The sequence below is a fragment of the Paramormyrops kingsleyae genome, chromosome 12 (assembly GCF_048594095.1).
Source record: "Paramormyrops kingsleyae isolate MSU_618 chromosome 12, PKINGS_0.4, whole genome shotgun sequence".
Lineage (NCBI taxonomy): Eukaryota > Metazoa > Chordata > Actinopteri > Osteoglossiformes > Mormyridae > Paramormyrops > Paramormyrops kingsleyae.
In genome coordinates this window covers 23,321,172-23,823,874 of record NC_132808.1, presented here as the reverse complement: position 1 = coordinate 23,823,874, position 502,703 = coordinate 23,321,172, and the positions used below count along the sequence as shown (strand labels likewise).

Below are 502,703 nucleotides of genomic sequence, written 5' to 3'. Positions count from 1 at the left end.
CACCGCCGTGCCCTGCCCGTAGCGAAGTGAGCTTGAGATATTTCAAGCGGATCGGGTGCTAGTCGTCGGCATTCGAGACGTCCCACTTACCACTATAATGATGTAACCCCAAGAAAAGCGCAGATAAATTTTAAACTAAATTTCCCAACAGCTAAATGTGAATTAAAACTTGCAGAATGGTTTAAACCATCTGTGGGCTAAAACCATGCGCATCATTTCACGGCACTCAGTATTGCACAGAGTTGATGCAATTACATAAGTTAGATCTCTCCATCTGGCATTATGTTGCCTGATATTAACATATGACATGGTGGCACAGTGGATTATAGTGCTCTTGCCTCATACAGGTGAGGTAGAGGTAAAGAGCATGCACTGATTACAGTGTGTAAGGAGCATGCACTGATTACAGTGTGTAAGGAGCATGCACTGATACAGTGTGTAAGGAGCATGCACTGATTACAGTGTGTAAGGAGCATGCACTGATACAGTGTGTAAGGAGCATGCACTGATACAGTGTGTAAGGAGCATGCACTGATTACAGTGTGTAAGGAGCATGCACTGATACAGTGTGTAAGGAGCATGCACTGATTACAGTGTGTAAGGAGCATGCACTGATTACAGTGTGTAAGGAGCATGCACTGATTACAGTGTGTAAGGAGCATGCACTGATACAGTGTGTAAGGAGCATGCACTGATTACAGTGTGTAAGGAGCATGCACTGATACAGTGTGTAAGGAGCATGCACTGATTACAGTGTGTTGCCACTCACACCACACGACAAACCACCTCAGGGATGAGAACCGGAGTGCAGCCATATGGCAGGTGATACCTCAGCACCACACCAGTGCGAATGTGAGTTTTTTTCCGGTGGCTGGAGTGCCAGTCCTGCCACCAACCCCCAAGTTATTCCCTGTAAATTGGAGGACCTCCTTATAGGGCTGGATGTAGATTAACATCATACCCAGGATGAAGCAATTGCAGGTTAAGGGCCTTTGCTCAAGGGCCCAATGGAGTAGAATCACCCTGGGCATTCACGAGATTTGAACTAGCAACCTTCCAGTTACTGGCACAGATCCCTAGCCTCAGTTACCATTCCACCCGCCAGGGGAAGGGAGTTAGTCCTGCCTTCTTGCTGTGTGGATGTTCTGCCTGTGTTAGACTGATTTCCTCCTGCTACTCTGGATTCCTTCCACAGTCCAATGATATGTAGTGAGGTGGACTGGTGTCAAATTAGTTTGAGTGGATGTATACCCTCCTATGGGCTCTGCCTTGCTGTGTGCTGATTGGTCAGCCTCCTATAATCATCCATGTGTCGCTAATGTTACTGTGAAACAGCTGGATGAGTCTTTCATTCAGGTTTTAAAGTAGTTTGTAAAATCTGAAGTAGCCCATAGTGTCTCCCTGTAACGGATTAGGTGGTGGCCCTAACTCCGCCTTATGCACTATGCTATCCAGATTCTCTCTGACCCCAATCAGACGGTTAGAAGATGCACATAAATGGCTTTAAAGGAAAATTTAATATAGCAAGACGCGATACACTCACCCCTTCACATTCGCGAGTGTCAAGGGCGGAAGAACCCTGATCATGTGATTTTTGTTTATATATATATATATATGAAAGGCACTAAAAAGATACTGCAAAAATGTGAGACTCCACAGTCACAGGAACACCTACATAATTTTATCTTTTAATATTAAAATATACAGTATGCACTTACACTAACAAATGTTAACAATAATAATTATACAAGCTTTTTATTTGATTTTATGTGAGCCAAATTATTTGAAGTGTTGTTTATATATTTTTGGCTCACGCGACGTACGTGCATTTTTGCTGTCTATCAGCAAGGTCCGGGAATGTTAGCGTTTAATTGTTCGCGGTCACCTGGCGAATAATCGAATCCGCGAAACGGGATGGGTGACAGATGTGGCGGCTATACGGATGTCCACTAGATGGCGAGCTGGGTCCATCTGCGTAGAGCGCAGCTGGCTTCCTCTGCTTTTGGATAGAAAACGGCGCTGGAACTGGCGCCGCTGAGACATGCGGACATGAACAATTAAGTCGAGCCATAACAACGTCCATACCGATGCTTTTACATGATAATAGCTGATGGAGTGTTTAATTGGAGTGATGTTGGAAGCCAAATCAGTTTTACTGTAGAGAAAAACAAAGACGGTGGTCTTTTTTTCCCTCAAAATGCTGCCCCAGTTCCCTCTCCAGACTTCAGGGGCAAGGACTTTTAAAAGCTAATCACGTTTTATTCCCGGTCGTTTACCGTTTATGAGCCCGATCACGTTATCTTTCTTATAGATGTGGACACTTGCGTGAGACGGTCTGGCATATTGGAAGTGTCTAGATTTTCAGACAGCAGATGATGTGAATGATTCTGGGATGCGGAGGAAAGTGTGGGTGCTTTCCAGAAACATTGGTTGTTGTTGTTGTTGTTATTATTATTATTATTATTATTGCTGTTGTTGTTGCTGTATGAGTTATGCTACATCTTAACCAACGGACGTATCCCTTTAATTCGGTAGTCAAACATGGTTTTATCAGTCAGAGACAGTAAAAAGACGGGGGCACTGTTCGAATGTAATATTGTATTTCAGCCATCTTATTGATGCAGATTTTTCCTATTTTAAAAACATTCTTATCTTGTAAACCAAGTGTATCAAATTGATTTTCACAGAACGTGTCATCTAAGATTAGACTGTTAACTGAAAGCGTCGCCACAGTCACGTTATGAACGTCGTGTTTGTCTGCGCATCAGGCAACGTCTCAGTCGATCTGAAGGGAAAAATTGACAATGTTCTGACAGCCTGTAGATATTTCATAATCACGGGGTTATACTCGTCATTATTGGAAGACTCAAAAAAGATTGTCACACACCTGGAGATATGAAGCTTCATTTCTTTATATACATCTCAACCGTTAAAGAACTGAAAATACCCCTACCCAACTCCTGCAGTTGTAACATTTATATTACAACTCATTTTCCCCTTGCAAAGCAGACACGATCAAAACAGCTAATATAGATTTCTACGGACATTAAATATTTCTCATATCTCGTATAAAACAAAAAGTTCTGATCACTTATACATGACACACTCTAACTGAAATATCAAAGGATCTGGAATGGACTTGAGCTGATTATATTAGTCTATTTATGAGTCCATGAAAGATTTATTCCAGCGATACATTATTCTTATATATGGTCATGTGTGCGTACAGCTGAACGGTATTCCAGTGTAAATTACGGCAAGACGTAGCTTCCGCTTCTATAGGGTGAGAATGAAAGAAAGGATGCTAATTGTCACTGTCTGCAGAGAGTAAATTAATTATTGATCGCCTTTCTATTCTCCTCTTGTAGGCTACTTACATAACCTTCCAAATTGTTTTATCTCCTCTGAGTTCAAGCACACATTTCCTCTTTCACGGTACTTCGTGGTAAGGGCTGCTTTTGGAGAGATGCACCAAACTGCATCTAAGAGCGGATATTTTTTAAGCCATATTTTAATTTAATTTATTAGTATAAGCACACAGGGCAGCTAATACCAGACCTCTCCGGGAAGATCCTCCCGCAAATTGACAGCAGCTCCCTGACACCCGCGAATGGTGCGCAACGTCCCGCAAATCTGTCGTTCCGCTATTCCGCCTCGGTAAAATTAACCTGCAAAGAAGTTTTACACCGCCCCCCCGGGGAAAACCGGATGCCTTTGCTATACCGCGGTGTCATGTCTGGACGGTCTGTTTGACGGTCTTAAAAATGAGATATTCCCCAAGCCGAGCTTGCATTCCGCTAAGTGCAGTGGACGGACACACTGGACTGTACAGACGGTAACGAGACGCGAAAGCAATCGGCAAAGCAATTATCAGGCAGACCTATTAAGCGGCAGAAATACTGCATTAAAATGTGCTAATGCATCCGCGTTGAGTGTGAGGGATAATCTCAGCCAGGAAAAACAGCCCGTACTCTCTCCTTCTCATTGTCAAAACAGATAAAGGCGCAAGTAAATAAAATGGCCCATATGTTTGAGGATGGCGTCTTAAAAGATCACATAGTATACAGAAGACGCGACAGACTGAATCTATATCATTACGCTGTATACTGACCCCATTTTCAACAGTAAGCTGTACTTGAAGTATAAACAAAGAATAGCATGATAGAGGTTTCCGTTAAAGCTTTGCCAGATACCAACACTTTGAGTTTCAATTAAGAAGGGTGATGTACTTTTGTCTGAAGGGAAGTTAATTACGATGCTGTCCACCTACGCCAGACCCGAGTCGAGAATTAAACATTTTATTTAAATTACTTTATATATATATATATATATATATATATATATATATATATATATATATATATATATATATATATAAATATATAATATATATATATTCTCTCTCTCTCTCTCTCTCTCTCTCTCTCTCTCTCTCATACACACGCACACACACATCATTGTTAACTGACCGACGTCTGAAAAAAATAATTAGAAACCTTTGCCACAAGGGTAGCGGCGTCCCCCTACAGTCTACACTCTTGCTTTGACCATATTTAAATACAACAAAAGGTGTTTGGTTATACGGCACATGGAGTTTTAAGTTTAAATGCGCGACCACCGGAGGTCAGTACAGCAGACGCAAGGTTTCTGCAGAAACTTGGCAAACTGATTACATATTTATGCAACCCAAAAAAAATCAACGAGGACCCCAACCCTTCTTCAATAAATATTAACCCCCTTCCTTAGTAACTTTAGCAGTAACAGCTTAGTGGCAAGAGGTCTCTGGCTCTGGCTAAACCCCCTGATATAATCGGAATAAAATGCTTTACGGAGAACATTCACTAAGTTATAAATGCAGGGCACGCCGCTCAGTTCACTGTGCTATAGTTTCTGTTTAGATGTTGCACACATTAATCTCACAGTCGAAGACTGACAGTTACTATTTTATTTGGAAATTTCACATGCAATTTAGACAGAATGGCTTCTCCTCTGGGACAAAAGAGCCACGCCGAATAAATAATTGTTATAACCTTACGAGTAAATGTCTTGTGTGAATAAGACGTTTTCTCACAAAGTGAATCAATCAAGCAAACATAAGGCAAAGAGGCGGGGAGTAGAAACTCACCGACGGGGAGGTTTATTCAGATTGATCGGGGGGAAACTGGCCAAGAAAAACAAATAGCGTACCTAAGATTATTTTTTTAAAACAATACATTTAAAATTATTTAAAAGCAAGTCAAACTATTGCCTATGTGTAATTGATGTTATTCTACCGTAATTACCTGAATTTCTTCAAATCTCAGGTTTAATGCTGCTGTGAACAACATTGACAAAGAATGCGGCGCAAATAAACACATGCGAGAAAGACCTTTCCACTGGGGGGTTTCAAAGCGTTTTAGTCTTTCCAAGCAGGACCGTCAGGAGAAGGCGCTGTACTACCGCGGTAACACTGGGGGCGCTGTCATGGCGTAAACCTCTTAATCACGGCGCATGCGCACAAAGGGATACCCGAGGAAACCCACGTGACATAGGGAGAATGTGCAAACGTACTGACCTGACAGCACGGAGCCCAGCGCTGTTGCCCCAGCCACCCACTCTGGGTCTATGATGGCCATAATATATTGCCTAAATTAAAGGCCATTGCTATTTATTGCACTGTGAAACCACATTATTCCGGTGATAACCATGTCTAGGTGAGCCCAATTCAGTGTTGGCGTAATAGAAGTAACCTTTACATCTCTGGCATATGGTCACGTAATGGCTATATTATGCAATTCCATTCACCCTAATGAGGAGCAGACGTGACCCCAAGCAGACGGACACTGGTCTTTACAGAATATCCATCCTCAACTGTATCTCCAAGCCTGGCATTCAAGGGCATAAATTATGGGCAGGATTGGTGGGTTCTAAACCCCCCCAATAATCATGTCTCCCCCGTAAATGGGCAGAGACCTCAACCCCTCAATGTTCAAACCAAAGTTACGCTCTTACCGACATCCACTCCTTCTGTGCACTTTCCTCCTGTTCCACATGGAGAATGTGATTAGTTTCCGGATCAGTGAATGTAAAGATGTTCGATCCCTAACACCATTTCTCAGATCATCTCCCGCCTTATATTCTATGTGTTACTGAACCCTGAACAACCCTGATGTGGCCTGATTTAAACTTTGGCCTTTACCTCCCCACTAAAATTCCCATGTTTTGACCACTCTGGAATCCCGGCCACTGCATTATTCCATAATGTTCCTTTAAGACATCAGCATCATTGTGGCTTGACTTTAAGGCAGCCCAGAGGGCTTATGGGTAATGCACCTCGCTCAGGGGTTTCACCACGACGATTGTAATGGATGCCATGTGTCATCAGCACTTCGGGTTGGTGACGCCTTTCAGGCATGTGTCATGTGTCAGTTGGCAGTGGGCAGCCATTGGCCTGGGGGAGCAGAATGTCCACCTCCGTAGATGTGGCCCTCGATCCATCTTTTCTCAGCTGCCAACCCAAATCTGTCACCAGCAGACCATGGACCTCAAAGAGGCACAGTGATATCTGACTGTCCCGGAGCATACACCACTGTTGAGGTGGACATCATCGCCCTCACGATTGGCTCTCTCCATCTTTTCTGTCTCATGTCATTTTCTTTTGTTCTTCAGTCACTGTGCCCATTTCCAAAATAACCTCCAGTTACCTTTCATTTTTTAATCTCCTACTTCAGAGTCGACTTGCACATGACCCTCTAGGTCGCCGCCGAAGAGTTTTCCGTTGCCCCTCCCAGGCCTGACCGCAGCACGGCCGGCTGGCGTCATTCCGGAAGCTTTTTTCCGGATGCTGGAACGGCAGCCCAAGAATGTGCTCCCATTTCTGGACACTCGGACGCAAGAGCAAGGAAAACATTATTGCATCGTCACCAGCGAGATGGAGCAGAAATTTGTAGGCACTAATTTTACGGTATGATAAATTTAAAAGACCATTATGGAGCCAGTGAGCCTTATATCCAATTGAGATTCTAACTCTCCATTTAGTTTATCTTGTTCATGTGGCTATATGTTGAGGAGCTTCTACTTTCCCTCCCACATAGAAGAAAACGCAGTCAGGGAGCTGTTACACTCGTACGCTTACAGAGAATCTATTTTCATGATTGGTTAGTATGCTCAGTCTACACACACCAGCCCGATGGAGGATATCAGTCTGCAGACGTCTGCTCCATCCTGATTACCGCCCAGTGGCACTGCGACGCAGTGGAAACGCATGATCGGGGGGGTCCGTGTGTCCATAGCTGTCGCACTGCAATCATAGCATTTTCAGTCACCAGTGACAGCGCCACACAGGCATACGGGCTGCCTGATTGGTCGTCTCAGTCTTGTAGGGAGGGTCCTGTTATGAGCCTTTCCTTTCCATTGGTCAAATGAAACCCTGTTTTACACTGAGCCCAAATCACCAATTTCCATGTGCAGAACCGCACGTAGCTATTTTCTACAGAATAATTCATGAGGATGTATCTATAGCTGCATGAATATTTATGCATAATACTTCTACAGATTTCTTTCCTGTAGTATTCCTGGGAAAACCACTGGGAAAAATACAGTGAAGGAGGATGTCATCGTGTGAACGGTGTAAAACTTATATTCAGTCATGTTAGTCTTTCTCAAGAATTTTGTCTGGAGACCCCCCCCACCCCTCCAAAAGACACTTAGCCTCACTGATCTAACAGCAGATGCTCTATTGCAGAGTTACTCAACCATTATTCCCTGTGGTTCAAATTCCATCAGCGGGGGTCTCCCACTGGGCCATGCAGACATGCTTTACCAGGGGCAGGTGTTCGACCGGTAAATTCTGCCAACTGGGGGGGAGGGGGGGTGGGAAAATGGTTCCTTGGTTAAATTTACTGAACGGGGAGTCGGTTAAATTTGTAGATTATATTTGCCAAATTAACTGGGTGTGGGGGGCGGTTCCCCAAAACAAAATGATTGGTGACTGTCGGTGATTGAAACGGGGCACTTTCAGGACCGGGACAGTACACAGATATTTCGATGGGTGGGTGGCCAAATAATTGGGGGTCCCACCTTCAGTAAATGTTGAAAGGGACACTTAGGGCCTTTCAATCATAGAGGGAGGTGCTCAGCCCCCCCCCCCCCCCCCCACACACACACTCTGCATGTGCCTGGTCCTGCCCGATAACACTGACTTGTGCAGCTATGTGTGCATCCAAAGATAAAGAAGCAGGGAAAAATGCTTCAGATGGGCAGACAGGAAGCTGAGCCAGTCTCAGGCAGGAGGTCCCATTAACACCTGCTATTGTAAGACACGTTTTCCCTCTGTTGTTCAGTTAGCAGCGCTTAAATTCGCTCATGTGGAAAAAGCGCAAGAATAGCGCACGTGTGGAGAGACCGCGGCAGGGGTAGAGGTCTTGGCGGGGGGCGGGGGGACGAGGCGTGTGCTTCCTGGGTTGAAAACTGCCACTGCTAGAGCTATACGATCGACAGCCGCATTCCATAATCACCTAACGTGTGCTGCTTTCATGAATTATATTAATTATAATATTCATTTTTCACACAAGATGAGTTCATGCTTTTTTTTTTCCCCAGGATTTAAACACTCCGACAGTTTTAGCTGTGAAGACTCAGAATCCAGGAAAAGACAAGGATGTAATATTTCAAATCCTTGTATTTTCACTCACCTCATTATCTATATGTATTGGACCTGCTAACACCAAGAATACGTAATTAATGTTTGGGTAATATATTACCTAGTTCAGAGGCAACAGTAAAGTATAAATGATAAACTATTTAAATTATAAATGGAATTAAGGTTATATTAATTCCACTATGTACCTAGATTTATATGTTATTAATTATGCAGAGGAGAGGGTTGCTTTGACAGCATTTTTAATGTATATTTGGAAGGCTGAATGTTGAACTAAAAGTTCTCCTTCATGCCATGTGTATGTGTTAAGATAATCGTGATAAATGTCTCCTTTTCTAACCAATACTGGAAATGTTAACTGTTAGTAACAGCAGTGTTACTACCACCTAAGCTAACGGGGATACGCTGGATCTTGACAGTGTGCCACCTGTCTGATTAACTACCTAAGATTTAATGTTTCGCTCACTCGAATGCTCATTGGCTTGTTCCAGCATCAGAGGCTGAGGTCAGCTAAGTTTTGATTTGCTGCTATGTGCATTAGCCCCTCCCACTCAGTCTCTGCTAATGGCCTCGATCCACACGGGGCCCTAGGAAACGCTGACACGGGTATTTCGTAATGTGCCTCTTCCCTAACCATGACCGCGAGGACCAATTTTGGGTAGTGTAGGTCGAAAGCGAGGGCTGCACTTTGTCATTGACGAAACCTGCCTTTGTTTTTAGCTCACTCCGTGGCCCAGTGCCATGAAGGCTAGTATTTCTAATGTGCTGGAGCCTCATGTCATGACAGATCATGGCAGACATAGCCGGAGATGTTCACCGTGGACAGGGGGTCGTTTGGGAGGCACACTATCTATAAGGCCTAGATAATTGCCTCTCACAGGAACATAACCCCCATTACATGAAAGGGGGAAAAACTCAACCAAACAATATAGGAGTTCTGTTTGTTCATCCTTCAGAAAGCCATCCTGTATTTCATCTGGTAAATATGTGCATTTCCTTGCAGTCTTGCAATCAAATACGAAACGTCTTACTGAAAATGAGTAATTTAGCAGAATTAGAATTAGAATTTAACGGAAATTCTGCATAGTGACACAGTAAAACACATAGTTTAAAGCTAATATTTCTGTTCATATTTAACTCGCAACCTTGGATAGATGATTCTGGAATTATAAGCACGTTGACATAGAGTATCGTCAATATCAGAACTACATGGACCACTTGAGAGAATCTGATGAGTAGCAGTTATATTAGTTATATCAGGTGTCACAAACTGGAATAGCCAATCAGAAAGCAAAAAAAGGAGGTATGCAAATTACAGGAAGGGGTTCAGCCTGTCACAGCAGCTGTGTTGAAGAGTGAACATTCCCTCGGGGGCGTGGCCTTAACATAGAGCCACACCAATGATGCAGCCTGTTGCTAAGCACTAAGCTGCCAAATTGATCTCTCATTGTGTTCCGATGATATATTGCAGGTGATGCCATTACAGGCCTTTATTTCTGTGCTTTTGTTGTTTTTATCGTAGATCTGCTGTCACCTGATGCCTGAGCTCTGGACGTTTAAACGAGGAGACTGCACCGGTAGCGATTCAGAGGCACGACAATGATGTCCCACGGCCCCCCCCCCCTGCTGATGTTTGAATGGGGCCTTGCTGCATCGCCAACCCCCCCCCCCCCCACCCCCACCTAGCACACTCCATGCTTGTATAAAACCTGGGCTGCAGTTATGGGAGATGGTTCACTCTCCATTGCCCTCATGTAATCCCACTGGGTTCAGGCAACAATTTAGAGGAAGATGTTCTGAGTCCATCTGCACTTCATCAAAGTTCTGGCATCAGTAATTCTCTTACCATTCAGCTGTGACTGTACAAGAACAAAGGCAGTTAATGGCATATTCTACAGGGGAGGAAAGACAGCACAGTGTTATAAAGTGGAGTGGCCTCTAAACAGCAGGTTTAATCACCAGACCCATGTGTGTATGACATTCCCTATGAGGAGCAGAAGGTGTGACCTTTCATATTCTACATGGCTCTGGCACTGGGATCCACATGTTCAGGAACGCTGAGTGACCTCACAAGCTGATTTATGATTATCTCAGCCTGATTCAGACTAGTGCCAGGAGCATCAGAGTTAGCCTTCTGCGTTCAAGGAAGTACTCATTTCATCATCGGTAAAGAGGTATATCAGACCTTTTCTGGGAACCTGGCCCCGTTCGGAGATCATGACTGACTACCTTAAAATTACGTTCCTCCTGGAACCTGACCTTGTTCAGAGATCATCTCTGACTCCCTCAAGATTCAGTTACTCCTGGAAGCAGGCCTTGTTTGGAGATCCCCCATGCACCTCATGTCCACCAATGCAGTGCCGGTGCTGGTGCAAGACCTTTTCCCAATACGGCACTGGTTTCCGCTGCAAAAAACTGGCCGTGGGCCAGAAAAACGGCTCCAGCACAGCATCACAGAAAAGCTGGACTTAGAATTTGGCACAGCATCAGCGAAAGTGGGGTGGGCTATGGCATCCAAACTTTCCATATACCTGGAAAATTCAGTCTATAACCAATATAATTTAATCTAATGTCGGCAGTGCTGCCAGTGAAATAACTTGCCAGCTTATTAGCGGAATGAGGTTACATCAATTTTTTATCCTGAGGAAAATGAAAGTTAGATCTGCTGGCCAGATTTAATAATAAAGTATAAATATGTCGCAGGCCGAATAAATAAAATATTATGGTGTTTGAGTGGCGAAGAGATCATGAGACGGACTGCAAATATGAATTTTTAGCAGACTCTTATTGCATGATCCTTAAAAAGACACCAGTAAAACAACGTGAGAATAAAGAATAAACTCACTTACACACAAACAGGGAGCCTTTAAGGAGACAAAAGTGGATACAGGCAATAGAGACAGAGAGCAACAAGTCATACTCTGGAAACTTTTTTTTCAGATTGGCATAATAAATCCAAAAAATGAATTACAGATTAGCCCTTGCTTTACTTTCACTTCCGCCTACATAACATTTCTGTTTAGTTCTTTTTTGAAACTGGTGGAAACGCAGACTGGTTCTCGAAAGGCACCAAGTGAGAACCGGCACCAGCACCAGCACCAACTCCATGTTGTTGAAAATGAGACAATGGTGTAATTCCACCTCAAACCTAGCCCTGCTTGGAGGTCATCTTTAGTTCCTTCAGGATTCAGTTTCTCCTGGCACCTCGCTCTCCTCAGAGATCATTGCTGGCTCCCTCTGGATTCGGTTCCTCCTGGCACCTCACTCTGCTCGGAGATCATCGCCTACATCGTCGGGATTCGGTTCTTCATGGCACCTCGCTCTCCTCTGAAATCATCGCCGACTCCTTCAGTATTCGGTTCCTCCTGGCACCTCGCTTTCCTCAGAGATCATTGCTGACTCCCTCTGGATTCGGTTCCTCCTGGCACCTCGCTCTCCTCTGAGATCATCGCCGACTCCTTCAGGATTCGGTTCCTCCTGGCACCTCACTCTGCTCGGAGATCATCGCCTACATCGTCAGGATTCGGTTCTTCATGGCACCTCGCTCTCCTCAGAGATCATTGCTGACTCCCTCTGGATTCGGTTCCTCCTGGCACCTCGCTCTCCTCTGAGATCATCGCCGACTCCTTCAGGATTCGGTTCCTCCTGGCACCTCACTCTGCTCGGAGATCATCGCCTACATCGTCAGGATTCGGTTCTTCATGGCACCTCGCTCTCCTCTGAAATCATCGCCTACTCCTTCAGTATTCGGTTCCTCCTGGCACCTCACTCTGCTCGGAGATCATCGCCTACATCGTCAGGATTCGGTTCTTCATGGCACCTCGCTCTCCTCAGAGATCATTGCTGACTCCCTCTGGATTCGGTTCCTCCTGGCACCTCGCTCTCCTCTGAGATCATCGCCGACTCCTTCAGGATTCGGTTCCTCCTGGCACCTCACTCTGCTCGGAGATCATCGCCTACATCGTCAGGATTCGGTTCTTCATGGCACCTCGCTCTCCTCTGAAATCATCGCCTACTCCTTCAGTATTCGGTTCCTCCTGGCACCTCACTCTGCTCGGAGATCATCGCCTACATCGTCAGGATTCGGTTCTTCATGGCACCTCGCTCTCCTCAGAGATCATTGCTGGCTCCCTCTGGATTCGGTTCCTCCTGGCATCTCGCTCTCCTCGGAGATCATCACTGACTCCCTCAGGATTTGGCTCCTCCTGGCACCTCGCTCTCCTCTGAGATCATCGCCTACACCGTCAGGATTCGGTTCTTCATGGTACCTGGCCTTGTTCACAGATCATTTCTGGGTCCCTCAGGACCCAATTTCCTATGAAAATAAGCTGAAGGCAGCACCCTTGCTCTCCATTCTTTGCTGTGTACTGCTGACATCAAAGGAACTCTCTGTGCATAAAGTGTTGTTTTCTGGTGCTGCCATTTTTCTGCTTGTGCGGATGAAAGTGCTGGTTGACTAATAGTTAATTGGCTTAAAAACATCCTGATGACCTGCCTTTCTCCATAAAAAGTGTAATAAAGACTTATTAAGTCTGTATTTGTTCAGAAGGATTTTCCGAGCATGCTCATTATGATTGTAGTCGTGTGGGACCTTCATCGCTCTCTAACCATCTAAATATAACTTCCTGAGACTGGGATGGTGTCATTGTGCTGCTTTTTCTCTGTTGTAGTGGTACCACAGGACGTTTTCTGCTCTGCACTCTAAACAGGGAGAATGCTTTGGGGACTGAATCTCCCCATTGAAGACTAGGGAGTTTCTGAAATGTGACACATAATCAATCCACGATTCCGTTTCTGAAATCCCAGATAGATGGGGGTAGAGAAAATCAAGGGGCACCATCTTTTGTAGGGGGACGAAGTGTGAATGTAAGATAGGTAGGCAAGCAATCGTAACACATAACTCTGTCACACACACTCACACAAAGACACGTACACAAACCCACCTTTGTCCAATGACCCGGGAGGTGTGTCTTTTATTGCAGTGTCATCATTCATCGCAAACCCTCAAAAAACATGGTGATTCTCTATTGCTGATTTCTGACTGGAGACATCGCCCCCTTTGGGCCAGGGGACAAGGGCAAACAGACAAGAAATACAATAGAAATTGGAATTTTTCAGAATTTGGTGATTAGTGGTCATGGTTGACACACCACAGCACACAGTGCACAACAACGAAATGTGTCCTCTGCATTTAACCCATATGTGACATCGTGACATAGCAGGGGGCAGCTAATCCAGCGCCCGGGGAGCAGTGCTTGGGGGCGGTACCTTGCTCAGGGTACTTCAGTGGTGCCTTGCTGGTTGGAGATTCGAACCAGCAATCTTTCAATTACAAGTGCGCTTCCCTAAGCATTAAGACACACCCCCCCCAATAAGGGTGGACAACAGGATTCTAAGTAGGGGAAGAATGAAATGGCTTTAACTGAAAGCATGAGGAGGATTCTCAGTTCCCAACTTGGGCTCAGCACCTCATAATCAGGCCTGATTAAGACAGCTGTGGGTTTCTCTGATTCTGTGGAATCTGTGTAAATATGTAAAATGAAGGGCAAGGGCCTGAAGTTATGCGGCGAGAGCGAAAAGCTTGCAAGTCTGAAATCTCCCCCATGACAGACGCTGATGAATGGAAGGCCGTTAAAAATTTCGAAAATAAACCTGGATCGCTTTCAAGACGCCCGCGCAAGGCGCAGCGTGGTGCCTTATTATAACGAGTCGGAAAGTGCTGACGTACACTGTACGTGGATTGAAATGCGTGCTGCGTTAAAACAACGGGGACACAAATTTCACTGGCAGGAAGATAAAACGCAAGTGACAAATTGCAGGGTGACAAATGCTGTTGAGAAACGGAATGTAGCATCGTAAATTTCCAAAAAAAACTTTTAGAAGTATTAAAAGATGGATATCTATCGATCTTGTCATCAGTATCTAAAAATTCATTATTAAATGGCTTTCTATTCTCTTTTAATGAAATGAATGACTAATTTAGATGCTAGGACATTGTTAAAAAATACATTCATTAACTCTTTCGCATTACCCAAGCCAGTATAATGCTTTTTAGCTGAAATATGTGTCACATGGAAAACAGGACATGTTGATGGAAACCAGAGTGGCCTATAAGATCATCCAAGCCTGAAAAAATCAAACATCTCACTACGTCCTCATAGGAAAATACATGGGCCAGGGTTATAGGCCTGCCTGTTTTGAGAACTTCTGATCCATGTAATGGGCTTTATGGAGATACAATTTATTTTCACCGGAGAGTATTCCTACCCTCTAAATTAGACCCCTGATTCAGTCGCTGCTTTCAGTTAATGGGAATCCACACACTGTGCTGTTCTGAGAGCGCTGACAGCAGTGAGCTGATAGTTTGGCTTGTTGTTCCCACAAATCAAATGATACACCATGTAGAGATTAGTCAATGATTTGCTGAAATCCACACAAACTTAAATGAAATAAGACTTCGGGCGCTAAATCTTCCTGTCTGCGCAATGAGATCTCAATAGGTACCTTTTCCGAAATCGTTTTCATTATGCAGACCTAGAAACGCCGACACCTTTTTAAGTTTTCCAGTTATATGCCTGATGTTCAACTCCTGTGACTCCCCGAGGGATCAGACCTCTCTAGGCTAATGCTGCCGATAAGAGTTCTCCTCCACCATGTCGCTGGCCCGTTTGGCCAAATCAGTACCATTCCATGGTCTGTGTCCTTCGATAAGGCAGAGAGGGGAGGGACTGGGGCTTGCGAGGTACAGGAGACATGGGGGACGGCAACATATTAAAGCAATAACCAGCAGAGGTGGAAAGTTCAGGTCTAGAAAGTACAGGTCCAACCAACCAGTTCAGCACAGAGTCGTAATCATGAAGCACTCAACTGGTTGCTTGAAACAAAACCTTGGTCTGGATTTGTACTTTCTGGACCTGAACTTTCCACCTCTGACGACCAGCTGCACACAAACACACCGTTACCCTGGGATGTATATGGGGGTGGGGCCACAGGGGCACTGGTCCCATCTGAAAGGTGATTGGCCCCCAGAGTGCCCCTCCCCCATCACTCATCAATTCAAAACACATTATTCGCTAATGATGAGGTCGGCCCCTCTGTGTGAATATGGCCGCTCTTATGCCTTCCACCTTAATAATTCCTATTGTTGCCCTTACCATTAATTTATAATTTATTGTTCAGGCACTGCCCATGAGGTTTGAAATAAGCTAAAATCTGTACAAATGTCTCCTTCCTGGTGATTCTGCAGTATTAGGGATGCTGGAATATTGAGGAGTATTGAATCTGAGTTGTCTTGTGGAGTCAGTAGCACCTGGGTGTTTGTGTACGGCTGTGATTGTAGCCCCAGCCATGAAGAATGTGGGCCAAACCGCTAGGCAGGACTGGTGGGCATGAGTATATAAGGCAAGGCCCAAGGCCAGGACCCAAATGTCATCTGGAAGACGACCATCATCATCTCTCCTCTCCCCTCTATTTATGGCTGTAGCTGATGCAGCGCTTGTGGAGTCCTCTGTGATGGAGCCGCACGTCGCGACAGTGAAGCAGGAGCATGTGACAGCGGGGCTGGTGCCTGCCGACCCAGGAGGGAGGTGGTGTTTGTGAAAAGCGGGGAAACCGGCCTCGTACAAAGTGACCGTCTTCCTTTGAGACGTCACATGTTTTATGGCAGAATCTCAGGATGCAGGAGTGCCATTAAACAGCTCCGTTCACATGCCCATAAATTAACACCCTCTAGTGTTATTTTTGCATTGAAATATATAGCATTTGAATTTTGGTTTAGATAGATAAACTTGATTGACTGCTGAGGGAAAATTAAGAAAGACGTATTTCGCGGGTCCATATAGGAAACGTAATGCAAACTCGGACTTAAACTCTGGACCCCCAGACTAAACGCCTGATGCTGTACTGACAAAGCTGTCCGGGATCGTTGATTATCTATCGCTGATTCAATCTAAGCTGCATATTTGGGGGTAGTTAAATATCTACTCATTGTCTGCTTTATGTATATACTTGAATATATTTATCAGGGATAAATATTAATTACTGCATTACCTCTTGGATAAGAAGTCTAACTCCTCTCACGTGGGTCAGTCCTTGCATTGAGTCACAGTGTTATTGATTGTGTTTATCTATTTTTTGCACATTTTCCAGTATATGTCAGAGACACACAAATTGCTGTAGTAAGGTGCCTATATACAGACCTATATACAGAGTTTTGTTCCGATGATAATAAAGATATTGATTGGGTAAGGCGAAAATGCATTTTAATACAGTACCTAACCTAACGAACTTCATAGCCTAGCCTGGCTTACCTTAAATGCATGTTTATAACACTTACATTAGCCTGCAGTTGGGCAAAATCATTAACACGATGCGTGATTTATAAAAAAGTGTTGAATATCCCATGTAATTTATTGAAAATGTACATGAATAATGAATAATGAATATTGAATAATGTATAGGATATGTGATACATACTGTGGACCCTCAGACTTAACGTCTGATGCCGTTCCGACAAAGCTGTCCGGAATCTTACAGAGTGGGTTTCAGTTAGCACAAACCAATGATTAGCTCTGCAGATAAACAAACTAGCACAAATGTCTACGTTTGGCTTGTTGCGCGGAATAATATTCAGAAAATGATTTTCTTGTTACCTGACTGGAATAACAATGTACAGCCCTGAGGTTGTGTCTGGTACCACGCTTGCTGCTACTTGCCTTTGGCAGTAATAAAATTTCCCCAAACAAAACAAAACAAAAAAATAAATTAGCTCGCTATATTCCCCACTCACAAACAAAACAGCGTTTATTTATATGCAAGGTAAAAGCAGAGGATGCTAGCAGTAAGTCTGCATGAGGAAATTCTTCTTTTGTTTCTGGCTGCTGTATCCACCTCCTGCTTTTTATAGCCAACCACCTGTAACCTCTCTAAGTCTGCAGCCATGCGCTCCGCACCCCATCAAACCGAACGTGGACAGACGGCTCCCCGGTGCCCCCCTCATCCGACCCTGTCCATGTCGGTGAGGGCTTCAGCCCACGGGGACGGCAGAAGCACCGGCCTCGCTGACCTCTGAGCCCTCTCAGACCTGAGGAACTTCCAGCAGAGGAAGTTCTTGTCCAAAGTAACATGAATGAGAGGCACTGCAGACAGCACCTGGGACCGCCATCGACTGAAACACAAAAGTCCAGCTTCAACTTTATGCTTTAAGCCGGAACATGGCTAACTTCAGAATTAGATGCCCAAATTGCTAGTGCATAGTAATATCAAGAAACACATCGTGAAAAACATGAAACTGAGGAAAGTTCTGAGGCATCAATGTCAATGATGGGAACATGCTGATTTATAACCTGTTTGGCTTCAAGCTGCATTTCTTCTGACATCCAGTTCAGGGTTTAGGAGAAAGTATGACGATATGAATGATGGCGTAAAAGGCACTGGCAGATAGCCGGGGCAGGAGGATTATTCCACCGGTTTTTGAAAGCTAGTGACTTTCCATGTTCTTGTCGTGGCGAGAGAGCAGAAGCTGAAAACCAAAACGTGGCAAATTAACAAAAAGAATCAAATGAAAATACAACCTCTCTGTGAACATAAACCATAAGCACCGACAGAATAGAGCATCTCTACTGCCGTCTCCTGTTTGTACAGCCGTCAAACGAATCTGGGTTAAATTAAGGTAAGAGGAACTTTATTGATCCCAGGGGGAAATTCTTATGTGTACAGCAGCAAGGTATATAAGTGCAGTCAACAAGCATATAGTGTGAAAGGAGACAAAGTGGACGACAGATCATATAGTGCAGAGGAATGAGTATAGAGAAAGCAAATTTAAAAAGTACAGTCAACCCTTCAGTATCCCTGACATCCCTAACTTAGGGATATTGATTTCAGGGAGGCAGATGAGGGGCATCCGGGGGGGGCGGGGATGTGGGCCAATTCCTGGCTGATATTACAGTGATACCATTTATCATATATATTGCCGACTGGGCCAGGTGTGGGAGGGGTGGGGGCAGGGTCGCAGAGGTAAAAGTTCTTGCTGGCTAATTTTACCACTGTGAACAGAGGAATGACAGTTGCGGGACTTCGTGCATCATTTGCGGGTGTCAGGGAGCTGCTGTCAATTTGTGGGAAACTTCGTGAGAGGCAGGACGTCTGCCATCGTGAGTTTGATATCTCAGGGGCGGCATAAGAAATTAAATGGGAACTTGAAGGGAATTTTTAGGAGTTTTGCAAAAGCTGCAGATGACATGCAAAGGCCAGCAGACATACAAAAAGTTTAGTAACTCCTAAATGCATAAAATATACATACAGTGTGGGTTTGGCGTGTTTACGGCAGCCTCTCGCGTGATTTCTTTGTGAGCTCGTCAAGCGTGTTTACGGCAGCCTCTCGCGTGATTTCTTCGTGAGCTCGTCGAGCGTGTTTACGGCAGCCTCTCGCGTGATTTCTTCGTGAGCTCGTCGAGCGTGTTTACGGCAGCCTCTCGCGTGATTTCTTCGTGAGCTCGTCGAGCGTGTTTACGGCAGCCTCTCGCGTGATTTCTTCGTGAGCTCGTCGAGCGTGTTTACGGCAGCCTCTCGCGTGATTTCTTCGTGAGCTCGTCGAGCGTGTTTACGACGCCACTACCAATGACGTCCCTGCATCCAGCTCGCCGTTCTGCCTGTGTCATCTTCCATGTATGACCCGCTCCCTGCCTTCTGGTTGCCTGGCGATTGGAGGGAGCACTGGCCCCGGCTTGCCATCTCCCCCCTGCTCCCCGGTTGTGTCTCAAATTTTACTGTATTTGACTCTCCCTGCCGGCCCCTGGAGGATGGGCTCCCCCTTTGAGTCTGGTCCCTCCCAAGGTTTCTTCCTTCTAGGGAGTTTTTCCTTGCCACTGTCGCCTATGGCTTACTCACTGGGGGCTTTGGGTGGGGATGCTGTAAAGCGCTTTGGGACGATGTAATGTTGTGATAATGCGCTATACAAAAATAAATTTGTTGTTGTTGTTGTTGCGTACAAAATACAGAAGCAGAACATCCTAAAAAGGAATATCAAGGGAAGTAATATTAATTAAAACAAAATTAATGGAAGGTATATGTGTATAATTTTTTTTAAAGACGTGACATGCGGTTTCCTGACATGTTATAGCTGGGTGTGGGGCGTCATGTTGCGAGGAGATTATTAATCAGCTGACCTTGGTGGAAAAATTATGTAAAGATGAGCTCCGTTGCTGGACCGCTTCCTTAATTCAGCTTCAATGCTCATTGAATGCAAAAAACAAAAAAAAAACTACAAAAATGGCAGCCAACTGACAAATGACATGTTATCCAGCATGTGTCAGAGCGATAGTCCATGTCCTGGAGTGTGGGGTAGGGGGCGCTGTTGGGCTCATGCTTGTGCAGCAGCGTGAGGTCACGCAGGTCCTGGCAGGGATTATCCCAAAAGGTCCGGGAGATTGATAGGGCAAAAAGGATCATTTCAGCTTCTCTCCCATCATGCTGAGGCAAGCAGTGCTGTACATGGATAATTTAAATGGATTGGATAATCGCCACGTTCCCTTGGAAATCCAAAAGCAAAATGCAAATGAATATTAAGGCTTCTGTTTTGCCACTGCGTGTTGGTTTTACATCACAGCGGGAGGCGTGACTAGTCTCATAATCAACCTGCAGTCTGCATGGGGTGTATGTTCCGAAGGCCAACAGAAGCCCTACTGTGGAATGTATTTTGTGGAGAATCCCGTCGTTCATGTTTAGCTAACTTGCTAATTGCATGCATCTTTGCTGCAGATTAAAGTAACGGATTCTTTGCTTTTAAGACAAAAAAACAAAAGTTCAAAGTCATACTTCAGCGCTCCATATCTGCGACAGTGTGTTTTGGAAAATGGCTCTAAGAACATTTCTTATCATGAAATCTGTGACCATCCCCGTTTGTTCATATTTCTATTTTTGACCAAAAGAGGAAAAGATTCTTGTATGTGTGTTAGAATGTAGCAGACATTGCAGGACAAATGTTTGGAATGAGAGCCGCTAGACCGGAAAATCCGGCGGGACACGGAAGAGGAAGCGGGAGGCGTTTCATCTGCCGTGCTGCCTTGTCTGCCCTTGGTCGTCCTTGGTCCTCCTCTGACCCAGATGTACTGCTACAGGGTCCTGTATAGTCTGAGCAGAGAACCTTTTGCAGGCTCATTCTGTCTGCTTCTCAAAATCAATCACAGTGCTGCTTTCCTGTCTGCCACAGTCCATGTTTCCTGTCTGCCGGCGGCACAGGGAGTAGGACGGTTTGCTTCATTCTGTTTGTCTCCTGTCAGATGCTTGAATTTAGAAACCAAGCTGTACTGAGCTCCGCGAGTCCAGCGTAAGAAGAGGAATGCTGTAATAAAGTTTTTTTTTTTTTTTTTTTTTTTAAAACATTTATAATGACACTGTAAATTTACACACAAAAGTGTGTCAGTAGGGGGCAGTGTGTGGCTCAGTGGGTTAGGCTGTGGCATCTGTGAGCAAAATTTAACACCGTCTGTGAGCTCTGCATTTAACACCGTCTGTGAGCTCTGCATTTAACACCGTCTGTGAGCTCTGCATTTAACACCGTCATTCCATCCCAGCTCATCACTAAACTCCTGGATCTGGGGCTTAGCTCTTCACTGTGCAACTGGGTACTGGATTTCCTCACCGACAGACCACAGCAAAGTGCGTATTGGTGGAAAAACCTCCTCCATCATCACCATGAGCACTGGCAACCCGCAGGGCAGTGTGCTGAGCCTCCTGCTTTACTCTCTCTACACCCATGACTGTGTAGCTAAGTACAGCTCCAACACCATCCTTAAGTTTGCTGACGATACCACCGTAATAATTCTGATCAGCGAGGATGATGAGACAGCCTGCAGGGAGGAGGTCAGACTCCTGGCAGAATGGTGTCTGGACAACAACCCCACCTTCAACGTGAGCAAAACTAAGGAGATGATTGTGGATTTCCGCAAACAGGCAACAGAGCACAGCCCCATCTACATCGGAGGTGAGGCTGTGGAGCAGGTCAGCAGCTTTAGGGTCCTCGGAGTCACCCTCACTGATGACCTGAAATGGTCAAGTCACACTGCGGCAATAGTCAAGAGAGCACAACAACAACAACTCTACTTCCTCAGGAGACTGAGGAAAGCCCAGATGTCCCCCACAACCCTGTGCAGATTCTATAGGTGTACTGTGGAATCCATCATGACAGGATGCATCTCATCCTGGTACAGCAGCTGCTCAGTTCAGGACCACAGAGCTCTGCAGCGTGTGGTGCACTCAGCACAGAAGATCACGGGCACACAGCTCCCTGTGATCCGCGACATCCACACTACACGCTGTCTCAGGGAAGTGAACTGTATCAGGCGGGACCCCAGCCACCCTGCACTGTCACTTTCCACCCTCCTCCCATCTGGGAAGCGACTGAAGTCCATTCGGACACGCACCTCCAGGTTCAGGAACAGTTTCTACCAAACTGCAATCAGACTCATGAACAATCAGTAACCTTGTGTCTCCTCCACTGCTACACGCGCATATATTTCTGTCACTGTCTCTATTTATTCCTGGGATTCTGGTTCTTATTTATTTATTTACTCATTGTCTTGTTGTCTAGCCATCTTGTTGTCTATGTTCGCTGTCTGCAGGAGCACATGCAAGCAAGCATTTCATTGTACATGGTACTCGTACTTGTACACATGACAATAAAGAATTGAATTGAATTGTTGGTTCAAATCCCGTGGGTGATTTCAGCATTTGGCCCCTCAGCAAGGCCCCCACCTCCAACTGCTCCAGCCCCTGCTCTCTCAAAAACATCCATCACTTTGGATACAGGGACCTGCTAAATACGTGAATGTAAGATGCAGTGTAATAGCAACTCAGTTCATGTTTTTGTACTGCAACCTTAAAAAGAAATGGTTCTCCGAAGCACTGAACAAAGGTTCGAAAAAAGAAAAGCATGACAGACGCCGTCCAGGAACCAGCAGAGAAGAGGAAACTCAACTTAGCTAAAGTAAGCAGGAAGTTATATTAAAATGCAGCTTCATAAGCATAAGACCCAGACACCACTTTGTCAGAAAACAGGGTCAGACAGTTCCTGGAGCAATTGAGGGTCTTGCTTAAGGGGCCTACAATGAAATCACAGTACCAACCAAGGGATTTGAACCAGTGACCTTCTGGTTACAGGTACAGCATGCTATGCCTAGCCATAGACCAAACAGAATCAGTACCCACAATAGCGTAGATGTAAAGATTTTTTACAAGATTTTTTTGTTTTGCTACATGGCGTTCTGTCTCTCGTGTGAGCTCACCAGCTCTGAATGTCTTAAACAGCGACTCAGAAAGGTTAAGACATCACCGGAGAGCCTGTTTGCATCATTTCTGGGATAGTTTTCTTTTTTTAAATGAAATAGATACCAGGGAAGCAGGTAGGACAACACAGAAATGACTATTCAAAAGTCACTCCTGCAGATAGCGCTACTGAGTCCGGCTGGCACAACAAACACCTGAACGGAGCCGCTGCCATTGGTTATGGCAGCGTTCAAAAGGTCACTTCATCACAACCCAATGTGTGCTGACCTCTGTGAGATTTTGCCAGACGCACATTTACTTCCCTGGGCGTTTAAGTTGTCAGAGGCTCCCCGCTGTTTTCTTAGGGTGCATTTCCACTGCACCAGGTACCGAACCCTTGGTGCACTGCCTCTGTCCCTTTTCCATTGACTTCCAGTCGAGGCCCAGACCAAAAAGTTCCAGTACCTAAAGTACCAAACCTGCTGGGTACTTTTTTGGTACTTCAGTACTTTGGGGTTGGACCTACTTTCTTAGCCTGACTCTAAATACAATATGTCTTGACATAAATAACAAACTCACAAAACAATGATAAACAAAGTTTAAAAAGTATTAATAATGTATGTGTATGAGACCCAAGCATTAATTGTGATCTGGTAGGATGGCATGACAAGAAATAAAAAAGTATTTGCTGTAATATAAATGGGCTGCACAATATTGCAAATATACATATATATATATATTGAAATGTGATTTTTTTCGAAATACATACTGGGATATTTATAAAGCAAAAAAAGGAGTTCAAAATAAATTTCTCAAAAACCTGTTTATGAGTGATTTAAACTGCTAGGATGACAATGGTCATCTGATAATGCATGCAGCACTCATGCAAAAGCAGTGGAGGTCAACTTTAAGCTGATTTTTAAACATCCGCTAGATAATCTTGAAAAGGAGCCATCATTAAAATTGTAAAGCTTGCTACGAATCTTATGACAAAATAGAAATATTTTAGTGAAACTTAACCCCACGCACTATAATATCTGTACAGTATGAATGTATGAAAAAGTCTGATCTCGAACTAGCTGACTATCACGGTCCTTGCGATGCGCATAACATGCGGTGTTGGTATTAATACTGCATGTCGCCTCACACTGTGCTGTCATTCAGCACCGGTACCAGTTTCTATGCCACCAGAAAACCAACACCTTCAAATACAGTACTTTTGGTATTTTTTTCAAGTACCTGGTGCAGTGGAAAAGCGCCTTAAGTTGGTGCAGTTGTAATTTTGGGGGGAACCGTAAGCTGATGACCTTGGCGATGGTAGAAGTTTTATTTTAGTAAAACATAAGTAAGGAAACAAGGTTAGTTTTGACCCTCTTTAGCTTCCTAGCTTCTTTAGCCCAATGCATTAAAGAGCCAGTGCATTTTACTGCGAGAAATTTAACAAGATGAAGTTCTTGAGCTCCTTTTTTATTATTATGATTCTCTCATTTGTCTGTATTCTCATTTCAAACATTCGATGGGGCTTGATGTCACACGAGACTCCCCCATACCCCCAGTGCCACTGGGGCTGATCACCACTGCGCACTGCACCATTTCTAATTGATGCAGCTAATTTGCGGATCTAATCCAGCTGATTTGCGGATCTAATCCAGCTGATTTGCAGACGCTAAAAGGAAAGGTTAGCAGAAGAGGCCCATTGAATATTTCTGCATGTCATACAAATAAACTAAGCTATTCATTCCCCCAGGGGGAGGAAAACAAAAGAACAGGACTTAATTTGATATTAGACAAACGAGCATGTTTTCATTGAGCTTCACTTAGCTTCACTTAGCTGTCTTATTGCTGTAACACACAAGCTACACTGCTTCACTAAACAGTTTGATGTACTTACTAAAATTATGAGAACTGTATGCATGTTAGCATGGTGACAGGGAATCAAGGTCATTTTATACATATAAATGCATGTTTAATTGGGAAATCGACCTCAAAGTCTTACTTGGTTGGAGGCAAGATATTGTGTGTTTTATAGCTATTTGCCACAAGGACATTATGGAACCAATGGCTACATTTTGTAAAGAGTGCTGGAGTTTTTATTTTTTTTAAATTATGTATTTGATGGTTTTTGCCGCATGTTTTTAACTAGAATTTTATGCACATGAACTGTCCATTCTGAGGTGTCCTTCTCTACGATTGTCTATCGTTGATTAAAATCTGAGCTGGTGCCACATTTGATATTTGGGGCTAGTTAAATATCTACTCATTGTCTGCTTTGTGTATATACTTGAATAAATGTCCCATTCATTCATCCATTTTCCAAACCGCTTATCCTTTTTGGGTCGCGGGGGGTCCTACCCCGGAAGTTATGGGCATGAGGCATGGGGGGGGAAGAACCCCGGACAGGGGACCAGCCCATTGCAGGGCATTGAATACATGTATCAGGGATAAATATTAATTACTGCATTACCTCTTGGATACGTGGTTCAGTCCTTGCATTGAGTCACAGTGTTATTGATTGTGTTTATCTATTTTTTGCATATTTTCCAGTATATGTCAGAGACACACAAATTGCTGTAGTAAGGTGCCTATATACAGACCTACAGTATATACAGAGTTACGTTCCGATGATAATAAAGATATTGATTGGGTAAGGTGAAAATGCATTTTAATACAGTACCTAACCTAACAAACTTCATAGCCTAGCCTGGCTTACCTTAAATACATGTTTATAACACTTACATTAGCCTGCAGTTGGGCAAAATCATTAACACGATGCGTAATTTAAAAAAAGTGTGGAATATCCCATGTAATTTATTGAATAATGCACTGAAAGTGAAAAACAGAATGGAACTGGAATACCGATCGTATAGTTCGAAATATCGTAACTCGGACATCGTAACCAGGGGAGCGCCTGTACTGGATTCATCTTTGTATTTTTTTGTTTTATTTATTTTGCCGTAAGAGGGCAATGCTAAGATGACGTGACATGACAGCTTTAAAGGGAAAACATCAGGATCAGGAAGCGGGTCAGGTAAATAAGTGTTATCAGCTGCCTTTGAACTTGGCGGCGGGATAACTTTCCTTTAAGGAAGCAGGCAGAGTGATGTGATGGGGGCCTGGCAGGGGGGCTTGGAGGTGCAATGGAGGCTCGTCTTGTGATCTGACTGCAAAATGTTTCAGGAAGTGAGAAACGCAGCTGATTATGCTTCAGGGTAACTTCAGGAATGAACTGTGTCAGAAACAGAGCTTGCCTTTTTTGAGACTCGACTCCCTTTGATCTATGAGCTTCCTGTCCAAAATATCCTCCCGGACCCCCTGCCACTCTGGCCCACCTGAAGCACCTCCGCGCGCTTTTCCCAGCCCTGTGCCTCTTGCTCCAACATCTGTCATCGGATCACTTCCCCGCGCTGGCGGATCTGCCTCTTCTGCCGCCCCTCCCTTTCACGCCCGTGAGAGGCAGATCCCCGCTGCCCCCTGTGACGTGTTTGAGTGGTGGGGCATCGTGGAGCTGCGTCACATGTGCTGTGTATGGTAACAGAGTGACTTTCCCCCCCCCCGCACGCCGCTCTGCTTTAGAGTGCTGCTGTACAGATCCTGTTCTGCTCTAATCTGCGTGGCTGGCAGGACCAGTGAGTGTGGAGAGAGCAAAGCCTCCATAATTTACCCCCGGACCCTCTCTGAGTCTGCTTGCGACACGCCTCGAAATCGAGGCGACCTTCCTACTCCTTCTCTGCTGGTCCCCAGAGGGCTGCCTCCAGACTATCTTGCACTTCCTGTTTCCTCAGGTTCTCTTCCTCTTCTTTCCTCCTCCATTCCCACTTTTTTGCCCGAATGCCCCTCAAGACCCAGAGCGCCCCCTACTGGTAAGGCAGCACAGCTCGGTCTGCCCATCTTTTACTAACTTTTACTAACGTGCACTGTTGTTCTCCTTTTAATACTGCCTTTCTGCGTTGATCTGAGAGAACAGGTTAAACTGACCTGGTCTTTGTGGTGCACCTCCTTACCCTCTCTCCTCTGGTGTACACTTTCTCAGCCTCCTACTTGTCGTCCTGCTCCTGTCAAGACAATTTGCCAGGTAAAGCCACCAATGTGCATCAGAGGGGCATGGATACCCTGGCAGATTTAGGGGGTCCAGCACTTGACAGGGGGCCTTGAATGTGTAAAACTATCCATAAAAGTCATAAATGTAGCTGCACCCCTGAAACCACTCATGCCTGCAGCCGTTCTGTAGCTAAATGTCCTCTGTTACTCAGCTGTTACTCCGCTGTTACTGAGTTCCACTGCCCCTGAATATACTGTTAGCACTAACTCCCTTCTCTTTTTACATTCACTGAATGTTCTAATGTTGCGCTTCTGGTCCTTGAATAGTCTTATTAGCTTCTCGCTTTGTTTTGGGAGATGTTGTGCAGCTCCTGCTCCAATACTGCTTACACTCGTACCTGGGCATCCACTGGAAACTCGGCCTAGCTGCACTTATGCCTCGTCGACTCTTTGACAGTATAGAAGCTTACTTTTTGCATCACTTGTATGTTGCTTTGGACGAAAGTGTCGGCTATGGGAAGTCAAATTGTCATTTTTGTAGTATAAGGCTTACTCATCATAACTTAATTCTTACTAGTAAAAAGAACAATCTTACTGGTAAAAATGCAATTTTTACTAGTAACAATTGCATTTCTACTAGTAAGAATTCATATTATACAGCTCTGTAATTCAGTTTTTACTAGTCACATATTCCATGACTCCCATTGTATTTTCACACATCCTAAATTTAATTTTCACTAGTAAAAAGTCATATTGTAGAGCTCTATAATTCATTTCTTACCAGTAAGAACTCCTATTGTAGATATCTCTAATCACATTCTTACCAGTAAGAACTCCTATTGTAGATATCTCTAATCACATTCTTACCAGTAAGAACTCCTATTGTAGATATCTATAATCACATTCTTACCAGTAAGAACTCCTATTGTAGATATCTCTAATCACATTCTTACCAGTAAGAACTCCTATTGTAGATATCTCTAATCACATTCTGACCAGTAAGAACTCCTATTGTAGATATCTCTAATCACATTTTGACCAGGCCCACACATCCATAACTGAGTTTTTTCTAGTAAGAATTTAATTGCAGATCTCTACAATTACATTAGAGATATCTGAAATTACACAGATCCAAAATGTGAATTTCAGATTCCTGTAATGTAATTGTAGAGATCTATAATTAAATTCTTACTAGAAAAAACTCAGTTATGGATATGTGATACTAGTCAGAATGTCAGTATCACCTACCTTTTCTGGATGCAGGAACTCAGTGGTAACCAGGCCAGACAGCCTCTCCTGCACTTTCCTCTTTTGTTTAATCTGTTGGCTTTTCTATTTAAGTGTGTAGAGGTCCCAGTACAGATGTCTCTGCTTCTCTTTGCCCTGCTGCAGGGCCTGGAGCCAGAGGATCGGACATTTGCGCGGTCAAACCCAGACCAAGGTCACCGTGGCGGCCGTCCAGCTTAATGCTAGCCTTTAGCAAAATGCTAACCTTGGGATGAGGTATCATTTAGGGAAAACTGACATATTGAGAATGTGATTCTATAGTATATAATACTTTTAAGGTTCGGTAAACAGGGAATGTAAAGATGTAGCGGAATAGAATCAGATAAAACAGGAAGTATTTTGAGTATTTGACTCCCACATTCAAAATACGAGCAACTTAAAGGTGGCTATTCTGCCAGCCGAGAGCATATTTATGGACTGTGGGAGGTATCGCACTGATACTCTGGGTGAACATGCAAGATCCTCCCACATAGCTGGGGGTGGGTATCAAACCCAGAGCTGCGGAGGTGCGAGTCTGCACTGATGCCCACAGCCACTGCACCACGTAGAAGGCATCAGATTTTCAATATTCCCATGTAACTATTTGACAGTTTTATAATTCAAATTGGTATTAGTGAGCACCACGTAATCCGAAACGGTCCCATGTGTATAGTTAAGTTTGATTTTAATTTTGATTCCACTGATTTCACTGTGAAACTGCATAGCCGTTAGCCCTTTTGGAATCAGACAGGATCTACCACATGAATTATTCAGGATTTACAACGGAAAGCCTGGGTTGTGTACTTGGCAGAGCTGAGCCAAAGTGGGGGGTCGCTCCCTTTGTGGTAAATGTGGTTCTGAGTCACCGGGCTGGAAAGCCAACATAGGCTCAGAGAAATGGGAGATCAGACAGTCCCTGAGCTGCAGATCCTTCACCGGCCACTGGAGGCACTGTGGTAAACGATCAAGGCACACGATTTCCCTGAAACTCCGAATTTGGGCACAGAGGCTTTGGGCCACCGTGCTGATGAAAAAAAAGGAGAGCGAATCGTGATGGCTTACACATTCAAAAGCTCCGGAATTTTCAATTTCCGGGGAACAAAAAAAAAAAATTAATCGCAAAAACAAAAGCTTTCCTGTTTGTACGAAGCGCAGATTCAATTAGCCGTGGTCCGAGATGGTTTTCCAATCACAGCTGCGACATTAGGCGCACGTGTTGTAATCGTCCTTAAACAAAACGGGCAAATATTTCAAAGTGACAGCAGAGCTGTTTTTTCTCTGCACTGTCCTGTGTAGGGAACTGGCTTCTCATTGTGGAATGTGGAATCTCCTTCACGTCTAAGAGCTGTGCTCAGTCAGGTACAAACGTGAGAAGCCTCTATCGGCGTCGCCGTAATTCCGATGATCCACCACCTGTTTTCCCTCCGTAAATCCCAGCAATGCAACACCATGGCGTCTTCTTGACTTGTGATTTTCCTGGGATCGCATGCATGTCAGGGGGCTAAAGGAATGAGTTTCTTCAAACTGCGGGCTTCGGGTGTTCAGCTGTCCCGTTGCCAAATAAGGCACCGGAGACAGTGATCGATGATTCTTTACTATCATTTCACCATATAAAAATACACATGCAAAAACATTGGGGTACCATGCCCATGTAGCTACAGTGAAATGTCATTTCTCCATTGAAAAAAAATGATAAAACCAGAAGAAGCAGCTGCTTATCATTAATACCTCTGACGATCAAAAATACATTCAGCATTCATTCATTTTCCATACCGGCTCGCCCTGTTCCAGTTTGCGGTGGTCCTGAGCCAGTCCCGGAAGCTGGGAATAAACCAGTAGGCTGCCCCAACTCACCACAGCACATCCAACATACAAACCATAAAATATTTAGAATAAATAATTTATAAACCTGGTTATATTCATGCATACTGCAGACATACTAATATATACACAGGGCTGTTGCTCGCTCAGGACCTGGATTATGGAGGGAGCGCCAGAATGAAAGTTTCCCCCCGCTTGGCAGAATGTAGGGAGGGGGCCCAAGGTGACATTTTGTCAGGGGGCCCAGGAGTTGCTTGCTACGCTCCTGTGTTTACACGCATGCAAATTGCACAAGACGAGAACACTGAATACATTTAACGACGTAGTTGTTAATTGTGGAACATTTTCGTTCTGGAAATGTTTGTACTTGAGAAAATGTTTGTACGTAAGAAAAACCCCTATGCAGAAAAGTGGAAGCCCTCTTCCTGTCTCAGTTTAGCTTACCTCCTAACACATAACATGTCTCAGCAGCCGTCCTGTTCAACGGAGCCCATTAAGTCCTTAATGCAATTACATCTACTGTCGGCTAACACGGGCAGTAAATAATGCGACTGTCAGGTAGAGAATTTAGCGAGCTCTGCTGTGTCTGAAACGCTGGCTTTGTGGAATGATTGCGATCGGCCTGGCGAGTCTTGGCTAATGAAGTAAAAATGAGAGTAGGAGAAAAAAATGGAAATCGTGGTTGCTTAGCAACCGGGGTGGTACCTACACGTAACCACGCCAGTTTCTATGGACGCTTATCCATTCCATCACCTCTTGTGTCAGAGGGGAGGCAGTGCAACCAGTCCTATGTATCTGTCTTTTCCTGTTACTTGTCATTTTAATACTATATAAGTTACTCTGGCTCAATGTCATGCTGTTGCCTCACACCTCCAGTGTTGGGGGTTTGAATCCCATGTCGGTTCACCAGGTCACTGGTTCAGATCCTAGGATCCGCTGACTTTGCTTTGGAGCAAGGCCCAGTGACTGCCTGACCCTGTACCCTGGGATGGCATTCATTTGAACTTTGGGAATGAAATTGGAGTTTATGAAGGTTCACAGGTAGAACATGTGAACTCCCCACACACGGGGAGGGAACTCAAACACGCGGCTACTTGGGTATGAGCGGGCTGTGGCTCACTGTGCTGACCTGCTGTGCTGAATGCAATGATGATAATGTAATTTTCACCCATGGTTGCTGGGGGTCTGGAGCCTAGCACAGGGTGAGGGTACACACTAGGTATTCCGGATTAGGTTTAAAATATTACAATTTGTCTTTAATGGGTTGGGCCCAGGGGCGGCACGGTGACTCATACCCTTGGGACCAGGGTTCGAGTCTCTGCCGTGGCTCCACGTGTGTGGAGTCTGCATGTTCTCCCCGTGTCCTCGGGTAAAGGCTAAGGGTGACTGTGCTTTGACAGTATGCACTGCAGCCCTGTCCAATGGGCTACCAATGTATGTTAAATCAACCCCATCGATCTGTACTTTTAAAACATCACTGAAAACATACTTTTATTCATTAGCATTTGAAGTACCTCAAGGTTCAAATGTGATTGTTTTATTCATCCTTTTAAATGACTTATTAATTTATTCGTATGCTTCATTACGTTTATTGGTGTTCTGTACAGCGTAATGGTTGACACGTGGTGTCTTTAAATGTGCTTTATTAATAAAGTGATTGACTTATCGATTGATTGGATGGGATGCATTCATTATCATCGTGCTCAATCTTACATTTGCACTATTGATCTGCTTTATTGACTAAAACAAGAAAAAGTTAGACGGGTGCGGCCAGACGAATCGCTGTTCCTTCGCGGCCGCGGTGATCTGGGTTTCCATGTCGCAGTTCACAGGCCCAGGAGCTTTGGATGGCCTCTCTCAGCCTCAACCGCTGCTTCCAAGTCTAACTCAGTGCGTATCCTTGCTTTCCCCGCCCCCCCAGCTTGCACATCCCCTCCCCCGCCATGAGTGACCCCCTGACTTGCTAACAGAAACCTGCCAAAAGCTCTTACTCGCTTTCCCGCTCGCTCTCCCTCCCGCTCGCTCTCCCTCTCTCTCGCTCTCCCTCTCGCTCGCTCTCCCTCTCTCTCGCTCTCCCTCCCGCTCGCTCTCCCTCTCTCTCGTTCTCCCTCTCTCTCGCTCTCCCTCCCTCTCTCTCGCTCTCCCTCCCGCTCGCTCTCCCTCTCTCTCCCTCTCGCTCGCTCTCCCTCTCGCTCGCTCTCCCTCTCTCTCGCTCTCCCTCCCGCTCGCTCTCCCTCTCTCTCGTTCTCCCTCTCTCTCGCTCTCCCTCCCTCTCTCTTGCTCTCCCTCTCTCTCGTTCTCCCTCTCTCTCGCTCTCCCTCCCGCTCGCTCTCCCTCCCGCTGGCTCTCCCTCTCTCTCGCTCTCCACCCAGCCGCCTACATCCAGCACTCCCAGAAGTGGGATCCTCGGCGTGGGGGGATGCAGGGGCAAGAGGGGGTCAGCACCAGGGGCAGAGGGGTGTGTATTGACTGCAGGGCTACGGGGTTACACATTGGTAGGCGTTGACTTGTTTATGACATTTTTATTCCTCAGCATTGTACTTATCCTAAATGTGACCCATAAAAAAACAGCTGGAGAAACACATCCTTTCTGATGAAAATATCATTTAAGTAATTATACTAGTATTAATAAGATTCTAATTAGTAATGAAAAGGACAGACTGAAAATGACCCCTCTCCAGCAGCCTTGTATACAAACATATATACTGAGATTCGGGTGAACCAGCTGTATTTGTGTAAGTACCACACAAACAGCATTGGGGGGCGTGGCTTAATAATGAGGGCGGAGACTATGGAGAAGGCTTATGCCGCATTAAGGTAAAAGCTTGTTAATCCATCCTGGCTCACAGGTGGGAGCCGCGTCTGGGAAAATGCGGAGCAAATTAATTGAATAAGGGGATGTTTCAGAAATCCATTAAGCTACAGGGAATATCTGGGACGTTTAATTAGCAGATAATGAACGACAGGCAGCTCGCTTAAAGAAAGGCTGACGACTTGATTGCTTTAAAATCCCGGAGGAGGAACACGGACATCCTTGCTAGTTGAGATAATCAATTAGTAAAAATGCATTAAATTAATTTTTGTGTATTTACAGATTATTCAGCTGAAGAATTGGATTAGGACGGGAGTTTTGCTTTAAGAGTGTATTAGCCTGGTAGACCACATGGCCTGGAGATGTTGGATATCGGGTCTTGGCCAGCCACACCCAAAACTCAATTGGTCCTATGTGATTGAGTGACGCCTGAAAGAGCCAATCATGATGGAGACCGAAGTGTTTCTAATATATGAGGCCATTACAGCCAAGACAGTGTAACATGGGTAAAAAATTTTAAAATAATAAAAAATATATTTATTTAAATAAGAGTGTGTACCTCATAGACGAGTGAGTATATTATTATTAGTAATGTATATTCTAGACCACAAATGGAACCAGAAAGTACTTCACTTGAAACACTGATGTGGGGGGGTTTGTGGTTTGGTGGGTTACACAGCTGATTAGATGTTGGTTGCTTGAGGGTTGGTTGAGTGATATCATCTTTCATAAGACCCTTAAGCCAATTTAATTAGTATACAGTATAGACAGTGGAAATCCTCAAGTCCGTGCCCAGAAGGACGTGGGTTCAAAACTTGTGCCTGACCAAGTGATCATATGAATTTCTGCTACTGAATTTCTGGATTTTCCTCAACCGCAAGCTGTCATAGCTTGTGCGTCACGTTGGACAAAAGTGGCCTGCCAAATACATAAAATTAATACTGCCGTCAAAGTGGGCGTCACGGAAATTCCCCGCCATTTCATCCTGACAGAGTAAATACGCTGATGAGTGCTTCTGCATGCTCGTTGACCTTTTAAACCCACTGTGCCCAGATTAGCCTTCAGAATATGCCCATTAATTCTGCAGTTTTAAGTGGGTAGGGGTGGAGGTTATTTATTTTCTCTTTTATTGGACCGCTGGAATTCCTTGGATACCCAGTGATTCCTACTGACATCCTAGATGGGAAATTTTTATTTTCTCTTTTGTAAAAACTTTCGAATCAAAAGTAAAAAAAAACATTCTGACTCCACTCCCTCCCCCAGGAATGGACCTTTATGTAGATACCTCAGCAGAAAGCTCCCCCCCCTCACATTTTTCTTCAAGAAGAATTGACAATCACTACAGTACTCCTCGCCTATAGTGTATGAGTGTGTCCATGGTGATAGACTGGCATGCTTCCAGTGAGTGCTGGGCCTAAGCCCATTGCATCCTGGGATACACTCCAGCTCACTGCATCCCTGTACAGGATAAACAGTTATGGACAATAGATGAGTACTGAATTTTCATAATAATAACCCGACATTTCCTCAGTGCAACCTTTTCTATTTTTTGTATGACTTGTTAGAAGCCCAGACCAAAATTTACAGACATTTCATCATAAGTGATCCTTTTTTTTAAAATAGAAAAAGTATGAATTGCATTAACTAAACAGCAGCAGAGTGCAATTGTCCCCACCCACTACACTGGAGTATTATTGTCCCTGCCTACTACGCTGGAGTATAGTTGTCCCTGCCTACTACGCTGGAGTATGATTGTCCCCACTCATTACACTGGACTGTGATTGTCCCCGCCCACTACACTGGAGTGTGACTGTGCCCGCCCACTACACTGGAGTGTGACTGTGCCCGCCCACTACACTGGAGTGTGACTGTGCCCGCCCACTACACTGGAGTATGACTGTCCCCACTCATTACACTGGACTGTGATTGTCCCCGCCCACTACACTGGAGTGTGACTGTCCTTGCCCACTACACAGGAGTGTGATTGTCCCTGTCCACTATGCAGGAGTGTGATTGTCCCTGTCCACTATGCAGGAGTGTGATTGTCCCCGCCCACTATGCAGGAGTGTGATTGTCCATGCCCAGTGGACTGGAGTGTGATTGTCCCCGCCCACTACACTGGAGTGTGATAGTCCCCGCCCACTATGCAGGAGTGTGATTGTCCCCGCCCACTAGACTGGAGTGTGATTGTCCCCGCCCACTAGACTGGAGTGTGATTGTCCATGCCCAGTGGACTGGAGTGTCACTGTCCTCACCCACTGCTCTGGAGTGTGATTGTCCCCGCCCACTATGCAGGAGTGTGATTGTCCCCGCCCACTAGACTGGAGTGTGATTGTCCCCGCCCACTAGACTGGAGTGTGATTGTCCCCGCCCACTAGACTGGAGTGTGATTGTCCCCGCCCACTATGCAGGAGTGTGATTGTCCCCGCCCACTATGCAGGAGTGTGATTGTCCCCGCCCACTAGACTGGAGTGTGATTGTCCCCGCCCACTAGACTGGAGTGTGATTGTCCATGCCCAGTGGACTGGAGTGTCACTGTCCTCACCCACTGCTCTGGAGTGTGATTGTCCCCGCCCACTACACGGGTGAGCATGCTCAAAACCCCAAAGACTCCATCTGCCTGTCAAATGAGGAAATGGTGCTGCGGTGTCCATGCGGTGTGGCAGGTATCCATATCTATGGTATCCTGCTCTCCGTGCCGTCACACCCAGCGATCGATATTCGCATCATCTGTGTGCTTCATCCCGTTAACTGATGTCAGCCGCGGCCGGACTTAATGACCTCACAGCTCGATGTTGTCTTTACATTTACATTTAGATGGCTGAGATGACAAGAGGAAATATGTCCCTATTTTAAATATGGGATTTAAGGGCTTTATAGGATAATGAATAAGCAGTATGCCTATTTGATTGCACCAGAGCCAGTTGGGGGGCGGCTTTATACGCCAATCGTCACGACTACCACAATCCCGCAGCCTAACGACGTGAGGAGCTGTTCGGCCTGGATGGAGTCACATGACCATCGCCCGGCTTAGACTCCTCCCAATAAATTTATGAAATTACTAAGGAAACGACAAGGTCTCTCTGATTTATTCACACATTTATCGAAATCACACTTCACAATGGCGGCTCTGTGGCAGTCGCATGCTGCTTTGGGGCGCATGATCCCTGCGTCTTGAGACGTGGTCTGCAGGTGGTCTTTTCCGTGTGATGATTAACTCAGCTTCATTCTCAGGGTTACAGTGTAACAGTCTTGGTGGTGACAGGAAGTGACATAAGAGCCCTTCCTCTCTCCACATCCTTTCAGTTTTGTCAGAGTACGGGGTGCATGGACTTTTCTCTGTGGCTACAGTCATGATATAAGCCCGACATAAGACCCCCCCCCCCACTGCCTCTCATTTAAGCATTGAAAATACTTGAAAACCAATTTCTCCAGTAGGGGACCTCGGAGTCAGATTTCTTCCCTGTTAATTGGATGTGGTCGTGTTCTCTGCTCCTTTTTTCTGCACTGAGCCTGTACGTTCAGCTCCCCCGCCTCTCCCCCCCCACCAGCCTCAGTCTGTCATATCTCCATCCGCCGTGACTGTAATACCGCGAATCGGGCCAATTACGGAGGCAGACGTCAGCCTCTCTCCGGCTCTCGCCTCTCATCACCGACACCACGCCGCCCCGCTCAGTCAGGTGGTCGCATCAAAGGTCACTTTGTTACCCCGTGACAGGGCGCGTCAAAAACAAGCAGGCATCCTCGCCGAACATGAGCCTGAGCGGAGAATGTCTCTGTACAACATCAGTGAGCGGCTGGATGCAACATGGAAAGTTTCGCAGACAGCTTTTGTCATTTGCGTAGAGCATGTTATTTTATTTTGCTGGGTGTCAAGGCATGTGTTTGTTTGTGATGCAATAAAGCGCAGTGTCATTCTGACTCAGCCCGTCGTAGACTAACCCCACGCAGGTGTAGGAGAAGGACACACCTCACGCATGAGCATGTCCTGCAGACGCAGGACACCCCAGGAAGGAGGAAGCCAATGCTCTCTGCTTCAGGATGGACTTTGGCTTCTGTTGTGTGTCAACGTGGCCAATGTTGGCTGCCTCCGAAGTGGAACAGAGCCCCATAATCCTCGCCGAGGAGAAAATGGAAGGACGCAGCTGGCATGGGGTTAGTGGTGGAGACCCGACGCCACGGTGGCCAAGTGCCCATTGGCTGATGGGAGGTTTATTTGTATTTTTGATTGGCTGGTACAACCCACAAGAGCGTGAATAATTAAAGCGTGTGATTTATGAATACCGCCACCAAAATCCTTCCTCCCATTGGCTGCCCCATTCTGTTTCGCTCCGCCCCCTACCCTTCATTATTTATTCATACCCCAGCTGTACGGGAGGCTAGTGATATATGAGAAAAACATCATAGCCATGTTTTACACACCTAAAAGTGAATGTCTGCCATGCAATGTCGGCCATGATTTATTGCCATATGTGTCGCTCTGGGCCCTGCCTATCAGTATTGCCATTAACGTATAAATGGGCAGCAGTGTAATAGTACAAATTAATGAGTCAATTAAGGAAGCCGATTGGGTACTTTTTGCCACATGATGTCGACGACATCTGTGCTGCGTTTTTGATTGGCTCCCTGCTTGCGAAGGAATACTGCGCTCTGAGCGGGGATGTTGCCGCTGTACCTCTGAGAAAGGGACAGCATATCTGTTGCTTAAGATGTGACATCAGGAGGCAGGATGGAGTCAAAGCACTTTGAGACCCCGTGCTGGATGCGTGGCTAAAAGATGAGAAAATGTATGAACTGTCCGTATGCATAAACAGACTCATCCATGACTGCAGCTGCATCAGACTTTTAATTATGCAATTTATATAAGTGCTCTTAGTGATGCACCTCATTAAATTGCCTGCCTGACAATTATTTTTAGAGGTTTACTTGGAACAACAAGAGAAATCTTATCTTTTAAAAGGGCAGACATGCATCCAATCATCCATCTTTCTTCTGCTTGGTCTCGAGGCCTGGAGCCTGGCAGTCATCCTGGGCAGGATGTCAATCAATCGAAGGAGACATAAATGCAGACACTCACACACTCAGTCAAATGCGACAAGTTTCCAAAACTCACTGAATACTTTTTTCAGAAAGTTTTTGGCAGACTTTTGGAAATTTAACGACAATTTTTCATTGGGCTAAATCAGGATGGAGTGAGTTTTGGCCCCCAATCCTGTAACAGCCTGAATTTAGGTCATTGGCAGCCTCATTTCATAAACAACAAAAATGGGGTGAGTGAGTTTTGATAATTTGTTTTTCAGTTGCATGTATGTGGTCTGTAGGAGGAATTTGGAGTATTGGAGAAAAACCCTGTTTGCAATTAAAAGATCCCCCAGATGTGTACATTGTTAAATCACGATTGCCGCTACGTTAACGAGGAGCACCACAGAGAAGAAAAACATTCGGAGAATAACCCCTTCTTCCATGAATCATCACGCCGATTCATTTTGCAAGTGCCACTAATATCAGGCGTCAAAATGATCCACTATCGATTTTCATTTTACACTCTTTCTATTCAATTTCACGATATTCGCCGGAGAAAATGACTTTTAAAGATGAAAGTCAGGATCAAATCCTACCCTAACACCCAGCGAAATGAATAGATTTCAACTCGCGCCCCAGCCAGCACACTGCAATTAAATTTATCGCAAGACGACGTTGCTTCCCGCTTTTATCTAAAGACAACAGACCTCCAGTAACAAGTCATAAATGCAAAGAAATACATTATTTTTACCGTTATCCGTTGCAGCATTACGTTAACAAGCAGACTCACGTACCAGCAGTCTGTGTGCTAGTGGTAATGTATAAAATATGGAGGATAAGAGCTGCTAGCTGGAAGGCACAGTGACCTCCAACTCCAGGGCTTTGAATCCTGGCTGTGTGTGTGTGTGTGTGTGTGTGGGGGGGGGGGGGATCACTGTTACATCATACCCTGGAAAATGGATGGATGCTTTCTACCCTGCTAATCGATTTTGAATGCTCGCTTAATAAAACGATTTTTAAAAATGAAGTGTAATTAAAATGCTTGATTTGTTGCTATGGGACACAGAGCAAAAGTATTCAAAAACTTCTTTTTTCCCTCTCTGAAAAAGATCATTTTAATTGAATATTAAATATTAATCTAAATAAATATAAAACATTTGTATAAATAGAAAACAGTTTTCGTTCAGTTCAATTGAGCGGAGGATCTCTTGGCCACCCAAACAAAGTTAAATGGTTTGACCTGTGCTCTTGAGACTGTTGTATGTGTATCTATAATGCATCAACTGCAGCACTCTGCTCATTCTGGCTGGCCAATCCCACAACCATCAGCATAGAATACATCTGTGCTGTTTCATTTTTAAAGACCCCGATTTATTATATATGGTCCACTGAAAACCCTGCCTGACTCAAAACCAGAATGATTCAAAAAAGCCAACATAATGTCTTACACTCCCAAAGCGAGGCATGCAGATTTCCATCTTCCAGGCCTTGAAAAGTTCACACTTCCCTTGGCTATGGATTGTGAGTTGCTGCAAATGTGACCTGCGCAGGTCTTGACCTTGAATTGCACTCGGAGTTGTCAGGGCGACAGCAGAGTCATGTGACACAGAGATCGAACTCCTAACCAGAACAGAGGGCAGGGGGCCGGTGATGTGAGTAGAGTGGGGTATTTCAGTGGGGGGAGATCGCAGGCTTCACTGTATATCTGCAACTCTCTCAACGGCCTCATGTAACATTCATCGGGCAGCCTTTAAAAACACATGACGCACGCAGCCATTGCTAACTCACATCTCAGCTGCCATTCTCTTCTTATTTTTACTTTCACGACGGACTTGCTCCAACACCATCAATGGGGTCTTTTTTTTTGTGTCACAGGAAAAAAAAAAAAAAAAAACGCTTAAATGAGCGAGGTTGCCCAAGCGTCTTCGATTGCACATGAAGGATCAGAGAAGATGGCACCACAATAAGCGTGGATCGAAGGGTGAACGACCGTCACCCCAACAGCCTGCGGATCACGCCTCTCGCTCACTCTCACCCTTCCTTGCATATGTTCCTATACAGGCGTGCGCATTATTCAATGCAGCAGCCCCGCAAATCCTAAGTTTTGTGAAAATATAAGTTGCGTTTCTTTAAAGAGTTATCTAGACTGAATACATATTTTTTTTTTGCAAAACATGAGTTTCTCAAGCTTATTGACTCCATCCCCTGCAGGCCTGAATCGGGGTTTGAAATTAATTTACTTTTAAGAACCATTTTAGACACTGCATTAAGGAGACCATCACATAAACCAAGTTCCTCGAGTGAGGCCCCGGAAACCAACATTGTAAAACATTTATAATAACCTTGATCATTTTATTAAGCGAACAGCATTTGGAGTTAATATTGTGCTTCACCCATCTTCCAGTGCTTTCTCTGGGGGCCCGAGGCCTAACCCAAGGCAGGGGATGCGAGGGTAGGGTACACAATTTAGGGGACGCCCGTCTATCACAGACCCTGCACATCATGGGCAATTCAGAGATGTTCATTGGCCTAAGAACATATGTGTGACTGTAGAAGGACACCTATGCAACACAGGAGGAAAATATCATTTTGATGCGCAGAGCAGGGCTGGGATTGGAACCCAAAAATAACTTACTTCTTAACCGAAACTTGACAGTGAGTCATTAATTACATAAAGCATCTATTCATTTTAACTTCAAATGGTTTCTTGGAAGACGAGATTCTAATTGTATGACTGTTCTAATGCTCGTTATGTTTCAATAAGTCAAATGGGCAAAAAGACAGAGTAAACGAGCAAATATAGACGTCGGAAACCTTGAGGCGCAGGGTTTTAGTCCCCTGCACTCAGATTGCTGTTAGGGCCGGCATCTTAAGAGGTACGCAGATTAAAATGGAATTCTGGATAAATGTGCGATGACATCATGATTAATTGCGAGGTTTCCGCTCTGTTCTCCGGGCATACGGTCCACCAGAGTTCAAGCTCTGAGCCGATGCAGCCTCATCGAATCGCCGAATTTAAAAAGGCTTCCTAATTCAAATAAAACCAGAAGAGAACACGGTGCACTTCTCACCATCCTGTTCAAACAAAACTGTGCACAAAAAAAAAGAAAAAGAAACTTTGCCATCCAGACTCTCCAGTAGACTCAAGTGCTTTGCAATCCCTGTATTTTTATTGTGTGAAGAGCTAATGGTCCGTGTCTCACTATGGCCTGGGGGACGATCAGATGAGAAGCTGGAGAACCTGGTGTGACGTTTAGCAGCCCGTATGATGCCCATCAGGTGGCGGAGGCGTGGTGGCAGGGGGGGCATGCCTGAAGAGCCGCTGCACTCTCTCTCTCTCTCTCTCTTTCTGTTGCTGCTGACAGAGGGCTTAAGGCCTGAGACAGTCTGCTATTTACGCTGCTCTCCGGTGGAGGTAGGGGTGTTGGGGGAAGGGGGGGGGGTTGTTTTTCTCCCACATATGTAAATCCGTCGTGTTCCCGACCTGGGCATCTCTCTCAGGGCAGCGACAGTATTTACCTCTCAAACCACACACCTGTGGGACACCCCCTGCTGGCCGCAAACAGTCACTACACTAAGTGGGGCTCCGGTATCAACAAACCCACCCCTGTCCCAGAGGAAGAGACAGGCCCAAACCAGAGTGAGGACGAAGCTGTCCCTCATCCTGCATTTACCTCTGCCGAGTGGTGCATCAGCTAAACGTCCTACTGGAGGTATTTCCCGTTTCAAAATGATTATAGATTTACACCATTTGTTTTTTAATTGTGCAATACAAGCTCACCTTCAAATGGTTCATCAACTCAATTAGCATGGTAATCCTTTGTTGAAAAACTACAGATTTATTGCAAAATGAGGCTTCACGTTTGTAAACCAGTCCTGTGAGTTAAGGTGCAGCGCCCCCTTCTGGGACTACAGTCCTATACCTGGCCTCAATGTGCTTTACTCTATTTTTACTGTAGAACTGTGTAGAATTTCTCACATAAATCAGCCTTAAGGTCAAAAATTTAGATTGAAAAGTGATTAAACTCTTTGTGAAACCTCATTTCGTCTAGTGCGCCATACATGTCTCGCGTCAGGTGACGTGTGGATTACACCTTCTGGGTTCATCTGGATACAGTAACCGCTGGATCTCCTGCTCTTTAAGCTCCTGTATAGCAGTGAGCCTTCAATCCATTTGCTTGCCTCATTCCAAGATGCATAAGCAAGATATTCTACCCTGTCTCTATCTTCTTTTTATTATTATTAACTTTTATCAATATCGAGTCAGGAGACGGAAATGTCACCGTCATATCGTCACAGATAATATTTCAGTATTTCACTGGAAAATTCATTCCATTTCATTTTTTTGTTTTGTAAATTAAATTCTATAGATCTGTAGGCTGCTGTAGCAATGTAAGTCCTCGTGCAATAACGTGTCTTATCTTTCCACGTCTGCCTCTTTCTCCCATGCTCCTTACACGTACTGTAGCATTATCTCAATTCCGCTCATGCCGCCGTTTCACCCGACCTCTTGGTCGTGCACGAAGAGGTTTGGCTGCAGCCGTATCACTGGAGGTGATTAGTTCCTGCCCATGTGCGCGGAAGCCTTTGCGGGCTCTCGGCGGACGGCTTCTTATGATTTATCATGCGGACAAGGCCTCGGGTCTTTCTCGAGCTCACCTAGGCACTACTGCATATTTATAGTTAGAGTCAGTCTGAGCATTGAGCATCGTGAATAAGGATCTGACCAGACCTTTCGCCACAGGGGAACGCAGTGATATCAAGACTACGGCATAAGAAGTTCGTTGCTAGAGCAACAATATGATAAACATTTTTGTTTCATAGGACTTTTTAAGACCTGTGTCACCCCATTTTCATTCCGTTTCACCAGACTGTCTGTCGATCCAACTGCAAAATCTTCTGTTAATAAAACGGCAGAGCAATGAAGCATTTACAGCCAACTTGAAGCAATCGCTAGCTTTTAAAGATGACAATGGGGATGAATCATCGCAAACCATACGAAGGAAAGCTGTTTACGGCCCACCTGCCATGCAAGCATTTCAGCCTGCAAGATTCTGGCTGCCAGGAACTGAAGTCACATGGCCCTCCAGTCCAGTCATGTGACCAGCTGGATAACCCAATCAAATGCAGAAGGAGAGCCGCTGACCTGAGGTGCGAAAATGAGAAGAAGTGCATTTCAAAACCTGCTGTATTTTTATGACCCAGAGGTAACATTGAGTGTTCTCTCCAGGACCTGTTTGTGCATTTAACATGGAACCCTTCTCACCCTTTGAAGGGAAGATACAGCTCCTTCGGCGAGGAATGAGACGTTTCTCTTGAGAGGATGTACTTCACAGTGGCTTGAATATAAAGGACAAGAGGAAGCAGCAAGTGAGGCTGGGACATCTACATCAACATTTGAATGAATTATGTCACACCATAGTTTAGCTTTGCCTGGGAAAAGTAAAAGGAGTCAAACAGTCTGTCTGTCTGTCTAATTAATGTATCTGTTTACCTATCTAATCTAAGGAAGCTTCAGCGCTTCCACACCTCCTCCCCACCATGCATCACTGCTCAATTTCACTTTATGCTTAGAATATGCCCCCCCCCCTTCAGAAGATGGTGCCCTATGCAGCCACCTATATCGCCCTATACTGCCCCACCCCCCATCTATCTAATGATTTATTTATTTTTTTTAAACCAGTATGACAGTTTCAATACCAGCAGTCTCCTAACCAGCTTGATGACATTCACTTGACTAATACCAGGCTCCAGATTTATTAACTTGCAAAAATGCAAAACATCTAACAAATGCAATTGTTCTTTTTCTTATTTCACATGGTTCAAAATGACATTTTCAGAATTGGCAGCGGTTCTTCATGTAAATCGCATTCTGAACAGATGACAGAGATAATTATCAACACAGTATAACTGGGATAGTAGTTTACTAATAAATGATTTATTATGCTCAGTGTAGAATGAGAGAATACTTTTGTAGCAATTACAAAGAAAACCAAGCTCATTATTTTCAAAAATCAAATGCCATCCTGTGTTGAACCAGGCTCGAAGTTGCAAACAATACATAATCATGGTTATTTTCATTATGTGCAATTTACACACATCTTCTTCAAGAGAGACACTGCGGTAATCATACAGCATATTTTTTTTCACAGCATGATGAGGTGTTGGGGCCCTTACACCCCAGAGGATGGTGCTCGCTCATAACCTTCTGACCCCTTTCATCATTCGTACATTTACGCCTGTGTAATCACATCACAGTCATTGATTATCAGGTAGTTTTTCAGCGGACTGCTGAGGCAGACTTCAGCCGTGGTAGAGCCTTGAAAATGTCCAGCGGGAAAGTCAAACAGGATTCCTGTTCTGAGAGAGCAGCTTTCATTTTTCATTCATGTTCGCTAGTAGTTAGCTGTTCCGGGGGTGTTAAGCTTACGTGGATATTTCACCTTTGAAGGGTGACTCGGGCAACTGCTATTGTTCACGTCGATTTGTCACACCCTGTAAGATGAGAAGAGGGTGTAATTGAGGAGTGACCACGTCGTCTTGGCTCCCAAACCCGATGGCTTGGTTCATTTCTGGGTCGACTATGAGAAAGAGTTAAAATTTGATGCGTTTCTGATGTCCTTTATCACTTCCTCAACAGATTGCTATGGATCGGTTCTCTTCTGATTTAAGCAAGGCCTACAGGCAGGTTTTGGCTGGGTTTGAGAAACCTAAAAATTCTCTGCTGTATTTGGTTTGTAGCAATTGTGCGCAGACCGTTTGGTCTGCATGGGGCACCAGGCCCTTTTTTTTGTCATTCAAGTGGCTAATGGTCAGTGTACTTTGTCATGAATATATCACTGCATATTTCTATGATTGGGCACGATGTTACAGCACCCACGGGCAGTCCCGAGGTCGCTGTAGGAGGCTGGACTAACTCCTAAACTGACAAACTGTGTGACTCTTGGGGGGGGGGGGGGGGGGGGGTATCAATAAGACTGCAGCCCTTGCAGCTTGCTTGCAACCTAAGGGCAAAAAACAAGAGTGGGTGTTACAGGGGCTGGCTAATTGTTACCAATGTTTTATTTCCAGCTTTTCAGCCTTGTTCCTAAAAAGCCGCTGATTCAATCTGAATTTGTGGTATGGTTTTGTTCACATATCTATACAAACCTTCGCATAAAGTACAGTGATACAGCACCTATTACTTGTCTTTATATTTTTCAAAGCATTAGTAATACCGGTATAGTACCGGCATCCCTCACATGATGTCCCTACGATTTGGTCGTTAAGCGAATTGGTCGATAAACAAGGGCACGCCCCTTTCTGATATTTCAAGCATACTGTACTGGAAGACTGTGTTTGTGTCAACCATCTTTAGATATTATTTTAATGTCACCTTTGCACAATGATGCAAGATGAGATGCCGCGCCGCCGTTTCCGTGACCAAGGTTCTCGTATAGTGTACAATACCGACTGGTCAGAGAGATGGTCCTAAGTCTGGGCGGTTGTTAAACAGGTAGATTGTTAAGTGCGGAGTGTCTGTATAGTACACCAGTATTTTGATCACAGTGTGGTGTTTTGGTGTGTTTTTTATTTATTAACTAAAAATAAGCTATGTATATATGTTTTGAAACAGTGCTCTTGCACTTCCTGCGGTTCGTGTTTGAGTGAAGGATGGAATTCCGTTTGGTCTGCCTCAGCCTTCCAACTCACCGGCGCCCTCCGATGTAGCATCTGTGCCAGCTCAGCGGCTCGGCACCGTGTGGGATGTTCTCAAGGTCGCCTCGGTTCCGTCTCCTCCAGCATAGCTGCTGGCGGCATAATGCCGGCTGACGTTCGGAACAAATCGAGACACCACCCCCTCCGCCCCCCCCGAGCCTTCCTCTCACAACAGTTTCCATTGTCACCTCAGATGTAGCCTGACAGCTGGCCACAGAAGCACTCTTGCACCGTCACAATCGCCTGTGACAAAGTCATTTAACGGCGCCGCCTCTTTGACGTCGGGACTGGCTTTCGGCGCCGGTGCGCCGGACCTCGGCGCCATCTCTTGGCGCCTGTCCGCACAGTTCGCCACTACGGTACGTCGTCCGTGAAATCTGCGGCAAGAAGGGTGATAACAACCATGGTATCCTATAGGTCCGGAATCCACCGCGCCTGTGCTGTTTGCCGGCGGGAGTGAGTGCTAAACGCCGACTCGTCGGGGCGGCTCTGCGTGACCTGCTGTGTGGCTTGGAGGGGACTTTACCAGCAGGCAGAAGCGTCTGCCTTCAAGGCGAATGGGTACAAAAAACACAGGAATAAAGCCACAGGAAACCTGTTTTTATGCATTTAAAATGAACCGTGATGTACTTATTTAAACTAATCTTCATTCATTTACTTCACTTATTAACTGCTTGTGTTCCATGACATAGAAGTGCTGAATGTCTTATTTTCTGTGAAAGCAGATTGATTTACTCTAGATCAGGGGTGGGCAATCTGGTCTGCAAAGGGCCGGTGTACATGCAGGTTTTTGGGATAACCTGTAGGTCAGCTGTTCGAACCCAGGTGTGAGGACTCTTCAGCCAATCAGTCCTCTAATTAGTAATCTAATTATGGAGTTGCAGCGAAAACCAGCATACCTATTGGACCTTTCTGGATAAGATTGGCCACCTCTGCTCTAGGCCAATACAACAATTTTTTAGCTATCATTAAAACCACAATAACTACTATGTCAAGATTATGATTTATCCTCTGATTCCATATTGTATAAGTAATTTTTGTAGCAAGAACAGTAATAGTAATGGAGAACTATAATTCTGTGGTTTAAGGGCCTTCAAAGAATAACATCATTAAGTAAATATTGACATAATTCTGAATGATATAATTCTGAATGTGAATCCAGGGACGCCACGAGGTGTGAACTGTCTCAGCTTCCTCATCCCTCTGTGCCTCTGGGTTAGCCATGTGTGACGAGAAGCTGACAGAAGACCTTCCTGCAGGCCGTCCTGCTCGACAATCCCCCATCTGCTTACATACCGGGACGCTTTAACGTGAGGCTCCGTGCCGCTGCCCAACGTCAGGCTGTTTTATGTGACTGAGATCCTCAGTATCTTAGTCATAAATAAATTCCTTAAACTCCCTACAACCTGTTGTCCTTATACAGAGAGTAGGAAAAAAATAATTTTCTGCACTATTCTTGAGTCAATATGAAATATTAATTAACTGAATTTTGACAAGAACTGAGGTATGTTTAATTAATACCGTTCTGTCCCAAGGGCGTACATTTTGATATGGAGGTAGGGACAGGTCCATACCAATTTTGTGCAGGTACTGTGTGTGTTTGGAGTGGGTGCTGGAGTATGGAGCCAAACCCAAACTCTTATTCTCTTCCCATGATATCAACTTAAAGCACAGGCTACTGTGGTAACTTGACCCTCAATCATCCTCAAGCGGCTCATTTCCTGTCTTTTACGTGCTTTGCCGAATGAGGTTTTCCACCACATTATACTGCCTGACCATTAGATTGCCAATAAACAGTTTAGCTAAATCGTTATTACGACAACACAAAACATCACCGAGCATTAAAATATTAAGACGCTTAAAATGTTTATGCTTCTGGAGAAGTATTTTAATTCCAGTAATGCTTTACATGGACATTCTGTGTAGAATCTATCTGCAAAGTCTTTGTACGATGATAATGTAATTTTTGCTATGCGATCACTATGCATGCGACCACAAAGGGATTATTCGCTTCATCAAAGACCCCTAAAATGGTTACTTTTCCCCTGCAGAATAAACCCGTGTGGCTTTTCTGCTCTGTGACAGGAGCTGAGAATGTGAACGTGTGATTTATTGCGGAGGGGTGGAGTCGGCAGCGAGTCCATTTGCGACCCCAGGGACTGTCCGTTCGGCGACCTGGAATGTGGCATCAAAACAAAGGCTAGTGGGGGGAGGGGGGCAGTGGAGAGAAAATGATTGCCGGAGGTGGGAGGGCGGGGGGGGGGGGGGAGAGAGGGGACTGCGTAGGAGAGAGGAAAGACTGGAGAGAGACAGTGATCTGCATAATATACTGCCGACAAAACTCACCTCATAAGCCAAACGTTCGTCTGACTTATTTACTTCAAAACACTGTGTTCTTGCATGTGTTGTAATAGTTTTTCAGAGTATAATGATGGACTCAGAACAGACTAAACCAAACAAAATGTCATAAAAGTAATTTCAATACATCGTACAGCTAGGATATATCATATGTCAGATGTTGGGGAATATGACAAATATTAATGTCCTTGTATATCGTTTGAAATATGCGTGGCAGTATATAAATGCACTTGTTGTTCTGCATTAAAAACTGCAAATTGTTATTGGTTTCTTACATGAATGCGTAATAATACTAATGTTCCACAATTCTCACTTTCATGCTAAAATTTTCTAGATTAGCAACAGCTTCAACTTAAAAAAAAAAAACTGGCCAAAAAAATAGGCTTGACCTAAAACAATATTCAGTACAATATCATAACCAGCAGTGAGCTAATTACATGAATTCGACCTAATCTGCACCACATAAAGCAGTTCATAACACCTTCAGTAGGCCTGATTATATTGCTAATAAGCTAGCTAGTGCAGTAATGAACTCTGCACCTAATTGCTCCATTTCAGCTGTATTTAATTAGCGGGAACAACAAAAAATAAAGTGTGGCTATGATGAGAGATCCTGCGATCTGCTCGTGTGGGCCTGAGTTTGAAGGGACAATTCACGGTGCCAGCGTAGGTGTGAATCCTAGCATTGGTGTCTCAGCACCACAATACGAGCCAACGGCTGAACCAACGCCCTGAGGTCTTGCTAGCAGGTGCCCATTTTGGTTTGGTCAGCACTGTCTGGAACATGACTCAGCTCTGAGAGTCTTGTGGTCAGCCTAAAGTCCTGGAGCTCTCGCTGAACTGGCCAGGTTCACAAGAGTCCTCCTTGGAGCCCAATACGTCGGACTTTGCCCGATAGGTCACTCCAAGGTCACCAGAGTACTCAAGGTTACCTGAACATCCCAAGATAAATTCATTAGAAGGTCTGCAGATTTCCCTCTTTCTCACATGCATCGTTTATACATTCTTACGCATATTTTTGTACTTATAAATGAACATTGCAATGCACAAGCAAAATTAGGCTGAACATATGGAAATTGTGGCTTGATTCCAGCGATGCATCAGTGGCAGAAGATAATAAGCAAGTTTGTGCTAAAAAATGACACCCGACCCTGACTTTGGCCCTCGTTTGTTGAGTTTCTAATTTATTATTTGTAATTTATACTCATACGCGTTCTGCAGATATAAACTGATGCCAGACAGTGCCGCGTCTGATTGGCTCTCCCTTCCATCTCCCTCTGCAGTCATTCGTTGTGCGTTTATCTGCCGTGAGGACGGCAGACCGTGTCGCGATAGCGGAATCGGGCTTGAAACGGCGCTTTGCAAAGCGATTCCAGTGTGCCATGACCCTGGGCTAGATTACATCGTCCCGATGGAATGTAAAATTTCTTTCTCCACAGAAAGCTGTTCCTTTGACTGGCAAAACTGTTGTTTATCGATGTTTCATGCGCAAACCCCCGGAAATGCGAAGTTGATGGTCTAGCATGGTATGACGACTGGGAATCATGACATCATTTTTAATGTGGCTGATATTTACTTCAGTGTTGCCAAGGCATGGATTACATTGTAAATCAGACCCCCTGTCTTTCGTGGGTGCTATATGATTATTTGGTATATTCAACAGCTCCCCAGAAAATAATGCAATTTGCTCATCACCCAAAGACACGTCTGCCTGACACTAAAGCTCTTAAATCACAGGAACAAGACCCATAATCATCTTCTTATATAATTCCGTGTCATCCTGCATTCATGCTCTCTGGTCATAATTTCCTCCAGTAGCAATTTTATTCTGAAAGATTCCATCTATATGGGTTTGAATGGCCTTAGTCTGCAATGTAAAATTCTGACTAAATCATTTCTCAGCATCTCCTGGACGGGATTCAACACCAAATGTGTGGCTCTGCAGCACAGGACTAGACAAAATGGGCTTCAGGATGATGTAACACAAAAAGAAGCATTAAAGAGCAGCGTCAACAGGGATAGTTTGGTCAGTTCTGTAGAGCAATGGTGTTCAGTCACCGTCCTCTGTTTCCTGAGGAATTATAGAGGATTGAATTTTCTTTGCCTCCGGTGAATCTTACACTTTAAACTTTCTTGGTCAAACTTGAGTCAATCAGTTCTTTTTGACCCATGAGACAAGACAATGGCAGACATCTGTGGAGTAATTGCCCCTCTGTTGCACGCCCGTTGTTATTCATTAGACGTCGCCTTTCATATTGAGGTTGCCATGGTTGCAGTAAAAAGAATAGCATGTTGCTTCCTTGTTCCAGTCTGAAAATCTGAGCGTATCAATGTGAGGTTGAACCTGAAAGGAGTGCCAGTCTGTCTGAGCTGGCTGATGTAGCTTCTGCGGGCTAATCCAAGAAAGATGCGCAGTTTACTTCTTTTTTTGTCCTATACTGGAGAGAAATCTCATTCAGGGTGTTTCTGCAGATAGGTTCCAGAAAAGAACATGGAAAAGGAGGAAGGGGGATAGAAAAAGAAAGAAAGAATGCAATTTTGACTAGTCGAATGTTGCTTCATCTATTTTATGCATCTAAGACGCTGCCAAGGTGATGAATGTTTACTTTGATTCAGAAGTTTAAGATTCTCAAAATGATCAGCGTTCTCTAAGGAAATGCATAGACTCAGTGCGTACCATCGACTGGGTCAGTGTGCATGTGGGGGGTTGTTTTGTGCAGGTTAGGTACTCCACAGATGGCCGTGTCTCTGACACATGAACAGAAATGATGGGTTTGAAGAAGAGAGAAGGATCTGATTGACGGTCAAGCATTACTGCATTACTCCCAGCACTAGAGGGCGCTAGATAAGGGGGAGGAGCTAATGCTGAACACTCTCACGTCACCTGTTGGGCCTGAGTTAGTAATAGCAGTGAGGTGATTGGTGGGTGCTGAAGGGGGGGTCCAATCATTAGGCAAAGCTGGCAGTAATGGGGGAGGGTGGGCCCTCATCTTGGATTCCGTCGATGTCCACATACCCCGAGCTGTTGAGCAGCTGGGAGGCTGCGACAGGAAAGCAGATTAGGGCTTTACTTCCAAAGTCTCGGAGGCGATAGGAACACGCAGCACGGCCCTTAAACTTGCGACAAAAAAGAAATTAATAAAAAGTGTCAGTGTTTCACATTATCACTGAGTATTTGACAGCGTGGTACAGAGTCCAGTATAATACCTTATGCCCAGCAGTAACCATCAGTATTCATATCCATATCCGAACCTTGAGGAACAAATTTATACTAATAATAGGTTTAGAGTGAAGATATTAATGATGAAAAAGATTCAAAGGACAGCGGAAGGGTTGCGACTTGGGGAGCTAAATCTGAAACCGTTTTTTTCTTATCTGGAGCTACGGAATCGGAGGCCTGGCTTAGAGCTATGGACCATCTTTGGGATCAGACCTGGCGAGACACAATCCCCATGCGACCGCTAATGGGGTCAGACTGGACTGCCGACGCCGGCTCCTCAGACGACGTCAAACTCAGCGATGAGGGGAAGAACCTGGAGTATAAACACGGGTCCACGTCCGTCGGCGTTTCTTACGTCTGAAAGAATCTGAATTAGTGGTTTTGTGGCCAAGGGGAGTCCTTTGGGTTTTCCAGTGATTCTAGTCATCGAATGCAAATGTATTTCTGTCGAAACGACCATTCCTTATGAACAAAATCCCTACCATTAATGTTCTTCGCATATACACCATGTATGTGTACGCTGAAAAGCGCACGTGCCAAATAATCCGAAAGTCACACGCAAGAAGTAAAGAGCGCAAAGAATAAGAATTAAAAAAAAACAGGAATACAATTCCATTCGCAGTGTCTATGTTGTAACGGTAGGAAAGCTGAAGGTGATTCTGGGAGGGGCTGTTTTTCATGCATTGTGTTTGCTTATTGTTCATCAAGACATCAAAGACCAGCTTTAGGGGGGGGGGGGGCAGCATGTGGCTCAGGGGGCTATGGCTCTGTGCCTATCATCAGAAGGTCACCAGTTCAAGCCCAGATTCACCACATCTGCAGCTCCTTGAGCAAGGCCATTAACCCCCCTCCCCAGCTTAGGGGAGGCGTAAAGACAATTTGCCCACAGGGATCGATGAAGTATCAATAACAATTATTATTATTTATGAAAGGATTCAGGCTAAGCTCTCCCTGAATGGCCCAGACACACTTAAACCATCAGCTGTGGTTTAAACCGCAGCTTATTCCTAACACAAAGTGTGAATCAGTGTAGGTAAAGACATCACCACGATACTTTATCTCGAAAAAGAATGAGCCTTCAGGAAGATACGGGCAATGATTAACTTCATGCTGTTCAGTTTTTTTACGAAGCATGTACATCTACATTCAGAAATGGATAAACGCTTAATCTTTAATGAAAAGTTGCTTCTGGATGTCTAATTAAAAAATGAAAGGCGCACGATGTCTCCGCACGTCACTGCAAGTTAATCACTGGGAAACCTTGCGGACGGCCATTTTTGCATCACGGCTCGAGTAAATTCATTAACGTGAATAAAAAAATAATGAACGCCATGCAGCATCAGCAAAGGGGGGGGGGGGTTGGGGGTGCGGTGGGTCACTGACTGTGACCAGTGTTTCCATCTGCAACACATCAGATTCGCTCCATTTCCTGGCGAGGTCCGTCTGTGTCGCCCCCTCGAATTTGGTCCTCATCATTGGGTGCGGACTTGACAGCAGGCAGCTGGGATATGTGAGTTATAGGCCAGGCTTGGGTGGTTGGGGGGGGGTCTGGTAACAGGGCTCTCTGAACTGGCAAGTAGCAGGGGCCACTGTAAAGGGAGGGGGGAGTCTCGATGATTCCAAGGGCCCCTAAGTGACAGGGGCCCTAAAAAATTGGAACATAATTGTATTAATCTCTGATGGGGGGGCCAATATGATATGCTGTCATGGGGCCCAAAATCTTTAGTGCCCCCACTGCCTATGTCTAACATATAACAGGCCTAGTGCTTTAATTTGATGAAAAACCAGTGTTGAAAGAGGTATGGGAAAATTGTGCCAGTGGACTAGTTTAATCGGCCACTCTCAGGTTGGTCGGAAGCAAACAACAAGGACTGGAAGCAGCTCTGTCAGTGACTGGGCCACCCCCCCCCCCACCCAAAAAACAAAAAAAAACCCAAATATGCTAAAAAAATTGATCAATTAAGACACATTTTGCAAGTGCTGGAGACGTATTTTTGCTTTGTGTGGTGTGCTGCTACTCGATAACTCTCACTGTCACAATCCACCACCCCCGGTGAAATCAGTAAGATCACGGTCACACCCGCAGACGGGGGCCCCTCTGACAGAAAGGGCCACTCTGCAGCTCACACACCTGCGGCAGCCGGTGACGACTGACGACTTCAGATCCCGATACAGCTTGACTAGCCAGAAGTTAATAGCCCAGGCTGTGCATATCTCATCCAGCCGGGTTTGGCTGCATTGCAGCCTAAAGATGCGTTTTTGTGTGAGATGCTAATCATCACTAAGAGCTGTTAAGAGCCCGTTAATTATGCATTTAAAGAACTGCATATCTAGTACTTAAGAGACCTGGAAATTTTACAGGTTGGTGGCTTGGTTGCAGTTCCTTCTCAAATAATAATAAACATATTTATATAGGACATCTAGTACAGCTAAAGACTCAAAGTGCTTCACAGTGAAGTTCTAATTTAAAAAAATAAAAAATAAAATGAAAGATATTGCAAGGTATAAAATGTATTTAAAAATATTTAACGGGAAGTAAGACATTAAAGCATGTAGATTAAAAAGTAGGTAGCGAAATAAAGCAATGAAACTCAAGGTAACTAAGACGTGCTAAAAGAGAGACACAACTAATCTGCCAAGTCTGGGTTTGAACTGGCCACCGTCCGATCGCTGTTCTTAAATCTTTACCCTTAGGATGATCAGCACTTCACGTTTTAAAGGTTTATTGTCATAAACCTTCGTGTACTGGCACAAAGAACAATGAAATTCTTGTTTGAATGACTTTTTGCAGACTGTGACAGGCAACAGTCAATATGTAGCGCGGCAATTCAATAAACAGTCATCGTACAGTAAGAGTGCAACATTACGAAAACACAAACTGTACAGTGTATACTGTACAAACTACGAAACACTGACACACAGGATATACAAGGTTTTAGTGGATCACAGCAATAAGCCAGTAGTAAAGTGTCACAGTGTCACAGTGAAATATTGCAATAAGGCTCATATAGTCTTCAAAACATACTATCTATTGCAACATACTTTAGCACAGAGTGAAACACTGTTAGCAACAAAGTGTCTATGCTGAGAATCAATATTAAAAGGGAGTACAGTAACAGTACAATAATGGTATAATTATAATGGCAAAATGATAATTGGAGAAATAATTACAGTGCATGAAGATGTTAAAACTTTAGGCGCCCGTCATGTTGCATTTCAGCCTTTTAACCAGATTTGCTGAGGACGTTTGTTGAGGTTAACGTCCACTGAAACATAAGGAGGGTCACATGATCACTGGCCACGGTTTGAGCTGCCGCAGGCCTGGGTTTCTTCTGCCTTCTGGCAGGCGAATGAGAAAGCCTTAGGCCTCCGATGCGGCAAATCCGGCACGTTCACGTCCTTGTGCCAAAACTATATCCAGCGCCAACCTCACAAATTTCGCAGAAATATAGCTACACGAAAGACCAGCGCAGAACGCGGGTATGGTCAGTCTACTGACTGTAATGGCCTGTCAGTCAGCAGAGGCAGAAAATAATAGGCATATCTGTTCTGAAAAATGGCACCAGGCACTGTCTTGGCCCTCGTTTGCTGAATTTTTAAATTTATTATTTCTAATTTATACCCATACACATTCTTCTGGCAGATATAAGCTGACGAGGCAATGAGGGATCCCGTCCAGAGAGTGCCCCGTCTGATTGGCTCACTTTTCTGTCTCCCTCAGCAGTCATTTGTTCTGAATTTTTTTTGTGGGTGGGGTAGTCACCTTAGTCGAAATTGCAATTAATTGGCAAGATCAGCATTGCTCTACGTTCGATGCTGGCACTTTGTACCTTTGCGTAATAGCTCATGTGCGCAGCAGATACATGCGTTAACACTTAAGGTAAGCAGGATGCCTTTATTTTGCCCCCCTCCCCAAGCGCAAACATCAAATTCTGCCTATGCTGTCAAAGGGACAACTTCAGGAGCTTGATTACCAGTCCTGGTCTGGGACGAGGAGGAAATAATAATTAATTTTTGAGTTACACCCGTGACTCGTCTCGCCGTTACCCCAGAGTGATCCGATTTACAAGGACCAGCCAAACATGCCTGACAGGAAGCTCGGCCGGCTGTCCTGCCCCATCCACAGCCCCTGCTGCCCCGTCTCTTCCCATTACAGCTCTAATTGCATCTGTCAGTTCTAATATTGGAGAACAGCCTCCCCCCCCCCCCATTTTCCATTTGCCACTAATCTGCAGCCTGCCGGAAGGTGACGTGTCATTCCTGCTGTCTCGCAGTTCCCGGAACCGCAGGGCCGGCCTCACAGTTCCACCATCGCCTCCTGGAAAATGACGCTGGAATGTATTATTATTATTATTTTTGCCGTTATTGTGACTACAGCTCAGCGCGGACGTGTCGGCCAGCGCACCAGCGCCGTTTAGCGGTAATACGCACCCGCGGTTTGCCTGCTAGCTCCTTTCGGAGTTTCTTTAAGGGCTGACGGACGTCAGCTAACGTGGGGTTTGGGCCGATGTCGTGACCATCTGTGGCTGTTACCGTGACGTTGTCAGGGTCAGACATGTACCTAGGGGTCAGGGGGCCACAGCAACCACCAAATAAGGACATGGAGACTAAGAATAAATTTACGAGTCACTTTCCCCCCTCTTTTTTAGTGAATAAACGAAAGTTATTCTTTATGTAATTTACAGGTAGGTTTTCCATCCATCCTCTTATCGATTACAGGGTTGCAGTATCAGGCAGTACTGGGGTCATGGTACAGTACCTCGACGGGATGTCAATCCATCACCCAAACACATCACATTTTTATAATTTTTTTGTTTTTATAGATTACATGTTCATAATTTTATATCCTTTTGTGTCTGCAAAAATATTTCATTCATGGTATACTAATCTACTGTATAGTCATTTAAACCATAGTTGGTATATTAATCAACACTCGTCCTGGATGGACAGGGGATGATTCCTCCTAACTGGCTTAAGTCGTTGGCATGTAGCACAAAACTGCACTAATCCGCTGAACTTTATATAAACTCAGGAGATTCGGCTGTCAGGCATCGATCATGTGAATTACTTGAGCATTGGTGAGACGTCCGTGTCCTTGGACGGTATCTGGCTCTTTGGGGGAACCAGAACTGCTAGCGAGAGGTAGTGAAAATACATCTGAGACCAAAATATGCAAGCTATGACTGTTAAGCTGCGTATTTATAATTAAAGGAACGGCGCTCGACATTTTGCGACCAAGCTGTTAAATCGCTCATGAAGGTGTTTATTAAAAAAGAGTTGCTTCAAATCTTGGTTATTAATGTTTATCTTTTGATAATGATAATGCACGCAACTCTGCCAGGTGTGACACACTAATGTAACACTTTGTTAATATTTTATTAATGATCAATAGTATGTCTTTAGCTTATGCGGTACTTGGTGTGGGTCGGTACTCACGAGTAAGCAGTACCAGCATCTCTTTGTTTTTCTTTTCAGAGTGCTGGCACTTCTCAGTTTCTGCTGGTTCTGAATAACCAGGGGAGACCGGCACCTTGTCCTGAATAATCAGGGGAGACCGGCAGCTTGTACTGAATAACCAGGGGAGACCGGCACCTTGTCCTGAATAACCAGGGGGAGACCGGCACCTTGTCCTGAATAAGCAGGGGAGACCGGCACCTTGTCCTGAATAATCAGGGGAGACTGGCAGCTTGTACTGAATAACCAGGGGAGACCGGCAGCTTGTACTGAATAACCAGGGGAGACCGGCACCTTGTCCTGAATAACCAGGGGAGACCGGCACCTTGTCCTGAATAACCAGGGGAGACCGGCACCTTGTACTGAATAAGAAGGGGAGTACAATACTTGTTTTTCCTAACTTCAAGCACTGAGCATATGGTTTAGTGTTTTTTAATATGCAAGGATGTGTAATGATATTTGTGTAGTATAAAAGTAATGATATTTGTTTCTAAGTATCTTCTGTGTATACTCTGTTTAAATATCTTACATATTTACATCCTGCTTATTACTTTCTTGCACTGTGACAATGGAAATCAACATTTCATCGCAATGATCATGTAGCTGAAAGTTTCAATAAAGATACACTGGCTTTCACTTGACTTGATCTGAATAAGATAATATGAGGCATAACAGTCATTTATTATGTTTATATATAGGATGCTTGTGTGCAAAGTGATGCACAAATGAGTATCAGAATCAGGGTCAGCCTGGTTCTCTGGAACTGTTGGGGTTAATGGATTTGCTCAAGGGCCCAATGGCGAAATTGCTCTACTAGGAATGGGATTCGAACCAGTGACCTTCCAATCGCAGGCAGAGAACCACACACCACATATTGTAATTGCTGTTAAACCTCAAGCAGCTCTAAATAAGATTCTTAGAAAATAAGTAACCCCAAATAAAAATCTTAAAAATATATATATAGGAAAAGAACACTGTATTTTGATAAAATCTAGCCATTTTGTTGGTAATGTGATAACTGCTTTGTCACCTAACAGTTGCAATTTCATTTGCACTTTGAATTACACCTCTTCAAAGTGTGGCTTCCTTACAGTTTTGTCAAACTCTCTAAATTACCCAAAGCACATCCTTCCCCCCTTTAAAGTCGACGGGCTTCAGCTCTTTAAATTCCCATGCAGCATCTCCATTTACCAGTGTTATTAATGCAGCTTGCTTTTTTCAGCGGCCTTTGAAGAATCTATTGTATTTGCAAAAGTTCCCCCAGCCTGACACAGCAATCATAAATATTAATATTTGCACCGCGAGTCACTCCGCAGCTCATCATATTTCAACTTGAGTGAAAGTGCTGGCTTTTGAAGACGCCGACTGCGACGGGATAGCCGGAGATTGACTTCTGTATTTTAATCTGAGGGTTCTTCCTAAGTGCACAGGGGGTGTGGCCTGGAATTTGGCTCTGATGTCAGGAAGAGAAGACAGGGTGAGCGGGCGCTTAGAAACTGAAGAACAGGCGGCACGACAGGTAAGGAGACCCTAACGGCATCACAAATAGGCCCCCTGCTTCTTAATGGGGCGTATACCTGCCCCTTAAATTGCCCCCTCCTTCTCAAAGGCACTGAATTTTGTTAGAAATAATGTGTATTTTGCTACCTTTTTTTCAACATCGCTGGTCTCCAAGGTGACAGGCTGAGGCTCCTGAGCTGGGCCAATCACTGAAGGTCCCTGGGATGACTTCCTGGGTGGTGTCTATCTTGTGCCAGACAGAAGTTTACTGTACAGCAAACAAGTTTCCATTCCTCATCCCCCTTAGACCATAACCTTTAGAGCTAAGATCTCAGCCCCACAGTCTGCTTAATGCTCCAGGTGATACGAGTCTGATTGTCTTCTCCTTCTTCTCTCATTAGGTGACTTCTTTACCACATTGGCACCTCCATTTGGCATGCCCTTCCTCATTCCCAGTCGCCGGGGTTTCTTGTTGGTGGGAGTTTCTGGTCGTTTCCCTGGAGCTGCAGCTACTCAAGCTGAGAAATTGTGCTGTTCACTGAGAGTTGAAGGCCAGACAGATATGCTCAGACTGTTTTTCAAGAAAATCACAATATGTGAGATGTCAGGCTATGAAGAATGTAAAAAGATGCTATTAGAAAGACATTGGATCACAATTCAGAGGGGCTTTTTGAGACATTGCGCAATAACATTAATGTAGAGATTCAACAGTATCCCATCCCCCAAAACTGGATACACATGCAGGTGACTTGGTGAGGGTATTGTGTGCTTCAGCAGGTCAAGGGCAGTGTGCCGGTGATCGGAAGGTTGCTGGTTCAAATCCCCAGGTCGGTAGGTCCGTTGGGAATCTTAATCCTCACTTGCTCCAAGGACTGTTTGACCCTGCTTTGCTAAAAAGAAAAAAAACAGTATGTTGCAATGGATAAAAGCATCGACTAAATCAAAAAAAAAAGGGAAATGGATAAATTTGGCATGCGCACAGCTAGTTAACCGCGAGACCCAATTCGTCACGTCGGGCGAGAGAAGGGAGAGGGTTGACCGGAAAGCCAGACATAAAGGAGGAGCAGGGGTCTTTCATGAACTCCACCAAGTTGGGTGAGAATGGGGTTTGAAGTCCGTGCTTTTCATCGACATCAGAGACAGACAGCGGCCGACTCGGATCTCCCCCCGTCACATCTCAGCTGGCAGGACCTTCATCTCAGGGCTGTTAATGTGAAGCAAGCTTCCTGGCGAGGCAGAGGTTCCAGGAAAACTTTGGCATACTTTTTTTTTTTTTTTCGGGGGGGGGGGGTTATTTCTCTCATAAGCACCCGGTAAGATCTTTCCAGTCAGAATATAATGATTGTGCAAATAAACATTCCATTGTTCACTCAGAACACTGATAAGGAAATACCTTAAAAGAAAGCTTTAAATGTGTGCTGTCTGTCGAGGTGAATGCTAATGAACGACGCTATTGTGTGCATTCCCCAGCTGCAGCTCCAGCATGGGCTTTTATAACCAGGGGTGTGTATAGGGGAGGGGCCACAGCAGCCCTGGCCAAAGCCCTAGTTGAAAGCTGATTGGTCCCTGGATTGCCTCCTCCCCTGCCACTCACTGATTCAACGCATATCATTGGCTAATGATAAGGTTCAATTCAATTCAATTCAATTTAATTCAGTTCAGTTCAATTCAATTTATTCTTATATGGTGTTTTTCACAACAGAGTTGCCCCCAGACACTTTTCATGGGTGTGTTGTGACACAACATCATTAAGAGAGAACAATACAAAAACAGGGGAAAGGACAGACAAAGAAATAAAGCCAGATGACAATGGAGGAGAGGAACCAAAAACTCCCAAGTACAGAGGAAAAAAATGGTCACCTGGCTGCCTAGCCCCCGGGCATGCTAACATAAACATAAACATAACAAAAAGAACAGAGAGGGCTTGCTAAGGGTGGCCCCTCTGTATGAATTATAGGCCTTCTTATGCCCCCCACTGTTAAAAACCCGAGAATTGCCCCTATTTATAATGCATTGCTATGCTGTAAAGCCCAGGGGTCTCTGGTCTTGCTTTGACGCACTGCTTCCAGTGCATCCCGACAATGACTCTATAATGTGTATTTTTAATGTCAAACTATCACTGGTAATGACACAACACGGTAAAAGCATAAACCTTAGACAGTGCGCTTATGTCACGTCCATGTCACGAATGGAGATTACTCTTGATGTACGGTTTTCATGGAAACCATACCTCAGAATCCAGTAAAGGATGAACGTAGAGCAAATCCCATTTAGCACACCATTAAATCTCACAGCTATTCCCGTGCTCTGCCATTATGCTTATTCTCATAGCAGTGTGGGGATACTATGCCTCCTCTATGCTTCGGACTCACTTAATGCAGAGTGCAGGCTTAAATGTCTGCTGTGATGTGTGACATTTAACACACAATGACATTCACGTGCTGCTCAACACCTGCCTGGTTACAGCTTTATGAGAAGTCTTAAAGTACTCAGCAGCAAAAATGTATTTCCCTAAAAGTATCACAGATATGAGCAGCTTCATGAAAAAAATCATTCAGGATGGAATGATGTACTGTAAACATGCAGGAAACCATTTTCATCTGTCTCTCCCTTCGACAGTGAAAACATATTAATATCCTTAAAATTCGCTTAAAATATGAGTATTGGGGAACACTGGTGCCCTGTCCTCACCCCTTTCCAGAAACATCCATCCATCTCACAAGTACTTATAAAATTTGAAAGTGATGATCTTTCCCTCTGAAGAGAAGAGATGCCTCAGTTGCCCAACACTGTACCTGTGACGCTCTCAACAGCACTGGGGGTCTGCTGGTAAATATCTCCCCCCCCCCCCAGCCTGCAGGTGAGGCTGAGTAACTCTCCCATACAGCCTTACTGGGAAATACCGCAGCGTGATACGTGCTTCACTTGTACGTCATTTTGGACAAAAGCGTCGATATGTAAAATGTATTGGAAAATACAGGCAGACATGTCTGTGGGACCTTTCCGCTACGTGGAAACATTGATTGTGACAGATGGCTCAGTTCGGACAGCTGGGCCCTTTATTTGTTTAGCAGGTGCGTTTATCCAAAGCGGCACGCAATTAGGGAAGCGGGGTCAGGCTGTTATTGGGAAATTGGGGACGAAGGGCCCAGCTTAAGTGCCCGACAGTGAAATCACTCTGCCAGCCGTGGGATTCGAACCGACAACCTTCCCGTCACAGGGACAAACTGCTCACCCGCTGTGCGACTTTTGTTGAAGATGCACCAAGAAGAATGACCTGGACTTGTGTGCAGTGACGTGCACAGGCTTTTTGAGGGGCAGGCGCTGGAACGGGGGGGGGGGGTGTGGCCGAATGGAACGTTTTTGCCGGCTGGGGGGAGTGGCGGGGAGGACTTGGTGAATTGGTCCACCTCGGGAGATTTTGTGCGATTGCCGGTTATTGAGAAAAGGGCACCTGGAACATTAAAGGGGGGCACTTTCATTCATGTAGGTGAAAGGGGGCAGGTGCTCAGCCCCCCCCCCCCCACACACACTTTCCTGCTTGCGTCAGTAAAAGTCGGCTTCTCGTACTTGTGAGACATTTCGTAAATCACTCTGGCCCCTAGCTTCAGCTGACAAATTGGCCTCACGCAGTAAACAATGCAAATGGTCGCCGTCACACACCGGCGCGCTGACAGGAAGTCCTCTAGTCTCCAGGTACTTAGCGGCGCTGGTTCTGACACGGCCGAGCGGCCGCACGCCTCCCTCTCAGTCTGTTCGAGCGCCGCGCTCGGCTCGGTCCAAAAATTGGATTACCAGTCGGCAGCGGGTACTGAAAACCGAATCGCGATTCCAATTAAAAAGCGGGAACGAGGACATCTGGAGAGAAGCTTAGTGCGTCCGTCCTGGCAATGAGCCAGCCTGGGTGTGGGGGGTACGGAACACATGACCCTAATGGGTGTGATGATGCCTTAAGCGAAAACCGACAAAGGATGTCTGGGTAAACAGAGGGTCTCCGGGGCCACGCAGCAGCCGCTAGTGGCTCAGCCTTCAAACGTGGAGTTCAGTCACAGCTCGCTCAGAGGAAGTGGCCGGGAAGGAGAGAAAATAAAAAAATAAAAAAATAAACCCCTCTGTGAGGATTTTCCTGAATCCCCAGTGGATCCAATCACCCAACACTTTAACTGGCCCTTTGATGGTCACCATCTCATGGGCTGTCCTGTAAAAAAAAATCCAATGAAGATGGGTGGGGGGGAATCTTTGATGGAAAAGGCAAACAGAGATGAGGCTTAATCGCTGAGAATCTGCCAGCGGAGCGGGTTTCGGGTGCCCCCCCCCCTTGCTGCCTGGCAGCAGATCCTCTCGGACAGGGGCGATTTTAGGATTCTTTACGGTGGGGGGGAATATGAGGGGCCATTATTCATACAGAGGGGCCAGCCTTATCATTAGCCAATGGTATGTTTCATATCGGCGAGTGACAGGTGAAAGGACACTCCGGCGGCCAATCAGCTTTCAGCTGGGGCCAGTGACCCTGTGGCCCCTCCCCTGAGTAAAAGGTCTTTAGGACCCAATGGGGATACTGTCAGACTGAAAACCTGGAAGCTGTGACTGACTTCCAGGCAAGCAAAGCATTTGAAACTTGACGTGTTGGAATAATTAATGCAATTACTTTATTTCGTTAATAAATTTTTAAAAAATGTAAACAGTTATAACAATTATTGCTTTAAATAATTAATATAAACAAATATAAGTCGATTTATTGTGCCTCTTAGTGACTCATAGGATCATTGTTTTATAAGCAATTATTAATAATATAATTTTTCAAAGACCTTCATTTCCTTATACTTTAGTCACATAGTAGATTGAAAAGCAACTAATTAAATGAGAATGACAGAAGGCTGGAAATCTCCACATAGACAGCAAATGTGTAAATGGGTGTGTGCACACGCGTGGAATTCTTACAAGCTAACAAATTCTGGAATATGACTGTGCGGACCCCACACTTCCATATCGCTAAAGTTTGCGTCTGTTTTCATTTATTAACTGAGTCATGTTTTTGTGTCGAAACAAGGATCATGTGTCATATTAATGTTAACAATCATTGTTTAAATCTGCTCTTGCTGTAAGGCAATTCTGTTATAATTTTACTGTGTGATCATGCTGTAAAAAGGAAGGAGAAAAATCAACTGCCTGCGATACTTTAATTCTATACAGTCCATCAGCTTTATGCAACTCTGTTATGTTGTTGCATTGTTATTTTGTGTTTTTTTCACTAATCATTCGACAACGAAATGGTTCAGTTAAGAAAAGTCAGATTACTGAATATTTCTTTAAAAAGGTTTGAAGGGAACAAAAACATTTACATTGTGACGAGGCAGTTTGCCAGATTTTTTGATATTTCTGCTAGCTGACAAGGCGAAGTGTCTCACTAGGGAGGGCTGGTTGTGGCTCAGCAGCGTAGGACGCTACGTCAGTGATTATAAATTCACTGGTTCATGTCTGAGGGTCAGCAGAGTGATGTCAGCAGAGTGATGTCACTCCTGGGCCCTTCAGTAAGGCCCTTAACCCCCAACTGTGTCACCCTACATACTCTGAAAAAAATCTAAATATAAGCACCTGCTAGCAAAATGCTTTTGTTACATATTAGTGGCTGAGAATTGTCATGTGACATCATTTTCAAATTGTTTTCCACTTAAGAATACAAATACTGGAAATACATCTCGAATCTCATTTGGCCATCATTTTAAGGCAGTATTTACCAACCTAGTCCTTGGGGACCCACAGATGGTCCACATTTTTGCTCCCTCCCGGCTCCCTGCCAGCCAGTGCACATTTTTGCTCCCTCCCGGCTCCCTGCCAGTCAGTCCACATTTTTGCTCCCAGCCAGCTCCCCATACAGTAAAAACATGGACTGTCTGTGGGGTCCCCCAAGAACAGACGGAGAAACGCTACTTGAAGTACTCTGTAGTAACAGCCATCACAAATGACGCTGTTAAAACCCAACGATGCTGACGAACACGGTCAGATCAGTCACACAGTTGCCCATAATCATAAATGTGGCAACCAGGAGAATGTAATGGGTTAAATTGTCCAGCCAAGGCAAGCAGTCCTTCATCACTTTGTTTTTAAATAGCATGCGCTTGGCTTTAACATGCTGCACAATCGGCACTCGTGGGATGTAGGGGCCGGTCTGATTTAGCCTTGTACCCCTTTAAGCTTAGCCAAGTCACACGGTGTGTTTGGTGCTACATCTGCCTGTTCTCAGGGCCCCAAGGGTCAATGAAATCCTGCCTGTACAGCAGAGGAGTGGAATACATTATAGGCGCTAACTACCATGAGATTATTGTCACATTTTTTTTGGCCCCGTTCTTTGAAAAGTGGTGCTCAACCTCTCGCAGCCTGTTATGTCATCAAAGCCGTCCAGCAAATCAATTTTTCATGCCACAAAGTCAGGATTTAAAATAAAATAAAAAAAAAAACTTCTGCAAAAGTGCACCGAATGTGATCTCTCGTTCCAGAAAAGTGGACAGGCTGGTTCGCGTCGCCATTAAACGCACTGGCATCCGTCAACCCCAGAGGCACTAGGACCCTGCGTGCGAATGGCCACAAGCGGGTCAGTGTGAGTAAAGCAAACGGACTTAAGAAGTTCATCACCACTGGCCAAATGAAAAACAGCCACTCTTCTGTAACACCAATAAAGTAACACTGTCAGGTGTTAGGGTCTCCCCTTTGTGTGAAAATAACCACCAGCTTTTTATATGTGGCCGTTACATACAGTTTGGCCGCCACGGTGGTACAGTGGGTGGTTCTTCCACATCACATCTGCAAGGTGCGAGAGCTGAAGCCCACGGCCGTCTGCGAAGTTTGCATGTCCTCCCGATATCGTGCAGGCCTGCCACAGTCCAAAGACAGGCAGGTAGGTGAAACGCGTTATTGAATGGCGCAGAACGTGTGTTTTTGTCAACGAACCTTGTGTTCCACTATCCTTGTGCCCTGTGTGGTCTGCAATCTGACCCTCTACTGGAGAAGGGACTGTAAGATAAATGGACCCGCCTGTTTTTAGTGGTCACTTGTGCCTTTTTTCGGATGCGGCAAGACAGGCAGCATCCTGGACGGGCCGAAAGTGCATCACGAGGCCCTCGGGTCCTCTGGGAGTCACACAGCCAGGCCATTACAGCCGTGCGCCGTCCTTGGGCCGTAGGAGGAGAACCAGCACAAACACGGAGAAAACATGCAAACTAGACCCTGGTGCAGTGAGGTGACAGTACTACGAAAATGTATATACAGCACAGGTAATACCTAGCTAACAATGCATCAGTCCGCTTCACGGCCCTCTGCAACATCTCCCAGGCCATTTCAAATGATTAGCTTCAGCCACACCTCCCCCCTTCCCCGCAACAAAAATTGCTTGTCGTTCCTGCTTAGTGCAGCACCACGGGCGGCGAATGGGAAGGGAGATTCCACTCAGGTCGCTGCCCATTGGCTGTCCGCTGCAATGGAAGCGGAGACTGACTGACTAATTGTTTTCCCGTCATTGCCGTAGTGATAAGAGGGATGTTTCATTTAATGACGAGATTATTAAAAAAAGCACGGATCAGGGTTGGGGGGTGATTGGTTGAATCCTCCTATTTCACGTATTAGATATAAAACAAAAGGCTGGCTCATTTCACGGCATGTAAATGTTAATCACCATTGGGCATTTCGTCGTCTGTGGCTTCTGACGTTATTTGAAAATAGCCCTTCGCCAGTTACAGTACATAACCCACATGTCACACCTCCTTAAATGACAGGGGCCACCGTGTCCCTTAGCGATGTGCCAACAGAGCCAGGGACCAGATGCTTCCGATGGTTTGCGATATGTGAGCGCCACCTGTCCTTTCCGCGCCTGGGCTGGCACCCACAACATGTGACACAATCGAATGACGCCGGGCGCGGCAGGGACGGGGTGATGTTTCACAGGTCACTTCTGCGGAAACGGCAAGGTGAGGAGTGAGCTGTCGCATGAGCGCCTAACTTTCATCCTGTCTTGACAGCCTTCGGTTCCTGTTTTTGTTTTTTATTTCCAGGATGGGGATCATCAAGTGGATTATGGAGTCAGGTCTTCTTAACTGATATAGGATTTTAAGTGTTCATCAGTTTGGGCTCTACTTTGTTGTATTTTTCATTTCGTGATGTCGAATGGTATTTTTTTTTGGGTGACAAGTCTGTGCTGCAGGCTCTTCAGCTACAGAGCCATGCTGCTGTAATGCAGGCAGAATGCGATTTGGCATTGTCTCGCCAAAATATACCAGGCCTTTTCTGAAAAAGACGTTGTCTGGGTGGCAGGATTTGCTGCTCCAAAACCTGTATATATCGTCCAGCATTAATAGTGCCCTCCCAGCTGTGCAAGCTACCCAAGCCATGGGCACTAATGCACCCCCATACCATCACAGACACTGGGTTTTGAACTGTCCGCTGATAAACTGGTTGGTCCCTCTCCTCTTTAGCCTGGAGGGCACGGTGTCCATGATTTCCAAAAGGAATCAGAAATTTTGACTCATCAGACCACAGGACAGTTTTCCATTCTGCTTCAGTTCATCTAAAATGAGCTCTGGCCCAGAGAAGTCAGCGGCGTTTCTGGATCATGTTTAGATCTCGCATGGTGGAGTTTTATCCTGCATTTATGGATGCAGCAACGAACTGTGTTCACAGGCAGTGGTTTTTGAAAGTGTTCCTGAGCCCGTGCAGTGATTTCCACTATAGAATTTTGTCTGTTTTTAATGCAGTGCCGCCTCAGGACCTGAAGATCACGGCTATCCAGTATTGGTTTTCAGCCCTGTCCCTTGCGTACAGAGATTCCACTGGATTCTCAGAAACTTAATGATATTATGTACTGCAGATGATGAAATTCCCAAATTCTTTGCAGCATTACATTGTACATTATTCTTACAGTGCTGCACTATTTGTCCACAGTCTTTCACAGAGCTGTGAACCTCTCCCCATCTTCACTGCACAGAGCGGTGAACCTCTCCCCATCTTCACTGCACAGAGCGGTGAACCTCTCCCCATCTTCACTGCACAGAGCGGTGAACCTCTCCCCATCTTCACTGCACAGAGCTGTGAACCTCTCCCCATCTTCACTGCACAGAGTGGTGAACCTCTCCCCATCTTCACTGCACAGAGCGGTGAACCTCTCCCCATCTTCACTGCACAGACTCTGCCACTCTAGGAGGTTCTTTTTATACCCAATCATATTACTGACTTATTTGTGAGTATTCCACCTGGTGTTTTTGTTTTGGCATTGCACAATTTTTCCAGTCTTTTGTTGCCCCTGTCCCAACATTTTTGAAACGTGTTGCTGGCATCAATTTCAAATTGAGCGTTTATTTATTTATAAAACAATAAAATTTCTCAGTTTAAACATCTGATACGTTCTCTTTGCTCTTTTCGAGCTGGATATAGGTTGAATATAGGTTTTTTTTTATTTACATTTTACACAGTCCCAATGTTTCTTGGAAGCAGGGTTGTAAAATGTGGCTGGCTGGGATCGCAAATGTCACGCACTGCTAACCTTAACCCTTTGGAATTTTTCTATTATCGTAGGGTGACTCACTGAATCCCGACGGATGACAGTGTGTCCGGGAATGAATGGGGGCCGTTTAATCGAAACGTTATAAATTGAATTACTAAACGGATTTTATTTTAGGAAATCGCCCTTTTAGACAGTGTGCGATATACACAGCTGGCTGAAGCTTCCCAGCACTGCGGTGGTACAAATGTCCAGCAGATGGCGGTATTTAGTTAGTTTGATCTCTGTCTGCTGCTTTCGGCTGATTAAAAAAAATGTATACGTAAAATATATGTTTTTTTAAAACGACGTCTATAGAGTCATCTACAGTTTCACGCCATATGCCCAAATACTAGTAACCGTCTGGACGCATTTGTGTATGTAGATTTAAGTTGTATCATTGATACTCGATCTTCTTTGCTTGCTGCATCTACTAAACGATGCCATCTCCGCAAAATGAACTGGGCACGTCGCCCGCCTTCTGTAAAATACGACCCGCAGTTCTTAATCTTAAATTAATTTCTTGCTACTTAAAGGGCATGACTTGTTATTTATTAGAGCGTTTATTAACATGCGGGGATAAGGCACAGGGCAGCGTGAGCCGTGAAGGCGGCGGAGATTAGGCGCGCGGCTGCGCGTGTCCGCGGTAAGTCACGCCGTGGTGCGCTGGAGTGTGGCGCAGACAAGGGCATGGCGGAGATAAGGAGCGCTGGAGATAAAGCGGCACGGCTAATTAGCCGCTGCATACTGGACTGGATCCATATCCGTATCTCGCACGGCAGATTCCACTGGATGGGGGGGCCCTCCAGGTGAGCTGGAAGGTGTCACTGTTAGGATGCCATTGGAACCTTAAAGGGGCCCCGCCGTTTGAGACCGGCAAGGACAGAAAGACATGGAAGGAAAAAATTCTGAAACGGGCAAATAAGCAAATATTATGTTGAAATACCATGGGCGGAGTTTAGGGGGGGTGGGGAAGCAGAGGGGGCAGTGCCCATCCACTCCCTCCGGTCGCTTGAGTTGAAATTGGCAAGACCAGCATTGCTGTATGTTCTGCATTCACACTTTTCACCTTTGCATAAGCGGTTGGTTGGTACGCTATAGGTAGACAACATGATTATATGTTATATGTGCGGCAAGAAAGCAAGATGCCTTTTTTTTTGCACTCCCCAGGTGCAAACATCAAACTTGCCCGTTGTTAAAGAGGTTTCTATACTGGCCAGTATATGCCCTGAGAGGCTGGCAGGGCGTCATTGCTCATGCTCACGCATATAAACATATAATGTCAATGGTAGGGGAGTCCCCTGTGATTAATGAGTCTTTCTGCAGGTGGGACGGGTAGCCCCCCATGACAAATTTTGCTGGCCCGCGACCTCATTGCCCCACTAGGAAAAGGCCTGCTTTGCCGGATGCCCAATCCAGGCCCACCTGAGAGGTAATTCCATCCACCCCCCAAACACAGAAACAGGCACAATAAGTATTACCCTATGCTTTAACTAACATCCCCCACACACCCAACAAACACAGAAACAGACACAATAAGTATTACCCTACGCTTTAACTAACATCCCCCACACACCCAACAAACACAGAAACAGGCACAATAAGTATTACCCTACGCTTTAACTAACATCCTCCATACACCCAATAAACACAGAAACAGGCACAATAAGTATTACCCTACGCTTTAACTAACATCCTCCATACACCCAATAAACACAGAAACAGGCACAATAAGTATTACCCTACGCTTTAACTAACATCCTCCATACACCCAACAAACACAGAAACAGGCACAATAAGTATTACCCTACGCTTTAACTAACATCCTCCATACACCCAATAAACACAGAAACAGGCACAATAAGTATTACCCTACGCTTTAACTAACATCCTCCATACACCCAACAAACAAGGCAGCCCCTTGTTTCATTTTTTTCTTATTTTTGTTTTTCAGGTGATTCTACCGGCAACAGCATCTGACACAATAGCAAAAAAATTGCTATAAAAAACAGCGAAGTCTGTGTGGTTGTGTTAGGAGGCCATTCCCACGAGGTAGAGTGATCTCAAATGCCAACTGGAACACCATGCATGACACTTATGCTTCTGAGTCTAGTAGATTCTGAGAATGCATTTAGTCACGTTTTTGCAAGTACTGAGCAGTGAAGGTTTTAAATAGGACAAGATTCGGGGGGTGGAGTGGATAGGTAAGGGAGGGGTGAGTTCAGGGGACAAGCCCTTCAATTCGCCTGTAACCAGTTAGTGGTTGTTTACCGACGGTTCGTTCTGTCTTTGTGGGAGAGAGACTGGAAACAATGCTTGTTCATGTTTGTTAGCAGCCAAGATATTTGTCTGTTTTTTGGTTCTGAAACCCTTTGTACCCCGTCTGGGTACAGAGGAAATTCCCCTGCTCCATTCTCCAAATTCCTGTGTCCTGTGTATATGTTGAACACCCCAAAAAGTCAAGCTACAAACACATTCAAACGGCCTTGGATCACTCTTTGAAAGGGCTGTATCCATCTGACTGTAGCTGCATAGCTAGAAGAAATCAATGTAATCGATTATTATGGGATTGTATAGAAGATTGCATAAAACATCTAAAATTGTCTACTGGATTGGTTTTAGTGTGATTAAGCCAACACATTCTGCAATATCTCTTAACATTTTACCCGGGACAATCTACAAAAATAACAAAACCTTACAAAAGCAATAGAGAGTAAGTGAAAATATGGCTGATGACACATTAGTTTGCTTATTATAGGAATTAAGGGTTTGATCTCCCAGAAAAGTTTTGTCTCTAGGTCTGCAGTCTCTAGGTCAAATAAAAATTTACATAATTGGGCAAGTGCTTTTCCAAAGCTACAAAGTGCACATAAAGAATATGTCATGGGTTAAGTCAGTATTTGGCGTCCCCACGCCTTAAGAATGGCCTTTCAGACTAACTTGCTTCACCACTATTACATCAAATCAAATCAAGTCAAATCAAGTCAAGTCAAGTCAAATGAAGTCAAATCAAATCAAATCACTTTTATGGTCAAATCACTAGAACGAGGGAACTAATGAGTGAAAGTCTTGGGTTACGAGTTCCTATAAGCAGTGCGGTACATTAAAGAAACACAAAATGTACGTATATTAACTGTACCACAGTGAACTGTATGTAAACTGTACATAAAACAACTAAAACAACATGCAGCTCTACATATGCACAAATGCAACAGTGTAATACACATACAATACAGCTTACAGACAGTATGCATACAGTATACCATAGGCAGACAGACTGTAGGACTGTACAGTACAGTTTAATAAACCAAAGGCATTCACCAATCTTGGTATCTCCGTATCTTTATACGCGTCCAGGTTTGGGTGCGCCTTGTTATCCAAAGGGCAGGACTCTGAAGGTAAAAGGGCTTGTACTTCTCAGTAGGATCCAACTCACCGGTACAGCTTGCTGTTCATGAACAGGCTATATGCACAGAGCCTCCTGGGTAGGGCGTGACCGGAAGATCGACAGCTCTGCCAGTACCGGAACCAACGAGTGTGAGCTCGTGAATGAAGACGATCAATTCATTCGGGGAAATGAATCCTTCCTGTCCCGCTGCCGTGAAATACAGTAAAGGTTACAGGTCCTTATCTCTGCGTCTGGGATTTCAGCAGAGCAATGAAGCGCTGTGCTGGAACACACAGCTGAATGTTAACATTGGGTGTAGGTTCTGGCTCTTGCCTCTGTACGAGTCGCATTTACATTTTACAATTTTATCTTATTGGTTTCGTCTGGTATTCCCGTTCCCTCCCACAGTCCAAAAGACCAGTTTTTAGGCAAATTGGCGTCTCAGAATTGACCACAGTGTGTGATTCAGTGTAGGAGTGAGAGCTCTGTGACTTACTGGTACTTACTGGTGTCCCTGCGTTCTGCCTTGTACTTAATGGAACAGACTCTAGCCTCTCTGTGATCTGTGGCCTGTACTACGAAGCGGGGTTACTGGCTTATCGGGGTAACTTGTCGGATTTAAGGTAGTCTGGGCAAAATGTAAGCGAACGAATATGAAGTCCATTTAAACTGTGGTGCCTTAAATCCGACAAGTTACCCCGATAAGCCAGTAACCCCGCTTCGTAGTACAGGCCTCTGTACTGGTTAACTGCTTAGGAAAGACGAGTGTATGTATACATGGATGGATAATTTAGGAATGTGTCTTTGGCGATTGTAGATTTACTCCCCACTTCTGCCATATTTGCGATACCTGAAGCACCACCGCTCACCCTGGACGTCACTGTACTCAGCCCACACAGGAAACGTGGTTTGAAATCCTCCAGTTAGTCCTTCATAGCGTGACACAATGCAAGCCTTCGGAGGGAGATCTGAAATGCACAAACACAATCAGAGATTAGCCTCAGTAGATGACTTGAGACTGTGGGATTTGAGATAACTCCAGCCATAGAGAACAGTGTCAAAATAATTGGATTTTGACAAGCAAGTCATCGTAATTCCAATAATTTCATTACTTTTCCACTTTTGCATTTGATTTCCCAAGGGCACCATATGATACACAGAAACTTGATTATATTTTTTAGTTTATCATTTAGCTCTAAGTTTTTTGTTTCTCTTTTTTTGGTGGTGTTGTTGTTTTCGATAAAGGTAGATGGATCGATAATATTCATTTGCGGATTCTGATCTGTGTGACAAGTGAACCACTGTGAGCATGGGGAAAATCAAACAGTCGGGTTTAATGGGAAAATCGATCCTTCGCTGTGTTATTGTTCTCTTTCACATGGAACGTTATGTCATTGAGCGTCTCGCTGTTTCGCGTCCTTCTCCGTTATTTTTATTTGCTGCACCCTGAGTAATGAATGAGACTGCTCTCGTAAATCTGACATCATTAGTGAGGGGTTGCATTGCGGCATCACAGTTCCAGGATTGGGGATTCCTTTGCCATCACCGGTTCCGTGTGTGGGCAGAGTTGGCAGATTTCCCCGTCTTTACACAGGGCATCCCTGGGCACGCCGGCATCCCCCCTCAGTCAGAACACTCAGCAGTCTGAATTGCCGATAGTGTTTGAGTGTGATCCCTGTGATGGACTGGTATCCTGTCCAGGGTGTCTCATGCCTCAGGCCATGGGGATCCTGAAATAGGCTTCTGTCTCACTATTAGCCTGTACTGGATAAGTGATGATTGACAATGGATGCACCCACCTTTGAGCTTTAAATTCCCATTGATTTCATTTTCTGTACAGTACTATTACAGAGTAAACTCCCTATGCTGTCGATAGTCCAATCTTTCTTTACAGTTTGTTTTTTTCTATTTATCCATACTATATTTTATTAATCCAGAGTTTAAATTGCTCTGGAAACACCTGAATAGCTACTGTGGAAATTGTAGCCGAGATCACCTTAGACACAAACAGTGTTGCAATATTCTTTTTGTGTACTGTGTACTTTTAAGCTTGTTTGCGCCAAGTTGACTTGTTTGCACTATGCAGGTTGTCTTTATACTTTGTCTGGCGCTATATGTATGTTTGTCTGGCGCTACGTTTTTGCTGCTCTATGGACCAGAATCTCGCCCTAGGATCAATAAGGTCAATCTCAATTTAGAAAAGACCAGTCTAGGTGTGATCTGGGAGATGTACTTCTGTGATTATATGGCCTGCAACCCTTAATGAATCGACTATGGAGCATGCAAGGGCAAAATCTTCTACTGTGGGGGACCCCCCCCCCCCCCCCCCCTGCTCGAAACAGGCGACTGGCATCATAAGTAGATCTGCACTATAAGGAAACCCCCCACTCGAGCTTTATAGGAAGATGAGGGCAGGGGAGGGAAATATTGAGTCTGCAAAGCCCGAATGCGTAAAAGCCTGCGTACAAACAGACATGCATAGTTTATGATGTGGGGAAGACAAAATAGCCTGGTTATTGGGCAGAGCGGGGTGATGAATCCACTCGGATGATGTGGCTCCATGGGATGAAATCCTCAGTGGCGATGCTCTGAGACAGCACATACAGTAGGAGGAATCACTGCAAACTTCTCCTGAATGGATTTACAAAAAGTGAAAATAAAATAAAAGGGTTTGTTCTACTTCAATGCTCCCCAGGAAATGTGTCTTAGTATCTTAGGAGTGCGGCCGTGACCTTAAACGGACTCCTTGTTTCATTCCATTTCCACTAAATATTTAAAGGGGGCCGACAATGCCTTCAGCCACGTGGGCGGCCTTGCAGAAGATGAGAAGGGAATGAAGGGGGAGCCGTTTCCGACTTGACATGCGCGGTCAGCAATAACGCAGCTGAATTGTTCGCCAAACCAAAAAAAAACAAATAATCGCTGTTGCATATGAGCCTGCAGGGGCAAGAGATCAATAAACCAAACCCACGATGAAAGAAACTGTTTTGGACGACGACTAGTATAATATCTCTATAGATATGTGGACGTCAGAGTGAGTGAAGTCACCGCAAAAGGTCAGAGTGTAAAGAAACAACATTAGGATGCAAAGATCTAAGAGGAATTAATGACCAATTAGCAGGGGGTCGACCACAAATGTATAGGATCAAGCAGGTGATAAGAACATTTCCTGTGTATTTTTTATGCTAATTATCCCCTAGAAGGGTCTGTGATTCACTGGGTAATTAGCGAATCAATAGAGACTGCATTGCACAGTTAATCAATCATTCAAGGTGGACTTTCTGTCAATGCTGAGGCACCCCAGCACGCTGATCATCCTGGTTCCATCGACAGAGGAAGCGGCGTGCATGTCGGCAGTATTTTTAGAGCAGCCTTTATCACAGCCCCCAGAGGTTGGTGTGATTTGGTCTGCTGTGACAGGGCCTGGTGACTTCATCACCCAAGGGGTGAGCCATCTCCATGTTTGTGTCGCTTACTTTGTTCCTGTGAAGTCCCTAACAATGACAACCCTCTGGTCAATGTTGCTAATAGACCCTTGCTGTTTGTGATGTGGCATTGCTGCCAGCCTCCATCTGCCAGTCTGCACTTGATTGGCTCCATGATTGCAGAAAACAAGCCATCATGTGATGTAAGTGGCCAATGAAAGCGATCCCTCAACAATGTCCCATGACTGTCTTAATGCTGGTCTGTGTCATTGAAGTGACTGATTACATATGAGACACCGTATGGCGATGTCACGTCTATCACGGCTAATCCAATTAGCAGGCCAGTCGTAGGACAGGATTAGGCTGATCTGTCTTCCCCTGCCCTGGTTTTTTGGAGCGCCTGGCTGTGATTTAAAGTGTCGTCGAGGATGTTTGATGTTGAGTCACAGAGAACGCCAGGTGACAGCCACGGCGAGTGGCCCAATGGCACGTCGGTGCCTGAAATCATCCCCCGTGATGGATATTTCTGTCGCGTAACGGGTGGGCATTGCTGTCAAAACATATAATTCTGTTTAGCTGAATCAGCCTCCGCTTGGGAGCGACAGAAGTAGAGAGAGAAGAAGATCAATGTCGCTGAAATCAACTATTCAAACTTTATTCAATTATTAATAAACACTTTTAAACAGAACAACATGATTTAAAATGAATTACATTTTAGCACGCTGTCTATATTCAATAATTACTGCGTATTTCTGTCAAAATATGTAGCTTCTATTCCACTGATTTTTAAATACCTGTCAGGCAGGTACCAGCTTGGATAAATATACATATCTCTGTGTTCCGGAGCTCAGTAAATATGTGGGAAATTCCAAGGAAAACCACCCTCGACATTCTCATATTTTGACGTGGTTTTTCTTCAGATCAAGATAATCCTGTCAATTTTAGTTCTGTCAGTTCATTTTGCATTTATCGTCTTGCCTGACACTTTTATCCCAAACAACTTACAGTAGAGGGAAGGGCTGCAATTTGCAGTGCTCACTGAAGGTTTTGAGATGCAAGCTGAATTGAGTAAAAATTTTGCTAATTTATTGCTAGTTTATAGAAAAAATCATGACTTTATTCTTTTGAATAATTTCACATTAGAGAAAGAACCAGTAGTTTTAAGTAAAACATCCATATCAAGTAATGATGAATTGAAAAACAAATTATAGTTCTAAAAGAGCTGTTCTGACTAAAAAAGTTACCTGGATGCTTTTTAATTAGTAACACCTGTGCAATAACATAAAACGCCAAATATTTGTGTTTAGTATCCCTTTGAGAGCCAATGACTACAATTGCAATTAATAGCAAAATGGCAAGAAAAGGACTTAACGAGTCAGTCAAAAAATGCTGACACTTAATGAAAAGAGACTGTTTGTGCAGATATGTTACATTTTGCTTGCCAAGGGACTTTTGTTATGAAACCAATAAATCTGCCACATCTTTACAGAGATAAGCACACATCCCAAGACCTTCTGTGCAGACCGTATGTATGTTTGAGATTCGACCCCACAATCTTGACACTGTTAGCATAAAAGGCTACTTGTTGAGCTAATGGAGCTGTTGATTAGCCCCCTCTGGACCACACCTCTTACAAAAGCACAGAGGGCAAAAAAAACCTGCTCTAATGATTTTGTCACTGGGCTGTGACATTGCTATTAGCCGTTAGCTTTACCCTGTTCGGCTGAGACCCAGGAAAACCACCTGACAGTAACAGATTACCATTCAGAGGAATTTCTGATGGCTTTCCGTTCCCGCGCACGCTTCGGGGACACAAATGAAGTGAGAAAGCTCCATCACTCCTCAATAACGTGGCGTTCGGTGTTTTCTGGGGAAGAAAATTGCAAATTATTCATGAATGGCCGAGACACATTTTGTTTCAATTAAAAGCGGGGGGGGCTGACAATGATTTGCAGACTCTTGTCTCGCCTTGTGGAACTCGGAGAATTAACTTCAAGAATGAATTTCTCACCTCTGAGCGCTGAGCTCTTCGAAAGAAACCCAGCTAATTAAACTATATTAAAAATCTCTTTATTGCTGGTGAAAGAACATGTGTGATTTAGTTCCGCCTGTAAACGCAATCTTCATGTCCGGCTTTCTTGATTACAGCTATACTGCAAAGGACCTCTTGTTCCTCACTGGAGTTCACAGGCACATATTTCCAGTACAAACACAGATATACATAATTATAGCAGCTGTATTGTATATATCTTTTCAATTCATTTCCCTAAACTCAGGCTATACCACGCCTAAAGTTACCCAGTGGCAGCCTAATAGTTACTTATTGGTTAAGAAAGTGCACCTGTGATTGAAAGGTTGTTGGTTTGAATTCCTGACTAGCAAGGTTCCACTGAGGTACCCTGAGCATGGTTCCACTGAGGTACCCTGAGCATGGTACCACTGAGGTACCCTAAGCATGGTTCCACCCGCACAGGTGCTAAATAATAGCTACCCACCACTATAACACATATCAGTTAAATGCAGTGGACCCATTGGCCCTGTTCAGACCTGGGGGGTGTCAGCAATGATAATTAATCACTTTCACCTTAAGTAGCCATTTTTTAGACAAGATTAGGAAATAAGACATAATGACATAATTATTCTTTAGTTATTCCAAAAGGAAAAGGCAGTATTATGTACTAAATAGTCTGTCCCTTTTATTACTGAAGTACCTAATTGGAATTTTAGTACAATAAATGCCAGATATGTATGTTGTGGTACTTGCATGGAAAGAACAGAAATAAAGTAAATTAACAAGTCAACAAGTAGCTTAAGAGGGAAGAAGTTAATTGGCTTCTGTAGCTCAACAAATAAAGCATTTTGGTAACAATGCAAAGGTTGTGGGTTCAAATCCCTGGGAGCACGCATACATTTTACCCGTTCCCCCTAAGATAAGTTACTTTGGACAAAATTGTCAGATAAATGTGGAAAATGTAAACTTTTGACAAAGATATGTAGGTTTAAGTCTTCATCCTAGAACAAAGCAATGAGACCTAAACTAAGCAGCAAAATACCCGGCGGATGTTCTTCGTATGTGGATTAACAAGTTATCAGGATTTAATTGTTGATGATCTGACTAGATCCCAGATTCCTTGGTTCTACAAAACTCTTGCTGGAGAATCCCATCCAACCACAGTCTTACAAGAGCAGCAGATTGTGCAATGGTACAGAAGACTGTCTGAGATATATATATATATTTCTAATGCCAGAGATGACAACTGTCAACTTATCCGACAGTTTCTCATAAATCACAGGATGACAACGAGTGACCTTCAAATGGAATGGGAAACATTAAGTGCAGGTGTGAAGTGCACTGCTAGGACAGTTTCTATTAGGCTCCTAGAAGCAGGACTGAAGTCCCATAAAGCAAGGAAGAAGCCCTTCAATGAGAAACAGAGAAGAACCAGGCTGCAGTTTGCAAAAAAAATGATGCACACCCAAAAACTGAGAAATGCGTGAAGCAAAAAAATTGTGCTGCGGTCTCTTAATTTTTCCCATGGCTGTGTATGTGTGTGTGCAGGTATACTCCAGACCAGCAGAGGGCAGATGCCATTTCCCAAGTCTGAATGAAGCTTACGCAAAAGCAGGAAGAGATGTGGTTTATAAGTTGCAGATGCAAGTGTCTTCATGGGTGTTTAAAACAATAAAAACATAACTTTCGTAAAACTACTTAACTGATGTCGGATTTGCCTCACAAACATATATATATGCGTGTATGTATCTATGTGTGTGTGTGTGTATATATATATATATATATATATACAGAGAGAGAGAGAGCATTATTGCATGTTATTATATATTATATTATATATTATATATAATATAATATATATTATATATATAATATATATTATATTATATTAAATTATAAAGTCCATGTAGTTACTAGCATTCGGCAAATAAGAAAAGCATCCCAAATCGAGTGTATACTGGGTGATCATAAAGATCCTTAAGCGTATCAGGATGAATCGCTCCTTTACAGTTATTGCTTCGGTTAGGGAATAATATTCATCGGCAATTTACTAGCTCTGTGTGTTAGGAGCCAAACTCACTGAATTTGTCTTCCCCATAAAAGTGGTCAGATACTGCGTCCTCATCCAACAGTATAATTATATATTATTACAGTATATATAATGCCTAAAGTATATCATATATGTTTCATTTTAAATATACAAGATATATAACTAAAGATTGTATGTATATGGAATATATGGACAAAAGTATTGTGACGCACCTCTAAATCATTGAATTCAGGTGTTTCATTCAGACCCATTGCCACAGGTGTATAAAATCAAGCACCTAGCCATGAAGTCAGGTTTACAAAGAGTCGTGACAGAATGGGTCATTCAGAAGAGCTCAGTGAATTCACCGTTACCGGATGCCACCTTTGCAATAAATCAGTTTGTGAAATTTCTTTCCTGCTAGATACTCCACAGTCAACTGTAAGTGGTATTATTGCAAATGAAAATCGTTTAGGAACAACAGAAACTCAGCCATGTAGTGACAGACCATGTAAAGTAACAGAGCAGGGTTACTAAGTGCTGAGGCACATCGTGTGTAAAAGTCGCCAACGCTCTGTTGACTCAGTGACTGCAGAGTTCCAAACTTCCTCTGGCATTAATCCCAGCATAAAACCTGTGTGCTGGGAGCTTCATGGACTGGGCTTCCATGGCCAAACAGCTGCATGCAAGCCAGACATCACCAAGCGCAGTGCCAAGCATCGGATGGAGTGGTGTAAAGCACCACTGGACTCTGGAGCAGTGGAAATGTGATCTGTGGAGGGATGAATCACGCTTCTCTGTCTGGAATGTTACCTGCCTAACTGCACTGAGCCAACTGTAAAGTTTGGTGGAGGATGGATAATGGTATGCGGTTGTTTTTCAGGGGCTGGACTAGACCCTTTAGTTCCAGTGAAGGGAACTCTTATTGCTTCAGCATACCAAGACATTTTGGACAATTCTATGCTTCTAAATTTGTGGGAAGTTTGAGGAAGGCCCTTTTCCGTTCCAGCATGACTGTGCCCCAGTGCACAAAGCAAGGTCCCTAAATACATGTTTGGGTGAGTTTGATGTGTAAAGCATTCTGTCCCCCACAGAGCCCTGACCCCATCAAACACCATTGGGTTGAACTACAATTAACTTGCCACAATAGCCAGATAAACATATCCAGAATTAGATGATCAGGGAAGAGTCCTCTGATCCTGGATGTCTTAATCCACGCATGAAGAAAATACCCCAAATTTAACATTGTTTCATTTTGTTTTGGATCCACTAGTTTATAGTGGATTTTTCATGTCAGACCGTTTGACACGTCCAGAGTTTCCCCCTGCAGGTTCATTTAATCTGGCTTGTTTTTTTGTCATTTATCATTCCTGCAGAATGACCTTCTCTTTAAGCAGAGTTTACAGCGCTTGTGCACAGTACCACATTCCATAACAGTGCACTGCCCTTCAGGACGGAATGATCATGGGCAGTCATTCTGGTTTGCAAAAACGCTTGGCCAATCTATAGATGAAAGGAAACAAAAGCATCCCAAAAGGTTTGGGATGGGGGGTGGGGGCAGGGGGCAAGTCTAGGGATAAGACCCCCCTCTCACCTGCAATCATTTATTAATTTGTAGTGAAATAAAGCAGGGCTTTCTTTAGGTAGTGAAGAATAGCCAGAGCGATTAAGTTTGGCCCTTATGCCTCAGATCTTAATTTTCACGTTAGATGGGCCTATTTCAGAGCTAAATTGGTGGGGTTTTTTTACACTCATACTCATCCAATCAGTTATTCTCACCATACAGAAGGAACACGTTTTTGATAGATATTTATTTTTTTTATACACATGTGATTAGAGCAAAAAGAAAGAGAAGGAAGGTGATGTAACATTTATGACAGATTCTGAAGACGTTCAATGGGGCAGATGCTACAAAATTAAACTATTCAGCAATAGATATTTTTAAAAGGGGCCCTTGGGAGAACTGCAGGCTACATTCAGTATCTTCAATTAATACTTGTATTCTTCATCAAAATCCTCGATGCATGTGGTCTGAAGACGCTTATAATTGTGGTATAGAACGTGCATAACATTATTTCATGGTACACATGCCCTTCACGTCAGTGCTGATGCATGACCTTGGCAGAAATAAATAAAAGAAGTTATTTATTAAATCTGTTTGTTTATGCGTGTTATTCCTGCATACCTGATGACAGGCTGTGCAAAAAGGTCTAGCAGTGCGATGTCAAAATGCAAACGATGCTGTAAAAAAACAGAAAAGACTGACAGTTTATTGAGATGAATATTTGAATAAAAACAAAGAGTCTTTTACAGGCCTTACATTTTTGATCAGTTGACATCTGTTTAAGTTGAAAAAAAAAAACAATGAAAAACTGACCTAGGAAATTAAGAACAAACACACCCCCTCTGTTATATGTTGTGTCTCCCATATTTTGCCATTTTGAATATCCTGCCAAGATTTTCTGTACCTGCAAAGTCCCAGTTAAAGTAACAAACTTTTCTCATTCTGCTTGCCGACAAAGAGAATATTATTACGGGGGGGAAAAAAAAATCACACTTTCAATCAGCTCCATATTGTTCACTGTTAGAAAGGCAATAAAAGTTTCTAAATATACGGTATAATATGAGTCTCTACAGATTTTAATTAAGACGTGACTCCAATACTGAGCATAGCTTAGCAGATTCTTCCACTTCATTGTAGATATTTTTGATTACATTAATATTAGAAAAGTTTAGAATGTATTATTATTATTATTATTATTATTATTATTACTATTATTTCCTTGGTACTTTCAGCATCAGTTTCATTACGATTTGCTACATTATGACGCCCCAAAGTATAGCAAACCTTTTATTTACGCTGTAAATGAGCTGTGTGCCAATGAACCCGTAAACTGTGTTTCACTGGTGAATGTAGCTGTGATTTTACGCCAATCGGATAAGCGCTATTCACGCAATTCCCTCGTCGGTTTTTGGATAATTACAGAAGGGGGCTCAGACAGATTAAAGCCCATCAGTGACTCCATGATGCAAATAATGAGAGAGCAGAGGTGAGCACCAAACTGAAAGGAATTCCACTCTGTGCATGAATAAATTAATTAAAAGCCCCTCTATAGGTGGTCTGCAGAACTATTACGACCATCTACGTCGCCAAGTCAGTTAAATGGCTTGAGTCCCACTTTTAATACCATCATTACAGTATATAATAAATAAATGTATACCTTTACTGTATATACTTTGCCTTCACCTCTAAATAATTATATAAATGCATGTATATTCAGTATGCAATCCCAAAAGACTTTCATGTTGTTTGGTTACTTTACATACTTACTTATGTTGCTGAGCTTAGGGCTGGGTGGCGCTTAAGGGTGTTGTGATTCGGATTTGGTTTTTCTTATAGAAATGAGTGGAAGGTCGCCAGTTAGATAAGTACTCCAATGTGTGTGTGTGTCCTGTGCCCTGTGGTGCCTGGAATAGGCTCCAGCCCCCCCGACCAGTATAAGACAGTTGGATTGATGGATGTGTGTTCTATCATTATACACCCAACAGCTGTTTTATTATGTACATCTACTTACTAAAGCAAACAGCCTGCTGTTCCAAACAGTACATTTTGTGGCTGCAGCTGAATACATACAGCACACAGACGGGGTCAAGAGGTTCTGCTCCTGTGCTAATGTGCCCGGTCTAAGCAATTTTGAACGCGGTGTGATTGTTGGTGCCAGACGCTGTGGTTTCAGCCTCCTCCCCGGGATTTTCACACGCCATAATATCTCGAGCAACCTTATTTACAGCGAGAGCTGAATCTAAAAAAAGAATATTATGGGGAGTTACTGGTTTGAGACAAGATTATGTTTACCTGGGGTGTGGGGTTGGTGACAGGAAAAGTTGTTGATTGGAGGGATTTAGTGGAGGCGGGGCATGGCAGAAGCACCATAAAATACTAGCATAATTGATCCGATTTGTAATAATTGTTATGCGAGCTGCTCATTGGCTCCATGTGGATTGCTCGTATTTCTCGGTTCCTGCATCGGTGACCACTGGTCTAGTTTACAGAGAACGGCATAATGAAGAACAAACCATCGAGTCGTGGGTATTTCTGTGGTCAAAAAACACCTAAACGAGGTTAATGGGAGAGCTCAGGGGAGAATGGCGAGACTCATTAAAGCTAACAGGAAGGCCAAAAGTGCAAAAATAACGGCTTAACAACCGGGGTGTGCAGGAAGGCTTCTCTGAACACAGAACTCGTTCACCCTTAGTGGTTCTGGAGGCCAAAGTAGGTCCTACACAGTACTAATGGCTGGGTGTAAATATAGTCATATGACACACAATACATTTATAACGCAACATAATTAGCATGCAAATCAATAAATAAGAATTATACTGCATTTGCTTTAAATTAAAGGTCGCTTTAATTGGTGTTGAATGCTTTTTTGTCTGTTCTGTGAATTACTCCCATAAAATGTTTCAATAGATGGAATTACGGTAGCACTTACATTCAGATGTGGTCCTGGATAATTGTGTGTTCTTATAATGGGGGGGAAATTTTTCAGATGCCTCATCGGGTCTTGTGACAGAGTGGCCTCCGTCTGCCTGGCAGTTTGTCTCCGCGGGCTGTGCAGTGCAGTGCAGGGAGTGACCCCTAGTGGGCGCCGCGGTGCTGCAGGGCACAAGAAACCCCCAAGAGCCATCCGAGCTGCAGGTCACAAACAGCCCAAATGAGCAAATTAACGAGCGCGGCTTTTCCACGGGCAGCGTCCACGGGCGACATTGGGGTTCTGCTCCGCAGACAGGCCAGAGACACATAAAAGCCACCTGCTGCCATTATTTCCCCAAAGACATTGTGTCTTTCAAAACCTCATCTGACAAATTTGCTTGGAAGTGGAGTGATTTCTCTCCTCAGTCGATTTACTGTAATTAGTGCTGTTACAAGCCCAGTAGCGTCCTTATTACACCGGCATTTGCATTTACGTGATAAGCTAATGCTATTATCCTGCTGCAACTTGCAAATTTTGCCCATCATGAAATCGCATATTTTACTGGAGGATTTAAGCTTAAATGCATTAACTGAAGGTACAACCACAGTTGTGTTCTGGGGACCGACAGCCTACGTTACTGTCCTTTGTAGTCCAACAGTGCACCGGACTCATTGTGACGAGTCTCTTGTTTGGTGTTAGATGAGCAGGGGACTTGCACGAGTTTTGGGTGATGCACATTGCAGCCGCGCAGAGAGCGTCAGCACGCATTTCCCGAGATGGTGTTCAGGGTGGGCGGCGACCAGATGATATGGGGATTGCAGGAACTGGGTTTATAACATGGAATGGTGGAACTGAGAAAAAGGCTAAAGAGAAACAGGAAGGGAACTCTAAGCTCAGGGCTATTGGGACACAGAGGATGAATAGGTGGTTGGAAGACTTGGCAAGAGCCTGAGGCCCAATCCCAATATCCCACCTAATCCCTAAGCCCTGAACCCTCACAGACTTAACTGATGTCACCTGGTAAGTGACTGAGTGTGAGAGGCTCCAAGGGCCCAAAATGGTATAAATAGGAATAGGACAGCACATTACAATGTTACCTTGACAACACCAAAACATGTACTTTACTATTGCGAATTTCGGACTTTTTATTTTAAAATATGCATTTTATTCACGGCCAAGGCAGTTAAGGGACCGACAGCCTAATTTGGTCTTGTTTCAAGCTCTTGTCTTAGAGAGCAGACAAGAGGTAATTGTCAAATAATCAATTTTCTTTTTTTTCTCAAAGCAGCTTCATTAAGCAAAAGGTAAAAGAAATGGTTTGTTTACCATTTACGCTTCTGGGCTTTCCCTGGTAACCCCGTGTTTCATGTCACAACGCTATGAACTGTGGGTAATTCCCTCAGGCAATGTCTGCAGAAATGCGGACTTATGGAAATTGTGCATAAAGAGCTCAAAACGTCTGCGAGAGAGCCCTCATGCACTTCAGGTTTTTACAGCGGGACAGCCCTAACACATCAAGGACTTCATGGGAACATGCTTCAAAGTCCGTGAGTCTGTGAGTGTTGGAATTGAGACTGGGCCTGAGACTAAGGGTGAAAATGGGATTAGACTTAATGGTTCTCATCTCTCGTGGCAAAGTGATTACTGTAGAGTGGCTGAAGCGATGATTTCGGGATTCGCTAGACAAACACAGGCAGCTGCACGTGGTTTTAGCACAAAAAAACAAAAACACATGCAGCTTTATGACCCTGGGGGTCCTAGTGGAGTGGGGGTGCAACACTGACTGCTGTCCAGAGTAACGAACCATCTGAAATGACCTCGTCAGCCTGAATCGCACACCTATTTGTTTAAATAAAAATCTAAAGATCTGATTTCTTTGTACCCTGTGCTCGTATTTCTAACATCAAATAAACAATTATTGTGCAAACCCCAGTCAACCTTGGAAAATTGCTTGCCCTAAGAGCAGCGTTATGGGCCTGAAGTCTGCAGCGTAAATGGCAAACCCTGCTGGATGATGGCGGTCTGGACGCCAAAACGTGACAGCGTTACCCGTAGCTAGACTCGTTCAACCCTTTCAGCTTTGACAGACGCCTGAGTCCCCTTGTGTAATTATCCCGACGTGACGATTTTGTGAATCTCGCTTATCCGATCGGCGCGAATCACCGCAACATATACTGGTGATTATTGGAGTTGCCGATGATTTGGATCTTGTGGTGCTGTTGACGTACCGTGCGTCATCAGAACGCGCCATGCAGAAGGTGGACAGTCGGTTCCCCCGCATTCAAGAGCTGCCCTTGATTAATACGACATCGATGGGGAGTCCGACAGGAAGCGGTGCTGTTGCGATTGGGCCTCGTTCACCAAGCCAGGCCCGTATGCGTTTAACAGGCCGTGCTGAGACAGACGAGGATCTCCCACCATGTTTTGAAGGTTCTTACTCTTCTGTTGCTCTGCCAGCACAGAAATTAATTTCATTAACTGCATGATATGTCAGTTCTCCTCAGACCTGATCCGCATGCAGGTACTGTAACTGTAAAGTACTGCAAAAGTTGATTGTTATTCTTTGCTCTTGTGTTCACCTTGAAGTTTTGGTAAAAACGTATTAGATTAAAGAGGAGTGTTATCTGTAGGCTATAAGGACAATGACAGATGCCAATAGTATTAGTTTTATCTGTTATATGGGACTGAAATGATGTTTTACCAACATTGTTATCTGTGTAATAGCACATTATTATTAATGCTATTAGAAAAGCTTTATTTGTCTTTGATTTAGAGTGTTTTAACATTGCCTATCTGCATGAAGCTATTAACAGCTGTGCAGAAGATTATGGTCAAGCTTCCAATCCAATCTTTGGTCCCCAGATTGGACGGACAAACACAGAGGGCGCTGTGAGCACTTTGTACGCATCACACGTCCCGGCTTTCGGGAAGGAAGGACTACCTGAACATGCCAGGTGCGTTTCCTCGAGTTAATTAGCTCGCATTTATGCTGTGTGACCTTTCAGACCTGTTCTCAGCACTGGGCATGTTTTAATCACAGTAATCAATAAGCTATGAGCACGCTAATGGCTGCTACAGCTTTAACCCTTCGCAGTAAGGATGTCTGAGGACTGCTAATTCCATTTGCCTGGAAAGGGGCTTGGCACGGCAATTATTAATGCAATCCAGGGCAGTCCCTCCACAGCGCCCCCTGCTGGTCAGACTCCACCCAGCAGGTTCCCTGGGCTAAAAAAATGAGGGAGTTCCTCCCTGAACAAAGTGTCAGACTCTAAACTGTTACCCCCCCCCCCCCCCCCCCCGACCCCACCCTGTCGTGAAGATCATTGGCCTCCTCCCGGCCTTTCTATTGGCCGCCTGCTGACCTTTAAAGGTGACAATGCAGTTTTACATTTTGCCTTGATGAAACGGCAGCTCGGCATAAACCCCTCAAATTCAATCAAGATGCCTCAGGCTCTACCCTCAAGTTCCATGAGATATATTATATATTAAGCCTCTATGCCTAAAATATTGAAAATGTAATAAAAATGGACATTTGCTGCATATACAGATTTATATCTGTGTATATCACATTGCGGTGATTGTAAACTGGACACTGAGATCACATGATCTTTAGGTACTTTTAAAAATTTAACGAGAACTTTGAGGAGACTGCCGCAGGAGGCTGGGCAGGGCTCTGCAGGAGTCCAGCGGTCTCATGCGCCGCCTGCAGTCACTCCTGCGCGGTGCTCAGAGGGCGGGGTTAGCCGTGGCGGTGGATTCCCCCGGATGAAGACGAGCAGTGAGGTGGCGTTTGTCCAGGCCGCAGAAGATACAGCTGCTCTCCAGCCGGGCCAGAAATCACACAGAGACTCCTTAGTGTCGTCCCCATACCCTGTCAAGGTCTCCTGGAAGGGGGGGGGGGGGGGTGGAGGTCAGGGCCCGTCCTTTATGTCAGCCCGTCGGGTGCTTGGAGTGATTGCCCCTTCCCCGAAAGACCCACGACAGCAGAGCCCGGGCTCCTTGCGCATCACGGATTCGAGCGGGGCTGCCAAAAGCCGCCAGAGTCACCTGAGTGCCGAGAGGGCTGATGGGATCCAGATGGCGCTCCCATTCACCTTGCCCTCCAGTATGGAGTCATTTAGCAACTCTCCTGCGGGCTGGAAGCGTGCCAGCATCCCCCCCCCCCCCCCCCCTGCGCCAGGGAACGCCACCGTCATCTGCTAATTCATGACAGTGGATAGCACGCCCCCGGAAGCAGCACCGGTGTGACTGTCTAAGCCCTCAGGGCACTTTTGAACCTAAACCATGATTGCATTTCCCAAATCACAACAACTTCCTGTCTTCCTGATCTACCTGGTAATGTGACGCTGAATATCTGCGTCTCTGGAGCGCGGTGTCCCTTGCGCGCTTGCCGTCCACGCTTGTGGGGCTCCGTTGTGTCCTAAACCAGCAAGACATCATAGAGGCCTTGTGTCTGCTGTCCATTGGAACCGTCCGACAGGAAGCAGGCGTGAACGTACCTCTTAACTGTCAAACTATCTCGCTGACCAGATGTTCACAAAGAGACCATGATTCACGTTCTTCTGGACTGCACCACGAATTTTGTTCGTCCCCGGGGGTGGTGTTAGGGCTAGGATGCCATACCCATGCTCGCTTGATTTTATTTTTTTTGTGGGGGGGGGGGGGGTCCCTTTGTAAACTTTGCCTGGTTGTCAAAGCTCAAAAGTGGGATTCTTTTGATGGAGTGGGGCCAAGCGGCAGGTGCCCAGATGCCCTCTGCCCCCCCCCGACCCCCACAAGTGCCTAACTGTGAGGTTGTCGGTTCAAATCTCAGGCTTGGATTTAACTCTTGGGCCCTTGAGCTAAGCCCTTAACCCCCAGGTGCTCCAGGGACAGTTTGACCCTGCCTTCTTCATTTTGTGTGTCGCTCTCACCGAGGAAGACCTCCCATAAGGCCGCTGTGTGGAGGTTGCTGAAACTAGAACGTGCTCATGTTCGTGGTGTCTAGGGATGTCCCTTCCTTGTTTGCCCTGAAATAGCATTAATGACTTTTGAGTCCGGTGATAACCTATATGGGCAAAAGTGTGACGACACCCCTGTTAATTAGAGGAACAAAGTAATTAAGCCACACCCATTGCTGACACAGATTAAATGCGCAGAGGTGCAATCCGAAGCGACAGCGACTGGCAGCAGAATGGGTGGTTATAGAGGAGAGGTTAGCACCTGCCAGCCTGGCACCATCACCGGATGCCATCTCTCCAACTAGTCAGTCCGCCAGATTACTGCCCTGTTAGAGCTGCCCTGGTCGAGCGCGAGTGGAGCGGAAACATCTGGGAGCGAGTTCAGCTGCGAAGTCGTCAGCCACACTAACCCACCGAAACGCATCCGATCACATAACATTAATACCCAACCTGACTGGCAGCAGATCCCACCATCCATGTTCCAACATCTAATGGAAAACCGTCCCAGAAGAGCAGACGCTGTTGTAGCAACTGCTCAGGTCTACTCACTCACAAAAAAACACAAACAACACAGCGCAGAACAATATAGGTAGTGCAAAGCAATACAGACAGTGTAAGACATTACAAGACAATATAGATGGTGCATAACAATATAAGAGAGTCGGAGATGATACAGGTACAGTGCAAAGGACAATACAAAACAGCGCAAAACTGGATGATTTGCAGTCAGCGGCCGATAAATGCATTTCACTGCACGTTGTACTGAGCGTGTGTGACAAATAAAGCCTTGAGAATTTGAAAGTGCAGTAATAGATATAAGAAGTGCCTGTTTCGTGGATTTGACTGTTTTGGGGAAGGTAGATGTTGGAATCAATGTTGGAATCTGATTTGCACCTTTAATAATTGAGCTTCTCTGTAACACCCCGTTAAGTTTTTATTAAAGCGAAATAAGGTTCTGAATGGCCTGAGGAAAGAAGCGGTTCTTGGATCTGGTGGCCAGTGTTCTGATTCTGCAAACCTCCAAGTGGTGCTAGAGTTGGTGGCTGCGCCGCTGCACAAGCTGCTGTCTTCATTATTTTGGTCATATAGTCCCAGTCCAGTCCTCGGGGGTCACAGACAGTCTGCGGACCGATTGGGAAACACTGGTGTAGAGTATCGCCACACACTGCTTTTCTGGATGCATCATAAACATGCATAGTGGGAAAAAATTGCAGTGGAAGTGGTAAAGCAGTAAAGTCAGTGCCCTGTGGAAATATGCTAGCGATAGGCCTGATATGGCGGGTCTTTTATAGAGCGTGGGGAAGAAGCCGGCACATTCTATCGCCCTCAGACACCAGATAATATCTCACTGATCCGCGCTGTCTTGTATCTTAGCTTAAGCTCCGAGTGGCTGGCTGTAAATTACCCCCCGGCCATCAGGTGTCCGTTTCAGCTCTAAAAGACTCAAGTCGTCACATCTCCTTCGCCACATCTCCACCGGCATCCTTGTCTGCTTCTCCTAAAGAGAGTTTATCGCCTCCATTTTTGGTTCTGCTCATGGCCTTTCGATGCCTCGCTATCGGGGAAGATCTCCAGACAAGGTTTAAAAACAGTGTCAGTACTACTGAGGGGGGGGGTAGGGGAAGGGGGTGCAATAGCCTGTCACTTTTTTCGCATCTCACATTGGTTTCTGGTTCCATGTCCACGACTGTTGACAGTTTAAGAGATGCCCGCATAATCTATAAAAATAATAATAATAAAGTGTTTTATTTCTAAATATATTCATGAGATGATTCTGATGGAATAAAAATTAATGGAGCGTTTGATAAACGCTCCCCTCTGAAAACATGGAGGGAAATTAAAATCTGATATAGCATGAAATACAAACGAAATAAACATGTCGGGGCACTCTGCAATGCGCGGTGACTCACCGGTCCTGGAAACCCCCCCAAGCCCCTCCCCCCGCCCCCCACTCACGCCCCTTGCGTTGAAGTGGAGACCCTGCAGGGGGCAACCTGCCCTGTGGCTGCCTTTTTAGGGATGTGGCAGACCCTACTACCCCCCATCCTACCCCGCCGACATCAAAAGAGAGATCATGGAAGAAAGAAAGGTCGGAAGGGAGGGGAAAAGAGGGGGAAGTGGGAAAGAGAGGCGGACCACTGTATAAATAACCCAGCAGTGCATCTGCTATTCTGTTTGACCTGCTGTGCTCTGACAGACACATTCAGGGCATTCAGTCCAGAGTCTGCGTCCCACCTAGGTCTGTAATCTGCCCTCTGCAAAGTCCCAGTCATCTCCATATTGTATAATTACAGCCTCACTCTGACTCATTACATCTCGGGCTGAGCGCGTGCCCCGATCCCCGTCTCGGTCTGAGCGCGTGCCCCGATCCCCGTCTCGGTCTGAGCGCGTGCCCCGATCCCCGTCTCGGTCTGAGCGCGTGCCCCGATCCCCGTCTCGGTCTGACCGCGTGCCCCGATCCCCGTCTCGGTCTGAGCGCGTGCCCCGATCCCCGTCTCGGTCTGAGAGCGTGCCCCGGTCCCCGTCTCGGTCTGAGCGCGTGCCCCGGTCCCCGTCTCGGTCTGAGCGCGTGCCCCGATCCCCGTCTCGGTCTGAGCACGTGCCCCGATCCCCGTCTCGGTCTGAGCGCGTGCCCCGATCCCCGTCTCGGTCTGACTGTGTGCCCCGATCCTGAAGAGTTTCCAAATTGCCCATAGGTGTGAGTGTGCCCTGTGACGGGTTGGTGCCCCATTCTGGGTTGTTCCCTGCCTTGTGCCCATAGCCTCTGGGGTAGACTCCGGACCCCCTGCAAACCTGAATAGGGCAAGTGGTTACAGAAAATGGATGGATGGATGGATAATTTCATGGTATCTGAACAATTCTTTCAATCCAAACAAAACCTTTGGCTTAGCAATGACCCTAAGTCATTATAAGTGACTTGCCTTGTTTGTCTTCTTTATTTGCACTCTTTTTATCTTATTGTCGCCCCATGTACCAGTCCCATCCTCTGCAACTGCGGAGTAAGAATCTCTCTGTGATTGATGGGCCGTCTCTCAGGTTTCCCACGTTCACGCTCCAGCCCTATGTCTTACATGAGCTGTGAATCTGGCTACACCTTTAGACCTTCTAAACCTCAACCAAAACTTTAGTCAGTTGCCTTTAAAAGTAAAATATTTTAAGTAGCAATAAGAATGAAATACTTTTATATAGCAAATTATTTTCATCTTTCTCTTTATTTTTCCATATTTATGATTTCAGTGATACATTAGAATGTTTATATTTAAATATGAATTTGTACAAAGGTATATGTAACTAAAGGAAGCACTGATGTTTACATTGAGATCATGGTTAATGAATAAATATCGCTAAAAGCATTATGTTAAAGAAACTTTGTAGTGTTTTTTTTGCCTGATCACTACTGCAGGGTGAGAGTCAGATGGTCGCCCAGGCGTCCTCAGCACCTCCCTCGGTGGCTGATGTACTTCTGAAAGCACTAAAGCGTTAGTGCGTTAGCACGTTAGCGCGTTAGCACGTTAGCACTCCTCAGGCATGGCCGGCCGGCAGCTTAAAATCTTTACGTTTCGCAAGTTTAATTCCGAACAAAAAAAAGCTAATCAGACGTTAGCAAACTAAACGTAAAAGGCCGAAGAAATCAGCAGTGACTTTGATGCTGGCACCTGTCACCATCCCGCCGGGCCCTTCGCTTCTGAACCGGCGTCGTTTTAGGGGCCCTTTCTTCAATGCTTGTAAAGGTTTTCTGGAAAAGCACGGCGCCGTCCTCACCTCACCGGTAACGCCGCTCAGAACGGCGCGTGCAGCGCGCGGAGTCAGATACCAACGATGTAAGAATGCTGTCGGAAAACACGAGGACCAAGCGGAGCAGCGGAAAACGAAGGTGGTCATTTCTGGATTCAGCCTGCTTTGTTCACTGTTGTTTTCCAGCCCGTCCTGACCAAAGAGCATTGTGGGAAACAATCACATAACAGCTTATGGCGCAGGGCAACTCTGTGGGGGGGCACTGCTGCCTGACACCTCCCAGCTTGCAGGTTCGCTTCCCCGCTCTGCCTCAGTATGCAAGGATTCCTCCTGGTGCTCCTCTTCCCTCCCAAAAAACATGCGGTTAGGTGAATTGGCTTCTCTAACTGGCATCCTGTCCAGGGTGCCCCCCTGCCATGTGCCCCATGGTGCCTGGGACAAACTCCAGCCCCCCCCCCAGGACCATGTACTGAATAAGCGACAAAGATGTATGAATTATATATAAACAGTAAAGTCCATGCAAAGATTGTATGACTAAATGCGCATATATATGACCAAACTGAGACAAAGTGCACTGCATGATATGGTATTAAAGTATTAAAACATCAAGCTGCCGATTTAAAGTCCTGTAAGAGACACAGCCATGTGTGAAAGAAATGGGCTATACTTATTTGCCTTGTGTTGCCAATCATTTGCGCATATATTTGCTACGTAACGTGACCTTTATTATACCCTTATAATATATTGATACCCAAGCTGTTTTTCCTTTTGTTGTCCACATGCTGTCTGTTTTGTTTTTTGTATTCATGTAATTGTATTGTTTGATTTTTTTTATGCTATTGATGTTGCACCTTCAATTACAATAATAATAATAAAATAAAGTCCTAAAACCAAACATATGCAGTTTTTTAACTATGATAAATTCACAGATTTGTTGAGGGGGTGAACGATGGAGGTCGAGGTTTAGTTTGAAGGTTGAACCAATTTCGTTTCTGTTTTGAGAGCGGGAGATAGTTTAGTGGGTTATCTGCTCTGGCCACCGTCAGTGGAACCTTTTCTCTGTCGGACACAGAGCTGAGTGCGAACTGCGGGAGCGAATGGAGTTTGAAGAAGACGGGTATAAACAGCCAGGAGGAGAGAGGCTTTCGGAGGAATTGAACCGCCCAGGCGATGTGGTTAAAGGCTCATGGCTGCAGACCAGAAGGGGATTTGTGCTAAATCTGAAAAGGCTTCCGGGATGGAGATGAGGGTCTAGGCGATGTGTATCGGGCCCACGAAGTACAGAACAAAATGGAGGGATCAAATTGCACCAGCCTGGGGCCCAGCCGTCACCTCTGGCATCGGATCATGCAATCAGAGGAACTATGCCCTGTGAAAACATATATTTTTTACACCATGGACATTCAAACACATGATCATTATTCAGGGAGGAGATGATTGAATAGCCTGGACACTGGGCAGATATATATTTAGATATTCGAAGAAAATTTAAGTTGTGGGTGCATCGAGATTGCTGCTGCCTTTGAAGATCAGATGCTGGAAGTGATTGTGTCTCCTTATGCATCTTGGGAATTGCTAGCTGGTCCCCGTCTTAAAGAATGTCTCAATGAAATGGGAGACATCAAAGAAACCCCAAAACATATCTAGAGCAGTCACTGCTGTGGCGTGGTGCACAGAAATGTCCTCACACTCAGGGGGTTGGCCGATCCAAGGCAAAAGTGAACTAAGCGGCTGCTTAGGGTCCAGCGGCCACCAGGGGGCCCCGGTTTGATCGGCCTGTGGTGTTTGTGTGTATGTTAGGGCAAGGAACCCCAAATAAAATTTTGCTTAGGGCCCTGAAATGGGTTGGGCCAATACTGTTCGGGGGGGGGTCCTGAATGGAGTGGAAACCCTGAAAAATACCCCAGCAGGGTCAGTAGGCCACAAATCCCTAGCTGTGGCCCTGCTAATGCTAAAGGGGCTTCTCATTTGTCTACAACCTACTGCCCTGCCCATCCGTTTCCATTCATTTACAGATCAGGTACAAACCGCGAGAAGACTGACAAAGAGAGATCTGCAGTTGTACAGATGTGAGAACCGCTGCCAGATAATAATTGGAAATAATAGTTCTTTGGGAAATTTCCCATTGGCTGTAGCATGCCAACAGTCAGAATCCGTGTTTCCCACTTATATGCTAAGCGACAAATCGTGTGTGCTGGCTAGACAGAGCGGGTGGCAAGCTGGAACACACAGGAGAGGTTAACGTCATGATCGGCAGAAGCAGGGGAGAGGCGCGTATAAACGGTGTGAGGAGAATAATGAGAGCAAATAATGAGAACAAGGCACGGGATCGAGTTTGGGCAGAGTTTAAACCTCATTTGAATTTCAATTCAAAGAGAACAGGCGCCTGAGCCAAAAAGCGAACTAAACACGGCAAATGTGAAGCAGATGAGAAAAAGCAAAACTGGCCACGTTAAACTGACGTCATATTATGACGTCGTCTGCGAGAAACTGTGGGCATTAGCGTTAGCGGTGGTGTCTGCATTGGCGGCAGGGGGACGGGGATGGGGACAGTATGGGGACACGGGACCGGGAGACAGATGGCAGGTGACTAATTGGGGTTCAGGGAGCACTAGTGTACTCCTGGTGGCAAAGCATGGAGGTGTCTATCGACCTTGTTAGCATGCAGCCCTTCAATCAATTTGCTAATAGCAATGTGCTATTCACACCCTCTTTTATAGAGCATGCAAGAGTCATCGCAAATGAAGGTGATGGAGGGCTCTCGGCTGTGGGCTCTCGCCTGTGCTATGCTGTGGTTTGCAGTTGTAATTTTTCTGGTCTTGCTGCTGTACAACCTTCACTTGGGGATTGATCGTATCCGGGTCCCCATGTCATAAAGACTGACAAAGCCTCAGAAAGAGTGTGTGTGTGTGTGTTTGTGTGCCAGACGTCCTCCTCCTGCAGATGGGGAGCTTGGTGTGTGTGTGTGTGTGCGTTGTGTGGGGGGGGGGGTTCACCTGTGATTCAGCTCCAGTACCACTTGCTAGTTGCATCTGTGCAGGAGGGTGGGGCTATTTCATCACCATTTGATTAACAAATTAATATTCTGTAAAACTTTAGCATATATGTGTATTTCATACGGAAATAAATCTTTTGATCCTGGCCAGGATTACCCATATATGTTGACAAACATATAGTTCACAGACATAACAGATCTCCCTGATTACTATTCGTCATTTGTCCGAATACATTAAAATGGCCCCTCCCCCTACGCCCAGGCCTACCGCTGTCATATTCAGCCCATATATAGCTCGTCTCTGCAATAGGGTGGGGCTTCATAGCCAAGCTGGTGAAAATAACGATGCCTTTTCTGTGCCCTTGTAACATAATCCAGCTGGAAAATTCACAGGTGTTCCTGGCACCCGCCCTGCCTCTGCCAGCCTTACTATTGAAGCCGATGCCGCGATGATGCCGCACATCCATCCGTCACTGACGATGGGCCGGCGGATCTTCAGTTAGGCTGCTGAGGAGCGTAACGATGGCTTGATGGATGTAGGAGGCCACAATGAAAAATAGATTAATGTTGAGAGGAACCGTAAACAAGGGCTCTTTCCCTTGTAGGCCGTCCATATATCAGCTTATTTACATAATAGCCGCTTTCCATTTGCTCAAACTGATCACTCACCTATCCCTTCCGCCCAGTTTCTACGGCCCTGCCTTCTTTGTTAACTTACCCATATTTCTCTTGTTCAGGTGCAGACGTCAAGCAGGCCCTTTGGTGCCACATATAAGCTAAATATGACAAATGAACCAATCCAGAGCGACGCCATTTAATTCCTTGAACGTTTGCCTTTTTTTTTGCACACTTTGTATGTAATGTTGGAGGCCCAGATGCGCAAAACAAATGTCCTGTGCGATAAATGATGACGAAGACGTTGCTAATGAATATCACATCCCTCAGGTCGGTAGAGACATGCTGCACTGCAGGAAGCTAGCTGCTAAGTTAGCACAGCCTCAGAATATAAAGCTAAATCATTATTTTGGGTAATACCAAAACTGCTTCACCTTCACTTCCAAAAAAAAAAAACAGTTTTATGCTTTATTTAATAATGAATATGTCCTGTATGTAATATTAATTAGTCTGTAGAACAAAAGTTTTGCGGATTACGGTAAGGAATTAACCTGCTAGTTATGATGTAGGCCTGACAGGAACTGACTACTAGTCAAAGGTGCATTTATGGCATGGAAAATATCTACTATAATGACATAGTAACATTTCAAAGAAACATTCACTCTCAGAACGCAACATATTTAAAATTGTGCTCGGGAGTATATTAAATATTGATGTTTATATGATTTTCTGTATCACGGTAGGGGAGCGCTCTCCGTCACTTGTCGTGAAAATCATTGTGAGTACTCACAGGCTCTGGTGTCTTTTGCAGACGCTGATTGTCTTTAAAGGTACAGTGTCGCAGTTTACACGTTTTAATGGCACCTGCGTGGGATGTTATATGTGCTGCTCTCTGCTGGCTACGTACCTGCTTCCAAAGCACGAAACCTGTAATAACAAACTAAAACTTGACAGCTATAAAAGGATTATTCGCCTATAATATGAGAGGCACAGAAACAGGCGCTTAGTTATGACCTTACCAATTAATGTGTATGCTCTTTCCATATGTCAGACTTTTTAAACTATACTGTGCTAATCTCATTACTCACTCTCAGAAACTGCTTTCATTATTTTATCCTTTCAGTTCTCACCCACATTCCCACGGATAAGTGGCTTGGAAGCATAAATGGTTAGTTTAAACTAGCTTATTTTCCCCTGTTTCATCAGAGGTCTTAATCGCTTTCTGTAATCACTAGATCCAGTCCAAAGCTATTTAATCCTTATGTTCTCAGCGAGGCCGTGTTCATTATCAATCTGAACTTAAACCTCAACTACTTTCAACCCGCATAAGTTCTTCCCATTCAAACTTTGTGGTAATTCAGCAATTTATCCCCAAAGCATTCTAGTGAAGATTTTCACTAAGACAAAGCACCTGGTGCTCATGTCAAAGAAACATTCGTTCCCCCTTTGACATGCGGCCAGTTATATATGTGTTCTAGGTTCTCATTCTGTCGAGGCGTATTTGGCATGAAAAAGTACAGTGTAGTTCTAACTTTCAGGCAGGAGTCATTTTTTCACATTAAATTAAGAGACTTTCCTGACATCTGCAGATTTAAATGTGCCCAGTACATTCCAGTAGTTTTCCTACCTTCCACTCTCGCTGAAGCAGCCCAAAAATGAGGGATGCTTTTCGCTGTAGATATCTCACAACCTCCCACACCAGGCCCTAAAGAGCTTTCTATACTGTTCTCAAGACGACTGGGAGTATGTGTAAACTAAAGTTTAGATTCCACCTGTCAAGCCCACTCTAGGCAGGAATTTCACCGATAATGACCCACAGCTTACGGTTTTTGCGCTCACTGCTTTGAGATGACTAGGAGTAAAATCAATTCAATTTAGTTCAAAAAAACTTTATTTGTCCCCGAGGGACAAATAAAGTTTTTTGTTTCTTTTAAATGTGCACATAGGTTTGGGTTGTACTTGTCAAGCCCGTTGTAAGGAAATCTTTCGGCAATAATGACCCACAGTTCATGGTTCCTGATGCCTATTCCTTAAGCTGATTGGGAGCAAAGTACTGTGCAAAAGTCTTAGGCCATCGAAGAAAATCTATGAAGCTATTTATCAGGGTATTAAGTGTATATTTGTTCGGACGTTGCTAACATTTTAAACTTAGAAAATGTGGAAATTTCTTCTGTTCTCCAGTAGGTTACTGATGTCTAGTTGGATGGTTAGATGAACATCGCTTCAGTTCCCAAACCTCTCCTCAGGGGCACCTCAGCCGTTCCATATATTTGTTAAATTTCAGCAATGGCTCAGTTAATTAGTTACACCAACATGAAGACCATTTAAACATCATTTTCTTAGACTTTTGCCCAACACTGTATATATAAACAGAAGTTTGTATTCTACGTGTTGCACCAGATGTAAGCAAACCTTTCAGAGATAATGACCCACAGTCCATTGTTCCCTGAGCTGTATGATTCCAGAATACAGACTTGGGTCTTTCCATTTAGCTTTTAGTCAGACTCTGCTCAGCTCTCTCTCCTTCAGATCTGATGACTCACAAACGTCCCCTTTTTTCTCAGAGAGAGATTTATTCCGTCTCGCTTCATCGTGGTAAAGTTGATCTGTAACAACGGCAACTATCATGATGGATTAGTGGGGTCCCTTTTTCCCCTAGAGTCAACATTTTTTGAGAGTTTCTTTTGGTGCTGCCAGCTGTTTTCCATAAGTGATATGAATGATCAAGGTTTATCCGAAATAAGACAGACAGTTTCCAAACTGGATGCTTATATAAAGTTTTATTTAAATTTATTTTTGCTTTTAAAATCAGTGATGTATTTTCAGCAAATATCTGCTATAGACTGATGCAAGGTACAGACCCAGTACCTCCTGACTCATTTGACATGGAATAATGAGATTCTAGATTTTGATTGTGGAGATGAAAACGAAAGGAGGAGAAAATAAAACCGGCCTATATGCTGATGCCGTGATTGTTGGCAGTCATCCTGCTTAATGGCCTTTATTGCATCAGCTTGTGGGCTGCAAACAGTAGGAGGGGTTATTCATAGAAACAGCATCTTCTTATGTTACCAAAGAAGGGATGCAGTAAAGGGGGGGGGGGGGCGGCATGTGGCTTAGTGAGTTAGGCCACAATGTCTGTGATCAGAAGGTCGCTGTGTAGAGATCTGTAGCTATATCTCCGATGGGTCCTTGAGCAAGGTCTTTAACCCCCCAAAATGCCCCAAGGGTGTTGGATGGACCCCTAAACTCAGTCTCTCAGCTTTGCTCTCAACTGTATATATGTATATGTACATTGTTGGGGAAGTTACTCGCAAAAGTAATCTATTACAGACAGAGGTGGACAGTCCAGGTCCAGAAAGTACAAATCCAGACCAAGGTTTTGTTTCAACCAACCAGTTGAGCATAACGAGTCACAGTTACAGAGTACTCAGTTGGTTGGTTGAAACAAAACCTTGGTCTGGATTTGTACTTTCTGGACCTGGCCTTTCAACCTCTGTAATGGATTACTTTTGTGAGTTACTTCCCAATCACTGTGTATGTATAGGCAAAAGTCTTAGGCATTTAAAGGAAATGATGCTTAGATGATCTTAATGTTGCTGTAAAATTATAATCATCGGTCAAAGTGTGCCAGCATAACCAATTCAAAACCTCACCTGAAGTCACCCCAGTATTTTTTAATTGAGTTAATTAATTAAGATGGTGGTAAAATTTAATAAATACATGGAATGGCTGGGGTGCCCCTGAAGAGAGGTTTGGGAACTTTGCTGGTGTTCATCTAGATGTTCAACAAGATATTTATTGCTCTTTTTCTTGATTTGCACATGATCTAATGTTACTTTGTGTTTTCTTTCTGGGCAAATATACAGCAGCTACCCAGATGAATCGCCTTAAGCATTTTTGGCTGCTTGAGAGTTTTGCACAGTACTGTATGTCTGTATCTAAGGAGAGCACAACAGGATATGTGAAACCTAACACATTCCAATATACCTGGGGCCTGTTTGACGAAACTGGATTTTTTTCTGAGTTGGATAACTTGTTAGTTTTAAGGTAGTCTGGGCAAAATTTGAGTGAAGAAAGATAACATCTCGTCCAGACTACCTTAAATCCAACAAGTTATCCGGCTAAGCAAGAAATCCTGCACTTCTACTTGCTGCTATTGTGCTCCTCTGTTTTAAGCTCTTTTTTTAAAACTATGTTACTTTGTCTCATTCACTGATAGGCCTTAGATATAAATTTTAAGGTGATGAGTTATTCTAGCTCTTACTAAGTTATTGAGTTTTATTTATGACTGAATTACTGTCACTTTATTGTACGGTGCTGGACTTGAATCACTAATTCTCTTCATGTGTCAACATAAGAATAACAATAAAAATGAACCTGATACTGAACCAGCAGCTAATAAAAGTTCATTTCAATTTTTGAGCCCCGAGGAGCAGGTGATGTCAGACGGGGAACTGAAGCAGACTGACCTTTCAGACAATCGCAGTGCCATTATCCAGTCCGCATTTTCCACCGGACTCCGACAGGTTTGTTCGGCTGCAGTGAAACGTTCCTCACGCTCATTATCCGCATCAACATCCAAGTTCTGCTAATGTACAGCCAGCACCCTCCTCCCACGCTCCGCCCCGGCCGATGTGCGGCTCCAGAAAGTCCTGTTACATCGGGGAGGAGGCCCGAGCTTATGTTGGGCCCGACAGCTGCCTAGGATATAGCAGAACCTGGGCTGACGGTGACAGGTGTCACCAAACCCCCTGTGTAAATCTCAGATGTGCGATGGAGGCGATACGGCTGTCAGGGAATCGTCAAGTCGGAGGCTGGAAGCCTGGGTGGCGTGTCTGTCAGGCAGCAGAGGAGGAGGCCGGGCTGCTTCTTCTGGAGCCACACATGGCACGCCTTCAAAAGAGCTTAGCATTAGATTTTAATATAGAATTCACTGCAGGTTTTTAACCTAATTTACCAGCTAGCAGCACAGGTTCAAACAGCAGGTGGATTAATTAACGTTACTGTTTTCGGTCGGCAGGAATTGTCTGAAATTTTTATCACAGATGGCCATCGCATTGGTTAATTCAAATTTAAAATCGGACAGAAAAATTTTTAAGCGTTTCGGGTTTTTATCCACAAATTTTTGCTTTTTATCTTTAGCATTATGTGAAAATTGAAAACTTCAACAATTAATTTCTTCCCTGGGGGCTGTTATATGTGAGAAAGTTGTCTGTTATCAGAATGACTTTATATTTGTTTAAAGTGCTTTTTTAAATTTAATTTGCCAACTAAACAGATGGAAAAAGGCTAGAAGGTAAATGAAATGAAGAGACTCCATCCATCCGTCCATCCATGGATCATCTATCCTCCATCCATCCATCACCTGCCCTCCATCCATCTGTTATTCATCATCCATCCATCCGTCCATCCATGGATCATCTATCCTCCATCCATCCATCCATCCATCACCTGTCCTCCATCCATACGTTATTCATCCATCCACCCATCCATTATCTATTCTCCATCCATCTATCCATGGATCATCTATCCTCCATCCATCCATCACCTGTCCTCCATCCATCTGTTATTCATCATCCATCCATGGATCATCTATCCTCCATCCATTTATCCATCCACCCACCCATCCATCCCCTGTCCTCCATCCATCATCCATCCATCCATCTTACAAACACAGATTCTATCCCTGGCAGCACAGGTCACAGGGCTGAGGTATGCCCTGGTTGGGTTGTGAGACTGTTCATTACTTTTCGTGAAATACTCTGTCATCAGTTCTCAGAAAGTGATACTTTCCTTTCTTACACCCCCTACTATCTGAAGTGTCCATTACCCTGCCACCCCACCACCAACCCCCCCGATAGGCATCTTGGAGTGGGTAGGCCAGCAGGCCTTCAAGCAGAGGGACTGCAAGGCCTCTATTCATGCTGTAATGTCTTCCGGCTGGGCTAAAGGAGAGTTGCAGACTACGGGGGAGGGAGGGGGTCACCACTGTCCCAGCAAGGGAATACCTCAGCTTAGTCTGTAACGGAAAATAAAAAGAGGTAATTCAGGAGGAAATTGCTGCAAAGACTGTCCAAGGGATCGATAAGACAATGTCGTTCTGCTCTTATAGAAAGGTCAGATCTCAGTTTTGCCTCCTGAGTCGTCTGCATTTTTGGAATGACAGGTAGCTGTTTAAATGCATCAGAAGAGCTGGAGGTGGGAGCTGGGCCTCCTTTGGAGGAGGGGGATGAGCCTCCTTTGGAGGAGGGGATGAGCCTCCTTTGGAAGTGGGGGTGGGCCTCCTTTGGAGGTGGGGATGAGCCTCCTTTGGAAGTGGGGGTGGGCCTCCTTTGGAGGTGGGAGTGGGCCTCCTTTGGAGATGGGGATGAGCCTCCTTTGGAGGTGGGGGTGGGCCTCCTCCCCACAGAAGTTCGGAAATGGCCCTTTTCTGCTGACTCATCGTCCCCTTGGTGTTCTTCATGTATCTTGGCAGCGATTTTCATTTGGTGAGGCTATATGCAGCTTGCTCAAGTCATTCCTTCCGGACTGTGGTTTTCCAGAGTCTTCCGTCTTCCAGAACAAATTGCCGGCACCTTGACCATGTCCATAAATGTATTTCTTCCTCCAATTTTCTGTGCCAATGCATTTATCACATCTATATATGATCACTTCTTGATACAGATTTATAGGAGACTGCAATCAGTGTATTTTTATTGCATTGTGTATAGTATACACACACATACATACACACACCAATATTATTTGTCTTTTAGCATGTTCACAGCAGAAAATATTGCACCCTCGGGGAAGTTTAACTTGGGAGAAGTGCTGGATTATTAGTGTCTTTGCTCTCCTAATTAATTCTCCCAAAACTGGCTATTAGACAAATAAACAACATAAGACAATCAAAATCTTGCCACATGAGAGTTTTTCCTCATTAGAGGACAGGGGTGCCAGCAGTCGAGATCTTTAAATGAAGCTTTATTTGCCGTTGGCACAGGTACTGTGGGATGTGTTAGTTTTTGGGTCCCCTGTTTTACACACACATATATACAGCAAGGGGAGAAGCCTGAGGTGTGATCACATGGTCAGGCCATTTATTAAGCGTCCTGGGAGCATGTTTCGGGGGGTTAAGGGAAGGGGTTATATCAGAATTATAGAGGGGGGGGACTGAAAAACTCTCTGTCCATTACTTTATTAGTTATCCTATATATTTATGATCACAATCTGATGCAGTATGATAAATTGTCTGCAAATTGTGCTACTAATTTAAAACAATCCAAAATAATAATAAAAAAAATGTGATTGATTTTGAAACACAACACGTGAATGAAACTTAAATATGCATTGAAATGGCTGATCACTACAAGTTATATTCTTGCTTATTAATTTGTAATGTTCCCGCAAAAATGCATTAAAGTATCAAGTTATTCGTGGGTTGCTTCTTACACATGTCTCATCTATAGCAGAGTCTAGCTAAAGTGAAATTTTGGCAGCGATGTGGTAAGCGAAAAAAATCAAAATACAAAAATATGGAATACAAAAATTAAGATGTAATGTAGGGATATTTCATCCACTGAATGTCAAGTCGAAGTTACTAATGAAAATTAAAATTAAAGCTGTTGGAAAAAAACATGACTTTTGGCACAAAACTGACCTTTTATGAAACAGTTCACTTTGAATCTTTTACTAAATTTTGGGACAGAAAAGGTTAACATTGAAGGAGGTGGAAGTGCTTTCCAGCAAGGTGCGATTTGGACATAAGGAGGCTGCGCTGTGCTCCAGCAAGGTGCGATTTGGACATAAGGAGGCTGCGCTGTGCTCCAGCAAGGTGCGATTTGGACATAAGGAGGCTGCGCTGTGCTCCAGCAAGGTGCGATTTGGACATAAGGAGGCTGCGCTGTGCTCCAGCAAGGTGCGATTTGGACATAAGGAGGCGGAGCTGTGCTCCAGCAAGGTGCGATTTGGGCATAAGGAAGCGGAGCTGTGCTCCAGCAAGGTGAGATTTGGACATAAGGAAGCAGAGCTGTGCTCCAGCAAGGTGAGATTTGGACATAAGGAGGTGGAGCTGTGCTCCAGCAAGGTGCGATTTGGACATAAGGAGGCGGAGCTGTGCTCCAGCAAGGTGCGATTTGGACATAAGGAGGCTGCGCTGTGCTCCAGCAAGGTGCGATTTCGGCATATTATGCTACTTATTGGGCATATTTGTCTATAATTAAACCCCAGCTTTGCTTAAGGGCCGAGCATGGGATTTAAGCCCTAACCCATTCCCGAATATTACAAATCTTATACTTGAAATGAAGATTACGTACGAGCCTGCAGAGATCTGTTTTTCAGATGCCCGAGCTTCTAAAAACGACTCTTCATGAAAAAAATCTGAGGAGTGTGACTCAGACCCTAACGGCTCATCTTCAGTCTTCATGTGTCTCGTTTATTTAGGAAGAACAGGGAGGAAAACAGAGGCCTCCCTGCCGTTTTTCTCTGGGCGATCGTGTCGTGCGTCTGAATTGGCTATTGAGGTTCGTCTCTAAATTCAGTGAATTTATACCGCCAGTACTGATATATTTTGTGCCTTTTCCCATATGAGGCTGTGCGTGTGGCAGGATCCGGATTCCTCGTGTAAATTTGCCTTTGAAATCTGGGAAGGGATTTTCAGAGCACTGTGGAAACATGATCAAGGGCACTCAGTATGGCGTTTCTCCCCCATTTTATCATACAGGGAAAAAAAATAATTTTTGCAAATAAAACAGTGCTTTCCGATGCTTCAGAAATATGTTGAGGGCAACACGAAATAGAGTGCAGGTTATGTGAACTAAAGATGGTATATAAATTCTCTTCCTTATCACACAGTATTTGGACAGAACACTAAAAATACTGACAAGATTTTTTGGGGCCGTACAATGCCATTGTGAGCCGCCCAAACCCCCATCTGCATTCTTATGTATCATCCTTTGAATTTGCATACGCCATTTTCTAGTGACACAAAAAAATAATAAAAAAAATAAATAACAAATGGTACCAATCCAGGAGAGCTCACTTTGATTCATGTTCTGTCAAAAATGAGAGATCTGTGCTTTGGCAGAATCGCAGATGTCATTTTTCCTCTGGTATATGTAAGCAAATATGTTCAGAACAGATGACTGGAAAGTTAATCAGCTGCTTCTCCGAGGATTTCAGCTGGGGGAGTCTCACAAGGCCGTTTTAACACTCTGACCATTTTCGAAACCTATCCTTTGCATTTTGATAGAAATTATCTGAACTAACGGATCTGAGATTTCGTCAATACCTCAGAGCTAGGGGTGGGTGATCGTCCCAATAAGTCATAATGGGATCACAATCGTGATCTACAATCTGAATGGCGATCTTTTTTCCCAATTTTGAAATGTACTGTCTAGAATATCCAGACACGACCAAGCTTATCTGTTAGCTAATTAAGCTTAAATGTTAATTAAACTTTATTTTAAATGTTGCATTAAATCGGGTTGCATTGCTTTGTGAAATATCTGACTGCGCACGCCCGATTTGCACGAGTGCAGCATTACGCTTTATGGCATTTTTTACGGCGGTGCCCAATTTGTACCACTTCATTTCACATTCATCATTTCATTCACATGGTTAATATTTCTTTTCACTACATTAGGGGTGAATCTCAATACCAAGAATGCAAAGCAGTTGTTGTTGTAGCAAGACTAGTCTTGCTAACTTGCCTTCCAAGAATGAACTTGGGACGCAGTGAATCATGGGATTGGTCTCATTCGGCGAGGATGCAATCGATATATCTTTGATATTTGGGGCAGAGCAAGACCATCGTCCAGGGATTCTTACCGTCCTCCGTACTTGTGTTCTTAGTATTGGAACTGGTCTTCAGAAATGGAAGAAGATGTAAAACGGGTGCATGTGAACATGCATGCATGAACGTTGAAAGCCAAATATATAAGACACAAAACTAATTATAAACTAACTTAAAGCAAGAAAATGTTTATGTGCAGTTTCTGCTGTTGGCTTTGGCAGGGTCAATAAGATTATTAAATAGCCTTTAAATCAGCCATTTAGTGAATATTTTGCAAGTTGATGAAATGGACCCTAACTTTCTATAAATGATAAAGGTGCAGATTTCGCAGATGGTCTGACGTGCTTTGTTACTTGAATGGTTTAATACTTGAATAGTTTAACACGGTTGACTCACATTGTGCAGCGCAAGCGAGAATCAGAACCATGGCTGACTCAGACCCTATAGAGACCGGTGGTACAGATCGGGTAGGTCCACCTTGGATCATCTACCAACATAATGACTTCCTACTACATGGCTGTGCTGATTGGCCAAATCATGTCACGTGTCTCTATCGTCATGGCGAATGAAAAAGCGTGATACAGATCAGGTAGTGAGACACTTTACTACTGGAGAAGGAAGTTTTATGTGAAGTTTGGAAATATCAGTAGTAGGCCATAAAAAATGAGAATCTCTGCAATTCAAGATCAGTCACATTATTAAATCGTCAGATCACCAGGCCCTACATGTAACATTACAGCTGGTGAAGACTATTGAACTGTTAAGCAGCAATGTGCACAAATTTGTAGCGGTTTTTCATTGTGTATGCCTTTTGTTAAGGGACATGTCATAGACACAAAACATGGGAACATGCTTTATTTTTGCATGATGATTATTACTGTGACACAAAGTCTTAAACCGGCGCCGCTCTAATCACAGATAACAGAGAATAAGCCTGTTGAGCCAAATACTTCAATCAGCTTAATAACTGGAAGCCTTGATTCTGAAAATGAGAAAAAAACATATTAATGTGGTGATGCTACACAATTAAGACTGTGATTGGTTCAAGTAGTGAAACGTAAGCCCTTCCTTTGTTGACCCAGGGACATGTCGAACTCCGGATGTCCGAGCTGCATGAGTTTCTTTCAAAGTGCACTAAAGACAGATCGCCGGCTCTGTGGCCTCCCCTGTGGAGACGACACCAGGTCAAGTCTTGGAGAATTACTCTTGATGAGGTATCCTACAGGTAACTTTACTACCCTCTGGTAACTTCCAGGTAGTCATGTTTAAACATATGGATGCACACTGCTTGGGTTTTATTGCTGATTGATATCGGTGGGTTTACTTTTCTAAGTGTTCAGGCCAATTCTTCACAAGATGTGTGCTTTCGGCATGTGGGCCATTGTCGTCTGCATGGGCACAGTGTGCCAGAACACAATCTCCAAGACTGATAAATGGGTCCAGGTTTTGTTGGTCGGATGGAATGCAAAGATTCATCTTGAGACAAAACGCGATGCTATGTAGATATGTTAAGCTCTCCTTTTTCTTTGTAAGTGAAGGCAGCTTTGGAGCAGCGATACAACAGGTGGTCCCCACAGAACTTTCCCAGCAGCCTCAAGGCCCCAGGCTGGCCTTCTGCACCCTCGTTTTGAGATCTCAAATCCGGCGCCAAGACGCCATGTTTGGCCCCTGGGGAGGCAGCCTCCTAGGATGTCACACATGCTTACAAGCTGCAAGATGGTCCACAGCATGGCCAAGGGCTCCCAGGAAATGAGTTAGTTTGAAGCCCTGAGCGTGGCATTCTCCACGGCTACATTTTGAAAAAATGGTGAACAAATCTAGCCTCTTTTAAAACCAGAAAAAAATAAAACACAAGCAGATTAGACACAGAAACATGGATAAGGCACATTTGTAGAGCATATTACAACATATAGCTTTTATTCACATTGACCAGGAAGGAAGGGGCAGAATGCATAACGAATCGAAACAAATTACTGTGAGCAAATAGCTGATTGCGAGCCCTCCGATGCCGTTTCGTGCTTGCAGATGCCTCGGATAAGGTGCGTCTTTGAAGGGGGGTGGCACTGAATCATATTTTCTCTCTAATGGGGTGGTCCCTGAACTCTTTTGAGTGACCAGGACCACCCCAGATGCCCCACAATTCGAGCACTGACTGTGAGCTGGTGAAGTCATCTCTCCATGTGACTATTGGCATGTCAGTCTGGCCCGGGAGAAACGTGAGAGCTCATAGCATCGATTGTCGGTCGATTTTCTGCCCAAAATCGTTTCTTTTGCAGTAAAATTGTTCCCTCTTTCCTGAAAGCTGCATCTTGTCTGCACTTTTTACAGTGTAGAGAGGTACTCAGGTGAACCTGTCTGAAAGCTTATTGATTGTCTGACATCATCTGAGTTTATCATATAGTCTGGAGGTTTTCTCCTTTTCTGCTTAATTGTATGTTGTTAGCAGCTGGCAAATAATTTTACATAAAAGTTAAAAGTAAGGCACATACTGTATATATATATATATATATATATATATATATATATATATATATATATATATATGCGTGATAATTAGATGATTATCACTTTTGTTAATTAGGTTGAGTAACTGGTGAGAGAATAATGAGAATACAGCCTTCGACATTCACTGTCTATCTCTAATAACTCAAGCAGGTATAAAGATACATTTGTATATATAACTTATTTAATTAGATAAATTGATGTGAGGCCGTTTTCTCTACACCTGTTAGGAGTGTAGCGGAGCTTTTCTCTGGTCGTCATAGCGATCCCAATTGCTACCTGACACATCTGATTGTGATCAAAGGAGCCACATGTCGTGCCAACCCCCTCCGCTCTCCTCCCATTGGTCCAGGTGCCCTATAGCCTTTTGTTATTGGCCAGGTCTGATTGGGGCGCTCGTACCCCGGTCAGTGTGCTGCTATAACACCCCCCTCCAGGTCATTTTGGCCAAACAGAGGAGCACTTTCAACATCTGAGACATTTGACTCTGAAGGAGGCACCAACTGCCTGAATGGATCAGAACCACTTAGGCACAATTCACATTTATAGAAACATTCATTCTTTATAATCGTGCAGCACTGTTCATTTCTGAGCTGTTACTAGGGACTTCCATACAATACCACCCCTGAAATTCTTTGCTTTGTTACTCTATATTGACGTTTATTTGCTGTTACTGTCTATTAATGTTTAAATGTCTTTTTTTCAGAATTCTTACAGATTAATAAAGTAGCTGTCTGTCTGTCTTTCTGTCTATACATATATCTATTTCTCTGTCTACCCATCTGCCTGTCTGTCTACCTGTCTGCCTCTCTGTTTACCTGCATGTCTCTCTACCTGTCTGCCTCTCTGCTTACCTGCATATCTCTCTACCTGTCTGCCTCTCTGTTTACCTGCATGTCTCTCTACCTGTCTGCCTCTCTGTTTACCTGCATGTCTCTCTACCTGTCTGCCTCTCTGCTTACCTGCATATCTCTCTACCTGTCTGCCTCTCTGTTTACCTGCATGTCTCTCTACCTGTCTGCCTCTCTGTTTACCTGCATGTCTCTCTACCTGTCTGCCTCTCTGCTTACCTGCAAGTCTCTCTACCTGTCTGCCTCTCTGCTTACCTGCATGTCTCTCTACCTGTCTGCCTCTCTGTTTACCTGCATGTCTCTCTACCTGTCTGCCTCTCTGTTTACCTGCATGTCTGACTACCTGTTTGCCTCTCTGTTTATCTGCATGTCTCTCTACCTGTCTGCCTCTCTGTTTACCTGCATGTCTCTCTACCTGTCTGCCTTTCTGTTTACCTGCATGTCTCTCTATCTGTCTGCCTCTCTGTTTACCTGCATGTCTGTCTAACTGTCTGCCTCTCTGTTTACCTGCATGTCTGACTACCTGTTTGCCTCTCTGTTTACCTGCATGTCTCTCTACCTGTCTGCCTCTCTGTTTACCTGCATGTCTCTCTACCTGTCTGCCTTTCTGTTTACCTGCATGTCTCTCTATCTGTCTGCCTCTCTGTTTACCTGCATGTCTGTCTCCCTGTCTGTCTCTCTGTTTACCTGCATGTCTCTCTACCTGTCTGCCTCTCTGTTTACCTGCATGTCTCTCTATCTGTCTGCCTCTCTGTTTACCTGCATGTCTGTCTACCTGTTTGCCTCTCTGTTTACCTGCATGTCTGTCTACCTGTCTGCCTCTCTGTTTACCTGCATGTCTCTCTACCTGTCTGCCTCTCTGTTTACCTGCATGTCTGACTACCTGTTTGCCTCTCTGTTTACCTGCATGTCTCTCTACCTGTCTGCCTCTCTGTTTACCTGCATGTCTCTCTACCTGTCTGCCTTTCTGTTTACCTGCATGTCTCTCTATCTGTCTGCCTCTCTGTTTACCTGCATGTCTGTCTACCTGTCTGCCTCTCTGTTTACCTGCATGTCTCTCTACCTGTCTGCCTCTCTGTTTACCTGCATGTCTGTCTACCTGTTTGCCTCTCTGTTTACCTGCATGTCTGTCTACCTGTCTGTCTATCTGTCTACCTGTCTGCCTCTCTGTTTACCTGCAAGTCTCTCTACCTGTCTGCCTCTCTGTTTACCTGCATGTCTCTCTACCTGTCTGCCTCTCTGTTTACCTGCATGTCTGTCTATCTGTCTGTCTGTCTATCTGTCCATACGGCCCTTTTACAGAAACGCTATACTAAATTTCTTCATAACTATTAACAGTGGTACCACTGCTGAAGATTCCTGCTCGCACCCTAAAATAAAAAGTCTCCATCAGCTTGATCAGAGGCTTTCCAGTATTTTTGAGCACTTTGATGAAGCCAATGTATAATTGTGGAGTCGCGACTGCACGTTTCTGTCTTGCCTGCGTTAAGCACTGACCAGCCCTTTCTATCTCCCTTTGATCCCGTAAAAACCCATTAAAAATATCTAACTTAATAAAATGATGTGTGGGGCCATTTCTATAAGAGCGTTCCAGGCTGGATATCTGAGACTTTAAAAATTAGCAGAGGAACATAAGTCATTTCTCTCAAGGATCTATAACACCCATGTTTATCTGGAAATATTATATTATACCCTTTCTAGGGGATTTCTATTATAGTGGAGAAAAATGTTTTTGTTTTTTCCTATTGCAAGCACATTAAACCTGGGTGGTTACTAATTCATTTCAGCTGTACTGAAATAATGGGAATTCAATATTATTTAAAAATCAGGATATGAAGTGCAAAGCAGCAGATACCGACATGCCTTGTGTGTTTGATGTACTCTCTGACCCAGGTATGACCCCGGGAGCAGGGAGGTTGGCTGCCAGTCTTACAGTTAATAAGGCCTCCATATATTCAGGTTCATTTACAATTCATATAGGAAAAGCAGAGGGACCCTCTGATAAATAGGCTGTTTCTTTCTGACTGACATTTTTTGAGCACGGGAGTTTCATTTACACAAAAATGATCTGCGCACAGAAGGAAAAATGATTGGATCACAGAGATGACTAATCAGATTGAAGAGGAGGTAGGTCCAAGCAACCGGAGGAGGTGGGACCAACCAATCAGATGTCTTGGTCCTGCCTCCTCTAGTCGCTTGGATCCAATCATTTTTTGTTCTGCCCACAGAACATTTTTGTGTAAGTAAAACTTCCTTGAACCCGTTTTTTCTGGGGGGGGGGGGGGGGGGCAAAAACATCTACTAGCAGAATGAGCTGCTGAGGAGAGAAGAAATTTATAAAATAAAACTTCTATCTTTGGCATGTATAGATGGGCAGTTATAGCTCAGTCCTAATTAGCAAAACATGGACTTGATCTGTATAAGATTTTTTTCCCTCAAATTCTAAGGGCACTAATTAAATTGGCAGACGTGATATTCATGCTGCTACCTCTGTGACTGATACTTTTAAACATATTTTTTTAAATTAGTATATATATATATATATATATATATATATATATATATAGCCTATAGCTTGTGCTTGTAAAATCTGGCCTGCGTAGTAAATAACTCCAAAGCTGTCAGCTGTCTTGATACTGGCTAATAAAGGGTGATTCTAAAATAAACGGCTCTTTTCCCAACCCGTTCCACCTGACAGCACCTGACTCCTGACTCTGTTGGACAGCTGACTGATGTGTCTGCGTCCGATCCACTGTCACGGCAGCCGGCGCTTGTGGCGTCGCCGCCCACGGATGTCTGTGTACTGACAGCACCTCGCTAATCCTCGAGACGCCACCCTCCCGCATCCCAGAGACACTGTGCCAGAGGGGGTTGGGGGGGGGGGGGGGTACTGCAGCCACAGACCCGAAGCGGATCACTCACATTTAGCGGGAACAGGGATCACCTGTGGAATTGGATTCCGTACGTTCGAATTAGTTGAACCAGGAAAAGAATATGGAAGTATAATAATAAGATAATAAGGTGTTGCTTTAAATGTGAGTGAGGCACTGGCTCAGTGGGTAGAAACGATATCCTGACAGTTCCAGAGTTGTGGGTTTGTTTCTGGTCTGCCAATTAGCACCCTCTCCTGTGTTTGTGGGTGTTTATTCTCACAAAGACAAATGCATCAGTGTCTCTGAGCTCTCTGTATATTGTGTGTGAACAGGAAGGGCCTGGTGTCCTAACCAGGGTGCCCCCTGCTTCATGGTCTCTATATCCTGGTCTTGGAAAACATAAAATTCCATTTTTTTTTGTGCAGTGGAAGCTTGTAAGGACATTTTCTTGGTAACGCTTTATATTAAGTTCACCTTCAGAATGCATTGATACAAAGTGCTGCTTATGAATGTTCTGTGAATGCATTATGAAGGTGCACCGAATGTTCTGTGAATGCATTATGAAGGCATTTCATTACGACATTTTTATGTGCCTAAATAGAAATTAACCTGAAATTCTAGATATTGATTTTGTTATGGTGTATAGTAGAGGTGCTCAGATCATTTCTGTTGATTTGAGGGCTCCATTTTTCTTCTCTGTGACCATTTAGGTGGATAGTCAGTGCTGGTTCTACTGTGAACCACCTGCCTTTTAAGGGTTTGGAGGAAAATGAGCTTCCAGTGCATGGAAACTATCTAATTATGTCCTTGTGATCTCAGTTTCCAAACCTGGGCTGAAGACAAAGACCAAACATATATGTATGATGTTCTCCATGCAGCCTGCTTGGAAAGTGATACTGTGGACCATGGAGACATTGGTCCATGAAACCATGCTCTTCTAGCTGTCACTCCACTTTGCCTGAATTGCAGAGAATCTCGCCTCTTGTCCCTCCTCTCAAGGTGGAACGTCTCCACGTGAGTCAAGCTTTTCTTCATGATGTTGGGGCCCAGTCAACCATCCAAGTACCCCCCATGTCAAAAAGCTCATTTAACACGTGGGCCATTATTATTCACGTGATGGCAGAAGAAACAGAGATGAAAACGTGTCCCAAAATAGAGGCCTGCTTCCGGGGGAGTTAATCTCCTCTGTACTCCCTCCCAAATTAAAGAATAGAAGGAGAGATTAGCAGGATTAGCTCTGTGGACGTATCGTCTCGGGGTTGATTCCGACCGGCCTGTTTCTGAAAGATTACTGCGGGGTTCATGTCAGAGTGAGGTTTACCCCTTTGCCCCTGTTGGGGTGACTTTCAGGTTTTAAGCTACACGTGTGAAACACGGAGAAGGCAGAGATGTTTCCAGGCAGGGGAGTAGTCAAGGAGCAGGCTCACCTACTCATGTGTAGCAGTATAGATTAAGTATCCGATTCCGACTGGATTTTTTTGTGATGGAGGGAATGAGAGGGACCATAATTCACAGACAGTGGCCAAACTCATCATTAGGCAATAATATGTTTTGAATTGGTGAATGACAGGGGAGGGGGCATTCTGGGGGGGCCAATCAGCTTTCAGGTGAGGCCAGTGCCCTGTGGGCCCGCTCCTGAGTATGCCCCCGCTTCCGGAAAATAGAGATTGGGAGTAATGGTCCAGCTCTTTCACAGATTAATTTGGGTTGTACTTTGTATTGGTTTGCCTGCCCGAAATATCTCCAGGTAGCAGATAAAATGCTTGTTTCATTCTCCAGACCTCATGTTTTGTGCATTTATTTACTGTCTCGCAGAATCAGGCTCTGCCCACGGGTCACCCCCCCCCCCCCAGCTCAGCCATCTTTGACCTTGTGGCCACATCAGACACACACGCCTTCTTACAAATTAATAACCCGCTCTCTTCCTGACCATTGCTCTCTGTCAACGGTATATTTATTTCCCACCCCCCTAGGTTATCGCTGTGCTCTCAGCTATTAATATTTAATAGTTTGAAGGTGGATGAGATAAGATCTCGTATCAGGTTTCACATTATTGAATTATACCAAAACGCAGCTTTGTACTAAAATAAGTGGGAAAATGACCATGCTTGTCCTTCTCATCTTTTAATCAGCTGTGCTGTAATGTATTATTCTGTTTCCTTTTTTATGTTTTTCTGTACAAGTCTGATAAATCCAGAGCTAAATAATTAATAACCCCTCAAAATACACCCTGTATGAAATATATGTGGCTCATTCATAGTGGGTAAGAAGCCTAATTCCTGTAGTAAAACCCAAAGATGGTAGAACAGAAAGGGAATGGCGAGTGGAATTCTGCACATGCACTGAGTAGTGAGTTATGCGGGTTTATCTGCTCATATACTGTATGACAGGCCTCAAAGTCCTGTTTGATATTGTTAGTAGTATATCAGAGTAAGAATACAGTGCAGGGTTAATTAAGGGGCATTTTGTACAGATTCCCATGGGCCAACCTTGCTTATAACCAGAACTGATCCAAAATGTTCTATTCCATTTATTAAGGTCAACATTTTAAATTGAAGAACAAATTTCCAAAACTCCATCCATCCATCCATCCATCCATCCACGTATTCATTTACTGTAACTGCTGATTCTATGAAAGGTCGCGGGTCAGGGAACAACCCAGGATGGGACGCCAGCCTACTGCAGTTTCCAAAACTCAGTTTTTCTTTCGACACAGGACTTCTGCTAAATTTCCAAAACTTACTAAAGCCAGAGAAATTTGAAACGTGTACTGTGGAATAAGTCAGTTTTAGAAAATGTATTTAAATTTAGAAATCCTCAGTTTTTCTTATTAAAAGAAAGAAGAAAAGAATATAATGTTCCTGCTTGTTTTGAAAAAAAGAACAACAACAACCATATTATTATTATTAATAATAATAATAATAATAATATTAATAAATAGGAAAGTGCAGTGAGGCTTGCAGTTTGCTGCAGACCCCCCAGCTGGCTTTGCTCCCCGTCTCTATCTCTCTCTGCACATTTCATTTTCTATTTCCCTCCATCTTTTTTTGGATCAAGAGATTCCAAATGTCACTGATTTTTATCAGCTCCCGCCACCTCCCTCCCCCCCCCCCCCCCCCCCCCCCAAGCCAAACAAATGCAGCTTTAAGGTGGGGGAGAATTTATCACGGGGCCAGTCTGTGCCGTGGCTGTATGTGTGCGTGTGCAGGTGAAGGGTGGGTGCGCGGGGGGTTGGGGGGGGGGGGTCGGGGGGCTGAAGACACGTTATTTCATTTAATCGAATGAATCCTTTTCAACCAGAAGACTTTCAGCAGCCGGCAAAAAAATTGTAAAGATGTTAAAAATTTTACAACAGGATGTTCTCTTCTGGTCTGATTCTCTGAGTATCTGCAAACGTTCTTCAGGTGTCAGTGATCATTTAATTAGCGATGTGTGATACGAAGGCCTTTTATCCACACAGAAAGTGCAAAAGGCTTTCAGTACGCTTTTCAATAACACGTGTCTGAGACTTCTGCGTCCGTCCCAGCATTTCAGCACGAATGGCGGGATTGATCCCCAGCAGCGTGTTATGAAGAAATCTGACTGTAGACATTGTGTATGAAGAAAGACACTCCAATGTAATTCATTCTCATTTCGCCTTGTTGAATTGAATCTGACACGTGTAATGTGACCTTTATGTCTGATTCTGATTATATATATATATAAATATACATATACAGACATTGTTCCCTTTAAACAGAAGATGTAGAGTCCACAATAATCCTGTGCAATCCAGTTTATATGTTATATGCTACTTATGTGTGTTTTAGTCAAAAAAAAATCTGACTTTCCTTGAGTTATGATTTTCATTTGTCAAAATACTGACATTTAAGCTGGAATTCTGGCTTGCATTTTGGTTTTTGGCCAGCAGAAACACCCAGCGGTTAACTTGGTTGCCTAACACCCCCAGTGTGGGGGCTTAAGCCCCAGTGTTGTAGGAGGTCTTTCACTGGTCCCCCAGTTTCCTTGGACAGCCCTAAAACATGCTGTTGGGTGGAGTGACGTCCCTGAATTGCCTGTAGTGTGTGATGGTGTGTGCAGGGATTTCAATTACACAGTGTCCCCTTGCTGGCTCCCGGTGCATGCTGGGATCAGCCAGAGGCTGGCCGTGACTGTCCTGGATAAGTGGCAGGGAAGATGGATGGATTATATTGTTCCAGGGCGTCTTCACCTCTTCATACCTGTCTCCTTCCCTTACGCTGCGTTTTTGTCACCGTCCTGACAAAAGCCGCCCCGAGGGTGATGTGTATTGAGCTTTCCTCAATAAGAACCAGGGCATTTCAACCCTACTCCGCTCGCTGCCTGTTCCCGGTATTGCGAGGAGGAGAGACAAAATCTCTCATGCCGGACGCTGGGAGGATTAAGTCTCTGTCACTGCCCCCGTCTGTACTCCCAGCTCGGGTGGAAAGTGGGGATTTGTCAGAAAGCCCCCTGAGTCAGCATTTACATTTACGTTGGAGGGCATTCACCCACACAGCGTCTGCAAGAGGCACGGCTTTCTGGAAAGGGCGCAGATGTGACCCGTGACGGATGAGGGTGTAATTATTATGCAAACAGAACTTCCATTGTTTTAAAATATAAAATAGGAGCATGCACATATAAAGATCTTCTGTGGCTGGGAGACAGAGTCCGCGCCTGAATAAATCTGTGGGCCAGACCCAATATTTTCGCGGGCGGGGCAAGTGGTGACGGTAAAAGCTGATGGCCAGGGGGTGTGGCTAATGATAATCTGTGGCCACACCCCTGGGGGGATGGGGGACCGGCCTGATAGGCTAATCTTTTTCAGCATCCTTGCGTGATGATTTTGAGGGGGAAACAAGGGATCATTTGGGTACTGACAGCGTTTGAAGACACTGGCCAGACTGTTTGAGTTGCTGCTCTCACTGCAATATAGATGCAGAAAAAAACCTTTGAGATGCAGCTGAATATAACATTCCGGAATTTGTCAGGTGACTTTTGGAATAGTGGCCTGTTCACACATTTCTGTACACATCTTTTTTTTTTCCTGAAAACTGCCCAAAAATATTTTTTTGGAGAAAACAACTGCAGAATCTTTGTTTCATGTCACATTCCCTTGTTGTTCCCTTGAGATGGGGTTAGAAATCTGTAGTCTGTGATTGTCTGTGTGCTTCTCTATAAATAATAATAAATGTTCATCTCTAGAGAAAATCCAAGACTACGCCTTCATCCCTCCTGCATGTGTCACCCTTTTTGGAGAGCGGCCCACATCCTGGGCGGAGCAGACAGGGAGCAGCAACCCTGTGTGTCTGAGGGCGATGTTTGCTGTAAGATCTGCACAAATTCTGGGACCCATTTATGCATCATAGAGGTTTGGGACCTGCTTTGGAGGGACCCAGGATGAGATCTTCTAGCTGTAAGTGGTCGTCAGCTGGTGGGGCTGTTTTTTTTTTCCTGCAGCTCTAGGGCAAAGCCCTTTTAGACTAGAGATCTAAAGCAGTGTGGTGCAGTGATCCGGTCCTGACTGCTTCTGAGCATCTGTTAGCGGGAAGCCAGCCGATGCAGTGTCTAAGCACTAAAAGTTTCAGGAGGGACCGGGCTGTGGTATCTCTGAGCTAGCTACTTAATCTGAAGCAGTCTATGAAAATTATCCATTTTTATTAACATATCCATTTGTAAGCTGATTTACTTGTAAGCAATGACTAGAAATTAGCCTTTATCATACCAGCTAAAGTACAACGAAATGCTTGCATGCCTCTCTGCAGACTAATCAACGGATAACGATGAAGAACAATAACATACAATATGTAAAATATGCAAGCAATAAACAATACACATGCAATATGCAATAACATACAAGCAGAATAACAGGGTGCTGAGGTTTAAAGTGGAAGTGTTTAATAAATAGCAGTGATTAAGATTATGGTGTAAGTTAGAAGACTGAGCAACAAAATGTAAAATGTATAGTCGCGAGTTACCTGGAAGCAGAGCTGGCAACTTTGGTCAGCTGGCTGGCGTGATATTTTCAGTTTGAGACAAGTCTGCACACGCATGCACGCACATTCACATGTATGTCACAGTTTTATTAGCTTGTAAATAGTCTGTACGGTTTGCAAATGGCCCCAATGCATTTGATGTAGCTAACTTTATGTTTATAATGGAATAATATAGATTTCCTGTAAGATATTTTGCATGAGCGTGAGTCTGAAAGTGTGAGCGTCACGCCAGATGCATGACAGTTGGCAACCCTGGGAAAGAGTGGTAGCCTTTGGTCTCCTCGTAAGTGTAAAAGATATGCTTAGAGTGTATTAGTACTTTGACAGATCAAAACTAGCGTAATGAAGCCTCGATTCTGTGACTGACCCATAAAATCAACATGGCAGCCATCTGACCTTTATTTGGTGCCCGCTTCAATGAAGGCAGCTCCGTCGTAAATCTGCTCATTAAATTTCATTGGACATTAATAGGTGGGCAGCGCGTGATTCACTTCCATGTCACTTACATAATTACCAATGAGATTAATGCGCTCTGACATTTAGATTGTTAGACGCCATTATCGCGGTGACTCATTGTCACAGGTACGGTTTCAACTAGCTAAAATAAATAAACAACCACATTAATGAAACAACAAGCATTTTACCTGACCATTAATGTGGCCTACATTTAGCTGAGCGGTTAGGGTAACCAGAAAGGTTGTTCTGTGTCAAGAAATATTAGCATTTTAGCGGCTATGGAGAGTGCAGTCCTGTACTGTATGTCTGTGGAAGTTTCCGGTACTGGATAAGTGGGTGGGGTATGTAGATGGATGAAAGATTATAATTTCTCGTTTTGTGTTTCTTGTTGCAGAGACCTAGCGTGACATCTGTTGTGAGTCATTGTCACCAACTTTGGTTGGCGTGAGATTTTCAACTCGAGACAAGTCTGCACACACATGCACAAGCATTTACATGTATGTAACAGTTTTATTACCTTGTAAATCATCTATAAGGTTTGCAAACAACTCAATGCTTTTTGATGTAGCTAATTTTAAGTTTATAATGAAATAATATAGATTTGCCATAAGATTTCTTGCGTGAGTCTGAAAGCATGAGTGTCACACCAGATGCACGGGAGATGGCAACCCTAGTGAGATATGTTAATACGGTGAGTTTTGCTAGTCACGTAGCAAGCTGGCCGCTACCCCTGCAACGTCATGTAATCTCGGTGTAAATTGCAGCGGGGTGCCCCCCCCTGGGAGCGCCACACCGCTGGCCAGTCGCTTGCCGCCCATTAATATTCTGCTCCTCGCCCGCAGCTCCACAGACAGGCGCGCGAGACAGATCCCGTGACGCGCAGGCGCGAGAGCTTCATTCACCAAGCCAAAGCAGGAGCAGCACCTGTGTTTCTGAGAAGAGGCCCGAAACCAGCGTCATGTGCTTCGCCTGCGGAATCGCAGACCTATTTATTTATTTATCTAGCTATTTTTGGCGTTTCAATTACGGGAGCTGAAGGAGATACGCAGAACTCCGATAGGGGCTAGCTTTGATGCCTCATTAAAATGGCACCCAGTGCCATCTGTGAATTCCTCGCGGTACACGCAGGCGGAGGGGAAAGCGCAGCACGCAGAATCCCTCCGATCCGTGCTGGCAGGAAGATTAATCAACGGGGAATTCCCCCATATCTCAAAACAACATATATGCTATCCATAATAAGTATTTCTCGCCCTGAAAAGACACCCCAATTGCGCACAATACATCAAAGTCCCCGTCTCACTGACAGTGATTTTAAAGAGCGCATCCTCTCCGCGGTGTCACGCATTGTTTGACAGTTGACTGTCTTGCCGTCAGTCCAAATGTCTCATCAGTTCGGCTTCTGACGGAGCTAATATCCCGCGGAACGTCCTGCCCTGATCCGATTGTTCCTGCAAATTAAGCACGCAAAGGGGACCCAGCAATGCACACGCGACCCGCTTCCTCTGATCTCTCAGCCGTACGGGGATATCGGAACAGACAGCGTAAATGATCCTATCGGAAGGCATCGCGTCAAGTGGAGCGCGATCAGCTGCCGTAAATAAATAATGAACCGTCGTCTTAATGTTCTCTGAGGTGCCTCGAGTTCAGAACCCAAACTCAGACTGTAATGTAATTTCTTCTGCGGCAGTGTGAAGGATTGGCATTGTGGCTAAAGGTCTAGACCAGACGGATTGACTGTAATATCGCTGGACCATAGTGTTAAGGCTAATATATCCATATTGGAAAATGAAATGCACGCGCACATATAATATTGCTCCAGCTAGAAAACGATTCAGAATAGTAATACCTCCTTAATGTGGTTATAATTCACTTGGTAACAGTAAGAGGTTTTTTTAAAAAGCACATTTTGGAATCGAATGATGGCTATCATTTGAAAGTGCTCGGGGTCCTGTTTGGGTATCATCTCATGCAGTCTCCTTCACGGAGATCCCTAATGCAGTTTTAGTAAAGAAGGGATTTATGGGTAGTGACAAAAAAGCCCCAAGCAGCCTTACGTAAGTCGGGGCTAAGTGGCGGATAAAACTTAATCTGACCGCCGAGTGTCCTGGATTGTTAGCGGTTATCTCTGCCTCCGTGAACCGATGTAAGGCAGGTTATTTCCTTTAATGTACGGAGGGCTACACGCCACGTAAGATGTCTGATCTTACCCGGTGTGTCTCTGAACGGGGTGAAGCGATTCATTTAAGTGCTGCGCGGAGTTTCACGCAGGTGCATCCGGGGGGAATGGCGCTTTGAAAGAAAGGCAGGCTGAGACCGCCGCAGGAACTCAGCAGCCAGGCGAAAAAAGGAAGCGATTCAGCTCCCTCTCTATTTATGTTGCGTCTTGAAAATTACCAATTCAAAGGCAAATGTTTCCTCTGAAAAGTGGGCTGTGTGCTCGGGTTTTAAGATAGATGTAGAAAGTACAGACAATTTTTACAAAGTAAAATTAATAAATAAAAATATATTTATATGGTACTACACCTCAGTAGCACTGTTGCTTTACACCCAGGGGCCGGGTTCCATGCTTCTGTGACCCCACCCAAGAAGTCAGTTTGGGGCCCCTTGCCCAATAGTGCAGTGACTATTTTTGGCCAACAGGGGGCCCAAACTTGGGGTTGTAGGTAAGGTCTCTCCTTTGTGTTACCTTCTGTATAACTCTGTACTGATAGATAGATAGATAGATAGATAGATAGATACTTTATTGATCCCAAAGGAAATTTAGGCATCCAGTAGCTCAAATGCAAACAAAAACATACAATAACACACACAATAATGGAATGACACTTGCCGAGGGATCAGAGTGTGTCCCCTTGAGAAATTATATAGGTCAAAGCAGGTGGAAGCAGGATAAGCAGGTGGAATTTGGATGGTTGAACTCCTTGTGTTATTGCTTAGCAAAATTTTGGATGTACTGTTGGTCGACCATGAACCTTTTTAGGAGGGAATGCCCTGCAGTGTAGATAGATGTTCTAGAGCTGCTCTGTAGGTCCACAGTTGAAGCCGTTAATGCTTGCTGGGGCTAAGGCAGGTATAATGAAGCTGTACCCCTTCAGGTGGAAAATTGTTCCTACATGATGATAATTTTCTATGTAAACAGAAATCGCTTCTTAGCAAGTCATGTGGAGTGGGGTGAAATGTTAACGCTTTATCTATCGTTTGTCTCTAAGTGGCAAACCTCCTGCTTTTTTTTTCTGGTGTGGCGATGCGGTTTAATGTTGTTTCCCAGGGTACGACTTTGTGAGGGGGCTTATCGTAGTAGAAGGGCGATTTTAAGTTGGGGAGCTTCAAGACGTCAAGATTCAGAATTCTTTATTTGCTTTTTCCGCATCAGAACATAGGAATTCTAATTCGCACCATCCAGTCAGTAATATGTAACGTATAACAGCATTAGACAGCACCAAACAAAACAATGGCATTCACAAACCTGAACTTGCACATGTGATTAGGTACTGAAGAGGTACATATTTCTGGAATAAATATAAAATAAATACAGGAAATGGCTGAAAGAGAAGATATGGTTAAATAAATCATGATAATATACAGTACCTGAGTACAGTGGTACCTCAGCTCACGAACTTAATTCGTCCGAGAACTCAGTTCGCGACCCGAAAGGTTTGCGACCTACATCAATTTTTCCCATTTAAAATAATGTAAATACAAATAATTCATCCAAACCTCAGAAACAGTGATTTTTATTTTCTTTTATGTTTTCCTGTGACGAAGAATATACACTTAAATTAAAATAACCTTAAAGAGCAAAAAGGGGAAAGAGAGACCGTACGTTTACGGAAGGCAGACCAACTGAGCATACGCTTGGTGGGCTGGTCACTCGAAAGACGGCAAAACACGGAACTTCTTTGTTTGTACTGTAAACAAACAACAACAACAACAACAACAAATTTATTTTTGTATAGCGCATTATCACAACATTACATTGTCCCAAAGCGCTTTACAGCATCCCCACCCAAAGCCCCCAGTGAGTAAGCCATAGGCGACAGTGGCAAGGAAAAACTCCCTAGAAGGAAGAAACCTTGGGAGGGACCAGACTCAAAGGGGGAGCCCATCCTCCAGGGGCCGGCAGGGAGAGTCAAATACAGTTTAGTCTGAAACACAAACGGGGATCGCAGTTGCCACTATGTGTGAATGGAGAATATAACACTTAAATAGGAGGTACTTAATAATTTATGTTATTAATGAAGTACTGTAATTTTATATATAGGTATGTGACTATTAAAAACCATCACAAACATGTTTATCAATCACTGAATGGTACCGCTATAACAGAACGTTCTCTCTCTCTATTTATATTTTTTCTTTTTTCAGATATCCCACCTCTGAAGAGATATAGTAAAGACATACATCTACAACAAGTTTCTTTATAAATTCCATGCCGTTCTTGGGCATGATGTACAATTCTTCCTGTTTCAGGTGGTTCTTTGGGGCGCTTTCAATGGACCGTTTTGGGGGATGTTTGTTCGCAGCCTGAAACGCAGTTCGCAAACCAGTACAAAAAAATTTCTAACATCTGGTTCGTAACCCAATTTGTTGGTGAACAGGACTGTTCGTGGGTCGAGGTAACACTGCATCTGTTTCGGTGCGGCCCTGTTATCTGTGAGCTCCTGCACTTCAAACTTCTCTTTCTTCCCGTCTTCAGGATGGTGACCTTGGTTGTGGTACAGAGACTGGGTTGGATCCCCCCCCCCCCCCCCCACCCACCCCGCATTAGCTGAAAGGTTCCCTGTACGTGCTCACGTAGCGATGGCCATCTGGGACGACAGAAGATACAGAGTAATACACTTGGACACAAATTTAATAATGACCATCTGCTCTTTGCCGAGAGAGTTTGCAGGAAGAGGCTAAACTTCCTTCCCAAAAATGCGGCTCGCTCTACTCAACGTTGCGGGGCTTTGCGACGGCAGGTGGCTGGGAATGGCTTTGTAGGCAAAAAAGAAAGAGACCGATGAAGTTCGTGCAAGTGGCCTCATCCCATTAAACCATGTACTCTAACTTTTTCAGACAGACCAGCGCTTCTGGCGAGCCATTTACAGACGGCGTCATGACAGCAAAGGAGAGAGTCCAGGAGAGTCTGCAAATTAACTTGCAGAGATACATTTGCTGGTTTTAATGACTGCTGTCGGACGTACCTGTGGCAACACGCTCCCATCCCCTTTAATTTTTCTTGAGAACTTCATAAAAGGCACCCCGCTGTGAAAATTGTCTTGGCTGGCCTGATTAATCACATTAATCTGAGCCCATAAACATGGGTGAGGCATTACCTGATTTCACAGTGCTGACAAACACTTACAATGACAGATGAACACAATGCCCCTTCTATCTTTTTTCCTTTTTTTTTTATTTTTTTAGCTTTTCATTAACGTGCTTCAAAGTTTGCAACCGTGCTGTCAGCATTTTGTTGGATGGGATTAAAAGAAAGGCCTGTTCTTACCTTCGCCTGCCTGACAATGGGCTGTTTATAGACCTGCAAAAAAATAATTAAATAAGTAAGAATCTGGTAGCAGGATACCGGAAGCCTGGGCCGGCATTTGTGTTTGTAGAATCTGCATGTCCTCCTTGCCTTTCTGTGGGTTTCCTCTGAGTTTTTTGGATTCCTCCCAAAGTGCAGAAACATGCGGCTAGGTAAATTGGTGTCTCTAAATGGCCCATGGCGTGTGATTGTGTGTGTGACTGTGTGTCCTGTTATGGAGTCACATCTCATCCAGGGTGACTCCTGCATCGGTCCCTGTGTTTTCTGGGATAAGTGCCAGGCTCAATATCACCCTGTACCGCAGGGTTTCCCAGCCCGGTCCTCAGGGACCCACAGCCGGTCCACATTTTTGCTCCCTCCCAGCTCCCTACCGGGTCTCTGAAGACCAGGCTGGGAGACGTCGCTGTACCGAATAAGAGGATGCGGAATATGGATGGAATGTAGTAAATCACAGGAGGAATAGTGAAGCACAGTGTTCATGATAATCAAGGGGGTGCAGCAGAGGCCAGGGCTTCCGGTCATGACTGATGGATAAAAGCAGAGACAGATTTCAGGAGGATCCTGTTCAACCCAAGACTGATATCCCCAGTCCACTGTGCAGACAGTAAGGCATTTATTAGAATTATTGAATTATTTATAAAAACATTATTCTGTTGGTGTCAGATGTTGTTATGGATGTTTCAAGAACGTTATACACAAATCAGTATTTTAGTGAAAGTAAGGGGTGGGGGGGGGCAGTTTGTGGCTTTTGGGTAGGGGGGGCTGTGCCTGTGATCGGAAGTTTGCAGGTTCAAATCCCAGGGTGGGCAGAGTGATGTCACCATGGGGCCCCCGAGAAAGGCCCCTAACCCCCATTTTCCCCAGGGATGGGCTCCTTCCTCGATTGTGCTTCGCTTTGGATAAGTGTCTCCTAAATATATCTATTGTAAAATACAGCTCAGTCTTTTAATTGGCTTTTTAATTTAAACTGTATGATTTGTGACACACTATATACTAATGTAATGCCCAGCAACAGTATCCAGACCATTTATTTCATATCCTATTTAGTGAAATTACAGATAAATACAGAAAAAAACACATTTTTTCAGTACCTGAAACGTCAGCGTTATCTATTAACATTAATATTTATTGAAATTTGAGACGACGGTAAGTTTCCCAGTGTTGGTGAAAACAGCAGATATAACGATTCTCAAAGTCCTTTTGCCCCTCTGATCTTGTTCCTACACCCCGAACGGGCAGAATATTATTTAATCTCCCAGAAATTTACACTAAATAAATCCAAACCTGCTAAATATATCCTGTGTCATGCTAAGTGAACAAACTCATTGACAACATTAGAGCCTAAGAGAGCATTAATGTGCCTGTATTTTTCAATCCAGTGCAGTAAACACAGCATTACAGCCATGCGCTAACATTTGCTACACTACTAACTTTACAGCCAAGGAAAGTCATGAATAATGCATTATTCTATAATATTTATTTATATGCAGTGTGCAAACAGAAAATTCTTTGTTTGCCCTATGAATATGAGAAGACAATACGAGTTAGAATTATGAGTATATGTGTTAATCCTCTGAATATTTATGCACGTTGTGAATGCGTAGGACAGTCTTATTTATATATTAATGTGAATGTAGGGTCTGAATTCTGAATACACGTTGGTTTAATATGGATGATTTTTTCAGTCTTTGGTTGTGTTTCACTTTTAAGTGATTAAGTAAAATAATCAGCATCAAATCAGTTATTTAAATATCTGTAATTTAAATCTCTGTGTTTCCTACCATCCATCCACCCATCTATCGAGTTTTTGGTTGTTTATCTAGTACAGGGCGATGGTGAGGATGGAGGCTAACCAGGGCACGAGGCAGGGGACACCCTGGATGGGATGCTCGTATGTTCATTATCGGTAAATGAAATGCTTGTGTTTAGCATATGAGCCTCGACATGAGGACGACAAACTGGTTCCGTCGCTGTGGTACTTCCTGAAGGCCTTTCCTTCTTGCTCAGCAGGGCCTTGGGCAGGCTGGAACCCCAGGTACAGGTCTGCTGAGCTGTTAACTTCTCCGTGATTTCTGCCAGTTCTCAATCTGGACTCTGAAATTCATAATATCATAATATAATGTAATATTCTCTTTGACCGGTGATGCCCGATATTGTTTTTGTACCGAGAAAATATTGTATTCAGAAATATTAAATAAGTGTGCTTGATATTTAATTTTAATACATCATTTATTTCAGAAAAAATACTTTAGAATTTAAAAAATGGGATAGAGTGATTATCATAAACATGCACAAAGCCTTGTGAAAGCTGCTGTTTTGAATGTATTCATCCATATTTTTCTTTGATCAAGACATCTGAGGCATTAATAGACCAATTGTTTGACTTTCTATAATTTTTTTTTCCATAATTGAATGGATTTTTTTTATTATTTGACACACTTCAGCAACCCATCATTAGTTACAAGGTTTATTTACAGGCTTCTGTACACACCATGTTTTTTTCAGTCGGAGAGATTTCTCTCTGCATGGTATTTGCATCTGGATATTTTCTGATCAAATAGAAAATCATGAACAGAGGTTGTCAACCTATCTGTGCATGGACAGTCATGTGCGTCAACACTCGTCTGTGTCTGTGATAAAAATTTCATTTTCATCACAGTGTCCGTCAGCATTAGCGATATTGTTGACCCCTGGTCAGGAATATTTGTAATTTATGTCAATCTCCCAGAATGCTTTGCCCACATTGGTCCACACAGCCAGCCTCATTGGACATTCTGTCAACAACTCCGTCATGATGTCCTCACTGGTGCCGTGAGGTATAATTCAAAAAACGACAGCCGTAGGCCACGGGCCATTATCTGTGGAAGCAGACCACTGGGTCTGACTAATTTATAATCTGAAGGAAAACACGTGATAGTGTTAAACGGAACATTAAAACGCGAGCATTTCATTGGTCCATCCACGTGCCGCCAAGGTGGGTGTGACAATCCAAGCGGGCGGTTCTCCGGCCGACCAGAATCGCGTTCCTCTCCTCCAGCTCCTCCACAAAAGGAAGCACTCCATTTCGTGACAGAAATGGGAGATTGCTCGAGCAGGCAATGACAGTCTTTGTGATTCTCAAAGCATCCAGTGACACTGTCATAAAGGAGGACACTTGTCCCAGTAGAAAGGAAGCGATTCACCGTGGGACATCTGTGGGCGCTATGGTAACGAAGTGTACTTTATCTGCTTTCCCTTTGAATGGAACAAATGAATCCCACGTCATTAAAATTCAGTCTTTGTCGCTGTCAAGCACACTTTGTTTATTTTTAGCATAATTTGCATAGCATTAGCGCCCCTGCGTTTACGGTACGGAGTGGAGGTTCTTGTGTGTTGCGCTTGGGGTAGCGCCGCTGATCGTGGTGGTTCCGTGGTGGTTTTCGGGCTCCTGAGCATGCAGAGTTCACATGCTCTCCACGACTTCTGTGGGATTCCCCGACAAGGTGTCCCCCCTCATTTTAGCACAAACCCACTCAGATATACCGACGCTACGGTGTGTGAGCTCCGAGTACACAGCGCTAGACTGGCAGAGTGTCCCAGCTTTGTCCCGCCTGCTGGCTTTGCTTGTGCAAACTCAGCTGTTGTGTTGTTTGTTGATATTGGGAGGCATGGTGACTCACACCTTCTGCATTGGGGGCTTGAATCCCGCATCCACTCTGCACACGTGGAGTTTGTATATTCTTCCTGCATTGCATAAGTTCCCTCCCACGCTACAGTTAATTGGCTTCCCTATATCGCCTGTTGGCCTGTCTGTATGTATATGCCATGTGCTGGACTGGTATCCCAGTTATGGTGCACTCAGCCTCATGCCCTCTGTCACCCAGGAATGCTCCGGATCTTTGGGATCCTGTCCAGGATAAGGGATGGATGGATGCAGGGGCTTCAGAACCAGCACGTATGGGCGGATGTGTACCACCCAATATTTATTTTGGCTTCATACCCTCCCCCCCCCCCCCAAAAAAAAAATAGACCATTACATTGAAATTATTAAGTTGCCCATCCCCCCCCCACCAAATGTCAAACTCTCTCCTGTGCCCTTGGATGGGTGTAAAGTGCACATAAATTAAGAAAATAATTAAAGCTAACAGTACAAAACCAGCTATTGCAAATTGACTCTAAAGTCTTTTTGATTCTTTTACAAAGCTCAATTTCTTCGTAATGCCATTAGGACTGCGCTGCATGCTCCAAACTGTACTTTTGCAAATGAAAAATAAAAATTAAATTAAGCCTTTCTGGAAGCTATTTGTTTTCCCCTTTTAAAGTTGCCACCAGAGTAAAAGAGAACAGGCACAGACACTAATTACCATATAATAGGAATGCTTCATAATCGATAAGCCCCCGCAGGTGAACACTTCCCTTGGAATACATTAGTCTACAATGGTTTGGTTTCCGTGGCGATACAAAGTGATACAAAGTTACCACTCTAATGCAATTAGCCTGTCAGTGCATTTCAGTGTTCTTTCATTTGCTGTGTTACGTTAAATCGTAAATGAAAGGAATTGAAAGGGAAAGGCCGTACTGCGAAATCCTTGTAATACGAGTGACACTGGGTGTAACATTCTGTGTTCTTACATTCTCACATTTTTCTTTAGAAGTCGTACACATATGCTTTGGAGACCCGGTGTGACCCATCCGTAAGCGATGCTACAGGTGCCCCCCGGAGGATCAGATGTGCCAGATGCTAGAGTACTGAGAACGAGGGTTGGGGGGGGGGCGGGGGGGGGGGGGATGAAGGTGGAGGTGGGGGAGGTCATCTGCTTCCCGAGCCGAAGTTTCCGATCAGCAGGGGGAGCCTGCAGCCCATCGTTTGACGGTGGCCGGCACGTCGAACTCACACTGGGAAAGCGACCCCCTCCCCCCGCCCCCTCGATAGCCTCCCCCCAATCCCCAGGCTGCATGTGTTACCCAACCACCCACCCCTGCTCCCAGTCTCCCTCCCAGCCTGGTCTCTTTGCTTCTTCAAACATCTGGTGTGTCACTAGACACTAATCTGTCGCTACAGCCGGTCGTGCTGATTATTGCCCCTTTCAAAGACGTGCCAGAGTCCTCTTTTTAACCATTGCTATTCTTCCTGCTTAATGCGTTCATTTTCTATAATTATGTCATATTGCTTGAGATAATATCAGATGGTTATGAGGAATGGAAAAAAAAGCGTGTTTCAGAATGCAAATTGTTGCAGTATGTTATAATATTCAACAAAACAATTAGCAGTTGTTCCAGAACTCATTATGATTTATTATTTGATCTATGCCATCCATCTTTATATTGGTATGGGGTGGAAATTAAGTCTCAGTTTCTCAGAGATTTATTCCCAGTTTGATTCGGCTTGGATAATGAGAGGTTGAAATTAGCTAGCTCCTTGGACTGACATACTCTGCCACTGCATTAGTGACAGGACCCAAACATCGCAGATGAGGTGTACTCTTTAAATCACTAGTTTCCTTATGATTAGAATTCAAGGTTTTGTAGTAAGTAATTATACAATGATCCTATCAGTCAATATTCATCATTCAGCAGAGCTGACATCTTTGTTTTTTATATCAGGGAAGCGTAACATAATGATTGCTGACCTTTGAACTTTCCCGCTGTGCTTGCCAGAAGCAATTGCGTGTCATTTTTAATCAAACGATGTCACGCTGATATTAAAAATACACCTACTCTGCCATATTGACTCTGAATATTCCGACCCCTTGGAGAAGAGATTTAAGGAAATCCTTGTGCTGCAGCCTCTGAGATCCTGGTGGCTTTGTGCAAAGGCCTCTGGGACCCAGTACTCTTGGCAAAACACCTGAAGATGCTTCACGGGAACCCCATCCTTGTCTTTAGCATTTACTGGCCAATAGGAGCGCAGTTTTTCGCATGCTGGGACCTTTTTCTGTTCTTGTGATTCGCTATCGCTGTCTGCTACCCAGAGCTTCATCTCTGATGATTTTGTTAAGACTTTAAAAATCAAGTTAATAAGAGTGGATAGCAAAGTTATACAATCTGCTTCCATCCCGGGACGTTGTGGAGCGATTCAGGTGATCAACGATCATAGACCACAACAGTTACTAAGGGAGACCTGCTATTTTTACCCCATGCAAACATTATATTGCAAAATGAATCGCCTTACACATCTATCTCCGCCTGCTTCATCTGCAATAAATGTCGTCTTCTGTTTTTTATTTGTTTGCTTAACCAGCACTTTTCCCGTTTGTTCAGCTGGTTATTTATATACAGTGGCACAGATGCAGATCACAATAAGTTCCCCATTCAAGGACATTACCGGACAGCCTTTCCTACAGCACTTGACTCTGGCTGCTTTAGGACAGTGGTCCCTGTCTTTAGCCACAAGACCACCTGCTGCCCTTAGTTTGGTTCAGAGGAACCATGTTTTCTCCTGCTCTCTATGGTTTCCAAGATTATGATTAATCGCAGTTCTGGTTTTGATGATTTGATATCGATTCACAAAATTCCAATATCGATCAAGTTAATTTATCCCTTTTCCCCATGATTTTGAAAATGCTTTTGCAGAATTCTACGTGTGTCAGTCCTCTTTTCCTATAGGTGGCGCTATACTTTCTCTCTTGCCCAAAGGAGGTTTGCAATAGAATTGCGTAAAAGTACAAATCCAGACCAAGATTTTTTTCAGCCAACCAGTTGAGTACTCTACTGAGTACTCTTGAGTGACTGTGACTCTTTATGTTCAGGTGGTTGGTTGAACAAAATCTTGGTCTGAATTTTTACTTTCTAGACCTGAACTTTGCCCCTCTCTGCAGCGCCATCTTGGTGCATTGTCAGTCATGGTAGTGCAGTAGTTCAAGCATGTGAATACAAACAAGTCAAGTAAAGTAGGGTTTTATTCTCACACCAGTCATATTGAGTACACTTCTTACTCTAGTGCGAAATAACGTCATATAAAAGCAAAATAAATTAAACTAAATAAAAGCAAACCATGTAAAAAGAAAGCAAATAATTGATGTCAGTTATGAGAATATTGTTATTTGCTTTTTCAAACATTGAAGCAAATGAACACTGAAGCAAATGACAGTGACAAAGTCTAGGGGTATAGCTTTTTTTCATTGTTTTGACAACAAATCTGATTCGATCGCACATTAGTGAATATGTCTTAAACATAAATTTAATAGAATCAAAACTGAATCCAGTAGTGCACTTGTGAATGGAAATTGAATTGTGAGGTCATATGTTCCTCAAATGAAAAGATTCTAATTTATGTTCCGGCACATATCTTTAAGTTAAAGTCATTCTTAAACATGCCATGTGAGTTTTAGATTTGCCTATTTTTATTTTCAGCTATTCTTGCTTGTCAGAGGTCATTTTCCCAGCTTTGATAGAAATGGGTTGCTTTTGTTTTTAGAGAACTGCACGCATACCTACCTCAAATAAAAAGATGTTGGCATACAAGCCTTTGCCCTTTATTTTGTGGTTTTCACAATTTGTTTCCACTGACTGCATTTGTAAATCTATATTCCATTCAGAGCTTTTTAAACATTTCGCCAAATATGTAAAGCTGCAATATGCTCCTGAAACCCGACCTATTCATTTATGTCCATTGTAGTGGACATTGTATTTTTGCATTTATTTTTTCACTGATGTTGGGAAACGTATTTATTCCTGTTGTGCACTAAAGAGGACATGCTGTGAAATTAAAATAAGAATAAATTTGAAAAAATCTAAATTGTAAGATGTCTTATTTCCTCCAAAGACAAATAACCTACAATTGAAGGACACTTTTTTCCTTGGGTCTCAGGAGGATATAATTAGGGATTGACGTAACTAGTACGCAAGTACACATTCACCTTTAAAAGCGATACGTGCGGCAGTCGACGGTTGAAACAGCGCAAATACGTACGTATTGTATGTGCATTTGCGCTGATATAACAAGAAATCATCATTCATTTTAACCTTTATATGCTAATTCGAACTTTATTTGCGGTATGGAGGTTAAAATGCACGGTAATTTCTTGTCATATCGGCTCAAATGTACATTAAATACTGTTACGTTAATCGCTTGCCGCACGTATCGCTTTTAAAGGTGAATGCGTACTTGTGTACCAGTTATATCCAGCCCTGTATATTCATATTTCATTCCTGTTGGATTGAATTGAATCGTTAGCCTGTGAATTTGAATCGAATCAAATTGAATCGGCGAATCCGTACTATAGAACAGCTGAATGGAATGGATTCGTAATGCAAATGATCGCAAGTGAATCCTAATTCCTTTTGCTTTTGATGCTAACATAACACGACAGATGTGGTAGTGGAAATGAACCCAAAGTAAACATGATGTGCACTGTGTGAACAGTAAATAAGCATCTCTTTGGTTTCACATCATTGTGGCTCTCCAAATCCGGCAATGCCTTTACTGAGCCAACCTGCACTGGAAAACCAAAGCGAGCTGGAATCACACAGTAACAGGATTCTCTTCGGGGTAAGTCTCCTGTACGGCTTGGTCCCTGTATGCCAGTGGAAAAACACCTTTTCTATGTCTTGCCTTGATATTATGTATTTTTAGTTACTGTAATTTTCAATGTTTTATAACGTGTTACTGCTTTTTCAATGTTTTCTTCAAAACCAAGCATAGTTTTGTCACGTGTTAAAACAGAGCCTACGAGAACAAGTTTTGGTCATAACTCTGTTCTGATTAAATACTCCATTACGGTTTTTTTGCCTTGCTATGGAAGAATACAGAGCATGTCTCCATACAGCCTTGCGTTCATTAGGTTTGTGGAATGGTTTCCTTAGAAGACTTTCCACTTGTTGCAGTGTCGTGATGGGTCAGCATATTCCCATAAACAAAAATTATGATAATCATGAACCTTCATATACTTATTACATGCCACAAACTTGCGCATACAGCAGTCTATGAGGAGACTGAAGGCAGCTCTTTGTAATTAACTAGCTAGTCCAAAAAGAAATTAATTTTCAACATAATACTTTAGGAGACAGGGCACGTCTGTGTGATTGCTAAAATAGAGCAGTAATATTAATATACGGGTATAACAGAGTAATGAGATTCAAGGTTAGCGACTTTGTTGGTTACGGGACAGGGATGGGTTGGGTGAGCGGAGCTTGTGAGGCAGGCAATGGGACAACAGGCCGTGACGAGAGGACATAGACGGAGGCGGGCGCCGGGGGGGCCTCAGCGGGCGGTGACTGCGGCAGAGCACACAACACAGCAGGGAGCCACGGTGGCGAGCAGGGCACGGGGGGGAGGGACCTTCAGAGACGGGTGGAGCTCGGGCGCCTCAGGAAGCAGGTCCTGCAGGCCTCGTCCATCAAGACAGGATTGTTGTGGGCGACCAGGTTCTCCCCCAGGTCATTCAGAGGAGCTGCTCCTCAGACGTCAGGCGTGACTCCGGTCTGCTGCTTAAGCTTCTGCTCGAGCAGCTTGAGGACTCACTCACTCACTCTTCCCAGTCGCCTGCTACCAGTCTCCCCCCCATCCTCTGGTATACACACCCAGGTGGTTTGTGGATGATCCTCTCATTGACCCCTAGTCCTACTCCGCCCCAAGTACAGCCTCAGCGAACAGCCACCAGACTGCAATCCTGCCTGTGAGTTTTTACATGTTTTTTTTTTAAATAATGCTCTGGAGCAGGTGTCCGGACTTGTGCAGAAACCTGAGAGGCAGGAGTGATCCAGCAGCTTGGGGCCTGCCTATGGGAGATGCTCTGCGGGGCTGGGGGAGAGCTACCTGCTGGACGCTGAGAAGCATGTGGAAGCCCCATCGTTCATCCCGGATACCCTGGCTGGGCTCCCTTAAGCGCTCCACAAGCTCCCGCTGGCGCAAGCTTGGCGACTGGTCGTTCTGTCACATGTGGAGCAGGACGGAATACGCAGGAACGGGAGTCGGCACAAATGAAGGAAAAGACAGGGCAAGAAAACAAAAGGGTCACAGGGGGGGGACTGGGAAAGGGTTTGGACAAAGGCACAACAGGGAGGAAACGTCAATGACAGAGCTGGTGAAGACCAGACTGGCGAGCACTTATATACTAGGTTAACGAGGGGCTAAACGAGAGGCAACTGGAGTGAGTTAACAAGGGGGCAGTAAGGAGAGGAGAGACAAACAGAACTGGTGTGGATCGTTAGAGGCATGCTAAGGAGAAACAGGAGGAGCGGGTAAGCGTAACAGTCATCATGCAATTTATTTTTAGTTTAACACTTTCTTAGTATAAAAAAATAAACGGTTCTAAGAAAGGTATTTTTTATAAAGCACCTGTCTATATAAAGTGAGCTATTGCTATGGTATAGTTACAACAGTTAGACCTATTAATACTTTTCAATATAAAAAAAAATCCAATACTGTGAAAAAAAAATGTTTGAATTATAAATAACTATACAAAATCGACGAGAACTGCTTTTCACCAGGGGGAAATTTTTTAGAAATAAAAAGAATGTAAAAGCTCACAGGCAGAATTACACAGTCTGGTGGCTGTTCGCCGAGGCTGTACTGCAGGCGTGTATCCGCCGCTTTGAAAGGAACAGTGATGTGAAGGAGTGGAACACAAGGCAGTCCTCCATGCCTCGGCGGAGCGGACTCTACTGGAGTCACCTTAAAGCCGCAAATCCGCGATTCGGGCATCGACGCGCGGCGTTTTCAAGAGGCACAAGTGACACTTCAGGGGACGTCATGCTGGGCTGCTGTGTATGCCAACGTATTTAGGACCGCGGATCGCTGGCTGCCTTTCGTTCTCCCCGAAGGGTGATTAAAATGCACCCTGCTGCGCCTCACAGTGCCCAGGGTCCCGCTGGCTCAAGGAGAACGTCCGACACGTTTAGCTGGTCCCCCATGACTCTAATCCAATAACAGGCTTCTTGCAACAACAACAACAACAACTATAATAACAATAATAATAATAGCCATATTCGTCACATTATTTTTATTATTATTATTAATGATTATAATAATAATGTTTATTATTATTATTAGAATATAGGTATAATATTAGGAAGAATTGTACTTGAAAGGAGCTCTTCTGTTCTTCATCAGAGGCTACACAAAGGTTACATCTTCAGATAAACAAAAATTATCAAAAATAATATGTGTGGGATATTTTCTATCTAAACAATCTTAACAAAAATTGGATAGAACTTTATCTAAATGTATTGTTATATTTATGTTGGTTGGCCTCGAAAATATGTATTGTGTGTATATTTCCAAGTACCATCTTAAAAGCTAAGGTCATTTCTCCTGTAATCCGAGGAAAATACGAATAGGCATTGAGAAACCAGAATGGCTTTGAACATGACATCAAAAGGAGACAATTAAGGTACTACAATGCGAAAAGGTGGTCTGCTATAACCTTTGATGTGTATTTTCTCGTGTTTCCCATAATTTGATATTGTGACAGACCTGAAGATGCCATGAACGCGTCGCGCCATTTGTGAACGATCAGGGCCGCGTGGTTTGTAAATGGCGCCAGAGAGTATGCAATTATACATAACCTATAGATCTTATTCACGTTCACTTGCAAACACTTTTAATTATCATTCTTCATATATAATTGAGCCTGGACAGGTGAGAGCGATAAATTACCTTGAAAACTTTCCATGAATGACATTGAGTCCATCCGTCGCAACACATACGAAAATAGTCACAGGATGCAGCTGGTTGATGGGTATCGTTTAATCCAAGCGATGATTATTATAATAACTGTAATATTCGCTGCCCGCATCCCCTAATTACCTAACCCATCAGCAGCAGTGGAGGCATAAACACGGCTTACGAAGTCCGCGCATGCCTGAGCGACGCAGGAGCTGCAGCCTTTCTGACGGACAGCTCCTGTAGGGATTTTAATGAACATACCACCATTGGTGCCACAGACTTTCTGCTTTTGTTTTTTTTTTTTTTTTGCTGGGAAGGAATTCTAATAAAGTAAATATATTTAACACAGCCAGAAGACAGAATAAATGACGGTATTATTTATTCAGGTACTCCTGGTGCAGTCTTGGTAGCTGGTGCAGTCTTGGTAGCTGGCTTGCCCTTGCTCAGCACTCAGCAAGTTGTGGTGGGAAAAAAAGGTGGAGTCATGCCCAGTTTACGGGGGGGGGGGGGCATGGACAGGCTTGGCCTGCCTCACTGCACCTACCCATGTCAGATGGGAAGACAAGTGTCCGAAAATAAAGAAATACGTAACTGGCAAAATACTTGCCTGCTAAAAACTAACATTAACTCTGAGCTGGACGAGGCCTCAATTTTCTGACCATTTTAGGCCACTGAGAGTGAATATGAATAATTGTGGTCAAATGTACTAATATTATATATAATGACATATATAATTATGAAATATTTGACACATGATACACAGATTTAACACGCAGCTCCCCTGACAAATCTGGTGAGTTTGGTTACTTAGTTTAAGATTAAAACGTAGGATTTATACTTTTTTTTTTTTTTTGTTTTAGCAACTGCTGACTTTGTATTATATGCGTACGGTCATTTTTTGTGCAAAGTAAAATTACGATATACAGCATAAAAACAGACTGCATGTGTGGTTCTGACATGTCGGTTTGTCATTTGCTTCACCAATGACTGCCTGTCAGTTGTTACATTGTCACAGCAGCGTTACTATTTCTCTTGGTGAGTTAAACTGTGCACCCCCCCCCCCTCCCCATGTACAATGCATAGTGTGGGGTTGTGGTGCTCCCTCTTCAGGCGCTGTGGTCTTCAATATTAAGACATGTCTGAATTCCAGCTCGTCCTCACCGAATCTTAACTGTATACGTATTTAGCGCCATAACCTGGATAACATCTAGGTACGACATAGGTAACGTTTTAGAAAACACCTATAGACACACATAACTAATTATCCATATGCCCAACCAGATATGCAAATCAGCTAAGGTGCCATTGTGATGTCACCAACCTGCACCCGATACTAATATATTCGAACGTCCATCCATTTTCGATACCCCATTTCCTGTACTGTCACGTCCTGCCTGTCGTGTCCACCTGACTCTCCTGTGCCACAGCATGCAGAACAAAGGACTCGGAGGTGGACATTAGGCAAAAAAGGGGTTTAATTAACTGAACGGGAGCAGGGAAACAGATGGGACTATGAGGGGTCAAATGAAGTAGGTGAGTAAAGGGATGCGGGGGGACAGGAGGAGCAACGTCAGTGACTGGACTGGGGCTGACGAGAGCTACACGTACTTAAATACAAAGACTAACGAGGGGCAACAAGTAACAGACAAATCAGGGCCGCGTGAGGGAGGAGACAGGAGGGACAGGCGGACGTGAAGCGCAGGACATAACGTACTATGCTGGGGGAGGTGGGAGTCTATCGCAGGAAATGCAGGGTTGGTGATGCCCTGAAGGGGATTCCTCTCCATCACAGGGTGCATTCTCATAAATAGGTTCTCACACATACATAAACATACATATATGAGTATAGCATACAGGTAGTACTCCGATTAGTGTGAAATCCATTCCCTAAGTCTGTCTAAGTTGAATTTGTAGGTAGTTCTGCACAGGAAGATATGGTTCTTATTTAGTGTCTTTTTGTCAAATTTTTGTTTTACTTTATAGTATGAACTTAATGTAACCCAAGCCGACAAACTGCTGAATTCACGCAATGTTTTCATGAACGTCACAAAGTACTGTGTGTGTTAATTATTACAAAACATTGTATTTAACTCAAATGTTAAATATAAAAGGTCTTACGGCAAGTACAAGCTGTCCGTCAGTTGGACGTTCTTAACCTGGGGACTGCGTGTACTACCAGTGATCAAGCGGATCAGAAATTTCTTGTTGTTAGACAGTTCCTATGAGTTGAGGCTGTAAGTAATTTTGGTAAGACACGGGATTCTTGCAGAGAGCGTTCCTGGGTATCAGAGCCGAGTCAGAAAGATGCTGAGAAGAAGGGCTCCTTTGAAACTCGGCTGGAGGCCCAGCATGGGGTCCTTGCTGCCTGGTCTCTCGCGGTGCTGCTTTCCTCGCTTGTACTACACAGTGAGGAGAGCAGCTGATGCACCATGGGCTACAGGATTATGGAAGTGGGCTTCCTCGTGAAAGCTCCGGCTGGCGGGATTTCATTCGCGTCTTTGGCTCCTTAATCGCCGCGCTGCGGAAGTCGCAGCCTCGCATTTCCTGCTGACCGTCATTCACCTGCTCAAGCCCTCTTGCCTACCGTTTACCTTTTAGTCTTCTGGACTGATGAACAGATGAACTGGCCAAAGAGTTCAATCACAGTTGATAATAGTGTTTTTGGATACGCCTACCACCATTAACACCCACCAAATCCACTCAACACCCACTGGAAAGGATAATAACAAAAATATTTCATGATCAAAATGCAAAGCACCCAATTGACTCTCAGAAGTTCTGCGACTGGGAGATCCTGGATAAGTCTTGTGAATTTACAGACCCAGATACTATATGAAGACTTTGGGAAGTGTCTCACCTCTTGTAGAAGCCCAAAATAACTTGAACATTTGTGACTAAATCTTGAAGATGTGCAGTAGATATTATGTCTAAATCCCTGTATAGACGAGAGTTTCTGGACCTGTCAGCGTTTTTCATCCAATCTTCTGCATATTGCCCCCTGACTGCCAAGGCAATGTTTTCCAGTTCTGTCACACAGATAGTGTAGCATAGCAGAGAAACCAAACGCTGTTACATTCCAGATTGGCTTCTAAGGGTCAATGTCATCAATGAAGCAAGTTCAGACTTGTGATGTATGTTCACACGACGGCAGCTTACTTCTTTCACTAGGGTGATATGAGTCACTCAAGGATTGTAGGCTCCTTGAGTCTGAATGTCAATGTGTTTATAATTTCATGGCATCAACTGCAATCTATCATAGGACATTCTTTAGATATTCTCAAGAAAAAAATAAATAAATAAGCAGAGGAACTTTCTATGTGAACAACCGTAACAAAAAAAAATTCTCCTGGACACTTTGCTTTGAGAAACATGGCTGTATGATTGTTTTGATGCGTTTTACACATGTAATCAGTCCATTTGTTGAGAACCGAGTGATGAAGGATGACCCACCTGATCGTGTATCATTTTATTCCCTTGTCTATGAATGTCTTTTTTAATATATATATATATATATATATATATATATATATATATATATATATATATATATATATATATATATATATATATATATATATATATATATATATATATATATATATATATATATATATATATATATATAATGTACTCATTCTATCCTTATCTGTTAAGATCCCAATGGGTTCCTCATGGCAACTTTCTGCTTACCTTTAGAGTGATGGCTGCATTTAATTGATTTATTATTTATTATATGCAGATAAATCATAGAAATAAGTTACAGATTTTTCTTTTGTCTGTGTTTGCTATCACTGGCATAATAGTTTGTGCCAGTTTTTTTGTCGCAAAACTTCCCTTTTTCAATTAGCTGTCTTGGTTGTTAGATCGAAGCACGGTGAAGTTCATCCAGATAAACAAATCTTAATCCCCCCTATCTTCAGCCATGAAAAGGACATGCCATTAATTTCTGTGGGGTGAAGCATGATAGACGGAAGGAAGAAATTGAATCTTTGCCCAAACACCTTCAAATTATAGATAACGATTGAACACGAGGTGCTGGCAATTACTGACCTATCATCTACTGTAGTCGCTGGCTCTCCCCCACCAAAGAAACAGATTTATTTTGGCCAGGTGTTAAACTCAGGTGATATCGGGAGATTGGGAAGCTGTTTACATGTATGGCGACTGGCTAAGATGACGTAAGTGTGTCCTTTTAACCTAGCAAACACTTTTAAACCTAAATGCAAACAGAATAGAAAATCAGTACCAGATTTTTGCAGGTTTCCTTACTTGAGAGGGAAAAAGTCCCAGAATGCCTTTGGAATAATCAGATTGGGTAAGTTTAGATCGACGAATCGGGACCTTGGCATTTCAGTCCTCACAGGCACAACCTATTTCAGTCGTTTTCCCTGTATCTTTTTATTCTTGGTTGTCTGAAATAGATGCATCTTCACATAGAACCTTCTCTTGCAAGTGACTGCTGTGCCAATCAAAATGAGGCCTAGGTACTTTAACAGAAAATATCCCTTTTCCATATTGTTGCTCGTTCATGTGAGTTCTTTAAGTTTGTATAGTCAGTACAGCATGTATCATACCAGACAAATGGATATAGAAACAGAGTGCAGAAACAACAGAGAGAGAAAACATCAGGTTCTGCAGAATTGGATCTATTTATGACATACCGACATTAAGGAAAATAATAAAGAGAGTACTACCGCAATATTTCCGGAATTTTCAATGAATCCTTTAGGATCCAAGAGTGGCAGCTGATTAGCGAAGGTGGTTGCTGATAGCTGATGGAGCCCATAAGCTCCCGAGGTCTTTGAAGTCGTCCCAACAGATGTCCAGGGCAAGTGGAGAAAGGAGGGTAAATCACTTAGTCAGCTACAAATTCTGGTCTCTGTATGCACCCAAGTTTGTACATAATACATGTGTTTGGGGGGAGGGGGTGTTGAAACATAAGGGTATAAAAAGCTAATAGTTTGGAAACTCCCATTTCAATAGAAGTTGTGTCAGTTTTTATCGTCTGCGGCTCAAATCTTTGTGACCGTTGTTAGTTGTTTTTGTTTCAATGGTTGTTATATATTTTTTTGTGGCACCTTTTGCATCAATCTGGCATTTTATAGGAAATCAATGGCTTCGTAAGGATCATGCAACAGGATACGAGAGAGTTTATAGCAATCGTTACACACCCTGACTGCGCCCCTGCAGTTAATGCATGCATGCATGAGTCCTTGAGCACCCTTCAACCAGATGATTTTTGCTAATTAAAAATAATTTCTAAGGTGGAAAAAGTCACTCCAGAGATATCTGCGACACATGCTTATAAGGACGGATCGCAGTCGACAGTCTCTCCAAAAGCCGTCTGAGTGCATTTGGCGCCGCTGTTGGAGCCATCTGGATTCAGAGTGAGTCCCGCCACTGTGGATTGCGGGTGCCTTGTCTGCACGCCCCTACCTTTGGATTCATGAACCCACAATCTTGTTTTTGCCAAGATGAAATTGCAGGATTATACTTGTGCAGCCTTTGAAGTTAACTGGATGAAGCCAGATGGGAGATTCTGAGGACTGCCTTCAGTAAATTCAATGTTCAATGTTCAAAATATATTCAGTATTTTCCCGTATAAATATATATGATATAGAACATCCTTTAATAGACCATACCTAGGTCAGTTCAGTGTATGATATAATGACCAGACTAATTATGTATTCAAATAATATTTTGAAACATTTTTCCTTTACCTATGTTGTGTTGACTGCTAAACTCAAATGCAATACTGACATTGGGTTGTACTCAGTTACAGAAGACTGCAGAAATATCTAGGAATAATTGCTAAACTTAAGCTTATGAGGGGTGTTAAAAACTTCGGAAGATGTTTTCGGCATGCTTTGGGATTGGTCTCCTAAATTCTTTAGATCAACTGGGATTTTGTGGTCATCTGTGTGACGAAGGAATCCCGAGATCTGGGTGAAAAGCGATCGGCTCAATGGCTCACAGTGAGAGCTGACAAGCGCCAAGATGTAATCCGTGAGTCGGGGTCAGACCATGACTTCAGAAACCAGTCCAGGGCAATGAGGAAGGCAGGTTCACATCACGTACAGCAAACGGAGTCAGAAAACAGACAAGAGCTCGGAGGCCGATCGCAGACAAACAGAGACATGTCAAGTCACTTGTGTAGCAGTCAGCAGGCTTAATACCTTGCGGAGAGCCTCATTCAGCAAGTATTTCCGCTGGGTTTACCAAGGAATGTGCAGAGGTTCACTCTTGGAATGTGTTCTCGTTGGAGGTGGCCACAGAATGTGCTGATTGGACAAAGGCAGTATAATCTGTTGTTTGGTGCGCTAGACGTTTGATTTATTTTTTTGAATTGTGGAACAGCAGCTCTTTCTCATTCGAATGTAGAATGTATATTAAGCAGTATTAATTGCTACATTTAATACTTCATGAAATTATTGTACTTTGCATTGGACCGAGAATGTCAGAACATCCACTTCAAATCGCTTAATTTCCAAAAATCATGGAGGGAAACTGGGCGTGAGGGAGTATAACTGATGTCTTGTTATTAAAATGTATTTACAAATTGCTGTAATTAAACTAGTGCACTAACCACAACTGGCAAAGAATGATCCATTTAATCTATTTAGCAAAAAGCGTTAACAAATAAATGCAGCATTAAAATTACTATTGACTCTTTTAATGCGTTGTGAAAAGGGATTTTGCAATTTCAGCAGCAAGGCCCTGATTATTAGCAGTTTGCCTGTCCTGCTCATTTTCATCATTAAAAGACTTATCAGGTTCATTATGCAATGTCTGTTTCTTGGATCAGTTCCTTGCATCCTGTTTTTTTTTAGTAAAATGTAACAGTTTTTCGACCTGAAAATGTAGTATGTATCAGAAAAGGTTCTGTTTGCGTCCAATAGATGCACTTCTGGTAGTCTCAAAATCAGGTTAATTCAAAGGAAATTATACAGAGGGAGGCAATAGCGGGTATGCAGTTTTCATTTTACAGTACAGATTGGATTGTGTTTAGTCTCTTACGTGTTTGAAATGTCCTCCGTCAATGTTGATGCATTCCTGCAGCCTGTCTCTGACACTCTGATACACTTTAGCACACAAGTCCCAGTTAGCATCAATGTCCACAAATGCTTGCAAGATGCAACTCCTTCAGTGCATCCAATGTGTGGGGCTTCCTCTCAAAAACCTTCTCCTGTCCCTCTAAAAAAAGAGTCTGTGGGTGTCGGGTGAAGTTGGTGGTCAGTCAATGCTGCCATGTCGCCCAATCCAGTGCTGTGGAAAGGTCCTGCCAGGGTAGCTAAAATGTGTCACAGTGTCAGGGACAGGCTGCAGAAATGTATCAACATTGACGGAGGACATTTTGAACACCTAAGAGACTAAACATGTAATCAGTACTGTAAAAACTGTATACCTACTTTCAAAAATAACTTTGTAAAATGAAAACTTCACCTTGTAAAATAGAACCTTTACTTTGCAAAATGAAAATTGTGTGTGTCCACTTTTAGCCCACCCACTATTAAACACTCTTTGGGGAAAAAATACAGAGCTTTTGTTTTTCAAGATGCCGCAATTTCTAATACAATCAAGGGCCATTTTTCGCATAATTAGTCTGCAACAATTACCTGCCACATTTCTTCCTGGTCTTTGCAATGTTTCAGTACGTCAAAGACATTTAAAAATCACGATATGGGCATTAAAAAGATATGATTTTCCTGCACATTTCATGTCTCCGATTTTCAGTATCCCGTGACTTTTTGGTGATCCGAAATGGAAAAAAGCAACTGAGATGATTGGGCAATTACTGACACTGATAATTACTGACCAGAGGCGCCATTAAATGACTTTCATTATTACTTAAACATGAAAGAACCATCATTTCATATAGACTCTAAAACAGAAAATATGACTAATTACATATGAGGGAATCATTGTTTGGCAGATCAAATTTACATTGAATCAATATAGTTACTATGAAGTATAGAAACATACACATTTTTACCAACCGAAGCAAAAAAGAGCTTAGTTATTATGAAGTCAACACAGTGAGTAAAAGAACAGAACTTCTAAGATAAATCTTGTGGTTTGATTCTCGTAGGACTGTGCTATAATGCTTCTACGAAAAATACATAAAATAAAATATTCTTTTTATAAATGGTTAAACAGTTACACCGTAAGTTTTGAAAGTTCTAGACAGAGAGCTCTTCTAAACAATAAATAATGACACGGAATATAAATAAAATCACTTGTTTTTAGGCTGACACTTATAGAGAAATTTTAATCATGCTATTATCTTTGAAAAGAAAAAAAGGCATTAGTTACATCTAGACTGACCCTTTGGTGACCTTTAGGCTTCACATTAAAACACATAAAGTAAAATGTGTAAGAGCTGAATATCCTATTTAAAAACTTTTTTAATGCATATGAGATTCCAGTAGCTGGAGATATCTCTGGGAAACAGTGATGCAATGATTAGTAATCCCAAAATAATGTTTTGGAGAGAATTTTTTTGTTGATTGAAATAGGGGTTTGAAAAGATGAGAATGTTTGAGGGGGATTGGTTGACGATTAATCTATAAATCCAATCATATTCAAATTGCATCTCCTGGTGCAGGTCGTACTGCAGGTTTGCACTAGTTGATAGTAATATCACAGACTCTGTAGTGAGTACCTCTGATTGACAACTCAAGTTAACGAATTATGTATCTGCATCAGTGAGTCTTGAGTCGTTGATTGTCTACAAAATGAGATAATGGCTTCATCTGGTTTAATTGGTTATAAGCTCAAAATTTCTGCAAACAACTCAAATAGCAAATATGGAGTCACCTCTGGTCTTGGTTGTATGTCTGTGCTGTGGAGTTTTAATGAGCTGTTTCAGCAAGGGCTTTGCTGAAGGCAACGGGTCTTTGGTCTAGTACAGTTCCAAGTGAAGACCAAGCAGCAGTTACTGGTGCTGGATTCAGATGCATGTCATTAGGACTGCTGCCCCCCCACCCATTCCCCCGACAGCTTTTATAACTGCACTTTTTCATGACAGTGGGGGGGGGGGGGAGGGACACCTCGCTGACGGCCTCCAGAGAAAACAAAAGTGCTGTATTGGGCTCGTATTTTTTTTTTCCTGGAGGACTGTGCAATGAGCCAGTGAGCGCTAACGGGAGCGAAATTTTCGCAGGCAACATATGTGCTTGTAATAAATTTCATTAGCAGTAAAACGTTGGCCTGGTTTGTCATAATGGGGTCAGTAATGGCAGCACAATTTCCATGCATCTCGCTCCTTTAGCCACTCATCCGATGTGGTGCCAGAAGTCGGTTCCGGAAAGTTCTGAAGCAGAATCCCTGGATGGAACTCCAGCCGCAGGGGTAGAGACTCACAAGAACACATTAAGTATAACTGAAGCAGTCGTGTATGATGGTTGAGGCCACAGTGCTTCTCACCAAGTCACTGAGGTCACCAGAGAGAATTTGCTAGAAAGAATTAGAGAGGAACAATAAGTATGACGACAACACTGTAGCTCGCACCACGCTATGCAGAGCTTACATGTCACCCTTTTAATTGTGTGGGTTTCCTCTGGGTACTCTTGCTGTTTTTTTTTTTTTCCGTTAATGAATTGAATTACCAAGCTCAGAATCACACGGACGTCCGCATCATCACATTCTGGCGAATTAATATTCAGAGCACCGGGCAGTTCGGTGACCTGTCATCGCTATTTATGCACGGTTAGTCAGCACCGGGAAATTCCACCTCGTTCACCCTGCCTTTCCAGCCACTGTCCAGTTCAGGACTGTGGGCAGCGACTGCGGTACTGGGCGAGTGGGGGGGGGGGGCTCTCCTTCAGCACCACGGACAGCAGCTGGAGACTGGAGGGGGGGATCTGCAGTTCATCCACCTCATCAGGGCTAAGATAAAAGGAAGCACCCCAGTGTTTCAGGAGGTTGTTCAGGTGAGGGCTTTGGCTCCCGCCATGGCTCTGCGGCGGGAAATCGCAATGACGGGGAGCGCTGTCTTCTGTCTTTATCCTGTGCTTGGCCTATCCTGTTCGTACATAACCCAGCCTGTCTGCCACGCTCACAGGAATTGCCCTCTCCCACCTCAGTACTCCGCGGTCCATCCTCCAACCAACGGTCCATCCAAACAAGAATCAAGGCACGGATACATGTTATATATAATATATATAGTGTGTGTGTCTCTGTGTGTGTGTGTGTGTGTGTTTTCATATATAAATTAGGCCAAGGACAACTATACTGGGTGAACTATTTAAGAATTACACAATTTTTAATAAATAGACCCTCCCCATCCATCCACCCACTCATTTTAAAGGGACCAAAACTATTTTGACAAATGTACATTATCTTAATTTAAATTGTCTTATTTAATGCTTGTACACAAATCCCTTGCAGTCAATAACTGTCTGAATTCTGGACCCCATTGAATAACAGTATTTAAGTTCCGTACTTACACGCACATATCAATGATGCATAAATATGATGCTCGCATCAGAGCATCGACATCTATTTATTTGCGTCTAAAGTCCTGAAAGGGAATCGCTGGCAAGCCGTGGTGAAGTTTCCATAGGCGTGAATTTGACTTTCAGCACGGACTAAACGCCTTTTACCACGTGAAAGGCGCGGGGGAGTTAATCAGGATAACAAATGCGCGCATGGTGAGCTGCATCAGCGGTGGGAGGGCAGACAACTGCGATGGAGGCGCATTAGGGAGCCCGTGAAATCTGACTAGTCACCCCGCCGGCTGCCAGAGTGGCGTCGAGGCGGGGAAAAAAACTCCACGCAAGCAAGGAGAAAACCCCCGTGGATTAATTTACACAGAGGGTACTACATCATACTCCTCTGCATCCCACCGCATGCTGGGAGGGCAAGTAACGCAGCTCCATTGTAGCTCCAACATCGATTGCTCCTCACTTGCAGTCCGGCGTGCTCCTTCTTTTGCATGCCTGTTACATGCGTGTCCGCAGAAAACATACGTCTATTCGCCCATATCATGCCACGCCTGCAGACACACAGGGCAAGAAAAAGGGAGGGGCATCTCCCAATGCGGAGGTCGTCTTCTGTGTGAACAGCGCAGCCGTATAACCAGAGAGCCGTCAAGGTGCAAATTGAAATCTCTGTCTGATAAGCCGGGCTTTCTTATTTTTAGAAAGCAAATCGGCCACGGAGAGACGATGACAAACAGACTACGTGACTTTCCTTGACTTGACTTTTTGATTTCAGTGGGTTTTGCATCGCATAGTCTGCTTTTCCTACAAATGTCCTAATTAGGAACTCTTATTAGGCTTACACAACTACAATAAACATTTAAAGTAATGACTCTCAATCAGAAATTATGTTTAACAGATTTGAATGTACAGTAATTGCATAAATACTTGGCTTAATTATGAAGTGATGTGCAGACTCTTTCTTTATGCTTTGTTTTTAATTTAAGAAGAACACATAAGGAAAGTGACTCAGGGGCATAAAAACTACTAACATTCAAAACTGAAAGTCTTATTCAGCTTTATTTTTCTCCATGTAATGTAAAAACATAAACGAAGTTGTGACACAATTAAATAAGGAGAATGGATAAATGTGTTTGTTGTAAAAATTAATCCAAAGAGAAAAGTCTGTGGATTGTTTGTCAAAAAAATTCAATTTTATCTGCTCTTCCACCTTTATTTTCTTTTGTTTGTTTGTTTGTCTGTTTGTTTGTTTGTTTGCCCTGCGGAAGGACTATTTTGCTAAGCAAAGCGGAACCGAACGCAAGTGAAGCGAACAGGAACAGGAGTGTGAAATGCGGAGGTAGCAAAGGCCTCTGGGCGATGGACTCGCGTGTTTACCGCTTCGTGCCGCATCCCACCGCCGTACCCAGCGGGGGGCAGTGTTTCCAGGTCCAGCAAAAAATCTCCTTCCCAAGTTCTGCTTAAAATCCGAGCAACAGCAGATGAATCTAGCCCAATATTTGAAATCCCAGTATACTGGATCTCAGAGAAATAAACCAGCATTTTGCACTCTGGTCACATTCAAACGTTCAACATTTTAAAACCACAGTTAAACACAATGACGTCACGCAGACGGACTCGCTCACCTTTCCCAGGGTTGCCGACTTTGGTCAGCTGGCTGGAGTCAGATTTTCAATTCAGAACCAGTCTGCACACGCATTTACATGTATGTCAGAGTTTTATTACCTTGTAAATGGTCTGTAGGATTTGCAAACTACCCCAACGCTTTTGATGTTGCTAATTTCAGGTTTATAATGGATTAATATAGATTTGCTGTAAGATTGCTTGCGTGAATCTGAAAGTGTGAGTGACACTCCAGATTCGTTTTTGTCCGGGTTCCTGGACCTCAGGCACGTCTTGACTGGCCAAAGCCCCACAGCCGATTGGTGGATGCCTGGTCGCTTCCTGTCAGGCCGCTGTCTTCACCGTCATAGCATTCAATTACGAGGTCAAGCAAACAGCTAAAATTTAAGGTGAATATGTTTTTCTGACCGCAGCAAACATTGAGCTATGGAAGGCAGGAAAGAAAAAAAACTTTTGGTATAATGATTATGAGGGTAGGAGGACACAATTTTGTAGATAATATTGCACAGCAGTCTTCCAATCATTTACGTGGTTGTGGGGGTTAATGTGTGTTTCAGGTAGCCCAGGTGACCTGTACTGGATTCCATTTCACTAGCAGACACACTGTGAGTAATATATTAATTCACCTGACTGCATATTTCAGGATCCATTCATTTCTATGGGAAAAACTCTAATCCCAACAATGACAACCTTAACCGCTACCCAGCCCTAACCTTAACCATAAGTAACCAGACAAAATGCAAGACTTTTGGTTTTGATTTTTAGTTTTTTGATTGCAGTCACAAATTTTTAAAAAATTAGAATTTCCCCTTGTGGGGACTGAAAAATTAGTTCCCACAACGTCAAAATAACAGGTTTTTATCACATTGTGGGGGCTAAATGTCCACACGATGGAATATATAAATACCAACACACTCACACTAGAAGGGGGATTCAAACCGGTGACCCAGCAGTATAAGGCAGCAGAGTGACCCGATAAACCACCATGACACCCTTCAAAATGGCAGCTATAGTTATGTGTGTCTGCCATTTTCCACATACTCTGATTAACTTCTACATGTGTGCATATAAAATATGATGACCGATAGGCTTTTAACACACCAGGTTAGTCCAAACACCTTCAAGACCAGCTGAATTAGTGAAACGTGAACAGAAAATAAGCACTTTGGCAGTGTGAATGTAAACGTGGCAGAGAGTAGGACAGGAACAGCATTGACGTGTTTGAGTGCCGTGTAAAACAGGCCTCTGGAACGTGACTCATTGTTGTGTAAAGAGTATTTTGCCAAAATACGACCTGATAAGGCTTCAAATGCCAATGTTCATTTTACTGCTTAACTCATACAGTAGGTATGATTACATTGCATGAAGAACATGTATGTAAAAGTGAGTAAAATATGAGCAAAAAGGTTTAATCTGTTTCAGTGGAATGGCATTATTTACATAACATTACTTTTTGTTTAGGAAATAACATTATTTTCCTCAATGGATGTCACACACACACACACTAGCAGAATTGACTGTGATTAAGATTTGAGATTTGTTGCAGGTTCACAATATTTCTTAAGACAAGTCATTTCCAGTAATAAATCCGTTTTGGATAGACATCATTTTATATGTATTACCTATAAATCTCTATATTACTTGATGATGTTCATGACAGACCCTCCATATGAGGTACAAGAAAATATGGATGCAGAATTATTTACACTCTGACCGTGTGAATATTTTATCCTTCCGGAAAACTTATTAAAGAGCTCAGCTCAAGTTACGACCAATCCACTTAGCAAAACCGCCATAAAAAATTATAAATGCATTCCTCATCATAATAAGTAAATTATGTTACGTCTACATACTGTAATTCACTGCAGAAGATGTCATAGAATATTTTTAGCAAATCAGGTAAGAAGCTGGGATGAGTGTTGCTAACCCGTCCAATGAGAAGCCGGGATGGGACACATTGTGTGAGAAGTGCTCTATTATTGATGGCTTTATAATGGGCAGATAAATCACCATTGTAAGGTAAGGTGTTCTGGGTGCTGTTTGGCTGCGCGTCTTTGCAGTGGTGTCCAGGGACTGCAGTGCAGTGTGGGGGGGGGTGGAGACATTACAGTGAAGACTGAGAAGGACAGAGGGTTCGATTTCCTGGGGGAGCCGTTATTGGTGGCATGATCTAAGTCTAAGGGCTGTATCCCATACCTGGCATGAACTCAATAACATGTGTGCACCAATTATTTTACCATCCATCCATCCATTTTTTATACCCTCTTGTCCTACCTTTTAAGAATCTGTTTAAAAAATCTTTTGTCTCAAGAACTAATGTTTACTCCTACCCAGGGGAGACTTGAGGGTTTGGTCCTTGGAAGGGGGGGGGTAGGGCTATTAAAGTAGGGTTGCCACTTTCAATTTAGAGAAAAATGGGATACCCCCTCCTTCCTGGAAAAGAAAATTTGTTGGGGAGAGAGATTCTTAAATGGATTTTAAAGAATATAGTCTTTCAGGAGTCCTGAGACAAAAGATAGGGGCTACATTCATCGTCAGGAATCACTTATGTCCCCCAAAGTAGGTTCTAGAATTGCCAGTCTAGAATCACCCATGACCCCCCCCCCCCGCAAAACAGGGTCTATTCCCTATGCCCCTACCTATGATCCTGGTATGATTCTAAAGATATGATTGAAATTCTGAAATTTATATATACCCTACATTAAATTGAAATTTATGCCAGTTTCTCTGTGTTTGTGTGTGTGAAATGTATGGCAGCCTATAATTCATATATGTATGTTCCCTAACCAGTAATCATTTACGTTGTAAGCCTAGATAGCTTACATTATATGAAACAGAAAGTGCAGTATGCTGTGTGTTCATACTGCGCTTGAATGGTTTACCCTGGATGGGGAGAGATTGGATGTTTAGTTGGATCTGGTTGCCATGGTGTTTTCATGTTCACAATAGAAATATGGGTAGATAATAGAAGCTTAGACGGTAGGGTGATTTGGAGGACAGGGCAGTCTTATCTGCACCTTCAGGTTTTTCAGTCTGAAGGCAGAGATTGAACCCAGACTTTAAAACAAAGCATGTTAAAAAGAAAAAAAGCATCTTCACATACTCTGGGATGTATGGGTCATTCTGTTAATCCCGTAGTGATCTTTTTGATTGTGTGGGGTATTCATTTCTAGATAAACAGCCTACAGATTTTCGCCATAGAGCGTATAGTTAATCAGGAACGGTACTCAAAATGAAACCCTACTCGTTCACCACACGCTACGTCCTTACGGTCAGAATTTAAATGAAAATATGAAGTCTAAAGCGAACAGAGTTTGTTTACCTTCATTGAATTATTTACGCAGTTCTGTTCCTAATTAGCTAATAGGAAGTGACTTGCAGTCACAATTTGTCAAGGCGCGAAAGCACCTGGTATTGAAACTGTCGACATTTATAACACCTGAGAAAAATATTCACGTCGACACAACAGCACAGCTGTCGTCGCTGAAAGCTTGTCAGCGGCCGTGACACAAACAACACTCCCTCCGGATACCCTGGGCCTACAGAAAAACGCCAGGGCTCTCGTGGCGGGGCGTTAAATAATATCTGTTATGGATAATTACCCACGTCCCCCTCATAAAGCAAATTGTTCTCTGACAAAAAGAAATCCTACTACTGGTGACTGAAGTGGCAAATGGCATAAATAAACGCAGTGTTTTTTTTTGCCATTTTTTTTTTTAACGGCCATTATTACAGATCAGCGGCGCCCTTAGATAAGGCTTGATTGAGCTGGGGGGGGGGCTGGTAGACAGCGTGGTAGAAACATCTATTTGGACTCTGTGCCATGCTAATCGATGGTCGCCAGATGTGGGCTGCTATGGGTATTGAGCGAAAAAGCCACGTATGCCACAAGGCTGATTTTTGGATTGCATGAGGCAACCAGCCCAGCCAGTTTGTCTTCCTTGACGCTATGCAGGTTCCTCTTAGGTTCTGGGTCCCCCTTTGCAGTCCAAAGACTTACTTGCCGATGATATTGCAGCTTCACAGGTGAATGGGACAGGCAGACGGTGAAACAAATGGAAGAGGAGCTGGGGGGAGATTTTACTGTCTTTAAAAAGACAATGTAGATTTCACACCTCTAACACTGTACTGGCTCAGTCACCTTTCACATGCCCCAGTCAGCTCGTGGTGGGGCAATTTTCAGGTGGGCAATCCGCCGCAAAGGATGATGGGATGGGGGCCACTGATCATGCTTAATGGACAATTTATTTAAATTAACCCCAGATCAGCTTAAGAAAAAGTTAATGTCTTATACTGAAAACTTTCACGCCAACTCTCATAATAGTTCATCCTTATGTCTATTATATATTTGTCTACTGTTGTATTCACACTGTACAGTTTTTGCACATCGTACATTGCAGTTTTTGCACATCGTACATTGCAGTTTTTGCACATCGTACATTGCAGTTTTTGCACATCACACATTGCTGTTTTTGTACATTATATATTGGAATGAATGCCTTTAATATCACTTCTGTTTATAGCTTATAGTCTTACTTAACTTTTATGATACATCTTGCCACCCCTTAAATATCACTTTTGTTTATATACTGTAGTATCTACAGTATCTCCACTTTTAACCATTTTATGTAATATATTTTTATTTTTTTTCCATTTAACTATTTGCTTCACGGTCTAAGGAGTAAACAGATTAGCAGTTTTCCAAGAGTTGCAACTGCATAACTCTGCATGTGACAGATCTTAACTCTTGCATCCCCAGCCGTGTAGCCCCATGCGCTGCAGTGCGTTTGTGTGTGTTTGTGCTGTATTGGGCTGGCACCCCATCCCTGGGTGAGTCCTCCTCGTGCCTTGTGCTTCCCCAGGAAGGGTCCAGGCCCACACTGACCCTGTATTAGACAAACGGTCAGAAGATGGATAGAAACACGCTTTTCTTACGATTTACACTCAATGGATGCTTGAGCTGCAATGAATTTTAATCTTTCCAAACCCGACGACTAACTGTGCAGCCAGTATACATCATGCACTGCAGTCTCGATTGTGCCAGGTCTGTTGATCACACATCTTGCTTTGCACTGAAAACGTTTGTAAAACGCAGCGCTGCATTTAAGTGTAAAAGGGAAAAAAATAATTAAAAAATAGCCCTGCAGACTCCCTGGTTCGTTCCTGTTGGGTCACCTCTGCGATCAGCAGAATGAAATGCATGGTTTAAATGGTGAGAGCTGTTTTCTATAAGCTCCCCAGTAGGTAAACAATGGGAAGCGTCTTCATGCAGGGATTGGGTTTGAATGCAGGGCCATGTCCAGGTTTTAAATGTCCTTGCAGACAGAAGGAGAGGCTACATGTAAACAGATGCCATGGCTCAGTAGGTGAAGACCTCCATGCTAATACCCCGCCCTGGCAATCCCCCCATATCCTCACCCCGTTCCTCCCAGTATGACTCTGTTATTTCCAGTTTGTATTCAGCTCTGCTGTCCCCCCCCCCCCCCCCCCCCCCCCCGTGGCCCTCAATTGATGCTCAGTAATGCTCTTACATCCCATTTCAGTTATATCATTTGTGGCTTTTCAGCTCTGCTCATCAACAGGATCCCCCTTCTCTGAAACATCTTTTCTGGATGAAAGAGGGAGCATGATTGGTTTGTCGTGTCACCTAGTCGTGGCGGACGAGTCAAAGTGAGGGTTTTGAAATCACAAGTGATTTGTTCCCAAGCATGAAGACCGACCAAATTGGTGAGACTGATGTTAGAAAATCGTTTTATTAATTTGTCATGACAAATCTGAACCAAATGATGCTTTTCCATTGGCACTACGATTGACCTGTACCGCAAAATAATGGTTTTCCATTGTAATGTATGCAAATCGTACCCGACCTGTACCCATGATCACATGACCCTTCTACCCGTGAGACCAAACTGAGCTGATTGCATCACCACCATCTGATTGGTTGAAATGCACGGAGATACCAGTGATCAATATGCATGAATTATCTGAAGGAAAAAGGGCATATTCTTCATATTACTAATTATTAGTTGTATCACACATTGCGATACATGTTGTATTTCCAATAACTCAGAACTTGAAAATTCTACTTAAAAAGTGCTAGAGAACAGTTGAACTTAATGGATTCCTAATGCAAATCTACGCAAGCGAATCCTGATTCTGCTAGCCTTTGGTATTTGCATAACACGGTTATTCTCACAGATATACTAGCAGAATTTAGCACATAGTAAATCATGATGCACACTGTGTAAACAGTAAGTAAGGACCTCTTCGGTTTCATGTCACTGTCGGTCTCCAAACCCAACAAAGTCTTTATTGAGCCGACTCTTCTGCAGTGGGAAAACCGAAGCGAGCTGGAACCTCACTGTAACCTCACTGTAACTAGTCTCTCTTTGTGGTACGGCTTGGGTACGGCTCAGTTCCTGTATGCCAGTGGAAAAGCACCATTAGTGAGAAAATGCATTAATCATGGTGCATGTATTTTTGCAGCAAACTGCATTCATTCAAAAGCACAGTGTTACTATGTGTGATGTCCTCCTTTTCTGCATGAGATGCATGATAAATCCTGGTGTGCACTAACTGGCATTTAGTTTTCAGTTCTGCTACCATTTAGCACTGCGAAAACACTGAAGGAAACGCACTGGGCTATTCCTTTTTTCAATACAACTTTTTTTCATAAACTGCGTATATTAGCACGAATATTATAGTCAGTACATATTTACACAAATAACTGATGCCATACTTTCTCCCTGGAGAAAGACAGCCTTTGGAGTTACTTTGTCACAAAAAAAAACAACAAAACTGAAACAAATCCAACAGGGGAATTCGGGGGATTTCACGATGGAAGTGATTAATAGACTATTAACGGTATCAGTTGATTGCATTGTGCTGAGTTGTATCCCTCGTGACGAATGCTGTCAGGTAGTATTTGCTATTTGCCAAGCAAGTATTATTGTCGGGCCTATTCTTCAGTGGGTAATCGCTGATCTGAGGGACAGGTTAATAACAAAAGGGAATGTAAAAAATGAAAACACTGTTCCAGCTTCCCCACCAACTGTAGCTGTCCTGCTGGAACCGCGACCCAGAGAATCTGGCGTAATATACATGCCGTCTTTAAAGGTACTTCCCATGCATACATTTGTTAGATGCTTTTATCCAGGAAGCAGCATCAGACAGTCGCTAGATGGAGCAGCTGAGAGTTACGGGCCTTGGTGGAATCGCTCCGCTGAAGCTGGGATTTGAACCAGTGACCTTCTAATCATAAATAGTGTCCTAATCCACTGAGCTAGGCGCACAAATATCAGGGCTGCCAACTCTCACGCATCTGGCGTGACACTCCTGCTTTCAGACTCCCACACTCACGCAAGAAATCCTACAGCAAATCGATATTATTCCATTATAAACCTAAAGTTAGCTACATCAAAAGCGCTGGGGTAGTTTGCAAACCTTACAGACTATTTACAAGGTAATAAAACTGTTACATGCATGTAAATGCGTGTGCAGACTAGTCTCAAATTACAAATCTCACTCCGGCCAGCTAAGCAAAGTTGGCAACCCTGAAATATCCATTTTCACCCCCCCCCCATTCATTGCTGAGCATCATTTCTCAAACCCCCTTCTCCACCCCCATCATTGGTCTGTGCATCTGAGATTCTGCTGTGAGCACACCCAAGTGCACCAATCAGAGGCCTGATTATTAATGGATATGCACCCGAGTGCACCAATCAAGGGTCTGATTATTAATGGGTGTGCTGATTCTGGTGGCCTGGTGGGGGACTGGAGGAGCTAAGCATATGTATGGGGTGACTGCAGGCTTTGAAATGTGTCTTTGGGTGATGGGGGCTCACAGGTGTGACGCAACATCATGAATATACAGCCCAATATGCTTTACATATACTCCTTTGTTCCTTAGGTGAAAATCCCCAAAAAGGAATTTTTATCGAGCTAATTGAAAAGCAAAGGGTGAGGCTTTTAAGAGGCCATTTCATTTTGTAGAACCAGTTATGTAGAATCCTTTGTTGAACCAAATAGCTTATTTCTGCCCAAATTGCCAAATTGCCTTAAAAGCATATGCAAATATTCCCTCCCTTTTCCACGGTGATGCTTTCCTTTTTGGCTGCAGAAGGACGCGTGTCCTGAGCCCCGCAAACCCTCACAGAGGACAATTTGCCGGGCTTTTGCCGTACTTTCCGACACCGGGTGGCACCTCAGAGCAGCGGCCCGCTGTCAATGTGTCCCCGGGTTCTGCCATCGGCAGGCGGGGCATGAAATTTGAAGTTTGCTCAGTCGCTCAGCGGGCGATTTTATCGCCGGCGATTAGCGGAGCTTATGGTTTTACTGCCCCCGCTAACCCAGCAGGATATTAAAGGTTACTGAAGCGGTGCTCTTGGTCGGGGGGCTACAGCGGACGATAGCTAAGCCTCACACCAGCTGCCTTTGTTTAAACTCCACGCCCTGATTCTGATTCCTGGTCCAGCTACCTTAAAAATAACTTATGATCCTTACAAAGTCATCGGTGTTGTCCGTTAATTATGTCTGATGGCATTTACGACATCTTCTCGCTCGTCGATTCACCGCGATCAGGCTAGGAGCTGTGGCCCCGTGGCATCCAACAATCATCTAGCTGCCCGATAAATTTTGGGTGTTCATTCTACCCCGAAGTGTCCTTCTGCTGATTTATCGCAGAAAAAAAAAAAATAATTAACGTGACTGTAACCTCATATCTCGGAAGCAGATAACGGATCCCCCAATTCCTTTGTTTGCATCTGTGGCAAACAGTGCAGCTATGAAGATTCAGGTCCTGGGAGAACAAATAAACACATTTCAGTTCAATACTGAAACAAATCCATCCTAATGATGTATTTCATTTCAAATGAGCTGTCTTCGTGCTGTCTTGGTGGGGGGGTGGGGGGGTTGCATTTGCAATAAAGGCTATATTTTCATGTTCATGTGGGCTGCTATCAATCAGAATTAATGTGTCTGATTAAAGTGGGTTTTCAGCAGTTGTTTACAGGTTATTGAGCACTATGGGTAATAATTTCAGAACCCATAAGCATTTACAACCGCAGGGGCCGCTCGTATTTTGGCTTGTGAGTCTCCAGTTAACTAAATAAATGTTTGAATGTGTTAACTTCCTTACAGAGGCTTTTTACAACGAATAAGATTCTGTAATCTAAAAAAAGGAGCTGCATATTTTTGTGCCCACCTACCGAAATAAAATACACTTCCGGACACTCTTATAACGAACTGTAACACCAGACATGAGTCATACTTCATTCAAAGCCATAGAGTGTAGATGTGAGGAGCTGCCAGTAATCAAATATGACAATGCATAGTTGTCAATTAAATCTGCACTTTTATTTTGGCATATACTGCTTGTTGATGTTCACCTCCCCGTTTTTCATGATCTCCGGGCAAGCTGATGCCTGACGGTCGTCAAGGGTCCTAACAACGATGGTGGTGCAGAAGGGGTGGAGCCTGATCAGGAGATGCGGTGGAGCCCTGCTTGCATCACCACCGCATGCTGGTGCAGTACACGGCTACTAACGAATGTCGCTAACAGGCTAAAATAAAAGTGATGTAGTAGACCGACAAGTGATGTTGTGGCTTCAAATCTCCAGGCTCAGGGGTTCGACTCCCATTCCAGCAGGGTGCATGGAGTCTGCATGTCCTTCCTGCACTTCCTGTAGGTACTTCCTGCACTTCCTGCATGTCCTTCCTGCACTTCCTGCATGTCCTGTAGGTACTTCCTGGTTAGATGAAATGCAGTATTTTTACGACTCAGTGCTGTACTTTTACGAATCAGAATGAAGTTTACTGGCCTTACACCTCTGTTACAAGTTTACACTTCAGAGGAATTAGTCTTGGCACAGAGCTTGCAGTGACATATAGCAACCAGCCAGCAGCCAGAGCAGAGATAAGAGAAGAGAGGAACACAAAACATTTCGTTGTCGACTTACGACCAACATGAAATAGCAAATGCGTCAAAATAAATAAATGTGCGGTTGTAATTATTTGGATTGGTGGATATTTACTGTGAATTGTTCAGGACAGTCACTGCTCGGGGGAAGAAGCTGTTTTTGTGTCTCAAGGTCACCCCAGAAGGGAGACATAGTGGGGGCGGGGGCAGGGGGGGTTGTGCTTGGTGCTGACCCGGCTTGCTCATTTCCTGGGCCTGAAAGGAGGGCAGGTCATGGCCGAAGGAGGAAGGCAGGGTTTACTGCAGAGTGGAATCACAAGGATGCATTAAACTGCATGTGTGTTGGCAAGCTGTGTGCACGGCTGACCTCTTGCGGGGCTCATTTATGAATGATTTATGAATACTTAATGTGTTTATTATTGATTCTTGTAGAAAATGGGAAAACATGCCCCCTAACCATAAGCTATAACTAATTCACGTATTGTATATTTGACAGAGAATGAAAATATGTGGTGGATTTTCCTGCTTTTTCTTTTAGTACCATGAAATGTGAGTTTGTTAACTGTATAGATGACAAGGGAGGTCTGTATTTAAACCAGCATGCTATCCATCTTAAAAGTAAGCTTGTCAAAAGATTTTTCTTTACCATTAGGGTACCACCCCATTATAAATTTCTGTAGCATTGGTTAGTATAGCTGCTAGAAATGCACACTCCTCATGTTAGTGAAATTATTAATTTGTAATTGTTTCTATCCGTGATTTCTTTTCAATGGATTTTCTGCGATAGAGGTTGGGAAAGTGGTGAAGGATTTGACAGAGGGGCAGTGTACAATACTCTTGTACTGTAATGTATTATTTAGCATGGGAGGTGTTTAGTGGGTATCAAGTGGTGTCGATTTTAGTTAGCAAACCTTTGCATGGATCAGATATATGTGTCGCTTGCCGTAGAAACATGGAGACCGGCGCAGAATGAATCAACAGCCATCACCTTCTTCTCGCAAGAATCTGTAAGACACGTGTTAGATGTCCATGGTCTCTTATTCATACGTGACCTCTGCTGTGCCTGGGTCATGGGGGGGGGGGGGTGCCTTGGTGGGTAAAAGTTGTCAGCTGGGGGGACGGTGATGATCGGGGCACCTGGGGAATTCCCGTTCATGGTACGTGGCCTAATGGGTCAAATGAGTCATCAATGTTATTTGGATAATTTTTCATCCTGCAAACTGCCGCTGGCTGCAGCTTCAGCTTCAATAAAAGTCTCAGTTCCTTCCAGTCCTGCGAGAGATTCTTAAACGGAGATTCTTAGACAAATGCTTCGATGTCTTAATACCAATGATTATTTGGCGGGCCGAGTTTGCCATTATCCTTCAGCGATTTTACAGAAAAACAAGCCCAAATTTGCTTATAATAAGCAGACTGGGCAACTGTGTCCGTCATGTGCTACTGCTAGGGTGGCATGGGGGGGGGGGGCACCACTGGTGAAGGTAAAAATTGTACCGGGGTGGGGTCCAGCCATAGCCACGCCCCTGCACATTCCTGCCCCCCCCCCCTTGGCCTCACCTGCCCCATCTCCCTCAGCGCTTTGATGAAATTGAGGAAGTCAGTCTGGCGTGAGTGTGAACCTCGGCCCGTTTTATAGTTTTATCGTGAAATGCGCTTTTCGGACCCCCCCCGAGACGTATGGGTCAGCCTTGGATACGTCCAGATAACACTTTCAGATTTCATTTCTGATCGCTCCACTGTGTGTACACTGAGAACACTCTTAGGATAACTTTAAAAAAAAAAAAAAAAAAAGCTGTGATTGAGCTCTGATTAAAACTGCACTTTACTCCAGAAAGACAAGTGTTCCTCTAATAGGAGGTCAGACTAAAGCCCTCGGTGTCTTACTGAGCTTTTAAAACATAAGCAGCATTAGCATAATAAGAGGAAGGTAGCCATATCTCGTGTTTTTGAGCAGATGGTTGCTGTCGCCGGTGATTCAGAGAGCTGAGCTCTGACAGGCAACCTGGTGACATCGCAGTTCTGTTGGTAATGCTGAATCATGCTAAATTATTTAAATAAATCTGTTGTTTCTTGTATTTAGGGCAACCTCTGAGCTGTGGGTGTGGAGTTTGCATGTTCTCTCCGTGTTGATTCCTTTGGGTACTTCCTCCTTGGGCTAGCCTGTGTCTCTACATTGCCCTTAGTCTATGTGCCCTGCAATGGACAAGACAGCCTTGTGCCCTAAGCTGCTAGGACAGGCTCCAGGTCTGCCTGCGACTCATCCATCCATCCATCCATCCATCCATCCTTCCATCCATCCATTTCCTATAACGACTTGTCCAATTCAGCATGAGATGCCAACCCATCGCAGGGCGCACTGACACACAGATGCACAGCTATGGGCAATTTTTTTGGACTGGGGGTGGGGGGGGGGGGGGGTGAAAGCCCCCAACGACACGGGGAAAACATGCAGAGACAGACACTGAACCGGCCGTGTGTGAACAACTTTCTGTAACAACTTCATTCTGTCTTAATGAACTGCTTAAGCTTAAGGAACCTGCCTCATCATTTGACTCTACAAGAATCTGAGGTTTCATAACTAAAAGTGGGACCATGATCACGACATTGTTTTTGGGAGGAACAGGTATGTTTGCATTCGTTTCTTAGTTAGAGAACTAAATTAGCTCGGATGATGTTAGCTCTTAACTCAAGGACATGCCTGAAGGGTTTGCCTGGCCTGAGTGCTTTAATTTTGACATCCCAGCCGCCACCCCCCCCCCCCCCCCCCCGCGTCCCCCCCCCCTTTTCTCTTGGCACCATGGGCTCCCACACCCCTAACGGATAGGGTGCTCCCAGACGTGGGCCTGTCCTGCTGAGCAATCAGCCTCGGGTCTAATAAATCACCCGACAATTCCCTACCGTCTCTCACACCCCGCCGTCGCTGTTTATGAACAGAGCATCACCACAAATATTCCTGAATGAATTGGGCAGATGACCGAGCACCAGCGGTACAATGCTGACACCACTCTTTAGGAATATATATATTCCCCAGGCTTTCTGCATCCGGGACAGGAAATCCAGAACTTTCTTAATCTCGCAATGTATCCCAAATACGAATATTATACCCGATGTCATTGCATATGGTACCTACTTGTCATGCCTCTCAAATTAACAGTCTGGAACTTCGATTTCTGTGCGTAAAGGCTTCCATACTGGCCTACAGGGGGCAGCGCACTGTAGACATCTGAAGTCCCACAAGCTCTGTTGATTACGATGGCCCAAGATGTAATGTTCAGCCCAAGGATTCTCCGATGTGGACTTAGATGAATATGTTGGATTCGTATGAGTTACTCTTAATAATAGGATTTTATTCTATCTAGCTGAAACCCAGGAGAAAGTTATGAACAGGAATTTCAAAACCATGGTCTCAGTAGGCCTTTGGGGTAAACATTAAGAAAGACTTCTGGTATTTCATAATCTCCTGTTGGTATTTTACAGTCTAGTGACACACACAGACCGAAGTTTGGGTAGGTCAAGCAGAAAAAAAGATAAAAAAGATCCAATTACATCCAAGTCTGAATCACAGCCTTCTGCACAGTTACTGTCACTTAAGGTTCTCTCCAAAGCTCGCTCTTTGCAGAAACCAGTAATGTTCAGCTTATTTACCACACATTTACTGGGAAATGGCTTTGCAAAGCAATGCGAGATCATTCCTGTATAATTTGGGAGAGGAGAACCGTATCTTAATTACGGTTGCATAACAAGGAACGTGACTGATGTTGTTAACAGTGAGCTTTCCAGGGACCCGGTGCAAAACCGTAGCAGAGAATGAAACGCAAAAACCCACTGACACCTTGAGTGGTTTATTGTAAGTGTTGTGAGAAATTAAACCAGATTCGACTGGCAGCTGGCAAAGGATCTGGAATTGATGCTCCAGTGTGCTGAGATTTAATTTCCCGTTCTGTGAGAAGAAGAGGAGGATCTCCTTTGGGCCCAGATGCTAGATACTGGTTGCTAGCTTATGAAGAAAACGTTCTCAGAGGTGTTGCAACTAGCACACCACTCAAAGGTCCCTGTTAATTTATCACTGTACTCTTATTCACTCATATTTCTGTTGGTTGACCTTTACGACTCACTCCTCCAGGAAATCGTCTGATGACAGGGAAAGACAGCTCGCGAATGAAGGCCCGCCCACACAAAGGTCATGTGACTGTCTCGAAAGGACATCGGCAAGTTGATCTGAACGTGGCTGGCAGGCAAATTGCCCGAGATCGTTACTCAATTATCATGAGTGTGCAGCTGTGGTTGGTGCTCGAGGACGGAATTAAAACACATTACAAAAGCAAATGATCGAAAGTAAAAGGAGTCATTTAACAATATTAACTTTTTGGACCATCTTCTAAACCTGGGTTCTTCAAATCTGGACCTCGATTCCAAATCCAGGCCTTGTTTTCAGTTCTCCCAGGTAGTTGTTTAATAATTACTGATTCTGATTGGTCAGAGGCTTCACACCTGACTGACAGGTAAAGGAAGGCTGGAAAACCAGCAGTGCTCGGACCTCGAGGACCGTGAGTTGCATAATAGGGTTCTAAACATTTTCCAATGGTTTTGGGAAAAGGTTGGAAATGTCATAAAGATCACATGCTCTTAATAATAACGTTTTATTTAGAAGCAGCGGTTTACACTGTCTTTGTGTGAAAATTTCACTTGATGGAAAGTTGAGCGAGTCCCTGTAAGAGGCGCTACAGAAGCCTGATGGTTTTCAGGCTGAATGTTGCACTGATTTCTGGGACTTCTGGGGTCATGTGCTGTTTGCCTAAGCCTATTAAATCGTATCCTCTGGGGCTGTACTTGTGCAGAAGGTATTGTTCTTTCAGCATTTGTTTTGTTACTCCTTTCTAAAAAAGAGGACTTTTGATGTTTAAAATGATGTTTCTTCCACAAATCCCAAAGAGAACAAGTCTGACAAAGTGTTGGACTGTTTGAGTAGTTTTTTATGTCACTAAAAGACACAGAATTTCTCAGATATTTTGTTGTTCTTTACATGTGTTAGGGCAATTTGTTGATAGCACCAAACTCAACTCGAATCGCTTCACAAATCACTGTCTTTTGGAATCAGTCAATAGATCAATGATTTTGCCAGTTAATTCACTTGGATCAATTGTTAAGTAGATTTGATGTAACCTAGGATTGTGTGTTTAATCAGTTTCATTTTAAAACTGCCGTACATCACAGAAGAGCAAATTATGACTGTTGACAGTGTATTTACATCTTTCAGTTGTGCAATGCAGTTACATATGTTTCCATTGTATAGAGTGATATCGGTCTGGTAAATGCTGAATGAAATGGAACTTTCTGCATTGCATTGTTGCGGTTTCATAAAGCAGTGATATCGACTGTCTTTCAAATGCATCATGTTTTTCCTGCTGATCATGTTGATCTTTAGAACGTTTCTATTCTGAATATCACTGCTACAAATATGTTCCCTAACTGTGCATAAAACTAGCTTATGTCTCATCCACTTTCCTGCATCTTCATCCTGGAATCCTCTATCCATTCACACAATTTCTGGTGGGTTTTCCATGGCCAGGGGAGACAAACTGGTCCCTTTTTGGTGCTAGAGGGACTGACTTTTTATAATTTGTACCATCCTGACAGCAGAAATAACAATGCATTTCCGTTGACCAATCAAGAGACAGCAAGACCTTCTAGTCATAGCAACCCAGCAGCATCAACTGATTAGTTGAAAAGTATCTTTGTTGGTTCTTCTAAATGACCAACAATCATCCTTCATGTTAATTTTGACTCCAATAATACCCGACTTTTCCTCTGAGGTGGGGAGATTCTAAGATTTTTTTTTTAAGGTGTGGAGTATAGAAGGGGCTATAATTCATACAGAGGGGCAAACTTTGTCATTAGCCAATGAAATATTTTGACTCAGTGAGTGACGAGGGAGGGAACACTTATGGGACCAATCAGTTTTCAGCTGGGGCCAGTGTCCCTGTGACCCGATCCATAAATATGTCCCAGACTTGGGGTATTAAGATGAGGTGAGGAACTGGCTCTATAGCCCCTGTTTCACCCGACAGGTAACCTTGTCCTTACAGGGATGTGAATTTTTTATTTACGCTAAAAACACCTTATGTTCTTATGTTGCACTTTGCTCATGGGAGTCTTACTTACACAAAACTGTTCTGAGGGCAGAAGGAAAAATGATTTGTTCAGAGAGATAACCAATCAGATTCTAGTTGCTTGGACCCACCTCCTGTACAATCTGATTGGTTATCTCTCTGAACCAATCATTTTGCACTCAGAAGATTTTTGTGCAAGTAAAACTCCCATGAGCTTGCACTTCTGGTCATTGATTAGTCTTACAAGGTTCTTGAACCTGTTGAATAGCTCCAGCTGCAATACTGCTTACACTTGCACCTGGGCATTCATTGGAAGGTCAGCCTAGCTGTGTTTATGCCTAGTTGACTCTTTGACAGCATGTTCATTTTGTAATATGTTATTTGCCTCACTTGTATGTCACTTTGGACAAAAGCAGTGACAGTAAGAATTGTTCTGCGTTAATCTGAAAGGAGTCGATTGGGCTTTGTTTTATTTTAGTCGTATAACGTAAATTGTACGTTAGCATGCCGGGGCTCTCAGTTCATCCTGATCGGAGAGGCTTCCCTCTCGCCATCGTCTGTGCGATTGGGATCGCAGCTGTGGCACGCCGCTCCCGTTCCCCACCATCGTATAAATCCACAGACGCCTCGCTGCACACGGGATTCCAAATTAATTTCGGCACATTAACTCCGGCGTTTTCCATCTGCTTTATTTCATAATTAAAGCCGCTGAACATTAATTTAAGGAGCCGCCCCGGCAAATGCCATTCTAAAATTTGAAGTGTTAAGCACAGTTCTCCAAATAGTTTGTGCTTCACCTGCCAGTGATTAATGTTTAACGAGTGAGATACATGTCTGTTGCCTTCTTAGCTAACAAAATGTTTTGCCCGCGGTTTACTCCTGAAATATTTTTGGCGTTTAAAAAAGGACTAACCCGGGTCCCCAGTCAGTTTTTTTTTCAAGCACAGCAAAGATAATTCCAACATTTATTCTGTAACTTTCCTCAGATACTAAACTGCAGGGCCCTACTAATCCTTAATGTCTCCCTCATCTCAATGGAAACGCAACAAGTGCTCCATTTGTCTTCAGATGTAAAACAAAAAGCTCCCCCTACATCCTAGGGATAATTTCTTTGGGCCTTTGGCAGGGACAGCCCTCCCCTGCGCTCCCATTTGCATTTAAGAGTCTGGACATGCAGTGGTTTTCTACATTACACATTAGACAGCAAGACCTTCTAGTCATAGCAACCCACCTACTGTACATCACCTGATTGGTTGAAAAGGTCTTTCTTGGTTCCTCTGAATGACTGACAATCATCCTTCATGTTAATTTTGACTCCAATAATACCCGACCTTTCCCCTGAGGTGGGGAGATTCTAAGATTTTTTTCTTTGTCATTAGCCAATGATATATTTTGAATCAGTGAGTGACGAGAGATGGGACACTTAGGGGACCAATCAGCTTTCAGCCATGGCCAGTGCCACTGTGACCCGATCCATATATATGTCCCAGATTTGGGGTATTAAGATGAGGTGAGGAACTGGCTCTATAGCCCCTGTTTCACCCGACAGGTAACCTTGTCCTTACAGGGATGTGAATTTTTTATTTACGCTAAAAACACCTTATGTTCTTTTGTTGCACTTTGCTCATGGGAGTCTTACTTACACAAAACTGTTCTAAGGGCAGATGGAAAAATGATTGGTTCAGAGAGCGAACCAATCAGATTCTAGTTGCCTGGATCCACCTCCTGTACAATCTGATTGGTTATCTCTCTGTACCAATAGTTTTTCCTTCTGCACGCAGAACTTTTTTGTGCAAGTAAAATTCCCATGAGCTGCACTCTCATTTGCATTTAGGAGTCCAGACATGCAGTGGTTTTCTACATTACACCCAATCAGAATGCTCGCTTTGATTCTGTGAGGCTTAACATACAGGGATTTCCTGCATAACACCCAACCAAAATGCTTGCTTTGATTCTGTGAGGTTTAACACGCAGAGGTTTCCTGCATTACTCCCAATCAGAATGCTCGCTTTGATTCTGTGAGGTTTAACACGCAGAGGTTTCCTGCATTACACCCAATCAGAATGCTCGCTTTGATTCTGTGAGGTTTAACACGCAGAGGTTTCCTGCATTACACTCAATCAGAATGCTCGCTTTGATTCTGTGAGGTTTAACATGCAGAGGTTTCCTGCATTACACCCAATAAGACTCCTCAATTTCAGACTCTGTGATGTAATCAGTGACACGTACCTCAGGCCAGTTGTTCTTCTCACTGATAATATTCTTCTGGTTCTGAATCCCCCATATGGTCCATCTGTAACACAGCGAGTTACCATTATATTGATCAGACACGATGTTCACAGTCCTCTGAACTAAGGTTTTATGGGGCTTTTTTTACCAAGTAGAATTCCCGTTGTCCAAAGTAATGCAACAGTATTATGGCAATGGTGTTCTGGTTGATTCATCTTATAATTGTTCTTGGTTATGGAGAGAGGTGACCCCCAAGATGGAGCACAAGTGCCAGGACGCGCAGGGCAGGAGCTTTCAACCTTTTGTTGAGCCAGGGACCCTCAAATGAATGTTGACCAGAGGTACCATGACGACATGATAACACAAGTCACTAAAAATTATGAATGGTGGAGGCTTTAATGCTAATGGAACCCTAGGGAGTCTCTGACCCGAAGTACTGTAATCAAAATATCTTAATTAAATGCTAATTAAACATATGAAAACAAATATACCAAAAACAAGGCTAGGTGGTGATCAACAAAGCAGGATCTCTCAGTTAGCTGGGTTAACTTAAGCTAGAAGTCATGAGAATTTAGATAAGGAACATTCTTATTGGACAATCATGATCGTCCAATAAGAATTTAGGTAAGGAGCATTCCTATTGCACAATTATGACTCAACCCAGCTAACTGAGAACTTACTTTGTGGAACACCCCCCTCCCCCCAGTCTGTAATGGATGGTAACAAATCGGAATAGCTATTAATGCTGCAGACCACCCAGAAGTTCCATTTTGACAGCACATTCGACTCAGGCTGTCTTCCAACCAGCTGGTCCTTATATCTCACAGCAGTTATGCCCAGTGGGCACCATTAACGTGGAGAGACTACATAGACGCAGGCTCTTCATTTATTATAAAGTCCTGTGAAGCTAGCTAGCAATTTCTTTTGATCTAATTCTCTCTGGCTTAGCCTGTTACTCTTCCTCCCATACAACTTTGGTCATAAACACTGCAGTTGAGTAGCAGCTATACAAGAGTCTTGCACATTTGGCCAAAACTTTGGCATGCAGTAGTCTGGTTCCTGGAGGCTATGGCCGCAAGGCAGGGAACAATCCAGGATGGGGTGCCAACCCATCGCAGGGCACACTCACACATACCATACACTCACACATGCACACCTACGGACTAATATGGTCTGAATACGGTCTGAATTTCCTAATGAAAAAATAATGGACACATTGCCGAAACCTAAGCTTGTAGTACAGCAGTAAGAGAAACATATATATAGGGACACAGTGGAGGAGTGGCTCCATGGCCATTGCAAGGAGGCTCGGAAAAAGGTAGTGCGCCCCCACATGGCTGCCGATGGAATAGCGCCCTCCTTCAAGCGGAAGGCTGAATGACAGAGTACAGTGTGTCCTGTCATCTACCCCCCTGAATTCACCTGGCTCTCCCGTGTCTAGGGGGCCTACCGGAAATTGGGTAATCGCCCATTCCAAATTGGGGGAAATGGAGTGGAAAAAGGGCAGAGTGTAAATTACGCCATAATGCTATTTTCCCGAGTGTGCAGGGCTGTTAAAAGACAATATGGCGGCTTTTGCGGCAGCTGCGCTAGTGCAGCGTTAAACCCAGGGATGGGTCTGACGGTGCCCTGCCTGAGATGACTGGCTGACGAGGCTCCGTCGCGGAAGGCGTCGTGGGCCCGATGCGGAGACGGCGCCCGTGTTCGTCATTTCACGGTTGTCCTGTCCCTCTCGTAGTTAGGCTTTTGGTTCGGCTTCCAGGAACAGCCTTGACTGGAAGGATGTGATGTAAAAATAAATGAAGTTAAATGGACTGACTATATTGGGATTGAAACAGGCACATACTGTATGTATCCCAATATGACCCCCCAGGTCGTAGACAAGCATCACAGCCTTACCACAGCCAAGCAACCGATGTCCAGGGTGGCCGGGACGACAGCTTTGCATGTCATAGCAGAGAAACAGCTAATAGATGCATCATGTGACTACAGTAAAAGAGACGGCATTTGCTTAACATTGTGTTTCTCGACTCATTCCCCGGGGACCCCCAGACTCCACATTTTCATTCGCGCCCAGCTCCCTGCACGCCCTGGGAGGGAGCAAAAACGTGGACCGTCTGGGGATCCCCCGAGGACCGGCTTGAGAATCACTGTCCTAATGGCTTAAATTAACGTGCAATCACGATCACATTCAGAGCGTGTGGCCATCTAGCAGCCGGCTTTTCCCAGTCTGTTAGCTGAAGACTGTCACGTGAGACGCACAGGCATCTGTCCTTAATGATGACACCGCACTCAGAGGGACTTTGCTCTTTTCCCCCATCTGGTGACGTTAACATTAAACAGGTAGGGCAGACTTAGGACCAGGCATGATAAATCGCATTAGATACGCCTTAATCTCTCACACAAATGAGATTTGCTGCCAAGCACAGTGTTCTTAGCTGAAAAGCCACTAAACATTACACAGAAAGGTCTCCCCTGGCCAGTGTTGGTATAGAAAATTAATAAGTAGAGGATCAAATATTCATTTTAAGAATAACCCTCTCGTTTCCTTTGTGCTGATTTATACTACTGTAAATCCATGAAAGGCCAAAAAGCTTTCAGCCATTTTGCTATCGTTCCCCTCCCAGCTGCTGAAAGCATAAAAACAAAACAAAAAAAAAAGAAAGATTTTACTTGTTTCTCTTGAAAACGCTGCTGTTGGAAAACTCAGTTTTTCCACATTTACAAAAATGCCAGGAAATTTAAAAAGTAATGCATCATAGCGATAATGATGTAATTACGGGACTTGGGGTGTCATGCTAGTGCAGCAGTTGGCATGTGTGTGTGTGTGTGTGTGTGTGTGTGTGTGTGTGTGTGAATGGTATGTGAATGTGCCCTATGACTGGTTGGCACCCCCTCTTCAGTTGCTCCCTTCCTTGTGCCCAAAGCCTCTGGGATAGACTCCGGACTCCCTGTGATCCTGAATGGGACAGATAATTACAGAAGATGGATTTGAATAATGTGGACTTCCCTGTGGCACTGGGTTGACACTCGTCTTTATATATCTGAATAACCGACAGCCTTTGATATTTGCCAGCGATGCTAGTTCACTACACTGAAGGCCGAATATTTATTCATCTATTTTAAAGCTTGTGTGCCTTTACACAGCAGCGAGATGGTGGTTCTTGACCAGTACTCACCAGATACTCAGCCTATTTGGTTTACATTTTGGATCTTGCCCATTTTAGATGTTTTTCACCACGTCCCTCTCCCCGCATTGTCCATCTCCATACTCCGTGCCTGCATGCTTATCAGCAAGATTCAGTCTGTCAATAAAACCTTTATGCAGAAAAGGTTAGGCTTTGCGCTTATCTAGTTATAATCTTATCTAGAACTAAGAGTTACCCTTTCTGATTATGTGACATCACTCCATTTCTCCGATGACGTTACCTGCCCTTTACTCTGACATGTCCTTCCGTTCGTCCATCACTGTTAAGCAAAGGTGAACATTTCAGATCCAGAAAGTAGAAGTCCAGACCATGATTTTGTTTCAACCAACCAGTTGCGTACGTTGTGACTGTGAGTGTTTACGCTCAAATGGTCGGGTATAAGAAAATCATGGTCTGGATTTTTACTTTCTGGACCAGAAATGTCCACCTCTGCTGGTGTGGTATGTTCTTGAAGGTAAGCGACAGTAATGTAAGACTGATGAGTTTGTGCAGTGCTCAGTAGAATCCAGTTGCTGTGTTTATATCCACACTGATCAAACCAATCAATTAAATAGCATAGTTCAGGTCAATGATCCATCTAGGCACCAACCAACAGACCAATTAGTGTACCATCTGCCAGTTTGATTAAACGTCTTCTCCTGCGGTTATTCGCAGGCTGACTGCAAACAAATCACAAGAATGTGTCTCCTCAGTGAGTCTCTAGCTTTAATCAGCCTATAAGAATCTGAACGTGAGCGTGATGGTTAAGTCTTGGATCAGTACAAAAACGATGTTCCTTATTTAATCAGAAACCTCCCAGATTTTCTTAATCTATTAAGCACTGGAAAAGGAAATAGAGAGCTGGTGATAATGCAGGACATTGTGTGTCTTTTGCACATTTATGGCCTGCGACAGGCACAGTTGCGAAAATCACAGCGCAGGTAGCCTCGTGATTCGTGCAGTGCAACAAAATCCAAAAGTCACATGCACAAATGGATGCTGTACCTCCTTGAACTGCGTGAATCATAAATATGCAGGACAACCTGGTGAATTCTCTTCTGGTTTTAGCATCGAGGTATATTCTGGTTCAATCGCTGATAGACTTGCATAAGAGGAGAACCTGAGAGAAGTAAAGAGCAGAATTCTGTCTGTTCCTTCTCTTTGTGGTCCATGGATAAGTGTTAGGGTTGGGGTGAATCGAATCAGTGATACTGCACCTGAGCACCATTGACACTGAAAGATGAATTACATCATTACCCATTGTTCTTGCAATGTCACTGTCCAAAATTGGTCTTCAACTACTACACTTTTTGCATTTAACACACACCTATCTTCTTGTTGTTCGTAATGCCAGTATTAGCATCTTTTATTATGCTAACAGGCAATTCTGAAAGCACATTAACTGGTCATAACAATTATTTCCCCCTTTACTGATGGACATTTTGCTACGTAGTTAATTGCTTTACTGATACCTTGGAGTCTATTTCTGTTCTATACTATTAAACTGGTTTAAGTGGCTCATCCATCTCACATCGTCGTTCTTCTACGCCTGATTGATCTTCCCAAATTGCTTCATTAGACGCAGGTGAGTATCTGTAACGTATCTGTCCTTTCTATTCTGCATCGTACGCAGGATATCTACAAAATTTCTCTCTTCACTTTATACCTGGATGACAGTCTTGGAACGCGACCAGTTCCATCCCCAGTGCATTTTCGTAATTTAAATGAATGTAAAACATCAAAACGCAAATCATATTTTTAGAGGGGGAATATTCAGGTCCAGAAAGTACCAATCCAGACCGAGATTTTGTTCCAACCAAGCAGTTGAGCATAAAGAGTCACAGTCACAGAGTATTCAGCTGGTTGGCTGAAACAAAACCTTGGTCTGGATTTGTGCTTTTGTGACCTGAGCTTCCCACCTCTGCGTATTTTTAGTACACACATTTTTCAGAAAAAATTGCTTTTATTATTATTCCTGTTATCATTGTTATTGTTCTGCTGCTGCATTTGTTTTATTTATCCATCCATCCATCCATCCATGTACCCATCGTCTGCATTGCTAGTCTGACTGAGTAAAGGAGCACGTTGAGCCTATTAGATTACAAACAGAGGGTGCGAAACAGGACGGCCTGGAAGGTCTTATTCAGTTCAGACGATATGCTCTTTCTTTTCATCTGTTATGACTTTGGGTCAGAGTTATATTACATATTCAGTGTCAATAAGGCATTTGCAAAATTTTTCTCTCCCTACCTCCGAGTGTCTCCTCTTCAATCTGTGGTAAACTGAATGAAAACTTTGTTCTCTGCGTTTGTGAAACTTTTGAAACACAAAACAAATCAGAGCAGCATCCTTCTGGATGACCCGGCGCGGCGTGAAAATGTCTTTGCCCACAACCGCTATGGAGCTATAAGCAGTGTGGGACCTTGATCGACCAATAAAAATGTCAATAAGAAAAGCGACAGTGCAACAAGGTTGTGGCGTGGCCGTGTATTTATTTATGTTTTTCCCCCAAAAGGATGGTCAATTAGTTGTGCTTATTACAGCACCCCTAGTGGCAATCTGGGCCACCTGCAAGCAAGCCAATTAAACGCTGAGCTCCATCAAAGCTGAAAGAAAGCTAATTCGCTGCCTCCATCCCTCCCTAGAACTTGACGTCAAAATAAAGCCGCCTGAATGGGCACTATAATGACGTGAACGCAGGAAAGCCACTTCTATGTGCAACAGGGGGCGCTGTTGTTAAGGAACTGATCTTGTGAAGAAATGGACCCAGGATGCTGTCTTGGTATCTAGTTTGTCAACAAATCGAAATAAGACTTTTAAAGCTGAAATCAGTGTTTTCTTCAACTTGTAGTTCATCTCATTTAGCAGTTTGTGACATCCATATTGTCAGTGTGTTCCGGATGTTAGTCACTTGACTTGGGGCCCCAAAGGTTGCTTTTCCTATTATGAAGCCGTTTTTGTTTCCTCTCCTCCGCTACCTTCTGGCCATTCTCCGACTCTACTAGAGTACAACATTAAATGTTGTTATGACAATCCAAGATATGTTCTTGTTATTAAATCTGTTGCGCTGTGGGGCATCCATGTCAAGGAGGACATCATATACAAACAAATTGAACTTGAAATTGAATCATTGAAAAGTCGCCCCCACCCCTCCCCCCATCACGAGTTTTTGAAAGTTGAGGGTAGGCCTTGGAAAGCGTTACTGGGCCGGTGTGAATACGTGAGTGTTTGCCAATATTTATGGGCGATGTTGACAGAAGTCCCAAGTGTCTCATGCAGAATGGTGATTGATGGCCCATCTTGTCATAATTTTGGGCTCACGGGCAGGTCAGTGATGCTATGGGAATCCCCTTGAGTTCCCACCAAGAACTTTGCTTCCAGGCTAAAAATATTAATGTGCGCAGCTGAAATTTTTATGTACTTCTGCCTTACAGGAAATATTTATCCTTTTCTCCCAATAATATTATAAACTGACAAGCGATTAATGTAACGGCATATGCTACAGGTTCTGTAGTATACTGTTTTTTATCAGTACTTTCCCTTTAGTTCTTGAATCAAAGCAGACAGAGCCCTATCTGATTTGGAAAGGTGCTCAAGCAAGTCCAGCATCTAAAACAGCGTTAGCTTCACAGCCGTGATGCGCAGATGCTGCAAACGCATTTTATCAACTGTTGTTTCTGCTCTGCCATGTATACAGATGTTAATTCATAAATAAATAGCAACAGACCATAAGCCTTTTTTTTTTTTTTAAATGGCGTGTGTATTTTAATGCTTAAGACAGGAGAATTACGAAGTTAAAAGGAGGACTGAGATTGTGGGAAGAGACAAGTAACACTTGCTGTATAAGATAAAAAGTGAGGGATCTCAAAGGGCTTTTAGTGCATGAACATTCAACCATTAGATCATTAAATATTCCATCCGACTATTTTTCACTTGTTTATCCAGTACTGTGTCATGTGACGTCTAAAAGGTAGTAGAGCAAGGGCATGCAGTCGTCATAATAAAAGTCTTTAGTGTCAGTTCTGCAATATGTACAGGACAGACAAGCAAGACAGATACAGGTATTCAAGTATATACCTGTATACAAAAATAAGATTAAACTAAATTAAATACTCTGTGCCAAAAGATGTAAGGCAGTGCAAATATGATGGATTTACAGTACAAATATACACAGCAGCAGTTTTTAGTTTTACAATCTTTGTTATAGGTAAGTAAAGTGGCTAGTGCTGAATATGGCTGGATGGGGGTTACAGTCCAGACTTTTTGGGGGGCAGTTGGAGAGGGGGGAGAGAGGGGAAAGTGGTCAGCACCCTGATAGCTTGGTGGATGAAACTATTCCTTAGTCTGGTGAAGCAGGCGCAGAAGCTCCAGTACCTTCTCCTGGATGGCAGGAGACTGACGAGGCTGTAAGAGGGGTGAGTGGGGTCTAACACAATGCTGACCGTTTTGCGGGTCAGGCGGGCGTAAGAGGGGTGGGTGGGGTCTAACACAATGCTGACCGCTTTGCGGGTCAGGCGGGCGTAAGAGGGGTGGGTGGGGTCTAACACAATGCTGACCGCTTTGCGGGTCAGGAGCGCGTAAGAGGGGTGGGTGGGGTCTAACACAATGCTGACCGCTTTGCGGGTCAGGAGGGCGTAAGAGGGGTGGGTGGGGTCTAACACAATGCTGACCGCTTTGCGGGTCAGGAGGGCGTAAGAGGGGTGGGTGGGGTCTAACACAATGCTGACCGCTTTGCGGGTCAGGCGGGCGTAAGAGGGGTGGGTGGGATCTCCCACAATGCTGACCGCTTTGCGGGTCAGGCGGGCGTAAGAGGGGTGGGTGGGGTCTAACACAATGCTGACCGCTTTGCGGGTCAGGAGCGCGTAAGAGGGGTGGGTGGGGTCTAACACAATGCTGACCGCTTTGCGGGTCAGGAGGGCGTAAGAGGGGTGGGTGGGGTCTAACACAATGCTGACCGCTTTGCGGGTCAGGAGGGCGTAAGAGGGGTGGGTGGGGTCTAACACAATGCTGACCGCTTTGCGGGTCAGGAGGGCGTAAGAGGGGTGGGTGGGGTCTAACACAATGCTGACCGCTTTGCGGGTCAGGCGGGCGTAAGAGGGGTGGGTGGGATCTCCCACAATGCTGACCGCTTTGCGGGTCAGGCGGGCATAAGAGGGGTGGGTGGGGTCTAACACAATGCTGACCGCTTCGCGGGTCAGACGGGTGTAAGAGGGGTGGGTGGGGTTAGACAGAAGGAGGCCATGAACGGTACCGGGGTACTAGCTCTCTTTAATTTGTTGAGGAAGTAGAGGCATTGTTGGGCTTTCTTCGCCAGTGGTGCAGTGTTCTTTGACCAGGAGGGTCTTCCGTGATGTGCACCCTCAAGAATTTGGTGCTGCTCACCCATTCCATGGTAGTACCATTTATGGTCAGCAGGGGGTGCTGGGTATGCGATCCCCCGAAGTCAATGACGATCTACTTGTCCACGTTTAAGAGGAGACTGTTGTTGCTGCACCACATTTACCACATGTATACAGGGGCAGGGCCAGAGGGGTGGGGCTATAGGGGTGCTGGCCGCAGCTGAAAGCTGATTGGCCCCCTCCACTGTCACTCACCAATTCCAACATATCATTAGCTAATAAGGTTGGCCCCTGTGTATGAATTACGACACCCATCTTAAAAAAAAAACCTGATACACCTGTCTGAGGCAGGGTGCACACATGCACAAACCACACACACATTAAATATCCATAAATCACTCTTCTACTTGTCTATCCTGGTCAGGGTCATGGGACTCATTAAATGATGATAGCAGTAGAAAGCAAGTAAACAGTAACTTAAGATGTATTAAACTGAATTTTCTGTAACTATAGCGCTGCACTGTGCAAGTACCAGTGTTGTGTACTGCTGTGTACTATGTGTAATATTCACATTCAGTGAGCTGGTTGACATTATGTAGATTGTGGACAAATGAAAGAGATGTGAGATCGCTTTGAACTGCATGCCAAGCCTCATCCCGCGTGATTCCCCTCCGCGGTCACACACGGCTCCCTACCGGCGTGGGAAGAGGCCGGGGGGGGATATTAGTGACCCGGGAGTCTCCTCACCGACTCCGCCGCCGGGGGGGCTGACGGAAAGCCGTCACGGGGCGGTCACAGAGGAACACGGAGCCTGGAGGAGATCACCGCGTCGGCACCTCCGGAGGTTTAATCTGAGCGCCCCCTGGGTATCTGTCACCCAGCCGGGCCCCTGGAAGGCTGGGAATGACATGAAGGGAGGTGAGAGGGTACACACTCAAGGTGTCTGGGGCTGAGCTGAAAAACGGGGGCTGCAGTTTTCAGGGGCCCCAGCTACTGAGTCCTCTGATGTCCTGCCAGAGAAGGTTTTCAGATCTCCGTCGGGCGGATACGGATATCCCCTTTCAGGTCATGTGACCCTCCCTCCTAGAGGCCATCGCCGCAAAACTAGACCAGAAAAACAACAAACAAATGGGACAAATCTGAGAGAGAAATGAGACCATAATAGATTCAATTTGTTGGGATTTTTCTGTTAGGTTTCAGCAACCTCTGGCCGTCGTCGCTCAGAGTCGCAGGGAACGTCTCCGAAAGCACAGAGTCATTCCTGAGAAAATATGAATGAGGTGATCTTTATCTTCTTTAATATTCCCAGCTCAACACTCTCTGCAGTACAGAATAAAGGACTTCAGTAGGACTCCCATTCCGCCGTGATGAAAAATGATCAGCTTCAGAAGAAAAGATTATAGCTGAAAGGAAAAGATGGAAAAAAAAAGACATTTTCCTGGACAGGTAAACTAGCTAATAGTAGCTTATTACTTACGCTTCACAGGGGAATTTATTCCGAAATTTAAAAATAAACGTAGATATGTGATACTGAAAGAGGAAAAAAAGAGTAATTAAAAACACAGACATATTGGTAAGAAGCTGTCGATAAATATAGCCCCCCCCCCCCCCCTACCACCAAAGATAAGCTGTAAAAGCATAAGGGAAATGTGCGAGGACATTGAAGGTGACCTGTACACTGTTATATATCGTGTCATTTTTATTCTTCCGCGGAGTTAATGTGTTTCTCACCTTGGGCTAATAAGGGTGTTTCTCCCCTGCAATCTCAGCTTGTATTTTAACACCGGTGCTGCGCTCCTTCTGAGACGCGTGGCGCTGTGCTTTTACTGCGTTAGCGAGAGAGAGAGAGGAGAGAAGCCCACCGGCAGTATCTTCACGTACTGTCCGGGCTGCGAACCTCCTCTTGACATCTTAATGGTATATTTTTTTTTCTGGGGCTTGTAACAGCGACCTCCACCTTGCTGGCCGGGTTAGTCTCAGCGCAGCTCAGCAAACATCTCCTCCACAGAGGTCAGGTTTCATAAGGGACGTGCAGACAGATACGGATGGATACCTTGAGCTGCGGAACCGGGTTGGGGGGGGGGGCAGCTTTTGGAGCATCAATAAGAATGGAGTGATGAGCAAGACGCACGAAAAAATTTACAAATAAGCCCGAAGCATGTCTTTTTATTAAAGCACAATGCTTAACAAGCGGACGTGTTTATATACCGATCCATCCATCCATGTTTTGAATCCGCTTCTCCTAGTCAGGGTTGGGGGGGGGGGGGGCAAAGCCAATCCCGGAGGTTATGGCTGCAAGGTAGGTTTATATACCTACTTAGAAAAGAATCTATTTTTGTTTACTTCTGTGTGAAGCGGCATGGACTACAGATTTAGGATAAGTGAATCTAACCCAAAGGGTTGTAAGTTTGAATCCTGGAAGGAACTTTTAAAACTTGCCGGTAAAACACCCAGTAGTACAAACAAACTTATAAAGTTATAAGCTATTTACTCTGCTCTGTACAAAGATGTCTCCAAAGCAAGATAATCTTGCTGGGCTGTCAGGAATGACCTTGCAGAATCATAAACCATCTCCCAGGATTCTGTGCTGTTTTTCCCACACAGCAGCAGAAGTGCCTAATAAGACAGCAGACCTGTTAAGAGATTCTCGATGGTGCTCGCGAAACGTACTTACAGCACATTCATCAAAGCGCCGAATCTAATTACAAGGTGCAGGTTCTCCGCTGCGCATCGATGCTTGACCAGTCTCCATCTAAGCACGCATGTACACAAGCGGCCAAAACTGTGGAAGCACTTCCAGTCTTTAGGGATTGCAGAACTTTACTCCAGTTACTCCACTTACTTACTTAATCGCCCGATGTATGATATTTGTAAACACTCTGATTGTTTATAAACATTGTCGGCAATTTTTGTGTAGTAATTTTGAAAGCGTAATGGCAAACGTTCCACAATTTTGCCCACTAGTGTACAGTATGACTGTGTCTCCCTCTCTGTCTGTCTTAAATGAAATTACTGAACATTTGGTGTTGGGTTTGGGTTGGAGGGTTCAGGGTGAAGGGCTCTGTTGGCTGTTCCAGTCCTTTGAGCGTGAGTTGGCTGTAATGGCAGAATCGCATCCTTAGCATGGAGGCAGCTGTCCAAAAGCCAATGGCTGTCTCAGTGTATCGAAAAGCTGCTTATTATCATTAAAGGGTCACTGGGACCTTAAACGGTCGTCAGACATGGGGGCTGAGTCACAGTCATTCGCCGTCTGTGAGGTCTCCATGTTGGTTTGTCCATTCGTGGTGCAGATCAAGCCCCCTGGAGGCTGTTTTGCGGGGCACTGATTAGCACCGTTGCTCACGGCTCCAAGGCTGGGGGATTCGACTCCCGGCTGCAGTTCTCTGTGTGTGGAGTTTGCATGACCTCCCTTGATTTGTGTGGGTTTCCATTCACATTTTATTTATTGAGCATGTGCTTTTATAAAAGCACCTTGCAACTGAGAAGGCAGACAGTCCCTGAAGTAAAATGGGGACTAAAGCCTTGCTTAGGGGTACAACGGGGAAATCACTTTGCCAGTGCTAAGATTTGAACCAGCAACCTTCCGCTCACAGGCTTAGAATCACAATCTCCGCTCACTGTTAAAACTCATTGTCTCCGTAGTCTATGATTCTGTACACAGTCAGGACCATAAATATTTGGACACTGACACAAGTTTTACTATTTTACCTGTTTACTGAAATATATTCCAATTGAAGTTATACAATGGGCATGGACAGACTCTCAGATTCCATTTCAAGGTTTCCACATTCAAACTGGATGAAGGGTTTAGGACAGGGGTCTCCAACTCCGGTCCTGGAGAGCTACTATCCAGTAGGTTTTCTGTCCCACTTGGCTTCTAATGAGCCACACCTGTTCCTGGTATTTACCTGAGGACAGGTGTGGCTCATCAGAAGCCAGGTAGGATAGAAAACCTACTGGACGGTAGCTCTCCAGGACCGGAGTTGGAGACCTCTGGTTTAGGAGTTTCAGCTCACTTAAAAGCTGTTTCATGGACAGGTGTGGGCAATTCCTTCGTTCTCTCATTATCAATTAAGCAGATAAAAGGCCTGGAGTTGATTTGAGGTGTCTTGTTTGCATTTTGAAGATTGAGACCCTCAAACAAACAGCAACTGAAAGCTGCTGCAGTAAAGGCCTGGCCGAGCATTAAAATGGAGGAAACCCAGCGTCTGGTCATGTCCATGAGTTCAAGACTTCAGGCAGTCATTGCCTGCAAAGGGGTTTCAACTAAGTATTAGAACTGAACATATTATTTGCAGTTATTTTCATTTGTCCAATTACTTATGAGCCCCTGAAAGGAGGAGATTGTGTAGAAAAATTACTTTAGTTCCCCACAGCTTTCTGCAATGTTTTTGTTCTACCCACTGAATTAAAGCTGAAAGTCTGCACTTCAACTGCATCTGACTTGTTTCTTTTCAAATTTATCGTGTTAATGTACAGAACTGAAAAACTTTGGCTCTGTCCAAATATTTATGGTCCTGACTGTATGAGTGTGAATGTGAAGACAAATAAAAATGAAAACTATTAAACAGGACATTACTGTGTGCGTTTTTCATAACATCACTGCCTCCTTAGCCAGGGTGCCATGATATTTTCATAAGTCTAATAATTTGTCAAAAAATTACGATATATAACTTTCGCTCTTTGTGTATGACGTGACTGTAAATTAGAAACATCTGTTCTCTATAAAGCTAGAGAACAGATTTTTTTGTAAATATTGAGAAAGGTTTAGTAACTCATTATGGAAAAGGATTCTCGCTTGCATGTTTCTTTGGATAAAAGCTCCTGCTAAATAAAGTAAATGGAAATAAAACAGAAATTATGCATATTATGCATAAAAAGAGGATCATTTTGAACCTTTTTAGCCTAGAAGGGGTCGACCTGAGGTGATGCACATGAGATCGTTATGGTTTCCGCTCTTAATTCTGCACATCCCTTTAAAAAAAAATTTCTGTCCCCTTTCGTCATATGTGATGACCTCTCTGGGTGTCCATTCTTTGCGAATGTCCCCCGAATGCTCATAAAAACTGCCATTTCTGATAACCTTAACATTGATTCAGTCCTTTATTGCAATGCCATGGCTGATATTAACATATATTTAATTAACTTGTAAAATCCTATTCAAATCAGTTTGATTAAATTAAATTGATTGTGTAGCCTTAGGTATGCGCATTGCAAATGAGTAACGTAAAGAAAAGAAATCGTGTTAAAATGATTATCATCAGTGATCTGAGTAAGACGTCTTAGTACTGAAAACATGCTCAGGTGTACTCGAGTAGAGGAGGTCAAGTGGGGAGTGATCTTGAAGATACTACACCGCTGCCTTCAATTTCGACGTGATGTTAGACTGCTCCTCAGTCTTCAAGCGGCCTAAACGTAACATCTGCAAGTTCACATGAGGAAGCGTCCTAATAAAATCTCCAGACAAACAGGCCTGATGTGCATGTCCATGTCCAGGTGTGTAGATTTCAGATTTTGTCAAGAAGGGTCAGAGTAAGATTCCTCAAACCATTGAGTATAATTTCCCTTCTGATGAATTTCTGTCCAAATTCCTATATTTTTGTCCAATTCCAACTCTCTCTCTCTCTCTCTGTCTCTCTTTCAATAGCTGGGCTGAGGAAAAGGATCAGAGTTCAAACATCTATCACAAAGGAGTGAATTCATGCCAGTGGAAGTAGGGTAAATCCATTCTTAGGCTTGGCCAGCCAGTGTGAAAGCTGTTTGGAAAGGGGTAATATGTGTTCTGAGTGTTTAGTGTTCCTTGTGATAGCTTCAGGGACGGGGAAGCTATTGTTAAAGTGGGTCTTGAGCGTACTGCAAGGAAGGTCTAATTGCTGCCTGGTAAAAAGGCTATTTAAAGTGACTTTTCCTATAATATCATGCCTGATTTTGATATTAATTCGATGTAGTTAACTAAAGGCAGTGTAAAGTAATATTATTATTCATTTTTAAAAGATTATTTACACTGTTTAATTAATCAAATTTTGTATAGATTTTCAAAACATGCTGAAGAGGTCACGATTTAGCTTGTTTAATTCCAGTGCCTTTGGTTTGTCTGTGGCTAGTGAACGGTCGTCCTTTGGGAGCAAATAAAACCTTAGCAATCCTGCCTCTGTGCGGGGAATGCTAGCCTGCTGTGAGTTTTGATCTTCAGGTGCCACATTAGACAGAAGTCTAGACCCAATGTGGTTTTCTGAAGTCCTGTGACACTCATTGGGCCAGTAGTGGTGTTGACCTCAATAATCTGGACAAATTCTCATTCAGGACCTCTCAGAAACATCCATCCATCCATCCATCCAGCCATTTTCTGTAACCACTTGTCCGATTCAGCATGAGACACCAACCCATCACAGGAGAAACTTGTACACCATTCACACTTGCTGGCAGTTTTGCAACTCCAGTCAACCTCAGCATGTTTTTGGACTGCGGGGGGAAACCGGAGTACCCGGAGGAAACCTCATGACGACACGGGGAGAACATGCAAACTCCACGCACAGAATCAGAAACAGAATATTATAATAGGAGAAAGAGTTTACCCCAGAAAACTTATGTGGAGTCAGGGTTCAGGTGTAACCATTCTCTACAATGATGCAGAGCACTTTTTAATATAATCTATCATCATGGAGTGGAGAGCAGCTTAATTGCATGAAGTTCTGTCTCCACCAAATGCATGGCATTCATGCAAAGCGACGCTGACTCTCTCTGCTCAGCCAGAAGTTAATTCATGGTCCCTGATAAAAGTGCTAACCTCCTTTGTTGGCGGTTCTGAGAGCATCCAAAACGGGACAGAGGCTGGGAGTGCTGCCAGAACTGGGTTCAGGCACAGGTCTGCGTCGCTCGGGTCCGAAGAGACCGGTCGGTGGGTGGCTTGAGCGGAGCCCCCCCTACGTGTAGGTGGGGGTCGGTGCAGGCTGGCTAAGCTGTGAAGTCTGTCCTTCACAGCAGCGGCTCCCGGTGGGATGGCGCAGCAGGTGCGGATCCAAAGAGGAGCTGCGTCCTTCACTGTGTCACTTCCTTTGGGGACTTTTTTGTCCTTTTAAAGTTATGGAAACTTTTTTTTTTTGTTCTACTGTGCATCCTACTAGAGTTTTATAGGAAATATTCTGATAGCAACAGTTAAACAGGGGAGAGTGTGTGACCACCCAGACTAAGCCTCTGTGTCTGTGATCAGAAGGTCACTGGTTTGAGTCCCTGCCTCGGCAAAATAGTCACAGTTCTGTTTGGCCCTTGAGCAAGGCCTTTAACCCCCCCCCCCCCACACACACACACACACACACACACACACACCACACACACATTCCCAGAATGTTCTAGAGCTTCCAGATAAATAGCTCAGACCCCTAGCTTCCCTCTGAACTGTGTGTGTGTATAATTTGTATCTCAGAGGGAGGGGCATCAGATCCCAGCTAATGGTGGACCTGACTAACCAGGGCCTTGTCTGGATGGGGAGGGCTCCAAAAACCTTAGAAATAACTTGGTTTTGGTTTCTAATTTTAAAACCTTCTGTTATTATAAAACATAATAACTAATATGATAAGCTCTGAAACTAAAATCAGGATTTTAGAAACGCAGTTCAAACAGTACATACACTGCAGGAACGTACGTTAGTTTGCGGTGGTGGAGGAAGGGGAAGTGTGCCGGTTCCAAAATGTTGTGCTACGCCCCTGATCAGAGGACAGCAAGATGGGACATGCAAAAAAAAAACAAATAGCAAATAGAGCAAGATTTCATTTTCATGTGAAATTCTTCTGATACACAGGGTACCCTTGAACTCATTTATCAGCTAAAGACGCGTGTGTATACATACTGTACACTCTCCATAGATTGTATTGTGTTGGATCATTCTGGTATTTCGGAATAAGTTTCAGCTTGTCCTCTGGCTCCCAGTCGCCAATTGATCGGCAGTTTGAGGCACGGAATGGAAGAAAAATGATCCACACCTATGTAAAATTGCAGTATTGATAAATAATTGAACATGTACAAGCAACCTTGAGCCAGACGGTTGACCCTGAATGTATCTGTAACTGTGTAAGTGTAACTGAAAATGGACAGCTAGATTTCAAGTTTCTCGTTTTACTAAGATAACAGGGTCATCTCAGTTTTCAGCGTCTGACTGGGCTCTTGTTCAGATTATAGAAATGTCACTCTTACATCACAGGACCCCATCACCTACTGTACACAATTTTTTTCCCCGAGTTCCTCTGGCCAGGAAGATAATTTATTCCCTCAGACATTAACATCTTAAATGCTTTAAAATAAGTATTCTTATTGGCTTTGTGGTTTATATTGGTTTGGCTTATTACTTGTTGTTGTCTGGTGTGTTATGTATGAGCCATGCCTCACCGGTCCTACTAAAACAGCCCTCAGTCTTCCATGCATTTTCTGTAGCAGCCTGTGTTTCGGGTTCGAGGGCCTATCCCGGAAGCTACAGGCAAAAGATGGGCCTCAACCAACCCGTATTGAAAAAGAAAATTCAGTGTCCTTTTTTTGAACCAATACCAGACCGGGGTTTCGCCGATATTTTTGTATCCATCCATCCATCCGTTGATTTTCTGAAACTGTTTCCTGTGGGGGGGTCCGGAGTCTATCCCAGAGGCTACAGGCACAAGGCAGCGAACAACACAAGGGCACCAGCTCAGCACAGATATTGTTGCATGTGAACTGAAATACAATATAATCCAAAAGCAAGCACCCCCCCTCGGTCACCAACTAGTTGGGGGCCCTATGGGCATGGCCAGGGGCCTCTGACTATGGTAATGCACTTCTGGCTCTGTCTAACAGCAATTTCTCTTACTTTGTAATACACAGTAGAGTTTTCTTGAATCTTATTTAGATTCACAGAACCGTGAGTCACCTTCCTGTCTTCCAAAGTGAGTCTTGTAGTTGACATGTTCGCCGGTTGGATCCTTGAAACACTCTCAGAAATAAAGGGTGCAGCTGGTACAGTTTTGTTCCCCAAGGTATAAACTCCATTAGTGTCCCCCAATTATACAGACATGTTCCTCAGAGTCCATTTCTGTGCCTTAAAAGGTATACTTACCTACAGCTATAAGGTATAATTGACGGACCCTTGAGGGTACAGCTGCAGTGACAAGCAAAGGTACAAATTGGTACTATTTTTTGGCAGTGTACAATGACCGGTATATTTCCTGAAATCAGTCCTGTATTATTGAATTAAGGCACCCATTCTTTGGGTTTTGAATGTAAACGAGGAGACACGCTTCCGGCATGTTCACCCCCCCCCCCCCCCCCATGTGCTGTACGACCGCCCATATCCAGAACCAGCCCGAAAAATGTAAAGTTACCATTCAGTTCTATCCATGCTGTGGAAACATGTCAAGATCTCTCTCACGCCAGGCTTTGTTTTTGTTGATTTACATCCAGTGGGAAGAAGACAGGAATGACGTCTAAGATGTGCCTGTGTTTGGTTAGAAGCTCGCAGCCACTGCAGTCTCTGGATGACTTCATTAAAGTCTCATGTCACAGCAGTTATTGATGGACTGGGGCAGTGCAGGAGAGTTTGGTAAATCTATAGTGTAAGAGGCCATTTTCAGTTTAAAAGGACATTTTCAGATATAACCTGGTTACACATCTTTGTACTGCTAAGCCTATTTACCTGATTATTGACTCATCTATGGCTGCATGTGATTCACAATTAATATAAATAAAGGCAGCCTGTGAGTGCATTCAAATAGGGAACGATAAATTATTGCAGTTACACAGTAAAACAGCCTCGCGTGTGAGAGATCTTGACATGCACCTCTATGACAGTGGTAAATTCCCAGTCAAGCTTCCGCAGCATAGATAGAACTGAATGGTAACTTTACATTTGTTGTCATACGCGGGGTGGGGCAGGGTGGGGGGGGGGGGCGAAAAGCTGCCCTGTGGCCCCCCGTCTTTTACGGTGGGCCTTTTATTAACTGCCCTTTATACCTCCAAAGGCACGGGATCAAAAACTCAGTCACCTCCGTGGGTCTGTTTTACCGCTCTACTTCCAGCTGGGGTTTTAGGTCATGGTGTTCTGGATTCTGTGTGTATATGCTGTATATATAATGTGATTTCACTGTCTTTCGGTGGGTAACATGAAACTGTTTGAATTCAAACTAAATTCCCAAATGTAGATCAAAGAAATGTTTTCATTTGAACGTCACTGCAGTAAATCTGTGAGCCATTACTTAAACCCAAGCTTAATTGTAGCGAAAATACGGAGGTTTGACATACCAGAATGTTTTCCCCTCTGCCAGTATGGCACACTTAGTATGCACATTAAGAGTAATCATCTATTTAAAACGGTATGACGTTTTAATGGCTGGTGAGTATGCTGATCTGTTATTTTTTTTTAATGATTTAAATGTCATGTTTGATGATGAAAGAGGCGTAGGGTCAGACTTGTCTACCAAAAGATATAATTCTAATTCTTGTACTAGTGCCCGATTTTACTGCTTGATGTTTTTCTCCATGCAGTTTATATCATCAATTATGAAGCTGCGTATTTAGGGATGTGGCAGCAATGATAGTACAGCTACCACTGAAATTACATTATTATGAAATCAAGTTGACAGTATCAGTGCAAAACGACACGTAAAGATCAAAGCACTGGCATGCATTCCCACTACATCACCGCATTACATTTTCTTTTTCAGGAAATGCATTTCACCTTTTTGTTTCTTGTCAACGATTCTGAGACTTTAACTGAAACCCCCCCCCCACACCGTACAGTAAAACATTTGCTGGAAACAGTGTAACGACTGAGGTGCTTCTGCTGGGGAGCATAATTCTGGTTTTTATCTGTCCCTGCTGGCAGATTTTTATAGCCTGTATTAAATTCCGTATGTCTTTCTGGGGGGGGAAAAAAAAATCTGGGTGTCTGCCAGCAAGATGCAAGATCTTCATTACTGTTGGCATTATAATAATTTACCGTTCGTTTGGTCGGTTCTAATGAGCTCGGGCTTGATCTCTGCGTCTGAGGACGAGCGTCCAATCTGAGATGAAAGAGCAGAGCAGCATAAAGTTGCACGGCCCGCAGAAGGTGCTAGAATGCCCCATGAAGGCCTCAGAGGGTTCCGAATACTGCTTTTTAAAAAAAAAAAGAAAAAAAAATATCACCACCCGTAAGGGATTCTGTTAATCAATCCTGTCACGAAAGCCGCCTTTTCCGTATTCTGAACTTTAAAGTGCTATGTTTTCTGTGTTGTGCTTAAATTTGGAAACAGTTGTCGCGCGAATGGTTGGTGAGATCTCAGACTCATTTAGATGCTTGCGTCAAGATGAATTTAGGCAGTGTTTTTGTGCTCTAGGGTCAAAGGTCGCGAGTTGAATTCCGGGCCGCTTTACTGAGCCCTTCAAACCACAAGCCCACTCCCTGTATCCTCAGAGTGACATTAACATGTGCCTTTAATACTTTCGAAGGTAACAACCCCATCAACCAAGATGGCTACTTTCAAAGAGTATTGAAAGCTTTTCTATTCCTGCCGCGATAAAGGGGATAGCGGTGATGAAATGCTAATGGGGAGTTAGAGCCAGCTAGTCCCGGCTTTGTGCTGCGCCGCGCGGAATTCCAGAGTGTTCTGTGACGAGTTCGCTGAACTGCGTTCAATTAAAGCTGTTAAGGCCTAATTGGATTAATTTAGACTGAATGGTTTCTAATCCTCCCTCCAGAGATGGCAAAGTGAGGGCCTTGATGGCAGGGGGTGAATGTGGGAGTTCGGCCCCCACCTCCTGCCTGTGTGGTCTTTCTGCCATGCGGTCTAGTGGGGGCCTTCTGGCCAAGGATAGTGCGGTCAGCCCTTATACGTGCCTGTAGGACCGCAGTGAAGACCCAGGGTGAAAGGCCAGACAAGAGTCGCTTCCAGTGTGATTATCCTGGCTTGGCCAGAGTACTAATGTAATATTAAGACTTTATTTTATATATATATATATATATATATATAAATTGTCTGAATATGAATGTTCTTGAAAAAGTTCTTAAAAACTGGGTTAGCCGTCAATTTTTTGCGAATTTTTTTACGAAAATATGCTAAGGAATAAGTGCCAATCTGTGCGCTCGATGACGTGCGAGGAATCCGGGGTCGTTAGCCGGGTTTTCTGTCGGCACGGCCCCGCCGTAGACTGGTCTCGGAGTTCCCGGCATTCCCTGAACACTAATCCTGCCCGTCTGCCGGATCGAGCCGGCTCCTTCCTGCCTGTGATCTGTCTGCCGCTTTGCCTGAAGCACGGCACGTTACGTTTCCTGTGAACTGACAGGACCGACTGGCGGACAAATCCCTGCGCTATTCAGAGTGCCCCCCCCCCCCACACACCCCACCGGGTTTCAAATGTAAATACGCATAGGGCTGGACTTGGAGATTACCTAGTCGGGGGTGTCACACTGAAGGGCTGTGCAGCACCCACACAGGAAACAGGACCCGTGTCATTACCTGCGTTTTCCAACGCATGCCAGAGACTGACGTTGGTGGCACTTGTTATTGGTGAAAACAGCCCACTCAGGCTTAGGGCCCTGGCTGAGATCAATCCACAGTGGAGGATCTAAAAAAACCCAGTCATATCTGTGTAATTCAGCCCCGCGAGAGAGTGTTGGGCAGCTGAGGGTGGGGGTGGACATATACCTAAAAGGAACGTACTTATGTAGGTAATTTTTAATCTTGTTATATAACATCCCATTTCATCACCTACCCGTTCCATGAAGATGCACGACAGCTGGCTAACGTGAAGAATGTTCTCGCCTCTTATTGGAACCCAAAGCCATCCGGGCGCCGTAGAACCCCACCTGGCATCGCCACGCAGATCGGCTGGCCGCAAACGGCTCCGGAATTATCAGCTCGATGACGTCTGACTCTCCTTGCCTAGTAAACAGGCTGACGTCTCGCATCCAGCATGCACCTCTTGGGTTCATGCAGAGAGGACTTTCACAGCCGTATTTCAAATCCCCCGCAGTATTAAATGTTGGAAAGGCGGCTGCTAACATCCTGTTCCGATTTGAATGAATAAACGGTGGACAAACCTTTTCTCTGTAATTTTGGAAAGATTTCCAGATGCCAGTTTGATTTTTCATGTAATGTCAAAAAAAAGCTGCCCCCCCCCCCAACATACACAGACACACACACACACAATAGCACAAAGTACCATTTTTTGAATGCTTGTGTGGCTGCTGTTCTGTCCCTGGGAATACAGAAGACAAACTAAAGTGTCTGAAGATGGAACCTTCAGATTTTCAGATTCAGGCCACGCAGAAGCTGACTCATTCCAGTTTCTTACTTTTCATGTAACTGTAAACTTTTCTTTTCTGGCGTTCTTACCAAGCTTTTTCTGATTTCTTTATTTACATGAGGTTTTAATGCAAACTTAGAATAGAGGTTTTTTTATGCACACTCCCTGGAATTTAAGCCCACAACCTTTGCATTACTAGCATAATGCTCTGCTGCTTGTTGAGGTATTATTACTGCTATTTAAGGGCTAAAATCCTGGTGAAAAGTACCTTAAAGTACCTTTAATTGGATTCAAGCAGGCCCACAAAGTGCTTAGGAACAGGTGAGTCCCAACTGTTCCTTCTCCAAATTGAAGAAGAGTCCTAAAACTTCTCAGGCTTTCTTTAATGTAGGCCTTGTGGGACTCTGCTTCAGATGGCACAATGGCTTCCGCGTCGCATCTTCATAATGGCTATTTCGGGATTTTGGGGGCGGCTTCAAGGGAATGCACGGGGGGCGGGGGCAGTGAACATTGCTTTCTTGTCACTAGAATGCGGAAATCTGTGATTATTAGCTAGCTAATCTGTAAAGATTGCAGCCTGCCGTTCATCTCTACATCTCGCCAAGAGGTGGCGCTGGTGGGTGTGGACTTCGGCATAAAATGAAGCATCTCTGAGCCACACTGCTGGGTTTAAGCACTCACACCGGACCTGAGTCTCGTCTGTTTGGGAGCGGTTCCGATCCATCCCGAGAATTATAGTCAGCCCACAGGACAATGACCCTCATTTAATCACAATTAATGGTGGTGATTGATGAGAGTGTGTCCTGAGCAGATGAGGGGCCGCTCAGGAATGTCAGTGAAATGCTCTACGCTGGCTTCGTTCATTTGCATATTTTAATGAATCGCCTGTAATTAAAGTGAGAAAATTGAGATGTATTTTTTTTTAAGAACTTTCTTAGTTTTAGTAACTCCGTAAAATTATAAATGATTTCAGGGGCCAAAGATGTTGGTGTTTGCAATTTTCTCATCATTAAGCATGCCCTAAGCCACGCTTTCCTGCAAAATGTTTCTCTTTTTATATAGTTACAATTCTCAATCATTGTGCGCGTTATTCTATTCTGATAATGTTCACAGGCCTTTTGACATCAACACACTTCCTACAAAACTTTTTAAAGGAGTTGCCTAACCATTAAAATTCTATAGGGAATGACTATATATTGTGTATGTACACACTGATAAGTGATTCCCATTGCCATTATCAAAATGCTTATAAGGCAAAAAAATAAATAAAAATCCCATAAACGGAAGATTCTACATTTTTATGCACTATTATGTAGAGTATAACCTCTAAGTGATTATCCCTTTAGTGAAGAAAATGTATGAAACATTGTTATAATATAAAAAACAATAGAGAAACAAATTGCCATTCTCTAACTGAGCGAGGGAAAGCATGTTTTCTGGGGCGATAAGTAATTAAAATGTGGATTTTTTTTTTCAAGGTACTTTTAAGCTGATGCTGAATAAATTGAGTAAGCTGCGTGTCTACGAATCTTTAAAGAAAGAATGAATATGTTCATATGAAGTCATTTATTCATTGTTTAGTTGTTGCTTAAATTATATTCATAGTCTTACTAAAAGAAAAATATACATCAGAACGATATAGTTTTGTTTTGTGATGGTCCTTTGCTACCTTTCCTGAGTTGATTTAATGAGGATACGCTTGATCTAACCCCTAATTCTCGCAATTTGAACCCAGCTGCAAGCTTAATTCAGGCCTGTGTCTCTACATTAACCACATTCTCTGGTCTGTAACATGGCTGCAGTACTGGAAGCCCACAGAGACGTCATAAGTCTTCATAAGACTGTCATAAGCGAGAACAAAATTGTTGTATTTAAAGAGACACTTGGAAGCACTGCGAAAATGCTTTGCATGATTCCAGTTGAATTTTTTTCTTCCCGTGTCTGTTATATGCGAGCCATTTTTATCGTCGTATGCAATAAAATTTGAAATACCTTTAAGTTGATTATTATGTAAGAAGCAGCGTCTGTGCAATGTTTATTTCACCGTGTTTATACCCAAAGCTACACTGACGTGCTTTTTGGGGATTCCTCTGATAGCCCAAAGTCCTGCGTCGAGCCTCTGGAGAGAGTTTATCCGACATCTCAAAGAGAGGTTTTAATTCTGCTGAAAAATGTGTGCTGAGCTATGAATGCTAATGCATGTTATTTTTATTTTGGGTTCCTGAATACCATCAATAACAGAGCTTTCAGCTAAATATACACTGCAGATATTTTGCTTATTAAATAATAAAATAAGGCTAACAAAACCTGAAGGATGTAAATAGGTTTGCAGTTACACTTTATTCCTCCAGGGTCTTTCATGGATCTGGTTTTTGTTGTTTTAGAAGTATGAAGTTTTCAGAGTTTCAAGCGCTCAAATCTAAACAAAGTTACTCCAAATGAGGCCAAGATTAGGCCTATCAAATTTGTTTGACTATTACGAAATGGACGTAAAATACCATATTACTCCTTTGTGCTCACCCTCCCAATCTTTCGGAGCATCATTTTGCCTTAGGACCTTGTGGATTTTGCTTGGTTGCTAATGGCTGGAATTTTCAGCATAGCTGTGATATCGAGGGCGTATGCCTTGACCAGAGACCTGTTTGCATTAGGTCCTGATTCAGAGTGTCCTGATGGTAAGGATGTGAAAATGGCGTAAGCAATCTGCCAGCTGCTCTGGCTGCCGTCACTCTTGCGATACGCGTCGGGCTGTAGGGAGATGTCTTCAGCGAAGGAGTCAGGGCTGAATCTCATCATTACTTACAAGCAGGGATGCTCACTGTGTCCCTCTGGTTTGCTGCCAGAACCACCGTTCATGTTCTAGAAAGAAGAGGAAAAAAATCGCCAGGAATGGAGGCTGGCTCCCAAATGTAGGCCGCCAGTTATTTTGTAATTTGTTCGATACGATCTAATTTCTGGAGTATGTGATAAGGACTTCACTGACTGTTCCAGGGTGCTATGGGTACTTAAATTCCAACTGTTCCTGGACCAGTATTGCGATTAATTAAATATGATATGAAGCACAAAATGGTGATGCATACTGTGGCCACCGGAATCAAAAGTCTAATTTAGAAGATGAGGGCCGTCCTTTGCACAGGAATGAGGAATGGAGTGGATTGTCACGGGCTTCCAACAAGGTGATGAAAATTTGTGTTTTCATGAGTGATTTTCCTGAACTTTATATGCTACACTAAGGCTGTCGCTTCTTACAAAATTTTAATTATGCTTAATGAGGCTTGATAGGCAAATTATGCAGGTCGAGATTGTGAGCCATCAGCTTTGTTCTTGATCAATGAGTGTCATTAAATTTGGGACTTGCCTTTTATTCTTCTTCCCCTCCCTGAAGTACGAGGTGGGATTGTGTTAACTACCATTAGTGGAGGAGTAGCAGTAATCCGTTTGGATCAAAACTTTATTTTGAGACCTAGATCTTATCCAGGATTCTTTTACTGCAAATCGTAATGGATCATAAAAAGCCTGTGGGTGGCCACATTCTTCTTGGTGCTACAAAGTTTCCATGGCGATCTAGAAGGTTCCATGGTAATCTAGAGGGTTCCATGGTAATATAATAGGTTCTGTGATAATCAAGAAGGTTATTTGGTAAATCTAGAAGGAGAGACTTGCAGGTAAGGACTTACAATAACAGCATTTGGACTTAACAAGCATCTGGATTGTATAACTAATGGTAAATTTTTTTATTTCTTAATCAATATCTTTGTAAAAAAGCTCCCTTCTCAGGCAATACTGTGCTCATATGCTTGACCCCAGAGGAGAGGGCACTGTGTGACTTTCATTTTTAAAATGACCAATTTAGGATTTTGAAGAAGCTAATACATCAAAGCTCTCATGTCTCTCTTTCTTTTGCCATGTAAATCGATCTCCTGTATTCTAAAAATATCCGGTGCTTGTTACACAATTTCTGGAACCAGATTATATTTACAGGACAATCATCCTCCTAGAGCTTCCTAATGGCCAGGTGTTATTATGTTAATAGCTGATGATGACTGATGCATTTTGGGAAATAATGAAATTAAAAATGCTGAGCATTGTGGGATGGCTCGTGTAGCTCTATGCTGGGTATATGGTACGGAAGATGGATGGGAAAAAATGTCATAGCAACCAAGATTTAATTCATGAGAACATGTTTATTGGTGCTAGAAATCTGACTTGTAGCCGGGACACTCGATATCGCCACTGTGCTTGACCAGCATTGCCGCTAATATGGCCCTAGTTTAAAATTAGCATCTATCATCATGTAAACATCTATGCTGTTTGCAGTTTGTGTTAATGGAATTTTAGTAATTATTGATGAAGAAACATGCTTGAATTCTAGGAGAGATATAGCCTATAAACAATTCTGAAGCCCTGACTTTTTCTTCTGATGATACTTAGGCTGATTCCCCACTTCTTTAAGAATGGTCCCCTTCTCACTGAGTGGAGTGCAATATTCCTGACGTTGTAAGAAAGCATCACGTTCCGGTTTCTTGTCAATCAGCTTAATGGCATAGGAGAGCAAAACAGGATATTTGGATACCAGAATATTCCCATGTATCTATATTTGTGCTTAAACAAAATGAAAATTAAGCATTGTTGTTGTTATTAATAATAATAATGATAATAATAATAATAAAAATGACCTGGAAGGGAGCAAAAACATGGACCGTTTGGGGGTCCCCAAGGACCACGGTTTAAAGTAGAGTAAGAGTAAGTACAGATGGTGTAGGTTTAGTGAGTAACTGGGAATAGTGAAGAATGAGCTGATTGTAATGGAGCAGCATATTCCCAGACCACGGGGGAGGGGGGGAGGGGTTAGCACAAGAGCAGCGGTGTATAATGGAACCATTTCAATGAACTGGCATGAAAATCGGGGGCTTTTACATTCAATTCAGTAGCTTTACTCCAATTAATTTGTCATCAGTTTAAGTAGCTGAGTTATCTACTGGAATGTTTATCAGGTGATGCTTGTTTGGGATGTATTTTGAATGTTGTTGTTTTCATTCTGAGAAAAGTGTTTCTTCTGTTTCCTAAAGCTCAGATATACTGTAGGAGGACGATGGACGCGTCACTTCATGTCCAAGCTCGTAGGCCTGTGTCTTTGGCTCTTTTTCTGAGAAGGACCACGCTGCAAATTCAACGTTCCAGCTGAAGTTCAGTACCGAAGGAGTAATGGCTTAATAATTGGAGCGTTTGGATAATTTCTGTGGTCAGGCAGGCTTTTACGGCCCCAGACATACACGGGTCATTAGATGCTCCGCCGTCTCTCTGTAGGTTTATACGGGAGCATTTAAATTACTCTGCTCAGTTTCCATAAGCAAACGACTCATTTGTTTTGCAGCACAATGAGTCTTGTGAGAACATCAGTGTTCATATAATATATAATTTATTATCTTTGATACACACTCAGACACTAAGCGTATGTAGAAAGGTTGTGGTCTTACGCTGTCCTATTGTGACATGATATTGTCCCTCTTCCTGTCACTCATTGTCCGTATGTGGCACTGCGGACCCGGGGGAATGTTATTTCATGGTACTTTATACCTGTATATGGATGGTCATGACAATTCACCCATTCGACTTGATGTTGATGTTGAAAATTGACCTATAAGGTTAGATTAAATAAGCCAGGATGTCTTGTTTTGATACTAAATAAACACATAATTTTGCGTGATTATTGTTAATGGCTTTTGAGATACAGCTGAATACCCCTTGACTTTATTTTAGCACCTATTTTACTGTTTATATGGTTCTGTGAGAAAATTGCGGATTAAATTGACTACTAATTTTGCTCCGATAGTTGAAATCTTGACTTTAATTTCAGTGTGGTTTTTGAAAGAAATAACAAAGGCATAGACTGGAAAAAGCAGTAAGACGTGTCTTTTTTTGGGTTAAAAAAATATTAAAATGTGACATTTTGGGATAGAGAAATGGTGCTGAATCTGAAGTGCTTTGGTTCGGTTTTTACACTTTCCTCCAGTCAATGTGCTTACCTGCTGGTAGACAATATTAAGAATTCCTTGGGGTTGGTGCCCTGTGTGCTGAATATTGTTGATGAGCTATTGTAAGCTATATAATATTAGTCACAAGGTAAAGTTACAGGAAATAATAGAGGAACTGTGATGGATTTTGTGAAATAATCACATTTTCTCGCAGTTCTCCATAAGCAACATCGCTTGGTTCCTTTATTCCTTTTTGAAGAGCACCATCCCATTCCAGGCAGTGCAGTTTCCTAGCCAAGAAGCTTCCAGCATGATGTTTACTGGGAGGAGGCTTTAAGGACGCTGAGGAAAGACGGTGGTTTCTACAGTTATTCTCACCCACCGTTACAGCTGGTGACTTTCCGTGTGCAGATGTGGTAGAGATGAAGCACTAAGCGAAGCTCATTTGACTAGGAGACCAACCTGAGCCTCATTTTAAATGGAAACTTGATGTGTCAGCTGGCCTCCCACACTGAGTGGAGCCCAGATTTTGTGAGCCAGACCTGGTCTTGGCACATAAAGACACTGACTGCAGGAATATCCTAAAATAGTGATGGGAATGTCACAGCGAACACATTCAATACGCTGGTCATGAGTTTCACTTGTACCTCTTTATACAGCTGGGTATTTGGGGAGGAGAGTTACACCCTGCTCAAGGGTACAATGTCAACACGCCTCAACGTAACCAGAAACCACATCCTTATTTAACTACCTCTACTCTTCACTAGGAATCCGCACCTTAGCCAGGGAGCTCAACTTAGCTTGTCAATAGCCTAGATGGTAGATGGTGTCAAAAGTCCAGATGTTCCTCCTTCACTCGACATCACCTAAGATGCTTTTTATGACCTTCCTTTGCTGTGATTAAGGCCAGAAATTAAGTTAGAAGATACTTTGTGTCCTTACTCTTATTGTGTTTTTTTTTATGTATCTTCCGTTAAGCCCACATTTCGGTAGATCACGTCTACCGAATTCCCACTTTGGGTGGAATTCGTAATCGGGTTAGAATCGCCGTGTTAATGGCCGCCTGTTTAGGATGTGCGGTCGCTTTCTCACTGTTCAGGTTTGCTCTCTGGGTGTCCTACTTTTCTCCCTCACGCCCCCAGCGATGCCCTGGGGATGTGAAGCAGCAGCAGCCAAGCTCAAAATGTTTGCTAATCAAAAAAATAATAAACTAAAGAGAGAAACATGGAAGTGAGACAAATGTGCAGATACTGGCCTCACGGTTCCTGTAGAAAATGGGGGCTGAGGGAAAATGAAGCCATTTTGTAATGCTAGCACAACTTTTTGACACTCACAAATCGAGCTAAAAACACCACTCGGCCACCCTTCAAAAGTTTTATTTTTTAAGCCTGAGAGGCCATAAACATTTAAGGTGTATTTTCCGTAAACTCACAGGGAAGATAAGAGTTTGGGGAGCATTACAAGGGAGAGTTGTTTTCAATATGCGTCTCCTATCTGCTCTTTCCCTGCATTTTTATTTGTTCGTCTGTTTCAATTGTTCACGCTATTCTGTTTGGCTGGACAATTGCACCTCACACACTTCACTGCTGAAATCATCATCATCATCATCATCATCATCATTATCATCATTATCGTCATCATGATCTCCTCAGTTTGGGCTAAAAACCTTTTCATTAAGAACATTCCAGATTGTACCTTTCCAGAAGCACTTGTGCCCATGGGCGGACTGCTTTAGTTTGTACTGTAAGTCTGTATATACTCTGGTGGTGTGTCACCGGAAGTGTTTGTATGATAGGCCTTTTCATGTGCACTGAGTGTGCTTCTGTGTTGCCGTGACACGTGTTGCAGTGGTTCACGTATCTGTTGTGAATCGTTTATGCACCAATCCAGTCCACGCTCGTTATAACATGTTTTAACAACAAACATTTATTTGGTGGTGTAGCCTCTACATAGAGTGCATGTGACAAAACAGTATTCAGCACAGGCTAACTGAGATAAATGCTTACTAAGAGCCAAAATGGATTAGGAAGAGACCACCTTGAGAAGCGGGGGTGGGGGGGTGTCTCACATCCATTTAGGTGGTCTTGTTTTAACAAATTCCCCCCCTTTCTCTTTGGATCTCTTTCGTATTGATCTCATAGCTTCTCTCAAACACAGCAGTCACATGCAGCCAAAAACGGCATTAAAAATGTTCAGGAAATCATTGAGCCGCTGTATGCATAAATATGGTGGGTGATAATAGACCGGGCTCTGGCTGCTGCTTCTGAAAGGTGGCTGCGCTCAGTACTGCCCTTGAGCAAATGTCTTGTTTATTTTGGTTAGCAGGTTGCTGCCGAAAGCACCTACATATGTCATAAGCCCCCTGTTTTCAGTGGTAGTTAAAGTACTGCGAACAATTGGCTCCTGTATATACAGACGCTTCAGAGTGAAACGCTACTTGTGAGTAAACCTGGTGTCTAGCAGCTGTTCTAATCTCCCGTTCCTCTGTCTGTGCTTCAATGTCTTCTGATCCTGACGCTCAGACTCCTGCGATCCTACAGCTCATTAGGCATTTATATACACATGAAATTATTACTGTCACGTCTGATTACATCACTTATTGGCTCTTTGAGTGACATTCACATTTTAAGCTCCGCCCAAATCTGGGCACAAATATTACCCGCATATTCATTGGATTTTGGGGTCTGACGCCCACACAGGGGTGGGGCCACAGAAGGCACTGGCCCGAACTGAACACTTATTGCCCCCTCCCCTGTCAATCACCAACTTCAAACATATGATTGGCTAATCCACAACATCCCTTCATCAGCCTCATCACATCTCAGAGCCTTTGGTGGCAGGGGTGGGGAACATTTGGGTTCATTTTCCACTGGCGACTAGACTGACCTGCCAAAGTGTTCCAAGCCTCAGAGAATCATCCATCCACAGCAAAACATGCAAAGTTAAATCTAGTAGGTGAGGCTCTATCCATAGCGTCTCCAGCCTTATTCCCTGTATTTTTGGGTAAGGCTCCTATGGTGGCTCTGAGGCAAGAGATCTGTGCCAGCAATTTGAAGGTTGCTGGTTTGAATCCTACGAATGCCAGGAGTGATCCTACTCTGTAGGGCCCTTCAGCGAGGCCCATAACCTACAGTTGCTTTATCTTGGGTATGCTGTTAACCTACATCCAGTCCTGCAAGCAGGTCTGCCAATTTTCAGGGAAAAATTTGGGGGCTGGTGGCAAGATTGGCACTCCAGCTACCAGCAGAAACTTCACACTGTTCCATTGCATCCGAACTAGTGTGGTGCTGAGGTTTGACCCACCGCACGGCTGCACTCGGGTTCTCATCCCAGAGGTGGTGGGCGTGGCAATGTGCTATATGAGCATGTGCTCCCGTGTCACTGTCACATAATGCTGCACAACCTTTTATGAAGGATTCATAACAGCATTACTGGTATTTCAGTTGATGTTAAAAATAAACATGGCGGTAGAAATAAATGACCTCTTTGCAAGCTACCTGTGACGTGAACTGCAAATAATCACTGGTTAATGGCTCATTTTGTGAGAATCCCTCTGTGATCTGGAGCTAAGATCACATCTATAGCTAATAGCCTTAAAAAAAAAAAAAGATCTTCCATAGACTTGAATCTGTCAGGTACTTCGACCGGAATGAAAGCCTTAAATGCTGCCTAGTTAACTACTGCCGACATCGACTGGCCTTCCTCTGGGGGGAACGATGGGGGTGGGGGTTAATAATGTGTACCTGATGCGGTGGGCCCCAGCTCGAATGACTCGTCAGCTTGGAGCGGGAGGGGCTGCTCATTTCTCTTTTGGCAGGGGGTGAGCACTTCGATTCTCCATTTACACCCCATAATCAACCTGTTTATCACAACATCATTGCGTAACTCGCACTGGGCCTTCCCTTAGCCTTTGCACCTCGCCGATGCCGCGGCTCTATGCGGCGTAATGATCGTATCGTTAGATGTTGCTCTAAAGGCCAGAATAATTATCCCCCCTTTCTGTGATTGGTTGATGCCCATCTTAGGGGCAAAGGTGAAATTTGGGTAAATACTGGCCAGAGTTACCCCACGTTACCTCCAACTAGGCATGCCAGATGGCTACGCTATGCTAAGCTATGCTAAGTTAGCATCCGCTTTATGGTGTGCGTGGTATTTGACTATGTTTGGAAGCATGGGGCTAATGGTTATCTTTGACCACACTTTTTAGCATGGGGCTAAAGGTTACCTTTGACCACGCTTTTTAGCATGGAGCTAATGGTTATATTTGACCACACTTTTTAGCATGGAGCTAATGAATATACCATGGCTGCTGAGTTGCCTTGATAGCAGCATCGCTGTACTCTTGAGGACGGTGTCCCACTGAGCATTAGCTACTTCATAACAAGCATCTTCGCACAATTAAGCATAAAGGCCCTGAGGAAACAACATATAGATTAAACCCCCGTGTTTAAAGTGACAGTTACTACTTAATAAACGTCCAGATTGCTACTTGAGTGAAAATGCTGCTTTTATAGTCAAGATGGAGAGAATGTGATCCTGTATGGAAATGAAATCGCATTTTTTAAACCTCAGTCGGCCACGATAAAGGGCTCGTTAGCCATTTGTTTGACCTGCCAGGCCAGGTACAGCATGGCGTGGCTGTGCGCTCAACCCCCCCCCCCCCCCCCCCCCCAGCCCCAGCATGCTGAACTGTGGGGTCTGTTCCAGGTCACCTTTTCGCCGGCCCCCACACCGGCGATCTGCCAGACGGGGGTGAGGAAAGCGGAGCGTGGGGGGGGGACTTGCGGACAGACAATGACGAGGCATCAGCCCCATCTTCCTGCTGCTTTCTCTACGCATCTGTTACTTTCATCCTCTATTCTATAAATTGCTCATTTCTCCTAATTAACCCCCCCCCCCCCCCGCCCCCATCTAACTGCCGTGGAGGAAAGTCTGACCGCAAGGCACCTCCCCAAAGAGGGAAAGCCTCGAACCCTAACCCACCTGCTCGGATTCTAACTGTCAGCTGGCAGAGAGAGAGCGAGAGAAAGGGAGGGAGCGGGTGGGTGAGGGAAGGAGGGGTGAGAGAGGCTGTGAGAGAGAGAGAGAGAGAGAGAGAGCGAGGGAGGCAGGCAGGCAGAGTCTGAGCGAGAGATTCACTCTCATTCCCACCATCTCGTCTCGGAGACACGGTGCCGGGAGGAGACCAAAAGAAGAGCGGAGGAAATAAAACAAAAAAAGGGATAAAAATCTGCACGACGTGCGCTGCCCCCCCTAAGTCACAACCCCCTGACCCCTCCCCCCCATCGCTGTCCCCGAGCTCCTTCCCAACCCGGAGCTAGGAAGTTTCACACCAGGACCGTCTTTGCCGAGGATGGGCTGAGTATCCAGGAGCAGGGGGGGATTTCGTCAAGGTGGAAAAGAGCAGGAGCAGCCGGCGTGCGTGTGCGTGTGCGTGCGCGCGGGGGTCTTTGGAGTACGCCCTCCCGGGGGCTCTGGCGAGGAGTGGACAGGCTATCGGAAGAACCGGAACCAGGAGACGACAGAAATAACATCAAAAGGAGGTGAGGGGAAGGAGGAGAGATTTAAATACCAGTGAACGGGGGGTGGGGGGCAGCAGGTCCTCGCCGAAGTGTCTGATACACTGAGGTTCGGGCTTGTCTTCAGCTGGCTTGTGGCAGCTGGGCTTATCACTGCTTTGAGGCAGCTGATCTTTTGGACTATCGGATCAGAGAGGGAGCTTTCAAGGTAAGAAGCAAACCTGCGTACTTACCAGCTCGTCTTCTGTCTCCAAATGCTGCGAGTCTTTGACAGTAATAGACAGTCACAGGACTGGCATGGGAAGAAATAGTATGGTTTTATGCTGTTTTATACTGTAAGTTCCCAATTTTTTTGTCCACCCTTATCACCTTGACGGAGTTCACGTGTGGAGTTCATTATCCTGCTGATAGATGCATACCCAGGGCTGTTGAAGGCTGGCCAGGCGAGGCTACTCTCCCAGGGCAATTTGCTGGGCTGCGATCACGCAGGGCTGATTGTCAGGGAGGTGCCGACGGCAGGGTTGCTGCCAGGAGAATGTTAGTATTCCTTTGCGTGGGTCTCGGCAGCTGGGGAGACAGAGTGTGAAGACCCGGGGTCGGAGCCCCCCCCCCCCCCACCCCCCAACCCGCCTGGGGATCCACAGCTGCGTTTACGACGCCGGTTGGTGCAGTGGGGCTGGAGGGGTCCCGTGCTGCTTCTTCATTTTTGTCTCTGTCTTTTACTTTGCATCAGATCCTATCTGAGTTGTCAGGAACCTCTTAGATAACCCAAAGCTTTCCATAGATGTGCAGTGCATTTTTTTGTTGTTATTTGGTGTGCGTGTGCTTGTGTGTGTGTGGGTGGGTGCTGGGGGGGGGGGGGGGGGCGGGGGAAGTGGCTTTGGGGGGTCGATTTCCTCTCGGGTTCTTCCCCAGACTGACGGGACCGGTTCTACATATCGCCGTGGTGAACCGAGGGAGGCTAAGCGGTGTCCTGTGAGCGGCAGTCAGCCTACGCTCACAGGCAGTACCAGTCAGGACACGCTCCTTGCTTCCCGTAGATACGTCTGAAAACACAGAGAACCGCTCAGCCGTTCCTTGTCGCCCTACAATAATTTAATGATCAGATGGCCTCTCTGGCTTGCAGCGCTAATGCCTGTTTTCCGTCGCCGGGCTAATTGCATAATGACTGGGAGAAAGCGGTCTATCCGCGCAAAGACCGAAGAGTCGACGTGAGCGATGGTCACGTTGCTGCACCTACAGTAGCCTCATTTGGTCCTGAAATGAAATCAGAGTGTGCCGGCCGGACGAGCCAGGAGTAAGGGGTGTGGACGGTCGTTGAGTGGATGAAGTAAAGACACCTCTAATGGATCTCTTTGAAGGATGTCTTCTATTGATGACTCTCACGGCAGAGTAGCTGCGGATTGTCTGTGTAATTCATCCTGGCTGCTGTTCTTGGCAAGGATTTCGGCATCCTGGGATCCGCGGTTGATTGAAGATCTGGGCACGGGAGCGTTGACAGTGCATGGCGGTGGGGCTGGACTGTGGACGCTGCCGCCCGCAACCCCCCCCCACCTGCTTGGGAGGTTTTAGTAGATGGGGCGCCCGTCGTGTGGCTTTGCGAGAGCCGCGTGGCATTCCCTTTGATGTCTCGCGGAGCCGGAATGGACTCTGGCTCGGAATCTGTGTGAAAAGGAGCAGAGGCTCCGCTCTCCGTTGGCAGAGATGCTCTTCACTCCACGTTTAAGATGACAGTCCAACTGGGATGCTGCATAATCAGCCTGATTTGTGTGCGTGTGCTTGCGTATGCATCTGAGGGGGTGGGTATAGGTTCACATATCTGTGTGCACAGGTGCCAAATCCACTATTTGGCCTCCTTTAATCCTTTCTGTGTTTTTGCCACCTTTTCACCAGAAATAAAACCTGATAAATTTGTCCAGAAACGTTATTTCATATTGTCATTTCCTCCTGACATAAAAGGACTTTCATAAATCGGCTCTTTTTCTGGAACTAACTGCAAATAGATTTAAGCCCCCCCCCCCCCCCCGCCCCTCGCGTATTAACTTGTCCTTTGTGATGTTTTAAGGGACTTGATAGAGACTTTGAAATGGTTGTTAATATATGTCCCTTAATGTATGCCTTGATACCACGCTGGAGAGTCTTCAGGAGTAGAGTCCGACCTGGCTTCAGTCAGACGCTTAACTGGAGCGACAGCCCAAACGCAGTGTAGCTTCTAAAAATATCCGCGTCTGAAACGCCCTTGTCAGTGATCCGTAGGCTTATTTGTGTGTCATGCTGTACACCCATGTAAAAGGCCGATGCTCCTTGAGGCCGAGATGTTTTCGAGGGTCATCACAGTTACCGACTAATGCGCTCGTACGAGAATAATCAGCGGCGGAATCAGCCTGCACGCGGACTCTGACGGCAAAGTACTCCCTGCCCACCTTGAAACACTCGCACACAGCAGAAACAGGCTGACTCAGAGGTGCACAGCACACATATGAACAGAAATAAAACTGCATGCATTACTGTGTAATGCAGTACTGTAAAACATGCATCATCGTAAAGCATGCTCTTCAATGGATTTTTATCTTAATCATTTTCTGGACCCCCCACTCTGCCCCCAGTGCCACAAGGTACAGCAAATACAAACAAGCAAAATAACCTGCCTGCCGGACCAAGACTTTTCCTCTATCGTATCACAGGGGGCGCTGTTCTACAATGATTCTCAGCAAGACGATCTGAGCTGGATTTACCAGACTGACTGTTGTTTTTCATTGCATCTGTTCTCAGGCTGCTGTTAATTCTTCAAGGACACTACGCCGAGGATGGGCAATAAAATTAAAAATCTTAATTTTTTACTCTCTGTTGCTTGTGAATTAAAAACGAGCTGTTTGATTTTGATCCGGCGTCATCTTTGTGCTTGAACCTCAAGGCCTCCTCTGAGTAGACATTAAAAGATCCTCTTTCAGGCCAGTCTAACGTCCAGAATCACCCGTGCCTTTTATAAGCCGGCTTTCTCGATGTACAATCAGTACGCAAACAAATATTCCCATTAACGTCCTTCTTAAAGTGCTCTGTGTCCCACTCTGCAGTATTAGATAGTGGACTGTACTGTATATAATGCAATACTGTACTCTTAGCTTCATAATATATTTAGCCGGACCATTAAAGAGAAATCAATATTTACAAAAAGCCACCTTTAATGGCTGAGTGTATCATTTGGTGATGTAAGGAGCTGGAGGGGGTTGCTTGGAAAATGCTCCAGTTTATTCAGAACCCAGCTGGGTATAGGTTTCAGTCCCTGTCGCTATTTGATGTGGTCACTGGGAAGCATGTTGTCTTTGTGTTGAAGTAGAGTTGTTTCATGGTTTTTTCCAGTGGAGTTGTTTTGCGGTTTTGGAAGCTGGGAGCAGTACTTGGTTACTGCAGGGTTCAACACTAGTGGGATCTCCCGATAGGATCTGCATCCTCTGATGTCTATCAGTCAACATGGCAACGCTAATAATTTCCCTTGGCTATCCTGGTCTCCCTAGCTGTCTTTTCTCTCTGCTGAAAAGATGCTGATTGGACTACGGACCAAAACGCTGTGGACCTGATCTTACCTCCATAGCTAAGTAGGATTTGTCTTCGATCAGTTGCTATCGGTGCTGGCCGGCTCAGGTGAAGAGTTGGGAAGAGGGGGGCAGTTCTACGGATTTGAGATTCCGCTGCAGGCAATTCTCGCTGAAGACCGTCTCTTCTGTCATGTTTGCGGTCGCCCTTGAGCGGGAACCTGAAATTAGGCCCTGTCATTCGACCTGGGATCTTTTGGTGGGTCAGCATGAAGAATTACACTGTAGGTCATCAGGGGAGTGCTGTGGAGCTTGGGTGGGAAAAGGGGACATCATCGTGCTAAGTGACTATAACTGGGGGGGTGGGGGTGGGGGGGGGGCTGTTAGCCTTCTGTTCCTGGAACACAGGAGAGTGAAATCGTCCTAAGCTGTCCTGCTGACTTAAGCGAAGGAATGACTGGTATTGACCTTGCTATAGAACCTTTTGCCCCCAATATCCATCCTAAAACTGCACCATCACCCAGCTCAAGATGTTCAATACTGGTCAGGAGTATGAACTGCAGGCTCTTCAGTTACAGTGACGTTATAAACAGCAATGATATTCTGCCTTAATGATTCATGGCCGTGCAAGTGAATATCAATTATGGACTCCTTTAAAGGTCTACTGCTAATTTTCTTAATATAACAGCATAAGTATTTTCGTAGATGTTGAGTATTCATATATGCAGATTCATAATTACAGGTTTATTATCAGGAAATTGAAGCTGAACTTTTTTGGAGACCTTGACACTATCAGCCAGAGAAAATGTAGCTTTTGAATTAGCCTTGAGTCAGTATTGATGGATTTTGTTTTTCAGGGAAGGTAGGTGTGAACGTTATCACATGCTATCGATCCGCTTCGATCGACGTGTGCCGACAGGGCTGAAGTTTCAGTTGTCCTCTTGAGTCGGCCTTTGAAACATCCATAAATCCCGCACGATTCTCCATCAGGAATACCTCTGAGCGCCGCCATCTCTGCTCTTTCAACTCCTCCTCTTATCAGTGCCGTAAAGAAAGAGGGATTGCATGGGAACGGACGGACTTTGAATACGGAAGCTCTGGAATGACTATGGCATCCATGCCTGTGACAGGTGGTGTACTCTGATCATCGTTCTCTTGAACCTAGTCAGCATTTTGCTGGACTAATCAATATTTGATCAACACACACTTATAGATCAAATGCGTATAATTATATGCGTGGCAATCCCCCTTCACAGGGAAGCTCTGCTCTCATGTGCACCTTCAGGTAGTGAGATATTTTCTGATGGGCTGCTTGTTACCAAATTCTGAAATTTCATTCTAAAAAGCTCACAACTTCGACCCTCGTGTCTGCTGAAGACCCCGTGACATCAATAATCCTGCATCCCTGGGGCTATTGCAGAGATGTAAAGTTGGATCTACTTTTGAAGAAACAATAACATTCATCCCTACATGACAACTCTTCCTCTGCACCTTAAACTTATGTATTCTTATGTACTGTGGTCCATTTCTCATATTGCAGAGAGTTATTACTATTTTGCTACTCATTCCAATATTGCACTATATCTTGTATGGCACTGTCTTGTCCTATATAGCACCTCTGTTTGTCTTGCACCATCTTGAATTGCACTGGTTATCCTAACCCTCAGTGCCCTACTCCTAGGATGAAAAACTCTAGCAATTCACTGTGTTCCTCTAAATACATGTGACAATAACGGAAAAAAGAACTTGAAAACTTGATTGGTGAAGGGCACGTACCAATAGGGAAGGTGGTTTCCAGAATGTTCCGCCTTCCCTTTGCTCCATCTGGGCAAGGTTCCCCAGCCTGAGGCCCCTGAACATGTGGCCAGTCTTGATTGGTTGTGCTGTCTGCTCAGAGTCTGGGCCACTTCACTCTCCAGCTTGCGTGGAAGGGTTACATCTGTCCTCTCAGAGTCGGGCTCTTTGTCACCGCAAATCGGCGCTGTCACGCGAGCGGGCGACGTCGGCCTCTCCGTGAGTGCTCGCAAGCCCTCGGCGACCTTGACCTTCTCCGATAAGCCGCAGGTGCTGCGTTCTGGTGATTCTTATGATCTCTAGCCTCGTGCGTGGAGTCCACAGTTGGGCCGCCGTGTGTGGTGGACTGTGTTCTTGGGGGGGGGGCGCTGTTTCATCTCAATCTAGATCTGGAGCTGGATGAGGCTGATATGCCCCGATTAGCATAATAAGCAGTGGGGTACTGTGGCACGGGCCAGAGCGTTATACCGCTATCTCCTAAAAGGCGGCATTGTTCCAGTATCGGGCTGGCTTTATCGCTAAGCGCTGGCTTTTGAGAAATGTTCAAAGAGAGCAATTTGTCTTGGGGGTGAAAGCTTTCCCTCCTGGCTCCGTGTTCCCGCTCTCTGGCTGGAGTCGGCTGCTGATGTCAGCCGCCGCCTCGCCGGGCGACGCCGTGACGGCGGGAGGTTTCCGAAGGATCGGGCCGTCCTGGTCTTTCACCGTGGTGCGTGGTCTTTATCCAGTCTGGTCCAGACCTATGCCAGGCACTGTGTGTCCATGGCAACAAAACGGGGTCGTCACGGTCCTTCAAACCGCATGGTGTGGACTCTTAGGTCACCTCTGATAAGTAGCACTGGGTGGAACTGAAATATTCTGAGGAGAAATAAAGAACTAGGAAAGACTCCGGGGGGAGATACAAGAATTTTTTACTTGAGGAAAATTCTGTAGCTCTGAGGCATTGCGAGAGGCACCCAAATCCTCGGTGCTTCCTGAAGACTGGCCTCAACATCCTCAGCTCCGCAGATCTTTCCATACAGCCTCCATGTTAAATTCTTCTACTTGCTCGCTTTCCACATCGGGGGGGCTGGGGTAGGAGGTGGGGGGGGGGGGTCACTGAGGAGGAGCTTATGGATTGGAGACTCCCGCCTGCACCCTAGACTGAACCATCCCCAAATGCAAATTGGGAACTTTTTTCAAAGAACCCAAAGCAGATAGCTTATCGCTTTGCTGTCAGTGTATGATCTGATGTTTAATTTTCCCCTCCAAATGTTAGTTTGGAGGCACCTTTGTCCCAATGAAAGGATTTCTCATCAGATAAACCCAGTATACTGAGTGTATCACTGACATCGTACACAGACGACCATAAAAATCCCGTCTGACGTCTGATTTATCAGACTGTTCTAATTATAACTGAAGTCAGTAAGTCAGGAAGCATAATGGCTTGAAGTTCTATGCAAATGGCATCCTGTCCACCTGCTTTCTGATGTACCTCGTACCTGTGAAGAAAATGTTTTCAGATCTGCGCAGATAAGCCGAAACTGGCATATATTATTAAAGGAAGCTTTTCTCGTACCTCTTTTGTGCTCTTTGTGTTGGATAGCAGTGCCGAGGAGGGTTGAGTCAGCCGCCAGCAGTACTTAACACCAAAAGGTGACGGCAAGGTTTTCGCACTTCTGACTAAACAGGGCGGATCAGTCCTGCGCAGTATCTGAGTATGCTAACGCTGTCACCTATGGGTGGGACAGTTACATGAGACAGTCCATGTTTTTGCTCCCTCCCAGCTCCCTGCCGGAAAGTCCAAGTTTTTGCTCCCTCCCAGCTCCCTGCCGGAAAGTCCAAGTTTTTGCTCCCTCCCAGCTCCCTGCTTGACAGTCCAAGTTTTTGCTCCCTCCCAGCTCCCTGCCGGAAAGTCCAAGTTTTTGCTCCCTCCCAGCTCCCTGCTTGACAGTCCATGTTTTTGCTCCCTCCCAGCTCCCTGCTTGACAGTCCAAGTTTTTGCTCCCTCCCAGCTCCCTGCCGGAAAGTCCAAGTTTTTGCTCCCTCCCAGCTCCCTGCTTGACAGTCCATGTTTTTGCTCCCTCCCAGCTGTCTGGGGTTCCCCGAGGACCACTTTAAGAAACACCTATTTAAGGAGGGGTGCGGGAGGTTCAGTTCGATCCCATATCAGTGTCCTCACAGTCTTTGATACACACCACATAATTGCGTCGTACTATTATGGGATGCGAACCGAGCGAGAGGCGAGGTATCAAACCGCTGACCTTTATCTCGCGCCCTCTGCGAGCGGAACGCTGATCTCATCACCTACGGACGTGCTTTCTTGTATGCCAGAGTGCCGTAAATTATAAATCAGCAGGCTTGTGTTGCAGTCAAATCACCCCGGGTTTGTGGGTGACGCCGACAAGCTATTGCGGACTTCCGGAACTTGCCGGGTTACTACCACCTAGAGTACGGTGTGTGGGCTCTGACCCACACAGAGGCTGAGAGGGGGGCGATTTGGTTAACTGGCCCCGGCAAACCAAGACGGAGGCTGTATTTATGCGTCTTTGACCCAAAATGCCAACTTCAACTTCAGTTATACTATTATTTAATGATATTAGTTATTTAATCCATTTGGGCATCTTGGTTGTCTACTATATCTAGTTAAGTTAAACCCAGTTTTTATGCATTAGCATTGTGCTTCTTCGTGTTTGGATGCTTTGAGCAGGCCGCTGTCACAGGTTAATGGAATATGTGGACTGTAATTATGAGCAGGGCGTCAAGTAAAAAGCCTATTCTGTCATTGCCGGCCTTCACCGGTCATTGGACCCAGAGCAGCTCCTGGACGTTGATTGATTTTGAGCCGTTCCGCTATGGCATCTTTCGCACAAGTGGGGGAGAGCCATGTGTCCAAGAATTCTTGAATTTTTTGTGGATATGTTTGCCTGGGGGCATTTCCCCTCCCCCCCCTGTCCTACACAGCTCCTAATCTCTATGTCCTAACCTTCATTAAATGCACCTTAAAGGACGGACTGAAGAAGCAGAACCAAGCCTGTAATGAGGACAGAGGCATTTCGAGAGGCTCAATAATTTATGAGGCACTGATTGGGAAGCTCGGAAACACGTGTCGAGATATGAAATCTTTGTTCCTTCTACACTACAGGAAAAAAAAAACGCATCTCACCTCATTCTTCTGCTGCATTCTGCTTTAGTGTAGCAGAGGTGCTAACGGCTAAGTCCAGGTCTGACAGATAAGTGTGTAACAATGGTCATGGAAGGCTCTTCAGATTCTGATACCTTCATCATTAAAAGATAATGAAATGTGGGCTTATCTGAGCAGTATAATTTCCCTGCTTAAAAAAATACAAAAAAACGCCGGGCCGTATTGTGTGGCAAACAGTCCGGCAGAAGTTATTTTGAATAAAATGCTTCACGGGCACTCTGATTGCGGCTGATTGCTTATGAATGGGGGAATCAGAGCTGGCGGTCGGGGAGGCGATGACGGCGGATTAAAGGGGGCAGCGGCGGCTGGCGTGCGATGGCAGGACGTCCCATGGGGAGGTGGGGGCGTGTCGGGCAGTGTACTGAGCCTAATTGCCCTTGATGACGGCAAAACTGCACTAAAGTTTAGCTGGACAGATAAAGCCAAGCATATAGATCAGGCTTTTCCACACCATTCAGGTTTTTATCTTGGGAACAATGCGATATAGATGAGGGTCCTCAGGCCCCAGCAGAAGATACACATTTTTGCTCCCTCCCTGCTCTCAGCGTGCCTGTACCAGGTATTCCGTGTTGATTGGCCGTGTTCTTGATTGTGGGCTGTCTGTGGTTCCATGAGCTTTTAGATCTATATCACCCCACCCACCAACACACACACACACACACACACTTTATTATATGCAACATGCAACTGAAGTATATATAAATTCCGATTCATTTATACAAGTGAGTATTCTATTGCAGCAGTTCATGCCAAAACAGCAGAAGACCACCTCCTGGGATTTGAACCAGGAACCTTATGGTCAGAGGTGCAAACAGCGCAGTGCTTGGCAGCCACTCTAGAGCATTGCCACGTTTCAAAAAAGGGCATTTAGGATCCATCCTCTGACAATTCTTGGTCTCTCTTCTGTGGGAGGGACTTCGGTGCAATTGCATGCCCCCCCACCAAAGCCTGGAGTGGAGCAGTTTGCTCTTTCATGCTCTCCACACAATTATAGCCTTGCATCCCCTGTGGGACTCCCGTGTATGTTACCTTCTGCTCGCCGCGCCGCCCTGGTCTGTTGGGCACCTTCGTGCAGAGCAGCCAGAACGAAATGACAGGTTCAAGCACCGCTGGAGTTGTTTCTAAAACAGGATGGACAACAACTACACCACAGCTCCATGCTTGTGTTACACCGGGCTGGGGGCGGCTATTTAAATGGGCTTGGCTAGCTGGTACTTCTGTAAATGCTTATGCAGCGTAGGGGCCTGGATACCCTGGCAGATTCAGGGGGCCCAGTACTTTACAGGGGCCACAGTAGGGGCATGGACACCCTGACGGATTCAGGGGACCCAGCACTTTACAGGGGCCACAGTAGGGGCCTGGATACCCTGGCAGATTCAGGGGACCCAGCACTTTACAGGGGCCACAGTAGGGGCCTGGATACCCTGGCAGATTCAAGGGGCCCGGCACTTTACAGGGGCCACAGTAGGGGCCTGGATACCCTGGCAGATTCAGGGGGCCCAGCACTTTACTGGGGCCACAGTAGGGGCATGGATACCCTGGGAGATTCAGGGGGCCCAGGACTTTATAGGGGCCACAGTAGGGACATGGATACCCTGGCGGATTCAGGGGGCCCAGCAGATTAAATTAAATCATGTAAGGGATGGTGGGGGCAAAGGGTGTTGTTTCGTCAGGGGGGCCAGCAATTCTAGCTACATCCCTGTTGACTGCCATCCCAGCTGATGGAGACGTTTAGCCAATGTTACGTCCCGCCCACCACTGGCTGCAATTGGCTGTCACCTGAATTCTGAGTGAAGCTGTCCTATCGGACTCGTTCACCTCTGAGGATCATCATCTTCCCTGGCTGAGCCGCTTTAGGAGCCTTAAACAAGGTTGCCTTTTAATTTAAATTATGTCCTGAAGCAAAGAAACACTGAGTGTTTTTTTATATTTGTACTCAAAATAGGAAATTAAAAATTGTCTTTAACCTTTAAGGCAGCTCATGCTTGCCAGTTCGTAATGAAAAGTATGTACAAGCTTATTTTGATTACATCCGTATTTCTGCACAAATCAGTCGCAAACAAATTGTCTCTTGGAGTTTGTACTGGGAAAAGGCAAGAAGGGAAATAGATCTCATTTGTTTGCATATTATTCTGATATTTTACTTCTTGACAGTGAATATCTGACGCTGTGTGCTTGGCGTACAACTTAATAAATGTTACCAAAAATGGGTCATGCAAATATGTTCCTATTTCCCAGAGTCAAACATACACCCTCTGGGGCCACAATAGGGACATGGATACCCTGGCAGATTCTGGGGGCCCAGCACTTAAATATGGAAAATTATACGTCAAATTGGGCAGGGGGGGGAGAGGGGATATTTGTCAGGGGGCGAGAATTTTTTGCTACGCCCCTGGACACGCTATTGTCTGTGTTTTATGTGTGTCTGGTGTTCATCTTCTCTGTCTCTCTTTGAAGGAGCTGCTAAATCGGGTCTTCATGCTAGTGTTTCAGGCCACAGGAACCTTCATTGGGCAAGAGCTTTACAATAAGCATGTCTTCTCCATTCTTGTATCCTTTTCAGTTTTATCGTTCTCTGGGTAAAGGAGGAACGATCCATGCAATGCCAACCATGGTTGCAATCCCTCAGTTATGCCGAAAGGCTCAGTTCATCTACTGGGGATAACCTATCAGAGTGTCACAAGGCGCAATCGGTTGCTCTGTGATCGTCTCTGTCGACGTGCTACTTATATGGCCGGCCCTGCCTCTATATTTTTTTTCTTGTTATGACTTCACCTTTGGAGAATCTTAAAATAGATGCGATGGAAGAAGGCATTACGTCTGACCTTGGCCGTTTCTGCCAAATTTGGGCAGATTTCGCTTATGTGAATTCACTAAGGAGTTTTTAATAGCTTTAGGCTGCAGTGTTCACAACTCCTTTATGCTGACTACAGTCGAGAATGAGGCAAGAGTTACATCAGACGCTGTTCATTGAGCCTCTGGGGCCGTGCCACATGGAACAATGAGTGTTTATATTCTTGATGCACTTACGGAGTATTAAGCATGTAAAATAGTTGTGCCAGGTGGGCTTTAAGCATGTCTGGCTTATGGATAAGTTCAAACAGACTTGCAGAGTGATGCTGGATTATTTGGAATTACATGTATAGTCATAGGTTTAAAGATTTGCCCGGGAGAGAAGGGTCTGAATGACTAGGATACTGTGCATCAATGCCTGTGGCGTCATGTGCTTAAAAATACAAAAAAAAAAAAAACAAAGTAATCATTTCCTTAGTGTACCATCATCAGATCAATGGGAGGCTATAAGTCCATCAACAAAAGCTGTTTGCTCACGGCCAGTGCCGCTTGTCTGCTTTCTGCCGCGGCCTTCCGCCGCTTCCGCTTGCCCCCCTGCGAGACCTCATTATTTCTGAGTGTTTGCTTGCTGTCGTAAGAAGAAACGGCACCGGGTTTAAGCCAGCGGAGGGGGGGGCGCTGGAACGTGAAGCCGACAGACAGGCGAGGGAGCGAATGCGAAGCCGGGGAGGATTCGCTCTTTAACCGCAGCCCCCGCTTCGCTGGGCGAGTCTGGGGGCACATACTGTATGTGGTGGGGCTCATGCTCGGCCAATGGAAAGGCTTGGGGCACTGTCACGTGGTACGTTCCCGTTTCGTCCCTTTCCATACTGCGCAGTACCGTAAGAGTATGCGTGCTTTGTGGCTAAAGAGCCTTCACATAGATTGATTTCCCACGTCGATAATGTTTCCGGCGCATCAGTAGACGATGGTATGCAAAATCCCGGGCATGTGAACATAGCAGCACCATCCCTGCGGCTTTATTGGCTCGGAGGCAATCGACTCGCCGCTGCTTCTCCTCTGAAAATGGCCCTGGGGAGTAACGGCACCTTTCAGATCTGCCTCTTTTCAGTTTTACTGTTGCTTGTTGGGCTCTTTGGCGCCTCCTCCAGGGATTTGACAGGAAAACAGCCAAGGGCAGATGCATCGTAATGAGGATGGCTGACGTGGGTCAGGCCTTGCCTTTCTGTCCCCAGTTTACCACCTCTGACGTGCATATTTAACCAAGACGGAAATGGATGGCCCTCTTCGGGACAAATGCTTTCATGCCTCATCTTTCTCAGACTGCCCGGGGAGACCATCTCACACCCCAAGTGGCCCCGGGGCTCCGGAGTCGTGGCACGGACCTGACGACACTGCGCGGAAAGCGAGTGAAGAATCAGAAGTGTGCTAAATTTATACCCTGGGCTACCGTGACTGGGGGCAAACTCCTAGAGAAGGTCATCTTTTATCCAGAGAGACACACACACACACTTGTGGTCATCGCTGATTTAGGGGTCAATGTGAGCTTTTGTAGCTCCACAATTAGAGCATTGTGCTAACAATGTTATGGTTGTGGGTTCAAATCCCGAGATCATACCTAAATTGTGACCCTTCCCTCTACTGTTAGTTGCTTTAGATAAAGGGGTCTATTAAATATAACAGACGCACAGCTGGGTTAACTGGTTCAAAGCCAGCCATGTTCCATTTGTGTGGTCCAGCTGCTCGTCTTGGACAGGAAATGGCTTTGGCATTTGTAATGGCAAAGTGCTGGTTTCCCCTAAGCATTCCGAGCAGGATTGACGGGTGGGATGAAAGCGCCTCTGGTGGATTCAGGCTGCAGAAAGCCCTTGTTTACGTGGTCTTTGCTGCTCTGGTGTGTCTTATTCATGGTTATAAATTAAATCAAACGGTTCCGTGGGCTTCTACAGACAGAAAGTGCTGAGGGAACCAGCCAATCCTGGGCCAGCGTGCGACCGCTGTGGCTGCAGAATCACGTTGGGGCCGGTGTCATCAAAGTCCAGATGCATTTTTTAATGCGCCATAATGCACTCGAGACAGGGGAAGTCTGGCTGTCTTTTGTTTTGCTTCGTAATGCGCCCTCGCATTTCAGAGCGCATTAGCGTTGCGGCATCTCGGGCTGTCATTTAGGTCATGAATATGGACTAGATTACTTAACAGCCCTGCCCAAAACAAATCGCCATACTAAGCAGATGCATTACCTGCGTGGATGCACTTTGAAATGCAGAGCTCTATGTAAATTTTCGTGTTGTTTTGACGGCTGGTTTTTCCGTTTTTGGGACGGCTTGAAAATCGTTCTGTAATGTGGCCTTTTGAAGTCTACACAAAATCACCTTGTTTAGATCTACTTAATGCAGCTCATATGATGCTGTTGTGTATGTGTCTGATTTATATTGGAGGAGAAAAGCCTTTAATGAGAGCAGGGCTTGGGTATTTGGAAAGTGTTATCATTTGCCTAGACATTATTGCAAGTCATTATTAATCAGTTAAAGGAATTATCTCCATCTTTAAACGTGAATATTGACGGACTGTCGCCTCTCTTTTTCAATATGCAGCTAAATAGTCAATAATGAACACTCCCTGTTGCCTGTGTTTGCATCTCCTACCTGTGTCATGCTGATTTCCACTCACAGTCCAAAGACATACAGTTAGGTAACTAGTGTCTCTGTACTTCCCAATATGTGCATACATATACCCTGGGATGGACTGGCATCCCATCCAGGGCGTCCCCCCCGCCTCAGGCTCTGTGCTGCCTGGGATAGCCTCCAGGCTCTCTCCCTGACCCAGTAACCTGGATGTACCTGGTCTCAGGCCCTTAACCTGAAACTAGCCTAAGTTAACCTGCTCTCAGTTATATAACCAGTTGTATGAATGGGTAAAAATTGTTCCCAATGGGACAATGAAATGCATATTTGCAGTCTAATTGTTAATGAGGTCAACACCTTGGAGAGGCTGACCAGTGGAGCAGAGAGTGAATGGATGCTGATTGGTTGTCCGGCCATCCCGTGGTCTCTCACTAATGGGACTGTGTTCTGGTCCATCAGTGCATTATTTGTTTCTTGATTGGCTCAGGAGGAAGATGTCAGTCCATTAGACCCACCCCTCTGGGACATGCATGTTAAGAAAGCCTACAAGATGTCTTCATGAAGGATTGGCCTCTTGGCACGGTTCGCTTTCAGCTGGTCCAGGGTTGGCCAGTTGAGCTCCTGTGGAAAAGATGGATCTGCTATCACAGAAGTTAAAAACACATCCATACCTTTGGGCATTCGGATATTTTTGGCAGGAAGTGAAGACTTATTGTAATGGCTGTTTATTTCGGAACCTGAGCCAAAGCGCTGCTTTGTTAAGCGGTTTAAAAATCCTCGCGTAACAGACCCATTTGTTGTTTTATCCCATCCAATCGACATTCGCCTGTTTTTCAGTAGCTGCCATTGATCTGCGAAGCCGCTTTAAGGCCTGCTAGAATGATCATGTTATTCCACCATTTCCCACCATCCTTAATAAAAGTTTTACATTGGGCAATCATCCTTAACGCCCACCTTTCACAACTGCAAGACGTTACGAAATGCTCCAGATTGCGTCTTGTTACAGTTCAAAGAGACGTACATCTCATTATCGAGGCACATTATTAATGATTAAGAACTAATGACGAAAGCAACAGAAACCAGATTTTGTATTTTGATAACACAAATATATGCTAATTTTATTAAATAATTCCACATATCATTTATGGGACTTTCTTGCAAAAACATCATTAGCCACTTTATTGCATGTGGAGGAACAAAATGAGGTCTTTCCATGACCACATACATCCTCATACACCATGTAAGAGGAGCTGGTGCATCTATATGTAGGGGATTTAAAAGTTCAGGTAAATATCATATGTGTCACACATAGATATGCTTGAATTCACCTCGATCATCCCTTTGGCTTATGGGAGTTTTACTTACAGAAAAATGTTCTGAGGGCAGAAGGAAACATGATTGGTTCAGAGATATGATCAATCAGTTTGCAGAGGAGGTGGGCTCAAGCAACCAGAGGAACCAGGACCAACCAATCAGATGTCTTGGTCCTGCCTCCTCTAGTTGCTTGGACCAACCTCCTATACAATCTGATTGGTTATCTCTCTGAACCAATCATGTTTCCTTCTGCCCTCAGAACATTTTTCTGTGAGTAAAACTCCAACAAGCATGTATTTGAAAAGCATCAATAAACATATAAAATATGACACAGTAATACCTCTGGGTATCGGCAGGGCTGACTTTGGCTTTTATAGGTTTATTTCCACTCACGCATCTTCCTCATTTATGTGTAAGCAGCTCATCTGACTGAGGCAGCTACGCTATGCTTTCGGAAGAATGGTTACCAGCAGTAAATAATTATAACAGATCTGACATAGAGTGCATAGCTACAACTTTGGCCTTGTTTTCTAAAGCATTGCAGATTTCATATTCCACAGAGTTTGAAGGTGCCGAGATGTATGTTATTGCTTTGTCCTTCTAAGGGGCTTTTATTCGATCGCTCGGCTGACATTCATGTTCACTGTTCCGTGTTTTTCAACCGCGCTGAGAAACCGGAAAATGATGGACTGTTCTAGCAGCGCAGCATCTCAAGAGGCCAAGTCAGCAATCTGCTGTGACATTGTCTCCTACTTCTGATGAAACAGTCTTTCATTAAACTACTATAGGAAACCAGCTGTGGATCATGAAGTATTGCATTAATGTTTACATTACTTTACATTACTTTAGAAGACACTTTTACCCAATGTGACATACAATTGAAGAGGCACGCTCTCACGGGCTTTGCTCAAGGACCCAATGGTGAAATCACTCCATTACCCCTGGGATTTAAACTGACAACCTCCCGATTACAGCCACAGCAAGCTGACCTGATGAGCCTCACACCGCGCTTAATTAAACTGTAACAATTGTGAATTGTGCCATGGGTATTGTTTCTTAGTTATGTTTCGCCTGTTCTATGTTGCTGGATAAATCCTTAAATATGACTAAAAGCAGGTTTAGAAAAATGTCTCCCTTGCAAACTGCCCATTTTAGGACAACGGACAAGGTGAATATCTTCCATTAAATTACTGATCGATCTTTGTCAGTGATAATTGAGAGATCGCCTGATAGGGTCTTTACCCCTAGCTGTTGTTTTTTTTTTTTTTTGATTTACAGGCTCTGCAAGCGAGTAAGTGTAACTCTCACTGAAACAGGCAAGCAGAATATGAATCCAGCTTTCCCCCCTTATTTCTTAGTGCTTTAAAGCCAAATAATAAAGCCATTAATGTGGGCATTAAAATAAATGCTTTGTCATTATTCTGATTTTATGTTTGCATGCCGAAGCTGCTTACACCAACTTATTTGCATAAGTAAAATGTAAGCAATTAAGCATAAGAGTAATATTTGCTTCGCGGTGCCGCTTTAGCCATTTGTCATTAAATTAGCGAGGTATCAAAGTTGACATCGATGTGAGAACGAATTTAGACCATTAAGTTTGTGGTGCCGGGCTAGCAGATTCCTCCCTTTAATCGGGAATGGAAAAACACGCGGCCGGAGCCGTGAAAATAAAATATTTGTCTTTTTTTTTTCCCCAACTGGCCATTAAATTTTAATAGAGCAGAAAGGCAGCATTACACTCTATAAAATCGGGATACTGGAGTCTGCGGCAGTGATGCGGCTTTCACAAGATTACGATGGACAGAGCTGTCAGTGGGACCTCCAGCCGAATGTGGCTCTTTGGTGTCATGGGCCATGAAGGAAGGTCCTCTGTACTCTGCTTCATACGTACGAAATGTCATAGAGATGTCTGTCACTGCTTATCTTGCTGCCTTATCTCATTCCTGAATTTTTCTCTTGTCTTATGTCCGTGTCTCAATATTATATTCTGTTTATTGCTGTTTCTTGCACTACGACCAACGAGACTGAAATTTCATCTGTGTATGACCCATGGATCACGTAGCAGAAGATGACAATAAAGATGCTTCGACTTGACTCTGCCTGGAGTGTCTGTGAAGCTCCCAGTTCTCAATAGGATGGAGAAAGGCCCAAGTCTGTCTTGTATTAAGGTTACCTTTTATTATTTTATTATTATTATTATTATTATTATTTCAATGCAGCCTTTCCACTAGCTGCCAATTTGATTCCCGACGAACGGTCAAGCAGAAGGTCTGGGCCGTCTTCCCCGTGCGTCGGATAGTTCATTAAAGGACAGATATCGCGGAAGCCTCGATGGAAATTAGCTGGGGCGAACTGAAAAGTTTGCCAGCTTGGCAGCCGGAGCCGAGAACCTGAATTTCGGAAGGAAGCGACGGCGAAGGATGATGGAGCGGGCTGCTTCTGCCACGCGTGCGGCTTTGAAATGATTCCATAATCAGCCGAAAGCAACAGAATACACTGCTACGCTGGAGAGTTTTCCAGAAAACTGAGGTATCATTACGACTTTGTGAATGGGTTACTTTTTGTATTTAAAGAATAAAATACAGGGCACCCATGCAGGTCTTACTGGTTTAGAGAATGTCGGTCATGTTCTATATCTAAACACATTCATTAAATCTGATTGTCCACCTTAAGGTGCAAAAATAAATTTAAGGCCTTTAATTGTGGTGGAACTGTGACATTGTGCCTCCCATGATAACCACTACTTATTTATTTAATCTTAATAACAGGCTGAAATGGAATCTCTTTTTCGTGACCGCAGCACTGGGTCATGCATTGTGATTTTCTCCTGAGCGATACAATGGACCTTTGTGTAGCTACCCTTTTGCTCATTCTACCCATATTTCCGGACGAATCAGCCTCACACTGGCTGCTTCCCCTGCCTCGATAGGTGAGGACCAGAGTGAGGTTCTCCTTCCCCATTTACATGCAGAATTTCTCAGTCTGGAAGTTACACCTTGACCCAGTGAAGGATCCTTTTTGGGGATAGTGCTGGAATATTACAGAAAGCAGTGAAGCTTCACCACATGGAAGTAACCAGCTCCACCGGGCTGCTACCCAGAGTGATAAACGACGTCCCCATGGACCCGGCGCTGAGTCTGTCCTTGGTGCTGAAAAACCTCCCCAGAAAAGTGTTTGGCACTGTCTGTGGTCCTGAATCCTGTTGCCTGCTGCTCTGCCGCTGTCCGTGGTTCTTGGTGCAAACCTGCCCCCTAAGAAAGAAATTAAGGCGCAATGAATCATGGAACTGGTCTCGTTTAGCAAGGATGCAACTGATCCTTGATATCTGGGGCAGAGCAAGACCAACATCCGGGGATATTTATCATCCTCTGTACTTAGTTCTTGGTACTGGAACTGGTCTTCGGCAATGGAAGACGACATTAAACAGGTACAGGAGAACACAAGTACGGTCAGCAACACATATGGAGAAACCGCCTTTGTATCAGTTCATAAGAAAATGAGCTTCACTTTAAATGCGGATGAAATGGAGCTGTCGCTATTGCTCTTGATTTACAGCCCTGCATCCTCTACCTAATATCTACCGCAAATATATCCCAGTATCTATACTGCTAGCTAATAACAACAGGCCCATTTTATGACCGGTCCAGCGTGAGTTACGTTCAATGCAACTGCATGCGACTCTGTCATGCATTGATAAGCTTATTTTTCTTGTTGCTGGGTGGTGTTTGGGGAGGGGGGGGGGGTGTAAGGATTGCGTGATCGGGACCTTTTAGGATTTCCAAGGACTGCCTCTCCTTTGAAGTGTCTGATTATAGGTTAACTCCCAGAGCAGCCTACAGTACAGGTAATCAGCGCTCCAGGGAGTGTGTTTGCTGTGTAGTCGTATAATGAGACGGTTCCCTCGGAGCCTCGTGCTTATTTTTACCTGAATAATACAGAGATCAGGTATTCTGCGATAATTGCCGCTAATATGATGCTAATTAGGTGATAACAATATATGCAAATAGGTCACTTAAGATGAGAGAGACAGAGATTGATGATTATGAGTGCAGACTCTCACAGTGAGAGTTGTATGATTGGTAATAACAGCTCCACCAGATCTCTATGTACTAAGACAGCCTTGAACATTGGGTCTTTCCACCATAGCTAATAGCTGATTGGTGTGATTAGGCATTTTGGGGCGGGGCTTAAGTCCAGCTTTTTTAGGGATACATGCAAATGATCGCTTTAAAGTTAACTTACCCCTTGTGATTTAAGAGGAAATTTTCAAAGCTCACGCGGTCTATATTTTGTTGTTTTTGTTGCTGCAGTATTTGGAACAAAAACGCACTCAGTCCTCCTGCAATCCAACAAAGAACTTTTGTTAAATTTCCAAAACCCATTAAGGCCACAGAAATGTTTTCAAAAACTTACCCCGTGGACCGAGTGAACTTTGCACTCTGCATTTCAATTCCGTAACGCTAGATAGTACGACCACAGTTGCCTTTTGCCAAACCTGAAGTTTGAGAAGCCTTCCGTGCGCCGTGTATCGCCAAGACGTATCTGATCCAGATGCGATCCACAGAGGACCGCATTGTTATGCCTTTTCGCTCGCAACGATGTCGCAGGAAATGCGGCGATTCAGCAGCAGCTGGCCTGGGATGAGAAGGGATCGCCTCTCAATAAAGATGCATCCTTTCATCAGCAACCAAGTAGTGCCTTGGACTGACTTACCCAGCTGGGTCCGCTGGCTTCCAATAAAGCTGTCTGTGCAGTCTGGGCATAATTGATTTTATTTACTTATTTTTCTCCTCTGTAAGATGTTAGCGGTGATTAATAGCAATCATCCATTAGATAATTTAAATAACTGACAGTGTGATGTTTATCGGTATTGTTCCTCATGACTAATATGCAAATTAAGTCATGTATCTCAATCTACAATGTTGTTCTCTGTAAATCTTTCTCAAGCACCCTTGAGGTGACTGTTTGGATTGGCGCTATATAGAAATGAATAATCAAACTGATTAACAATTTCTGCGTACCGTGATGAAAAGACAGCGCTCCGCTTAATTTGCGGGAATGATCTTTTATGTAAAGCAGCATTGATTTTTATTCATTCGTGCGGCTAAATCTTTCACTGGAAGGATTCTGATTGCCGGAGGGTACAACGGCAGTCGTATGGTTTTATTAAACTCACTTACAGCCTTAACGTGTCAGAAGTGGCTGAAGTGTTTTCTCCACAGTCCGGGGCAGTCTACTTTCCCCGTCCTCTTGCATCCTAATGGGAGCCTGTTACAGATGTACGTTAACTGCGAGGGCTTATCCTTAGTGCCCATCGATCCGTGTAAATCCCTATCTGCGGTTTCTCTCTCCAAAGCCTGTTTGGGGCTTAGGCGGTGACATGTGCCTTACAGATACCTACAGCGGCCGCTGTGCCGGCTAGCTTTGAAGCTTGCCTTGTCTTTGAAGCGCGCCGATAAGCATCCCCTGGCGCACGTGCGAAGGAATGCCTCTGCTCCGCGCGATAATCTCAAACCCGCATCACCAGCATGCTCTAAACTGGAGAACAAGGTTAAATTCAGCTTTGAACTTAAAAAAAGAAAATGTTGCTATGCAGATATCACTCATTATCTCCATATAGGCGATAGGAAGTAGGGTTTAATTTCCACCACAACAATGAAGCAATTAAGGTGCCATAAAAAAATAATAACAGCAACAGCACATCCTTCTGGAAAGCTTCGTCCAACCCCGTCGGAATATCCTGTCCCTGCTGTGCTGTGCACAGCATATTAATATGTGATGCTTATTCCCCCAGCATTAGAAGCTCTGCTGCTTTTTCCTGGGAAAATTGTGTCGAGCTGATCGCTTTTAGGACCTGTTGACAAAAACCCTCCCCCTCAGCCGCTTGCAGCACCACGTAGTTCTCTGAGGTTTTCTGTCATGGCCTGAACCTAACTTGGTCAATGCGGCTATATAAGGACGATAACTGAAGCTCCTGGACCTCCTCAGACCCTTGTGATTTAATACTGCTATTTCACTTCTGAATTGAAAGACTCTGAAGCACCAAGTACTTTAGTCAGGAGGTTAAAAAAAAAAAGTGATATTGACTTCAATCCCTTTGGCCGCATTGATAAGCAGAGAGCATCTGGCCTGATAGCAGAAGCTGTGACAATGGTCTCTGTATTATATAACCATTTGCGCTGGCTTTTTGGGTCCTATAATGATGAGGGAGTAGTTAGCCCATCTTTACGGAGTGTACTCTATCTGATTGGACAGCCCCGCTGTGGACATTAAGCCTCCCCCCCCCCCCCCCATCGTTACTGCCTGGGGACCTCAACAGGCAGATCGGCAGATTTGCCAGTGGGTAGAGATGAGGCAGGGAGCTCTTGGCTGTAGAGACGGAGAAAGTACAGAGCTGTGGAGACACCATAAGATGTGCTGTCTTGTCCTCCGGCGGAGAAGTGAAAAATGCCACTCGGGACTCGTGGCCAAGTGTTTCGGGGCAGATAGTGGTGTTAACAGTAAAGTCAGGCTTACAATCACGTCAGCTGATACCTGAGTGACCCCCAACCGCCCCCCCCCCCCCCGTCCCAGCGCCATTAATAGCGTAGTATGGGTCTGAGTATGTCTAGAGAATCGTTTAAATTCCTTGGGCCACGTTTCCAAGTGCGGGAGCGTGCTCTGCGGCGTTACAGAACAGACGGCATGCCGTCATTCGTGACCTCTTCGCCGATGCCAAATTTTTACGACTGGGAACGCGGCGGTAGGGTTCAGAAGATCAGTCGAAGGTACGGTAAAAGTGGAGGGTCCCCCGGGAGAGAGCCTGGCGGGGGGGGGGGTCGGCTTTCGGGATCAGGCTTTGCTCTGTCGGGGTTTTCAGTCACATGCAAATGGCTGCTTCACATTGACTGCTGCTCCGTGGGAGGAGATGAGATTTAATATTTAATCCCATTTCAGGCGTGCCGCCCTCCGCTCGCCCCGCCGCTCGTCTCCGGAGCTAACAAAGCGAGAAGCGCGTCACCCGCTCGCAGAAGCCGGCTGATCGTTTCATCACTTCTCAGATGAAGGATCCTCACTTCAGCTTGTCATTTTGCATTTTACTTCCCAGGTGATGTTTATAGACTCCCGTTTTTTCCCCATTTATACAGCTGGGTACGGCAACATTTTGGGCTAAGTGGTTTGTTCGCCACGACCACGGAGACATTCCTCACGGGGACTGAAACTCACAGCCTTCAGCTTGCGCATCCTCGTTCGACTCCACTACGCCATTTTCCAAGCCTGTATGTTTGTGGAAATGCCTTTCCAGTTCGCCCGCATGATGAAATGGAACTCTTATCCTAATCCTTCAAACGGACACACCATATATCAACCAGACCGAATGTGACTGTATCTTGTCTTAACTGGGTCTGTGTCTGGTCTATGTATGACAGCCATTGACAAGTGGAGATTCCCTGTGCGTGTCAACATACTTAGCCAATAAACCTTCTTCTGAGCCGGTTGCTGGATTTCAAGGGCTACTAACTTGTGAGGAGGTGTAGCCTGCAGTTGCCTTAAAGGGTTGCTTAATCGCTCTTGTCTGTATTTTGGAGAGCGCTGAGATCTCGAGTGTCGTACGCTGCTACGGGGTTCTGGGATCTGCTGGAGGTGAAGGATGCCAAACCAGCAGGAAGTCTGGCTGTTGTATACATATCAGGCTCTGTTCTGCATTGTGGAAGATCTTACAGCCAACAAGAGCAAGAAGAAGCTTCATGTGTTTGTGAAACTGTAATGAAAACTAAACATGCAGAAGTCTGTTAGTCTTTGGTCTGCAGGCACTCAAATAGAAAGTGGAGTGACGGAGCCCATATCTAAGTTTTTGTTTTTTTGTAAAATGTTAAGCAGCATCAGTTTAACTTGAGTACTACTCGTGGAATGATATACATGTATAATTAAATTGTGTCTGTGGTTTTAAACAGTAGATGTGTCATAGCTTGGAATAAGTGTCGTCTGTTGCTGTTCAGAATGTCTGGAAAGAGCCGGCTTGCTGGGCTTGTTAATTTTCAGTTATGTCCCTTTCCATACTGTGTGTGTGTGTGTGTGTGTGTGTGTGGGTGTGCGCAGGTGTCTTTGGAGATGTTTAGCAAGTCTGTTCACAAAAGGCAGCAAAACCTATTTAAAAATATGAATTTCCCAACAAGACACTTTTGATGGTTTGGTTTTCAGCATTGCTGAATACATTAAAGGGAAGTTGATGTTAAATCCTCATGAATGTAGGTATATCTAATCTCTGTGTGGGCCTCTTTAATAAGCCCTCTGTTTTAATAGCCCTTTGCTGGACTTGTGTTGATGGGTCCCCCTTTGCCTCTGTGATCCAATCAGAATTGAAGTCGTTGATTAATATTCCTGCCCCAAGGAGTTGTGATCTTCTCTTCTCCTCTGCTGTGTCCCTGTGTGTGTTATCGGCGACCCAGACTGCCGTGTGTGTAAATGTCCCATCAGGGGTTAGGTCTATGTGTCTGCCAGAGCACAATGGGGCTCTTACTGGGGGGTCAGAGGGTTTATTTCAGGGTTTCCCGTAGTCGGGGGGCAGACGGAAACAGGGTGGGGAAAGGGCACCAGCAGACCTTCTGGAAAAACTGAAATAAGGTCACTGGGGGAGATGCCAGACCCAAAACCTCAATATTTACATAACTGAGAACAAGAGTCAGGCAGATCCAGTCGATGCCAGAAAAGTCGATGTGTGACACTCTCTTCCTGGACTCCCCCCTCCTCCCTCCTCGCATTGTTGCAGTACATCCAAAAACCAGTTATTCTTGCATTGTCACATTTCGGATCTGATGAGCTTTAACAGACAAATGTAACCTGACATATTCCTACTCACCAATGAACAAATCTGCTGAGAAGTGTTTCATCCATGAGTAAACGGTGCCTCCAAAACATTTGTTAAATGGATGTGGCACAGGCTGGTTCACGGGGTAGAAACTGGATGTGGCGTCGAGTGATAGGGCTGTCTTATTTTTATGCTTATTCTAACCATTCCTGCTGGACAGGATGATCGGTGCCACGCCTTTTAATAGACATCTGGGCTGTGCGATGAGGAACCAACTTTAGACTGAGGCGGGGACCCAGTGAAGATAACCCAAAATATAGCTAATCTTCCTATTCTCGCTGTGGAATTGCTTTGTCATACTTATATATATTGCACTGCACGTACAGAATATTACATTAGTCCTGCCTGAATGCCAAACTGTTACAGCTTCTCCGGATTATGCAGTCTTAGGTCTTTCTACAAAGGAGGATGCTGTAAGATGTCAAACTAGATTTCTGTAATTGAAATAAATCTACTTTTCTGGCACAGTAGTTCCTGCTTAATGTTTGTGACTCCCAATCGACTATGCTCGGTGTGTCCGAACCACGCAGACTTCTGTCTGGGTAATTCTGATCCTGATTGGTTGCAATGCATTATGGGTCGCCCAATCAGAATCTGATGTAACACATCATTAAGGAATCAGCTGTGGGCTGCTCAGGGTTGTACTTGGGCAGCGTTATACGCTTTCCAAGAAAGTCAGCGCAGTACATAGTGTACATTTGAGACCTCAGTCAGCTTTGCTTTCCAAGTCCATACGAAGGCTAATGGCAGCCCTACTGTGTGTCTTGTCTTACACCTGTGTATGTGAGTGATTTAAGTGAGGGATGCACAGCATAACTATACAGCAAAAACCCACGAGTGTATTTATTACACATGTAATATGCACTCCGGCCCGTTCCAGCATGTATGTATGTGCACACGCTGTGTATTTGCTCGTTAGCAGGTGATAAATTCAGCACCATTTCTTCCCGATCATTATCCGAAACAACAGGACCTCAAACCCGGATCACCGGAAAGCCACATGAAGAATGACTCCGTCCGTTGAAAGCTCTCTGTTAGCTCTGATTAAGCTCACCGAGTGTCACTGAAATCTCCCGAAATGGGGTCAGCGTATGGGTACCGCCTCATATCAGCAACATCCAAATTAATAATCACGCCCCACCACCTCCAAACACTTTATATCTACACTTCTTCACGCACACTAATATGGACAAGAAAGATTGATGTGCGGAAACGATAGTCTACATCTCACAATGCTTTTTATTAAAATAATTAAAGCAGGGTACGAATAATTAAAATGTCATAATAAAGGTTTCTGCAGCTTGGCTGCAGGGCTATGGGAATTAATTAGCTCTGCTGACGTCTGAAGCTTCTCCTTTACTACGCTCCATTGAGGGGTTGAGACTTTGAATGAGTTGCGGATATTATTACCATTTTATCTTTTAGGGATCCCATCAGCCATAAAGCCCTTTCCCATATATACTGTCCATATAACTTAAAGTTTATTTTAAAGCACATAAGTGAAGATATTTAAACAGAACTTGAGGTATCGTAACATGAGCAGATGTACCTTATATAATCTTGCGGCTGTGTTTATTTATTTATTCATTTTTATCCAAATGACAACGCATTCAGTGTCCTCGAGGGAGTGCGGGTAATGCAATGCGGCCCGTACCTGAAGAAAAATACAAATAAACACTCACAAGCCCTCGAGTAATCAACCGAACAATAACAATTTAAAATTGCGGTGTCGGGTGTGTAGTCGTTCAAAGTGTACTGGATTCTAGAACCCAAAACGGAATGTCTCCAGACAAATGTTGTAAAATTGCAACATTAGTGCTCAAGCACTTCTTAGATGAAAGGTGAAATGGGAGATTGTACACAGAGATGCTGTATTGCATTACCATTTCCATGTCTGCTCTTAAAAGCCAAATGCGAATTGTCAGCTGTGTAAGCCATCCTTATTCCGATGTGTGTGTAATGTAACATTTTTGCATTTTCCCGGTGTACAGTTTTATCAATATAATTCTCGGCTTGTATATTTTTTCAGTGACTGCAGATGACTGTTCACACATAAAGGTATTATGAGCACCCAGCTAAACGCTACCTTCTGTGCTCCCCCCTCCTATCCCATCATGCTTAGCGGCCTCTACTCCCATGATGCCACGTCTAATTCTGAACGCTCCCTCCACGTTTGGGAGGTACCGGAGCCCCCCCGCCAGGCCTGATACCGGGCTGGTTCACACATTCAACAGATGGTCGCCCGTCTATTTGTTTATCTCGTGTCCTCTCACAATAGCCGAGGAAGGACTGGGTGACGTCCCAGATATTGGGCCATATGGTCGGTCTGTTGTACACCTGGGCCGAGAGACGGCTTCTAACACCTGCGCGAGCGGATGGCGCACCCCATTCGACCGCTGATAGTAAAGAGCCCCCCCCCCCCCATCTCGATCACATCCATGCTACCTGCTGCTAAAGATGGAGACCGATAGGAAAGCCAGGGGTGGAGAACAGGAAATGACACGTGAACCGTCACTAGGCTTGTGCAGTATCCCAGTATTTTCGAAAGGAACACTATTCTGCTATTATACATCGAACAATTTGCTGTTCCAGGGACCACCACCCCTCCCCCACTCGAATTTTATCGGCAAGATTTTAATATAGCAAAAACACCGTGGTATATCTTATTACATTAATATCACTCACTTCAGGACCGTGCTTGTCACCCCCGCAGTCCTTTTAATGTCACTGGCATGAGTTTATGCTCAGCAGGGGGTATAACGCTGTCACTGTCTCCCAGCCAGCACACAACATCTATCACATGAAACTTCCGGCTGAGGACCAGCTGAAACGCTCCTCATCCAGAATACAAAGCACAGTTATAAGCCATTTTTTTTCCTGCAGAATTTGATAAGCATGAAAGGTTATCAGACAGCTTGAGCGATACTGGAACAGCGTGCTGGGATCCTCGACTGCCCTGGTTGACCTCCACCACTGCAGTCACTCTCATAACTTAAACCCTCTATTTTCCCTTGTCCCTCTTACCACGCAGGTGAAGGTTACCGTTATTTGACGGGCAGGGTAGTGATCTCAGTTCCCGGCAAACCATTCGCCGTTTGGACGTACGCACCCACCCATCTTTTCCTGTTTTGTGTGATGTTACCGCGCTCTCAGATTCGCACAATGCACATACTCTTTCTCCTTTTTCATCGTACTAGACAAGGCCGTGGCTATTTGTGCTTTATAATGCCATGGATACTGCGGCCTCAAAACTGCATAAATCCTGCAAGAACAGATTCTTCTTTTACTGAAATCACGATACCCATTATTTATATCACACCAACTATACCATGTTTATCACTATACCATGTTTATGTACATTTTCTAATTATTTATTAATCACACGTATATATTGTACAGCTGTTTCAAGCACTTTTTAGCACTTTCAGATCAGATGCCAAACCGTTTCGTTGTCTGAGCGCTTGGACTTTGCACAACGACTGTAAAGTTGAATCTAATGTAATCTGTTTGATCGCCGCAGAATGTGCGTAAAACCTGAGGTACGTTTTACCCAAAGTGCCCATCTCCCTGCAGTGCTGGGAATCGATGGTTTTATCGGCCTCGGGGGAGCCTCGGCAGGAGAATTCCCAGTTTGCCAGGCCCCGTGTGCGTGGCGTGATGACCTGTCAGGAGCACGGGATCCCCCAATCGGTCACATGTTTAACTCATGCCACCCCATCCGTCCCGGGCTGCGGGGCAGGCGGCCCTCCAATTAGCTAAATGTCAGCTTGGGAGTTCAACAAAGCCTCAGGCAGGGCGGGTTTTAGAGCAAATACGTGTGTAATTGCTTGTCATTAGAAGGAGAAATGCAGTGAGCCAGCTAACGAATGGCTATAAAGGATGTGTCCACCCCCCAACCCCTCCCCCCCTCGCACAGTGAGCAGCTTTGATCCTGTGACCTTGGGGGTTTTGCGGTGGAGAAAATATTATCCATGAGTGCCTTCACTGCCGATTTTTTTATTTTTTTTGCACGGTTGTTTTGATCCAAGACCCGCTGATTACCGCGTGTTTTCAGACGTTTCTCTTGGTAGCGAGGTGGTACCGGGGCATGACATGCTGATGTATTAAGAGAATTCCGGGCCGAATTTTCATGTTTGCAAAGCGAAGCTCCATCTCCTCGCATTGTAAGGAAAGAGCCCCATCCTGCTGCTTCATTACAGAGACTGGCTGAATTATTCAAGGATTGTCTTAGAGGCCGTGGGTGCAGATGGCAAGACGGAGGTCAATGCTGGCTGATCGACGCCTAAATTCAGGGATTCTTCTATGACATACCCTGTATGGAATTTTTTAAATGTAAATCACACTTTTCTCCAATGCAGTAAGAGTCTGTACTGAATTACTGGTGTTATAGATGCATGGATGGATGGATGGATGCATGGAATCTTTGTCAATTGTCCAAGGAACTGTCATGTTAAAGTTTGCAAAATTTGCACCCTGTAATGTTAAATATTCCAGCAGGAAGCCGCACAGATCACCAGGAATAGTGGTTTGGTGATTCATGTACTCAGAATTCAACATGTTAAACTTGAAATGCAATCTTCTGTGGGGGCGTGGCGAGGGGGATTATGACATAGAGGATGAATCAACCTGCTTATTCCAGGCCAGACCCCTCCCCTCCCATCCGTTAGCTAATAATGCTGAATGTACCATTTGGCTACCAGACATATACAGAAATATACATTGAATTTACTCGCGCTTTTTGTAGAAAATACATCATTAAATGTTAATTATAACTAATTAGCTGCAACCTATATGCACAAGTATGGTGCTGGCCACACCAAGATTACAGGCTCATACCTTTGCATGTACCTAAAATTCTGTAAATAACATTATTAGTCACCATTTAACTGGTGGCTAATGATGCTTTAGAAACTCTAAATGAGTTTAGTGTTGTTTACTAGCTAAACTGCTAGTGTAATGCATTGGAAGGTTCCGGTAAATAAATTAAAAAATCTACAGATGTGCCGTTAAGCATCCATCCATCCATCCATCCATCCATTTTCTATATCTGCTTGTCCTGTATAGTGTCGCAGGGGTCTGCAGCCTATCCTGGAAGCTAAAGGCACACGGAACGGAACAACCCAGGACGCGGTGTCAAGCCATTGAGTATGAAGTTCAGCACTGAGAGCCACTCAACTGAGTATGAAGACTGTGTTTTGGTTGGAAACACTGTTGTGTGCAAGTATTCCTGTTTGTGTTTAGAGACCCTCTGACATGAGGGGGTGACATATTGGCTTGCCGGGCATCTTCTGTGGCGTATTCGACCTTGCAACGGTCTCCTAGACTTCGCAGCAGGATCAAGTCACCCGGTGCCCCCATGAGATCGAACCGCTGCTGCGGCTTTACAGCCGCGCTGTCTCTGGCGATCGCGGGCAGGAGCGGGGAGCTGGAGGGGCGAGGAGCAGACACTTATGCCCTCCCAAAGGGTGCAGGCTTCTGCCGATTTAGCTGAACTTTCTGACTTTCGTCGGGGCGGGCGTTGATGAAATTCCCCGCAAAATACTGAAATCCCGTAATATGTATTCATCCAATTAGACATCGTATAAATTAAAAATGTGAGTGAGGAGAGCTTTAAGCACGATTCTCCCTACAGGAAATTGTGGATACAATTTAAAACTGAAGAGAAATCAGTCTTATGCACTAATCTTCCTCTCTTTAAAGTTTTCCCGTTGTTAAATTCCCTGGAGGAATGAAGGCACACTTTCTTGAGTTGTGAAAGTCAAACTTCTAGCATGTGAATGGGAAGTTAAAAAAAAAATTGTGTGGATCTGAGGCCTATAGAGCCAGCAGCAAACCCACTGCACAGGAAGTGTAGCTTGGATTGGTCGCCATGCCGTTAGTCTGGCCCTTATCTGCAAATCGCGAGTCGTGGGTGTCCGTGGCGACGGCTTTACCGCTGGTGATGCGGCGGTCCGTAATCGCGGCCTGGCAGGACCTTGATGTCTTGGCAGCGGTTTTCTTTCTTGGCCACCTTCGGTATACCGAATAATGCCAGAGGTGGACCGGTGAGGCCCAAATGGGGAGGGGGGCTTTTAATAGGACGCAGGGCTGTTGTCAGAAACACAAAAGGGGGTGGTGGAGAACAGGGGATATGCACAGATGAATCATGCCGCGACATCGAGGGAACAAAGAGAGACGCTGCTGAGGGAAGATAAACCGCATAGTGGAGAGGGTGTGTGGAGAAGCGGTAAAATTGGGTTTCCCCCCCCAAAAACAGGAATGTTGTATGGATAAGCCCCCCACTCAGCCTGCTATCTGTCTGCCTCTGGATAAGCAGTCGTTATCAGCCAACCCAAACTGCTTCTGATGATGCAAAAAGAAAAAAAAAATACAGCTAACCAAATGTATGCAACTTGAGAGGAAATATTCAGTGACTTTGTCTTATGAAAATTTATGTAACCTTGGATCAGTCGTATGTGATTCTGCTGAATGTAACTGAATGTTTAATCAAGGGTTTTTTCATTCATTTGTTCTGGTTCTGTTTTGCTAGAACGGTACTGATATGGCGGCTTTGGCCCATCAGGGTTTGGGGCTGGATCGGCACCCTGGCTGCGTCTGGGGATAATGCTTTGTGTGATTCTCCTTGTGTATGTTGGCTTCCTCTGCGTAAGCTGGAGTCTTCCTGCATTCCAGAAACAGTCAGTGTTTCTCGACCCAGTCCTCGGGGGGCCCCAGAAAGTTCCCTCCCAGCACACCTGTACTGGGTATTTGGTATTTTTGGTTGTGCGATTGCTTGCTTCAGGTATTCTGGGAGCTGGGAGGAAGCCAAGAAGTGGACTGTCAGGGGTCCCCGAGGACTGGGTTGAGAAACACTGGTTTGATTTAGAGGGGAACTACACCAGCCCCTGTACAAATTGCCTGTAGAGTGCATATGTGTGTATTTGTTTATCTTCTGCGGTATTCTGGCATCTCGTACAGGGTGCTCCAAGGCCTGTGTACCGCATGGAATAAGCTCCTGAGCTCATGGAAGTTTTACTTGCAAAAAATATTCTGAGGGCAGAAGTGGGTCCAAGCAATTAGAGGAGGCAGGACCAAGACATCTGATTGGTTGGTCCCGCCTCCTCCAGTTGCTTGGACCCACCTCTTCTACAATCTGATAGGTCATCTCTCTGAACCAATCATTATTCGTTCTGCCCTCAGAACATTTTTGTGTAAGTGAAACTCCCGTCAGCGGTTCCAGACTGGCTGTCACTCTGTATTGGCTAAGCAGTATAAGCACAGGATGAATGAATAGAATTGCTGCTGTTACTTATTTAATTATTGATTAATTGGCATATTCTCTTACATGCTCCATTTCAACAGCCTTATTACTTTTTGGTTCTTGCGAAGTAGTTTAACTTAACACAAGTGTCTTCCTCTCAAGGAAACTTCTATAGTGTGTTGCTGTTACTAGGGCTCTGCTGAATTGTACTCCTAAGTCCTTTTCCAAAGATCAGCAGTGTCTGGTATAGATAGCTTTTATTAATCGTGATGGATATTCAGTGTTATCAGTTGATGAATTTCCCTGCACAGCCCAGTAACTGGTCCCACAAACACTGATTGCTCAAGCGATTTCTGCAACTTGACTTTCACAGCCATTAAGGGCCAATCAATGCGTTAAAGAACCCTTGAGTCCAGACTTCCTGATGCAATAACCTTCGGGAGAAAATGTCACTGAAACTCCTTCACAAATGGAAGATATGCAAATTTTTGGATGAGTTAACATGTTTATGATTACATATTCTTAAGTAAACATTTTAAATAACAATTGTCATTAAAAGATTTCCCTCTGTGGTTGGGGGTTTGAATTGTGCCCCTTTTCCATGTCTGTTCTGTTTGCATGTTCTTGTCATGTTGCATGTGTTTTTTCTGGGTACTTCAATTTCCTCCTGTAGCATGAAATCATGTAGATGGGTGACTTGAATCATTTCAATTGCCCTTCGTGTGTGACTGTGTGTTTAAGTATGTTGTATGTCCCCTGACGGACTGACATCGTGTCCATGGTGGAGCAGTAGCAGATCCAGAAGTCATAGTGTGAGCGGGGCCAGCATAAAATCAGGCGGACGAGTCCCATAACACTTCACTTGGTGACAAAATCAAATTATAGACTCAGCTTCATATTTTTAGCAGTTTTTTAATGACCTGTGGCATTACTAAGACCAAAGAGAAAGAGAAATCTATTTGCCTGTCAACTACACATTTCCTCTGACTGATCTAACCACGCACACACGTACAATCACGATCGTTGTATCGTACTGTATAGCCTGAGCCCAGTGCCACCGAAGTAGTGCTGTTCTGTTGTGTCCTGTCTGGTATAAGTACCAAGCTCCCAAGGACTATGTAGTAGATGACTGGTTGGAAGATGGTTGATTGGATAATCCGTATATGTGTATGTGTGTGTGTATGTTTGAGCCTTCCTGGATGAGTCAATAATTTATCAATAACACAAAGGAAGCAGAAGGGAACCAATCAGGGGAATGTACTCTGCGCTTCCTGTAAATATGACGGCCAATCACGTGCAGCCGTCCACTCTCCATCTACCTACCCAGATAAATAGATGATGCAAGTGTGACCGCTGCACTTAGAGGCCTGACCCACGCGTGTGGTGCTTGTGGAGGCCCGTCAGTCTCAGATCAGACATGCCACATCCATTAAACCTGTTTCCGCTCTGAGATAAGTGTGCTGGGTATAATGGAAATGCACCCCCTGCACGATTAGGGGCTAGTGCTGATTTTGACAATCTAACATCAACCCCCTCCCCCATGCGTCTAAATACAGGAAGTGATTATTTGGGACTAAATTAAGTCATTTAGTCATCGGCTCCTTCCTTTGGTTTTGGTCCAGTCTATGGAGGCAGGAGGTAATGGTCTCGTAATTCCTCTGCTTCTCCTTGGTGGGGCTTTGTGGATGGATGGCTCGCTCTCTCGTAGGTGTGTGTGGATCAGGTAATGTGGAGGGGTGGGTGGTGGGGGGACAGACAATGGCACCTCCCCCGGGGAGGTGTAGAAGCATGGGGGGTAATTAGCCTATGAGAGAGGCCGTGCCCCCCACCTGCCCCCGTCTCCAAACAGGGCTTGTCAAGCGTCGTTTAGCAGATTCAGAGTGGGCGGCGGCAGCCGGAGCAGGCCGGGGGCACGGCCTTGCGTTCCTGCAGGCCTCTCTCACCTGTCGCTGGAGCGGTTCTGCTTCGTGACGGCAGCCTGCCCTCGGGGCCTGGTGGCGTGGGCGGCCTGTCCTCTCAGTAACCCCCAGGGGCGACAGCCTGCAAACTTGCATCCGCTCCCGGTAAAAGCTAGCGGTGCGTGTGTGTGTGTGTGTGTGTGTGTGTGTGTGTTTCTGTTCCTCGGGGACCCGTACCGTCGTGGGTCTAAGGGAAAGCCCAGTCACCATTAGCTCCTCTTAGCACTTTTCCACATGAACGGCTCTCGTTTATTCCGGGTCAGCGGCGACTTACGGGTGGATACAGTCGGATCGGAGTGACGCTGAGGTACGGGGAAATGTCGCAGCAAATGAACTTACTTAGACTCCACCAAGGGGCTACAGTGTCAGCAGTCAGTCGACACTCAAATTAAGCAACAAGAGTCTGACACGTGCCGGCGAATAAACTCACAGGTTATGCTTGTTCTTAAGCACAAAGCTTCATGCACTTTCCCCGTATCAGCTGCAGAAGAACACACTAATTAGGCTTATTAGTCTTTAACCAAACAGTGAATTGCTTGTTATATTCTAGCTGTTTTCTAGCTTTTTTAATAAACATAATGCAAAGCACATTCATTTTTTCAGGATGCATAAGTGTTTCATTTAATAAAGTACATTTAAAACATTTCATTATATTAATACCAGTAACAACAGCAGACTTTCAATGTAATTGTACAGAAATGTAGATTTTGATTTACATGCAGCCCTGGTCTTCAGTAAGCAGATTATGTTGTGTCAAAAATGTTGATTTAATCATCCAAATGATCGATAGCCTTTTTGCGGGAAAGGCAAATAGCGTCCCTCCTGTTGATTGTATCTGACCTGCTGCATTGTAAATCAAGGATTTGCGCCCCCCCCCCCGTCTTTTGTTAGCACAAAAACAATCGACGCTGCTCTTATCCTGTCCCATTCTCTCAAAACAAAGACGTGACTGATGTTAGTTTGATAACTGTTAGGTTATTAACTGATGAAAGCTCCCCGAGAAGCGAATTGTAATATATTATGGATTTGATTAAGATTAGACATATCGATTGTACGTCAGAATCTCGTTAAAATATAGATTCATTAACAAAAAAGTCGTGCCAGTGTTACTGGTAATGACTGTAAATGTCCAGACAGGGGGATGTTGTAGCGGAAATGGCTCTCCGCGATAACAGGGAACGATCCCAGCTGGTACGTTTCCGAACTCACCCCCATGTATTTCCTGTCCACATAAAACAGTGTGGACTCTTTAATAATTCATCCTGGCCTTCTCAGGAAGCGAATAGCTCATCAAACTCCTAAAGCACAGATGAGTGAGGTTGTGGATGGTAGGCTCGCGTTTGCTTTTATGCAAATTCAAGTAATTAGGGAAGTCGGCGTAGTACTGTGTTTCAGGAGACCGATGTGTGACTGAGGTTTGTGCGAGTCCGGGGAGGGAGCCCGCTGTTTTACACGTGTACGAGGCACTTAAACTAGATAGCTTTAGTTAAAAGACGAGGCGAGAAAATGGGCAAAAAGTTTAGCATTGCAAATTGCCTCGGGGAAAAAGCTGCGGATAAAGAGCCGGAGAGTTTACGCCGTCGCTGAGCAATATTTGGAAATCGGTGCTTCATAAACTTCCCGAATCGCTTTTTCTTAAATCCGTCGTACATTACAATTCTCGCACGTGCTGTTGCAGGCCCGTGCCATTGGCTCCCGATTAAACCCACGGGAAGAGCCAGAAACGGATCGTGCTTCATGTTCATACCGAGGCACGATTTATCCGTCCCGCTTTGGATAATTTATGTGCCTGTTTTCATTATCCGTATTTTCCCCTACAGAGTTGGTTTAATGCTCCTGTAAAATTCCAGTTTCAGCGACGTCACCTTAGATGGATGCACGCCAGTCTGACGGAACTTCTCATGCGATGATGCTTTAAAATAATGATGTGAATGAAAGCATTATCATAACTGGCAGGAATGCTAAGTTTATGCGTGATATACATAATGGATGGTTTTTATTTGGCAGCATGATGGCTAATTGGGTATTACTTGCCCTACATCCTGAGTTGGGGATGGAAATCCTGCCTCTGATGCGGAATTAGGTGAATCAGTGTCTCTAAACTGCCAGTACAGTTTGTGTTCGCGCCTTGTGATGGGTTGGCACCATGTCTAGGGTGTGCCCCGGCCGAAGGCCACCGGGGATAGCGTCGACGCTCCTCTGTGAACTTGGCCATGATCAGTGGTCGGAACCTTTACATAACATTGGCTAACGTTCTGGGAAGGTTCCCTGTTATCTGGGTTGCTAGAAAGGTGGTTTTTCTGAGTAGCACCGTGGTCTCACATGAGCCAACATTATGGACTGAATTTATGTCTGTGTGTGGAGTTTAGATTCTGCCCATGTCAACATGGTGGGATTCTATTCAGCATGAAAATCCTTTAAGGTTTGAATACCAGCGGACTTCTACAATTCCTTTAGTAGATCATGAAATACTTTGCTCTTTTGCAACCTTTCTTAAATACATTGTGCGTGTGTACATTAGAAGTATGGCAAAAAGTAGGCTTTATAAATAAAAATCTTTGTTTGGACTCCATTTAATGATGGAATAGCACATGTTTATGTGCTATTCCAGTTTATGATTGATTATTAATCAGCAACGGTATCCTCTGATTGAGAGACCCACTGCAGTCTCTGTAAGCAGGTGCAGTAAACAAAGACTAAATTGACCAGAGTTGTTATGGGAGACCATACTTCTGTGTTCCCCTTTGTATAGGAAATTGAGTGGACTTATCTGACTTATACATTATTAATTTCATTTCCAGTTGCTCTTTTCGGTGGTGGAAGTTTACTATGGGGAGAGGAAAAAAAATCAAAAGAATCAGAAATTGAGCTCTGGGTGTACAGGACATGCATGAGTACGGCTTATTTCCTCAAAAAAATAAAAACATGCTGAGTCTGCAGATCCTGCTCAGGGCCTCCAAGGACCAGGATGAAAAAGTTTAGAAAAATTAGCAAAAGTTCGGCCAACCCTGATCAAATGTTTTACTTAATCTGTAAGGTTTTAAAGTTGCTATTAATTTAAAGATAATTACAGAGCTGAATAAATATTCCAACCAGAAATGAACAGATGCTTTGCCCTTCCTGTGACCTGACACTTTTCTGCTTGTGATTAATTCCTTACAATAAAATGCTCATTTGGTCCTCTGAATAGGAATATGCAGAGTAATATATAGAAGCAAATAAATAAATGTGATTGGATGCTTGCCAGCATGAATCCCATTCTCCAGTTCTCCCATTCAAGGGCCTTTTGGGTCCTTGAGCAAGGCCCTTAGCCCCCAAACGATGCTCCAGGGGTACCGGATAAATGGCCTGACCCTGTGCTTGGATCCAAAGCTTTGTTTTCTGTATATATGCGTGCGTATGTCTCAAAGGAGAGCATGATGGGATATATGAAAAGAAGCATTCCAGTGTGCTTGTAGCCATACTTCTGGCTTGGGAGGTGGGTCCAAGCAACTAGAGGAGGTGGGACAAAGACTCCTGATTGGTTGGTTCCACCTCCTCTAGTTGCTTGGACTCACCTCCTCTACAATCTGATTGGATATCTCTCTGAACCAATCATTTTTCGTTCTGTCCTCAGAGCATTTTTGTGCAAGTAAATCTTCTCGAGTATACCTGTGCAATCAAATAAAGCATCAATGTCATGTAATTTCATTAAACAGGGCACAAAGTACACAATGAAAGGAAGAAACAAGGAAGTCTTGGATGTGGATTTCGGGGTGAGCATCCTCACTCTTTACTTACGCTAAGCGCATACCCGTCAGCAGCGGGGACGTAAACACCCTGCACCCTGCTCCCGTCTCCCCGTGTCCTGAACTTCCCACAGCGTGGGCCTGACAGCCTGACTATCTCAATAATGCCGCATAGCAGCGCTGTATGTACTGGCTGCGTGTTTCAGAACAAACGGCGGCAGAATCAGCCAATCCCGTGTTAGCTGAATTTTGAGAATAGTAATTATTCTGTGGCCTATTTACGAGGCAGAGTGACAAATGGCAGCCAGAAATAAGGCAGCGGAAACACAATGCTCTCCACAAAGACGGCTCCCCGCGGCTTCCTGAAGGTGGCCGCCATTCCGCTCTCTATCTCTTCCCCGGCAAGCAGTGAGGGCAGCTGTTAATACACGCTAGAAAGAGCGGCGGCTTGATCTCTCAGATCTGCCGCTGTCACCTTCTCTTTTGTTTACCGATGAAATTGTTTTTGAGGGCCTGTTCAGCAGTCAGGTGCCTAAGTACTTCAGGATGCAAATCTTTTAAGGGCAATTGGGGATGTTTAGGATATCTGTGAGACTACATCCAAGATGGAGACAAGGTTCTACTATTTACTCAATATACCTCCAGAAGCAGTTAAACTGAAAAGTGTTTTATATAGGAATAATGTGCAAGGCATGTGTCTGCATACATAAACTAGGACTGGGGGGGGGGGGGAAGATAGGTAGAGAAAGAGAGAGAGACAGAGAGAGAACTCAAACCTGTAAAGACAGAGAACTTATATTTCTATGTTATTTTTGTTTCACTGTAGTTCTGGAGTACTGGTACCCCATGAAATGTATAATCCTGTGACATTTTAGTATACTGGTTCTGTAAATATTCAGCTACACCCATAAGCTTGTAGGTTATCTGCTCACTTGACCCAACTGAAATATGGCAAAATATTGACTGTAGAAAAAGAGAAACTTGATGAATTCAAGTAAAAGATACAAAGTCAAATGAATTGTTATTATTCAAAAGCCTTGTATGGGATAACACTGCACAGAGAATAGAAGTACTTATTATTTTATTATTATACTGTTTAAGGCAACTTTGGGATTTGGAGGGATCTTTTTAGAGTCTTTCCTCCTTTGTTCTTTCCTTCTAAGTCCTGTTATACTGTATCTGCATACAATGGGATCTTTCTTATTATTGCAAGAATGGTGGCTCTTTCATTATGAATTAGTGAGAATTTTTAATGAAGGTAACAATTCTGGATACCATAAAACAATCCAGGTACATATTTTTATTGTATCACTATAATTTTTTTTTTTAACCCTTTAACCCTCGTATAGTACAGGAGGGCTGCAAGCTTAATCCCTCGGCATAAATGTCTATGCGTTCTGTCTAGAAGGTTCTGTGCCTTATCTGTGTGGCAGGAACAAAAGGGGGTTTTGCCGAAGCAGAACGAGGATGCCAGCAGACAGACGGATGGGTTTCACTGCCTGAACCGGCTTCTTTTTTGGGGCTCGTCCCAATGACTATGGGATGCCGAGGCATGGAATTCACTGGGGATCGAGTTTTAAAGATGGAGACAGAGCCTTGGGTGCCGGGAGACCTCCGTGGGAACCGGGCCCAGAGGCTGCAAGCTGATTCTCACGCCGAGGAAAGCCTGTTTCGGGATCTGACGCTGCCATGGGATGAACGGAAAAAGGGATAAGAGAGGATCAACACATGCGGCGTGAAACCCATACCTGCGGATTCTCCAATTCTCAAGTTCCCCGAGGGTGCAATTACCAGAGTGCGGCTAGCAGTTAGTGCTACATTTTGAACTGAAGGCAACGTGAAAGGATTCACTTTTTGAGTGACCGCTTCAATGAAGCAATTAGAAGTACAGGCTTCAGTTGATCCCGCCTCCCCCTCGTCTATCAAAGGCGGAGAGAGTTGCAGGGTAGGCCTTTGCCACAAGAGGGTAGACATGAGTCTCCCATTGGGCCCTCACAAGGGACCGCCTTCATTAGAGACCCTCGAAGCAAAGGCCAGGTCAAAGCAAAGTGCCCATCAGCCACTTGAGGTGGTTGGCTTGGCCCCTGACCTCAGCCCAACTCCCTCGGCGAACTCGCAGCTTCACAGGCCGCACGCACCGACCGTCGTGAAAAAACAGAGCGCGCTGCTCCTCCCTGGAAGGCCCAGAATTCACGACAGCGGTTGCGTCAAAGTCGGCTTCTTCCCCAAACTGTCTTTAGGATCCTTCGCTCGTTTGACTTTCCCTGTCAGACGTGCCTCTGCTGGCTGTTCGCTTCCCGGCAAACAAATTTATATTCTCAGGTAATGCCGCTGTCAAAATAAGCCCTCTTTTGTTATCAAAACTATTTTTAGAGAAGGTAAAGCGATGCGTTTGGGTAGGAAATATGATGGGGAAACAGCTGTCAGGTACGATCTTCAAGGAAGAGATTGACGGCAGTATCAGCTGAGCATTTAAACCTGTTCATCTGTAAAGAGATTTGATTATTCATAGACAAGTAACTAACTTCATCTCTAGGGTCTCCCCTACCTTCTGCCTTGGGCTTCCTCTGGTAGACTTCATGTTCTCTGTGTCCACGTAAGGGATAAGAGGTTGTGGAAGATGGATAGATGAATAGATGGATGGGTGTGATCTTATTTACAGAGCAGAATGCATCTTCACGCAGTTTGCAGTTCTCTCAGTTTCTTTAAAGCAGTGTTTCGTGAGAGTCGTCTTCGCTTCAGCCGATACGGGACACAAAAGCTGAGCAAGAGCTTTGATCTGAACACCCTACGACCAGCTCGCTGAGGAGCCAGTGTGACACTACTGTCACAGAGTAACTGTACCTTTTAGAGAACCTGAAGGATAATGGGAACTTGTCAGTTCCCAGTAATGGAATACACCAGGGCTGTGATTCCCATTCCGGTCCTTGGGGACCCATAGTCGGTCCGTGCTCCCTCCCAGCTCCATACCAGACAGTCCACATTTTTGCTCCCTCCCAGCTCATAAAATATGAAAGATTGTAAAACACTTTAGTGCAGTGTTTCCTAGTCCAGTCCTCGGGGATGCACAGACAGTCCACGTTTTTGCTCGAGAGCTGGGAGGCAGCAAAAATGTGGACTGTTTGTGGGTCCCCAAGGACTTGATTGGGAACCACTGCACTAAGGTGTTTTACAATCATTTATATTTTATCAGCAGCAATAATAGGAGCCTTTTTCTGGTCTCTGTTCTGGTTCCACACTGAGGCCACAGGAAGTGAAGGGGCCTCCCATGGTATCCCAGGCGTTTAAGGTCACAGAAAGAAGGAAAGGGGAAAATTTTGCAACCAAGCTTGTCCCTTTAACCTAGATTTATTTATTTGTGTGTCTGTTCATCTTTGAAGACTCATTCATCTTCCGTAGCTTTTCTTGACATCTCAGGTACATACAAAGTCCACTGACGGGGCTTTCTGCTGTACATGTTGCCTTGGGTTTTTCCATAGTCATTGATTCTGGTATGGCGCATCTCCACATACAGGTTTCCAGCAGGGAGGAAGAAAGCGGCTACCCTGCTGCATATTGACATGGCATAATACAGGCATATACAGGGGCAGAGCCACACACCCCAGCTGAAAGCTGATTGGCTGCCAGAATGCCCCCTCCCCTGTCAGTCACAGACTCTAAACATATCATTGGTTAATGCAAAGGTTGGCCCCTATGTATGAATTATGGCACATGTTATGCTCCCAATCTTAAAAAAAATCTGGAATTGCCCATGTATAGCAAAAAATAAATAAAAGGCTGCCATATAGTAAATTGTTTAATCATAAAAGCCATCACCAACTCCCCAGTACCCACTGCATTCCTCTCCTTTAAATGATATATCACCGGCTGTTTGTTCATTCGTTTGTTTGTTTTTCATCCATCTTTCTCTTGTTATCCCAGCCAGCAGTGGCAGATAAAAATTTGCACCGTTGAAAAAAACTTTTGTACAGAGATGGTTTGCCATGTCAACTTCATAAAAAAAGTGAAACGTTTAAAGGTATAAAGAGACAGCAGCTGCTCCACACAGGCAGATGCTCAGAATGGTTATTAAAAATGGACCTTTGTGCTTTCTTGCGTTCGATGACACGTTAACCATCAGTCATTCTCTGCTGAGGCAGGCTTTTCAGCGTCCGTCCCACCTTGATCCAGAAGCAGGGTCACCTACCTGTCTTCTCTGTGATATTTTTAGTTACCTCTTAGTGCCAGCAGGCAAATCTTCCTCATCCTCATCTTCTTTGGTGATGTGAGTGACCCTCTGTGGCGTGTTGAGGGTCTGACTTATCGAGGGTGATGTCAGGGGAAGCTCACCACCTTCCTTATGGCTTCAAGCTGGGAAGGTGGCACCATTTGGAAAGAGGAACCTGAAAAGGTCACCGAGGGAGTTGACAAATTTTATAAGTGACGTCTTTCAATTGCTTTACAACATCTTTATGTCCTCCTCTTCCCTTCTGTGATTTGTTGCTTCAGACCAGCTCTGGATGTACAATATGGAACTTTTTTATACACTATTCTTCAATAAAATGATATTATGTCTGTATATCGCGGCAGACAGTCGTGGATATTTGCCCGGAGGGCTTTGACCTGCATCCCACATGGGGAGGAGAGGACTTCCATTGTTTTATGGGTATCGATCAAACAGAGGGTGGCCTTTCCCTGCCCGTGTGGGTGAAGGTGAGGCACAGACAGGCCGTACATCATGGTTTCCACTTTGGGCTGCGACATTCACGAGGACGCCCTTCCCTCTGCGAATTCCCGGGCCGTCCGAGTGTCCGATGCCGACTGTGGGTTTCAGGGTGGCTTGTCGGGCCTGTCGCTCCTCGTTCTGCACAGAACCAGTGAGTCGGGTAATTCAGCGACACTGGCCTAGATAATATCGAGTAAGGCACCTGCAAACAGATTCCGCACGTGACTTTGGGTTTGAAGCTAATCGACGGAAACAAGCTGCGCTCCGTCTGTCAGGGAGAGGATGGTCATCCTTTCTGATGTCAGCTTCATCACAGTCGCCGGGACCCCAGACATGAGCTGAGATTTTAAATTTGGGGCCTTTAATCTCCAGAATTCATATGCTTGGTGTATAACGGGTGATTAAAACCTTGGACTAGGCCTGGTTGAAGGTGATGGCTAAATGAAAGCACTGAATAGAATAACTAGGCTGGCGATTTGATGACCTTCATGCTGAGATAGCTAATCCCCGTTTCAATCCGATCATACTGTATGAGAATGAGATTTGGATGCAAAAAAAGCACCAAGATTGCAAAAAGAAATTGGGAAAATGTTCCCGTACTTCTATGGTTCCTGCTCACTATACTTCATCATACTCACTATACTTCATCATACTCACTATACTTCATTTTCTGTCATAAAATACGACACCTGAAAGCCCTACATGGACAGTCTCTTGTTACAGGAATGATGAAACCACAAGGTTGCACCAAAGGATAAGGAGAGCTCTGGCCTTCTGGGATTTCGGGTTAGCTGTTAGTGACCTCCAACGCTAACACATCCCAACTTCCTTTTGTTTCAGGATTCATTTCGATCTCCGTCTTCTACGTTCGTCAGAACGGAGCCATGTTGCTTCTTGTCTGCCTTACGATACGGTGAGTTTCCCGTTTTGTCCCTGCTAGTCTGATTTTTCTCCCTGCTTTTAATCAAACTTCCTGATTGCTCCATGTTAGCCCTGATTAATTATAGGCTTTGAATCTACAAACACGAAGCTTTGCTTGTGCAAACGCAGCATGCCCATCTAATGCATTTTTACATCCCTACAGTCTTGTAGGGATGTTCGAAATCAGAGATTGGTTAAAGATTAGATACTGCAGGCTTGATTAATATCCAATTTAAAGCCTGAGTCTTCTTCATCCTTGGCTTGGCATTACAAAGGGCATTTTTCTGCTCTTAATGATGACTAGGCAATACTGCTATGTGCTGTGTATATCTTACTAGAGTATGTGCTATTGACATTAACTCGTTGTGGAAGGTGAGGCAACATTAAAACCAGATCAGATGAACTGAGTGGCCTGTGGTTTCAAGCTCGGTGTCCCAGTTTCGGTGTGTTCCCAACGCGTCGAAACAAAGCGGATGCACTCCATCTCCATCGATCGGTCCGAGGACAACGCTCCGTTAACTCAGCATTCCAGAAATGAGTCTGCATTATTGGATTCTTAGGAAGACCGTAACTCTTCCATCAGAGAGACGCCACCGCTTGGTGGGAATTTATTTATTTTTTTAACCAGCCTTTCATTGTTGCTCGTGGGAGTTCTACTCAGGGCAGAAGGAAAAATTATTGGTTCAGAGAGATAACCAATCAGATTGTAGAGGACATGGGTCCAAGCAAGTAGTGGAAGTGGGACCAAGCAATCAGTCTCGGTCCCGCCTCTTCTAATTGCTTGGACCGCCTTCCCCTAAAATCTGATTGGTTATCGTTTTTGTTCTGCCCTCAGAATTTTTTTTTCAGTTGGACTTTCTTCCATGCAGCTGGGTGCTCTTCCACATATTAGCCTTGCTGAATACCTTGCAGTTAGCTCTTGGATTGGCTTTGCCGCTGTGTGTGTTTGCCCAAAACCGTTGTGTATAAAGATGAGGCCACTTGTGGGCTTTGTAGAATTCGGAGGCTACACACATTAACATGCAGCCGTAGCCATTGGCTACGTCTAGCAGATGCTTTGGGGCCTACTGAAAAGTCTTTATCTCTTGGTAAAGTCAAAGGGTGATGTGATTCTTGCTCAGGGTCGGATGGAGAAGAGAAGCATGAGATGCAGAGAATGGGAGGAAGGATCAGGGACTAAAGCTGAGGGAAAGAGTAAAGATCAGTTTAACCAATGTGCGTACAGCTATATCTTGGAGTGGACGCTGGATGTGGTGATATATAGTGTTTGGGAATATGGGAGGGGGGTGGTGGTAGGGGAGATATTGTAGAAGCAATTCCAAATAGAGTAACTATCAGGATCTCAAAAAGCCTATATTGTATGTAGCCAGTTAGCATACGATAGGGGGTCAGATTACAGGCACTGTGGAAATTTCTGAGACACAGTGTGAAATGGAGCCCTGGATGTATCTTGGTGTGTTTACTGACAATATCCCCCCCCCCGACACAGCGAACAAGCAAAACCGATAAAACTCCGGGTGATGCTGTGAGACCCCCACGAAGCTTAATTTCCGTGATCAATGCGCGGGACTGTAATGCATTTTGCGGTACGCAAATCTGTAAGAAACATTCCTCAGATCCATAAAACAGATCTATTTTTAATCATGAATGCGCCACTTCCGTAAAATAGAAGGTCCTTCACATTCTCACGGTTTCTAATAAAGTAAGATATCTGATGGGAGGAAATGGCTGTGTGTAACTTGATAGTAGAAAGGGCATGATTCCTGCTATAGGTCACCCTGTAGTACATAAATATTAGAGGAGATGAATTCTTGTGTACTCCTACCCTCTTATATTTTGAGTGCAGCCTTTAGTTTTGAGTCCACTTTTTCTGTAATCATGCTGCATGTTCATACACTGGAAACCTTCTACAATAACAGAATAATTCCCCAAAATCTCCCAGACTAACAGGCAGACTCCCTCTTCCTTATCGGCAGTCACAACCTGCCAGTTTGTTTTGTTTCTTTCTTTTTTGTTATTTTTTTATTCCACGCCTGAACGAGAGCTGGCGGATGTGGCCGTGCTTCGCGGCGGGCTTCCACGGTGCTGCTGTTAGAAGCGGGACCGCGGCTCTGGAGGCTAAACCCCCCCCCCCCCACACACCCATGGTGAAACTCCCCCCCCCCCCCGAAGCGGCAGCCCCAACCCCCCAACCCCTCCGCACACCGCAGCGTGCTGGTCCCTCTACAGCTTAACCGCTGCTTCCAGAACATTCCACTAGATAAGCGGCGAGCCAGTGTCTGCGAGCGGGAAATAAGGACTTTTGCATCAGAAAGTGAGAGAGCGAGAGAAAGAGAGAGAGAAAGAGAGAGTGAGAGGATAAGTTTCATGTGTTGAAATTCCTGCATATGTAAATACCGCTTTGGCCCCACGGAACTCAAGGGAAACAAGGGAGGGGCGTGTTGACTTCATGGCCGTGTCCGGGGAACCTTGACCATCAGCCAGACCCCACTGCAGCTTTCACTGAGGGGTGGAGGGGGCCGCCACTGACTGACCGACATTAGCATACCATTAGCATAGCCTTAGCATACAGATGGACGTCCATGTTTTTTTTTTTAATTGACTTAGAACACGGCCCAGAAATGCACGACACCCATGCCGCTAATGATGCGAGCAGATCGTTATTGATCTCATTGGGTATTCCCAGGTAGATGTGTTCTAGTAACAATGATGTATCTTTCGTGTAGGACAGAATTTCGCCTCGAGTGAAGAGCAGCGGTTCAGAGTCTAGAACAGTCCAATACATCTGAAGAATTAGGGCTGAAGACTTTAATATTAAATTGCAAATCAGCTTATCCGTATTCATCGAGCGACACAGGTGCATCGGCGCGTGCAGACGATTTATGATGAAGTAGCCCACCGATTGTGACGGAACGCTTTTGTCAGACTGCCAGTTTCCTTTCCGTAGGCAGAATATAATTCCATTTGTATTCGTATTAGGGTGACATCAGCAGGTTAACCTTATAATTTGTCTTGATGCCATCCGGTCGATACCTGAAAGGGAGACCGTTCTTTTTAATGGCAGTGCTGTGCTATTGGACACTTGTAGTCACCCTTTTCTCAAGCATGGTGGGAGACATTTCAAATACCGGTGGAGAGCAGTTTGGCAAAGGCGACGCAAACGTCTTTTCAGGCCGGAGGCCAAAGCGGAAGCCGTAGCATGACAGTCTGTTAGTGATCTTTAAAGCTGAAGTGCGTCTTGTCCAGCTTCTTCATTTCAGGATCCAGTAATGAGCGCATTTATATCACACCTGCATTGTTTGATATACTGTATATTTCCTGTATAACCGCTTATTTATAGCATGCTAGCGGCTAATATTCTGGGAGTAACTAATAGAAGCTTTTGGCAAAGAGCTGCTTCATACTTCCAGAGTGGGTGCTTTTTTAATTTTAGAAGCCGCACAGAAACTTAAGCAAAGAGGAGAATCCCATTACTGAGGACTGTGGTGAATTTCAGTGTCTGGTGGTAATGGAGGTATGATTTTGGTGATTTTTTTTCCCATCATGCAACTCTTGGAGCTGGGTGGGAGATGCACCAGGGAATGCGTGGAGACGGGGACAAGCCCATAGCTGGCCAGAGATATGCCTGCACCGTGCTGGACAAATGGGGTCTCCGCTCACCCCGTGTAGCATGAAGGATAATAGAAGTGACAGCTTACAAACAGAGGTAATAACACAGGCTGGGGCAGTGCCATAAAGCACCAGAGGGTCTCCGGGGTCCCCAGCGATGTGGAACGCGATAGCATGGAAGGCGATTGCAGAGGTGGAGGTCTGCGATGGCCATGCTTATCAATGAGGTGGTAAATTAACCTTGCATCTGAGAGCCTGTGCTTGGAATTGCTCTCTTAATGCGTAGGGGTCTCTTTCATCATTTCATTGGGTGCGTCTTGTCTGTGTGATAAATGTACTGTGCGTGTATGGGTGTGTCATACAGGATTTGCTGGGGGGGGCGGGGTGGGGGGGCTGAAGTCCCCTTATTCTGTGGGTGATATTAAATGGGTCATCATAGGTGCCAGCATCCATTGGGGAGAGGGATTCCCATTCCAGCATGGCGAAATTGATTCCCTGTTCAACTGTAACATGGTTCAGGAATACAGTACGCTGGAGCTGTACAGGATTGTTCATGCAAAGGAAAATGAGATGCGATCCACTCATCTGCCGGTGCTCTGGAATGAAGTGCCCTCAAATAAGCCTTCAGTGTTTGCTCTCAGTGTTTGGATCTCTTCCCAAGACCCGGCACCCATCTCCTCTGTTTGCTTTGTGTTGATTTTTTTTTTAAACAGCCGTCTTTAGGTTTTGTTCCCCTCTGTAGGTATAGAGTTCTAAGCCTCCTTCACTACAGGTTGTGCTGAACTGAAAAAAAAGGCCATACAGAAAAAAGGTCTATTTAACAATTGTAACATGCTGAAGTTAAACACGATAGTCAATCCGGTTGAGCCTCTGACATTTTGCAAATGGGAAATTTCTCTTCTGGAGAGTGTCCGCGCTCAATTAACTGGTATCATTACATACAATATCAGAGTGAGACAAAAATAACCGTGAAAATGTTTTATTTCCCTCCCTGCTAAAGTTCATGCCTGACACAATCATTTTGTAGAACAGCAAACCGTCTTGACGCATTCCTAATCCTGTGAGCAAAACCTCATTAATCTCCCCCAGTCAATACTCTTGTTGTACGTTTGTGGCCCTTCAGATAAACCTGTTTACTGCTTCCCAAAACCCCTAAAACACAAGAACTGCGTCACTTCGTTTTCCCTGCAATATAACCCACAAGCATTACGACACCAAATCAGCGTTACATAATGCTTTGGAGGTGAACCAACAGACGGCGCTGTGTCTCGATCATGTGAAAACCATTTTGCCTCCTTTCCCCTGAGATAACAGGGTTGGGGGGCGGGGAGGGGGGGCGACTTTTCAAAGTAATCCCTCCTGCCTTTTTCACAACAGTCACCGGCCATGCGGCCATCTTTGCAGGTGTCTGATTCCCGTCGGACCCCGCTGGTGATCTTCACTGCGCTTGTAATTGAACCCTAAGTCCTGTGCGCGTCTTCTGCTGCTGCTGATGAGGTACTGTAGCACTCGCACTCCAGCAGTTTGCGGGGTACGAAAAATCTGTTGATCCAACACTTTTCTCCACACATCTCTCATCTCTCTTGTGGGGCCCCCTGGTGACAAACATCAGGTTCTCAAACCTTTTTGTCTCCGCTGGGTTCTTATTACTCTCCTGCACATGTAGTCTCAGTGCTTCTCCCATTGGCTGAGCCCTCGTACTGAAGTCCTTCTCCTGCTGAAGCCCCCCTGCAGACTAACACGAACCCGTCGGTAACCTGGATTGCTACAATGGACCCAGATCTGGAGAGTCTGAGGCTGTCCTTCATTTTGCCTGCAGAAAACGCAGAGGAGCGCTGAATCTCACCCCGATCCCGCTCAGCGTCTCGGCAGGAGCACAGCCTGTACAGTCCTTGTAGATTTAGCAGCCCTGCTGAGTCACATGACCCTGCCGGGGATGATCAGCGCCCACCTCGGAGGGCAGGCTGTAAGTACCGGCCAGGGGCATGGCCGCCGTGGGGGAGTGAGTCAGAGGTCAGTGTTTGGATTACAGCGCCCCCTACTGTCTCCTCGAGGAAGAACATCAGTTATGTTTTGTTTCTATGGCACTTTTCCTCACCATCTGGTGGAAACATGCAGCCTGGGGGCTAGAAACACAGAGCTGGGATGAAGACTCACCGACTGTCGGGAAGGGGGGTGGTCCACCCGTCTGTGTCCCCCCCCTCCCTGCACATAATCAGATGCACTTATAACATCTGACGGTTACAGGGGTGGAGATTACACTCTCTCCTCTGAATGCATCCATTTGGGGGCAGGGCTTGGGCGGTCCCCGCATGATTGGCATAGCCAGGGCGAGTGTAATGAGTGGGGGTTATTGAACAGGGTGGATTCTAGGACATCATTCATACAGAGGGGCCAACCGTATCATTAGCCAATGATATGTTTGGAATCAGTGAGTGACAGGGGAGGGGGCACTCCGATGGCCAATCAGCTTTCAGCTGGGGACAGTGCCCCTGTGGCTCCGCCCTTCTGCATGTCCCTGTTTTTTTTATTCCTCCCATGTCCGTACATGGAGATGGGATTTTCTGAGAGATCTCCCAGGAAAATCATATCCTGGGATGGATACTGACACGGGGAGCGTATTCCGCGCCTTTCTGACCCACGCTTGGACCCAGTCCTTTGCGGAACAAGCGGCCTCGTCTGGAAACACAGCTTAGGGTCTCTCCCCCCCACCCAAACCCCTCCTAGTGCAGCGGCGTCTATTGTGGCAGTCTGGCTAGTAAAAGCTTACGTCCTTTCCGGAAGGCCGTGTTTCTAGCCAAAAAGTACGGCCCTCCATTTTTCCCGGGGCGACGGCTCCGGCTCCGGTGCGGCCGGGATGAGATTTGGACAGCTCACTTTGAGTTTTAATCTGGCCGGGAATAAACAAGCTTTCTGTCGGAGGGAATTCGCTCGCGTCCCGCACTGTATCCCTCAGGAAAACCCGCCTACCGGCAGCAGGGGGATTGGAGGGAAAGATGAGGCCTTTCGTTAGTGTCACGGCGGATAAGCGCCGGTCCGCAGTGCCGCGCTGCCCTCGCCGGAATGTGGCCCGGGGAGTGTAACGCAATTCGACATGGCACAGGTGACGCCGGTGGATTTCCGTTAAGCCGGGTCGGACCATGCCGGCGGGACGCGGAGTCTCTGCGTTCCTTGCGTTTGTTTTGAGCTCGCCGAGGCCGGCGGCTTTTCACAGAGCAGTGGGCTGCATGCGAGCGGCATTAAGCGTAAGAAGCGGGGCCTCCTGATTAAGCTCGTCCGCCTGTGCTTACCTGAGGCGTAAGAGTCAGCCCAGTCCTCCTCTGTGTGTCGCTGGGCCTGTGTGAAATGAATGAGACGGCGACAAATTTTATTTTATGCCCATTCTCACATCAATCATTTTAAACAAACAAGCAAATAAAACCCATTAGCTGATATTTTTATTGTTGGGCTCCTGACCTGTCTCCCCACACAAAACCACAGGCCAGGTCCTGCCTTGATTATGGAACCATCTGGTCTCCGGTAATGAAACGCAGATCTCTGTGGCCTCAGCATCAACCAAGCAGCTCGGCCAGCACCGAGTGGATTTCCTCTGTACTGTAACCATGATATGTCGTGTGCTTATCTGTGTGAAGCACCATGGAGAAGCAGGCCAACCCGTTGTAAAGCTTAGGACACACACACACAGACACACACACATACATGTCGGGTAAACATATCTTTATGGGGACCACTCATTCATTTCTATGGGAAAAATGCTAATGCTAACTATGACAACTTTAACCCCTACCCAGCCATAACCATAAGTAACCAAACAAAATACGAGGTTTTGCATTTTTATTTTTTTCATTGCAGTCATGGATTTTTATAAAATAGTTTTCCCATATGGGCACCAGGAAACTGGCCTATGATACCATATAAGGACATAACCCCTTATCCGCAACCCGTGGCATAAGCATGTATGATACCATATATGGACATAACCCCTCGACCAATCAGAATAAGGGATACGCCCCCTCCCGCTTATGGCGTCATAAACCCATTTAAGCTCCACCCACAAAATAGGCCATGCCCAAGGTATTAACTAATATTTTTCTGGTCTGCATAAGGTAAAAAAAAAATGGGTATTCATGACGTGGTGGGGACATTGTGTCCCCATAAGGTAAGGTATACCCACTCACACATTACACACATACATAAACTGTACATACACACAGACACAGACACACATACACATAGATATATATGCATACATATATTTCTGTGTGTGTTTGTGTCTGTGTGTGTACAGTTCATGTATGTCTGTAATGGCCTGACCATAGTACTATGTAGGGAAGATCCCCTGTATATACATATGAGTACATGTATGTATGCATCTAGACGTGTGCATGTACTGTATATATACTAGGGTGGGGTGAAAAAATCAAAATTTCCAATAGCAATTTCCAATAGTGCGGGAAAGTTGTCACTGGACCTCGTTATTAAACGTGCAAAATATCTTTGAAATAGGTTAATATTTTCAGGTTCCGCAATACGATCGAAGTTTTCACCTGTCACATCAATGCGCAGATCCACGCTACGTATCATCCATATCATAATGCGATGTAAAATTGTTCCTCAGTGCCACCAAAATGAAAAGTATTAAGCATGACAGTCAAAATGGTTAGATACTGTACACTATATTACCAAAAATATTGGGACACCTGAATTCAATGATTTGAGGTGTCCCAATATTTTTGGTGAGACCCAGATGGATAAAGCGGTATAGATAATGGATAGTGTATATTGCCAGTATGTCAGTGTAAGCATGCTCCTGAGTGCCACATTTCCCACTTACTCATTGTCACTGACCGATTGTTATGTTCTTGTATTAAATTTGAACAATTTTACATTGCGTTATGATATGGATGATACGTGGCGTGGATCTGCGCATTGACGTGACAGGTGAAAACTTCGATCGCGTTGCGGAACCTGAAAATATTAACCTATTTCAAAGATATTTTGCACGTTTAATAACGAGGTCCAGTGACAACTTTTCCATACTATTGGAAATTTTGATTTTTTTCACCCTACCCTAATATACACACATGCATAATATTAGAATTTTATTCCCAGTCTTTACCCCAGGTGGCTGACACGCCTGACGCAGCCGTGGAATAAATCCCAGCCAATTTTCCGACCCCACTAGGCAGGAATAAGCCAATTTATTCCGCCACCGGGGGCTCCCCGTCACAATCGGTGAATAAGCCAGCGCGCGATCCCCGCTCATGATCCGGGCCGTAGGAGTCGTCCCCGGGTCCTCGATCCACCCGTTCTGTGTCGCGGCGTCCCCGACGACAGGGCTGGGGACAATCCGGAGCTCAGGGGGGGCCTTAAAATGCCTCGGCGCCGAGGGTGATAATAAACCTAACGGCCCGTGGAAAATCGCTGCGAATTAATGTGGAAATTTCAGCGGCATGCCGGGCCTTATCCGGGGAATAGGAAGAGGTGGCTACGGAATGTGCCGGAATGCCGCTGATACACTAGCCCTGGAGGGCGTTCCGGGGGCAGTACAGTGGCTGTGTGGGTGGCCCTCTGACCTCACACCTCCACAGCTGTGCCTTAATTTCCTGCCCCCGGCTGCATGTGTGGGGTTGCTAAGTCCTTCCAGTGTGTCAATGGGGGTGTCTTTCCAGTACAGTACCTTGCGGTTTAGGTTGCATATGGGCAGTCAGAGGTGGTGTGTATCATCACCGAAACCATGCGTTTTCTGGGGTGCTGGGGGCCCCCTGTTGGCCACAAACGGTCATTACACTGAATATTACAGTAAATAAACACAAGCCTTAGTTAGGAGATTGCCTGGCACAGCCCGAAACAGCCTGGTCTGCTCACCAACTAGCTTCAATATCCTGACTCGACTTGCTATGAAGAATCTAACCCTGTGGATGGTTGTGGCATCTTGCCTGGCGCGTATCCCAGGCTGGTGCCCGGCAATGGATGAGCGTTTTTGGGAAACAAATGGAATGTGCTTGTTAAAATAATGCCTTTAAACCTCCGGAAAAGGCCAGCAATCCCGATGATGCTAGTGGCACTTCCTCAGCTAAGGAAAGTTTGTAGGCCTCAGGGTCAAGAACATTTATGGTTTTTACTTCCGTATTACACAAGGCGTTTGAATAGTTTGGGCTTTCTGGGGGCTGCAGTTAACTCATATTTAGCGTTTTTTTTTATTATTTTCCCATTTGAACTGCTAACGAAACAGAGAAAACATTTTTTGCTAATAGAATTCCATATATTAACACAACATTATGGTTCATTAATGTGGCCACACAACAGCCTCACACAGCAGATTGTGACTAAAGTAAAAATCAAACAACTACTCTCTTATTTTTTCATAAAGACTCTGCATTTATGTATTTATTTTTAACATGCTAAACAGTTCTTTTAAAATCTGACGGGTCGATATCGGCCTGTGTAGTCGGGTCCTCCAGCAAGCGTCACCTCTGTTGAAAATCCTCTCTTTGTTGTTCGAACTGAGAGACTTAATATTCTCCGTTCCTCGCCATTTACAAAATACATGCAAATTTTCCCAGCAGGGTCAGCACAAATCCCAGCTAATTGCTTTACTCAGAGTGCGAGTGAGGTACGAAATTTCTAGATAAATCACACCAGCTGAAAGTTTTTTTTTTCTTTTTTATGTAAGTGTGTTTTGGAAGTCATCTTCTGCTGTGAGGAGAGGCCGTGACCTTGGTCATGTGATCAGAGCGAGGGGAAGCTCATTGGAATCACATGGTGTTGTTCTCGGCTGCCCATTGGTCATCCTCTCTGGCAGCAGAAGGCACGGTGAAATGTAAGATGAAATACGGGCACGAGATCACCTGACTAAGGGTCACTGATGCTCTAATCTTGGTTTTCCACTATAGACAAATTTTTTTAATGAATTTAAGCAATACAACTGTGTTAAAAACAACAATGAAGAAGAATAGATGCATATCTATCTATCTAAAAAACTGTGTTTTAATGTTTAAAGGCAACTGGCTGGATTGTATTGTGTCACTCTTATACACGTATTTCTCTTAATCCCTCCAGCAGATGGGGGGGGCCTGTGGCAGCATCTCTCCTCTTTGGTAGCATCGTCTCAAAAAGGGGCACGATTTATATATTATATATAGCTATATATTATAATATTCAATGCTAACTGTATTAAATTAAAAAAAAGTGGAGGGGGGGGGGCAGGTAAAGTTTATTCCTCCACCTTAATCTGCAGCCCTGTCTCTAAACGGATGCAGTGTGTCCAGTGGCGATGGTGGGGAGTGTAACAGGGTTCTGTCTGTAGGGCAAACTGGACCCCAGCATTTCGTTCTGCTGCTGAGAGGTTCTAAACCCTCCTCAGGCTCTCTGTAATCGGGTCCCGGGTATCCCGGTTCCAGTCCACGAGGGCAGCCGTGCTCGGATCGCAGCGTGACAGCTTGCCGAGTCCGAGCGGAACCATGCCGCAGTGATAACGCAGTGAGAGTTTGGTACCTGGGTACATGGCCATCTGATCACTTTACATGCTTCTGTTAGTCTTTGGCTTGGCTAAAGGCAGCTGCGCTATTTACCACCAGGGCGGCGCAGGGTCACGGATGCCCTACGGGGCCCAAGACTTTAGGGACTCCAAAATCTAAGTTTGGGTGGGAGCCGAACGTGATGTTTTGCCAGGGGGCCCAGAATTTCCAGCTATGCACTCTGAGGTTTGAGGGCCCCCTGTTGGCCACAATCAATCACTACACTGGGGGCCCGAGAAACAATAAACTGAAGACCCAAACACTTTGCCAGCAATTATGATCTTTTCTTTTTTATTTTTAAATACATTTTTTGTCTTTAATATTGTCAGGGTGGGATTCTAGGATTTTTAAAGTGGGGGGCATAAGAGAGACCATGATTCATTCAATGGGGCTAACATAATCATTGGCCAATGAAATGGCTTGAGTCAATGAGTGACAGGGGAGGGATCACTCCGTGGGCCAATCAGCTTTCAGCTGGGACCAGTGCCCTTGTGGGCCCGCCCCTGTATATAACAGTGCATGTTGTTTATTTCCTATTTCTGGGATATGAAGAGACCAGGCTCGGTTTGGGAGCCAGCGACTCACAAAGGTAAACGCAAAAAAATCAAGCGGCTCAGCTGGTGGAAAAAAAAAGACAAAAAAAACATTGAATTAAACTGAAGACAGATGCTTTAGGGAGAGAGAAATGGACCTAAACGAGCCAGGGCCACTTACAGGTTCTGGAGGTGTCCTCAGCTTTGTGGTCTGGGCAGGGGAGCTGAGCCAAAACAGAACAAACCAATATATATATATAAACTGCAGTGAGGCGGGGACACGACGAGCCAATCGATTCGAGAGGATCGATGAATGTCCCTCCCAGGACGGCTGGTGGCCCCGCCCCCAAGCCCTCCTGCCCCAGTGCTGTTGCCTTATTCAATAGATCGACCATGAATTAAACGGAATTTAATGTTCAGCTTGGGTGTGGCGTTTCTGCTGCCTCTGTGTATTTAAAAGCGATACAGTCACTTCTGATACACAGGTGGCATTTAGGACTAAAGACCACATGTCCTCTTGGGAATTTTTAACAGTCTGCCTCTTCCCGGCAGCACAGCCAAGATGTTTCCCGGTAGAATCGAAAAATTAACTGTAATTAATGTGGTTGTACATCTATTGATTTCACATGATCATATTTATGGTGTGTTCCTTTATAATGGCAGTTTTATGTTATTGACATTTGACCATGAGATATTGCTTATGCTTCATTGCTTATGAGATAACTAGAAGCTTGCGGATGGTTTACAGTTAAGTACAGTGAGGATCATGAAGCTGGATAACTGTGGTTGGATCAAAGGGTGTTTAAAGCCATTTCTCCCTACAAATAAAAAAATAGTCAGTGTTTTCATTTGAATTTTTCCCGTGGTACAGTGACTCAGTGTGTAAGAGCACTGCCTCACATTCCCGTGATGCAGTGACTCAGTTGGTAACAGCATTGCCTCACATCTTCTCCATGGTCGTGGTACAACTTCCAGCTCTCTGTGTGTGGAACATTGGAATCTCCTACCCATCCTGGGTGTTCCTGTGTCCTGTGAAGGACTGACATCCCATCCTGGGTGTTCCTGTGCCCTGTGAAGGACTGGCGTCCCATCCTGGGTGTTCCTGTGCCCTGTGAATGACTGGCGTCCCATCCTGGGTGTTCCTGTGCCCTGTGAAGGACTGACGTCCCATCCTGGGTGTCCCTGTGCCCTGTGAAGGACTGGTATCCCATCCTGGGTGTTCCTGTGCCCTGTGAAGGACTGGTATCCCATCCTGGGTGCTCCTGTGCCCTGTGAATGACTGGCATCCCATCCTGGGAGTTCCTGTGCCCTGTGAAAGACCGGTATCCCATCCTGGGTGTTCCTGTGCCCTGTGAAGGACTGACATCCCATCCTGGGTGTTCCTGTGCCCTGTGAAGGACTGACGTCCCATCCTGGGTGTTCCTGTGCCCTGTGAAGGACTGGCATCCCATCCTGGGTGTTCCTGTGCCCTGTGAAAGACCGGTATCCCATCCTGGGTGTTCCTGTGCCCTGTGAAGGACTGACGTCCCATCCTGGGTGTTCCTGTGCCCTGTGAAAGACCGGTATCCCATCCTGGGTGTTCCTGTGCCCTGTGAAAGACCGGTATCCCATCCTGGGTGTTCCTGTGCCCTGTGAAAGACCGGTATCCCATCCTGGGTGTTCCTGTGCCCGGTGAAAGACCGGTATCCCATCCTGGGTGTTCCTGTGCCCTGTGAAAGACCGGTATCCCATCCTGGGTGTTCCTGTGCCCTGTGAAGGACTGACATCCCATCCTGGGTGTTCCTGTGCCCTGTGAAGGACTGACGTCCCATCCTGGGTGTTCCTGTGCCCTGTGAAGGACTGGCATCCCATCCTGGGTGTTCCTGTGCCCTGTGAAAGACCGGTATCCCATCCTGGGTGTTCCTGTGCCCTGTGAAGGACTGACGTCCCATCCTGGGTGTTCCTGTGCCCTGTGAAAGACCGGTATCCCATCCTGGGTGTTCCTGTGCCCTGTAAAAGACCGGTATCCCATCCTGGGTGTTCCTGTGCCCTGTGAATGACTGGCATCCCATCCTGGGAGTTCCTGTGCCCTGTGAAAGACCGGTATCCCATCCTGGGTGTTCCTGTGCCCTGTGAAGGACTGACATCCCATCCTGGGTGTTCCTGTGCCCTGTAAAGGACTGGTATCCCATCCTGGGTGTTCCTGTGCCCTGTGAAGGACTGGTATCCCATCCTGGGTGTTCCTGTGCCCTGTGAAGGACTGGCATCCCATCCTGGGTGTTCCTGTGCCCTGTGAAGGACTGACATCCCATCCTGGGTGTTCTTGTACCCTATTTGTCTTGGGGTGTTGCTCAATAAAAAGAACGCAAAGATGGTACTTGTGGTCTTGGCAGAAGCAGTCTTGATATCTTGCCTACCAAGAACGAACTTGGTGCGCAATCAGTCATGGGATTGGTCTCATGTGGTGAAGGTGCACCTGATATATCCTTGAAATTTGGGGCAGGGTGGGAACATCATCCCGGGGTTATTACCATCCTCTGTACCTCTGTTCTTACTTAGTATTGGAACTAGTCTTTGGCAATGGAAGATGATGCAAATCGGGGACACGAGAACACAAGTATGGTTAAGTGTGCATATTGAGAGACACCCCCAGAAAAGCCTCCAGGCTCCCCAGACCCTAAACAGAGGAAGCTGCCATGGAAGATGGATGGATTGATGAAAAGTACTATTAGAGATATTAACAGCATTATGTGAACTGAAAGCATAGCAAGTCACTGGAGGAATAACTGAGATATGTGACGAGCAGAAGTCCAGAGAAGTGGCTGAACTATAATTACAGTAATTAGGTTAAAGGAGCTCTGGGATATTGTGTTAGAAAAGTGTGAGTCCCCCAAGTCCCTGCAGCAGTCTGGGATTTTCAAAAATGGATTTCCGTGAAGAAACATCTGATTCTGAAGAAGTTGTGGGTATCAGGTATTATCTCTGTGCTGTAGTGGTGCTGTTTTCATCAGGGTGGAACACAAGCAAAACCTCAGATAAGGCTCTTGTTTCCCCTTCATCTTGGAGGTAATTCCTCTTGGCCTCAGATGCATGCTAAATATTCGTAAATGCAAAATTGTTAACATGCGATCCATTCAGCGAAAGCTTTGCTGGTTATTTGAATGCAAAATTAGGTTACGATATTACAAGGCAGATGAAGATTTGAGATCTGAACAGGCAAAGAAGTCATTTTTCTGCCTCTGAAACACAACGATGGGGAAAAAAAAAAGAAAAGACAAGAAGGTTATAGACATGCTAACATTAATCTTATAGTGCTTCTATATTTCTTGTCTGCTAAAACAAACAGCCAGCCCCAGAGCAGCAGGGAAAAGATGTTTCCGTCCGCCCATGAAAACAAACACGGCAAGAAAATTGTCTCTTGTCTGAAGTCATTTTCGTCGTGGCTGAGATGCCGGCTGATTGGACCGTGACTCAGGATGGGTGCTAGGTAAACCCCCATTTCCATATCTGCCTGCAGGAGATCTCATTAATAATGAAAGAGAGTGACCTTGCTTCATGCTCCGAACCTCTTGCTCGTGATCTGATTCCCTGGCTGATGAGGCCCGGCCTTATAATGAGGAATGTGATAAGCCCTCTCGAAGCGCTCCTTTCGGCCTATCTCATCGCAAGGCCCCGTGAGCCTCGAGTGTCCTCAGCTGCTCTGTAAGACTACTGCAGAGCCCATCTGTGTAATTCAGGTGGAACACGGACTTGAGGACCCGCAGGCAGTGATACTCCGCAATTTCCTCCAGATATCCCTTTAGTACATATTGTTTCAGTACTGCCCTTCACAGTATTTTTTTCAGTACTGCCAGCCTGAGTATTGTTTCAGTACTGTCGGTCAGAGTATTGTTTTGTACTGCCCGTCCAAATATTATTTCAGTTCTGTCAATCTGATTTATTGTTTCACCACTGCCCATCAGTTGTACTCTCTATTAGAGTATTGTTGCAATACCGCCCATTAGAGTATTGTTTCAGCACTGTTAGTCTGAGTATTGTTTAATTTTGAAATGATGCTTTGTTTGCCTTTTGCACTACTGCAGGTACTTTGAAGTGCTTCTTTTTCATTTCCTGTCTTGCTCTCCTTTGACATATATACTTACAGCTTGGGAGGTCTGCCCACAGGTTCAGCCATTCATCTGGAGCATTTTGGGGGTGGATAAGGGCCTTGCTTGAGGGTCTAATGGTGACTGTTTTGCTGGGGATGGGATTCAAACCAGCGATCTTCTGATTCCTAACCTGCTGAGCCACACACCTACTAGTCAGAGTGCTGTTTCAGTAATGGCAAAGTAATGTTAAGTGATGTTCACAATGCATAGCTTTCTTGGCACAAAAGCCCCGTTTTACCTTGGAAAATGTTTGTGTGGGCTGTTTTGCTTTGCTCTGCATCATTACCTGCCCTGTCATTCCAAACAGTCTGTCTGTTTCTCACAACGCAGAGCCCCCCCAGTGTGGCTGCAGGGGTGTGCCTCACGGAGTGGCACGTGTGCGCCGACCAATGAATGTTACTAAAGAAGCTTCTGGGAGCCTTAATATCATAGGTCAGACATCAGCAGAGAGAAGTCATGCATAAGTTTCTTTGGGCACACCATCGAGGGAGGGGGGCGTGGCATTATCTTCATGGAACCTTCTGACAACATAATCAATCACAGAGCTTGTAGCGGCTTCTCGGCCCGATAAAGTCGACGGGTGAGATCGCTAATGTCAGCCGTTGTACAGCCTAACAGACGGATTATTGAAAAAACATTTCATCACCTGACTCGTCACCTAATCCGCGAGGTGAAACGCATTTTATATCAATTTATTTGTCTGATTTAGCCCAGAATGAGTAGTTTAACCTTTTGGTCCCTGAATTTTTATAGGACATCAGCTTCAGTTACTGCGTTTTGAGGAGCCGATGGACGGTGGCTTGCCTGTCATTTCTAATCTATGAGTCTTTTATCCTGGATCCATTTTGCTACCTCAGCTGTACTTACTTTCTGTCTCTCATCAAAGTGTATCCGTCTGCTACGTGCTCTTCATGCGGGGGGGAGGCGCGGAGCCAGTGGCGTGCGGCCATTTTGATTGGCTGTGCGGCGTTGCATGCGATGGGGCCTTGCCGCTGAGTCAGGCCGGATAGCCTGGTGCTAGTGAGGATGTCACCCTTCAGTGTTTCTGGGATGTGGATTCAACATGTGTCTGATTTTCAGAACACAGGAATAGCTGGATACAAGAAGTATAAGGAGTCAACTATATTACACGCCACTTCGCTATCATTTGTCATATTTATGCCACAGCAATATCTGAAAATCCAGTTTGCGCGTTATCCCTGTGTTTGTAGGTTCTGTCGCTTTTCTTCTGAAATGCAAACGGACATGTCTGAATTACCCATACTGTATGTGTGCGTGTATGTGTACCATCCAGGGCATCCCCTGGGCCCTGTACTGTTGGGGGTAGGTTCCAGACCCCCCTGCATCGCTGGATAAGCAGTTCTGGAAGATGGATAGACGGATGGATGGACGGACGGACGGACGGACAGATGGATAATTAAAAAACAAAACTAGGACTCCGATAACTGAAATTTATTCTACAATATGTAGGCATTTTGGTCATGAGTAGGCGTGAGACTTGCAGATTCCGTTTGTATTTTTTTTTCTCATGCAGCCATATTACCTTTGATTGTGTAACAACGGTAATGAGATTTAATGCTCTTTACATTGTAAATTCTCCAGAAGCTTATTCCAACATCCAGGCTTAAGCCAAGCCCCTTTGTGGTTATGGGGTTGTATTCATGCCCGGGGGGGCAGTGGTTGGCGGGTGGTTGGGGGGTGTGCTTTAAGTCTTAGGTTTGTTCAGCACGTCCTCGGGGGAGGGGGGAGAACGATGTTTGAAGACGGGTGGCTAGAAAGTCTCTCAACAAATCGCTTCTCATCTATCGCTTTGATGCCCAGAAACTTCTTTTTTTATTATTATTTAAGCTGCAGTAGCGGTCATGCAGCTGAACACGAAATGAGAGCCGGTTATGCACGCCGCCATTTTCCCCGTCACAATAATATACGTGGCTTTATGATTTCCTTTGGTAAGGCACCTTTTTCTCCTTGCAGATCTTTGTCCAGTACCAGTTTAACTCCAGTACCAGTTTAACACACTTGGCTGGAAGGCGTTTGGCCTCCAGATTATGCCAAAGACTTAAGATTTCAGCTTTGCAGTCTTTCCCTCTCATGGAGAGAGAGTGGTATGTCATCTCCCCAGGGAGAACTCTGCTAGCGGCTCTCCATCACTGCCGATAACGCTGATGCTGTCCCCTGCTGACTTGGCTATCCACGACTCCCGGTGATTCGCTCCCGCTCCTGTCGACGTGAACGGCCGTAAAGAGACGCACTGGTATTTTGACAGGGACTTGTTTGGTTAACCAAACTGACCTTTCTAAAAAAACCGACTGCCGCATCTGCCTGATCGCTATACCGGTGAGCTGGTATTACCCTGCAAGCTTCAAGTGGACAAAACAAACAAACAAACATGCGAAAACAAACAGAAGTCTTCTTCCACTTCTTCTTCCTCTACTGAGCATTATGGTTCCAGGTTCTTCAAGGGCGGCCTGATCCTGGTTCTGATCCCAAGAATGTCCTCCTTCTAAGAGTTCCTCCTGAATTTGTGGTCCCGCATCCCTAAGGGACCTCAGATTTAACTCCAGAGAAGCGTATGAAATGCGTCCATCTCACATATCCCAGAATACCATGGGGCCATTATATGTCTCTCTTTTGTCTCATAGCTTCTCTTGCTACTTGAGAACCAGAAAACAATCCAATTCCACTGTAATTGTGTTTTTTTACCACTTCAGAAGCACTTCCACAGGCTTCAGAGAGACAGATCACCTTGAGGGCCACGTCAGAATTTGGGTTTAGAAATCACCCAACTCACACACACCATTGTGATTTCTCTGTGGATGTTAATTTTGTTGATTATTCTCAAAAATATATTTAAATCGCCTGTCAACTGTCACGGCAAAACACGTGTGCTGCCCCCCCCCTTCCCGCTGCCCCCCAGTGCCGGTGTAAGGGTGGAATACTGCAGCTGAAGAGCTTGTAAAGGCCGTCATCATTTGACTCCGCTGGGGGGTGGTTTTCTTGAGAGAAGGAGACATTGGAGATTGATGGCACAACAGCAGCTGTGAAATGAGGGGCTTTTAAAGTCCCGCAGAGTGTCACCTGAGCACTGGGGAAGAGTGCTGCATTTTTTTTCGGGGGGGTCGGGGCTTCCCCCAACTTAAAAGTACTCCAGATACTCAGTGCCTTCACCTCCGCTGAATGCTCCCAAATTTACGCTGGTGCCCGTTTGGTTTCCTGCTGCAGTTCCTTTTTCCCACCCAGCCAGCATCCCAAAACGCACCTCTCCTCTCCCTCATTACTGCACCCTGTTCAAAATACACACCTCGAAGGTGTGGCAGTGCCCCCGCTGGGCAGACCCACGCCTGCGCAGTGACTCGGGGGCGTGGCCTTGCTCCAGGAAACGCAGGTGCCTCCCTGGGTCTCCTATTGGGGCTTATTTATAACTCAAACCTTGCAGGGATGGCCCCCTTCGCACAGGGGTGAGGTGGAAAGCGGGATGAGAGTCTTTTATTCCACAGTCAGCTTCCCACAGATGGTGTGTATGTTTTGTGGCATCTATCATGTCATTAATTAGTGGATTAATTAATGGATCGGGCTCATTAGCAGGCACAGAGTCAATGATTCTAGTCTATGCTTGAATTGATCTATCTATCTATCTATCATCTATCTATCTATCTATCTATCTATCTAAAGTAAAATAAATGTAAAATAAAATAAAAATAAACATTAAATGTGTGTGTGGGGGGGTGGGTGGTGAAGATTATTCACCACAATAATAAAAAAAATATTTTAAAAAGTTTTTATTAAGTTTCAGTAGGAAAAATTATGACTGCAAGTCCTTTAGTGCTCTTTATTGCAGCTATTTTTGGTAATAAGAATGAAAGTAGAGGTGCTTAGTGCTCCTGCCTCACACCTCTGGGACCCGGGTTCCATGTGTGTGCAGGTTGCATGTTCTCCCCGTGTCGTCATGGGGTTCCATGTGTGTGCAGGTTGCATGTTCTCCCCGTGTCGTCATGGGGTTCCATGTGTGTGCAGGTTGCATGTTCTCCCCGTGTCGTCATGGGGTTCCATGTGTGTGCAGTTTGCATGTTCTCTCTGTGTCGTCATGGGGTTCCATGTGTGTGCAGGTTGCATGTTCTCCCCGTGTCGTCATGGGGTTTCTCTGGGTGCTCTGGTTTCCCCCCACAGTCCAAAAACATGCTGAGGTTATTTGGAGTTGGTGTGAATGGGTGTGTGAGTGTGCCCTGTGATGGGTCGGTGCCCCATCCTGGGTTGTTACCTGCCCTGTGATGGGTCGGTGCCCCATCCTGGGTTGTTACCTGCCCTGTGATGGGTCGGTGCCCCATCCTGGGTTGTTACCTGCCCTGTGATGGGTCGGTGCCCCATCCTGGCTTGTTACCTGCCCTGTGATGGGTCGGTGCCCCATCCTGGCTTGTTACCTGCCCTGTGATGGGTCGGTGCCCCATCCTGGCTTGTTACCTGCCCTGTGATGGGTCGGTGCCCCATCCTGGCTTGTTACCTGCCCTGTGATGGGTCGGTGCCCCATCCTGGCTTGTTACCTGCCCTGTGATGGGTCGGTGCCCCATCCTGGCTTGTTACCTGCCCTATGATGGGTCGGTGCCCCATCCTGGCTTGTTACCTGCCCTGTGCCCTGAGACTCCACACTGCGACCCTGAATGGGTTAATTGGTTACAAAAAATGGATGGATGAAGGTTGAAGCCATTAAAGGTGCTGGCTGGCCTTGCTATGCCATAGAGCTCCTGTAGGTGGCGTAGTGCCTTTCTGTCTCCCTCATGCTGGTTGCTGCCAGACCTTTCCGTCCCCTTTCTAGCCTCTGATGTGTCTCTCGCCGATCCAGGTACGAGAGGCCAACTTCTGACTCAATTATTGTTACTTTTTTCGCCTCCTCCGCTGCCCACTGGCGAGTGATTCATGAGATGGCAGAGTTGCATTTGGGTTTTATGTATATTTTATTAAGGGATTAGCGCGTGTTCAGGTCTCCGGGGTGCGACAGAAAGTAATGGCCAAGGTTTTGAACCATGGGATGCGAGGGGTAATATATGGCGACGGGAAAGGGGGAAATCGGTGACGAGCCTTTAGAGGAGGCTGTCACGTCGCGAGGGAGCGGCTTCCGCGAGGCGGCGAGGCCGTGTCCGCTGGGGCGTGCTGATAACATACAGCGTCTTGGCTGCTCCTGAGCCATTATCTCTCGCCTTAGGTAGCTATTGGCTTGAAGTGCGCTAGTAATTTAATAAAATCGTAAGTACTCACGGGGATTATGTTATAGGCCAATATTTATGACAGTTTTTATAATATGTTATATTTTTAAATACAATATACTTCTCCTCTGTGTGCTCAGATGGGCTGACTTTGGGATAGAGTCCAGACTTTCTGTGACTCTAATAAGAGGTTATGAAGATGGATGGATGGATTGATATTCCCCTATTTATATACCCTTGTTTAATAATAATAATAATAATAATATGAAGATGATGATGATGAAGTCTGAGCTTTTGTTGTTTTTTTGGTAAATAGATAATTTGCCAGCAATGACCCTTGTGACAGTAAATTAGCATTGCGCAGTTAGCTTGTCTAGTTCCAATAAATACTGAGATAATTGAAATCGATACAAGACGTAAAACCACCTGAGAGGGAGCGGAAATCGATGCGTCTCCTTCCTTTATTTTTGTAAGTGATGCACGGCCCGTCTGCGCCAAGCTCCCTCATTGGCCGGCACGCCGGACCTGGCGACCGCTAGCGGCCCTCGTTAAGCCCGTGAGTGTGCGAAACACCACGACACGCGCGTGGGCGCCGGTCGAGATGCCTTCAGGTGTTCCGGACCTGAACTGCTGGCTTCCAGTTGCTCGGCGCTCTGCAGTGTGCTTCGGTTACCCCAGGGACAGGAAGTGGAGAAGAATGATTGATTTCTGCATGCGCTGAGAAAGAAGGGGGGGGGGGGGAATGAAAGCGAGAGAGAGAGAGAGAAATGTAAAGCTCTTGAAAGCCAGGATAAGTCTGAGTAGAGAAAGGTCAGTCTTCAGCCTTGAAGGGAAATCAATGCACACACAGAGAGCATGCGCTACGTGGGCTATGCTAAGTTAGCGGCCCGCTAGCAGGCTCTCCGGCAGTAAAGTGCACAGTGAAAACAGAGTAAAAGTTTATTTAGAGAAAAAACACTGACAGCACGGAGTGAAGGGTTTTGGCATGCACTGTGCTGTTACCTGATGGATTCTACACCAGGGGGGCCGGTGTGAATTTTCAATACGCGTGAAATGGATTGTGAAATGGCATTGTCCTCTGAAAGGCCACACCATTAGACAGTCATTTAATAGCAAGACTGCTGCTAACGTGGGGCAAGTCTGGAAGAGCAAGAATGAAGGGGCACACGTGTTATAGTGAGTGTGACGTGAGCATCTCTCGGGAGATCGGGATAGAAACAGGAGGGCGGCCAGTAGAGGGCAGCACTCTGTGATTTGTTGCTGATGGGGTCTCGGAAAACAGAGGCTATCAACCCTGCGTCCTGGCCTGTCCCTTGGCACCGCTCTCGGCTCAGTTACTCAGGTCCCCTGCGGTGAGCCATCGACTCTGCTGTGCTCTGCAGGCGTCCACACTGATCGCTCACTGCCAGCCCACCCCCCCCCCCCCGCCCCCCTGCCCCCAGAGCTTTACCATCCTCAGCCAGTGGTTTCCCTGGGCCTGTGCCACACGGAGCAGGGATCCACGCCTGGGCAGAACTGCGGTGGTGTCACATTTCTTGAGACGAATGTTTGTTGTCTTGCGGGGAGACTGGCACACATTGATTAAGGATGCGGCTGTCTTCCTGAACATTGCTGATAGATCAGCTGTGACCATGGGGGGGTGGGGGGGGCGCTCCCCTGTAAGTTTTAGAGCATCATTAAGAATGCAGTGATGGACTGTCACAAAAAAGTTACCTAAAGATAATGTAACGCAAACTGATAAAAACAGAAATTATTATTTATTTATTTATTTATTTATTTTTAAAGTTGTATCTGAGCAAATAGACAAGTGAGCAACTCTATGCCCCCACCCCCAGCACCATCATGACCCCCCCTCGTTCACATGCGGCCCCTGGACTACACTGTTCCAGGAAAACGTAGGTGTGGTCAAATATACCTCCTCTATAAAATAGGTGTGTAGGATTTTATTAATAACTCAGATTTGACCTCAGCCCTCATTGCTACATCCATTTAAAGGGTAGCTGAAATGCTTTCCTGTGTCCAGTGCAACAGTCACATGACAGGATGCAACGCTGGAGTTTCATTGGCTCCGACAGCAGCTTTCAGGTGACGATATCAAAAGTGGCTGCTTTGCTTTTCAAGATGAGATTGCTGGGGAAAAACCGTACAAAAGCACAGAGCCACCTTAGAGCTGTTATCTCTACCCTTTGTGTCCTTCAGCACAGTGTCGACTGACTGAGCCGTAATGTTTAAAATGCCCGTGACTGATTTGACCTCAGACTGATCCGGAAATGTGCTCTAAATTTGGTTACTATGCATAACCCCTTTCATGTCTTTTATTACTTTTTTTATGGTTTATCTGTCATTTGCGAAGCTTAGTTTAGCCATCTATCCCCCTAACAGCAAATGAAATGCTTACATAAATTGCCGGCATTGTTTTTTTCTAAAAGCGCTGTATTTTAAGTCATGAACTGTGCAATTATCCGACAGCCCATTAATTCACTTTGCCTCGGATTGAAAAGATGCTCTGAGTGACTGGGCGCTCCCTTCGACCGAATCCCCGCGTGCCGGGAAATTAGCCCCGCTCTGCTCTTAAATTAAAATCGTCACGAGCCCGTGTGCAATTATTAAAGAATGACTCCTTTGAGGGGGCAGCGAAAGCATCGCGTTCGCCTGACAGGTCATTTAAACGTGCATTAAAATTTCTATTTGATTGCCAATTCAGGTGCTTTCAAAGACAGCCATAATCAATAGAGAGTAACAATAAGGTTAAAGATGGGAAACATCTGTACGGACTGCTCTTTTCACATGTTTCGCGGTTAAACATTTAACAGCCGCGTATTATCTTCAGATTTAAAAAGCTAATACCTTAACTTGAATGGAGTAAGGATTTAGCTCATTATAAAAAGAGAAAATGATAAATAATGTACGTTGCCGCCAACCATCCTGAAGTAAATTATTTTTGCCATGTTCCCAGAGGTATTTCACGCCTGGGCCTGACCTCTTAAATCCTTCTTTTTCTTTGATTTCCACTTGTCATGTCGACTCCAAACCAATTACCGAGCTCTGTCAGAAGGTGACGGGCTGCACGCTAAGATGGGCCGCCCCCGTGGCGGGGGCCTAGCTAATGTTGCCACCACGCCGGGCCCCCTCTCCACGTACGATAACCACAAAGCTTTTCTCCATGTTTTGTCCCAGGTATGAAAAGGTGCATGTTGGGGTTAAAGGATCAAAGGTTGTTAATTGAAGAGAGTGGCAAAGGGACCCAGCTGATTGGTCGCTAAAGCTTGAATAAAATCGCAGTATATCCAGTCAAGTAGAAGTTTTTTGTTCCCTTATTCCTAAGTCTTGATCCAAAAAGAACTACTCTAGTTTAGTCTCTGGTTTTCTTTTATTTTATTTCTATTGTTATTTTTTTATTGTTAATTTAGTCTTGCTTGTTTTTTCTTTATAAATCCTTCTTCTTTTTATTACAATTTTGTTGAGCACAATCCAGGAAGCTGGTGATGAATCATTTCATTACCCCCATGTACGGTGTATGTTTGTGCATGTGACAAGACTTGAAACTTGAAAACAGTCATAAGTCTTCTCTGTCTGTGTGTGTGTGGCCGTGTTGGCGTCTGTGCATGTCTCTGTGTGTGTGTCTGTGTGTCTCTGTGTGTGTCTGTGTCAGTATGTGGCCGTGTTTGCACCTGTGCATCCATGTTACTGTGTAATCAAAACTTAGCTTTTGGCTGTTGATGATGGATGCCTACATTGATACTGTACTGGTAGCATTTTTGATCCCTAATGATTAGAATGACCTACAGAAACAACCCAGCCTCACTTAAACAGAGTCAATAACACATTATTTAAAACGTCTTCCCAGCTACAAAGTGCCATTTATCACTGGTGCGAGGGTCTGTTTTATTTTCCAGTAAGGGCTCCATTTCAGTCTGTAGGCTGTTGCATGCATTTCGTAGAGTTGAGGATCTTTGAGCTGACAGAGGAATAAAAAGGTGTTTGTTCAGTGCAAATCTCTTTAGTGGTTATTCAGACCCAAACATTATGCCAATCAGAACCGGCTTCCATTGGCTTTTAGTGCAGCTCAATGAGTAAATTACAGATGAATCACGTGTTCATACAAAGACACTGTGAGAAAATGACTGATGTGCTGCGAAATGGAATTCGCAGGATCCGAGTTTTATACTGGTCAGCGGCTCAGAACCCACATTCTTCCTTGGTCAGTAAGTCAACGACCCAAATTTTGAACCAGATTTATTTCACAAACAAATAGTGCAGTAAGCATAGCACAAAGCCTTCATGCACTGGTAAAAAAAGAAAAATGTCTGGCACAAAAAAATGTTTACAAAATATTTTTTAAATCAACAGAATGAAAATGGTCCTATCACCCACTTTTGGGTCGAGACCCACCAGCTGAGAAGCATTGACATTTACGTGTTTATGGGACACTTTTGTCCAAAGCGACATACAACCCAGGCCTCAATGCCCATCATGTAAATGTGAATCTAAGTCTCATTCATGATGCCATTAAATGATTGTTTTGTTTCCTTGCAATCGGTCATTTCATCATCACAAGTCGTCACCGGTGTGCTAGTTTTTTTCAGTATTATTGTGCAAGAAATGTTTCATTTGTTTGTCTCATGGCTTGGGGAGTAGATACCCACATATGAAAATGCATCATGGAAATGGTCTTATTTCACAAGACACATTTTCTAAGCTTTCTTAAACTGATTTAAGAGTTGTATACCATTTATAATATATTGATTTGAAGCATCATTCACAAAAGCCATTTTTAATTTACAAATTAGGGCCTATGTGTATCAATTAACTGTTTTGTACTTACTTTTTCTGGGATGGAAATATGAAGAATTTATCATATACAGCTCTGTTAAAGTGCAGAATATACATGCATGTTTGTCAGAAATAACAGTAGGATGTGGCTGATTGGTCAAATATTAGATTGTAGAGTTTGCTTATGAAGAACATACTGTGGTGTTTAGAGTGCCTGAGACTGAAACATGCTTGAATAGTTTTCACGGTGAATGATTGATGGGAGTGCGCTGTACCGGATGTTTTTGAACGTTTCCCGCGGGCGAGCGGACCTCAAAACGACACTTTGACAGAAGTGCTTCCCAAACAACGCAAAGAGCAGAACTCCGCAGAGGGAAGGACGGGGAAATGGGGGGGGGGGGGGTCCTAAGGATTCTGTAATTGCATGACTCGCAGAGCTGATCCGCGATGCTCCGCTGCCTCCTGACAGGTTCCCGTGGGCGGGGGTGGTGGGGGCAGACACCTCCACCCCCCACCCCCAACGGACCCGGCTCCTGTCGGTTCTGATTACTTATTTATTTATTTCTTTGTTTTCCCACTTCGGCACTGAGGTTTGGCAGCTTGGGAGTGATTGTGCTACAAGGGTGTTCTCTGTGCGGGAGTGTCTCAAAGCCCAGTTCTAGGTAGGACCCACACACTCAGGGAGGTGGAAAATGCAAACCTACAAGAATTAAATAACATCCCTGCAAAGGTACATATGTAGGCATGATCAGTAAGACTGTGGGAGTCGACAAAAACATTATTAAACAGCCTTTAATTACTCTGCGTATTGTATATACAGTGACACTGCTAGAGATTTTGGGCCCCATGAAAGTATCATATCGGGCCCCCAGTACAGACCAATCCAATCATGTTCCAGATTTTTTAGGGCCAGTCCAAGCTAGTGTGGTACAGTATATGCGTGGCATAGAGATGATTGGCATCGTCTCACATTCCGAGCTCAGGGGCAACTGTGTCGCAAAAGACAGAAATAAAGCGAATCGAATCAAACGGAGGAGCGTGGCGTTGATCTGATCAGAGCCGTTTACAGTATGATCATCCCTTAAAGACAAAAACAAATAATGGCTGCTCTGTTTGCAGGGCCATGTGCCAAATCCCAGGCGCTTCTCATATATTGCTTATCCGTGACCAAAGTACTTTTCTTCTGTCGCTTTGGTGGAAGGCAAGACAAATAAACAAAAATGAAACGCACTGTTCCAATCTAGTGTTAATTTGAAAGCCGATGATTCAGAGCAGGAACGCTCTCCTCCCATCTGTGTTCCAGAGGCTTCCGGAATGTGTCAATGGGCCCTGTGATGCTGCTTTATACCGAACTTGTTTTGATTGGGCCAGATGTGTCCCATTTGTTCACCGAGACTGCCGATGGCTTCGTCTTATTAACTCACTGTAATGGGCGACGTGGAAGTATGGGGGACAAAGCAATCACTCTTTATCAGGAAGTAGTTGGCGAGTTGATCAGTTTAAATTCTCAGGTCTCAAGATAATTGTGTCACAGTTACCCGTAAGCTTTCGCGTGGATTACGTTCCTTCATCCTGTGGGTTTTAGCCCCCTTCAACAGAACCTCTGCTTCACCCACGATCTCTGAAAACTTCATTGAAGCTGAACCCTGAGCACTGAAAACCGCATCCATAACCTAAACCTGAACACATCTCAAAGAAAGCATTACTGTACCTACTAATTATACAGCTAATTTCTGAAAAGCCCATTTCCAGCTACCTGTAGCACTTTCAAAGACCGAACCTCGAACTCCCAGCTCGGCCAGTGACGGGAACTGTGAAGAGGTGGAATTTCATTCGAAACTATCGCGAATCTCCTAAAATATAGACTGTGAAGTATTTGCCGCTGCTGTTTATCACACAATGACGTTTTCATAACTGCTGAATGTGCACGTCTGAAGCTATTTTCATGCCAGCCCCTAGTAAGCTTATTAATGCATATTAGGTGAATTAAATGCCCTTTTATAAAAAGTAACACTCTAGGAGCAATTAGTACAAAGACGCCTAATTACTTTTACTTTAGCACGCTGCAGCTGTGCACTGAAATCACTCTGCACTTCCTGCCATTTTAAGGCCATGGCACCTGGCAAATGATTCCTTTATAGTCCAGAAGTTTCATAATACGATTTGGAAAATACCACAGCAAGCATGTATATCCCTCAGACATATACAGGCTGGACACTAAAATTCTTCACTCCATGTTGGTTGAGTCCCCATGTATGTGAAAACAGACCATCCGACTGCTGAACAATCCCTGTCTAAAACTGGGTCTGTAAAATGGACTCATGTCTTTGCATCTAAAGTTATTTATTTGTACAGGTCGCTTCCATGACAAACTTCCACACGAGATCTGCACACCAATCCGGTGGTTTACTGTATCTGTAAATTTCCATGTCTTAAAATGTCATGTCTATATTATGTTTATAAGTCTTATTATTCCATCCATCCATCCATCCATCCATTCTCTGTAACCACTTATCCTATTCAGGGTCATGGGGGGTCCAGAGCCTATCCCAGAGACTGCAGGCAGAAGGCAGGGAACAATTCAGGATGGGGCACCAAGCCATCATTGGTCACACTCACACACCATTCACTAATATTCCATTGATTCCTTATTTTTCATTTGCACTACGACCAACGAGAGCGATATTTCAGCTCAGTGCATGATTCCACGTGGCATGTATCTGAAGCTGACAATAAAAGATCCTTTGACTCCAGTTTATGTTGATGAAGATTAGTAATGTAATTGGGAGGTTCCCTGCTTGATTAAGCTGATGTATCTTTATAGGATTTCTGTCTCTCTGTCCCATATACTGTGATTAAAAAGTAGCACAGAGGGTGGGCTGACATGCCACTGCGAACCCGCGACTCCGTGTTTATCGCCGGGCCCAACTGCTTATCAATGTGCTCTCTTTACCGTCAGAGGCCCAAACCTCCTGCTGATCGCATTAGGAAAATCACATGCTGCAGAAAAAGCTTCCCAGCCAGCAAAATGAAGAGTTATGATTATGAGAAGTGTCGATAGAAAGCGTCCTCATCTCTTACTGCGATTCACGGCGATAACGAACTGAACGCCACTTCAATGCGCAAGCAGGAAGGCCCGCCTTCAGACGGGATCAAAACCGCGAATCTGAGGCCTATCGAAGAGCAGAGAAAGTCATTTTATCAGTTAGCAATCAATAGCTGTGTAAAGATCTCGGAATGCCACGGAATATTAAATAGAAAAAAAATGAAGAGCAGAATCCCTGTGACCGAAGTGAAAATGAAGCAGCACTAGCAGCAAGAATCACGTGACGATCCCGGGTTCGAATCCTGTGGGCGTCAGGTCGGTGCGTTCGCCGCGTGGGTTTGTGCCCACAGTCCAAACCTGTGTGATTTTTCTGACTCCTGACTGACCTTTACTGCGCAGGATGTGCTCTGTTTGAGTCGACATGACATCATGTGCTTAAGCGGGGATTTACAGAAGGGAGGGAAATTTGCGCCTGGAAATTTGTGTTGCCGTTTTGCGCCTGGATAAACTGTCCATCCATCTTCTTATGATGGTCAGGGTTGCAGGGGGGCCTGGAACCTATCCCAAGCCACAGGGAGTATAAGAAACAACAGTAATAATAATAATAATAATGATGATGATGATAACATAGCAAAATCATTTGACACATTACAGCTGCTTCTGCATAACATCATTCCAAGGTTTTCCAAGAATCTTACTGGTACCTCATCTACACCAGCACGATCCACAGAGACGGAGGTGTTGCGTCTTTCTGCTCAGCCCCCACGCATGCAGGACTCCAACGCCCTATCCACCCACCCTCCGCCTTCCAGAACACCCTGACATTTGCTATTAAAATAAAGATTGCTACAGATGCACTCCAGAGTTCCTGTCTGGGATCCTGCTGGTGTTTAAAATAGACAGGTCTATAGGGACGCGCTTGTTCATTACCTGAGCATAGGCTCACACTAGCAGACTCCTTCCAAGGACATCTGCTTATTCATTATGGATGGGACACTGGGCCCCATATCCAGATTGTGGCTTGTTTTGACTACCTGTGCCTAATGTCCCAAAGCTGCCTCAGAAATCGCTAATGGACTCTTAGCCAACTGTGCGTATTTTCCTTAGAAGGTATGTGATTTGTGCATAAACAGCCTAGTGTGTTTACTCGCAGTCTCATGTTAACTTTCGTTTGCATTTAAACCCAGTGCATCAGCAGTACATGTCAGAATGTATCCCAGAGTTCTCTGCAAACTAGATGGCATCATTTACAAAGTCTTAAAAAATGCCTATAAAAGCACCGCGATTGTCTGCAGTAGTAGTTGCTGATGCAGTAAATTATGTTTAAGTTATGTTGTGGGGGTGGTGTTTGGCTCTGTGCCCATAACCAGAAGGTCATGGGTTCAACTCCCCTCACTGGCCAAGTTTTAATATTATTGGTTGGCCCTTGAGCAAGACCCTTAACTCTAATCCTAACCCTGCTCTCTGACCCTCAAGCTTTCTTCACTTTTACATTTCTTTGGACAAAAGTGTCTGCCAAAATAATGCAATGCAATTTCATGTTGCAATACATTGATGTCATCTTTTGCTTGCAAAGGGAAGATCCAAGGAGAGATGTTGGTCTCTCATGAGTTTCCCGTTCACTTTTGGTCCAGGTCATGGTCACCGAGTTCCCCTTGTCTCTAATTTGCTTGTATGGTCACTTAAACTTAAACTCCTTGAAGCTTATGATCGGCCAACTCTGTGCTGAATTGCCTCAAACCAATTAAAATTGCACCACCTTGGGTCCTCTTTTCCATTATTTTTTGCTTAGAATGCAGAAGGACTCCATACTATCACGCCTCATATGATGCTTGAAACGTGTTGTGCATTGAAACAGGAATTTGTGGTGTTCGTTAACATCAGTGGGTAGCCCTGTGGTCTCTCACGTTCCAATTTGGGGATTCAAATGTAGGTCATTTTTGTGTGTCTAAACCCTCTGGAAATCCTAAAGTCCAGCAGATGAAAGTGCTGTTTCTGAATCTCCCACAATGCATCTGTACGTATGTGTGCGTCATGTGATAGCCTGGTATAATATACTCCAGACTCACCAAGACGATACACTTGATAAGCAATTTAGCAAGATGGATAGATGATTTAAGTCTGGAAATAAAGCTGAAAAAATTCCAATCCATCCTAAATTTAAATCTTTTCCTCCTAATATCTTATTTTACACAATGAATCATGATGTCAAGTTAGATTCAGTTTATGGATTTTTACTAAAAGCCTCCTTTTCCCTTCATTAGAAGCAGGGTCTTCGTTTGCAGAGAGCCGCCTACTCAGTGCCGGCACTCGATAGGGCCTCGGCTCCTGTCTCCTCTCTCTGAGTTATTGATCACTGTTTTGAGCTCAGCCTTTATTAAAAGTAGCTAAAACAATTGTGCTGCATCTGTGTGGGTCTTTTGGGAGGAAGCGGAAGGCTGAACACTTAATATCGACGAATAAAAAGCCGGCGACACATCGAACCGAAGAGGAGTCATCATTAATTGTCTAGAGCAGGGTTCTTCAAATCTGGACCTCGATTCCAAATCCAGGCCTTGTTTTCAGTTCTCCCAGGTAGTTAGTTTAATAATTACTGATTCTGATTGGTCAGAGGCTTCACACCTGGCTCACAGGTAAAGGAAGGCTGGAAAACCAGCAGTGCTCGGACCACGAGGACCGTGATTTGAATAACCCTTGTCTAGAGGGTCTTCCTTATGGGCAGACTCTATATTTCCATAACATAATTAAAAGAAAAAGGAAAAACATGATAATAATGACTTGATTGGCATATTTTTTGCCAGCGTGAACAATATGAACAATGTCCAGAAACAAAAATGGGAGAAAAGTGTTATCTGAACCTCTGAAGAGACATGAGCGGCTGTCAGGTAAACTGGGCAGTCTGTCTTGTTGCGAGCAACGATTTTCCCAGTCGACGCCGGAGAATTTTCTTCACAGTATGTTCCATATTTCTTTCAGAAATGTATATTCGATTTAACAAGTTAAAACAGGGGTATAACTGCAGATCTTTGTCTGTACTTGGGACTTTGCAGGTTGGGTGTTTCCATAGAGTGGCTCATAAGTGTGAAAACAAGCTGAATTGTATTATTAATGATATTTCTATGCCATACACATAATACAGGTTTGAGACAGACCCCAGGCAGAAGTGACAAGACAAAATACCTGTCCCTTCCTGTAAAGGCAGAGAAGACATAGCCACAATGCCTTGAATTATGATTCTCACCAGTATTCCCAGTGTGGGCTGTGCTAATTAGCATCTAGCATGTGACTTACCTGAAAACACTGGCTGTTGGTTTCTGTTCAACACCAAGTGACAGGTTAATACTTCGAAACATTAAAAAAATAGAGCGTGAGGTTTGATTAAACATTTCCCAAGGTGTAATGCTAACACAGGAAAGGGAAATGGCCCACTAATTAGACTATAAAACCTTAACAGTTTTAGGTCTGAAAAGCTAAAATAACAATCATTCCACAAGTAACAATACCTTTTGACACGAGTATACCCACCCTGAGGGAGGTGGCATTGTGTATCTGTTTTCTTTTCCCAGAATCCTTTGGGTAGATGAAGAGATTCTTGACTGCGCGCCGTGCCATTGTTTAAACAGAGCAGAAATGTCAGTGGTTTGGCTTCCAGGCAGATGAACCACGTACGCCCTGAACCGTAAATTGTTCTCCCTCTTTCAAAGGTCTCACAAACATCGGGAAGGCGGTTAAAACTACCAGCTGAAACGGAGGGCAGCCATATGAGGCACTGCTCCAGCTGATTCGCCTTCCTCCTGCCCTTCCCCCATAAAAGGGGTGTGTACAGGGGCGGGGCAACAAGGGCATTGGCCCCGGCTGATTGGTCCTTAGACTGGCCCCTCCCCTGCCACACACCCATTCAAAACCTAAACAGGCAGGAAAATGTAGAAAAAGCAGAGTAAAGCAGAGCAGCTTTCAGCTTAGGATCAGGAGGTTTACTGGCTAATAATGAGGCTGGCATTTCTTTATGAATTATGGCCCCCAACTCTAAAAAGATCCTAGAATTGCCCCTGGCCCCAATACAGCCAGTGCAAGATCCATTAACTGCATCCAATTTGGTTTTAACCTGATGAGCAGATTGTTAGCCTGGATGTGGAGGCCCGCAGCCCCCCTACAACACGCTTGGTCGCCCTACAGGCCGGGCGTGGAGAGGCACTCCTGTGAGCGGCCGTCTAATGGGACTCCAGCAGAGGCTGGACCAATGGGACTCCCGCAGAGGCTGGACCAATGAGACTCCAGCAGAGGCTGGACCAATGGGACTCCAACAGAGGCTGGACCAATGGGACTCCAACAGAGGCTCGACCAATGGGACTCCAGCAAAGGCTGGACCAATGGGACTCCAGCAGAGGCTGGACCAAAGGCCCCTGACTCCAGGATGCCGCTCTGGATGGTGTGTTTGATGAGAGGAGAGATGTAATTACTACACAGCCCTCATTTGGCTGGATAAAGACAGACGACACAAACAGTTTAGAGAGGAGCGGGATGGCATTACGGGTGGATTTGGGTCTGGCTAGAGTCTGGCTGCAGGAAGTCGTGCACAAAGCGGAAGTCAATAGGGGGCAGTATAATTACCGCCTCGCCGCAGTCGGGTTTAATAGCAGCTCTGGGCTGTGGCTGCGGATAGATTCATGCATGGCTTTTCAGTGCCAAATACATACTGTAGCTTGACAGGCTGCAGAACACCAGGAAGCTGGTCCTTCTCTCCTCGCACTGCAGCCTCGGATCAGCCGTGACGCGTTAAAGCTTTATGTCACTCCAGACCAACCTGCCTCATGATCAAATACGTTAAAGTAAGAACGTGTTGCAACCTCATTCCCTGCTTAGCCTTCTCTTCCTCAGCTAACGTCGAGTTGTATTAACTATACGTGCTGAAAAAGCCTAGTCAGGTACAACCGTTAGTTAAACAGCTGCCCAAGTTACCGCCAATCCACAGATATATCATTACATCAGTCATAACAAGATGTTTTTTCCGATTTAACATTTTCATAATTGCACCTTTCTCTCAATGCAATAATCAGTGTATTGAGGATAAAAGTCAATTAAATTATATATTTCCCTATATGAAATTAGCAACCTGCCGGTTTGCCACACAAACCTGCGAGATCTGAGGGACTCAGTGTTACGAACATGCCGGCAGCCTCTGTGATCAGCTGATAATGACGGAGGACTATCTCATGGCATCTGGCTGCTTTGCTGCTCTGAATAGCCCGGGTACGAGAGAGCCTGCGTGTCCGGCGGCAGGGACGAGGGCCAGGATCTGAGGTAATTAGCCCTGATGTTGAGGGAAGGCCATTCGTCTTAGTCCGTCAGATCTGATCCATCACCGGGCAAGGCTGTGATCCCTCAGAGGAGAGGAGCTGTGTGTGTGGGTCATGTATATATTACTGTACATCACGGGGACCAAAAATCCCCACAATATGGTTAAAAACCTGTTATGTTTTGGTCCCCACAAGGTGTACCTGAATTTGATAAAAAAAATCTGTGACTGCAATCAGAAAACTAAAAACGTTTTCTAGAAAGAGTTTTCCTCATAGAAATGAATGTATAGTCCCCACAAAGATATAATTACAAATCTGTGTGTGTGTATGTGTGTGTGTTCCTGCAGTGCTCCTTTGGTTTCACTCTGCAGTTCTGGTGGTGCAGTGCTGCCATCCAGGTGCTCAATCAAACACGCACCCGATGCCGACATGTCCAGTGCACGTGGCCTCGGGAACAGGCTTCTGAACCAGATGGGCTTGCTCTGGTATCGGGCGTGGTGGGGCATTAGCTCCTGGGGGTGTGTGTGTGTGTGGGGGGGGGGGGGGGCGGTGTTGATTAGTCCCTACTATGTGGTGCCTCTTCCTCTTGTAACCTGCGGGTTAAATGTTCTCAAAATGTAAAAGGTGGAAATAATATTAGTTTATGATGGAATCACAACAAAATGAGCCTCAAAGTTAATTTCCAGTCATTTCACCGTATTGTTGTGAGCTACATTTTCAAGATGTTTCTTCTTTTTTTCCCTCCATGTCTAATTAAAAAAATTCAAATCGACCATTTTGTCTTAAGATCGTTGCTTTGGTAGGAAATGGATTTATAGCTCTTTTTCTCATTTGGAATCCCTCACTGGGCAATTGCTGTCTCAAGCACTTCACTTCCACCCCATTATAAGCTTAACGTGATGAAATTTTCCCTCCGGACTTAAACAACTTAAAATTGACCCTGAGGTCTATTTTTTGTAATATCATAAAAGCAAACAAACTAATATAATTTCCATCTTATGAAAGAACTTTAGAGTTTCCCATTTTACCAAAGTACTTGATAGGGATTTGAAAGGCAGTGCATAGCATGATTGACCTCACTGCTGGTTCACTGGACACCGTCCTTCTTCCTGATGATTCCATCTCATGGCCGTTCTGTATCAGGTTACGGGCCGTGCACAGTGAAAATGAGGCACTGGATTCATAACTGGAGGAACATGAAGCCATGAAATGTGATCAGTGTCGAAACAGGCTGGGGATGGAAGGATTTACCCGCACGTCATTATGAGAAGTAACTTTCCCAGAAGTACCAGCAAGAAAATGGCACCCAGTCCAACGTGTTTCCCACCCTTGTGACCTGTGCTGCCTGGGATAGGCTCCAGGCCCCTGTGACCCTAACCAGGAAGAGGGTTAGATGATGGATGGATGGATGGATGGATGGATGGATGGAGATCAGTAAAAAAAAAAAAAAACGTCCTTTACTCAACTGATATTGTCACAAATTTAAAAATACCCCAAACTTTAGGTTATATCCTTAGAATGTTTACAGGCCATGTTAGTAGGTGTAACAAGGCATGCTACATTATGCATGCTACATTAAGGATGGTGTGGTACAGTATCGGACAGCAGAGCTGTTAAACCCTCCTTGTTATGTTAATTCTGGTGACCCAGAAATGAAGGACCAAGCTGTCACCGGGTCATTAAAGTGTGACTGAAGACACTCCGGTAACGAGGCTGAAAGAAATACTGTGGAAATGTTAACTTATTCCGCTCGCTGTTTGTGAGGCTGGGATGCGTCGAGCTCCATGGCTTGTAAATACTGGCATTTAGGTTGAAAGCAGGACGTGGAGCCAGAGCTGACCTCAGCTGACCGCTTTCCAGGGAATGATTACGGTTCTCCCGAGGTCTCATTAGCTTCCTGCTACCGTCAACAAATAAATCCCCCCAAATTCCTGCAGGACTGCATGCAGTAATCACCCCAAATCCTCTGAAAATGAATCTTTGTGTGGCTACAGCCTGGCACAGATCGAGATGACTACCTATTAGCATGCTAGCGGCTAGCCTGCTAATTCCAGCCGTGCCACTGGTACCACTGCCATAATTTAGCATGTTTGTGTAGCTTTGGCTAACTTGTTTATGCCGCGGTTTATCTGAGAACACTTGGATATGAATGATTGGAGCTGAACATGGCTAAAATGCGGTAGATTTTTTTTAAGTGCCTCACAATACACTGCACAATGCTCGCAAATTCACATCGAGTGCCAAACCATCGCTTATCCGGAGAGAGACTTGCCCTCTTGGAGAGCAGCAAAATTACCGCCCTCGAATGTTTCCCTAGAAAGGCATATAAACAACAAAAACATCTACTGATGTTTTTGAGCATAAAATTGATTTTTCCTTCCCAGAATGGATCTGACAATGCTAAAAATACCTGTGTTTTAAAATATAATTTTAATATATCTGTGCATATAGATATAAAATGACGTTTTAATGATTTTTTCATTTTCAATGATTATTTATTGTTATTCATAAAACAGTGCATCGCCAAGCGTTGCTCTTCTGATTATCTGAAAATGGTCATAAATTATGACGTTTTTCAATTAATGGTAATAGCGAGTAATTATTATGATTTAAAATATTTTATTGGCTATGTGCAACAAGCCATACCCAATACAAAGAAAAATTAACCGTATACAAATAAAAATAATACAGTAAATAATAGACATTGGATGTGGGTGACTGGTGCAGATTTCAAAGATGAATGACTCTGTTACGCCTTTGCCACTAATGATTATTTAGATTCAACATTAATATTCATTGTTAAGAAAAATTCCCTCCCAACAGGCATCAGTATGAGAGTTTGTGGCTGATTTTTACCCCGGCTTTGGGGCCTACGTGCTTACATCCTGCCCTGAGCAGTTGGGATTCATGCATTTTGGCTTAGTATACCTGTGCTTTCACAGCCTACATATAACCAGATACTGTGTGTCAGAAATAGATCGGCACAGTTTACTTTAGCTGGGGAGGTAGTGTGGTCTCACACTTCCACTGCAGGGGGTTTGAATCCCGCCTTCTGATCTGTGCTGGATTTTGCATCTTCTCACCATGTTTATGCAAGTTTCCTTATGCAGTTCAGATTCCATGCGATTAGATACCCTGGTGCCCTTAAAGCGGATATGTTGGCTGCATGTGAGTGTACACTCTGCCCATGGACTGACATCCTGTCCCAGGGAGTCCTCTACCTTGTGTAAACTTCAGCTTCACTGTGTCTCTGCACTGGACAAGTAGTTATAGGATGGATGGATGGATATTTACTATTGCAGTGTCCATTCAAAAAGTAAGCTGTACAAATTACATCTCTGTATCATGGGGTAATTTTAAGTGGTAAGGGGGTGTGAAATGTTTTTTTTTTCTTTTTCTTCAGGCAAAATACCAAAATAAAACCAGCATTATCAAAATATTTGGATTACAGTCAGGCGGAAACATTTTGCTTCTGAGTCGGGCATCATCACAGAAATATCTCGATCCAAAATCAGGTGTTTGGGTTTGCCTGCTCGTTTTGCCTTAAGATCGTATAGCAAACATGAAATTGCACATCGCCTGTGAACACCTCCATCCGTATTTCACCGGTGTTTTCGTCGGGCTGCTCCGGCCCGGTATCTGCTGAGACGTTTAGCGGGTAGTGAGCCCTGACTTCACTGTCGCATTGCTTCGTCGTAATTACCTTTCTGCTCGTGTTTCGCCCTCACAGCCAATTCTCTCTGCGCACCGTGTTTCCTGAAAGGCAAAAAAAAAAAATGATTGTGAGGATCTTATCACGTTACGGTGTTGTGTTCCTTGAATCGTTCCAGTCTGACATTTCTCGTGTCCATGCTGCCTCCCTTTAACAGAGATTGTGAAATTGCAGAGGGGCGTTAGGATGCGAACGCCACTGACATTTTCTCTGTAAGCTGTCGTTCATCGCTCGCTCGCTCGCGTCCTCGCCGTGCCGGATGTCCTCCTCTCGGTTGCCATAGCGTTTCGGCACTCGTCGAATCACGGCCTTCTGTGAAATACGATAAACTCAGTGGCTTCACGAGAGCAACTGATTTTTTTTTTGGCCAGGGATGAAGTGGTGCTCTGTGAATTTTTGAAGCTTTGTCTTTAGGCCAGTGGCCAGAAACCCCTTCCATATGACCGAGGATGACGCATCAAACAGAAACGAAATCAATCTTCAGGCTCAACAATTAACGCGACAGTTCAGTAATATGGACAAGAGCCATAACGGTATAAAATAATCTACCTTTAAAGGCAATTAACTTCATCGTATGGAGGCATTCAGCAATTACATGCATCAGCTTAGGCAAATCTCACAAAAAGTCACTTCTTGTTCTGTGCAAGTTGATGTACTTTGTCCATTAGGACACAAAACAGACTATTTAGTGAGATTTCCATGGGTATTGCTAGTATGTAGCTAGCAGATAATGTTGAGTTTTGAAGTTCCATTTTTAATAGACATTAATAGATAATGGTAAATGCATTTGAATGCCTTTGAGTTTCATTGACACTCATTTAGAATATTCCATCTCACCTTATAAGATTGAGGTTCTAACCCAGGGCTCTTCAAATAAGGCCACTAGATTCCAAATCCAGGCCTTGTTTTCAGTTCTCCCAGGTAGTTAGCTTGATAATTACTGATTCTGATTGGTCAGAGGCTTCACACCTGACTGACAGGTAAAGGAAGGCTGGAAAACGGTGCTCAGACCTCGAGGACCGTAATTTGAATAACCCTGTTCTAACTGTTCAAGGATTAGAGGATTAACTATCTCTGTGCTGGTCCTCGAAGAGCTTGTCACTATCGCCAGCAGTGGAAGCCCAATTCACCGGAGGAGTTAGTTTCTTGGGAGTGGTTTCTGAGAGGTTGGACCTCTGAGGTTCTCAGACTTCATTAAGGTCATCTTTTCTCTCCTCACCCCTTTCCTTTCTCTAGATTCTGAAACCTACAAAAGTTTTGGTGAAACTGCACAACTTCCAAGGAGCCCTAAATTTCAACTCTATGGAATCCTTTTCGCCGAAGACCCACCAGCAGGTATGAACTGAACACTGTTTGTGTTTGTTCTCCCTCAGTAGATCTCTGTCTTCGCTCCAGCGACTCGCATGCCAACTAAATTGTCTGACAATTGTATCCCTAGAGCGTGTAAAAAGATAGAATGTGGGGAGAAAAAAAAGTCTGCGAGAAGAATTTTGGATGCATTCCACAGGGTTTTGTACAATTCACAGGGAAGCATTTTGTAACAAAGCCTTCTTTGAATATTGAGATTTGAATATTGAGGACGGAGGGGTTTAGTTCTTCGCCGGCTTAACGGAAATCGATACACGGGCGCCGTGGCTCGTCTGCGCTTTGATTTAAATCCAGCCCTCGATTTTGTGCCACGGCTTATGGCTTCAAACTGACGTTTCTATCCAAGTGCTTTTTTAAAGGGCATGTGTGAAATGGAATTTCAGATGTCAAATGTGTCGGGCCTGATCGGGAAGCAATTCGGCAGCGCTCCGAGACACGGAATGCTGTAAACAGGACACTGGTTCCTGGGACTGGTGGAGGGACAGGCAGGATACGAAGGGGATTCTTCCATACCTAGCAGATAATGAAAACGAGATCTCACTGGGTTTTTATGCCTGATATTCTATTGCTGCTGTAATTTTTATTTTGTATATTGTCGCACCGGGATATTGATAGATGATGTTCTACCCACATACTGCTAATGCCATGCGTTCATATCGCGGGTTAGCAGTAGTGGGGCGAATATAAATTTTTTTCACAGCTTGTTAAATGGGTGCGATGAGATGTTTGTGTTTATGCACGCAAGTGTTTTACACCAAAATGTGATTTCCTTGCTTAAAATTGCTGTGGGATATTTTAATGGGAGGTCTCACTGGTGACTCTTCAAGAAATTGGAGCAAGTATATGAAATAAAAAAAATAAAAAAATCCAGAGTTTTAGACATAGAGGAAAATGAAGGCTGTTTGGGCGTCAGAGTTAGTGCCAGTTAATCCGAGATCGTGGTAGATGTCGAGATGCAGAGATATGATGCGTTTGGCCATAAAACACGCTTTCAAACATGATCCCAGGTATGGGGGAGGGGTGGGCGGCTGATGTGACGGTGTAGGCAGAATGTGGGCGAAGTCTCAGAGCGTTGGGATCTGTTCCTGGGCGGTTTGTTCGCAGGGTGCTGAAGGCCATTCCGGACTGTTCTAACAACACCACACTTCGTTACATAAATGATGATGAAATCATCGGCAGAAGTGGATGTGCAGCGTTTCTGTTTCACTGTCGCCAGATGTCTGTGATGGGGAATTATGGGGAAACAGCTGTCTGAGAATAATAAGGCACCTTTCGATATCGGCGCCAAGAGCAGATCCAAATAATATTAAGCTCATGCAGGTTTTTTTTTTTGTTTTAAATCATAGCCAACGTAAAGGCATGATTAAATCATTAAGACAGCATCTGCTGCCTAAATATCGTTTTAATTTGCAGAGAAGGCCTCTCCGCTTTGCAGGAGCCGATCCAATGTTTTAATTAAGTTGGGGATTGTGAGAGACGGCTAGCTAGGAGTGCCGGACCCGGCTGGAAGTAGCGTGGAGAAGAACGAGTCTCGCCGACTTGCCCGGCGTGCTTCGAGAAGCCAAGATCATCCCCGGCATCCTTCGGTGAAAGTCACTGGGTGATCTTCCGTGCAAAAAACAGCCTTCATTAGTGTGACCGAGGATTCACTGCGCAACTCACATTCATTTTCCAAATTCAATTCAATTTATTTTTATATAGCGCCTTTCACAACAGAGTCACCCCAAAGCGCGTTACGTGGGTGTGTTGTGATACATTACCGCATCATTAACACAGAATAATACAGAGACGTAAAATGGAAAGACAAAGAAATGAAAGAAAGATAGCCGGATGACAACAGAGGAGAGGAACCAAAAACTTGCAAGTAGAGAGAAAAAAAAAAACAAGGTCAATAGACTGCCCAACCCCCCCTGGGCATGCTAACATTAATCAATGTACGATCATCCATTTAGTGCAATGACCCCTCTTCAACTTAACTGCTCTTCTAAGGTTGGACTGTCATGGAAATCATGTAGAAAAATAAACACTGCAAGTTGGTGTGTTTCTGATTTTTTGCCAACTTAAAGGGTCCTGCAGAATGTTTCATTGCCGTTGCGTTTACCCAGAGAGACTCAGCTATGCGCCACTAAAAGCTAATATATCCAGCCTGCGGGACATCGGAGACATTCCCCGGGCAGCCCTCGGTTGCCGTTCTCCTTCCCCTCAAGAGTGGCATCTGTTTCTGCAGAGCAGAATGTTCCGGGGCCCGTATCTCGCTCCCTTAAGCGTCTCTGTCTAGTGGCTTTAAGGGGGATTTGCTGCATGGCTGCGTTGCGGTGGGCTGGCTTTCTGCTGGAGGGTAATCCACAATTACCAGGTGTACACCGAACTTGCCCCGCGTGCGTGGACTCGAGCGTCCTGGGCGGATGGAATAAAAACGTGCTATTTGTCTATCTGTTCACCCCGTCCCTCCGTGTCAGTGACATTCTCAAAGGGATCTCTCTCCGGACCAGCTTCTTAAATAGCAGATCCTAGATCCTATGGTGTCCCTCCTTCCTGAAGCAGACAGACGTTCCTGGAGCGATGGCGTTTGTATAATCTTGACTGTTGGAGGATTCTTATACATGGAGGCAGACGGTCTTTGCAGTTATGATAGATATAATTACATCGGCTGGACTGAAGCTGTTCCAGGTTGCGTAGGTGTTACACGCCATGTAGACAACGGTGCGGGCTTTTGCATTCAGCTGATTTGCAATCATGTTACTCTGGTTCAATTAAATAAAAATGGATGGTTAAGCTCTTATGAAAATGACTCTCTGATAGTTTGTGGGGCAGGGAACATGGTTTTTGATCCGTCCAGAGCCGCGATTAACTTGTCGGACTATTGTCTGACTTCCGGCCCTGTAGCTACGCCTCGCCTCTGCTGTCCGTCCAGCATCCATAGGAATGTAGTTGACGAAAGGCCGGGCAGATCTCATGGAAGACACCGGTGTCTGTGACAGCCTTGAAAGGCGTGTTACAGTCAGAAGCAGCCACCAGCTTTGTTTACGTAATAGACCAACTAGCACATGCTACGCATGTACAGCCCCTGGAGAGTTCTGCTTTGTTGGCAAGTCTCCATGTAAGCTGAATAGCATGGAGGGGGCTAGTGTCTGAGACACAGGGGAGGTGTGTGTACGGGGTGGGGGGGGGGGAGGTCTACTACAGCGAGTTTGTTTTGTGTTCAACTGTAAGGCCGTGAAGAGTCGCTGTTCCATTTAAAGGGTCAGTGAATGCGAGTGGTAGGAGACCCCATCATCCTGAGGAACTTGGCGGTTACTGAGCGCAACATGAAAGCCCAGTCGCTGCGTTTTTAAGTCACCAGTGACCGGGTTCAGTATCTGTATGTGGACAGACCTGTTCTCTCACACCTCTGAGACCAGGGTTCGAGTCTCCGCCATGGCTCCATGTGTGTGGAGTTTGCATGCTCTCCCTGTGTCGTCATGGGGTTTCGTCCGGGTACTCCGGTTTCCCCCCACAGTCCAAAAAAACAACGTTAAGGTGACTTGGAGTTACCAAATTGCCCATAGGTGTGCGTGTGTGAGTGGATGGTGTGTAAATGTGACCTTCGATGGGTTGCCGCCCCATCCTGGGTTGTTCCCTGCCTTGTGCCCTGCGATGGGTTGGCGCCCCATCCTGGGTTGTTCCCTGCCTTGTGCCCTGCGATGGGTTGGCGCCCCATCCTGGGTTGTTCCCTGCCTTGTGCCCTGCGATGGGTTGGCACCCCATCCTGGGTTGTTCCCTGCCTTGTGCCCTGCGATGGGTTGGCGCCCCATCCTGGGTTGTTCCCTGCCTTGTGCCCTGCGATGGGTTGGCGCCCCATCCTGGGTTGTTCCCTGCCTTGTGCCCTGCGATGGGTTGGCGCCCCATCCTGGGTTGTTCCCTGCCTTGTGCCCTGCGATGGGTTGGCGCCCCATCCTGGGTTGTTCCCTGCCTTGTGCCCTGCGATGGGTTGGCGCCCCATCCTGGGTTGTTCCCTGCCTTGTGCCCTGCGATGGGTTGGCGCCCCATCCTGGGTTGTTCCCTGCCTTGTGCCCTGCGATGGGTTGGCGCCCCATCCTGGGTTGTTCCCTGCCTTGCACCCATAGCCTCTGGCATAGACTTCGGACCCCCCTTCGAGCGTTAATGGGACAAGTGGCTACAGAAGTATGTTCAGGACATAGATCACTGTGCACCTTCTCAGATAATTAATGCCATTGGTTTGTCAACAAAATAATGAAGGCCATAATTCTGATGTCTTTTAATCTTTTTATGTTATAGATCCACCATTGGCGTAAAACAAAAAACATAACTAATATATATTTTTAATCTCTTTCCCATTGATGGTGAATCAAACACTGAATGACACACAGATTGGACTTTTCCGTTATTTTCAGCTATTTTCAGAACCATGGACAGCAGCAAGGCTGTGACTCTGACTCCTTTTCTAGCGCGTCACAGATCTCGACGAGCAAAGTGCGCCGTGTCTCATATTCCAAACAAATGTTTATGGGCCGTGTGAAAAACCACAATGTACCTCAAGGTCTATTAACCTGAAATGTTAACTGCTTTCGCATCCAGACGATGCCCACCACTGCCACTCCTGTAGCTCCCACGGAGCCACATCTGGCCGCAGGATAGCGTGGACCGATCTGTGAGAATGTATCAGCGAAGTAGACTCAGTATCGGAATCATGCGTAGCCTTTAACCCACACTCCATACAGGTGGAAATGTCACCCTCCCCCTGTATGCCTCAAGACTTTCTGCTCCCGCCCCCAATTAATATATGGGCCGGCCCTTATTTATAACCCCATAAAATGAAGACCTATATTTTCACCCCCCCTGTCCCTCTATCACCTTCAGGCTCCTACTTTCCGTTACCGATTTTCGCCGTTTTCACTCTCTTAATGCAGGATTTTTTTTTGTTTTTATTTGACAAGTGCGAATAGAGCACGTAATTATTTTCCAACCGCCCTGAGCTCCTCTCATTTTCCCTGCTCTTAAACTCGGCTTGTTTCCATTAGTGGCTACACGCTGCATTTACCGTCTCAGTTAACTCCTTCCGGGGATGCTGCGGGTCGGAGGCTGACGCGGTGGCCCGAGTGCATCACGGAGTGGGGGCTGTAGGTTCATTTATTCAGCTGGGTTCTCTTTATGTTTGTGTGTGACATTATTTCACTAGTGGTTCACTGTTAACTCTGTCCCTATTGTGGCTTTTTGAATCTGTCAGATGTGTATTTGCTGTTTGCATTTATGACTCTCTTTTCAGTGTGTGATGGTGCCCAGTGATGGGTTGGCATCCCATCTTTGGTTGCTCCCTGCCTCTGGGATAGGCTCCAGACCCCCCGCTACCCTGAATAGGATATGCGATTATAGTATATGGATGGATGGATGGATGGATGGATGGACTCTCTTTTCCATTTTAATTTATATTAACATATATCATTATGCATATGACATTAAATTATTTTCATACTAGTGAGGTTGTTTCATATTTTCAACCCATTAGCATGTACATAATGTGTGTTTCAGTGAGTCAGGAGGTCAGTGGTTCAAATCCCATGATCAGCAGACTCATGTCACCATTGGGCCCTTGAGTGAGGCCCTTAAAAATGTATGTCGCTTTGGATAAAACCATCTGCTAAACCAGTTAAAAGCAGCTGTAATGTAAATTATGTCGCTCCAGATAATAGCTTCCTTTCGATTAAGGCTAGAAAACATTTAAGGTTGGTGTACCTGTTGCTCGGGGGAGTTTTACTTACACAAAAATGTTCTGAGAACGGAAATCCCAGAAACACACGTATCCAGTGAACATCGAGATGGGCCAGTTTTATGGCCTCCTGACCTGAGGTTAACCTCTGCACGGCCGTACATGCAGATTGAAGGAAGGCAAAGGAGCCGTTGGTAATGAAACATGATCCAATCCTTTCTTTTGTCAGTCCTTTTGTGTTTGGCCAAAGTAAGAGCTTAAATCTTAAACCACTCGCTCAATAACTCAATTGCTCTTCTTATCTTTGAAACAAGGCGAAGATTTACAGAGGAAAGGTGCAGCGATTTATTACCATGGGTCTGATAAACGATTGCATTCACAAGCAAAGAATTGTTACAGGATAGTGAGATAGGCTTGTGCGTTGCTAGTCGTAGATTCATTTTCTGATATGTTTATTTTATGGTGCCAGGATGTAAGATATATCTATAGACAGTATGGAAACACACACTATGTTACGTCCGTTTAGTGTTTTATGTTTACAAGTGCAGAAAGATGGGGGTATAACTACGCAGTCTAGAAGAAGAGAAAAAAATAATGTATCGATGTTTCTGTGGCTGCAGATCAAATTGTTTTTCTGGCCAACAATCATTATCTGTTATATATTGTATAGATAACTTTTACTATGGAAAGCCACAAGGGCCAAAAAGTTCAAAATTCTGACAAGTACATGTGTCAGCAATGTTTACGTGAACATAGGAAAAGGAAACATGCTGAGATCTAATCTTCAGGAATATGAAATTGGCACATATGTACATAAATACAGAATGACATAATTGCATATAATATGAGTGGATCTGCATGTAACAGATGTGTTTTTACAGGAGGTGCATTCTAGGAACTGTTCATTTGCGTGTTCTCAGACACGTCCACAGATTAATGCCACGTGGTTGACGTCAACTTTTTTTCCGCGTGAGTGAAAAAAATCAGACACGTAATTGAACCTGGGAATAGCTGAAGGTGAAATGTTTCATCCGAGTCGAAACAGAAACACAGCAAAAGGGGGGGGGGGGGGGGGAATAAAAATAGAGCACATCGACAAAGAGGGCATTTTAATGCACCCCAACGGTCTACTTTTCACAGACACCGGAGGCAATGGAGTAGGCCTGGTTTTCGGGGGGGGGTTAGTGTCGATGTCTCGCATTACGTAACACCCCCGCGCGGCCGTTGTGATATCAGCCTCCCAAAAGCGTCGACCTTGAGGTGCTCTGCTGACTTAACGGGACAGGACGGCAGCTGCAACTGGGGGCTGTATCCCAAACATGGCTAAAATAAGCCAGCACTCACCTTTGCAGCGCGCCACAGTGATGTTTCATGAGGAACCTCACATCGCTTACCTTCTAATCTCCTTCTTCACTTGAGCTGCATGTCTGTGGTTTTTTTTAGACACACTGGAATACATGCTACAGTATAAGAGGCACTTTAGAACCATTTAGTGAGACTGATAGATCTTCGAAACGTGTCACCGAAACGATGGAGGGGGCCTGTGTCCGTGGGATTGAAGGAAACTCGTCAGCGTGTCTGACAGGACGCTGAAGCCTTTTCTGACATGAAGAGATAAATATCACTTTAGTCGTATCTTTTTTTTTTTTCCCACAGTGCAGTTATCAAATCATTCTCATGGAATGTCAGGAAATAGAAGGAGGGACAGACCATACAAATTAATTTTATGGAGGGGTGCGGAAAGATGATGGTCCACTGATGTTCTTCAGAAGTCCTTGCTAAATCAAACCCCAAAGACACAAAGTATTCAGTCATGGATTTTGTTCCATCCTGTTTATAGGACATATGTGGTGTGTGAATGGTGTGTGTGTCTCTGTGTGTGTGTGGGGGGTGGTTATGTCCCCACAATGTGACAAAAACCTGTTATTTTGACGTTGGAGGGACCAATTTTTCGGGAAACTGCTTTAGAAAAAATCTGTGCCTGCAATTGAAAAACGAAACATGCCAAAAGTCTCCTGTTCTCTTTAGTTACTTATGGTTAAGGTTAGGGCTGGGTAGGGGTTAAGGTCGTCAAATTGGGATAAGGGTATTTCCCATAGGAATTAATGGAGAGTCCCCATAAAGATATATACACAAACGTGTATGTGTGTGTGTGTCTGTGTGTGTGTGTGTACAGGTAGGTCCAGAAAATGGACAGATGGATGGATTTTTATAGGACATTTTGCTGATTTGTCAAATACTTTAGTATCGAAAAACTGTGTAGCTAATTTTTGCAAACTTTGTCACAGGAGATGCAGAGGACATCTGCTGCACTTTATACCATCCCAGTTGCATTCTTACTTTTCTCCTTTCTCTACTCGTTTTTCTTCTTTATTGGTTTTATCACTCTATCAGACCCGTTTGCTTGTTTTCCCTGCCCAGATGTTTAGCTGGTGTGGTGCGCTGAGTCCAATCCGACGACACATCTGTCGAGCTGGTTTGCGAATCTGCTTATCTGCGTTTTCCCATTTCCCCTCCTGCGGTGGGAGACGGCGATAGCCATGTGGAGCCCGGCACTGATGCCGCCTGACTCCGCTTCACAGGCAGGCGGCATTCCCGGCATTCCCGGCATTCCCGGCATTCCCGGCGCCGCTGTGCTCAATCCTCCCCAGGGAAAATCGACTCTGCTGTCCGCCGCAGTGAACAGTGGCAACGGGAATTCAGTTACCAAGCTCTGCCTGGTTTAATGTGCTTGTTCTCACTGCCTTTAAGTGTCAAGATTCTGCCGGTTGGCTCACAGTGTAGAGCGACCTCCCAAGAGAAAGACAAGAGCTGCCTCATGTAGAAGCCATGTTCTCTATGAACCACAGAACTGGCACATTGGCAGTCTGGCCTTGTTTGGTTGAAAACTCATTATTCTTCCTCTTGCTTTCCTGTGACCACCACATCTCCCACTAACAACCCCCCCACCTTCCTGTGACCATCACATCTCTCACTAACAACCCCCCCACCTTCCTGTGACCATCACATCTCCCACTAACAACCCCCTCACCTTCCTGTGACCAACATATCTCCCACTAACAACCCCCCCCCATCTTCCTGTGACCATCACATCTCAAAATAACAACCCCCCTACCTTCCTGTGACCACCACATCTCCCACTAACAACCCCCCCACCTTCCTGTGACCTTCATATCTCCCACTAACAACCCCCCTACCTTCCTGTGACCACCACATCTCCCACTAACAACCCCCCTACCTTCCTGTGACCACCACATCTCCCACTAACAACCCCCCCACCTTCCTGTGACCATCACATCTCCCACTAACAACCCCCTCACCTTCCTGTGACCAACATATCTCCCACTAACAACCCCCCCACCTTCCTGTGACCATCACATCTCCCACTAACAACCCCCCACCTTCCTGTGACCATCATATCTCCCACTAACAACCCCCCTACCTTCCTGTGACCACCACATCTCAAAATAACAACTCCCCTACCTTCCTGTGACCACCACATCTCCCACTAACAACTCCCCTACCTTCCTGTGACCACCACATCTCCCACTAACAACCCCCCTACCTTCCTGTGACCATCACATCTCCCACTAACAACCCCCCTACCTTCCTGTGACCACCACATCTCCCACTAACAACCCCCCACCTTCCTGTGACCATCATATCTCCCACTAACAACCCCCCTACCTTCCAGCCGCCTCCACAAGCCCACGTTCTTTGACTCATTAATCTCCCCGATTCCTGTTGGCCACGCAAAGGACTCCAGCAGCTGCCTGCAACCTGCACCGTCTCCGGCGGCTGGTAGTGAACCCGTCCTACCTTTCCTCTTCTCTCTGCTTTTACATTTACATTTATCTGTCAGACACTCTTCACCAAATCGGCTTACAGTCCAGCGTGTTGAGTGACAGACTGGGACTGTCAACACAGGTGTTTAGCGAGTGCGGTGAGTTCTGCTTAGCAGTGATACACAGAGTGGCCGGTGTTCAAAATCCAAGTGAAGCCAAAACCATACACAAATACCTTTTTTCTGTTTGTTTAATGAATACAGCCGTAGTAGTGATACACAGAGAGGAGTATGGTGATTTTGAGTAGCACTACAGATTCCTGGATATCAAATTTTTCTCTTTTTTTTGTATTTTTATTTAATATTGCTGCTTCATTCTGATGTCAGGGGATAAATGTGAGGAGCCTTTCTGAGGGATTGGAGGGAGGGAGGCAGCGGTTTCAGCCCCCAGAGGAGGGCTCCTGTCAGCGTAGCAGCTCGCCGCAGGCCTGCATCACCACGGTAACTCGATGTGGCAGGCCTTCCCTCCGCCGCGCCTCTGTCATGCCAGGATGCCGTCGCCGTCGCACCCCTGCAGATTTATACCTGGCGGGAAACCGTCCCCGTCTATCCTCGCGGGCGACGGGAAGGGGCAGGCAGCCCTGTGGGCCTGTGTCTCACTTCATGGCCTGTGAGGATAGCCGGGGGGGGGGGGGGGGCAGGCTGTTATTCTGGACTGTGTGGGACGCTGTGGGGTGGGACTGTGGGAGCAGGAGGTCGCGAAACAGGGCTTGAGTAGAGAGCTCGAATGGAAATAAACACACACACACACAAACACACACAGGTTTGCAATTATACTTTTGTGGGGACTCTCCATTCATTTATATGGGGAAAACTCTAATCACAACATAACAACCTTAACCCCTACCCAGCCGTAAACTTACCTATAAGTAACCAAACAAAATATGAGTCTTTTGGCATTTTTAGTTTTTTGGTTGGATTCACAGATCTTTGTGGGGTCCCCACAACATCAAAATAACAGGTTTTTTGCACAATGTAATATAAACCTAATCCACAGAGAGAGAGAGAGAGAGAGAGAGAGCGCCTGACAGGGTCAGGCAGGCCATAAAATGCATTAATACGGGAGTCCTTGCCAAGAGCTATTCAGAAAAAAAATATGTAAATATTACAGATGTTTCTCAAATAAACAGGAGCATATACTGTAGGTATGTGACTCTAAAGGTGATCTCCCAGCTTATATCTTATTTAGCCTTCTTTAAAAAGGCAGAAGTCAGTGTGTAAGTGCAGTAACACACCTCTGGTAAAGTTTCCCTTTCAAGCAAACTGGGGCTGTAATCACATTTGTGATGTAGTGCAGGGAGGAACATGGACATAACTGGATGTGACTGGGGGGGGGGTAAATATGTTTTGTCTTTCAGCAAAGCTACAAAAGAAACATACTCAATTATAAGACTATAAATAAAAGGCACGTTTTTTATAAAAAATGTATTGGCAAGGCAAAGGATAAAGGTTAAAAGAGGTGGTGGGAGTCCTTTAACCCTCAATGGTTCCTTGGGGTGCGTTCTGCACCCCCTGCCCATTTCTATGGCTACTACCATGTTGTTATTAAAATTACAGCAGTTATCCTCTAGGACATTGTAAGTGCACCAGTTTTACATACGGTCATGCAGAAAATGATAGAAAAAGTGTTGACGTCAATTATCGCTGGCATACTTTCTTCGGGGGTGCAAAATGCACCCCAAAAAAAACTTAATTTATGACAGATGTCTGTGGAGATTCTCAGTTATCCAGGTCATGGTTATCCTAAAAAAGGGTTATGCAATAGCATCTGGACTTTGTTTTTCATAGAAGAAGTGTTGCACTCCATCCAGAGTGCTTTCTCAATTCTGACTGACTGGTTGGCATAGCAGGTTGATGAACCCTGTAGAATCCTCAAGTCGTTAGCACTAGATGGTCACCTGTGGGTTGTTGTTGTTCCCCCTGGCTTTCATGTGTTTCACTGATACCACCTGAGGCTGAGCGTGAACGACTGTGGAAGCGTCTGGGCAAAGTTGAAAGAACTGCATTGTAGGTAGGTGATAGACGTCTTAGGCCACCTCCTCTGTTCAACGACGGTCGTTCATTTGAAGCAGTTGTCCTCCCGGTCCACCTACAATGCAGTTCTTTCAACTTTGCCAAGACGCTTCCAAAGTCGTTCACGCTCGGCCTCAGGTGGTATCAGTGAAACACATGAAAGCCAGGAGGAACAACAACAACCCACAGGTGACCATCTAGTGCTAACAACTTGAGGATTCCACAGGGTTCATCAACCTGCTATGCCAGTCAGTCAGAATTGAGAAAGCACTCTGGATGGAGTGCAAAACGTCTTCTATGAAAAACAAAGTCCAGTTGCTATTACATAACCCTTTTTAGGGTTAATTTATGACATTGATATGATCGACAAATTCAGTTAATTAGTGATAATTGCTACTATAATTTTTTATGTTATTATATTCTAGAACATTTTCGGATATTAAAAAAAGTCAGCCATTTTGTTTTGTTTACATTTCAACTGTTAGAAAAGATATAACACCATGGCTAGGTATTCCACAGCTGAAGCTCTTCGACACATTCTGCAAGAGGATACAGTCGGAATGTGCATTATATGACCAGTCCCCTCTGCTGCCCCCCCCCCACTGCCGCAACCCCTTTAACTGCACTATCTCACTGCGTAAGCTGTGCAAGCATCATGCAGTTAACTAATAAATGTATCTTAACTTTAGTTAATTGAATTTGAGCTTGGTACCATTGAATTATATATGCCATTGGATAGGGGTGCAACTTGAACCCCAAGGACCTGGAACGTAACTTTCTGACAAGGACCCATTGAGGGTTAAGGTGCACTGGTTGGTTGGTGTTGAGGGTGGGGCTGCCCTTTGTTTACTTTGCCCCCTCCTGCCCCTGATTATACCACATTTTGTTTGCTTCTCCTGAAGATTTCCCATCCTTTGAAGGTAACATTTCACATGCTTTTAGTAGTCAACGCGTTTTTCCCCCCATTTACTTACAGTGCTTCTGTTATTTCCTACACTGGGGGGGGGGGGGGGGGGGGTGCAGTATGCAATTTTGCAAATTCTAACAAATGTTTCAGTGGAACTTAGCCAGCATGAAGCAGGTAATCAGGCTTGGCACGTGATGTACAAAATATGTTTGATGCACGAATCAGTCTCTCGTCCCATCTGTTAATAAAAGTACAAATGAAATGTGGAAAAATACAATCATATTAATTCATAAATGAGTGATACTGTTGCAAAAACATAGAAAATATACTTTTTAAATCAGTATATTTTAAAAACAGTATTATTAGTATAGTATTACAGTATTAACAGTGTAGTATTGCAGCACTAATACTATTACTCTTCTTTTGTCTAATGTTTATTGTAGCATAATCCAGCCTTGACACGTTACATTGGCGCTGCGCAAACTCCGAGCAACAGTGCGACGTTAAAGCAGCATGAGGCGGAGCAGAGTGAGCGCTCTTCCATCTTCCAGTCAAAACACCCTGATCTCAGCACCTCTTCATTTTAATGAGTCTTCATGTGTGTCGTGGAGTGGCTCAGTGGGCTAAGTCTCTGTGGCTGTGATTGGAAGGTCGCTGGTTCAAGCTTCAGGAAAACAGCCACGAGTCTGTGCTCCCTTCAACCTCAGCTTCAGGACTTGGTGCTGTGACTCTCAAGCCATGGAGAGCGAGCTGAGGTTGGTGGAGAGATGTGTTGCAATGTGCACTGGCAGGTTTTGCACACACTGATATTTTCTACATTTGCATGTTACTTATCATTTACTAAAACTACACTCCATATTCTTTGCAAACAAATAAATGTATATTATGTTCACCATTTCAGTACCTCTATTAGCAAGATAATGTCACACCTTCGATTCGTCAAAGTAACCTCCTCTAGCAGTCATAACAGCAGAGAAAATTTGAGGCATTCTTTCTACAAGGGACATTAAATACTGCTCTGTTTAATGGGACAAAACAGTTAACTAGTGCATTTATAGTTAGACAGCCTAGAGTTTGACTGTGCCATCATCACAAAACCAGTTAATAGGATGTCAGACATGCACTGTTACGTACTCGCTCCATTTTATAAAGCAAATTTGTTTTATTTGAGTTACATTTTCATTTATAGTTGGTCACTCAACTTTCCAATGTTTAACAAGAATAAAAATTCTGCAGTTTATGAAATTAATGGAAAAGTGGTAAAAACTGTGGCGTGCAAAAACTTTTGACTGGTCGTGTATCTGTACTTGTGCAAATGGAAAATCAAGGATTTATCAATATCCTGTCCGAAGGCACCATGCATTAGCAGGTCGGATTAATTTTCTCAGCTGTTTCTCCCTTCCTCTCCATCCACCCTTCAATCAGTCATGTTAATGATAACCGTCACGTTACGTATATTAAATGCTTACTGCATATGCCTGATATTAAGCACAGAATACTTCAGACAGCTGAGGTTTTTTTTGCTTCCCCATAGGAATAAATGTGTATTTTGGTGTTTGGTAGTGTTATAAGGTTATTCGTACATCTGTTTTTATGACCTGAGTTCTGAAGCCAATTTAGCGTATTTTAAAACATATTTGCGTCTTAGTGCATGAGCGTAATGCTTATTTATAGTCATGTCTACTGAATCGTATTACGAAATCAGAACATGGTACTAGGTCAATTGGTAATGGATAGGATATTTTAATGTCACAAGAACATGCTACCTGTCTTAAGAAATAGCAAAGTAATTAAAAGCAGTAGCCTGGCTTAGTATAATAAAAAGTGGTCCAGAGAGTACAGATCCAGACCAAGTTTTTATTTCAGCCAACCAGTTGAGTTCTCTCTGACTGTGACTCTTTATGTTCAACTGGTCGGTTGCAACAAAATCTTGGTCTGGATTTGTACTTCCTGGACCTGAACCTTCCACCTTTGTGTATAATACACATACGAATGTGTGTTTTACCATAATAAAAAGCAAAGAACTGAATAATAGTAATCTAGCGTCGTAATGAGGTTTAACGAAGAACTGAATTAACCGTAACTATAAGAAAATTGCAGCAGCTCATGAACAAAATGGCCATTATTACTAAAAGTATGAATGCATTAAAAAGAGATGCTAATCAGTAAATGTTCAATAAATAGTAATCTGGCTTCGTACAATGCAGTGAAATAAAGTACGCTAAAAAAGTTGAGCTAATCATAAGTTTAAATTTGCACTGACCTTGGATGATTTTATGGACATGTTGCTAGAAATGAAAATCAAGCTGTAACTGGTGTGTGTGCGAGCCCAGAAGCCCCCGGTGGGGCGACTTGTTGGGCCGGACGACTGGGCAGGTAGAGTGAAATATGGGAACGGCACCGTGTCACAGTTATCATGGAAAAATGCTGCTGTTTACATGAGTGTGTGTTGTTTTAAGACAATGTTTTTGTGCACTGACATTTAGAAGGGCAGAGACTCTGTACTCCCATCCCCAGGGCTAAACTGCCACCTCAGGCACTCCGAGAATCATGATGTATCCTTTATCGGATTTCGGAAAGTAGCACTGCAGCGAAATGGTAGAAATAATGTTGCAGTTGGACCTTGGCAACATAACGGTTCTGCCAGCCCTAGTTTCTGTATCTGAAATGCCGCTGTAAACCTTTAACTGCATTTTAGATACGTGTAGTTACTGTTTTGTCAGATACCTCGTAGTACGAGCAATTTTTTGGCCTTGATTCAGGACATATAGTGGGTTTTTTGGAGGTACTTAAACTGGAAATTTTCCCAGGACTTGGAAAATCTATATCTGTAGGTTGCCTTGGAGAATTCTTTGACCTAAACACAAAACGTGTGAATATATATAAGCGAATACAGTGTTCGCATTGCCTAAAGTATCAAGCAGAAGTGAAATATATACACACAAAACTTTTCAGGAAATGTACTTTGCTGGCCGTTCATCTCTGTCAAACTCTGTGCACTGTATCGTCCCTATTATGCGATGTCTACGGGGGTGAATCTCCTACCATGAGAGGTCGAAATTACACACCTCAAAATAACTAATCCGGTGAAGGATATAAAAAATGACCCTAATATAAAATACTCCGTGTGCTTGAACATACTTGATAAACGGTCTGTCATCAGCTCTGGGATGGATGTTTAAAAGCAATAATTCATCATCATGTCAGCTGATTGCAAAGCAGAAGCTGTACTAATCAAAAAATGTGAATCCCAGTATGTCATCCTTATATAAATTTATAACCCTGTCCATGTCGAGTCGGCCCTCATTGTAGTATTATTATGAATGTCGCGGACAATTACATTGTAGCACCAACATGATATTGTTTTGTGCATAGTTCCCTCTAAAGAAGTCCGACAATCTAAAGTAATGTTTCAGACTAACTAAAATTATTCCTGAAGTGAAAACGTTCAGGTACCTACATGTATTTCTTAAGCATGCATTCGCCACAGAAAATGGCATCTGCATGCTGCTTATTATATTCAGTATGATTGATTATTATCGATACTGCCATTTGTGTTCTTGTAGCCAGTATTATCATAGTTATAATCCGTGCTATTGTTAACAGATCATCTGACAAAAATATAATCAATTACTAAAAATATGTGTGTGAAAGTGACAATTCTATTTCGGCAAGTCCAATAAGACAATAAAAGGCCAGTAAAACGATGGTCTGATCCAAACTATCCAGCGTCAGTGTTTTTGACCTATTTTGTCAATAATAAATGATGGGCCACACTCAGAGTTCAGCCGTTTAATGCATGACTCAAAGCCGTATGACCAGTGATTTAGGAACAGATGTGTTTGCGGGACCCCTGAGAACCAAGCAGCGTGTCAGAAGGCTGTAAAAGCCCAGCTGCTACTTCTAAACCCCCCTGAATCAGAAGAGAAACAACCACAGCCAGTGGCTACAGTAGATTTTGCAGTCTCAACATCTGGGTCCAAATATAAGGTACTGGAATGGTGATTAACGTGCAAGGAATTCGATTTAGGGGGAGGTGACCATTGGCTTTAATTTTCTGGAGCTGCCTCGGAGATCATTGTGTACCTGGGGGGCCAGGCGGTGGGGAAGAGTCCAAACAGAACATCGAGCCAGAGGAAGTCACGAGTGCCAAGGTCCGTTCAGGGACAGGAGGGCAGGCCGCGACGGAGCACCATTAAAGGTGCGGGCGGCTGTCCTGCAGGGGCGAGGAGGGAACAACCTCTGGGAAGAGGGTCTGTAAATGTAAAACAGAAGGCGTTTGCTCATGCTGAGAAACAGCATCACGCGCACATTTCAGGATCTCATTTATCTGTTATGCTGTGAAGGTAAAGATGCACCGCGATAGAGTTTAGCTGGATTTCAAACTGAGCCTTTTGAAAATGATATACCAATGCACATATTAACTGAGTTTTTTTCATCCTTATTTGACTAATAGTAATTGTGCTTAACTGTTGATTGCTAAATGATCCATTTTCCATATTGTTTATTTGGTTGCATACATCCTTTAGGAGCTGAGGTGAAATGAAATTACTTCTTTTGAAGAAATTAAAATGCGTTAGTGCTTATATGCGATGGTAACCAGCTCATTAGTGTTTGCCGCCTCGAAATTAATGCGATTAGAATGGACCTACAGAGCAATTATCAGAAACCCAAACCGCCGGAATACGTACAAAGGAACTGGACTCGCTCCTCGTGCTTTCCGGGTCCTGCTAAAACGGGGCGTCTGAATCTAAAACAGATCATAAACAAAACAGTATTAAAAAAAAACTCAACAAGAGCAGATGCACCAAATCTCTTTCAGTTCAAGGTTCATGGCCGTAAAAACAATTAAGCAGCCCTGTCTTAGTTGTTCATGTAATTAGGAAGATTGTCAGCCTGCGAGGCTTGGTATTGTGCCAGGATCGACAGCGTCAGACTCACGGACAGGCACACAAACAGTGACAGACGCTGTTAATGCTGCTGATGAGAACATATCACTCATGCATCCATCTTCCCTTCCACTTATGCAGTAGATGGCTGCATTACAAACATATCAGTGCTAAGTACCCCATAAACCTCTGGAAATGATTGATGGCGCCGCATGTATGACAGGATAAAGCACACTCCGCCTCAGAGGACCAGCAGAAGTGAAAAACTCTCGCATTATTGCTATTGCCGTTACAGTATTAAAATTAATCCATTATTACGAGCAAAAAGACGGAATAGGGTTCAGGCTCACAAAAGGATATAGCATGTGCATAATGTGTGATCTGACACCATGTCAACAAAAAGAAGTTCGCATTTACGCTACATGCCCAGAATTTCCGATTTCCAGCTGCACCCATTTTTGCATAAAATGTCACATCATCACAAATCCATCTCAGCATCCTTGTAATTATGCTGCATTTTTGCTGGCTGTTAATCTATGCTAATCTTGACCTTGAAATCAGAGGGAAAAAAAACACCTTTTTTTATATGGAATTGTATTATTATCAGTCATTTATAATAGCAATATGCACTATGCTCTAAAACTGACCCCCTCCACCTTAATATGTCTAATATTACCCTCATTTAAAGGGACTGATGACTGTGGTATCACAGGCTGGTCCATTTTAGTGCTATTGTTTTGGATAATTTTGTCATATTACACCAGATAAACATTACATTCGTTCGCTCGTTTTTTTTGTTTGCCCAGGTCCTGTTCATTAGTTATTGTATGTTATTGCCGATACTGCATACATGAGGTTTGAGATAAACAGCACAGGCAGCACAGAGAAAGAAATCGGAGACGAGATTTACAGTGACCACTTATTAGACCGACTGCAAGGTTCCGTAGCAAAATGCAAGATTAAAAGAAAAATAAAACCACAATGAGGCGATAGCAGTCTAGCGGATGAGGGTCACCTGGGGCAGAATCTGAGACGTGAGACCTCACAGGGACCAAATACCAGGAGGAAAGCAAACAGGGTTGGCATGGAGGGAGGGCAGCCTCATACAACAAGGCTGGCGGCCTGATACTGATCAAAAACGTAAACCCTGCATAATAAGCACTGAAGCGTCTGTGCTTTACTCTTCATTCATAGTGTTTTGCCAGCATACCAAGACATCGTTGTACGATTACAGCGATACCGTGATACTTTTCCAATGACTATTCTTCAGCAGTCGTTTCTGTTGACTTTAACAAGTGTCTGCTCTTTCCTTCTTACATTTATTTTAATTTTATTTATCTTTTCTATATGTGTTGTTTTTGCACTACCCGCAGTGTAAGCTTTTCATTGCCACGTGCAGCTAGTGTGTAATTAAATCAAATAAATAAAATAGCCACTGATGAGGGAAAGAATGACATAATCATGTATTTATGATTTACATGAGTACAGGTACTTTTGAATGTCTTTCATATATCCTATCTTGCTGTCATTTGAGACACACACACACACACACACACACATATACAGGTGAGACCAGCCTCATGTTCGGCCGTCCATCAAATACCCCAAGAGCATTTTTCAGAGGGTTAAGGGCCTTAATCAGCTATCTGTTTGTTTTGCTTTCCTTATTCTCTCATTAGGTTAACTATTGTGCTGTTCTAAACTGGTTCACCACCTCTTGACCCCGAAAGTGAGCTCCATTGGGATCTTCTGTCCACCAGTGATGGTCAGTCTGCTGTGCTAAAGGGTTAGTGTTACGCCAATGTGCAGGTACCTGTGAGTCATAAACGAAATCGCAGAAGGTTAACCAAGGAAGCTAGGGACAAGGAGATCTGAAGTACATGCTTCAGTTAATGATTGAAACGGAACCTTGAGGTCACCTAAAGGTGGTCTAGTGGGATACGGTACCCAACCCCCTGCTGTTTTCTTACCTGATGTGGGACCTCTGGTCGGAGCCCTGGGTTTGAATCCCACTTCTGACATGAACCTTTCAAGAAATTCCCTCTGGGACCATTAAAGGTTTTCAGATCTAATCTAAATAGTATTTACGAGTGAGCACTGCAAAAAGTATGCATCGCTGAAATGTGGGGGTCTTCATGCGCCTAGTTTCCACACATAAGGGTGGAGGCGCTTCACATTTGGCATGATAATGAGTTGGGGCATGTCTGAGCAGCCATCACGTGTCTGGCGAAAATGACATTTTGGAGGTGCTGCCGTTGTTTGCTTTTGTGTGAATCCGATCCGTTCATAAGACTGTAAGAATGATTTATAACCTTAAAAGATGATAAATAATCAGGTCACCTTTTTGAAGCCATTGTTCTTTCTTTGCCTTTATAACCATGACCAAAAATGTGTAAATTACCACTATATTGAGTGTTATGGTTTGCGGGTCCCCTAGAGGGAAGAGTGATTAAACCGTGTAAATGTGTGCGAGCAAAAACAGATTGTGCGCTGTGACTGGCATTTCCGAACAGACTCCAACATTTAATCATCTTGGATTTGATGCTTAAAGCTCGATATGGTATTTTAAGTGGGATAAAACGGCTGCTTTTCCTCTAACGCCGGAAGGTCCCCTGAATCATCGAGTCTTCGGGGTCGCTCATTATCTCACCGTTTCCACTGTAAATACCTCAGTCTTTTACCCAGGTCAGTCCCTGCAGTGTCTCGCTAACCCGTCACTCTCTTGCGTCTAGTCACTTTTGCCATAATGACATTTGGCAGAAAAGGCATGTATGTATACAAAAAAATAATATATATGTAAATCTAAACTCATGCAAAAACATCCGAGATATATAGAGTTTTTGGAAGTAAAATAGTTGGCATATACCTGTAAGTATTTTTACAAGTTATCTTTTCATTTATATAATACATGTTCTTTAATATGTGTTTCTAACATTTTTTGTTTATGTGTTTTGTCCAGCATGAGAGGTAAATCGAATTTAAGGGTTTGTGAAACAGGTTACTTACGTCTGCATAATGGGGAAAATTATTGAACTTCCCGGTTCTTTGAGATGTTGTTCTTACAGTCGACCCCTCTTGCATCACAACTTTCCCTATGGTGGTTTCAATATATCGCGGGCGGATATTAGGAGTTAACTGGGAATATTTTTGCCAGGAAGGACAGCAGATGAAACACAAAACATTTCGTAACTCATAAACGCAAAAAATATACATACAGTGCTGGTTTGGTGGACGCCAAGCGTGTTTACGGCAGCCTCTCGCAGTGACCTTTGCATCTTGCGTGTCTTGTATCTTTTTACGTCACTCAGCTCGCGTGCTCGCTTCGCTTGCCAAGGAAACCGAACGTTTTAACGAGCTTTTTCCAGATCGGGGGCCTGTGCCCCGAGATGTGGAAGTATTTACTGTGTTTTATCTTTTTATGTTTAATTGATCCACAATGTCATGTGCTACGTGAAACGCCAGGCCCTGTAGTGAAAATAAACAAACATTCCCCCAAGGGAGGTTTGCTTCCAGTGCGGCGCGTAGCTGTGCGTCACCATCAATCCGCTATGGCCTTAGCGCCGCGCTAATGAGAGGCAGACAGGCCTCACAACAGGCGAGGCCCTTTCCGCATGATAAACCCGCCGTCGATGATGACGAAACGTTAAATGGTGAGCGGCAGTGATGCATGGTGCCGATTACGTGCGGGTCTGGCGGCGGACGGGGAGGGGGGGGGGAGGGCATGAGACGGATATGTTTTATGTATTGCCAGTTAGAACCTGGCATGGAATCAGCTAGCATGGATGCTAAGGTGCTGGCGGAGCTGCATGTCGCTTTATTTGATTTCTTTTTACCCCAGTATGACACACATAGCCGTCGGCTCGACCACGCTAGTATTTAACTGCCCGTAGCGACCGGAGGCCGTCGTACACATTGTGCATCGCATGTTTTTCCCAGAGTACACAATGAATAACAAAGTGCTGCAGGGCAGCCGGAACATGCTGGAATGCCACTCAGGCCTGACCCCCCATGGCTGCGTTTGACCTTCTGGAAGGGTGACAGGCTACTGCTGGGACCTTGAATCAAACCATCATGGGGGGGTGGGGGGGTAGGGGTGTGTTAAGAGCTTTGCTCAGGGGCCCAACAGAGATATGGTTAAGCATGGGTTTCAAACCAACAACCTTCTGTGCAGGCACTGGCCCCACATAACCCAACCGCCCCCCGAGCCACATACCAATGCCTGATGAGTTATAATTAGTTATGCAATAATATTACAATTAATGCTTCTGTGTATGCCCACAACCCTGCACTAAGAGGTTAAAAGGTCAATTCTTAAACACTCCCACTTACATAAAAGTAAACAAATTTTTGAGGACAAAAGTCTTTAAATGATCATTCATTTTCTGTACTCTTTTGACCTCTGTCTGTCCTTAAGATCTCCCACACAGTGCAAAATGCGCGTACTAAAAGACACAAAACGTGTATATGGAGAACACGGCATGTAGTGTTGGCCTGTTTAACTGTCAGTCAGTTATTCCTCGCGTTACGGCGTTGAACACGAAAGGGATCACCTTCAGGCGCGATGAAACTCTCAGCTCAGTGAAATATCAGCTAGATGGAATAAACAAAGGTACGGCCAGACCGTCGCGCCCGGGAGGGATTTCAGCCTGCTAACTAGGAATTCTACCCAAAACAATTTTTTTACAGCACTGAGGCTGTAAGTTTGACAGAAGAAGAGCACTGCATTGAAATAAAAAATCCCTACCAGTTGTAAGCCAAACACTGATCAATCCTAGGAATCAGAATATCCAGCTAGGAACTGTTTCATGGTCTCGTCCCATTGCAGTATGACAAAGGGTACAAGGCAGCCTACGATACAGGCTTCCACTGTGTTTGTGGCCAAACTGGGCAGTGGCAAGGAATCTAGAATAGAATATATTTACATACATTACATTCCTGTGCTTGTAGAATCATCTGTCGACTTACCTGCTTTCGAGTAACGTTCAATCATATTTAGGTCTCATAAGAGCCTTAAGCAGATCAAAACAGACCAATTGTCTGAGGTTTAGTTAAAATGTGTTTATTTTAATGTTTTTCTTCTTTTAACATGTCTGTAAGGTACTTTGTAAACCCTATGGTTAAAAAAGTACTGTAAAAATGAAGACTGATTGATTGATTGATATTATGTTATACAGTGTGTTTGACATGTCTACTATAATGACTGCAATACATCCAGATTGACTAATGTCCTCCCTTCCAGGATGTAGCCTGGACATAAGTCGATGTATACCTGTACAAAAAAACTATGTGTTTCCAACCAGTACTACATGTTACAAAAACAAACAAATAAATAAATAAATAATAATAATAATATATAAAGGTATACAGTACAAAACTGAATAGTCAACCAAAATGTATTAATGCTAGAAGTGGCAAGAGAGATTAATAAAAAAGTGCATATATTAAAAAATATATTTTACCATAATGTTGCCTTTAGTTCCAAAGAGCTCCCAGTGATACCTAAGACAAGCCATTTCTATGAACCACAGCGGCTACTGTAGAAGACACTGAAATTCCTTGGGAAGACGAGGAAGAGGCAGCTTGAGTGATTTGAACAGTTGATGTATGTAAAATATGTAAAAGTCTCCTACCTCTCACACAATTAGAGTGATGCTGTGTGGGATCCTATAAAAGGGGTTTAAACCTATAAAAGGGATTTAAACACCCAGGAAGTGAGAGGAAGGTGATCAGAGCAGTGGGCTATCAGGCTGGGAGTCTCAGAAGAAGCTCAAGAGTCCCAAACTGTAACCTCTGTCCGCCTATTGAAGTGATAAAACTCTTGTCTCCCCACCTTTTGCCTGAGATGGTCTAGAAAGGTACATATGCTCGGTGAGCCTTAAACTGCCAGCTTGAACTGGAGACTAATGGCTAACCCACACTGAGCCACAGCTAACGGCTAACTAACACAGAGACACGACTATTGGCTAACCCACACTGAGCCACAGCTAACGGCTAACTAACACAGAGACACGACTATTGGCTAATCCACACTGAGCCACAGCTAACGGCTAACTAACACAGAGACACGGCTAACTCACACTGAGCCACCTTGAGCTGGAGGCTAATGGCTAATCCACGTTCAGCCACGGCTAATGGCTAACCCACACTGAGCCACAGCTAACGGATAACTAACACAGAGACACGGCTATTGGCTAACCCACACTGAGCCACAGCTAACGGCTAACTAACACAGAGACATGGCAAACGGCTAACCCACACTGAGCCAGCTTGAGCTGGAGGCTAACACTGAGCCATGGCTAACGACTAACACACACTAGCCACAGATGGAAACGTGAGAGATATTATTGAGTAAGTCGCCTCAGAGACAGTCCTACAAATTCAGATATGGATGGACGGATGTTTTCGATGGGTGTCTGCACTGCCAGTGGATATTATATTAATTTGTGCCTTAACATCTGTTTGATACTGTACTTTGTTTTGGAGCAGCAATAATGTTTCTTTGTGTGTTTTGACCTTTCACTCAAAAATAGCACTAGCAAACTGTCCGTTAAGCAGAGTACTGTGAGCCCCAATCCCCCTGTATTTAAATTCATATTACATACGTGTTAGTGTCCATGATGCAACGTTATTGGGGCTGAAAAGGCATTAACCTTAGCATACGCTAAAGGCAACCTCACTCTGTGTCTGACATTTTAGTGACCAAAAGGAAGCTTCTTTTTCATTGTCAGTTTCCCCCTCATCATAACCATTGGTTTGATGTTATAGCAAAGTAAATTTTCACGGCAGTTGAAGATCTAAGAGGGGACCTTCCCTCTGCTGTGGCTCTTTTCAGCTTGACGCTTAAGCAGGAGACGTCGAAGCACTCAGTTGTGTGTCTGCTGTGCCTTTAAGGGACTCTGACACTGTGCCATCATGGAAAGATAATGGAAATTCACGCCTGTTTGTCTACAAAGATACAGTTCGTCTTTCCAATATACGTGTTAAAAAGCCTGCCATCCTTTCATCCTTCCTCCTTTCTTCGGGCATCTGCATCGCCCGGAGAGTCCTTCATTACTTTTGCATGTGTTGAAAAAACCCGGAACTCAAGAAGTAGCATAAAGCCTAGATTTCTAAGGAACCTGACCATGCACACTGTACAATGTGAGTGGTTATGAATAGGAAAGCTTCTGTACAAGTTTAAACCGAGCCGTTCTTTAATGTTAGATCCTCATGCTGGTATTGAAACGAGACAAGCGATGAGTGAGGATCGGCGCCCCCTGATCCTGAAGCCCCGCCCCACCCCATATAAGCTTCACTTCATCTCCCTGTAATTGGTAAGCCAGTGGCCACTGGGAGGACCTCAGGCACGCTAACCCCTCATGCCTGTACAGTAATTGCCATTTCTGGACAGACTTTGCCGAGGCCATCGCCCATTGGGATATTCTCTGAGGGTTCTTCATGAGGATCGGATGCTAATTTGCCACATGGCAACCATGCGTTCGCTGGAGTCACATGGTTCATCCTGTGGTAGGCACCTGAAGCTACAAGATAAGCCTGGATAAGGCTAGATCACTGTTCTGTACATTCCTGTACTATACCTGATCCTGCCGTGATTAGCGATTTCCCTTTCCGCTGTTGACACGCCGTGAGCTTACAGCCTGACGTCTCTCATATAACACTAGCAAAACAGCATGAAAGTACATTTTCAGTCTTTCACACCCAAAGAAAGAACGAATGATACAATGATATTGTGGCTCTGGACACTAACCAGGCCTCATCATTCCTCCTGGTTTTGCCTTTAGAATGTAATTCTCATTCATTGTCTTCATATGCATTCTTATAAACATGCAACATGTAAACATTAAGTAGTGGTATTTAGCTCAGTGATTCAGAGGTCTGTCCCCATGTCCAGAGAGTTGTGGGTTCGAATATTGTGATCGGTAGAATAATCGTATCAGTGTAGGACTCTTGAGCAAAGCCCTTAACCCCAGTTATGCCAGAGATTTGCTACTGTAGCTGACCCTGGTTACTGGAACAGGCTGGTTACTGTGCCTGTTCCACAACTGACATTCTGAAAGACAGACCAGGGTTTCAGCATCTCTCCACTCGATATCTTTGTCGGCAATCTGAAGGCCGAAAAGGCTTTGAGGACAATCGATCACATGTGCCAGGGCGCCGTACAGTCTGCAGATTGGTGCAGACACGTGTGTTTGAAACCTTTGCTTGGGAGAAATGAGGGAGGGGGGGGCGGGCTGCAAAGGGGAGGGAGTGTTATTCCGCAGATGGATCTGTCAGAGGCATTAGCAGTGAAGCTATTCAAATTCAGTGTTAACAGCACCGCCTACACTATGCCCTTAATAGCCAAAAAGAATATATATCATACTGTAGCAGTTTAGCCTTTACGGTTCAGAAATCTGTTTTCCTAAATAGTGATTTGTGCAGGTTCTTTGAAATTCTTTAGGAGTAAGTTGTCTTATGTTTTTCAGGTTGAAATATGAAATAATACATTGAAAACCTTGTATATTTTGAGCTCATGTTCTTGCAGATAATAAGCATCTTATTAAAGGGTACAAAAGCAGGGATCTTCAAGGGATTGATCCAGCGACTTTTCAGTCTAGGTCCTTAAACACGAGGCTGTGATTTGCCCTCTGTATGGGGTCTTTGGATCGGCCTGGCAGACAGCAAAGCCTCTGGATCCTGACAGTAGCTCCATGTTGAATAATGGTCTGGATCTTAGCGAAAGTCAGCTTAGTCCTGAATAACCCTCCTGTATGGAACATCCATCGCCTCGGTGCACCAGTTGGTGGTGCTGGGGACAGAGCGGATCCTCCGGTGAGCAAATGCCAACGTAAAGGTCGTTTCAGATCTTTACCGCGGCACACCTTAGGGTAGCCTAACCGACCCTGTTGGGGTTCTCCTTCTGCGGGCTTAAAGTTATGCCCACACCATAGCCACTGTCAAAATCGATGGCCGCTAATGTCCGTCATTGAGCACAGATCTGAGACGACTCTATGGCAGAGGCTCCAGCTTCCTGTCTCCTGCGTCTCTGTGGCCAAACGAAACGTGCCGCATTGTCTCAGCGTTTCAAAGCGCTCGGCTGCCTGTGCGTGGGAGGCGGGATTTGTACTTGTCTGTTTTAGGCCATGTGGGTTGGAGACACGCAAAGTAGGAGCTATGTAACGTTTCCAGGATGATCCAATCATTCCCTTCAGAACTGGAAACGTGATTGAGGCTTGCAGACTAGGACAGGCAGGTGATTGATCGCTGATGTATTGAAGTTTCCATAACCTGCCTGGAAATCGAGAGAAAAGGCAGCTTCGTACCTCTGAAATCTTCTACGTGGCTCCAGCAGGCAGATAATTTGGGAAATCGGAATCAGGAAGTTGTTGCCTTTGAGGTATTCCCATAATGCATTGCACCCACACAGAGGCGACCTACTTTTGTGATGCACTGAAACCCACCTAGAACACAGGACGGGACACTGATCCCGCACCCTATTCAGCTCTCGCCGTGGATTAATTACTTCTAACAAAACCCAATCCCTTGTAGAGCACAGGACGCCTCTGCCTCCCAGATGAATAATGCACCGTTCTGTCCCTGCCATTTAATTTGCACGCCCGCTGGCTCCTCCCAGGCCGGGGCCTATGCGTCGTCACCGTCCACCACGGTACAGCCAACATCCGATACGCGGGAAGCGATACCTCCCCTGTCTTGTTGGCTGACAAATTGATCCCTTCCTAATGTAGTTGGAGATCCTGCCCACCCCCAAGCCCTTCACCGAGTAGGACATGATGACGACCAGTAAAGTTACACTTAGCCCACAGATTAATTTTCTTGGTACCGCTTAAGCGAGTCGTGTGTGTGTGAAGCTGGGTTACGAGCTACCGACGCTCGCGGCAAGGGTCCGGAATCCTCTGTTGGAGATATGTATGGCTCCTTAGCTGGTGCGAAGCTCAGAGTGGATGGTGGATAACCTTAAAACAAAAGGAATAGGTAGGTAGGCCTAACTGGGCTGTTTTATTTTTTGTGTGTTGTGTGTTATGGAATAAATGCTGAGCTCAGCATCTTACACAAGGATGAGCAAGAGTGTCACAGACAGCCCTTTTGTGCCACTGTTTTCATAGATACTACAAGCTATCGAAGAGTTGAGAAAGTATTTTCCTTCGCTTGTCCAATAGTACTGACTACTTGAAAATACAGTAATGCAATTGTGTTGTTTTGAGCAGTTTTGGCACATGCCCCTGGCTAATTAAAACAGGATGCTTATTGTGTATCGGAGTTAGTTATGTTTCGAACCACTGAACAGATTAAGGGATTGATTGCATCTGGTTTCTTTCCAAAGGAAAACTGGTGGAATAGTATCGTGCAAGGTGCTTGGTTGTGTGACTTTGAGAAGAAGAATGAGGGCTTATTTGGAAGGCCTGGAATATTTTTGGCTGTGACATCATCAGCTACTCAGGAGGACCCTTAGTCAATTAACCTGTGCTGTGATGTCTGGCACCCCCACCAACAAACAAATCCCTTTTGGAAAGAAAAGTCAATTTACTTAGCCTCAATGTGACGAATCACTTCCTCTTCAACATCAGTCAAGGATTTTAATCTTATCTTTCTGTCTTATTGCAACATAGCTGCCAAAATTAATCGCTTATTGAATCAACATTAACCTTTTGACTTCTTTTGCTTTCAAACGCTGTTGTCACATCGGAAATGGAGGTGATGTAACAACTTTCCTAAGACTCCTTATTTTAGACATTGATCGCTACCCTGACTGGGTCTATTTACCTTACCTGGAATGTTTTGAAGAGAATTAGCTAATATGTGTGTGGCTGTTCTGTCATAATTTGATTCTGTCTGATGATTGGTTGATGTTTTGACGTTCATTGCTCCTGTTAGCTCTTGGGACTTGTGTGTTGTTGCACGTCCCCTGTTTGTACCGCTCACACTGAAAGTCGGCATGGTGCTACAATATGCAAATTGTGTCTGATATATGCCCAGGAAGGACTGCTGTTGCTTTTAGGATGCAACAGCTGTAAGCATCGTCTGACCCCTTGATGAAGTTTAATGGTTATAGACAGTTTAGTCTTCAGTCCCAATGGATAGTTATGGCTGTTTCGGTTGTACATGTTGCTTTTTCAGATGCTTTTTGTATTTATTAATTGATATTAAGTACCTTTGTGAGAAGATCCCACTGCTGGGAAAAGCATTTGTGGAAAGCTTTTTTTTTTATGGAGCCATTAAAACACAACGTACAGATTGCATTTTCTTTTCTGAAAAAGTTCAAGCCTGGGTCTGAGTTACGGTGACCAGATAATCCATGTCAGGGAGGACATTTTGAGGTAGGACAGGATTTGTAAACTGCCATTTCAATTAAAAGGACCCGGATTTCACTTAAGCGCTGAGTTCTTGCTGTGTGCTGATTGGTCAGTCTCCTATAATCATGCATGTGTCACTAATGTTAATGTGAAACAGCTGGATGAGTCTTTCAGTCAAGGAAATTAACCAGTCAACACACAAGAAGAGCTGAACTATTTAGCCAAACACAAGAGCCTTTCAGTTTGAAAGTAGTTTGTAAAACCCGAAGTAGCTCAAAGTGTCCTTCCTGTCATGGATTATCTGGTCACCCTAGTCTGATTAAATCTCAGCTCTATAGCCATAAATTCATATTTTTGGTGTCCTAAATCAAGAATGTGCATGAAACATTCAGGTAACTACCAAAATAAGAAGAATCTTATGAGAACAAATATTCAAAAACAGGTTTTTGAATTTAATTAGCGATTAGCATGCTGTCATGCTTAGTTTTGTATAAAAAAGTTTGTGTGGAAAAGTCCTAAGCAGGCCCAGTGTCCTGCTATTTTGGCTAGACTTTGGCTGGCTGATAGTTGGGACAGGTCGTCGATGCATTCTCTCCGTGAACTTGTGAGATACGAGATGAAATAGATTAGCAGCTCTGAGTCAGTTGATTACAAATGTTAATCTACAGTGTAATCAGGCAGTTTAATCAAGTACAGTCAGTTGAAACCTCGGCAGAGAAGCGATACTATGGTTGTAGTGCTTGAACCCCTTATGGCCTCTAAAGGCAGTGGTCTATTGAGCAGTGGAAAAAAGTCACATGGTCAGATGAGTCACCCTTTCATCCTGCTCTCAACAAGCCAATGAGGGCACTTTGGAGCATATGCCAAAAGAGGCCTAGGGCTCAAGGGCTTGTGTCCCATAGAGAAAGGCTCCCTTACCTTTGTCCTGGTGCGGGGTCCATGTTGGTGGCATGATATGGGATCACTGCACCTCACATGGGGGGAACATTAAATGCCATCCTGAGAGAGATCACTCGGATGGGAGCGGAATATTCCGGGACGACTGTTTTCTGGTTTTAGTGGAGTTGCTACTAAATGCATTTAGTGGGCATTTTAAAAATTATGGAATTGGTAATGGACCAATAGGTCACTAGAACCATGTGGAACCAGGCTAAGGTGCCTAGAAGATACTATGCTACCTAATTACCTGCAGGTTAACAATGTATATACTGGTATCTCATGCTGTTCCCAGTATTAAGAATGAGGCCCTATGTGTGTTTTGAATATGGTGTTCACTTTACCACTGTGTTGGCTTGTCCTATATGTGTGACATAGGCGGGAACCTATCATTAGGGGGCGCCAAAGAGCAAGTGAGAACAATGAGAAGAAATACCTCCGGTTGTTTTCCATGGCAATTATTTACACTAGTTTTAATATGCCACATGTCTTGTGACACAGACTAGCTAGTTAGCCGCCAGATACCCAGTGCTATTGAAATTTTTTTAATATGAACGAGCTGACAAAATTAGTTTGCTGCTGCTGTGTGTGTGTGTGTGTGTGTGTGTGTGTGTGTGTGTGATGGGGGGGGCACTAAGCAGAATCTTGCCCAGGGCACCAGAACACCCAGGGCCAGCCCTGCTTTACTATGCCATCGTTCACTGTGTTCTGATTAATGTCTTTAGATGGCATGTTCCCTGTTCTGAAAGCCTGAATGTTGCTGGATGTTATGTCCTTCGGGGCCCATCACCGCCTCTCTTGTCCAGCTGCGGTGGCTTAACAGAGAGAGCCTTTGCCCCAAGCCGCAGGTGCAGTGCCTCCTGTGGGCAGTGAATGAAGCTCTGTGCACAGTTACACTGCTATCTCAGTCTGAGCTACTTCTAAACACTAAGTTGTTGTTTCGAGTCACGGAAGGTTCCGGAAGAGCATGGAGCTTATCTGCTTTTTGTTTTTTTTTTTGTAGACTTCAACCCAGAGGTTTGATATGTTCTGTGAAAATATTCAGTCAAAAGCCACACATCTCATGCTCCTCATGTCCTTCTTCTGGTGACCTCTCCAGCTTTCATCTCTTTTTGGTCTTGTGGACCACAATTCAGAAGTTCTGGAAAAGATGATGATATTACAGAGGTTGGTGAAGGGGGGGGGGGACTTTGGATTTGATATGGGCCAGTAAATATCCCTCATGTCTGTGTACTGTAATGTTACAGTCTTTCCATTAAAAGCAAATTGTCGTGCCCACTGAAATACTGTATATTTATCCAGCAATGTTCTCCACTGGCGTTCGTTCCTCTGAGGGTGTGTTAGTCACGGTGTGACTACGGTCATGGCTGAGTGATTCACATGCCTGCTAAATACTTCTGACCCTCGTCTCCATAACAGCCCATCTCTCAGCTTTGGCTGGGCCTGTCGTTTCAAGGGCCAGCCGATTTGGATGGTCGTGAGAGAGCCATTGTGGAGAAGTGCTGGTTGAGATTGCGAAGCGGTGTGTGATAGGCCACGGGTGGAGGGGGGGGCATGGCAGCACTGTACCAATCGAATTGCTCGTGTTAAATCAGGGCCCCCCAGAGGTGGAGTTATCAGCCACCTGCTGATCTAGGCAGAAGGCCACCTATGGAGATGAACAGAGCAGTAACACAGAGCTCGATTCTGCTTGATTCTGAATGCACTGTGTGCACAAACACAGGTCACCTTCTTCTGTGCAGATAAGGGCATCCATTCATCATCCATCCATCCATCCATCCATGCACCTTTCAAGCACTTATCTAGTAACAAGGTTACCCTTTCATAAAACTCAAGATATGATGGGATGCCAGTCCATCCTAAGGTTCACTTAGGGCAGTTTAGAGATGCTAATTAGCATAACTACAGTTTTTGGACTTTGGAAGGAAACCTGAGTACCTGCAGGAAACGCTCAAAACATGGGGACAAGATGGAAACTTCTCATACACAGTGGGGGCGGAAATCCAGCCTACAAACCAGAAGGTGTTACACATCAATGTACTGCTCATCGGGTGGGCTAAAGCAGTCGCAGTCATTATGCATATAGGTGTAGTGCGTTTTGGCTGCAGTCTAATTTAGTAATTTTAATATGATATATATTATAATATGAATTGCTTTGCTGGTAAAAACGCGAGTGGGTGTAATAGCTCACAATACTACGACTCATAATACATCCCCCAAGTCTGTGGCCACCATAATGGAGACTTTGACAGCATCCTGTAGCGTTTTTAGTAGGAAGCTACAGAGTCCAACAAAGGACAAAGAACTGAATGGACACAGTTAAGGCCAGCTGGATTGGGGGGGGGGGGGGCTGTCCGGGGGGGCATCCTATCCCCCTTGAAGAAGACCCATTTCCCAAAATGCCTCACTCAGATGAAACCCAAGCGAAAGATACTGATCCAGCCAACAGATAAACCCCTTTGTCAGATGTATATTGATCTTGATAAAGATCCATATTAGCTATTAAAGCATGCATATTCATAAATGTTAAAAACAACTGCAAAAAGTTGCAGCATCACAGCCCACAGTTGTATTGCAGCTGTTCCTGTATTTACCCGGCTTATCCTTGACTTGATGGCTGCCATTGCAAGGTGCGAGAGCCATTTCATTCTCAGAAGGAGTTAAACTCATGCAGAAGCATGTGCATCAGCATCACCAGCTCTCCTATATTCCAGTTCTCTTCAGCAAAGGCTTTATTTACGAACAGGAAAGGTGTTTAAATCGATGACTGAAGGATCCATAGACTAGAGTCAATCATTCAAAGCCAAATACTTGACATGTCAAGTGTTGCTATTTAGATTACATGCAGTGCTTAATTAGTGCCCGTTGAGTTACTGTTTAAGTAAACTTTGTAGAATCTGTTAAATTTGCTCTGTTTTTAATAATCAAAAGCATGCTCACCATTTTGACCCTTATCTCACATTCCTTGTGGCATTTCCTGAATTTTACTGAAATAATGATGAACTATTGATTGAATGATTGCTCACCTCAGCATCTTGCAAAGAGGCATGATAAAAGAGTGTATTCCCCTTTTCTGAAGACATACAGACTCTAGTGATGCCCACTCGGGAAGGTGTCCGGTAACTCTTTGCTATAATTATGAATGCATAGCTAATTCCTTATTTGCTTCTCCTTGTCCTTTCCATTGTCTATAGCTGAATAATTTCAAACCATTGTCCCCTAATTTGAATTCATTTCATATGATCTGTATTGTCAGAATTTCTCAATTGCTAGTCGAAGGTTTTGTGTCTGATGCTTCAGAACTGACCATAAAGTTGAGCACAGCCTGGCCAGTGAGACACAGGGATGTGTGATGATCGACTGTGAGATGTGATCTTTTTCACGCCACACAAACAGGTCAAGCACAGGCTTTCGGACTGAGGAACAATCCTGGTTATTCCACAAATGCCTGGTGAATGTCGTACACAGTCATATTTGTGACAGGACTGAGATGATTATTAGACAACTTGTTTTGACCCTGCATGTGAATGTGATTTCCCACATGTGATGTAAATGAAAAAAAGAAATGCAAGGACTCTTTTTTTTTTCTTCTTCAAAACGAATTTCTGTGGAACAGATATCTGGCTTTTCTGAATGGGTAGTGCAGCGTGTGAGAGTGGTCAGATTTTCATGTGTCATTAGAAGAAAATTGTCATTTGAATGGGAAAAAAATACCATAAAATTTGTGATCGTTTGCATGACACTTTCTGTCAGTTTGAATGGACTTTTATTCTTTTCTTCGTAAGGCATAACCTGTTACCGTTTCATATGACAAATAAAAATAATACTTACAAATACACAATACAGAGTGACATAAGTGATTGAATTTCAGTTGAAATAACATGCCTCTAAAACATTTTTAAAAAGCAAGATGACTCTTAGAGTGTGCTTTGGCTTTTTCTCTGGTCTTGAAAGGCAGCTAAATATTTATTATACAAAATTTTATAAACATTTAGCACCAATGGGGGGCAGATTGGCCTGCGGGGTACCCCAGCAAAGGTTACACAGCTGGTGTAAAAACGGAAAAAAAAAGTTATTATTTCAAAGAGTGTCAAGGTTGACATAAAGTAAATGGAGCATAGCTATTGATTGCTGAGGACTTTTCCTAGAAACTATTAAGTGGGTTTCTACTGTGGCTGACATGGGTCATTGTCTGCTCGGGGCTAATGAAGAGCTTGGGCATTGTCACGGCCTCCTCTGTGTCCTGAGAACAAATCAGGGAAGGTAATATGTCGTGGCATTTTTTTTTTCACTTTGTGAAGTACTTGAGAATCACACTGTGAACTTCAGATAGCACAGCCAATTCAGACTTGGTGAGTGTGCTAAGATGCTACGAATTCGCATATTTCTTCTGAAACATTCCGCTCCAGCCCTCTGGATCCAGCTGTTGAATTCCCCAAAAAGATATTGAGTCTAGTGTGAGCCACTGGATCTCTTGACTGGCTACCACTGCGGGGTCAACGAGTGCCCTGGTGAACACGCCTGCCTACTGCCACGCCAGATGATGAAGGCTGCCCCTTGAAAGCCATCTGAAGTGGAGATGTGAAATTCGGGTTGCAGACTCATACCCAATCCCAGCTGTCACCTTGAAGGGGCAGCTCACCCCAAAAGTGAAAAATGATTTAGTGCTATCTGTTCATCTAGGTCCTTCTGCTGGGAGATGCCTAGTTTTGAAGATATCAGCCGTAGAAATGTCTTCTCTCGAATATAATGGAACTAAATGCATTCTTTCTGTGGTATTTAAAGCGCCAAGAAAATACATTTAAAAAATTGAACAGCGATGTTTTTTTTACCAGAAATCATGAGCCGGTTATTGAATATAATCCGCAGACTTTATAGTGAACAGTTTAACGTAGGAACTATTTTCTTCTACCGAACTCCACATACAAATCGTATCACTGCGCATAAGATATGAGCACCCTTGCAATATCTTCTGTGCAGTGATATGATTGGTGTGTGGAGTTCAGTAGAAGAAAATAGTTCCTAGATAAAACTGCTTACTACAAAGTCTTGATTGTCTTGAGTAACCGGGTCATGACTTGTACCCTAAGCTACCTGGGAATGAGCTTCAGGCTTTCAGCAGAACCCTGTACTGGAGAAGCAGTGAATGGACAGGTGGATGAAACATGTAATTCTATTTATTTATTGTCATGTTGTGCTTTTTACAGTGAAAGGTCTGGATGTTACATCATCCTGTGGTGTTCAGATACACATTCTGCATGCAGGGAGAGGTCATATACTCAGTCAGATGACATTTGTGAAACATCCCTCAGACTAGTTTAAAAATTAATGAGCAGCATTAGCATTTGTACCTTAGCAGGAAAGATGTAAGATCGGCGGCTGCCACTCTGCTATGTCCGTCAGACGGCAGGAGGCGTCCCACTTCCCAGGAAATGGTCTTAGAAAGATGACCCGGCCAGGCCTGTAGTGACCTTGAGGGATGGACATCGCCAGGAGTTGTGAGAGTTATATGAGGCATCCTTGATTATCTATCACTCTGCTGAGGATAGAAGAAGGAAAGCCTTTTAGATGACCTGTGGGGACCTCGATACTCCGCTGTCACACTGGACCCAAGCATTTCTATTCATCTTCTGGAGAATATGAAGACCTTTGTATGTCTGGTGCAGAAACCTCGTTGTAGCAGCCTGTTTGAGGCTGCCGATCTCTGGCCCACACCTCTGAGAGGACAGGCCTTCTCCAACCAGGCCACACCCCTGAGATGACAGGCCTTCTCCAACCAGGCCACACCCCTGAGAGGACAGGCCTTCTCCAACCAGGCCAAGTTTCCCTCACCTCTTCCCTCCTCCTGTCTTGCTTGAGTCGCTCCGGGAGCAAATGAGTGATTCGGTCACAATTCCGGTGCTCAGAGGAACAGGGAGCCCAGCGGGATTGGAAGCCAGCAGAGACCACCCGGCGGTCACTACCAGTTCCTGCGTAGCCACTCAGAGAGTCTCCTAGCTGCTGCTCCTCATTTGGTGGTACTGACGCCTGGATTTGATCTTGCAATTTCCGACCTGGGGGACGGGAGTGTGTGTGTGTGGGGGGGGGGCAGCCCCCTGCTGTTGGCGAAGCCATTAGCTGTTGTCACTTGGTACTGGTCTGTGTCTGCTACACAGAACAGGTTTTTTTGCTTCCCTTTATCTGTGGGGATCTGAGAAGATTAAAAAAATCAGATGATGAAAATTGGCCCTTGAAAGCGAGACGGCATAGATGTTGTCTGAAATGCGGGTTACATACAGACACTTAATTCAATCCCCTCTGTCACCCGAAATGCAAAATGACAGATCAGTTTTTTGGCAAAATGTGCTTCTGTTCAATCTGAAGTGTCCTTGTTTAAGTTTTCTTTTTTTAAAAAAAAAACATGGACCAGACATTTTGCCATTTTGCGAGTGCTCAGTAATACTTGGAAATAGAATATGGATTTTCTGAGAGGTCCTCTGCTGGCAGATTCCAGCATGATAGTAATCTCTGGCAATTTGCGTACGCCGGGCCAAAGCGGTGATGACCACGTCGCTGGCCGAGCATCAAGGAAAACTTGGAAGGGCGTCTCCTGCTTGTGGCCAACAGGGATCTGTGGGATACGACGCAGAGAGATGGAGGGTAATTAAAAATAGTCCAGGGAAGGGGTTTCGTGCTGCTAAGACCCAAAGTGGGAACTGGCTTGCGGAATTGTCTCAGCGGATGGACTGGAGGCACGCCGGATGGTCTGAGAAACGGGAACTGATCAGAGGTAAACGGCTCTTTTCGGTGCTGGGAGTGTGTGCTGTGCTGGGACAGGAGTGGGAAGGGTAGTGTGTCATTAATAAGGCCTGTGGATGGCAGCTGTATCGGGGAATATAGCCGTCAGACGTAAGCAGGACTCCGTTAGCCTACAGCAGGCAGGTGTTTGGCAGCGGGACACTCATCCTGCAGACTGTGGGCTGTGACAGGGCCTGTCCCAGGTCACAAAGACATTTGAAGCAACGTCAATTTACTGCCAGGGCTGTCACTCCGCACATGACACGGCAGTAATGGACAGCATGAGGGTGCATTCTCGGAGCGCATGCTGCCAGTCACATGACCATAGTCGGTCACATGATCGCATGGATGGAGGGCTGTTAACAAATAGCATGCGACCACATGATTAGTTATATAATATGGGAAGTAGTGGAGGCGGGTAGCAAGTACATTCAGTTCAGTTCACCTGTGCCTAGTTTTTATATACAGGTAAGCCAGGAACCGCACCCAGATCCCGCCGCCTGCAGTAAAAGCAGCGTGAGCGAGATTAAAGCACTCTGGCTTCATTAAGATGTGGGAAACAAAGGAGCGGCTCAGCATCACCTTCAGCGAAGAGACAGCTACGGATGAAAAGCACATTTTTCACCGTTCCGTCGCAAACCTCTGATTGCCGTGATTGTGGCCCAAGGGTACGTCGTGTGCGGAGCATAAACGCGCCGTGTAAATGTGAGATGGGCTTCCTGCAGCATAAAGGACAGCTACTGGGGGGCAGGTGGGGGTGAAAGACTGGAGCCCACGTGACCCCAGATTAAACGCCGGCCTTTCGAAGGACTGACGCGGCCCAAGGAATCAAAATGGATGTGAAAGTTCCGTAGGAAGGACAGCTACATTATCTCTTTCCAAGGCTATTGGCAAAATACGATATCTATTTGAAATGGACTGGAGTGGGGAGGATAGCATTAGCTTTTTGTTTTAACACATGTAGCTTTTTATTGTGGTTGATATAAATGGAAGTGGATGGTTTGCTAATATATCCAGTTCCAGTGTTCTTTACATAAGCTTTGTTAGAGCTAGTACCTGTGCTATTTCTATGTGTATGATTTCCCTGTCACGTGACCCTTAAGACGCCATAACCTTGATTTTGCGGTAGTTGGCGGTGCCGTGTTGGTTAGCATCAATGGTGGGGATTTCAGGTGCAGAGAGTACAAATCCAGACCATGATTTTCTTTCAACCAACCGGTTGAGTACGCTGTGGCTGTGACTCTTTATACTCAACTGGTTGGTTGAAAGAAAATCTTGGTCTGGATTTGTACTCTCTGCACCTGAAATCTTCACCTCTGGTTAGCATATCTCAGGGCAGAGCGAAGATCATTCCATTGCCAATCTGTAAAAAGCCACTGCAGAAAGAATACAGCAGTGAACAGTGCAGCAAACGTGAAATATGCACCTTTGGGGTCTGATCCGCCGTAATAATAACCAAAGACATCAAATAAGATTCAAGCACGTGCATAGAAAATAATAATACTTAACTCTGTCCTTCCTCTTTAACCTAGCTAAAAGACCTATATAACAAAATAAAACTTTGAATTAATTTATATCTGCAGTATTTTCCAAACATGTTTTAGTCGTCACTTAAATTGGGTGCAGAATAAGTAGATATACATTTAGTTTTTCTTCAAATATTAACCCAATCTGTATCTCAAAAGCTGAACTAAATTTGGGACAAAGTGTCAATTCCATTAATTAGAATATTCATATTGCATGAATATATGTATTTTAAAATTCCAGCACTTCATATAGTGTAAAACTTGTTGTCAGTCCTAGTTGCATTGCAACTTTCTATACCTCATTAGTACATAGCACAAGTGGTACATTTTCCACCATCTATGTTAATTCCCTATTTATTATTCCTGAAGGGAACTGCAGGAAAGTGGATATGCGACACATGCGACCCCCCCCCACCGAGCCGCATCCCCGTCACGGGCCGAACTGAGGGTCAAAAATAAATGGAAAATGAAAAAGCGCCATAATGTCCCTAATTTAAGTAACAGAAAATAGACAAATGTAGGGGTTCCTTAAGTGTTTACCCAGTTAAAGCTGCATCCTGCGAGGAAGAACAGGATAAGTGGAGGAATCGGCCAGTGACAGAACATCGTGACCCCAACTGAGAGACTCAAATAACTTCCTGTCGCAAGCAGTGAAATGTTAGGCGTTTAATCCTGATTTTTCCCTCATTTACTTGCTAATGTCGAGAAAACTTCTTTACAATTGCATTAATATGTATATATACATATATATACATACATATATATATATATATATATATATATATATATATATATATATATATATATATATATATATATATATACACACACACACACGTTGGACATAAAGATCTGCTGTATATATTTATCTGCCATGGGAAACACAATATATTGCAATATATTGTAGGTCTCCATGCTATCACTAGCATATTGATATTTTTGTACAGTATAAATGTAGTGTTGTTTTATGAATTCTGTAGAAAGTTTGAATTTGAGCACCAGGAATTATATCATACTCCTACAGAAACATACAAACTAAAAAACAAATAAATATATCATGCTTATATCGTTCTTGACTGATTTTTATCAAAAAGGGAGGTTTGAAATATAAAAAAAAAGAAAAAAGTTTGAGAAAATGGAATTCCAAAAACAAAGATTAAATATTTAGGAAGAACACAGCGCATGGTTAAGACCTCTTTTCTTGTCAGGTATCAGTGGCTGAACAGCTGCTACAAACCATCAAACGCCACTGAAGAATTCTCCACATCTGTTTCTTCATGTGTTTATTGCTCATTGCTGTTCCCAATACACCGTTTGCTGTTCCCATAAAGGAAAACGAGATGTGCATTTCAAAAAATCTTAAAAGCAGTTCTGTTTGGTCTGCATTTTCGCTTCATGACGTGCGCAAACAGGGCAGTTTGTAAAGAACGCTCTTTACTGTCCCCCTCAGACTATTTTTATTACTGTTTCTGTGGCGGGACTGTTTAATTTTTAAAAATGTGTTATTTTTGGATTGTAGAATAAATAAACAGGACGTGCTCACCAGTGCTTTATACCGAGTCCAATAGCATTGAATTTAAAATACTGAGAAGCTTTTCTGATCAATAATGAATCTTTGCGATCGCGGCAAATAAACACCTGACGCAACAACCGCGGTTTCTGCCAGTTTTCAAAGCAGAGTCTCACTTTGAAAGCAAATTTCTCTATGACTATATTCACTTCCCGATAGATATTTCACTCCTGCCACGGAGAGGTGCTAGTGTTTATGAATTATTATTATGCATTATAATCAATCACAATTAGATTGAATAGCTCCCCTTTTCTGTGCTCCTTAAAAATTGTTTCCCACGTCTCAATATTTGTTACGTCTGCAAGAAATGACAACGATGCATTTCACTGGGTTTGTTTCTCGCTTTTCCAGACGCTGGTCTCAAGTTAAATGGCAAAAATTTGAACAAACGGGATTACTTATTTTTTTATTTTATTTGCGTGATTTTATTCAGCCTACAGAGCTCTGAGGCTGTACCATCCCAAGTCCAAATATTAATATTTTATTTAGGCTTCGCAGAAGCAGTAGCTGAGACTGAAATCGCTTTAGATCTTTGTTCGCAGAGCGGCAGTTCTGATCGCGCTTATTCGGCTCGATCCTCGAAACAATATTATGATTTGGCATATGGCAGATGTCTTCAAGGGATGATTTGAGGTATTTAGAAATAAATTATGAAACTGAGTATAAAGGAAAAACACCATATGTACTTCAAACCATCTTGCCTAAAAAGCTGAACTCAGTTGATCTGTCTCCTTGTACAAATGATATTTGTTTGCATTTTTCATGCATGGCGACCTTTAGATTCTTTCATTAGGGTGGCTTATGACATTTCCCAGCATGCAAAGCGATACGTGTCATGCAACACTCGCAGGCAGAAAACGTGGAAGATTTTTTAATTGTATTTTTTTTTAGCTGGCAAAGATGTTGTCAGCTGCTGATCAGCATAGGAGAAGGGGTGAGGCCATCCGGCGCGATTTCAGGGTAACTGATATTCGGACGCTTCGTGGCGCAGGAAAGGAAAGACTGTGTATTAAATTATGGAATCCACAGAGGCACTTTCCCAAATCGCCATGGTCATAGCTGTGATTTTTGCACATTTATTATCTCGTCTGATTTTTTTTCTCAGAGAAATTTGAGTGAAATGCAGCAGATCTCTCCCTTCGAGGACTTGAACCAACAACCAATACAAATACAAGCCTCACAACCATATTCATTTGCTATTTATTGATTTCCCAAACTTTACTATTTACTATTAAAAAGTACTTGTGTGTAGATATAACATGCATGTATGCCAGATAAGGACTGTTTCCCATATTTTCGTCCAACTTTGAGCTTGGCCCCATGTACTGTGGTATTTACAAATCCTTCAGCATGGGTGATTCAGATTGATAATCAAATTGTGTTTTCTCTCAGCTCACAGATTTCCATTCAAAATGAAGTCCATTAGCAAGCAGAGAGCGCTGATGCAGAATCACCTTTTTGCACCTATCTGAAAGCACTAAAATATTGCTCTATAATATTGAACCGTCTATAATTTAATACTCATTAAATTTCCCTTAGATCTGAGGACATGAGACTAGTTACATATAGAATAACCTTATAATATGTCCAACAGTACAAGTCAAAGACACACATAGTGGCATTATTAGGTTTGTCAGGTTTGCATTCATATAGTGATTAAATATATTTTACCATGAGCCTTGTAAGCTTGGCATACTGTTAAACCAGCCCTGTGTCCTCACATAGACTTTATTTAACAATTAAAATAATCATTTTGCTCTTGGAAATGTATATCCTCGCAATCAAGGCGTGCGCGGCGCCCATGCAATTTCTCTTTACCATGCTATGATTTTCATCATGTAGCTCTTTAGGCATTTAAATGCACCTGAATTGCTTTTGGGGGGGGGAGGGAGAGAATGGTAATGTGCACGTTCCACAATCAGCGGAGAGACTGACCGCTCCTACGCACTCAACGTGCCACCAATAAGCCTGCAGAGAGTCTCATTGGCTGATGCTCTTCAGTGCGGCGAGGAGTCTGATTCCGCTACTCCTCCCTTGCCGTTTCTGGCCCTTTCACCGCGAGCGATTTGTTATTAGCTCACACAATGGTGTTTGACGAAGGCCGCCGCTCCCCCGCTGCTCAGGCAGGACTCTAAGCTTCCTAATTGGCATGACAGCAAGATTCATGCATAGATATATACATGTGTATGTGTATAGATAATACATACGACCCTTGCACCTTATTCAGGACATGAAATGTTATTCTGTTTGTTTATGTTATTTACTCTCTATTACTATGTGTAATTCTTGCTCTAAGTGATTGTACCATGGATGTAAATTATGGGGGGGGTTGTAATCCCTTCCTCCCAATAAAGAAAACCAGCCAATACAACACCCAGACCCCCTTAAATGGGTGGAGACCACAACATCCCCCCCCCCCCCCCTCACGATGCTCCACCCAAAAGTAATGCCCTTGGATTCTGCTACCTCATTTCATTGACAATAATGTTGACTTTGACTAAATTATTCTTTTCTTTTTTTTTTTAATCCTTGGCAAGAGTTCTCCGAATGTTTTCGCCACCGCACAGGGATTAACTGTGTTTCAGACCACTCAGAAATAATGGAAAAGAATGTCTGAGGATGTTCTATCTGAGCAAAGGAGCGATCGGACGTCAGTCTGCAGAGGCCTCCAGTCGTGACAGAGGACTGTAGAGTCTCCCTCCTAAGGTCAGCGCTGATGGAGGAACCGGCACCAAGTGGGCTCTGTTCTAGACATAGAATTGTAGTAAATTGGACCTGAATAGACTTGAGACGAGAAATTTTATGTTGTTAAATTTACAAAAAAAAAGGTTATTTTAAATTATAACCTTATTCTTACTTTAGCACAGTAAGATTTGGATGAGGTCTGGGATCTCTGATGAGAATGAGCTCGGGCTGTGACGCAGCGAGGAGCGTTTAAAACGCTTTGGGGCGGGCAGCATGGCAGGCTAATGAACTGCCTTGTCAATCGGAAAAATTATGGGGCACACAGACGTGATTTTATACCTGCGGGGGCACCATGAGCATTCACTGTTAACACAAATCTCGAAAAAGACCCACAGAGGTAGAGATCAACATAGCTACCAATACTGCAGATATCATTATTCAGCAGAACATGTCAGTGTTCCTTTCTAGTAATGTGGTGTGTGTTGCAGCAGGTTGGGATGCTTGACCAGTGATCGGAAGGTTGTGAGTTCATGTCCCGTGGTCTGTAGGGTGACTTTACATTTGCCCCCTAACCCCCAATTGCTCTAGGGACTGGCTGACAAATTTTTTTTTTTTCATTTTGGATAAAAGCAGCTGTTAAATAAATAAAATATGAAAGTCATTCATATGCATCCTTCCAAAAAAAACAACAACAAAGGATTCATATTGTCACTGTAGAGCTTATGAATAACTGATATCCATTATCAGTGAGAAAGCTCCTAAATAAGATATATAAAGCTACTCTTAGCTGCTTTCTGAGTAAATACAAGAAAGACCCGGTAATAGCAGGTACGTATTATTAAATACTGGAGTATGACAGTATATAAAGACGCAGGTTTTTGGAGATGGCTGCCGTCTTATTCGACCTGCCCTGGCGTGTGAGCGAGGGCGGGTGCCTTGAGGTTTAAGCCATGAAATCGTAGGAGATGACTTTGGAGATGGGAGCACGGCTGCACTTCCGCGGGAAGAACTGATTACTAGAAGAATAGCAGAAGCTCATGTGAGATGAGTGGTGGAGAGCCGACAGGGGCTGGTGAATGGCCTTGTGGGGCCGGGTCCTGCTCTTCAGTCAGGACAAGGTCTGAGGGACCACGAATTCTGCCCCTGGTATAGGGTGTCCATCAGCCCGCTAGCTATCTACAGAACCTCCATCCATCTAAATATCCATTCAGTTTCTGTGCCCACTAGTCAGTCCTATGCAGGGTCGCAGGGGTCCGGAATGTATCCCAGAAGCTATCCGAGAAGCAAATATCCCAGGATGGAGCGCCAACCCATCACAGGGCATTACCCACAGATCCATCCATCCATCCATTTTCAGAAACCACTTGTCCTATTCAGGGTCGTTTGGGTTCTGGTTCTTATCCCAGAGGCTTTGGGTTCAAGGCAGGGAGCCCCCCAGGATGGGGCGCCAACCCATCACAGGGCACTACCCGCAGATCTTATTAAGTTATTTAATTCATACTGTATACATGCTTATTGTTAGACTGATCCCAAAATACTAAATTCTTCATCAGGGTTCCCCAGTTCCGGTCCTGGAGGGCCAATCTGCAACACAATTTGCAGATTTCCTTGCTCAAACAGACCTCCTACACCTGGTAAGTGCTTAGTGAGTTGAATATGGTGTAATTGAGCAGAAAAATCTACAAATGGTGTCACAGGCTGGCCCTTCCGGACCGAAATTTGAGAACCCTGTTCTACAAAATTCAAAGGGATGCTGAGAATGTGGATATGAAGGACTATCCATGCCTTCTGTTTCATCTGGCATTTTCTCCACGACCTGTTGGTTGGCGGTAAATTCGTGGCGATTTTTATATGGATTGAGACCAGGCTCTGTGACAGTGTGATCTTAGCAGTATGGTTCTCTTGGAAGGTCTTCTGAATTGTGTTCCTGTGAGCCAATCAGCCAAAGTTGCATTTTTAAGCACAGAACGATTTTGGAAGAAATGATGAAGTATGACAGTGTGCAGCTTTATTAAGACAATAATGGCGGGATGTGGCAGGCCCTTGCAGGAGTGATTATAGGGTTTTTTAAGGTGGGGAGTATGAAAGGGGCTACAATTCATACAAAGGGGTCAGTCTCATCATTAGCCAATCGTATGGCTTGAATTGGTGAGTGATGGGGGAGCGTAAACTCTGGGGTCCAATCAGCTTTCAGCTGGGGCATTTGCCAGTCTCACTGATGGGTCATGGTGGTCATTAACCTATAATATATTAAAAAAAGGAAGTAAAGATAAAAATATGACAGACCTGGCTAAACATCTGTCCATTTATCAATCCATCCATCCAGCCATCTATTCATCCATCCATCATCTACCCATTTATCTTGTTAAGGGTCAAGGGATGGTTAAACATATATGAATACATTTATCCTCATAAAATGCTAGACAGTCAAATTTGGCACTTGATATTTTTTCACTTTGACAGCTCCTGGATGACGATTTATAAAACTGTCAAACAGTTCAGAAGGACAAAAAGTATCGGACCCTTGTCAGGTCCTGCTTCCTCCATCATTTTGATGAAGTTATTGTTTCATCTCCCTACGAAATGCTAATTTATCGTTACCTTCTTTGGCTCGTTCTTCAAAACAGGATTAAAAGGCCGAGAGGAGAAACGCGGGCCGGAGACACCAGCGATGGCCGGAATGAAGATTGCTTTTCAAAGTGGCAAGTACCTCGAGCTTATCTCCCCCTGTCAGCCAGAGCGTGTAGGCACTGTCTTAGCCAGCCACAGCCGGATAATGGATGATGTGTTCCCACCGTCTGAATGCCGTTACTCCTCTTCCTCCTGATCCATCGATTTATATAGCTATTGAGGACTTGATTGATGGCTCGCCTGAGTGGGGAGAGTCGGCAGAAAGGTCACTCTCAGTTCCTGACATGAATGCTGATCTGGGTTCCGCAAAGAGAGACTGCTGAGGACTCTTGATCGAATTCCTTGATGGGGAGATTGTTTTTTACTTGTTGTTTTCTCGTTTGTGTTTAGCTACCTTAACTTCACCCAGCTGTTTGCTACTCTGTGTCAGTATATACTCCATGTATATTATTATTACTAAACTCTCTACAGCTGTCAAAAAGGGTTCTATTTTTATTTTTGGTCTCTATATATATACCCAGGTGTACACCCTGAATACTATGACAGAGAAAATCTTATTTTAAGCTGCATATATACAATTTTTTTTAAGCTACACATGCTACATTTTAGCTACATATAGTTCATTGTTTTAGCTGCATATGCTACATTTTTAGCTACATATAGTTCATTGTTTTAGCTGCATATGCTACATTTTTAGCTACATATGCTACATTTCTTTCTATATTCTGGCTCGGGGTTTGCTTGGAGCTGATTATGTTTTATTTGTGTGATGTTTTTCTACTCAGACACTCTTTACTGTGTTTTTCGCTCCCCCACTGTGTTTGTGGAATACCGAACTATTAAAAACTTCACAGGGTGTATAATGTTAATGCAAGCCTTTAAATTGTTTCGTTATGGTCAGGACTGTACCACTTAGGTAGGGAATATAGGGGGGGTAGCCAGGGCCTTATTTGGTTATGGTGGCCATGTAACCTGAGTGTGAAGTATAGTCATCGAAAGTGTGGGTTCGATAGCTTGGCCGTTGGAAGATATTACTATATTCTTACTCATCTCTGACCAGAAAAGCTAGTGACATTCAACTAAATGCATAAATATACCTTCAAAGATTTTGTTATTCATCGGAGGTGGGAGGGGCTTGTCCTTAAAGTAACACGTGTCCTTAGTGCACATGTATTGCTGGTGACTCAAGGAGCAAAACTTACTCAGAAAGTAGACTAGTATTAAAAAAAAAAAAAAACAGGAAGGCAAAGCTTTGAGGGAACTTCCTCTCCAGGCCTTGATGTGCTTGGGTGGGATGCAGAAATATCTCTACTGCAGGTCTGTCCAAGGTGATAAGGAGATAAGGGAGACATACACTCGTCCCATCGGCATCCCCACTCACCCTCTCCGCCGCATTTTGGTCGCCGCTGCACGGCAGCGGTGGCTCCCGTCACGTGAAATCCCGAAGCCAGCGGCGTGATTTGACAGCGGCGTTAATTAAAACTGGGAAAAGCGATCAGCAGCAGAGCCGGGCCGGTTTTCAGATGCCCAGGCGGTGACGAGGGCCATGCTTATCGCTAATTAAAATTAGCAGCCTGACGCCTGATGGACGGCTCCTCCGAAGGGGGTGATGGTTGGTGGCAGGTAAGGAGCCTCCTTGTCGTGACACCAAACAGGTTTGACTTTTGGAGAATGGAGTACATTGTTTCCCACGGGAGTCTGCTGGCAATTTGAGAAATTAGATTGAGAAAAGGCAGGGGCGGGGCATGAGGTAGGGTGAGGGCAAGGGGGGAAGGCCGCAGGAGAATGTCGAATGAAAGGGAAAGCAGTTTGCAAAGTCTGACACTCTGCTTGGTGATGGCACCCTGTCGGCACCGCTGTACTTTGCTGTCTTGCGATTGGTCAGCTTCAGCTCCGGGGGCGGAGTGTGGCTCAGTGGGTTAGGATGCTGAGCCTATGATTGGACGGTCGCCGCCTCAAATCCCAGGGTTGCCAGAGTGATTTCGCCATTGTGGCCCTGAGCAAGGCTTATAACCTTATTCTTAACCCATGTTTCCCCATTTCTGTGCACTGTAAAAATTAAGTTAGACGCTTGGATCCGTTCACAAAATTGATCCAGTTATTTTCTGGGATAATTAAATTAATCCTGCTTTTTTCATTCATATCTTGGGGTCTTATTTGCTGATTATATCTAGTCTCTTAGCGAAATCTATCCATGATTGAATAATTACTCTGCTTCATTAAGAATGTTACAGTGGAAGCGTTGCACCTGTTTCTTATTTGAGAGTCATACTCACAGAGTACAAGTCAGGATTTTCCCTAATTTTAGCCCTCTCATCAAAATAACTTAACCAGACTTTGCAGCCCACAAAGTATAATGTCTGGACGCAACCAAAAAAATTTTCAAAAATTGTTATATGGAGATAACACAAGGTCACATTACACATATTACAGTCATTGGGCATTTTATTTGGTACGTAGCACCAAGCAGAATCGCCTTTTGTCTTCAGAATCACTTCAAGGGTTCAAGAGCCCAGAAATGGCTTTCTGCACACCTATGGAGTACTGAGCTGTAATTTTTGCACTTGTGACCTTCCTGTTAGCTTTAACATGTCTGGCCATTCTCCACCTGACCTCTGTCATTAACGAAGTGCTTTCAGCCCCTGAAATACCCCTAGCTGGATATGTTTTTAGTTCATCGTACCATTTCCTGTAAACTCTACACCCTGTACTGTGTGTAAATCCCAGGACAGCGGCTGTTTCTGAGACTCTGGAATGTTTAATTATGTCAGGTTGGGAATCGTGCACATTAGCCTCTCTAATGTTCAGCCTGACGGCCAGTGGACCTCGTGACCCCATCCGCACGCTGTATATATGCGGATGCAGCCCCGTGATTCCCTCTTTGGAGGATCTGGCCACTGGGTGCAGTGGAAAATCGGCGTCTGTGTTTGGGGATTCAGACACTCCCTCAGGACTGCGTGACCTGGATGCTCTGGCCATTGTCTGGCTTGTTTAAACTTCAAACTGTACCTTGACAGTGTATGTTACACCACTAAATATTTTTAAAAACACTGCAAATAAAAACTTATATACAGACGTTCCCCCTGTTACGATGGTCCGTGTTACGATATTTTGACTTTACGATGGGTAAATGTTTTTGCATTAATCAATAAATTAGATGAGATATTCAACATATTTTATAAAATAGGCTATATGTTAATGATTTTGCCCAACTGTAAGCTAATGTAAGTGTTCTAAGCATGTTTAAGGTAGGCTAGGCTAGGCTATGATGTTTGTTAGGTAAAGTGTACTGTATTACAATGACACAATGTTACCCCGTTATAACCCGGGGACCGTCTGTATTGGATAAAAATCATATCTACAGTTTTTAGTATTCTAAACATGTTTTGTTACATGTTGTATTTAGTTTTAGAATAATGTGATGTAAACACATCTGCCAAGACTCATTCAGTCTTGTCCTTACATATCTGTCAAAGGTTTTAAAATATATATCACAGGATCAGGTTTGTCATTTGCTTGATTTTAATTGCGATTACAAGTTGCAGTTCTGCTCACACCCAGCCGAATTAGACTCACAGATTAAAACCCAGTCGATTCACAGCTCTGGAGAAACCCCCAGAAATCGATTCCCTGTCAAAAAAAAAAAAAAAGAACAAAATCTGGTGGTTTGGGGAAAAGTCCATTTATCTGAGGAATGGAAGGTGCAGCTGTATCCTGAGAGGCGGCTCAGGGGCCCGGACTCGGCGGCTCAGGGGCCCGGGTTCGGCTGCTAAGGGGCTCCGGCTCGGCGGCTCAGGGGCCCGGACTTGGCGGCTCAGGGGCCCAGGCTCAGCGGTTCAGGGGCCCGGACTCGGCGGCTCAAGGGCCCAGGCTCAGCAGTTCAGGGGCCCGGACTCGGCGGCTCAAGGGCCCAGGCTCAGCGGTTCAGGGGCCCGGACTCGGCGGCTCAAGGGCCCAGGCTCAGCAGTTCAGGGGCCCAGGGTCGGCGGGTCAGGGGTCCGGGCTCGGCGGCTAAGAGGAAGAGGGGCTGGCGACTTCATTAATGTACGTGGTCATGGCAGCGAGGACTGGTGGGCAGCGATGGTGGGCAGGGGGGGTGTGGCAAACAACAGATGGGGGGAGGTGTCACCATCTATTATGGAAAATCTCGGATCCCGGGCAGCTCGTCGCGTATCTGCCGACGCTCCACTCTGGGCCAGGAAATGGGCATGGTGGACAAGCTTTGTGTAATACGCACTGTGACGGCCTAGGTGGCGCTGCAGTGCTGTTCTTTTAAAGTGTATAAGGAAGAAAGACGTGCCGAAGACTGATCTGGAATCAGAAAGGGAGGAACAAAGTGTTTCTGACTAGTAGGACACAAACACATAGTTATTCCATCTGGGATCCAACCGCCAGCAGTGATGGGAGGATCAGGACAGGCAGGCTTGATGCTCAATGGCCAGCTATACCCCGGGCCCCACTACACCTGACCCATAGCTTATGGCCAGTCACACCGGTGAGTTATTATTTCACAAGCTTGCAGTTGTACGCAGTTATACAAGCAATAACTAATTGAATTCATGCGTGGGCAACAAAGAGGCAAAGTACAGAAAGACCCTCCATGCTGGAGAGGGCATCCAGCACCAAAGCAGGAATGGAAGCTGTCTGGCCGTCTTACACGGAATTAAACCAGGAACGAGGTGCCTATGTGAGAAGATGAAGGAGTTTCCAACTGCACATTTATATTCATGCAGCTATAATGTTCTGTTTTCTACTGTTTATGTAGAAAAGATCATAATGAAGGTTTGGAGGGATTCTGGGTCATTTTACAGAGGAGGCCCCCTCCCCCACTGAATGTGCCCCCCCGTCTCGTCCTCCGTCATTCGGCATTTTGCATAAACGTAATTAGCAGGCGATTAGGGAAATGTCAGAGGTCGCCTGGATGTTGTGGATGATTAGGGTATGTTTACGAGGCTTCCCTCGACAGCCCGAACTCCCGGGCCCCCTTCAGGGTGGGTGGAGGGGGTGGGGGTGCGTTTTAACGCCGCCGCCACGGTAACCTTTCCCCGGATGATATTAATATGCCGCCACGTCGCCATCTAGGGTTTTAATTGGAGACGACGCCACGTGTTCCGGCGCTCCCAGAGACGCACTTGTGGGGAAGCTAAATGTCAGCTTTGATATTACAACTCTGCAATTACCAGGAGGCCAAAAGGAATTTTATGCAGGTTGTTCTGCAGGGGGGAGTGGGCCGGTGGGCCGGGCTGGTGCTGTCTTCCTATGGGCCCTGTGAAAAGTACGGCTGTGGATCAAGCCTGGTACAGGGTCAGGAAGGATGGTCTGTTCGGGTAAAAACGGTGTTTAATACCTCACCTTGACTCCCGAAACACTCCGGATTTTATAGTCTGGATGCTGAGCAGGGGTGGGGCCAGAGAGGCACTGGCTCCAGCTGAATGTTGATTGGTTCCCCCACTTGTCACTCACCAATTCCAGACACATCACTGGGTAATAATAAGGTTGACCTTTCAGTATGAATTATGTCCCCTACCTCCTAAAAAATCCTAGAATCGCGCTTTCCCCGAGTCCCGGTCCCTCCGTACCCCGGGTTCCCCTGGCTTGTCTCTCCTGCAGTTTAGAAAGAGGCTGCATTCAACTGATGAAGGGGCAGACAGTCGGGGACTAAGGCAGGGTGGCAGGGTGGCAGGGATGGGAGTCATTGTTTGCCACTTGTTTGCCGTGGATTGTCTTCTCATGTTTGTTGACGGTGTCTGTGTGAATGTTGGGCTTGGCAGGAGTGTGTGTGTGTCATGAGCCTGTGCCAGGGCACCGTTTGTGTAAATCCCACACGGACACGTGTGTTTAACATGCCAGCGGTTCAGTAGGTTCTGTTAAATGCGTTTGCTTTGGTTCTTGCGGTTCAGAATGGTGTGATTCCACCTCCCTGAAGCTGGTGCCCCTGGGTGAGGCAGTCGCTCGATTCGGGCTTTTCATGCACGGTGCTGAGCTCTGAGATCATTCACATCCCTGTAGTCAGATTATCCAGCTGTATATGCAACCCTGCAGAAACAGATCAAGCAGAAAAAGCTAAAGAAGGAAATGTTACTAGCGGGGGTGGTGTTGCTAGGGTTGAATAAATATTTTACTAAATATTCCAACATGGGGAAAAGATGGAGGCAAAGAGGATTGGGGATGGGTTTCTGGAAGATAGCGTCCAGGAGATATGTCCTGGAGATCTGGAGGGACCTTCTCATTCTTCTGAAGGTTCTCCAGTAGCCTGGTCAGCTGGTGGTCAGGGTTCATTCCGCACACAGAACTGAGGAAATAAAAGCGGAGACTGACTGAGTGAGAACTGAGCTAGAGTGTCCTGGTGAGGGGGGAGGATGCTCGTCTATGTGTCCCACGTCCACGTTTCTGTTACTCTGCGGTTCTTGGGGGAAAAAAAAAAACAAAGGACTCAGGGGTGCTTAAATAGGGAGGGGCTGTTCCGTGCAAACCTGGACCCGAGACTCAAGGATGGAGGAAGACACCCAACAGAGAGTTAGAGTGGTAGAGCTGACTTTGGCGATGTCAAGTCAAGGTAAGTGGGTCTTCTTTGTCTCAATAACTATATGCAGTAACACAGCTTACGGCGGGCAGAAATAATGTTCCCCATTTTGGCGCCACATACATGCAAAAAGTGCAGAGACAGACAGGACGTGTGCAAGAAAATAAAAAACAAGTTAGGTATGACAACTGTAACATGCAGTGTTTATTTTGGTGAGGGTCTGAGATCTGGTAGGAGGTTGGAGACAATGAGATGTGCGGTAAACCATAAGAAGGGAAACATCTGGATCGGAAAGTTCAGGTGGAAGATCAGCGTGTCCCTGGTGACCACTGGGGGCAGACATAGAGGGATTAAACGCAGGCATAATTCACACCACTGGGAAGGTCTTAAGACTTTGGGGCTTTTTAGTTCCTGGGGATGGCAGAGATGTGCAGCACCCTCTGTCAACGCAGGCAGGGGTCAGAGGTCACCAGAGGTGTAGGATTAGCCGCAACGGCCGCGTCTGTTCCGACGCCCCTGTGCTCACACGCCGGTGCGAGATTTGTCTGGGTCGGGGCCGGGCACAAGGATGGTCCGTCGTGGGTCAGGAGACAAGATCCGGAGCCGGAAATCTCTGGAAAATATTTAATTTTCTCTCACTGGAGGCTCAAAGACAACCCGGCGTGGGCACTTTTTGAAAAATCAAATAAAACAGCTCCCCGGGTCAACATGGCTGGGCACGGCACTGTGAATTATATTTGCTGCCGTTGCTCGCACTACGACAGAGAGGAAGTTGCGTCTGGCACATGAAATGAATTGGTGAAAGGGCACCGTGGGGATTTGGGCTTCCTGGAAATGCTTTTCTTTTTAACTCCTTCATCCCACTGGGAGATACTGCCGTATGCATTGTTGTTATTACGTTAAACTACGGTAAGACTCTCCCTGGGCAAAGAGGCAAACGGCATCACGTGATATTGAGAGGGATGGAATAGGGGTTTTTATTTAGGGAGAGGAATGAAGGCGGGCCTAATCAGGGGCACGGGTGGTGGGGAGGCAGGGGGACATGTCGTTATAAAAAAAATAACGAAACTTTGATATGAAGCATCCCTAGACAGGGTTAAATATCGTGGTGTTTGACCTCATCAAACTGTGTCGCCATGACACAGCATCTGTCACAGCATTTATTTCCTGCTGACAGACGCCTGCTCACACGCTCTGCCACCGTCTCCCACCGTCTCCATGTGTAGGTAGACAGAGGAACGTGCACGCCTCCCTATTAGCCTATAGATGATGTTACATTTTTTCACTTCCACGATGACCTACTGATTTAGCAAAGGGTAAGCAACTCAAACACCGATGTCACTTCCTAAAACATTTTATTCAAAAACCACCTCTGCTTGCGGCGTTCGTGACTCGTGGCCACCAGTATGCCACCAGTATGCCACCATTGCAGGTTTTGGGTCTTGAACATGTCCAGAATTGAGCTGCCTTAAATTGTGCTGGATGCAGCTTTGCAAAGTGGTACGTACTGTAATACAGGGGGAAAAAAACAAAGATCTGTCACAATGTTCTTTCAAATAGGAAGCAATTTAAGTAGAGGTAATTTCTATAAGGCTTAATCGATACCAAGCCTTTGCTGGATACAGATGTCAGCATATTTTCCCATATCTGTGATAGGCTAACATTTGTTACTGCAACAAAGAACGACTTCATCCAAGTCTGACCTCAAGTTAAATTATGTCTGTTAGAATAAAGCTGTAAATCTATGAATGTGTCCTCACATAATATGTAACATTGTAGTTTACTGGGTCTCAGTGAATTTTTAAACTTGCAAACAACTGTAGAGAAATCTGTAGTTTATGCAGTTGTCTAATAGGCCATTTCTGGGTGAGTGGTAATTCTATAGCAGGCAACACTGTAACACTGTGCCTCATTAAGCATGGCTGGATAAGCTTGAGAGTTGAGACCTTTTGCTCGCTGTGTGGTCCCCCCCCCTTCAAAAATCTCTCTTGTGCCCCTGGGCCTAATGATGGAGGAATGAAAAAAGAACAAATAAAGGGATATAAAAATATGCTAAGACTGCAGGGAACAGAGATATGACCGGGTTGGAGTGGGGCAACAAGGTCTTGGGACCTCTAGTGGCAGGGCAGATACAAACCCTTTAATATGAGTCGTGTAGGTTAATGAGCCCAGAAAAGGCATGTTGGGTGATTTCCTGCTGACTCGTGAACCGACTTCCTGGAGTTTGTGGAGCTGTTATCAAGGCTGTTACCAGGATGCAGTGACAGTTTTCAGGTTCCTTGAGCACTCTAGTACTCGTATTTAATTTTACACATCGCAGTTTTTTTCCCCAAACATCATACAAATCAAATCCAATCACTTTTATAGTCGCATTACTAGAACGGCTGAGTGAAAGTCTTGGGTCAGAAGTTCCTATTCGCAGTGCAGTACATTAAATAAATGCAAACTGTACGAAAAAAACATCTGTACAACAGTGAACTGTATGTAAACTGTAGATAAAACAACTGTACAACAATATACAGCTCTACATATGCACAAGTGGAACAGTGGAACACACAATACAGCATACATACAGTACAGTATGCATAGAGTATACCGTAGGCAGACAGACAGACTGTAGGTGTAATACAGTACAGTTTACAATATGAATATGAAGAATCCCAGCAAGTGTAATCAAACTTTTGATTGGCGCTGCAATAAAAAAATACCCTTAATGTGATCTGATCTACCCTTCCAAGATGTATGGATGGGTAATGTCTGTCACACCTTGATTAAAGTGTGTGACCTTTATTCACTATAATTAGTGCACTGGCCTTAAGTCCCATTCCTTTCACATCCCTGACCAAAAGTACATGTTTTAAATATAAATATTTTACTGACATCCCTTTAAACACTATTCAAATGTAGATTCATAGGACAGACAAAGCCATAAATCTGTTACGGTATTTTAGTGAGAGTATTAGTGTATCCTGAAAATGAAGTGTTTCCCACAGGTAAGATAAAACTTATTTAATTTTTGATGCTGTAATATATGTCTCTTTGTCCTACAATGAATCTATGCAATTATCTGTAGTCACACGGCAATAATTGAGTTTCTCGCGTGTGTATGTGATATTTTATAGCCTGAAAGACGTTCCTCACATAATTCTCAAATTCATATTTTACTGTAAAGTATTTTAATATAATTGCTTTTTTGCTGCACTGGTTAGGGCTATAAAGAGCTGAGAATATCTTCAGCCTAATGTTTGCATCGCTGGAGGTTTAATCATAATCATGGGATATATTTGTGTACTGTAAACAGTGTCCAGTAAATTGTAATGGGGTATATTTGTGTACTGAAAATGCGGTCCAATAAATTGTAATGTCCGTAAAAATGGAGGCTGAAAGCTCAGATGCAGGATTGGATGAGCAGAGTGAAATCCACAGCAATAGCAGCAAGACAACCTTAAATGGACCGACTGTGCTCTCAGTCTATCAAATCAAATCAGAATTTTACTTGTCACATACTCAGCTGTATTCAGCGCAATGTTTTTATAGAAATGCTTGCTTGTCTAACTCCAAGACTGTGTTGACAGGAGACATACACTCGCGGCCAAAATCGTGGGGACATCTAGCAATTTTGGCATTACACTTACTACATTACAATTACTAAAGGAATACTGGCAGTAATGTTTACAAACAATCAAAGAATGTTACGAATATTAAACTCTGGACGATTAAATAAGTAGCTGGAGTAACTGGAATAAAGTTCTGCGATCTCTAAAAACTGGAAATGTTTGCGTAATTTTGGGCACTAGTTTAAGCAGAAAGAGAACAACCATGAAACAGTAATCATAAATAACTAAATAGTGTGCATTAAGCAGTGAATAAGAAACAGCTTACAATGCTTTGCCTGGTAAAATAAAGGTTAATGGAAATGAATGAATTAATGAATGAATGGACCTTGGGTGTAGCAGAATTTGTATTGAAAACTGGAAAAAACTGGATAATAGTGCATCGCTTTCTGGGTGATTATAGGTTATTGTCAGGCAGAGCAGAGTTCTTTGTTTTTAAACAGACAGTGTTTTCCTGAGCAGTGTTTAATCGTGCTGTCCTCCCCCCCCCCCCCATGATGGATGAGCCTCTGGACGGCCACACTAGCGTTCCGGCGAGATCCGATGTACAGCCATGTCTTTGGAAAAATGAACCCAGACTTTTTCTCTGTCACGCCACAGAAGGGAGATGATCGTTTTATTCTGATATAGTGGGACAAGTAAAGTTTATCCTGTTACACAGGGGGGTAGAAGAGAACAGTCACCATCACATGTGCCTCCAGATCGATCTGTACCGATTAATCACCACATTGGTACCAGCAGAGAGAAACTGCTACATATAATCTGGAAGTCAAACTGCCACCGGAGGCATGACATGATCATGGGAATAAGCAGTGATTTTTATTCGGAGAGGAAGCCGGGTCAGACAGTCCCTGGAGCAACTGTGGGTTAAGGGTCTTGATCAGGGGCCCTACAGTGACATCGTTACTGCTGACCCTGGGATTTGAACTGACGACCTTCCCATCAGGCACTGCATCATAACTCCGCAGATCATCATGCCTGGTGACGCACAGAGTATGCTATCTTTTATCGAGTACATTGGCTGATTTTTTTTTATCAAAATAGCCCGAAACAGAAGGTTCCAGAGGAAGTGACTAAGTGCAACCCGAATTGCTGTTGCCATATTTCTCATTCTCATTATACCTGGAAAGTCAGAAACTTTAATTCCTCCCCCCGGAGGTGCGGGGGCACTGTTTTGGAGCTTCCCAACGGTGATGTGGTCTGAACAGCAGGGCAGAAGAAAATAAACAAGCAAACGCACACATCTGGGTATACCCAGGATTACTGGTGGGCCGAGAAACCACAGAGTGCCGGGTGACTGGAATAAGCCCCCCCCCCACTCCCCGTCTCACACTCCTCTGCTGTTCAATTAACTGCCAGTACCAGTATACCAGTATTCAGTGAGTATCCCTGCTTTAAGGGAGTCACGTCTCTGGGTGTTTGGAATTCCAACAACACCCCCCCCCCCAAGCCACCCTCGCTGGCCCTTCATTAGAGACACAGAGAGATGGCAACAAACGACAGGAGGAATCACACGTAGCTGGACCCGCCCCCCCACCCCCCGCTGTCCATCACCTTCAGAAGAGCGGTACCGAAAGTGACAGCGAGGTTCTCTGAGGTGGGAGGGACTGGACCAAATTTTTCCCCCCGGGATCGATGCAGCCCCCATTCTTTGCGGTCCAAACAGGCGTCAGAGCATCATAGTCAACAGCAATGTCCACCGCCAAACTCCTTTGATAAATCCTTCAACTAAATGCAGTAGTGACAGCTGCTTTGAGTACGGCATCTTTCAGTGAGTGGATGCTATGATGTACCGGGGGGGGGGGATTTTGACCCTTAGCCTCAGTAGGGTCCCCAATGGTTACATTTGCCGGGGGGGGGGTCCCTCAATAAAATTTGTATCTAATATGTACAAAAACACAGGGAAAATCACTAAATGGCTTTAGAAAAATATTTTTCTAAGGAAGGAGACAAAAAATTGGGTAGCCCACCCAAAATATGACATCAGCCTATGAGACACACTGCACGCTTGACGTGTTATTGGTGAAGCAGTCTTGCCTCAGCTGGGAATTTCATTACATTATAAAGTATTAAAATAAACAAACACAGATAATTGTTAAGTAAATGGCAAGATGCTGTTAACTTGAATAGGAATGATAAGTGCAAATGGATGTAATATCATTTACCGTATGCAGGCACGCCAGCACTGTCGCTGTTATTGTGTGAACGTGATCAATGCTGTTATGAACGCTCTCTACACATAATCATTCCAATCATTCCTTAATAGGACAAAGATTATAGAAAGGCAGGCTGTTATTTTCTCATTTTCCGTCTTCATGGAAACAAACGTAATAAGGTCGCAAGTTTGGCGTGCAGGTGGCTGTCGTGTCAATCTGTCGCTCACGTGTTGATGCCAGACACCTCAGTTTTCTTGGCCGGTGTGAGGTTGGGTCCGCAGCCACACCATCTCACCCGAATTCTTACAGCTGACTTGTTTTCCGCTGTCTCTTATTTACCCGAATTTTAACCGCTGTCTTGTTTTCCGCTGTCTCTTATTTACCCCAAATCTAACAGCTGTCTTGTTTTCCGCTATCATTAATTTACCCGAATTCTAACAGCTGTCTTGTTTTCCGCTGTCTCTTCTTTACCCGAATTTTAACCGCTGTCTTGTTTTCCGCTATCATTAATTTACCCGAATTCTAACAGCTGACTTGCTTATCTCTTTCCCTAATTGCTTCGGCTATTAGACTAGCTGTCCTTTCCTCCGCGTCTGCACATGCGCTTGCCTTGCCTTTCGACCCCCTGTATTTAGGCTTTCTCTGTGCTTTGCATTTGGGTTCCTTGCTCCCGATGTCTCTCTTGACAATCGCTACCTAATTTTTCATGACGATATACCTGCCACACATTATAGCACAGTATATGATATTTCGATGGCATTTTCCAAAATCGCGCGCTATTGCGGAAATTTGACATCTTGCCGATAAAATTTGAATTTTCTCACCAGGATTTCAAAATATCACGGCATTACCTTAATACGGTCCAAGCCTACCCCTCAGTATCAAATATGTTACATGACCATGTTTGTATGGTAAAAAAAAACGACTGCATTTCATATGGAATACACAGCTAATAAAGCAAATGAAAACACTTCACACTCCATCCAACATAAAACGGGAGGGAATAAAAAAAAGGTTTCCAGACTGTAGACTGATAAACAAAATCAGATAAACGCAGATGAGCAATGGCATTAAAAATCTAATCAGTTTTATTCACACTGAATTGGATATGAGATTTATCTCAAGTCCTTGGCATTTTTTTTGACCCCTAAATGAGGCAACTTCTCAATTCGGGCCAAGGTAGCATCATGATGTTGGCTGCCTACTGACCCAAATCTGAGTGATGCTGAGCGACATTCAGTGAAGTCTATGCTTTATAAAAGCTACAGGTCCAACTTGGGTCTCTAAAGAGATTAGAATTGCTTGGCGGACTTGAAACGGAAGCCAGTACCATCGCTGCTGCTCTTGTTTTTGTTATACTTAATAGTATCTTCATGCTTGGCGCTATTTTGCATGCATGGATGCTTTATTTGCATGCCAAGAGTTTTTTAAGGATCAGAGAGAGTGAGTGTAGTAGTCTGGCGGTGGCTCTGTGTGCCAGATATCTCTGTTCCTTGAGGAGGCAGAGGACATGCCAAGATGGAGGAACACGGACTCATTTAGACTGGGGAGGAGAACGGCATAACGTCCAGCGAAATCGGCGTCTTTAGCCGATCCGTAGCACCGCAATTCGTCGTTAATGGCAAATTTCATGAGTCGCGGCTGCGGTCCTGTGCCGACCTCTCCGAGTTTGGTGCAAAGTTCCAAAAGAATTAGCATTCAAGAGCGACGCTTCCCATTATGCTGAGTACGCGATGCGGGGCCCTTTATTGTGGGTGACCTTCGGATGTAACAGCCTTTATTATGGTGTTTTAGTGTCACTCAGCTGTGAAGAAACGTCACCTGAGGTATTTTAAAATAAAGATCTGAAAAACAATTGTGTATAGAGTAGCCAGCTGCAGCTTTTGATGCTGTATAATTAGACGCTTGTAAGTATGTGGAGATGGTGCTTAGCTGTTGAGCCCTTAGAGGAATGTCTGTGATTCTGGAATAAACACAGGCATGTTGGGGACAGGCGTGGAAGGAGCGTGAGCTCCGCATCACACACAGGACAGCCCACGTCCTTTGGGCTTTTCAGGGACTTTGTAAAATGTGTGTGACAGACGCTGGCTCTAGGATGCCGAGTGACACATCTGTGTGGTCACACATCTTTTCATGGGTATCCTCTCTCTTGTCATTCGGCCCTAACAAACGAAAAAGACGAGATTCGTGGTTCTTTTTCAGCAGACAGGTTTATCCAAAGCGACGTACAATGGAGAAGACAGGGTCAGCCAAGCCCTGGAGAGGCTGCGGGTGAAGAGCCTTGGCCAGAGACCCAATGGTGACATCAGTTTGCCAGTGCTGGGACAACCTTCTGATGAGAAGCACAGATCTCTAACATGCGACTCCCCAAGAACAGAGTATACTGTAGGTAGCAGTTTGATTACTGAGTGTAAAAGGCCACAAACTGTGGGCTGAAGGTAACAGGGCTATGGAGCTGAGGAAATTTGCAGAGGTAGGAAAGAAAGAAAGAAAGAAAGAAAAAGAAAGAAAAATGTAATTTCGGTGCATGTGGCTCATTAGTATGGGTGACATTTTCAGAGCAAACTTTTCACAGTGCCAAAAAACAAATTTTTTTCTGTTGCTAACTGGGGAATATTCAATGTCAAGCAGCGTGAGGTGTGAGAGAGTGCAAGGCGAGCGGGACAGAAGCAGTCACATGCGGCTGTCGCACTTACTAATCGGGATCAGAGGATTCCTGCAGTCTGACGGCTGTATATGTATATATTATTGGTATAATTAGAGTTACAATACAATGCACAGCATACAGCATTGCAGGGAATCAAACCAGTTTTGGTGTTACTGGACGGGGTTGAGCGGGGTAGGGGGGAGCATTGATTGTGCAAGATATTATGGGATGGGTGGCAGCTCTTTGCAGTGCTATTGAAAATTAAAATCTGCACTGAAAAACCAGACACTAAATGAAGCCAGAAGGTATAACGTTAAATATTCAAGATGTTTTCTTTTTTGTTAGTTTATTTAGGATGAATGCCTTTATTAAAAGATGAAATTAAAATGAAATAAAAGTTGGTCCATGGCGGGTTGCATTTTGGAGGGGGGGCGGGGGGGGGGGAGCACATTGAGCAGTACGAGTAGTGAGCAGTACGAAAAGTACGAGCAGCTAGCAGTACGGAAAGTACGAGCAGTATGAGCAGCGCATGAAGCTGACCTCTACTATAAATAGCGGCATGACTTAGCACTGTATCATCTTTCTGAAAAAACTGTAGGCATAAATAACATGCAGTCTTATACTTTATATTCAGTCAAGTGAATGACACCACCATTTTCAAAGAGATATTTCAGCATCAATGTGATTAAGATATGTATATTTTAATAGTTGCTGCTTTATGTAAGAAGTATACAGTATTTAGAGAGCCATATATAAGTACAGTCAAAAGCGTGGATACGGCAAGCTGCCCATAGCCGCCGATAGTGTCGCATCACATGACTTGGCCACTTGACCTAAACCCAGCAGAGATGGTTTGGGAGGAGTTTGACCAGAGAGTGAAGGAAATGCGGCCAGTGGGTGTTCAGCATATATGTGGGACCTCCTTCAGGGAAGCTGGAAAAGCATCCCAGGAGGCCACCTCATGGAACTGCTGTGGAGGAGACGGTATGGTCAGCCAGTCCCTCAGGGATTTGAACCAGCAACCTTCTGGGTCCCAACCCATAGAGCTTGATGTCTTTATAATCATTCTAAAATGTAGAAAGTAGTATAATTAGATCTTTCTGTGGGTATGTGCATCCAAATATTTGACTAGTACTGTATATACTATAGTCTTACACTTTTCAGACAGATGCAGTAATTATCTTTCATGCAGTCAGCAGTTAGCCTTACTGTCTGTCTTTGGAGCGTGGGAGGAAACCAGCGTATCCAGTGGAAACCAACCTGACAGACGAATGAGGTCCCAGAGTCCCTACACACAGGGCAGAGGCCGGATTCGAACCCCGAGCCTTGGAGGTGGGAAGCCAAAGCATCAGCCACTGCGTCAAACTAATGTATGTAAAAAAAGCATATTGCCAAATTACATGATACAATACGGTATTCGTACAACATTGATATTAATGGTTAAACTTAGGCCTTAAGCATGCTGGTTAATTTTAGGTCAGTCATTCGAATGAATATACACACATGTTTCTAAATACCATGTATTCATATATTTTCTGTCTTCTCATGAATCTGTTAACGCTGAGATCTCATGTAGAATGTTTACGGATGTTACAAACTGTTTACCCAGCCCACCTCCTCAAGGTGTCTCCCGTTCTAATAGGAAAATCAGGAGCAAATCCCGTACAGGAGGGTGTTTTATTTTTCTCGTGATCAGCAGTTTTCTGTTTTTATATGCAGCCATACAGGAATAGAGGGAGCAGCCAAATCCGTCACCCAAACGCGTCGATTCTAAAATAGCCGGGAACATTTTCATCTAAATAAAAAATAAACTTCCTGAAGTCTCCCGGACCTCAGAAAACTCCCAGAGATGGACCAGAATTCATCTCGTTCTGAGGACCCTTCAGTGCTTGTCCTCCATATCGAAACACGGTGCCAGCTGGAATTTCAGCCAGAACGGGGAGTGCAGAAGGTTTTTATTTTAAACCGACTACTTTTAATGAGAATGTGGCCTGCCATACCGTCCAAATTCCCTGGGAAATTCCTTTAACCACCTTTAAAAGAAGGTAGTGACAAACAGGGTCTTCTAAAGTCATGTTGGTTTAGCTATGGGAGTTTACCTTATTCTGTGTGCACAGTCCTTAACCCGGTGATTCTGAAACATCAGAAGTCCGCGGCAGAATTTGCTTTTTGATCGAAAGGTCACGTCAGGTTCTAAACTCATGCGAGTGTCCGTTTGCAGGTATTTATGAAGGTAAAAGATGGCTGATCGAAAGACCTCAGCTAGCCAAATCTCTCTCTCTCTCTCTCTCTCTCTCTGTGACATATTCTCGGGAAAAAGGGTACAGGAATTTGCAGTACTATAATTAGCAATTAAACTGTAATTGTGAAACAGTGAAAAGGATGGGCCTCTTACACATCACTAAATTGGACTGAAAATTTTGCTGCCAGGGGGATATACAGGGGCGGGACTACAGTCCCCAGCTGAAAGCTGATTGGCTGCTTCCTCTGCCACTCCCCAATTCAAAACATATCATAGGCTAATGAAGAGTTTGGCCTCTCTTTATGAATTATTGGCCAAATTATGCCCCCCACCTTAAAAAAATCCTAGAATCACCCCTGCTCGTTTATGCTACATTACGGGTGTGAAGCCTTGGCCTACAGCTCCGGGGACTTAGCCCAGTCAGTTGGAAAGCCCCTGTCCACTGCTGCGGTCATTCATCACACTAACTCTGGGTCATCTAAGGACACCGGGGGCCTGTCGCTAGGGATTGTGGGTGTCAGCATTTCTCCAAACCCCCTGCAATATCCCTCGGGTTTATGAACCCCATCCATTTCCGCTGGAAATTAACCTGGCCTGTTAGGTCCAGTACAGCAACTGCCCCCCCCCCCCCCATCGTCAATTGTGAGGGATGTAGGTTGAGGGATGGACTGCGGTAAGACAAACACTCCTGTCATATAACCAAGAAGCACCCATCACAAGCGGAGTGATTTTCTGTCACTTTTTATCGCTGATTGAAAACACCCCCCCTCCCCCCCCCCTGCCAAACCCTTCCCCTCTAACTCACCCCAACCACACCCAGAATTTACAACTTATTTATTGCTATAATTCTGCTGCTTGTAGGGGCAGCCGGTACCAGAAATATTTCGGTGGGGTTGGGGTGTCAGTGACATGGTGCTGATTGGCTTAATCTGTGCGCCTGTGCGTCTCCAAAATCAGTCCCATGTCACACTTGAAACACTGCTTCTTAGTTCCCCAAGCTACAGTGCACAGTAAAAAGCTGCAATGGAAACGTTGAGTGAGCCATTGAGTTTTATATAAAAATAAGGGCGTGTCCCTGAAATTCCATCACCTGATCTTCACTGCCTCTGTTTTTCTCATTGTTTTATGTATCTTCCCCTTATATTCTTCATATTTTTGCCCCCCCCCCTCATTAGTCTTCAATTTGCTGTATCATTTTATCATTTCTTTGTTTTTGTATCATTTTAACGTCCCTTCCCCCCCCCCACCATTGTCTACGCTCAAATAGAGAGTGGCTCTCATGGTGCCCACCTCCCTCTCTCATCAGCAGGCGAGAGCCGTGGTCATCTTGAGTTGTTTATTCATGAGGCCGATGCATAAACCAGGCCGAACCATTAAAAATGCAGAATCTCCTCCAGCGGTCAGTGACCCTTGCGCTGCGGAGGCAAGCTGAAATAAACAGGCACACAGAAAGCTGTTAAACACATCAGTGATTCCTCAGTCTGCTTGTGCAGCTGTTCAAAGGCACCGAAAACGGGCCGATTTAAGGTAACCGCGATGGTAGAGGATGGCTTCTTCTCCTCTTCCAAACACAATGAGGAAAATAACAGAAATTGTCTTTTTCGGCCAGAAGGTGTACAGTCCCCAAACCCTATGTTTATGAGGTGAGACGCGAGTAAATTGGGTTAGTTAATGAGGCCGGTGTTTGATGACAGTGCTTATTCGCTGGGTTATGTGGCACAGGGTAGCAAGCCTGCTGTGTGAAATGCTGGGCTGTCACATGAGAAAGAAGCAGTTCTGGAGGATGGTGGTTCTAATCCCTCGGGGAATGCGGAGATTGCACCTTAGAGAAACAGCCTCACTGAGTGAAGTTTGATGAGAACATGCTATAAGGGTAAGATGTAGAAATAGTTTAAATCCCAGATACTGGGAGAGGTACCATACCCCTGATAAAGAGACTATTAATGACTAAAGCATAAATGATCCCAATTTTTGGAAGATAGTCTTTATAATGATCTTTATAATTGATCGGAACACATCTGAGATGCTCAGGTTACAGAAGTTTTCACGCGTGTGTCTGAGTACAACGTGAGCAGGAAATGTGGAGGGAAATAAAGCAAACATTTTGAAGTTTTTGAGACAGAAGTGCCTCTTGCTCTTCGCCCTTCTCCTCATCATGATAAACAGGAACTCGAGCCCTTTAGCAAACATGGAGGGCGCTCATCTGGTGATTTCATTGAGACAGAGCTCTATGATTAATTGCCCTGTCAATCTGTGGCGGGCAGTGGCTATCAGCTGGGTCTCGCCGCCTTAATGGTGTCACTCAGACAGCCACACCTACACCCCTGCGGGCGCGATGCCACTTTGCTGTCACTGTACTGGGCCAGCTACTCATCTCCCCAACCCCCCTAACCCCCCCCCCCCCCTCGCCACCCCGCCTTGGCTCATTTCAAGTCTGATCATAGGTGTCTCTTCGATCTTCTCCACGCCACAGGGAGAGCAGAAATTTCGGCCAACAAGGTCTTCGTCAAAATTAAGAACACGCCGGTAGGGGTTTGAGATGGGTAAGGGGGCTTGAGATGGGCAAACGTTGGCGGCCGTTTGGGCCGAATCATTCCATCCTCAAAAATGTGTTGGTTGCCCATCATCTCATGTCTACGGTCTTTGAATTGTCGCGATGAAAAGAAACAGTCAAGATTCCATGCTGTTCATCCTGCACGCATGGAACGAGTAGCATTTCCTTCGCAAGCCAGGTAGAATCGCTACGGGGATTCTCCAGCTCGTTCCGGATTTCCTTGACAGACGCTAGGACCCCAGTCTAAAGCTGACAGGAAGTGGCCCATCACCTGGAAGCTCATTTGAGCTTCACTTTTTTTCTCATAGAGAACTGTGGGTATTACAGGCATCGGAAGTAAGCGTAATTGGGCATGTTCGGAGCTAGGAGATCCACAGCCCGCCGTCATCGGGATAGTCAGCTTGTGAACGCACAGGCACAGTACAATAGAAGTATATGTAAATTGGCACCCTTACATGCTAGCTATCATGACTTGCTTTGTAGCTAGCACATTAGCATGTCGTTATCGCAGCAGTGTCAGCTTATATCTTTGTTTTTTTGCGTTTTTTGGCTGCGAAAGCTGCGTCAGACAGGAAGTCCCAGCATTCAGAGTCGTTCAAGTCACAATTGTTACCTGATGCAGTCAGATTGGCCTTATTAGGCTACAACAGCGATACAGCTTGGATTATTCTCTTTGAAATATATGCCGTCTGATGTGTGATTTGTATCCCTTGCGTCACGACGGCAGCGGATGCTGTCCGAAATCACATGCTTTCAACTGTTGATAAAGTCTTTTCGTGTGTCTTTCCCTATGCTATGATATAGGGGTTTCAGTTTAATGGGTGACGATGTTTTGCACACGCCCTTGGGGACTGATTGTTCTTTCAATCCAAACACGGAGTCGCCATCAGTAGAGAGTCTTCGCTAATTAGGGAGTTTTACAAGAAATTTCGTCAGTGTTTACATTTATTCTTCTTAGAAACCTGATCAAGCACAAACAAAGCTTAAGATAAGATCTATATAGCACCTAAAGGAAAAACAGCAGGATGAGAATGAGTTATATCAACATTGGCATGCCGAAGATGTAACAATGGAGATGAGGCAGGACTAGGGATACGGACCCAGGTTCCCATGGGAACGCTTTATCGCTCAAAGCTGTAGTCCGTTATTTCTTAGGAGAACCACTGTTTAACACCGTAAAGAATTTTCGTGGTCTGAATTACTTCAAATAAATTGCTTTCCAAGACATAAAAGCATTCCAAACAAGATTCCAACGAAAGATATCCTTGAATTACATGGGGATTGAGATGTTTGGTGAAGATATTTGGTCAACGGAGCGTCGGGGGCAGATGGTCTCACAGCGATCCCATTTCAGTATGGCTTCGGATACTTGGAGCGGAGAGATAGGATTTGACTTCTCTTAAGATCCTGGAAGATTAAGATAAAAAAAAAATATTTTTAACATGAAAAATCTGCTAATGGTAAGAATTTCTAACTTTTCTTATAGTCAATTTTTCTTTTGTTGACTTCCTCAGGCTTATAGTACAATTTTGTTTTATATGAAAAAACAAAGAGAAAAAATGCTGCATCACAGGAAGGAGACTAAAGTCATCAGTCTGTGTTTTGACAGCAACTCTTCACTTTTCTTGGCTCTGTCCTCTGCATTCGAGGGGTGGGGGGACAGTGTCACCTGACTACACCCCTAGAGCGAGGAAATCAGTCATTTGCGTATCGGACATCAGCTTCAGTTTGCGTTTATGATCTGCCTCAAACTATATTACATCTTTTTGACTGTGATTAAAGTGTTCAGCTAATTTCTACAGTTTTTTAATGGTAACCCAGACCTAAACGCAACAGAGAAAGGGTATAGCAGAAAAAACCTCAGTCCCCGAGCTGTACCTCCAGTCATATCGTCACAATCACGATTGCGGTTTAGGATGTAGCCTCATAGCCCAAAGGTTCCCAGACATAGTTTGAACCCTGACTGCGCCATCAACCTCGATTTAATTTAATCCTCGTCTTAGTCATGTTTGATGGCAAAATGCTAACACAGCCCAGCTAGGCTAGGCCCGAAAACAGAGGCTGCACCGTTACGTGGAACGTGGGTCCGGCGGATGACTGGCGAGCAGGCAAGGGGGACACGTTTGCTGTAGACCTGCTGGCTTCGGCAGAGGAAGGAGCAATGGCGGACGTCCTGTAGCATTTAGCTTGTTTTCCAAAGCCGAAGGGAGTTGCCTCTCTCTCCTGTCTGTTTTGCTCAGCAGAGATCCAGGCCAGCGACTAGTCATCTTTGTGAAAATGTGGTGTAGATGTACTGGCTGACTATAAAATTTAGCACTCTAGGTACAGAGTACAGTGAGATTCTTATTTATATGCTTCCTGCAGACCATACAGGGAAATAAATCCAAGGCAATAAGTACTGATGATAAAAAACAATGAATAACAGACTGTAAGAAAGCATAACCACCACAGGCAAACAAACGCTTAGCATGTAGGAGAATGGAAGCATGAGTCCAGTAAAGGTCATGCCAAGTTCCCGAGGGTGAAAATGCTAATCTTCCTGGTTGCCCACCTTCTGATGCAAAAAGTGGTGGCCTTGTTATATTAATGTTAAAGGTTATGTGGATAAGTGTTTTCCTTTTTATACAAATAAACTGTATATTTGTATATACAGTGTTTCCCCTAACATTATATTAGGGGGGCGCCCCGCCCTCCCAACGGCACCTCCCGCCCCCCCTTGAAGGTCAAGTTAATTTAATTTAATTTTATTTTATATATAGCGCCAGGTTACCTTTCATATAGAACAGATCTATACATTGTCCTTTTATTAAACAAATTAAATAGCCGCATGTTATTTATCTCATTTACACAACAGCCTGTCATTTTTGCTTCTACACGGTCGCACGTTTACAATTCTCCTCTGCTCTCTGTATCGCGTTCTGCCCGGATGTGCGCGCACATACAGGTGAGCACACTCCCACCAGCGGACAGAGAGCGCGCGTCGGAAAATATCGCGTTTACCAATTCATTTAATATGTCTGCCCCCCCCCAAATATGTAAACCTACGGGAAACACTGATATATATATATATATATATATATATATATACACACACACACAATGCCTGGCCAAAAACAAGTTGAGCAATTTCGTATTTTGTTGGTCTGCCTTTATCTTTGATTGTGGTGCACATTCGTTAATGCATTGTTTCCATGTGCTTGTGCAGCATTTCGACATTTTATTTCATTTTTCATTTGCATTAATTTCTCGTTAAGATCCTGTACTGATGACAGGTGAGTTGAGCCACTCCGTAAAGTCCTCTTCAGCACATCTCAAAGACTTTCAATGGGGTTAAGGTCAAAACTACGTGCTGCCCAATTCACGTGAGGAAATGATCCCTTGCCCTCCCTAAACCACTCTTTGACAGTCCGATCCCTATGAAACTTGCCATTTTCATCCCAGAATGCCTTAAGGTAAGAAAAAATCCATTGATGGGATAACTTGGCCATTCAATAGATTCAGGTATTCAGCTGACTTCACCTTATCGCTGCACTATGTTGCTAAGCTTTAAAAAGAGATGCTATCATTGGCTTTTAAGTGCCTGCTGATTTAAATTCGTGCGGTGACTATTTTTGGCCAGGCAGTGTATATATGGCAAACAAAAAAATTCTTGTGTGTATGATCTGTAGCCTGATTTTATTAGATGTTAAACGAATATTTGGAAAGCTGGACAAGCTTGTACGCACAGAAAAAAGACAAACACTATACTCTTATGACTTTTTGAAAAGTGTTTAATTGAACGATTAATTTTACCATAGTAATTTGTAGGAGAGCAAAACACAGTTGATTAGTGCTAATTTAATTTCAAAGCTCTTTGTAGAGTCGTCATGAAAAGCTTCGGAAATTTAACGGCGCTGGTTGACTCCGACCACTTAAAAGTAACCAGTACAATTATGTCCTAATTGAATTATGAACTGAATTCAGCTTTCATGTTGCTCTCGGTGCAGATGCTTCGGGACGTGAAAGGTGGTTGAAGCCTTGTGATGTGGAAGATATTCCGATAACACTTTACTTAAGGCCATATTTTTAGTCATTTATAAATACATTTTTAACAAATAATGATTCATTCTTAATAATGCATGCCTTTTTATCAATATTTATACCCATGTTTATAATGCTTTATGAATGCATTATAATTCATTATGAATGTGTTTATAAATTACTAAAAACATGGCCTTAAGTGTTACGACATGTCATTTAATATATATAGATAAGGAATGATTTTCAGGGTAAGCAATAAAAAAACATGGTGGTAGGTGTAACAGGGACTTTAGAAAGACACAGATTGTTTGAGGCGCAGTGGTTTCCTAAATTCCCACAATTCCCTGAGTTATCAACATGCCATTTAAAGTGACTCGCAGGAAGATATGAAACAAAGCATTTTATTTCAATTGCCTTCCCTGGCAACACTGGGCTACAGCTAGTGCAAGACACACCGGGCAGCAGGGGGCGCCGGCCTGCGATGCATTTTAGTAGCATTTTTATACTGAGATTTGTGGTGCCTCACCGCGCAGAGCTGTGTCCTGCGGGGGTCATGGGTTCACCTACCCTTTTTCTCTCGTGTGGGGCGGGAGGGGGGGGGGGGGGCTTACATGTGTTCACGTTCACATTTTTCTGACAGTCCAGAGACAAAGAGCAGGTGAAGGGTAAATCCGAGAGCGTTCTCTGACAGACTGCTATCCCCTGTAATGTTCACTCTGGAATAAAATTCTCTCTGAAAGCCAGAACAAGTCATTTTATATGATTATTAGTGTTTACGTGGCTGTGCCTCTGTTTTCACCACTTTACTCCATTAATGTGTGCTTTATGTATAGAACAGAACAGGCTTTCAGTGATCCAAGACTGATGGATCCGGTATTTTTAAATCAATATTATGATTGCCTACAGCGCATATAATAACGTTGCACATGCCTGTGGACTGATATGCATAAATCAGACACCATAATGCATAATGTTTAAGGTCAAGGTGACAAGCCATGACTTTCCATCATGGCAACCAACCTTCAGAATCTTGTGGTACATAAACAGGCCCCTGCTTTGTCTAAAGACAAGAGAAATCGAAGGTGGAAGAGAGAGAAGTACCATCCCGCTCTCCAGCAGCCTTGTTGGGATACATTTCGCCTCAATCACTTTTTTCCTGCCAAAAAGGCTTTTGCATTCTGGACCTACAAGACGGAGGAGATAAGAAGGTGTGCAGCAGCCTCTTAGGCAGAGACGATGGGGTGACGGGGAGCATCGCATGTGGAGCTGGCCACGCTTGTCGATTGCAGGTCCGATCTGCGTGGCCACACTCGCAAAACCTGTCCCGCCAGGTTATTGAGCGTTTGCGAGATCTTTGGGAAGAGCAGCAGAACCCGGCACCTTTCAGCGGAAAATAGGTGTCAAAGCCCATTCCCGGATTAGCACTGGTGGTTCACGGCAGATCGGTCGCAGCTGGGGTGATACCTCGGAAGGCCCGTACATCTGCAAGGAGATAGCGTGCACCGCTCTCTCCCCCCCCCCGGGCCCACGCGTGAGAAATGGCAGAAGAGCATTTGGCATCAAGCGAGACATCGTAAGCGAGCTTCGGAACTGTGAACTAGCATGGCCCCCACGTAGGAGAGATGGGTCCTGGTGTGAAGCTCTGCTGAGGCCTACAGAAGCTGGTCCTGCTGCTGGAATTAGGAAGTCCAAGCCTTTTTGGGGCCCCAAGCAAAATGTAATTTGGGAGTGGGGGGGGGGGTGGGGGAGGGCGTGTACAGAAGATTAAATTTGCCAGGCAGGTGGTTCTGACAATTAAATTTGAAGAGCAGGGAGGGGGGTTGCCAGAAGATCAATCATTCCATTTCAGGAGCCCATCACATTGTGGGGGTCCAAAGCAGGCCCTTAATTTTCTCAGGGAGTCAGGAAAACATCAGAGGTACATCTACATTTGTGAAGCCGGCGAATGGTGACGGCGTGAGACATCTGTCCTTTCATCCATTTTTCATTAGTGCTTTTCCAGCACTCGGTTGCAGGATTCCCAGCGACAGGGTGCCGGGACACAAAATGATACGTGTTACAATTTTTCACGTGTATTAATATTCAGTGGACCGTGGCGTTTCAGTGGCAGTTCAGTCAGAGTTTCTGGATCATGGTGGCCACCCAACTGACACGGTGCCGCAGTTTTGAAGGAATCAGCTTGAACGACGCGAGCGCTATACTTTATTATGTTGAAAGTTCACTCAATGACCTTCACATTTCTCTAATAATCAAGTCAAAATTCAACGTCAAAACCACTAAGAATAACATGCAATATAAATGAGTTTATATATTACTGTATTAGAGTTCCAATGGGTTCACACACTCTCATACACACGGTTTTGACTTGCGTCAATGGGAAGGTCTTCCAAAATAGTAAAAGACAATGTGTCAATTCATGAGAGACTAAGATCTATTTCATCTTGCACTTGTGTACCGGGGTTTGTGAAAAGGTTTGGGCTATCTTTATGTCAGTCATGTGGCCGCAGAATCTTGTGACTGCAGAATCATGTGACTGCAGACTCATGTGACTGCGGAATCAAGGAACCGTGTTAGTCATCATCACTTGCAGTCATGCAACAAGGTGCTCAGTCTTCTCTGTCCTTCAGCCACGCTTAAGTCAAATTTAAAATATTAGCATATTAAGGAATGCACAAGAGCCGGCCATTTTTCACGCAGAGGGGCCTGAGAAAATAGATTTACCGTCAGCGTTTGTTAGCAATTATGCTTCAAACGTGTGTTTGTACACTACACAATAAACAATCTGTCTTTATGTAAAGTGAGCCGCCGTTCGGACAAGAAGATCGATTGCTTTGACGCTAACAGTGTATAATATGAAATACGGGTTCTCTCTCGTTATGGACGGGCGGGTCGATCTCTATGCTGACATCACCAGTGCCCACCTTCCCAGGTTTTTCTTTCTTCGTATGATGTTATATTTCCACATCTGTTATTTTCTTCATGCAGATCTGTCTGACTTTATCTAGGGACATTTGACAAAGGGTCAGAATCTGCTGTAGGATGGTTGTCTACCGGGGGGGGGGGGGGGGTACCTGTAAAAGGCATGGGGTGGGCAGATGATCCGTATCCACCATTAGTCACAACGCTGGCTAAAAGGCTAATCTTTTTAGCATCTTGGGGGGGGGGGGGCACAGGTGGTCAGTTGGGGGGGGGGGGCTACCCCCGCCCTCCATTGCACCTATACTGCTTACCTACCAGAGCCTTACGCATCTGTCAGATGTGGCACAGAGCAAGGACAGCTAAATAAGTAAAGCAGAGCGTGCTCGCTCCATCCCAAGCTGGTATTGAAGCAGTATTTTTTTGTTTTGTTTTACCCTGATAATTTCCCCAGATAACAAAGCCCTCAGCAGTCAGTGTTCCTCAGGAACATTCTGGCTGTGACATAAGGATATCAGGGCCGCCCACACGTGGCGGTGGACTTTGTGCCCGGGCTGTAACTAGTGACCTGCTCCGCTTCTGGGCTCCTGCCATTTTTTTTGGATACCCGCCTACTGTACGTACAGGTCCAGGTTCTTTAAATACGCTGTCGCTGTCTTCTGGGATATCCCCTGTGAGGGGCGCTGCATCGTGCCCGGAGGGGGTGAATCGTAGCATGAGAGTAAAGGCTCTTGGGGCGGGAGAGTAACGAAGACACCTCCCGATTTTGACTTGCCTGGTCCGTCCTTCATTTTGCACATGAGCGAGTGACAAATGGAAGCTAATATTATGTCTAATTGAAGCTCTTTTATTTCGTGCCACTTTCTAATTATATATGTTGCAGTACATTCAAATTCATAGCTGGACATTTAAATTAGCATATCACAGACATCTGTTTTTCTTTACGACGCAATAAGCCGATACGAAAGGTTCTTCATATTCCAAAGCTATTTACCCTGGCTGAATTCGTCGACGTCTTCGTCATTTGTCCTTCATAGTGAAGTGATGAATACATTACTTTCTCTGACACCGTTACTGTATTCTTGAATATGGTTTATCCTCAACGTGAGACCTAGAGGCCTGGTTCTGTAACTTTCTTTATGGCAGGGAGCTCCCGGGCTTCGGCAGGTGGTTGGATACGGTTTCATACTGGCCCTGGCGACTAATGTGGGCGCCAGAGGGTGAGAGCGATGCTCTTAATTGACTTTCAGCACTTCCTGAGGACCGCTGACCTTTCCTCAGCCTGCAGTCCGACTTTAACCTCAGCCTCTCTTCTTTGGCCACAGCTTGGCAAGTCGGGAGGAAGCGTTCAGGGCAGATTAATACTCTGTGTGTCTGCCTAGGTCCATCTGCCTGAAAGGGCTTAACGATGCTCCTGTGACACCACAGACATTTCTCAAAGGATGTTTACGTTTTTCTCTTCCTGATGGAACACTTTTCTCTGATGACATTATGCAGTTGAGTATGACTTGGTTTTTAAAGCAATATATACAGTAAAATTGAGAATACGGAGAATATAAAAACGTAAAAACATCTGAAATTCAGATGTTATCTTCCTGATGATTTAAGTAAGTGATCGGCTCTAATATGCAGTCAGAGCATTTTTCACGGAGTTTTAAAAGTTAATCATTTAAATGAAAATGATTCAAAGAAATTCAGTTGCCACTCAGCAGTAATGCTGGAATGCTTCAAAGTTTTGTGAAAATCTACTTCTGCATCTGTCATTTAAGATGTATTTCATGTCCATACATATATCTTTGGACATGTAACACATATATAGTATGTAATATCCATGTAATAAACCAGCAATACATGCAATATTTCTAAAAGCAACTCTGCCTGTGAAATATATTATTCAATAACAATGTACAGTATATCTTTCAAGATACATTCAGAATGATGTATTTCCTGTTTATACCTCTGAGGTCCCTGTACTGAATGTTTGGGACGAGGGTGCACTGCAGTCCTCAAGCCTAATGGAGAATCACACTCAGGACCCGTTCCGACAGTTAGACCATTAACTCGAGCATATCAGCCCCCCCCCCAACACGGGCCCCATGAATATTTCAGCCGTCAGTGTGGTTCTGCGCGCAGCACAGGAAGTGAGGGAGTGTGTGGTGAGCGTAGCCCTGTCCGGGAGCTTTGAATAATTGAGCAGGTGCCGAATGAACCTGGAGGTTAGTGTGCGGCTGGATAATTCAACAGCAGCTCAGTGGGAAACGTCTCAGCCTTTATGCGCAGACCCATGTGGGACGTATGTAAATCACAGCAGGTCATCTTCACTAACTTCAAACAGGGAAAAACACGAGGAAGACCTCGATTTCAAAAGTCACTCCATAAAGAAACACCGGTAATGTTTACATGTAGTCTTGCCCGCGATTTTATATCTGCTTTTGACGTACCCTCCTGTCTTTTGTGTAATTATTCCATTTTAATATGAAAACAATCAATTATCATAATTACATCAGCACTTTCCTTAGGCTAGGGCAAGGACATTTGAATTAGTGCTGAAATGAAAGCATTTGTTAATTAATGTTCATGTTCTGCCTCTAAGGAAGATATTGAGTCAAACACCATATAAAAAAAAAACCCAGAATGCAGCAATAATTAAAAAACAAATCCATTTTTCCGTGCATTGCCTCAGGTTAGATAATCAATATAAGGAATGACTTGTTTGGCTTTTCAAACAAATGGGCCGCTTCACCTAATGACAAAATGAAATGCCTGTTCATGTATAGTACAATAAGAAAGAAAGATATGCTTCAGTGTGTCACTCACCTCTTTTATTAATAAATTGCCATTTCTAAAGTGCATATAAATGTGTCTAGATATTATATTACGTTCAGTGCTGTTTGATGATATGTGCTTTCTGACATGCATGTGCAAAAAAAAAATAGTGACGGTTAATGTGCTCCATAAACTGCAAAGGACCCGAAAAAAGAGATTGATGCAACTTGATTATTGAATTTTAGCAAATTTGTATAATAATACTGTGTTTAATAGTGTGTCTTAATCAACATACTTATAACCAGGAGCGTTTCTAGCTACTGAACAAAATCAGGGGCTAAGTCCAGTTTACCCGAGGCTTGACGTTTTGTTTTTTTGAAGGAAGTTTGGCATCAGGGGTAAAATACTCAGGGCTCGGCTTAAAGTACTTGGGGCTCGGCGTAAAGTACTAGGGGCTCGGCTTAAAGTACTCTGGGCTCGGCTTAAAATACTCAGGGCTCGGCGTAAAGTACTCGGGGCTCGGCTTAAAGTACTCGGGGCTCGGCTTAAAATACTCAGGGCTCGGCGTAAAGTACTCGGGGCTCGGCTTAAAGTACTCGGGGCTCGGTGTAAAGTACTCGGGGCTCGGCGTAAAGTACTCGGGGCTCGGCTTAAAGTACTCGGCTTAAAGTACTCGGCTTAAAGTACTCGGGGCTCGGCTTAAAGTACTTGGGGCTCGGTGTAAAGTACTTGGGGCTCGCCGTATAGTACTCGGGGCTCGGCTTAAAGTACTCTGGGCTCGGCTTAAAGTACTTGGGGCTCGGCGTAAAGTACTCGGGGCTCGGCTTAAAGTACTCAGGGCTCGGCTTAAAGTACTCGGGGCTCGGCTTAATGTACTCAGGTCTGTAGCCCCAAGTGATTGGACCTAACGCCGCCCTTGTTTTTAATACCAAAAAATTAACACTCTGACTCTAAAATCCCTAACACTGACAGTTTAACACTGCTGAATTTGCTGTGCGGTTGCCTCCCAGCGCTTCACACCGAAAGCGGTAACAGCGACACCTATTGACACCCTCATGTTTAGTGTTTGTTTATCTAGTAGACAGAACAAAGGTCTAATGGTCCAAAGAGAACTTAAGTAAAAGGAATGCCATCAACGGATAGTGAAGAGAATAGCAGCTTAGTCACCTAGAGAACCGCTGCGGAAGCTTTCTGGGAAAATCGACAGGTTATTAATGCTGTGTGATGGGTCTTTGGGGGGGGGGGGATGGTGTGGAGGTCTATTGGGAGTGCCGGGCAAAAAGTGTTGCTGCGGTCCAGGCAGCGGCAATTCTAGGATTTCATTTTTAGTTTTATTAAGATGGTGGGCATAATAGGAGATATAGTCATATAGACAGGCCACTGGTATCATTAGCCAATGATATGTTTTGTATCAGTGGCTGGCAGGGAAGGGGGGCACTCCACGGGCCAATCAGCATTCAGTGATTTCACTGCCCCTGTACATGCCCCTGGGAGTAGGTCACAGGGGAACCCGGGTTTCTGAGTATGCCAGGGCGTTTCTCTCACCTGACTAACTGACGGAGACTCGGCTGATTGTAATGGCTGCAGGCAGACTTTCTCCTGCAGAGCCGGGTCACATGTCATTTGTCGGGACCTGGGCTGTCTGATGGCTCTCTTTGGTCCTGAATTAGAGAGTGCCTGCACCTTGAGGCAGAACCTTTAGGGGGGGGTCAGGTAAGCTGGATCCACCTTAAAAGTGTACTCCTGTTGTCCCTTTCTTGTCTTGACAGGAATAGATTAAGAAACAGAAATAGCATTAACAAAACCTAATTTTCCCAGCAGTCTTCTGCAAATGCTTATCTATGAAGCACACAGTACATGAAGCCAGCTCATTTCAAGGCATGCATTATGGGTAATTTAGAGACATGAACCTAGCTGCACATTTTTTGAAGTGCCGGAGGAAACCCTCAAAAACACAGAGGGAACATGCCGGACATGAGCGTCACTGAGCTGAAGCACTGGGGGCTGAAACCCAAAGTGAATCCGAATAAACCTCGAGTATACAGTAGGTTGATTGGTGAGTCTAACTTGGCCCTGTAGTTGTGTTTGCCCTGCGGTGTGTTGGTGACTGCCCATGGTTGGTTCCCGCCTGCGCCCATTGTTCCCGGGATAGGCTCCAGTCCCCCCCCGCGACCCCAGTTGGGATTCAGCGGTTTCAGGAAATGGATGGATGGATGAACCTGGAGTGATTTACCTCAGATGTTTAAATAACCAGGCTCTCAGTTTGAGAATTCCCTACATCACAACAGTCCCGGTCCAGGATCACGTTTCCCAAAACCTACATAGCGCTACGATCAACTTTACTTCACGGGGGTGTGGTGGTGGACCTTCGGAGGGATTCGCTGTCTGGGCTAAGCTCCTGATGTTTTATGCTCCTAGCACCGTCCCTGGAATATGCGAACTCAACACAGAGCCAGTGTTGGGAGTCAAACTGCAAATTCAGCATGTTAGAGGACTACCCACTGAACCACTGTGACACTGAACACTATACTTCATGATACTTCACTATACTCCAGCCAGGGTCACCTTGCTCCCAAAGCACAAACTGTCTTGGACCTACAAACTGAAACAGTTTGCAATTAATATTCAGAAAAATTAAATGCAACTCAGACAAAAACTTTAAAAACTTTAATTACCAAATGATGTGCGACCACAGTGAATTATTAACAAAACGTTCCACTAATATCCATCTTCCCCTATAATCTTATTTAACATTGTAGATTCCAATTTCTTTTTACAGGGGGGCCGTTATCTTTATCTTGCATATTCCTGGATGACACATGCATAAAGCTGCATAAGCTCCCACTAAAGAACGCCACTACTTTACTGTAGGTAAGATGTTCATTCATTCCCTTGTTCCTCCTTATCTTGATTTGATTTACAGCATTAAGCCTAATAAGGGACACAAACATGTATTCACTGAGATAAGGCATGACACGGGATTTCAGTTGCTCCTAGTGCAGCTGCTGTGTTCTAACTAGATAAATGTGTTATCCGTTTGACCCAAAGGTGTCTTTATTCCTGAGTAATATTTAATCCACTACCCTTGTAGTCCCAGTGCAAATGAAGCATAATATCACTGAATATTTCCATGTGCGTATGACGGGTGTGTATGCATGTATGCACATTAGAAATGTAAAATTCAGGTTCTTGGGGTCAGTCTGTTCCACCCTCTGGATTTTCAACAGATCTTCAGGTAGGGGGCGCTGTCGTCATCTTTGTCTCTGCGACTTGCTGACCATTTCCTGGGGTCCGTGTTGCTCAGTTCCCACCCCACTCCCACAGCCTCATTTTTCCCTGCGAATTTAATCACTTATATAATAACACCGCATCTGGCTAAAAAAAATGGAGGGAAAATGTCAGGTTCTCCTATGTAAATGGGAGTACAGCTGGTGGGGCTTTCAGCAATCTACCATTCAATAAGAAAATTACTAAGAGCAGGCGCAAAAATGGCAGGCTTCAAGCAAGCCAGAAATAATAATATTTAAGAATATTGAATAATTTATGAGAGGTATATATGCTTTAAATGCATTTTACCAACACTGTGCACAGAGGCTCATATCTCTGATTAAGACTTTCTTCTGGATTATTCCTCACCCATACTGTAAAGGAGCACTGGGTTTCTATTAAGGCATCAGAGTACCAAAAAGTAAAAATGTTAATATTTTCATTATTAAGCAAACCGTCATGTATCAGGTTGTGCCATTTTATACGAGAGACATACATCAGGGTTGGGGTCATTCCGGAATGCATTGATCAATTCCAGGCCAAATCAGGAAATGGAACTGAAGTTGGAACTTAAATCTCCCTGAAATTCAAATTCAACTCCAATTCTGTTCCCTGTAGTTTTTTTTCCAATCCCAGCTCCAGTTCCATTTCCTGATTTGGACTGGAATTGATCAATGCATTCCGGAATGGCCCCAACCCTGAAGTACATAAGCTTCTGTTTTATCATTATGGTAATTTAACATGCAATACATTTGACTGACAGTGAGCATTTTAGGGTTTTCTATTTGAAGCTATTCATTGGCTGTGTACAATATGCAAACTCCGCACAAGCACAGTGCTCCTCAGTACAAAGTGACGTCTTTCTCAATGACAAAATCCTAGAATGAGCTTGTCTTCCAAGGCTTTCTCAGGGGGCACTTTGCAATGCATGAAATTAAATCTGCATCAGCAGAGAACAAATGTTGCCTCAATTAGCTTCAATAGGCAAAGATCTGGAAAGTATCTATTCTCCCTTCTCTCCTTTTGGCTTCCAAAATATGCCTTCTTTATGCAATGCAGTGTGTGGTACATCACAGTGGATAGTATTGGTCCACTAATATATTAGGTACAAAACAAAATCTCATAGAGCCTTGTTATTGATCAGCAGACCTCTCTGACCAGAGTTTTTCAAATCGGCTTTGTTGCATCTTTGCCGTTTGTTTGATTGAGAAAGGTCCATAGAAAATTGTCTCACCCGATGTCTTTCGACAGGATCAGAATGAAGTACACAGTCACAGGCCTTAGACTTAAAATTACTATTGACTGGGTGACTAAACCCTCTTTTCATGAGGTTAAGGGTCTCCCGGCAGTGGTGGAGACCCTCAAAGGAGCAGAAGCACACCCCATTTGAAACCAAAGCGATTTCCCTCACACCTTAATCATTCGACCAATGCTGATTCATCCCACAGACAACAATAGCCTCTATTGTTTATATGCTCCTCTTGTATACTCCTATGTGAGATTGGGTTTGTGCTTTGAAACAGCTGAATGGTGGGGGGTGGAGGGGGGGCAATACGACGTGAAATGTGTTTACAGATAAACGAAGGGTGCAGCACTTCTGCAGAAGACACCACTGATATGACACAGGCAGGGCAAGCCTTTCATTATGCAGTGACACACAGTACAATGGTCACCACATCAGTAACATGATATTGTGAGATCAGTGTAAATGCATATACCGATATATTAGAGTGAGTGACAGGGGTGGAGCCAAACCTTGTAGAATGGAGTGGCCAGACTAAATTCAATGATTTTAATGCAGTAGCAATGAGGTAATATTTTGCCATTTTGTCATCAGAATTACTGTAAATGCTTGAGATTTGGTTTTTATTTTTTTTGGGGGGGGAAGTACTGCCTGGGGTGGACGTGTGTTTACTAGGGCCACCCACAAATCTGCCCCTGGTGAGTGAATACGTGTTCTGGTGGCACAGAAAAGCACTTAGAGATTCTGGTTATTCTGGTCATTTGATGTTTTAGTTAAAGTTGGTTTCATGATTATGTCGATACTCTGAATAAATGACACACATCGCACATCAGTAATATACCCGACAATATACAGTACACAAGCCAGGCACCAAAACACCGCCTGATTGTCACTGTGTTGGTGAAAGTGTGCTGCAGCATTATGTTTCTTATGTATCTTACGTTAACCCTTTAACAAATGTTCTTCAGCATCTCTCTTAGACCTCATTCCTCATTGTCCATTAAAGTGATTAGCTTTTTTTATTGACACATCCTTTATGTTATACTCAAGCAGAACAACCCATATTTCTAAGTCTCAAACTACTGCAAACAGTTAACTTTAGTAATTAACCTTAGCAATCGAGGTAAGCATGGGGACTCACATGTTCGACATCTTCAGCACTCTTCAGTCGGAGCGTTATTCATGAGACCGTTATCAGGAATGATTAATTAAAGAAGGGACTTTTGTCTAGACCCTGGACCAGCTACTGCCCAGTAATTTGATCAATATAACGTGGGGTATATTTTCACTCTGTGATCTTTAATATCATTATCTTGCTTTCCACTGGAACTGGATCTGGAGGTCTGACTTATTGTGCTGCAGTGGGCTTTGGAACACGATATGTAGGCAGAAGCCCTGATTAGATCTGAAATCAAATATTTCACCTGGGCAAAGTAAGGTCAGAATAAGTGTGAATGTGCTTATCGCGGTATAGCATTGGAATGTGGAAGAGGGTGGGAAATTTAGGTTTCATCTTAATCCCGTGCAGCTGTATCTGCAAACCAGAAAGTGAGACAAAGGAAGACAGAATTTTAGCTTTGGCCAACAGGCCAAAAGATCATAATGTGCTGTTTTGTTAAGGATTTAACGATCAACTTTATTACAATAATGTACTTTGAAAATCATGTGCAAAAACAAATCTATCTATCTATCTATCTATCTATCTATCTATCTATCTAAAAAATATCCCTCATATGCCAAATACATACTGAGCTGATAGTGACACTAAATTACACAGTTATTAACGGTTTATAAGAATCAATAATGGCTGAACTGATCAGTATTCCCAGGGTGTGTTGGCTAGCATTCCTGGATGTGCATTTCTGTCATGGTGTCGAGTCTGATTTGCATAAATATTTGAAAAAGACAATTGAATAAGTCTTGGGGCTGGTCGAATTGCACTGAATGATTTTCTGATAAAGGGGCAAATAGCCAAGGATACTGGGACTGCCGTGGTAATAAGCATGTAATCAGGCTATTTATCAACAGGTATTTTAAGGGTGAAGATGCCCAGGGGAAGAACACATGGTGATGAATGAACAAACAATGTGAAATATGGAGGAATATCAAGATAAGTTGTCATTTAGGGAGAGGCTCTTCTCGGGGCCATAAGGGATGATGACCTTGGGACACAAATATGGAGATACGGTAGACAGGGGCTGGTCGAATTTGAAAAAGGGGACAATCTAACGAGAAGATCAGACTATACTGCAGAGGCTTTAAGTTCTTTGAAAACTGAAGATTCGCTGTGAGTTTAGTTGCCACTGGAGTTTAGGTTCCATCACACAAACCGCACTGTGACGTTTTATTTCCTGCCTTATTGATTCTAATTAATGCTTTGACATTCAATACTGTATTGTTTGATTGATTAATATTGAGCAGTATCTTTGAGTTATCTTCAATTTGACGCGTTGCTGCTTTTGATGCTGTGTGAGTTGTGCATGGGTGTCCATGGGTGTTATGTGTAAATCTTTCATAATGTCCTTAAAAAACATTGTGTCTCACCTGCTACCCCATGACATCATTCTCAGTCACATTTGGTCCTTGGAACCCTTTAGGTGATGGGTGTCGCCCTCCCCCCACATTTTAATTCCACTCGACACACATTTTTCAAGGCAAGCAGTGTGTGGCTCATTGGGATAGAGCCCTGTGGTCATGATCAGAAGGTCACTTGTTGAATACCTTGGTAAGTAGAGTGATTTCACTACTGAGCCCTTTAACAAGGCCCCTAACCCCAAGTGACAGGCTACCCTTGCATTCTCAAGCATGCTTTACGTTGAATAAAAGTATCTGTTAAAATAAATTAATGTAAAATGTAGATATCGCTTCACTTTGCATTTGTAAACTCTTAATCTAGATTACCCCAACGTGTTACAGTTTTCTGATAATGAGACTGCACTGCGTATGTCTGCGCCAGTTCCTCCGTCTGATGGTCTGCATAACGGACATGCAGTGTGAGCATCACTGCCATCTTTGTCAAAAATAAATACTATGCTGACTGTTTTTCTCATCTATGTCAGTCGTCATTCTCCTCCTCAAGTTATCACAGATTTTTATAGGATTTTGGAACTGGCATAAATTTGCCTGGAGTAGAAATTGTAGGCACACGATATATGCAGGCAACAACCCGCTCGACTGAATAAATAATGTAGGATAAAACAATTGCTAACAAACTGTGACGTCGTATTAAATATTAAATGCTACTGAAGCAGGAATAATTAGCGAGACGACAGGTTTAACAGATTTTTTTTTTGCTCACACATTCATCAGATTGTTTAATAGAACAGAGTCAAAACACACTTGGCCAAAGCACAAAGGGTTTATGTCTCAGATCAACAACAGCCGAAACAGACGAAATAGCATCAACTATGTCTGAACGAGGCTCATCTCAGCCAGAGGTTGATGCCGACATTCGTAGCCGACAGGTGTTGCTTAATATAAGCCAGACGGCCGTGTTAGAGGTATGATACCGATAATCCTAGAATGGCCACTGGGGGCAACCTGTCGCGATTCTCGCCGTGCCTGACAGACGGCCGTCTGAGTTGTAACTATGACAGCTATTTCTGCTCCAGCTGCTCTGTAAATTACCCGCCCCTTCCTGGCCTCCCTCTTTAAGTACAAACCCATGGCTCTCCAAGGCCATTTACTGAGAAATCTCCTTCACTGAACTGAGTCTGTTCCGGGCTATTAGAACAAAAACTCTCCCAGCTTTTCTGTTTGTTAGACTGTAAGATGGTGCTTTTTTCTGAGAGATTCCTGAGCAAGACGCCATTTTCTGAATGGCATAATGAATACACGTTTCCGTAGAGGCTTTACCGAAAACAAACGCACTTCCCGAGGTAACAAACAGTCAAACTTGTTTTAAGCATAGCCACTTGATTTCCTGTGAGTGTTTAATCTCAAACATCCAGCCCTGTGAATGCTTTCAGGATTGGTCTGGGATCGTAGCTCAGTTACAAACATCTAGGAAGGTTTTTTTCATCACTTACGTAAACTGACTGTAGCTAAGTCAATATTTTATTCTAGTACATGAGTTCTTAATTAATTCATAAATAGTAGAATTTGTGATGGTATTTCTCTGTAGTTCAAAGTGCACTGTGTCTGCAGGAGGGAATTTGTGAGGTTATAGCCGCGTTTTGCATCTCTGAGGAATGGCTCAAGATTACACAGGCGTGGATTAGATACTGATCAATCAGGATAGATGGTTAGACGGATGTAATAATGTGATGATTGTAGTGTCATGTTAGATTCTCGCATAATTCTAATTTCTTGTTGGTATACACATAATCTGTCCCTTTAACAGAACCATCACCGCACTTCAAACACCATCAATCAATCAGTCAGATTCATGCAGCATCAAATTTATGCAGAGCATATCGGGTTGTAATAAAACTTGGTTTAATGTCTTTCTCAAAGAAGAAAAAAAATCCAGTGGTTGGAAAATTGAAAATACCTCTGAAAAGGTCAAAAATCACAAATGTGTGGATGACAGCTATAGCAGATCAGCCATCTTGGTCAGGTGATATTGCCGGTGAAGGCGGTGCAGTTACAGAGGTGACTGTTACACTCTGTAGTAACTTCTGAGTCAGTAACGGAGGTGACTGATACTCTATACTAACCTCTGAGTCAGTAATGGAGGTGACTGATAATCTGTACTAACCTCTGAGTCAGTAACAGAGGTGACCATTACACTCTATACTAACCTCTGAGTCAGTAACGGAGGTGACTGATAATCTGTACTAACCTCTGAGTCAGTAACGGAGGTGACTGATACTCTATACTAACCTCTGAGTCAGTAATGGAGGTGACTGATAATCTGTACTAACCTCTGAGTCAGTAACAGAGGTGACCATTACACTCTATACTAACCTCTGAGTCAGTAATGGAGGTGACTGATACTCTATACTAACCTCTGAGTCAGTAATGGAGGTGACTGATACTCTATACTAACCTCTGAGTCAGTAATGGAGGTGACTGATACTCTATACTAACTCTGAGTCAGTAATGGAGGTGACTGATAATCTGTACTAACCTCTGAGTCAGTAATGGAGGTGACTGATACTCTATACTAACCTCTGAGTCAGTAATGGAGGTGACTGATACTCTATACTAACCTCTGAGTCAGTAATGGAGGTGACTGATAATCTGTACTAACCTCTGAGTCAGTAATGGAGGTGACTGATAATCTATACTAACCTCTGAGTCAGTAATGGAGGTGACTGATACTCTATACTAACCTCTGAGTCAGTAATGGAGGTGACTGATACTCTATACTAACCTCTGAGTCAGTAATGGAGGTGACTGATACTCTATACTAACCTCTGAGTCAGTAATGGAGGTGACTGATACTCTATACTAACCTCTGAGTCAGTAATGGAGGTGACTGATAATCTGTACTAACCTCTGAGTCAGTAACAGAGGTGACCATTACACTCTATACTAACCTCTGAGTCAGTAATGGAGGTGACTGATACTCTATACTAACCTCTGAGTCAGAAATGGAGGTGACTGTTACACTCTGTACTAACATCTGAGGCCATAATATTAAACACTGTTTTTCTTACATTTTTGGATTAAAAAACCTCTGTACCGGCTGCATTTTTCAGAATAATTAATTTGCACTAACTGAAACTACATCAAAGAAGTTTCAGTACCTTTTCCATAAAACATTTCAGCTTCACAGTACATAGAAAAAAAGTTATCTTGGGAGAACATTGTTCACATTGACAAAACCTAGACGTTAAGTTAACTTTGCCAATTGAATTCCCTTGGGCCCAGCTAGAGGAGACGCTGAAAATACTGTTGTTTTTTCTGTTAAGTTTTAATAAAAGTCAGTTCTGTGTGATCAAAAGGCACCAGAGGCAAGAGTTTCCCCTTAAAATTTCTTATGATACCAAGAGTTAGCAACTAATTAGTAGGGAATCATAATGTGCTTATTCAGAAACAGGTACCTTCATGTATTTCCTTATTGTTTTAATTTTAAATGCTAATTTTCATGTGCTGTTCATGTATTTACCATTTTCCATTTGTCATATAAAGTATCTACCACACAGAATATTCATCTAAACAGAAATGTAAGTTTGAAGCAAAGATTTCTGGGAAAAAAAAGAAAAATTCAATAAACACTTTTTATTTGTGTTTTTGATTGAAATATCAATCTCCTTGTTATTCATTAAATCCCACCTTCTGTCCTTTTTTCCCCGCGCCCCCTGAGTGGTTCTGACCCCAGCCAATCGGCTTTGCTCCCCTGAGCGAGAAGCCAATCGCAGACAGAGATTACGCGAGCGTGAAGTTCACCTTCTTCAGAATTCTGCTGCGGCCCCTTGCGTGCATTTGCCGGCCCCGCGGAGGGACAGGCCATCTTGTCAGGCGTGTTGTCACATGTCACTCGGACGCCGATTGCAAAACCAGCCTCTATTCTTTCCCAGACAGCGACTCTGCCATTGTGAAATATCAAAAAGAAAATGGAAGATGTCAGGGGGGGCCTGTTCCGTAAGGTATGATTAAGGTTGCCATGTTGGTCGTGAATACGGTTGTCATCTGAAGCATATAGGAATCCTAGCACAAAGGCTGCAAAAGTAGGCAACCCTTGGATGTGGTAAGGATGGAGTAGCAGGTTGCAAGTGTCTAAAGATTTGATCAGGACTCTAAACCTGCATTTGCAGTCCTGTGTCTTTAACCTGGATATTTAGCCTAAATTTCTCTGGCAAAATATCCTCCGACAGAAATCTGTATAACTGTAAGCTGATAGAAGTATATGTTATAAAAATAAATGCAATGCTGTCAAAGCGAGAACCAAACAGACAATAATTATGCCCCCATTCTTATGTTTATTGAAATCCGATATTATATCGATGGGTGCGCAGCATGCATGCATGTGTGGAGAAGCATTTGTCTGGATTATGGTGGGAATCTGAGGCAGCAAACTTCAGCACATCGCCGCTCGAAGCCTATTTGAGGGAAGCTACCCCCCTCACACACACAGGAGTACTGTACCTCTAGGGCGCGCTGCTTCAGAGTCCAGCAGCTTCACAGAGGTGGGCAATCTTATCTAGAAAGAGCCATTGGATGTGCGGGTTTTTGGTGCAACTCACTAATTAGATTACTAATTAGAGGCCTGATTGGCTGAAGAGTCCTCACACCTGGGTTTGAGCAGCTGACCTAAAGGTTACCCAGAAACCTGCATACATACCGGCCATTTGCCGATATGATTGGCCACTCCTGATATGGCTGAAGGCATGATAGACCAGTCCCACGAAGCTTCTGCACTCTAGCTCTGTGCATGAGAGCATGCAGAAATGCATCGTCGCAATACCCAGCTACAGCTACACGTGTGTACGGTGCCGAGAGAGACAAAACGAGATTAGGCTGTGCGTTAATCCTGCTTTCAGATACCTGTGTCCCTCTGTCAATACCAGCATGCAGGCTTGATTTATGTGAACCATTAAAAGCCGGGGATGAACAGTGCTGATTGGTCCGAGTTATCTTCTCAGGGGGTTTAAGGACACATTAGTCTACCGGCCACCATCTCTTTGAATCAGAAACGGGGTTTTAATTGGACTGCTGAATGCATGCTCTCTTCCTGTCCTCCCAGAGCCATGAGTTGCCTTTTTTTGTGGGGGAAATTGAGTGAAATTTGTCACTTTTCTGTCGTCCCATTAAGGGTTTAAAGCAATGAATAATAAAAATTCTGTCTGAAAGAATCTAGTCAGGGGTGTCATGGTGTCTATCATCCCTTCAAGATGTTTTTTAACTGGAAATCCTTGAAAGGGGGCGATACTTTGCGGAAGAAACCTGTGAAACGGAGGAAGAACTGATGACCTGAAGGTTTGAAGGCAAAGAAAAACGTGTCTCTTTAATTTGAGTGTGTTTTATAGCAAGATAAGGATTTGTGTTTTCCATCCTTATTAAAATAATCGAAGGAACTGTAATTACCAGGGGGAAAAGAGATCCTGTGTTAAGAAGCAAAGTTCGTCATTACTGACCTGTCATGACCAAAGCCGCGGTATTTTTATAAGTATTTTTCTTATACCCTTCAGTACAGAGCAGGAGGATTTAAGAGTTTCCTTGCAGATGGATGCTTGTGCTTGTTAAATGTGTGTCTCTGGGTAAGTCTCGGGGGAGATCATTCCAGCCTCCAGCGAGCTACAGAAAAACCCCATCACAGGACGTCAGAGAGGGGGCGAAGGAGAGAGGGCAGGGGGTGCTGCAGACGGTCAGCACGGGATCTGTGAGGCTGTGGATCTGGGCGAGGGACGCGAGAAAACGTTCGCCGCGGCCATCCGTCCTGCGCGGCGAGAGCTCTCTGTGTTACGCTCGTGTGGGGGTGGGGCGAGCCCGGTACACGATTGGCTGTGCCTTTCCCCCGCCGACCCCCCCCGCCGTCATCGGTAATGGAGTGCTAGTGGAAGAGCTCACACGCGCTGAAGTTCCCGGGTGATGAAATGATTAGTCCGTGTGCTTCAGCCTTCCGTGCCGTCGATAACGCAGCGTGCCTAACAGATAAACGCGGCGAGTGGCCGCACTGCGGTCCGATCCCATTCCGCCTGCTCAGAAACACATAGGAGGGGTGGCTAACTCTGCCCATTACCCGTGCCATCAACTACCACTACAATTCATGCTAAAACTCAGCTCCTGCAGGATTATATAGAGGGGCGGGGCTACAGGGACACTGGCCCCAGATGAAAGATGATTGGTCCTCGAAGTACCCCATCCCCGTCACTCATCGATTCAAAGCATATCATTGGCTAATGATGAGTTTCGGCCCTCTATATGACTTATAGTCCCCCCCCACCACCACAATAAATTATCCGAGAGACACCCCTGAAAGAAAGGAAGGAAATTGGTGGGATGGAGCTGTTTAATTCCAGGAATGAGCCACTTTGTGGCCTGACATTTTAAACAGCAGCCTTCTAGTCTTTCAGATAAATGAATAATAGTAATAGTAATAATAATAATAAAAGACGTGTGATTGCAGCAATTGCAGTGTAGCCATGTACTGTAGTAATGCGATCCCAGTTTGTGTCCTTGCTGCTCTGGTTTAATTAATTCCTCCTCCTAGTCTTGGTTTATGTTTACATCCCTATAGACCAAGTAGCTTACCTGCCTCCGGGGAAATAATGTACTTGACTATCCTCCCTAATCTAATCCCAAACGTTATGATCTGTGGACACTATTTTAACAGCCAGCGGAGTGCCTCTCGTCTCTGTACTTTTTCTTTTGTTTTCTTTTGCGTTCACGCGGATTGGATTCTGCGTCATCCAACCCTCAGTAGCAGCAGTAAAGATGAACTGGAGAGAATATAAGTGAGAAAAGGCCACAAATCCCCCATATTAGAGCACAAGTCACAGCACGTTGTCCGAAGATTTCCTGCCTTCCTTGGGGAAATCAGACAAAGCTCTGCTGCTTCCTGTGTGACCTGTGCTTCGCTTGAGCTCCGAAATCGCTGCTCTGAAAATACCATTAAGACTAACAGTAATTCCCTTACACTTGTGATGTTTAACAGTGTAAATCGGTCAAACCAAAAACAATAACTGCTAATTGGCTTCGCCATTAAATGAACTCACACTTAGTGGCCTCTTTATTAGGTACCCCTACTTAGTAGCAAGTAGGACCCCCCTCATAAGTGTTGAGTTGTTTGTTCAGAGCAGCTGTTCCACACACCACTGTTGTTCTAAGCTGTTATTTTTGCACTTGTGGCCTTCCTGTTAGCTTTAATGAGTCTGGCCGTTCTCCTCTGACCTCCCTCATTAGCAACGTGTTTTCAGCCACAGAAATACCCCTGACTACTTGTTTTTCATTCATCGCATCATTCTCTGTAAACTCTAGACGCAATCTTTTGTGGAAATCTCAGAACGGTGACTGTTTCTGAGGTGCTGGAACCACCACATCCGGTATCAACAATCCCATCATGTTTAAAATCACTTAGATTGTGCATCTTGGCCGTAGAAACACTCAGCTGAACAGTGAGTGAACCTCTTCACCATGTATTCGCCATGCCTATGCATTTTATATAATCAGCCGCGGCCGCATGAATCGCTGTTCGGAGGAGCAGGTTGTTCGTATTAACGAGGGTGTACCTAATAAAATGGCGGAGCCTGGACCGTTGTGAACCGGCACTCTGATCGCCGTCCATGGCGAGATGTTCTGAACTGCTTCCTTAGCCGGCACACTGCCAGCGTGTGATGTTTCCACACTCTCTGCGGCTCCATTCGATATCTCTGTCGTCTGAGCCTATCTGAGTGATGGGAGACCAGAAGAGTCACGCCTGGCCGGCGCGGTTTCAGCGGCAGATCAAAACAAAAACAATATCAAAGATGAAAAGGAAATGTCGAAGGATCAGTCACAATCGCCCCGGATCCCGTATTGGTCTATTACAGCTTCTCTAATACGGTGGCAATTTTGTTCCCCCAGTGGCGAGACTTTATACAAGATACCTTTGAGTTTCATGTCTGTGCCGCCATTTCCTTGTTTGTAGAATTAGCTTGTTTCTCTTCTACCTGAAGATACTTTGTTTCTCACACTGACTCTGCTTTTCATTTTAGTGTGGATGATGTTATGCAGATCTGCTCATAACAGAGCCCTGGACCCCTGTAACAACACATTACTGTATGTAATTACACTGCATTATGTAATAACACTGCATTATATAATCACACCACGAAATGTAACAAATGACTACATTATAATTTTATATTGCGATAGTACCCTATTATTATTATCATCAACATTATCATCGTTATTATTATCATCGTTAAATTTGTTACATTCTGTCGAGTTATCACTTAATGTGGCATAATTACATAATGCGTTTACGACCCCAGACATGGGCCTAGTGAGATCCAGCTCTGGTTCTGATACGCAAACCTGCTGGAGCAGTTCGGAGTAGTCTCCTAACCGCTCAAATTAATTAAGACTGGAAGACAACCTCCAGGGCGCAGTGCGAGTGAACTTGGATTAACAATCAGCTCATTTGAATTCCCTCAGTAGTGGATCCATTTAGAATTTGTCTTAAAGATCGCCTGTCATGTAAGATACCTAACAGAGCCTAGGCAAGTCCTGATCCAGGCGACCGGGGAGAATTAAGGTTCTGATAATCTTGCTTTGGTTATCACTAAGTCACAAAATCGTGCAGTTCTGCACAGGATTTGATGTCCAATGTGTTTGGACAAACGCAGTGAAAATTCTTAGGCCGCTATTGCAGGTTGTGTGTATCAGTGCAATCTGGGACAGCAATGCAATAATAGACCAGACAGCATAACAAAAACAAGTGAACAATAATTTAGTAATAAATTGGTGATGTCATGGGAATAAGGACACGCAAATTACCACAAAAAGTAGTGAAGTGCAGATAAAGTGCAGATAAAGTGCAGAAATGGAATAACAAAGAAAAGAAACAAAGAAAAAAAATTTAAAAAATAATAATCTGTTGGGGGGGGGCGGCTCTATGAGGTTGGGACTCCTGAACATGAAGGTCATCTTTGTCTAGTCTTGTAATTAGAAGACATGTGGAATGTTCTAGAGTGAGAATGGCTTTGTGTGGCCAGTGACGCTGCCCTGTCTGTCCGTTTTGTGTGAGTGGGGGGGGGGGGGTCATGTATATATTACGTTTGGGCCCCCCAATGGGATAAAAACCTGTTATTCTGATGTTGTGTGGACCATCTTTTCAGCCTCGCCCCCCCTCCACTTTTAATTTTAAAGAAGTGTATGACTGCAACCAAAAAACCAAAAATACCCAAAGTCTCGTATTTTGTTTGGTTACTTGTGGTTAAGGTTCGGGCTGGGTGGGGGTTAAGGGTGTCATATTGAGATTAGGGTTTATCCCATAGAAGTGAATGGAGAGTCCCCACAAAGATGAATACACACATGTTTGTCTGTGTGTGTGTGTGTGTGTGTGTGTGTGTGTGTGGTGAACAAACAAGCCTGCGGTTCCTTCACTGATTTTAGTAAATAATCTCAAACACTCGCAAAGCTCAAATAGGCAACAGCAAGATGGGAAGAGTCTGCCTTTTATTAAAGTATACAAATATTACAGGCGAAAAAAAAATGCTTATGGCATGGCACTTTCCCTCAGGAAAATCATTATATCTCTTTTATTTGTTTGTTTTCAATATTCATATAAAATTAGCATCGTTTTCGCATTAGCACGCCAGGGGAAGGAAAAAGAAATCAGCATTTTGTCTCATCTCAGGCGTTTACATTTATAAAGTATATAGTTTAGAAAAATGCATTTGACTGGGACAAGGGTAAATGAAACAACGCGATCTGAGGGACAGACACGTTCACCCAGAATGGGGCACCATTTGCACCCAGATAAGTCATTAAGTGTTAAAGGCATTGAAATACTGAATATGTTACATCCTTGCAAGATATGGTGTCTGTTTATGGTCAAGGTTACCATTAATGAGACTATGCTAGTGGTGGAAAATATGTAATTTTGCATTGTGGCATTCAGTGATGTCTGAGCACGGAACGATAATAAATACACAAACGTGTAGTTCCTGCACCGGCATGACTCAACCCACCAATCCGCTGCCGCTTCGCATTTCCTCTGTTGATGGGCCGTCCCAGTGATTTATGGGATGGATGCGCTGCTCCCGCCGGGCTATCTCGCCGGCGTTCCTGCTGTTGCCCCTAGCGCCAGCTGGCTTGGTAAAAAAATACTGAAGCCCTTAGCTGGCAAGCTCCGCCTCCGCTCCGCTACGTCAGCGAACGCGGTCAGCGGCGGCGTCTGGCGTGGCTAGGAGCTTGGAGCTGACCGCTTGCCTCCCTGATCAAGCTGACGCAAAGGAGATGTCGGCAGGGGGGGGGGTGTGCTTTTCCGGGGCCTATGACCCCTGTAAGAACAGTATGCTGGTGTCACACACGTGCTTAGCTTACTGCTGGCACACCCTCCCCAACCCCCCCACCCCGCACCCCGCCCTGCCTGCACCCACAAGCCAGGCCTGACTAAACGATTTGACAAGAATTTTTTTTTTTTTTAAATAAAGCAGAACACGGTTTTTCAAAATAATGAGAAATATGAGAAAAGGTGTCAGGCTGTTTTGCGACGGGATTAACATGCATCCGTGAGAGTATTTGTCAGAGGGGAGTCGAGACCTTAAAGGGTCCCGGTGATTAAAGCTCTTCCCCGTCCTATTTCTGTCACAAGCTGGCAGCTCGTGGCCCAGTGACCTGTATGAAGGAGCCCCCAGACAGAAGAAGGTGTTCATTTCAGCAGAGGGGAAGTAAACACACTGTGAGCAGGGGGTCGGTCAGGGAAAGTGACAGGGCGGCGGCATAGGGGAGCCCATGTTGTGTGGGTGACTCGTACACTGGTGGCTTTTTGAGCTGGATTAAGATACTGGGAACGTGCAGAGAGACAGAAGCTCGCTTCCTGGACGGGAATCTGGTGGCTCTGGTTATTTGCGGGAAATTATTGGGGGAGTTTCACCTTAATGCGGTTCATGTCACGGCTTGTGCATATTGACGAAAGTCTGAAAATTGGAATTACACATTTCCCACGTGACGCGGGGATGTGCAAGGGGATGTGCTTTAAGGGGGCTGAGTGGGAAGGTAATGAAGGGACAGTAATTTCAGCCTTAGCTCAGAGGAATCACATGGGAAAATTACATGGGAGTAGGGTATTGGAAAAGCTGTGCAAAAGGGGTGCATTACGCAGATGCATTAAGGCATTAAGGAAGGTTTGTTGTTTTTTGCCCCTCCCCCCAGATCTCAGGGGCCCGACGTAAATGCATAGTTTGAGTGGTGGTACAGCAAACTACCGCCAAGTCCACAAAATTATGGAAGATTCCTTGATAGCAGTCTCCCATTCAGAACACAGGCTGTTGAAAAAGAGAGAAAAAAAAATCCTTTGCTATGTTTGCCACATCCTCTTGATGAGGAGCAGGCAGGACATGAGCACTGCAATTTGTATGTTCAGGACATGAGTGTCAATTAATTATTCAAGTGCAAAGTGTAAGCCACCTCTAGCTAGGACAGTCAGCAGTGACATGTTACTCGGGGCATTTGAGGCGTATCCAAGCCCCGCCTCCAGTGTGAAGCCCCGCCCCCACATGTGAAAGCCACGCCCCCCAGCCTTGCAAACCCAAGCTGGTCACTCCAACACTGATGCTTCATGATCAATCCTATTTCAATTCTACTGCTAGACATGGCCATGAAAGCATGAGTGAACAATGCTGGGGGAGTGGGGGGGGGGGGGCGATACTGTTTATGTTCACCCAGTATTAGACCAGAGAGAAGCATCAGGAAGGCATTTAGGGTCAGTGGTCCTGTGATACGGTTTACTGACCTAGTGGCATACATGTGTTTAATATGTAATGCCACCTTAATGACCTTTGATAGGCATTCCTAAGAAGACGGCGACGATGATGATGATGATGATGATGATGACGATGATGCACATTATCAAACAAGCCTTATCCTTGTTTTTGTTGACTATAATTGCCTTCAGTCAACCTTATTGCTGGACAGGTTTGTTGTCGGCTAATGTTGCTTTAATGTTTATAGCACATCACCTCTATCCTCTACTGCAGTGTTTCTCAGATTGATCCTTCAGGAGGGAGCGAAAAAGTGGACCAGGTTGACAAGCGAAACACTGCTGTACTGAAAGATAAATGATAAATCCGCATCTTCCTTAAATATTTCATTTGCGAGTGCTGTTCTTTATAGCCACAAAATGAGCCCTACTGTCTGCCTCGTGGCCACACTCCCGCTTAAGTGGCTTGAATTTATGGAGTCCCTCAATACTTTTGCACATTCCCTTCGGGCTACCTTGCAATACATAAATAATACGCTTCCCCCCCCCCACCAAGATCCCTCCTTAATTTACCCACCGTCTAAGTCACCGTTGCAGTACATTTCCTTAAGAATGGTTCACTGTGCGTAACATTGCTTTTTCAATTGACCTTCGTTACAGAGTCGGCTCAGAGCCCTTAGCGGGGATTTATGGAATGAGAGCTTCAAAGGTCAAAGTTCAGCAAAGTGGCAGCTTTACGGGAGTGACAATGAGAGCAAGGAGCAGGACAGCGCCCCCTGATGGAGGGGAGGGAACAAGAATTCCGCTGGTATTTTTATTTTTTTTTTGGGTGAGGGGGGTCTGGCTGTGTATGCTCAGTTGCCGTTGGCCCCCCAGCGCAAAGAGAGCACCCATGCATGGAGGGTAGGATAGAAACAGCGTCACAAATCATTGTGCCGGGGTGATTTATAATTTATGTTTGAATTATGCACACACTCCCTCTGAACCAAACACTGTAAGCCTTGGGGAGAGAGAAAACAGCGAGACACGTCTTTAAAACTTTTTTTTTCTTCCTCCGTTGGTTTTATTTTTGGTCTGATTGGCAGGCCCGGCTAAACGGGGCGGGCCTGAGCTCACTGTTGCCACGGTAACTGGCCCGTCTCCCGACTGCGGAGTTTCGGAGTACATCTCCCCGCTGCCCGCGTAAATAAATAAATGGGGTGAATTTGAGGCCTTTGGTGATAGTCAGGAGCAGGAGGGAGAGATTCGAGGATTTTTTTAAAGTGGAGGGCATAAGAGGGCCCATAATTAGTACTTTATCATTAGCCAATGATAAGCTTTGAATCAGTGAGTGACAGGGGAGCAGGCCAATCAGGATGAGGCTAGGGATGACATCTTGGACCTGGATGAGCAGGAGAAGCTGACTCTGATCTGCAGGACTGGCACACGCATCCTTTGTGAGGCTCTCTTCCGTGTTTCTTGCATGATCGAGGTGTGATCGACGTACACACATGTCCCCGTCAGTGGTACCCACCGCTGCCAGTTGGTGACCTTTTAGGTTCAGCCATTGGGGGGTGTGTTGGCCTTTGGATGTTGTCCCCCCACGTCAGCGGCCTTCTCGGACATGTGACCTTTTATTTTATGCCGGGAACATCTCTTCCTGGAGCGTCCTGAAGCTCATCATCGCATGACAGGCGGGCTTTGCCGTCCGGCTGGATGCTGTTTTGGTGTTACAACCGATAAAAAAAGTGCCTGAATAAGATTTCAGAAGCCCTTCCAGTCGACATCAGCGTCCGCACGGCGTGAGGAAGCAATTCCGCAGTGAGAGTCGAGCGGTGACTCTAAGAACAGACGCAAGGGTATATGGCTGTGCCCATGTTGCCCAGCAGCCCTGCACTGTGCCGATGACCTGCGTCACGATTCTTGCTGGGCACATATATCGTGCTCATGGAAGAAAATAAGAAAAGAATACATAAGCAAGCGCAGATGACAAGCCTAAGGTCGTGCCCAAGGTCATGTTCAAGGTCATGCAGTGGTACACACGCGAGTTTGAACCTCAGAGCCATCTCGTGGTGACTTCACTATCATCTTCAGATCGCAGCATTGTGTGTGGGTATAGGGGAGGGTGTGGAGTGGAGTTGAGGGGGGCAGTGGTTCATTTAGCCCCCCTGGTCTGCTTTGGCTGTGCGAGCAGGAGGAAGAGGAGGCGCAGGTTCAGGACCAGGCAGGGACCCAGTAGCCCTTAAAGCACTACAGTACGTCAGATCGGCCTGCAGGTTCAGGATCGCCGACGCTTATGAGTCCCAGGCAGATGGTGGGGCTGGCGGTTCCCCTCCCCCGCGGAGGAGGCGAGGAGAGAGGGCCACTGAGCCGACCCATGCACCCCTCCCAGTCAAAGGTGGGCGCCGCTCCTTTAAACATCATGCTGACTTTATGAAACACTCCACATGCGGTGTCGCTCTCCGCCTGCTGACAATCCAGCTGCCCCTGGCTCTCCTTACCTCAGCTCCACATCCGGCTACGAGGGGAGTCCCCCTCCGTGTATGATTCAGGTTCCCCTTCCCCCGGACTGGCGGAAAGAGCCGGAACCTGCATGAGCCAAGAGTACAGGGTGTAATTCCTCTTATATTACAGCCGTCTCTGTCGTAACTGTTGTCGGAGAGCCTTCGCTCTGCGGTTATTTCAGCTCTGTATGTGATTCTCCATTCATCTGTAACTTCACGTTCGGTTCAGGGTTGTGGAGAGCTGGAGTCTATCAGAGGCAGTGAAGAGTATGAGACAGGAGGACACCTTGCGTGAGGACTCACTCAGACACGCTTATACACTATGGTTAATTTATAAATACCAAGTTACTCAAATGCATGTTTGCATTGTAGTAGGAATCCAGAGTTTTTTGGAGGGAATGCATACAGGCTGACACAGAGCCAGGGGCGGGACTTGGGCGGGACTGAGGCTCCAGTGCTGTCCGATGAGCTGCCACACTGCCCCCTATCTGCTGATCTGTGCATAACAGCCCGGTAATTCTGATGTCCTCCTCAGCATATGAAAACCCGGTGTCTGATCTCTGATCTCAGAGATGAAGACCCCAGTTTGGTCTGGCGTAGCGAGAAGTGGGAGGTGCCCTGGTGAAGGGGGAGATGGAGGCGTGTCACGTGTCCGCAAAGCGCTGGCTCCCCCCCAGCCCCACAGGGACGGCGGCCGGGGCGACCTCCGTCGGCAACTGCTAAAAACATCATTTGCATGTTTTTATTTTAAATAAAAAATGGATGGACCGGCTCGAAATCCAGGCCAGGGGGGGAGGCTGGCACAGCTGCCCGTCAGTATTTAATCAGCGTGGACTGCAGGGAGTGGGGGGGGGGGGGACGGGACAGGGTGTTCTGACAGAAACTCGCCTTCACCGCAAAAGCCACAGGACTAATGTTGCGTGGGGTGGAGTGGGGGGGCGTGCAGATCTGGAAGCTGTGACGTCAAGTGGCTCAGTCTAAGAGGAAATGAAACCAACACGGAAAAAGGGGCAAAGAACACGGGGGGGGGGGCGGTGGGGAATAACGAGCAGGTCGTTGGAGCCAAGCCTGAACAAGGCAACAATTAAACCATGATGAGTGGGTTTTAGCAAGCGTTAATTAACAGTGGTGATGAGCAAGAGCAATCAATAAAGGAGCTGGAAACAGGAAACCAGTTATACTCTGTGTATTTTTTATATATATTTCATCATACATTCTAATTGTATGATTGTGTGATACAATTCATGATGTGTTGTATTGTATTATAGTACTTTACTCCAGTGAACCATTGTTTTCCGAAAAGGAAAAAAAAAAAGCAAAGCTCTCTTCTATAGAGGAGATCTTCCTCGATGAAGGATGAAGATCAGGGTCCTGCTTAACAACCTTTTTAAAGATGTTGGGTTCAGGTGATGTGCTATTGGCTGACTGTTAAAGGGGCGGAGCTATCCCTGCAGCGTCGGTCCAGGCTCTGTTTACTGAGGCCTGTGGGCTTGTGCCGGTGTCTTTCTTTGGGGGTTTGAGCACTTCTCCTGTTTGTCTGGTTCTTGTCTTGGTTCTGGTTGCTTGTTATTGGCCGCCTGTAGTCAGGGATCGCCCTTTGAGCCCAGGTGCATGATGGGAACAAGAGAGGCGCAGTAACAGGGCTGAAACACGCCCCATGAGTGAGGCTCCCCCTCGTAGGTGCGGGAGCCTCCGCCGTCTGTGTAAAATCCTCCGTGCGTGTCATTAAAAAGCGGGTCGGCTCCCCCACTATCCCACGGGGTGTCTGCTGGAGAGGGGGTAGGCGCGGGGTAATGGGATTCAGGAGACCCAGCACAGGAGTCACTATTATCCCAAGAAGATGGCCAGGCAGTTTGTGATTTAAGCCTGGCTGCTGTTTGCTTTCATTATGTCATATGCTGGAGGTTCTTCACTCCCCCCCCCTGCTGCCACCCCCCCACCGCCACACACATTGCCTCCCTTTACATAGATCCTTAACCGTTTCCATGCTGAGTGCAATATACATGATAGCAGAAACTTGTGCTGAAAACAGCTCTGCTGCATCCGCAAGGAATTATGGGCAATGTCCGGAAGATACTAGAACTGGATAGTACTTTATTTTCCTGTGGTCATATTTTGTCATGTTTAAAACCGCACAGCAGCTGGGTCCCTCAACAGAAAAACACCTGCAGTTGAGGGAGAGTCCAGGGTCAAGCTGAAACCAGAGGAAAAGGTCTGGCCTGGAGATAAAGCTGTAATTATGGTTAATGCTGTTCTGGAATGCAAACACGAGACATTAATGCACCTAATATATGCTCACCTTTTTTTTTGTCCCAGAAACTCTTCATAAACTCATCTGTCACCCAAGACTTTCCCAGTCCCAAACAGTGAAAATGGGATTTAAAGCTAGGGGTGTCGTATGAATTAACAAGTGGCCAACGCCCCTTAATGTAACTCATGGGTCGCGACTCAAATTTGGGTCACGGCAAGTTCTGTGTGCAGAGATGTAAGTGTAAACATTTTAAAACCAGCAAGCTCCTATGCTGATCCACAATCAGATTTTCCAGCCTCATTCCTCGAATTAACCTATATAAACTGGTCTTGGGTCTGCAAATGCTTAGCGCAAAACTAGTGAACACTCAACCAATCCAATTAGTTTAAAATTCAGTGGCACATCCAATCAGATTTGTGCGATGGGCATTGATTGGCGTACATTGCAGAGTGCACTGCATGCTTTATAATAGCATTAATTTCAACCTATGCTTGATATATGGTCACAGATGTGCTGGCATGAAAAAAAATTGGGTCGTGGTGCAAAAAAAGGTTGAGAACCACCGCGTTAATGAATTATTTGGGGTCAACAGGATTTGGGGTGTATTGTGCATTGAAACAGCTGGCTGCAATGTGACACTTCTATAGAGGCATTAAGCTCTTCTAGGTGATGACTTGGCTCAGAATGAAATTAGATCTACATTACACTAGAGGGGCTGTTTTTTTAAGGATGGCACCTCTGTGTTTGTCATCAATAATAGAAACAGATCCAGCCTTTTCCACTCTGTACAGGAAACATTAGCCCAGTGCGGTGACAGCCTGTTTTATCAGCAGCCTCTGCAAATAGGGGTCAGCATGCAAGGACAGAGGATTCGTGAGGTCAGAGGTGTCACAGTGAGGGCTCTGTCCTGCCGATGGTGGTATTGCCTGTGAGTGGAAGTGAAAGTGATTAATTGTCATTGTTGACACACCACAACAAAATGTGTCCTCTGCCTTTCACCCATATGTGACACAGCAGCAGTCAGCTAATTCAGCGCCCTGGGACCAGTGCTTGGGGGTGGTACCTTGCTGGTAACCCCAGACACTGCCATGTGTTGCTGGTCTTCATCAGCGAATCTGGCGCTAGGGTAAAATGGAAGAGCATTTGCGAGGGACATGCTATCTGTTTCACCCCCAATTAGCATGATTGCAGAGACATCTTATCTGCGAATGCCCAGCTATTTCACCATGAGCGGCCGCTAATCCCTGCCCCCACGGCCCCCCTCCCAGACACGGCGTGTGGTTATATCCCAAAACCGATAGGACGCATTAGCACCAAACGATGTGGTCGTTAGCGATTCAGCGATTCTGTCTCATTGTTTGGCAGGAAGACGACAGGTGGAAGGATTAGCAGATCAGCCTGCTAATTCAGAGGGTGCCCCATTAACCGGACCCCAGGACGTGGCATGGCACCCCCTGCTGTCTGTTTCTAATAACTGCACTTAATTAAGTTCCCATCATCTGGAGCAAATCCCCAAGGGTCATAAGGGGTTTAAGTCCCCCCCCCCCCCCAAGTCTATCACAACCCCAAGCATGTACTGCTTCAATGTACAAGCAAATTTCCACGCAAAGTAACTGGAGAATGTATGTGTTCAACTGAGGCTTAATTTGAACCTGCAACCACAGAGGTGTGAGGTGACAGCGCCACCTAGTGAACAGTTCTTACTATTACCATTTGTTAAATAGTGGACGCAGGGCGAGCTGTCACTCATAACTAAATTGACCGTGCCAGAGCGCACCGTGTGGGACTTATTAGCGAGCATGCAGTGACAGGAAGCAGAAAGGCATCGGTCTTATTCGACTGTGGGTGGGGGGCAGGGGGTGACACCCAGTATGATATCTAGTCTGGTGTGGGAAAGGTGTTTATTCATGATGAATCAGGATTCTGTTAGGCCTCTAGGCAAACCTCTCCCTGGGTATGGCACAGACAATTTCTTAAGTTGGCACCTCCCAGAAAAGATGCCGCCCTGGGTAATTGCCCATCTTGCCCATGCCAAGATTCACCACTGATTCAGTTAAACCAATTATCACTGATATTTATTATTTTAAGCTTGATACTGTACCTGTGTAGACCACAAATCTTCCATTGTTTCCTTATAGATTGGTGTCTGGGGCATGCAAACTAGAGACTGGGGTGAGGTGACTACAGCTGTCTATCGGGGGGCAGGGTGACGGGGGGCAGACAGGGGGGTCTCTGAGGCACGTTTGTCTTCCGGAGGGTGTCTAAACTGCGGCAGAAATGGCGCAGCGTGACGGCGGAGCGCGTGGGTGCGTGCGTGTATATGGTATGTCTGTGCGGGGCAGCCTGTGAGCGTCATTCTGACTGCGAGCTCTCAGCCTGGGCTTGCCCCATCAGAGGAAGGGGGCACCCGTACCTTTACACCCACTCATCATTTAAAAGAACACTCTTCTGTAAAGGAACATGCTGGTATGTGGCTATATGACATCACGGGTCCTTGCTGTTACTGACTAGTCACATAAAGGTGGAATCAAAGGCATTCGCTGATTGTATAGCATGAATGTCACCCCCACAAACCTGAGTTCTATGACATCACGATACTGAAATCCTTATTCCCGGAGCACTGGGTTCAATTAATTGACAAACGTGACGCGGACATCGACCTAATGCATCAGGCCATAGACTCAAATCCTCTGGGTCATTATTAACAATTAACGATGCATTTTGATACACGTATGCATAATAGTGACCAGTAATTACCATTTTACAGGTAGATGGCCACATGCATGTACTAATAATTAACATATTGATAGATGTCATCAAGAATGAGATACTTTATGGCTTGGAAATAGCACTTAGGAGGGAGAGGTTTCCTCAGGAAGAGGCTGTGCAGAACCTGCTTGGCCCAGTGCCGGACAGCCCATTAGGAGAGCTGGTGCCGCCTAAAATGTCCTCTGCTGAGGGGTTGCCGATTAGCCCCCCCCCCCTCCCGATCAAATGTCATCTTTGAGGGGGTTGCTGATTTAGCCCCCCTCCCGAGCAAATGTGCCGGTGGTGAATCTTACCTAGAGCTCCACATGGGCTCCGTCCGGCAATGGCTAGGCCCATTCATGTCATGGGCCCTTCAGTAGTGGGTCGGAGTCGCCCATATGAACATCATGAATAAATAAATGGGTTGAGGGGGGAAACTGCAGGGAGCTCTTGAGGGTCTCTGGGTCTTAATAATGCTGCAGTTATACATTTGGTCCGGTGGATTTTTCTGGGGAAGGACAGCATGGACATGTCCCATCATCACTGGCTCGTACTTTGCACGTGGTCATGTGCCTCCACTACCCGCTCACCGGCTCCCATTTCTTAAAGGGGCAGCGACGCTGCAGTGCTCCGCAGCTTGCCGGGCATGCGGCATGGCACATGAATCAGCAATCACTCAACGGCTATTGCGCCAACAAAGGTACAGTACGTCTGTGGAGCATGGAGCTCCGGGGCTTCCATTTCTCAGCTGCCGTCACGTGATCTGAGCCCACATAGTTGCCCACGGTTCATTTCAGATCACCCTTGGACGTTCACGGTCAACAGAAGGTCATTGGCATCAACTTTCTTGTCTGTTCCATTTGTCCCATTTTTTTATTCCCGCTCCTTGAGATAATGCCCTACCCTGGTTTTAGATGTCTCCCCAGATTTGATTAGGCATCTGTCTCTGGGCAACAGTGTCTCATTTACACACTGGCCTCGGGGGCATTCCTGGGGCTTTTTGCGACTCGTTAAGTCCACACAGGGTGGTATTTGTGGCTCCAGAACAATCATGTCTGGCTCTGCTGTTATAGCACGTCAATCCCAAAGGGGACAGAGTGTTGCTGGTGCGGTGGTACCTATCAACAGGGGTGTTACGTTGCACATCAGAAATGAAAGACCTTCTTCCTCTAAAACAGGGGTTGGCAATCTTATCCTAAAAGGGCCAGTATATACACAGATTTTCTGGATAACCTTTAGGTCAACTGTTCAACCCCAGGTGTGAGGACTCTTCAGCCAATCAGTCCTCTATTTAGTAATCTAATTATTGAGTTGCAGTGAAAACTCGCACACCCTATGGACCTTTCTGCTTGAGATTGCCCGACCTCTGGTCTAAAACATTCTCCAGGGTTCAATCTTTTGTTGTCACATGTACATCATACAATGGAATTTTCTGGTGTGCCTACTGCAGACCATAGTGTCAAATAAACACAAGACAAATACATACACAACAGTACTTAACAATAAAAAACAGAAAATAACACCACTGTAGGCAAAAAGATGCTTTGGATGTAGATGATTTGGGGGATAAAATATCAGAAAATTAATTGTAACAACATTTAGTGTGCAATGAGTATTTGTTAGTGAGCCTAATTGCCTGTAGGTAAAATCTGTCCCTTGACCTTGTGGTCCAAGCACTTAAGGTTTAATACCAATTGTAGGTGAAATTTGTCCCTCAATCTCATGGTTTGAGGGTGTTTCGATACCGTCTGTAAGTGAAATCTGTCTCTCAATCTCATGGTTAGATTGCTTATAGCTGGATAGCAATCTGCCCCTCAATCTTCTGGTCCAAGTGCTTATGGTTTGACACCGTCTGTAGGCAAAATCTGTCCCTCGATCTTGTGGTCTGATCACTTATGGATTGATACCATCTGTAGATTAAATCTGTCCCTCGATCTCGTGGTCCGATCACTTATGGTTTGATACAGTCTGTAGATTAAGTCTGTCCCTCGATCTCGTGGTCCGATCACTTATGGTTTGATACCAGCTATAAATTAAATCTGACCCTCCATCTTGTGATCTGATCACTTATGGTTTGATACCACCTGTAGGTAAAATCTGCCCCTCGATCTCGTGATCTGAGCACTTCCGGTTCTCTACCATCTATAGGTCAAATCTGTCCCTTGATCTTCTGGTCTGACCATTTATAGTTCTATATTCTATGTCTGTCTGTCCCTCGATCTTGTGGTCCGAGAACTTATGGTTTAATACCATCTGTAGGTAAAACCTGTCCTTTGATCTTGTAGTCTGAGCAGTTACGGTTCCGTGCCTATGATCACACTATGTGCAGTCATTCCTTGATCTTTCCCCTCTTGTCCTTTTCTCGGAACTCATTTGTAATTCTGCTTGTTTGTTACGGCTCAGATAAATAGCTTAGATACGTGCCAACTTGCACGAGCGTTCTTCTGAATCCCACTCATTCATCAGCCCCAGATAAGATTATCTTGGCCCTGTCTTCCTAGAATGCCGGATTTGGGAGCTTGTTAATTGGCGAGGGGTGTCAGAAGTACTGCTGGACAGATGCAGCCCGGCTGTGTTTGAAATCATGTGTCTCTGGCTGCTTGCTCGATTCAAGTCTGCAATCTATCTCATTGTGACTGATCTGCTGATCTTCTGTTTTGTCATACACCCTCTTCCTCCACCCCACAATTGAATCTCTTTGGTACAAATATAGGCTTCCTTTCCTTGTTTTACTACAGTACATCTTTACTGTCCTCTCTGTCTCTCTCTGTCACTCACTCTTCTATTTCTGTTTGTTATTGGCATGTCCTGTGGTGTTTATCTCAACAGTCTTAGGGGTGTTTGAGCAGTTCAGGATAACAAATGGTAGGCCTTACCTTGAATACAATGCACTGTATGAGGCCTATTATATGAAGAGAACAAACTAATGTGTCTTCAGTCAGGCAGTAAAAAACAAAGCAGTTAATTACAATATTTTAAATGTATTACTCAAGCAATATGAATAAATTAGTTTTAAACAGCAAAGAAGAGCTGATATGAAGTTAATATTTTAAACGGTAGCTGCCTTGTGTTTTTTAGAAGTGGGTTTCTATGGGGATTAAGTTATTTTTATATCACGCTTTATTTTGCTGGATTGTTTAAGATGTTCAACTCTGGACCTTCTCTCTATGGTCAGGTAAGATGGTGGTCTTTACATCACCCTGTTATCATGATGCCTTGTCACCGTGGTCAGGTTTATTCCCAATTAGCATGCTAATGAGCTTGCTTGCTAATCATTAGATAGGTAAGCCATATGTGGCTCAGGAAGTGATGTCACAGCTTGTGTTGTTCTGTGATTGGTCTGAATCTAATGGCTGAAGTTTCTCTCGTGCTGGATGGAGGATGCTTGGTGTTAGCAGGAGCTCCAGCTGGGTGAGTGAGTTTAGTTAAGCTGCTGGTTTTGTTGAGCCTAACGTTACGGAGAGGGGCCATCACCTTATAATTCAGAAGCCATTGTCTCCTAATGTGCTGCTGACTTCTAATCGTTTCTGACTAGGGATGGAGGTTTGGCAGCCATTTTGGGGCAGAGGTGGGCCGGTTCCTGTAGATTAGTTTCCTGCTTGGAGGGTACATGCAACCTACCCGCAGGTGACAAGTACTGCTATTTTCTTTCTGCCAGCTTTTAGCATTTTATTATTTTCTTTCTGCTGACCCCAAGCTGTCCTCTCGTCCTACCCCAAACGATGATTGAGGAGATTTGAAATTGACTGCCAGGGCTCATTCTCTCCCTTTTCACTCTCTTGAGAGAGTGACGAGAGGCTTTCAGATGGCTGCTCCCCCCCCCCCCCCCCCCCCCCGGGGGGTCATGCAAGGGATCTGGTGGGGGTGGGGGACTGTCAAGCACTCTTGGGGGTAAAAAATCAAGCGTGAAAGAAAGTGTAAAGAAAGCACAGTCAAAGAAAGAAGAAAAAATCATGGCACCCCCAACCCTTTTGTAAACACATTTGCTGGGGCTGGGGCTGTCGTGAGCTCTGCAGCGAGATGAACACCGTGGACGGGGAGGGCAGTTGATGTGAGCTCACCCAGGGGCCGCTATCGACCCCACACCCAGAAAATCAATGTCCCCTGCCTACATTCCCACCTTCTGGTACCTCTCCAAGTGCCTTGGCTTCCCAACCATTCTGCTTCCAGCCCTTTAAACCTCTTCAAATTTTGTTTGCTTACGCATTTTCGTCACGCACGTTTCGGCCCACTTGCATTTTTTGGGAGGGGTGTGGTCATTATAGTTGGGCCACAGGAGCACCGCCCCCAAATGAAAACTGATTGGCCCCTGGAATGCCCTCTCTCCTGTCAATCACCAATTCAAAACATATCATTGGCTACTGATAAGGTAGGCCCGTAAAAACAATCCTAGAATCACCCCATCTGGTTCAACCCTCTGCCCATACGTTTGCGTGCCGGGATCCATCATGAAGGAAACTGTAAAATCAAACATGGCCCTCTGCCCTAAGCTGACCTAGCTGCAAGGGAGGCACCGTTCGCTTTTCACCAGTCTGAGGGCTGCATCTAGTGGGGTGAAGCTGGGAATGAATCATGATAACTGAGTATAGACCACATCTATGTACGTCTCTGAAAACCCAGATGACTGGCACGTCTTCCAGGTCCTTTTTCAAATTTGACACATGCAAGTTCGTGAATGTATAAGGTATTTACATTTACATTAATCTTTATTTATTTATCCTGTCCAAAATTATGTTCAAGCAAGGCAAATAGCACATTAAAATCATAAACAGCCAGAATATATCAGCATGAAATGAACGATGAATGATCCCAGATCCAGAATAACATTTATGAATGATATATAGAAATAAAATAATATACGATTATACAGACACTAAACAAATAATAAGGAGTGACTCACTGAAATGCTGTGAATGTTTGCTGAAATTGAAAACATGATAAAATTGCAAACAAAGTAATGCACTTTCACTTTTCAGAGCAGAACAGCTGAAGCTGTAACCAAAGTATTTACTTTCCAGGGCTGTGCATCACAGTAACGTAGGTTTTTCCTGAAGTTACTCTCCATTTGGGGACAATGAGGGCAGTTGCGATTCTAGGATTCGAGGCATAAGAGGGGCCATAATTCATACAGGGGGTCAATCTCATCATTAGCTAATAATATGTTTTGACTCAGTGAGTGACAGTGGAGGCAGCATTCCGGGGATCAATCAGCTTTCAGCTGGAGCCGGTGGCCCTGTGGCCCTGCCCTTAAGTGGAGTGTGTCTGGGTGTGTCTGAGTGTATAGAAGTGACTGTGTCTTAACTGTAGGGTCTGATTGGGCCCTGTTGGCCTATCACTCGGCAATCTGAGCCTCTGCCGTTGACGTCCCGGAGGGTTAATTAGATGTTGGAGCCAGTGCTCCAGTTAAACCTGTCAACGTTTCACTGATCACAGGTTGTCACTCACCCTGAATGATTTGGCTCCAGTCAAAGCTGCCTAACGTCCAACATCTTTATTAGCATCCCCCCCCCCCCCCCCCCCCGGTCCACTAAGTGTCGTCCGCAGCCCAGGATAGGGGGCATGGCTCTCCGAGTCCCCGAGACACCCGCCCCTCACCCTGAGAAACACTCAGCAGAGGATGAAATGAAGATGTTGTGGAGCTCAGCTTCAGAGCCTCCTGCTCTAATTATCCTGAAACTAAGCAGCAGGAGCCATTTTCTTTTAATTACCAATTCGGTACAAGACTGTCGGACTCACGATGCGTCGCAGACAAGGCAGCCTCAGTCACTGACAATGTGTGTTTTTAGCCCAGATGTGAATCCAGTTTTGGGTTTTTTATTTTTCCCAGAATCCCCTGGAGGATTTAAAAACTAAGTAATTAGGCAAACACTCAAATATTTCAGTTTCTGGAAAATTCATCTGGTTCCCCTCTTATCCCTCGTTTTGGATTGTGCATCTTGTGGCGCACGTTCGCGCTCCAGGGCCACAAGCAGAAGGCCGTTTTTCTTATTATCTGTAAGAAAATAAACAAGTACTTTCTTCTTATTACGTCATATTGCCATAAAGCATTTTGAAGATATAATAGACGGATATTAAAATAATGAATATAAAATGCATATACAAATATGCCAAATAGCAGTGTTGATAAAACCGAACACTGGATCCTTGTTATAGTTGCTCTAATTCTGTCATGAGCAGGCCTGAATTACAGGTCCTCATAAGGCCGGCTGTGATTCTGACAGAGGCAGGCCTGCCTTATGGGTCCTTATAAGGTCGGCAGTGATTCTGACAGAGCCAGGCCTGCGTTACGGGTCTTTATATGGTCGGCTGTGATTCTGACAGAGCCAGGCCTGCGTTACGGGTCTTTATATGGTCGGCTGTGATTCTGACAGAGCCAGGCCTGCGTTACGGGTCTTTATATGGTCGGCTGTGATTCTGACAGAGCCAGGCCTGCGTTACGGGTCTTTATATGGTCGGCTGTGATTCTGACAAAGGCAGGCCTGCCTTACGGGTCCTTATAAGGTCGGCAGTGATTCTGACAAAGGCAGGCCTGCCTTACGGGTCCTTATAAGGTCGGCAGTGATTCTGACAAAGGCAGGCCTGCCTTACGGGTCCTTATAAGGACGGCTGTGATTCTGAAGCAGCAGTAGCAGCCTTGTGGCAGTGCCTGTCTTTTCACATTAGCTTCAGGCTTCTGTTTTAGCTTGTGGAGTGTCACCTTCCAGCTGCCATCTCTCACGGGCCACATGCTCATTCCCTCTGCCTCCTGCTTATGCAAGAGTCCATCTCTTTTTCCGTCAGTATTTGTCTAATCGGGGCTGTGGTGAGCACGAGGCATGCCACTACGCAAACATGCCTGAGCGACAAGCTCACAGGGTCACATGGTCAGAGATTTGCTCACACGGTGAACATAATTATTTCAGAATTATGGAAGATCCAGGTAAACCAGACTCTAGGCTTGTCGGAAGCATCTGTAAACACAAACAGGTAATATTTTATTTGCCTTATCGGCTTGCGGTCCTCTGTGCGCCTTCTGCTATGTTTATCAAAATGTGTGAAAAACACACACAATAACAATTTAGCAAAGCGGCCTAACTGTATAAAAAGAGCCTAATTCAGCAGGCTAGCTTAATATAACATTTCTGTTTCCCCCATTTGCTATATTTTAAAATATTATTAATGCAGTAAAATCCAGCTCAGCACTGGAAAATATCCTTTTAACACGGGAGTGCATCCAGTTTGCTGTGCTTGCTATCATAAATAGGCTTGCTGATTATGAAATCCAACTGACCACTCAAAAATCATTCAGTCATTTAGATGTAATGACAGGGATATCCCACAGGGTAATATGCTAGATTTTTTTTACGGACAGAGGAATGAAAATTTGAAGTGATTTGTCCAGTAAAAAAAATAAAAATACACATCATGGCTATGCTAAGTGGCACCATACTTTGAGGTATATCGCTTTTAATGTGTCTGAAGAGATGGCTCTTGAAATCGCTGACTTTTGGCTCTCCGGGACGCCGTCAGTGGTGGGGAGCTTTGGACCCCCCCAGTCCCCCTTAGGGTCGCCCTGAGGAGAGAGCGCCTATTGCCACCCAGGAGGGAATTTGTGGACCTGAGGATTTGGATACCATAGAACAGGGGTGCCCAACTCCAGTCCTGGGGGGCCGGAGCCCTCCACAGTCTTGGGTTTCCCCTCATTTAACACACCTGATTCAAATCCTTGTGCTAATTACCACACAGCTCTTGAGCTGAATCACTTATGGTGGAACAGGGAAAGAACTAAGCTACACAGGGCTCCGCCCCCCCAGGACTGGAGTTGGGCACCCCTGCCATAGAAGGTAAAGGTTATGGCTAAGCAGTTTGGACAGGGACTTGCTATTGCATTCAAGACCAGTCCACCCCCTTTCGGGGCCCTAAGCAAAATTTGATTAACCTATTTCTTATTTGTTATCTTTGCAGTCTGTCAGGCTGATCAGATGGGGGCGGCCCTTTTGGCCATTGGGCTGTAAGCCTCTGCTTAGTTCGCTTATGCCTCAGGCCCTGATTACATCCGTGGGCAATGTGCTCAACATAATTCGCCTCTATAAGAGTAACCAAGTGTGTGAAATGGTAAAATCTCCAAACGTAAGATTTGCCGACCACAGGCCAGGTATTTTATGCAGGTGCTCCATTCGGCAACTTTAAATACGGATCTGCGCAGCGGCTGATTGAGAAATCAGGTGATTACCATGCAGCTGTGATCGATGCCGCAGGAAATGCGCTCTGAAGCTGCAGTCGGGTAACCTCAGAACATACAGACACCTTCCCCACTGCCTTTCAGATCACAGCCCTCAACATCGGCTTAGCCCCTCGGAGGTCCTTTAGACCCAAATTAATCTTCTCAAATGAAGTGTTTTTGTCAAAGAGGTGAATCTGTAGCATGAACCTCATTTAGGAGAAACGTATGCAAGGTATGCAACATACCCTGAGGTGTCTGGAAGTTATTTCGTAAGGCAATCACGTGATTTTGTGATTTATGCATAGAATGACAGGTACAGTAGAGTAATTTATACAGCTTTCTGTGTGTACATTAGTTATGGCCTGCTTTCCATTTCCAGTCCTTATAAATAATGATCAAACATTTTGCCTTTGTGTTTCTGTTCATGTCTGACGGCCATTTTATTCCTTTCATGTGTCAGTATCTTTTGAGATTTTTACTCCACTGCATGCATCTGCACCATAGTACTTTATCGCCAGATTGTTTAACGTCTGACATACATGATTGTGTAATAATGGATCTCTTCGAGCTTGTGTTCCTTCCTCCTATCTTTTCACTTGGTGCTTGTCATTCTCGTGTGACCCAAACACCTCCAAATGAAAAAGTTTTGCCATAAATGTGCTCAAAAGCACCGGTAAATTCTCATACTTGTATTTTCTCATCTTTCTGCCTTAAATTTTCACAAATAAGGTTCAGGTACCCAAAGAGGATGCTTTTCCCACCAGCATTAAACTTCACCAGACTCACACATGTGACTTCTGATGAAACAGATTATGCAAGGCAGGTTAATACCTCTGCCTGATGCAGTCTGGGACCCCCGGACCTCCGCCTTAAATGCCCGCCGATGTTGTCGAGAACGCTTCGCTTCAAGCCCTCTGGCTAAATATAAATATTTTTAATGCATCTTTTATGTATGATTATGCAGTTTTAATGAGAGAACTCTCCACAAACAGCAAAGCTTCATATCACCAGCCCATGAAATTTGACGGTATCTTCTATACATTAAAAATTTAATGAGTGCTCGATTTCGAGTGTTTGTTGGAAGGGTTTTATTTTTTTCTTTAATCCCCCCCCCCCCCCCCCACCACAGTGAAAATCTTGCTCAATCAGTGTGTTTCTGTAGCATCAGCAGATATTCGTTGCCTTGGATGCTTTGCATTTTTTATTTATTTATTTTTAATTACTTTCACAATTTTTCTTTAAAGGGGATATTTTGGGATCGGATGCTGTGAAAAATATTCAGATGCTTCTGAAAGATTAATAAGCGAATGCGTGGAGAACATCGAGTTCTGTTCAATATTTGTATAATTCCCTCCCTGATCTCTTTACATATACGCATTTATCACCGTATAATCCAGCAGAGTCTTACCACAACCTGTCACCACGGCTGCGCTTTAACGAGTTTCTGCTCTCTCACTTACCACCACACCAAGCTTCCACTGTCCTCAGTTCTCCCCACCTCTCTGGAGTCGTTACCATAACTTGAATTTCAGAAACTCTCGATGTTTACAGCCCAGAGCAGGAAAGCTATTTAGGGGAGGACTTAGAATTTCTGGGGCGGCGTTTACATCACCACACCACAAGCAATCGTTGCATGATTTGGGGCCTGCCTCTGTTCTTGTGAAGGTGCCGTTTGTCATGAGGCTAGGGGACACCCTAACCGGGATGCTGATCTATCGCAGGACACACACACACACACACACGCACACGGTCATTCACTACAGGCAACTTAGCACCAATTAGCCTAACTGCATGTCTTTGGACTCTGGGAGGAAACTTGCGAATCCAGCGGAAGCCCACGTGGTTCGCGATGAACGTGCAAAACTCCACGCACACAGAGCGGAGGCACCACTGCTACCTATCGTGGTGCTCAGTAAAGGCTACCCTTCCCATAATGCATCTGTCTTCCAACTGCTTATCCTTGACAGGGATACAGGGAGGCCCCAGGCAGCATGGTGCCCAAGGGCGGGGCATGTACACAAACACTCATGCACAGTCATGCACTATGAGCAGATTTAGAGACACCTCACTGCGTGGCTTTGGACTGCAGGAGGAACCCATACTGCCTGGAAAAAGCCCATGGGATTTAGGTTTAGATGACAGGGGCATGTCCCTATCAACATTGTGGGCATACCATGTGTGTTTAGGGGGAGTTCGGGGCTGAAATAGACCCTACCACTTTGAAAGCAAACCTGCACCCTTACCCCAAACCTTACAGATCTGAATCTCCTCTCTTATAATCCAGATCTGAAACAGCACTGTCCTTATCCAATGTTACACAAGGAAATGTTCTTTTTCTGCATACAGTAGCACAAAAATGTGTATATTGGGCCAATGTACTGCATTTTACCGTGTTTTAGATGGTCCAGTCTGTCCATTGATCAATTCCATTAACCACCTGTCCAGGCGTGATGCAGTCTAACCCAGGAAGCCTACAGAGGCGAACACTGGGCCAAGTCCTACTCCATCAGAGGGAGCTTCCATACAGGTGTGAAGGCAATGCACGGACACGGTCGCAAACCAAGAGGTTATCTGAGGTCACTCATTCCGCGCCCTCCCAGCACAGGGTGGCAGAGATCATATAATAGCACATCGTGATGAATGGGTAGCTTCTTCCACACCTGCTGAGCAGACAGGGCTAAGAGACAGAGTCCGTGCCTGAGCTCCTGCAGGTCCCCTCAACCCACCTACTGCAGCCCAGAGAGAGAGAGAGTCATGTCCTTCATCTCTCCGCTGTCCTTTTCCCATCTGCTTAAAAGCCCATCCTACACAGCTCATTACATTCTCCCTGGCAACAGCTGCACTTTAACCCCGCCCCCAACCTGAGGCACCAGGAAGTCAACAGTCCCCCCCGCTGTTACTGTATCAAGCACATGGGGGCGCGTGTTGAGTTTCTATGCTATTTTTTTTCAGCTTTTTTATCTGTTTCCTTTAAGAATGTGAATAAGGTAGCCAGGCTTTGTGGTTTGTTTGGGTCCGCTCTACAAAATAACTGAATCTAAAACAGACCAATAATCTCATATGTGCCAATAACCCGAGCAAAGTCTGTGAAATATTTATGGAAATGCTGCAGAAGAAGACTTCTTTTCCTTTACTCTACATTCATATAAGGGGGAAATTGTGCAATAGAAAATGGCAGTTGTCCGAAATTGGTAACTGCACACAAAATAACATTGTAAATTTCACTGTTATTCATGTCACATTCATTTAGAATCTCATGTTACTTTATAAATGGCTAACAATAGGGGGCCATAAGATCATTAGTATTTGTGCAGTATGTTTTATTTTACTATTATTTTTGTTTATTTGTTTATTTCTTTTTGAGACATTCTGACACTTTTGGATGTGGGGATTAGGTTTATTACTATATTTAAAGACTTCTAAGTATATTTTATAAGCAAAAAAACAATCGTGATTTTCAATGCGACAGGTAAAAATAGTTAAATTGATATTTGGGATTTTGTCAGACTCTGTTACTCCTGCGACTGTTTGAGGTCCCCAAGGCTTAAAGGACCTTTCATCACTGTTTACTGCTCCAGCTCAAACCAGCGCATATAGTAATTTAATCATTTTAAATCCAGCGTAAATGAATTCCCCAGCCCTGGGAGTCTGGTGTAATGCCAAACACATACAATGTATTCATTTCACAAAGCTGCCAGTTCTGTGATAAGCAGAGCTACAGAGGGTTGGACAGCTCAGGGCCACAAGAGTGCAAACCTGTGGGTTTTACAGAGTATTTTAATAGACAACTAATAGATGCTGACTGCAATGGGGGTGGGGGGGGGGGGGTCAAACTCACTACCCAAGTAATTTATGGAATAAGGCAATTAAGAGTTGGGGTTGGTGAAACACCTAGAAGATTCTGGAGTTTCAGGGCTGAGTAACTTTGTCATACAATGTCTTCTGGACCATAGAATATTATTTATGGGATTAGTGTTTGTGTGAAGATCATTGATCACTCAGCTGAGACCAGTTAGAGTGTCAGTGAGACATTTCAGTGTAAGACTCTTTATCATAAGTGTATGTGTTCAGTAACCAAACAAATGCCCAAATGGGCACTTTTGAAAAGACAAATGTATCATTCATAATAACGATTCTTGTTCTGTGGCCTCTTGAGCATTTAAGGAAATGCAAAAATGTCGACAAACAGTACCACACCCTAATCATAACCCTTCCTTCGTCACCTATAGTTGGTACGTTACATTTTGATTACAATGAAATATCACAACCAGTATATCACGTTATGTGTACACGGGTATGTTATTTTTGTGTAGGTGTTACTCTTGTAACCACATTCAATAGTAAAGCATCGTAAATACTGTAGTTTTGTTTGTGTTCGTTTATATTATTCGGCTTGTCCGTCTCATTCGTGACTAATATGTTTTTATAATTATGTTTTATATATTTCCCTGTATGTGTCAGGATTCCTTGCTGTAAGCTTGTACCGATTGCCATTGTTACCATTAAGGTCTCTCTTGATCCGTTACATTCTGTCTGAGACCTCATAAGCAGCCCTGGTGCTTTTCACTCATACACACCTGAGCTTCGGGGATGATTCTTCTCCGAATTCTGCCGGAGGGCGGGGGGATGCGACCAGCGGGATTGGCCGGTGTCGGGAATCGGAACTTTCCACGAGTCCTCGGGCCAAAACAGGCGCCCCCTTGATGGCTTGTGGTCAAGATGGACGGAACAGGTTACCTGGCCCCCTCTGGAAAAAGACGTCAATGGGATGGGGTGGGCTTCCTGGTTTAAGCACAGTGTCAGCCCCTCCCGCGCCCCCTCCAATAGCCGGCCCCATCTGTCACAGGACGAAAATGTCCCACGTCCAGCTGAGAGGACGCTTTCAGACCTATGTGCAGGAAACAGACATGCCCCATCTATTTGTCTGGGGATAATGTTGCTTTATGGACCAGACATTATTTCGTTATGTAGTTTGTGTCATTTCCTTCCGTCACCCCTGTCTGGTTGCCATTATGTCACTTCTCTTCCCACACCAATTTTACTTGTGCCCAGTCATCTTACATTCGTCACACCTTTTCTGCCTGACTGAGTACATCTGAGATGCATTTACGTGATTGGTGCTCTATACCTTTTAGTTTAATTCCTCTGTCATGGAATCCCACGTCTGTGTTAGAGAGATATTAGAGCTTTTACAGTATATACCTGCTGAGATATTTACTTCCTTGCGCTGCTCTTCTGAAATACAGGAAATTGATACGCAAAAACTAACTGCTGGTATGGTCTCCAAAAGTACCTGCAGGAATGACAGAGAGAGAGAGACAGAGAAAGAGACACCTCTTTATAATGGAGTTCATGCTACCAGGTTTTGTCGCCTTTTTCCTTTGTGGCAAGATGTCTGACGAGAAAAGCCGTAAGATTTTTAGTTGACATTTAGGTCAGAGAAGCAGACAGGGGATGTATTTGCCTCTTAACAGCACATTGTCAGGATCGGATCCAAGGGCGTCACTGAAATGCATTTTATCACATAAGGTCAAGAGAGAAACAGATGTAACATATCCCAGACTGAACTGGACATATCTCCCGTACTGCTGGATTTTCTGCCCTCTGGTCCCCGAGTCCATTGGACAGGACAAAGCAGAAAACCAGTAACTTTACTGAGTTGGAGCCATTTACTGAACAGAAGGTTCTGGAAGGATGTGTGCAGGAAGAGGACTCAAGTGCGGACGGTTGGTGCAACCGGAGGGGAACCTGAACCAAAACAGTAAGAGAGAGGTTCTACAGATTCTTCTATGAAGCTACAACGATGAGCAGGAGACATATGGGTTGGGACCACAAGATCCCATGATCTGGGAGCCATGAGACAAAGCTCACCGTTCATTACACAGAGCCCACGACTTACGGCTTTAATTAAGTCTCAGGCGACATGGGTGCGACACGTGGTGTCATGTTCAGAAAGTCTTTGATCCGATTACACGCCATCACTCTCAGCTGATGGGAGCAGAGTAAATTAACACAGAAGTCTTTCAATTTAAGCATTCGTTTTCAACGTGTTTTGCGAACAATGTGGTTAACCATGTCCTTAGCCAGCTTTGTGTGGTTTCTGTGCCTGTCTTTCTGTTCCGTGTCTCCATCAGTATTTGAGGGAGAGGATGTTTGACGAGTAGCGGCTGAGCTGCGGAAACACGAAAGCGGAGCAGCTGTCCCCAGTTGGTGCTAAATCTCCCCAAAATCTCCCAGATCTTGGCATGCGCAGCACTGCTCTGTGTAAAGGCAGGGGTCGCCCCGAGGCCATGTGTGATATGAAGCTACTCTATCCAGCTACAATTTAATTATTAGATTTATTTGCTTGAATCTTTGTTTTCCGGTCTCCCACAGCCCAGTTTATGTGTGTTTCTCCTGATAATTTGCGGTGCACATTACTGTGAATCTTTGTGCAACGTAGCAGGTTTGTTGCAGATAAGACTGACAACTATACTGGAGGGTAGCAGCCCTAAATCCACAAAACTACAGATGCATTCACAGCTACCATTTCAAAGCATTAAAATGGAATCTAAAAACGAATAAACAATGTTGAGATGCAGACATAAGGTGCAGTTGTTCATCTGCCTTGGGATTCAGTCGGAATGAACATGGACATCATTTAGATCTTGTTGTTGTAGAGGTGGCAATAAATAGCAGGGTTGGGATTGCACTGGGTGACTATCGCCAGCCCACTGCTGTGGATCAGGGAGGGTGGTGTGTCAGTTAGTCAAATAACTATTATGTATACCTGGGGGGGGGGGGGGGGTATTTATGTCTCCATTCCCCAGTTACTGAGTCTTGATGAAATCACTGCTGAGAGTGTGCTGGCTAGATCAAGCTATGGTTCAGTGGTATTTGTGTTCGCAAACCTTCTATCTCTTGTTTGGCTGGTCTCCCAAATAATACATTGGAAATTGGAAGAATCCAAAGTTATGTTCTGACCGCTTCTCTTCCCTGCACTCGTGCTCCAGACGTGATACTAGAGCATTGGAAGCTTCATCCATGGTCCAAATAGATGGGAAACGCTGGAGGCAGCTGCACTTTTGGGGCATTTTATCCTGGTTCCTTCGGGATCCGAGATCCCAAACACCTTTTGAATATGTTTTTCAAGGAGGGAATGGTGTCCCCAAATGTAAAATCAGCTGTAGCTGCACAGTATTCTTTTTTCTGTTAGAATGTAACACTGCATAGGGCATCCGTATCAGTCCAAAATGCTAACAAGTACGCAAATGAAATGTCTGTCTGACACGTCTCCAAATGCAGTGAGTTCTGATGCAAGCGCAGATTGGAATGCGGAAAGCGATCGCGTATCCGTGCCGGAGCGATGCGTGGAATGTGAGTCACAGTTTGCTCGAGACGGTTAGTTTTTCCGCAGGATATGTGACATTGCTCGACACATAACATGGCTGGAAATGTCAAGGCTACAGCGTAGTAGAACAGGTCACCTAATTTAACCCAAAGGGCAGAACATCAAATTGCAAGAATTTAGGAAGTCTATAGCTCATTTAAATCAGGGCTTAAAACATTACAGTTTTCTACACATTTTCAATAAATTTAAGAAGTTAAGTCATACACTATCACTACAATATACTTTCTTTTCAGTTAACCATTTGCCTTTTAGGTTTTTTAAATTATTATTTTAAATATGATTTTAATGTCTTCTGACTTTTTAAAGCACTTTGAATTGCCCTGTGCCTGAATTGTGCTATATAAATAAACTTGCCTTGCCTTGTATTGCCCTGGCATCACTGAGCCAGAGTTGAATTGATCATACAATAACAACAGGTCGGTTTCTGTGAACATTTTAATTGAGTTTTAATGGAGCGAACTGGGCTTAAGAAGCAAACGGCGGGCTAATTAAGTCTTGGAGTCCTGCCGGCTTGTCGTTCACGGCCTGATGTGATTCAGCACACTGGCACCTTTCAGCTAAATTTTCCCTTACCACCTCCTACGACGTTCTTGTGACGTGTAACTTAAAGCGCTGTTTTATCCTGGCGGTTTGCGTGGTGGGCTTCTGTGTCCCTGATTCCATCTTGCTTGTGCACCACTGTAATCCACAGAAAGAGACGCCAGAATTCAGCATAAGAAAATAAGCAAAATTGATGGAAATTCTATGCCGTGGTGCCACATAACTTCATGGCTACATACAGCTTCAATTAATAATTGTACTTGTTTTGCTTTAGCATTTCCAGCTATTTTCTTTTCCATTCCTTCTTACGGCCTAACGCAGTGATTTGCATAGCGCGAGTCTGTCATTTTCATACAATTCCAAGGATTTTATGGCCATGAAATGACTTTCTTATGTGACATGTTAGCATTCAGTTCCACTAAATGAACGAAATGTAACATTGTGGGCAAAACAATGAGGACTACGGATGTAAACCTTTCAAAATTTCTAATCTTTTTCTCACGACTATGGTACATTACTGGCGAAATTGAACCTGGCGTAATGAAGAAAAACAATAATCATTCAGAAATGTTTGCGGAAGGAAATATTTCATGAGTTTTTGCATTTTGTCTAAAATTTAATAACATATGCAAATATAACATGGGGAAAATAAATTGAGGGGCTCGCGAAAACAGAGCTTTCTTCAGAACCAGTGTGAGTAGCGGCGGCACAGGATCCGTTTAGGTGGTGTGTTGAATTCCCATAGTAATCAGTCACCAGCCCCGGTAAATGCAGAGGGCAGAGGAAGAGTTAGGAATTGAAAACAACACCACAGGTATTCAAAACCAGATGGCCATTTTCGGGCTGATTTCCTCACCGGCCTTTAAATAAAGTGACTCAAATAAGTAGGTTTTTGTGTTAAGTGCCAAGTTTATTTAGCTTTTGGCTTTTTTATGAGTTAAGTTGTCAAAGGTTTTCCATTAACTTGTTTAAAAAGGTTCCCGACACCAATTTATGTTAGGGTTTTATAAACAGCCTTCTGTTGCCATGGTGCCTTTGTGACATCATCATGATAATATATACGGATCTCCACCCTGGACAGGGAAGTTTGTGGGCGGTGAAACTTCCCTAGGGTGCCACATGAGCTTCCACCCCTCCACCCCTGAATTTTCCCTCACTTTTTCAGTAAGGATACTGTCAGAGTATAATACAGGTCATGATTGGCCTGTACTGACAGATCATTAGAGTCGTGTGCTCCGACGCTGCTATTTATATTGGTATATAATTATGCCGATTGTGCAAACCCTTAGCATCATGACATGAGAAAGGTTACCATGAAAAAGAGATTAGCATGAATAAAAATGGAAAGCAGGAGCTAGAGAACCAGGCGACTAGTGAGAAAATTATGCAGAAACAGGCGGAACAACATAATAATTAATCACTCTAATAACCGCAGATGAGAGGCGTGATTTGTTCTGAGCCTTTTACTGTAGGTGGAAAGATAAGAGGAACATTACGGGGGGGGGGGGGGGGGGAGTACTGTTAGTGTCTTTTCCTCAACAAAAACCACTAAAATAGCCCAGTCTACGTGCCTGCCTTTGTTGGTGTTGATGTATCATTATGGCATGTTGCTGCTTCACAGACTGTAGAGATTTTTATGATCTGAAGCGCCTCATTACTCTTAATGCAGTACAGAAATCTAAGACTGTGAACAATAACACTCCCTTAGCGAGGCAGCATTACACTGTTTTGGTCGACATTTCCTTGTCAATGATCATTCCTCGTTGCTCTGGCCTCTACCAACATTTGTATAGGAAAAACAATTGAATAAAACATGATAATTTGCCTGCTTGCTCATTTGTTTTTACACCATCCATGACTCTGCTGTAGTCCTAATGTGTGGTTTCATTGTGATGTAATCAGTAACCGTCACTTATGTAAACCAGTGCAAACCCAGGAACAACTAGTTTTTCATTTCTTTCTTTTTTATTTTAAATTATAAAAGCAGTAGCATTTTACTACATATATTATTTAGTAAATTGCATAACTAAGCACAGATATTTCTTTGGCTCTCAACCAATTCCTTATCTCAGTATTTTATAGCATCTTGAAGTTCATAGAGCTTTTTTGATTCAAATAGGTTTATAACAGTGTTCCATGGCACACAGCTAAACATTCATGCTTAAATAAAATCTCTGCAAATATTATTTGGACGACAGTTATTATAATGAACTGTTCTCGTTTTTTTTCCCCACTAAATCACATTATTTGCTGTATCCGTGCACGTGGATGGGTCTGTTTCGTGAAGAATTCCATAAGCAGGCACTGTCTAAGCCACCCAAGGTCTACAGCCTGCAGCTGACTGGGAGCTGGGTGCTGCTGTGGTTTGTCTTACAGGGAATGAGCCGTGGGGGCCGACCTGGGAGCAGCCAAAGATGGAAGACGGGGCTTCATTAAAAGTAAATGACCCCAAAAGGATTCGCTATTGAGCCGGGCAGCAGCTGATGTGCCTGAAAATAGACAATCATAAAACAGGGGCTACGGGTGACCGTTTGCCTGATTGGTTAGAGATGGCCACATGATAGCGGGCGGTTCTTTCAGAATGTGTACATTTTAATGGTTTATAATGACGTTCGGGGTCAAGTCATAGGTCAGCTTTCTGTGGTGTGCGTGGCGGAGAGAGAGGGAAGGAGACGGAGAAGGTAGACGTGTGCTGCTTAGCCATGCCGGGAAGATAAGCAGAGCCCCGAGCGCCTGGACGATGTTCAGGAATCTGGGGAGACCCCAAGGCATGGCATGAAGAGGTGGGCACCTGGCAGGCCACTGCGTTGGTACAGCAGCATACGGTATGTGTGCTTGCAGGCTGGGAGGGGTAATGCTTGGAGACATAAGTGGGCTTGTAATTGTAATTTGATAGTGTGGATGTTGGCTGACAAGTCAGAGTAGAAGCAGACTGGGACAGTCAGGTGGGGGTGAAAATTTTTATCAAGTGATTAACTGTTTGAAGTGAGTAGTTCAGGTCAAGAGAGTAAAACTCCAGACCGTAGTTTTCTTTCAGCCAGCCAGTTGAGTACTCTGTGACTGTGACTCTTTATGCTCAACTGGTTGGTTGAAGGAATATCTTGGTTTTTTACTCAATGGACCTGAACTGCCCATCTCTGTTAACTGTCCAAACCAGATTTGATCTTTTTTTCCCTATTTTAGACAGTATCTGGTTATTGCAGGTTACCGCTGTATGGGTTACGGTGTTCTATACAGTAAATAGTATATCATGTATGTTAGGCTTGCTTATGTGGTCTGCAAATGATGATGAGATTAATGCAGGTTTTGATGCTTAGGAATCCGTACCTGATGACTGGTGTTGAGAAAACATCACTGGGTGAATTAGCAGGTCTTACCACTCGATGTCTGTGCCCTGTGGTTTTAGGGTATCGTTTGAGTATAGTAATGAAAGGGGGCATTTGCATTTGCATCCTCGTGTCTGTCAATCCACCAAGCGATGCACTTGTTTGCGTGCAGGGGTGAGGGGTGGGGGGGCATGGTCTTTGATTCATCACTGCTCTCCATGAGTCAGTGTGCAGGCTGGATTAGGGTGACTGGCCTGATGTAGGATGTTCCTTTTGGGGCCAGCCTATCTGAAAACTGATGAGATGATTTAAGCCTGCGAGACACCATTCTGATTATGATTCAAGTTCACTCTCCAATTGTATGCCCATTAAGTGCATTATTGAACACTTTTAGAGATATATAGATATGTCATAATTTTCTTACACCTAACCAAATCTGACTTGAATCACATTTTATTTTTTCTATACAAAGTATTAATCACTGTTTCATCAAGCCAATGAACTGTCAAAGGTAACCAGACTGTTTTTCTTTAACCAGGCTGACATATGAAGCATAACCATGCTAATTAAATCCTGCTCTTCAAATGTTTAGTCATCGTTGAAGAGTGCTTACTTGCAAGTCAAATATTACTGATTACTGGCTACACTGCTTAAATTATCTTATGTCACCTAATATGCCATCCCTGTTGAAGCACTCGAAGCTGGTTGATTTTAACCTTGGTTGCGGCGTAAAGCAGTTTCCATTTGTGTTTAGCCAGATAGCAACATGTTGACGTGGCTCTGGTTGTTCACGGCTGTACGCACCAAATGGCTCCAATCACTTTAGAGGTGCATTATGTGGGCTGTGTGAGTGGAATATGTCCCTCTGAATCAGTGCTGTTGAGGTGAACCATAGCTTGGCACCCCATGAAGAAGATGTTCCCTGTACTGCGCCCGGATGTAAAAGGCAGATGGCTGCCAGTCATTATCGCCTGGCAGTGTCACCTGACAGGAAACGCTGTGGATTTGACTGGCCCACAGCACAACCGTTAGCGAACAGGATGGCACTACTCAATGATCACGCCAAGACGGCAACCGCATGCCCACAAGCTCCGACTGGCTGACGGGCTTCCGCAGCCCGGTTCCGCTAAACGAGATGAATGTGCAGGTTTCCCCGGCCGTGTAGCTTGTTAATTTGAGCCTCCCTGGCTACTTGGTCCTGTTAGCGAGAGATGAAGCATCTGTCTGAAATGTCCCGGTCACGGTCAATGCTCGCGGACAATTCCGCTGGGAGCTCTCTGGCCTGAGATGACCGTTATTTATACGAGGCGTCTTAAAAGACTCCCCCCACCTTCGTTTACTTATGGTCATTATAACGCAGTGTTACCCGGTGTGGTGACCATCTCTGAGTATCTTTCCTGGTCATGGGCAAAGGAATACAAATCATTGCCCTAACCAACACCCCCGCTGTTCAGATGAGGTCAGGTTAAGGGTTAGCGTGTTGGATTTCATTTTGAGTGGTGCGGACTGGCCATTAGCCCTGCCGACCGCATGTCAAGCTCTTCCGCTAGACACCTCCAGATGCACTCTCCCGCTTGATTAATCATGCCGCTCGTGTTTACCATGAAAACCCGCTCCCGCCGTGATCAAACATCACAGAAAGCAGTTTGAAACCACAGTTGGGACCTTTCACATTTTCTTGCTTGGTGTGTTTACTGTTTGATGCAGCCGCCCTGAAATTTCAGCGAAGCACTTTCCTCAACAAGACCCCTCCTGAGGCCAGGACCATTTAAGCTTTTAGTCCTGTCCATAATTAATAACTCATTAATTATTCTATTACCTATCTGTTGCATTACCATATGGCTGTAGGACTGAATCTTGGATGACCCAATTGATTTTATACACTAGAGGCAAATTCAGAGTCCGGATTGACTATACATATTGTAATTATTTTGTCATCCATTTTACTATAGCTTCTCTGGCTTTAGGATACCACAGTTTCATTGCTGTTTATATATTTAGGGACAATGGAAAGAATGTACAATGGGGAGTTGATATAAAGGAGAAATGGCGATGTCCAATAATAATAAATGCTGTTATTAATAAGAGCCCACCGGCAACCTCGCATATGTTAACATGGAGTTGATCTACTTACGATAGCTTTACAGCAGATTATGCTTCCAGCTGAATACTGCCACCATCCTAAATAACCCAGTCGGTCGGTCTTATGAAGCTGTTTTTCACAGGATTAGGATTTCAAATGAGGATTTAAAGACATTCTAAGAAAACAGTCCCCGATGTATGATTGTGGCCCTTCTTCCGTTTTACAAGTGACATGCAGGGATAGCGGGGACGGCCGCTCACCCGGTCTATCACAGTTAATCGCTAATTAACAGTGTTTAATTTCTCAGGGGCTGTTCTATCTGAGAGGCACAGCTTGCATGTTCTCTGCTCTCTCCCTACCCTCCGCTCCTACTGCTGTATTGCTGTATCCGAAAAGGAAACACTGTTATTTATCAATATCTGTTCTAATCACCTGGGCATTTGAATTATTATAAATTTCGATTTCATAAGTTTTCCTTTTTTTGGCGGGATATGTCGTGTCGGACAGGATGAAGGACACGGGGGCAGGTGTTATGGCAAAACAAAAAGGGATTTTATTAAACTCAAAGAAACAACTACTGGAAATGAACACGATCCCGAGGGATCAGAATGGGAGGAGGGAGTAAGGAGGGGCACAGGCAACATGAGGGACGACGTCAGTGACGGGACTGGGAAGCACTTTCATACCAGACTGACGAGGGAACAAACATGAGGCGTCTGGAGTGATTAACATGAGGGCGGGAACGAGAGGTAAGACAAACGAGTGGTGGCAGTGACTCGTTAGGGACAGGCCAGGGAGGTGACAAGTGCACATGGCAGGCAGGACGTGACAGGATGTAACCCAGCAGATTAAGAATCTGTACCTGTGTCCATAAGGTCATATGTTCAAAGACTGGACCCATGATATCACTGTCAGGCCCGTGAGCCAGGCCCTTAACCCCAAAGGCTCCAGGGATGCTGCAGACCCCACAGCATCCACAAAACATGCTCTCCCCTATATATACATGTGTGTTAGTGTCTATCATCAGATATGATGGCATATGCGAAGGTGACCCAATTTTCCCATGAGGATGACGACTATTCTATTGTTGAGGAATCACAACAATTGCTCCTCATCAATATTTTGAGCTACCTTGAACTGTTAAGCATAGCAGAAAGTGGGGTTTCTGCAGTCGTTCGTCCTTAGTAACCATAAGTGTGTAGGCTGTGTCCTTAGGTACAGATAACTCCTCTGCGGGTCTGAGTGGGTTACAGCCTGTGGTCATGTGACCTCCGTCCTCAACACAACCCAGCAGTGGATCGTCCAGCAGTGGATCGTCCAGCAGTGCACTCCAGTCCATTCCAGCCAGTCCATGAAACATTGCGTAATTTAAAAATGCTAATTTCAATAATGTATAAGACAGTGACCCATTCCGTTTCTCATTACCAGCCCTGCCTGTTAGCACCCTAAGCCCTGTAAAACAGTCTGTTAATTGCACACACTGGTAGTCCTTTAACCTGCAAGTTAATTATTTTTCCTTCAGGCTAGCATCATTAGCAGGTATAAGGCTTATTAAAATAAAATAACGATTTAATAACCTCCCTGTAAATTTATCCTGGAGTGAATAGACCTGTATTTTCACCTGACGATAGAAGGCTGGAAACAGGAGTTATCTGGATGAAGATAAAAGGCAGCCGTTAACTCTTTCGGGGTCGGTGTTGCGTTCGGTCGCCGGCTAGCAGGATGCAGGCCTATCGCTCTGTGGTGGTCAGGGCTAGTAACCCTATTAGGTGACATTTGAGGCCACCTATGGCGCCACCTACTGTGGAGGTGTCGACTTAGCAAGCCAATTTGACTTAGTCTCGGCCTGGGGGTGCCGGCAGAGACGCTTGCCTATGGTGCCACGTTGGTGGTGGCTCACGCTTGTCCATGGTTTTGCCTACAGATGTTCTCCCTGATAGGGAAGCACATGAGAAGGTCAAGGCACCAGTGCAAGTCAGATTTATACATAGGTAGACCCTGGACCCACATCCGTATTGCGACGAGGTCTGGCGAACAATGCGGTACTGGCCAAAGGCCTTACAAGGGTACATTTGTCAAGTATTTTATTGAACTAACTATGAAAATATTAAGCTTGTTTAAACTTTAGTTTTATTCAGTTGCTTGCCAGTGTTTTGCGTCGTAACCAATAAGTGAAACCACTTTCATTAATCCGCTAGTTTCACAAAGCCAATGGCAAAAGATTGAATTATTAAGGTATAAATTTAGTCAAGTTCATTCTGTTCAGAAATAAGTGCTTATGGTTTGTGGAGTGCAGCAGAATCTTTTTGAATATAGCTTTTTCATGGGCTTGTATTAATTAACTGAATATTTTTTTTCTTGCAATTAACCACATGCTATGTGACTTTTTACTGACAATTAGTTTCTGGATTTAAGTAAGAGTAAACCAAAGTATCCATCCATTATTTTATACTCACTTGTCCTGTGCAGGGTTATGGGGATCTGGACCCCATCCCGGAAGCTACGGGTGCAAAGCAGGAAATAACCCAGGGCAAGCCGCCAACCCATCACAGGGCACACACTAAGACAATGTACGACAAAGCATACTGTGTTTATGTTCAGCCCAATGGACATTACATTACTGTTACACATGTGCTCTCCAGAATATTCTCATGAGCATATTTGTGTACCTGGCTTAATGATGAATTAAACTCGACGTGACGGCGAGGAATGGAAGGGACAATAGCAGCCACATAGCTATTTCATTATTGATTGTGCCTGAGACTGAGAGGAGTCTCAGTTATGTAAATGAACAGAAAGTAAGTGGAGTCACGATGTTAGCAGATCATTACCTAGGATTCTGAAATATGTACACTGTTAGGATCATCCATCCATTCCTCCATTTCCCATACCCACTGGTCCGTTGCACAATTGCAGGGGTTCTGAGCCTATCCTAGAACCTACAGGCGCAAGGCAACCCATCGCAGACTGTTTGGACCACATCGAAAACACTCTACGATGGGCCTGTATCGTGTTTCTTTTTTTTCCCTTTGTAATAGAAATGCCTTTTGATTTACTGTGAAGACTCAGGCCTGAGGTGGAAGCATCTGTGAGGGAGATGTGCTTTGCGGGAATCCCTCGGCACGGCATGTGAAGGTCACGCTCAGGGTAGGTTGCAGGGAGCTCTTCCATCAAACAGACAACTAGCGTCAACTCGCAACAGCATCTCAGAAAATGGTCCGGGCTTAATAGCAACACACATAAAACGTGCATAAATTCAGTTTGTTCTGATGCTGCACCCATCCGTTCATCTTCTGTCCGTGGTCTCTGGCAGGTCCAAGTTGAGTGTGATGTAGAAGGTGTGGTGACCAGGCCTGGTGACAGCGCATCCTGTCCGAACACGGTTTCCAGAAGAGCCCAAATCCTTCTAGCACTTATTTATGGCTTAGATGGCATTAATTATTTATGACGCCCATCTCCTTCATTCTCGCCGCTTATGGACGTGGAGGATTACAGAACTTAAGCAGCAGTGGTGGTGAGAACACAACCGCAGGCATGTATATTTTATGACTTTCCTGCCTGCCTCTGGGAAAGTCACTCAAGGCCGCACCGTGACATCTCGGCAATTGTGTCGTTTCGCCGCCGAAAGATCACTTTCTGTTGCCGGCGGTTTCTTATGGGCGTCATCTAAAGCAGCCGCGTGTTTGACTGATCTTTGGGGTGCAGCTGTTCCTCGCCCCGGCTGAGAGCACGGAAGACATATTTCAGTGCCGTGTGGAGGGACAAGGTTCACCGTGCTCTGTCTGAAGATAGAGCAGAAGGGACAGGGGCCACAAGCTCTCAGCCGGCCCTTGGAAATACTATCCCGCCACCTGTCTGACGTCTCTTCAAAGGGGGGGCGTGGCAAGCAGCCCGCAGGAGTGCAGACTGCCTGTGTGGCATCATCCCCCTGAGCCTTTGATTTATTGCTGCAAATAGTGGTAAACATAGGACTTCTGCCATTGCGCTGAAGAAAAGGGGCACAAGTTGACCATTATGTCCCTTACATCTACCCTGGATGACCCACGGCAACGCAGGGCGCGGTAACAGCCCCACGGAGAGCCGGACGTTTTTAGGAGCGAGTCCTACTGAGGGTGGCCCTTTTATTGCCTTTTTTGCTTTTATGAACCAGGACAGGGAGTGGATACTGCGTGCACTTATTTCTCAGGGGGTCCGTAAAACAGGGATATCTCCTGTTTAGCTGTAAAAGGCATATAATGCCGCCCCTCCCTCACACAGACAAGCATCACTGAACTCCATCTACATGCCATTTTTCCTGAAATCTGGAAAATTCTGAGGCACTTTCCAACTGACCGTGTGAGGTGTTGTGGTCGGCCATTTTTGTTGTTCTTAATGTGTTCTGTGCTACCCTGTTTCCGGGAATCCCAGCAGTCATATATCGTTCTGCTGCTTGACCGCTCCTCAGTTAAAGCATTTTTTTTTTCATACGTTTGCACTTCAGATCACAGTATTTTCAAGCGTCCGCCACTGAGATGGCTCGGATTATATAATCGCTGAAGGAGCAGCGGTAATTATTCAACAAACGTGGCGAATGGCGGGAAAAGTCTCCGTCCTGAGAGCCGCGACCGAATCGAGCAAAGAGACGTCATGCTGGGGAAATACTGAAACCCCCCCCTCCCCTCCCCTCCCCTCCCCTCCCCCCACGAAAGGTCCTCAAAAATGGGCCCTTTTTTCACAGATGCGGTCGGCCTTTGGTGCCTTATTGTGCCACAGAGCTGTTATCTACATCTGCAAATCCTCATCCATTCCAATCAGGCGGCAGGACAGCTGCATTTAATTAACGCCACTGATAAACGATTCTCCGCAGAGGCCTCTTCATCAGGGCCCGATCCTCCACAGACCGGGCCCTCGTTTCGGCTCCTTCCTCATCAGTCACGATTTGCTACGTCGCTCGCCTTCGAACGACTCCTGTCCGGGGAGATAGTCAGCCGCATTTAAAGGGCTGTGATTGTCTCCACCCCTCCACACACACCCCTCTAACCCCAATAAACATGGCATTTGGCAGCCTATAAGCATTGTAATACATGGATTTATCAGGTTAGCTTACAGAGGTCCTTACAGGGTACAGCTGATTGGTTATCTGTTCTTGTTTGCACTGATGGCAGCCTGAGACAAGCGGCTGATTGGGAGCGAGACTGGGGGTGACTCTTTGGGTCACGCTCCGTGTAGCAGCCGCTAAATGTTGCCATTCTTCTCTAAATGGCAAACATTTTTATTAAAAACTTTACCTTCTTTGTTTTCGTAGTATTTTAGGATTCTTTTGCAAATACTACACTATCTTGCACACGCTTTGTAGTAGAGTAGCTTGGCCCATCACCCCTTCTTGATATGTTTTCCATCATACCACTCATGTTGGGATGTTGGGGTTTGGAGAAGCTGTTCTTTTCATGAAGTTTTAGATGATTAACATTGCATATTTTATATTAAAGTAATGGTACTCCACAAACCATAAGCACTTGTTCTTCAGTAGAGTGAACTTGACTAAATTTATAGCTTAAATATTCAATGGTACTATTTGGTTGTTTTTTACTTTTTAATTAAATATACAGGCAGCCTGACAGCTTAAGAACTTACAACTTACAGACAACTCTGCCTATTATATTAAGAAATCGAGTTAAATACCATACTTTTTAATAACAAACGCACACACTACTTTGTAACACAGTTGTGAAGACATTGCGTGGTTTCAGGGATTCGTCGGCTTAGGTACAGTACAGTACTGGACCTCTATTATTATTATTATTATTATTATGGGCTGTATTATTATTTTTCTGATTTACTGTGGCATCCTTAAGCCGGAGAAGCAATAGTAAAATGGATGATAAAATAAAGACAGACTTAGGGAATGGATTGTGGGGACTGCCTGCATCTCTGATAGTTATTGTTAATAAAATATACTGTGAATTATTTGAGCCATGTGCATTATATGCCTTATTTACAGGTTAATTATGGGTAAATTTTCTGCTAATTAGTTTAAAACTACTTTTCAGTGCACATTCTCTGCAACGTTACTGTTAAGAGGTTATGATCTGCATTTGATTCAGTTCTTGACCAGTGGTGTAAAATCCCAGAAGTTCGTACGACGCCAGGATCACTGAGCATCGCTGTAAGAGTAAGAAAGATACTTATAATAAGGGCAGTAATAAGTTGAATGCCTGTGTTACGGCTGTAATGCATCACATTTATCCTCTGCAGCCAATAACGATGATTAACAGCCATGACCCAGATATGGGCTCACGCAGTTTAGTTTTGCACAATAGCCCCTATATTGCTTTTCTGTGGTCATTCACTCAATTGACTTTGCGTTAGTCTGGGATGCCGGGGTGAGCAGCTGAAATGTCAGCGGCTTTTTTCGCGAACATTGACTTCCTAACTGAATCGACTATGAGGTGCACATTCATCGCTGCTCCCAAAGTGAGCCGGCGTCATCGTCCACCGACTCATCGCGATGCAAATCGCTGCAAATGACGAGTAGCCCCAGAGACTCTGGGACAAAGGGGGGAGGGGGGGGGGCATTGGAAGGAGAGAGGGGGGCCTGATCTGCAGAGGTTGTCCAGAATGATTAAATTGGGTCGATTATAGACAGCATCCCGGACCCTTTTAGCGCCGGACGTTTTCTGAGAGCTGTGTCAGACCGACAGGTGTGAACCTGGAGAGCTGGCTTTACTCTCAGCTGTCACCGCGGTGTAAGTTCTTCACTCTGTGCGTTAGACTGCTGAGAATGCTGGTAGTTGAATTCCCTTAACACAGTTGGAGCCGCAGGGGGAGTGCCACGTCGGCACGGAAACCATGAAGGCGATTTGCTTGGGGTTTCGTCCGTTTCGTCTTCAGCGCCCATGACAGCGTCCACTCCAGAACCTCCGTACACGTGAACTTTCATTTTCACTTTCATTTTATAATATTTCAAAGTCAAGAGTATGTCAAGAGTATGGGGGATATACTATCCATGGTGAAATTACTTTTGTCACAGTGAATGTCAGTTCAGATATGTAAAAACCAAAGCAGCTTTTCACCCAATATTTTCTCAAATTTTACATTTAATTTACATATAATTTTTTTCAATTTTTCATTTTTATTTCTCTTTATTGTTTTTTTTTATTGTTATTTATCGCAGTGTTTACAGTTTGTACAGCTGAACGAGTTAATAATATATAAAAAATAATAATTAGCAATGTGATACTGTTGGGCTCCTGTATGCAATAGATCATTGACTGTGCAAGGATCAGGAATCCTTCCTCAAACATATGCAGCACATCTCTGTGACCATTTAAATTATATATGTCTGCTTCAGCAGTCTTCAAAATAACATGCTATTGACAACCTCCACATGTCACCACTCTTCTACGTAAATAATATATTGAGTCTAAGGAAACAGGCAACCAGGTACACTATACAAGAACTCACTGTTCTAGGCTTTACATAGACATATAAAGATATAATTCACGGCACCATGGGGTCCAGGGTTGGGACATCCCACTGTAAATTGCTCACTTCCCTGGTGCTTTCACACTTAGGATAAAATATGGAGGCAGGTAATTGCCTTTCCATTGCTAGAGAATATAGGAATGGTAGAGGATAGTAAAGGCAAGTACTAGATTGGTAGGTGGGTTCAAGACATGAATTATAGGAAAGCTGGTGCACAATAGCACAATAAGTCACTAAACTGGGAAGGTTTGCAGAACTTAATTTTATGCATTTTTTCAATTTAATCTAGTTCAGCTGAATCTCTTCAAATCTGGGCTCATGCAGGGTTTGGAACCTTCCTGCATGAATACTTCCTGTGCCGGGACTATGATATATCCGCGTATATTTCTATAGCTGGATACCTAGCAAAGTAACTTCTGGACGAAGGACAGTTATTTAAATTGTAAATGAGCAGATTGTGATGAACGAGTGCGATAGGAGTTGTGACCTCTCCCCATGTATCACTCTGAGCATTTACATGATTTCACGTTCAGCCTCTTAAAGTTCTTTATACGGCAGGATATTTTTTATTGAAGTTGTTCAGGTTAAGTGCCTTAATTAAGGCTATTACATCAGAGCTCCTACTGGGACATAAGCCATTAACCTTGGGGTTACGAGTCGATCTGCGTGAGTGTTACGCTACCCGCTACCGCGATGGTGGGAGGGGCCTTTATTGAAACTGCCAGGTTGTCTGCACTCCGTCAACAACTGTGGGGTCACCTGGGCGGGGGGGGGGGGGGGCAAGTGCCAAGCTGTAGCCCGGGACAGCTGCTGGGCAGGATGGCCTTGGAGCCCCCAGATGAACACAGCACACCCCCCTTTGTAATCACGTCTGTCTGTGCACCATGACGCTGACCTCGGCTGGATCGCAGGTGGAACGCCACCAATTTCCTCAGATCCTTGCAGCAACATTTTCATACAGGTGAGCCCACCTGACTGGGTACAGAGGGACTTCTGGCTTGGCCGCCACACAGCAAGGTCTCTCTGTCTCCCATGGATGCTCCCAGATTCCCAGGCTGACTACTATAGAGTCCTTATTTATTCAGCCTCGTCTGAGTAACGTTCCCACGCTGCCGTGCGGTGCCATCTGGCCGTGCCAGCTGGGGATGCCAAACCTGACAGACCCATTCCAGGGCAGATTTGGGTAATTCCGGTCCAGAGAGTAAAAGTCCAGACCAAGATTTCGTTTCAACCAACCAGCTGAGCATAAAGAGTCACAGTCACAGAGTACTCAACCGGTTGGTTGAAATAAAATCCCGGTCTGGACTTTTACTCTTTGGACCTGAATTACCCACCTCTGTTCCTAGTTTAAGTGAGCTTAGCAGGACGTTTGGATTCTGCTGTGATGTGGTGTCACACCCCATTTATCCCAAGTGTGTAAATATTAGGCTAAAATAGCACGTGGAATAGTGATGCGGGGTTTCATCCGGCTCCCCCAAAGAGAAGCACCACACCGGACTTGCAGAAGCCTGCCAAAGTGGGAGATCACATTGTCTTTCCCATTAACCGACTGATGTGAATGTATGTTGGAATCCGGATGTTCTCCGATGTTCCTCTCTGCGGTTCACGCCACATTCCCTTCTGCTGCATCTTTGCTTTGTTTATTTTACTACTTGATGAAGTGGATTTGGACTCATATATGAGCCCTGAAGAAGCAGCAGGAATCATTTGTAAATCCAGGACCACATGATTGGATGCCCTCTGTCATGTGACCAGCTTTTCACGGGGAACGGAACCCTTGATCCTATTCCAGTATGATGACTGAGACCGGGAAGGAGATGTTCTAGTGTTCTTGGTGCTTGACAGATTCTGGTGCCTCGAGAGCCTAATTACTCAGCGGTTCTGATAAATATAAACATTTTAAATATGCATTTCTGTTCCAGTCAGAACCCCTGCTGGATAATTATCTTTCTTAAAAGATTTTTATTAAGCCAGTGGGTACAACCAACAAACCATGGATCAGACTTAAATCAAACTTCAATGTTGTCTTTTCCTGAAATGTATTATTATTACATTTCATTCATTTCATTTAATGAAAGGCATGTATACAGGTTTAGTATTGTTTCTTTCCATTATGCTGAAGGGCTTTTGTAATGTCAGTTTGTTCTTGTGTCAAGAAAGTTATCCAGTATTTGTCCTGCAGTGCATGCTGGGAGACTGTCCCCTCTGTCGTAATTTGCATTGAGTAATGAGTCAGCGCAGTGTTTCTCAGTCTTGCCCATACTGGGAGGGGCGGTGGTGCTTAATGATTGGGGGTGGGTGGTAGGTGAAAATACTCTGCCTTCCCCTAATCAGGGTCCCAGTTTCAAGCACCTTTGGAGGACCAGCCTCGACCACCCTGCTTGTAAGGAGACGATGTGGCCACCAGGAGGCTGCATTTGTGTGATGTAACGTTCTGGCGAGTTTGCAAACTTGCGGCGTGAAATGCTCCCTCACTAACTCAATCTCACAGGAAGAGATTAAAATCGCTTAGGCTCCCCCAGATTATGCGGACCTCCTTCGCCGACCCCACGTGCAAGTCTCTTCTTCCAAGTAGATCACATTGGTGCAGTAAAATGTTCTAATAAAAACAGTAGCCCTAAAATCATAACCATTCATTGGATGTGTTGTATTTTCATACTTCTGCCTTATTACTTGCCAGGAATCATTAGGAACTGTGTGAGAGGGAGCAGTTTTCCATTTTCCGTGCACTGTAGCATGAACTCAACCAATTACTATTTGCATTTAAGTCATGATAGCAATTGTGTTGTTTGTGTAGCTTGGTTAAGCCTCAAAACAGTGGCGCTAAATGCTTACATGTGGTATACATCCCTCTCAAACATTCTTATTTTTAATTTTTCGCATGCATGTTAGTGGATTTTCTACTCACTCTCCATTTCCAAACCCTCATCAGACGTATTTACAAAACACCAGGAGAATCAAACGTCGACTGTAGTGTAAATGATTTTGGCCAGAGTGTCTCAGGCTTGGTCTCAGCAGCATAGCCAACGCATGATTCGTCCTCACAGAAAGACTAACTTCTGATCCCTGTAGAGCAAAACACTTGTAACTCTGTCAAGTGTCCTTGATATGATTTGTGAAAGGCTCTGTGCTCATTTGTAATGGAAGAGTTTTTGTTCTCGCTTGAAGGCTTGTTTAGGAAATTCAGTTTTCTTGCGGTACAGTGATTGGTCAGGAGTTTCTCTTCTGCACCAAGACTTAGGATTGCAGATGTGTGGTAAGTGAACTAATGATTAGCAAAAGTTTATGACTTTTCGGGAGCCATTTCCCAGCTAGACGGCTGATGTAGACCGGCTGATGTAGACCGGCTGGCCGATGTCTTGTTTACTCACTTTGCTAATCAATCACAAATTGGAGTCACTGACCAGCACTACCAAGAGAGTACGGTTGTCCAAGGGAACAAGAAGGTGGACAGTTTGAATGGTATAGTGACAATGACCTTACTTTAGCTCAGTATCTCCCAGTCCGGTCCTCGGAGACCCACAGATGGTCCATGTTTTTGCTCCCTCAAAAACAAGGACTGTCTGTAGGTCCCTGAGGACCAGATTGGGAAACACTGCTTGTAGTCTAGCTGATATGCAGTCATATATTATTTACGATTCTGAATAGTACTTCCTCATGCACCTTCCTTATAGATTGTGAGTGGTTGACCTAAAGTGGCAACCTTGGTCTGCCTCCTGGTGGTCAAATTCATCTTGCAAGCGTCAAAGACAGTAAATGTCGGTTACAGTGCAGTCGAAAGATCACAGAAGGCTCTAAATATTATTCATGTTCACATTTCAAGTTAAGTACAATATGAGATGCTTGCCGAATCAGTGCAATTGAACAGTAACTGGCATTTTTGCATATTGACATGGTAGCCTTGCAAATTAATTCCAGCAAATTGTGTTTTTTTTACGCTTTTTTTCCCCTCATATACATGCTGCCTTTTAAGATAGACGATCTTCTGAAGTGGCTGTATGTGCAATTTCAGAATCACATAAATATGGATTATCCCATGTGCACCAGCTTATCTGAACAAAAGTCAGTATTATAATCATCCAGATGTCTGTCTGGGAGAATGGATTTAGACATGACTGATGTAGTAATTTTGGAATTGTTTATGACATTTTCACAGTGTGGTAATTCCCCCTCATTAAGAGGATTATGGGATTTACCAAAAGTGCACAACCCTGCAATACAGCATCAGTGGGTGACGCTAATTTTCTGGCTTTCTGCAGGAGACGATAACGACAGGGAAAATACCACAAAAATGCTTGTTCACAGATCTGTATCCTATGACACCACGACTGGATGATCTGGGCTGATCCATTTTGACTTGTTTGTATCCAGGCAACAACAATATAACTTTAATTAAAGCAAAATAATTTCATTGCGCTTATATTTGCTAGAAAATCTTATAGCTGTTCAATAAGGTTGCGCAAACGATTTTATCAATAATGTTTAGTTTGATAATATTACTTCCCCAGTATGCCAGCACAAAACACCACATATGCTGGCATTCCCAGTATGACTAACATGCATTATGATGGTCGTGGTTACCAGCTAGACACGGTGGCAGGACCAGCATATGTTGTGTCTTGGTGCAGGCAGGCTGGTCATCGTTTCAGCAGGGTGATAAATAATAATACTAATAACACAAAAATGAAGGTTTTCTTAGTGTGCTAATTTGAATATTATCTAATGTTGGACAATCATGCCTTTATTACTCCAGTTCCTGTTGATAATGACAAACTTGAATGCTGTAAATGTCACTATTAACACCATCGCTTCATGACTGATTGCAGAAATGATTCTCTGCCTCCAGGAAGACTTGTTTAGAGGGGTATTTGCAGCATGTCAAGGCCTGTCCATTGGAAATCGTCCGTCATCTTGAGAGGAAAGGCATCTTGGAGCATTCCAGCTGAAACAAATGCAGTTAGACCTCTTCCAAGAAAGACACTTTGGTCTAGCTAAGCCAAGAATGAGATCTCAGATATTGAAAAGGAAAGGTGTTTTCTCTTAGAGTAATGAGAAACCGATGATATATTCCTGATCTGCTTTCCCTAGGCCACCATCATCCCTTCTTCCTCAGATCTTAATAAGTACGAATACATCTAGATCAGGTTCAGCCATTGATTTAATTTGATTTCTGCAGCTTTCGTTTTCATAAGTATTTTGACATTGAAATTGATTTTCAACTGGACACTTTTTCGTTAACCCCTGCACCATTGTATATTAGTTCCTGAGGTTCCCTGTGACAATCAATGTATTTTAATCTCTGTCACTCACCTCATTGGATTGTGATCTCAAACTACATTTTCCTGCACATTAGCAACATTGCATCCTGCCCGTGGCACCAGGAACAGCTCATCTTTTGATCCTTGATCGTCTTCTTCCGCTTGTGAATAATTTCATTATTTAGCCATGTGGGTGTTTTCCTCCAAATGCAGTGTTTGTGGTGGGGAAATCAATAAAGCCCATAATGGCCAAGTTAAAAGGTCAACCAAATGATCTTCCATTATGCTGAACTCGAGTCGACTCGTTTTAAAAGAATGCGGGCTATTTGATGTTTCTTCTGGGGAACATAAACACAGAGTGGCTTCAGTAGATCTGCATTGTGCGCTGTTGATAGGAGTTTCTGAAGTTGCCATCAGGATAATAGGGCTAATATAGATGACAATGCACATGAATGGAAGCTGCTCATAAAATCTGAGCTAGTGTTAATATATCAGTTAAGTGACCTATTCATAAGCTGATGGATGTTAAGTGATCCTAAACTAATATGACTGGCCACACACAAAATCCTTCCTGTATTAGATTGGCGATGTCACTGAAAGCATAGATGTGTGCAAAAACTGCTTCCTAAAAACAGGTTTTTAGCAATAAACTATATATTTTAAATGATCGTGCTTAACCGCAGACATTTCAGCTAATTCATTGTGATTACAGTGATTTTATTTTTAATTGCTGAAAACTTCACTTCAGAATGATGGTGAAATTGAAAATACATACTGATGGTCTACTTGCTGTGTGATTTTTATTTCCTTACAGTACATGGGAACAATTAGTTGTCACCCATTTGCGTGAAACAGCAACAAACCTTTACTAGCTGTCGCACAATGTATAAATAAGTAAGTAGACTCCTAATCATTAGCACAGGATGCATTTTAACGACTCACGGTATTTCATGATGATGGGGAACACAGGTCTTAAACGTAAATATTTCTGAATTCCACATACAAAAATTTATACATTTTCGTGACAGGGGTATGTCTACACCACTGGGACACGTCAATCAATGTCAACATGCTTTCAGAGCATAAACTCAATGTATATTTCGTCCATGACTCTTGAGAGTGGAATTTATTTTTTCTACCCCATTTTCAAGAGTGTAGGATGTGTTTATACTAACACATCTTTGTTTCTGTTCCTCTCTTGCAGAGTCATGACAAGATGGTAGATTGTATCAACAAAGTCATGCTGCACACGGCCGTATCATGTTGGCAACCATTCCTGGGGCTCGCCCTTGTGGCCGTCTTCATCAGCTCCGCCTTCAGCTGCCCCACCCGCTGTGAGTGCTCCGCCCAGAGCAAGTCTGTCATCTGCCACCGAAAGCGCCTGCAAAGCATTCCAGATGGTATCCCCATGGAGACCAGGCTCCTGGATCTCAGCAAGAACAAGCTGCAAGCAGTCAACCCTGATGATTTCTCATCCTACACCCACCTGGAGGAACTTGATCTCAGTGGTAACATCATTAGCAATGTTGAACCCGGCGCCTTCAGCCCATTGTTAAACATGCATTCTCTCAGCCTAAAGGGCAATCGCATCAAGCTCATCACACTCGGAGTTTTCACTGGCCTCTCCAACCTGACGCTGCTGGACATCAGCGACAACAAGATTGTCATCCTGCTGGACTATGTGTTCCAGGACTTGCACAACCTCAAAACCTTGGAAGTAGGTGATAATGACCTAGTGTACATTTCACACAGGGCCTTCAGTGGTCTACTCAGCCTGGAGACATTGACCCTGGAGAGGTGTAACCTGACAATGGTGCCCACGGAGGCCCTGTCCCACCTTCACAATCTCGTCAGCCTCCACTTGCGTTACCTTAGCATCAGTACCCTTCATCCTTACTCCTTCAAGAAGCTTTTACGTCTGAGGCATTTAGAGATTGACAACTGGCCCTCCCTGGACGTGTTCCCTGCCAATACGCTGCACGGTCTTAACCTCACCACACTCTTCGTAACCAACACCAACCTGTCTGCCTTCCCCTACCAGGCCCTCAGGCACCTGCCTCATCTCACGGTACTCAATTTCTCCTTCAACCGCATCAGTCACATCGAGGGGGGCATGTTACGTGACCTGGTGCGCCTCCGCGAGTTCCACTTGGCAGGGGCCCAGCTGGTCAACATGGAGTTGCACGCCTTCCAGGGCATGCGGTGGCTCAAGGTGCTCAATGTTTCCCACAACCGGCTGGACACCTTGGAACGGGGCGTGTTCCAGGCCCCGGAGAACCTGGAGGTCCTCCTGATCGACAGTAACCCGCTGGTGTGTGACTGCCGCCTGATGTGGATCTTGCAGAAGAGGCACTCGATGCACTTCGGCGACACGCAGCCTGAGTGCAGCACGCCGGAGGGGATCCGGGGAAGGCCCCTTCGGGATGTCAAGGAGCCTCTGCTGTCCTACTATGTGACGTGCTCCAAGCCGAAGATCCGGGAGAACAAGACGCAGACGCTCATCGTGGACGAGGGCCAGCCCGTGAGGCTCCACTGCAGTGCCGACGGAACCCCGAGGCCTGTGGTGTCCTGGTTCACGCCACGCCGACGCCAGGTCACCAGTAGGAACAACGGCAGGGTTACCGTCCACACTAACGGCACCCTGGAGATCAGGGCCACCGAAGCGCATGACACCGGAGTGTACATTTGCATGGCCGTCAACGCTGCGGGGAACGATTCCCTCTCGGCTTCTTTAGCCGTGAAAAGTCGTGGCACCAGTGATAGGTCGCTTTATGCCAACAGGACCTCTCAGTACTACACTGACCCCAGCAACACTACAGCCAACGGGACTAACTTGTACAATATGACTTTCGGTCTGGACCTAAAGACCATTTTGGTATCGACAGCCATGGGTTGCTTCACATTCCTGGGCGTGGTCCTCTTCTGTTTCCTGCTCCTGTTTGTTTGGAGCCGTGGGAAGGGAAAGCATAAAAACAACATTGATATAGAGTACGTCCCACGGGCAAATGGGTCTGGAGCGGAAGGAGCAGAGCAAGCAGGACCCCGTCGGTTTAACATGAAGATGATTTAATGTCGCTGTTGGATTGTGGTGGCAGTGCTGGGGCACAGGAACCTCTGGAAAATAGTGGTGGCTTTCCTGAGCCGACCCCAGGAAAGACTGCAGCCAGCACTTCTGGCGGAAGGCAGAGCTGCGATAGGCATCACAGATACCGCATGTAGATCGCTTGCGATACCCGTACAGAGTCGGCGGTCACCCTGCCAGTCAGTATTAATGGACCTCAAACGAAAGGCCATTCGTTGGTGTCCTTGATCAGCTTTTCACAATTTTTACCGTCTACATGAAAACAATCGGATGGGATTACAAAGACGTTACTGAAGTGTGTACAGTACGAATTTGTATTTAACAAATTACTCTTATTTGTTAAGGCTTGCATCATGCTTATTCACTGCAAAGTAGCAACAATATAGAACATTTTAACATACTAACAATACTACATATATATACTTAATGCTACGTTAGGTATATGTATGTACAGGACACTCCTGCATCATTTTTAGCAATACTCAGCCTAATTGAGTTTAGCCCCTTTCATTAATGCATTTCCATCAGGCTTTGTCAATTCACCAATACTAAATGGATAATCTGAAATCATTTAAGTGGGACTTTATGACACCGGTGACCAGCTCACACTGAGATATGTTCTGAAATAATAGGGAAAAACTGCTCTGAAGCCCCGCAAATGATGACTAATGAAACAAAAGTTATATATAAAAATATTTTTTTGTTTATTCTCATAAAACACAGCCAATGTTTTATGATGCGTGTGTCTCTGATTTCAAGAGTTAGAAATTGCCAATTACTTAAACTCTATTCGGGGACAATGTGTGTGCATTTCATTTCTTTGCCATTTCGCCTCCTTGTTACGGGCAGCCTCGTTAATCACGGTCTGTCCTCCTGTTCTGCTCACCATGTCCTCGTCCTCTTGGCCCCGCCCTCCTGAGGGACTTTCTTGGTGACCAGTTGCCGTTCCGTGTCTCCGTCTCACTACGATGAGATTTCCATCTTTTTCTCCCCCGCCCAGTTAGAAATTTGGAATTTGTTGTGGTAGTTTCTCATTTTGTTGTTAAACCTCATTTAGATTGTGAAAAGTACAAAACAAACAACGAAAAAAATCTATGTATGTCAAATAAAAAACAATTATTTGTAAGAGTGTTTGTGCATGTATTTGGGATACAATAGAAAGTCAAATACTGCATACAATTATATTGACACAAACATTATGTATTTTTAATGGATATTTTAGTTCTAGGAAAAACAAGAAAGGATTAATTTTTGCTTTGTTTTTTCACTTATTTGTTATTGGTACAGGTCATAAGATATTTAAACAGGATATTTTATTTGCGTTTAAATATTTACCGGTTTATTTGTCCATTTACTTGGCTTTCAATTAGAATTGTGTAAGAAGAGGTTGGGGCAATGAATTCCATGAATTTCTCACACATTGTCATGTTATTTTTCCACACGATCCTCTTGGGATAGCCAGAATTTGTGCTATTCACACCACACTAATGGTCACTGCAGGACTGTTCCTTCCAAGGAATCGGAATAACCTCCTGAACAAAACAAATGACTGTAAACAAATTAGCTAGCCAGTTACTTACAGCGCGAACTGCATTTAGCGGCCAAAGTACACAATTGAAGTAAATAGCATTAATTAGCTAACAGAAAGTTAAAAGACATGGTGCTTACTACCCTCAGTGTCTTGACAGTGACTAATAACACACTGCATCTATTACAAAAATGTGCTCCCTCTCATTACCGACAGGCCTGCTGTTCCGCCTTTGAGTCTGGAGAGCGTCAGAGTGGCACAGCAGTGAGGTAATTCATATTGCCAAAGATATTACACATACTGAGGCACAGGGAGAAATAAAGAAAGCTGTCACATGGATCCTAAGCCCTAAACCTTATATTCAATGTGCTCAGCACAAAGATGACAAAAGACGAATGACGCGACGCTTGCGTTAGCATGAATGCTATCATCTGACTTAAACGGGAACATTGACCGAAAGCGGGCCGCGTACGGTTTTTCATCGAGAACGGCCGCATGAATGCATTGCCTAATTACTGCTGAAGTCACGGGAAAGCAAAGAACCCCTTTTTTTTTTCCCCAGCCCAAGCTGCCATGAATATCCTCAGCAGACGGGGGGGGGGAAAAAAAATCTCATCTCTGCAAATACAGGGAATGGAGACGCGGCAGTAAATGAATCATTGAAGCCCCCCCTCTCGTGAATGATGGCACTCTTATTGGGGTTTTTTTTTTAACTTCCTGCCTGGCATTTTATATGCTATTTAAGTTCAAAAATACTGAAGATGGCAAGTGTTCTTCTTCTTAACGCTTAGCATCTGAACACATCACAAGAGAAGTATTTCAACTCCGACCAGAAAAAATGATTTCCCACAAGCTTTTCATGCTGTAGAAGTTCCCTGAAGTACCACAAAGCACCAAGTCATCAATCTATCCTATCTATCCTAATATCGATAACTACAGAGCCAGGGCCACTCTACAATGTGCGATTTCCTTTTCATACAATTTAATAGTTTTATTTTGTAATAATCTTAAGGTTGCCAACATTAGGAAGTGTTACACATGCTGGTAAAGGTCAAGTGAATTTTCCAAGCAGAACTAATTTAACAATTCATTACTTTGGCCTGATATGTGATAAAAGAACCAAGTCAGTTGTCATTAAAGTCGTAAATGAGAAGAAAATTATTCAATTTAGTAAAGGTTTCACTGATCATGATAACTTACACCTTCTGTTAATGCCTGCTAAGAACAGAGTGACTCATGTCAGATCTCAGATAACAATCCGGCACGATCACTGTAAGATCTTATAATGTTACTGCCCCAGTTGGGAGAGTGATCTCTTGAGTTACAGAACTACTGAGCATGATGACTGTAAAATCTCACAGTATAACTGATACAGAGAGTGATCTCAGATAACCGATAGACATGATGACTGTAAGATCTCATAGTATAACTGATACAGAGAGTGATCTCAGATAACCGATGGACATGATGACCTCACAGAGTGACTAATATTGAAAGAATGATCTCTCAAGTTGCAGATAACCGTCATACATGATGACTGTAAGATCTCACAAAGTGAGTGACATCGAGAGAGTGATCTCCTGAGTTGCAGATAACCATCAGCCACAATGACTGTAAGATCTCATGGAGTGACTGATTTAGAGAGAGTGATCCATTCAGTTGCAGATAACCATTGGCCATGATGACTGTAAGATCTCATGGAGTGACTGATTTAGAGAGAGTGATCCATTCAGTTGCAGATAACCATTGGCCATGATGACTGCAAGATCTCATGGAGTGACTGATTTAGAGAGAGTGATCCATTCAGTTGCAGATAACCTTTGGCCATGATGACTGTAAGATCTCATGGAGTGACTGATTTAGAGAGAGTGATCCATTCAGTTGCAGATAACCATTGGCCATGATGACTGTAAGATCTCAGAACCATGGGAAATTAACTCTGAAGTAACCCTCCTGTGACCAGTGTCCTGTGGAATCCAACATATCGTCTAATACATTAATTAGGTTAATTAGAAGGGTATCCTTAAAAATATGTAATGTTAGGTCCTGTTCCTTCTCTATCCACTGTCTGCCCCTAAGATGGTCGAGGGTGAATATTTCATTGGGATGCTTACCTGCAGCGTCCAACTTGAGAATGTGTAAGTCACCACCTGACCATACGTTGCACTCAAGCAGCAACGGACAGCAGAAGCGACTGCCCAGTCACACATCTTCCTGTTATTATTTCCCATGCTTTAGGAGGTGGGATGACAGCTGAGTCTGAAAAAGGGGACATCTTCATAATCTGTGGAGGGAAAAAAATTATGGTTCTCTGTGGGCTCTTGGGGTTAAATCACATGAATTGTTTTACTTCAGTGGATCTGTGCTAGCCAAAGTGGCTATGCTAATTATGCCAGGAACAACAAGAGGCTCAGCGGTACCTTTCCACCTTAATTTCACGCCGGGCTTCATAAGGAGAGCCATATTGATGTGCTCCGCTTCCCTGTTCCACGACTGCGGCCTTGCGTTATCACGGAAGACGGACTAATTGTGGCTCGTACAGCTGGAGTACTATTTAGGGACTAGCTGAGGAATTATGGGAAAGCATCCAAAATTGCTGCTGGATCTGAAGAGCCTTTTTGATCTAAAAGATGTTTGTCAGTGCCCCCCCCCCCTCAGCAGAACCAAGCCTTCTAAATTAAAATAATTTTAGTTCGCTATTGCAAAGGGTGTTAAACAAATGTACTATATCGGCGAGTGAGTTTTAATCACACTCCTTGGAGCAGCAGAGAATGACTGTTTGTGTAACTGTGTGCAGACTGAATTCCACTCTGGGGTCATTACTGTCACACCCTGGCTGATTTACTTAAGGTTCAGCACTTCTGAAACGGCCAAAGAATGTGGTAAGTGGTTGAAAATAAATTTCAGCCATCTGATGAAGCTGGGAAACAGCTTTTGGGTTTTCTTTTCTTCGATAAGTCTTTCAGCTTCGGAGCTGTGTGTCTCAGTTGGGTCTCAGCACTGCCATGCACAGATGCAGTTAAATAAGGACTAAGGAAATATCATTTAAAAATCTGGATAAAAAATTGTACACATCATCTTGTACACATTACGCAGTGCTGATGTTTACAAAATGTAATACATTTTGGCAGAATCCACAATCCTGTAAGGCAGTGTTTCTCCGCCCAGTCTTCCGGGTCCACGTTTTTGCTCCCTCCCAGCTCCCAGCCAATCAACAACACCGAATACCTGGCACAGGTACCTGTAGGCTAGGGGATAGGAGGAAACAAAAATGTGGACTGTCCGGAGGCCCCCGGGGACTAAGTTGAGAAACACTTCTGTAATGGATAACCAGATTTAAGCTTGGGAATTGTGGAAGTATGGAAAATTTCAGAAACAGGAAATTACAAAAAGAAAACCTGTTTCAGAGACATTTATATAAAAGTGAGTGAAAACAATCCAATGGGTTGCATTATGATGAGTTTACTTTCAAGGCATGCATATGTTCACCTGCTGGAAACCAAGTAGCATTTGGTTCTGAATACATCCCTGCATCTAGCATGGAGCTGGACCAATGGAATCTGACATCAGAAGCATCCATTGCAGATCTGACTGAGGCCGGTCTCTAGCGCTCCTCCGGAAGCTTCCGCCGGCCCACGCTTTCATTAGTGTTCCCCTCTGTCCGCTTTCCAACCTGACACTACCCCACTAAATTAGCTCCCCAGTGGCCTGGTTTCCAAAAAATACATATATGTAGGATGGAATAGACACAGAAAACATACAAGACCTGAATGCACATCACTTTGGCTTGGAGTACCCAGCTTCTTGAATTAGGTATGGTAAGTAGTAAGCGCAGCATTATTTGCCTTTCAGATCTGAGCAGTGTTCCTCTCCTGGATCTGATGCCATCTAAACGAAATCGATCCTCCTAGAACCACAGAGGAGCGAGCTGCGGAGCATTTGCATTTTCTTCACCGATGGAAACTCTTCACTAATCATCTTCGTTTTTTGCTATTAATGTTTAAAACCCCATTATTGAATTTTGTTTGGTATGTAAATAGTGACTGAGCATCATTTACGTCTTGGTGCGAGATATAAAGACACAAAAACATATATTTACATATTACTCCTAAAACCAAAGATTTCCGATGAAAGCATGCAGAATAAAGTTGAAGATTAATGTGCGCTTTACTGATTCCAGGCGAAAATTCTGGATGCCAGGAAGGAATTCTGGATGTATTCTGAAGACGTGAAATAAAAGTTCATTCATCCTTTTAAAACAGAAAAAAAACTAGCATGTAACAGCTCTGTTGTGTTTCCCTAATCAAAACAGGCACTGCCATCTTCAGACAGTCCATAAATGGCAAAAACTTTAATGGGAAAAATAAGAGAGAGCCAATTCCGGTACAGACACTAATAACAAAGATAAAGGGGACTCTGCAAGCAGAGTCCATACTTCTTTGTCAGGTATTTGCTCACTATTATTACATCCCTGCTCTTTCTATGATGGCTTATGATTAATGTTTTCCCCTAACAGTATGGGATGAGAATAAAAAGTTGATTTTTTTCCACCTAAATATAAATTTTTCTTTACTCAAAGCCATAAGCCATAATGAAACAATAACAATGCATTTTATTTCATGTAATGAAGTACATATCAGCCCATGTTGATACCACTGACAAGGCAGTGAGATCACCAAGTCTGCTGGTGTTTAAGTGACACACCTAAAATTATTTACAATATCAAATTCAGATTTTTATACTAGTAATTAACCAAATAATTCATCTGGTGATAAAAAGGGAAGAAAGATTTATAGTTTGTCTTCTACAGTATAATCATGTGCATTATCCTTTTCGCTTTGGTCTACTGAGGCAGGACAGGTTGCATTAACATTAAATACTGATATTTTTCACTCTCAATATTAATGTTCATAGTAATATAGGGACAAGGGTTCCCAGTCTTTCTTAAACCAAGGAGCACCAAATGAAAAAAGACCAGAGCTAAGCACCCCCACCTCAAACAAATGATTTTATAAATAACTAAGAACTATGGAGCAGGTGGGACACCCCTAGAATTTTCACTCTGAATATTTTTCACCTGGGGGAATCCCCTGCTGATCGGGGAATCCCCCGATGATATTTTTAGTTGCGGATAGTAGCAATTTCATAATTATTCAAGATATTCGGTGTGTTTATGCATGTACTGTAGTAAAAATAATAGCATCAGGAAAAATAGATAAACTTTTATTGGAAATCCCTTCTCCTGACTTTGCATTGCGGAGTACACATCTCTGTCAAGTTTCCGTACACAGTACCTGCTCAGTTTATTGGGAGCGAGTCATTCCTTATGAAACAGCATCACATCCATTTAAGCAGACCGACATCGATTCGTTTTGTCGCTTCTTTGTTTTTGAAAGGCAAGCGAATGTTCGCCTGCGTAGAGCGAGACGCCCTTGCGCTCACACAAATGAAGCTGGGCGGTAACCCTGCGGCGGCTCCTTAACCGCTGACGTCTCTTGCCCATTGTGCAGAACAACTTGGCTCTCGCAACATTGCGTCACAGCCTCCGTACAAAATCGCAGGCTAATCATCAGTTACCCAAGGAGCTGTGAGCATACAGCCATGATTTACTTATAAATGGTGTTAATCAGGCACTTTCAAAGGGCCCCGTTTGTCAGACACCTAATCATCATGAAATTATAAAGGAGGCCAGACACACAGGGAGTTTCTTTACTTTAGCTGTGTACTGAAATGAGTCTGAATGTTCAAAAATCACTCCAGGTTAAAGGTTTCCAGTCAAAGTCTGTGCTGTGCAAGAAAGAACGGGATACATATGAATAAATGAAGAATGAATGGATAATTGACAATTTTACATGCAATAGTAAGTGAAGACAAGTAACACGTGGAGACATTACTATTCACATAAATTGCATTTTAAAAATATTTCAATTTTCTCAAGTAATTATTCTGCAAATATATTGCAGTGATTTAACAATATTTGTTGCTTGTTTATCAAATCTTGTGTTTATGTTAATTAGAAATGGTGTTATGCCTATGTCATTTTTTTCATTTTGTGAAATGTGAACAAAACGCTGTACCATGTGTCTAAATATTAGTCACCCACTCTGTGCTTTCAACTGCAGGCCCCGCCCTCGCGCCAGCCTGCGTGCTCATTCGGGGGGACGTCCCCAGCTTCGTTCGGCACAATGTGTCCTGCGGCCACATTCTTTAGAGTTGGGGTTTGGTGGGTGGGGGGGCAAAGTTGGACTGGTAGGGAGTTTTGGGGGAAGTGGGGTGTGTGTTGCATGGTAACAGCAGTAGGGGAAAGATCAAAGCATCACCAGTGGGCTTTATTAAATCCACTCCAGTTGCTCTGTAATTTTTTTACAACTCCCCCCACCCGTCGTGCAGGGCGGCCACCAGAACAGCAGACAGAAATCATCTGAAGTGTTTCATATCCAAAGCCTTTCTGACATGCATGAAGCACAATCACTAATGAGAACTTCTCCCCCTGCACCCAGTCCTCCCCCTTATCCTTTTCCATCTCCACGCCTCTTTAAAAGTAGTTCCTCTCTGGCTTAATTACTAAAATATAATATTGGCTTCAGCTAAATGTCACACAAGTAGGTAATACGTAGACAGCTGAAGATGCATCAATGTTTACATAATCAGCAGTGAGGCTCACTGTAAACTTCATAGTTCATAAATCTCGTGTGTGGAATATATTTCAGAATTTCCATAAATTAACTTCAGGGCAAAAGACAGTGTGATAGGACCTGTGATGCATTAGCTTCATCATGCCCACGTCACACCAAAAGTGTCCATCCAGCTATGTCCACACATGGGTCTCATTCCGACTCCCCTCACTGCAAATGGCACTTCTTGCTCATCAGCTCAATATAAGTAGCAGATTGTAAAAGCACCTCGTGTTCAGTTACATCCATGTGAAGTATTGCGTGTTTCATAATACTCAGTATTTGTCACTGTCCTTTTTCCATGAATGACTTCTGTTTTTTCTTCTGGATTTCTTGTTCTTTGATTTGTAATTTGATGATTTTTTTTCCCATGTTGCTGGTATTTGACTTTGTGATTATGTCCCTGAGTTTGGATTCCATCTTTGCCAAGTTAAACCTTAGTTCATTACAACGTCACATGATTTTGGGAGATGAATGAATGGATAACAGAATTTATCACTATAGAGGGCACTACAAATATCTGGTAATGCCATATGGACTCACAAATGCACCCTTCATTTTTCAGTCCCTTATGAATGAGATCTTTCGAGATATGGCAAATACATGTCTAATTGTGTATATCAATGGCCTGTTTTATATATTTCCCCAATGTGACCCCCCACCAGACCCTAAAGAATATCTTCATCTCCACACCTGGGCTCAAACACCCAGACCTGAAACGTTCATTCACCATAGAGAGGAATGTCTCAGAGGTGGCTGTGGAGGTGATTCTCCCTCAATACCATGGTACACTTTCTAAGCTCTTCCCCTGTGACTTAATTTCATATAGCCTTTCCTCTCCGGAAAGAAATTATGATGTAGGAAACTGCAGGCCGTCAAGATGGCATTCCAAGAGTAGAGAAATTGGTAGGAAAGGGCAAACTGTTATGACAGACCACCAGAAGCTGGAATATATTTGGCATGCAAAAAACTTTAACCCTCTGCAGGCCCAATATGCTTTGTCGTTCAGTTCAGTTACAAAATTATATATTGTTTAGGAATAAAGAAAAACAAGACACTCTATTCCATTAGATGCCCTTGAAGGAGCCCATCACCCAGAATCTCTGTTGTACAGAATCTCTGGCTAAAAAAGGCAGCCAGCAGTCACTCCCATCTCCTTCAATGGGTCCCTATGCATGGGGCACTCTACAATAATGCATATCATTGAACTATTAACCAAAAAGTTGTGGCGGCTATCTGTTGCTGATGATGTAGACTTCACATTCACTACATACAGACTTTCTCAAGCCCCTATCCATTCCCACAAGGCCATCTTCTCAATGGTGATGGACTTTCTGAGAAATCTCCCCCCCCCCCTCAAATGAATTACCATAATAAATGGTGAATCCTTTGTTTGCCCTTGTTTGAGTACTCTGGAGTTCTTCTCTTCGCCGATCCCATCTCGCTCTCCATAGCTTGGGAGTCACAGCACCAAGTCAGCCAACATGCAGTGTCCCTCAAGCTGGGGGTTAAGGACCTTGCTCAAGGGCCCGCGGACATGTTACTGTTCTGCCGAGGCTGGGGCTTCAACCTGCACTGTTGCGATAATGGGCACAGAGTCCACTGAGCCACTCGCAGCTCCCATTGTCTTGGCTGCTGTAGATTGATCTTCTGCAGTGTCATTGACAATACGTCTCCCAAGTCTGCCTGAAGTGAAGGGATTAGCTGAAAGTGCGTTTAGCCAGGTCTTCAGCTTTTGGGGATACCAGAGTCGCTCTCAGACCAAGGACCATTATTCACACCTTAAGTGTGGAAACGATTCTCTGCCCATCCGGGAGTAAACATTAGTCTAGTTTCCAGGTATCATTCCCAAACGGCCAGACGTAAAAAAATTGATAACAAAAAAATCCACAATTAGAGGATATCCAAAATATTTCATATTAATATGGTGTGGGATGTAATTAAACATTTTGCTTAAAATAATTATGAAAGTAGTCTTGGGGATTATATGAGCACACAGAGATAATTAGAAATAGAATATCCAGCTCTAATGACCCATTGGTCAGGGTACTAAATGTTGTCATGTTCTACACTCTATTACACCTATTACACTTATTACACTGATTATTTAATATGCTTTGGTCATGAAAAGACACGGTACAATTATACCCAGCTTTAACTGAAAAATTATTAACAAAAATCCATCTGTACATCCATCTGTCTATCTATAGAATGCCTTTTATTGTCACCGCACGAATGTACAACGAAATTAGGTGTGTCCCCTGAAACAGATTCAACATAACACTAACGTAATTGTGTATATTAAGCTACACACACAAACAAAGTAAAATCATGAGCAATACTTTGAGTATTTCTGTGCAGACGTATATACAAGGTGGGAGTATATAAACATTATTGGGGTGGGTCTATTTACAATAATTGCAATGAGTTCCTGGGATATTCCACTTTTGTCCCTATTTATGCCCTGGGTGATGAGAACAGGGGGCCTTAATACTTAGATGCAATTAACAGTTATTTAACGGAGTGCAGTTCTTTGGTAGTGCTCGGGTAGCTTTTCAGTAGCCTGGAAGTGCACGTCCTAATAGATCTGTAATGCTTTCCAGAGGGCAGCAGAGTGCAGAGGTGGTGGCCTGGGTCAGATGGGTCCCTGATGATTATGTCCTGTATACAGTATGTCCCTCAAGTGAAGATAGCTGGGTGTTGGTAATTTTTTGTACAGATTTGATGACTCCCTGCAGGGTCTTCTTGTCAGCCACGGAGCAGCTAGTAGAGCATAGCAGGATGCCACAGGTGAGTTTGCTTTCCACAGAGCAGCGATAGCAGGACATCAGCAGGTGCTTGGACAGGTTAGGCTTCCTCAGTATCCGTAAGAGGTAGAGCCGCTTCTGTGCCTTCTTCACCAGAGAGGTTGTGTTGAGAGACCACGTGAGGTCCTGGGAGATGTACATGCCGAGGAATTTAAGGCTGGGTCCTCTCTCCACTATGTCTCCCCTGATGTGTAAAGGAGCAGGTTCCTCTTCCTGCTTCCTGAAGCTGATAATCACCTTGAGTGCCAGGTTGTTGACTGAGCACCATTCTGACAGTTTGCTGACCTCGTCCCTGTAGGCAAAACTCCTCAACATTTCATATCAGTCCTACCACAGTGGTGTCATCTGCCAACTTGATGATTTTATTTGTGATGTGTGTTGGTACGCAATCCTGGGTATATAGGGAGTAAAGAAGCGGGCTCAGCACGCAGCCCTGTGGAGCTCCAGTGCTGAGTGTCAGGGTTCGAGAGTGGTGAGTCGCCAGCCTAACAGTCTGTGTTTGGTTTGTTAGGAAATCCTTGATCAATCTGCATGTGTGCTGACTGACACCCAGGTTGAGCAGTTTGGTCCCCATTCTGCTGAGGATGATTGTGTTGAAGGTGGAGCTGAAACTCACAAATAACATTCTCACGTACCTCCCCTGATGTTGCAGGTGAGTCAGTACATTATTAAGAGCTGTATTGATGACATCATCTGTTGATCTTTTGCCTCCGTAGGCGAATGGTTGCTGGTCCAGGGTGGGTGGAAGTGAAGATTTGATGTGCCTCAGGACCTGTTTCTTGAAGCACTTCATTATAGTATATCTGTAGTCTCTAAAGCTGCTGATTGCTGCCTTCTTGCTGTCATCGTGCTTTGGGACAGGCACGATGGTGGCAGACTTAAGGCATTCGAGGACAGTGCATTGTGACAGAGAGAGGTTAAAGATGTTGCTGAACACCTCTGTCAGCTGATCTGCGCAGTCTCTGAGTGCCCGGCCTGAAATTCCATCTGGGCCGGTGGCTTTCCTAGGGTTGACACTGCGGAATACTCTTCTGACAACTTTAGTGCTAGCTGTAAATGCCATGCTGTTAAAAACTGGTGCCGGTGCTGTCCCAGTCTCTGCTTCAGTCACCTCCTTCACCTCAAAACAGGCAAAGACGTGGTCGAGTTCCTCTGTTAGTGAGTCGCTGCTGCTGGTTGAGTCTTTGCTGCCTTTGTAGTTTGTAAAGTGCTGGATGCCTTGTCATACACGACAGGGCTCTCCATCATTGAAATGGCCTTCAACCTTCTCCCTGTAGTCTGCCTTTGCATGCTTGATGGCTCGCTTCAGGTTGGATCTGGAAACACTGTATAATTCACCATTTCCAGACCTGACGGCTGCGTTGCGCTCTTTTAGCCAAAGCTCGACTTCTCTTGTAATCCATCAAATGTGCTTCCTAACGGTAACGCTGTCTATACAGTTCTGTACACAAAACAGGACAGTGGATGTGTACTCCTCTATGTCTTGTTGTGCATAACGGTCCCAGTGTCTGAGCTCAAAACAGTCCTGGAGTTGAACTGAAGCACCATCTGGCCAAGTCTGTATGGTTTTCACAGTTGGCTCTGATTTGCTAATTTGAGGTCCGTCAGCATGGGGTGAGAAAAAGGGATTAGTGGTCGGACTGGCCTAAGTGGGGGAGGGTGGAGACTCTGTGTCCATCCCTAATGTTACTCTACACATTATCCAGTGTGTTTTGGCCTCTCGTTGGACACGTCACATGTTGGTGGAATTTAAGATGGACTCTTTTGAAGTTTGCTTGGTTGAAATCTCCAGCTATGATAAAAATCCCTTCAGGGTAAGCAGTCTGTGGTTTGCCGATTGCGGTTAGGAGGGTGTCTAGTATTGTCTTGGTGTTAGCTCTCAGTGGAATGTACACCACCACAACAATGACGATTGTGAACTCCCGCGGCAGATAAAAAGGTCGGCATCTTACTGTCATGTATTGTCATGTATTGTCATCTATCTATCTATCTATCTATCTATCTATCTACTCATTTGTGCATTAGTGATACTAATTATATACATTCATTCATTATTAAAAAAATATGTGTGGACATCATGTCTACTAGGCAGTACCAGCAACAGTAAAATATCAATAAGACAAGCTGGGGTCACTGGATTTTGCATTCAAAGTCAGTATAATTCCATAAGAGAATTATCAAATAATTTTTGTGAATGGTATTTAATTGGAAAATTGACTTCAGAATGTCCTGAAATACTGATATAATTTGATTTTATTAATGCTAAAAATATTCAGCACTTAATCCCTCATGATTCATCATAAATTAAAGTCCTCAAACTAGGAAAAAGTTCTGAATGAATGTTTCTGTGCTGCCAGGCTACTGTGTGCAATATTTGGCCTATTTGCCATGTTTTCCTATTGACAACCCGGAGAGTGTCCTGCTTGCCATTATCCAAATACTGACCAAGAATCCCAACACCCCAGTACCAATGGCCCCCCATCCCCGAGCCCTGTTCCTCCTTCTCAGTAGCCCCACCTAAATCTGATAACACACCTGTGTGTTTATCTCATGATCTGGTAACTGGTGCGACGACACCTGTATGTGTGGATAGGGGCATATTTAAGACAGGTTTTCTTTAATGGTTTGTCTGTTGAGCGCAGTCATCTAATTGCTCCTCAGTGAAAGACTCTATTGTGTCTTTGAGTGAAGAGTAATTGATAACTTGCACCACCGAGGCACTGGGGCTAACAGAAGCATTCAAGAAATACTTTGGATTTGAAAAATGACAGTTAGTCATGGCATTGGTTATGTAAAGGTGGTTATATAAAGATTTATATCGCATGGAGATTTTAAGTGTACAAATGGTATGTTACACTATTGTGCATGACAGTGATAAAATATTTTCCTCCAATATTCATGGTAAAAGTATTTCAAAGTAAATTGTTTTGCAGGGCGATTATACAAAGCTTTTCACAATTCAGCAAGGTCTCTATGAGCGTCTTTCATTGACCTTGTTTTTGTGGTTATTATACTTTTTTATAAAAATTAAGTTATAAAAAACAGCTAAAAACCATCAGTAACAAAACCGGTCCTGAGATATGCTAAGCAAAGCCATCAGAAAAATACTTTTATTTAGGTGTGATGTCATAGTTGATCCGTGACTTTAATGAAGTCAGGGCTTACATAAAAACTGCATATTTTAAGTGTGACCTGACCTGACTCGTGATGAATGATTGTCTCACCTTAAAAATGGTTTCATAATGAGTCATTTCGGACTGGTACTTTACATGTAAAGTGTCAAGACCGTATGGTTGCTGATTCTGAATGTGATAACATTTGTTTTTAAAAAGTGTGCGTCTTGAATATACAGTTTTGTTATCGTTCTGTATTAGACACAAGGTTTTCAAACCACAAAAGGAAATTTATAAATGAAAGAAGATATTTAAAATGTTTTAATTTGTTTTGTTACTCTTCTTTTGGTTTTTACTTTCCATTTGTACCAGGAGTCAGGCGCTTATACATCACAATCACTAATTGTTAATAGGTGTCACGCCCTGCATTCCTTCCCCCTCGTTCTCTCCATTGTGTGGCTCTAATGAGCCACACCTGTAACCTCTCGTTACAGCCCTTGTGTGGATCACCCCAGGTGCCTCTCGTCTGCTCCCTCGTCAGTCATGTATATAGTGCCTCCCTGTGTCAAGCTCCCCAGTCCAGTCACTGATGTTGCGTAGTACTTGTGCTACCTAGCTTGCACTGTGCTCTTGCTCGATACTCCCTACTCCCTACTCCCTACTCCCTACTCCCTACTCCCTACTCCCTACTCCCTACTCCCTACAGCATTTTGACCCCTCGTGGTCCATTTCTTTTTGTCTGTGGTTTCATTTAATAAAGCCCCTTTCGGTTTTCCTTAAACCTGCCTTTGTCTCCATCCTTGCCTTTGATGTAAGAATAGATCATTGGTTAGGTTTATTCACGAATCAGATTTGAGAATTTGAAGACACTTCCAGTTTGGGATTGTTATTGTCTGAACAAATTAAAAATGCACTGTTGGAGAAGAGCAGGGAGGTATTCAAGCAATACAACCAAACTTAGTTTCAAAAATCTCTGGGCAAGTGCCCTACTCTATCAGTCAGGCCATTTTGGCTTTACAATGCCTGTTTATTTATGTACTCACATAAAGAAAGGCAGGCTAGGGGAACAGGATTTTTATACCTAGGCACTAAGTAGAATTAGACCAACATATTAATGTGTCATACCAGAAGGAAATAGGTATTAAATTGATTAAAATTGAGAAAGAAGCAGTTGATGGAATGCAATAAAAATAGCTAATAATCTAATTCACTCAACTAAAGTCAAACACGTTGCACTCTCAAGGGTCATTTCAATAAATCTGAAGTTTCACTCTAAAGTGGAACAGGAGAAATGAACTGAAATAGTTGTCTATTGGAATAGCAAGTTTGACAATTTCCTCCCAAAATGGAAAGGGGAAAAAAAGGACTGTCAAATGTGAGGTGTTGTAAATGACAGTTCGGAATTCTCTGACCAGGACTGCTCTTTTGGAAAAAAATGACCAGGCAGATCTTTAAATGGTGAAATATTATTTCGGGAGAAATAATTGGTGGCTAGAATACAGGCATTAATCCCGAAGTGTTGTGTTCATACACTTGTTCCTGGGCAAAACTGCGGTGCCATTCAATTACTGCACAAAGGCTGATAAGCCTCAGTCCTTGATGCTGGTCTGTGGAGCAGACGTACAATGGCTTCGTGTCGTTAGCTTACCAAATGAGAGCGCAGTACTAGCAAAAAGGGTAAGAATGAACTTGAGGCACAATTAAAGGGGTCACAGGGTGTCAGACTGAGAACCCAGACAGCGCAATTATCCATAGGGAAGGCCTTTTCTGCATAAACACCTAAAAGTATCCAAGCGCTATTTGTTTTTGTATGTCTATGAAAGGCCATTGCTTGACTGATAAGAGGTGACATGTTTTTGTGTTTGTCTAATGCATTCTGACTGTTAATGTTTTCCTTTCATGTGATATGTCAAGTGATTCACCCTTTGCACAGGACACATTTGCAGGAATAATGGTCATAGAATTGGGTTCTGCTTCATGGACAGCGAGTGAGTTTAATCCGTCTTTATTTTAGCACATGTCAGGCACAGTTGGATCCCTTGAATGGTAGTCAAGCGGACTGGATTCCTATTCTGGTCTATCTGTCCTTTCAATGCCAGGAGACATTTTTTTCAGAAGCCAGCATTGCAGTGTCATCCACAGCTAAGCTAAGGACCAGCAGGTTTAGGTGATGCTCCTCTAAGCTTGTGGGAGTTTTACTTACACAAAAAATGTTCTGAGGGCAGAACAAGAACAAAATGATCACAGAGATAAACAATCAGGTTGTAGAGGTGGAGGTGGGACCAAGCAACTAGAGAAGGCGGGACCAACCAATCAGATGTCTTGGACCTGCCTCCCCTAGTTCTTTGGACCCACCTCCTCTACAATCTGATTGGTTATCTCTCTGAATCAATCATTTTTCCTTCTGCCCTCATCTTTGTGTAAGTAAAACTCCCAAAAGCTCCACTAACGCTTGCATTGGGCAGTTAGAGCAGCTTTGTTTGTATTGCATGAGGTAACTGCTTGGGATTCAGCAGCGTCCAGCTTAGTTGCAGGAATTCCATTTGGGCCCTAGGTATCCCACATTCCCTCCACACCGGCTAAATGCTCAGAGCAAAGTAAGGAATGGCAATTTTCTAATCAAATATCCACTTTGACATGTCACGCCGTTCAGTGAACTGGCTATGAATGATTGTCCTCATGAAAGAAACAATATTGGGAAAAATCAAGCCATAAAAGTGTTTTCATACTTCATTTATTCTCATCTCTTGTCTCCTCCATGGGTAAGCATAACATTCGTGTCTGGTTCCAAAGTAATTTTAATGATCACTGCATTGTTCTTTTGTTAATTACTACTTATTCCGTAGTTCTAATGTATAAAGTATCTCTAGCCCAGGTGACAAGGCCTCATAATCTGAAAGTTTCCATCCCAGATAGGGCCCGCAGTGGTACACCTTAATCGATGTACTTAACTCAAATTGCACCAGTAAAATATCTGGATAATTCTGGATTTTATCCAAGCACAATTACAGCCGATGATTAAACCAGATGTGACCCCCCCCCAGCTCTCGAGAAGCTTACTGGTGTTGTCCGTGTAAAGCCTGAGGAGATCTCACACGGCTCTTTGAACATCCACCTCAGCCTCTGTTCATGTTGGGAGACAGAGAACAAACACAGGCTGAAAATTTACATAATTTGTACAACTGTATCCCGCAGAAAAACACCTCTTGAAACACATTAAATATACTCTCAATTAAATCGATTAAATATGTATCTCCCACGTAAGACTCTGGACACCTGAATTAATGTTTAATTTAGAATTTTAATTTCTCTTCTGCAGTATTTAAATCTCCTTTGGAGACATTTTTATCGTTTGCCTTTTGTCTGTGTGCTTATTTTTATTTCCCCTCAGCTGTCTGGTATTTTCACCTACCTCATTATTGCAGTTCTGAGATGTGCTTTTTCTCTCTCGCCAAAAGAGGACGGAGGGTACGTTTGATTGACAGCTATTTAAGATTAATTCTTGCCTCTGATCGGATCTTGTCTACATTATCTGTCTCTGGCCCTGTTATAACTCCCGGGCAAACATATTTCCTAGTTCAGCCATGGGTAAAAAACAGTTGAAGGACAGACAGCAACAGTACGTGATACGAAACGTCTTTGATTTGTCACAAATTTGTATAATATGCATTACTTTACAAGGGAAACAATTTTAGGGGACAAATTAGGAAGTTACTCGATACAACTTTCTGGGATTTGATGTTAAATGTATAAAGTATTATTCAGATAAATGATAAATGTTTTTATAGTATTATATATATATATATATATATATATATAGAGAGAGAGAGAGAACCTTTTATTCTATGACGAGTTAAAGGATGGCTTTTCTTTCTTATGTCATGAATGTAAATGAAACTGACTTAAGCTGTAGATTTTGTTAGCATAGAGGTGCCTCATCCAGTCAATCCTTTAAAAGATCACCTTTTTAAGTTTGTTAGATGGGGCGCTTTGGCCCTGAGGCAGAGGTATAAAGCCTGTTCTATTCCTTTTTCATGAAAAACTGCACAGTCCTGGGGAAAAGTATGTCCTCCGGGTCGCCCTGGGGTTTTCCGGGAATCCGCCATGCCACGGTGATATTCAGCGGCAAGGGAGCAGCATCCTTCTGTCCCAGGAGATGCAGCATGGCGCCCTGGTGACCCCTTTCTTGCGCACCTTATGCTACACGAGTTTGCACTCACACTGCAGACCATGGCGTTGATCTATTTACCAGGTACCTTCTGAACCTGGAATCTTGCCGCCCAACTTGTGAATACATTTCCAGGAGTCAAATAGAGGGAAATTGCTCATACAGCTTCCACTGTACATCTACAGTCTAGAAGCCCATTCCATAACTCATTTTCAGCACAAGTAATTGCTATAATATTCATGTCTCCACACAGCCTCATAAAGAATGTATGCGTTCTGTGTCATACCCAGTAGTACTGATGAAAATTCAACAGGGTAAAAGCTATGTTTGTCAGATCTGAATCTCCCACTATAAACTGTGAATAGTTCATCATTCTCTTTTAAACATTCAGTTCATCACTCTCAACATATGCTTTATTAAAAATAAATGATTATACAGGGCATCTCTCATTTATCTCTTGTCTACATTCCTGTAATGTAATTTCTTAGCAAGTGAAATATCCAATTTTGTTTCTTATATGTTGCTGGTGTCTTGTGTACCAAAATTTGTTGTTAAATTGCATCAGATTTATCCAAATATAATGGAGCAGCAATGTCTGTGCAGACAAACATGCGTTGGAAAATGGGTTAAAAAGGGTTATTTTTTGTTGTTTTGCCAAACAACATGTTGTGTTGCCTGCACTTCGTTTAATCACAGAATAGCTCTGAACTGGAAGTTTCGGGATGGTGCTCTCATTTAGGCTGACCGGTGAGCTTCGTTCAGATATGTTCACATATTCGGTTTCATGTTTAGTTTCTGGGTCTGTGGAGCTGGTTTTTCATTTTTTATTTCTGAGTTTTGTTCAGGGTTGCGGTGTCTCATCGCCTGTTTACGGTTCTGTGTGCCGCGTGCTTTTTTCAGCTTAGCGATTCTAGTTATCTGCCATCTTGTGTCAGATTTGATCCTTCTTGGTAGCCGACTTCTTGCATCTGCATTTGCGGTTTGGTTGGCTGGAATTCTGCGGACTCCCCCTTTTTCTATTTCCGGCCCATTTGCAGGTCCCTGATCCTGATCCTGATTCTGCTTGTGATCCAGAGTCTGCATCACACACACTTCATCCTGGATGTTCTATTTTGACGTGTCATGGACTCTGCTTGTTCTAGAAATCATTTTCCCCCAGAATGCTCTGAATAACAAACCAACATGTCACATTTATTTATTTATTTCTTGAATACATTTCACTGTGTCAACAGATGAAGTTTCAATGAGCTTTATATTTTCTCTTGATGTATTGTTCTTGACAACTGAGCAAAACTGCATATCAAGTAGCAAGAGGCTAGTGTTGTGGTTCAGGAGGTGTAGAATGAGTTACCCATGAGGAAGGTCTTTAGGCTGAAGCGTACGTAGATGGACACAAACTGCCAGCATGTTTGGCTAAAATTGCCAATGTGAATACAGGTAGTACAAGGACAGGAAGCGCAAAATAACAGGAAGCCTAAAGAAACTTTTGCATCCCATCATTTAAAGTCTTTGCGATTTTACTCATTCATACAGCTGGATATTTCAGGTTTTATTGCTTCCCCCGAGGCCATGGTGATGCTGTATAGAGGACCGCCAGTCATCCTTTCCCAGGTTTGAACCACCATTTTCGAGAAATGCCAAGAAGAAAGTACTGTTTCAGGACTTCAGGACAAGTTAATTGCATTAAGATTCAGTGGTCAGTCCACAAAGACAGAAATACAAATGTGTGCATGTGTTACATTACAATTGGCTGGTGTTCTGTATTAGCTTTTCCGGGAACTGAAACTTTAACCTGAAGTACTTACCACCAAGTTCTGCTCATAACACAAAGAGAAATATAGCACTGAAGCTGGGCCGAGATGCTTAAGAGTCAGACATTAAGAGTGCCTCCGATCCGTGTTTATCTTCTCTGGTTTTATGTTTTCCAAAGGTCAGGGGAAATTGTGTCGTTAAATAATGAGCTGACACGCTGGAGGAAATCGAGGTCCCTGTGCTGAGCATTGTGACGCACTGAAGAGATTCTCGGCAGCTGGCTGTGATAGAAAATGGAGACCATACAGAAATGTCTCATGCAGAGTATTTTACTCTGAGCACAGCAATCCATTCTGCCGCAGAAGTCATTTACCTCATCCAGTCCAGGCAATAAAATCTCCATATCTGAAGGCATCTGACAGTAATTTGGCAGCGTATTTGATTTTGTTCTACAGTAAATTTTGTTCTAGTTATTTAGTTAAGAGTTTTTGTTCCCTCTCTATGTAAAATTATCAGGACTGTTGAGAAATATATTCTTAACCCAGAAAATATACCTTTTTGATTATAGGGAAATGGGAAAGAAAATCAGAAAATCGATACTAGTAAAATTATATTATTTTTAATCATAGTGTTTTTTGTTCTTTATAAGTCTGTAAATGAGAACCAATAGGAAAGAAATCTGTGATGAGTTGGCATCCCATCTAGCACGCAGCCCCGCCTGGGGTAGACTCTGGCCCAACGCGAAGCAGATGGATGAATGAAAGTGAAATATGATAAATATTCCAACATAGTGTGATATTACAGCCTCACTCAGAATATTAGGGCATTTTTGACAACATTACATCAAGATATGTACTGTGAATCACTTGACTGGGGTCATAACATTCTATCAATGGCATCTACTTTCCCTCTATAGCTGGGCAAAAATAACTGTTTGAAACGCATGCTGAAAATTCGGTAATATTTTGCTTGAGGGGGCACAAATACTTAGCATTAACTCAGTTACTACTGAAGAACAAATCATGAACAAATCATGAACAAATATAGTCGCTACTTAAGATTAGATGCATCGTGATTCATTAATGGATCAACAAACACGAGATCAGTATTTCACGTGTTTTTTATTACTTGTTCCTTCAATAGCTCCTTAGTAGTTCCTTCAGTAGTTCCTTCAGTAGTTCCTTCAGTAGTTCCTTCAGTAGTTCACTAGGTTTGACAGAATTAATAGATACAGTAACAAATATAGAACCTACTTAGAATAAAAGAAACATCATGATTGATGAATGATGAACAAACATGACATCAATTTGTAACTAATACTTAGTTTGTGGTTAATTAATGCATAAGTAATAGTATATTACTACATTATTTGTGTACCCTCAATTCTAATTAATTTCAGTCTGCATCAGTGGCAGTGGTTGTATTTTTTCAAATACCCAAACCGAAACATATACAGTATATGGGGCCCTGGTAGTTTCGCTGTATGTAATCTAGTCATGATCCAGATATACTGTGGATTCGATTCGATTCGATTAGATTAAACTTTATTGTCATTGTACACGTATGATGTGCAGTTTAGCATCTAACCAGAAAGTGCAGATAGTAAAATAAGGTGCAATAGACAGTGGGTGCAAATACTATGTTATGGTGCAATAATGCAGCATGCAAATTAGAATATAAATATATGAATTTTGAATTTACAGGTAATATTCACAGGAGTAATATATGCAAGGGAGAGTATACAGATATGAGTAGTGATCAATTTGTATAGATATGTGACATACATGATATATGAATAAATGTATGAAGTATTTTACACACAGGATAGATATATGTAAGCAGGTGAAATATACATAAAGTGCAGCCGGAAGTGTTTGATATTTAGAAAGGTCAGTTATTGAGTGGTGATGTTTGAGAGTTCAGAATGGTGATGGTTTTGTGAAAGAAACTTTTCCTGATCGCTGTCTGATTAAAATGGCATGCATCCACTCTTTAATGATTTTTTTTAGGTGACATTTTACTATAGATGGAATATGCCCATTCTCTTCTGTCTGTGTTTCACCAATAAAAACATGTTTCATGAAGTCATCTATTTATTAGTTTTTATATTTGTACTAGTTAGGATTTGTATTCATGGTCATTTGTATTGACCACTTTATATCTCTAATTTAAATACCTTACCTTTAATAGCTAGATAGTTAATGAACGTCATTGTTAACTGCAAATATAAAGCAAGATTAGTTTGTATATTGTTGACAGACATATTTGCTTCTCCGACAACAGTCTACGTGTCCATTTAAAACATTAAACCGTTCACTGACAGCTGTGTAAAGACTGATTTCCATTTGTGGTGCAAAGGGAGTCTCGTGACATTGTTTTAAATGTATTTTGTAAAGCAGTTTCTGAGAAAATGTGTTTTTTAATCTCCTGAAATAAAGGATTTTTGGAGTTGTCAAGTAACGATAACTAACCTTGCAAACAAGTTCTTACAAACCAGTCTTCAAACACCAAGATATTTCCTTGCTTTTTACACGTGAATAGTACTCATGCATGATTGTGGTTGCCCATGCGTATATAATGAACATAATTTGTAATTCCAACATAAAAATCACATCATTTCAGAATAATTCTAATTTTTCAGCAGAGAAAATGTTATTTTCCTTCTGGTTTGACTTTAATGCAGAATCTGCCAGCCCATTAATTGAAGAGTCCGGAAGCCCATGTGTACCAATATTAAAAATGTCAGTCTGCCCCCTTTCATAAACTACATCTGGAAGGAATATAAAACAGTTGCAATGATTTATAACATGTAGTGATTTTTATGATGCACACCAGAGCCCACGTGTCACCACTTGTGATTTATCTTAATGTAATCTGATTTACACATGTATACTGTCATGCCTTCTTAGCACGGCCCTCCATCCTATTTCACCCACGATTCTCCTCTTTCCTTTCAGCCATAGAAATCTGGGTAATGCTTAGCATTGACAGTGCACCTTCATAATGCCTTTATAATGCATTCATAGAACATTCAGTACACCTTCATAATGCCTTTATAATGCATTCATAGAACATTCAGTACACCTTCATAATGCCTTTATAATGCATTCGTAGAACATTCAGTACACCTTCATTTTGCCTTTATAATGCATTCGTAGAACATTCAGTACACCTTCATAATGTATTCATCCTAACACACCTTTAATGTACATTAATCACAAACATTATGCTATAATAAAAAAGATAATTGTATAGTCATATAATGTTTATTAAAGGATATTAAAACTGTTAAGGCATGTTAGATGTTAAGGTATACTTATATGCCTATGAATGTTCCATGAATGCATTATGAAGGTGCACTGAACGTTCTGTGAATGCATTATGAAGGTGCACTGAACGTTCTGTGAATGCATTATGAAGGTGCACTGAATGTTCTGTGAATGCATTATGAAGGTGCTAGTTACCAAAATCCATACCATCCCTTTAAACATCAGCCTCCGTCCCTATTGTAGCGGAATCCTCTTCCCCGACTGGGAATGTCCTCTAACTGCATGAGATATCCGGCTCCATCTCTGTCAGCCTTTCCTAAAGCTAAAAATTCCACTTCCTCCTCGCATTTCCTGGTCTGTTCCGGTGAAAGGGGGAAGCGAGAATTCTTACCAGCATGCACATGAATAATCAACACAGAGCCCACTTCAAGGGAAAAAAAAAGAAAAAAAAATCTTACCTGCTTGCTCCTGTGCGGAACTGGAAATATCGTTTCTTCATGTTTCAAGTTTGAAGATCAATCCTAAGACTAGGAGAAAAGTACAGGGAGGCGTGAATGAAGTTATTTTTTATTCCGCTACCAGCAGAATAGGATCACCAGCTGCTTGCCGTTAACATAACCTGCATAATAATGACAATGTCTGTGTAAGTAGCAGCAGATTGAAATCTCTGCACGGCAATAGAAAGCGTGATGCATAGGAGAACACACACATCAGCACTGGCGATTACCTTAATGTAATCCGATTAACGCAGGTACACTGTCATGTCATTCTGAAACTAATCAGAATTGTCATTACCAAAATAAAACATGTTGGTGGGATTTTTCTTTTTTTTCCTGCACCTTTATAGAGTTTATAGAGTTTTATGGAGAGTTTTATTGTCATATGAAATTCTGACTTTGCACATCCTTTCCTCCTTTCACATATGGGGTGGGGGAGGGGTGAGGGAGGGGGGTCTAACAGGCTTATAGGCTATTTAGGAGGTTGGACCAGAAAAAAATGGAGACAGAAGGAACAGGGTTCTTAGGTTCCAGGTTACTGGGGGGAAACAACTACCGACACCAATCTAAACATCCTGGAGGGGAAAATGAGGCTGGATGATATAAATGTACCCCATCGACTTGCACCCCCCCTCCCCTCCAACCCGCCAGACTTATGTACCTATGAATGATTTGCCTTTTAACCCATATTAAGGAAGTTCAGGTATTGGGGTTATGGAGAGACAATGTCCTGGATCTTAACAAAATATGTAGATGTGAGCAGCCCAGCCCTCGAGCTGCTGGGGCCGAAAGGCCGGTGACATCAAAAATGAGCTGAAATGATGAACCTTCAAACAAACTGAAACGGCGAAGAGACAATTAAAGAAAAGCTGAAACATGAGCTGGAATGATGAACCTTCAATCAAACTGAAACAGCAAAGAGACAATTAAAGAAAAGCTGAAACATGAGCTGAAATGATGAACCTTCAATCAAACTGAAACAGCGAAAAGGCAACTAGAAACATCTTGTAAGATGATCATTTGCTTTACATGCGCTCATTATGTATCTGTGGCACTTCTGTAGACCTCTCTAGAGGTAAATGAGAATATTGCTAACACTTTACTTTAAGGGGTCATATACACTGCCCGGCCATAAAGAAAGTCGCCATTTGAATTTTTCATTGGACGGCCTTTATCTTTGATTATGGCGCACATTTGTCATTACATTGTTTCCACAGGCTTATGCAACATCTCACCCTTTATTTTCATCCAGATTTGCATTCATTTCTCACCAAGATCCTGTATTGACAAGTGAGTTGAACCTCCATAAAGCCTCCTTCAGCACATCCCGAAGACCTTCAATGGGGTTAAGGTCATAACTCTGAGGTGACCAAGTCATGCGTGAAAATGATTCCTCATGCTCCCTGAACCACTCTTTGACAATTCGAACCCAATTAATCTTGGCATTCTTGTCCTGGAATATGCCCATGCCAACAGGGAAGAAAAAATCCATTTATGATGGATGGAGGTGTAACCTGGCCAGTAGATTCAGGTACTCAGCTGACTTCATTTTATTGCTGCATAACGTTGCTGAGCAGTCATTGGCTCTTAAGTATTTGCTGATATAAATTCAAACGGCGACTTTTTTTTAGCCGGGCAGTGTAAATGCATTATACATACCCTCATAATGCATGTTGATACATTCATGAAGTATTACAAACACGTCCAAAAATATTTATAAAAAGGCATAACACATTTTTATTAACACATACTGTCTGTTATAATGCATTTTGAAGGCATTTATAGTGCATTGTATATGAGCGCATTCATAATGCATAATAAACATGCCTATAATATGTTATGCCCTTTAACATGTCGTTATGACTTGTGAAAAGGCCCATTAGGTTAGGATGCTATTCCTGTGATTGGAAGGTCAGTGGTTCAAATCCCTGGGTCAGTAGAATGATGTCACCATTGGGACACTGAACAAGGCCCTTAACCACCAAGTGCCTCTGGGACTGGCTGACACAGCTTCTGCTGAATAAATATAAAAGCCAACGAGATTCAAAATACTGTGATAGAGGTGCCTGGTGTTTTGGTTCAAACATGAAATGAAGATGCGTTGAATGTGATATCTGACAGACAGAGATCTTAGGACAGTGAGGATGGATAATCAAGGTCTACATGCAGCGAAAAACAGCCCTGTCTTAACTTAGAGGAGCGAGAGTGAGAAATGTCAATAGTAATCGTGAGAAAGGGTTATCAGGAGGCGAAAAAAGTCTGTTTTTCATCCCTCTGAGGAGCCGCCTGGCTGAGAGGTTTGAGAATAAACTGTGGAAATTTGGACCTGAGCAGCAAGCATGAAATTGAATGCTGGTTACAATGGCGTGAATGGAAGGGATCTGCAGACAGCTTTTTGTCAGAACAGTAGAGAATGAATGCAGATACAGTGGCGATTAAGCCTGGGCGAAGGGGCAGACCTCAAGAGGAACAAAGGAACCGAAAATGGGTTCCTGGCAGGTTCCGTGCGGTTCCAGGCTGGATTTAACAAGGCCTGTCCTCATATGACATTTGGTAGAGAACAATAATTGCTACAGATCCTAAGGTGAAGGACATTTCCAGAGGGCTACAGTCAGCCTAAATACTGACACTGAACTGTGATGAACAGCAGTTTAATTGCAGAAAAAAATCTATAGTGCTTTGTATACTACATGTATAATGGATAATCAAGTCATATGCTTAACCAAAGGTGTAATATAGCTGGCCAAATAATAACCTCTGTTTATAAAAGTCACAATTACTTGGTTGTCATGGTGATCAGTGATCTATTTGCGGGAATAACTGAGCCCCAAATAGCATAGACAACATGTTAAAGTTGCGGGTGAGATGTAGCTTTGTTTTGTACCGTAGCAAAAGCTAGGCGGCTCTCTCGCCAAGTCACGATTCATGAAAACAGTTCCCGAAAACCAAGACGGCGGCATCAGTGCATACAGAAAGTCTCCTAAACATCATGATAGGAGGTGTGCGACTGAGAGGCAGACATGCTATGGGGGGGAGAAGGGGGGGGGGGAGTGAATTCGGGTGCCTGAGCTATCTATTATTTACAGGTGCGACACATGAAGTCAAGAAACAGACCGAGAAAGTCGAGTGGCTGCAGATGAAACTACCAGGGGAAAAGCAGCACAGAGCAAAAGACGTGTTCACAAATAAACTTAAAAATTCAAACAAATAAAAATGAATAACATTTTTTATAAATGAAACAATGATAGTATTTATAAAAATCAAAGGAAATGGTCGAGACGTGCTAGCGTCAATTTACTTCCGCTGTTAGTCCTTGATAGGGCCGTAATCTCGTGTATGGATTAAAGAACTGCCTGAGGCCTCGCTGCTTTTAATAACACTGACTGCTGACTGGCACTTACGCCAAACCCACTGACAGCGATTCATGAGATTCTACGCTCCGCTCTCGATGCCCTGGCGAGCACCTTCAGCTGTGCCGTAGAGGGACGGCGGCGCAAGTTGAGGAGCTGACAGCTGTCAACCCAGAAGCTGGGTTCACTGCTGAAAACATGCCTGTCTGACCTGGTCATGGGCTGAACCGGATCACATCAGATACAGGCGCCGTGTTCGAGAGTCAGCATCTGAATGCAGTCACCCAGGAAGCTAGTGGACACCACTTGATTGAAAAAAAATGGCATTGGTGCTCAGAAAGACAGCAATGTACACTTTGGAACTTATTCATTTTGTCTTATCTGTTGATTTATTTCTAAACCAAGAAAGCCTTCATTGCCTTCCTTACTCGTTAATACTGATAAATTCAAATCTGGTCAACTGTTTTTGGCGACAGTGTAGCTGTTTGGGATCATTATCTTAAGGTTGCTGGTTTGAGTCCCATAACAATTAGTGTCAACTAAGCAATGAAACATTTTCTCACTAGGTAGAGGCATACCTAGACTCTGAAAAGAACACATAAGTTTAAGCTCCTTGACCTAGCCAATAGCTACATAATTAGCACGATGCTAACGATGTACTATAGCACGGCATAAGGATCAGAAAGAATCGTGCCTTTGACTGTAACTACAGAACCTGACCTGCATACCAAATACCAGTTACTCTTCACCCCAGTATCTGTGGTTTTATTACATAAAACTGAGAAAGGAGAACAAAAAGTGGGCTGATTATGTAATTTTATTCACGTTTTTTCCTATTCACATTTCTATTCATGTTTTTTTTTGACTAACAAGTCTATGAAAGCAGCAAAAGAATATTCTAGGTATTTAAAGAAAAGAGAGCCTGTTAGAAAGGCCCAGCTTCCAGACAAAACCCCTGAGACTGACTAGAACACAGATAGTCAATAAATACAGATTCAAAACGATCAGGTAACATGTAGCACATTTTTTGTTTATTAAAGAAATGTGTTTTTCTTGAAGGGTTTCGAATTTACCCCCCTCCATTTCCTACTTTCTGTCCTCACTTTGTTGTTCTCCACAGGGCACATTTGATTTTTTTTCCCCCTTGGAAAAGAGACACACAAAAGATACACACTGCAGTGTTGCGGCAGGTACAGGCACTAAAACGGTGACGTGTTACAATAATGCTGAAATAACTTCTCATACTCAACAATCTGACAGGGCATCGGACAGCAGGAGAGCATAACCCACCATGGCACCATCATTCGGGTGACAAAATGATCTGGGAGAGCCCACTCAGTTAGCAGCCGAAAACGCCTAAGTGCACTGATGTCTAACACGAGATAGGTGGAAGTGAGCAGGAGAAGACTGTACTGCAGGAGAAACAGGAGAGTCATCTCAAGGTGGATAAGAAATTGGGGGAAGCTCCCTGGGACCAACGCCAGATGGAAGAACCATCTGGAGAACTATCTGTAGAACCTCGAGAGAGGTCCTAGAGCCCGACAGCATTGACTACAACATGGATATTGGGGATCTCCTCTCTCCAGAGGGACAGCCCACATCGACGGACCCTTCTTACGGTGAGAGCAAAGGCTCACGACTCCCAAGAGGTAGAGCAGCTTCTGTAGTATCGATCAAGCAACCCGCTGAAACAGGCAGCATTTACACCAAACCGGCGAAGGAGGTGCCAGTGTGTAGAAGCGTTAAGAAGAACTGTGATGGGACACGAAGTCTCCCTGATGGAAGCAGTTTGCCTTTCAGTCCGGATCTGAGACTCAGTTAGTAGCCTAATAAATGCCCCCGAATGAGGGCATTTGGCAGAAGAAGGCCTTTACTTCGCTAAGTGAATGAACCAGCCATCCGTTATTGGGCAATTAAAGAGCACACAGGAACGACCAGCTGCCTCCTTTTCATTTGTCTTGCCTCATTGCATCTATCTTTGTGGGCAACAACCTAGCGCTCACATGTACCGTCAATCAATAAGGTCTCCCCAACTGCCACCTCTTCCCCGGCTCTGCCTTTCATCTTGTACTCTTATTCCGTTTTTGGCCGCTTCCATTCCAGATTTGGGGGGGGGGGGGGACTGGACTGGATGGGTAACTCCCCCCTCTGATTTGCAGTAGGACCTACTGTTTACCTCTTGCTGCATTGGCGTTGTGGTGGCTTGTCAGTTTTCATCATTTCAGCTCATGTTTTAGCTTTGGTTTAATCTTTTATATGTATATATATATACACACACACACACAGACACACACATTTATTATTATGCTTACCAAGTGCTGTAAGGAAATTGACCTTCCCTGTCCACTCAGCTCTTAAGAAGCCTTGATAGGTTACCTAAAGTATATTAACTTTAAGTATTATCTATATTTTATCAATGTTTTTCTTTTGACGGGAGTGCAACATGCCATTTATGTCAGTAAAAATGCAGTCATTTTAAATAATGGGTGCTTGTACACAGATGTCTGTTCTCCCATTTCTTTTTTTAGACGCACTTCAGAACCTTAAATCAAAATCCCGCTCTTGACAACAGCTGTTAATGTACTGAAGCAAAACTATTGTCCTTTTCCGTGACAGTCCTCCCTTCAGCCGCTGTTTTAATCGTATTTAACCAAGCGTGTTAGCAAAACACGGGTGACATGAAAAGAAAGGGTTTTCAGGTTCAAAGCCTCCCATTGAAAAAAAAAAATAAATAAATGCAAATGGTGTATGCAGGTGTCAGAGTGCTGTCCTTGTAAACCTAGCCGAATGCGGCTAACATAAGCGGACATGTCTTTGGCCAGACACTGCGGTCTGAAGCATATGTGACCCGGCTTCCTGCCATTAAATGTCTTGCTTCTGGGACAAACTATGTGTAACGCGTGCAATCAGAGCGTGCACCAGCACGTGTTGCGCACGCGGCAATTATAACGACAAGCGTACACAGGGAATTTACTGTTTAAGGGAGGACGAGGGAAGAAACACAGCAATTTGTCACGCCAAATAACTGATTTGTGGGAGTGTAGCGGAGTTAGCTGCTCGGTGATGCTTAATCCGCTTCTTCTGTCTGCATGGTGGAAGCCGTACTAAAAGTTTCTCTGCGACTACACACAGAAGGATTAAGGCTAAGTGGATATTTACAGTTGAAACCTTGTTTGCAAGTAACAAATTCAAATAGTTACGACTTACATAGTTACACAATAAATATACAATGTGACAAAACTCGTTTGAATACAGCCAAAAAGTAAATACATGTAAATAGTTTTTTTTTTTTTTTGAGTGACAGAAAATGTAATCCCATAGATATGCATTGAGCCGAGAGAAGCTGTACTAATTGGATTTGGCGTTTATGGAAATATCAGACTAATCTGACTGCCGCTCGGTAAATTTAAATAGAATTTAAAGAGGAACAATACGGGGCTGCTGCTGGAGGTCACTCTCATTACAGCATCTATGAAGTTGGTTACAAGCAGAAAGCATTGATTTCCATTGGATACTGGTGCATGATTAGTATGGACTAAGTAAAGAAGAAAAAAATGTAACCTCATCTTGGGTTTAACAGACCTCTCTGTGGGATCAGGACATCGACTATGCTCAGGGAATGATTAATGAGTAATTCTCCAGTGCCCCACCTGAAGATCTAGATGCTGCAGGATTCGTTAGTTCACAGTGTGATCTAATTCAGAAATTTCTGTGTGGTTGAATCGGACCTCCAGAACAGCGGCACCGACCTACACATGGAGAGGGGGACACTTTCAGGTCCAGGGGAGATGGTGAAGATTTACGGAGAACTACATTAATCCCCCATTGGGAACATTTCTTTATTCAGAAGCTCAAAAAGGTTGGGAAGGATAATCAATAGATAAACATAAACAGCTAAAAATTTTAATTATACACAAGCAAATGAAGTGGCGTGTACCAACAGGTACATATCAGTCTGTCAATGTATAATAAGTTTTAGTACTAGCATATACTGCATGGCAGTGAATTAATCAATATACAATAAATTGCTGTAGTCTACTTACAGAGGTATGTAAAATTTACAGATATGTATATGGCATGTACTGTACCAAATAAGGCCGCAAAAATAGGATCAAAAATAGAATCTTGACTGGTGGACCTGGGGATTGGATCATTGGGGTGGTAATGATGAGCGCTGAGAGGAACAGCAAGAATAGGTTTTTGTGTAGCTCAAACAGACAGCGCACACCGTCTCCCAGCATGCACTGGCAGCCAGCAGCAGCAGGGAATGATGGGTGATTTAAACATCTCTCACTTTCCCAGACCCAGACTGCCATGCATGATCACACACCGGAAGCATGAGGAGAAAAAAAAAGAAAAGGATTGAGATCTCGATGAAAGGGGAATGAATGGTGACTAACGACAGCAGCGCTTTGCCTAAACGGGAACTGAGCCTCGCGGCTCAAAGGCTTCAAAGCACAGAGCAGCGGGAAGGTACCCCCGGCAAGTCGGCCCTCAAGTTCATGTGTGCTTCACATGTGCTGGGAAAATTTAGTTCATATCCTGGCCATGCCAAAATCTCTTTTTCCTCTGCCGGCCCACGGAGGTTGGGCTCCCCCTTTGACTCTCGTTCCTCCCAAGGTTTCCTCCTACGAGGGAGTTTCTCTTTGTCGCTGTTGCCTCTGACTTCTTTCTGGGGGGCATTGGGCAGGGCTTTGAGCCAATGTAATACTGTAAAAATTCTCTATCCAAATTGAGTTTCATTTCTAGGGCCACTTTGAAGAAATTCCGGCAACGTACAGAACCTATCATGGACCTGCTGCTGGTAGCTATTAATTATGATAAATATCTAGGCTCTAATTGTCAAAAAAAAAAACTGACAGATATAAGATGGAGTTTTAAGCCCTATTTTCAAGTGTATTTAGTCTCTGTTTTGTTTAATTATCTAAGAGCATATTAAATACACAGATGGTTAAGGTTTGTTTTTATAAAACATCCAAGTAATTTGTTCATGTGTCAGCCTTGGAGCAAGGGAATGTTATATTGAGACAACAGTGAGAATTTCATTAATCAAAATAGCCCCATTTTTCTATAGTTCAAAGTATTTACAGGAAACTAAAAGTTAGATAATGGGAAATTGAAGCATGTCCTGAATTGTATCATATTATTATGCTTTTTGTTAATAGGCTGGGTACTGGTAGCTATTAATTGTGATAAATATCAAGGCTCTAGGTGTTTTGTTTAATTATCTAATAACATATTAAATAAACTGTTTAAGGTTTGATTTAAATGCATATAATTATACATTTTGTGAATGTTGTTTTATTAGGTAAACACTGATAGAACCAAACATCTATCCTAGTTAAGAAATCAGCTACAGTACCTATAATGTTGCATTGTGAGGTCTTTTTGTGAGTTCACATATGAAGTTATTTAAGTTTGAAAAGGTGCCTCAGACTGAGCATTTTAACAGATGCAGCACTGCAGGACAGTGGCTTGAAGAGGAGTCTAAATCTTTTCTCATTTGCAGTAAGATTTAATTTTCCTCGCTGACTCATGGTGACACGCTGCAAGTCACACCGATTCAACGCAGGGGGCACAATAACCTCAGATTGCATTCAGATGAGACACGCGACCAGGTACAGCCTCACGGGTTCATCATGTCTGGCCGTGTCCAAGCCAAGCAGCGTGTAAGTCACATGACCAGGAAACATCCTACAAGACATTTAGGAAGGATAGGAAACATGGGACCCAAATGATCTGTTGCCATTAATTACATATGATGGGAATCTGTTTGTGTGGCGTGATGGTTCAGTAGGTAGAACATCAAAAGTTGCGGTTTTGGATCTTACCTCTGCTGTGTCTTTGTGTAGATTGTTCTCTAGTTTCCTGTTACGGTCCAAGAATGTGCAATTAGGTTAATCGACATCTCTAAATTGCCCATAGAGTCTGGTTGTGTGAGTGCCTGCAATGGACTGGCATCCAGGGTGTACCCCCGGCTTTGTGAGTCCCCCCCCCCCCCCGTGTAATCTTGCTCAGGTTGGAAGATGGATGGCATACTTGTATACAGTACTCCCAAGAGCAAAGTAGCTGAAAGATACACTAAAGAGGAGAAACTAGAACTAATTACCCAGCTAATTACAAGCCCACATGGATACAAGAAGGACAGTTTAAGGAATTAAACCTTTTATTTGTCTTTTGGATAATTAGGATGAAAAAAACCTACTAAAAATATAAATTCCTGTGTGTATTGCAGAGATTATGCAACCGGTTTGTGCTATAGAGGAATTGTGGGTAACAAGATTACTGAAAGGGGGTGTTTGGAAACAAATACCTATGAAGTGTGATAGATTTCAAGCAAAAGAACTATTTGTGAGGGGGTAGCCAGATCAGTGTCGTGCGCTTGCAAATGTATGTGGACCACACGTGCACTTTTCTGTAGTGAGGAGTACAGCACGATTCACTCAGGAAATGTAAAAGTACAGCTGAGAATAACATACAGAGATGGAGGAGAGATGAGAGAGCGGTTCCCCCTGAGAGAGCAGAACGCACACAGCATGATTTATATAAAATATTTAAAAACAAATCAACACATTTAAAGAAAAAAATCCAGCAAGCTTGTGCAGTGTTTATGATTGCCCTCAAATTGATCGTTGGAATGGAAATGCAATTATACAACATTAAAATTATGTAATTAACCTTCGAATCTCTTTTTATTTTGTTTTGCTTTCCAAGATATCGTCCACTTCCCTAATTCTGTTCTGTTGTCTTATTCTGACTAAATGTAACTGGTGCACTTCTGAAAAAACATTTAAGACAGAAGCCTGACTTCTGAACTTGAATATTTTCCAAAGGTCGGAACTTTTGTAACATTTCTATGAATCCATTAATGCATAAACACTCTGTATTTATCTATACTGCAGCATTCTCCATAATTAATTCACTGGCATATAGACTATATGTACAAGGTATTCTGTGTAATCAGCTTAAATGCTTAATGTGAACCAAACACGACACATGTGGGAAAGTAGGTAAGTTAAGCTTTTAGCTATGCTGTGGTGGGTGCAATATTTAGCCCGATTTATTCTGAATTGTCCTTAAAAGTTTTACAAAAGTTTTGGATGGATTCAGTATATTTATTCCACTTTCCATTCATCAAGGGTTTATCCGGTGTTATTTTGCTATTGAAATGCAATCCATCCACCCATTTTCAATGCTTCTTTATCCAGTGCTGGGTCACAGAGTTGGAGCCAATCCCAGGATGTACAGTGTGCAGTCAGGCTGTGCATATTTTTGGACCATGGGAAGAAACCAGAACGTTAGGAGTAAACCCACGTTAACACAGGAAGGAAGTGTGAGCCCGAATTAGACAACCTTAAATGATATTTGACATCTGTCATAAAAGGGTTGCTTGTTTAAATTGTTTGTAAGGACCTTCACTGAAATTACATTGCATTTGTCCTTTGATTGGCCATTTGATTTACAGTTTCGGGGGACAAGCTGCCAAGTTGTCCATAAATAACTATTTTTATGTTGATTCTTGCTGGAATTTTAATGCAAATTTCTTGTTTTTTGACAACCGGCACAAGACAATGGCTTTCCTCTAACTGTTGTGTCAAATGCAATTAAACTTATTGATTCAGAACAGAAACTTTGACAGCATGAAATTAAGAGGCTATACAATGATTATGTGACGGGGAAATAACAGCATAAGAAAGGCAAACGGCATTCCGGTGGATTTAGGTGAACGGGTCTTGAGAGCTGAAGCAGTTTTCCCATGGCAATAATTGCACAAAGGTGATTATTTGTTCAAAACACTGAGTTAATTGCTTTGCAGTGGCTGTCTCCTGTGTGCTATTATTTTAGCATTGAAAATGATGAGGCTGGTATTAGAATTGTGCAGCGGAATTGCTAAGGGTTGATTTCCTGTGCAGAGACTGACAGAAGCCAATACTGAGCACCAGGCGAGGGCATTACGGGACTGCCCCCCCCCTGTGCGTGAGCTGCGGCCCAGTCGGGTTTTGAAATCCCCACCTGGAGTGATCAAAACAGGCACAGAAACATGTATTAACTAACAGGCTCTGCTAAAACTTCAGCGCTTGCAGGAGCAAAGCAAATGTTACTGCTTTGCATTTTCTTGTCAGCAGTTTTGTGCTTGCGATGTTATGTTTTTAAAATTTTCCTCACAGCATAATTATAGCTATGTTTTACCCATTCATGTATCTACTAACTAACAAACCCCCAACAATTTTTCCCCAGGGGCCAAATTCCATTAGCAACTCGAAGCCAAGGTCAGGAGTGGGGTCCCAACACAAAAATTCGACACAAGCCTGGAGTAACCCTTGGGTGGGATACCAGTCTATCACTGAGCATACTTGTATTGTGCCAGATCCAAAATTATTAGTAAGAAGATGTTTTGTTTTTCTTCCCCCAGGTGATTGATGGCAAAATGGTCCAATCCCATGCCTTAGTGGGCGGCACTGTCACCTTACACCTCCACAGCTTGTATCCCGCCTCCGCTCTGTGTGTGAAATTCGCATTCTCTCCCCAGGTCTTGTGGGTCTCTTCCAGCCTCTCTGTTTTCCACCTACAGTCCAAAGAATGCATGCAGGGTTGGTGACAGGTGTTTCTAAGCATTGTTTGTGCCCGGCCACAGACTGGCACGGTGTCCTGGGTCCCCTGCCTCGTGGCCTGTGCTTCCTGGAATAGACTTCGGACTCTAGATAACCCTGTGTTTGGAAAACAGCCAGATAGTTGCCTGTAATGTAAGCATATGCATGTACTTACCTATATCTCCCAATCTTTTGACTAAGTTTTGTTTGGAAGATACGCGTTGCTGAGTAAGGGTAATTTATAGCTAATTTGCGGCATTATATTCATGTTATTTATTTCCCCGTGCTTCATCCAAAGTGCGCTCACGGCCTGTCGCTCACTATTTTACACTTGTATTGAGCAGCTTAAATCTCTGGGGAAGCATCTTACACAACGACATTTCCGCTCCCGGGATATTAACCTGCAACCTTCAGATCGTAAGTCAAGACCCCTGTCAGCCACACTTCCTTTAGCACTATGAGCTATTGCGCTATTTCTGAGTTGAATGCTAGGTCTGTAAAGAGAGTTGTTATAGTCGACTGGCCGCATGTGCAAAGTCAGCCATGAAGGCAGTGATGTTTCATGGAAAAGAAGTGTTGTTAATGGGGGGAAAGTCCTATCTCTGTAGCAACTCTTTAGACCCCTGGGGCCAAATTTGTGGGGGCTGGGGGGCCCCTAGGCCGAAAGTCATTGTTGGGGCCCTACCTGTACCTATCAGATAAAATGCTCCTGTAGCAACAAGAAAAAAATGTTGGGGCCCCTAGAATTTGAGGCCCCCGGGCTACAGCCCATTAGTAAATCCAGCTTTGCCAGCCTGTAGTTTTCGTACATCTTTCATACACTTAAACGAATCCTGGCACGCAGTCTGGCTGAAGCGGCGCCATCTTTCCGGTTAGCCTCTGGTTTACCCGGGTCTCCTCATTCAGGGACTCAGCTGCTATGAGAGGCCGCATCTGGGCCCACGGTCCCTATTTTATCTCTGGCCACAGCACCGAAAGCCACACCGACCAAATCATAAACAACACCAGGTAGAAGCCTCTGAGGCGGGTGTTAATCCACTTATTATTTCTGTTTATTGTTTGATGTGTTCTCCATTCACATCTCCCGAGGCACAGACAAGTAGATGAAAGACCTCCCCCCCCCCACCCCCTCCTGCTGCAAATATTTCAAATCAAAAACTTTATTGGAATGCCTGCACCGAATAAAGCCCCCGGCGTCAGGGTTTGTGTCGGGGGGGGGGGGGGGGGGGGGTCTGTGTATCTTGCGGGGCAACGTGAGGCAGACTATGGAGAAGGACAATGGGATTTGCTGAGAGTATCGGCCAGTGAAATTTGGAGTATCAGAAAACCACAAGCGGCAATATGTTGCATTTTGTTCCTCATCAGTCAAGAAGCTCCACTATCATAGATTACATACATTTATTCTGAACGGTGCCTGTCTAGGTTAGGGTGCTGTAGCTGTGATCCGCCAGGTCACTGGCTCAGATCCCAGAGTCAGCTGAGTGATGTCACCATTCAGCCCTTGAGCAAGACCCTCAACCCCCCCAGTTATTCCAGGGACTGACTGACCCATTTTCTCAATCGTATGTTGCTTTTAATATAAGTGTCTGCTAAAGGAATAAGACATAATTGATAGATATTTTTTTAATCTAAATAAGCTTGCAAAAAATACCCTCTGAAATGCATTTCTGTGCACTTGGTTGAGAAGAAAAAACATCTATTCCCCATTTTTCTTTTCCTATGGAGGAAGGTTGTTCTGTTTCTACTGTTACTTGTTCTTACAACGGAAGCAATACAGTACAGCTAAGGGAGGCTTCGGAAGTTGAACAATAGGTTCATGGGGGCAGGTGAGAAGGTCGTGAGTCCATCAAAGTAATGTTCTGCTTTTGTCTCTATACAAGCACAAGTTTCTAAGTGTTAGTTTTTAAGAAGGAATCAATAGCAGGTGGTATCGAGCATGGGGCAAATTGTTTACTGCTTGATGCAGGTAAGAGGATCCCAGCTGTGATTGGACGGTTAGTCAGCCAATTAGTGAAGCGAGGGATAGCAGGTGGCGGGGAGGGGAGTAAAAGACTGTGGTTAAAGTGTTTAAGGTTCTTTTGGGTAGGGCTAGAATGCGAAAGAAGTATTTCAGTTTTTATAGCTACTTTTATTTAGGGAGAAGCTTGAATGATTTTGGTAACAGGCAAAGTGTTTTTTTTTTCTGTTCATTGCGTGTCTTACATGGTAAAGAAGAAGGGAGTAAAGAATAGCAGTTAATTCTGCCAAATCCACATCAGGCCTGCTGCTCAACCTCAGAAGATCCTGGAATTTAAAAGGATGTGAGTCTTCTGGCAATAAGGTGTAAGTCTGCATAGTTCTGGTGTAAAGAAATGGATTTCAGTTTTTTGGATTTTCAGATTGTAGCGTTTTTCTTTGATCTCTACCAAATACTTCTGCAGAAAAATATCTTTAAAAAGCTAAGCTGCATATATGTATTTTTCATGCAAAAAAATGTGTTCATGCATTTCTGAGTTTTAGAGATAATGGAACGTTTCTACAAATAGACCTTTTATACACAGAGGTTCTGTAAAAAAAGGGAAAAGTCAGAACATTAGAGACAGAGGAACACTAAGACTGTATCATGTGCCTTATAAATCTAAAAAAATAACACTTTGAGTCGGACGTCTGGAAATTTTAAGGGCTTAATATGTGCTGGTTTGACACAGTATGGGCGATACATTATTTCCAACAATGAAACATATGCCTAAGGTTGCCCATAAATGTGAAACAGAATCAAATGCACAGAGCGTGGTGGCTCATGCCTCCTTCGCTTCTCCTCGAGCTTCACTGCATCTCTCGCTACGCCAAATGCTCCCCAAACATCCATCAGGCCACTGTGGTAATTGCCTGACTGCAAGATCTGAGCAGTGTGATAGTGGAAATGGTCATGTGACAGGAAATAATGACGCTCCGCGCACAGCCCCATCCTTGATTTTGCCTTGGGAGAGTCTCCTGGTCATAAAAATTAGAAGAAGCGGCTGACGCGTATGGAGCGTGCTGCTGGCAGGCAGCTGGAGATAAAGAATAACCGTCCCGCGAGGGAGTGTTAACTTTCTTCCTGATCGAGAAAGAAGAGGAGAAGAGGAAGGCAGGGGCACTGGGAGTTCATCCAGAGCCCCGCAGAGCGCGGCGTGTCACCCGGAGCTGTCAGCTGTGTATTGATTGAGTCGGGCTGATCCGCAGCCAGTGCCGCTCTCTCCACTTTGCACCCTAGAAAGCTCCACAGTGGCGGGCAAACGGAGTTCACTGGACAGCTGGAGGCTCCGCTCCACACCGCAGTCCCTCTCTTTCAACAAATGGGAGGAGAAGATTATATTGCTTCATTTGGCCGATCTGACTAAGAGTATTAAAATCATATTTCTTCTTGGTTATATAGTGGGCAGCCGGGCGGCCCAGTGGAGAGCACTGTCACCGCAGTGTGTGTGTGTGTGTGTGTGTGTGTGCTGGGGGGGGGGTTCATGAACCAAATGTCCTCACAATGTGATAAAAATGTGATGTTGATGTTGTGGAGACCATCTTTTGCATGTTCTCCTCATTTCCTCCAGGCGCTACAGTTTCCCCTTACAGTTCAGAGGCATCTGTACATTTCCCAGAATGCAGCAGTGTCTGCTTGTGTGCGCTCTGACGCTCTGGCATCTCATTCAGGGCGTTACATTGCATCGAAAGATTTAAACTTCAAATAGTGTGATACCTTTAGGCAATAACCCTTCTTTTTCCTGCCATCGCCTCTTGTCCAGCGTTTTTACGCCTTATGAAAGGGGCATCGCTATCCGGACAATGACTGGCGAAATGCTCCAAGCCAAAACGCAGTTCTGCACTTCGCAGAAGCATTCATCTGCAATGAAAGACACAACACTTAAACACAATTTCTATCCATTCACCTAGATACTGAGTAAGGGAAATAAGGAAATTATTTTAAAACCATGTTTTTATTATTGTTTGATATCCAGCAGAGTTTCATATAGATTCATATCACTAATGGAACTAATTAATGGAGAAAGCTGAAGGAACAAATTCTTTTTTTGTGGAGATTTCTGAACAAATATGCAGACAAATAAGGTTGATTCTCCAAGTGAGGAAAGAATCGTTTTTTAGGGCTTCGGTAATGTTCCCCTTCGCCGAAACGTTGCAGTCCGGAGCCGCCACGCTTATCAATTGACAAAATGGGTTCATTCAGGATTTATTTGAAAGCGAATCCCTGACTATCTCTCGCCTCGGCAAACACGGACCCCGAATCCTTATCTGATGGGGAAATCAAGAGTGAGGCAAGAGGCCATCTGGAGATGCAGGTGAGAGTCGGCCAGGAAGCTGGAGAGTCACGGGTGCTGAGTGGCCTCTTGTGAGATTGTGGGACGTAAGCAATTCTGGAACGAAGTAAGGTGGCCGAAAGCTCCATGTTCTTGAAGACGGCGCACCTGCTATCGCTACTCAGGGGCCAGACATCCCTCATTCATCATCTCCGTAAAGGGATAGTGGAATAGCCACGACCTGCACAGGCTGTACCGTGGCCAGCCAACCCTGAGCAGTGCTCCGTATCCACAGGCCGCACCTTTTCAAGTCAATGCATCTTTTAAAAACTGACTTCCTTTAGTAATAAATGTCAGTCTGTACGAAAGAAAACTGCTTTCCTCCGCTTTACTCAGGCAGAAAAGCCTGAGCGGTAACTTTTCAATTATTCAGCTTGCGAATGACGCATAAAAACTTTGACGTAAACAGGATTATAAATAAAAAGAAGGCTGTTGATTGAAACTTTGCAATTGGTCAAATCATAGGCCGTGAATGACCCAGTTGTTTAAAATCTGTTATATTTCCGGTCGTAAATATAAGACCAAGAATTGGTCACAGCTCTGCCTCTTTGGCGGAGTTTTAACTGAAGAGAAGGAACTTTCTGAAGGTTGGGGGCTGTGTCAGGGAGGTGTAGCTATTAGCGCCGTGGAGCGGGAATGGTTCTGCTCGATGATTTTGCGTCTTTGGATAGGGGGGCCTCTGTGGGATCTCTTTCTGCAGGCTATTGATCAGGCCAGACAGCCACAGATCAGCGACTTCCCACACACACACTCCTTTGATTGACCCCGCCGGTGAATCACTGACACGCTCGCGATTGAGGCATCAAATCCCCCTCATGCTCGCTTGGCAGTTTGATGCCCAGCAGGCGAATCCTCTCGCTCTTCAGGAAGGGCTGTCACTTTGGCGTGCCGTCTTCTGCATGCCTGAAGGGCTGCCTGTTTGCCCCAAACTAAGCCTGCAGCAGCCCTCTTTGACTTCGACGTCAGCGTTTAGCATCCGGCGCCCGGCGTGAGGCCCGAGGCCTTGTCCTACATTCCGGTTCAGAGTTAATCACTTTAACGCTCTCCGCCACTCTGGCACGCCACCACACATATTTATTGAGAGATTTTCATATTATTTTTTTATTTTTATTTTTCTTGTATATATATATATATATATATATACACACACACACACACACACACACACACACAAACACAAAAAGATAGATAGATAGATAGATAGATAGATAGATAGATAGATAGATAGATAGATAGATAAAAAGCCAGAAACCCAGAATGAAAAAAATATCCCACAATGACTGCAATGAGTCACATGTGACCATTTTATCCATTTTTAATTGCCTTCTTATATTATGTGATTTTTATTTTCTTTTTGTTGCTGCCACAAATTATCTGTTTTCGGAGTTACTCTACTAACCTGATACCACTCTATGCTCCCTGGATGTTCTTAATGCTGCTTTCTCTGCTCATTGAATAGTCTTATTAGGTTCTTGCTTTGTTAGTTTGTCTGCTGTGTGGCTGCTGCTCTAATACTGCCTACACTTGTACCTGGGCATCCATCGGAAGCTCAGCCTAGCTGCACTTTTGTCTAGTTGACTCCCAGTCAGCCTGTATGTTTGTAATAAGTAAGTAATCTTTATTTATATAGCACCTTTCACAGGCAAAAGCCACAAGGTGCTTCACAACATAGTAAACAAAGAAAAATACATAATATAACAAAAAAGCCAAGACCACACAAAAAATCATAACTGCCCATAAATAACTATTTGAACGCCTGGACAAATAAATGAGTCTTTAGTTCTCTCTTAAAATTGTGCTATTTGCCTGACTTGTGGACGAAAGCGTCCGCCAAACAAATGTAAATACATGTAGATGGTTTCGTGCTCGCACCTCAGATAAGGATCTCCAGCAGTAAGGGAAGCCGCTTTGCTCCACGTTGCGTTGAGGACAGACGGTAAAACTAGAACGCGAAGTTGAGTGAGATGTGGAGAGACGAGGAGTGGACCCGTCTCTCGCAGTCATGTCTTCTCCCAGTCTACTACTGGAAATAATGGAAGACGGAGAAAAAAAGGCTTCCGTGATGCAGGCATGCTTTGGCGCCTCGAGCCAGCCCAGTTCCCCGCACTAAATGGTCTAATTATCCCAGCTCTGGAGCAGATCAATGGAGATCTGCCGGCTTTGGCTTCCAACACAATAGTAGGTGGGGAAGGTGTCACAGGACGCGGGGAAGTCCTTTGAGGAAGTGACAGCGGCAGCCAGCCAGCGCAAGCCTGTCTTTCTCAAGAGAGGAGCGTGTGACGGGGCCTGCTGCTCTGTTTTGTTTTCCGTCTGTGCAATAGCTCTATTAACTAGGTTAAGGCTTCCAGGAGAGAGGTCCTGCCTATTAGAGTAATTGTGGTGACGTTAAAGTGTTGAGGGGAGAGTGACACAGCGCCGCACGTATCCATCGGGGGACGTCGGCGGGACGCCGATCTCCTCAGAAGCATCTCGGATGCAGATTTATTTGGGCAGCTTCCCTTTGTGCCGCTCTCCAAATTGCAGTTCACCTTAAGTCCCTGTCTTGTCAGCTGACATCTTGTCATGCAGTATATTTGCTCAGCTATAAGTTTCCATGAAGTTTTGGTGGCAGAGAAGTTATCAGAAATGTAATTATTTCTGAGAAAATAAACAAATGTTGAAAAATGCTGGGAAAGATGGAGCCTTAACTGGAAGGCTGATGACTTAGGGTGAGTCTTGCTGTTGTACCTTTGAGCGGTGTGCTTAACGTGATTTTTAAATTCTAAACATTATAAGTTTGTCCTTAAATCTTCCAGTTGCTCATCCAGTAAATCATGGGGAGTTGGAAACCAGTAGGATGCACACATATTCAGCATATTATTAATGGGTCATATTTAACTGTAAGGTAAATATGACTCTTTGGGTAAAGCTTACAGTTGTTGCATAGCTAGCTAGCAAAAGTAATAGAATTTTTTCAATTAATTATCCAGAATAAGCTAGCTGTTATCTGTTAAGGATGCTATAAATATTGCCTCCATTTAAATTCAACAGTTGGGGTAATTAACTCGACTACATATGCTTTCCGATCTCACTAGGCAAAATGAAAATGCTTTTATCAAACCCAAGGATTCCCATTATGCTGAAAGGCCAGTTCGTCTTACTTCGCTATGAAAACAATAGCCCAGTTGACTTAGCCACACGCGTCGGATGCTTATATTAGTGTCTAACTCACTGCGCTATATTGTTTATGGCTTGTTAAATAACAGGATAGGAAAAACTGAGGATGATGTTTATCTGTTTGGTTCTCCCGGTGTGATCACCACATGCCTATCCTGAAGAATCATCGTACAGTCTGAGACAGGATGAGGTGGGCAGAACATTCTGGCCTCTGTCCACCTCAACGTATGCGCCATGAATCTTTGTGATGTACTACATCCTACCACAGGGCGGAATTCCTGATTGCACAGGCGCCAGAAGGTTCCGGATGACTCTTCTATGCATGGGACAGGCCAGCCGTTGGCCAATGACCAGCTACGCACCCTACAGAAGCCAATGACTAACCACATGCCCCCCCCCCCCCCCACACACACACACACACACAGACACACAAGCCAGTAGCCAGCTGTGTGTTTCCTGCACTCGTTCTCAGCCCTTTAAGGCCTGGAAGGAGATGTTATTCTGCTGGCTCCAAGTAAAGGTGTTAAATGGAGCTCTACGGAACCAGCGCTGCTTAGAATTGACTTCTCACATTATGGGTTCAGACTGCTTAACAAGCCTGGAAGAGTGAAATTAAAAATGGGTTTTGCGCATGCCGTGCCGGCCGTGAAGCACCTGAGCTCACAGGAAAGCCATAAATCACTGGTGTCCACTGCTGGGAGCTGCATGCTTACACTGGGTCTTGGCCTTTTGGCCCATTACTCAAGTCGGAGCTGGTGCCAGTTGCCTTTATACAGCCTCTCTATTCTGTGCATTCGTCCTCCTTTCATTACTGCATGATTCATCGCCCAGCATTGTCCTCCTCACTCTGCACACCCATGCAGCCCAAAGCCGGCTTCCTTCCCCGCCGCACCCTGAGCTTCTCCGGGAAGCGTTGCCAAAGTGACAAGCTGATGACAACATTTACATTTGGAAAGTGGTCTATTTAGTGGGGGTTTCAGCATCTGGTATTGCTGCGGGGGTGCGGTGGCTTAGTAGGTAGCACTGTTGCCTCCTACCTCCAACATGGGGGGGTTCATTTCCCACCCCCGTTCCCGTAGGCGGAGCGAGGTTATTCCACCCTGTGTCTGTTTCCTCCTGCAGCTCCAATACTTTGCTCAGCTGATTTGGTGCCACAACATGTAATATTCAAATCAGTTTATTTTTATATAGCGCCTTTCACAACTCAGTCACCCCAAGAACTGTGTGGCAATCCATTATTACCAGGGATTGACATAACTAACACGCTAGTACTCATTCACCTTTAAAAGTGATACGTGCAGCAATCGATTAATGCAACAGTGCAAATATGTACGTATTTTATGTGCATTTGTGCCGATATGACAAGGAATTACCGTGCATTTTAACCTCTATACCACAAATGAAGTACGAATTAGCATATAAAGGTTAAAATGCACAATAATTGCTTGTCATATTGGCACAAATGTATCGCTTTTGAAGGTGAATATATACTTGCGTATCAGTTATGTGAATCCCTGATTATTACATCATTTATAATACAAAATGATGCATGAAACAGGGAAAAGGGAGAGGGGAAGAAAGCCAGGTAGACAACAAAGGAGAGGAACCAAAAACTCTCAAGTAATGGGCACCCTAACATTAAGGAATACCAAGCAAATGAGCCTAGATATGTGTGAGTGTAGGTAGAGCTATGTGTGAGTGTAGGTATAGGTATGTGTGAGTGTAGGTGCAGATATGTGTGAGTGTAGGTACAGGTATGTGTGAGTGTAGGTACAGGTATGTGTGAGTGTAGGTAGAGGTATGTGTGAGTGTAGGTACAGGTATGTGTGAGTGTAGGTAGAGGTATGTGTGAGTGTAGGTACAGGTATGTGTGAGTGTAGGTAGAGGTATGTGTGAGTGTAGGTACAGGTGTGTGTGAGTGTAGGTACAGGTATGTGTGAGTGTAGGTACAGGTATGTGTGAGTGTAGGTACAGGTATGTGTGAGTGTGTACCCTGCCATGATCTGGCACGGCATCCTGGCAGTCCCCTGATCTGTGTGCTCAGTGATAAGCTCCAGTTTCTCCACAACCCTCCACTAAATAGGCGCTTATGGACAGCAGAGGGGTGTATGGATGTTGTTGCTGACATCCGCACCCTGTCTACTCAGCTAACGACAGCTAGGGAATCACAACGTCCCAGCAAGTGCCACTGTCCATTTCATCAGGTATTTCATCAAGGAGTTTGCCCAAGATACAAGCCTTCAAGCCCCCAGCACTTTCCTGCGAAATTCGCTTTTTCCAGTAGCTCCAATATGATGAAAATAAGAAGTAGCAAAAGATCTGGTTACTGTACCTAGTGAGGCACAATGGAGAATTACAGTCACCTCCGGCTAGAGTTACAGTCACCGCTGAATGACTTTCTGGGGTCATGGTCACAAGCCGTAATGTTGTCCCAGGCTCACACAGTAACTGGGAATACAGGGAATCAATCATTTTTTTTCAAATGCACGGTTCATTCTTCACCATGAGAATTAGGAGGCTTTTAAAAATGATTTTGGTCTAGATTTTTAAGGTTGGGGCCCTTGTGCTTTGAGGGGTCCTTTGTTACTGCTTATCACCAATGGGGGCGGGGGTAACATGGGGGGGGGGCTTGCCATCCATTCACCGCCAGCATGTTTGGGAAACACGTGGGAGGCCACAGCAGCTCAGTCTCTCACTGCGTCTTTGTGACGGTTTACCGTACAGATTTAAGCGCGTTTAGCTGGAGCTCAGGCTTGAGGTCCCTCGACCATCTCCCCACGCCCTGGGCTGAGAAAAGCCTCCTGGGACTGTCCGTGCGTCCTGCGAGCGTCAGCTTTCGCACCTGGGTTGGAAACGGCGTATCCAACTCGCCGTCCGGTTCATCCTTTGAATAGTTATAATTATGTAAAGGGAGGCTGCCGGCATGTTCGCTTACTGGCCTGAATAAACAGAGGAAGTCACACGCAGTGACTCAGTGGGAGGCGCTGTTGCCTCACACCTTTACGGTTGGAGGTTCGAGTCCCGCCCCCCGCTCTGCGTGCGCGTGGAACTGCTGGTTCTCTGCATGGCACACAGGTTTCAGTCCACAGTCCGTAAATAGTGCTTGAATTTGCGAGTATGTGTTTGGGTGCCTTGTGAGGGACTAAACAATTACACCCATGGCACCTGTACTTACAGCACTGTTACTGAACTTCATCTTTTTTTTTTTTTTTACTATTATTGACGATCTGTGCTATTTTACACTGTCCTGTATTGTTCCTCACTGCCTTGTATTTGTTTTTCACTGTCTTTAGTCTCTTTGTAATCAAGTGTGGCTAAACAAGTAAACATTACAATGCAACTGTCGCACACGGCCATAAAGATATAGAATATTGATTCCTTCCAGTAATAAGCCCCAGTGACAATGTCCTAGATAAAGGATGGATGGATGGATGGATAGCTGAAGTCTCTTTTCTGTGACATTTACCACACTTAAAGTACTTTTAAAATCTGGTACTTCTGCACATTTTCCTTGTCCTTTCTTAACCCGAGGCGATGCCATCTCAGAAAATGCCGAATGTCAGGCCTGCACTTTTAACTTGCCGTAACCTTTTTAAAAACATTAATGAACTCGGCGCATTTACAATTCACCGCAAGTGGGCGGCACTTGTCAGGTGGTCATCCGGTGGTAATTGCTTAAACAGATTAACCTTTTATGGAAGGTGCTAAGTTAATGTGACAAGATTCTGTCTGTCACAGGCTTTTACATATACGGTCGATCTGACATAACTGAGCGTTTTGCAGTATTGTCCACAATGATCAGGTAAAACTGCGTGTCTGAAGGGCAAAATTCATATTATATGATTTTATATAATCTAAAAGTTTGATTAATTCCCTACCGATCTCTCTTTTGACATTTTGAGTTTGCCATGGGCTGTTTCGAGATCTTTTACACACAAAACTTCTGTGTGTACCAAGATTCGTATGATGTCCATGATACCCCATTAGATATAACAGCATTCTTTTTATGTATTAAGTTGGCTGTTCTCTTCTATAGTCTCAAAGACACTTACTGCAAATCCACATCAAATCCAGGAATCTAATCTTGCACCCATCTTGTCTCTCCAGGATACATTTTTTTCCTGCAATTATTCATGAAACTCAAAGATCTTGCAGCAGGAAGGGGGATTAAAGAATACCTCCAATCCCTTCACCTGCAGATGTCAAATTAAGCTTCTGTGAGAGTAAGAATTGACTTTTTTTCTGTCGAAACTGGAGCCAGTTGCACCAAAACCATTGCATCTATCAACGTTGGATCCGGTCCCAGTTGTGACAGCTTGGAGTCCAGATGTTCACACGATTTCAAGACCCATTTGTCTATTATATTCGTTTGCTGAGACTGAGGGATAACCAAACACATCTGCAGAACCCTGCCAAACTTCTATAGGAATATGCTCGGTGAAAATCTTTTCTAGTCTGTTTAATCTTTCGTTACTGTCTGCGGAACAGTGCGCCGTGTGAAAATTCAAGGGCCTCAGTTTCACGCATTTAGAAAAAGAGACACTGTACATAATAAGCATGTATAAGAGAGCAACATGCAGAAGAGCAGCAAGGTTTATAAATAACATATATGAAGGCCTTGCATCCTATGATAATTACCTCTGGCATTTCAGGAAAGGGCTGAAGGTGAATCAAAAGATTCACCTTCACTCCAGTGGCCTTTGGAGAGGTTTGGAGAGATCTCTATATCTCTATATCTATATCTATATCTCTATATCTATCACCAAAATTCATCTTAGTGTAGGCAGCTGTTTGTGTGTGTGTGGGGGGGTGCCTTTGTTCCAGGGGACAAGGAGAGGAGAGCTAGCAGATGTCGACCATGAGAAGCATCTCATGCTTGCTACAATGGAAGCTTCTCTCTGAAGCAGCAGCAAGCTTTGGACACTCAGCTTGGAAAGACATCAGGAAAATACGCATCTAACCTTAACCCTAATCAGTGGCCGTGACCTCTGCAGTAGGACTTATTACACATCACCTTAAGATGCATTCAGAAGAATGTGCTACAAGCCCATAATCTTGAGGGCGATTGCTTTCAAGTATCTGGCACAAAAGGATAGAGAATTTCAATAAAAAAATAATCCGTTATTGCTTTTTCGTTGGCTGAAAAACAATATTAAAATATTTTGTGTGCATAATTTGTTTGCCATTAAATACTCATTCAGGTTTGAGATAAACTAATCTGGGAATAATTATTTTAATCAATCCTGAAATCTGTATTTCTTTTCCATAACCTCTTACTAATCCTGATACCCTTCCATGTTCCCTGAATGCTTTTAATGTTGCCATTTCAGGTTATTTGAATAGTTATTATTTGAATAGTTTTTATTTGGTTCTTGCTTTGTTTTTGGGAGATGTTGCGCAGCTGCTGCTCTAATACTGCTTACACTCGTACCTGGGCATCCACTGGAAACTCGGCCTAACTGCACTTATGCCTCGTTGACTCCTTGACAGCACATATGTTTGTAATGTGCCATGTACCTCACCTGTACGTCGCTTTGGACAATATAAACAAGTGTTACCCATGCAGGGTTGTGGTGAACCTGAAAGTGGTCCATGGTAGAGTAACGCTGAATGGGGGCAGGCCCATCGCAGGACACGCACACGATCACCTGATTGGGCCGATCTATTGACACCAACTGCAATACTTACAAATCCAGAGTAATTCACCCCCTTCGCCATTGAATCCACAATTCTGAAAAGCTGCCAGTGAGTTTATCCTTGCGCCCTCCTATTTGATACATTTGGATTTGAGATATTCCTTTATTTTAGAGACGCAGTTCCTTGCTTTACTCGCACAGAGTATTACACTGCCTGGATTTGCCATCAACGGTGATTCTATTCTGGTAATTAGACTTGTTTTTCTCTAAGGCAAGCAATACATTTTAGTCTTTGCTTAATACTGCTGCCACATGCCCCAGGGTGCATTTTCAGTCTCTTTTTGTGCACCATTCCTCTTTTTGATTCATTTCTAGTGTTGCCTTTCTATCTCTCCCCTAGCAAATCCTGAATATTTTTATTCGCTCAGGCCAGAAATCTCTTTCCGGCCACGTTAAAAGGACTTAACGCGGGCACGGGAGCGTGGCGTCCTGCCGGACAGAAGCCGACCTTGACCTTGCCCTTGCAGATGAAACATGATTGTGGGAAAATGATGAGTTCAACGAGGTTCTCACATCTGCGGCTGCTCCGCTGCCGTTGCGCCAACAGATGGCCCCGTGCTCAGGTATCACTCTCAAAAGCTCCCCGATTTGATTGGATTGATGACACTTACTGTACCTCGGCACAGCTCTGAGCGGTCGACCCGCACAGTGGCAGAAGCAAGATTTGACTCATTTTTAATAAAGTAATTTGCATGCTAATAAGGATCATAATTTCAGTATCTTCAGACGTAAGTCTTCAGTGTGTTACCAAGAAATGCAAGTAATTCTGATCTAAAGGTTTTTGGAACTCCGGATTCCTCTGTTTGTTGATGACCTTGTTTGTTATGTATTGCACTGCGTAAAAGCATTCGCTAAAGTACATGTAAATGTAAGCGCGCCCGACTCTTACGTTAACCTTGTGCCTGTTCAAGAATTTAATAGTTAATTATTTTTCTGCACTGCACATCTGTGATCCCTATCAAATAAGATCCAAGACTTCTCCAGTGAATAAAGGTGTTAACTGACTCACGGGGAAGAATTGCTCATGATTTTGAAGGGATGTTATATAGCTCTGTTGGAGTAGATTCCCAAGGCAAGTGTTAAGCTACCGGAATCACCTGTTCCACAAGACAACGAAGCAGATGGCATCGGGAACTAGGGTAAATTCCCACGTGATGTCATTGATTCTGAGAATTTAATTAGATTTTAACTGCTACTAAACATATGCGCAATTATGAGGCACATGGCCTGAGACTGGGAGGAACGTGTTTGCGTGAACCGTCATCTTGAGGTGGATAAAAGGTGCCCTTTCGGTACACTCTGCTGAAGCAGTCTCACCCCAGGGGATGTGTCAAGCCTGCAAACACTCAAACCATACGCACGCAGGAACAACCTTTTTAGATATTAAACTCCCTTGAGCTGGATTGTCAGAACTCTTAAGGTATGTCTGCCCGCTGCCCTTGTACTTCCGAGTCCAATTTGCAATTTCGCCTTGACATTTTTTTCAGTCTTTCACATCGCCGTCACATGACGTTGAGTGCATTTTACGTATGAGGGAAATCACGTGACAGCTGACGGAAGCAATCGTACTTTTTTTTTTTCCCTATTCGAAGATGACATCAAACTATTTTCATCAATTGAGCGTATTTTCCTAGTTTTGGTTTGCATGGTTTGTATTCATCAGTCGTCGTGCCGTGCTGATGTAATTATGTCTGCATGCTAAGCGTCCTTGCCGCCTCACTTGAGTGTGATTTTTCTAAGAAGCTATTAATTCAGTTTTTGTTTATGTTCGCTGCTATAACTGCGGTCGGAGATAACTGCGTAATTGCCTCTGACGATAATTATGGAAACTATACCTGAGCGCCCATCTTTGTGAGGAGGATTTGAATTAAACTGTAGAGACTACCTTTGTGCTGCTGCAGTTTGCTTTGCCAGCCGGGCTGATACGTAGCCATGCACTCGTGCACACAAATAAAAGGGCTTCTCCCCCAAATCGTCTTTGTTTTTTGCTACCATTCAGAAACCTTTGATGTATCCGTGTACCACAGAGCCTCTCCTGCCACGAAAATCCATTCCTTGTTTCAGGTCCCTTCTACAGTTTAAACGTAAACGTGTGGCTTTAAGGGTGACGACGATGACGGGACATTTTGCTAAATAAGATGTTGATGAGAGTTTTTTTTTTTTAATGTATCCACCCCACCCCCCCTCCCCCGCCAAACAGCAGTATCTCCGCTGTGGAAAAATGGAAAGTTGTAATTATACTGTCCCACAGGGCTGCAGCGAGGGCAGGAAGATATTCATCAAAGCGCATATCAGCAGGCTTCTCTCAGACTAACTGTCTCGGTTATGTCACAAAGTGCAGTGTTCAGCTCCCAACGAAGGCTCACTGCTTAGCTACATGCTAAACACTTATTCACATCTTTTGCTCATCCAGAGTGCTCATCATACATCTCAAACCTAACATTTCCTTCTTTTTTTTATATGCTTTAAGATAGGAGTATCCATGGTGTCATAAATTGGGACTGAGCAATCTGCCCAAAAATACCATAATAGTGTAATTCGTATTAGCATGGTTTGCTAGATATAATACAGTATATGAACAAAAGTATTGTGACACACCTCTTAATCGTTGAATTCTGGTGTTTCTTTCAGACCCTTTGCCACAGATGTATGAAATCAAGCACCGAGTCATGCGTTCAGGTTTACAAACATTTGTGAAATAATGGGTCGTTCTGAAGAGCTCAGTGAATTCAGGCGTGATACTGTCGTAGGAGGCCACCTTTGCAATAAGTCAGTTAGTGAAATATCTTCCTTGCTAGATATTGTACAATCAACTGTAAGTGGTATTATTGCAAAATGGAAGCATTTAGGAACAACAGACACTCGGCCATGTAGTGACAGACCATGTAAAGTGACAGAGCAGGACTCTGAGTGCTGAGGCACATAGTGTGTAAAAGTCAGCAACGCTCTGTTGACTCACTAACTGAGTTCCAAACTCCTTCTGCCATTAACTCCAGCACAATAACTGTGAGCCAGGAGCTTCATGGAATGGGCTTCCATGACCGAGCAGCTGCATGCAAGCCTCACATCACCAAGCGCAGTGCCAAGCATCGGATGGAGTGGAGTAAAGCACACTGCCACTGGACACTGCAGTGGAAACGTGTTCTGTGGAGTGATGAATCACACTTATCTGTCTGGCAGTCTGATAGAGGAGTCTGGGTTTGGAAGATGCCAGGAGAACGTTACCTGCCTGACTGCATTGTGTCAACTGTAAAGTTTGGTGGAGGAGGGATAATGGTATGGGGGTGTTATTCAGGGGGTTGGGCTAGGCCCCGTAGTTCCAAGGAAGGGAACTGTTATTGCTTCAGCATACCAAGACATTTTGGACAGTTCTATGCATCTAACTTTGTGGGAACGGTGGAACAGAAGGCTCTTTTCTGTTCCAGCATGACTGTGCTCCAGTGCACAAAGCAAGGTTCATTTAGACATGGTCAGGTGACTTTGATGTGGAAGAACTTCATCAAACCTTTGGGAGGAAGTAGAGCAGAGATTGTGAGCCAGACCTTCACGTCCAACAACAGGGCCTGACCTCAGAAATGCTCTTCTGGATGAATGGGCAAAACTTCCCACAGAGACACTCCAAAATCTTGCGGAAAGCCTTTGCAGAAGAGTAGCAGCTGTTATAGCTGCAAAGGGGGGACCAGCTCCATATTGATGCCTATGGAGTTAGAATGGGATGTCATAAAAGTTCCAGTAGCTGTAATGGCCAGATATCCCAATACTTTTGTCCATATAGTGTATATGAACCACAGAAATGTTCCTGCCAGATAACTTATTAAACCTGATCTATTTATCTGGCTATTTTTATTTGGGTAGCTTGTAAGATTAACTTGCAGGTTATTAGCTTAATGTGAGACTTTCTGAGGAATTGTAACATCAAGGTTCCCATCGATCCGGAAAATATAATTCGCTATACCAGAAAAACATCAAAACTGATTGGAGCAAAAGTATTTTATTCAAACCAATAAAAAAAGGAAACCTCAACTGGCCTTGGCTATTAGCACGTTTATTAGAATAAAAACTCAGGAGTGAGTGGTAAAAACCGAGCTCGAGTCCAGGCCCTTGAAAAGTTCTGACCTGAGGTCATATCATTGATCGGACCTCACCTTGACCAGCTGTCAGAAGGAAGAAATAAACAATGAAAAATGAGCGATAATATCTAAAATCCAAGTAACAAACACGACTGAGCAAGAGTTCAGGCTTCCTGTACTGGACTGGCTACCTGCAGCCTGATGAGAGTGGGCGGGGTTTGATTTGGACAGCGTCCGACGCCACCATATGGTAACATAGGTGAAATTGTGCCCCGTGTTGCCAGAAGAGAGGAGGTGGGAGCCAGCCACGGGTCCTGCAGCTGACCCTCCCTGGCTCACCCCAGCCCCCAACAGCCGATTCTCAACCCCCCCCCACCTCTAAGTTTGGCCCTGAAGAGCGATTACTCACTTCTCACTGGGATACGCGCGTCGGTTCATGCGGCAAATCCTCTGCCACGCCTCGCACGCGTGTTTATGCTTTACGAATGGATGTAATTCCGTTGTCTTGCTCACCCAGTCGAAACAATAGGGCGAGGTCCAACCATAACTCATCCGTAACCACTAATCCAGTCATGGAGTGCGCAGAGCTTATCCCAGGAAAGCCAGGGTGGGGGTTACCCCTGTCGGGATGCCAGTTCATCGCAGGGCACACTCATGCATTATGGGATACTAAATCTATTTGGAAGAAAACTATAGTGGCTGTAGGAAATTCTCAGCATATTGTTCCTTTAAACTTTGCAGTTAGTTTTGCACATGAAACTGCTAATTTATTTTCTTAAGATAGCTTGTACTGTGTTTTCTATAAATCTGTTATTTCTATTGTATTTTTTAGTTTTGCATGTGTTTTTTCTATTTTTTTTACTGTTGTGCCGTATTTCATGTTTTTCAGCGAACCACAACCAGTGCTAGTATGTTTGTACATACTGGTAATTAAGTGTAATTAAGTGCTAGTATGTTTGTACATACTGGTAATTAAGTGTTTTGAGTTCTGAAATATAGGCAAAAAAGAGGGAGAATAGGCAGATTCCCCACACATGGAGCTGGGGCCAGGAATCAAACCCACAACCCCCTGGTCCTGCTCACCGAACCACCGTTCCACCCTTGGCCCAAGGTATCTCACTCAAAATATTCCCTGAATTTGTATGCCAAGTGAGAGTCAGCATTTCTACATTTCAGCACTTCTTCACATGACCTCACAGCTTTGTGCTGTTGCATATGTAAAGTAGGTTTGTAAGATGGATTTTTCCATTCCTAGATCTGGCATCGTAAGTCCTTTAATAAAGCAATATATCAATGTGTCTTCGCTTGGGTTTAATTATTCTGTTCACTAGCTGCCTGACATAAAATGTTGTCATAAGATGAAGGGAACATAGTGGTTAAGCACAAATGAGTTGTTGCACTAAAACACAAGGTTACCTATCTCTTTGCCGATACAGAAATAAACATTAATGATGTTTCTTTGATCCCGAACTGCCCCAAAGTAGGATTAAACGTTATATCTGGCCGATTGTGCATAGCGAAATCTAATAGAAATTCATTATATTAAATAGGCTGTGATCAGCGCTTGTCATTTTCAATGCGCTTCCAGGAAAAATGTCATTACGTGACGCAGCCTTGTGAGAGTGAAAACATTTACGACTCAATGACATGAGGATCTTTGGAGCCATTCAAGACGTCCTTTAGAGCCTGGGAAATAAAAGCAGGGGTTCTAAGGACGCCCAACTCCTCATGCTATTGGCTGATATTGTCCTCAGAGTCGGACACAACTTCCCAAGGTCCGTGGTAGCCGGCTGTGGTAGCAGCATTTCGAAAAAGCTGCCTGACTCGTTGCGTTCTGGGAAGGCACAGTCCTCCGGATCGGGGCACGAATCCTGCAAGAACGTTTGTGGGTTGGGGGTGGCAGTAGCAATTATGAAAGCCTCACAACAATGGTCGACTGCGGGTGAGACACCGTTAACCTTTTTAGACAGTGAGATGGAGCAGGACATGGAGGAGGGAGAAATTGTTATTCTCTTTCAAGGGCTTTGAGTGTGACCTCTTACTTAGAGATGAGTTTCTGCCCCCTCTCTTCTCTTTTGAAGTTGAGTCCCTCTTTAATCAGTCTGGGCATTTAATAATGTCAGGAGCAGATAATTTTTCTCAGAGCGGTCTGTGCCTTTCCCCCAGCAAATACCAGCTGAATTAAGATAGGGGAATAGCCTGCCAGTGTTTGTGTGTGTGTGTGTTTTTTTATTTTTTTATTAAACTCTTCTCTTGGTACATAGGTTTGAGATGGAGGGTGGTCTTTTGTGTTGTCTTTAACTTGAATGTTGGTGTTGACATACTGTCTAGTGAAAAATGAGTTAGAGCTTTTTTTTTTTCTTTTTTTTTTATTTTTTCAGAGTTAAGGTTTTGGGCTTCACTTTCTCTTTAACAACAGATGTTATGTAACAGATGTATACTTTACACTGTATAGGCTCATGCAGATTTTTAACTTGTCATTGAAACTTTTCATCAGGTATGCTGTACAGGGGTGGGGCCACAGGGGCACCTCCTCCAGCCGAAAGCTGATTGGCACACGGAGTGCCCCTCCTCTGTCACTCACAGATACAAAAAATACCATTGTCTAACGATAAGATTGGCCCCTCTGAATGAATTGTGGTTCCTATTTATGCCCCCCTCCCCAAATACTAAAAAATAATCGTAGAAGAGCCCCTGCCTCTCATTATTGTAAGCTGCGGATTGAGATTTATGGGGGTTGCGGCCATTCCTGCACAGAGACTAGGATTAGGTGAACCGGCTGTTTTTGTCTTGATTATTGACACTGATCCCTTGTTGCACATGAGTATGCTGTGTTTGGCTTCACCCCCGAGAACCTCGACTATGGATCCTGCAGCCAGTACACATGTTTATTTGGGATTTTCCGATTCCCATCTCCTCCACTGTCTGCCAAAACATCTTATTTATTTTTTTGTGTTTAATTTGTATGTAGTGTGGAATCAACTACAGCCTGCTCGGTAATTCCCGAAGGAAAATCCTCTGCCTGATAAATTGTTTTTCTATTCTCTAAACCCCAGGTCACATGGTTCCACATGGGGATCCCCCAGGGAATCCCCACAAGATCTTTTTAGCATATATTTCAAATTTTATGAGCAGACCAAATACTAGGATGGCATTTAGGGTTCTTAACGCTGACCTTTTAGTTCTTCTTATGAGTTTGTCTTTTCCGTGGGACCATCACTGGGATAACTTCAGCGACTAAAACATTAAAAGGTGTTTCCAGAGTCTCCTGTTGTCACACCATGATGCTGTCATACCCGCAGGTGAGCAGCGGTCCCATGATTGTCACCGTCGTCTGTTTCCGCTTGTCTTTTTTGAGGAAGTCAGGGGGAGTGAGAACGGTACCCAGGGTGAAATGTCGGTCGTCCGTTCTGTAAGTTTCCGGTGACAGGAAGTGCACAGAACTTAGATCTCTTACTAAATAAGACCCACTAATATTGACAGCCACACCATCCTCATCCCTCAAGTGTAGTGTGACAATAATAATCGGCTAATAAAATGGAGTGTCCCTTGATTGAACCTGAGCAAGTCTATAGCATCAGGTCCAAATTGATGCATTAAACAGCCACATGTGGAAAATTTGCATGTTCAAATAATCAAAATTTCAGAGCAATGACATTATGTGTCAACCGAAAAGTATTGCCTTCCCCGTGCGACATCCTCGAGCCGTATTGAGGTTACGGAGCATTCAAGTGAATTATTTTTTGGGCATTTCTTAATCAGGCCAGTGGGTGGCGTAGTAGTGGAAGGTGGGCAGGTTTAAACAGAGCACTAGTTATGCTGATCTTAAACTGCAGTCAGACTGTTTTGTTTTTCTATGTTCTCGTGATCACAAATTAAGGTCACAAGGTCAGCAGCTGCAGCATTTCTTAGGCTGGTCTATAACCACATATTTTAGTTTAGGCCAAATCATTGATTTAACCAACTGGTTTCTTGTCTTGACCCTAGTATGGCGGTATGTGTCTCTGTAGATTAGGGCTGTGTGCCCATTATCGGGTGGTCGCTGGTTCAAATCCCATGCTCAGCAGAGTGATTTTGCCCTTGACCAAGGACCTTAACCCCGCATGGTCCAAGCTTTGGGTGACCCTGCCTTTTGCCTTTTTGTCGCGATAGCATTTGTCGATCTCCCACCCAAGCTTATACAGTCTTGCTTTTCGGTTGAGTCTTGGTGCCTTCACCTCAGTGAAGATCCAAATTTCACGCTCGGGTCCAGTCTCAGTTCATCTCCCCCTGGTTCCCCGCAGGTGATCTGCAGCTCAGCCTTGTCAGCCTTCTGTCACCAACGGGGACACGCAGCTGCGGTGGGCGAAAAATAGAGACATAGATCGAAGCATGCGCCGCGCAGATCGCCATTATGCCGAAAGGTTACTGGTAGTTCTAGAACAGGTAAATAAAGCAGATAGGCAACAGGAAAGAGTCCCAGGAAAGGTAACCGTAGTTAAAGGCAATGAATCCACGACACTTGTTTTGTTCTCATTAAACCAAATTTGAGGGGGTATATTTTTTAATGTAGAAAAGGAGGAAAGACAATGACACACCGAGGCAAACTTGAATTAGATTTGAAACATGGTGAACCAGTGGCATTTTGATAAATCATATGAGAAGAGCATTCCCTAAGTGTATGGTAGAAAAAGCATATAAATGAGGTAACTGGGATTCCCCCCAAACCCGATACCATAATAAACGTAGTATTGATGTTAGGCAAATTAGCAGGTGGACAGAAAGGCCTGTTTCCGTCAGTATGATTTATGTCACACAGACCCAAGCAGAGCAGCGACAGGGCGGGTGTCTTCCCAAATAACAGCTCTCCGACAACCCTGCGTGTCAGGAGTCACGTCTAATCATCATCCACGGGCAGTGCGGAACCTCCAGCTTCACTGGAGTTTTAAGGGCGGTTGCCTGGTAACCATAAACGGCTTTGAAATGATTGTTTTCTGGACCAAAATATCAAAAAGACATATGCTGGCCTATTACACAGTCTGATGAAAAGAAGATCAGTTAAAAATGATCAAAAACACAAAATGATGTGATATTTTCTAAGAAATATTAACATCTATGAAAAATCTGTTTTGCTTATTTACATCTTATTATATTTCAATATATACTCTCACTTATCAAACTGGTCAGTATAAAACCAAGGTCAATAATAACATTAATTGAAGTGAAATCGGTAGACCACATGGTTGTCAAATTATGGATCTAAGAAAGGATTTGACTATTAGTCTAATTTGTACCATGTCTGTGTTTCTGTGATTTTCTTTCATTTTCTGGCTTTCCCAGCCTGTCTTCAGACACATGAATCTATAAGTAGCCCTTTCACTGTTTCCACTGTTCCTGGCGTCCTGTCTTGGGGATTCACGTGCTTGGAGATTCACATGCTTGGGGATTCACACCTGATCTTGGGGATTCACACCTGATCTTGGGAATTCACACCTGATCTTGGGGATTCAAACACGATCTTGGGAATTCACACCTGATCTTGGGGATTCACACACAATCTTGAGGATTCACACCTGATCTTTGGGGATTCACACCTGAACTTGGGGATTCACACGCTTGGGGATTTACACCCTATTCTTGGGGATTCACACCTGATTTCCTTACAGTGAAGGAGCCACAGTTATTCACAGCTGTTAAGGTCCAGGCTCCCCCGCCTTCATAACCCCTTCGTTTGCATGATCAAACCCCTCTGTTACACCCATGTTGTTGTCGTCTCCAGCTGTTAATTTACACTTACATATTTGTAGAGCTCAACTGTCTCATGCAAAGACGTTAGCTAATCAGGATCCAACTGTGCTGCGGTTTTCTGACTGTGCTGCGGTTTTCTGACTGTGCCTGACGTTTTTCAGGGGGCGCCTTCAAAACACAGCAGTAAGAAAGAGCGCAAAGAATGGTGTTAGTCCACATTACAGGGACAGCCAAGTGCCGTTTCAATGTCTGATGATTAACTAGAGCACAAGCAATAAGCTTGGCTGAGCCCCTCCTTTCTATGAATATCAAAGGTTTTCTTTTGAGCAGTAACATGTAAAAAGCTAAACTAAGTACCTGAGAGAAACCTTACATTTTTGATTTGCATGTTATTTATACATTAAAACATGTGACAGCCACCGGTGAGGAACAAGGCTAACAACTACTGATGTCACTGCAGCCCTGGAACGTGAATCAGTATAGCTACACCCACAGACCAATGAGAGAACACTGTAGATTGTGTTATGAGGGTGGGAGTTTGATACGCGGCTCATTATTGGCCCCGGGAGTCCCTGTAAAGCTGCGCTAATCCATGTCTGTTAAATTACTCATGCTCTGTTCTCCGGGACCGTTGTTAGTCCGGTGTTCAAGCATTCCAGCCAGCTCACACCAGTCAAGAATTCATATCGGCCGCTACACCCTGAGAATTAAAATGACTTTATCAGGACTGAGGCCTGAAAAATATATATTTGAGCAGCCCATAGGTAGACTCCAGTTCTTGTATCTCTCACACTGAAGGCAGAACACCCTGCATCGGTCAAGATCTGTGTCCCGCTGTAGACTAGAATTTCATCCAGGGTGTCCCCTGTTAGCATGACTATGAGATTAGATGTTTCGCTATGACCTGCAGGAATATCTATTCTTAATATAATGTCTTTGTTGTCATCATGCACATACAACAAAAAGCTCGCTAGAGTGGCCTGGAGTTGAACCCACGCCTCCCATATGGCAGAGAAGAATCCTAACACTAAAACAACACTGCTGCCCACAAAAGGAGAACACAGGTTTATGTTATATTGCATGTGTCTAATGTTCATGTACTGGTATAGTATGCTAGTACTAGTATGCTAAACAGTTACAGCAGGAGGCAAATGGAGAGTCCGGATCACACTGGAAACGAGCTTCTGAGAACAGACGTCACGAAAGAAAAGGAGGGTCTATTACGGTTATTAAAATTCAATAAGCGGCCGTCGGCAGCACGGAGGAGCCAGAGGAAATTAGAATGTAATGGAGGACGCCTGGAAGGATGGAGCGAGCCAGGAAATGAGGTGGCGAGGGCCGACAAGGTGCCGTCCGAGGGCCGGTGTTGCGTGTCCGAGAGGCCGGTCAGCACAGCGGTGATTTCCCACCAGCTCTGCCTCGGAGACATGGGCAGGGAAAACATGAAGTGTGTCCTCCTGTCTGTTTGAAGATGAGAAATGGTGCGGCCCCGACCTGGCGCTGGAAGAAAAATATGGGATCGTTTCATATCGACTCAAGACTCGGGTGAAGTATTGATCTTCACTGTGGTTTGGAAGTAAGAAATCTGGTAAGACAAACTTATACTACCGACACAGGGTGACAGTGTTAAATGTCTGATTGAACTGAAAGGGGCTTTCTCTTATAAATTTCAATGTTTGATGTTTAGGATGCTGCACAGTATAAAACAGCGGTTAATGTCACAACCGTAATCAATAAAAAAAACATTAAAAATGTAAAAACATGGCAGTCTGCAGGGCGCAGAGCTGCTCCATTGGCCCGACCAAGGCTGCGGCAGTAAGGTTCAGGCGACGGCAGCTTTTGTTAATACAGCACAGAAAACATGATGAGGGCGGCCTCTTCGAATCATCACACATCCACACTAACACTGCAGAAAAGGTGCCAAAAACAGGCAGTTTAAAGGTGAAAACACTGTTGCACTGGAGACACTAACACTCTTCTCCGCAGGAGCGTTTACAGGGGTGGGGCCACAGGGGCACTGGCCCCAACTGAAAGCTGATTGGCCCCCGGAGTACCCCCTCCCCTGTCACTCACCGACTCAACGCACATCACTGGCTAATGATAAGGTTAGGCCCTGTATATGAATTATAGCCCCTTTGATAGCCCAACCTTAAAAAGCTCTAGGATCGCCCTTGCTTCTCTGGAATGAGGCTTATTTTGGGTGCCTGGCCAGCAGACCTTGCTGTCTCCTTTCCCAGTGTCTTATTGACTGAGGCACGGGGCTGGTGATCAATCATAAGGGTAATATGAGAGATCACCCAAATCCAGCCCTGCACCATAACTGCACTGCACCCCATTGGCCTGACAAGAGAGATTTGCATTAGAATTGCATTAGCTGCGGAAACCACCGGCCCCCGTGTCGAATCTCCACAAGCCTTGACCTTGCGCTTGATGGACCGTCTGCTGTCCGCCCCGCTCACCTTTCGCCCCACGGGGGGGGGGGAGCCTAACGAACCTGTCTTTGTTCCCGTGATCCACATTAATGGCGCGCCAGTCTTAGCCAGCACAGAGCGATGGGCAAACCTGTGCAGACCCCACACGCTCCCCACCACCAACCCTTCAGTATAACATGCTCTCCTTGTTATTTCTACCACAGCACCAGCCTGCCTTTGTACCTTAGATCCTCATTTCAGCCACAATAGTCATCAACTAGCATCCAGTTGTTCCCCGCTTTGTGTGCTCTTCATGTATTTTTTAAGAGCCCGTTGCATTCTGGGTACATAGTGCTTAATCCAAAGGTCTCGGATTCCTTAGATGTTTTTTTATAACAGGACTCTAATTAGCAGGCTGCCCTTTGAAGAACTCTACGTTTCACAAGACTGGAGAGGGATTTATTTATTTTTTTATTATTATTTATTTTTTTATTTTTATTTTTTTTTTTCCACGCAGCCAGTCGCCATGTAAACAGCGCTGCTGGACGCGCACAGATGTAGTGAAATTGCTCGGGCTGGTGTCGTTCCCAGCTGTGGGAGGCTCCTTTATTTATTCTTTGATCCCAAACACCGGGGATTAGCACAGCAGAGCCTCCCGTCACCGTGCCTCTGATCAGCAGCGGCCGAGGATATGTACGCATCTCCCAAGACTCAGGTCGTCTGGCGGGCCGCCCCTTCCTGCATAGAGGGGGGCGGGTCGCTGCCACGACAGGCCAATGCCGCGGGGGCTGACAGGTGGACATGTTCCCAGCATGCTGGGTAGTCACGGGACTCCACCACATCAAGGCTGATGAGTTCATTTCTTGCTGCCTTTGGAAAGATCTTAGGGAAACCAGGATGTCTCTCCCCAGACATAGATCCCGTGATCTTCATGCTGGCTTAAGGAATGTCCATCTTACTTTGGTTTATTTTGAACGGGATGTTCCTGGTTTTCCTCTTGGGCCTTATCTTTGGAAGTCATGATGGCTCAGTGGGTTGCTGTGCGTGTGTGGAGTTTGCATGTCGCCCTGCATTTGTGTGGGTTTCCTTTAGGTACTCCAGTTTCCCTCCACAGTCCAAAGATGTGCAGTATGTTGAATTTGCATCTCTATTGCCCAGCGTGTGTGGGTGTGTGTGTGTGTGTTTGTGTGTATGTGGCCTGCAATAGACTGGCATCCCATCCAGGGTGCCTTGTGCTTCCTGAAGTAGATTTCAGGGTCATTAGAACCCTAAGTCAAAGAAGGTGGATGGATGGATTTGATTCTAAGATTTGCGGGGCATAAGAGGGGTCAAAATTGGTCTAGAAGGGTCAACCTTATAATTAGCCAATGATATGTACTAAATTGATAAGTGACAGAGGAGAGGGCCAATCAGGTTTCAGCTGGAGCCAGTGCCCCTGTGACCCCGCCCCTGTATACTGTCTTGGATTGATGGACCTTGTCTTTAGAAATACTGAATGATTACATATATTATCCCAGCCTCCCTACTAAAAGTGCTACTAACTGCATATCCAGAGATTCATGATAAATAGTCAGTCCCGTGCAGTGCTCCAGTCTCTGCAGTGCCATGGCATCAGCATACAAAGTTCTGGGCTGATGACCCCCTGGGTGCCTAATGGGCCCAGGACCTCAATGTAGCTAAACCAGTCACATTCTTTGTTGAATGTCTGCAGGGCTCTGCAGGGTTTGGATGAAAGGATTTATGAATACAAAGAGGCAGCAGGTTTGGCCCACAGAAGTGAAGGGTGCCCCCTGTGGGCCGGGCAGGAGGGACGCGACTGTGGCACCAATTTACTCTGCTCTGCAATTTACTCTGGCAGCACCATAATGGGCCGTAGCTTTCATTTTTATCTATTTCTTTACTTGATTGTCAGCAAAACAAAGACATTCCCCAAAGGCTCCACCTCGACCAATCTCACCTAGGGAGAGGCTCATCCCGTTCCTCTGGCAAATGATCGGCTTTCAGATGTTGTTTTGGCACGCCGTGTTAAAACAAAAACAGGAGTTCACGTCGCCTTAAACGCCGCCCTGGATGGAAGGCTCCAGAATGTTCTAGAGCGGCCTTGTGCAGATGCCATCCACCTCTCTGCCAATCAGAAAGCCTAACTAAAATGGATTATGTCACTGCTTATGTCATACATACAAAGGATACTGTTCCTATTGTCGGTTATAAGTGGTGTGGTCAGAATGGTTTGGATGTGCAAATGACATTTTCACATCCGTTAACAAATTTACTTTAAATTTATTTATGTAGCAGATGTTTTTATACTATTGAGAAGGCAGGGTCCAAAAGGTGAATGAGGTTAAGGGTCTTGCTTAGGATCCCAAAGGACGCAATCCCTGTGTCCATCATGGGATTCAAACCAGCAACCTTCTGGTCACCTAACCCGCAGAGCCACACACCACCCCCCTCTTTTGTGCCTAAGGAAGAAGCATATTTTTTGGAGGAAATACACTGTAAGTTGGATGGAAACCCCAACTGATTCTCCAAGGTGAGCTTTTGTCAGGGGGCTTCATTCCTGTTTGGGAGCGATGCCAGCACACTTCGGGGGTAGGTGATGATTGAGTTCAGGATGTCCTTGAGCGATCTCCGTGTAATAGCTCTCTCCTCCGGGCCCCTCCTGCCTCTGATTTACATACGGTTACTGGGACGCTCCTAAGTCAGTCTTCATAAAGCCCTAATAAGTGCAGGATTGCAAAAAGTGTATCAGACCGCCGGCAGGGCTGATGTGCCCAGTATCTTCGCAAAAACAGCCATTTCTGTGCAATATTACTATTCTGAGTGCTAGAGGGTTTTCATTTGCTATGATCAGAGGGTATATTGTGCTAAAAGGTAATCTGCCAAAAATTACCTCAAACACTGTTAATCATTTAGTTATTTTTATCATTTCTGCATGTGTTTTTTTTTTTTTTTTTTAAAGTAACGTGGTGATTTCTGTTGTCATTTTAGGCCCTTTAAAGAGTAATATTTCATTTTTCTTTTGTGCAACGGCCTGTGTGGATTAATTTATCTTTTTAATGAAAAACTGTAAAAAAAAAAAAGAAAAAAAAACTTTTGTCAAAAAGCACTTTACAGTAACATGAAAAGGGACACAGACAGACCGCTCTCTGTGTCACAAGGACCATATTCAGGGACTAGTAGTCTACAACCTGCTGATCCATTCACATGCAAAGCAGTGGTCATTGGTTCAGAAGGTCATGGATCACAACTGACAGGCTACTGACAGATCATCAGAGCTCAAATTAACCCTCTTTCCTGTCACCGAAACAAAAGCAGATCAGAATGGGCTGCAAAGCGATATTCAGGGTTACAGATAAAGATTTCATGGTCAGGGTCAGGTGACATAAAGCAGACATTTATCTTGAGTTTTAAAAAAGATTTAAAAGGTGATTTTTTTAAGCACATGCGCCCCCCCCCCCCAAAAAAAGGTCCCATTGCTGAATGACAGGTGGAGGAGGCAGTGTTGTTGCAGACCCTCATACCCACAAAAATCTACAGTGGGACTGCTGCATTGTCAATAACATCATAAAAACATTGCAAAGCGTAAGTAACAAGTAGATTGTTAATAATAAGTAGAGCATTTTACTAACACAAAGGTCATGGGTTCAAATCCTATGGAGCAACTCAAAGCTTTTAGCCCTTCACTCTACTGCAGTGTTTCTAAATCCAGTCGTCAGGGAACTCCAGACGGTCCACAGTTTTGTTCCCTCCCAGCTGCCAACGCATCTGATTGGCTGGGAGCTGTGAGGAAGCAAAAACATGGACTGACTGGTGGTCCGTGAGGACCGGATTGGGAAACACTGCTCTGCTGTAAGTCATTTTGGATAAAAGCATCAGGATAAATTAATTAATGTAACATTGAAGAATCACATTTAAGTTTATCAACAGCCACCTTTATTACTTTCTTTGCCGTGTCCTGGCAGGTAACCCGGCACACGTGATGAAAAGCGAATCCAGGACCAGGGCCACCTGATCGCCCATCCAGGCCGCCCGCCTGGGCACGGATAGCCTGACATTCAAAAGCAGCTCCATTCCTGACCGCTGGCCAACACCCCCGCACATAGCCGGAGGGATTGTTTAAACGGTGAAACACAGCCGGTCACCCATGAAACACGACCGAGACCAGGATTTTATCCTGAAATATGTTTTTGGCAGCCCAGTTTAGCGTAGAATTTGTCTATAACAGCTTTCCAGTACATTGAAACTAAATCATTTCAAATGTGTTCCATTGTAAGTCTCTGAGTTATTAATATCGGACATATGGTCTCCTTCCTGGTATTTTTCGTACACCTGCTATGACTGACTTTACCATGATCCAGTGCCAGTTGTGGCCCCGTGCCAATGTGAGTGGTGGCATTAAGATGGCACAGCGCCCCCTGCTGGAGCTGCTCTGCTCGGTGCTCCCTGCGGCAGCCTGTCTGTGCAGACGGCGGAGGGTTAATCGTCCCGTTAATGACTGGAGTCTGAAAAGATGCTGATTGGGAAGGCAACCTCTAGGGGCCACGTGAGGTTTGTCTTGAGGAAAATGGGGGAAAATGATTGTTTAGGCTGTTAATTAGGTTAGAGAAGAGCTCTGTTGGAGGTAGGTTTGTCTATGGCTGCGAGTACCGATTCAAGCACCAGGTTCTGCTGTGATGGTATTTCGGATCAGACCACGTCTATAAAATGTCCTTCCATACTAATATACATAAAAATTATATTGAAAAGAATAATTTCATGTCTGTGGGAATTTTTGCCCATTCATCCAGAAGAGCATTTGTGAAATCAGGCACTGATGTTGGACGTGAAGGCCTGGCTCACAATCTATGATGTACTGTAGTTCATCCCGAAGGTGACATTTGGAATGCATATCAAGAAATTTTGGACAATTCTATTTTTCCAACTTTGTGGGCAGTTTGGGGAGGCCCTTTTCTTTCCAGCATGACTGTGCCAAAGTGCACAAAGCAAGGTCCATGAAGACATGGTTGGGTGAGTTTGATGTGGAAGAACTTGACTGGCCAGCACAGAGCCCTGACCTCAACCCCACTGAACACCTTTGGGATGAAGTAGAACAGAGATTGTGAGCCAGGCCTTCACGTCCAACATCAGTGCCTGACCTCACAAATGATCTTCTGGTTAAATAAATTCACACAGACTCACTCCAAAGTCTTGTGGAAAGCCTTCCCAGAAGAGTGGCAGCTGTTTTAGCTGCAAAGGGGAGACCAGCTCTATATTGATGCCTATGGATTTAGGATGAGATGTCATAGAAGTTCCTGTGGGTGTAACAGCCAGGTGTCCCAATACTCATGCAAGTTTAATGACAATGAAGGCCATAAGCTGTGAAATGACAGAAAGACTATTACAAACGATCAGAAAATAAAGACGTGACTAAACTGTCCTGATATCCACATAACTGGATCTTATCAGCAATCTACAAAGTCAGTATCCTGTGCATGCCCACCTGTGCACGCCCACCTGTGCACGCCCACCTGTGCACGCCCACCTGTGCACGCCCACCTGTGCTGTAACTTTGTAAATTTCCTCCATGCACCAAGATGGCGTACATCAGTGCCGCTGGAGAGCCCACCTCATACTTTCTGGTGAGCTTCAGGCCTTTGGTCCTGAGTAAGACCCCTGACATCCCATGTATGACTAGCAGTGGAGCCTCCTGTGTGGATTCATTCTGGACGGTGTTAATATGCAAATTAAGTCAGCGGAACACCAGGTCCGGCAAAACCCCTCTGAGCCTAGGAGGTTCATTCTTAAATTGGGGGTGAAGTATCTGGACAAGGAGGTGTATTGTGGAGATTTGTGTGGGGGGGGGCAGTCCCTGATAAACAATGTGCCATGATCAGAGCTGGACTGGAATTAAAAATTGGCCCCTGCTGCATAGGTTTGCCGTCACTAAAATATCAGCTCTGTGATTACAGTGAAGCACTGTCACTCCAATTAGCACTAGGTGGGAAACCCTTGGTGACATCACAACAGGGCTGGAGTCCCAGGAGGGAAGAAGAGCAAGTGACTCAGGGGATCAGGTCATGTGACAGGAGTGTACATCATGTGCCCTGTGATACAAAGAAATGGACACATAGTTGAAAAAGGTCCATCGTTGTTTCGTAAGACACTCTGGAATGCGAACGGAATACGGAATTAATTTGGAGTGTCTTGATTTGTAGTAACATTAGGCGTTAAAATGAGTGTGGACTTTTTGGGGGAGATTTAGGTATCGAAATTACAGTAATGGGCAGGTGAGAGACCAGAGCTGCCGGTGTAGCATACTGATAAAGATCTAGTCGGTTGTTTGTATGTGTATGTGTAAATAATCCTCTTTGGGCTGACTCTGGCTACTTCGAGTCAGTACATGATCCTAGGCAGGATCTACATGAACACCTTGGGAGGAAGGAGAGAGTGAAATGGATGTTTAAGTGCCTACGGGGGACTGTGGAGGAAAGGCGGGCCGCAGCTCCAGGGCTGAATCGCATGGCTCATGGATCTAGCCCAGAGCATTCAATAGCTTCTCCATGTTCCCCTGCATGGCTGTAAACGTCTCCCAAAACACTCATAAGGTCTTTCATTTAAAATCAGCTGCTGTGGGTTGTTATGCACTTTTTATCACATTATTCTTTGCAGGAAGACAAATAATGTTCTGCCCGATTAATTAATGGATAATTGTAGTGAATTTGTATGAATGTCTTTTTTTGTGTGTATTTTATTGTTTGTGTTTTTGTTCTGTGGGGGTTATGTCTGAATGTCTTTTTTAAAAATATTTCCCATAATTAATTCTTGCAATAAAATGGAGAAAATATAGGAAATAAATCTCACAGAAGGGAAATATCTGCATTTCCCATTACTGACATCTCTGTGACATTTTCAGTTTCAATTTGAGAACGAGGGAGAGAGGACAAAATTAAAATATTATTAACAGTCATACATGATCTGGCAATTCAGCTGACTGTACAGACACAGTATAGAGTAGTGTTTCTTAACCCAGTCCTCAGTGAGTCTCAGACAGTCCACATTTTTACTCCCTCCAAGCTCCCAACGCACCTGTACCAGGTATTCATTGTCCTTGATTGGCTGGCAGCTGGGATGTAGCAAAAATGTGGACTGTCTGAGACTCACTGAGGACTGGGTTTGGAAAACACTGGTACAGAGGATTCCGTTAATTTCTTTAACGATATACATCAGAAAAATTCCCCTAAGTATTGTTTCAATCCCGGACACAATGAGAGGCAAGATTGAGTAATGAAGTGGATGCCAGTTAAAATCACATATGAGCAAGATGGAAGATGAAATCCAGGTGTCCTGCTTCTCTTGTTATGTGACATGCATTAAGACAAGATTATTACCAGACCTGTCTCCTTCATTTATATCTCTCACAATATTGGGAGTTGTTGAAATGGCGCTCCACAGTGTATAGCAGTAATTATGCTCTTTCCATTCAATGAGACAGGAGCCGCTCTCTCTAATGAATTGCCTTCTGTGATATATTGACAAGAGAGGATCCAATGGCGCCAGCAAAAGGTTTTATTCCCAAAGTCATATTTCAAAACTCGAGCTCCCTTCTCCACAGGGGACTCCCGAGGCCCTGGACCATCGACGAGCTGGGCCACCGTGACGGTGATGAGAGGGATGACCCGGATGAAAGTGGCAGAAGTCTTTGATGAGTGAGGCGGACAATATATGATGGACAGGGACTCCTGACCACTGTTCATGGCTAAAGTCCCCCTCCCCCCCCCCGCCCCAAGTCCACCAGGCATAATAACTAAACAGGTTATAGCATGTTAGGGCTAGTGGCATCCCAGGTCCACCTAACTAGAGTAACAAGTAGAGCCAGCTTTATGTATAGGTTGTTGGTTCAAATCCCAGGGAATGCACATAAATTGTATCCCTTTCCTCAACTGTAAGCTGCTTCGGATAAATGCATCAGGCATATTAAGAAATGTAAAATAAATTCTGTGGTGATAATTTGTGCTTGTCAAATGTCATTCTTTTAATATCCACTAATATTTATCCTACACAAGGACCTCAATGACATACAAATACTCCAGCACAATCACTCCCGCTCTCTTTCCACAGGTTGAGCTATGCTAATATATTTAGCCCATGTTTTTGGACTTGCGTACCCAAGCTCTCCACTGAAAATGCGACTCGCCCACAGCCTGACAGGGTTCAACAAGCAGCACTGCACCTTCCCCAGAATATTTAGCCCTTCCCCATATTAAATACTTTAATATGAGTGCCTCAGGCTTTCTCATTCGGATAGTTTTTCCAAAACAGATGGAAGGTGAACCCAATGTCCAGATGGAAATGCTTTGACGTGTCCGAACTCAGATAGATGGGGATCAAACTGTGCTGTTAACCTCCAAGGCACACATCTCTGACCCTCCCACACTGTGCCGCAACCATATCTTTTCAAAAGTCCGTTTGCTGTTTATATAATTTACAGAAAGGGAACACAGGCTTCCATTTGTCCAGCAAACATGCTGTGAAATGCTTCTCTTTCGTCCCCAGTAAACAAAGTCATGTGACAAAGGGAGTTGTACCAAACTATTCTCTATTATTAATTGTTTTCCCCATCCAAAAGGTAGGTGGAAGAAATTTAACAGATCAGCTGGCAGAGAAGCAAAAAATAACCTTTTTCAGCTTAGTAAAGGAATCTAAGGGTTGGCCGCTGAAACTTTATCTTCCTGTTTCGGAAAGTCATTTTTCTTGGATTCTGTTTAGATGGGGTGACGGTGCCAATGTGCACGAAAACGCAAGGTGGGCACCTGATTGCGGTGGAAACCCGGAGGGTGATGAACCTTAAACAGCCATAATGCTTCCTGTTTGTTTGCCCTGGATTTCGACTCGCTTTACTCTTCGGATGTGTGTTTGAGAGAAACCCTCGAGAGAAAAGAGCCACTTGACACAGGGGTTGGACAGGAAATGACAGTTTATTAGAGAATGGGGGAGGGGGGGGGTGTCCTTTGCAGAAGGTACAGATCGGGACAGGGATGGGGTTCAACAGCAAACAAAAGTGAGCGCAGCGATAAAGAAGCCGTTTGGCAAGAAGGGAAAGCAAACTCAGGCAGGCAAGCGGGTGACCAAGCAGTGAAATGAGCCTGGTAACTGTAGCCAGGGGAAGTGGCGACCAAACACACACATAACATACCAATTTACATCACTTGTGGGATCAGGAGACAGTCAGAACTAATCAACACCTGATTTTCCTCCCAGGATGCATAGATCTCCACATTCTTACAATGTTTTGTGCAGATTCCTTTTGGAATTATAATATGTCATATTATCATTTTTCTTATTGTCAGAAGCAGTGGTGCTCAATGAAATAAAACGTTATGTTAGTGTGGCAACATCTGTCTGCTGTATGTTAATGCTGACAAGCAGCTGGTTTGATTGCTGTGTTGCTTTGTTCCTTGAAAGACGCCAGGGGGTCGATTCCTTGTGCGTTTCTTTGCTGCGTAATAAATTTAAAAAAAACACACATATGTGCCTCTTGTGTTACGTTTGAATAGATCGAAATGTTTTTGATCTTAACTCGAGAAAGATGCGCGAGCGCTCCGCTCTCCATAGCTTCCGCGATTGTGCGCTTTGAGAAATACGTGGGACCTTAGATTGGGGATGAGCAAGTGGGTGAGCCTTTCATCTGGAAATTAATTTTTGCCGGAGTGCCGGATTAATCACCATTTACGCCGCAGATCGGCATGAAACGGTTTGACACATCCGTCGCAGGAGCCCCGCGAACCCCCACCACCCGTATCACCTCTCTCATGGCCCTAATACTTTCCGCAGACAAACACCAGCCCCCCCAAGGGAGAGCACGATGGTGAATGCTCTGAGGTGTTTCCCTCGACATCTCCTCTGCGGAGGCGACATGACATCTATGTGGCAGAAATAAATGGTGTGGGAGTATTTGTCATTGTGTAATTTCTCTCTTTTTTTTTTCCTCTCAAAGTTGGGCAGAAAAATCGTCTCAGAAGGGAACCCGGATTCAGCATCGATTTTCTCATGAAGAGTCATGATTGGCCAGCTCTGACAGCTGCCCCATGGAAAACAACACGGAACACTTAGAACTCAGCAAACCAATCGTGATAAACGCCTCCTTCTATAAATACCCCATTATAAATAATGAACATTAAAAATCCATTGTGCGTTGTGCTAGTAGATTGGCCTGATTGTGAAATTATCATTCTTAGCCATCAATATTTTAACCTTTATCCGGTCCATGATCACAGGGCTGTAGCGGTCTGTCGCAGTGTTTAACGCAAGGCTGGGTCACACCGCAGATGGGATGCCGGTCTATTGCATGCGGAGCCACCCTGTCACCCAGTTACATGTCTTCAGAGAGTAAGAGGAGGCAGGAAGCTCACACGTCGTGGGAAGCATGCACAAACTCCCCACACACACATGTTGGTAGCCCTATCACAATTATTACACAATCGCCTGATCGCGATTATTTGAACTGACCGCGATTATACATAATCGTTAGAATCATCTCCATTCATCAACATAGAAATAGCTGGATGAGACAGAACAGTCATTTCTATTTCACATCATTTTCTACCGTGTAATGTCTGACTGGCGCTCGTTTAATGATGTCATCTTGTTGCGTTTCTGAACTGAAGCATACCACCCACTCTATTTGTACCTGGTACGTCTGCACACGCGCAGCATCACACTCAACGGCAAATGTTACAATGGTGCCCGAATTGTACCGCTTCGTTTCGCACTTACATGACCCAGTCTGATCCTGTTAGTATTTCTTTTCATACTTCAGGTTCATTTATAGGAGAAAGAACCAGAGAAATGTTTGTTATTATGTCCATTTTCTGATCACACTGTTTTGGAGTGATATAAACTGATGTACCTATCCGGTACACAAGTACACATTCGCCATAAAGTGATACACGCTGCAATTTTTTGTGGTAGCAGCATAAAAGCATAGGTATTTTATGTGTATTCACTCTGTTCTGAGAGGAAATTACTGTGCATTTTAACCTTTATGTGGTTCATTTGTAATTCTTTATTCGTTGTAAAGACTAAAATGCAGTAATTTCTTGTCATATGCACATAAAATAAATATGATTTTTCATATTCATAGTTACATATCAGTTATGCGCATATCTGTATATACATATGACTGAAACAAAATACGCCAGACTTCATATTTCAGTTTTGAGTGAACCAAAGCTCTGTCTGTATGATGTTTCACAAAGCCAGATTTCTTGCTTAGCCGGATAACTTGTCAGACCCCAGTTTAAATGGATTTTTATCTTTGGTCACTCATATTTACTGCAGACTACGTTAATTTCAATAAGTTATCCGGCTTATTTTGCTGTAAATGTAGACAATATGACTTGCAGTAAAATGGCAGAGTGGTTGCAGACGTGTGAAGTAAAATCAGGCAGGTGGTATGGATCAGGAAAAGACAAGACCAACTCTTTTTATCTTTTAACTTATTTTGTAATGTCATATCAGGCCTCTACAATTTTTGCTTACAAAGCTTAAAAGGCAAAAGCAATTTTTATTTATGTTTGAATATTCAATATTTAGTTCTTCATAAGATGTGTATGTAATATAAAACTGCTTAGGCTAGCTGTAGGCTGATAGTGTTATAAAATTAACTGAAAAATACAATTAAATCATTAGTCGCAATTGTTTGTCTGACAATTAATCGTCAACTAAAATTTCATAATCGTGACAGCCCTACATGTTGGCATACAGTACCTACCTAAAGGGGGACCTTCCATTCATTTCTATGGGATAAACCTTAATCCCAGCCATGACACCCTTAATCCCTACCCAGCCCTAACCTTAACCATTAGTAACCAAACAAAATGGTTTGGTTTTTTGATTGAATTCACAGGTCTTTGTGGGGACCTGAAAAATGGTCTCCATAATGTCAGAGTAATACATTTTGTCATATTGTGAAGGGACATTTGGTCCCAAACAATGTAATATAAACCTAATTCACACACACACACACACACAGAGCAGGTTAAGCCTCTGTACCTGCATTCAGATGGTTGTTAGTTCAAATCTCGTCCTTAGCCGAACTGTCACAGTTATGTTGGTTCTTTATCAAGACCCTTGACCCCCCTAAAAAGAGTCCAATGGATACAGAAAAAAGGCCTGATCCCATGCTTAGACCTGAAGCTTTGCTGTCGCCTCTGTATATGTATATATCTGCGTGTTTGTGTATGTCACGTGTATGTCTTAAAGGAGAGCTACATGAGATTCGTAAAAAATGAGACATTCCAATGTAGCTGTGCAAATAAAGCATCATTTCATTCTTTTTTTTTTAACCCTGGGGGTGTGAGGAATCAGCACTACCCACCGATCCTCCATATCACCCTCCCAGGGAGCCCATGAATTTTTAAAAAATAAAGAAAAAAAAATAGAAACAAAGACAGAAAAAAAAAATAAATAGAAGAGCTTTGGAAGCGAGAGCGAGGCGGCCATTATTATATTATTATTATTACCCAGTCATCCACATCTCTGACATAGTGGTAACGTGCTGTGTTGTTGTTTAATTTCACCTTCAGTAACCCAGACTGATGTCTTGATGACGGCCCCAAGACCTCTATTAGCAAAATGCCTTTTTTATTCAAACTACCAGAACGACCCATTTATTTTCACATTTAGTTTTTTTTTCTTTTGGGTTATTCCATTCTTCCATGGCTCCCAGCTCCTCTAACAAACCTGAGCTGAATTACCCACAATTCCCAGCTTCTTTCTTGCATATCCTTGTGGCCGCCACCTGATTTGCGTTTGATTACTGTTTGTGTCTGGCTGTGGTGTCTCCCTCATTGCTGTTTGTTACAAATTGTAACTCTGCTGCAGGAGAGTATGTACCGTCCTAAGGATAATGGTTTGCTTTTCAAAGCTCAGCATCAAAGTTTCCCATTTCTGTCCTGAGGCTGCAGCTTTGAGGGCTAAACTTGGCAGGTGACCATGCCCCAACATAACACTTACTGGCAGAAGCTTCTCAGAGAGGCACCCACTGGGCACAGCAGGGATTTTCCCTTACAGGCCCATACTGATCCCAGGCCTGGTACAATCGAGGTGCCACCACTCAAACCCCCCATCTTTGCCTCCCCTGCTGGCCACAAACAGTCACTACACTAAATATTAAACAAACATTCCTTACTTAGGAGATCCATACTGAAACAGCATGTTTAGTTAATCAGCTATCTAGCTTTCATCTTCTGACTATACTTGCTAGGTGTTTATTTAGTTTATGAAACATTTTGGGGGGGGGATTGGCCTGGCTGGAGGATCGCCTGGTCATCGTCCATAATTCTCGACACACGTGATGCTCGACACGCATCCACACACACGGTACACAGGGACAAACGCGCACAACATACGCGTGGAGAGCGACACCATAATTGCATGGTTTCCATAGCAAACCCAGCAGCACATACATACAGGCACACGATCTCAAGGTCTCAGGAATGAACCTCGGGGCTCAGTGAAGCAGTTCCGTCAAACTAGCTGCTGGTGGCGGTGATTAGCGGATGTAAATTCACAGCAGCCAGGATGGTGACGTGGGGCAGTGGTTAGGAAAATTGGACTTCTGGTCAATTCCAGGTGGGACCTTTTCTGCTGCTGGATTTATTTGCTGCAGCCTCATTAAAAATAGCGAACGATACACAGGCGTAGTATTTAACTGTTAGCTAAGTCTGGTCCTTGCATGAGCGGTGAAGTGTTTAGGTGTGTAGCTGCTGGTGATAGAGAAGCCCTTGGATTTAAGGATTTAATGTCCACATCAGATGGAACTTATTTCTGTTCTGAAAAGCCAGTCTCACGGATCTCCCTGCTCTGATAGGCCTGTACCGGCCTCCTGTGAAATTAAACCAGCCGTCCGTCACCAGCACGTGTGTGAAACATGTGAGTACATCACACGCTAAGTCTGTAAACACCTCTGTACAGATGCACCCTGCACAGTCCATGATGGAAGCATCTAGAAAGGTTCCTGGCGTGCAACCACTTCCCCCCCCCCCCTCCTGTTGCTTGTGTTGCCTACGGAACCAAAGGTCAACATTGCCCCCTTCTGGTGATAATGGTTACTGCAAGATGCTAATACCTAGGAGGGTGAAGCTGGTATTTGTGTATGTAATATTGTCTCGATTGGGAGCTAGTGGCCCACCGCGCTTGAGGTTGTTTCCGAGGGCACTTAGGAAACCAAAGAGCAGGAGATGGGAGTTTAATTGTGCCAGCATTCTGAGGAATTGTTCCACCGTCTATCACGGACTGGGAAATGTCTCGCATAAATGGATTTTTGGCTGCCCGATTGCTTGAAAAGCACCTTCACATGACCATGACCACAAGCACCGAACCAGACCACACTGTGCCGCACTGTGAGGTTCGGTCTTCTGGGAATCTGTTGTTTACTCCAGCTTAAAAATGACTACAGTCTATTATCCCTGGCAGTGTGGGGGTGTAAGTTAGGGTATACCCCCCCGAGCACTATCTTTCGGCTAAGATGGGTGCCCTTGACTGAGAATCGTACCTGAAGCTTTGGAAGGTCAATATTAATCAATCGCAGCTGGTAAAGCAAAATTCAGCAAAGCCAACTGAGAACAATCTGGTATTTGGAGGCCAGATCTCAATCAGGTTAAAAAAAAACATAACAGAGTACAGGTGATTATCATCGGGGAGGGGGGGGGGGGGGGAGAAGTGGAACAGCAGCAAGGGTGGGGGGGTGTGGGGGGAATGCACGTCAGCTGGGAGGTGGCAGGGAGTCTGCATGACACGTGCCGCAGCCAGAATGAGATCATCTGCATCTCCAAAAACAGGCTTTATCTTTCCATCTGACACAAAACACCCCCCCCCCACCCAAATCAGCATAGGGAGCGTCGACAGCAAACTAGCTTGGAGCGAGTTTAGTGGGTGACCTACATGCAGTTCCATCCCTGCTGCTGAAATTAACCGCGTCTCCTCCCTCCTCCTGCCTGCCAGCTGGAGACGTGAACCACCTCCTCGATCCAGCTCCCACACCGCTGTCCCACCTGCTGTCCCAGGTTCAAAGCGACTACTCCGAGTTTCCAAAACACAAGGGAGATGTGAGACAGCCAATACCTTCTTCTGACCTGGAAATAACATCCTCAAATTCAACAGCACGACCGTGAGATCTGATCTGAAATAAGACATAATCATCCTGCGCTCCTATCGGACATTAAAACATCTTCTTCGCTATATATTATTCTTACAATTTTACATTGTCTGTTCATTTATTTATTTTGCAATCCATGCATATCTTTCACAGAAAATGCAAGCGTGCAAGGACGACCAAGGAATATTTATGTAGGGACATTTTTCAAGCAGGAAGACAAAGGTAGTTGTAATCAGGTGCGATGTAGCCATCCCTGCGTGTGGAGAAAGCACAGTATGGCTCACGGGTTCAGCACCAACATCTGTTTTCGCGTTTTCATCAGTATTTCTCCCTCACAGCCTTTTCTTAAGGTCTCATGTTCTTCATCACCCTGTATCCATTAATAAGGGTGTGCATATCCGTGTGGTTAAGCATGGCATACAGAATAATCTATTGTGAAGACGGCAAACTATAAACATTAATTTAATACCTTTTATGTTATCCGAGACGATGCTCAAGGCTGGTATGTAATATTCAGAGATATTTGTACACAGAGCCATCTGACGCCAGGCGGCTCGTGTTCTTTCCCGTCCACCAGGTGGCTGGCATTGCCAAGCTGTATCTTATACAATTTCTATCGTGATTCCCACTGGACGATGTTTTTGGATAATTTAAGAGGCCACGTGCATGTGGGTTTGCTGTTAGCATTACAAGCTTCAGCCCTTGTTAAGATAGAAGGTAATTATCAGTGAAGGCAACTGGCAAACCCTTAAAAAAAAACAGATCTCTACCTTTTGCCTTGGCTCTCTGTTGACTTCACAGTAAGGAGTCTGTGTTCCCTGCATGTTTGCTAAAATCCCACAGCAGGTAAAAACAAATAGTCATTGCCCCCTCGGCCACCCCCCTCTCTCATCAGCAATCCCCCCTGAGCCGCAGAGATGTAGCTCACGGCCCCGGCTCTGACTGGCAGTCTGCTGGATGGACCTCATGCATATGAATAGCTGTATGTGTGTGTGCGTGTGTGACTGTTATTTTTTTTTCATAGGCGAATGTTCATTTGCAATGGTAAACATGGTCTATTGCGCTATCGCCGGCACTCCTGATGCACACCAGCAACGATTTGTCAGGCTCGGCATTCTGGGAGAATGCTTGTGGTGCTCAACATGGTGCTCTGATCCAACGGGTACCGTGTCTGTTCCGTCCCAGGGGTTTTCATTGTGTTTCAAGTAGGACAAAGACGTACAACGCAACATGGGAAATGCCGGCAGGTAGGGCGACGCTCGATGGCGGCGATGACAGCCCACGCCTCCTTGAAACCGGCGTCATCAAAAAAACACACTCACATGTGCATCTGTTAGCGCTTTTATCACGTTCCCCGTATCCGAGCCAAAGCTACGCGCTCATGGAAGTTTTACTTACTAACAAAAATGTTCTGAGAGCAGAAGGAAAAATGATTGGTTCAGAGAGATAACCAATGACATTGTAGAGGAGGTGGGTTCTAGCAACTAGAGGAGGCAGGATCAACCAATCAGCTGTCTTGGTCCCACATCCACTAGTTGCTTGGACCCACCTCCTCTACAATCTGATTGGTTATCTCTCTGAACCAGTCATATTTCCTTTTGCCCTCAGAACAGTAAGCTACGCAGGTGAAAACACAAAGCTTAACAGAGGATCCGTTGGACAGCAGTGGTTACCTAGCACCAATGTCCTGCCCTAATCTCTGCCTATAAGACCTTGTTTGAGCGGTTTACAGCCACAAAGCCAGGACAGTGAGGCCTAAAAATAGCTTTTGACCTCAACTACTCAATACTCTGGCCCGTCTCAGCCTGGGACTGGGTCTGTTAAAATAACTAATATTTCTACACTCTTAACTCTGATACTACACCTATTTATCTATCGCTTACTCTGCTTCCATGCCAAACTTGTAGACCAATTTACACAATCCTTTCCCCACAAATTTTGTGGTTACTTGTATTTATTGTCTGTCTTTAATATGCATGTCTGAAAATGTCATGTTTGTATTAATTTGTATATTATGTCTCAATATTTATATTCTACTTATTATTTTCTCATTTGCACTATAACCAATGAGAGTGATATTTCTGCTCAGCATATGACCTCATGCGTCACATATCTGAAGTTGACACTTTTGACTATGACTTGACTTTGACTTGACCAGAAAACGCCAGAGGTGTTGCTACCCAAGGGGCTCAGATTAGAAAAAAGCCCCAGCGATCTCACAACCATCTCGAACATCATGGCCTGAAGTATCAGAAGCTCGGGCCAGGGTTGCTCAGCATTGAACGCTGTGGGTGACATGTCTTGTTAAGTAGTTCACTTGGTTAACACGGGGTAACAAATTACAATTGCGGACCAACCACCTCTAAATGACCAGAATCCTTTGGAGCATAACTTTTTTTTCATGATTAATGGGGGCCTTTTGGCTTGCACAGTTCTGGAGTTTGAGTTACAAGTTCTTTTACTCAAACTCATTACGTTTATTATCAACTCAGCTAAGGGATTTTAAGATAACTCATCTGAGGTCTACTGAACCAGGCAGGGCTGAGCTGCGACTTCATACAAAGTGTCAAGGGAGACCTTCTACCACAGACAGATGAAATATTTTAGGGAGGCACCGTCTATTTTATACTTTGTTACAAGAATTCTTCAGTGCAGTCGGGTGGAACATATGTCCATGTGATGTCAAGCTGTCCTCGGTCAAACAAAAAAATATATGTAATAAGTAACAGTCTCAGCATGTGTCTTTTTGCAGGTGGCTGGATAGCTTCCTCTCTTACCGCTGTTGATCTCACCAGTCCTAGTAGTTCCGCGTCCCAGTGGAGTCTCACCCAAGTCCAGGAGGATTACTCTTCAATGGTGACTCTAGCACTCTGACTCGTGCCCCCTGCCCCCCCCTCCCCAGGATCTTATCTCTATGGAAACTAAGCACTGAGGAAACACACCAGACAGCAGAGAGAACAGACACAGGCTCCCTGAGCTCAGCTTCAGATATACCCACCATGGGTGAAATAGTAGTCTGTTGTTTGACCTTTGACCTCTCTTAAGAATATAGGCAGCAGGAATCAGAAAGCACAGAATGTCACGTATTTTTCTATGAATGTATTTTCTGCACTCTAGTATCAAAGGAGGCAAAAATAAGGATGAGAGCCTCCCGCTCACTCTATACATTTACTGTGCATGTCCTCTGGCCTCACAAATCATTTTTATGGAACCCAACAGCACAGATCCTAGCTGTAAGGTGGATTGATTTAGGTTTTTTCAATTATCCACATTCAAAGTAAAGAATCGAACAGCATGAGGGAACGCTAACAGCGACAGCCTGAGAAGTGGCGCAGGGGTTTTTAATTCTGTTGCTTTTTTATTTCATATGGTAAATGTTGTATACTACAGTTATGTAAATGTTGTATACTACAGTTATGTAAATGTTGTATACTACAGTTACAGTATGTAAATGTTGTATACTACAGTTATGCCAGTATTTCTCAGCCCAGTCCTCATTGGCTCCCGGACGCTGCGTATTTTTTGTTCTCTCTTTCAGCTACCAAGACACCCATGGCAGATATTTAGAGTTCTTGATTGGCTGGAAGCTGGGAGGGAGCGAAACCGTGGACTGCTGGTGGCCCCCCAGGACTGGGTTGGGAAAAAAAACAGTTATGGGGGACAATGCTTTCAGCACCAAGTTCATTGCAAGTTCTCAAGCCGGGCTAGCAGCTTCTCCTGTAGCTCAAAAAATGGTGTGTTGTGCAAGTAATGCAAAGGTCTTGGGTTGAAATACTGGTTGCTTCGGATATGTTGATATGTATGCTCAGACTTGCTGCTATGCTTAGTGTTTCACGCAATCTTGGAAAACTACAGGCTACATTTCAAGCAGTAATGCCTCTCTTTCAAAGGCTTGCTATCAATCTTTAATAACGTGTGATAAAAGTCCAACTTTCACTTCACAATTTTGCATTGCCACATTTCAAGTATATGAACCCTCTTGTTATTAAACAACATAAAGAAAATGCGAGGCGCAAGTGTGTCTCTGTGGGTTAACAACACACTCAGGTGGACGCGAGCAGAATCCTGCACACTGTCAAATGTGGCCAACTGTTCCGATTCTCTTATTACTCCTGAACATGAGTGATTTCTCACCTGACAGGTAGAACTGTGACCATTAATCAGCGCACAAGGTTAGCGAACTCAGCAGAACATTGCAAGATCAAATTCCAGGAAAAGCACTTCTGTACCTCTTAAAAAGGCACTCAGCCTGAATTACTTCAGTAAAATGGCCCACTGTGTGGATTTATAAATTATGAAGAATGGCCGTTTAAATCAGAAATAGCTTGTATTTTTGTTTTTGCACTGACCTTCTTTAAAGTTTGGTTTGACAGATGATTGAACTGTTCACAGAATTAATATAATAATTTAATTATTAATAATAAATAAAAATTGAACACTCAGAAAATCAGGGTTGCAACACACACACACACATACACATCTTTGTAGTTATTCCTTAGTGGGGACCGTCCACTCATTTCTATGGGGAAAAACCCTAATCCCAACAATGACGACCTTAACCCCTACTCAGCCCTAACCCTAAGCATTAGTAACCAACCAAAATACAAAATCATATAAACTAAAGTAAAGTTTTTGATGTTGTCACATCCCGCTCCGTGCGATCCCGATGTGTGCCACGCCCCCCTCATTACCTCGTGTTCAGCCCTGATTGTTCTCACCTGTTGCCTGTTCCGTTTACCTAGTCCTGTGTATATTAGTCCGCGTCTCCCCATGTCTGCCAGATCCGGCATTGTATTGTCATGTGCTGTGCTTTGTCCGTCAGTCTGCCTTAAATAAACCCCGTTTGCCCGTCAGTCCGGCTGCTTTCGTCTGCTTCCCTGCTCGCCTCCCCGACGAGCGTGACAGAATGCCGGATCTCCCTAGCAACACGACGCGGGAGACCGAGCACCACCGGCTCGGTCTCCTGCAAGACTTCGTGTATTGGCGCTCCCAACCGCAAGTACTAGAGGATCCTGTAGCCCTGGAGCTGGCCACCCGGGGCGCGGACCTCCTCACAGAAGAGCGCCCGCCTGGACAGCAGTACCCGCTCGAGCGGGCACGCAAACTCCTACGCCGTCTCAGCAAGCGTCTCACACGGCTGAGAGGAGAACGCGTCGCCCGGGGCCCGGGCGAAGTGATCGCGGAGGCTCCGCTTCCCCAGGTAAGCGGCAAGAAGCGGCAGAACAGAGACAGAGTGCAGCAGGAGGAGGCTCCGTCTCTCTTCCTGGGGGCTTGCACTCTGCTCCCCGCCTGGGAGTTAGCCAGGGAGCATGAGGGCTCACCGCTCCCCTGGGATGACTTCGCCGCTACCCGCCTGCTCAGCGTCCACGGTGAGATGCCGCCTCCGCGGGAGGCATATCCGTACCGGCCGGAACGCCTGCACGGAAAAGGGATCAGCCCGGTGAGAGACGCGATTCCCCGGGTCTCTAGAGCCGGTCTGCCCGCGGCTGCGCTGCCTGCTGCTGTCGCCGCCGATCTGCCCGCGACTGCGCTGCCTGCTGCTGTCGCCGCCGATCTAACCGCGGCTGCGCTGCCTGCTGCTGTCGCCGCCGATCTGCCCGCGGCACCGCCTGTCCTGCCTGACCCGCCTGACCAGTCTGCCCAGACTGCAGCTGCACCGGCTGCTGCGGCCGCCGCTTTGCCTGCAGCTCTGCTCGAGGTGGCCGCGGTTGCGCCCCCTGCTGGCCGCGTGATGGCGGCGCCCGCCGCGGCGCCCCCTGCTGGCCGCGTGATGGCGGCGCCCGCCGCGGCGCCCCCTGCTGGCCGCGTGATGGCGGCGCCCACCGAGGCGCCCCCTGCTGGCCGCACGATGGAGGCACCTGAACAGCCTGTCTCGCCCGTCCTGCCGGCACCTGAACAGCCTGTCTCGCCCGTCCTGCCGGCACCTGAACTGCCTGTCTCGCCCGTCCTGCCGGCACCTGAACTGCCTGTCTCGCCCGTCCTGCCGGCACCTGAACTGCCTGTCTCGCCCGTCCGGCCGGCACCTGAACTGCCTGTCTCGCCCGTCCGGCCGGCACCTGAACTGCCTGTCTCGCCCGTCCGGCCGGCTCTTGACCTGCCAGTCTCGCCTGTCCTGCAGGTGCCGGAATGGCCTGAGGTGGCCGCGGTGGCGCCCCCTACTGGCCGCACGCCTGACCTGCCCGTCTCGCCTGTCCTGTCCGGCCAGCCCTGCTCGCCGGTCCTACCCGTCTCGCCTGTCCTGCCCGGCCAGCCCTGCTCCTGCTCGCCTGGCCTCCCGACGCCGGAACTGCCTGTTTCGCCTGTCCTGCCCCCTGCTGACCGTAGGCCCGAGGCGCCTGCAGTGGCCCCTGCTCTGCCTGCAGCGCCCCCTGCTGGCCGCTCGCCTGACCTGCCCGTCTCGCCCGTCTGGCCTCTGGCTGCACCGCCTACGACCACGCCCACGGCTGCATCGCCGGCTGCTGCCGCTGCTCTGCCCGCGGCGTCCCCGGTTGGCAGCTCGCCGGTCCAGCCCTGCTTGCCTGTCCAGCCGGTCCAGCCCTGCTCGCCGGCAGCTCCGCCGGCTACAATGGCCACGCCCGTGGCCCCGCCCGAGACTCAGACTCTTGTCCCCGAGGGGGACCTTGAGTGGGATCCCTCGGGGGCCGTCCTATGGACCCCAGATCCCTCTCCTTGCAGGGACCCACGCCCCTTAGGACCCCGCCTGTCAGTGTCCCGAAAGGGACGGGGCCATAGGCGTGGGGCCCGGTTCCCGCCCGCCCTGCCCCCTGGCTCGCCCTCGCTCGCCTTGGCTGGGGCTCCGGGGCTGCCTGCGGTTCCTCCGGCTCGGGGTCGACGGTCGCCTCCGGGTCCCCCCCTGGTTCCGCGGTGCCGGTCCTCGGTCGCGCCTCCGGCTCCTTGTCGGTCGCCTCCGGGCCCCCCTGTTCCGGCTGTGCGTCGGACGGCGCCTTCGCCGGCTCCGGCTGCGCCTCCGCCTGCCGCGGCTTCCCCCTCCTGCTTGCCTTCACTGGGGTTCCCTCCTGCTCCCTCCGTGTCCCCTCCGTCACTCCCTCGTCCCGTTCCCTTGGCTCCTGGGTGGTCCCCTCCTGCTCCCTCCTCCCTCTCCCCTGCGGCCCCTCCGGCCGCTGCCCGTCGCCCGCCTGGGCTCCCTCGTGCTCCCCTTGTTCCTCCTCCCTTTCCGTTTGTCCCGCCTGTCTCTGTTCCTCGTCCCTGTGTTCCTCCTTTGTTCACTCCTGGTCCTTTTGTTCCGCCTTTCTCCCCTTCTGTGTCTCCCTTCTTGGTCTGTCTGTCTGCGTTCCCCGTCCTCTGTCAGGTCCTGTCTTTCGTTTGGTCCTTGTTCTTGTTTTGTGTTTCTGTCCTGTTCCCCGTCCCTCGTTGATGTTTGTGCTTTTTGTCTTCCAGGTCCTGTTTTCCCGGTTCGTCTCGTCCGTCGCCTCTCCTCTGGCGCGCCCGGTGTGCGCGCCTTTGGGGGGGGGTTCTGTCACATCCCGCTCCGTGCGATCCCGATGTGTGCCACGCCCCCCTCATTACCTCGTGTTCAGCCCTGATTGTTCTCACCTGTTGCCTGTTCCGTTTACCTAGTCCTGTGTATATTAGTCCGCGTCTCCCCATGTCTGCCAGATCCGGCATTGTATTGTCATGTGCTGTGCTTTGTCCGTCAGTCTGCCTTAAATAAACCCCGTTTGCCCGTCAGTCCGGCTGCTTTCGTCTGCTTCCCTGCTCGCCTCCCCGACGAGCGTGACAGATGTAAACACAGAATTTTAGAAAATTGAGTTTTCCCTTTGTGGGGACTGGAAAAAATGGTCCCCACAACATCAAAATAACCGGCTTTTATAACATTGTGGAGACATTTGGTGCCCATAATGAAGTATATACACAACCACCCCCTCCCCCCCCCACCCCCAAACACACACACACACAGACACGGGTAAAATGTGACTGTTGACCAACTGACTTCCTGTGCCCGAGAGCCAGTTGTTTGCTCTAGAATTTCTTTAATCATTCCTAAATCATCTGATATCTCCATCACATCAGCACAAGGCCTGCAGTATTGATGGTACTCTCCGATTTAATCCTCGTTGTCTCAATTATGTAGAGTGTTTACCCGGCCCTGTACGTCAATCGGGGAATAATACAGGCATTTTCTGTACAGCTCTGTTTTATGGATGTGTATGACAAAATAATGACCCCATTAAGAACGCGAATCTATTTTTTCTGACATTTTTACTAACTGCATCTCTCATGAGGAAATGCCAGGGTTTGGGCTCTGATGCTATTGTGGGGAGTCAGATGTTTATCCTCTGATGCTTAGTGCATAAAACTGAAAAGGCTGCATTTGAAATTCTAACAAACAATCACAGCTGCTGATATTTCAAAGACGACCCA

The 502,703-nt window shown here is 44.5% G+C and overlaps 1 protein-coding gene and 3 long non-coding RNA genes across 12 annotated transcripts; 2 read left to right on the top strand and 2 right to left on the bottom strand.

Annotated features, from left to right (window-relative positions):
* Positions 1-42,939: 42,939 nt before the first annotated feature.
* LOC140593527 (uncharacterized) lies at positions 42,940-71,058 on the bottom strand. Its single transcript, XR_011993927.1, has 3 exons — positions 70,937-71,058; positions 43,126-43,198; positions 42,940-43,005 (listed from the first exon to the last, which is right to left on the bottom strand). It is a non-coding gene; the product is annotated as an uncharacterized lncRNA (long non-coding RNA).
* On the top strand, positions 68,245-69,664 carry LOC111849396 (uncharacterized). The gene is made up of 3 exons (XR_002839510.2): positions 68,245-68,261; positions 68,942-69,047; positions 69,570-69,664. It is a non-coding gene; the product is annotated as an uncharacterized lncRNA (long non-coding RNA).
* Positions 71,059-133,327: 62,269 nt separating the features above from the next.
* Positions 133,328-419,174, top strand: lingo2 (leucine rich repeat and Ig domain containing 2). Of its 9 annotated transcripts, none has more exons than XM_023822226.2 (5): positions 133,328-133,366; positions 240,937-241,009; positions 246,446-246,592; positions 280,069-280,167; positions 416,171-419,174. In XM_023822226.2, exons 1-5 carry the CDS (start codon positions 133,341-133,343, stop codon positions 418,034-418,036), a joined length of 2,211 nt encoding a protein of 736 aa, XP_023677994.2. In that variant the 5' UTR covers positions 133,328-133,340; the 3' UTR covers positions 418,037-419,174. The 9 variants fall into 9 exon arrangements, with proteins under 9 accessions (XP_023677994.2, XP_023677998.2, XP_023677999.2 ...); XM_023822231.2 differs by lacking the exons at positions 133,328-133,366; positions 246,446-246,592 and adding exons at positions 197,952-198,402; positions 324,973-325,047; XM_023822227.2 differs by lacking the exon at positions 133,328-133,366 and adding an exon at positions 198,092-198,402.
* On the bottom strand, positions 365,148-441,903 carry LOC111849395 (uncharacterized). The gene is made up of 9 exons (XR_002839508.2): positions 441,818-441,903; positions 441,567-441,715; positions 435,231-435,293; positions 421,691-421,860; positions 394,108-394,198; positions 393,483-393,652; positions 369,400-369,553; positions 369,043-369,200; positions 365,148-365,400 (listed from the first exon to the last, which is right to left on the bottom strand). It is a non-coding gene; the product is annotated as an uncharacterized lncRNA (long non-coding RNA).
* Positions 441,904-502,703: the final 60,800 nt, after the last annotated feature.

Coding starts and splice junctions, on each gene's coding strand:
- lingo2 (XM_023822226.2), top strand. CDS start 133,341: ATGCTAAGGAGAAACAGGAGGAGCGG. Junction 133,367..240,936: donor AGGAGAAACAGGAGGAGCGG/GTAAGCGTAACA, acceptor CTTTTGTTTCAG/GATTCATTTCGATCTCCGTC. Junction 280,168..416,170: donor CGCCGAAGACCCACCAGCAG/GTATGAACTGAA, acceptor CCTCTCTTGCAG/AGTCATGACAAGATGGTAGA.